General features: G+C 44.4%; 3 protein-coding genes and 2 pseudogenes across 6 annotated transcripts; 3 read left to right on the forward strand and 2 right to left on the reverse strand.

The window, feature by feature from the left end:
* Positions 1-58,528: 58,528 nt before the first annotated feature.
* Positions 58,529-63,082, reverse strand: NPPC (natriuretic peptide C). The gene is made up of 3 exons (XM_030803385.1): positions 62,839-63,082; positions 62,085-62,395; positions 58,529-59,032 (listed from the first exon to the last, which is right to left on the reverse strand). The coding sequence occupies exons 1-2, from the start codon at positions 62,926-62,928 to the stop codon at positions 62,105-62,107; spliced, it is 381 nt and encodes a 126-aa protein (XP_030659245.1). The 5' UTR covers positions 62,929-63,082; the 3' UTR covers positions 58,529-59,032; positions 62,085-62,104.
* Positions 63,083-98,475: 35,393 nt separating this feature from the next.
* On the forward strand, positions 98,476-470,310 carry DIS3L2 (DIS3 like 3'-5' exoribonuclease 2). Of its 3 annotated transcripts, none has more exons than XM_030802727.1 (21): positions 98,476-98,658; positions 155,998-156,142; positions 156,670-156,827; positions 165,449-165,502; positions 171,159-171,260; positions 231,353-231,587; positions 274,703-274,803; positions 280,624-280,871; positions 301,594-301,767; positions 343,465-343,544; positions 371,700-371,812; positions 381,794-381,901; positions 395,705-395,938; positions 432,888-432,967; positions 463,035-463,218; positions 463,930-464,016; positions 467,138-467,285; positions 467,700-467,830; positions 467,962-468,066; positions 469,095-469,196; positions 469,791-470,310. In XM_030802727.1, the coding sequence occupies exons 2-21, from the start codon at positions 156,091-156,093 to the stop codon at positions 469,965-469,967; spliced, it is 2,673 nt and encodes an 890-aa protein (XP_030658587.1). In that variant the 5' UTR covers positions 98,476-98,658; positions 155,998-156,090; the 3' UTR covers positions 469,968-470,310. The 3 variants fall into 3 exon arrangements, with proteins under 3 accessions (XP_030658587.1, XP_030658588.1, XP_030658589.1); XM_030802728.1 differs by lacking the exon at positions 98,476-98,658 and adding an exon at positions 100,559-100,577; XM_030802729.1 differs by lacking the exon at positions 98,476-98,658 and adding an exon at positions 147,092-147,111.
* Positions 470,311-476,281: 5,971 nt separating this feature from the next.
* LOC115832304 lies at positions 476,282-477,896 on the forward strand (annotated as a pseudogene). The gene has a single exon (XR_004027710.1). The product of XR_004027710.1 is annotated as a nuclear receptor-binding factor 2 pseudogene (transcript).
* Positions 477,897-503,788: 25,892 nt separating this feature from the next.
* Positions 503,789-508,110, forward strand: LOC115832346 (alkaline phosphatase, germ cell type). The gene is made up of 11 exons (XM_030802781.1): positions 503,789-504,118; positions 504,217-504,333; positions 504,446-504,561; positions 504,753-504,927; positions 505,004-505,176; positions 505,422-505,556; positions 505,656-505,728; positions 505,849-505,983; positions 506,066-506,257; positions 506,477-506,593; positions 506,719-508,110. The coding sequence occupies exons 1-11, from the start codon at positions 504,052-504,054 to the stop codon at positions 507,015-507,017; spliced, it is 1,599 nt and encodes a 532-aa protein (XP_030658641.1). The 5' UTR covers positions 503,789-504,051; the 3' UTR covers positions 507,018-508,110.
* A 4,396-nt stretch (positions 508,111-512,506) lies between these two features.
* LOC100605925 lies at positions 512,507-513,494 on the reverse strand (annotated as a pseudogene).
* Between the last annotated feature and the right edge of the window lie 12,186 nt (positions 513,495-525,680).

Consider the following 525,680-nt stretch of genomic DNA (forward strand, 5'->3'; position numbering starts at 1 on the left):
ACTCTGTTACGCAGACTGGAATGCAGTGGCGTGATCTTGGCTCACTGCAACCTCCGCCTCTGGGTTCAAGTGATTGTCTTGGGTTCAAGCGATTCTCCTGCCTCAGCCTCTTGAGTTGCTGGGATTATAGGCATCTGCCACCATGCCCAGCTAATTTTTGTATTTGTAGTAGAGACTGGGTTTCACCATGTTGGCCAGGCTGGTCTCGAACTCCTGACCTTAAGTGATCCACCCGCCTTGGCCTCCCAAAGTGCTGGGATTACAGGTGTGAGCCACTGCATCTGGCCTCAAAGCACTTTTAGTTGCCATTGACAAGACCCACTACAACTAATGTAAGAAAAAAAAGTAAGGGAGGAGTTGTGGCAGAGTGGCGGGGGAAAGGAGGATTTGGAGGATACAGACATGTCCCATGATACTCCTAGGCATAGTGTACGGCAGTCTTCCTAGGGCCGGGACCAGTAACTGGGGTGGTGGACCTCAGGACTGAAGTGTTGCTGCCTCTTGCATTCTCTCGGAGGCCATTTACTCTCCCCTCTCAGTTTCCTGTCCATCTGCTTCTTCTCTCTCTCTCTGCAGATCCCTTCCCAGCTTCTCCAGGCACAGGCTGCCAAGCCTGAGGCTGACATCACTGGGACGCCAGCCTCGGGCTTGTCAGAGGCATTTAACTGCACCACTGACTTGTGTCCTTGAGTCCCAATTCCACATTTTTGGGAGAGAGAATCTAATTGGCAGATAGTCCTGGTTGCCTGCTTAAAAGTCACCTGCCCCTTCGTTCTTGTCAAGAAAACTCCAGTTTTGTTTCAGGTGCCAACCAATGTGCCCCACCCCAGGTGACTGACTGTGATGGTCTAAGACAGTCTTATTTTTTATTTTATTTTTGTCAGATACTTGGTTCCACAGCCTCCATTCAACTGTGTGATTCAGTCCTGGTAAAGGAGGCATCACTATGTTCCTACTGGTGGCCTCCTGGAAAAGGTCTTGGTTTCTTAATATCAGATGTGATTTCTGGAGCTGCAGCAGCTATGACATTACGATGTGACAACCATAGGGACAAGAAGCCAACATGTTGAGGATGGTAGGGTGAAAGAATGGAAAGTGCCAGCGTCCTTATTGATACTGCTAAGCTATGTGAGCAGTCCTGGGCATCGTCTTTTGGATTTCTTGTTTGTGCAAAAACTGTACTCATGTTGTTTAAATCATCATTAGTTGGGTTTTCTGTTACTTGTAGCCATAACATTCCTAACATAACCTAATTGCAAGGAGCAGAAACCGAATGCAAACTGGCTCAATTTTAAATAAAAAAGGAGGGGAAGGAAGACTGGTTCATGTAATAAAATCCAGAGGAATGACTAGACTGGCTCCATTTCTCTGCAGTTTCCGTGGCTCTGCCTGCCTCTGAGTTTTGGCTTTATCCTCAGGGTCTCCCTTCCCTCAAGATCCCAACACTCGCTATGGCAATTCCAGACCTTTCATCTTCACTCCATATCCCACAGAACAAGAGAGGGAGCAGGCGAGGGGCTCTCATTCTTTCTTAGAGGAGTCCTGAGTTTCACTGTGATTGGACCAGCCTGGGTCAAGTGCCCATCTCTCAACCAATCACAGACCAAAGGAGATACGCTGATTGGCACACGTCTGGACTCCCAACCTCTCCACGAACTCCAGGCAGCAGGGGTAATTTGTTGGCATACTCTCATCTCAGACTGGAGGTGGGGTTGTCCCACTCTGACCACATGAGAGAGGGGAGGCTTCCAAAAAGAAATTTGAGGTACTCTTAGCAGAATGGAGGGGAAATAGATGTTGGACGGCAAACCACAGGTGTCCACCTCCAGCATATGTCCCTTGCTGATCAAATCAGCTGTGACAGGACGGGCAGGATCGTGTAGTACAGGCAAGTCTACTGGGATGGGGGTGCAGTTCTCACATAAGGGGAATGATGGCTGGACAGATATCTCAGGACGTCCCCACTACCGCTGTTAGGGTTTGTGGCTCCAAGACACTGTGCTGCTGTGATTGCCACGTGCCTTAGAACATTCAGCTGGTCATGCTTCTCTAGCCGTCTCTACTGGCCTGGTACAGGTCTGCAGGGGGCCTAGGGGTTGGCCAAGGAAATGCTGTGGTTGAAGAAGCCTCCTGGGTTGCAGCTGCATATGCTGGGTAGGGCTTAGAATGTATTTATACAGGAGCCCTGTCCCTACCCATGCCCACTGGCTGTGCCTTGTATCCTCAAGCTGTCCAGCACAGACAGACATCAGTTTCCTCCCACACTCTTCCCTACCCCCACCACGAAGTTCTTCCATTCCAGGTGGGCACAGAGGTTTCTGTAGAGAGGACTGGGCCAAGGTGACTTCTAGTGTCCTGTGATACTCAGGTACAGGAAAAGGTCAATGTTACTCAAAGTATGCCATGCATATTACTGTGGTATGTGACATATTTTCTTTTAATAGACATGTATAAGTATACATTAATTTATATATACATTTTTAAACATGTCTTATTTTTAGAATATCTTTATTATAAAATAAGGCCGGGCGCGATGGCTCATGCTTGTAATCCCAGCACTTTGGGAGGCCGAGGCGGGCGGATCACGAGGTCAGGAGATCGAGACCATCCTGGCTAACACAGTGAAACCCCATCTCTACTAAAAATACAAAAAACAAATTAGCCGGGCATGGTGGCGGGCCCCAGTAGTCCCGGCTACTCGGGAGGCTGAGGCAGGAGAATGGCGTGAACCCGGGAGGCGGAGCTTGCAGTGAGCCGAGATAGCGCCATTGCACTCCAGCCTGGGCAACAAAGCGAGACTCCGTATCAAAATATATATATATATTTATTTATTTATTATAAAATAAAATAAAGACAGAAAAACATACAGAAGATGTAAAGCTGAAAGTAGTATTATAAATATTACAAGGCGAACACCCCAAACCCAACAGCTAGAGAGTTCTCTGTCCCCATCACAGCCTCCTGCCTCCCTGCAAAAGCAACTACTGCCTGGCTGACATGGTAACCACTCCCTTACTTGTGTTTCATCACCCAAGTGGGCATCCCTAGATACTCCGGTTCAGTCTTACCTTGGTGAAAATATATCTTTTTTTTTTTTTTTGAGAAGGAGTGTTGCTCTGTCACCCAGGTTGGAGTTCAGTGGCGCGATCTCGGCTCACTGCAACCTCCGTCTCCCAGGTTCAAGCAATTCTTCTGCCTCAGCCTCCGCAGTAGCTGGGACTACAGGCACCTGCCACCCCACCCTGCCGATTTTTGCATTTTTAGTAGAGATGGGGTTTCGCTACGTTGGCCAGGCTGATCTCGAACTCCTGACCTCAGGTGATCCGTCCGCCTCAGCCTCCCAATGAAAATAGATCTTTTACCTCTCTGTTAATCTACAGGTTCTCCCTTTCATTGCTTTCTTTTCCTTTCAGTTTATCTGTTGAAGAACCTGGGCCGTTTGACTGTGGTGTTTCTGCTGTATTTTGCTGGCTGCCCACTCATGCCCACTTATGCTCCTTTCTCTGTATTTCCTGCCCGTGTCAGCTGGATCTAGAAGTTTGATCAGACTCCGCTTGCACCTCTTTGGTGAGGCTCTGGGTGGTGACGTGTTCCTTCATTGGGGAGGCATAATGTCCAGCTGCTTTTCCTTTTGTGGTGTTCACACTATCGATGCTCAATACCTAGGTCCATTAATTTACTGGGAGTTGCAAAATAGTGACATATATTTTTTTCATTGTGCCGTGATTCAGATTTTATTGCTTCTCAGTTTTGTCATTCCACACAATTTGTAAGTAAATAGACTTCGAGAAAATAGACTGCGGGTGCTAGACAGATGATGGCAACATTAGTGAGACGGCTCCAGCATTTTACATAAGATAATGGAAAGAGCCGCAGCCGCCACCACTACCAAATGATGATATTTTAGTTCCATTATTTTTTTTCATTTATTTGCTGGAATTCTTCATAAACAGATGCTTCCTTTCATCAACGGGATTGCCCAGTGGTACTGCTCACATAGGAGAGGCAGGTTAAATGCTTCCTTCTGTCCCTACATTTACCAGCTTGCAAAATAATATACTGGCTCCTTATCATCCTCTGGAGGCAACCAATTCATTTTTGTAAATATCATTATGAACTCATGTATTTAAGTGTATTTGATGGGTTTCAATTTGCTGCAGTTATTACTGTGGTCAGAGCTCAAATTGTCCTGTCTTTGGTCAATGGAAGCCTCTTTGGGTTGGCTTTTTTTTTTTTTTTTTTTTGAGACAGGGTCTCCTCTATCACCCAGGGTGGAGTCCAGTGGTGAGATCTCAGCTCACTGCAACCTCCACCTCCTGGGTTCAAGCAATTCTTCTGCCTCAGCCTCCCAAGTAGCTGGGACTACTTGGGAGGCACACACCACCATGCCTGGCTAATTTTTATATATTTTGGTAGAGATGGGGTTTTACCATGTTAGCCAGGCTGGTCTCAAACTCCTGATCTCACGTGATCCACCTGCCTCAGCCTCCCGACATGCTGGGATTACAGGCATGAGCCACCAAGCCCGGCCCTCTTTGGGTTGTCTCTTTTGACACAAGCCCAGTAGAGAATGATGGTTCCTGTGCCATCATGTATGTGAAGATGTTCCAAGCTCCTTTTGTATGTTTTCTCATGCAGCCCTGTCAGTTGGAAAGGATATTTCATGACCACATGTGGACTCCAGGGATGCTCACTGTTACTGGGTTTGTCATTGTTTCGAGGCCAGAAATAACAGACATAGAATGATAGACAAAATACTTCATGAGTTCATCATACTGTTCTTTTCTTCTCTTTTTTTGAGACAGAGTCTCACTTTGTCACCCAGGCTGAAGTGCAGTGGTGTGGTCTCGGCTCACTGTAGCCTCTGCCTCCCAGATTCAAGTGATTCTCCTCCCAAGTAGCTGGAATTATAGGTGTGCACCACCACGCCTGGCTAATTTTTGTATTTTTTTTAGTAGAGACGGGATTTCACCATTTTGGCCAGGCTGGTCTCGAACTCCTGACCTCAGGTGATCGACCTGCCTCGGCCTCCCAAAGTGCTGGGATTACAGGCGTGAGCCACTGTGCCTGGCAGTAATTCTTTATATTAAACATTCCTTTTTCAAATTATTTTGTGGTTTCTCTCTCCTGAATGTATCCTGAGTAATGCAATGTGGTATCAAAATTTTTTTTCTTTCTCCTTTTCTTTTAATTTCAGGAGCGTTTCCTTAAATTATAGCTTTTAGTATTTATTTTTCCTGTTCTCTTGCTTTGATTGTCATTTTCAGGGACTCCTGTTATCTGTGTGTTGGATTTTCTTTGACATTTCCAATATTTGTCATTTTTTTCTTGAATTCCTTATGTGTGTTCATTTCTTTTTTATTTAAAAAATTTCTCGGCCAGGCGCGGTGGCTCACGCTTGTAATCCCAGCACTTTGGGAGGCCGAGGCGGGCGGATCACGAGGTCAGGAGATCGAGACCACGGTGAAATCCCGTCTCTACTAAAGATACAAAAAAATTAGCCAGGCGTGGTGGCGGGCGCCTGTAGTCCCAGCTACTCGGAGAGGCTGAGGCAGGAGAATGGCGTGAACCTGGGAGGCAGAGCTTGCAGTGAGCCGAGATTGCGCCACTGCACTCCAGCCTGGGCGACAGAGTGAGACTCCGTCTCAAAAAAAAAAAAAAAATTTCTCCCTTTTCACATTCTGTTTCTCATGAAGCATCATTCGAATCACTTATGTGTCTTCTAATTTAATCTTTATATCTGAAATCATTTTTCATTTTATTTCAAAATCTGTCCCAGCTGCCGTCATCTCATTTCTTGGTCTTTCCAGTTCTGATACTTTTGAGTTCTTTTTTCTTTATTTGAAATCGTTAGTCTAGTTTTGCTCATTGTATGGATGTTATTCTGCTCTATATTTTCTTTTATTCTCACAGACACTTTGGATGCGATTTCCCATTGGTACTTTGTATTCCCCATTTTTTATACAAAATTCATTTTCTTGAACTTTCAGAATGAAGTGGTTGAGAAAGCTTTCCCAACCTCACAGTTCTTCTCCATATACATAGTGTTAAAAACACAAGGCACACTCTTAAACTACTAAATGTGTTCAGCAAGTTTACAGGATACAAAGTTGCAGGATCAATGTACAAAATCAATTGTATTTCTACACACCTGTGATCTAAAATCTGAAAATGGAATTATGCAAGTGATTTCATTTATAGCAAGAAAAAATAAAATGCCTAGACCAGCCTGGCCAACATGGTGAAACCCTGTCTCTACTAAAAGTAGAAAAATTAGCTGGGAGTGGTGGTGGGTGCCTGTAATCCCAGCTACTCGGGAGGCTGAGGCAGGAGAATCACTTGAACCTGGGAGAGAGACAAAGGTTGCAGTGAGCCAAGATCGTGCCACTGCACTCCAGCCTGGGTGACAGAGTGAGACTCCATCTCAAAAAAATAAAAAAATAAAAAATAAAAAGACTAGGAATAAATTTAAAAACAGAAGTGTAAAATGTATGCTCTTAAAACTATAAAATATTGTGGACATTTGAAAGATTTAAATAAATGGAAAGACACCTTATGTTGATAGATCAAAATACCTAAATATTATTAAAATGGAAAGACTCCCCAAATTGATCTACAGATTCAGTGCAGTCTCCGTCAGAATTCTGGCTGGGTTCTTTGCAGAAATTGACAAGCTGCCCCTAAAATGCATGTGGAAACTCAAGGTCTCCAGAGTTACCAACAGCAATCAAACAAACAGCCAAAACAATCCTGAAAAAGAAGATAGTTGGAGGACGCACACTTCCTGATTTCAAAACTTACTAAAAAGCAACAGTAAGCAAAATTGCGGTAGTGGCATAAGGTTGGACATAAAGATCAGTGGAATAGAACGGAAGATCCCAGAAATCAACCCTCGCATTGACAGTTCATTGATTTTTGATAAGGGTTCCAAAACAGTGAGGGAAAGAATTGTTTTTTTTCAACAGATGGCACTGGGACAACTGGATATCTACATGCAAAATATAATCATAATAATAAAGTTGTATACCTACCTCGTACGTCTACAAAAATTAGCTCAAAGAGCTAACTATAAGAGCTATCATAGACTGAAATGTAAGCTAAAACAAATTCTTTTTTTTTTTTGAGACAGCGTCCCGCTCTGTCACCCAGGCTGGAGTGCAATAGTGCCATCTTGACTCACTGCAACCTCTGCCTCCCCGGTTCAAGCAATTCTCCTGCCTCAGCCTCCTGAGTAGCTGGGATTACAGGTGCCCACCACGATGCCCAGCTAATTTTTGAATTTTTGTAGAGACGGAGTTTCAGCACGTTGGCCAGGCCAGTTTCGAACTCCTGACCTAGGTGATCCATCCACCTTGGCCTCCCAAAGTGCTGGGATCACAGGCATGAACCACCACACCTGGCCTAAAACAAATTCTTAGGAAAAAAAAAACATAGACCTTAAGTGATCTGCCCGATTTGGCCTCCCAAAGTGCTGGGATTACAGGCGTGAGCCACCATGCCTGCCTAATAGGAACTTTTTGAGAACTGAGGAAACTGGCCTTTTGTCAATTTTTTTACACATTTTTTGTTTTCATTTCTTCTATTCTTTTTTGTGGTATATAAATTTGAAATTCTCATTTAGCTCATTGTATTTTTCTTTCTGCTTCCTGGATTTGATATAATAAACGAAAATGTCTTTTTAAAATTTTTAGTCATCTTTTTTTTTCTGTTAGATGTTCCTTTTTAATATTTAAGTATTTGATCTGTCTAGAAATCTATAAAAGGGGTGAGGTAAAGACCCTGTTTTAAATAATTAGCCAATTTTCCTAACAGCATTAATTGAATAATATTAGCTTAAAATGCCACCTTTATCATATACTCAATTCCCATGTGTATTTGACCTGTTCCTATATTCTCTTTTTTTTAAATTTATTATTTATTTATTTTTATTTTTTTCTGAGACAGAGTTTCACTCTTGTTGCCCAGGCTGGAGTGCAATGGTGCAATCTCGGCTCACTGCAACCTCTGCCTCCTGGGTTCAAGTGATTCTCCTGCCTCAATCTCCTGAGTAGCTGGGATTACAGGTGCCCACCACCACACCCAGCTAATTTTTGTATTTTTAGTAGAGATGAGGTTTCACCATGTTGGCCAGGCTGGTCTCAAACTCCTGACCTCAGGTGATCCACCCACCTCAGCCTCTTAAAGTGCTGGGGTTACAGGCATGAGCCACTGTGCCCGGCCTATTTTTTATTTTTATTTATTTATTTTTTGAAATGGAGTCTGGCTCTGTCACCCAGGCTTGAGTGTAGTGGCGCGATCTCAGCCCACTGCAACCCCTGCCTCCCAGGTTAAAGCAATTCTCCTGCCTCAGCCTCCTGAGTGCTGGGGTTACAGGTGTGTGCCGCCACGCCCAGTTAATTTTTTTTTTTTTTTTTTTTTTTTTGTAGTTTAGTAGAGACGGGCTGGTCTCAAATTCCTGACCTCAGGTGATCCGCCTGCTTTAGCCTTCCCAAATGTTGGAATTACAGGTGTGAGCCACTGTGCCCTGTTCCTGTATTCTCTTATGTTTCATTGCTCTGTTCTGATTGCTCCCAAGTACCAAACTTTTTTCATCACAATTTGGACCTAGCCACTTACTTAAATTTTTGAGGTCATATGTAGGTATTATTTAATAATAGTAATCATTTTTCTATTGATTCTTTTAGATTTCTGAGAATTTGCTGGCATTTTCTGTAACTGATGCACTCTTTTGCCTGTTCTGTTCTAATATTTCTCTCATTTATTTTCTTTTTTTTGTTTGTTTTAGACAGAGTCTCTCTCTGTCACCCAGGCTGGAGTGCAGTGGCGCGGTCTCAGCTCACTGCAAGCTCCGCCTCCCGGATTCATGCCATTCTCCTGCCTCGGCTTCCCGTGTAGCTGGGACTACAGGCGCCGACCACCACACCCGGCTAATTTTTTTGTATTTTTAGTAGAGACGGGGTTTCACTGTGTTAGCCAGGATGGTCTCCGTCTCCTGACCTTGTGATCCGCCAGCCTCGGCCTCCCAAAGTGCTAGGATTACAGGCGTGAGCCACCGCGCCTGGCCCTATATCTCTCATTTCTTTGTCCTGCTTCTCATCCTAATGGGAATGCTTTATCTCCATTAAGCATGGTGCAGTCTTTTTGGTTGAGATATATACTTTTTCTCATGCTAGGAGAGTATTCTTTTAGTGATAGTTAATAATAGATGGCTTTTTATCAGGAATGAAGGTTAAATTTTGTTAGTTGCTTGTTCAGCATCTAAAGATTATCATATGACATTTTCCCTTTATTTTAATGTTATGAATTATAATAATGGATTTTCTCATGTTGAACAGTCTGTTTATTCTTGGAATTGAACTACTCTCTATCTAATACTTTTAATGTTCTACTGAATTCTGTATTTTAATGGTTTACTTAAAATGTTTGTACCAATCCTGACATTTGAGATTGACCTTTATCTTTTGTCTTGCGTTTTATGTTTTAGTATCAATGTTATGTCGTTTTTAAAAATAATTTGTGGGCCGGGCTTGGTGGTTCACGCCTGTAATTCCAGCACTTTGGGAGGCCGAGGTGAGTGGATCGCCTGAGGTCAGGAGTTTGAGACCAGCCTGGCCAACATGGCAAAACCCTGTCTCTACTGAAAATATAAAAATTAGCCAGGCATGGTGGCGGGCGCCTGTAATCCCAGCTACTGAGGAGGCTGAGGCAGGAGAATTGTTTGAATCCGGGGTGGGGGCGGAGACTGCAGTGAGCTGAGATGGTGCCACTGCACTCCAGCCTGGGCAACAAAGCAAGATTCCATCTCAAAAATAAATAAATAAAATACATAAATAAAAATAAAAATTATTTGTAAGTAATTTGGATGTTTTTCTCCTAAAAAACGGGCAAAGGATCTGAATGGATATTTCATATATGCAGATAGATAGACAAAGGTCTAATAAGCACGTGGAAACATGCTCTACATCATTAGCCAACAGGGCAATGCAAGTCAAAGCCACAATGAGATACCACTTCACAATGGGAATGGTTATAATGAAAAGACAAGGAGTAACACATGTTGGTGAGGACAAGGAGAAACTGAGGCCCTCATGTGCGACTGGTGGGAATGTAAAATGGCGCAGCCACTTTGGAAAACAGCGCCTGGCACTCCCTCAAAATATTAAACATAGAATTGCCATCGGACCCAACAATTTCACCCCTAGATGTATATGCAAAAGAACCGAACACATGTGTCCACACAAAAACTTATACACAAATGGTAACTTGCTGTTTTTGCTGTAGGGGTTGGTGGATGGTCAGGCATGGGTTAGGCAGAACCCTGAGTGGGTCTACCCAGCCCATCCTCTCTGGGACAGATTCATGTTCACTAAACTTATGAGACTGATGTATCAACCCAAGAAAGCCAATTTAGTTCTTTTTTGTGTGTGTGAGAAATTGTTGCTGCCAGAGGAATTAGAAAACTCTCCTGGCCTCACAATCTGTGAATCGTTTTCTCTGCGGTTGACCCATATTTGGAAAAGCAAACCATAAACGGAAGATTGTTTGGGGAAGATGGGATAAGGACAGGGAGACTTGGTGAATCAACTGGCAGTGGCATCCAGTCTACTCGGGAGACACACCCATCTCTCAAAGCGGTGACCTTCCCCAGGGGGCAAGAACGCTAGAGGCCATGGCAGAGCTGCTGCCCACAACAAGACTTTGCAGGCCCCATGGGGGCTCGTTTTGTGCGTCCATGCCCGGCACTCTTCTGGAGGACGCCATCTGTTTTGAGATAGGCTCTTCCACTGGGGAGCTCCTAGCAGAGCCTTCCAGGTCTGGGAGCCATTCTGGGTCTGTCAGATGGGCTTACATAGCTGTGCAGTTTCCTTTCCAGACTCTTCTTGATCATTCTTGGAAGGCAGACTTTTCTCCATCTCTACGTTCTTGGGGATTTGAGGAAAGCCTTATTGGAAGCATCAGGGAGTGCCAGCAGACTCTCATAGAGCTAATCTAGTGCTACAACAAGGCCTCGGAGCGTGGGACTTGAAGTGTGCCTTTAATCCGATGAAGACAGGCACGTGCACTCCTCACTGTTTGACCCAGCATCCAAGAGACAGGAGGGTGACTATCAGTCATTCTGTGCCGTGAGAAGCGAGTTCATGGGCCTTCCTCCACATGGGAGAGTGGATTTTCCAGCAAGGGCTCTGACACAGGAATGGCAGGCTGTGGGTGGCTGTCCACCTGTTTGGTTTTTCCTCCAAGAGGTAGCTGGGAGAGGGTTAAATGCCATGCATAAGATACTTATTCAGAGATGTTAGTAAGCCCTGACCTTCCATGACCTCATAAAAATGCAAACACCCTTTCTCTCATCTATATGTAACCTTACAAAAAATTAACCTGGCCTCAATAACAATTTATATAGGAATACAATATCCCCACTTGTACTTTCATGAAAATTCCCTCATCTCTGTCACTAAATGACACACTGATTGAAAGTTTATTACCTGGCACTGAAGCTTTCTATTTATGGCTCTTAGATGTATGGCCCTCAAATACAAACAGGAAAGTTCAAGAGTGTCACAAAACAAACTAGTCTAACTTTCACCAAGAATGCCTTAATGCCTTTTTTTTTTTTTTTTTTTTGAGACAAGATCTGTCACCCAGGCTGGAGTATAGTGGTGCAATCTTGGCTCACTGCCACCTCCACCTCCCGGGTTCAAGTGATCCTCCTGCCTCAGCTTCCTGAGTAGCTGGGACCACAGGCACACGCCACCAGCCCAGCTCACTTTTGTATTTTTTGTAGAGATGGGGTTTTGCCATGTCCCCCATGCTGGTCTTAAACTCCTGGCCTCAAGTGTTCTACCTGCCTCAGCTTCCCAAAGTGCTGGGATTACAGGCATGAGACACTGTGCCCGTCCTACATTTGGCTTTTTAAAAGATTTACAAAGACTGGGCACTGTGGCTCATGCCTGTAACCCCAGCACATTGGGAGGCCAATGCAGGCAGATCACTTGAGGCCAGGAATTTGAGAACAGCTTGGTCAACATGGACATACCCCAGCTCTACTAAAAATACAAAAAAATTAGCTGGACATGGTGGTGCGCACCTGTAATCCCAGCTACTCGGGAGGCTGAGGCACGAGATTCACTTGAACCTGGGAGGTAGAGATTGAAGTGAGCCAAGATCACGCCACTGCACTCCAGCCTGGGCAACAGCAATACGCCATCTCAAAATAAAGTAAAATAAAAAGATTTATATGCATCTCGAAGAGGCAGAGAAAGCATTCCAATCGTGTTTTCTTTCTTTTCTTTTCTTTTTTTTTTTGACACAGAGTCTCGCTCTGTCACCCAGGCTGGAGTGCAATGGCGCAATCTCGGCTCACTGCAACCTCCATCTTCTGGGTTCAAGCGATTCCCCTGCCTCAGCCTCCTGAGTAGCTGGGATTACAGGCACGTGCCAACACACCCGGCTAATTTTTGTATTTTTAGTAGAGACAGGGTTTCACCATGTTGGTCAGGCTGGTCTTGAACTCCTGACCTTGTGATCCACCCGCTTCGGCCTCCCGAAGTGCTGGGATTGCAGGCATGAGCCACTGCGCCTGCCTTTTCTTTTTTTTTCTGGAGACAAGGTCTCACACTCTGTCGCCCAGGCTGGAGTGCAGTGGTGCAATCTTGCCTCACTGCAGCCTCAACCTCTGAGGCTCGATCTGTCCTCCAATTTCAGCCTCCTGAGTAGCTGGGACTACAGGTGTGCACCACCAAACCAGGCTAATTTTTGTAGCGACGACGTTTCATCTTGATGCCCAGGCTGGTCTTGAACCCCTGGGATCAAGGGATCCATCTGGTTCAGCCTCCCAAAATGCTGAAATTACAGATGTGAGCCATCGAACTTTGTCAATTTCACGTTTTCTAGAGGAAAGTTCTCTTTCACTTTTGGTATCAGGGAAAATTTTAATTTTTTTTTTTTTTGAGACAGAGTTTCACTCTTGTTGCCCAGGCTAGAATACAATGGTGCGATCTTGACTCACTGCAACCTCGGCCTCCCGGGTTCAAGTGATTCTCCTGCCTCAGACTCCCGAGTTGCTGGGATTACAGGCACCCGTCACCACACCCAGCTAATTTTTTGTATTTTTAGTAGAAACAGGGTTTCGTCATGTTGGCCAGGCTGGTCTTGAACTCCTGACCTCAGGTGATTTGCCTGCCTCAGCCTCCCAAAGTGCTGGGATTACAGGCTTGAGCTACTGCGCTCAGCCAATTTTACATTTTTTTAAAAAAAATTTTGTGTTTACGGTTACACAAGCACCTACCAGAGTATCTGGCACACAGTAGGTGTTCAATGAATGAAAGAATGAACGGACATTGAATCCCTTCCTTCTGGAGAGCCGGACTTCCTCTGAGCTGCCTGGGTTCAAGGAACAAACTCCCAGCTCCTGGTGCTTCCTGCTATAACTGCAGTTTTTTCCTTTGTTTGTTTGTTTGTTTTTTTGAGACAGAGTCTTGCTCTTGTTGCCCAAGCTGGAGTGCAGTGGTGTTATCTTGGCTCACTGCAATCTCTGCCTCCCGGGTTCAAGCGATTCTCCTGCCTCAGCCTTCTGAATAGCTGGGACTACAGGCGCCCACCACCATGCCCGGCTAACTTTTGTATTTTTGGTAGAGACGGGGTTTCACCATGTTGGGTCAGGCTGGCCTTGAACTCCTGATCTCAGGTGATCCACCCACCTTGGCCTTCCAAAGTGCTGGGATTATAGGCATGAGCCACCGCGCCTGGCCGACTGCAGTTTTCTGTGGAGGCACTCGGCCTCTCCACCTGCTGCTCCTGGCTTTTCCTCCAGGACTGCCAGAGGGCAGATGAGACCAGGAGGCAACAGGACCTCCAGGAGATGGGAAGGAGCCCTCCCCTATCAGAGTGGAGGAGAAGCCTGGATTGGATGAGCGGAGAGCCCTCTCTAAAGGTCTGGAGGCCCTGGGGATCCTGGGGGCTCAGGCCTGGGCCCTGCAAAGAGACCTTATTGCCCCCTTTTTGGGATCTCAAACTCTGAGAGCACTCCTGCTGGTCACCCAGAGCCTCGTGATAGCTGAGGATTTTAGAATAGTAGAGTGTCAGTGTTTGGGCAGCCAGCCAGACACAGGAACAAAGCCTGTTCTCAGGATTCCAGCAGAGACCTGCTCCAGGCTGGGGAATGTTGGGGTTTTCCACCCAGATGTTGACAGTGCTTTCTCACTCTGTAGCAGCGTGAAGGTAAAAGCTTTCTTAGAGCATTTTCTTCTGCTGAGAGGGGCAATGAGTGTGAGGGTGTTTTTGTAACTGAGTGAGAGTGCCGAATTTGTAACTTCAGGCCCTGCGCTCACAGGTGCAAGCAGGTGCATGACTGGAATATGCACACACTCATATGCACTGACATACACTTTTTTTTTTTTTTTTGAGACAGGGTTTTGCTCTGTTGCCAAGGCTAGAGGCTAGAGTGCAGTGGTGTAATCACAGCTCACTGCCACCTTGATGTTCCAGACTCAAGTGATCTTCCCACCTCAGCCTCCCGAATAGCTGGGACCGTAGCATGTGCCATCACACTTGGCTAATTTGTTTGTATTTTTTGTGTAGAGACGGGGGTCTCACTATGTTGCCCAGGCTGGTCTTGAACTCCTGGGCTCCAGTGATCTTCCTGCCTCAGCTTCCCAAAGTGCTGGGATTACAGGTGTGAGCCCCCATGCCCCGCCCTTTCAATTAGATTATTAAGAGCATTTCAAAGCAGAAAACAATGTGGCTTTTTAGACTGAGACTTAGTTTCTGAACTTGTCCTTTGTTGGCTGAGGACAGTCACTTGTACCAAGACATCAGGATCCACACAGGGCCCTGCCCTGCCCCACCCTCTTGACCCCACTCAGGCCACCACCAACCCCTTAACTGACATACACACCTGTTCCTCTTTGGTGCAGAAGAGAGACAGTAGAATCAAGAGATGGGAGGTGACTCAAAGGTCTCCCATCCACTCTCGTCACTTTAAAAATCAATGTGCATAAGGATTTTGTTGTAATTCTCCTTCCAGGTTTCCCACTTTAGAAAATATACTCCGGGCTGGCCAGGCGTGGTGGCTCACATCTGTAATCTCAGCACTTTGGGAGGCCGGGGCAGGCGGATCACCTGAGGTCAGGAGTTTGAGACCAGCCTGGCCAACATGGAAAAACCTCGTCTCTACTAAAAGTACAAAAATTAGCCAGATGTGGTGGTGAGCACCTGTAATCCCAGCTACTTGGGAGTCTGAGGCAGGAGAATTGATTGATCCCAGGAGGCAGAGATTGCAGTGAGCTGAGATTGCACCATTGCACTCCAGCCTGGGTGACAGAGCTAGACTCTGTTACAAAATAAAAAAAAAAAAAAAGAAAGAAAATATACTCCGGGCTTCTCCCATGATTATTTCCTTCCACGATAGGAGCTCCTTTTCCGATCAGTCTACTTCCTGAGAATGTTAACTGCATACAATTATGATAGTCACTGCCTTTTTTTTTTTTTTCTGATGTTGATCTCCAGGTTTAGCGGTTGGAGATTGGATTTCAAAGAGAAGAGACTCAAATGCAATAATGCTGCCAGAAGACATAGCTCCCTCTCTCAGTTGGAATCAGTGAGATGTGTGACAGGAAAGACTGTGTTGGCAGTAGGGCTTGATATGTGTTTCAAGAGCGAAATGAAAACTATCCTCCATAGTTCTCAGCTATAGATCACTAAACCATAGGATTTTCTTTCTTTTTTTTTTTTTTTTTCTTGAGATGGAGTCTCGCTCTGTTGCCCAGGCTGGAGTGCAGTGGCACGATCGTGGCCCACTGCAAGCTCCGCCTCCCAGGTTCACACCATTCTCCTGCCTCAGCCTCCTGGGTTGCTGGGACTACAGCCACCTGCCACCACGCCTGGCTAATTTTTTGTATTTTTAGTAGAGACAGGGTTTCACCATGTTAGCCAGGATGGTCTCAATCTCCTGACCTCGTGATCCGCCCGCCTCAGCCTCCCAAAGTGCTGGGACTACAGGCGCCCGCCACCATGCCTGGCTAATTTTTTGTATTTTTAGTAGAGACAGAGTTTCACCGTGTTAGCCAGGATGGTCTCAATCTCCTGATCTCATGATCCGCCCGCCTCGGCCTCCCAAAGTGCTGGGATTACAGGCGTGAGCCACTGCGCCCGGCCAACCATAGGATTTTCTTAAGGAGCAAACACTCAGTGGGCATCGAGAGTATAGGCCAATGGGCTCTCCCAGATGTTTCTGGGATCAACTGGTAAAATCCCTTTACCCCAAATGGGGAAGCCATTTGGCATGAACGCTGATGTTTTAACTTTCTCACCCACTAATTTCCAGGAATACTGTCCTAAGAAAATAATTCTAAACATGGGGAAAAGCTCAATGCCCAATTATTTTCAATATAACTTTTATTTCTTTTCTTTTCTTTTTTTTTATTTTTGAGTTGGAGTCTCGCTCTGTCACCCAGGCTGGAGTGCAATCTCGGCTCACTGAAACCTCTGCGTCCCGGGTTCAAGTGACTCTCCTGCCTCAGCCTCCCGAGTAGCTGGGACCACAGGCATGCGCCACCATGCCCAGCTAATTTTTGTATTTTTAATAGAGACAGGGTTTCACCATGTTGGCCAGACTGGTCTCGAACTCCTGACTTCAAATGATCCACCTGCCTTGGCCTCCCAAAGTGTGCTGGGATTACAGGCATGAATCACCATGCCTGGCCTATAACACTATTATAGAGGGTGATAAAAGCAGAAACAATTGAGTTGTACATGTGCCTGGGGTTTGGTAAATATTTAATTACTTGTGCTCTACTTTCTTTTTTCCCATTGCAAGGAAGAATGATTCACATAGGGCTTGTTGCTAGGATGCCAAGCCTGAGACAGGAAAGCTGCCCAGACCAAGTCACCCTGGGGTCTCTGTCTTTCCTCCAGGGCCTTCCTGCAGGTCTCACCCCATAACTACTCCCCTTTCTTTGTGTATCTGCTCTAACCTTCATTTGTTCCTGCATGTGGCCAGGACCCAAGATCCATTGCCTCTTTCTTCATAGCTAACAAAACCCTCTCCCTGTCTCGGCCCCCGCCTCCCTTTCTGGAATCTGCAGCCCAAATGTGCTGGGTGCTGATTCTCCTGTTTTCTTCCCTCTCTCTGTAGCTCTGAGACAGAACTGAACATTCCTTCAAATGCCATCTGAAGACAAAATCAAAACTGCTTTCAAATTCTTTTAAAACCGTTACATAAAATATAAATTGCTTGTCAACTTTATAAATAGCGAGAAGCAATGAATCGGCTGTCCATTTGCTAAATTCATCAAATTGGTCATTCAGAGAAACTGGTAAAAAGAATTCTAAAAACGCTAAATGTTGGCAAAACAGAAAATGACTTTTAAAAGAATTCAAGAGAAATCAGTATAAACTGAAAGATTCTTATATCAAATATGTTACGAATTTGGAATATCATTATATAAAGAGTGTGATCAGAAAAAAGCTAAGTTGACCCTCTTGTTCTCAACAATTTAAACATTTCTTAAAATGCCAGTAAGATAGTAAAGAATAATATTAAATATGTAAAAAACATATTCCCTAAAATGGTGACTGGAAAATCAGTGTACTGACTAAGCTTGGTGAGTTGGTCATATAGTGACCAATGATAAAAGATGGATTCTCGTGGAATTTATTGTGAAACCCACGACTGACTTGCCCTAAGAAAGTAATGGGTAGCTTCTCTCTCTCTGGGTGTGTGTGTGTGTGTGTGTGTGTGTGTGTGTCTCCAACTCTGTCTGTCTCCCTGTATCTCTCTGTCCCTGTCTGTCTGTCTCTATGTCTCTATCTCCCTCTGTCTCTCTGTCCCCCTCTGTCTGTCTGTCTCTATGTCTCTATCTCCCTCTGTCTCTCTGTCCCCCTGTCTGTCTGTCTCTATGTCTCTATCTCCCTCTGTCTCTCTGTCCCCCTCTGTCTGTCTGTCTCTATGTCTCTATCTCCCTCTGTCTCTCTGTCCCCCTCTGTCTGTCTGTCTCTGTGTCTCTATCTCCCTCTGTCTCTCTGTCCCCCTCTGTCTGTCTCTATGTCTCTATCTCCCTCTGTCTCTCTGTCCCCCTCTGTCTGTCTGTCTCTATGTCTCTATCTCCCTCTGTCTCTCTGTCCCCCTCTGTCTGTCTGTCTCTATGTCTCTATCTCCCTCTGTCTCTCTGTCCCCCTCTGTCTGTCTGTCTCTATGTCTCTATCTCCCTCTGTCTCTCTGTCCCCCTCTGTCTGTCTCTGTCTATGTTTCTGTCTTCCTCCGTCTCTCTTGGTGTCTCGCTCTGTCTCTTCGTCTCTCTCTCCTCGGCCCCTCCCGTGCTGCAGCTCCTCTCTGCACACTGGTTCCTGTCTTCAGTTGCCCCATTCTTCAACTGGCCAGGGTGTCCTGCCTACCCATTCCCCCTCAGAGCCTAACTGCCCCCTACCCCACCACTTAGTGCCCCGTTTACTCAAGTACTCTGCTCAGGCCTGTGTCCGAATTTCAAATTCTTTTTTTTTTTTTTTTTTTTTTTTTTTGAGACAGAGTCTCGCTTTGTCACCCAGGCTGGAGTGCAGTGGTGCAATCTCACCTCACTGCAACCTCAACTTCCTGGGTTCAAGCGATTCTCCTGCCTTGGCCTCCCGAGTAGCTGGGACTATAGGCCTGTGCCACCACACCCAGTTAATTTTTGTATTTTTAGTGGAGACGGGGTTTCACCATGTTGGCCAGGCTTATCTTGAACTCCTGACCTCAGGTGATCTGCCTGCCTCAGCCTCTCAAAGTGCTGGCATTACAGGTATGAGCCACCATGCCCGGCCTGAATTTCAAATTCTTAGAGAGATGAATTGCCGGACTTGGCTCAGGGCAGGGATTTCACAAATCAGGTGGGACTGCCCATGGAGCCACGTGGAGCCATACCTTATGGGATATTCTGAAGGAGGCAGTGATGTGTCTAGGGTGCAGCTGCTCCCACCTGGTCCTCCCACTTCTTCCCATGGATCCAGTTCTAAAGGTGCCCTCACCTGCATGATCCCACCGCCCCCATCCCATCACGAAGGGGCTTCTGCCATCTCCTAAGAGTGGGTCCCCTGCCTACCCACTCTGCTAAGCTAGCACACCCTCTGTTCCCGTACTCTGCTTTAGTTTTCCTCACAGCATCCTTGATGTGAAATTTCATATTTGCTAATCTTGTATTGGCCTCCCCAACCAGAATCTAAGATCCCCCTGGGCAGGGACTTTGTCCTCTTCACTGCCCCAGCCCTAGCTCCTACAATCGTGCCTGAGGCTCAGTGAGTATTTGGTGAATGAGTGAAATAGACTCACATCCTTCTCAGTGGGAGGCCCCCAAAGTCTTGACCAGGAGTCGCTCCAGGACCACTTCGAAAACGAGGACCACAGGGCTGGGGTGGTGGCCAGTCAGTCCTCTGCCCCCGTCTGTCTCCCCAACACCCCAGTCCTCCTCTTCCAGCTCTGGCCGCCTCCCCAGTGGGAAAGGTGGGGAAAATTGTCTCATCGTCTCTTTATTTCTCCAGATGAGCTTCAGAATTATTTGGGCTCGTTTCCCAAAAATTTCCATTAAAATTTTGGTGGAACATCACATTAAATGTATACATCCATTTAAAAAGAAAAGACATTGTTACAACATTGAGGCTTCTCACCATGAGCACACTTCTTTTGTCTTCCTTTAAAACCCTCAGTAAAATTCTGTAGTTTTCAGAGTTTCTGCATATTTATTGTTAAGCCTATTTCTAGGGTGTTTGATTTTTATAGTTGCTATTGTGTGTGTGTGTGGGGGGGTCTTTCCCCTCCTTTTTTATTTTCTAATTGTTGGTATAGAGGAAAGGAAGTGATTTGTGAATGTTTCTTTTGTATCCATTCACTTTATCTAATTTCACTCTTAATAAAATTCTAAGAATTTTTCATTTGGTTATTGGGGCTATAAGACTGCATTATCGACAAATGAAAATTTTATCTGTTTCCTTTTTCTTCCTCTAGTTGTATGTCTTTTTCAGCTGTTTCTTGTTGCATTCAGCAAAGCGGATCTTTTCTTAAATAAACCTTTCATTAGGGAAGACATTCAGGACTCCGCAGAATATTTAAAGAACAAAACCAGGAAAGTGACACATCTCGACTTCTGGGATGCTGCCAATGCAGTACTTAGAGGAGATTTATGGCTCCCAGTGCTTATATTAGAGAGGGAGAAACGAGAAACAATAAATCAAGCTGATACCTAATGAACTTTGTTCCCTTTAAGCTATGAACCAAGAAAATGGAGAAAAAGGAAGTAATAAATCTAAACAAAATGTAGGAAGAAGAGAGAATTGATAAACTTAATCAGTAGCACATGGGAGGAAATGGCCCTTCTGCAGAGCGGGCCAGAGTGGGACAGCATGGAGAAGTGGGAACAGGTCCTTTCAGGCAGCCTGGCTCTTCCTTCTCATCACGTACTGGGAGGTGGGTGGGTTTGAGGCATGAGGCTCTGCTGACCCCATGGCCACCCACTGGCCACGGACTTCTGACGGGAATTTTTGCTGGAACCAGTACTCTGGAAATACTTGGGTGGGGTAGAGAACGCTCAAAATCAGGAATGCATCCCAGCAGATGCGGCCTCCAGGGAGAAAGAGGTGCTAAGCCGGGGTGAGCAGTGCGTGTGCCCCATAGGGGTCTCACACCATACTTTGTAAAGCCATCTGGTCTCATGCTACTTAGAGGGACCTTGTTTCCCTCTGTCTTGTCTTCAGTCAAATTTCTTTTCAGAATTCCACCCTGATGGAGAAAAAGGCAAGTTGTCGGTTTTGTTTGCCCTCAGGCCAGAGCATTTGGGGATGAGGGCAGGTGGAAGAGGGCACAGGTGGCTAGTGTGGGAAGACTGGTTATGCTGGGCCCACAACTTCTTTTTGGAGTGGTTGTTTGGAGGATTTAAAGCTATGTTTATTTATTTATTCATTCATTTGAGATGGTCTTGAAATAGCACAATGCTGTGTTTTTTTTTTTTTAAGGGAAAACTCCCTTAGAGTTGGTCTTTAAAAAATTCATAAGTCATTAGCCAAATTCTAAAAAGGAGCAAATGCAAATTAACACACTCTGAAAAAGGAATGAACTAATACAAAATATGTTTTACAAGCAAAACGAGGGGATCAGCTTCTCAGCACTCTGCTTGTGTGTTTTTGTAACCAAATGGAAGTTATTTTCTTCCCAGGGGCTCATCATCTACTCCTCTCAACTCAATGTAATCTGCAATAATTGTTTTTAATAGAGAAGATAAAGCTTCCAGCTGTGTTTCTGAACAAACAGAAGGACAGAAGGACATCTTGGCATAGATCTGGTTTCTGCTCATAATCGCTAGATGGCCTCTTCGTTTTACAAGGGAAGGGGAATCAGCTCCCATTTCCAGGTGGGAGTTGGTGTCAAACCGGCTTAGCAGGTGCTGGCTCCCTGGTGAGCTGAGTTCTGGCAGAAGCAAACTAGTCTCCTGGAAGGGAAGAATGAAGACCCTATTTGTCTCTTCCAGGTCAAGATCTTAAGTCAGGAGATTTGTGGGAGGGCTCTGGCCAAGGTCTCCTGGCTGAAAGGGCTGCACCACTCCTGGCACAATGTGAGCTGAGGCTGGGAGTTCCAGGGCTCACCCACCCTGCTAGTATGGAGGTTTGGGGAGACTCTCAAGTCTGCGAAGGTGACCTAAGGAAACTGAGGTCTGGGAACCCAAACGAGGGCTACCATTGAGGTATGAACAGCAGGGGCATCACCGCAGTGGTCCACAGGTGTCCTGCAGACTGCGGGACGAGTTTTCAGCAGTGACACTGGGGGGCAGCAGCAGAGGCAAAGATGGCAGCAGAACCTACCTGCCTGGTGTGGGGAGGACTCAAGATGGATGGAAGTACTGACTTTCCTGGTAATAGGAGCTTGTAGACATGTGATTGGACATTCAGAGATGTGATTCCTTTGTATGCCAAGAAGGTGAAGCAGTTTACTGTTCTTCTCCATGCACTTAGCAATATATGTTAATTTTCAGCATTTGGCAAAATCAAGTTAGTCTGGGCAGCTTTAAGAAAAGAAACAGGGCCAGGCGCAGTGGCTCATGCCTGTAATCCCAGCACTTTGGGAGGCCAAGGTGGGTGGATCACCTGAGGTCAGGAGTTCGAGACCAGCCTGGCCAATATGGCGAAATTCCGTCTCTACTAAAAATACAAAAATTAGCTGGGTGTGGTGGTGGGTGCCTGTAATTCTAGCTATTTGGAAGGCTGAGGCAGCAGAATCACTTGAACTCGGGAGGTGGAAGTTGCAGTGAGCCGAGATTGCACCACCGCACTACAGCCTGGGTGACAAGGTGAGACTCCGTCTCAAAAACAGAAAAGGAACAGATATTTACCACAACACAAATACATCTAAGTTTCGAAGGTTTAGAACAGAATTACTCTTTTTTTGGACACAGGTTCTCTCTCTGTCGCCCAGGGCTGGAGTGCAGTGGCGCCATCTCGGCTCACTGCAACCTCCACCTCCCAGGCTCAAGCAATCCTCCCACCTCAGCCTACTGAGTAGCTGGAACCACAGACACATGCCACCATACCCAGCTAATTTTTGTATTTTATGTAGAGATGGGGTTTTTACCATGTTGTCCAGGCTGGTCTTGAACTCCTAGGCTCAAGTGATTCACCTGCGTCTGCCTCCCAAAGTGCTGGGATTACAGGTGTGAGTCACTATGTCTGGCCAGAATTACATTTTCTAGTAGTGGTTAAACATATCTTCTAAAGGGCTTTAAGGAAATGTTAGCTTCTGTAACAAATAAACCTCAAAATATATCCTGCTTATACATGATAGGGAGTCCAAAGTGCATACTGTGGCCAGTTGGCTGGCTCTCAGCACTGATTCTTGGACCCAGGATCCTGCCATCTTATGGCTCTGCTATCTTCAGCATGTTGCTTCCAGGGTCACCATGCTTGTTCACATCAAGCTGTCTGAGGGTGAAGAACATGGAGGAATGAACATACATACACACACACACACACACACACACACACACACAAACTTTTCATGTGCTGGGAAGTGGCACGGGTTGCTTCTGCTCATGTTCTATTGGCTGGAACTCCGTCATATGGCCACACTTAACTGCAAAGGAGGCTGGGAAATGAAGTCCTGCAATGCCTGGGAAGAAGAGGAAATTGGTTGGTGAACAGATAACGGTTTGTGCCTGTAGGGAAGGAAAATAAATCTTTTTTTTCTACTCTTCCAGGTTCTCTGGCTGGGGCTCTGTAAATTAGACTAATGCAAGACAGATTAATAGGCAGAAAAAAAAAGTTTATTAGCATGTGTATCATGCATGCACATGGGAGCATTCGGAGATGAGTAACTCAAAGGAGTAGAAGTTGGAGTCTAGATACTATATCCAACTTAGTAGGAGAAAGAGAGGGAGGGAAGGGGCATTTAGGGAAAAGCAAATGACATTTTGGAAATGTAAGTGAGCCCTTAGGAGAATAAATGTGAGATGTGATAGTTTGTGCCAGTGTCTGTTAGAGGCACTCCTGGGGAGGGGATTTATGGCAATTGAGTTCTTTTGGGAGCTTCTGCTTTTAGGCAGACAAGGGATTTCAGGAACTCAAATGACTTTGGCACAAAATAATTCTTATGCCAAAGTGGCACATTTGAGGATGGCATTTACTGATTCCCTCATGCCCCAGATATCACACTGATTATCACAAGAGACCCAGAGCGCCCTTCGTAAACGTTGGATTGGAAATGTCAAGTTCAGCATGGAAATGTCACAGTCCTTGAACATGCTTGAATGAATAAGTGAAAAGCACACTTCTGTTGAAGGGGAAGGAATGTATGATTCTGATCCTTGGACCAGACAGACTCTCTTCCTTGACAGCCTTTTTTTTTTTTTTTTTTTGAGAGAGAGAGTTTCACTCTTGTCGCCTAGGCTGGAATGCAGTGGTGTGATCTAGCTCACTGCAACCTCAGCCTCCTGGGTTCAAGCGATTCTCCTGCCTCAGCCTCCTGAGTAGCTGGGATTATAGGCACCTGCCACCACGTCTGGCTAATTTTGTATTTTTAGTAGAGACGGGGTTTCACCATGTTGGTCAAGCTGGTCTTGAACTCCTGACCTCAGGTTATCCACCTGCCTCAGCCTCCCAAAGTGCTGGGATTATAGGTGTGAGCTACCGTGCCTGGCCTCTCTTTCTTGGCAGCCTTTGTATCTCAGTTGTTCTGAGAGTTCGTGCCAAGGAGCACAGTGACACATTCTGTAACCCTTACCTTGGAACCATTGTTCTGGGGATTCTTCACAACCCCACAAGTGTCATCCACTTGGTGACATCACATTCATGTTGCTTTGGTGTCCAAGGCATTGAAGGCCGTGCTGAGAGGGTGACGTCGGTGTTTGTTACAGCTGGGGTGACTCTTTCAGGGTCATCTTATTTTCTCCTAACAAATACATGTGCCCGCTCAGCCCCTGGATCAACAAGGGTGCTTTTTGTTCATCTCAATAAGAAGTCCTTTCTTTGTTTCCTCATTTGCCACATGCTCTGCCTAGTGGCTACTCCAGCATTGGTACTGATCAGCGTCCAGTATCTGGACACTGTGCTGACACTCATTAGACTTTAGATCCCCCGTCCTAGTAGCCACCTGCAGGGCAGGGCTCTGCAGCAGACTCTTTCGGCTCTGGTAGGGGTCTATTTGAGTGATCCATAAACCCCCAGGTCCTCTGGCTTCTGGGGCATTTTGTAAGTGGCTATTTTGTGCTATTTTACTAACGGTGTCAGATAATGAAAAGAGAAATGCAAATCAAAACTACCATGAAATATCACCTCACATTCATTAGTATGGCTACCATTAAAAAAAAACTCAGAAAATAACAAGTGTTGGTGAGGATGTGGAGAAATTGGAACACTTGTGTGTTGTTGGTGGGGATGTAAAATGGTACATTCTGCTAAGTAGTTTAGGGAGAAAGGTAAAAAATAAAAAAGATGGTGGATCATGCCTGTAATCCCAGCACTTTGAGAGGCTGAGGCGGGTGGATCACCTGAGGTCAGGAGTTTGAGACCAGCCTGGCCAACATGGTGAAACCCCGTCTCTACTAAAAATACAAAAAAAAAATTAGCTGGGAGTGGTGGTGGGCGCCTGTAATCCCATCTACTCGGGAGGCTGAGGCAGGAGAATCACTTGAACCCGGGAGGTGGAGGTTGCAGTGAGCCAAGATCGTGCCATTGCACTCCAGCCTGGGCGACAGATCGAGACTTCATCTCAAAAAAAAAAAAAAAAAAAAAAAAGAAAAAGAAAAGAAGAAAATGGTGCATCCAGTGTGGAAGATATTATGGAGGGTCCTCAAAAAATTAAAAAGACAATTATCATCATTTCTGGGTGTATACTCGAATTGAAAACAGGGTCTTGAAGAGATATTTGTACACCTGTGCTCAGAGCAGCATTATTCACAACAGCTAAAACATGGAAGCAACTCAGTTGTCCATTGATGGATGAGTAAATAAGCAAATTGTGATTACACATAAAAGGAAACACTGGTCCATCTACAAAAGGAAGGAAATTCTGGCACATGTTACAACATGGATGAACTTTGAGGACATATGCTAAATGAAATAAGACAGTCACTAAAGGATAATTAATTTAGCCAGGCATGGTGGTGGGTGCCTGTAGCCCTAGTTACTGGGAGGCTGAGGTGGGAAGATTGCTTGAGCCCAGGAGGTCAAGGCTGCAGCGAGCTATGATTGTGCCATTGCACTCCAGCCTGGGCAACAGAGTGAGGGCCTGTCTCTAAAACAACAACAAAACAAGGCAAATCCTCTGTGATTCCATTTATCTGAAGAAATCACAGTGTCAAAATCATAGAGAGAAAGTAGAATGGTGTTGCCAGAGGTTGAGGGATGGGGAGAATGGGGACTTACTATTTAGTAGACATAGAGTTTCAGTTTTACAATATTAAAGAGTTATGGAGGTGGATGGTGGTGCTGGTTACACAACATTATGAATATATCTAATGCCACTGAACTGTACAATTTAAAATGGTTAAGGGCCGGGTGTACAATTTAAATGGTTAAGTGCTCACATCTGTAATCCCAGCATTTGGGGAGGCTGATGAGTGGATCACTTCAGGTCAGGAGTTCGAGACCAGCCTGGCCAACACGGTGAAACCTTGTCTCTACTAAAAATACAAAAATTAGCCTGGCGTGCTGGCAGGCACCTGTAGTCCCAACTACTTGGGAGGCTGAGGGAGGAGAATCACTTGAACCTGGGAGGCGGAGGTTGCAGTGAGCTGTGATCTCACCACTGCACTCCAGCCTGGCGATAGAGCAAGACTCCGTCAAAAAAAAAAAAGAATAAATAAAATGGTTACGATGGTAAATTTTATGTATATTTTACCACAAAAGAAGTAAAAGAAAACAGGTAACTGTAGCCACTTGTGCCTGGGATGGGGAGGGGGATGAAGGAGGCCACCCATTTCATATCACCAGGGAACTACACCTTCTTTTAAAATTTATTTTTATTTATTTTTTTGAGATGGGGTCTTGCTGTCACCAGGCTGGAGTGCAGTGGCTCAATCTCAGCTCACTACAACCTCCGCCTCTTGGGTTCAAGTGATTTTCCTGTCTCAGCCTCCCAGGTAGCTGGGGCTACAGGTGCGTGCCACCACACCCAGCTAATTTTTGTATTTTTAGTAGAGACGGGGTTTCACCATATTGGCCAGGATGGTCTCGATCTCTTAACCTTGTGATCCACCCGTCTCGGCCTCCCAAAGTACTGGGATTACAGGCGTGAGCCACCGCGCCTGATTGGAAACACATCTTTATATAGCTCTCCTCCCCTCGTGGGGGCTTGTGGGGAAGTGAGAAAGAAAAGCAGGGCGGCAGTGCCTCTGGAAGCTCTTTGGTGCTTCCAAAAGGTAGAAATGGGGAACCCTCTGTTCAGCAGAGCATGTTTTTGAATTTGGGGGTTGCCCAGGGAGACCTGGAAGCCAGTGCGGGGGAGGGCCACATTGTTCAGCACACCAGGATGCTGAGTTTGAAGGGGGCATAGGGAGGACCTCAAAAATGACGGTAGGGGCCTGGCGTGGTGGCTCACGCCTGTAATTCTAGCACTCTGGGAGGCCAAGGTAGGCAGATCACCTGAGGTCAGGAGTTTAAGACCAGCCTTGCCAACATGCCGAAACCCCGTCTCTACTAAAAATACAAAAATTAGCCGGGCGTGGTGGCACATGCCTGTAATCCCAGCTACTCGGGAGGCTGAGGCAGCAGAATCACTTGAACCCAGGAGGCAGAGGTTGCAGTGAGCCAAGAATGCACCACTGCACTCCAGCCTGGGCAACAGACGAGACTCTGTCTTAAAAAAAAAAAAAAAAAAAAAAAAAAAATGGAAGCAGGGCATGTTGGGGTGTGCAACACATTCAGGAAGCTGCAAGGGGAAGTTTCTAGTGATGGAGACCTAGGAAATTGTTAAGACTCTAAGAATCTTTGCAGTGAAACAACTCCATCACTACCTACTGAGCCCAGCTACTCACCAGGGCCTGGACCCTGGTCTACCCCTGTAAGGTACATGGATGTGCTTTCGTCAAGGAATAGGGCAAGGTGGATATCCAGGCCCGCATGTCTCAGTGAATTTGGCGCGCAGGCACACACCTCCGCTTGTTACATAACCTGTTTAAGTTCATACTTGGCTCTGAGCCACTATTGTCTGCAGAAGGTATAATTGCCCTGCTAATGCTTTACAGGGGCTCTTGAGGCTCAGCATGGCTGGACATGGCTCTTGTGCAGGTGTGCTGGCTTCCAGAGAAAGAGATAGAGAGAGAGCCAAAGCTCTCCGTCTTGCAGATGGGCAGGAGGAAGCCAGGACATAGCTCGGCTTGCTCATGCCCAGAGAGAGAAAGAGTTAAGCCGCTGACCCTGAAGGCAGTGGAGAGCTGGCCGCACAGGTGTGCATGGGAGCTGCAGGACTAAGCAGCCAAGACATGGTAGACAGTGTAAAAGAGCTAGTTTGACTCAGCTGTGTAAGAGAGCGGCTGCTGAATAAAACCATATTCACCTGTCTACGGCCCTCCAAGTCTTCTTTCTGTCCATCCACCCACTTCCCTCGGACTTCAGCATGGGCTGGACCCTGACCCCAGGACCTGATAACCCCTCTACTGTGTGACTCACTCCTTTTCCTCAGTTTAGACTTCTGAGAGAGAACCTGATTGGCCCAATCAGTTCCCACTCCCCTTTCATGTCAGGCGCTCAGAGGTCAGATTCCTGCTGTGGCCAATCAGCGGTGGCAGGGGAGTATAGAACATGGCCGCCCTCACTAGCAACAACCTGACGCTGCTTCTTCCAGCAAGGGCTGAGTGGGTGAGTGCCCCTCTCAGAGTGAGATTCGCTGCTGCTCCTGGAAAGGACTGAGTAGTGCCGTCTGCCTATTTTGCCCAAAGTCATACGGCTGTTAAGGGTCAGAAGCAAGTTTCAAATCTTGGTCTGTTGACACCAAAGGCCCTTAGCCATCTGTCCTTTATTCTACATTGGCCTTTCGGAGCAAGATGTAGGAGACACAGGAGGGTGGAAAGAAATTCTTTGGCCAAGACTGAAATATGGCCAGATGGTGGAAATAAAGTATTATTTTTGATCACTTCTATAGAAGATACATTTACAAACCGTCTATCAAAAACAGTTATTAAGCCCCTAAACAAACAAAAGTCCCTTACGCTACAGGATAATGCAGGAAAGAAAGCCAATAAATCATTACCCAAATTTTGGAAAAGTGGCATGAATTGCACATTAAAAAGTCAAGGGAATGGAGTGAGGTCATCTTAAAAGGCAGAAGGCCCCTCAAATTAGAGCCAGCTGTGCTCCGGCTCCACACCTGGCTCCACACGCGGGCTCGTCCGCGTGAGAGATGAGCTGGGAATGGGATAAAAACCATCCCAGAACCCACAGGAAATGCAAGTCCCTCGCCAGGTAGAGGCTGAAGTAGGAATGCAATGATATTAGCAGCTCTTGAAACTCCATAGTTCAGTATTTCAGAGAAATCCTCAAGGGCTTTTAAAGCTTTCTGTTCCTTTGCTTTATTTTTGTTTTTAAAAACTGCCTTCCCCCAACCTCTTTCTCTTCCTCTAGTCTCATGGTTACTTCCTGTTCCAGGCACCTGCACAATAGTCCTAATTTCCCCTAATTAAGACCCCTAAGTGTTTGTCCTGAGTTCCGATGGAGAGCTCTGTACCCCAACCTCCTCCACGAAAAAGGGCGGTTCATAGAGGAAATTCCAACCGAGGCTACTTGGGTCTGAATCCGGTTCTCATTCTTACTAGCTGTGTGATCTAGAGTCTCTGTCTTGGTTTCACTCATTTGCAAAGTGGGGATAAGAATAGTAACTACCTGGCCGGGCGTGGTGGCTCACACCTGTAATCCCAGCACTTTGGAAGGCTGAGGCGGGCGGATCATGAGGTCAGGAGATCGAGACCAGCCTGGCCAACATGGTGACATCCTGTCTCCACTAAAAATACAAAAATTAGCTGGGCGTGGTGGCAGGCGCCTGTAATTCCAGCTACTTGGAAAGCTGAGGCAGGAGAATCGCTTGAACCAGGGAGTCGGAGGTTGCAGAGTGCCGAGATGGCGCCACTGCACTCCAGCCTGGAGACAGAGCAAGACTCCGTCTCAGAAAAAAAAAAAAAAAGAATAGTAACCACCTAATAAGAGTTGTGAAGGTTAAAGGAGATGATTTATGCTAATTACTGGAGTAGTGGCTGGCACATGGTAACTGCTTAGTAAATATTAGCTACTTTTACGGTGAAGTAGAGGATAGAAAGGAGTTGCGTTTTTATTGGATAACAACCCTAGACATTTTGTGCATTCCAGAGAAAGGTATGAAAAGGAACTTCCTGGAGCTGCCTGGTCTGGGGCGTGCAAGCATCCCTACTGGCATCTCTCTATGGGTCTTTGCTTCCCCCAAGCATCATGGCTGAAAGGAATTCTATGAACTGTTGCCTTTCAATCTATTTCCAATCTTATGTGCATGCCCTTTGCTGCAAGACGCTAAAGTGTCTCCCACTAGAGTAGGCAGAATGTATTTCTCTCCTCCATGGATGTTGGGCTTGGCTATATGACGTGCTTTGGCCATTGGAGTGTGGGCAGAGTGACAGTATGTCGGTTCCGAAGAGTGTCAGTGCTGCCACCCACCCCTCTTGCACTTTCTGCTTTTCACCATGGGAAGAACATACCCCAGGTAGCCACTGGCCTCAGAATGAGAGACACATGAAGAGAACTAAATGCAACCCAGGGCCTGAAGGAGAGCTGCTCTGGCCAGCAGGCACATTTGTGAGTGCGATATAGATGATTGCTGCTCTAAGCCACAGGGATTGTGGAGTTTGTTATCCAGTAGGACTCAGCAGAAACCTGGCTGATACAATGTTTTTAGGCTCAACAGGGTGATCACAGCATGAACAGCAGAGTACATGGCTCCAGACATCCTACAAGCTGCTGTCCGAATAAACTTCTAACATCGCGCCTTTCCCCCACTGCCTGTATACTTAAGTCCACTCTCCTTTGCTTTACAGTGAAGACTCTTCTCACTTGAACTGCAACCAAATTTTCCTCACCTGTCCCCTCCTCCCTTAACAAATTTTCCATCCCAGGAGCAGTGGCTCTTGTCTGTAATCCCAACACTTTGGAAGGCTGAGGCGGGAGGACTCGAGCCCAGGAGTTTGAGACCAATGTGGGCAACATAAGGAGACCTTATCTCTACAAATAATAATAAAAAAAATTAGCCAGGCGTGGTGGCACACGCCTGTAGTCGCAGCTACTCAGGAGGATGAGGTGGGAGGATCACTTGAGGCTGGGAGGTCGAAGCTGCAGTGAGCCATGATGGCACTACTGCACTCCAGCCTGGATGACAGAGTGAGTGAGATCCCGCCTCAAAAAAAAAAACAAAAAACAAACAAAAACAGAAATAAAAAACCCAAAACAAAAACAAACACAAAAATCTTCCATTGCAGCCTTTCTTAAACCATGTGTAAATTTCTGCTCCTGACCGCCTTTCTCCACGTAACTCCTAAACTTCATGAAGACAACCAGCCGTCCCATTCATCTCCTGCTTCTCTGAACACAGGTTGTCAGAAAGGAATGGGGCCCACCCATGATTCACTCTCACACCCTCTCCATCACTCTGGTGCCTTCGCCCTACTCGGCTCCATCCCTCCAGGTTAGAAGTAGGATGTGGTACCTACCTGCCTCTTACCCAGATCTCTCTGACATGCAGTCCTAGTGCCCTTTGTTACCCCACGTCAGCTCTGGGCACCCTCCCTGGTCCATCCTTGTGTTAATAGGACCCAGGTGACTCGTGGCACAAAGGGGGATGTTGGAAGCTGAGGGAATGTTTCCTTGCAGGGGCAACAGAGGCAGAGAAGAGTCCAGGCAGCCTTGAGGCGTTAATGGAGACTGACCTGGAGGCCAGGACACGTTTGTTAATGAACCTGAGAAGCTGCTGAAGGAGGCCTGGGAAAGCCCCGACTTGACACCTGTGGCCGCTTCGAGCTCCTGAAGGCCATTCTCCCCTTGCAGGTGGATGTCAAGAAACAAATACATTCAAAGAAGAAGGGGAAAGATATGGTTTGAATCCGTGTCCCCCCCAGATCTCCTGTCGAATTGTAATCCCGTGTTGGAGGTGGGGCCTGGTGGGAGGTGGTTGGATCATGGGGGTGGATTTCCCTCTTGGTGCTGTTCTCGTGATAGTGAGTGCATTCTCGTGAGATCTGCTCATTTAAAAGTGGGTGGCACCTCCCCGCTGTCTCTCTCGCTTCTGCTCCGGCCATGTGAGGTACTCGCTGTCCCTTCGCCTTCTGCCGTGATTGTAGGTTTCCTGAGGCCTCCTGGAAGCTGAGCAGATGCCAACCTCATGCTTCCTGTACAGACTGCAGAACCATGAGCCAATGAAACCTCTTTTCTTTACAAGTTATCCGGTCTCAGGTATTTCTTTACAGCAGTGTGAGAACAGACTCATACAGGGAGTGAGGACTTCTCTGATCAGAGGAAAGCAGCCACCTGGTTTTGTCCAGTGGTTCACTGAAAATATTTTACTGAATAAAACTTTTCCTAACTGGCAAGAATGGTCTAGAAGCAGATTGCTCAAATAATGGAAGAAGTCCTCTTGAGGCCAAGGTAGTCACTGATGCCTTGACTTAGAACAGCAAAGCCACTACCGGAAAACCTGAACGCGCAAGATCGCAGTTCACGATTCAGAGCAGAGGGCCTGTAGCCCTTCGAGGCCCGAAGCCAGAGAATGCTGGAGGAGAATTTTATTGCAGGAACTTAAATTTAACCAGCTGGAACTCTTTTTAAACAATCATCCTATTCATATATTTAAAATAAATTGTGCATCTTTTAGCAGGCAGTCAGTGTTTCGTTATGAAGATGGAAGATGGGACAGAGTGTTCTTGGCTGCGTTGATCCCAGAATCCCAGGCTGCTTTTCAGGAGTGCTTAGCATGTGGTAAAGACATTTGTGAAGGTAAGTGTGTTTCAGGCCTGTCAGATTGGAGCCCGCATACCTACACAGCAAGCAGCCGCCGGTCAACTGAGCGGCACAAAGGGAGACCTTTCCAAGATGATGTCATTTTCTCCTGACGTTCTACCAGGAGCCTGTAGGGGAGCAAAAAAGTTGGAAAGAAAAAGGATGTTTTAGAAGGCTTAGTGGATTTACCAAAATCTTCTGGTAACAAATAATAAAATATTTCATAGAGCTACAATAGTTGAAACAGTGTGAAGTGGTTAAAAAAGGAGCAGTTCCAATAGATTTTTTTTTTAATAGACTTTAAGATACATAGGAAGTCAACATAAAAGGGAAAAAGAAGCTTATTCCTTGAAAACAACCGATACTATTATATGAAACCTGACAAGTTTTACCATGAAAAAGTATACACAATTAGAAATGAATATGGAGAAATAACCCCTGGTACCAAAACCTGACAGGTTGGCACAAAAAATTATACAGATCAATCTCTTTTCTTTTTTTTGAGAAAGAGTCTCGTTCTTATTGCCCAGACTGGAGAGCAATGGTGCGATCCCAGCTCACTGCAACCTCCACCTCCTGGGTTCAAGCAAGTCTGCTGCCTCAGCCTCCCAAGTAGCTGGGATTACAGGCACCCGCCACCATGCACAGCTAATTTTTTGTATTTAGTAGAGACGGTTTCACCATGTTGGTCAGGCTGGTCTCGAACTCCTGACCTCAGGTGATCCACCGACCTCGGCCTCCCAAAGTGCTGGGACTACGGGCATGAGCTACCACGTCCGGCCTCTTTTCTTTTCTTCTTCTTCTTTTTTTTTTGGAGCCAGGGTCTTGCTCTGTCACCCAGGCTGGAGTGCAGTGGTGTAATCACCTCTCACTGCAGCCTCAACCTTATGGGCTAAATTGATCCTCCCACCTCAGCCTCCTGAATAGCTGGGACTGCAGGTGCACAACCATGCTCAGCTAAATTTTTTATTTTTTGTTGAGACAGGATCTCATTTTGTTGCACAGGCAGGTCTCAAACTCCTGTGCTCAAGCGGTCTGCCCACCTTGGCCTCCCAAAGTGCTGGGATTACAGGCCTCCCAGCCAGATCAATCTTTCTTACTTTTGAATATTGATATAAAAATCCTAAATAAAATATTAGCAAATTCTGTTCATCGATATTTAAGCCGTAGTTTTATCACAGGAGTGTAAGAGTAGTTAAAAATTTGGAAAATTTGGTCCTGTAATTTACTGCATTAATAGGATAAAGGTTAAAAAAATACATAATTATCTTCAATGCTTCTCAAACTTTGATGTGTATAAGCATTACCTGAGGATCCTTTAATGCATATAAGAATAAAAAAATGCATATTCATGGCAGAGCTCAGTGACTCACACCTGTAATCCCAGCATTTGGGAGGTTGAGGCCAGTGGATCACTTGGGGTCAGGAGTTTGAGACCAGCCTCGCCAACATGGCAAAACCCTGTCTCTATTAAAAATACAAAATTAGCTGGGCGTGGTGGCTGACACCTATAATCCCAGCACTTTGGGAGGCCAAGGCGGGCAGATCACCTGAGGTCGGGAGTTTGAGACCAGCCTGACCAACATGGAGAAACCCCATCTCTACTAAAAATACAAAATTAGCTGGGTGTGGTGGTGCATGCCTATAATCCCAGCTACTCGGGAGGCTGAGGCAGGAGAATCACTTGAACCAGGGAGGCAGAGGTTGTGGTGAGCCAAGATTGCGCCATTGCACTCCAGCCTGGGCAACAAGAGCAAAAATCCTTCTCAAAATAAATAAATAAATAAATAAGTAAAATAAAATTAGCCAGGTGTGGTGGCTCACGCTTGTAGTCCCAGCTGCTTGGCAGGCTGAGGCAGGAGAATTACCTGAAGCCAGGAGGTGAGGGTTGCAATGAGCCGAGATCACGCCAATGCACTCCAGCCCAGGCAACAGAGCAAGACTCTATCTCAAAAACAAAAAAAAAATGCACATTCAAAATCAGTACGTTTGAGACAGGGTTGAGTGTGTGCATTTCTTTCTCTTTTTTTTTTTCTTTTGAGACTGAGTTTCATCCTTGTTGCCCAGGCTGGAGTGCAGTCGCACGATCTCGGCTCACTGCAACCTCCACCTCCTGGGTTCAAGCGATTTTCCTACCTCAGCCTCCCAAGTAGCTGGGATTACAGGCGCCTGCCACCACACTCGGGTAATTTTTTTGTATTATTTAGTAGAGACAGGGTTTCACCATGTTGGCCAGGCTGGTCTCGAACTCCTGACCTCAAGTGATCCACCTGCTCGGCCTCCCAAAGTGCTGGGATTACAGGCGTGAGCCACAGCGCCTGGCCGAGCGCGTGCATTTCTAAAAGGCTCCTGGTTGATGCCAATGCTGCTGATTTAAGGATCTCAGTTTTAGTGGCAAGAAATGCAGAATCTCACGCCCCACCCACCCCAGACCCTGCTGAACCACATTCTACATTTAGTAGGATCCCCAGGTGACTCATATGCACATCAAAGTTCCAGAAGCAATGATCTAGTTCAACAATTCTTAACACTGGGTAGCTGTTATAATTACCAGAAGAGCTTTAAAAGTACTGGTGCCTAGGTTCCCCCCAGGCCAATTAAATCAGTATCTGGGTGAAGGGGCACCCAGATGACAGTATTTTTAAAAGATTCCAGGTGATTCTAGTGTGAACTAGTATTGAGAGCCACTGATCTAGGTAAGTGCTGAAAAGACACTGGATACAATTCAACATTCATTTCTGACCAAAATACTCAGAACCCCCCAAAAGGAGGGTGATTTCTTAGCATGGTTAAAAGTATGTATTAGAAACCAACAGCCAACGTTATACTTCACCAAGGAAAAATAGATAACTTTATTAAATCAGGAACAAAACAGGCACACCCACTATCATTTTCAACTATCCAATAGCTCTAGATGTTATAAGCAATAAAATTAGATAAGAAAAAGGAAATTGAGACAAAAATGTTTGAAAATAAAAGATAAGTTATGACGCCAGGCGTCGTGGCTCATGCCTGTAATCCCAGCACTTTGGGAGGCGGAGGTGGGCAGGTTGCTTGAGCCCAGGAGTTCGATACTAGTGTGGACAACGTGGTGAAACCCCGTCTGTACAAAAAATACCAAAAAAAAGAAATTAGCCAGGTGTGGTGGCATGCACCTGTAGTCCCAGCTACTCCAGGAGGCTAAGGTGGGACAATGGCTTGAACCTGGGAGGTGGAGGTTGCAGTGAGCTGAGATCATGCCACTACACTCTAGCCTGCGCAACAGGAGTGAAATTCTGTCTCTCAGAAAGAAAAAAAAGATAGGCCAGGCGTGGTGGCGCACACCTGTAATCCTAGCACTTTGGGAGGCTGAGGCGGGCGGATCACGAGGTCAAGAGATCGAGACCATCTTGGCTAACATGGTGAAACCTTGTCTCTACTAAAAATACAAAAAAATTAGCCGGGTGTAAGTGGTGGGCGCCTGTAGTCCCAGCTACTCGGGAGGCTGAGGCAGGAGAATGGCGTGAACCCAGCAGGCAAAGCTTGCAGTGAGCCAAGAGCGTGCCACTGCACTCCAGCCTGGACTGAGCGAGATTCCATCTTAAAAAAAAAAAAAAAAATGATTTCCAGATAAGATTATCTTCTTAAAAAGTAAATAAAATCACTTAATAAAGTATTGAAGCAATACACAATTTATATAATGTGGTCAGTACAAGATAAACAATCGAGCCTTTTCATATATCAGAAATAAGTTAGGAAATATTTTTAATAGAATTATATGACAATAGAAGCCGTATATTATATATGCTCTAATATCTTCATGAGAAATGTTTATGCCATGCTTAAAGAAAATGGCAAAACTTTTTACCAAAGTCTTGAGTAAATGAAAAGACGCAATATCCTTTCTGTGGATGGAAAGTCTTGCTAATATAAAAGTGTCATTTATACCTCAAATTTATAAATACATTTAACGCAATTCCTATCAAGAACTTGATGTGGGCTGGGCATGGTGGCTCACGCCTGTAATCCCAGCACTTTGGGAGGCCAAGGCAGGTGGATAGCCTGAGGTCAGGATGCTGTAACCAAGCGAGTTATAGAGAAACGTCATACTCTGAGACTAATTCAGGAGTCCTTTATTGCTGGCGACTGAGAGATGGCTAGCGCTCAAAATTCTCTCGGCCCCAAAGAAGGGGCTAGATTTCTTTTTATACTGTGGTCTAACTAGGGGAGGGGGAGTTTAGCTGAAGCAATTTTTACAGAAGCAGAACAGGCAAAAAGTTAAATTAATTGGTTACAGAAGTAGTTACAGAAAAAATAAACAGTTCCACGTGCAGGGGCTTAAACTATCACAAAGAGATAAAGGCAGGGGCTTTAGATGCCATCCACCGAGCGTCCCCAGGAGCTGCTGGTTCAGCTTGCCTCAATATCTTCTCAGTGCATTCCTGGACGTGCATGGAGTCAGCTTGCACCAGTTATGCCCTTAAGGGAGGGAGGTAAAGGGGCTGTAAGTGAAGGAACAAAAATGGAGTCTGTCCGGCTCTCTCAGCTAAGAGAGACAATCAGGTTAAAACAAGGTAGGGTATCATAAGGAGTTCAAGACCAGCCTGGCCAACAGAATGAAACCCCGTCTCTACTAAAAATACAAAAAATTAGGTGGGCATGGTGGCGAGCGCCTGTAATCCCAGCTACTAGGGAGGCTGAGACAGGAGAATTTCTTGAACCCAAGAGGCAGAGGTTGCAGTGAGCCAAGATCACGCCATTGCACTCCAGCCTGGGCAACAAGAGCATAACTCCGTCTCAAAAAAAACCACAAAAAACTCGATGTAATCTTAGACTGGCCATGTATGGTGGCTCATACCTGTATTCCCAGCATTTTGGGAGGCCAAGGTGAGAGGACTGTTTGAGACCAGCCTGGGCAACATAGGCCCTGTCTCTACAAAAAAAGAAAAACAGAAAATTAGGCATGGCTAAACGATAAAATAATGTTCTAGTTGAATTTATACATATATACATATACATATAAATAAAGATCTAAAACTTCAATATGGCAAATAACATTATCTGGGCAAAATAATAGCAAAATACATGACAGACAAGGAGTAAATGTGCCAAATATATAAAAAGCTACTTTAAATCAATTAGAGGAAAATGGTCAAAGAACAAGTCATTGACTGAGGCAGAAATCCAGATGGCCAGTAAACACAAGCAATGGAGCGCAAAGAAACACACATGATAGCAAATATCTGGTTGAGTCTTGTTTATCTGATTGACTTTTTAAAAAATTAAAATATCCATTTTTGGTATGTAGAATCAGACACCCACACATATTTTTTAAGGAAGGCTTGGTGCTGAGTGGTGTTTTACAAAGGGTTGCAAAATGCTATCATGCGTGATCCCATTTAATCTTCATAGCAATTCCATGAAATAGGAAGGTGAGATGTTATCCATTTTACAAATGAGGAGTTTTGGATTCAGTGATGTTGCCTTCCCAATGTAATGGAGATAGTAAGGGGTTAACTTGTAATTTGCTGAATGTTTATTACATTATCGCTTTCTTTGGGCCATCATGATTAACTTTTTTTTCAATGAATTTCCATTACTTCAAAAGTTTCAGAATCATCGATACTAACATATTATGCTCATTTCAGGGGAAGATACATTTAATGTCTTAGGAATCTCCAATTTTGTTTCTTAATGAAACAATCTATTCAAGGTAAAGCACAATTGATAGCTTAAATATCTAAAAGGAATGTGAAAATGACTGCATTGTATTACTTCTTTAGTATTACAAGGAAGCTGTGAGTTATAGTACCACAGACATTTTAATGTATTTTAAAAATTTGTGAAGTTGATTAATTAATTGGTTAATTTCCTCCAACAAGTATGTTTTGAGGGTCTACTGCAGGACATGCAGTTTTCTTGACTCTGGAGATGCAGAGATGAGCAAAACAGGCAAAACTGCTGTCTGCATGGAGCTGAGCTTCTAAATTTATTTTTGACATATGATAAAATGTTTGTGCTAGTCGAAGTATAAAATATATGACTGCACCACCAATATTTTATATAATTCAAACAAGATAAAAAGCAGATAATTCAATAAGCACACATTGCAATTTTAAAGTATACAAAGATGCTCACTAGCTTTGCCTGAAAATTAAATCTGGGATTGTATGTATGTTAAGGTATCCTGCTAGAGGTTAAGTTTATATTTTGTTCCTCCTCTTCTTTGTGGTTTTTTTTTTGTCTATGTGGAGACCAGTCTCACTCTGTGCCTAGGCTGGTCTCGAACTCCTGGGCTCCTGCCTTGAGTGGCTGTTGGGATCCTCCCACCTAGGCCTCTCAAAGTGCCGGTATTACAGGCATGAGTCACCACACTCAGCCCCTCCCCTTTCAAGAAGGTGCTGCCAGCCTGGGCAACATGGCAAAACCCCATCTCTACAAAAAATAAAATTAGCTGGGTGTGGTGGCGCTGCCTGTCGTCCCAGCTACATGGGGCTGAGGTGGATTACTTGAGCCTGGAAAGTTGAGGCTGCATTGAGCCGTGATCGCGCCACTGCACTCCAGCTTGGGCAACAGAGTGAGACCTGTCTCAAAAAAAAAAAAAAAAAAAAAAAAAGGCCAGGCACGGTGGCTCACACCTGTAATCCCAGCACTTTGGGAAGCCAAGGCGGGTGGATCACCTGAGGTCAGGAGTTTGAGACCAGCCTGGGCAACATGGCGAAACCCCGTCTCTACTAAAAATGCAAAAATTAGCCGGGCGTGGTGGTGGGCGCCTGTAATCCCAGCCACTTGGGAGACTGAAGTAGGAGAATCGGTTGAACCCGGGAGCAGAGGTTGCAGTGAGCCGAGACCGTGCCATTGCATTCCAGCCTGGGCAACAAAAGCGAAACTCGGTCTCAAAAATATAAATAAATAAATAAATAAATAAATAAATAAATAAATAAATAAATAAGGGCAAGTGGGCGTTGAGCTTGGAGAAAGGAATGCGACAATGGCCTGGGCCAAGGGAAGGTAATTAGATCTCCTTTGTTGCAAAAGGTTTAAAAGAAAAAAATCTGACCAACCTTGTGGAGAGAAACAGCGGACCTTAGTTTTGGTTTTGGGAAGTTGGGCTCAGAACAGCTTCCGGGTGTCCAGGGAGAGCTCACCTGGGGCGTGGTCGTGCGAATGCACCGCACAGAGGCGGGCCCCAGTGGCCCTGTTGGCTCAAGGAGCTGCCGGCCAGAGCACCCAGAGCACGGACTCCCCTCCTGCCGTCCACGCCCATTCTGACCGCCAGGCGGCGCCTTGGTGCCTGGTGACAGAGGCCGCAGGACCAGCAGTGGCCAAGGCCGGCGCTTACAGTCCCAGGGATCAGAGGGGATGGTACAGTCGTGGTTGGTGGGGACCCAAGCAGCTGTCTGTTGGATGGGAGCACGGAAGGGGGTGAGAGGACACTGCTTACCTGTTGATTGAAAAGATTATATTTTTTGAGCTGGCCACTAATTATTGGCTCAAGGCAAAAAACTGTGTGACACAGCTAGAATATTATTGACCTTTCCCCACCTGAATACGAGCATATGTGAGCTTGGGGTGTGTATGCTGGTGGGAGGTGGGGGTGTCTCTCAGCCCCTTGGATTTGATAAAAGCTCAGCCTGGGGCCCCATTCCATACCCTGAGGAGTTTCAAGCCATGCCCAAGATCTCAGCAGCTCCGAATGCAGCGGCTGTCCCCACGGCACTGTGCAGTGTGGCCCCTGGGGGCAGTGTGGCCCCTGGGGGCAGTGTGGCTCCTGGGGGCAGTGTGGCTCAGGGCAGGAGTCAAAGTGTGAGGCTCAGGCCCTCCTTAATCCCCCGTCCCCCAAAGGGCCCACCCTGACAGGAAAAGGGACTCGCATCTCAGCAAATTCACCACCAAGTCCCTGAGATGCACCTTGTGCCAGGATCCCACCACCTCCTTGGTCTCTACTGGCCTTGGATGATCCTCCTACCCTCCCATCTCACCAGTGCCTCCTCCCCTGGCTTCCCTGTTCCCCCTCTCTTTGTTCTGTCTCCCTCTCCGGAGCAGAGCCAGTCTGCTCCTCATCTCGCGGAAAACTCAGCTCGCCTCCCCTGATGACTGGGTGCCTGTGCCCTTCTGCGTTCTCAAACCTCACCTTTTCCAGGTGTTTCTACTTCAAGACAGCGGCCCTCCTAAGAGGATCCCAGCTGCCAACTATTGAGCTAATAACACATTCACCGCTGTTCGCCAAACGCCAGATCTTTGAAGTAAGAAGTTCATTAGGGATGAGCTATTTGATATCAGTCTTTTACTTCATAACCATGTCATATGCACAAACATTTTCTCTTGGCCTCTGGATATGCAGTTGGAGGTTTGTTAGTGATGAATATTTCAGAGGTTAAAAGGTGAAGACCATTTCTAGAAGTTACAAAACAACCCTTAAAATTGTATAGTGAATTGGGCCGGGCACAGTGGCTCACACCTGTAATCCCAGTACTTTGGGAGGCAGAAGCGGGAGGATCAGTTGAGTTCAGGAGTTTGAGACTAGCCTGGCCAACATGGGAAACTCCCATCTCTACTAAGAATACAAAAATTAGCTGGGTGTGGTGGCACATGCCTGTAATCCCAGCTACTCGGGAGGCGGGGAGAATCGTTTGAACCCAGGAGGCAGAGGTTGCATAGTGAGCCGAGATTGTACCACTGCACTCCAGCCTGGGCGACAGGGTGAGACTTTGTCTCCAAAAAAAAAAAAAAAAAAAAAAAAAAAAAAAAAATTCTATAGTACATTGTATACTTTAAATGGTAAATTAGCAGGGTGCAGTGGCTCACACCTGTAATCCCAGCTACTCGGGAGGCTGAAGCAAAAGGATGGCATGAGCCTGTGAGTTCAAGGCTGCAGTGAGCCATGATCATGCCACTGCACTCCAGCCTGGGCAACACAGCAAGATCCCTTCTAAAAAAATGGTAAAGTACGTGGTATGTGAATTATATCCCAGTTAAGCTATTATAAAAAATAAAAATGTTGCTGGCAGCTCAGCACTGTCCTCCCTGGACCAGCCAGGCTGTCGTGGCATGTGAATTTCCCACTATTGTTCTAACAAGTTACCAAAACGTCGTGGCTTTGAACCACACAGATTTATCTCACAGTTCTCGTGGATGAGAGGTCCAACACGGGTTTCATGGGCAAAATTAAAATGTTGTTAAGGCTGCGCTCCCTTCTGGAAGCTCCTGGAGAAAATCTGCTTCCTTGCCTTTTCCAGCTCCTGCGGCCCCCCCACATTTTTGTTGACTTAGGTCCCCTTCTTCCATCTTTAAAACCAGCAGCGTTGCATCTCCTGCCTTTTTTCCGCAGCCACTTTTTCCTCTGATGGACTCATCTGCCTCCCTCTTCCACTTTTAAGGACCCTTGTGATGACATCAGGCCCCACCAGACCACCCAGCGTCGTTTCCCCACCTCAGGGTCTGTATCCGTAACTCACTCGTGCAGGCCTTTTGCCATGTCACATGACACATTCACAGACTCTAGGACTAGGGCGTGAGCTTCTTTGGGGACTCAATGTTCTGCCTGTCACACATTATGAGACTGCTGAGCCAATCCGGCAAATGATGGAAGAACCTGGAATTGTTGATAACCAGCCTCCACTCCATCCCCAACAGCCAACCGCCCTTGGGACCCACGTCTTGCTGAGGGCCTGGGATTGATTGCACTTAGCATGGATGTTACTCCTTGGCTTCCAGGCCCCAGAGTTCTTTTTTCTTTTTCTTTGAGATGGAATCTTGCTCTGTCACTCAGGCAGGAGTGCGGTGGTGCCATCTCGGCTCACTGCAACCTCTGTCTCCCGGGTTCAAGCGATTCTCCTGCCTCAGCCTCCTGAGCAGCTGGGATTACAGGTGCCTGCCACTGCGCCCAACTAATTTTTTTTTTTTATTTTTAGTAGAGACAGGGTTTCACCATGTTGACCACACTGGTCTCAAACTCCTGACTTCAAGTGATCCACCTGCCTCGGCCTCCCAAAGTGCTGGGATTACAGGTGTGAGCCACCACACCTGGCCTCCAGAGTTCTTCTAAGCAGATCTTGTAGTTACCCAGGATCCAGGGGACAGGCAAGGCCTGACTTCGTGGTGGCCCAGCCTGGCCTGAAGGGGAGAATGTGGGTTTCCACTACTGAACAGGGGCATGTGGGCATTTGGGCAAGGTCAGCACCTGCCTCTTCACATGCTCTCCAGCAAGGTGTCTGTGGACACGAGCCATGTGCATGGGGAGGCCTTGGCTGGGTGGGGAGCTGGGCCTCATGGGCAGGGCTGCTTGGCAGAGATGACCAGTGCTTCACCCGTACGTCCAGGAGGAGGCCAAGTCTTAGCCCGCTTTGTGCTGCTGTAACAAAATACCAGAGCCTGAGTAATTTATAAAGAACAGAAATTTATTTTCTCAGAGTTCTGGAGATTGAGAAGTTCAAGAGCAAGGTGCCAGCAAGTCCATTGTCTGGGGAGGGTCTGTTCTCTGCTTCCAACATGGTGCCTTGAATGCTGCATCCTCTGGAGGGAGGAGCACTCTGTCCTCACATGGCAGAAGCTGGAAGGGCAAAATGGAACCAAATTCCCTTCTTGATGAGGGAGTCAATGGCACCATCAAGCCCTTTTAGAATGGCATTAATCTATTCATAAGTGCAGAGCCTTCATGACATAAACACTTCCCATATTCCAACACTGTTGCTTTGGGGATTGAGTTTCCAACACACATTTGGGGGATATATTCAGACCATAGCAGGCTGGAACCTTCAAGAATCCAGGAGGGAAGGTTCCTCGCTGGGACTGAGAACAGGGTGTCAGCCTGGGGCTGGGTGCAGCCTGCAGGGCCCAAGGATGTCCAGCAGGTGCACGCACTTTTATGACCCAGCTGCCTGCCGGCCCAGAGCTCTTCCCTGCCCCAGTCAGGGCCCAGCTGTCACTAGCAGGAGGCTGTCTCCAGGGCGTCGGCCAGAGCAGAGTTCTCTCACCTCTCCAGCCTCAGCGGAGGAGGGGAAAGTGGCTGTGGCCTCCTGTGGAAGGGGTGGCGATAGGGAACTCTGGCAGTTCCAGGAACTTTGGCCACCTTGAGGCCTTCTAGGAGCTCTGTCTTCTGGGGGGTGGTATATCCCACAAGCACCTGCAGTGCTGGGGTCACTGTGCGCTGGTCAGGTGGCCTGACGGAGGCGCTGCCCCGTCTCCAGTGTCCCCACCACAGTACCTGGCTGCAGGAAGCACAGTGCAGCTGTGTGCAGAGCCCAGGCGGTTTCTGTCTACCCTGGCAGGGGTGGAGCCAGGCATGGACACTGCTGCAGCCCTGGGAGCCAGGTTCTGGGGCAGTCATATTCCGGTCCCCATCCAGCGCTGGGACACTCACTTTGTCTGCTCAGCCTCGTTTAGGATGAAGCCCATCAAGGGCCTTCATGTTGGGGGTGAGGTGTGTTCATCACAGAACCTGTGTACTACAGTCGACTGGCCAAGGGGTGGGTCCTTGACCCCAGCTAGGCCAACTGGGTCCACCCCTGGGTTGTTTTTTTTTTTCTTTTTTTTTTTAAGTCTGGAGTGCCTTTCCCCCTTCACTCCCTTTCTGATCTACGTCCTGGGAGGTGAGAGGCATCATGGTTTTAGCTGATCTGAGAGAATGTGGCTAACCCTTGCTCCCTAAGCTGGAGAGTTGGTGCAGATGAAGTCCCTGCGGCCTTGGTGATACTGATTCCAAGCCCCTGCCACCCCCAAAGGCACTTTTCTCCCAGTGCCTGAGGGCCTGGCTTCTTCCAGCAGAGCCATGGGAGTTGAGCGTCTCATTTGTGCGCCCCACCCTACCCCCTCAGCAGACAGGCAGGGCTGGGCTGGGCCCAGGCCAGACTCTCCCCTCCCAGGAGCTCTTTGAGGAGCAGCAGGGCGCAGCCAAGAGCGAGCACCTGGGGTTGGCAAGAGGAGAGGGGTCTGGAGTCCCCTGGGCAGAGGTAGAGTCCAGCTTCCAGGGAGAAGTGGATCCTCCAGGGTCTAGGGCTGTGTTTGGGGAGCCAGCTCCACAGGGAGTCTGGGCACAACCTGGTGTGGTCTTTGGAACAGCAGCGCCTTGGACAGAAAGCTGTTACAAAGGCAAAGAGGGGCCCACGATCCAAAGGCCCAGCCCATCTTTGCAAACAGTGGTCTGTGCCTGCCTCTTGGACAGGCCCGTGATAACAGTTCCCCAACAAGAATCATGTCCTTTGGGTGTTTTGCTTTGCTTTTAAAAAATTTATAACCACATTGCAAACATTTGGAAGATTGAAAACCAACAAAAAAATCACCAGAAACCACTGTTCAAGTGTAGAAAAATGCTTGTTTTAGTTAATTTTCTAGCCAGTGTGGTGGCTCATGCCTGTAATCCCAGCACATTGGGAGGCTGAGGAGGGCGGATCACCTGAGGTCAGGAGTTTGAGAACAGCCTGGCCAACACGGTGAAACCCAGTCTGTACTAAAAATACAAAAATTAGCCGAGGATCATGGTGGTGTGCACCTGTAATCCCAGCTACTCCGGAGGCTGAGGCACGAGAATCGCTTGAACAGGGGAGGCGGAGGTTGCATTGAGCCGAAATTGTGCCACTGCACTCCAGCCTGGGTGACAGAGTGAGACTCCATTTCAAAAAAAAAAGGGAAGGAAAGAATGTTCTAGCATGCAGTCTAGTACTGTGATAGAAGCAGGTTTGGGCTAGGTAACCTAAACCAGTGATTCTCAAGTGCAGTCCCAGGAACAGCAGCAGCACCTGGAAACTTGTTAGAAATGCCAGCTCTCAGGCCCTACCTCCGACCTTCCAAATTAGAACTGAGGGTGAGGTTCAGCAAGTTGTGTTTTAACAGATCTGAACGTGTTCTAGTTTGGGAGCGACTGACTCAACACTTTGTAATTTCATGCAGTACTACTGCTTCACCACCAGAGGGCACCAGGAGGCTGTGGTTTTCCCCTTAAAATTGCCAGCTTTTAGATTCTCAGTGTCGGCCACAGATACTATCCAGACCTCACCGGACTTTAAAAGTAAAGAATGACGGACGATATGTTGAGAATTATTGGCTAGCCTTAAATAACACCATGTTTGGACCAAATTGTACCGTCACTGTGGTTAGTCCTTGCCCAACTGCAGAGCCAGTGTCTTCTGGTTGTGGTGGAACGCATTTGGTGGTACTTCTTTTGTTCAGAACATAAAGAAATGTAAAAGCACTGGGGTCAGAAACAAAGACAGTCTTCTATTAAAAGTCTGAATTCTATATGGCTGGGCATGGTGGCTCACGCCTGTAATTCCAGCACTTTGGGAGGCCGAGGCGGATGGATCCCCTGAGACCAGGAGTTTGAGACCAGCCTGGCCAACATGGTGAAATCTCTACTAAAAATACAAAAAATTAGGCGGGTATGGTGGCAGTCGCCTATAGTCCCAGCTCCTTGGGAGGCTGAGGCAAGAGAATTGCTTGAACCTGGGAGGTGGATGTTGCAGTGAGCTGAGATCGCACCATTGCACTCCAGCCTGAGCAATAAGAGGGAAACTTCGTCTCAAAAAAAAAAAAAAAGTTTGTATTCTATATGGCCGGGTGCGATGGCTCATGCCTGCAATCCTAGCACTTTGGGAGGCCATGGTGGGTGCATCGCTTCAGCCCAGAAGTTTGAGACCAGCCTGGGCAACATGGCGAAACCCTGTCTCTACAAAAAAAAAAAAAAAAAAAAATTAGCAGGGTGTGGTGTCACGTGCCTGTAGTCCCAGCTACTCGGGAGGCTGCGGTGGGAGGATGGGTTGAGGCTTCAATGAGCTGAGATGGCGCCACTGCACTCCAGTCTGGGCGACAGAGTGAGATCCTGTCTAAAAAAAAAAAAAAAAGTTCTATAAAAGGCAGAATACAGTTCCACTGTGGCCACGCCTGTAATCCCAATACTATGGGAGGCCGAGGCAGGCGGATCATGAGGTCAAGAGATCAAGACCATCCTGGCCAACGTGGTGAAACTCTGTCTCTACTAAAAATACAAAAATTAGCTGGGCGTGGTAGCACACCTGTAGTCCCAGCTACTCAGGAGGCTGAGGCAGGAGAATTGCTTGAACCCAGGAGGTGGAGGTTGCAGTGAGCTACCAGCCTGGTGATGGAGCGAGACGCTGTCTCAAAAAAAAAAAAAAAAGACTTATTATAGATGCAGTTGTTTGCCTCTCCTCCCATACCTGCTTCAAACAGTGTTTGGGTGCTGCATTAGCACCCAATGGCCTTAGAAAGTGCCTTCAGAACAGTGGGGTCCAGTCAGGGAAGGCTCCCTTGGAGGTGGCCTTTGGGCCTCCTCAAGCTTCCCAGGGGTCTAGGAATGACCTGCGTGATCTAGCTTCCTGCCACTTCCTGGAGCATTTGACTTTCTTCTTCATGGCCCCCAGCGCCGTTTTCTGAGAACACCACTGACCTCAGCAGTTTCTCTGAGTGGTTTGCGAAGCCCCCAGGCATGTGTGCCAAGGACCTCCCTGAGATGCCTGGGCTGCTCTTCCCACTCACAGAGCTTTGTGGGGGCTTTAATACAATAAGCCATCAAAAGTACAGGTTAGACTTTTTTAGAACTGCCTAAAAGACACTTCCATTAAACTCCATGGTTGTTGTTTTTTTTTGCTTTATTGTAACTGTGCCATTATCCAAAACTCAGCCATAGACATGAGGATTTATTCATTTGACACTGAAATTTTTGGCGGGGTGGGGAACAAAGTCTGGGCTCTGTCACCTAGACTGGACTGCAGTGGTGTGATCATGGCTCACTGCAACCTTGACCTGCTGGGCTCAAACGATCCTTTCCCCCTGCCTCAGTCTCCCAAGTAGCTGGGACTACAGGCCTGCACCACCATGGCCAGCTAATTTTTAATTTTTTTGTAGAGACAAGTTCTCCCTGTGTTGCCCAGGCTGGTCTTGAAATCCTGGGCTCAAGCAATTGGCCTACCTCGGCCTCCCAAAGTGTTAGAATTATAGGCGTGAGCCACCATGCCCAGCCAACAAACATTTATTGAGCATTTAAAGTATTCTAGGGGTCAGGTGCTGTGGCTCACACCTGTAATCCCAGCACTTTGGGAGGCTGAGGCAGGCGGATCACCTGAGGTCAGGAGTTCAAGACCACCCTGGCCAACATGGTGAAACCTGTCTCTACTAAAAATACAAAAATTAGCCTGATGTGGTGGTGGGCGCCTGTAATCCCAGCTACTTGGGAGGCTGAGGCATGAGAATCACTTGAGCCCGGGAGGCGGAGCTTGCAGTGAACTGAGATTGTACACCACTACACTACAGCCGGGGCAACAGAGCGAAACTCCATCTCAAAAAAAAAAAAAAGTGTTCTAGGGTCTAGACACTGGACTTGCAGTGTGAACAAAACAAAATTCCACCCCATGGAATTTACATTCTGGTGGGAAAGATGAGCAATCAACAAATAAGCACAGAATATGATGTCAGAAGGAAAAGAAAGCAGAGTGGGGCGTACCAGGGCGTGGGCAGCGGGGAGAAGGCTTTCCAGATAAGATATTGGAAAAGGCCTGACTGGGGGATTGGCTTTGGAGCGGAGATCTGAATGAAAAAGTAAGTGAATGCATCCTGAGAATGTCTAGGGAAATGGCTGTCCAGGCAGGGAGAACATCAAGTGCAAAGGCCCCACGGTGGGAATCATCCCTTAGGCTTGCAGAGAGGGGAGTAGGACTGGAAGCAGGGAGATTCCCCCTCCACGCCCGGGCATCTCTTGCAGTTGCCCAGGCATGAGATGGAGGTGGCTGGAGCAGGGTGGGAGCAGAGGAGGGGCAAGATGTGGCTGGATCCAGGATGAGCGTGGAGGGTGGGGTGGCCAGCATCCGTGTCTGCATTATGTGAATTACAACCTCTCTAGATATGGGTGGCTTCACGTATTCTCCTTAAAATTCTCTTTTGGTGATATATATTACTGAAAAGATGATCACCTGGGAAAGACTGTAGCTTCCTATTCACCCTGTATCCAGTATACTTTGCTGGAGAAGCCCACGCATGTTATGCAAGTACTATTTTTTTTTTTTTTTTTTTTTTTTAGACAGAGTCTTGCTCTGCCACCCAGGTTGGAGTGCAGTGGTGCGATCTCAGCTCACTCCAACCTCCACCTCCCAGGTTCAGCCTCCCAAGTAGCTGAGACTACAGGCATGCACCACCATGCCTGGCTAATTTTTGAATTTTTAGTAGAGACAGGGTTTCACCATGTTGGCCAGGCTGGTCTTGAACCCCTGACGTCAAGTGATCCTCCCGCTTTAGCCTCCCAAAGCCATGTGCGTCCTATCATTGGTCTTGCCACTTATTAAGTATTCACTGTGTCAACAGCAAAGACCTTTCCACAGCATCCGGCATCCGGTCCCCCACCCCCACCCGCGGCCCTCTGAGTTAGGTATTATCCCCATTTGACAGATAAGAGGGGCTCAGAAGGGCCGAGATGTTTGTCTAATCACGTGTATTCTAAGATGTTTGTCTTCAGGCCTAAGGGTCAGAGAGACTTTCTCATTACGGGAAGGGACCACAGAGGGGAAATGCTGCCAGAAGACAGATGGATGTGGCACCCTAGGGGAAAGGGGCTTTGCAGGATCATAAAGGAAGTCTTAAAACTTTGATAATGACAATGACAGACATTGAGCAGCCATTTCTGTGGCTTTTTTTTCTCTTTCTTTGAGACAGAGTCTCCCTCTGTCACCCAGGCTGAAGTGCGGTGGCACAATCTCAGCTCACTGCAAGCTCTGCCTCCCGGGTTCAAATGATTCTCCTGCTTCAGCCTCCCTAGTAGCTGGGATCACAGACATGCACCACAATGCATGGCTAATTTTTGTACTTTCAGTAGAGATAGGGTTTCGCCATGTTGGCCAGGCTAGTATCGAACTCCTGATATCAGGTGATCCACCTGCCTGGTGGATCCAAAGTGCTGGGGTTGCAGGGGTGAGCCACCGCGCCCAGCGCTGAGCAGCCATTTCTGTGGCTTTTCGATGTGAAGATGTGCGGGGAGGAAAGCCGGTGTGGGAAGGAGCGCTTCCTGGAGGGGGAGGGGGGTGGTCTCTCCTTCTTCATGTGCCAGCCCCTCCCTTAGAAAAGACCTCCCCTGGGCAGTGTCTTGGAAGGTAGGGTGGCCAGCATCCATCAAGGGACAGAAGCTAATGTCCCCAGGCCAGCCACGTTGGTTTTACTTGCTGATAACAGAATGTGGTCCTCTGCCCCTTCTGCAAACAGCCCTCCAGCAAACTTCTGCGAGCACCTGGGACATTCCAGGAACTGGGCTAGATGTCGGGAACACCCAAACAAGAAAGGCCCCATTCCTGCCCTTGAGGGAGTTGCAACCACCTTTGGGGTATAGCAGAGCATCTTGGCTCTGCCCAGATGGGACCGCTTTTATGGACCAGGGAGCTCACGGCTCTTCGTAGGCATTGACAAGCACAAGGACCCGTGTTGCTTGGCTGGTGGAGGTGGAGAGTTTGCGGGGTGTGTTGGGTGGGGAATGAGAACACTGTAAAGACAGAAGTAAGCATTTGAAGAGGAAGGAGGGAGTGGCCTGGGGTCATCTGCCCCCTCTCCGCCTCTGCCCCTCCCCACCCACATGTATTGACTTCATGCTCGAAGGCCACAGCAGCTGGTGGCAGTAGCCGATGCGACAGCTCATGTGATACAAAGCCCACAGATTCAGCCCAGCAGTACCACTTAGACAGCGTGAGACTCAGAATCCTCCCCTACTGCAGCCCCACAGCTGGGCACCCCGGTGTGTCCGGAATTGGTGGGTTCTTGGTCTCACTGACTTCAAGAATGAAGCCGTGGACCCTCGCGGTGAGTGTTACAGCTCTTAAGGTGGAGCGTCTGGAGTTTGTTCCTTCTGATGTTCGGATGTGTTCGGAGTTTCTTCCTTCTGGTGGGTTCGTGGTCTTGCTGGCTCAGGAGTGAAGCTGCAGACCTTCGCCATGAGTGTTACAGCTCTTAAGGCGGCGCGTCTGGAGTTGTTCGTTCCTCCTGGTGGGCTCGTGGGCTCGCTGGCTTCAGGAGTGAAGCTGCAGACCTTCGCAGTGAGTATTATAGCTCATAAAAGCAGTGTGGACCCAAAGAATGAGCAGTAGCAAGATTTATTGCAAAGAGCAAAAGAACAAAGCTTCCACCGTGTGGAAGGGGACCCGAGTGGGTTGCCACTGCTGGCTCGGGCAGCCTGCTTTTATTCTCTTATCTGGCCCTACCCAAGTCCTGCTGATTGGTAGAGCCGAGTGGTCTGTTTTGACGGGGCGCTGACTGGTGTGTTTACAATCCCTGAGCTAGACATAAAGGTTCTCCACGTCCCCATCAGATCAGTTAGATACAGAGTATGGACACAAAGGTTCCCCAAGGCCCCACCAGAGCAACTAGACACAGAGTGTCGATTGGTGCATCCACAAACCTCGAGCTAGACACAGGGTGCTGATTGGTGTGTTTACAAACCTTGAGCTAGCTACAGAGTGCCGATTGGTGTATTTACAATCCTTGAGCTAGACATAAAGGTTCTCCAAGGCCCCACCAGAGCAGCTAGATACAGAGTGTTGATTGGTGCATTCACAGACCCTGAGCTAGACACAGGGTGCTGATTGGTGTATTTACAATCCCTGAGCTAGACATAAAGGTTCTCCACATCTCCACCAGACTCAGGAGCCCAGCTGGCTTCACCCAGTGGATCCTGCACCGGGGCTGCAGGTGGAGCTGCCTGCCAGTCCCGTGCTGTGCGCTCACACTCCTCAGCTCTTGGGTGGTTGATGGGACTGGGTGCCGTGGAGCAGGGGGTGGCGCTCGGCGGGGAGGTTTGGGCCGCACAGGAGCCCATGGAGGGGGTGGGAGGCTCAGGCATGGCGGGCTGCAGGTCCTGAGCCCTGCCCCGCGGGAAGGCAGCTAAGGCCTGGTTAGAAAATCGAGTGCAGCGCCAGTGGGCTGGCACTGCTGGCGGACCCAGTACACCCTCCGCAGCCGCTGGCCTGGGTGCTAAGTCCCTCATTGCCCGGGGCCGGCAGGGCCGGATGGCTGCTCCGAGTGCAGGGCCCGCCAAGCCCACGCCCACCCGGAACTCCAGCTGGCCCGCAAGCGCCGCGCGCAGCCCCGGTTCCTGCTCGCATCTCTCCCTCCACACCTCCCTGCAAGCTGAGGGAGCCGGCTCCCACCTTGGCCAGCCCAGAAAGGGGCTCCCACAGTGCAGCGGTGGGCTGAAGAGCTCCTCAAGTGCTGCCAAAGTGGGAGCCCAGGCAGAGGAGGTGCCGAGAGTGAGCGAGGGCTGTGAGGACTGCCAGCACGCTGTCACCTCTCACCGGGGCTCAGGAGGACCCAGTGCAGGGCAGCGTCCCTGGGGGGAATTGCCAGCATGCAGGGTCCAGGGTCGTCTCTGAGGGCTGTGAGCCGTGGACTATCAACCTGAAGGAAAAGGGAAGAAAGTGAATGGGCTTGTCCTGTTCACAGGTGAGGTGCCTCTGGCATTTCCCTGAAGCCATGGAGGTGACTGTGAGGAGGCGGCACGGTCCTCCAGGCTGTGGTGATTTGGGAATCACTGTTCATGGGACTGAGATTTTGCTCGCAGTTTGGGAAACCCAGGCACTTGGGTGGCAGAGGTACATGACCTGGTCTCATAGTGACCACAGCTCTCTACCTGTCAGGCTTAGAGGGAGGACACGGGTCATCTCATGCCATCCTTGTAGCAGCCCCCACGAGGTAGTACTATGATTGCTTCCAGTTCACAGAAGCTGAGGTTTCACTTGGCCAAGTTCCCACAGAAGCAGGAGTGGTGGCAGGAATGACCTGGCCACCTGACACCTTGGTGTCGTCCCCCTCCCCTGTGTGCAGCTTAGGGAACATCGCTCCTGGAAACGTCTAGACTCACACACAGGGCGGGGCTCTGAGTGCGGGAGTCTTTATTCTAAGAGCCTTTCTTCCATTTTGAAGTAACTTTTTTTTTTAAATCACAGCTTTATTTTGATATAGTTCACACACCGTACACTTCACCCATTGAAAGTGTACAATTCAATGTTGTAGGTTTTTTTTTTTTTTTTTTGGAGACAGTCTCACTCTGTCACCCAGGCTGGAGTGCAGTGGTGCTATCTTTGTTCACTGCAAGCTCCGCCTCCCGGGTTCACACCATTCTCCTGCCTCAGCCTCCCAAGTAGCTGGGACTACAGGCACCGCCACCATGCCCGGCTAATTTTTTGTATTTTTTGTAGAGGAGGGGTTTCACCATGTTAGCCAGGGTGGTCTTGATCTCCTGACCTTGTGATCTGCCCGCCTCGGCCTCCCAAAGTGCAGGGATTACAGGCGTGAGCCACCGTGCCCAGCTTCTTTTCTTTTCTTTTCTTTTCTTTCCATTTTATTTTTTCTTAGACAGGGTCTTGCTCTGCCACCCAGGCTGGAGTGCAGTGATGTGATCACGGCTCCCTGCAGCCTCGACCTCCTGGGCTCAAGCGACCCCCCTGCCTCAGTATCCTGAGTAACTGGGACTACAGGCATGCACCACCATGCTTGGCTAATTTTTTAAAATTTTTGTAGAGATGGGGTCTCGCTGTATTGTCTAGGCTGGTCTCAAACCCCTGGGCTCAAGAAGTCCTCCCACCTTTGCCTCCCAAAGTGTTGGAGTTCAGGCATGAACAACTGTGCCCAGCCCACATGATGTTTTTAAGGTTCATTTATATTATGGCGTGACTCAGTACTTCATTTCTTTTTATTGTCAAATATTCTACTGCGTGGAGATGCCATATTTTATTTATTCACCAGGTGATGGACATTTGGGTTGTTTCTACTTTTTAATTATGTATGAATAATGCTGCTATGAACATTGTGTGTGTGAATTACCTCTTCATTGCAAATAATGTGGGTTCATGGGTGTGGGGCATGTCTCTGTATTGTGGGGGTGTCTGCAAGACAATCCCCGGGCCTGGGAAGAAAGTACAAGCATAGACAGAGATCATGCAGATATGGATATGTGCATGTGTAATTTTATGATACAGACGTGGGCTGGGTGCAGTGGCTCACGCCTGTAATCCCAGCACTCTGGGAGGCCTAGGCGGGCAGATCACCTGAGGTCAGGAGTTGGAGACCAGCCTGGCCAACATGGTGAAACCCCATCTCTACTAAAAATATGAAAATTAGCCAGGCGTGGTGGCAGGCGCCTGTAATCCCAGCTACTTGGGTAGGTGAGACAGAAGAATCACTTGAACCTGGGAGGTAGAGGTTGCAGTGAGCCAAGATCGCACCACTGCACTCCAGCCTGGGTGACAAGAGTGAAAACGTATCTCAAAATAACAATAATAATAATAATACTGATGTGCTTATGTTTAATGTAGACATAAATCTATACCCACGTTTTTCCGGCTGGGCACCTTGTATCCAGGTGCTGAGCACCACTGTTGCTGTGGGTCGTGTGAAGGAGGCCCACCCCCGTGTGCTGAGGGAAGCCCTCCCCCACGGCGAATGGCTTGTCCAGAGGTGTCCACTCCATCTGAGCCCAGAAGCCACTGCCACAGCTTGCTCACCTTGACTCTCTTTGCTTGCACCCAGAATTCACACCAGCACTGGGCCCTTTAGTGTCCGGGAAGGAAGCCCGTGCTATGTCCACAGACCCACTGATGGGAAGACCAAGTGACGGGAGGGAGTGGAGCCGTGCAGGTGTGAAAAACAAACTGAAATTCTCGAACAGGACAGAGTAGACAGTGGGGTTGCTGGGGGTGAGGCGGGCTGCTCTAGGGCTGGTTTGCCCTGGAGAGGAACTGACTAGAGCTTGCCAGGAAACATTTCTGCTGCTGTCCCTTCACTGGACAACAAATGGCCTCTGTCCAGGGCCTGGACTAGGATCGGATAGAAAACATCAGACACTCTGCCATCAGGGAGGGGACACTGTCAACTGGCACTCTCTGGGGCAGGGAGGGAAGACCAGCAATCCACCAGGCAAGCCCATTACAGCTAGAAATGTGAGATCACTCCCAGGATCAGGCCTGCTAGTCACGCTGCGCCCACACTTCTGATGTGGTCACTTTTGTCTTCTGCAACCAAGATAAGAAATTGCCTCTAGAGAGGTGGTGTCCGCCCCTGCCCTGCTGCCTGGCCTCATCCCTGTGAGAGGGAGTTGCTGGCCAACACTTCAACCAAGGCGCTCCTGTGCTGGTGGGTCGCAGCCCTGCCCTGGCCCCTCCCACTTGCTGCTTGGCTTCTTGGACACACCAGCAGGAGGCTGGAAGGGAGGGGAGAAAGAAGCCGAGGGCTTTCTCATTCCACATCCCTGCAGGAGCTCCTGCCCCATGGCACACCCCAACCAGGTCAGCTCTGAGGACGGCTCCCTCCTTTTGGCCCCAGGGAAGAAACTGGCTTCCCATTGGGCACCTCCCTCTCAGCTGCCCCCGACTCTGGAAATTGTCGCTTCCTTAAAGCTCTTCATGTGAACCATCGGAGTTAAATCTCGTTTTTTTTTTTTTTTTTTTTGAGGCAAAGTTTCACTGTCACTCAGGCTGGAGTGCAGTGGTGCAATCTGGGCTCAGGTGATCTTCCCACCTCAGCCTCCCAAGTACCTGGGACTACAGGTGGGCACCACCCTGTCCAACTAATTTTTGTATGTTTTGTAGAGATGGGGTTTTGCCCTGTTGCCCGGGCTGGTCTTGAACTCCTGACCTCGAGTGATCCGCCTACCTCAGCCTCCCAACGTGCTGGGATTACAGGCATAAGCCACCATGCCGGGCCTCAAATCCCATTTCTGATGGGCCCCCCACTGATGCTTCCTCCCCACTTACCCCCCACAACTGAGGGTTGGGGCTGCTCAGCTTCCCCCTACCACTCTCCTGACTGGGCTAAGGGCGCTTCCTAAGGCACCGACAGGGTCTGGATATTGAGGCTTCTCTGATCAACCCCAGGGCGCCCCACCCATGCAGAGCCCTATCTGCCACCACCCTTGCAGGTCGTGACTGTCAGGGGAGGCCCTCTTGCTTGTTTGGTGGGGAAGGCAGGCTTCCAAACCACTTGCTGTAGGCCTGGTGATACCGCCCCACCTCGCCAGGGCCCACACCGCCTCCATGGCAGGTGCACCACCTCTGCCCCATGGGCACTGCCTCTCAACGTGATGTCCTCAGATGGGCTTGACAGACTGGGCCTTTCCTCCAGGTGTGTGTGGGGGCCCAAGGTAGGCTTCCTGGGCCTAGCACTGCTGGGCCAGGGTTTCCACATGTCAACAGCTGTGGCACCAGGGACCAAGCAGGCCGGGCGACTTCTCTCCATGGGACCCCTGACTCCCCCAATGGCTGCGCTGCTGGAAAGGGAACGAGGCCCTCCAGCCCCCAAAACTCTCTTTGCCTCTGCTGTGCTCTGGCTTGCCCAGCCCCGTGGCGTTTCCCAGGGACTCTTCTACAATTGATCTTAGCTAAAAGGCCAAGAGGCGATTAAGATGAGTCTTCCCGCACTGCAGAGATGCCCGTTTTGAGAGGACCGGGACTCCAGTGAGCCCTGCCTGGGTGCTGTTTCTCCAAGCTGGCCCTGGCTGTTGTCACCTCAGGTGGGAGAGAAGCCACAGGTGCTCCAGGCAGCTTGGAGATTCGAGGCTCCCCGAGAGGAAGGAGGCCAGGACAGATGCCCAAGGCTGGAAGCTCTCAGGTAACCGTACCTGGGCCATCTCTGGAGGTGTCAAAACACTTCCTGTTAGTTATTGAATATTTGCCAATCCTTCTGGGCTTTCCTGCGGAAATCCCTGGCTGGGACAACATATTCCAGTCGCTGCTGGGGAAGCAGTTGCAGGACTTCCGGTCTGGATGTAAAGGGAGGACTGGCTGTGTGGCTGTGTCCTAAAGCAACAGGCGGATGGGCTGGCCTGGACAGAGGAGGGCCGTGCTTTTTGTTTGCAGGCAAATACGCGGGACAAGAGCACTCAGGAGGACAGCATGTGTAGCTTGGGCCCGAGAGGCCGTATTGGCCCAGAATACTGGCAGCCCAGGCACTGTCCACAGGGAAAACCCTTTAGCTTCTAGTGGGGGTTCCCTAGATCCCAGAATTTGCCATCCCTTCTGCCTCTGGGCCTCGGGAAGACGTGCCTGCCTTGCCACCAGCAAAGCTGGCAGTGTCACCTTCTGCCACCCCCTGCTCCCTCCCTGGTCTGTAAGGGGTCTGCAGACAGCACAAGGAGCTGGGGCACTCACTGGTGAGGCTCGGGTGCTGGACCCCTCAGCGTCAGGGTTGCTGGCCCATGATCTTCCAGCCACGGAGGTGGGAGTGGGACAGAGGAAGGTAGCCATGCTCTGGGTGGCTTCCACTGGTGTCCCCAAGGAAGGGGGACTGGAAATGTCCTCTGGGGCACCTGTGGAAGTTGAGATAACTTTTGAGGGAAGTTGTAGAAGCTGGAACATGTCTTCTTTCGTGTGTGTGTGTGTGTGTGTGTGTGTGTGTGTGTGTGTGTTTCAGTCTCAATCTTGCCTAGGTTGGAGTATAGAGGGGTGATCACAGCTCACAGCAGCCTTGACCTCTGGGGCACAAGCAATCCTCCTACCTCAGCCTTCCCCCGAGTAGCTGGGACTAGAGGTGGGCACCACCGTGCCCAGCTATTTTTTTTATTTTTTGTAAAGATGGGGGTCTTGCTAAGTTGCCCTGGCTGGTCTCGAACTCCTGGGCTCAAGCGATCTGCCCACCTCTGCTTCCCAAACTGTTGGGATTACAGGTGTGGCCACCGTGCCCAGCCAGGAACATGTCTAAAAGGGGATTTCTCACCTGGGCAATGTCACTGTGTTGGCTACTCACACACTTGAGAGGTTGCTGCTGGAGGACTACCTGGAACAAAGGTCCCTGGGCTCAAACACCCACAGAAAGACCAGGTGCCACTGGCTACCTCCCCAGTGACAGTTTTCCTCTGGAACTCCTCTCGGTGCCTGCGGACCCATGAGCACAGGGCAACACTGCTCCCAATTCCCCTGAGCATGGTGCCGCCAATCCACTGATGTTACTGGCCCAAGAGGGTATGTCCCCACCTTCCCCTAACAGGGGACAGATGACAGGGAAGGCTGCACAGGGCTGTCATCCAACCAAGCATGTAGTGAGAGTACCTCGGAATCATTTCAAAGTTCCTGCTGGTTTTAGGAGAAGAGATTCTAATCTAAATTATACTCATAAATTCTAAATTATATTCATAATTCCACACTCATAGCTCCATGGGGCATAGGAAATGTAATTGTTAGTGGCTTCAAGTGAAAAGAAACCCACAACCCTCCCACAAAGCGCAGCACACTACAGATATGAAATTTGATAACGCCTTTTCCTTCTCTCTGAGGTCTCGGCTCCCAGCTGACCATGGCATTCATTATGAGGCAGAAACTACCCATCCTAGGCTTTGTGAGCAAATCTAGAAAACAGAGTTGGTGAGATTCGTAAGGTGACCTGGCCAATTCTGCAAGATACACAGAAGCGTTCTAACTCTCCCCCAAACAGAGAGGGAGTTAGCAGCTATTTCTTCCACTAACAGCAGAAGATGGAGTAGAATTTACAGGACCCTAAGTCAGCTGAATTCAAAATTAATTTTTTTTTTTGAGACGGAGTCTCGCTCTGTTGCCCAGGATTGGGGTGCAGTCTGTGATCTCGGCTCACTGCAACCTCTGCCTCCCAGATTCAAGCGATTCTCCTGCCTCAGCCTCCCGAGTAGCTGGGATTACATGCACCTGCCACCACACCCGGCAATTTTTGTAATTTTAGTAGAGATGGGCTTTCACCATATTGGCCAGGCTGGTCTTGAACTCCTGATCTCAGATGATCCACCCACCTTGGCCTCCAAAAGTGCTGGGATTACAGGTGTGAGCCACCACGCCCGGCCGTTATTAATTTAATTCATAACATCTGACTTCCTAGCAGTCAGGTGTTTGAGCAGAGCTTCCTGACGTGGCTGAGCTGGTCAGAATCACTTGGGACAAAACTTACACAGCCAGTCCTATCAGATTCGGTAGGTCAGACGGTGGAGGAGGCAGGAATCTGTATTTTTAGCAAGCCCTCCAGGGAACTCTGACACAGATAAATCCAGAATTGGGAATCTGGCTGTCAGATCTATTTGGAGGCAATGCCTTTTCTTCACATTCTCCCTCTGCCTCAGCCTAAGTCCTAAAAAATACAGGCAACAAGTAAATAAAGACAGTTTTCAAGATATTCATGGAATGACTTTTTTTTTTTTTACACTTTTTCAACTAGTTAGGACAAAAACATTACAATGATTGACTTCTTTCATTTAGTTACATAAATAAAATTTTTATAAATATCTCTTTATAAACAATATAAATAGCTTTACAACATAAATACATTTATGCATGACATGAATTTACAAACAGCAATGTTTTACAGCTGGTTCTGTCAGTCTCTTAAAAACTGTCCCTTGTCATCAAGTCGGTGTAGGTGTGTGTGTTTCATGTATATAATATATATAATATATAACTTTTTATTTTTCATTTAAAAAAACAAATAATAAAATCACAACCCCCTCCCCAAATAATAATAAAACAGCTGGTGTTGTGTATTCCCAGTACCAGGAAAAAGAAAGAAAGAAAGAAAGAAATGTAAAAGCCACATTGCGTTGGAGGTGTTTCCAGATGCTGGAGGCTGATGACCAAAGATGACCTCAGCACAACGGAGCCAGTTCCCAATCCTGAAACACAGAGTGAACACGGGACGCTCAGTTCTCGCCCCTTAGCTGAGAAATCCTAGCAGGCAGGGTGGTTCTAGAACCTTTCCTCCCCTTCCTCCAGCAGCTTGAGGGATGTCCCCCCACCTCCACCACCCGCCCCACCAGGCCTTCCTGCAGAGGGGAGGGGCCTCCCACTGCGCACTCCCTAGGCCCCTTCTGCTTTGCTGCCCCAGTACAGGTGGAACCAGAGTGTCTGCAGCCCTCCTTCCCCCAGTCTAACCACAGGCCTTGCCCTTGGCACTCAGGGAGACGCAGTGAGAGAAAGAGAATGGAAAATCCCCATCCCTTTTTTGCTACAATGCAAACCCTCAGTCAGTGCTCGCCCAGGGTTCGTGTGTCTGAGTGACCGTGGATGGAAGGAGAAGAGAGATGTCTCAGGATCAGGAATCCTGGGCTCAAATCTCTACTCTGATGTTGACTCCCTGGATGACCCTGGATAGCTGGGAGTGTTCGCCCATAAAATAGGATAATAGCCATCTCCCAGGGCTGGCTTTCAGATTCAACAGGGAGCCTCGGATTGGGCATCGGCAGTGTCTGGGTCACAGCTGCCACCCAGTAAACAGCACCTCCTTCCCTAGCTGGTTGTGCAGAGGAAAGGGTCTGGGTCCAGGTCCCCTTCAGGAGCAGAGGAAACGGTGTCTCACACCAGCCTTGGGGAAATGCACAGTCATGGGCTCTGGGTTGAGCGTTGTCGGGGCAAACTCCCTGCTAATGGGTGTGTGGGTGCCCCGGGGCCCAAGGAAGGTGGCCTTCTGGGGTGTTCAGTGCCCTCCCAAAGGACAGCATGCACAGAGGGGACCTGGGCCAGAATGGCTTGATGAACCCTCCCCCACTCCCTTCTCTGGCTCTGCCATGAGTTTACACAGATGACAACTGTCTGTGATGTTGCTGGGCCCCAGGGGCAAAGTGTTCATTCAGGTTTCACCCACACCCAGTCTCTGTCATTAGCATTTTACAATCAACATCTAGAACCATCAGCCACCATCATTACGGTGGCTTAGAGCCCAGGTCACCCCCTGCGTGGAGAAACGGCCACAACCTCAAGGAGTTCTCATTAATGTGAAAAATCTAAGCTGTCTTTCTCTTTATGCCCAGTGATATATCCTGAGCATCGCCAGCAGGAACGATGTTCTGCTCTCTCACTGGGAATCGGGGGCAGTGAGGGTGGGGTTTTTATTTCTCATTTAAACCCAAATAATAAATCCACACCGGCCTTCCCAAATAATAATAAAACAGCTAATGTTGGGAGTAAGCCAGCGTTGAGGGTGTTGACGGTAAGTGTTCATCTGTGCTAAGAGAGCTGGTAGGAGATTAATGTACCCCCCTGATCAAAGGGGTCGAGAATTTTTAGCAGTGTGAATTCCTCCTGCACAGCATCTTTCACCACCCGTTTGGCCATCACTTGGTGACCACAGACAGCCAGGCCCAAGAACAAGGCCCCTGTGGGGATGCGCATTCCAGGTACGAACCAATGGAGAGTCACTAACATTTGCTCAGGTTCTAAAGTTTGAACTTGATGCTTAAATCAAACTGAAAATCTGTGGCCTCAGACTCCGTCTCTTTGTTGTTTAGACAGGAGAGAAGAGAGCAAAGGCATTCCAAGGGTAGCTACTGAAGGCTGGTCCCCAAGTGTCAGAATCATTCTTCTCCCTGTGCAGGGGAGAGTCAAGATCACAGAACTACAGCCTTTGCAGAACTAGGGAGAAGCCCACAGCCGAGTGAGGTCTGGCTGCAAAGAGAGGAAGGGCACTGGTTAAAACCTCGGGCAGGTGGGAGTGGCCATGGGCTAGGGTGTGCTGGTTTCTCTGGTCATTGACAAATATTTCTAAGAGTCTGTTCGGGGTGCAGTGGGTCCTAGAGTGCCTTAGGCCAGCACTTCGCCCTTAAGCTGTTCAATATGGAGAGGTGAATGGGTGTTCTGTACTGTAAAAAAGAGACGGCGTGCTGGACAGGCGCTCTTGTTTCCCTCCAGGGGAAGATCGACACTGACAAGCGTTTCTGGGGAGGAGACAGCAGCTTGTCTGTGGCCTGGGATGGGACAGTCAAAGTGTGGGACAGGCAGTGGCAGCTGCTGAGCTGGAGGCAAGAAAGTGAGAAAGCCGGGTGAGCCTGATCCTAACGCACATGACTGTCAATGTCAGAGGCTGGGATGTTATTCAGTGGGCACGGGCAGGCGGCAGGAATGGAGAGGAGGGAAAGAGGAGAGGTGAGGCTCTCTGCAGCAGTAAATTACCACCATGCGGCACCCGGCAGGAGGTGGCAGTAGGGCAGAGGTTTCCAGCCCTAGGGTGGGGTGACACTCCACACCAGAAACGGAGCCCAGAGCACGGGTTGGGTCGGGACAGGGTTGGTGAGGGACTCGGACGTGTTGAGTTCGAGGTTGGGGCAAAAAATATTTACTTTTGTGTCTTTCCTATTCCCTGAAATAGTGCCACAAGCACTGAGATTCACCCCTGAAGCCACCGGGCTGCAGCTGCCTCAGGACCCTGGACAGACCAGTTTGCCCACTGCCTGGGTTTAGAGAAGGGACAGGAATCGGAGTGTCCCAGGCAGAAGGGCGCCCTGACAGTGCCAACAGAGGGCTACTCTCACTACAGGGGGCATGGTGGCCAGCAGATGATCAATGTTCTCTGGACTTGTGGGTGTAAACTTCCTTCTCTGCTCCCACAAACCCATGATCTCCTCTCAATCCCCCCACCAGTTGGCCAATCGGGGCCAGTGCTTCTAGTTCAGCTATGGTTCAGGGGTGGGTGAGACACCACCAAGCCTGTTTCTGCTTCTCCAGAAGAAGCCAGGTGGGTTCAACCAGGCTGAGCCGTTTCTGACCTTGCCAAAGTTCCCCGATCACTTTATCCTTCGCTTTCTTTGTCTGTAAAGTGGGATAATAAAGGGGGCGGCTGGCAAACGCCTAGCACAACTTGAGCAAAGCCAGCTCGCGCGCCTCCGAAGGACGGCTGGGCGGCGGGCGGTCCCGGGCCGGGCTGGGGTTGGGCGCCAGGTGGTCAGTACTCACCGCCGCCAGGGGGCGCCGCACTAACATCCCAGGCCGCTCATGGAGCCGATTCGGTCCAGCTTGAGGCCGAAGCAGCCCTTGGACAAGCCCTTCTTGTTGGCTCCTTTGTATTTGCGCGCGTTGGGGTGCTCTTGCAGAAGGCGGGCCCACGCTGCCCGCGACTTGGTGTCCACGCGCAGGTCCCGGAGCAGTCGCGACCGGTCGCCCTTGAGGTTGGCGCCCCCGCCCCCGGGAGCCTTGTCGCCCTTCTTCTGACCGCCGCCCGCAGCCTGCGGCTCGGCCAGCTCCTCTCCCGGCGGGGTTCGCGGGACCTGTCCGAGGAAAGAACGGGCAGGTGAAGGGACACGCGGCTGCAGCACGGGGGACTCTGATGCTCCAGCCCCACGCGCCCGCCGTCGCGGGGTGTCCCTCCGAAGCCCAGAGCCGCCCCCACCGATGCCGGCCAGCTTGGCCCCGCATCCACCTGCCACGCGGCCGCCTTCGCCGCTCCTTCCGAAAGCCCCCTGCCCTCCCTTTGCTGCTCGCCGGGCAGGCCACACTGGGGCAGGGGGCTGCGCATGGGCCGACGTTCTCCGGAGGCTGGGGAAGTGGACCCCCGAGTCCGCGCTTCGAGGCTCCCCGGCTCTCGCCCACGCGCATCTCGGAGGAGAGAGCCGCCTGCCTTCCCTCTCTCCTGGGTCCTGCGCGCCGCATTCTCCAAGCCCCCAGCCTCCCACGCCTCTCCCAGGCTTGGCGTCCCCACGACAGCACCCACCTTCGGCGGCGCCCCGGGCTTGGCTTCGGAGGGCCGGAGTGAGAGCAGCGTGAGCAGCAGGGCGCAGGCCAGCAGCTGGGAGAGATGCATGGTGCTGCTGGGGTCGAGGGGCGCAGACAGGCCTCAGCGAGGGCGCGCAGGTCGGCGGGCAGACCAGCTGGAGGATGCGGAGCAGGCTGGCTGGGCTGCAGGGCGAGCAGGGTCCCAGTGCTGCGCGGCGCCGGCTGGGTGCGCTCTGAGCCCGTGACTCTGCTCGCGCCTTTATAATCCAACCTGCCGCTGATGTCATCCTCCCGCCCACCGGCCGCCTGGGCCAATGATACCACGCACGAGGCCGCGCCGAGGGCCGGGAGGGGGCCGCGGGGGCTCCCCTCCCTTATCCCACCCCGGAGGGATCCCGCGGCTCGGCGGGCTCGCTCCGGGCTGCACTTGGAGCTACAGAGCTGCGCGCACAGGGGAACTCCATTTGTGGCGAGCGCGCGCCCTGGCCTGCCGAGCATCGGTGCGCCTGGTGCCCTGTGCACCCGCTGGGTCCTCACCACACTCACTCTACCTGGAAGGGATACGTAGCCCTCTTTGCAGGTGCAAAGACAGGCTCAGAGGAATGAAGTCACTTGCCCAAAGTCATATAGGCGGAAAGTTGGCGCTGCCCGAAATCCACGCAGCCCTGCTGGTCGCCAAACTCTTCCCTGGGCACCTGACAGCCGCGGGATGGCATTGCACCTCCGCCTCTCACCTGCTGGTCAGGGCGGGAGCGCAGACCACAGCGACGTCGTTAGGTTGGGGAGGCAGAAGATGGGGTTGGAGGACTGGGGTGGGAGGCGCAGGGAGAACGGGGTTCGCCTGGGCCGCAGGGGGGAGCGCAAGTCTTCCATAGTGGAGAGTGCAGGCGTGTCGCCAGCCTGAGAGTTTGAGCGCAAGGCGGGAACGAGGGGACTGCGAGCGCGGAACCAAGATACTCATGCTCATGCGTGTGCTCGGCGGCATTGTGTGCTAGCCAGTTATGCCTCTAGGTTCACGTTCAGCCGGTTTCGGCCACACAGAACGTCCCTGGGTCTGACTCCGCTGGTGAACTCCCTCTGTGGGAACAATGCGCACCCGACCTTGCCTGCACCCACGCGAGGATCCGCTGCTGGGGGAAGCCCGCTCCAGTGTCCTGTGCACTTTCACAGGCTGGGGAGGGAGCTTCCTAGCCAGCGGCCCAGTCCAGCCTCTGCCAGCCGTGACAGGTGGTCAACTTCCCATTTTTGACTGTAGAGAGGTCTCCGTGGCTCTCGGGACATGGCCACATATCCCTACCACTCACGAACTTGCTCTCCTTGCACTGGGCTTCTCGGTCCCTTGGGCACTAAGGAGCGTGGTGGACATTTGGGCACTGCGGTGTGGGCTGCAGAGGCAGAGAGCCCAGATCCCCCAAATTGAGTGAAGTGCAGGAATCTATGGCTGGTTGCTGCTGAGCAGGACGCAGGCTGGAGAGAGAACAAATGTTGCCGCAGGAGTGCAGTGGCTGTCCCCAGGCGTGAAGACGATTCTGGGGAGATAGTAGCCCAGACGAGCTTTTCCAGGGAGAGGAAGCTGTGCCTGAGGTGGGAAGGCAACTGGAGTGAAGAGGGGCTTGGAGAACCAGGTTCCCTCCAAGCCTCCCTCTTCCCTCCGTGGTAGTGAGCCTGGTCCCAGAGCTGCTAAGGCGGCGGCATCATGGTCTGCTCTGTCGGCACCTTTCTCAGGCTACCCCTTCCCACTCTCATACCCTGACTCACTATATCGGAGCAACCATTCCACAGGTTCCTTTGCTTAGGAAACAGCTAACACCTGAGGTCTGAGTTTGGGGCAGCAAAGTTTCCTGATCTCCAGGAAGATCCAGACATCAACAGGGCACCTTCTGTGGATTCTGGTGAGTTGAGTCACCACCTCCACGCAGCCCCCCAATTCCTCTCCGCGCTAACACCCATAGAGTGGCACCACTCTTTCATTTGAGGAGAAAGGAAGAGGAACGAGAAGGCAGAATAGGGAGGGGTATCCAGGTGGGCTGTGAAAGTTACCTCTGCTTTTTGCCTGCTGTGCAAAGAAGGATGTTACCATCTGGAACTTCTCTGACACTTGCTTTCTTTATACCTGTTCAAAGAGTCAGGCAGAGCCACACAGACTGACTCTAGAGTCAAGCACTGGGCTGGTTTCCAGGGGCCAGCAGTACATCCTCCAAAGCCCCTTATTAAGGGAAGCTTCCGCTGTTCATGGCTACTTTCTTCTGCCTGAACGTCCTTAGGCTGGTCCTTCCTGTCTTCTGTGTTCCTAGACACATTCGCGTCCAGGTGATTGACTATCTAGGTCTCCTCTCTGTTTGAACTTTGAGGCTAAATTAATAAAACTGACACCCCCAAACTACTGTGGCAGAGCCGATTCCCTGGACTCAGCTTCCCGTCTTTGGAAGGGAAATCTGGTGAGCTGCCACTCCTGACCACTGGGCGGTGGTCATCTGCAGAGGGAGGCTTCCCCGGGGGCAGGCTGTGGAGCAGCTTCTGCTTAGCTGGGGCCTGGGAGGCAGGGTGGCTAAGAGTCAGAGGCCTGGGCTGGAGGGGCCACCGGGAGGTGTGCCATCAGCACATAACTGCCTTGGAGATGAAGGTTTCCCCTCTCCCTTTGCTTTCCTTGCCTGGGGAGCTGCAGAGGACGCCCACTCTTCCTACTGAGGCTAGATTTGGAACTCAGGCCCCTTCTTGCTGCTTTTCCCTTACGAAGTCTGCTTCTTCTGCCCCAGGCCCCAGGGGCATGGCCTGGGAAACTTGAACTCACTGAGCAGCTGAATATGAGCTATTCAAGTCATTTTATTGACTGCTGAATTTTAAATTTCCTCCGAATGGCAAAAGAGGGAGAAAAGGCCCCAAGGCCCCGGTAATTCTGTAAGGAATCCTGTCCTTCTCACTGATCTCTCTGATCTCCCGGCATCTACTGAGCATCCCTGAAGCCTGCAGGGTTCCATCCCAGCCGGGAAGAACCCCCTAGCTGACAGACATGAGCTTTGTAGGCTGAAAAGGACAATGACAGGGAAGGGGACAGCTCAGGCTGAGGCCACCCAAGGAGGGCTCCTCCTCCAGCCTGGACTAGCAGGGTGGGCTTCCTGGAGAAGGAAAAGTCTGTGCTGAGCCTGGAAACACAGGAAGAGAAGGGAAGAGAAGAGGAAAACCTCAATAGAAAACCAGGCTAATGGTGGAATGTACTAGAGTCAGGCCTAGAGGGGTGCTGTTTGAGAAAAACCAAATGAGAGGCCTCACTAAAGGGCAACACAGAGGGCAGAAGAGGCCAGTGAGACTGCAGAACCCCATGTGCCCAGACCTCGGGAGGATGGAGTGCTTCAGGCAGGGGTGCCCAGAGGAGGTGGACTAGGGAGAGGCAATTCTGAGGTCGATGGTGTCCTGGAGGAGGGGGTGTGATGGGGAGAGGGGAGCCTGCTGAGCTCTTGGGGGTGGGAAGAACAAGTGAGCTTACTGGAGGTGCCTGAAGATGAGGCAAGGGGAAGGGGGTCAGCTAGGTGTGGGGGAAGTGGGAGGGAGCAGGAAGTGGGAGGCAGAGCCAGCCTGAAGCGTGCAGAGCCTTCAGTGTCAGAGAGTTGCGTGGGCGAGTCCAGGGTATCAGTTCTGCCACAGTAGGCTGGGGGTATGCATGGCCTTCAGCATCGGAGAGTTGCTTGGGTGGGAACATTTTCTCCCTTCTGGCCCTCTGAAGGGCGGGACCCCATTCTGTGGGCCCCTCTTCACCCTTTCCCTCCTCCCAGAAGGGCAAGGTATGACTCTGACACCTACTGGAGAGGGGCCCTTCCTTGGGACAGGCGATGTCTGGCCCAGAATCAGGATGCGATGGAAAATGAGAGTGGGCCCTGCTCAGGATGCCTGGTGGGAGAAAGGTGTGTGGAACGGCTGCTGGGAGGCTGGGGAAGGAGCAGCTAAGACAGGACTGTCCAGCCTAGGTCCCTAGGAGAGAGGAACAGGAGCCCTGCAAAGCAGCGCCCCCTCCTGGCCCCAGGGCTGCAGGGGAGGGCTCTCAGGCACACCGGAGGGGAAGATTGCAGAGCTGCCCATCTGTTTCTCTGCAATTATTTATTCCAGGGCCCCCTTCCAGCTGCATAATTTCTCAGAGAAGACACTAAACAGTCAGTGAGCAGGTCTTGAGGCCAGGCAGGGAAATTGCTGTGGGACACTGGCCAAGTCCCGTCACTGCGTGGGGCCCTCAGTTTCACCACCTGTAATTAGAAAAACACTGTCCTTGTTTTCTAGACAGGGCAGAGTGAATCTGGGGCCTGATAAGAGGCTTCCAACCTCTCCCTGGCCAAACACAGCAGGAGGCAGCTGAGGCAGAAGAGAGACTGAATGTCACTGCATGTACACTGATACTTTTGGGCGAGAGGATCCCCACAGCCCCCGAAACTCCATAGGATTGTTTAGTGGTGCAGCCCCTCCGAGGACACAGAGGCCAGGGCATGGCCAGCCTTGAGCTTGGTACCTTCCTCCAGGAGTCCTGCACCCGTGGGGCTGGACTGGAGTACCGGAGGAGCTGGAGGCCAAGGAAGCGTCATTCATCCTTCACGGGCCAGAGATTCCAGGAAAGCTTAACCTCGTTGTACCATGAGTCTTTGACCCCAGGACACCCCCATCTGATGAGCCAGCTGCCCTTCTTCCCTTTCCCAGGGGTCCTGCCAGCACCTGCTCCAGATGGCCTCCAACCCCACTGTCCTACGCAGTCCATGACGTCAGAGTTCATTCCTCCTTTCTCCCGCTTGCCAAAAAGAAAAGACAGGTCCTGCACAAATAGGCTCACTTCCCTGGGGGAATCGACAGCTCTCCATCTGGCTGTCAAAGGGCAGGTGAGTGGGGGCAGTGAGAGGCTTCAGCCCTGAGAAAGTGAGCAGGGTAGTAAGCAAGAGGGCCTCCCCAGCAGAAGAGAGCTCAGCACCCCAACCTCAGCTCAGAGCCTGCACCAGATGTTTGCAGAGCAAATGGACCTGCTGCCAAATTCTTGCCCTGGGGACAAAAGCTTGCCTTGGCTAGACTCTGGTAAAATATTGGTTATGTGGAGCTTTTCCAAGCAGTGAGCCGCTCTTTTCCTGCTCCGGGGGTCCCTGCAGCGAGCCCACCTTCTTGGTTTGTACCTGGAGGAGAATGTTTATTGTTGGTCTTAGAGACCTTGTTTCAGATTTGATAGTGGCCACAGTCTTCAAGGAGGAGGGGGCTTCTCCCTATGGTTAGAAGGGACCCCTAAGTATCTTATAGAAGCCCCCTAACTTGGCACCTTCCCAGAAGGGATCATGGAATGGACTTGCTAGGATCCAGGACCAGCAGTCACCTCAAGGGAGCCGTGTCTCTGGATTTTCCAAGCCAGAAACTTCTCTGCAGACTTCTACCCCGTGAATGTGTCATCACCCACTGCCTTCTGGTGAGCGGTCAGTTTCTAAGATGAGAATGGCCAGAAAACACTTGTAAGAAGCAGATATGACCAAGCCAGATGCTGATGAGGGCTGGAGGGAACAAACTTTTTGCGATCTGGGCTCCACAGGGATTGGAAAACACTTTTAAGCCCAAAGCCCATAAATTGTTCAAAAAACCACCATTATGCCCGTGTGAATTGGCTCTGGGCCCAGTGTGTAAACTTACACAACAAACGTTTCCCAAGGATTGCACAAGGTGGTCCCTTATGTCCAGTGTACACTTGGCAAGGAGAAGAAAGCTCATTCTCCTGAAGTGATGACCTGTTTTGTCTTGTGGGGGAAATAATTTATGAGATAAAGTCCAAGCTTAGAGTCGTGTAGGGTTCAGAACTTCCCAGGAAGCAGCTGATTAAGGATGTCGATGTCCACAGAGGTGGTAAGGAGTAGAGGCGAGTGTCCATGTGACATGGGCACGTGTCCATCCATGGTTGCTGCTGCCCGGCATCACAGCCCACTGGAGAAGTTGAACCATCATGTGCTTGCTTTCTCGGGCACCCTTGCAACCTGTGCCTGGGTATGTGACCCGGACTGCCCCAATTCCGTTGCACCAGTCCTGAGTTTCAAATTGGGTGCCATCGTCTCAGAGAAGCCAGGTCTTCAGGGAATGCTCTGAATCATACTACAAGAGGAGTTCCTGGGCAGGGTGGTGGTGGCAGTAGGACCCACTGTTCTGTGACAAAGTTGTCACTGATAAAGTCTGGCACATAAAGGCTGGCCCCAGTGGCTGCCCTGAGGTCCCCCCTCCACCTGTTCTGCACTTGATATTGGGAACTCACCCTGGGTGAGTTATTCCCAAGCCTTCCTGACTGCCCAGTGTAATGGTGCAATCTTGGCTCACTGCAACCTCTGCCTCCCAGCTTCAAGCAATTCTCCTGCCTCAGCCTCCCGAGTAGCTGGGATTACAGGCTTGCGCCACCACGCACGGCTAATTTTTGTAGTTTTAGTAAAGATGGGTTTTTGCCATGTTGGCCAGGCTGGTCTCAAACTCCTGACCTCAGGTGATCCACCCTCCTCGGGCTCCCAAAGTGCTGGGATTACAGGTGTGCGCCACCACACTCAGCCTCCAATGCCCTTTTAACGTATTCCTTTCCACTTCCCTCAGCCAGAGCCGGCTTCAGCCATAGGCATCTCCATGCCCTTGGTGCCCACTGCTTGACCTTCCCCACACTCCATTCTTGGAATAACCATTCTGCCAGAGCCCTACTGCCCTCACAGACAGACCCTGATGTGACAGTGAGGACATCCGGGGGTGTCCTTGCCTTCCTCAGGGATGGATAGAAAGGCAAAGGGGACAATATGTGGAGAGGCAAAATTAGGGGTCCCCTCTGGTTCCTCTATGGAAATAGCAAAGCAGATCCTCAGGGCAGTGTTCAAGGACTGGGCCCAGGCTGACTGCTAGCACTGCTGTCTTCAAAAATCACATTCAAAATCATTTGATGGAGATGATTCTAATGATCACACCGCCTCTAAAGAATTAGTTGCTGACCGTAGCTTGCAGCCTGAAGGGGGAGCGTTCACGTAGGTAAAATGAATGAGACATATGCTCATAGGCATTACTAAATCAAGCAAATATTTCTAACTTCAGCACCTTCTTACCCCATGACATCCAAATGTGTTCCTCAAGCAGAACAGGCCTCACTGAGCTCGCAGACACAGGGTGGCGAGTGAGGTGTTACAAGAAAATCCAGAAAGCTGGGTGGTGGCTGAGCCGGGGAGGGCGGGGGAAGGCCTGGAGTCTGCAGGGTGGGAGACAGGCTGTCTGGCTTCAGAGGACAGAGCCCAGACAGTGCAGCCCTGCTCCTTCCTGTGACCCGAGGAAACTTTGCAGGGTCGGAGAAGTTGTGTCAGACTCTGGGCAGCCTGTCCCCAGACCTCCAGATGCTAGACCCTGCCTGGATCCCAGGCATGCCACCTTCTTTCTGTCCCTTGAGTTCCATGGGCAGCAGAGCAGTGCGCAGATGGGTGGTGTGCCTGGGTTGCTCCCTGAGAACCTCCCGGGAGGTGAGGTTGCTGGAGAGGAGCGTGGGACCCTCAGGAGTGCTTCTGGCAGAATGGTCTGGCCAGGACCTGAAGGGAAGTGAGAGGGCCCGGGAATCTTTTCCAGGGTGCGCCCACTCTGCTGAGCCCTGAGGCTTGCCCTCCCTGGGACTGTGCCCGTTGCTCCCACAGGCTGCTCCCCTGGCTCAGCACAGGCAGCCAGGATCCAGCTGCGGAGTCCCTCAGCTCCCCAGCATGTTGTTGTCACAGCTCTAGTGGCATCAAAGCTTCCTTCTCTCCCTCCACCAGCTTCTCCAGGGAACTCCTGTGTCCACCTCAGTAGCCCCAGCTCCCAGCCCACTGCCTGCTAAATTGGTAGGTGCCCAGTAAATGCACAGTGACTGACTCCCAGCACTGCACCAGGCCTCAGGGCACAGCAGGGACCGGCCGCCTCTGCCCTCAGTCAGAATGTGCTGGCAAAGTGACCAGCCGTCCCATTTTGCAGATGGGGCTGTGGAGGCCCCTGCTGGCTTCATGGTCTGCCCTCAGCCACATGGGCTCAGCAGGCTGCTGCAGCCACATGAGTGAGTGGACTGAAGTCCAGTGAGCCACGGGGACTGGGCTGGGGCACGAGCAGCCCTGCTTCCCCGAGAACACACGTGCCTAGAGGAACAGCTGTCTCCACCCGCATGGTGGGCTCCCGTGGGAATGTGGTGTGTGGCTTGGCAGACAAACGGACACAGCTCCTCCACCACCTGTGGCCGTTTTCAGGGTTGGGGGACGGTGTTCAGAGCTCTGGGGCCTCTGCCATATCTGTCAGTGGCCATTTCTCTGGGACCTCACTGTCCCTTTTCCCCATTCTTTGCCTTTAAGTTCTGGGAAGTCTGGAAAGGACGAGGCCAGACTGATTGGGAATGTTGTGGCTGGAAGGTTTGGGAAGGCAAGAGCTCTAGTTTCAGAACACCAGCCCTCTCAGTGGCCAGTGTGTAGTGGTCTGAGGCCAGAGCACAGGAGGTGGGTGGGGTAGGGTTCTGAGGCCTAGAAGAGGACCACTGTCCTCAGGAACAGAGCAGGGCCAGGGGGACATTCTCTCTCCAGTTGTCTGTGAGTTCAGGACTGCTGGGACTCACCTGGGACTCCATTATTGCAGGACCTGGCACACAATGGAGGCCCTCTTGTGTGAGACTGAATGAATGAACCAGCTCCGACCTTCCGGGAGAAACCTCCCCCCATACCAGCTACCCAGGGTTCCTGAGGGCAGGGCCTCCATTTCTGTCCCCTCTCCCATGCCCAATGACTCCTCTGGTTGACATCCACCTGGGAGATGGCCTCTAGTCTCAGGGTTGCTGCAGATTCTGGGACTGAGACAGGAGAGACAGAAACAAGACAGCAGTTCAGCCTGGGCAGGGCCTGGAGGCCAGGTGGGGTCCAACTGGTCACAGACTAAGGCCAGGCCATCACTAGGGGGCAGGGCTGGAGTGAGAGAACCGGCTCAGCCCCCCAGGATGGAAGCAAAGCGCACACAAAACTCTCTGTTCTGCCTGCAACCACAGAGTGGGAATCAGGGCAGCCCTGTGTCTCCTGGGGGCACAAGGCAGGGGCTTGAGGCTGGGAAAGGAGCTGCCCCTGGCTGTTATCTGACCCCAGGAGAACTAGCCCAGCAGCAATGAGCTCATGGACCCTGGAGCAGAGCTGGGCAGTGACAGGAAAGGAACTGCATGTGTTTGCTGGAGATCTGGAGGCGTGGGCCTTTCACATGAGCTCATGTGATAAGATGCTCCCAGGCCTCGCCAGGCCAGGGGCCCATGGGCAGCTGCTTCTGTAGGAGGAGCCCCGTCTGCCAGCCCTGCTGGCCTCTGCCCTGCACACACCTTCTCTTGCTTCCTTGGAAACTGCAGGCTGAGCCCAAGGAAGATGACCTGGCGATGCTGAGCTTATTTGGGTGAAATGATGAATGGCCCCTTAAAAATCAATCCTCCTTAGAAATTTGGTATAGAATATTTATCCAATGTTACAGTGCAAGATAAACAGAAAAGTCAAACTAACAGCAAATACGCACAGCTCCACCAACATAACGTGGCCTGTCTACTACTTCCCTGGTTTTCAGATCCTCCGGCAACTTTTGTGTCTAGTTGGATTGGAAGTGCACATAATATCTTGTGATCAACTCTTTCATGTAATATGATTTGATAAAACTTTTTCCATGAGCCTGCATAGTCTGCAATGTAATGGTTCACAGTCAGGATTTGGGCTGTTTTTAGTGTCATGTGCTTACAAATATCTCAGGTAAAAATAGAGTTTTTCTCTTTTCTTTCTTTCTCCCTCCCTCCCTTCCTCTCTCTTTCCTTCTCTCCCCTTTTCCTTTCTACCTTTCGTCTCTCCTCTTCCCTCCCTCCCTCCCTCCCTCCCTCCCTCCCTCCCTCCCTTCCTTCCTTCCTTCCTTCCTTCCTTCCTTCCTTCCTTCCTTCCTTTGTTTCTTTCTTTCTAATTGCTGGTTGAAAGGGTTTGACAGCATGAGCACTCTTTGTGGTTTGGCTGAATTTTGTCAGCCCTGTGCCAATGGACATGACCTGGTATATGGGCTTTCTTAAGTATTTTTATCAGAGTGTTAGATGTATTGATATTATTATTTTCATGTTTACTATGAAATGGCCTTACACTGTATTGCTTTTCTATGCTCATATACAGATGTTTACACATTTTCAAGATGTTTTGAGTTCTCGTAGCCTCCTTCACTTTTCTTTGACTACATGCTTGTGTGGTCGCCTGGCTCAGGCCATTTCTCCCAGGGGCCATTTGTTCCTGGAGAGCAGGGATCTTGTTTGTTTTGCTCTCTGCTGCCCCAGCACCCAACCCGGGTAAGTCCACTATAGAGGCCGAAAGTGTGGACCACATAGTGGCTTTGATTCTTGCGAACTGGGTATTTTCACCTACATTACACAGACAGGAGACTAAGCTCAGAAACGTTAAGGACTTGAGTAAGCACCACGGCTGGGACTGAAACTCAGAGGTCTGTCTGCCCTGAAACCCATACTTTGTCCTGACACCAATGTCTCCGTAGATAGGGGGGGCATATGCTTTTATATTCTTCTGTTGTGGTTTTAAAAAATGGTTGTGTGAGTGTGTATGCATGCGTGTATTTAACTTTAACCTGTCTGGAATGTTCTGTGGTAAATGGTGAGTAAAGACCTGTTACTCGCATGTCACTATTATCCATTTCCCATATGATGTAATGATAATTGTTTCTTTCATCATTTTCTTTTCACTTGATTCATGATAAACATTCAACTCAGAAAAATATGTTCTGCTCTTCCATAAAGTTTTCAGAGCTACTGCATATGTTCTATAGACTAATAGGCATTTTCCCTGGTTTTGTCTTAAAATAAAAAAAATTTCCCAAGCAGTTGCTTTCTTATATGTTATTTTTACTTTATAAAAGTATTTTACTTTTATAAAAGTAATTTTAATTTTAATTAAAATAGTTGCATTTCATTTTCATTAAACTCTCTCTCTCTCTTTTTGTTTTGAGATGGAGTCTCGTTCTGTTGCCCATGCTGGAGTGCAGTGGCTCGATCTCAGCTCACTGCAACCTCCATCTCTCAATGATCAGCCCGCCTCGGCCTCCCAAAATGCTGGGATTACAGGCATGAGCCAACGCGCCCGGCCTCATTAAACTCTTATTATGGGTTTTTAACTTTATTGTATTGTGGTCAGATAATATACCTTATACAGGTTGAATATCCCTTATCCCAAATGTTTTGGACCAGAAATGTTTTCATTTTGGATTTTTTTGGATTTTGGAACATTTGCATTATACACTTACTAGCTGAGCATCCCTAATCCAAAGTCTGAAATTCAACATGCTCCAATAAGCATTTCCTTTGAGCGTCATGTTGGTCCTCAAAAAGTTCTGGATTTTACGCATTTTGGATTTCCAAATTTTGGATTAGGGATATTCAAACTGTAATATTTATGAGATTTGAACTTTCTTGAGATTTTCTTTTTCTTTTTTTTTTAAGACAGGGTCTTGCTCTGTCACCCAGACTAAAATGCAGTGGTACGATCACGTCTCACCACAGCCTCGACCTCCTGGGCTCAAGTCCTTCCAGCTCAGCCTCCCAAGTAGTTGGGACTATACATGCACACCATTACACTCAGCTAATTTTTTTTTAATTAACTTTTTTCTCTTTTCTTTCTTTTTTTTTTTTTTTTTTTTGAGATGGAGTCTCACTCTGTGGCACAGGCTGGAGTGCAGTGGTGTGACCTTGGCTCATTGCAACCTCTGCCTCCCGAGTTCAAGCAATTCTCCTGCCTCAGCCTCCTGAGTAGCTGGGACTACAGGCGTGGGCCATCACACCCGGCTAACTTTTTGTATTTTTAGTAGAGACAGGGATTTGCCATGTTAGCCAGGATGGTCTTGATCTCCTGACCTAGTGATCTGCCTGACTTGGCCTCCCAAAGTGCTGGAATTACAGGCATGAGCCAACACGCCTGGCCTTAGTTTACTTTTTTTGTAGAGACAAGGATCTCACTCTGTTGCCCAAGCTGGTTTTGAACTCCTGGGCTCAAGCAATCCTTCTGTCTCAGCCTCCTGAAGTGTTAGGATTACAGGCTAACCATGAGCCACCATGCCCAGCCAGATTTCCTTTTGTGCCTGAATATTTGTTGTTTTTATAAATATCTCACATGCATTAAAAATATGACTATTATTTGTAGGGGACAAAACTTAATATATACAACTTTCTTAACTATTTCCTGTATGCTTAATTTTTGGCAATTGATTTGTGAAGGCTAATAGAACTGGATAAAACCCCCATTTATTTGGTAACTGACTATTTCAATACTTGTCTGGACGTTATTGCTTTCTCCTGTGCAGCACTAACTTCTTTTGGGAACTCTCCCTCCACTCTAACCCTGTTTTGTTGTGGCCTACCAATCTCAATTACCCATCTCTTTTATTATTGACACAAGCACATGACCCAGATCCAGCCAGACCCAAGCCCCCAACTGGTCAATGACAGAAATGTAACTCCAGCTATAAGAAACTTTATTGGTTGCATAACCAGGAAGTCCAGCGTGAGGGGCTGTTCGCTGGCTCAGAGGCCACTGGATTCAGTGACTTAAGTGATGTTGAGTCTCTCCCTTTCTCCCGGTAACTTCTCTGCCTCCATGTGATGGCCTTATTCTTTCCTACTACAGAGGGTCTTCCTCTGTGTGGTAGGGGATGCAGGCAGGGAGAGTGATGCCCTCAGATGTCTCCTCTTAGGTCTAGACAGAATCTTATGGAACGACCAACTGGCCTTGTTGGCCTTGTTTGACTTGTTTGACTTGGCCAGTCACTGTAGCCAGGGAGATGGTTTTTCATAGATTGGCCAGACTTAGCTCAAGCACCCATCTCTGGGGCCCCAGAGGCGAAATATGGAGATTGCTTGCCCCAGCAGAACCCTGGAGAATGAGGAAGGGATGAGTGTCTAAAGGAAAATTGATTACTGTTAATAAAAGGATGAGGGAAAAGGGTGTTGGGAAGGGAAGAACAGGTGTCTACAATGGCTGCACCCCCTGGCTATACCATTGGTTCAGGAATGGGCATGTGACCCAAGCCAGCCAATTAAAGAAATTCCAGGGATTTGTTTTCTCTCCGTGGAGCTGGCAAGGATGAAATCTCTTTCCTGTAATGCTCGATGGTTGGCCTGGAGCTGCCTATGGGCATATTCAGTCTCTGAGTTCAGTCATACTCCTGTTGTGTCAATTTTTTGAGCCAAGGACCACTCTGCCCGCTTTGTGCTTAAGCAGATTGGAATTGGGGTTATATTGCTTGCAACCAGAGACCTGCCCAATGCAGCACTGTTACATCTTCCTTCCACATTTTATATTTAATACTATAAAGTGACCTTCTGTGTCCTGTGTAACTTGCCCTAGATCACAATTTATTAAGAGGCTGAGTCAGATTGAACCCAGGTGGGCTGGCTCCAGAACCGAGGGCAGCACCTTGGGATAGCTGATCATTCCACAGAAAGCCATTTGGTCTCCTCACCAGGGGATGGTGGGGGATGACTTCTCAGGTTCCAGTCCACCTGCAGGCCTCAAGCATTGTAACTAGATTTTTTTAAATATGAAAGGTTTTACTTTATTTTGCTCTAATTAAAAAATAAAAATAGCTTTTTTCCTGACTATTATGTAACTCGGGCTGCATTACCAAGTTCATGTGAAGATTTCTCATGTTAAGATTGAGCAGAAAATTCTTAAAAACCTGTTTTCTTGACCATTTCCTGAATTATTAAGAAAAAGGTATCACATAGTCATTAGAATACAGATAATACAGGCCTGGGCATGGTGGCTCCCACCTGTAGTAATCTGAGCACTTTGGGAGGCCAAGGTGAGCAGACTGCTGGAGCCCAAGAGTTTGAGACCAGGCTGGCCAACATGGTGAAACCCTGTCTCTACCCAAAAAAAAAAAAAAAAAAAATTACAAAAATTAGCTGGGCGTGGTGGTTCGAAACTGTAGTCCCAGCTACTCAGGAGGCTCAGGTGGGAGGCTGGCTTGAGATTGGGAGGCAGAGGTTGTGATGAGTTGAGATTGTGCCACTGCACTCCAGCCTGGGCAACAGTGAGACCCTGTCTCAAAATAAAAAAATGCAGATAATATAAATGATACAGCTGAATGTGAAGGAGAATACCTCCAGGCCCCTCACCATGAAATAGTCACTGTTCATATTTTGGTCAATATCCTTCCAGAAATTTTTCTATGTATATAAATGTATAAAGATGCATTTATTTTAATAATACAATTCAATTGCATTCTAACATGGTTTTGTAGCCTCTTTTTCTGCTTACTGTCACCTCTGGAGCATTTCTATGTGGCCCATACAATTCTAAGCAGTTTACCTGAATTATTCATGGAATCCTCCCATCTGCTCCATTCCACATAACTATACCTAGGTTTCTGTCATCATTTTCCATGGCATTCTGTTGAATGGAGGTCTCATAATTTATTTAAATAGTCACTTCCCTATTGATGAACTTGTAGGTTGTTTCCCCATTTTTACTAAAATATAACAAACTGACCGCAGATGGATGTCAATAGCTTAGATCTTGTGATATACTGTGATTACTTTAATGGGATCAGAGAAGCCAACCCCATCCTGGTCCTGCATGACCCGGTTTTTCCACTGTCAGATAATGTCCTGGGGCAGGAAGAATAGAGTGGGTGGGGCCTTTGATGAGGATGGCAGAAAAAGATCCTCTCTCTGGAGCTGAGGGTTGGGTCAGTTGGGTCTGGCTTTGCCATAAGCAGGGCACTGGGGCAGTTCCAGAGGGAGCAGTGAGCTGTCCCTGGCCACCAGGAAGCAGGTGCTTCCCTGTGAGCAGGCTGAGCTGGGTCTGGGCATGTGCAGTGATGTTGCTGCCTGTGCTGTGCTTCCCTGTGGTCTCAGGCACCCGTGAGAGCCTGGCCTTTGCTCTGCTGGTGGATTGAGAGGAGGGGCCAGTGCCATGCTCTGGGTGGAGTAGCCAAGGGAGCTTTAATCAAAGTGATAAATGGTCATATGCATCTAAACTCTCTTCACAAAATGATGGCAAATACACAGGGACTTCCAGTGGACAGGTGGTAGGGAGCCCTATTCGCACACAGGGGTCCGCACTTGCATCATGGTATGGGTTTGCTCAGCAACGCTAAGGCAAAAGAAATGTCACCTTAAAAATTTTTTCCAAATCAGGTTAAATATGGCTCAGCCTTCAGCTGTCCTAATGATAGAATAGTCAATTTCATCATTTTGGGGAGCTACTTCTCTATCCTAGGATTCCCCAAGAGTCTTGGTGGGGAGAGACACTGGAGTCAGCATTGTGGCAACTCAAGAGGGTTTTACTGGGAGAGTTTCTTGACAAGACTATTCACATGATATGAGAACTAATAGGGCATTGTGGCAGAGAGCTGACAGCATGATAGTGGAGCCTCCCGACAGGACCTTTAACCACTGAAAGCAACCCCTAATGGAACCACAGCCATGTAGGGCAGAGAATAAAGACGGCAAATGTGGGGGGTGAAGAGAGAGGCGGAGAACAACCAGCAATGATGTTTCTCTTTACCCCAGTGTAGGGAATCCACTTCTTATGGGGAGGAGCCTACTTCCATCTTGTGATCGTGGCTCCATGGGCAAGCCCTGGGTGCTGGACCAAGTGCGAATGAGGAAGGCTGTGCTGCCCTGAGGTCCTGATGCTTTCCCAGGATGCCCTGGAAATGGTGGGAGGCTGCCTCTCTTGCCCTCTCACCTAAGGGACCACCGAGGGAGGGGCTGGTCTCCGGGGTGGTAGCAGGGGCAGCAGAGAGCAGCGCCAGAGCCGTAGGGACCGTTTCTGAGGCTCCCGGGGAGATTTCACTGTGGTTGGACCGGCAGCGGCACTGCGGCCAGCAGAGCTAGGGCTGGGGCCACCTTGGACATTAGGGCTGCAGGGCTGGAGGTATCAAAGCCAGCCATGAGTGCATGGAGGCTCACAGTGAAAATTCACTTTATCTGGTCGTGTGCTTTGAGTTTCACAAGAAACTTTCTTCATGAGAAAATTTGAGTTTCCCTCCAGATTTTTATTATAAGTCAATGCCTTGGACAAGTTTATATCTCTGGAAAAGACAAAGTCACTTGAAAGGTGGAAATATTTATTCAACAAAGAACGAACTCTTCCAAATTTGTTGAATCTAGTTCAATATTTTGTTTCAGATCCCATATTAAAGGTCAGCGTGAAAATAAACTTTAGTGTCACGATTTTGTAAGGATCAGTAAATACAATGGATTGAGGGTTAAAATAAACTTACACACACACACACACACACACACACACTTTTCACCTGTTTTGAAACGAAGTAAATTTATTTTGTAATGGCTTTTTGAGGTGTAATTCACATACTACGTGATTCACCCACTTAAAATGCAGAATTCAGTGGTGTTTAGCCACAGAGTTGGGCTACCATCACCACAATCAATTTTAGAACATTTTCATTACCCTGAAAAGGAACCCTGTACCCCTTAACCATCAACCTCCAATCCCCACCCGCCAGGCCTTGGTAACACCAATCTACTTTCTGTGTCAATAGATTTTGCCTTTTCTAGGCCTTTTATATAAATGGAATCATACAGTAGATGTGGCCTTATGTGTCTCGCTTCTTTCACTTAGCACAATGTTTTCAAGATTTATCCATGTTGCAGCATGTATCAGTATTTTATGGCCAAATAATATTCCACTGAATGAATAACACCGCATTTTGTTTATCTTTTCATTAGTTGATGGACATTTGGGTTGTTTCTCCTTTTTGGCTATTATGAATAATGCTGCTATGAGCAGGTATGTACACATTTTTGTATGGGTGGATATATGTTTTTTTATATTTTATTTTATTATTTTTTGAGACATATCACTCTGTCGCCAGACTGGAGTACCATGGCATGATTTCAGCTCACTGAAGCCTCTGCTTCCTGGTTTCAAGCAATTCTTGTGCCTCAGCCTCCCAAGTAGCTGGGATTACAGGGGTGTGCCATGACACTTGGGTAATTATTTTTGTATTTTTAGTAGAGACGGGGTTTTGCCATGTTGGCCAGGCTGGTCTCGAACTCCTGACCTCAAGTGATCCGCCTGCTTTGGCCTCCCAAAGTGTTGGGATTACAGGCATGAGCCATGTAATAAAAAACCCGCCTATGTTTTTATTTTCTTGAGTATATATTTATGATTAAATTTGATAAATCGTTTCTTCCATTACCGGTGAAGAATAAAGTGTAGGGGGAAATCAGAAGGAACAATTTATCAAACCAGATGTCAAAAAAAAAAAATACCCATAGAGTGCTTACTGTATACTGGGTGCTATTCTAAGTGCTTGCTTAGCCACTAGCTATTAACTTATTTAATCCTAATGGCTATTTTCATTCCCATTTTATAGATGGGGAAACTGAGGCACACTGAAGTTGAATAACTTGCCCAAGGTCACATAGCTAGGAATGGCAGAACCAGAATTGAAACCTGGGAAGTCCAGTTCTAGACTTCGTACTCAATAAAATATCTGTGTCATATACACTGGTGGGGTTAACAAAGGTGTACCAAACGTGTCTGCTGTGCTTATTGAAACCACCTGGCCTACCAAACCTTTACATAAAGATGTGACAAGCGAGCCTCCAAGGATCACCGAAAACTGCTGAAATTCACACTATGGATACCCAGGGGCCTAAATGAGGTTTTCTCCCAGGACGAAGAAAGCAGTAACGAGTTTAGACCAAGAGCCAGACAGTTTCCGAATTGTTTCATGTGCTCTTTAGTCTCTGACCAGAGTTTCTCACCTGCTCACCTGGGCTGCCTAATAGCTTTTCACGGGCAGATCTCGTATTCAGAGCAAAGTGTGTTCAATTTACTGATCATCTGTTGGTAAGAGGTGAGAGGAGAAAGTATTTCCCTTGAGGCGAGTCTAGAAAGAGTTTTAAGAAATCTTGGTAGGCAAACACATCCTAACAAGTTAAATGTAGCTTGTCCATCTCGGTCTCTAAAAACAGTCATCTCACCGGTTTTACCCCAAGGGTGGTTTGTAGCCAGAAGGGCTTTGCCATGGGTGAACACAGAGCTGTGTGTTTGGGGGATGGGGCTAGGAACACGTGGGGAAGGAGAAGGATCCCCCTAAAGATGGTGAGAAGCAGGCGCACCTGTGCATCAGAAATCCAAGGGCTCACCCTGGAGTCGTACTACCATTTTATCATCAATTCTAGAACATTGTCTTCACCATAAAATAGAAGGGAAATCTGCATTCCACCATAGCCTCATCTTATCCCCAGGTTTGTCTAACCATTACCCTTTAGCAATATCAGGTTATGTTTAAACAAAATGGTTTGCAAAATATCATTAATTAAGTAGTCTGTCTCCTTTTTTTTTTTTTTTTCTGCGGAGACAGACTCTTGCTCTGCCACCCAGGCTGGAGTGCAGTGGTACGGTCTCCACCTCCTGGGTTCAAGCAATTCTCCTGCCTCAGCCTCCCAAGTAGCTGGGATTACAGGTGCCAGCCACCACGCCCAGCTAAGTTTTGTATTTTTAGTAGAGACGGGGTTTTACTATGTTGGCCAGGCTGGTCTTGAACTCCTGACCTCAAGTAATCTGCCTGCCTCAGCCTCCCAAAGTGCTGGGATTAGAGGCGTGAGCCACTATGCCTGGCCTGTTGGGGGGCTTTTTTTTTTGATAGACAGTCAAATCACTGACTAATTAATAATAGTGATATGGTTTCCTATTTTCCAATTCTTATAATTGGGTTTAATGAAATAGTCTTTTACAGAACATATACAAGTGGACCTATTTAAAAAACACTTATTTATTTATTTCTTGAGACAGAGTCTCGCTCTGTCGCCCAGGCTGGAGTGCAGTGACGAAATCTTGGCTCACTGCAATCTCTGCCTCCCAGGTTCAAGTGATTCTCCCGTCTCAGCCTCCAGAGTAGCTAGGATTACAGGTGCACACTACCATACCCGGCTAATTTTTGTATTTTTAGTAGAGAGGGGGTTTCACCATGTTGACCAAGCTGGTCTCGAACTCCTGACCTCAAGTGATCCACCCCCCTCAGCCTCCCAAAGTACTGGGATTACAGGTGTGAGCCACTGTGCCCAGTCTATTTTTAATTTTAAATAAAAATAAAAACGTTTCCTGCCTGACAACAATTACCCATTAGCAAATACATCTTAAAAATTCCATTACCAATAGCAATGTCAGAAATGAAACACCAAAGGGACAAAAAAGAACACTTAACTAAGTAGAGAACTGGAGCATGTGCCTGCATGGGAAGATGTACTGTTATCAAGAAGTAATTCTCCCCAAAGTACTGCATAAATTTAACATGATTCCAGACAAAATCTCAATGGCTTTGTGAATGTTGAAAACCTGATTCTAAATTTTCTCAGGAATAATAAATACATGCAAATAACCAAGAAGGTTTTTTAAAGCCTTAAGACATATTTATCCTCTTAGATTGAAAAAATATTATAATACTAATTTAGGATGTGTTGCTGGTAAAGGGATAGATAAGGTGAAAGAAATAGGAGTTTCTGACAAAGGCCAAGTTAATACGGTTCTCAGTGAAGTGGACCAGATGACTAGATGTAAAATAACACCAGTGAGGGCTGGGCACGGAGGCTCACACCTGTGATCCTAGCACTTTGGGAGGCTAAGGCAGGCAGATTGCCTGAGCTCAGGAGTTTGAGACCAGCCTGGGCAACATGGCGAAACTCCGTCTCTACTAAAAATACAAAAGGCAAAATTAGTCAGGTGTGGTGGTGTGCGCCTGTAATCCCAGCTACTGGAGAGGCTGAGGCAGCAGAATCTATTGAACCTGGGAGGTGGAGGTTGAGAATCTCTTGAACCTGGGAGCTGAAATTGCACCACTGCACTTCAGCCTGGGTGACAGAGCGAGACTCTGTCTCAAAAAAATAAATAAAATAAAATAAAATAATACCAGTGCATTGTTACAAAGTCCCATGCATGAATCAGAGCTAACATGCACGTGCTCACAAGCCATCTTTTGGACAGAACAACCAGGTCGCCCGTGGATGCCTCGTGCTGCTGCACTGGGGACTCCCTGCTTACCGGCCAAAGTCACGGGTCACAGGCCAGGCTGTGAAGGTGAAGAAGCTTCCCCTCTAGGAAGCACCCTCACAGCCAGTCCCAGAGAAAAACCTCAGGCCCAGGAAGCCACTCTGGCGATGTCCTGGCGGTATGCACAGGGTGATGGGCTTTGCAGCTGGGTTTCCACTAAGCCTCCAGTTTTTGTTGTAGCTGTTCCCCAAGATCCCGCTGGTCTAGTGCCTCTGACCTGGAGAAAGCGTGACTCTCCTGTGCCTGCAGAGGTTGAAGGCGGTCCCCTCCTGGGCCGGGCTGCCTGCGCTTCAGCCACTGAGCATGTGGGTGGAACAGGCTTGGGGTTGGGGTAGGGAAAGCCCTCAGCCTCTTCCTGAGGCTGGGAAGTTTGGGGACAGCTTTGTCATCTCATACGTGGTAGCTCCCCGGTGGCAGGAGAAACTGAAGTCAGGAATAGAGGGAGAGACTGGCCTCCAGACTGCCCGTCAGTCAGATGCACCAGCATCCCTTCCTTGGCCTCTTCGAAGAACCTCTCCAGCCTCAGAAGGTTCCCCTCCCTCGAGTTTCCTCACTGTGTTCAGGAACGCAATGAGAACATTTTGTTAAACAATAAACGAGTGTTTTGATACAGGTATTTTCAGGCTGAAGATGCACTCTTCTCTGCAGAGAGAGGCATAGTTGGTGGGGAAGATGTCAGCCAGTTTTTTAAGAAGAGTTCAGTGACTATTTTTCTTCAAGGAGAACAAAAGCAGCACCTGAATAAGGCGAATGAGTTCATTATTTAGCTTATTTTCCCCTGGCTGATCACTTGCCATCCATAATGTTGAGGCAAGAGTATAAATGTTTTTGTTGCATCTGACAAGATAAATCTGCTGAATATGAAGTCCGAGAAGTTGGTTTAAAATGTTCACGGCCAGGGCTGGGCACGGTGGCTCACTCCTGTAATCTCAGCAATTTGGGAGGCCGAGGAGGGCGGATCACCTGAGGTCAGGGGTTCGAGACAAGCCTGGCCAACAGGGTGAAACCTTATCCCTACTAAAAATACAAAAATTAGCCAGGTGTGGTGGTGCATGCCTGTGATCCCAGCTACTTGGGAGGCTGAGGCAGGAGAATCGCTTGAACCCAGGAGGCAGAGGTTGCAGTGAGCCGAGATCGTGCCACTGCACTCCAGCCTGGGTCAGAGTGAGACTCTGTCTCAAAAACAAAACAAACAAAAAAAATTTCACGGCCAGTATGGGGCAGTGGAAAGCTCCAGACTTCTATCTCATAGGGGCCTGAGGGGCCTGGTCCTACCACGGGAGGCGGTGACATGGAGGATTCTAGGTCAGCAGCAAGAGAAAATAGCCCAATCTATAGTGGGGACAAAAGAAGGGGCAACCAAGATGTAGACCTGAAAGCGATGCTTGAGCAGACCTTTTGATGACAGGCCATGCCTGGTTGGTTCACAGAGGTACCACAGGACCCGGATCTCTGCCAAGTACCTTATATACATCTTCTCAATAATTTACGAGGTAACGATCACTATCCCCATTTCACAGATGAGAAAACTGAGGCTTGACCCAAGGAAAGGCTGTCAGGTGCTAGAGGTGGGTTTTCAACCTTTCTGAACCACAGGACCTATTACCGCTATACGGAGTGGAAACCAACAAAATGCCAGTTGGACAGATGGACGGACAGTGGATGCCAGGTTGGGTGCTGCTGAACGGGAACGGGGACAGGTCTTTTTTGCTGGATATCCTTTGGTGACTTTTGAATTCTGCAGAGTGCTTCTTTCTAAAATAAATACATAAAATGACAAACAGGACTAATATCCTACAAGCAGAATAAAAGACCACTTTTGAAGGATCTAAAATCAGCTTAGCTCCTGCTTTCATTTTTCCAGAAATGAACATTCTAAGCCCAGCAAGATGCCCTGACTGCTGCTGCTCCATTCTTGTACATTACAAAGAAACGAGGCAAAAATTGGGCAGGAAATTGTTTGCAGTAAGAATGACAGGACATAGTTCATTTTATTTTATAATTTCATTTTAAATTGACAAGTAAAAATTACATATATTTATGGTGTACAACATGATGTTTGATATATGTACACATTGTGGAATGACAAAATCAAGCTAATTAACATACTCATTACCGCACATACTTATTTTATTGTGATGAGAACATGTTTAAAATCTACTCTTACAGCAATTTTCAAGTACACAATACATAGTTATTCACTGTAGTTACCATGCTGTTTAATAGATCTCTAGAACTATTCCTATCTGAGATTTTGTATTATTTGACTAACATCTCCCCAATCCCTCCCCGGCCCCTGCCTTGGGTAACCACCATTCTGCTCTCTACAACTATGAGTTCAATATTTTTAGATTCCACATATAAGTGAGATCATGCAGTATTTGTCTTTCTGTGCTTGCTTTTTAAAACTTTATTACGTATTTATTTATTTTTTGAGACAGGGTCTCACTCTGTCACCCAGGCTGGAGTACAGTGACACAAACATGGCTCACCATGGCCTCCACCTCCTGGGGTCAACAGATCCTCCCACTTCAGCCTCCTGAGTAGCTAGGACTACAGGCATCCAGCACCACACCTGGCTAATTTTTGTATATTTTTGTCGAGATGGGGTTCACCATGTTGCCTAGGTTGTTCTCGAACTCCCGGGCTCAAGCGCTCCAACTGCCTTGGCCTCGCAAAGTACTGGGATTACAGGCGTGAGCCACCGTGCCTGGCCTTTGCTTTATTTCACTCAGAATAACATCCTCTAGGCTCATTCATGTTGCAAATGATATGATTTCTTTCTTTCTTTTTTTTTTTTTGTGACAGTCTCGCTCTGTCACCCAGGCTGGAGTGCAGTGGTGCGATCTCGGCTCACTGCAAACTCCGCCTGCTAGGTTCACGCCATTCTCCTGCTTCAGCCTCCGAGTAGCTGGGACTACAGGTGCCCGCCACCTCGCCCGGCTAATTTTTTTTTTTTTTTTTTTTTTGTATTTTTAGTAGAGACGGGGTTTCACCATGTTAGCCAGGATGGTCTCGATCTCCTGACCTCGTGATCCGCCCGCCTCGGCCTCCCAAAGTGCTGGGATTACAAGCATGAGCCCCCACGCCTGGCCGACTTCTCTTTTTTAAGGCCGAATAGTATTCTATTGGGTATATATACCAGTTTATTTATTTTCCTTTTTAAAAAATTTTTTTTTGAGACGGAGTTTCGCTCTTGTCACCCAGGCTGGAGAGCAGTGGCGTGATTTAGGCTCACTGCAACCTCTGCCTCCTGGGTTCAAGTAATTCTCCTGCTTCAGCTGAGATTATTACAGGCATGTACCACCATGCCCGGTTAGTTTTGTATTTTTAGTAGAGATGGGGTTCCACCATGTTGGCCAGGCTGGTCTTCAACTCCTGACCTCAAATGAGCAGCCAGGCTTGGCCTCCCAAAGTGCTGGGATTACAGGTGTGAGCCACTACGCGCTGGGCCTCATTGTGGTTTTAATTTGCAACACTGCACTTTAATAAGAGACTTTACAAATTAGTTGGATTGAGGGCCTTAATAGAGAATTGGGTAAAACTCATGAAAAAAACAATATACTCAGAAGAGAATACTTTCACAGCACCCAAGAGAAGTCAAACATCTGCAGTAGGGGTAGACATGTAATTAAAATGTAAACGAGGCACTATTTTAATCACTAGTTTTTTCAGAAGCACTCTACCCAATTCTGACAAAAGTGTGGTATTATGAGGCAGCATTGAATTGATAAACTACGTATTTGAAATAGGTATTGATATATGTCAATTGTCATGGAAACCTTCGTGTCCTTGGATTGAGGCATTTCAAGGTTGTATAATTTGTCAAAGGAAATTGTCCAAAAGAACCTGAACCAAATATACAAAAAACGTTATTGCCCCATCATTTATAATGTTAAAAAACTGAACGTAATTACTATAAATAAACATAATAGAATATAATAGTCTTTAAGAAAATAATTTAATGCATGTGCAAAGATTTATCTGCATGAATGTTCACTAAGCATTGTTTATGATAATAAAAGATTGGAAATAACCTATGTGTCCAACAATATAGTGTAATTTTTTCAGATAACTAATATAAATAATAAATAATGGAAAATTCATAATGTGGGATACTATAGAATTACATTCGTTGATATGTAGATGTGACTACTTCTACATTTTTGGAGTGAAAAAGTTATAAAGGAGTATTAAAGTATATTCCATTGGAAGACTCACACTTCTCAATTTCAAAACTTAGTATAAAGCTATAGTGATCACAACAGTGTGGTATTGTCATAAGTATAGATACATAGATCACTGTGATAGAATGGAGAGACAGAAATAAACCCATATATCTGTGGTCAATTGATTTCAAAAAGGATCTCAAGACCATTCAATGGGAAAGGAAGAGTCTTTTCAATAATTGGTACTGGGACAACTGGATATCCACATGCAAAATAGTGAAGTTGAACTCTTAACATGCGTAAAAATGAACTCAAAATGGATCAAAGATCTAAACGTATGAGCTCAAATGATAAAACGCTTAGAAAGAAACAATTGTAAATCTTCACGACCTTGAATTAGGCAACAGTTTCTTAGATATAATACTTAAAGCAAAAGCAACCAAAAAAGATGAATAATTTGGACTTCATCAAAAGTAAAACGTTTGTTTCATCAAAGGACAGTATCAAGATAGATAATGAAAATGGAATGTAATTCCTGTACATAACCCACACAATGGGAGAAAAAATTTACAAATCGATAAGGGTCTAGTATCCAGAATATATAAAGAATTCTTACAACTCAACAATAAAAAAGACAACTCAATTGAAATATGGGTGAGAGACTTGAAGAGACATTTCTCCAAAAAAGTTATACAAATGGTCAATAAGTACATGAAACAACAGATGCTCCCCATCACTAGCCATTAGGGAGTCCAAATTAAAACTACAATGAAATACTACTTTATTAGATAATTTACATTTCACCAGAATGGCTGTAATAAAAAAATGAAACATAATTGTTGCCATTGTGGAGAAATTGGAACCCTTATACGTTGCTGATGGGAATGTCAAATGGTGTAGTTACCATATGATCCAGCTTATGTGACCCAGCAATTCCACTCTTATGTATGGAATGCATAAGAACTGAAAGAATGTTCATGCAAAAACATGTACATGAATGTTCATAGCAACATTATTTATAATAACCAAAAAGTACAAAAAAATCCAAATGTCCATCAACTGATGAATGGATGAACAAAATGTGGTATATCCATATAAAGGAATATTATTCAGCCATAAAAAGGAATAAAGCACTGATTCATGCTATAACATGATGAACTTTGAAAACATGCTAAGTGAAAAAAACAAGTCACAAAGGATCACATATTATATGATTCTATTTATATAAAATGTCCAGGATAAGGAAATTCACAGAAACAGAAAGTAGATTGGTGGTTGTCTAGGGCTGGGAGGACAGGAGGGAACTGAGGACTGATTGCTAATAAGTGCAGGGTTTCTTTATGGCGTGATTGAAAGCATTCTAAAATTGTGGTGATGATTGCATAACACTGTGACTATACTAAAAGGCACTGAGTTGTATACTTTAAAATGGTGAATTTCGGCCAGGTACAGTGGTTTATGCCTGTAATCCCAGCACTTTCAGAGGCTGAGGTGGGCAGATCACTTGAGCTCAGGAGTTCGAGACCAGCCTGGGCAACATGGCAAAACCCCGTCTTTACGAAAAAAAAATACAAAACCTATTAGCCACATGTAGTGGCACGCGTCTGTGATCCCAGCTACTCAGGAAGCTGAGGTGGGAGGATTGCTTGAGCCTGGGAGGCAGAGGTTGCAGGGAGCTGAGATCACACCACTGCACTCCAGCCTGGGTGACAGAGTGAGACCCTGCCTCTACCAAAAAATAAATAAAATAAAATGGTGAATTTTATGTTGTGTGAATTATATCACAATTTTAAAATTTCAAGAAGGAATATTCCAACCCAAATGATGTATGTGTATGTATGCATATCTGTCTATCTGCCTACCTGTTTATCTGTCCATCTATCTCTGGGTGGTAAAACTACACATACATTCTTAGTTGCTTCTTCATAATTAAATGTATCATCTAAGTTATTTTGAATGAATATTTATAATTTATAAAATAAAAAAGTTTTAAAAAGTCTAAAATTAACATGGAAGATATTGATTCAATTTCTAAAAGAAGGGATATAAAATAGCAGCGCATCCTGCAACTACACAACATAAATATATGGTACTAGTACTGGAAAATAGAATAAAATGAAAATAAGTATGCAAAAGTGGTAAATTTATGTATGAATTTAAAAATTAAAAAAATTTTTACTGTAATCTTTATGTTTACAAGTAGATAGAAAATGACCACGTTTGCCTCAAAAATGAAATGGGGCTTTGTTTATTTATTTAATATTGAAAATGTTAATGACAACATTATCATATCTAGGCACCTTTTTCTGAAAAGCCACTCATGCATTCTATAAATATTCATTGCATAAGTTTTCTGTTTCTTCCTTGAACTTTCCCTTTTACTAATTTTTCTGTTGTTCTACCTGAGTTTTCTTATTCTTCTTGTGTTTTCATGGAAAATTGTTCACTTCCTTTAACATTTCAAACTCACTAAAGTTTAACTTTGAATAGAATTTCCCAATAATTTTAATGATTATGTAGTTTTCAAATTTTGTTTCCCTTATATTCTTTTGGGTATTTAGTTGGTTACACCTTAGTATTAGTGGTTTGTAAATATTATATTAATTAATTTTTATCTTAGTTTTGCATATTTGGCATATTCTTTTCTAATTTCTATGATTTCAAATTTATTACTGCCTTTTAAAAGTTGCTACTTATATATATTTTAAAAATTTAGATGTAGATCTAGGTATTTTTCTCTGTCTTTCTTGTTCTTATAGGAATGAAAGATACAAAAGTCCCTCTGATAGAGCTTTGACCATGCACCTGTTATCTTTTTTGGTTTTGAATTAATGCTTCTATATTTAACACTGCCTTTTCAACTCAATTGTTCTATCACAGAGTATTTCTTCCATTCTTATCTGGCCATGTGCAAAATGGTGGTATATTGCCTTTCTCTATAATTTATTGAATTGCAGTCTGAATCAATGTGTGAACTCTTTTCTAATAATACCTTTATCTTCAAAATTGCAATTAATTTTTGTAAAAGCTTCATGTACACTTGAGAAAGCTGTATGTTTCCCAATTTTTCCTCTTTGGAGCAGTTCGTCCAATCACATCCCTTTGTAGAAGAAAAAATGGAGGCCTCTGAGGTGCAGGGACTTGCTGGTGATTCCTCAGCAGAGCTGAGGCAGAGCCTGTGCTTGGGGCCATTGAATGCAGTATTATTGAGAGTTTATGCCAACACGCTTCAACAGTACTCTCTCCTGCTAATGCTCCTTTCTGTTGAAAAGCTACAGAGAGGGCTGCCTTAAGCCAAATATCCTGTTCTGGGGGCTCTCCCTCTCTGCAGCCTCCCTGCTTCACAAAGCATCATGCTGACCTGTTAACCTTGGTCTTCTGTTTGGCTTTGTCTGAAGAAGGAATTCTTTCCTAGCGGCCTGGCTCCTCATGCAAATAGACCTCCAGCGGGTCCTCCCACTGGTGTTTTGGGCTTGCCTAGGTATACCGGACTCCTGGGATGAACATAATAACTTAATCAGTCAAGCTGAGACTCACTACACTTGCTTTGTGCAAACATGACTTATCTATGCTAGGCTTTTAAATTATTCTCTTTTTTCTTTAAGTGTGTGTGTGTTTTAAAATAAGATGCATGCATGTGTGGATTTTGTCTTTTTAATCTAGTTTGTAATTCTATTTTTTAAATAGGAGAATTCAGTCCATTTACATGTAATCTTATAATTGTTGTAATTGGGTTTTCTGGTATTTTTCTCAGTTAATAAAATTCTCTGTTTTCTCTTTAACTTAACATAGGATTTCCATTTTAAAAATTCGTTTGTTTTAAAAATTCATTTATGTGAGATTGAATTTAACTTTTTTTTTTTTTTTTTCAGATGGAATCTCTCTCTGTCGCCCAGGCTGGAGTGCAATGGTGAGGTCTTGGCTCACTGCAACCTCCGCCTCCAGGGAGAATCAAATGATTCTCCTGCCTCAGCCTCCCAAGTAGCTGGGACTACAGGCATGTGCCACCACACCCGACTAATTTTTGTATTTTTAGTAGAGAGGGGGTTTCACTATGTTGGCCAGGCTGGTCTTGAACTCCTGACCTCGTGATCCACCCGCCTCGGTCTCCCAAAGTGCCGGGATTACAGGTGTGAGCCACCGTGCCCAGCTGAATGTAACATTTTTTGAACAACTCAATTTCCTCATGTTTCTCTTTCATTTACCTACCCCCAAACAGTCTGTGCTCATTTTTTCTTTTTCTTTTCTTTCTCTTTCTTTCTTTCTTTCTTTCTTTCTTTCTTTCTTTCTTTCTTTCTTTCTTTCTTTCTTTTTTTTCTTTCTTTCTTTCTCTTTCTTCCTTCCTTCCTTTCTTTCTTTCTCTTTCTTTCTTTCTTTCTTTCTTTCTTTCTTTCTTTCTTTCTTTCTTTCTTTCTTTTTCTTTCCTTCTTTCTTTCTTTCTTTCTCTTTCTTTCTTTCTTTCCTTTCTTTCTCTCTCTCTCTCTCTTTCTTTCTTTTTTTGAGATAGACTCTTGCTCTGTCACCCAGGCTGGAGTGCAATGACGCCATCTCGGCTCACTGCAACATCTGCCTCCCAGGTTGAAGTGATTCTCCTGCCTCAGCCTCCTGAGTAGCTGGGATTACAGGTGCCCCTTGCCATGCCTGGCTAATTTTTGTATTTTTAGTAAAGACGGGATTTCACCATGTTGGCCAGACTGGTCTTGAACTCCTGACCTCAGGTGATCCGCCCACCTTGGCCTCCCAAAGTGCTGGAATTACAGGCGTGAGCCACTGTGCCCGGCCATTTTTCATATCTGTTGTAACTCAAAACCATTTTTCTTTCTTATATAGAGATACAGAATTTTGGGAGTCATTTACTCATCCTCTCTCTTCTTAGCCAGATCCTCTTGGTTTCATTTTATTTTGTTTGGGTATTCTGAAAACTTTTCTCTCCAGTTAAATATTTTATTGTTTTTCCTTCTTTTGTACACCACCAAATTCAGCTTTAAATCCTGTTAAATATTTTAAAATATGATTGTTACATTTTATTACAACTATATATCCCTGCTTTCAGACTGGAATATGCATATTTGTGGAGATACTAGGCTATGCTACATACGACTATTATTTCTCCCTGCCTACATGCCCTTCATTGAAATTGCCACCTCCCTCCAGCTAAGTATACATACATAACCCCCCAGCTCCTACAACCAGGGCAGTCATAATTCTGCTAAGTGAATCTGTTTCCTTGGCTCAACTGATTGGCTCCAGTGAGCCCCTAATCCATATACTCTATGGATGGTCAATTTATAGTCCTGTTTTTTTAAGACGGAGTCTCCCTCTGTCACCCAGGCTGGAGTGCAGTGGCGCGATCTTGGCTCACCACAACCTCCGCCTCCAGGCTCAAGTGATCCTCCCACCTCAGCCTCTCAAGTACCTGGGACTACACGTGTGCACCACCACGCCTGGTTAATTTTCGTATTTTTTTTGGTAGTGATAGGGTTTCGCCATGTTGTCCAGGCTGGTCTCAAACTCCTGGGCTCAAGCAGTCCACCCACCTTGGCCTCCCAAAGTGCTGGCATTATAGGAGTGAGCCACTGTGCCTGGCCATGTAGTCATTTTTCACTCCTAAGAGTGACCACTTCTTATTAAATGACAAAGTTAGTAAATATATATTCGCAATGTGCTCAGGCACTGTTCTAAGTACTTTACATGCATTGTCTCATTTAAATCTCATATCAACCTCATGAGGTGATATAACTATCATTATCTACATTTCACAGGCAAGGAAAACAGAGAGGCAGAGAGGTTGAGTAACTTGTCCAAGGTCACACATAGTGAGTAACTGTAGAGTTGGATTTGAACCCAGCAGCTTGGCTCCCTGTGTCCCAAGTGCTATGCTGAATTGCTGCTGTATTGAATTTGCAACACAAGAAACCCCTTTTTGTTATACCAGCTTCATATGAGGCTGGTCTCTGGCAGGCAGTAAGGTACAGAAGAAAGTAAAATCTTATACCTCTTTCTTCAGTGAATTCCCTAACAAAACAAAGGTATAAGCATTCTGGGTTTTGTGAATTGAATGCCATTCTTTTTTTCTCTTTTAAAGTGTAAAAATTATTAGATGCCACTTGTAGCTGGTGAGATGTATCTGTGATTAAAAGAGAAAGTTCAAAACCAGAAAAAAATATGCAAGATGGAAGATAGGAGAAAGAAAAGATAAAATAGGACGATGAGTATAAAAATTAAGACAGGTTTAAAGCTAAAAACTTGGGAATAAAAACGTAGAAAGAATAGGGCAACACTGTAAATCAGGGAATTTTCTAAAATCCACTTTAATTTCTTATTTTTTTTAGACAGAGTCTTGCTCTGTCTCCCAGGCTGAAGTGCAATGGCACAATCTCAGCTCACTGCAATCTCTGCCTCCCGGGTTCAAGCATAAAATCCACTTTTAAAGTAGCGTTTATGAAATTAAAAAAGAAAGAGGAAAGCATTAGAAAACAAAAAAAAAAATTAAACCTAAAAGGTTAAGCATAATATGTTGATAACATCCCAATAAAATAAAATTAACAGGTAAAATATTTAAAAAGATGACATTTTAAATAGGAACTAGAAGGTAAAAGAGAAATTAAGCTAAGACCTCAGAGGCCAAAGAAAAAGAAATATTCTCATAGGATTTAGATTTTAAAAGTTAAGGCTGGGCGCGGTGGCTCATGCCTGTAGTCCCAGTACTTTGGGAGGCTGAGGCAGGCAGATTACGAGATCAAGAGATCCAGACTATCCTGGCCAACATGGTGAAACCCCGTCTCTACTAAAAATACAAAAATTAGCTGTGCGTGGTGGTGTGCACCTGTAGTCCCAGCTACTTGGGAGGCTGAGGCAGGAGAATCGCTTGAACCCAGAAGACAGAGGTTGCAGTGAGCTGAGATCACGCCACTGCACTCTAGCCTGGCGACAGAGCAAGACTCCACCTCAAAAAAAAAAAAAAAAAAAAAAAAAATTTTAGAGAAAAAAGAAAATGTATTTTTTTAAAACATTAAGTTTAAATTGAGAGAAGAGCAAAAATAGACATTAATCAGACCAAAATTGTACGTTGGAATTAGTGGTCTGGATGGGTGTAGTTGTTGCAGTTGCAGACGCCAAAAACAGTAGATATGGGAATGGTGAGATGCCTTTTCTATTCACCATGGCACTCTCAGCCATGGTGAAGGCCAGGCTCCTGGCACTTTAACATATCCCTCAACAGAAGTGGGACCTTGAAAAGGCCAGCAAATCCTGCTTCACTTTGGTTCTTGGAATGTGTTTGATTCTTAGTTTTTCTTTACCCTTTTTAATAGTCCTTTCATTATCTTTTACTGCCTTTATGATAAAATTATCATGTGAAAGGCAACTAAAATATGTTGAATGAATGTATTCCATCTTATCTCCTTGGAGTTTTGGTGTTTGATTTGGTTATTACACTTTCACACACACACACCCCACCTTTATCACCTTGACTCATCTCTGAGGTTGCAACACTTGTTATTGACCCTGAGTTGCTTGGTTGTTTGGTTGTTTGCTTCTTTCGCTGTCCTTGGTGGCAGTGCAATTGGGTGGGGAGGAGACAATTCCCAGAACCTGCTCAGGGACTGGATTGTTAGGGTGTGGGCGTGGTGATGAGGGAAGGTGGAGTCAGGGATGACCCCATGGTGTCTGCTTTCGTGCTGAGTAGATGTTAGTCCAGAAGGCTGGGTTAGGGATGGTGTTTGTTAAGAATTCAGGTCAGGCTGGGACTGAGAGGTTCTGGGGCAACCATAGCTGTGTATAAGCCCTAAACTTCCAGAAAGGCTTGGACTTCATAACAGACTGTTATGGACTGAATGTCTGTGTTCTTTCAAAGTTCATATGTTGAAACCCTAATTCCAGTGTGATGGTATTTGAAGGTGGGGGCTTTGGGAAGAACTTGGGTCATGAGAGTGGAGCTCTTACTAATGGGATTAGTGCTCTTCTAAGAAGATGCCTGTGAGAGGCCAGCTAGCTAGCCTTCTTCCTATCATGTCACAACAGGACAAGAAGGCCATCTATGAACCAGGAAATGGTTCGGCAGAGATGGAATCTGCTAGTGCCTTGATCTTGGACTTCACAGCCTTGAGAACCACCATAAACAAATTTCTGTTGTTCACAAGCCACTCAATCTATGGTATTGTGTTATAGCACTCCTAAAGGACCAGGATAGCCCCCTTGACCCATATTTGGGTGTTTCTAAATTCTTCAGCCATACATTTTGAATTTATTGGTTTTCTGACATATGACCTGTCATATCTGTTACGGAGAGATCTGTTGTCTTTCAGAGAACATTACTTCTATCTCTTTTCAGGGAGCTTATTGTAATACTTGTTTCAACGGAACATACTGAAGTAATGGACTGAACGAACGTATGCTAGTGGGATAAGCCTCTTGCCCCAAGTCTACTCCAGAGTGTGTTGTGATCTTCCTTTAGCCCACGTGAGGAAGCCAGGGCTCACATCACTTAAGAGAGCACAGTGCGCTGGGCGCTGTGGCTCATGCCTGTAACCCCAGCACTTTGGGAGGCCTAGGTGGGCGGATCACGAGGCCAAGAGATCGAGACCATCCTGGCCAACATGGTGAAACCCCGTCTCTACTAAAAATGCAAAAACTAGCTGGGCATGGTGGGACGCGCCTGTAGTCTCAGCTTCTTGGGAGGCTGAGGCAGGAGAATCGCTTGAACCCGGGAGGCAGAGGTTGCAGCGAGCTGAGATTGTGCCACTCCACTCCAGCCTGGCGACAGAGTGAGACTTCTTCCCCCCCACCCCCACAAAAAAAAAAGAGGGCACAGTGATATATCCACCCTAGCCCTGTAGCCTGTACACAAGCAGGCACCACACTTTGACAAATGACCAATCAAAATGAGATTTGTCCGTTGAACTTAAGTAAAATAATGGTCTCAGCCCTACTTCCTCTGCTCTTGTCCTTGCTCCTCTATTCCTACTTTTAATTATTTTTTGTTTCCTTGGCTTCACCTCCTATTTCTAGTCTTGAAATCTCAGATTTTCTTTTTATTAATTTATTTTTTGAGACAGAGTCTCGCTCTGTCTCCCAGGCTGGAGTGCAGTGACCCGATCTAGGCTCACTGCAACCTCCACCTCCCAGGTTCAAGCAATTCTCCTGCCTCAGCCGCCCGAGTAGCTGAGACTACAGGCACCCACCACCATGCCCGGCTAATGTTTTGTATTTTAAGTAGAGACAGGGTTTCACCGTGTTGGCCAGGCTGGTCTTGAACTCCTGACCTCAAGTGATCAGCCTGCCTTGGCCTCCCAAAGTTCTGGGATTATAGGCATGAGCCACTGCATCCGGCCACAGATTTTATTTCAATCCTTTGTTCTCTTCCTCTTCTGGGTCTTCCCCTTCCTGTCCCCACTGGCCCCTCTCCTATCCACTGAATCCCTGGACCCCTGACATCCTCTGCCTCCTGTCCTTGCTGGGCTTCCTCCACCCTCTACATTTCAAAGACAAGTTTTGCTGAAATCACAGTTTTCCTGAGGGTTCTAGAAAGGTCTGTGTGAACATTAAAAAACAAAGGTTCCTTGAGTTCCTTTAGTCTTTCAGCAAACATTGATTGAGGCCTATGTGTGTGGCAGGTACTGCAGATGCAAAGTTTTCCACCATTCATGGAGCTCATAGTTATTAAGGGGAACCCTGAATTTGCTTAGACTACTGCAACGCACTGGCCGGGTGCGGTGACTCATGCCTGTAATCCCAGCACTTTGGGACAAGATGGGCGGGAGATTGAGACGATTCTGGCTAACAGGGTGAAACCCCGTCTGTACTAAAAATACAAAAATTAGCCGAGAGTGGTGGCAGGCGCCTGTAGTCCCAGCTACTCGGGAGGCTGAGGCAGGACAACTGCTTGAACCCAGGAGGCGGAGGTTGCAGTGAGCCGAGATCGCACCATTGCACTCCAGCCTGGGCAACAGAGCGAGAGTCCATCTCAAAAAAAAAAAAGAAAAAAAAAAAAAGAAAGAAAAAAGAGAAAGAAATATAGGCACAATTTTATGCATCTCTTTTCCTTGTTCAATATGGAGCATATGGTGGTGGACTCCATACAGACTCAAGCATCTGTCCACATTGTATTCCCGAAGTTTGATCCCTGCCCTGCCCTGCCCTCCCGTCTTTCCTTCCCTCTCTCTTTTTTTTCTCTGGAGTGCAATGGTGCGATCTCGGCTCACTGCAACCATCTGCCTCCCGGATTCGAGCGATTCTCCTGCCTCAGCCTCCCGAGTAGCTGGGACTACAGGCGCGCACCATGACGCCCGGCTAATTTTTGTATTTTTAATAGAGATAGGGTTTTGCCATGTTGGCCAGGCTGGTCTCGGAAGTTTGATTTTTCTTTTTTTTTTTTGAGACGGAATTTCGCTCTTGTTGCCCAGGCTGGAGTACAACGGCGCAATCTCGGCTCACCGCAACCTCTGCCTCCCAGGTTCAAGCGATTCACCAGCCTCAGCCTCCTGAGTAGCTGGGATTACAGGCATGTGCCACCACGCCCGGCTAATTTTCTATTTTTGTAATTTTGTATTTTTAATAGAGACGGGGTTTCTCCGGGCTGGTCTTGAACTCCCGACCTCAGGTGATCCGCCCGCCTCGGTCTCCCAAAGGGAAGTTTGATTTTTCCATGGTCACCAATGGACACTTGATCTCTATAGCTTGAGAATAGCGGCCATCCCCTCACTGGCATTCTTTCCTCTTGTGCTCTCCCGAACGTTCTGGCTGCTCTTTGGATTTCCTTTTCCTTTGCTCACATCTACAATATTGGTGTTTCCTAGGTCCCGTGCTTAACGATTGTCTCCTCTCCACACGCTTCCCTGGGCGGGCCACACTGAACTGTCGGGGGCTTTCTCAACTGCGCTTCCTCTCTCACCTGAAACCCTCTTCCCTACCCTTTCTACTAGGTCGACGGCTCCATCATGAGCTGCTCCCCACCCATGTCTGGGTGGGCCCCCTGGACAGGCTCCCTAGTCTCCTTTCCTTCGATCATCCCCGTGTGCGGGACGTCATCTGTTTGCTCTGCCATCAGCCTCGCATCCTGAGGGCAGGGACCATGCAGGGGTTGTCCATCTCTGTATCCCCAGTGCCAGCACTGCACCTCGCCCCAAGCAGTTGTCCAATAAATGGGCAGTGAGTAAATGAAAGAATGAGCAAAGCCTTGTAACAGGAAAGGGGCCGGCGGCGTCTGCCGTGCAAGACCTGGCCCAGTGGAGCAGAGCCTGGAGGTTCAGGAGCTGGGTCTGGAAGGCTCCTGCCGGTGGGAGAGGGGCCCGGAGCCAGCCGGCGCCTGGCACAAGGCGTCTCAGAGGCCGCCCACTGGGAGCCAACCGTTGCAGCCAGTTGTGCCCGCGAGCGAGGCCGGAGAAGGCGTGGCGGCCCCTGGCCTGGCCATTTCGCCCTTGTCGCAGCCGAACCGCCGACTACGAGCTCCTGCACCGCGCACACGCCCCCCGCGCTTAGCTCTCGGCCTCGCCCGGCCACCGTCGCTCTCTAGAACGCCGCGCCCGTGACCCGGAAGAGCATTCTCCTTAGCAACTGCGGGACTGCGGCGGCGCCGGCCTCCGGGGAGAAACGGTGAGGCCCTCACTCGCCTACCCCCTGCACCGCCTAGTGCTGCACGACCCCCTCGGGACCGACCCGGGGTCTGGCCTCTGGGGGGCTCCGCGGCGCTTCGCCAGGCACCTGCGGTGGCGGCCCGGGACGAGCGTCTTCCGCCTCTGGCGTTGCTCCGCGCCCCACGCGTCTTCCCTGTCCCGCATCTCCCTCAATGCCCCCAGCTCCCCACTCTCCGCTCCTGACCGACCCGGCCTCCCAGGCCGCTCTTATAGCGCCGGGGCCCTTGTAGCTTAGGATGGTGTGAGGGGAGCGAGACCAGAATTAGACCTGTTGCTGTAAAGAGGACGCCTTCCGAGGCTCGGGTCACCTGTGGACGCGTTCTCAAGGGTCTTGATCGAGATGTTCAGCACTGGCAGGGATGGGGAGCCTCGGGAATCTTGAAGGGCAGCCGCTTAATTACAACATGTTCTTGACGTTTGCGCTTTCCACAGTGATACACTTTATCTGCTTTATTGATCATAGAGACTCTTATTTTTTAAATAAACTTTTATTTTAGATATGGGGGATACGCATGCAGGTTAGTCACATGGGTATATTGCACCCAGGTATTGAGCATAGAACCCAGTAGGTAGTTTTTCAACCCACATCCCCCATCTCTCCCCTCCTTCCAGTAGTCTACAGTGTCTACCGTTCCCATGTTTTTTTTTTTTGTTGTTTTGTTTTTTTGAGATGGAGTCGCATTCTGTCGCCCAGGCTGGAGTGCGGTGGCGCGATGTCGGCTCACTGCAAGCTCCGCCTCCCGAGTTCGCGCCATTCTCCTGCCTCAGCTTCCCGAGTAGCGGGGACTAGAGGCGCCCGCCACCATGCCCGGCTAATTTTTTTTGTATTTTTAGTAGAGACGGGGTTTCACCATGTTAGCCAGGATGGTCTCGATCTGTTGACCTCGTGATCCGCCCGCCTCGGCCTCCCAAAGTGCTAGGATTACAGGTGTGAGCCACCGCGCCCGGCCGACTGTTCCCATGTTTATGTCCATGTGCGCTCAATGTTTCTACTCCCACTTATAAGTCTGCTCAATGTTTAGCTCCCACTTATAAGTGAGAACGTGTGGTATTTAATTTTCTGTTCTTGTGCTAATTCGTTTAGGATTATGGCCTCCAGCTCCATCTGTGTTGCTGTAAAGGACGTGATATCTTCCTTTTTTGTGGCTGCATAGTATTCCATCGTGTACATCCACATTTTTTTTGTCCAGTCCACCATTGATGGTCACGGTTGGTTCCGTGTCTTTGCTGTTGTGAATAGCTCAGCCATGAACATACAAGTGCGTATGTCTTTTTGGTATAATGGTCTGTTTTCCTTTGGTTATATACCCAGCAATCCCATTGCTGGGTGAAATGGTGGCTCTTTAAGTTCTTTGAGAAATCTCCAAACAGCTTTCCACAGTGGCTGAACTAATTTACATTCCCACCAACAGTGTATAAGTGTTCCCTTTCCAACAGAGCCTAATGAGGATCTGTTGTTTTTTGACTTTTTTGATAATAGCGATTCTGACTGGTGTGAGATGGTATTTCATTGTGGTTTTGATTGGCATTTCTCTGATAATTAGTCATGATCATGTTTTCCATGTATTTGTTGGCTGCTTGTAAGTCGTGGTCTTTTTTTTTTGTATTTCTTCTGAGAAGTGTTCATGTCCTTTGGCCATTTTTAAAAATGGGCTTATTTGTTTTTTGCTTGTTGATTTAAGTTCCATAGGGATTCTGGATATTGGACCTTTGTCAGATGCATAGTTTGTGAATATTCTCTCCCATTTTGTAGGTTGTCTGTTTAATCTGTTGATAATTTCTTTGGCTGTGTGGAAGCTCTAGTTTAATTAGTTCCAACTTGTCAATTTTTGTTTTTGCTGCAGTTGCTTATGGGGACTTAGCCGAAAATTTGCCAAGGTCAGTGTCAAGAAGTGTATTTCCTGGGTTTTCTTCTAGGATTTTTATAGCTTGAGGTCTTTTATTTTGAGACAGGGTCTCACTGTCACCCAGGCTGGAGTGCAGTGGCGTGACTGCAGCTCACTGCAGCCTCCATTTCCCAGGCTCAAGTGATCCTCCCACCTCAGCCTCCTGAGTAGCTGAGACTACGGGTGCGCACTACCACGTTTGGCTAATTTTTGTATTTTTTGTGGAGATGTGGTTCTACCATGTTGTCCAGGCTGGTCTCTGACTCCTAGGCTCAAAAGATCTGCCTGCCTCAGTTGCCCAAAGTGCTGGAATTACAGGCATGAGCTACTGTGCCTGAGGTCTTTGCATTTAAATCTTTAACCCATTATGTATATCGTGAAATATATACCGTTTTATATCTTATGCATATGGCTAGTTAGTTATCGCAGCACCAGTTATTGAATAGGGAGTCCCTTCCCCATTGCTTGTTTTTTTGTCAGTTTGTTGAAGATCAGATGGTTGTAGGTGTGTGGCTTTATTTCTGAGTTTTCTGTTCTGTTCCATTGTTCTATAGGTGTGAGACTCATTTAATTGTACATCTTGAACTGATCCTTTTCTGGGGAATTTGCTTCCCAGTTGTGAGTGAGCTGTGGTTAGTATATTCTGTAGCTTAGATTTTGTGTCTTGCTAGTTTTCTGCAGAAGGAAATCTTCCTGGGACTGACTAGGTTTGAGGTTTGAGAAATATTTCAAGTGAAATTTGCTACATTGAAGAAAGTAGGAGCAGGTGTTGTTAATAGCATGGACTTACACTTCAGAAGACACTATGGCACTGGAAAACCTCCCCTGATGTGAGTTTGAATGAGTGATACTAAGAAAACTGTAAGCCTTATTTGAACATGGTCGGATAACGACTTTATTTTTAATCTGATGATGATGGAGCTAAAACTGAAGCATGTGAACCGTTTTTGGAAATGACATTATTTGGGAATAAAATGTGGGAGTTTCTATATCAAAATTCATTTAAAACTATAATTTCGTTCCAATTTAATAAATATTAAGCATCTACAGCATTATACACTTCAAAGGATATAAAAGAAATAAAAATGCACACATGAAATTATTAGGAAAGCAATAAAATGGACATTTGTTTAAATGCAAAATATGTGGGTACAGATATTAAGTGCTGTAGTAGGTCAGAGGGTGGAGAAATCATTTATGGATTAAATGAGACTTGATTTGTCTCTAAAGTACAGATATAATTTGTATTTGTATTGGAGAGGACAGGAAGTCCTAATTCCTTTCCTTATATTCTTAAGAGTTTGGGAAATAGTTCCATGTGGCATTTTGAAGTTCTTATTTAATGCTTCCAGGTCACTTGATTTGTGATCTATTTCTTTCAAATAGTCTTAGTACAAATCTATATGGCATTTTTCCTGTTTGAGATCTAAAATAGTGAAGCTACTAGCTGAGGGCTTTGCCACTTAGAGTTTCTTTGCTTCTGCATTTGGTGTTAGGTTTATATGAAACACCACAGTTTAAGTATAGTTACTGTTTCATTCATACTCAAGAGTCTTGTGAAATGTTGCTCTTTTTTATTTGACTGGTATTTCCGAAGTGCTTCCTATGTAGCAGCAGTGGTATCAGGAATTACCAAAAACAAATTTTTCAAATAATATCAAAAATAATATTTGAGTGCTTACTTGGTACTAGGCACTATGCTTGGCCTTGGAGATGGGGGAGAGTGAATGCACATATGATCTCTGTCCTCAGCAGATGATACTCAAATAATCACCCAAATGCAAAACTATGGCTGTGACAAGTGTTTTAGAGAAATCACCGAAATGACATTTTAACTGATGTCTACAAGATGCACAGGAAGAGAACAGTGCTCTAGTCAAAGCAGACCCTCTGATGCCACGTCCATGTTGCCCTGGCTGGAGTGCAGTGGTGAGATCACGGCTTACTGTGGCCTTGACCTTCTGGGCTCAAGCGATCCTCCTGCTTCAGCCTCCCAAAGTTCTGGGATTATAGATGTGGGCCACCATGCCCAGCCTGTCCTTTTATTTTATCCTTCAAAAAGTTTTTGTTTTATAGAAGAAGTTTCATGAAACGAAATACTACTGAGCATGAGTAAAAGTAAAACTGGGCCTGGAATGAGTGGATAGATTCCTCTGAGGTCTGGCCATCGATACCATTTTTGGTGATGTCAGGGAGGTGGAGACTTGACCAGAATTATTATTCTTTTTTTTTTTTTTTTTGAGACGGAGACTTACTCTGTTGCCCAGGCTAGAGTGCAGTGGCATGATCTCAGCTCACTGCAACCTCCGCCTTGTGGGCTCAAGCGATTCTCCAACCTCAGCCTCCTGAGTAGCTGGGACTACAAGCTCACGCCACCGCACCTGGCTAATTTTTTGTATTTTAAGTAGAGACGGGGTTTCACCATGTTGGCCAGGCTGGTCTCAAACTCCTGACCTCAAGCAATCCACCCGCCTTGGCCTCCCAAAGTGCTGGGATTACAGACGTGAGCCACTGCGCCTGGCCTTTTTGAGACAGAATCTCACTCTGCTGCCCAGGCTGGAGTGCAGTAGTGTGATAATAGCTCACTGTAACCTTGAACTCCCAGGCTCGAGTGATCTTCCCACCTGAGCCTCTTGGCTAGCTGGGTCTACAGGCATGAGCCACCATGCCCAGCTAGTTAAAAAACATTTTTATTTTTATTTTTTGTGGAGACAGAGTCTTGCTATGTTGCTCAGGCTTGTCTGAAACTCTTGGCCTCAATTGATCCTCCTGCCTCAGCCTCTCAATTATTGGAGTTACAGGCATGAATCACCGTGCTTGTCCCAGAAATCTTGTTGTCTTTATTAAACTTAGAGTGGTGGTGGAATGGCAGAAGATGCTCCTTTTTGTCATGTAACATGAAGTAGAAGGATTTGATGGGTTTTTTGTATAGAAGGTATTTTATTTGGAACCATAGCAAGAACTTGATGCCTTAGTTATTATGTGACCAGTTATGTTGAGGCAAGACTTGATGAAGTTTAGTCAACTGTTAGTCCACCTACTTTTGATGTCTTTCTTGTCCTGATAACAGGCTGCCTCTGGGATGTACTAATGATGACAGATGAGACACTGGTCACACTGGTAGGAAGGGACTTCATGTGGTGCAAAGTACCTTGAAATTATCTCTGATGAAGTCATGAGGGGAGAAGGGCTGATGAAGTACCCTGCCCTCAGTAAAGTATTGGTGGAGTGTCTGGTAGACACTGAGAGATGTGATCCAAACCGGGAGGAGGCAGGAAGTTATATAATGCTAATTGAAGAATTCTGCATTATAAGTTCCTTTTTGGTCCTCCTCTAATGAGATTGGATTGTTTCTATTTCCCATTAGGCTTTGATGAGGAAAAGTTTGTGGTGATTATCTAGATGTTGAGGGATTCGAGAGAAGCCCCAAACATTTCTGTTTAACTTCATTTTTTTAGAGACCAGCTTTCCACATGGGAAATAGTTGCCTCTTTCTCTGATGTCTGCCACGGTTAGCTTTAATCACTTTTAAAAGGTTGAATGCAAAACTCTAGCAACAGTTATACCAAGAAGGAGCTATTATTATTTTTGTTTAATCCTTTTACTTATGGCACAGTATTAAACAAGGTCAGAAATTTACATGTTTCTTTTTAATTTTAGTTAAATTTTGTAAATGAAAAAAGAATTGTTCTAAGATTTTTTTTGTTGAAATAATGCATTTATTTTCTTTATGTTTTACTGAATTTTTGCCAGTTCAAATCAGTCTTTCATAATAGTTTGCAAGTAAAGATGCCTTATAAGTTTTATGGCTGAAATATGTCTTATTAACAAAAAACAATTTTTAATAAATGAATTAGGGCCCAATTTGTGTTGTGTAGGATTATTATTGGTTAAGACCATATTTTTAAAGCTGATTTATTGAGCTATAGTTGACAGGTTATAAACTCTAAAGTGTACAATTTGTTAAGTTTTGACATATGTGTGTACTTATAAGACTATCATCACAAACAGGACACTGACCATAGCTATTATGCCCGAAGCTGTTTTCATACCCCTGGCTCCCTGATCCCTATCCCAGATAACTGATTTTTTTTTTTTTTTGAGGTGGAGTCTTGCTCTGTTGCCTAGGCTGGAGTGCAGTGGCATGATCTTGGCTCACTGCAAGCTCTGCCTCCTGGGATCACACCATTCTCCTGCCTCAGTCTCCCCAGTAGCTGGGACTACAGGCACCCGCCACCATGCCCGGCTAATTTTTGTATTTGGAGTAGAGATGGGGTTTCATCGTGTTAGCCAGGATGGTCTCAATCTCCTGACCTTGTCATCCGCTCGCCTCAGCCTCCCAAAGTGCGGGATTACAGGCGTGAGCCGCTGCGCCTGGCCTAACTGATGTTTTTATCACTGTACATTAACTTTCATTTCCTAGAATTTCCTCTTATTTTATATAAACGGAACCACACAATATGTAGTTATCCTTCTTTCACTCAGCATAATTGAGAGTCATTCCTGTTGTTAAGTGCATCAGTAGCTGATTCCTCTTTATTGCCGAGTAATATTGCATCTTACGGATGTACCTCAATTTATTAATACATTTACCTACCAATGGACATGTTGGTTGTTCCCAGTTTTAGTTATTAACAAATAAGGCTTCTATAAAAATTTGTTTACAAGGCTTTGTATGGACATATATTTTTATTCCTCTTGGTTAAATACCTAGGAGTAGAATGGCTGGATCATATAATAGGTATATGCTTAACCTTTAAGGAAACTGTCAATGTTTAGTTATCCCTAAGTATTTAATGGTTTGTGATGCTATTTGATATGGTTTGGTTTTAGGTCCCACCCAAATTTCATATTGAATTGTAATCCCCACGTGTTGAGGGAGGGAAGTAACTGGATTATGGGGCTGGTTTCCCCCATGCGGTTCTTGTAATAGTGAATTCTCACAAGATCTGATGGTTTCATAAATGGTAGTTTTTTCTGTGTTCTTACATGCTCTCTCACTTGCCTGCCGCCACCGTGTAAGACATGCCTGTTTCCTCTTTCACCATGATTATGTTTCCTGAGTCTTTCCCAGCCATGTGGAACTGAGTCAATTAACCCTCTCTCCTTTATAAATTACCCAGTCTTGGGTATTTCTTTATATCTGTGTGAAAATGGACTAATACACTATTAAAATTATATTTTTAAAATTTATATTTCTGATTGCCACTAGTATATAGAAATATGATTGATTTTTTTACATTAATCTTCCCTGTCAGTCTGGCTAAGCTCACTTAGTTCTTATTAGTCCTAGACCTTTTTTTTTTTTTTTTTTGAGATGGAGTCTTGCTCTGTTGCCCAGGTAGGAGTGCAGTGGCACAATCTTGGCTCACTGCAACGTCTACCTCCCAGGTTCAAGCAATTCTTCTGCTTCAGCCTCCTGAGTAGCTGGGATTACAGGTGTGTGCCACCACGCCCGGCTAATTTTTGTATTTTCAGTAGAGATGGGGTTTCACCATGTTGGCCAGGCCGGCCTCAAACTCCTGATCTCAAATAATCTGTCCGCCTCGGCCTCCCAAAGTGCTGGGATTACAGGCGTGAACCACTGCGCCTGGCGTCCTAGAGCTTTTTAATAGATTCCATTAGATTTTCTATGTAAAGATTATGTCATCTGTGAATACAGTTTTAATTCTTCCTTTCCAGGCTTTTATTTCTTTTTCTTATTGCACTGGCTACAATCCCCAAGTACAATGTTAAATAGAGACGGTGAGAGCAGATTACTTGTCTTGTTTCTTATGGAGAAAGCATTTAGTCTTTCACCATTTGTGATGCATTTTATCACTGGAGAAGTTTTCTTCTATTTCTAGTTTACTGAGATTTTTTTTTTTTCAAGAATGAACATTGGATTTTGTTAAGTGCTTTTTCTGAATCTACTGAGATGATCATATGATTTTTTTTTTTTTTTCGAGACAGGGTCTTGCTCTGTTTTCCAGGCTGGAATGCAGTGGCATGACTGTGGTTCACAGTAGCCTTGACCTCTGGGGCTCAAGCAGTCCTCCCAAGTAGCTGGGACTACAGACATACTACACCTGGCTGATTTTTATTTGTTTTTTCAGTAGAGATGAGGTCTTGTTATGTGGTTGAGGCTGGTCTTTAACTCCTGAGCACAAGCAGTCCTCCCACTGTCACCTCTTAAAGTGTTGGGATTACAGGTGTGAGCCACTGCACCCAGCCACTTTTCATTCGTTAATATGGTGAAATATTACATCAATTTTCAAATATAGCCATTTGTTGCCTAGCAGTGGGGATGCATTCTGAGAAATGCATTGTTAGGTAATTTTGTTGTGCAAACCTCATAGAGTATACTTTCACAAACCTAGATGTTGTAGCCTACTACACACCTAGGCTATATGGTATAGTCTGTGGCGCTTAGGCTACAAACCTGTACAGCATGTGACTGTATATAATACCATAGGCAATTGTAATATAATGCTAAGTATTTATGTATCTAGATGCATCTATACATAGAAAAGGTACAGTAAAAATACAATATAAAAGATAAAAAATGGTACACCTGTATAGGGCATTTACCATGAATGGAACTTGCAGGCTTGGAAGTTGCTTGGGTGAGTCAGTGAGTGAGTGGTGAATGAATGTGAAGGCCGAGGACATTACTGTGCACTACTATAGACTTTACAAACACTGTACACTGAAGCTATACTGAATTTATAGAAAACATTTTTCTTTCTTCAATAATAACCTTAGCTTACTCTGACTTTTTTTACTTTATAAACTTTAATTTTTTAATCATATTTTGATTCTTATAATAATACTTAGCTTAAAACACAAACACATTGTACAGCTGTACAAAAATACTCTATGTCCTTATTCTATAACCTTTTTTCTATTTTTTTCTTTTTAAAATTTTTTGTTAAAAACTAAGACACAAACACACACATTAGCCTAGGCCTACATAGAGTCAGGATCATCAGTATCACTCTCTTCCACCTCAACATCTTGTCCCACTGGAAGATCTTCAGGGGCAGTAACATGCGTGGAGCTGTCATTTCCAGTAACAGTGCCTTCTTCTGGATACCTTTTGAGGGACCTGCTTGAGGCTGTTTTACAGTTAACATTTTCCAGTTAAATTACTTATTTTATTTCCAAATTTTACTTTAGGTTTGGAGGTGTGTGTGCAGGTTTGTTACATGGGTAAATTGTGTATTGTCGGGGTTTGGTATACAGATTATTCTGTCATTTTTTTTTTTGAGATGGAGTCTCGCTCTGTCGCCATGCTGGAGTGCAGTGGTGTGATCTGGCTCACTGCAACCTCTGCCTCTCCGGTTCAAGTGATTCTTCTGCTTCAGCCTCCCGAGTAGCTGGGACTACAGGTGCGTGCCACCACGCCTGGCTCATTTTTTGTTTTTTTTTTGAAACGGAGTCTTGCACTCTCGCCCAGGCTGGAGTGCAGTGGCGCCATCTCGGTTCACTACAAGCTCCGCCTCCCAGGTTCACACCATTATCCTGCCTCAGCCTCCTGAGTAGCTGGAACTACAGGCGCCTGCCATTACGCCCGGCTAATTTTTTGTATTTTTAGTAGAGACGGGGTTTCACCGTGTTAGCCAGGATGGGCTGGATCTCCTGACGTTGTGATCCACCCGCCTTGGCCTCCCAAAGTGCTGGGATTACAGGCGTGAGCCTCTGTGCCCTGCCCATTTTTTGTATTTTTAGTAGAGATGGCGTTTCACCGTGTTGGCCAGGATGGTCTCAAACTCCAGACCTCATGATCTGCCCACCTCGGCCTCCCGAAGTGCTGGGATTACAGGTGTAAGCAACCACGCCCGGCTCATCTTTTTTAAATAAGTAGGAGTGGCCAGGCATGGTGGCTTACGCCTGTAATCCTAGCACTTTGGGAGGCCGAGGCGGTTGGATCACAATATCAAGAGATTGAGACCATCCTGGCCAACACAGTGAAACCCCGTCTCTACTAAAAATACAAAAATTAGCTGGGTGTGGTGGTGCGCACTTGTAATCCCAGCTACTTGGGAGGCTGAGGCAGGAGAATTGCTTGAACCCGGGAGGTGGAGGTTGCAGTGAGCTGAGATTGCCCCACTGCACTCCAGCTTGGCTACAGAGTGAGACTCGGTCTCAAAAAAAATAAAAAATAAATAAATAAATAAAAAAGGAGTATACTCTAAAATAATGATAAAAGTATGGTAAATACATAAAGCAGTAACATAGCCACTTATTATCAAGTATTGTGTACTGTATGTAATTGTATGTGCTATACTTTTATATGACTGGCAGCACAGTAGACTTGTTTACACCAGCATCAACACAAACACATGACTAGTGGGTTGTGCTACAATGTTGGGATGGCTGTACTGTCAGCAGGTGATAGGAATTTTTCAGCTTCCCTATAATCTTATGGGACCACCATAGCATATATGTCTGTCATTGACTGAAATGTCATTATGGAATGCATGACTGTATTAAAAGTAACCTTTCTTTTTTCTTTTTGAGATGGAGTCTTGCTCTGTCACCTAGGCTGGAGTGCAGTGGCGCAATCTCAGCTCACTGCAACCTTTGCCTCCTGGGTTCAAGCGATTTTCCTGCCTCAGCCTCCCGAGTAGCTGGAACTACAGGTGTGTGCCACCATGCCTGGCTAATTTTTCTATTTTTAGTAGAGGTGAGGTTTTACCATGTTGCCCAGGCTGGTCTCAAATTCCTGAGCTCAGGTGATCTGCCCACCTTGGCCTTTCAAAGTGCTGGGATTACAGGTGTGCACCACCATGCCTGGTCCTAAAAGTAACCTTTCATTTCTGGGATAAACCCCACTTGATTCTGCCATATTCTTATTCTATTTATATATTGTTGCAGTTGATTTCCTAAAATCTTGTTTAAAAAAATTTGCATTTCTGTTTATGAATGATACTGGTTTGAAATGTGTTTTGTAATATCTTTGTTTTTGATACCAGGGTAATGCTGGAAATCTTGAATGAGTTGGAAAATGTTCCTTTTCTTCAGTTTTCTGGAACAATTTGCATAGAACTGGTATAGTTTCCTTAAACGTTCAGTGGAATTTACCAGTGAATCCATCTGGTCTCAGGTTGTCTTTGTGGAAAAGTTTTTTTTTTTTTTTTCCTTTGAGATGGAGTCTCACTCTGTCGCCCAGGCTGGAGTGCAGTGGCGCGATCTCTGCTCACTGCAAACTCCACCTCCTGGGTTCACGCCATTCTCCTGCCTCAGCCTCCCGAGTAGCTGGGACTACAGGCGTCCGCCACCACGCCCAGCTAATATTTTTTATATTTTTAGTAGAGACGGGGTTTCACCGTGTTAGCCAGGATGGTCTCGATCTCCTGACCTCGTGACCCGCCCACCTTGGCCTCCCAAAGTGCTGGGATTACAGGCCTGAGCCACTGTGCCCAGCCGTGGAAAAGTGTTTAACTGCAAATTCAATTTCTTTATGCCATATAAGGCTATTAAAGTTATCTATTACGTGAACGAGCTTAACACACTTTTCAGAAGATCCATATATATATATATTTACGTGTTTATACACACACACACACACACACACACACGTATATATTTTTGTAAAAGCCTTGAAAGAAAGAGGGAATCAAACAAAATACATAGAAACAAATGAGCTGGACATACAGACTAAGCTGTGATTCACCCAGAACTTAAACAAATCACAAATTTCATAGTTTAATATTGGGGCAGAAGCAGAACAACAGACAATACATTTTCCCACCTCACTAATAAAATATGGGAAGACCTGACTATGAGGGCAGAGATCAAGGCTAAATAAAGCTTTATTTATTTACATTAAAATATAATTTAATTTTTATAGAGACAGGGTCTCACTGTGTTGCCCAGGCTGGTTTTGAACTCCTAGAGCTCAAGGGATCCTCCTGCCTAGACCTCCCAAAGTGTTGGGATTACAGGCGTGAGCCACCATGCCCAGCTGAAAGCTTTAAATCATTGGTGATTATTACAACCTGCAACCCGGGCTACATATGCTGCTGGGAGCTGATTACTCCTATGTCTCACTGCAGCATAGAGTTTAGTTATGGCTTCTCCCCACAATATTGTGAGTTTAGTGTGGAGAACTGCAAAGAAAAACAAAAGAAACCCCAAATAATAATTACAACAAATACTACAACCACAATAATAATAATAAACCCCTAAGGGATGTATGAGCTGGTTTTAAGTAGACCAAGAGATATGGGTTCTGATTTGCATTCATCTCTACAGTAAATAAAACATTGTTTTTAAAAAGGTTCACATGTTCCTAATATAGTTGAAAAATGTATATATATACTTTAACCTTTTTCCTTTCATATGCAAAGATGTTACTTTTCATTATCTCAAGAATATCTTTCTTTGAAGTCTGTGAGGGTGGATTTCAGCCACCAGAAATTGGTGAAGTAGGGAACAAGGGAGTGCGTTTGTCTCTGTGTGCACAAGTCTAAGTAAAAGAGGAGCACATAGGGGCCAAAAAGGGACAGGGGAGGGAAGTTGGAGCAGAAGGACACCTCCCTAGGGGAAGGCAAGAGGCTCTAAGTGCTGGAGCAGAAACATGGGTCCCTGGCAGCAGGTTGGCTGGAATAGCCTCAAGATCTCAGCTGTCAATTTTTTTTTTCAGTCTTTTTTCCTTCTTTGTTTCATTTTGGATAATTTCTCTTGCTACATCTTGAAGTTCCTAATTTTTTTTTTCTGTGGCGTCTAATCTGCTGTTGTCCCATCCAGTGTATTTTTCATCTCAGTTGACATGGTTTTTATCTCTAGAAGTTTAATTTGGGTCTTTTTTTTTTTGTATATCACAGGTCTCTTAACATAGCCAGTCTTTAGCTTCTTGAACATATGGAATATAATTCTTTTTAAAAAAATTTTTTTACATAGCTGTCTCCTCAAATATATGTGTATGTATTTATTTACTTAGGAATGCTGGGATTTGGAGATGTTAGAATCAATAATGCTTATATTTCTTGATTCTAAATGCTATCAGAACATAAAGCAATTCAAATTATAGGTGATAAAAGGATGTATTATAATCTTCTGATCTCTTAGGCTAATAGAATAAACAAATCATCTCTTAAAAATACAGTAAAGTGATACCGTATTCAGAGCAGTAATTACTAATGTTCTTTATTTAGAAAACATACATGCCTTTCAGACTATTCTATCTGTTTGGTTGCTTTCCTTTTATAAAGGAAAGTCTTCAATACAATACAATAATTATTGAAAAATGAGTAGTTTTATTGTTTGTTTCACCATAATTTAACAAATACTTGGGTATAGAGTTGAACTGGTTTATCTACTGTTTATACTTTTGAATGGCATTCAATTAAGGTTAGTTTTAGTAAAGATCTTAGAATCTCAGATGGGACTTTTCAGCTTTAGGAAATTGGAATGTGTCCCTGGGCTATGCCCATGCCAGAGTGCCAAGCTAAAAGAATGTAGGAAACCTCTGACCAGGCCCTTTAGGGGACTGTGCAAAATAATGAGGTCACTAGCATGAAGAACTCTGGACTCTGAAGCAGTTGGAACAGGATTCTATAATTTCTTTCCAATATTATTATTATATATTATATTTCTTTGAGGCTAAGAATCCAGGGAAGGGAAAGCAGAAATGGGGTTGCTCAACTGAGAGGTTAAAAAAAAGATGAGGGATGGGCCAGGCGCCATGGCTCACACCTGTAATCCCAGCACTTTGGGAGGCCGAGGCAGGCGGATCACGAGGTCAGGAGATCGAGACCATCCTGGCTAACATGGTGAAACTCCATCTCTACTAAAAAAATGCAAAAAAATCAGCTGGGCATGTTGGTGGGCACCTGTAGTCCCAGCTACTTGGGAGGCTGAGGCAGGAGAATGGTGTGAACCCAGGAGGCAGAGCTTGCAGTGAGCTGAGATTGCGCCACCGCACTCCAGCCTGGGTGACAGAGCAAGACTCCGTCTCAAAAAAAAAAAAAAGATGAGGGATGAAGGACCAGAAATTAGAAGCAGGAAGAGCAGTCTTGCAAGCTTGAGGGAGTGAGGAGAGGGATGTGGTTAGAGAAACAAAGCTCCCTTTAGAGGCCGTGGAGGTAATGCTGTTCTGGAATACAATTCTAATAACTATTACTTTCCCGTTCTTTATTCTCACATATTTCTGTGTTCTCATTCCCGGTCCTCCTTCCTCTCTCTGTTTCCTACTCTCTTTTTCTCTCCTCTTTTTCTCCTAGACACACACACACACACACACACACACACACACACACACCCCTGTTTAAGAAGTGAATGTGAACATGGAAAGCAGATGACAAGGGAGGTTGGATTGAATTGTGGAGTATTTATTTCAGTTTTTATTTCAATAGTTTTAGGGGTACAAGAGGCTTTCTTTACATGGATGAATTGTATAGTGGCAAAGTGTTGGCTTTTAGTGTACCCATCACCCCAATAGTGTACATTACAACTCTTTTCTATTTAACTACTATATGCTTCTGATCCAGGGAAGGTATCTTTTAAAATTTCCTTTAATTCCCTAATACTGATCCTTCTTGACTTCTCATGGTGTTGCATTCCAATAAACCCATCATAAGTTGAAAATGTCATAGATTGGGCCAGGCGTGGTAGCTCACGCCTGTAATCCTAACACTTTGGGAGGCTGAGGCGGGCAGATTGCCTGAGCTCAGGAGTTCGAGACCAAGCTCAATAACGTGAAACCTGTTTCTACCAAAAATACAAAAAATTAGCTGGGTATGGTGGTGCGTGCCTATAGTCCCAGCTACTTGGGGGGCTGAGGTAGGAGGATCGCTGGAGCATGGGAGGTGGAGGTTGTAGTGAGCCGAAATCACACCCCTGTACTCCAGCCTGGGTGACAAAGTGAGACCCTCTCTAAAAAAAAAAAAAAAAATTACAAATTGAAAATGATTGTAATACACCTAACCTACTGAACATCATAGCTTAGCTTAGCCTACCTTAAATGTGTTCAGGACACTTATGTTAGCCTAAAGTTTGGCAAAATCATTTAACATTAAGCCTTTTTTTTTTTTTTTTTGAGACAGAGTCTTGCTCTGTCGCCCAGGCTGGAGTGCAGTGGCGCGATCTCGGCTCATTGCAAGCTCCGCCTCCCGGGTTCACGCCATTCTCCTGCCTCAGCCTCCCGAGTAGCTGGGACTACAGGCACCCGCCACCATGCCTGGCTAATTTTTGTATTTTTAGTAGAGACGGGGTTTCACCATGTTAGCCAGGATGGTCTTGATCTCTTGACCTCGTGATCCGCCCTCCTCGGCCTCCCACGCCTGGGATTACAGGCGTGAGCCACTGCGCCCGGCCACACAAAGCCCTTTTTAGAATAAAGTGTTGAATACCTCATGTAACTTATTAAATACTGTACTGAAAATGAAAAACTGGTCATAGGGGTCCTTGAAGTACAATTTTACTGAAAGAGTATAGCTTTTGCACCATTGTAAAGTTGAAAAATTGTAAGTTGAACCATCATAAGTTGGGGACCATCTATCTGTATAATCTTATATATAATTAATTCAGAGCTTTATTGATTGATTGATAACGTTTTCATGCTGTAGCACCCTTAGTTCTACTTTATTAGCACTTGTGATTGTATTGTTTATTGTATAAGAAGTCTTAAATCCTGTGTTCATAAAATTCCTTCCAAAGAAGTCAGCATACTTCATGCTAATTAATTTATTGATTGTCTCAGCCTTTGACTTTTACCATACCCAAAGAGTATCCCACTTCCTCAGGCATCCAGGATCCTGCTTCAGCTTAAGGGTCATTGTGTGATCTTGTACTGTGCTAATGAAAGGAACGTTCAGATGATAGTATTGTGGGCAGAGCCCAGGCCTGATTCTCGGGGACTTCGAAACTTCTGGCCAGTAGGAAGGAATACATGTGACACTGTCCTTGAACTCAAAACTACCCACCACATGTAGAATTTGCTCTGACGCTGCAAATACTCAATTGGACTCAGTGTAATATTTGTATCTCAAAGGAATTGAAAGCTGAGATTTCAAACGGGTTTCATGGAATTTTGATCAGTTAGAAAATAATGAAAAAATATCTAGCTGTTAAAATTGCGTCATTCTTCTTGCAATGCTTTTAATTTTGTTACACATATTTTTTGTTTTTATTCTTGAGTTCTGGTCTGAAGTGATTGTCAGTGGTTTGTGTTTGATCAGAAGATCCGTTCCCCTTTCTTGTATCCCTGCCCTACCTCCATGAGTCTCCTTGTGATACAACTTCAGAAGAAAAGATGAAAATTGAGGTTTTTGTTAACTCCTAGCAGGTGATAGAAGGACATGATAGAACCTGGCAGATTTTCAGTGGAAAAGATTGAGTCTAGAATTAAAAGACTATGTTTTTACATGCATTCTGTAGTCTTATTTGTTGGTAATTGAAAAGTTACAAAGTAATGTATGCAAAATACGTGTAAGGACAATGAATACCCAATGTACACAACCACCAGATTAAGAAAACAAAATTATCATTGCCATTGAAGATCTCCATGCCTTTCCCCTTTCTGAGGTAATCTGAATTTTGTGTTTTCTTTATACTTGAACCACATAGTTTGTATCCCTAAACTGTGGTTTAATTTTACATGTTTTTGACACTAATCAAATGGAATCACAGTGCAGATATTTTTATGTGATTTGCTTTTTTCCCGTAACGTGATATGTGGTTGCTTTGGTCAGATTTCGCAAATAATCGTGGGCTGCTTCCACACAGACATATAAGTTTATTTTGTAGTAATTTTCCTTATTCATCTCAGAGAATATGATTTATATGTTTCGGTCTTATGAAAGTAAAAGAGAATGATTTCTGACTGGATAAAAAGAAACCAGTCTCCTTTAAGGCATTCTGTCTCCATGCACTCCACCATCCTCACTCTGGAACCCATTGCAGAGGAGCTCTTTAAGGGGGTGTTAGATTTTTCCTCTTTTACCTTGCCTTGGGCAGGCTGAGACACCTCCTGCTCCTCAAATAGGTGTGACCTAGTGCTTCTTTACCCTGTGTATAAGAATCACCAGGGGAGGGGAGTTTTAAGAATATTCACGCCTGTGTGCAAACACTGACCAATTAAATTAGAATATCTCCTTTACCTACAATTAAATTAGAATATTTCTTTTACCTGTTTTTAAATTTAAAATTTCAATTTTGTTTTAATTGAGTTGCTTCTTTCATATTGATTGTAGCTCTTTACATATTCTATATATTAATCCTTGGACTCTTATGTGTTAGAAATATTTTCTCCTAGTCAATTGATTTGTCTTTATGATTCCTTTTGGCTTACAGAAGTTTTTGATTTTTAAAATTTGAGACTTCATCATTATGACATCTGTATTTTGTGTTTTAACTGAGAATACTTTCTTTACTCCTAGGTTTTAAGCTATTTTTCCTATATTCTTACTGTATTTATAATTTTACTTCCAACATTTAGCACTTTAAGCCACCTACAGTTTATTTATTTATTTATTTTTATTTAATTTATTTTTGTATTTTGAAACAGGGTCTCACTCTGTCACCCAGGCTGGAGTGTAGTAGCATGATCTCAGCTCACTGCAGCCTTGACCTCCTGGGCTCAGGTGATCCTCCCACCTCAGCCTCCAGAGTAGCTAAGTCTACAGGCATTCACCACCATGCCCGGCTAATTTTTGTATATTTTGTAGAGATGGGATTTCACCATGTTGCCCAGGCTGGTCTTGAATTCTTGGGCTCAAGCAGTCCACCTGCCTTGGCCTCCCAAGGCCACTGTGCCTGGCCTGAAGGTTGTCTGTTTATTTATTTATTTATTTATTTAGGGATGGAGTCAGGTTATTTATTTATTTATTTATTTTGGGACAGAGTCTCGCCCTATTGCCAGGCTGGAGTGCAGTGGTGTGATCTTGGCTCACTGCAACCTCTGCCTCCTGGGTTCAAGCGATTCTCCTGCCTCAGCCTCCTGAGTAGCTGGGATTACAGGCACTGCCATCACGCCCGGCTAATTTTTGTATTTTTAGAAAAGACGGAGTTTCACCGTGTTGGCCAGGATGGTCTCAATCTCCTGACCTTGTGATCCGCCCACCTCGGCCTCCCAAAGTGCTGGGATTACAGTCGTGAGCCACCGTGCCCAGCCTATTTTTTACGTGTAGTAAGAATCTAACTTTTCTTCAAACAGATAGCCAGCTGTCCTATTATCATTTGAGTGGTTCTCCCTCCTAGTGATTTGAAATACTTTTAAAATAATTTCCCTAAGGTCTGTTTCTAGACTGTCTGTTTCCTTCTAATGATGTCTTTGCCAATTTCCAGTTGAATATCGTAATCTTTTAATTACTAGTGTGTCATAGGATGTTTTTCAATTTGATAGAGCAAGTCTTTTCTCGTTACTCTTTTGCAAACATTTCTCCTCTATTTTGGGCATTCTTCTATTCTTAAAAATTACTTTGTATCAATGTGAAATTCACATCCCATAATGTTAGCCATTTTAAAGGAAACAGTTGTAGTGAGTGTGACTGGTAGTACTTCCTGTGGTTTTGATTTACATTTTCCTAATGTCTGATGATGTTGAGCATCTTTCCATAAGCTCATTGGCTGTAATTATATCTTCTTTGGAGAAATGCCTGTTCAGATCCTTTGCCCATTTTTTTTTCATTTGATTTTTAAGATAAGCGTGTTAGGCCGGGCGCAGTGGCTCATGCCTGTAATCCCAGTGCTTTGGGAGGCCGAGGTGGGAGGATAATGAGGTCAGGAGTTTGAGACCAGCCTGGCCAATATGGTGAAACCCCATCTCTACTAAAAATACAAAAAATCAGCTGGGTGTGGTGGTGCGCACCTGTAATCCCAGCTACTCGGGAGGCTGAGGCAGGACAATCACATGAACCCAGGAGGCAGAGTTTGCAGTAAGCCGAAATTGCGCCATTGCACTCCAACCTGGGTGACAGAGCAAGACTCCGTCTCGAGAGAAAAAAAAGAAAAAGATAAGCTTGTTAATTTCTATTAAAAGGTCATGATTGGAATTTGTGATCACATTGACTTTTTCAACTCATTTTTAATTGACATCTTTATAGTATTGAGTCTTTTTTGATTAAAAGCAGGGTTTATTTGTTTAGGTCTCTTTTATGTTTTCAAATGATCCTCTTACTTCAGCCTCGTGAATAGCTGGGACCACAGGCATGTGCCACCACGCCTGGCTAATTTTTAAATTTTATTTTTCGAGACAAAGTCTCACTCTGTTGCTCAGGCTGGAGTGCAGTGGTGTGATCTCGGCTCACTGCAACCTCTGCCTCTCAGGTTCAAGTGATTCTTGTGTCTCAGCCTCCTGAGTAGCTGGGATTACAGGAACGTACCACCATGCCTGGCTAATTTTTGTATTTTTAATAGAGATGGGGTTTCACCATGTTGGGCAGGCTAGTCTTGAACTCCTGACCTCAAGTGATCCACCTACCTTGGCCTCCCAAAGAGCTGGGATTATAGGCATGAACCACCGCGGCCAGCCTTCCTTATGTTTTTAAAAATAATTTTAAAATTGAAATTAGATTTCACACCCTACTAGCTTGTGATTTTGGTTGCTACTTAGAATTGATCTTTTTTTTTTCTTTGCATTTTCAAATTTATTATTGTTGGCATATAGGCATGTTATCAATAATATAATTTGTGAGTATGTCCTTTTAGATGTTCTAGATAGTCATTTTATCTGTAAATAATAAGCACATAGTCTCTTTTCGATATTTATTCCTCTTCCTTTTCTGATTATGTTGGCTAGGGCTGCTCCAGCTTCGTGTTGTAGGTCGTGTCTTGTCCTAACTGTAATGGGAACGCCAGTAATGTTATACTGTTAAGTATGATATATATATATATGAGACATATATTTACATATTATATATCATATTTATATACAAATAAGTTAACATATATTTTAATTAAGTGCTTATTAAGTGTCCTGTTTTTTAGATGTTTAATACTAGTTGGTGGCCAGGCGTGGTGGCTCACGCCTGTAATGCCAGCATTTTGGGAGGCTGAGGTGGGTGGATCGCTTGAGTCCAGGAGTTCAAGACCAGCCTGGGCAACATGGAGAAACTCCGTCTCTACTAAAAACACAAAAATTAGCTGGGCATCATGGTGCGTGCCTGTAATCCCAGCTACTCAGGAGGCTGAGGCATGACAGTCGCTTGGAACCTGGGAGGCTGAGGTTGTGGAGCTGAGATTGTGCCACTGCACTCCAGTGTGGGTGACAGAAGTGAGGCTCTGTCTCAAAAAAAAAAAAAAAAAAAAAAAAAAAAAAGAAATATTAGCGTGACAAATTTTGTCATATTCTTTTTGGGACATTTGTTAAGTTCACCTCCCCCTATTGCTATATAGTGAGTTATATTTAATAGACTCTCATAGGATATACTTGCTTGAGTGTGTAATCTTCAATATATTGTGGTGATTCATGTTGTTAATATTTTATTTAGGATTTTTGCATCTGTGTTCATAAATGAGATTGGCCTCTATTCTTTGCTTTCCTTACTTGGCTTTGCAGTCTAGAATACACTTATAGCATGGTAGCAGGTTTTTCATCTTATTCTGTGCTTTGGAATAGTTTACCTAACATGGGAAGCAAGATATTATATTTGTCTTCACATTTGTTTATGAAGTAGTATATATTCAGTACTTACGTATTTCATCTTTTTGCAGTTAAATCTTTCAATCTTTTTATGGTTTTATATTTTATGATAACTTCTTTAATCTGTCAAGTTTAGTGTGAAGTAGATAAAGAATAATGTTGTAATTCATTTCTTTTCCCTGTATAGCTCCACTATTATATTACCATTCAGTGAGAAATCTTTTTTCTGTTGATCTGAAATACCTCCTTTATCATATACTAAATAATTTATACATTTGGATTTGTTTCTTAGTGTTTTATTCAAGCATCTTTTTTTTTTTTTTTTGAAACAGAGTCTCACCCTGTTGTTGCCCAGGCTGGAGTGTAGTGGCCGTATCATGTCTGACTGCAACCTCTGCCTTCTGGGTTCAAGGGATTCTCCTGCCTCAGCCTCCCAAGTAGCTGGGATTACAGGTGCCTGCCACCACACCTGGCTAATTTTTGTATTTTTAGTAGAGACGAGGTTTCTCCGTGTTGGCCAGGCTGGTCTCGAACTCTTAACCTCAGATGATCCACCCACCTCGGCCTTGCAAAGTGCTGGGATTACAGGTGTGAGCCACTGCACCCGGCCTCAAGCATCTTTTAAAGATAATTTTTGGTAAACTCTTTTGAAAACTAGATTGAAAGATAAGTATATTTTTAAGCTGACTTTAATGCATTTTAATTAATCAGGCTTTGCTTTAGTTTCACTGTATGTATTTTACATTCCTCTGCCTTTATTGGAAAAGTTTTTTGAGATCATCGGAGAGGAGTTTTCAGTGAATCTCCTAAGCTTGGTTTTAGTGGTGTATCGATTTACTGAGGCTGCCATAGGAAAGTATCACAAACTGAATGGCTTAAACAATGGAAATTTATTATCTCACAGCTATGAAGGATAAGAGTGTGAGATCAGGGTGTTGGCAGGGCTGGTTCCTCCTAAAGGCTTTGAAGGAGAATCTGTTGCATGTCTCTCTTAGCCTGTGTTGGTGGCTGGTAATCTTTGGCGTGTAAAACAGGGATCCCCAACTGTCCGTGGCCTGATAGGAACTGGGCCACAACAGCAGGGGATGAATGGTGAGCAAGCATTACTGTTTGAGCTCCGCCTCTGTCAGATCAGTGGTGGCATTAGATTCTCACAGGAGTGCGAACCCTGTTGTGAACTGCATGTGAGGGATGTAGGTTATGCGCTCTTTATCAGAATCTAATGCCTGATGCTCGAGGGCTGGGCACGGTGGCTCACACCTGTAATCCCAGCACTTTGGGAGGCCAGGGTGGGCGGATCACAAGGTCAGGAGATCAAGACCATCCTGCCTAACACGGTGAAACGCCGTCTCTGCCAAAAAATACAAAAAATTAGCTGGGCATGGTGGCATGCGCCTGTAGTCCCAGCTACTCAGGAGGCTGAGGCAGGAGAATCGCTTGAACCCGGGAGGTGGAGGTTGCAGTGAGCCGAGATCGCGCCACTGGACTGCAGCCTGGGTGACGGAATGAACCTCCATCTCAAAAAAAAAAAAAAAAAAAAAAAGAGTAACCAATTATACAAATAAATGACCAAGATCGTTTCAAGGAGTGGCAAGTACTGTGAGGGAAATAGAACAGCATGCTGGGCTAGAAAGAGACTGTAGGATATTCATTTAGAGCTTTATTTTTCCACCTCAGTACTGTTGACATTTTGGACTGGATAATGCCTTGTGGAAAAAGGAGGGCTGTCCTGTGTACTGTAGGTTGTTTAGCAGCATCCCTGGCCATTACCCTTTAGAGGCTAATGATACTTTCCCCAGTTGTGACAGCCAAAGATGTCTCCAGACATGGCCAAATGTTCTGGGGTGGGAGTGGGAAGGCAAAATGCCCCAGTTAAGAACTGCATTGCTTTTTAGATTGAGTAGTCAGGGAAGGCTTTGTTTTAGTATCTTTGCAGGAGAGAAACATTTCTTCTCAGTTCAGATAAGAATTTCATAGAACAATGTAATTCTGTGTTCTGCGAAATAGCCAGTTGGATATTTTACCTGACAGGCTGAGATTACAAAATGAAACAGATGTGTTTAGACATTAAAACAGTCCCTCTTGTTTCATAATTTTCTGAGGTGACTTTGCCAAAGTGACCCACACCAGTGCCTTTGTCATTGTGGTTGTGGGTATTTGGAAAGCCATCCCCTGAAAGTATGCATCTAAGGAATGTTAAGAAGAAGCGGTCTGTTCAGTCCACTCATGGAAGCTTAGTACAGTGCTTCTCAGTCTTTAATGAGCATCAGAGCTGCTGCAGGGAGAGCCTGTTAAAACACAGATTCCAGGACCCCACTCCTAGAGACTCTGATTCAGTGGGTCTGTGGTGAGGCCTGGGAGTTTGCAGTTTGAACATGCTCCAGAGTGCTGCTGATGCTGCTGTTCTCTGCGTTGAACAGCACTAACCGTAGAGCTCCATTTAGTTACTTTCAGGGAAGCCCTGACTCAGGCTGGTCATGAGCCATTGGGAGTATGGTTTTCGAGCTGCTTCTCTTCTCTATTCTTTTCTTCGGTCCTTTTTACTTCATTTCAGTCAAACTCAGTAGCTTCCCCCTACGTCATCTATCATAGGAAAAGCCTTTTAAGTGTTGATTGTGTGGGCTGTGATACAACTGAGGTGTCCTAAATTGCAATCAGGTAAGTAATTTGAGATGGTTTCACCTATTATACTAAGAAATTCTATGAAGTGACACTTTTTATATGCTCAGCTTATTTTACACAGAGAAAAGAAATGAGCCATTGGCAGAATTTGTCATAACAGGAAGTCCTCTGGTATAGTTTTACCTGTTTTTGGGGAGATAGTCACATTCAGTTGTTGGGCTAGTAATTATTATACAAAATGTGTATAACCCTGCAGGGGTAGGTTCTGGAGAAGGAGAGTAGATGTTCTTAGGCCATACTGAAATCTTTTGCTCCTCTTAACCCATTGAACCAAGTTTGTTTAGGAGGAAGTATAATTATTTTTATCCATAAATCTAAATAGACCCTGCATTGTTATTGCTGAATGGGGTTTAAAAATGTATGTATATGTGTATATGTATATATTTTGTTGTTTGATTACAAAAGTAATTCGAACACTTTTAAGAAACAAAAAAATCAAACATTACTAAATTGTATGTCTTAAAGTGAGAGTCCCCAGTAATCCTATTTCTAGAGAATTAAAGTTGTGAATGTGGCATGTCTGGAGGTTTCATTTGTCCCACTTTGAGAGGCAATGATTAAAGAGATGGTTCATTGTTATATCATTACATTTTTTATTCTAAGACATTTTGTTATAGCAGATCATTGCATTTTTAAGATGGTGAATTATCCTCATCTATAGGCCAGTGCCATAATATTTCACTTGGGAATATAATCCAGTGCTGTGTCTGGAATAAAGTGTTGTAAGAAGGTTGAACTTTTTGTTTGTTTCTTTTGAGACAGTTTCGCTTGTTTTTTTTTTTTTTTTTTTTTTTTTCTGAGACGGAGTTTCACTCCTGTCGCCTAGGCTGGAGTGGAAGGGCGTGATCTCAGCTCACTGCAACCTCTACCTCCTGGGTTCAAGCGATTCTTGTGCGTCAGCCTCCTGAGTAGCTAGGATTACAGGCGTGTGCCACCACACCTGGCTAATTTTTGTATTTTTAGTAGAGGCAGGGTTTCACCATGTTGGCCAGGCTGGTCTCGAATTCCTGACCTCAGATGATCCGCCCGCCTCAACCTCCCAAAGTGCTGGAATTACAGGCATGAGCCACTGTGCCTGGCCGAACTTTTTTTTTTTTTTTAATATAGAAAATATAGATGAAATTCTTTCCTTAAAAATGTATATCCTTTCTTTCTCTAATATAATAGGTTCTGTGCTGTGTAAGCATTATGAAAATAATTTATTTTTTCTATCTTTGCTTCTTTACTGAGCATATTTCTCATGCCTGGAAGACCGGGGACATAGCAGACCTACTTCCATGTAAGGAGTGCCAACTGTCCTGACTCTTCCGTAGGATGTGCTCTTACTAAGCACGTAGCACATCCACCTGGAAGAAATGGATTGGGCTGATAGTGGCTTAGAAGCAGCTCTAGTTTGAAACTAAAGTTAACGTGAGAGATTTTGACTAGCAGTGGATGGATTGAACGTGATTCTGCTCTAGGGTGACTTTCACTGACTGAGAACTTGGAATTCATGGGAGAGAAAAGGCTTGTGAAGATAGATGATCCTAAGGCCTACAGAAGAACACACACACTTAGAGTCTCCCAGAGCTGATTAAAGGGATTCTAGCTCCTGGCAAGATAGAGATTCCGAGCTGGAAGAAACTTTAGATTGTCATCTCAAACAACTGATTTAGACTTCGTCAAAGTATTTAAGGGCTTGAGGGATTGGAAAACATTTTTGAATCTGCTTTCTGAAACCTTTTGCTTCTAAAGTGAAGGATGAACTAGAGGCTGAGAAACAGCAAATTTAAGAAGAACAAACTTGCTGCTCAGTCAGGGAGAACCGGAGAATATGTTGTTTTGTAAAAGCAGTTTAGAGATAGTCATTGTATTCTGGGGAAATTAAAACAACACTGAAAAATGATCGTATATGGCATATTTAAAGAATTAAAAAGTAGGCCAGGCATGGTGGCTCACACCTGTAATCCTAGCACTTTGGGAGGCTGAGGTGGGCAGATCACCTGAGGTCAGGAGTTCGAGACCAGCCTGGCCAACATGGCAAAACCCTGTCTCTATTATAAAAAAAAAATACACAAAAATTAGCCGAGCGTGGTGGTACATGCCTGTAATCCCAGCTACTTGGGAGGCGGAGGCAGGAGAATTGCTTGAACCCGGGAAGCAGAGGTTGCAGTGAGCCGAGATTGTGCCACTGCCCTCCAGCCTTGGCAACAGAGTGAGACTCGTTGAACAAAAAGTTCAACCTTCTTACAAAAAAAAAAAGAAAAGAAAAGAATTAAAAGTAATATAAGTGGAACAAAGTTCTTCTAACAGAGTTTTCTAATTATTATTGGGATATAATAAAAAGGCTATTTTTATGTATTGTTTTTGGGCATTATTGATCTTATATTCTAATACTTTTTGAGTTTTGGATATTCTAGATAGTGATTTCATTTATAATTGATCATTTTGTCTCATTTCTAATATTTATGTCACCTTTTTTGTTATGTAGCAGACTATCTCCTTTAGAACATTATTAAATAACAAATAGCAGGCTTTTCCTATTCTTAAGTTAATAGGAATGCCTCTAGTGCTTTATCATTATTCATATGTTATTTTATGTTGCTAATTTTTGTTTAAACATTTTTCCTTTTTAGCTTTTATTTTTAAATTAAACTTTATTTTTATTTTTTGAGATGGAGTCTCACTCTGTCACCCAGGCTGGAGTGAGTGGCGTGATCTGGGCTCACTGCAACTTCCACCTCCCAGGTTCAAGCAAATCTCCTGGCTCAGCCTCCTGAGTAATTGGGATAACACGTGCGCGCCACGGCACCCAGCTAATTTTTTGTATTTTCAGTAGAGACAACGTTTCACCATGTTGGCCAGGCCGGTCTCGAACTCCTGACCTCAAGTTATCTGCCTACCTCAGCCTCCTAAAGTGCTGGGATTATAGGCATGAGCCACTGTGCCTGGCAAATTAAACTTTTTATTTTGAGCTACTCATAGAATCACATGCAATTGTAAGAAATAATGTAGAGAAATCCTGTGTACCCTTCTCCTAGTTTTTTCTTGTGTAACTAAGGTACAGTATCACTATCAGGTAACTGCACATACCTTATTCACATTCTACCATTTTCACTTGTACTCTGTATTCAGATTTTACCAGTTTTACTCATTTGTGTTTGTGTTCTGTCACATCTGTAGATTTGTGTGACCACCACTACAGTCAAGATAAAGAAAAATTCCATCACAAAGATCCCTTATGCTACATTTTCATAGCCACAGCCATTGCCCTCCCTCTCTGCCTCCCTAACCCCATCTGAGCACTAAACTCTAATTTTGTCATTTCCAGAATGCTATATAAACAGAATCATATAGTATGTAACCTTTGAGATTGACTTTTTTTTATTTAGTGTAATTCCTTTGAGATTCATTCAGATTGGTGCATGTATCAATAGTTTGTTTTTCTTCATTGCTGAGTAGTGTTCCATGGCATGCATGCATCAGAGCTTGCTTAACCATTCATCTGTTGAATGACAGTTGTTTTCAGGATTTGGCTATTATGAATAAAGTTGTTTTCAGGATTTGGCTATTATGAATACAGCCGCCATCAGCATTCATGTGCAGCTTTCATTTCTCTGGAATAAATGCTCATGAATACATACAACCCTTTACTTAGACTCATCTGTTGGTAACATTTTGTCCCATTTGCTTATTATTTGCTTCCTTTCTCTCTCTCCACTTTTCCATACACACACAAATATAAACTAAAATTTTTCCTTAACTGTTTGAGAGTAAATTTGACTACATCATTACTCCCACATACTTCTGTATTTCCAAGAATTAAGGATATTTTCTTACATACTATGATGGTTAATATTAGGTGTCAGCTTGATTGGACTGAGGCCTAGATAGCTGGTAAAGTATTGTTTCTGGGTGTGTCTGTGAGAGTGTTGCCAGACGAGATTGACATTTCAGTCACTGGACTGGGAGAGGAAGACCCACCCTTAGTGTAGGCGGACACCATCCAATTGGCTGCCAGTGCGTCTAGAACAAGTCAGGTAAGCTGGTTTGCTGAGTCATCTGGCTTTTATTTTTCGCCCATGCTGGATGCTTCAGTCTGCTCCTGCTGCCGTTGGACATCAGACTCTGGGTTCTTCCGCCTTTGCACTCTTGGACTTACACCAGTGGTTTGCCCGGGGCTCTTGGGCTTTCAGCCACCGACTGAAGGCAGCACTGTTGGCTTCCCTGCTTTTGAGGCTTTTGGACATGGACTGAGCCACTAATGGCTTCTTTCTTCCTCAGCTTGCACATGGCTTGTAGTGGGACTTTGCCTTGTGATTGTATGAGCCAATTTTCCTTAATAAACTCCCTTTCATATATGCATACAAACTATTAGTTCTGCCCCTCTGGAGAACCCTGATTAGTAGACATACCCACAGGAAAGTTATCAACTTAATTTAACATAACTTTTGATATAGCTTTTATCAGATCTATCATCTATATCAATTTTGTCAATTCGCCTAGCAACGTCCCTTTTAGCATCTTGTCCCCTTCTAGTACAGGGGCTGGTCTAGGTCCACATAATGTATTTCATTGTTATGTTTCCTTTACCTCCTTTAATCTTGGAACAGCTCTTTATTTTGTCTTCTGTGACGTTGGCATTTTTGAAGAAGCAAAAATGAGAACTTTACATGTATTATCTCCTTTAGTACTTAAGACAGCTCTACAAAGAAGCTCTTATTATTATCACCTCTTTTAGATGATGAGAAGGACAGAGAGATGAAATAATTTAGTCACAAGTCTTAAATGGTAGAACCTGGATTCAAACCTGGGTGTTTTGACGTCAGAAATCTGTTTAACCATTGAGCTCTACTGTCTTTCATTAATCTTTTAGCCTGTTTGTAGTAGCACTTGACCTTTCAGAAACTGAGAACCAGGGAAACTTATTTTCTATATTGGCTGACATAAACAAGTATTTAATTTGTTTTACAGTAGATGATCCATTTTGTGATGACTTCAGATATTTCATCTGTTGCTTTGAGTTGGAGTTAAAGTTAGGCCTGCATCTGATTAACATTTATGGTACTTTATGGAAGTATTAAATAGTTTAAATGAAGTTTTAAGCATCAAGCAGCTGGTTGTCTTGCATATTAGAAATGAGAGTTTATAGGAAACCCTAAGTTGTCTGGGCTGTGTCTTTCAGGCCAGATAAGGATAGTTTCTTCCAGGACATTCTTCAGGGCTTGGTCTAGTCTTTGTTAATTGTCTCATAGAAAGAGCTCCACTGTCCCTGGAGGAAGGCAGTTTTCTAATCTCTCATCTGTCTGGAAGTTTTTCTTTGTAATAAGATGTGGCAATTAAAATGTGCCTTATTCTTTCTAAGTTTCTTTTAAGGTCACTACCATCTGAAGTAATACAAAATACATGTGTGTGGGTTTGCCAAGATTGCAGTTTCCGTGGGAATCATAACATTGGATTTAATCACATCTGGGTAAATGAAGTGTGCACAAAGGCTCTGCATGAATATAGGTTTTATATTTAATGTGCATCTGGAGGCAGCAAGATCTTAGTGATGTAGTTTCCCTATAAGTGACAAATTGAACACTTGCTAGCTGAAGGTTTAAGGTAATCCCAAGGTTAGGAACTTTGCCACGGAACTGAGGTCCTGCACCCTGACCCTCAGTTTAGAAGGTGTGCATAAGCACCGGGAATCTGGAGCTCTTTAGTGGAACTGGAGGCCCAGCTTATTTCCCTGGAGTCTGTAGACTTTGGATTTGTTTTGTCTCCATGAGAAGCAGGGATTCCAGTGCTGCTGTTTTGACTTCTCTTTTTGAAGTGGTAGGGAGAAGAAATACACCAGGTCTGTCATAGTTGTACTTTGGTATTTTGGGAATGATTTTGGTCATTTTTCTTTTCTTTTTTCTTTCTTTTTTTTTTTTTTTTTTTTTTGAGACAGAGTTTTGCTCTTGTTGCCCAGGCTGGAGTGCAGTGGCACGATCTCTGCTCACCATGCACGACCTCTGCCTCCTGGGTTCAAGCGATTCTCTTGCCTCAGCCTCCCAAGTAGCTGTGTGCCACCACGCCCAGCTAGTTTTGTATTTTTAGTAGAGACAGGGTTTGTCCATTTTGGCCAGGCTGGTCTCTAACTCCCGACCTCAGGTGATCCAGCTGCCTCGGCTTCCCAAAGTGCTGGGATTACAGGCGTGAGCCACCATGCCTGGCCTATTTTTCTTAGATTGTTTTCTCTGCTATCTACCTGAAGTTGTATAACTATTAAGTTCATGGTGATGGTCCTTGAGAGTGGTAGTGGTTTTTACGTGGGAAATCTAGAATTTTGGGATGCTCCAAACCCTAGAATCACTATCTTTCAGACTCACTCATGTTGAAGGGCATGAATGTGGAACATAATTACTCCACAGAAAGTGGAGCTAGAGACAGGGTTGTCTTTGTAGGGCCTCTCTCAGGTCCACCAGTGCCAGGTGCTTAGCTGACAGACCAAAATCAGAAGGTTGACCTAGAGGTCATCAAGCTTTCCCTGTCTATCTGTGGTCTGTTTTAGTATCTTAGTCATTTTACTGTTTGGAATTTTGTGTCCTGCATTCCTCCAGATTCCTTGAATAACACTAGACTTCTCCGTGACTTTGAGGGTACATTACAACTGGTTGTGACTTTGTATGTCTTCTTACAGGAGTGTTCTCCAAGACATGACGTGGATCTTGTGTGTAGGCAGGAAGATGGTTCTTAGCAAGGCCTTACCGTGCTTGGGGCTGAAAGTCTGTTGGTAGTAACTTCCAGATGTTTGCAGCCGCAGTCCTGAGAGTAGTAGGCATTGTTATAGCAATACTTTCCCAAGACTAAGGCCATGATATAACTGACATTTTTTAAAAAAATAAATAACTAACACAGAAGCTAGATTGATGTTAATCTCTTGTGTAAAATAAAAACAAGTTTTTATGAACACTGACATTTTATTTGAACTGATATGAACCTAGGGAAAATTACTTTCAATTCTTGTATGTTTTAGTCATTTTGTTCAGTTGATTATAGGTTCTGAAAGTCACATATTTTTCCAAATTGCCGTGGTAAAATTGGCCATGTGGATGAGTTTGCAACCCTTTTTTCCTTTGTCTTATTTCCTTTGTCTTATACTAGTATAGGGAGATGTGATGGTTCGGATTACCATTGAAATTATGCATGTAGACAGTGGATGAGTTATTTTTCAGCTTTATTTTTAAATAACTGCTTCTGTATCACAGCATGAAATTTGGATTGAGCTTGTGGTAACCTTGCTCAATAAAATTTATGCTTTCTGTAAGTAAAGGCCCTAAGTGATAGTAGTTGTTGCTGAATTGTTTGCTAAATAGAATATTTTGCCAGTATGACCTGTAAATGGGGGTTTTTAAAATGTATGTGTCAGTATAATTTTGTGTGTGTGTGTGTGTGTGTGTGTGTGTGTGTGTGTTTGTATAGAGGGGTAGATGAAAAATCTTTGGCTATTAATTGAAAATTATTTAATTTGATGATGAATATATGGTAGTTTCTTACATTTTTTCTACCTCATGAATGTTTTAAAATTTCCAAAATAAAGAATAAAAGAGTCTCCCCAAAAGGTAATTAAGAAAAGGGACAAGGGACTGGGCACAGTGGCCCACACCTGTAATCTCTGCACTGAGGGAGGCTGAGGCAGGGTCGCTTGAGCCCAGGAGTTTGAGGCCAGCCTGGGCAACATAGTGAGACCTTGTCTGTACAAAAAAGTAGAAAAAATTAGCAGGGTGGGGTGGTATACACCTATAGTCCCAGCTACTCGGGAGGCTGAAGTGGGAGGATTACTTGAGCCCGGGAGGTTGAGGCTACAGTGAGCTGTGATCGTGCCACTGCACTCCAGCCTGGGTGACAGAGCGACATAATGAGATCTTGTCTCCAACAACAACAACAAAAAGACAAGATGTATGTTTTATTTGATAGTAGGGACAAGGGTTAATGAAATAGATGTCATGATTTCTAAAACCTTCTGTGGTGGCTTTTTCAGTGGTACTGAAGTACTGCCCCGAGTTACTTCAGGAGAGAGAATAGAATTTTACCGTTGTTGCTGATCACGGCAGAGGTATTCCAGTGTGCTGCCCATACATTATAAAAAGAAACCCTGTGTTTTTTTTTTTTCCACAAGATTCTTTTATTTGATATTTGGAGCCAAGCATGAATTCTGACACCAATACCTTCCTATGCTTCTTTAGGTTTTGATTTTTTTTTTTTTAAGATGAGGTTTTAAGATGAGGCTTTTAATTAGTCTCTATTGTTTTCAATTTTACAAGTGTTTCTCTCTGTTCCTTTCTCCACTGGATGGATGGAGAGTGGTTTCTTACTGTTTCTAAAGTACTTGTGTTTGACTTGGGCTTTTTGCCACTCTGTCTAGAATTTGTCTCCAAAGTCTGTACATTTTTCCCAAAAAGAAAGGTTAGGATAAATTTTAGGGGGTTGAATATGCCAGTTTGGTATGAAAGTCTTTAAAGCATAGGAAGTAATCTTATTTGCTTCAATGTAATAATTCTGTAGATGACTTTAATAGTAGTAATAAAATGCGGGAGAGAAACATGAGATTGAAATTTAAAATGTTATACTGTACAGAGTACACATGAGAAAGGAAGCTAGTTGTTGAAAGAATTTCCACCTTATAACATTTTTGGGCCTTATTTGGTAGCAAAGCTTGTATTTGAGATCTCTTTCAATTTTGGTTTTGTATGTTTTGTCATTGCAAATCTTAGATTTGTTATTGTGTGATTTATGACCAAAACTCTAGTACTTCAGTGGCATTAAGATGATTCTGTCTTTATTAGGCAAGTAATGATACTATAGATCCACTCAAGCAATATCCTTCATGTACTTCCTGCCATTACCGATGTCCTGTGTATTACCAAGATGTGAATATACTAAACTCCAGCATTCAAGTAAATCTTAAATAGACTTTGAGGTTTTAGAGTGCCATATTAATTTATAAGAGTATTTCAGAAGCGAGAGAAAGTTTAGTTGTCTTTAAGAATTTTCTTTTTTTTTTTTTCAGCTCTGCCTCCCGGGCTCAAGTGATTTTCCTACCTCAACCTCCCAAGAAGCTGGGACCATGGGCATGAGCCACTGTGCCCGGCTAATTTTTGTATTTTTTTGTAGAGATGGGGTTTTGCCATGTCGCCCAGGCTGGTCTTGAACTCCTGGCCTCAAGTGATTCGCCTGTCTCAGTCTCCCAAAGTGCTAGGATTACAGGCGTCAGCCCACTCCAGCCTAAGAGTTTTCTTAAATTCCGTAATATGGGAAATGTTTAATATTTTGACGGCAACTATTATTGTCTTTAAATTATTTTTATTTTTTAGAGACAGGGTCTAGCCTTGTCTCCTAGGCTGGAGTGCAATGGCACTATCATAGCTTACTACACTCTTGAACTCCTGGGCTCAAATGATCCTCCCACTTCAGTTTTCTGAGTAGCTGGGACTACAGCATGTGCCACCATCTGGCTAATTTTTAGATTTTTGGTAAAGATGAAGTCGGGCTATGTTGCCCAGGCTGGTCTTAAACTCCTGAGCTCAAAGGATGCTTCCACCTCAGCCTCCGAAAGTGCTGGGATTACAGGCATGAGCCACCATGCCTGGCCTTAATTGTCTTTTAAATTTAGAGTTGAAAAACATTACAGAGGCTTTTCATTATTTTCCATCAGGGTATATCATATTATTTGCATTAGGGTATGTTGCCAAACTGTGCCTGTAATTCCTAATGTGACATTAGGCCGTAATAAATTATCCTGTTATTAAGAACATTTATTAGGTGTGTACTCTGTGGGCATGATGTAGAAGTAGGCAGAAGACATGGTCCCTGCTCCTCAGTAATTTACAGGTTTTGAGGAGTACACAGGGCATCTCTTTTAATGACTTCATTCAGTAAACATTTCCTGGGTATCCACTGTGTGCCAGCCCTTCCAGGAACTGGGGATACAGTGATGAACGGGACATACAAGGCTCTACACTCTTGGAATTTACATGCTGGAACCCTCAACATTTCACGTGCTAAATGATGAAATTGTTAAGAACCTTACGAGGGGAGGTATTACTTAGCTGTGGTATGGTTGGGAAGGCTGTATTGAGGGATGAGGACTGGAGCTGGACAGGCATGAGACTGTTCATTTCCCAGTGTGTATTCTGTGGAACCTGCTATCAAAGATTTCGTGGTCAAATAGATGGAAAACATGACTCACTTGGGATTGTGGAGAAGGCATCCCAAGAGCTGGAGAAATTAGGTGAGACAGTAGGGGACAGGATATGGAATTTGAGCTGTTCTTTAATGGGTAAAATTTTAAGAGTGAGGTTAGAGTAGAGGGTGAGTGAACTGTATGAGAATGTACAGGGAGCTTGAAGAGTACGGGCCATGTTCGGGGACGCTACCCAAAATGCACCTGTCCCCATCCTCCCCTCCTACCCTCACAGAAGCTACCCACTGTCCTTGGCCCCACTGCGTCACTTCTTCCATCCTTTCTGTGTTTTAACATGCTCAAGTTTCTCCTTTCATAAAAACACCAACAAAAAGGCAAACTGTCTTTTGCTTCCACCTCTCCCGCTTCATGGCTAAATTTCATGAGCAATCAACAGCTCACCAACTCCGCATCCCCCCAGCCCGTTCATGTCTCAGCTGATTTCTTTTTTGTGTTATCCCCATTGCTTCCCCCTTGCAACTCTCACTGAGCCCCCTTTGATGTCCATGCTGCTAAGTGTAATGAACACTTAATGCCTTATTTCACTTCTCTTAGTGACATAGGACTTCATTGCCCTCTGCCTTCTCGAAATCTTGATTTTCTTTCTCCTTTCCCTGCTGCCAAGCCTCCCAGGAAGTAGAGAAACAATGTTTTCTTGACATCACACTCTTCCAAGTTTTCTCTTATATCTCCCTCTGAAGAGGCCATTTTTTCTGTCTTTGCAATTTCTGTTCCCTTCTCCCTGGCTGTTGAACTTTGAGGCTCCTCAGAGTCTCAATCCTAGGTCCCTTCCCTTTTTTCTCCATATTCTTCCTAGGCTGATCGCATCTGTGTTCAATTTCAGTTGCTTTGGCTATGATTTGTTCTCTGGTGACTCCCAAATTTGCTCTCAGCCCAGATGTTCTTCAGAGCTCCTGACTTTTGTGTCCAGCTGCCTGGTGTTGCAGTCACCTCAAACTTAGCACGTCCAGTTCTGGGCTGATGATCTCTACCCCTCTATCCTCATTCAATAACCCTGTCCTGGTGCATGTAACTCCCATCCATCCAATTATGTAAGCTAGAAAATATGAAGTTATCTTTTTATTTTTGAGACAGAGTCTTGGAGTGCAGTGGTACAATCTCGGCTTATTGCAACCCCTGCATCCCAGGTTCAAGCAAGTCTCCTGCCTCAGCCTCCCGAGTAGTTGGGACTGCAGGGGTGAGCCACCATGCCTGGCAGATTTTTGTATTTTTAGTAGAGACAGGGTTTCTCCATGTTGGCCTGGCTGGTCTCGAACTCCTGACCTCAGGTGATCCGCCTGCCTCGGCCTCCCAAAGTGGTGGGATTACAGGTGTGAGCCACCGCGCCTGGCTGAGATGCCTTTTTTTCTTTATCAGTAATCTTGACCTAGGTCAGCAGTCTCCCAGTTACCTCTGAGGGTCTGCATCACTTAAGTTTAATTACCTGGAGATTTCACACAGATCCTAAAACGATATATTGTAGGTAAATGGTGTCCAGGTAATGTCTTTCATTAAAATGAAATAATTAATATACATTTAAGTCCCTCCTTCTCATCCACTTTAATACTTAAGGATAAAACAGGAGCTCATATTCTAACTGCATTTTTTTTTTTTTTTGGTCATCTTAGAAGAGCTCTAATGGTTAACATTGTTGAATAAGAATGTCATTGTTGAATAAGTTGTCATTCAGCTAGGTCAATGACAGGTTCTAGAAATGAAAAAAATAATTTATCTTTTTTTTTCCCTTTGTGAATCATGCTTTTCACGTAGTGACTAAAAACTCTTCACCTCATCCTAGGTCATGATGCTTTTCTCTTATGTTCTCGTCTAAGAGTTTTGTAGTTTTTGTATTAGATCTGGGATCCATTTTGAGTTAATTTTTATATATGGTCTGAGGCAAAGGTCAAGATTTTTTGTTCGTTTTTTTTTTTTTTGGTCTATTGATGTCCAGTTGTTCCAACACCATTTGTTGAAAAGGCTATCTTTCCTCCCTTGAATTGCATTTGCACTTCTGTCTGAAATCAGTTGGGCATATTTGTAAGGGGCTATTTCTGGGATCTGCCTCTTGTTCCATTGGTCCAGGTGGCTGTCCCTCTGAAAATATCACAGTCTTACTTGCTATAGCTATATAGCTTAAAATCAGATAGTATGATTCCTCCAACTTTATTTTTTTTGGTTGTTCATTATTTTAGTTATTCTAGTTCCTTTTCATTTCTATATAAAATTTAAGATAAGCTTGTCTGTATCTACAAAAGATCTTGGGACTTTGCTAAGAATTATGTTAAATGTATAAATCGGTTTGGGGAGAAATGATGTCTTTACTATGTCATAGTCTACTAGTGTCAACAGCTTACCACTTCAGGTGGAACATAGGAACCTTACCACGATTTAGGCCCCTTTACCCTTCCTGCTTTATAGTTAGTTGTCTTAAATATCTCCTTTACATACATTGAAAACCACATCAGACAGTATTATACTTTTGCTTTTAATTACCTAATGTAATTTTAAAAACTCAAGAGGAGAAAGTCTAGTACTAGTACACTTAACTCTAAAGTTACTCTCCAACATTAGTTACTTTTTACTTGTAAAATTCTATTTAATTCTTTCAAAATTTATATTTTAGTAAGTTTCTTTCACTTGTGTTTATTTTTTCTTTTCTTTTTTTCTTTCATTCTTTTTTTTTTGAGATAGGGTCTCACTCTGTCACCCAGGCTGGAGTGCAGTGGCACTATCATGGCTCACTGTAACCTCGAGCTTCTGGGCTCAGGTGATTTTCTCACCTCAGCCTTCCAAGTAGCTGGGACTACAGGTGCATGCCACCACATCTGGCTAACTTGTTGTAGAGACGAGGTCTCACTATTTTGCCCAGGCTGGTCTCGAACTCCTGGGCTCAAGTGTTTTGCCCTCCTCGGTCTCCTAGGTGTGAGCCACTGGGCCCTTTTATTACTTTATATACATAGTTTAAAAATATTCTGTATTTGTCTTTTTTTAAGACCTGAAGTTATTTTGTACTACGTTTTGCTATTTTTTTTTCTGACCGTCAATCATGATGGCTTTCCTTATGTGTTTTGTGAGCATTTAGCAGGCTTTTGACTGTAGGCATATTCCGAAGCAAATAGTTCTGAGAAGAATTTTTGGTTCAGCAATGGGTGCTACCAATCTAGGATCACTTTAAGTTCATTTCTATGCTTGGGGTTCATTAGCTGGACCCTATTGTATGAATGCAATCCTGGGTTCTGAATGTTCAGAGGAGACTTTCCTATAGAGCCTAGATCAAAACAGACACCTGTGATTTTTTTTCCTTCGCCAGCTGGCGTATTTTTTTCTAGCCTATTTTCTCTCTGAGATTGTTCCCCTTCAAGGGTCTGAGTTTTTTCCAAGGGGCTCACTTCAACCTTTCTACATTTTGTATCATCAAAGCCTTAGAATCTTCAGTCCCTCTGCAGCTTTAAGCCACTCTTGATACTAACACCAGAAAGTGCTCCCAGGGTCTCTATAGCCTCAGTTTCTGCTTTTTCTGGTTTCTAGCTCCCACTTGATTTTTAGCTCCTGGGGATTTTCTTTTCTTTCTCGAGAACTCAACTGTGCATTTTAAAAGAAACTGGTAATATTTTGCTTAGCAGTTATAATAATTCAGTATCGGACTCCACTATGTTACTAGAAATAGAAGATTCTGACACACAGCTTCCAAACCATTCAGTAAAGTATAGGTTATTGGGTCCCAGGAGGGACTCACTCTGGTTTCTTCAAAATTGGTCATTTGGGACAAAAGTTTCTTCCTGTCTCTCAGGAGAGGCTGTGGTAGAGACACTTGTCCTTAAAAGGAAGAAGCACGGGCATCTTTAGTACTGCCCTCACATCTGCCAAACAGCTAGAGAGGTTCAAGAAGGAAGGGAATGCTCAACTGTGTCAAGTGCGACAGCAAGGTCAGTTAAGATCAAGACTGAAAATTGACGGTGGGATTTCACAATTAGAATGTCTTTGCCAGAGTAATCCCATGGAATTGGGAGGATGGTCTTTGGTCCAGGCAATTCCTGTTTTTCTCAGGAAGAATGACTTACTGTTTATCAGTATGTGGTTGTTTATTTTATGCTGTCTTATTTTAATACTGTCTAGCTTCCAACCTTGCCTTAGATAGAGTAGCTATATCTGTCATAGAAACTGGATTCAGCCGTAGATTGTGGGAACTATCTTATATACACCTAGGTCCTTAAAGCTTTTGTTTATATCTCAGGTGAGGTCATCTGAAGGAAGAACTGAAGAGGTAAGAGCCGAGCTGGGGTATTAAAGTAAGAGAAAGAATATAATGAAGTATTGTCAGTTTTAACATGAAGCCTCTATTTTGTGGAATTTCTAAAAATTATGAAACAATTTGAAACACACAAAAGTAGAGAGAATAGTGCATTGAGAGAATAGTGCATAACCCAAATTTAGTATTTTTTGTACATTTGCCATGTTTATCTTTCTTTTGCTGAAATATTTTAAAGAAATCCTGACATCATTTATGTACATAACTATGCAATATGAACATTTTCACATGTAGTCAAAATGCTGTTATCACACCTAATATAAAATGGATTATTCTTTACTACTATACATAGACTATGGAGGCTTTCTGTTTTAAAGTCCTTTGAACATGCTGAGATCGTTCCTTCTTTTCTGTCTTTCTACTTGTCTTACTGTCTGTCTAGAAGGCTCTAGTCTGTGACCTCCACATGGTGGCCTTAGTGACAGTATTATTTCCTCAATAAAGGCTTTCCTGATGACTGAACTAAAGTAGTGTCCCTTTCCCCCACCCTGTTGGCCCCCGCCTCCCTGCTCTGTGTCACTGCCTGTGTGCTTGTGTATTGTCTGTCTCCTCCCCTAGATTGTAAGCGCCATGAGAGTAGATACGTGGTCTGTCATGGTTATTGCTCTATGGCCAGGCCCTGAAGCAAGACTACCCTATTGTAAGGAAGCAAAGGTTTAGAAACAAGTCAGCTATTAGATTAATAAAGATTCCAAAATTTGCTTAATATTTTATAACCATTATCTCTTCCTACAACTGATTTCTATTCCAGAGCTTTTCTTTTCTCAAGAGCTTTAACCAACAGCTGTGTTTGCAAAAAGTGCTGGGCTGTTGTCCCTTTCAGGACATTTAATCTTTTAAATCCTCAAAATATTTTGTAAAACATAAGTGAGTAAAGTCACTGCTGACCTGTTAAGAGGCAGTGTTTTTACTGACATAACTCTCATTTGAGATCACTTTATTTGAGCTTGCAGCTAATAAATCTGTTTTGGCTCATATGAAACAGGGTGGAATGATCCTGTAGTCCACATACCCTTTAATTGATTATTTGAACTTCATTTATTTAGTGCGTCATTTGTATTCCATGTTAGGGATATGTTAAAATTGTTACATTGTCAGTTGTTGGGAATATTCTTCAGCATGAGAAAAAATGTAATTCAGTAAAACAGGTATGATTCTATAATTAGACTTGGATTCTTTTGAAAAACATAATTTCAGACCTATAAAAGAGATGAGAGAATGGTACAAATACTTTGTATTCTTTACAGGATTCCCCAGTGTTAATATTTTACCACATTTGCTTTATTATCCCTCCCCACTTATCCTCTATTTTTTTTTTTTTTTTTTTTTTGTGAGTGGAGACACTCAAAACAAAGCCATCCTCTTTTATAACATTATGCAGTTATTGAAATCAGGGAATTAACATTGATATACCATTAGCCAATAGATTTTATTCAAATTCCCCAATCATGCCCTTTTCCTTTCTTATATGAAAAGAAAATTCTTGATCATGAGTGGCATAGAGTTGTCATGTGTCTTTAGTCTCCTTTAATTTGGAACAGTTTTTCCTTTCATGATTTTAACATTTTTGAAGATTATAGGCCAGTTATACAACAGGAACAGTTTTTAGCAGGTCCCTCAATTTGGGTTTAACTGACTGTCTTAGTTTGATTTCTGTTAGTATAACAGAGGGCCATAAACTGGGTAATTTATAAGAAAAGGAAATTTATTTCTCACAGTTCTGGAGTCTGGAAAGTCCAGTAGTAAGGTGTTGACATCTGTTGAGAGCCTTCTTGCTGCATCATCCTGTGGTGGGAAGGCATAAGGGCAAGAGAGCAAGAGCAGAGAGGGCCAAACTCACTTTTATCAGGAACTCACTTCTGTGATAATAGCATTAATTCATTCATTATGGTTGAGCCCTCATGGCCAAATTCCTTCTTAATGATCCCACCTGTGAATACCATCACAATGACAATTAAATTTCAACATAAATTTTGGAGGGGACGTTCAAACCATAGAACTGATGTTTCAAAACTGACATGTTTTTCTTAGTGCTTCATATCAGGAGACATATGATGTTGATTTGGCTCATTACCCGTGTTTACTTTGATCACTTGGTTAAGGTGGGTCTGCCAGATTTTTCCACCCTCGAGATAGATTTTCCTCTTTGTGTTTACATAATATCTTTGAGGATACTTTGAAACTATTTAAAATTCTGTTACTTCTTAAACTCTTACCCACTAGTTTTAGATTTCATTGATGAATACACATTAATTAGTATGATTGTGGTTGCCAATGGTAATTTTCTAATTCCATTGTTTTTTCTAGATTTATCACTTGCGATACTACTGTAAGGAATGGCTTCTCCCTTTCACTTATTTATTTTTGTCTTTTTATCAGTAGGAACTTACGGATTCTTATTTAGTCAGTTATAAAATTTTGATATTTAAATGATCATGTATTTGGCCAGTAGCAGCCTTTTCAGAGGGCTCCTGTGAACTTTTGACATGTCCTCATCATTTTTTGAGTATTTTCTTACTTTCTGGAACAGCAAGATCTTCTAGGCCAGGGCTTGGCAAACCTTTTCTGTATGTGGCCAGATAGTAAATATTTTCGATTTTGCAGACCATACAGTCCCTCTTGCAACTGTTTAACTCTGCCCTTGCAGCACGAAAACAGCCATAGATAATTTGTAAACTAATGAGCTTGGCTGTGTTTCAGTAAAAGTTTATTTACATAAACAGGTGGATGCACTATGCATAGTTTGCCAACCCCTCTTCTAGGCTCACATTTGTACGTTTCTACTCCGGTCTCAGAATTGGCCATTTTTCCATTGGTTGCTTTTAGTGATGAATGGTGTTTAGAAACTGAGATCTAGGCACTAGATATGCTCATTGCTACTGGAATGTCATTGACTCTAGGCCCTTTCAGGAGACAGAGCTAGGGAATATAAGAATATATCTTTACATGCTATATACATTTGTGTGTGTATATAGATGCATCCGTATTTCTCTATTTATTATAAACCATTGAGTTATACTGATATCTCCAGTTCCATTTCAGTTCTAGCCTTTCCACTTTTCCATATTTGTAATTTTTTTCTCCAACATTGACAAACTTGGCTCCTTATCCACAAGTATTTGCTTATTTGTTCCATCTAGGATATATAGAAAGCAGTTTTGAAATTGCTAACCCATACTTCTATAAAAAACCTATTAACCAGAGTTTAATCTTTATTTACACTTATTTTTTGTTTTTAGCCACAGGATTTTGTTAAATACTGTACCCCACAGTTACTTGGGTTAGTGTGCCATTCCTGTTACATCCATTTCCTGCTGCCCTCTAATATATCGTGATTTATTTATTTTTAATTGACAAGCAAAAAATTACATATTTTTATGATGTGCAACATGATGTTTTGCTATATGTATACACTGTGGAATGACCAGATCAAGCTACTTAACATACCCATTATGTCATATACTTATCATTTTTTTGTGATGAGAACACTTAAAATACACTCTCTTAGCAATTTTCAAGTATACTTGGCCCCTAGATATCCACAGGGGATTAGTTCCAGGACCCCTACAGCTACCAAAAAATGTGGATGCTCAGGTGCCTTATATAAAATGGCAAGACATTTGCATATAACCTATGCTCATCTTTCTATAGACTTTAAATCCTCTCTAGGTTACTTATAATACCTAATACAATATAAATGGTATGAAAATTGTTGTTATACTGTATTTTTAAATTTGGATTCTTTTTAAAAATTATTGTATTTTTATTTTTATTGTTGTTTCCCCAAATATTTTTGATCTGAATTCACAGACACAGAACTCATGGATACAAAGAGATGACTGTATACAATATATTGTTATTAACTCTAGTTGCCGTGATGTACAATAGAACTCTTGAACTTATTCCTCCAGTCTTATTGAAATTTTGTGTCTTTTGGCACAGACATCTCTCCACTCCCCTCAACCCCCAGCCACTGGTAACTACCATTCTCTGTTCCTATCAGTTCAACTTTTTTACACGGCACATGTAAATGAGATCATGTGGTATTTGTCTTTCTATGCCTGGCTTGTTTCACTTAGCCTAATGTCCTCTAGGTTCATCCATGTTGTTGCAAATGAGAGGGATTTCCTTTTCCTTTCCTTTCCCTTTCCCTTTCCCTTCCCCTCCCCACCTCCCCCTCCCCTCCCATCCCCCCTCCCCTCCCTTCCCCTCCCCCTCCCCTCCCTTCCCCCTCCCTTTCCCTCCCTTCCCCCTCCCCTCCCCCCTCCTCTCCCCCTCCCCTCCCCCCTCCTCCCCCCCTCCCTTCCCCCCTCCTCTCCCCCCTCCCTTCCCCTCCCCTCCCCCCTCCCTTCCCCTCCCCTCCCCCTCTCCCCTCCCCCTCCCCTCCCCCTCCCCCTCCCCAGTTCTCTCTGTACCCATTTATTGAAGAGATTGTCCTTTCCCCACTGTGTATTCTTGGCATCTTTTTGAGGGCCAATTGATAGTAAATGTGTATTTTTATTTCTGGGCTTTCTATTCCGTTTCATTGCTCTGTGTGTCTGCTTTGATGCCAGTACTGTGCTGTTTTGATTACTGTAGGCCATATTTTGAGATCAGGTAGTGTGATGCCTCAGGCTTTATTCTTTTTGCTCAAGATTGCTTTGCCTATTTGGGGTCTTTTGTGATTCTATATGAATTTTAGGATTGCTTTTTCTATTTTTGTGAAAAATGTCATGGAATTTTGGTAGAGATTATATTGAATCCGTAGATTGCTTTGGGTAGTAAGGACACTGTTACAGTATTCCGCAATCATGAACATGGGATATCTTTCCATTTCTTGGTGTCTTCTTCAGTTTATTTCATTAACATTTGTTGTGTTTTTCGTTTTAGTATAGTTAGCATAATTTCTTTCTATTTGAATTGCATTTTTAGGCCATTTGCCCCATTCTGGTTTATTTTATGTTGCTTTTTTTTTTGAGATGTGAAACATCAATGTGGTTCCAAAAGTCAGAACATATAAAAAGGCATATTAAGTGAAGTGTTATTCCACATCCATTTCTTTTACCTAGTTATCACCTGCCTCCCTTTCACTGTTCCCATCTACTCACTGTAGGTAGCCAGTCTCATTAGTTTCTAATTTACTGTGTTGTGTGTCTTTTTGCACAAATGATCGTATGTGTGTGTGTAACTCTTATTTTTTCTTTCTTTGTCATATAAAAGGAAGCATACTATAGATTATCTTTTAGTTAATTCAGAAGCTCAGGAGTTGGTCACAGTAGAACCCTTCTGTGTGGTGAAATGAGTGGCCTCAGCTAAATCAAGTTATTGGAGGGGAGAGTAGGAACTTCATCAGGTTATGGTCAAGTTAAGCCTAGAACAGGAAGCAAGCCAGGCTCACCCAGGTATTCTGCCTTGGATTAAAAAGACACTAAATTATTTGGTAGCAGGGATCTTAAATGATAACAATTTCTCTTTCTTGACCCTGCTCTAATCTAGACCTTTGTCCTCCAATCTAAAGGTTACCCTGTATGCTTAATGCACATTTGCTATCCTGGGGTCTCTTTTTTCTCTGTCGTCTTAGAAAATTCCTGTGCACTTTTTTTGTGCTGAGTCTTCTCCTCATTGTACTCCATATCATCCTCTGTCTCAGTTTATTCTGTCATTTTGGTGGAGCACATCCTTTAGTAGCTTCATAAGAAAAAATACAGGAAGTTTTTTTAGGCCTGCTATTTTGAAAATGCCTTTATTCTACCCCCATACTTGGTTGTTAGTTTGACTGCGTATAGAATTGCAGATTAAAAATAATTTTCCTTAAAATTTTTTACAACTTTACTCATGTATAATTTACATACATTAAATATTTCTGGTGCTTAACATTTATTCCTGAAAATCCAGTTTTGCTCTGGTATCATTTCCCTTTAGCCTGAAGAACTCAGTATGGCGTTGCTTGTAGTACAGTGCTGCTGGTGATGGGTTTTCTCTTTTATCTGAAAAATGTCTTTGTTTTGCCTTCATTACTGAAGGATATTTTTGCTGGAAATAGGATTCAGGGCCAACAGTTTTTTTCTTTTAGCCCTTTGAAGATAAGTTGTTCCATTGTCTTTGGCTGGCAGGAAAGATGACGATAAAAAATAAGGAATCTGGCCGGGCGTGGTGGCTCACGCTTGTAATCCTAGCACCTTGGGAGGCCGAGGCGGGCGGATCACGAGGTCAGGAGATCGAGACCACGGTGAAACCCCATCTCTACTAAAGCCGGGCGTGGTGGCGGGCGCCTGTAGTCCCAGCTACTCGGAGAGGCTGAGGCAGGAGAATGGCGTGAGCCCGGGAGGCGGAGCTTGCAGTGAGCCGAGATTGCGCCACTGCACTCCAGCCTGGGCGGCAGAGCGAGACTCCGTCTCAAAAAAAAAAAAAAAAAAAAAGGAATCTGCTGCCATTCAAAATGTTGTTCTGTTTGAGGTATTTCTTTTTACGTTGACTACTTTAGATTTTTTCTGTATTGTTTGTTTTCAGCAGTTTGATTATGATGATATAAATTTTTAAAACAATTTTCCTTTTTGGGGTTTACTCAGTTTATTGAATCTATGTATTTATGTTTTTCAGCAAATCTGGGATGTTTTTAGCCAATGTTTCTTCATTTTTTTGGGACCTGTTCTCTTCTTCTGGGAAATCAATTCCCCTTATTTATTTATTTTTTTTGGAGACAGAGTCTTGCTCTGTTTCCTAGGCTGGAGTGCAGTGGCGTGATCTTGGCTCACTGCAACCTCTGCCTCCCAGGTTCAAGCAATTCTCGTGCCTCACCCTCCCAAGTAGCTGAGATTACAGGCATGCGCCACCACATCCTGCTAATTTTTGTATTTTTAGTAAAGACAGGGTTTCACCACGTAGTCCAGGCTGGTCTCGAACTCCTGACTTCAGGTCATCTGCCCACCTTGCACCCCAAAGTGCTGGGATTAACAGACGTGACCCACCAGGCCAATTACCCTTATGTTTGACCTTTTGATATTGTCCTGTAAGTCCATAATACTTTATCTTTTTGTTCAGTCTTCTTTCTGTTTTTCAGGTTGTATAATTTCTGTTGATAAAGTTTAAACTCCCTGAGTGTTTATTCTTTTACCTCTATTTTGCTATTGAGCTTATCCACTGAATTTTTTATTTCAGATATTGTATTTATTAATTTTAAATTTCTATTTTTTTTTTCTTTTTGAGACTGGGTGTCACTCTGTTGCCCGGGCAGGAGTGCAGTGGCATGATCTTGGCTCAGTGCAACCTCCACCTCCTGGGCTCAAGTGATCTGTGCACCTCAGCCTCCCAAGTAGCTGGGACTACAGGCATGTGCTACCACACCCAGCTAATTTTTGTGTTTTTAGTAGAGACGGGGTTTCACCATGTTGGCCAGGCTGCCCTTGAATTCCTGGGCTCAAGTGATCTGCCTGTCTTAGTCTCCCAAAGTGCGAGGATTACAGGCATGAGCCACTGCACCTGGTCTAAAATTCTCATTTTTAAGTACGTTTTTATTTCTCTGTTGAGAGTTTCAATCTCTTCAGTCATTTCAAGTGTCTTTTCCTTTACCTCAGTGAGCATAGTTATCAGAGCTGCTGTAAAGTTCTTATCTGATAATTGTAACATCTGAGTCATTTTGAGGTTGGGATTTGTAGTTTTCCCTTTAGAATGGATGTTTTCTGGGTTCTTAGTATGTCAAATAATTTTGGATTGTTTCTTGAATATTATTTTGTGTAGACTCTGAATTCTGTTAAATTCCTTTGAAGAATCTTGATTTTTTAAATTTATTTATTTCACTAGCACTTAGCCTCAGATCCTGTTAGGCTCAGATTGTGTCTTGTCTCCTGTAGGCTTAAATCTCATTTGAAATTTTTAGGCCTTTATGATGTTGCGTTGAGTCTGTCCTACACGTCTACACAGCTAAGGGGTCAGCCTGAGACTTGAAGAGTCATAAGAATTAGGGGATTCCCTTCTTCAGCGCTCTCCTCTTTTAGATTGCTACTGACCTCCACCTGTGGTCACTCTCCACCTATGGTCCTTTCTTCTAGCCAGGTGCAGCCTATGGAATTTCTATTGAAGATTTAGCTGCGAGCATTGCACCACCCCTGTGATGGTGGCCTGCCCTTGGGACAAAACTTCTATTTCCCTCCCCACAAATTTTATAAAAACTCATGAAATTCCCCCTACTACCAGTTACTTGTCCAGATTCCTACTCCTCCCAACAGCCTGCCTCCATTTGTTTACCCTTCAGAATCTATAGGTAGTCGTTTCTGATTTTTTTTCCAGAGTTTATAATTGTTAACCTAATTTGTTTTTAAGTCATTTTTCTGGCTTTGATGGCAATCATAGTCTTTTCCAACTTACTGTTTTCATCAGTGATTCACCTAGTATGCTTTGAAAAACTTCTAGTAAGAGATGCTCCTGGAAGGGCGGGTTAGATTATAGAGCTGCAGTGAGCAACCCTGAAGGGTTTTGAAAAGGCATTTTATGGCTGGGCGTGGTGGCTCATGCCCGTAATCCCAGTATTTTGAGGGGCCGAAGCGGGTGGATCACCTGAGGTCAGGAGTTCCAGACCAGCCTGGCCAACATGGCAAAACCCTGTCTCTACTAAAAATGCAAAAATTAGCCGGGCGTGGTGGCACACTCCTATAGTCCCAGCTACTTGGAGGCTGAGGCAGGAGAATTGCTTGAACCCGGGAGGCGGAGGTTGCAGTGAGCCAAGATCGTGCCACTGCACTCCAGCTTGGGCGACAGAGTGAGACTCTGCCTTGAAAAAAAAAAAAAGAAAAAAGAAAAGGCATTTTATAAAATATCTTCTATGTTGTAGGTGAAACATGGAGTGAAGAAAAGAGATTCGTGAGTGAGAGACCTGCTAAAGAACTATTGCCATCTTTATGGTACATACACAGTTGTAACAACCTGAATTCAGACAGTGCTAATTAAGTGGGAAAGGAAGGAATCTACTTAGGACTCATTTTGAAGGTAGAATAGACAGAATTTGGTAATAGATTACTAATGGAGAAAAACAGATTGGATGTCTACTGTTGCTGCCCAGGGATGATAATGATGTCATTAATCTGGATGTAGTATGCAGGTGGAAAATTTAGTTTGAGGAGAATAATAAATTGAATTAGACACATGTGGCATTCAAAGTGCTTGCCAGTATTATTCAGCAGGATGTTGGAAAGTTAAAGAAGAGCTTTGAAGAGCAGAGCTGGAGATGAAAATTTAAAACTCTTTAAAAGAGAAGTGAGATGAGGTATAAGAGTAGAATCTTGTAAATGGTAGAAACTGAAGAGGTGAGTGAAAAAAAGAGGAGTCTGTAAGGAAATCTGTGAATTGTAGAGAGAGAAAGAGAAGAACCACAAGACTGTTGTGTTCCGGAGGCCAAGGGTGAAGAATTTGTATTACAAAGATATAGCTGGTCAGTGGCATCCTGCACAAAAAACAAGCAAACTGAGAGAATGCCATTATTTAAGTAGTGAGGATTTTTCTTCGTAGGAATACAGAAAGCTTTATTTCATTATAGAGAAGATGATAGATGTCATATTCCAAAAGAGATTAGAGTATGTAATGGGGGAAATAGAGGTTGTGAGTCCAGACCACATTTTTGAACTTTGGTAGGGATGGGAATGAGAGAAATGGAATGATAGCTGGTAGCTTGAGATGGGCAGAAGGGGAGCAGGGCCAGGTTCTTACATTGGTTGTGTGCTATTGGGAATACCCCAGTGGCAAGAATAATGGGTGTGTTAAAAGTTCTAGAGTAGATTAAAATAGCATGAAGAACATACATTAAGAGGGTTAGGTTATGAATATGTAGGGACATTTTCCCCTCTAAAATAGAAAGCGAGGATAGGTGCAGGTATGGAGAAGTTTTGTCTGGGAGAAGAGTGAGTCCATGTAGGAGAGAGTTGGGAATGAGAGAGTTAAGAGTGAGGTTGATACTTCCACTCTCAGTTATGGCATAGAAAATAATTGGAAACCTGGCTGGGCACAGTGACTCACGCCTGTAATCCTAGCTCTTTGGGAGGCCAAGGTGGGTGGATCACTTGAGGCCAGGAGTTAAAGACCAGCCTAGTTACCATGGTAAAACCCTGTCTCTACTAAAAATACAAAGATTAGCCAAGCAGGGTGGCAGGCACCCGTAATCCCAGCTACTTGGGAGGCTGAGGCAGGAGAATTACTTGAACCCAGAAGGCGGATGTTGCAGTAAGCCAAGATTATGCCATTACACTCCAGCCTGGGAGACAGAGCAAGACTCCATTTCAAACAAACAAAAAAAGAAAATAATTGGAAACCAGTCTTCCATGAGACAACAATTAGAAACACCAAACAAATACAGCCCTTCCCCTCAAAGTATTGAGAAATACTTTGAAAGTATTTGAGAAGTAATAAGAGTGTGTCTAGAAGAGAATAAAGGCTCAGAGATATAAGATTAGTATTTGAGACTATTTTTCTCCAGTGAATATTTGCTGAGTTTTTTTGAGGGATCAGCTGAAAAACTGAGCAGTACTTTTTTTTTTTTTTTTTTTTTTGAGACAGGGTTTCACTTCTGCCACCTAGACTGGAGCGCAGTGGCCCAATCTTGGCTCACTGCAACCTCTACCTCTCAGGCTCAAGTGATTGTCCTGTCTCAGCCTCCTGAGTAGCTAGGACTACAGGTGTGCACCCCTGTGCCTGGCTAATTTTTGTATTTTTTGTAGAGACAGGGTCTTGCTATGTTGCCCAGGCTGGTCTTGAACTCCTAGCCTCAAGTGGTCCACCCACCTTGGCCTCCCAAAGTGCTAGGATTACAGGTGTGAGCCACTATGCCCAGCCTGAGTAGTAAATTTGATAGCCTTTTAAGGTTAGAGGGATAGGAATTGGAATTTAGGCCCTGCTAATGTGGGTTGTGAGTGATCTTGGTGAATCACTCTTATTTGGTGTTGGTACCCTGAAGGGCCACAGCCTAGAAGTAGGGGTGAATTGGATATAGATAGGCCCTCACAGGGACTGTTGCTCCACTTGGAATACTTTTAAACCCTGAAAATAGATTGAGGTAATTTATTGTTTCAGGTGCTTGGCAGAAGGAAATGTTGTAAATTCTGTTTGGAAGGTAACATTACTTGTTAATGTTACTATAAACATTCTGTAAATATAATGTCCAGCTCATAATTTAAAAAAATCAAGCATGGCATGATCAAATAACATGAACAAAATCAAGTGCAAGCAACAGAAGATAGTATTGATCCATAGGGACTTCTGATATTGGAGTTTTTAGGAGCAGACTTAAATATACTATGCTTACCTTGTTCAAATATAAAAGACGAGATTCGCATTCTTAGCAGAGAACTAGAAACTTGAAAAAATGAAAATTTTAGACTTGAAAACAGCTGAAATTGGGAACGTAATGGATGGGTTTAAGAGGATTAGACAGAGCTGAAGGGAGAATTAGTGAAGTGGAAAAATTCAGAGAAAAAAGGATGGAAACTACTGAAGAGATTGAGGGAGACAGAGAGACACTGAGGAGATCAAAAGTGTGTAATTGGAATCCTGACAAAGAGTTGAGAGAGAATGGGCAGAAGCAATATTTGAATAGAGAATGGCCGAAAACCTTCTAAAAAACTTTCTAAAACTTATTAAAGTTATTAAGCAACAGATTCAAGAAAACTTACTGACACCAAGCAGCATAAAAAAGAAATCCATACCTTGGCCTAGTGTAGTAAATCTGTAGAAAACCAAAGATAAAGAGAAAAATTTCAAAATCTGCCAGGTTGGCGAGAAGAAATGTTATTCTTTCAAAGAATTGACAATTAGATTAATGGCTGACTTCTCAATGAAACAATGGAGGCTGTAAGACAATGGAATGATACCTTCAGAGTATGAGAGTAAATAACAGTCTAGAATTTTAAAACCTGAGAAAGGCTGGGTGTGGTGGCTCACATCTGTAATCTCAGCACTTTAGAAGGCTGAGGTGGAAGGATTGCTTAAGCCTAGGAGTTCAAGACCAGCCTGGGCAACATAGTGAGACAACATCTCTTCAAAAAATAAAGAAATAAAAAATTTGCTGGATGTGGTGACATATGTGTGTAATCCTAGCTACTCAGGAGGCTAAGGCAGGAGGATCGCTTGAACCTGGGAGTTTGAGGTTACAGAGCTATAATCGTGCCACTGCACTCCAGTCTGGGTGACAGAGCTCTCTACAAAAGGAAACCCAACCTCTTCCCCAACAAACCTGAGAGAATATCCATTATGAATAAAGATGAAATACAAATGTTTCAAACTTGACAGTTTTTCAGTTGTACTAGTCACTCTAAAATTGCTCCAAAGACATAGCTAGTGACTACCATATTGGCCAACACAGATAAAGAACACTTTCACCATATTAGAAAGGACAGGTATTAAGAAAGTACAAGAGAATATTTTGAACAACATTCTACTCCCACCATGAAATGTTAGATGAAATTGAGAAATTCCTATAGAAATACAAATTAATAAAATTGATTCAAGAAGAAATTTTAAAAATATGAACTATCTTATCTGTTTACAAGTTTTAGTTTTTTTCTTCTGATGCCTTTCTTTGGCTATGGTATCAAGGGAATACTGTCATAACAGAATGAGTTCTCTATTTTCTGGAAGAGTTGTAAAGGATTTGATAGTATTTTTTTCTTTTAAGTTTGGTAGAATACACCAGTGAAGACATTTGAGCCTGAAGTTTTCTTTATTGGAAGATTTTAAATTAATAATTCAATTTATTTACTTGTTATATGTCTGTTCAGATTTTCTACTACTTTTTTTTGTCTTTTTGTTTTTTGGAGACAGGGTCTCACTCTGTCACTTGGGCTGGAGTTCAGTGGTGTAATCACAGCTCACTACAGCTTTGATCTCCCAGGCTTAGGTGATCTTCCCACCTCAGCCACCAGAGTAGCTGGGACTACAGGTGCATGCCACCATGCCCATCTAATTTTTTGTACTTTTTTTTTTTTTTAATTAGGTTGGGGTTTTGTCGTATTGCTGTGGCTGTTCTCAAACTCCTGGGTTCAAGCAATCTGCCTGTCTTGGCCTTTGCAAGTGCTGGGATTACAGGTGTGAGCCACCACGTGTGGCCAAATTTTCTCTTTTTGACTCAGTTTTAGTAATTTTTGTTTCTGGGAATTTGTCCATTTTTTTCTAAGTTTATTGTATTCCTTTATAATCCTTTTAATTTCTGTAAGGTTTATAGAGATGTCCTCTCTTTCATTTCTATTCTATGGTCACCCTGTGGAGGTAGAAAGTAACCCTCCCAATTAACAGGTAGGATGTCTATGCTGGAAGCACTCCACATGCCAACAAAATTTGAGAGAAATTTTATTATTCACCTAAGAGACTTCTGGGGATGGTAGGGTTAGTACAAGTGGGTCTGGCCTGCCTTGAGTTAGACAGAGGGCGTGGGTTATGCTTTTATAATGGCTAGGGTGCTGGGGAGTTCCCATGTGCAGGCCGAGGATCGGCAAAACTTGAATTTTCCCCTGGGGCAAAAGGCAAGGCACATGTGGACTTTCTTATTAGCCTGATCAGTTGTGGGTTCAAAAGGGGAAAAGTGAGGTGAGGCTTAACATAAGTCAGTGGTCAGACATCAAAAATTTAAAAAATGGAGTGAGACTCCTTATTACAATTCTTGACTTCGGAATTAAAAGAAAATTTCCTTGTTCTTTCTTTTCTTCAGATTGTATAACCTTAATTCATCTACCTTCAAATTTATTGGTTATTTCTTCTGCCAGCTTAATTCTCCTCTTGAGCTTCTCTAGTGAATTTTTCATTTCATTGTTGTCTTTCCACTTGAAATTTCCATTTGGCTCTTTTTTATAATTTCTCTTGGTTAATATTCTCTGTTTGCTGAGTCATTGTCATCATAGTTTCCTTTATTTTAAAAGTGTTTTTAGTTCTTTGAACATATTTATAATAGCTGCTTTGAAGTCTTTATTGTCTAACTTCAAAATCTAGGCTCCCCTAGAGATAGTTTTTATTGAAACTGTTCCCCTTCTATGTATGGGTCACGCTTTTCTGATTCTTTGCATATCTTATGAAAACTGGATATTTTTGATAATATATTCTGTATTCTGATTCCCTTCTCCCCAGAGTTAGAGGTGGTTGCTCTTTTTGTTTGTTTACTGGCTTGGCTGGACTAATTAATTCCATGGAGTTTGTTTCTCCATGGTGTGTGTGTGTGTGACTGCTGATGTCTCTGCTTAGCTCATCCTTTCTTGTTTTTATTTTTCAGTATGACTGTCAAGTGTTTGCCCCCTGGGTCAGCGTATCTTAGTGGTCAGCCTATGATTGGTCAGAGGTTGTGTTTAAATTCCTCGAAACAACGAGCTTCCCTTTGTCATTGGTTTTTGTGAGGCTTGGAGAATGCATTCAAAGTTCAGAAAGTCTGCCTGGGTTTTACTTTCTCCATTTGCAAGGCCTCATCTTTTTCCAGGAATGAGCAGCTTGCTGTGGCCCTAACATTTCTTTCCTTCATGTTTGCAGTCTTGTGCATGTGCACAGTCTTGCAGACCAGCAGGAAAAAATAGATTTTTATCAAGGCCCAGTTTGGCTGTCTCATTCCTGAGTTCTCCACGGTAAGTTTCTGGTTGGTCTGGTGATCTGTTGCTTGCGCTGACTGGTATTGCAAACTCAAGTTAGCTGTAATATTGGCTTTCCCTCCTTTTTTGCCCTTGAAATCACTTTTTGACAATACCTATGGGCATGGAATTCTTCTCCAAATTAATTTAGCTCCCTCTGGCAGTGGAGCTTCCTGTCATCACAGCTTGTCCTACCCTGGTAGCTTCTGTACCAAGGAATTGGGAGCGAGTGTGGGATGATAGGAGCCCCAGGCTAAAACAACACACTCTTCACTGTTCTTACCAAGATTCAGTAGATTTTCTTGGACCAGCACTTCTCAAATTTGTTGTAATGTTTTTGATCAATATCAAGATCTTTAAATAGTTTTAACAATGTTGTCAGTTTTATTGTTGCTTTAGGGGTTAATATTTGTCAAACTCCTCATTCAACCGTCTGGATATCCTTTCCCCTGCCCCCTCCCTTTCTCTCTACCTTTCCTCTCTGTATGTGTCTCCCTGTGTCTCTCATTTTAGAACATTTAAATTTTATTCAAACAAATTTATTTTGGAATATGTTATGAAGTAGGGGTTTATTGCTTATTTTTTAAAAATGGTGTTAAGTAGTGTCTTAATACCACTTGTTGATTAGTCCATGTACTTCTTACTGATTTGTAATATAAATGGTTTATTTTTCTAATCTCATTGAGATTTATTTTAATTTTGCCCTCTTTTTTTTTCTTAATCAGTTGTCATCTTTTGCTTGTTTTTCCCATCTTTTGCTTTCCATTGGCGCATCTTTTTCTCTCTCTAAACCTGTCTTTGGACTTTATCTCTTTGAGTTTCCTTCACTATGCGGCTTCATACATTCCATTTGCTGTGATACTTGTAAGTACTAAGGCTAGGCTAAGACAAGTGAGATGCATAAGGCACAAAAGTTCTAGGAAGCTCTCACTCCTGGGTCCTGCAAGTGTGGGATTGGTACTCATAGAACTTTGCGTTTTCAAATTTTGCACCCGAAGTGCCTGGCTTGCCCCATTGTAGTCCTGGCCCTGCTACTCATACTTCTCACTAGTGTATATTTGTTGTAACCTGACTTCTCTCCCAAATAGGCTTCATTTATTCAAATTTTTGAGCCTTTGCTATGTACTCTGCATTGTGCTGGGTTTTAGGGAATACAAAGGGTCTCAAGACACCGTTTATTTCACCCAGAAGCCTTCTTCAGATTTGCCCTTAGTGCGGTCTAGTGCCTTTTCCCCATTCCTCATCCTTCCTGCCTTCTTGTACCATGTGACATTATTGACCACTATTGTCTGTTCATCCTAATGTCAGCCCAGCTCTTAAGAATGTATAGCTATTTCCATACAGCCCAGCTCTTAAGAATGTATAGCTATTTCCATACACCCACAATGTATAGCTATTTCCGTACATCCCCTAAAAAGGACACCTTTTCTAGGGACCAGTGGGCTGTTGGGCAATGTATCAGTGGCCCTCATTCTGGAAGTTAGTAAGGATTGGAAACTGGCCCGTGCTTTCAATGTGTCAGGGTAGGAGTGCCCAGGGACTTGTTCAGGCTTAATGGGCCTTTATAACTATGTCACAGGGAATAGAAGATTTCTTGTTTGTTCATTTTCTTTCTTTCTTTTTTTTTTGAGAAGGAGTTTCGTTCTTGTTGCCCAGGCTGGAGTGCAATGGCATGATCTCAGCTCACTGTAACCTCCACTTCCCAGGTTCAAGCAATTCTCCTGCCTTAGCCTCCTGAGTAGCTGGGATTACAGGCATGCACCACCACGCATACTAATTTTGTATTTTTTTAGTAGAGACAGGGTTTCTCCATGTTGGTCAGGCTGGTCTCGAACTCCCCACCACAGGTGATCTGCCCGCCTTGGCCTCTCCCAAAGTGCTGGGATTACAGATGTGAGCCACTGTGCCTGGCCTGTTTGTTCATTTTTCTTTTTTGAGACAGAGTCTCACTCTGTTACCCAGGCTGGAGTGCACAGTCTCAGCTCACTGCAACCTCTGCCTACTGGGTTCAAGCAATTCTTGTGCCTCAGCCTCCTGAGTAGTTGGGATTACAGGTGCATGCCACCTCGCCCAGCTAATTTTTTGTATTTCTGGTAGATACGGGGTTTTGCCATGTGGCCCAGTCTGGTCTTGAACTCCTGAGCTCAGGCAGTCTTCCTGCCTTGGCCTCCCAAAGTGTTAGGACTACAGGTGTGAGCCACCGTGCCCAGCCATTGTTTGTTCATTTTCTGCTTAGCATTTTATGTACTCAGAATCTTTCCATCTCCTTCTAGTGCTTTGGTACCCAAATGTGGCCTTTACTGCCTGCCTAGCTGTCCGGCTTATTCTTGCCAATTTTGTTTTCTCAGTCCTGCGTTCTTCCCCCATTCTTTGCTGACTTGTTTTTAATGTAGTTTCCTGGTATGACCCTGCTCTGCTTGGTGTTCTCATTGCTTGTTCATGAAAACAAACTCATCCATTCATATATGGAGCGGCTTTTGAGCACCTGTTCTATCCTAGGTTCTGTGGGAGCCACCAGAGTTACAATGACAAACCCAACCAAACATTCCTTGTCTCCCTGAGCTAGAGAGACAAGTTAGGTGTTAATCACACAAACTGGGATAACTGCTGTGATGGAAAGATACAGATGCAGCTGACCTAGGGACGCTGGAATTGAAATCTGTCCCCTCATCTCACTTACCTGGCAGTAACTCCCCTTCATTTTGAACTTTTGCCTGAATCAGGATTGACATGTAGTGCCCCATTTTCAATTCCGGCGCTTGTTTTTGGGTTGTTGGCAGTTTGCTCTCGACCCCTCGCCCCAACCAAGGCTGCCGCGTTTGTATTCTTAGTCACTAGTGGGAGCATACCCTCATCATGGATCTGTCCTCACTTGGGAGCTCTTTTCTCTTTTTTTTTCTTAACGCCTGCCTCTGTTGGTTCTTTTCCTACATCTTCATTAGCTTCTTTGTTATATTTTCTACTTCTTTACATTTCCTAAAAGTTGCCCTAACCCAGATTTTGTCAGGGTAAGAGTGCCCAGGACTTCTACAGGGTTAATAGGCCTTCACAATGATGTCACGGGGAAGGGAATGTTGCTTGTTCGTTCCTTGTCCTGTGCCCTCCTCTGTATCTGCGTACCCTTGCTTGGCAGTCTCATCCATTCTTGAACACTCTGTGTTACCATCTTTATGCAAATGACTGGCTAATTTCTCTGTCTCTTTTGCTCCTATTTTCAAGTATTTGGTGGATCGCTCCATGTAGAGGTATATAATACTCCAAATAGAATTCATCATCTTCTCTAACTTTACCAACTCCCAGTCTCCTACCTAGAAATCTCACACAACCACTCCCACCTTGCTCACTTCCAGACGTGCCTGGTTGCTAGGTGGTGCCACTTTGTCCTGTGTAATACCATGGTAAGGGCCTCTTCTTTTCAGTGTCCTGAACTCAAGTTCGGGTCTTCCTTTCCTTTCACCTGTCTGTTCTGATTTTCTCCTAAGATGCATCTGCTGCTAGTATCTGTCAACTCCAGATGACTCTGAGTCCTGTACCAGGTTAATTTTTTCTGAAACAATTCTAATCTGTTGTTTTTCTCTTCTGCTCATTCATGCTTTGAAAACTTCCTAGTGCTTTTGAAAAACTGGCCTAGTTTTTTAGACCTTCCAACTTGTTTTAATTTCCTTGCCACTGCCTGCCTTCATATAGGCTGGACTCTATCCAAATGGAATTAATTTTGCGAGAACTCGCCTGTATTTTCTGTTTGTGCCTCTATTTTTATTTCCTTTTGCCAATAGTATGCTTTCCTCACACTCTTAGTTCTTTAAAATCTCTCCTAAAGTACTCTCAGGTTTCCTGACCTGGAGATACTCTTTCTCTCCTATCATCTGTGCATTTATCCACATTTTAAAAAAACATAGTGCTTACCACTTATCCTTCATTCTGTCTAGTGTAGTGCCTTGAAGAAATACGTGTGAAATTAATGAGTGGATAAATGCATTTCTGTATTAAGCCCTCAGACAGTCTTGACTCCTCCATCTGCCTTTCCCATTTCGTTGCTGTTTATATAAAGCCATCTCTTTCTCTCCCTTCTTTCAGTTGGATTGGCTTTATCTGTGAATCTCTTTATCTTTCCCTAAGTGGTCTATTATGCTTTGTCTCCATTGCTTTTCTTCTGCTGAGTTAGTATTAATTTCAATTTAAAGAGAAATTACATCATTTTGGTGAAGGATGTGTGTGGGAAATATAGAGGAAATGGAAGCTAGTGTTCAGAATGACATCTTGATTCATTTTGTGGGAACTCAGGCTTCCCACAAAAATTTCAAATATAGACTTGACTCCTGGGCTGGTGGCCAGCAGAGACTAGAAAGTAGAAGTTGTGATGACATGTTCAGCATCCAGGTGGAAGGCCAGGGGCCAGTTGCAGAGCCCCACATTCCAGCCTGCTGATCCTGGCAGCTGCTCTTATATTCCTTAGACACAGCTGTTTGAGCTTCTGATGAGACAACTGGTTTGAGGTGATGGCAGGTAAGAGTAGGGGAAAAGACGTCTAATTACAGTATTGCCATGTTTTGAAAGCGTGTGAATCATCTGGGGTTCCCTGCATAGTTTGGGACTTCAAGTTGTGACAATGAATTAGGTTTTGTTGGTGGATTCTAAGGAATTGACTTACTTGGTTTCATAGAGGTATATCATTTGTCCGGAGTTGGACTTAGTAAATGCCACATATTGAGCCCCAGTTTAGTACCTATTCCATTACAGCTTTTAGATTCTAGATCTTTATTATCACTTTTCAAAACTATATTTCTTTATATTTTTGTGCATTTCACAAGCTGAATAGAACCGCAGGATTCCTTATTTTTCACATCATTGCCCCATTTGTGGAGATGTTTAGTTGAAGTGGCCCAAAGAAGCAGTCTAGTGGTAGCTGTGAGGGTGAAGGCCTTGAAAAGAAACTTGAGACAGATGGTGTGCTTGACTAACTGCCCCAGAGAATGTGATGCCAGAACCCAGGAGGGGCACCACGTTGCCTTTGCCATTGAACTACTAAATTTCTGAGAGAACAGAGGAGGCTACAGCTTAACCGCTCTCCAATTACCAATCTCTTCTTGGTTTCAGCGAATGACAACAGAGCTGCTCAAGGTGGGAACTCTGAGCTGAGCAGTGGAGGTTTCTCTGGATCTGGAGAGAAGAGTGACCTTGGAGCCAATAATGAGCCATCCTGACTACAGAATGAACCTCTGGCCCCTGGGGACCCCCAGAGGTAGTAAAAGGAAAATGGAGTCTGCCTGAATAACTGGAGAACTGAAATAAAAGTGGAATGGGTGTGAAGTGGAGGGTGTCTTAGGACTGAGGGCTACTATAATTCTTTTAGTGACCTCTTAAGTATTCTGTGTGATTTATTCTAGAATTAGATGTGGTTTCTTGCTGTCTTAATTTATTGTTGTATTAAGTACAGCTGTTTAATTTCCTCTGGAAAAGTGGCAATCTTTTAGTAATTTCTGTTTTCAAAAAGTTTGTGTCTATAAATAGCAAAGAATACTGAACTCATTATTCAGATTATGTTCCATGCGTGTTGTGCTGATTTAAAACTCAAGTCTCATCTGTGTATATTTTATTCATGTTTTCTTAGCCACTCTTTCCTTTTTGTTATTGTTCAAAATCACCATCAGGGAGTTTCAGTCTCTTGTTGGTCTCTTTAAATAATAATTGTAAAAAGGTATAATATCTCCAGTTTTAAAAATACACAGATGTTTGAGGAAAGAGTTGATTGCTGCCTCCTGTTTCTAGGTGTGTCTGCTGTGGCTGGTCCACATGACATTGGTGCTTCGCCAGGTGACAAAAAGTCAAAGAACAAGTCCACACGAGGGAAGAAAAAGAGCATATTTGAAACTTACATGTCCAAGGAGGATGTTTCGGAAGGCTTGAAGAGAGGAACACTCATCCAGGTGCTTAAAATCTACTGGAAGGCTATTCCCTGAATATGTGGAATCCAAAACAATCTATTAAACTATTTCCTGTTCTGTGCTATATGCTTTCAGAGAGATGATGATGTAACAGGTGCAGGGCTGTTATGATGGCATAACAGAGATGATGAGGTAACAGATTCTTCTTAGAACTACATTATATTTAGAGGTAATAAGCACCACAAGACAGGAACAGGCAAAGTGCTCTGAGATTTGAGAGGAGGGAACCACTATTTCCCATTAGGGTTGCCTAGAGATGCTTTACTGGAAGTGACATATTTGAGCCAGGCCATGGATTTGTGCAGTTTGAATAAGTGAAGATAAGAGAGAGCTTTACAAATGTAGGGACCAGTGTGAGCTACTACAATAGAAGTGAGAAATTGGGTTTGGATATACGAAACATTGAATAGTTCAGTTTTTCTGGAGCATGTGGATGCTGAACGATGGAGAAAAATAGATGAGGTTGGAAAGGAAGCAGTAAACAACAATAGACAGTATTTGTTGAGTGCTTTATACTTTACAAACTATGTTTACAAGCTAGTTCAGTGGTTTGGCTGAAGAAATGTTTATTGAGCATCCATTGTGAGCCAGGAACAGTTATGGTTAGGATAAGTGTGCAGCATGGGTGCCTTTGACATGGAGGTAGGCAAGATTGCCTTGCTGTACTTCAGCTTGCAGCCCAGTGGTGGGAGGCAGTCATGTGAACAGATGATTTGGGGATAAAATGGCAAGTGCTCAGATAAAAGGGTGGCCAGGGTATATGGCAAAATATTGGGGGGAAACCAGGAAACTGTGTAGGCTGAGGTTCTGGAGAGGCTTCCTGGAGTTGGTGACCCTAGTGGTAGGTATTGAGGGTCTAGTTTGGGCCTATGAGATGAGTGATATGTGTGTGGGAGGTATGGAGAGGCAGTGGCGCTAAGGAAAACGTGAACTTGTGAAACAACATGGAGTATGGCAGCTTAGGCCTCCTTGGGCATAAACTATCAGGCAGGTAGTAGGCTGGGGAGGGAGGCAGGGCCACATATTCTGTGAATTAAGTCTATTTCATAATACTTTCATTAGTATAGAAATATTGCCATGTGCTACCTGGCTCACTTGAAAATGCTGTGTTCCATTTTCTCTTATTCTGAGAGCCCAGCTTCTGTATTTGTGTTTTTGGCTGAAGATCTAACCAATTTACAGATACTGTCATCTTCTCTTCCTTTTTGTCCCCTCTCTCCCTCCCTCCCTCCCTCCCTTCCCCCCTTCCCTCCCTCCCTCCCTCCCTCCCTCCCTCCCTCCCTTCCTTCCTTCCTTCCTTCCTTCCTTCCTTCACCTTTCTTTACCTTTCTGTATTTATCTGTGGTCAAGTGCACATGTAATCAATAGAAAGAAGAAAGAAAACTGTGTTTTAAAAAATGAGTTGGTTTTTCTGATTCTTGGAGTACTTTGGTGGTTTTAATTTATTCTTTATTTATTTATTTTTTGAGAAAGTCTCACTCTGTTGCCCAGGCTGGAGTGCAGTGGGTACAGTCTTGGCTCACTGCAGCCTCTGCCTCCTGGATTCAAGTGATTCTCGTGCCTCAGCCTCCCAAGTAGCTAGGATTACAGAAGGTAAAAATTAGTCATGCTATCATGCCTGGCTAATTTTTGTATTTTTAGTAGAGATGGGGTTTCACCATGTTGGCCAGGCTGGTCTTGAACTCCTGACTTCAAGTGATCCTCCTGCCTTAGCCTCCCAAAGTGCTGGGATTACAGGCATGAGCCACCACACCCAGCACTATTGGTGTTTCTTTTTTTTTTTAAAGCTTTCCCTGGATTTATTTGACAAGGCCTCTCTTAGGAGAGATGAAGCTGCATTTGGATGTTAGTCCATTCATTAATCCATTCATTTGCTCTTCATCGTTCAGCTCATATCCCAAACACCATTTTATCTGTAAGTTTCTTGGCCCTCCTCTTGTTTCACGCAGGAGGACCCATTGTGCCTTTCCATTCGCATCCTCCTGCACTCTCCTCCAGGAACACTCTCCTCCATTCACCCTGAGCTTCCAGGCTTTTCCTCTAAAAACTATGCTCCTTGATGTCTCTGTGACTTTGTGCATGCTCTTCCTGGTGCTTGGAATGCTTTCTCCTGCTGTCTTGATGTAATGGTGCTTACCTTTTAAGTCCCTGCCTAAATGTTACCCACTTTGAGAAGCCTCATTTTAATTCTCCAAGTAGAGTTGGCTGTCAATGCTTTCCTGTAGTTGACTTTTTTGTTTTCCCTTTATTCTAAACTTACCACCATTTCTTGGCTTTTATGTTTCCCCCAAATAGACTGTTCATGTCCTTGATGGTAGGGTCATGTCTTGTTCCAGAAGTCAGCTCAGTGCCTGGCATTTGACTGATGCTTACTACATTTATGTTGAATAAATATTTACTTACTGACTGAATAAAGGATCCAGATACTGTCTTTTGAAGAAGAGTGGGGGGAACTTCAGTTGTTAGAACTTGAGAGAAAACTAGCCTAGAATTTTGGCTATAGAATTATACCTGTCTAGAGATAAGGAGAGGAGAGCGTTCTCCAGTGGTATTAGCTTCAGCTCCCTTTTAGTTTTTGCTTTTGAAACAACTCGTTGCTGATACTCAAACAAAACAAAACAAAAATCTGATCAATATAACAACTCTAATTCCCAGGAGTTTGTAAGTGATTCCTTCTGGCCTGTGACATCATGGGACTCTGCAGCCAGGGCCTCCCCCACTAATATGAGAACAGTTGTTCTTTGCAGATGGGAAAAGGAATGGGTTCCAGATATGAGGTCACTGTGTGAAATATACAACACTGTAAATAAGATTTTCATAGGCAGAGAAACAGAGTCCATCTGCTGCTTGATATAAACTTTATGTGTGCAGGCCTTGCGGGGTAAGGTAAAAGGCCAGACAGGAAAGGATATTTTAATGCTGATGGAGAAAATTAAGTGTATTAGAGATACTTAGAAACTTTTGTTCACTTTTGTATTCAAACTCATCTCTTTTGACGTCTTTTTTTTCTCCCTATCCAGAGAAGAAATTTTTATTGAGAGATAGTAGGGGGATTTAAAAAAAATAGGAGTAGAGTATTTTTATTTTGTTTTCAGTACCTTAACTAGTACTTTGACATTTCATTAGTATTTTTTCCTATGTGGGAAGAGGAGACCACAGTCTCCTCTTTCCAGTGTTTGAAACGACAATAACAGTAACACATGATCATGTACATGTAGTTCTGAAGTTTAAAAAAAATAATAAAGTCTCACATCAAAAAATGTATTTCATTTCTCTCTTCATAGGTAGAGTACTGAGAGGTTGTTATAGGAGATGTTGGGAGAGATTAGAGTAGGGGATAGACATGCCTGGGAAGGGCTCCAGTTTAGGGTGATGGTCAAGGTGACATGGGTATGAACATGGTAGAATTGGCTGTTTCAGATCCCAAAAGATGCTTTGGCTACAGGAAGTTCAGGCTAAGCCTCCAGAGCTGTCTTAGTCATGATGTTGGAGTTCCTCTTAGAATAGAATATTGGTGTGAAGTTATTATTGGCTCCCTGAAAAATCCTAGTCCAGGAAGATAGAGGACAGGATGAACTAGTTTCTAGGACCTTCACCATTTGTTAAGAGTGAAATCAGTCAGGGTGTGGTGGCTCACACCTGTAATCCCAGCACTTTAGAAGGCTGAGGTGGGAAGATTGCTTGAGGCCAGAAGTTTAAGACCAGCCTGGGCAACATAGTGAGACTTCATCTGTACAAAATAAAAATCAGCCAGGCATGGTGATGTGCACCTGTATTCCTAGCTACTGGGGAGGCTGAAGCAGGAAGATCGCTTGAGTACTGGAGTTGGAGGCTATGGTAAGTCGTGATCATGCCATTGTGCTCCAACCTGGGCAACAGAGTGAGACCCTGTCTCTCTCTCTTTTTTTTTTTTTAAAAAGAGTAAAATCAGCTGGAGAATACTTGGGGATGAATTAAAGATGAGGGGAATAGATGTGATGTTACAGTGGAATGCCCAGTCACTCAGAAGGGAGAGATGATATTCATAACATTAATACTGGGGGTGATGAGAGAACTTCAGCTCTGCAGGCATTAATTAATTAATTACTGCAACAAATGTTTCTTGACCTCTTACTCAGTGCCAAGCATATACCAGTGAGCAAATTAGGCAAGTCACTGGGGAGGTAAGGAAAAACAACTGAAGAACAAGAGAAGAAATTATAGACTGATCATTGCTAATAAGGAAATGGGAAGGGTGAGAGAGAATAATTAGAGAGAGCCTCTTTAGTAGGGTCGTTAGGGAAAGCCTCTGTGAGATGATCTGTGGGTTATCTGAGATGAGAATGAATCAGCCAATTGAAGAATTAGGAGAAGAACATAGGTGGAGAGCTCAGCTAGTAGAACAGCAGCAAGCAGTCAAGAAGGCTTGGCGTTTCTGAGAAATGAGAAGGAAGCCTGTTGGAACATTGTGAGCAAAGGGAGTTATATTATGGGACAAGTGGAGAGTTAGACAGCAGCCAAGTCATGTAGGGTCTCTAGGCTACGCTGGAGAATTGGAATTTGTTCAAAGAGCAGCAGGAAGTCACTGAAGGCTGTTAAGCAGGGGAAGAAAATAATCTGTTTCATGCTTTGAACATACCTCTCTGGGAATTGTGAGATGAATAGAGTGGAAGCTGAGAGGCCACTCAGGAAGCTATTAAAGTAAACCAGGTCAGAAAACATGGAGATGGGAACAAGAAGGTGGCAGTGAAGCTGGAGAGGAATGGATGGATGGATTTGGGGCTAGAAGTGATGTGACATGCTGATGGATGAGATATGGAAGGTGAGGCAGAGGGAGGCATCCCTGATGCTTGCCGAGTTTTCGAATTGAGCCGCTGGCTGCATGATGTTGCCATTCACCAAGACAGAGAAAAGCAAGGGTTGGAATGTGGTGCTGAGTTTTTGGGCAAGAGGGATAGCTGGCATACATGAGTGAAGAGGCCCTGGTGGTGACTGTGGCAAACAGAGAAAGAGGCTGTTCACAGTAGTTGAGAGCATGGAGTCTGGAGCCAGATTGTCTGGCCTTGAATGTGATGTGAAAGTGGGAAATTGTCTTAACCTCTCAGTGCCTCAGTTTCCTCATCTGTAAAAACAAGGATAATAGTATCTACCTCATAGGGTTGTTGTGAGGGTTAAATTAGCTGATCGATATAAAGCTCTTCAAAGAGTGTGTGGCATGTCATATGCCAGCATAAGTGGCACTTGAATTTTGTTTTTATTACTATGAGAGGAGCATCTGTTATTCAGGTTAGGTGGTTGCTGTCATTTGGAGAATGCTGTCCAAAGCTGTTAGATCTTATGATTTTTCAAGAATATCTGGAAATAGTATTTTATATATGTGAAATTCCTCAGTTTTAAGGACTCTCAAACAAGTCGAATACAGTATGTTTGTGATTGCCAGTTAGACTGATTTAGCCCAGTTGTGTGGTGTTTTTCTATGGTACTGTTTAGCTCCTTGGGTATAGGAAGGGAGAAAGCAGATAGCTGGGGTTAGTTGAGAGTAGAGAATCAAGGGTAAAATCTTCAAGGTCTTTTGCTGGTTGAGTATCAGAGTAAGAGGTTTGTTCAGGATTTGCAACGTTAATAGATAACGACAGGCCATGGCAATTAGGTAGCTAGAGAAGGGAGTAAACAGTGGGAGGACAATGAATGGTGACAATGTGGTCACAGCTTTGGGTTGGAGATCTTAGTGAAATTGAAGAGTTGTTGAAGTGGGATTTCTACCATAAGTAGACAGAAGATTGCCATTGGAAAGTGCGATATTTGAATTTTTTTTTTTTTGAGGTAGTGTCATTAGTAGTGCCGATGGGATCCAGGCTGTGAACATGGGAGAGAGAGTAGGTGGGGTAGGGGAGCAAATGGTAGTTAGAGTGACAGGCTAGGGTTGCTTGGTCTTCAACATGGATGTGAAGTCCCAAAAATATATATAGTAGTGAGGATAGAGAGGAAGGCAGTGAGCTGCTAGTCAAAATGTTAGTGAATTGGAGCTTTGACCCACCCGTAAATTTGAGGATGACAGCACCAAGGAGGTGCTAATGATATGAACTTCAAAGGATCTGGGATTTTTGAAAGAAAATGGAGGAAAAAATACTTTTAAAGCCATGATGGGGAAGCAAAGAGACCTTCCTCCCCTGGTCTCTGAGATACATGGGTTATGAGAGATAAAATAGACTCCCTTTGAGAGCACTCGAGGGAAGCAATAACATCAGGGAACAGCCAGGTTTCAATTAAGGCGAAGAATCAGGAGCATCTGGAGAAGAGATGGAGGCTATGGGATCCTCACTGATCAATTTCCAGGCCTAGGGAAGTGCTTTAGGAAGAAGATGGGAGATGGGCAATTGGGTCAGGTTAGGGGATGGCTATAGAAATGAAAGCCTTGGACTTTTGTAGGTGAGTAAGACAAGAGATCTGTGGGAAGTATCCTTCAGTTAAAAGACCATTTGTTTTTGACAGACTTTACTGCCAGCTGCTTCTCTCAGGCTATAGGAACAACTCTGGTCTGCTGTGGAGCTCTGTGAGAGTTTCTGCTTTCTTAGTGTGATCTGCATTCTCTCAAGGGCTCTGTTTCCGAGGTCCAGTTCTTCAGAGTTATGCTCCAGTCAAATTTACAAATGCTCTTGTGGAACCAGGTTTCTATTCTTCCTTGTGTGCTTTTGTATATATTGGGAAGTTTGGGATAGAGAATCAAGGGTAAAATCTTCAAGGTCTTCTTAATATCTTTTCTTTTAAATAGAGCCTGGATGCAGCCCTGAGCAACCTGTCTCTTTTCCCTGGGCCCAGCCTGGCCTGTCTGAGTGCCCTACAATTAAAGGCATTTTCAAAGCTAGTGGCATTCTCATCTCTGTACTTCTTCATATGCTAACCATTTACTGAGCGACAAGGGATGATAGAAGAATAGGAATTGAAAAAAGAAAACTTAAGCCAGAGAAAAGCATCTGGAATCAGAAAATGAAATTGTTAAACATTTAATTTCAATGAATTGACTTTCGTTTGTTTGGAGTCTCTTCCCCTCACGAGACTGTAAGCTCTGTGATGGTAGAGACTGTCTGTTGTTAGTCTCCCTTGTACCCTGTCACTTGACATGGTGCCTGCCATGCTATTCATTAGGAAATATTTGTTGAGTGAGTGGATGAATATTTAGGATAAATGTAAGTTTTTTCCCTCCTTCCCTCAACAAGAAACAGCTGTCTAGAAGTGGATTTACCGTGACACTCTTAACAAGGGACTGGCCTTGGGGAGCTTTGCCAACCTTATCTCCTGGTCCCTCCCTCTTCTGTGCTAGGCAGAGTTATCGCACAATGGAGAAGAGTTAGTGAGTGCCCTCTTAACTACTTTTGCTAACACAGTGTCCTCTACTGTACTTCTCATCTGATTTATTTGCAAATTTTGCTCTTCTGTAAAGGACTAGGTCAGATACCATCTCTGAAGCCTCTTCTGGTGCCCTCGCTATGAAAGTAAGCTGTACCTCTGCTTTATGTTTTCCTTTAAAATAGGGATTGAGCTTAGTTAATCATTATCTTCCCCATCAGTGTGTCTCAGGGTCTTGGATGTAATTGTTGAATTAAGGACTGAACGATCATTTGTAGTAGTCTATTTGAGTGTTCATGATACTGTAAACTGTGGCATGGACATTTGTAATTTAAACATGGTACAGCGCAGAAGGAAATTATTTTCTGCTTTATTTTATGCCGTTGCCTGTTTTGTTAATTATGTATCTTTGAGTCTTTAAACGTTTTAGGGGGAAATGTTATTTAAAACAGTTTCTCAAGATATCCTTTGAGTCTGGCTGTTAGAAAAATAACTGCTTCCATCCATGTGTTCCAGTGGCCTGAGACTACAGCTGGAACCTGGGGAGCATTACAGCTTCCTGCAAGAGCCTGAAATACTGAACTGCTATTGAAGAGGCCCCCACCTGTACCCCTGTGTGTAAATAGAAGCAGACCCTGATTTGGTGCTGGAATAACATGAAGTTGAAGGCAGACTGGGTGGCCTGGCTGTTGGAGCCAGGATTCCAGTTTGCATTAAGAGCTGGTTATGGACCATTTTGAATTATTGACTCATTCAGCTCTGCAGAGGGGCCAGAGTAAAAAATAATGCGTCCAGTTTCTTAAGGTTCAGTATCTAGGTTGGAAATCAACCTGTATCACTTTGAAAATTGTCACAGAAACAAGCAATTGTGGAAAGGTCTTGGAACTGGGAGAAAAAAAAGGCCTTTATATAGTGAGGCACAATCCCTAGGTAATCTTGTTTGTAAAGTCAAGGTTTAAATTTGAAGACTAGCATATAGGGGCACCTAAAATCTTAATAGTTGCCACTTTCCCACTCTATGCCAAACTCTGTTGTTCCTTACCTTTGCTTGTTCACACCAAGGTGCCAGTCTAAGCTTATGTTTTTGATAGAACCCTCTATTTCAGATATCAACATAAATTGTGTTTCCTGCATTTAATGAATAGTTCTTATACATCTAACTTGTTTTCTCAATTGACCTGTTTAATTTTAAAACTTTTTATTGGAGAATAACATACATATGGAAAAATCATAAATATATAGCTAGATTTTCACAAACTTTATTTTTTGTTTTAAAGGGTGTATTGAGAATTAATCCAAAGAAGTTTCATGAAGCCTTCATTCCTTCCCCGGTAAGTTCAATAAATTTATAATAAACTTAATGTCACATTTAATTTTTTAGATGTGCTCTGAAACTGAAATAATATATTCTAACTAAAAAGCAGAGTAGTGAAACGAAATTGGCGATGGGCAAAGATTTGTTTCAAATTTAAATAAACAAAATTTTCTTTTGGTTAACAACCCCTTCTGTCAGTCTTAAAATCGCATGCCAAATGAAAAGGATGGCGTTTGTTACAAGGCTGCAAAGAGCAGCTGGACCCAGGCAGACTACCCACCAGTTCGTGTAACTGGACGCCCTTGGTTTATGGCTTAAAAGGATTTATGGTTTTTTCCACTGATTTAAGTTAATCTTTCCTAAACAAATATGCTATCTACTTTGGATCTGCTGCATGAGCTAATCTGAACATTTGTCCAAAAATAACGTGTAATGCTTTTTTTTTTGGTGGGGGTCAGAGTTTCTCACTTCACTTTCGTGCAGGTGATAGAACTTCGTACAAGACTCTTTACCGCTGGGTCTTTAGACCCTTTCTTACATTTATGACTCATTTTAAGAGGCTCTTTCCACTTAAATCAAGTTTACACTGACATATAGTTAGCAGCAGTTCTCTAGAGAAGGTTTGATTGAGCAAAGCTGGGAGAGCAATATTCTTAAATTCCTGACCTAACTTTTCCAGGATACCTATAAATAGAATAGCTATAGAATCATAGATTTTTCACAGTGAAAGAGACCAAACTTGTGCTTATAGATGACGAAATGGAATACATATATTTTAGTTAACATATTTTATTATTTTTAATGACAGTAAGTTTAGTGAGAATATAGGTTCAGTCATGTACTTTATAAATGTTATTATTACAGATTGAGCACCCCTTATTTGAAACACTTGGGGCCAGAGGTATTTTGGATTTAGAATTTTTTTTTTTTAAATTTTTGAATATTTCCATTACATACTTACACTGAAATCCAAAATGCTCCAGTGAGCATTTCCTTTGAATGTCATGTCAGTGCCCAAAGAGTTTTATATTTTGGAACATTTCAGATTTTATATGCTCGAGTGATATTATTGTTATTGTTACAATAACCTTATGACCTATTCTCAAGCTCAGTTTAGTCCTTTTCCTCTGTCTTCTGAAATCCAGGGACTCACATTGCATCCAAGTTCAAGTCTTACCCATTGAATTAGATAAAAGGTATCAGTGACATTCACATTATTCTTTCTCAGTCATTTTCTGTTCCTGTGAGAGAAAATGGCATATGTCTTGACCCTGAAACTTGAGTTGTAAAATTGGGTTGTAGAATTGAGGGTCAGCTTTGAGGTGGTAACTTGGCTGCAAGAGCAGTTCTCACATATACTAGAAGTGCAGTTTACATATGTATTAGTTTCCAGAATTTGCTCATAAGCTTAAATTTACATCCAGGAATCATAAAAACTACCCATGAAAATCTCTTAGGAAGGTGCTATGTTGGAGATGGATAAACCATCTCTCAGTACGTCCTGCATAACCAATGTTTTTTTCACATAAGAAGGCATGACTGTTTCTTCAAGAATATACCAGCTGAAGGAACTTGATTGTATTAGGAGCCCTCATGTATGAAAGACACAGATTTTTAAGCATGAAAATGTCACTCAATGTAGTAAGTTCATCCTGAGAGACAGCTGGGAACTGGGTATATTCAGACCTCTTGTCTCTTGTGCATGCTTAAGTTTGCTCTTATTGATTGGAGTGATAAGGGGAACTACAGCATTTTGAAAATTTTGCTGCTTCCTCTCTTCCCTGATTACACGGTATAGAATTTCCCTAAGTTAAATCCCTATTGGGTTGGCTCCTAGCAAGTGTGGGGTCTAGGACAGAAGTAGAAAAGAAGGCACAGATACCTTAAATCAAATATTGAAAACTTAGACATGAAAACCACCATCAAGTAAAAAATATTATTCTATATATTCCATGTAGGAATAGACTTTGTCTATTCCTTGCCAAATACACCTTCATATACCTGAGTTCAAATGTAGAATTCTCAGATTTCTTGCAGCTCCATGCTGAAACATGGCTCCACCTCTGGCTTGCCCCTCTTCCCTTCTCAATGCTAGCTCCCTGTCCCCTTGTGACTCCCTTGCATTCAGTGAGGGCCCTTTCATGCACAAACATGGGCATCCTATCCCATATATCTAAGCTATGTCCATATCCATTAGAAATACCTGCCATTGAGCGGTGGCACCCTTGAGGGGGTGCCTCCGGTGGTGGGGAAGTGCCTATATATGTCCTGGAGGTAGGCTTGGGGCTGCTTATTTTAGGGAAACACATCCATTTGGCCCTGTGAACTCCTTGTCTGATGGGGAGGGGTGTGGCTGGAGCAGGGCCAGAGCAGAGGTCCTATGTTTCCTGCAAGCTAAATTCATGTAATTTACATCTGCAAATGATGTATCTCCATGGTGTAACCTGGCTTGTTAAAGAAAGCTAAGACACAAAAGCAAAAGGTGGTGATGTTTTAAAAGCTCATAGTTGTTCTCCTACTTAAAATTATATTCTTACTATGTCATATTTAGAAATTTTTAGAAAGTTGCGATATTAGGATTGACTTATTTCTATGCCTCTTTTATTCTTTTATTTGGCTCCTGCTTGAGTAGTAGTAATATTGTCTCAGAGAAGAACAATTCACCTCTAGGTAATTAAGAATAGATCATAAGAGCTGCCAATCAAGGCCCATTGCAAGTGATTGTAGACACTCTGGTTTTGGACACGGGAACAGTCCTACATTCTTACTTTGTGGGTTTCAGTTTCCAGAAGCATTATAGAAAGCAATTGAAGAGGGCAATAATAGAGGCAACAGATTATTCATATATAAAGCCCACAGCCACCTGTGGTCTAGATTTCTGAGTATACATAGCTCATATCCATGTCAAATATGAACTTGTATGAACTGGAAACTTGACTTAGGTTCATTATAGCTTCTACTGATAGAAAGTTGATTTTCATTTTATGACAAATATAAAATATATGGGATGAAAAATGCCTGCAGATAGACTGGGAAGTAGAATGTCAGAACCAGGGCCTAATTGTTACCGGCTTAAGCTAGGAGCATAAAGGCAGGAATGAATATGAAAGAAGATGAGGCTTTTGCTCTGACAATAGGACATACAGTGGCTTCCTCATTTGTAAAATGAGGGGATGGAGTAAATGTTGTCTAATGTTCTTCACATTCTAAAGTTTTTAGAGAGACAAAAATAGATATTTGTTTAAATTATTTAGGTTTGCTCTTACTGACTCTAAAAATGGTTGTGAATTTACACAATGTCATTTGCTATGCTAAAATATCTCCCTAGGTCAACAGGTGAAGAACAGTGAATTAATCATCAGGTATAAAATAATACTTTGTTTTGGGGGAACTTGACTTAGGTTCATTATAATTTCTACTGACAGAAAGTTGGTTTTCATTTCATGACACATCTAAACTATACGGGATGAGTAACTTATGTGTACTTGCTAGTTTTGTGAGGTTCTCAATAAAAATGAAATACAGAATGTGAGTAAAATCATGTGACTTTCAAGCAAACCAAGATAAAATGATATTATTGTCATGCCTTTTATCCTATTTGGGGATAGGATAAAGAGGAGAAAATTGATCAGATGGAAAAACCTGTCATTTTTGAAAAGCACAGTTTCTATTCTGAATTATGTAAATCTAAGAAGCTCTCTAACTTTTTAATGCATCGTGTCATAGGAGGCACCCTTTGTACAGTGGTGGAATTTATTTTTAGTCCAAAGGGAACTGTTCCATCAATGAAGGATGCTGTGACCATTGTGGCATACTTGTGTTGTCCTCCTTCCCCAAGTCCTCTAAGTCTTTAGTCTGATTACCACATGCCCACCTCCCAATTCCTTTATTTTTCCTCCAGGGAAGTTCATTATCTATTTTTCTTGATTTTTTTTCTATTATCTATTATTCTTTCTTATGGATAGAACAAGACTTCTGGCATTCAAACAAAGAGCTGAAATCTTTGGCATAAAAAAATGGTTAAAAGAGACGACTCAAACTTTTAATATTGAGCAGTTCCCAAGCTTAATGTCTTTAAAGTAAGAGATTCAGCGACAGATCAGTCTTCTGAATGAATCAAGGAAGAGCTGAGTATGATGCAGTAGCTATAGATTTTTGTGTTGTCTGAGGTTCAACTCAACCCTGCTTTCCTTGGTTTCTTGGGATTGTAAGGTGACAGTACTATCATCCCATCAATCTGAAATCTCTGCGCTGCCAAAGGGTGGTTGTAGCTGCTTATAATAGAGGCATTTCATTGCATATGTTTGACACATGAGTATGGATTAGGGTGACCTCCAAACGGCCCACTTTTCATTCCAAGGAGGTCTGAGAGATCCTATTGCTTTTTGAATTGCAAAAGGCAGCAATAGATGGTGATGTGCCTTATTTCAGTTGTTCTCTCTCTGTTTACTGGCTGTCTCTTCCAGATCTGAGAAGCTTGTCAAGAGGTCAACTACAGTCATGTTTTGTGGCTAACACAGTAGCTTTTCCTCAGGGACTAGGGTGGGGTCAGTTTTGGCAGAGTGTGCAGGCCACAGCTGTCAACCCATAGCTAAACTGGAAATTGAGCAGAAAAATTATTCTAGAAGATCTCTAATGGTTTGTAAGTGGAAGCTGTAAAAAATGCTGAGTGACTAAAATCTGTCCCCCCCCCCCCATTTTTTTGATTTGGTGATTTTGGGATGTTAATTTTAACTTTAACCAAAATTTCATAGTAATCACCTTCAGTCCATTGAGTGTTACGTTCAATCTTATCTATGTCAAGTGTCCCTATTAGAAAAATTTGAGTGATGATTTTCCAGACTCTTGCTGTCACCTCCTGTAAGAAAAAATATTTTACTTCTTTCTTATTCTCTGAAAAAGAGCACATCGTATAAACTTGTAGAGAATAGAAGGATAAGAGTACATGTTTGTTGGTGAAACATTTTGAAAATATTTCATTTTCTCAGGAACCCTGACTGCTGGTGAAGGCCTCCATTTCCTTAGCTATCTTGTTTATTTAAAATTACAAAGTAATTTGGCTTACCAAGAAGACTGGCACCTATTTAAGCCAAGAAGTTGACACCTGGGGAGTTCACTGGGGAGCCACATTATTTAAAGTGGGTTGTTTCTGAATGAGTGAGTGAGGATGAAAGTGTCTGTATCTTGTGTTCATTGTCTGGAGTTCACGGTGGTCCTAAGTCAGCAAGGTCGGAAGAGTGTGAAGATCACGTGATGAATCTCATGTTACATCTCTTTCCTTCTCTTCTTTGCCCTCTACTTAGGTCTCCATAAAAACAACCACAATTTATTCTCTCTGCCACTTTCTTGGGGGGCATTATGAATTTGCTGGTTTCCTCCTAGAGAGTCCAAATCTTAGAGCCATTGCTACTCCTGCCCTCAGTTTGTTTTCTTGGGGGAGATTATATGTTGTTCCTCTTCTGTTCTCTTGCATACCTTCTATTTTTATACTTTCTTGATATGTAAAAAATTCATTTAGTATTAAAAAGGTATCAGCATGCTTTATTTAATACAAAAAAGGATAACCTAAGAATAACTTGCTGTTTTCTATTTCAGTTATGAAAGCAGGCAATCCGTTTTTTGCTTTATGTGTTTTTAAGCTCACTATTGTTTTATTTCTTTTTCCAACCTAGGATGGTGATCGAGACATTTTTATTGATGGGGTTGTTGCTCGTAATAGAGCCTTAAATGGGGATCTGGTGGTCGTGAAACTGCTTCCCGAGGAGCAGTGGAAGGTGAGTTAAATTTTCCCTTTCTAATTACAGATTTCTTAGGGCCTTTCACATTCCATGGTGCACCAACAAGGCATCATAACCTGGAGGAGTCACAGACCCCTCAGGCGCTGTGGTAAGATGGGGTGTAATCTTGGAAGCATGCTACTGAATGCTTGGAACTTAGAAGCATCTGCTGGGCAGATTGCTAATTAACTGAGTTGTTCTCCTTGCTCCCTCTCTAGTGATCCATCCTCCCTGTTACATGCCTTGCACTGGTATTTGGTATTCTTTTGAATACATACTGAGGGCCCATTCAAACTTGGTATGTATTATTTTCCTACATCCTATGCAGGGAGAACTAGAAAGACAAAGCCATGGAGACGGTGGCAGTCCCCACGCATTTCTGCTGCTTCCAGTGGAAAACCCAGGCGATACATACGGAGTTCTGTTGGCCCAGTTTGGTGGTTGGGTGCCTTGGCAGATAAAAATAGTTTGTCTGTGTTTTTATAAATCAGGGATTTAGTGGCAGAAGAAAATGTTTTTAATATGAGAGTATTTTGGGTTTCAGTCTCCATCAACGTCTGTTAATTGGAAAGGAAGATATGGTTTTAGTTTTGATGGTTTTAAATAAAAGTAAGGATCAGGCATTGGAATGATGTGTGGTGACAATATCTTTGAATTGTCATGTAGGATTGGAGACTTATGTATCTAAGTCTGAATTTGTCTTCATATCATTTGTATAATTTGGCTTTTTTGTTTTATTTATTTGAAGAATTTGGTGTCTTCAATAATACGTGTTATAGAGTAGTGACTAAAGTATGGGCTTTTAGGCTAGGCTACTTAGATTTGAATCTCATCTCTGCTGTTCATCTCTATAACTTTGAGTGAATTGTACAACCTTTTTGCTGCAAATGTCTCATTTGTAAAATGGGAATAATCATGGTACCTACTTCATAGGTTTGTCATGAAAATTAAATGAGAATACATGTAAAAATTTTAGAATAGTGCCTAAAAATCTTAGAATGGCAGGAGCTCAAGAAATGTTCTTATTAGCTTTTCCAGAAAAGATGTGATGTGAGGAGTCCCATTTTATCTCAGAGCTTTGTTGAGGCATACATTCTTTTTAATCTGATATAGCTGAAGTAATTGAGTTATAGCTGTATGCTAGGTATTCATAGGGTGTAGGGAATTCAGTAATGATTAGGATTGACATAGTTCTTGCCCTCATGGAGCCTATAGTTTAATGGGGAGTGCAGGTAGGAAAAGACAGATACTGATCACACTTATACAAATTTAAGTGTAATTTTAATTAGTTCTGTGAAGTGCAGGGTTTTTTTCTTTTTCTTTTTTTTTTTTATTATACTCTAAGTTCTGGGATACATGTGCAGAATGAGCAGGTTTGTTACATAGGTATACATGTGCCATGGTGGTTTGCTGCATCCATTAACCCATCATCTACATTAGGTATTTCTCCTAATGCTATTCCTCCCCTTGCCCCCACTCCCCGACAGGCCCCATTGTGTGTGATGTTCTCCTTAGTGTGCCCATATGTGCTCATTGTTCAACTCCCACTTATGAGTGAGAACATGTGGTGTTTGGTTTTCTGTTCCTGTGTTAGTTTGCTGAGAATGATGGTTTCCAGCTTCATCCATGTCCCTGCAAAGGACATAAACTCATTCTTTTTTATGGCTGCATAGTGTTCCATGGTGTATATGTGCCACATTTTCTTTATCCAGTCTAACATTGATAGGCATTTGAGTTGGTTCCAAGTCTTTGCTATTATGAATAGTGCTACAATAAACATATGTGTGCATGTGTCTTTATAGTAGAATGATTTATAATCCTTTGGGTATATACATAGTAGTGGGATTGCCGGGTCAAATGGTATTTCTAGTTCTAGATCCTTGAAGAGTCACCACACTGTCTTCCACAATAGTTGAACTAATTTACACTTCTGCCAACAGTGTAAAAGCATTTCTATTTCTCCACATCCTCTCACCAAAAAATCAGTCGTTTCCTGACTTTTTAGTGATCGCCATTCTAACTGGTGTGAGATGGTATCTCATTGTGGTTTTGATTTGCATTTCTCTAATGACCAGTGATGATGACCTTTTTTTATATGTCTGTTGGCCACATAAATGTCTTCTTTTGAAAAGTGTCTGTTCATATCCTTTGCCCACTTTTTGATGGTTTCTTTTTCTTATAAATTTGTTTAAGTTCCTTGTAGATTCTGGATATTAGCCCTTTGTCAGATGGATAGATTGCAAAAATTTTTTCCCATTCTGTAGGTTGCCTGTTCACTCTGATGATAGTTTCTTTTGCTGTGCAGAAGCTCTTTAGTTTAATTAGATCCCATTTGTCAATTTTGGCTTTTGTTGCAATTGCTTTTTGTGTTTTAGTCATACAGTCTTTGCCCATCCTATGTCTTGAATGGTATTGCCTAGGTTTTCTTCTAGGGTTTTTATGGTTTTAGGTCTTACATATAAACCTTTAATCCATCTTGAGTTAATTTTTGTATAAGGGGTCCAGTTTTAGTTTTCTACATATGGCTAGCTGGTTTTCCCAGCACCATTTATTAAATAGGGAATCCTTTCCCCATTGCTTGTTTTTGTCAGGTTTGTGAAAGATCAGATGGTTGTAGATGTGTAGTGTTATTTCTGAGGCCTGTATTCTTTCCTATTGGTCTATGTATCTGTTTTGGTTCCAGTAGCATGCTGTTTTTGTTACTGTAGCCTTGTAGTATAGTTTGAAGTCAGGAAGCATGATGCCTCCAGCTTTATTGTTTTTGCTTAGGATTGTCTTGGCTATACGGGCTCTTTTTTGGTTCCATATGAAATTTAAAGTAGTTTTTTCTAATTCTGTGAAGAAAGTCAATGGTAGCTTGATGGGAATAGCATTGAATCTGTAAATTACTTTGGGCATTATGGCCATTTTCACAATATTGATTCTTCCTATCCATGAGCATGGAATATTTTTCCATTTGTGTCCTCTCTTTCCTTGAGCAGTCGTTGGTAGTTCTCCTTGAAGAGGTCCTTCAGATCCCTTGTAAGTTGTATTCCTAGGTACTTTATTCTCCTTGTAGCAATTGTGAATGGGAGTTTGCTCATGATTTGGTGCTCCGTTATTGGTGTGTAAGAATGCTTGTGATTTTTGCACATTAATTTTGTATTCTGAGACTTTGCTGAAGTTGCTTATCAACTTAAGGAGATTTTGGGCTGAGACATTGGGCTTTTCTAAATATACAATCATGTCATCTGCAAACAGAGATGATTTGACTTCCTCTCTTCCTGTTTGAATACCCTTTCTTTCTTTCACTTGCCTGATTGCCCTGGCCAGAACTTCCAGTACTATGTAGAATAGGAGTGCTGAGAGAGGGCATCCTTGTCTTGTGCCGGTTTTCAAAGGAAATGCTTGCAGCTTTTGCCCATTCAGTATGATATTGGCTGTGGGTTTGTCATAAATAGCTCTTACTATTTTGAGATATGTTCCAATACCTAGTTTATTGAGTGTTTTTAGCATGAAGGGGTGTTGAATTTTGTCAAAGGCCTTTTCTGCATCTATTGAGATAATCATGTGGTTTTTGTCACGGGTTCTGTTTATGTGATGGATTACATTTATTGATTTGCATATATTGAACCAGCCTTGCATCCCAGGGATGAAGCCAACTTGATCGTGGTGGATAAGCTTTTTGATGTGCTGCTGGATTCTGTTTGCTAGCATTTTATTGAGGATTTTCACATTGATGTTCATCAGGGATGTTGGCCTGAAATTTTCTTTTTTTGTTGTGTCTCTGCCAGGTTTTGGTATCAGGATGATGCTGGCCTCATAAAATGAGTTAGGGAGGAGTCTCTCTTTTTCTATTGTATGGAATACTTTCAGAAGGAATGATACCAGCTCCTCGTTGTACCTCTGGTAGAATTCGGCTGTGAATCCATCTGGTCCTGGGCTTTTTTTGGTTGGTAGGCTATTAATTACTGGCTCAATTTCAGAACTTGTTATTGGTCTATTCAGGGATTTGACTTCTTCCTGTTTTAGTCTGGGGAGGGTGTTTGGGAAGAATTTATTCATTTCTTCTAGATTTTCTAGTTTATTTGTGTAGAGGTGTTTATAGTATTCTCTGATGGTAGTTTGTATTTCTGTGGGATCAGTGGTGATCTCCCCTTTATCATTTTTTAATGTGTCTATTTGATTCTTCTCTCTTTTCTTCTTTATTAGGCTGTCTACTGGTCTATCTATTTTGTTAATCTTTTCAAAAAACCAGCTCCTGGACTCATTGATTTTTTCTAATGGATTTTCATGTCTCTATCTCCTTCAGTTCTGCTCCAACCTTAGTTATTTCTTGTCTTCTGCTAACTTTTGAATTTGTTTACTCTTGCTTCTCTAGTTCATTTAATTGTGATGTTAGGGTGTCGATTTTAAATTTTTCCCGCTTTCTCCTGTGGGCATTTAGTACTATAAATTTCCTTCTAAAGACTGCTTTAGCTGTATCCCAGAAATTCTGGTACATTGTGTCTTTGTTCTCATTGGTTTCAAAGAACTTATTTATTTCTGCCTTAATTTCATTATTTACCCAGTAGTCATTCAGGAGCAGTTTGTTCAGTTTCCATGTAGTTGTGTGGTTTTGAGTGAGTTTATTAATCCTGAATTCTAATTTGATTGTACTGTGGTCTGAGAGACTGTTTGTTAAGATTTCTGTTGTTTTGCATTTGCTGAGAAGTGTTTTACTTCCAATTATGTGGTCAGTTTTAGAATAAATGTGATGTGGTACTGAGAAGAAATGTATATTTTGTTGATTTGGGGTGGAGAGTTCTGTAAATGACTATTAGATCCTCTTGATCCAGAGCTGAGTTCAAGCCCTGAATATCCTTGTTAATTTTTTGTCTTGTTGATCTGTCTGTTATTGACAGTGGGGTGTTAAAGTCTCCCACTATTATTGTGTGGGAGCCTAAGTCTCTTTGTAGGTCTCTAAGAACTTGCTTTACGAATCTGTGTGCTCCTGTATTGGGTGCATGTATATTTAGGATAGTTAGCTCTTCTTTTTGCGTTGATCCTTTTGCCATTATGTAATGCCCTTCTTTGTCTTTTTTGATCTTTTTTGGTTTAAAGTCTGTTTTATCAGAGACTAGGATTGCAACCCCTGCTTTTTTTGCTTTCCATTTGCTTGGTAAATATTCCTCCATCCCTTTATATTGAGCCTATGCGTGTCTCTGCACGTGAGATGGCTCTCCTAAATACAGCACACCGATGGGTCTTGACTCTTTATCCAATTTGCCAGTCTGTGCTTTTTAATTGGGGGAGTTAGCCCATTTACATTTAAGTTTAATATTGTTTTGTGTGAATTTGATCCTATCATTACGATGCTAGCTGGTCATTTTGCCCATTAGTTGATGCAGTTTCTTCATAGTGTCAATGATCTTTACATTTTGGTTTGTTTTTTTGCAGTGGCTGGTACCAGTTTTTCCCTTCCATATTTAGTGCTTCCTTCAGGAGCTCTTGTAAGGCAAGCCTGGTGGTGACAGAATCCCTCAGGATTTGCATGTCTGTAAAGGATTTTATTTCTCCTTCACTTATGAAGCTTTGTTTGGCTGGATATGAATTCTGGGTTGAAAATTCTTTTCTTAAAGAATGTTGAGTAGTGGCCCTCACTCTCTTCTGGCTTGTAGGGTTTCTGCAGAGAGATCCACTGTTAGTCTGATGGGCTTCCTTTTGTGGGTAACCCGACCTTTCTCTCTGGCTGCCCTTAACATTTTTTCCTTCATTTCAACCTTTGTCCTTCATTTCAACTTTTCCTTCATTTCTGACAATATGTGTCTTGGGGTTGCCTTTCTCGAGGAGTATCTTTATGATGTTCTCTGTATTTCCTGAATTTGAATGTTGGCCTGTCTTGCTAGGTTGGGGAAGTTCTGGATCGTATCCTGAAGTGTGTTTTCCAACTTGGTTCCATTCTCCCTGTCACTTTCAGGTACACCAATCAAACGTAGGTTTGGTCTTTTCACATAGTCCCATATTTCTTGGAGGCTTTGTTAGTTCCTTTTCATTCTTTTTTCTCTAATCTTGTCTTCACACTTTATTTTATTAAGCTAATCTTCAGTCTCTGATATCCTTTCTTCTACTTGATCAATTCATCTAATGATACTTCTATATGCTTCACGAAGTTCTCGTGCTGTGTTTTTTAGCTCCATCAAGTCATTTATGTTCTTCTCTAAACTGGTTATTCTAGTGAGCAATTCCTCTACCCTTTTATCAATGTTCTTAGCTTTCTTGCATTGAGTTAGAACATGCTCCTTTAGCTCGGAGGAGTTTGTTATTACCCACTTTCTGAAGCCTACTTCTGTCAGTTTGTCAAACTCATTCTCTGTCCAGTTTTGTTTTCTTGCTGGCAAGGAGTTGTGATCCTTTGGAGAGAAGAGGCATTCTGCTATTTGGAATTTTCAGCCTTTTTGTACTAGTTTTTCCTCATCTTTGTGGATTTATTTACCTTTGGTCTTTCCTGTTGGTGACCTTCGGATGGAGTTTTTGTGTGGTGGTCCTTTTTTTGATGTTGATACTATTGGTTTCTGTTTGTTAGTTCTTCTTCTAACAGTCAGGCCCCTCTTCTGCAGGTCTGCTGGAGTTTGCTGGAGGTCCACTCCTGACCCTGTTTGCTTGGGTATCATCAGTGGAGGCTGCAGAACAGCAAAGATTGCTGCCTCCTCCTTCCTCTGGAAGCTTCATCCCAGAGGGGCACCCGCCAGATGCCAGCTGGAGCTCTCCTGTATGAGGTGTCTGTTGACCCCTGCCCGTCAGGAGGCACAGGGGTCAGGGACCCACTTGAGGAGGCAATCTGAGGAGGCAATCTGTCCCTTAGCAGAGCTAGAGCGCTGTGCTGGGAGATGTGCTGTTGTCTTCAGAGCTGGCAGGCAGGAATGTTTAAGTCTGCTGAAGCTGCGCCCACACTCGCCCCTTCCCCCAGGTGCACTGTCCCAGGGAGATGGCAGTTTTACCTATAAGCCCCTGAGTGGGGCTGCTGCCTTTCTTTCAGAGATGCCCTATCCAGAGAGGAGGACTCTAGAGAGGTAGTCTGGCTACAGGGGCTTTGTGGTGCTGCAGCGGGCTCCACCCAGCTCGAACTTCCTGGTGGCTTTGTTTACACTGTGAGGGGAAAACCCGCCTACTCAAGCCTCAGTAATTGTGGACGCCCCTCCCCACCAAGCTCAAGTGTCCCAGGTCGACTTCAGACTGCTATGCTCGCAGTGAGAATTTCAAGCCAGTGGATCTTAGCTTGCTGGGCTCCATGAGGGTGGGATCCGCTGAGCTAGACCACTTAGCTCTCTGGCTTCAGCCCCTTTTCCAGGGGGGTGAATGGTTCTCTCTCACTGGTATACCAGGAGTCACTGGGGTATGAAAAAAACTCCTGCAGCTAGCTTGGTGTCTGCCTAAATGGCTGCCCAGTTTTGTACTTGAAACCCAGGGCCCTTGTGGTATAGGCACCCGAGGGAATCTCCTGGTCTGAGGGTTGCGAAGACCATGGGAAAAGCATAATATCTGGGCCAGAGTGCACTGTTCCTCACAGCGCAGTCCCTCACGGCTTCCCTTGGCTAGGGGAGGGAGTTCCCTGACCCCTTGCATTTCCTGGGTGAGGTAACGCCCCGCCCTGCTTTAGCTTGCGCTCCGTGGGCTGCACCCACTGGCTAACCAGTCCCAGTGAGATGAACCAGGTACCTCAGTTGGAAATGCAGAAATCACCCGCCTTCTGCGTTGGTCTCACTGGGAGCTGCAGGCAGAAACTGTTCCTATTTGGCCATTTTGTCTGGGAATCCTCTTTTTTCTTTTTTAATTACAGTGAACTTTCCTAGTTCAGATCCACCTCCTAGCTTCATCCCCAGTTGCTGCCAGTTGTTGATATAGTGTCCTCCCTGGATTCCTTGAAAGCATAGCTAAGGGCTGGCTTCATGTTCTAGGTATATAGGTTGATTTAGGTCACTTTGTGTTTTCTTGAATCTAGCACAGTGTTGACCAGGTCCAAGAAGATAAGAGAAGTGTATTAGGGCCAGGTCAAACCAAAGGAAACATTCCTAGAGGTCATTTGAGGGAGTAAAGAGGCAGCATTGTAATGAAGAAGAGCCAAAGAAAGAACAGAAGGATGGTGGCATCTTTTAACCTAAGACATGAGAGTGGTAGAAAAGGGAGAAGCAGAAGAATGGTTAGCAAGTTGGGTGGGTCTAGAGCAGACCAGGGCAGGTATAGGTGCTGACTGGTTGTACAGTAGGCATGGAAAGCATACAGTAGAGCACCAGTGGAGCTCTACAAAAGTGGATGAGATTGCTTAAAAGAGCAAGGCCAAGTAACCTGGCATCCTTTCTGCCCTTGGACCCAGGCAAGAGATGGCCAAAATAAGCAAACATATGAATAAGTAAGTCTGTTGCATTGTTTTCCTTGTTTCTCACCCCCTTTATTGATAAGACAGTCAGCACAGCCTTTCCTATGCTCTTAGAAGTGCTCTTGCTTCAGGCAGGAAGTCTAAGATAATGGGGTAGATTGTTGACCAAAGCTTCGGGGTAGGTTGAGGGTTAAAGTGTTTGTTGTTGTTGAGGTCTGGAGGAAAGGTTTGGGACTTGAGCATTCTTGTTTCTGCCTTGGTGCCTTTTTTTCTTGGACAAAATTGAGTTTTAAAACTCAATACAACAAAGTTGGGCTTTTCCCTAGAGGCCTAATTTTATGAATTTCTAGGTCATAAAATTAGCTTAGTGCTACCTACTTCTACAAACTGTTATCTGTTTAACTAGCTCATACAGAGGGGCTGCTGGCTGCCTCTGAAGCTTTCAGAAGATTTGAAATGTAGAGGGTAGCCCCGGGTTCCTTATTATTTTATTTCTGTGGAGCTCCTGAGAGTCTTCACAGTGGCTGCCTGACAATTGCTTTTTGTATTAAAGTCAGCCCCATTAGGTACGTCTCTCAGGCCTCATTAGTTAGAATATTTCACAGCTTCTCATTCTGAAGTGGGGGAGTTTTGTTGTCCTTAGCCCACCTGTGATAGTTGTTGGTGACAGGGTCAAAGTAGGGAGAAGAGAATATTCGGACTGTCATCAAGAATCCCTGGTGTCTAGAATATAAACATCTCCAAACATACTAGCCAATTGTCTTACAGGTTTGTTAGTACAAAAGCATATTGTTATCAAAGGAATCTGTAGTCACTAGCGTGAGCCAATGTGGATTAATTGGATTATTCATCTTTGCTTCTTTCTGCTTGTTGTGCTCACTCCTCTTGGGTATGTAAACTACAGGGCTTTTGGGGTTTTAGAAAAAACAACAGTTCTTTTCGTTATAGTAGTAAATAGTCAATTTATTTCACAGCATGATTTTTGGCAAAATAGATAGCTGTATGAGTATCAAGCTGTGAGGCAATAATGAAAAATAATTTACTATTATATAACTCTTTGGAGTTCAGATTCTTCCGCATTTTTACTGTCTCCTTATACTTTTTATTACAGACATCTAATGAAAGATAGTTGAGGGGCAAATGATAGTTTCTTCCTTTGTCAATTGGAATATTAAGGTACTGTGAGAGTAAGTGACTGGTTTGAGGACTGAGAGTTTTTGGCAGAACCAGGGATAGAATCCAGATCTCTTGACTTTCAGCTTAATATCCTTTCCCTCAGATTTTCAAAGTGGAGATCATGTCCGCAAATGGTTAGGAAGCATTGATCCTGACAGTTCTGCCTGGAGCAGTTCAAGGTACCCAGTGGCTTCTCATCTACCATTCATCCTGCCGTGTGCTAGATCCTAGAGATACAAACTAGAATAGGTCACAGGCTTTGCCCTTAAGGAGTTCATAGGCTGTTTGGGAAGAGAATGGAAACAATTGTGGTATGGTTTGCAGGATGGAAACAGAAATACCACATTGTTATGGGAGAAACAAACTCTATTTGAAAGAATTGGTGAAGACTTCTTAGAGGTTACATTAGAGCTAAGGTTTAAATGATGGGAATAGAGAAAGAGAGAGGATTTGTTTTATTTCAAGATGAGAATGATTTGGCAAGAGAGGATTGTGAAAATTTTAGGTTTCAGGGAGGCATGTATGGATCAAAGCTTTCTCTTCCTGCTACACTATTGGCTGAGTACAGCAGCCCCTCTAGTAACTCTCCCAGACACTGGAAGAAGTAGGGGGCTCCTAACTCTTCTGAGGATCCTGCTCTCAAGGGAAGCTGAAAGGGGGACCATGGCACCCTTTTAGAGAGACTCTTCAAACATTGCTGCCAGCTCAGTAAACTCTTGTTTGCCATTTATTTGATCTTCACCCTGCTTCTTCCATTCTCTTTCCCTTTTTTTCATCAAGTTCACCTCCCATAACCATAGCCCATACTTGTCTTTCATCTTTTGGTTAACTGTAATGAGTTTATTCTATTATTTTCCTTCTCTTAATACCCCAATATGGTAAATTACAAATATGCATATATAAACCCTGTGGGTGCTAATAACAACTGCTAACTTACTGGTGTTTACTGTGTACCAGGTACTGTATTTAGTGCCTTGTACTATTCTTTTGTATGCTGTTGTCTCTATCCCAATTTTGTGAATGAGAAAACTGTGGCTTGGTTTAAACATCTTATTTAGGGAACATATAACTAAGGAGTAACAGAGTGGGATTCAGATTTATATCTCCTGGCTTCATGATCACACTGTTATTTGTTATTCCAGAGGTATCAAGGAGAGAGTAATTTGGTCTGTAGGCAGATATTGTCAGTGTCATAATAATTAGCACACATTTAGAAAATAAAAATATATGCTTTAGCATTAGGTAATAGGTAATATCTTAAGTTGCCATCATGGATAAAGAAGATGACTATCAGTTGACATAACTAAAAGCTTAGTGTTAGTCTCAGAAAATAAACAATTCAGAAAATATTAATTAGAATTCTAGTGGTTGTATCTTAGGACTGGAGAGGTATAATAGGACATTATGGAGACAGGTGTTGAGAATGAGGGAGAACCTGAACAGATACCTGCCCTAGACAGTGGAGCTGACCCAACAATAAAAGTCACATCAGAGTTGCAGCTTGCTGTTCAAGACAAAGAGTCAAAGGGGTTACAGACCTAGATGCCATTCCTGACTCAATGGCAGCAGATCCCAAATTCATAGTATTTGGATGCACCGGTATTCAAAAGGTGGGTAGGCAGTTGTCATACAGGAGGAAGTGGGTCCTACTGGGGCTTTGGGACAGGGTGCAAAGTTCAGAAATGTGGGACTGTTTTGTTATAAGCAGAGTGGTAGAAGCAGCCACTGAGCTAGGAGTCAAGGATAGGATTTGATCCTCAAGCTAGGAGAATTGACTAGAGCCATACTGGGAGCAAAAACCAAAGCAGAGGACCAGCCTTGAGAGCCAGAATTCTGAGACTTTTTTTGGTTGTACCAAAGGAGTCTTGGGAGCCCAGAATTCAGCTGTGGTGTCTTAGTTGATGCAGCCATAGTGATTGGCTCAGAGAAAATAAGAGTAAAAGAGGCTGACAGAGCATATTAAAATTACATTCAATCGGCAAAACAATGTGATACGGAACCTAACTAGCAAAAGAGATGGATTTCAAGTGAAACTTTTACTCATTGAAACTTTGTTAAAAATATAGTAAGACAGGCAGGAATCTGCTTGATACATTGATACCTGTTGGAAACCTGTAATGCTAGGGACTCGTTTATTTCTCCCACATGTATTTGTGCAGCATCTGCAGGGTACTGAGAGAATAAAGTGGGAATAAATCAGTCAAGTACTTTGTTGGCAAGTCTAAATTTCTCTCAAGACAGGATTATTTCACTTAACAGCAGAGCAAAGTCTATACATGATTTAAGGAAGTAGCGTTCAGTAAGGGAATAATAGATGTATAGGTGAGTGTTTCAGAAGAGATTGGCACTGAAAGAAAGAAATAACTTGAGTTTGAAAGAATAAAGGAAGTGTTGATAGGAGAGACTACTCTTGTTCTAAATTAAACAAATGCAGAAATCAAAGTACACATTTAATCCCTAATTTTTAATGGTTGTTTCAAACCTTATGGTCACATGAAATTGGTCTAGTACAGTAAAGTGTTTCCTTTAACAACTAACTTTTCCTTCAAGTGATTGTTTTAAAGTTTTGTGTTCCAAGTTCTTCTTTAAGTATGCACCCATCATACTAGATTATATTTAATTCAATCTCTTATATAACCGCTATCATTTTGGATTGTTCTCAATTCCAGTGGAATTAGAATTTCTTAGAACTGTTTGGTTTCTTGGCCTGCATGGCAGGCCTAAAAAAGACTTGGAAGGTACTCAGTGATGGGAGGGCAAGATCTTCGGAGCCTCCATCAAGAGTAGTATGGTAGGTAAGGTATATCCACTAACATGATCAGATTTTCCCAAGATTGTTGTATACACAGCCCATTTTTAACAGTCATCTTTTTTTCTTCATTACTGCCAGCTCTGGATCAAATACTTCAGGTTCTTGCCTGCTTTAAACATGCCCTCAGATCTCTGTAATTCAAGTTGAAATGTCTGAAATAAGGAATGTATTGTTTAAGGATAGAGTAGCTTATTTATGCTGGAAACTCCCAATTAATATTTCAGAGTTATTTTCTAGAAAACTAATTTATTTCTCCTTAACCCCATGGAGATATTTTGGTGAAAACCACATTCGTTGTAACGAAAGAGTTAATGTAGATAAATACTTACGGCAGTGATGGCACATTCTAAGTGCTTGAGAGATGTCAGGTATTACTACTATTAGTCTTAGAAATGAGGACCAAGAACATGGTTTAGCCACAACACATAATTCAGATTTACTTTTTCTAGCTCTTGAGTGTACCACATTTACTGACAGAAGACAAAATATTCACATAAAGTGTTGGTGTTTTAGTATGTGTTTCTTTGAGTCATCTGCATTGCTGAGCAACTGTATGATAGGCAAGGTTATACTCTGGAATGATGTGGTTTGTTTCTTACTCATGCTCACTGCCCATCAAGATCATCTAGGGGCTTTGCTTTGCATTATCTTTACTCCAGAGCCCAGGATGGATGGAACATAGACTATCAGAAGTGCTCCCTTTCTCTGTGGCAGAAGGAAACAGAGCCAAGGAGGGCTACATTTAAAATGCCTCTGTCCAGAAGTGATGGAGTCACTTCTGCTCATAGCTCATTGGCAAGAACGAGTCACCTGACACCACCCAACCACAAGAGAACCAGGAAGTGCAATCCTACCAAATGTCTGCAAGTAGGGATATAACAGGATGTATCTGGTAAACTGTGTTAATGACTCTCACGCTGGACTAATTAGATTCATTATGTGTTGCATTCCTGACTAGCCATCTGAAAAGAGTATGGCACTGGTCATGGCAAAAGCTTCAATATTGCTTACTACAAATATATCCCCACTATTGAAAGTAGAATTCAGAAGGAACCTGAAAATGTTCTAGATGGCCTGTCTATAAGATCACCCTCAGTCATGTAATTATTGCTGTAAAGTACAGGGTATGATAACAAGTAAATTTGTTGATTTTGGAATTAAGTTAATGGTGTAGTAGTACAGTTTTTGTAAGTGAAAGGCAAGGAAGTTATATTTTAAGGAAATGTACTGACATTTACTTGGTAATATTTATAAACCATAAAGAGTTTATCATTCATAGTAGTATTGTGATATTGCTGCTTGCTACTGCTATTGTTCAAATTCTCGTTTTTTATTAAAATTTCAATAGATTTCTCTTATGTCTTATAGAAACTAGTAATGATTTAGTGCATATACATAACTGTCTTATGAATTTAGGCAGTATTATGTACAAAGGCATTGGAGACTTCTGAAAATATGGTAGATTTGGAAAACTACAGATATTATTTTATTTTTGAGCTTAAAATGCAAGCTAGGGATATAAAGTGGCAAGAGATGAGGCCAGGCTGGCAGATGGAGAGGCAGGGGTGGTGGTGGTGGTGTCACATTGTGAAAGGTCTAACTGTGTAAGAGAGTTCAGTTGTTATGTAGTCACTGGGGAGTCACTGAATGATTTTGAGGAAGGTGACATAGTCACATTGTATATTAAATATCATTGTGGTGGCAAGGTGTGAAGGACTTAAAGCAAAGGGGCAAAATTGGTGGGAGACTGAAAAGAAAATTATGTATTGAGAGTCCCAGTGAGAGATGAAGTCACAGTGCCCATGTGGAACACAAGGAGAAGATGAATTTAAGACTGTTTAATAAGCTAGAACATGGTGATTGGATATAGGAAGAAGCTGGGGTGACTCCTACATGTTAGGCTCAGGTAATTGAGGGGATGGTGGCACCCTTTGCCAAGATGGAATTTAGGAAGTGGGGGCAAGGACAGAAGTTAGGGTAGGATGATAAACTTGTTTCGACATGTTGAGTTTGAGATGCCTAGGGACATATAGGTATATAAAGCTAGAAGGCATTTAGATATTAGGATTTAGAGTTCAGAAGTCAGAGCTTGGCTAGAGGTAGAGATTTGGGTGACCTCAATTGCACTTGAATAAATGGACATTTTATGGAGAGATAAAAGAAGACCTTTGAGGACAGAGCCTGAGGAATACCAAAACTTAATGGGTATGCAGAAGAAGAGGATCCAGGAAAGGATGCTGAGGAGTGGTGGCCAGCAAGGAAGGAGGAACAGCAGCAGGGAATGATGTGCCAGAAACCAAGTTGATGAGACTTGGAACGAGAAGAAAGTGCCCTGTTGCTTATAGGCCCAGTGAGAAGCTCTCCTGAGAAATTAGCTTTGACTAACGTGGAGCCATCTGTGACATTGATCAGAACATTTTTAATGGGGGTAGAGAAGGCAGAAACCAAACCACAGTGAGTGAAGGAGTGCATGAAGGACACAGAGAAAGGGTAGCGATTTAAGAATAAGAGGCACAGAGATGTTTTTTGTTTTGATATGAGAGAAACTTGACCTAAATATGATATCTTAAGCCAGATTTCTTAGAGGCAGGGCTTGAGATGGAGATTTTTCGCTTAAGTAGTGTATGTTTGTGAAAAATTTCTGATCTATACCAAATTACTTACCATTTAATTAGGGAAATCACAGCACAGATCGAAAGTTAGAATTTGAGAACAGCACTGAGAATGAACTAGATGTAAAGCTGGAAGAAGTTGAGAATGGCTAGTAAGACGGGAACTGACCGTGCAGCACACAGCGGAGGGAGAAACATTTCAAAATAGGCCCCAGAGGAAGCCAGATCAGGTTTTAGGAGCAAATGCACTGGGGACAATTGGCCATAAGAAGAGATCTCCCTGTGGTGATTTTTGAGAGCATAGGAACCTTTCTAAAACAGGAGTTGGCAAGCTTCTTCTGTAAAGGGCCAGATAGTAAATATTTTAAGCTCTGTAGGCCATACAGTTCTGTCACAACTACTCAACTCTGCCATTGTAGTAGGAAAGCAGCCACAGACATTATGTAAATGAATAACCACACAGCCACAGACATTATTTAAGTGAATAACCACAGCTAAGTTTCAATAAAACTTTATTTACAAAACAAGTGGATTTGGCCTGTGAGTTATATAGTTTACCAACCCCTGATCTAGAGGCATTGTCACACTTCATGAAGGACTTTGTTCCTGCCCCACTAAGGAACCCAGTGAGACTAGACACAGACACCTTAGTCTCACCCCTAAAGGGCTTGCAAACTCTGCTGGGAAATGTCTCACTATTTAGACTCCATCTCAGTAATTCAAGCTTGTAGTTCTTGAGTCTTTTGATTTTAAATCAGAAAGTATTAAGAAGTCTGTGTCTCTGTGGGTGTTTGGGTAGTTGACTGGATTCTATATTTTGTTTTTTAGAGTTTTCTCTTTAATAATGTGTATGAATATTGAGCTTACAGCTTATTAACAATTCTGTATGTATTTACTATAGTTTTAGATCCTTTTCAATCAGGTTAGAAATGGATCCTGAAGATTAAGGTGTAAGTAATATTTGCGGAAACAGGAAATTGAATAGGGAGTACATTGCCCATCTTAACTTTCTGGCATGGCTCTCTCTCTTTACTGCTACTTGTTTCTGCTTCTCATGTACTTTGTCATCCAGTGTCCTGGGGCCTCTACTCTTATGCTTCAGGCCTTTCTGTCATTCTCTTGAGCAATGAGTAACGTGAATTCGTGTTTGCAGCGATCAGAGAAAAGATAAGTAGTTTTCCACATAGTCCTTTTTAGATGCCAAACTGGCACCATTTGTGTCACCAGAAAAACTGTCAGAGGTACAGGATATAGTAGTAAAGACTAATACCAAGTCAGCTAAAGGTCAGTGCTTTTAGGCAAATGACAAAGGTTGTTTCAAGGGGATGAGTATAATGCCAGAAATAGGAAGCGAATTCAGAGTCAGGAACCAAGGAAGTTTTCTCCAACAGATTGGAGCATAGAAAATGAGCGTGATTGAGATAAATGGTTTAGAATAGGGGTCCCTAACCACCGGACCATGGACCAGTACTTCATCTATGTTTACAGCCACTCCCCATTGCTCACATCACTCCCTGAGCTCCGCCTCCTGTCAGATCAGCAGCAGCAGCATTAGATTCTCATAGGAACGCGAACCCTATTGTGAACTGTGCATGTGAGGGACCTAAGTTGTGTGCTCCTTTTGAGAATCAAATGCTTGATGACCTGTCACTGTCTCCCATCACCCCCAGATGGAACTGTCTAGTTGCAGGAAAACAAGCTCAGGGCTCCGTCTGATTCTACATTATGGTGAGTTGTATAATTATTTCATTACGTATTACAATGTAATAATAATAGAAATAAAGTGTACAATAAATGTAATGTGCGTGAGTCTTCCCAAAACCATGCCCCCAGTTTGTGGAAAAATTGTCTTCTATGAAACCGGTCCCTGGCGCCAAAAAGTTGGGGACCGCTGGTTTAGAATTTAGACTGTCAGCAAGGAAGGGGGCTCATCCACTTAGGCAATGCCTCCTTCAGACTTAGACTGAGAGCCTATTATGAGTCAGGCATAGTGCTATGTATCTTAGGAATACAGTAAGGAATAAAATAGACAGGGTCCTGATTGCATCTAAACCACAGAACATAGAAAATGACTTGACTGACTGCTTGCTCACTTCTCCCAAGGATGGTACTTAAGTAGTGCCATTCCAGATGGAAAGTAGAGCCATTATTTATTTTTTATTTTTTTTGAGACAGAGTCTCACTCTGTCACCCAGGCTGGAGTGCAGTGGCATGATCTCGGCTCACTGCAACCTCCGCCTCCTGGGTTCAAGCGATTCTCCTGCCTCAGCCTCCTGAGTAGCTGGGATTATAGGCATGTGCCACCACACCCGGCGAATTTTTGTATTTTATTTTTTTGTTGTTAGTAGAGACGGGGTTTCACCATGTTGTCCAGGCTGGTCTTGAACTCCTGACCTCGTGATCCGCCTGCCTTGGCCTCCCAAAATGCTGGGATTACAGGTGTGAGCCACCACTCCCGGCCGAGTAGAGTCGTTATTTATTACATGTAATGGATGCCTTAGTGTATGGGGGCTTAATTCTCCTGGGAACTCAGGTTGAGAAAATCAGTCTAGTGGAGCCATAATAGAGTGGTAAGTGCAGTGATAGAGAAAAAATCCTGGGTGTCATGGGAGTGTGCAATAGGGATACCCAGCTAGCTTGCAGAGGGCCAGGGAATGCTTTCTGGAAAGGAATTTTGGGAAGAAATGAAGTCTGAATGGAAACTGTTAACCATATGAAGAGTAGAGAAGGCTTGATGGAAAAGAGAGACTAACCTTCTCTAAGTCCAGCAAGTTTTAAAAATATAGCTAGAGGGGAGATTTTGAGAAGAGTGGTGACCAAAGATAAGTTCTCGTCAGCTGTGTTGAGGATGTTTCTTACTGGGCACTGACAAAGGCAGATCACAGATAGTCAGACCCAGTGTCTTACTGGTCTCAGTTTTGTGCTGCTGTAACAAAATACCTGAAACTGGGTGATTTATAAAGAATAGACATTTATTTTCTCATAGTTCTGGAGGCTGGGAAGTCAAAGATCAAGGCACTGGCAGGTTCAACTACCTGGTGAAGGCTGCATTCTCCAGAGGGAAGGAACACTGTGTCCTCATATGGCAGAAGGTGGAACAGCAAGTGGGCCTACCACTGTGTGAAGCCTCTTTTATAAGGGCCTAAATCCCATTCATGAGGGAGGAGCCCTCATGATATCATCGCCTTTTAAAGGCCTCACTTTTTTTTTGAGGTAGAGTCTCGCTCTGTTGCCCAGGCTGGAGTGTAGTGGTGCGATCTCGGCTCACTGCAACCTCCACCTCCCGGGTTCAAGCAATTCTCTTGCCTCAGCCTGCTGAGTAGCTGGGATTAGAGGTGCCTGCCACCACGCCCAGCTAATTTTTGTATTTTTAGTAGAGGTGGGGTTTCACCATGTTGACCAGGCTGGTCTCGAACTCCTGACCTCAGGTGATCCGCCTGCCTCGGCCTCCCAAAGTGCTGGGATTACAGGCGTGAGCCACTGTGCATGGCCATTCACTTCTTAATACCATAACATTGGCGACACCTGAATTTTGGAGGGGACACATTCAAACCATATTACCCAGTCTCTCTGGATGAATGCTATCTAAAATGAGCTGGATACTGTCATAACACTTGGTGCATGGTCATTTCTTTTCCTTGAAATTATGATGCACTATCTTCAGTCTATAAGCATCGTAGTCTCAGGTCCTTTGGGATAAGATATGGTGTCTTTTGAAAGTGAGGAGGTTGAGCCTGGATATATTGGCTTTGGGCCTTCTGCCTGCCCTCTCTAATACATACTTGGTGTTGGGTGTGGTTTTCCTTTTGGGGTGATTTGGATTATTGCCACTCAAAGTGTGGTCCATGTACTAACAGCATGGAAGAATCTCAGGCCCAAGACCCACTGAATGAGAATCTGCATTTTAATGATATCCCCAAGTGATTTGTATGAGCATTACATTTTGAGAAGCATTGATGTGGATGAGTAGGTCTTCTTTGCTCTTAAGATAAAAATTAGTTTGTCACTATAGAGAAAGGAGGAACATATATATGACATTATTATAGCTGGTCCTGGAGGAGAGTCATGGGTGCAGTGTAACTTGTTGGGGCTTCAGAGGTTTCAAGTAATGATAACGATTGCCTTGTTTTAGACTCTAGATCCCTCATTCTAACCCCTTCACCCCCTTCTCTAGTTAGCTCTAACAATTGAAGGATATATTGTTCTTATAGTTGGAAAAACCCACTGATTAGTTTATTGAAAAGAGATAGATTTTAGAATATCTTGAGTTATTTTTATTCTACTAAGTGTTCTGTAACCCACCTGCTTCCCATTTTGGGGAGATCATTTTATTTTTTATTATTATTATTTTTAGGATGGGGTCTTGCTGTATTGTCCAGGCTCGTCTCAAACCCCTAGGTTCAAGCTGTCCTCCTGCCTTGGCTTCCTAAAATGCTGGGATTACAGGCATGAGCCACCATGCCCAGCCTTGGAGATCATCTTAATATTAAGTTCAGACAATCATGTCATTTCTGTCTTACTGGACTCCAGCTTCACTCATTTTTTTCTAAAAGGGGATTACCTGTTACATTATGTTCAATACATGTTTGTCACAACTTTCTATTTGAGACCCACTTTTAGTAGTAGTTTTCAGCATGTTTTGAAGTCTTTTTGACAAGTAAATTTACAGAATATTGCAAAGTTATTTCAATATACAGAGTTTTTGTATCTTGAAACACTTCGAAGTGCAAAGCACCTCCTCATAACTTGAGTATTACTGTTTTTCCATTTGGCCTATGCTACTGCAAGATCATATGCTAGTGCATCAGGTGGGATTAGAAAGAAAAAGAAGATAGCTGCTCTTTCTATAGTTGATAGTGTAAAGAACTAGAAGAGGAAAATGTAAAGAAAAATAGTCTGAAACTTTAAATGACTATATTTGAGGTTTATCAAAAAGATAAACTTTTTTAATAAATGAGACACCTGTATTATCAAAATGATTTGTTATTTGTAATTTGAATTATCTTTTCATTCAGACACTTTCTTTGGTAAGAGGTGGTTAGATTATGCCAAAAGTGATTAAAATTTTAAAAAATTGAGATAAAATTCACATAACATAAAATTCACCATTTTAATAATTTTAAAGTATACAGTTTTGTGGTTTTAGTATATTTACAGTGTTGTGCAACCATCACCACCATCTAATTCCAGAATATTATTCACCCCCAAAAGAATCCCTGTGCCCATTAAGCAGTAGTCACTCTCTGTTCCCCTTCTTCCCAGATGCTGGTAACCACTAATCTATTTTCTGTCTGTATGGATTTTCTTATTCTAGACATTTCATATAAATAGAATTGTACAATATTTGTCGTTTTGTGTTTGTGTTCCTTCACTTAGCATAATGTTTTCAGGGTTCTTCCATGTTGTAGCATATATCAGTACTTCATTTCTTTTTGTGGCAGAGTAACATTCCATGTGTGGACATGCCACATTTTGTTGTCCTTTCATCAGTTGATGAACATTTGGGTTGTATCTACTTTCTGGCTATTATGCTGTTGTGAACATTCATGCAAAAGATTTTATATAAGCACATGTTTTCGCTTCTTTTGAGTATTTGTCTAGGAGTGGAGTTATTGGGTCATGTGGTGACTCCATGTTTAATAAAAATGATTTTTAAAATATAGATCACTAAAAGATACTGTCCCCAAACTTTTCTGACCCCAAAGGAATTAGTCTTATGAATATATACACAAGTTAAGCCCTAAAATTACTTGTTTTCTTTGGCATTTAGTCCACTATATGAGCAGCAGCTGTGTTGCTCCTGTTCCTTTTCACACGCAAGTCACCATTTTGGACATTTCAAAATGGAGCCCCTCTATCTCCTAGATTGTGAATTTGGTGGCCCTTTGCTGTGTTATTTTATGAGTTACTTCTGGAACATCAAAAGTTCTCTCTTAAAAAAAAATCTTGTGGGCACTTAATAAGAGTTGTAGGCCAGGCGCGGTGGCTCACGCCTGTAATCTCAGCACTTTGGGAGGCCGAGGAGGGTGGATCACGAGGTCAGGAGATCGAGACCGTCCTGGCTAACACGGTGAAACCCCATCTCTATTAAAAATACAAAAAATTAGCCAGGCGTGGCGGGGTGTGCCTGTAGTCCCAGCTACTCGGGAGGCTGAGACAGAAGAATGGCGTGAACCTGGGAGGCAGAGCTTGCAGTGAGCCCAGATGCACCACTGCACTCCAGCCTGGGAGACAGAGCAAGACTCTGTCTCAAAAAAAAATAATAATAAAAAAGAGTTGTATATGCCCAAAATATATTTGTTGCTGTTGTTGAAGGAGGTTATTATCGTTATTGTTATAGTGTGTTATTGAATATAGTTTAGGAACTCAAGTAGCTTAGTTACCTGATGTAAATACTATTGTCCTATTAGCATTTCATGTCTTTGCTATATAGTTCTAAAAATGCTTGTATACTACAAGTATACAAGCATTTCATATTATATACACACATATAGTTTAGTGTTCATAGTATATATAGACACATAGTTTAGTATTGTAAGCTTTTTATGTACCATAAACATCTCAGGTACATGAGATGTTTATCTACCATAAACATCTCAGGTAATTGTTTCAGGCACATGGAATGCATTCAGTGAATGAATAAATTGTCACTTTTAATGACTACATAATATTTCCTTGAGTGGATGTTATGTATTTTAAATAACTTCCCTATGTTATAGGACATTTTAATTTTTTATGATTTTTAAAATTTAAATAATATTATGGAGAACATCTTTAAATATATGACTTTTTATTTCTTAAGATTGTTTTCTTTAAATTCTTAAAGAGGAATTACTAGGCCAAAAGATAAGAAATTATTCAAATGGATTCTGTGTACTACCAGGTTGCTGTGGTCTGAATGTATCCCCAGAATTCATGTGTTAGAAACATAATCTCAAATGCACCAGCATTGGGAGATGTGGGGTCTTTTGGGAGGTGTTTAGGTCATGAGGGTAGAGCCCTACTGAATGGATTATAAATAAAAGGGCTTGCAGGAGTGGGTTTTCTTACTCTTGCCCTTCTGCCTTCCAACTTCTACCTTCTGTCCACATCATGACACAGCAAGAAAGCCCTCACCAGATGCTGGTGCCTTAATCTTGGACTTCCGAGCCTCCAGAACTGGGGAGACAGTCTGGACACAGGGAAAACCTGAGACACAGGTTTTTATCCATTCTTTAATTAAAGAATTAAAAGAGACCAATAAATTTGCATTTATTTCTTTAACTTTTACTTTTTGGTTTTCCATTTCATCCTGTGACCTTGTTGATATTTTGAATGTTGGTTTTATCATCTTCAGTATTGGTTGTTTCTCATATGTGTTATTTCTATGTTTGGCACTTTGCGTTGGGCACAGTGCCACTTCTGTGTGCCTAAGGCTGGATTTGTGTCCTCATGGTATTTAGGGACATAGACATATTTCTGTAAGCACACACATCCTTGTTTTGTGCAGACTTTTCTTTCATGCTCCTGTTTCTTTTCCTTTTGTTTGTAGCCAGACTTTTTGGACTCAGTGTCTGTTTCTCACTAGTGATGTGGATTCTGCAGTTTGTTTTCTACCCCAGCTTTCTACTAAAGTTGTTCTTTTCATAGTTGTCACTGATTTCCTACTTGTTTTCATTGGTTGTTTTCTTAGTTTTCATTTTCCTGGAGCTTTCTACAGTGATTTAAGACCATTGATTTCCATTTTCTTTGTAATAACCTCTCATTAGCTCCATGGCCCAGTTCTGTTTCTTCTATTCAGTATGTTTGTTTTTTATTGATTTCTCTCTTTTCTCCACTTAGTTGTAGACATTTCTTTTTTTCTTTTTTTGAGACGGAGTCTTGCTCTGTCACCCAGGCTGTAGTGCAATGGTGTGATCTTGGCTCACTGCAACCTCTGCCTTCCTAGTTCAAGTGATTCTCCTGCCTCAGCCTCCTGAGTAGCTAGGATTATAGGTGCGCCACCATGCCCAGCTAATCTTTGTATTTTTTTTTTTTTTTTTTAGTGGAGATGGGGTTTCATCATCTTGGCCAGGCTCTCGAACTCCTGACCTCAGGTGTTCCACCCACCTCGGCCTCCCAAAATGTTGGGATTACAGGCGTGAGCCACTGCAGCTGGCCAGTTGTAGACATTTCTTAAGCTTCTAGCCTATGTCCTCTTTTCTTTCTTTACATTCTTTTCCAGATAGGTCTTTATGTAGTTTCCTAGTTTAAACTGACACTTCTATTTGGAGGATTTCCACCATCCATTTGTTTATTCGACATTCTTTGATTGGCAGCTTTGTACGTGGCACTGGCATGGGTCCTGGAGATACAAAGATGAACACACTTTGACTACCCTTGATGAACTTGGAGACCATTGCAGAAATCAGATGTGTAGACAGAGAGCCACATAGCTGTGTGATATGTTTTAACAGAGATGTGAACACAGAGATGAAGGAGGTGTATGGAGTGGGAGACAATGGCTCTGCCTAAGGGAACTTAAATTTCTTGGAAGAGTGACATTTCAATTGCAGTTGGAAAGGAGAGTTTGTGAAATGAAAATTAAGGGGAGAGGAGAATATTGAAGGAAGGGAACTGTATGTTTAAAGGAAGAGAAGCATGCATTCCTCCCAAGTCTCAACTGGTGAGGGCGGGGGTTTTATTTATTTTATTTATATTCATGGTGTTACGGTAACAACTGGAACCTTTCAAGTTAGATTGGGGTCTCCATTCTAGATCCTTTATTTACTGGCTCTGGGCTTTAGGGGCCTCACCTATAAATGGTGTAAGTTTTTGATAAGGATTAATGAACTATAATCACCTAAAATATTGTCTGACAAGTAGTAGGTACTTTTAAAATGTGAGTTTTATTCTTTCATTTTCCTTCTCTTCTATCTAGCCACCTGTTAACTGGCATACAGTAGGCAGGGAATAGATACTTGTTGAACAATTTCAGTATTTCCAAATATCAGAAAAAGGATAGGATTGTTTATTGTGATGTAAACTTTTACAACTAGGAAGACCAAAAGCACAGGATGAATTCACTAAATTTAGTGATCTTACAAAGCAGAAACTTGTTTTCTTAAGAACTAGCTTCAATTGGAAGAGGAAACAAAGCAATGAATCAAGTCAGGTCTGCTGGATGTTTGCACATGGAAGCTGGATAATTTTCCCCCAAAATATAAAAGATTGGATATATTGTTTATAAATGTCTTCTATAATACTTCTTCATTAATGTTTATAGTTGATTTTGGATTTGTTTTCATAATAATTTCTTTTTTTTTTTTTTGAAATGGAGTCTCCTTCTGTCACCCAGGCTGGAGTGCAGTGGCGTGATCTTGGCTCACTGCAACCTCCGTCTCCTGGTTCAACCATTTCTCCTGCCTCAGCCTCCCAAGCAGTTGGGATTACAGATGCCCATCACCATGTCTGGCTAAGTTTTTGTATTTTTAGTAGAGATGGGGTTTTGCCATGTTGGTCAGGCTGGTCTCGAACTCCTGACCTCAGGTGATCCACCCGCCTCGGCTTCCCAAACTGTTGGGATTACAGGCGTGAGCCACTGCGCCCAGCCTCCTTCTTAATTTCTTTTTGCTTACAGAGTTAAATAAGCTTCATTGTAGATTTCAGTTGATCCAGGATGGTCTATTTTCTCCTTGGGGTCTCAAATACAGTAGTTTATTTCTCAGTTAGTACCAGCTCAGACTAGAGTCTTTTAGGTTTTTATTACCAATTACATTCTTACTCCTTTGTATGACATAAAGGCCTTCCATGACCTGCCCTCTTCCCTCTTGGGCAACTCTGTTTCCTTTAGCATACCCTTGATCTTGGGCACCACATACAGAAAGTCTTTGAACGCACCATGCAGCTGCATGCTACATTTTCTTTTTATAGTTTCCTTTGCTTGCAGTTCTCTGCATGTGTCTCTTCCTCTTTCCCCTACTCATCTTTCTAGACTGGTTTCACAGGTTGTTGCCTCTGGGAAGCCTTTCCTTCATATCTTTACAATTGTTATTCAATGCTGCTGTTTTATTGAACTGAAAAATCTTTAGATGTTTTTCACATATTATAGGGCCCTTTATATTGTCTCTGTTCACATTCCAATGGCATTTGATGTTTTCTTCTGGGTGGTATTTGCATTACTTACTATGAATGACTCCCACTATGTGATGATGTTAAAAATGGCAAGTGCCATTTGTTGTTGAGTACCTGTTCTGTGTTAGGCACTCTTCTAGGGCTTTGGTAACACTGCATGTTGCAGACATAGATTTCTTTGTGAGGTGGACTGAACTATAGTATTTCTTTTTCATTATTCATGTGCTTATTTCTAAATAGACCAGAGCATATTGATTTAATTCATGAGGAGACAATGTCTGGTAACAGATAAAAAGTCAGTTCCTAAAGCCAAAGAAAATGAGTAAATTCTTGAATTTGGGTTTTTGTTTATACAACATCTAAACTTCATCTTCAAGGTACTTCTGTTAAGGCTATACAGAATTTAGAAAGTACGTTAGTGTCAGTTTTATTATTATGTTAAAAGTAGTTTAAAAGTATACTTTTTAAAATAAAAGCAAGGAGAATACTTACATGTCTAAAAGGAAACACTGTTTTTCTATACTACTCTCAACACTGCCGTCATCAACTGTGTGGATTTTCCACACCAACCAGTTCTCCTCAGACTCTAATGGGGTGTCCTACATTTTAACTCAATCCTGACACTACGCAGAGTTAGCACAGACCCCACAGGTTAAGGGCTTATACCACAAGACTTCCCTCCACACAGGTGCCAGTCACAGTCCGGGCTGCCTGTACTTCTGACTGGCTATTATTTGGGGATTCCCATGGCCCCCTCAGGTTCAGTAATTTGCTATAATGGTTTATAAAACTCAGGGAAACATTGAGTTATGTTTACCAGTTTATTATAAAGGATATTGCAAGGGATGCAGATGAATAGCCAGATGAAGAGGTACGTAGTGCCTCTATGGAGGGGCATGGAGCTGCCACACCCTCTTGAGGTCTTCCACCCTACCAGCACCTCTCTGTGTTTACTAACCCTGAAGCTTTCTGAACTCATTTATGGTTTTTATGGAGGCCACATTACACAGTGATGATTGATTAAATCATTGGTCATTGAACTCAATCTCCAGCCCCTCGTCCCTTTCTGGGGGTCAGGGGGTGGGGCTGAAAGTTCCAACCCTCTAATCACATGGTTCATTCTCTGGCAGCTGGCCCCATCCTCCAAGAGTCCCTCATTAGCATAAACTGAGGTATGTTCAAAAAGGGCTTATTACCAATAACAAAAGATGCTCCTCTCACCCCATCACTAAGAAAATTCCGGGGGTTTTTAGGAGCTCTGTATTAGGAACTGGGGATGAAGAACAAATTTATATTTTTTAATTATATCATAATATCACAGTATCAGTTGGTGTTTCTTTTCTTCTTCAGTGATGTGACAATTCATTCAACAAATATTATTTTGGACATCTACTGTGTACCAGATAAGAGAACATATCATTGAATATAACATAGTGTGCTGTCCCTCATGGAACATACAGAAAGTATATATTGTCTGTTAGGCCAGAATGGATCCATAGAGGCTTATTTTCAAAACCTATTCTGTCTTTATTTAAGAACCATAGAAGATTTAAATAATACTTTTAACATTTGGAAACTGTTTTAACAAATGCAAAAGCCAGAAGTGATTTTTACCTTTTTCTAATTCGAAAGGAAAATTCTTTTCTTTTAGCAGAGACCTCTAAATTCATTAGGGAAAGAACAACCAACCAGTCATAGTATTATATGCTTAAAGTATGATTTTTGTCATAGAACCAGTAAGTTAAATGGCTTTCCTAAACTCATTCATTTTAGATTTATTTGACACCTTTTCGAGGTATGAGAAAACTCCAGTGTCAAATGGCTTTACAAGTGAATGCTTCCAAATGTTTAAAACAGATAAATAACACCAATCTTACAAAACTATTCTGGAGAACAGAAAAATGTTTTTTGAGGCCAGTATGCCCTTGATATCAAAACCTGACAAAGATAATACAATATAAGAAAATTGTAGGAAAAGTCCTTTTGTAAACACAGATACAAATACCCTAAATAAAATAATAGAAAATTGAATCCATAGATATGTTGTAGGGATAATAGATTATGAACAGGTAAGGTTTATTCCACTAATGTAAGATTGGAGGATTACTATTCAAAACTCAAATAAGGTAATTCATTACGTTACCAGAAGAAAGGAAAAATCTTACAGTTACTCTAGTTTCTGTAGAAAAGTACTTGATGAAATTAAAGATCCATTTATGATAAGTCCTAGTAATAGAAGAAGACTCTTTCATCTGATAAAGCCTCCTTACAAAAGCCTACAGTAAACATCATAGCTAATGTTGAAACAGTGAAAGCTTTCCCTCTGATAATGGGAATGAAGCGAGGATGCTTGCTATCATTACTTTTATTCCATGTTATATCGTAGACTGTAGTTAATGTGATAAAGCAAGAAAAAAGACACGAGGATTGGGAAAGTAAGATAGTACTCATCATTTTCAGACTAGTTGATTGTATACATGGAGAATTTAAAAGGCTGCTATATACAAAGTCAGCCTACAAGAATTATTTGCATTTCTATATATCAACAACAAAGAAAAAATGTTACCCTTATGTTAGCATGTGAAAAAGAGTTTTCAAGACCTCAACATTGAAAATGACACAATGTTATCAAAAGATGCTGAAGATGCTCTAACTAAATAGTCATGGACTGTAAAATTTATTATGGTAAAAATATTAATTCTTCCCAAATTGATCGCTGCATTTAACAGAATCCAAGTCAGCATTCCAGCAATCGTTGTTGTGTGTGTGTGGAAAGTAACAAGCTGATTTTAAAAATAGATGGCAACGTGAAGGACCAAAATAACCAAGACAATTTTGAAGTACAAAGCTGGAGTTCTTAAACTGCCCAACATAAAGACTTACCATAAGTGAGCACAGTTAAAATGGTGTGGTATTTAGTATAAGGAGAGACACATAGGCTAGTGAATGGAATAGAAAGTCCAGAAATAGACTCATATATGGTCACTTGATTATGATAAAGGTAACAATGCAGTGCAGTGCAGTGGAGGAAAGAATGCTCTTTTCAACAAGTGGTGCAAGGCTGATTGGCTATCCACTTGGAGAAAAAGGATGTTGACCTTTATTTCATACTGTGCACAAAAATCAATTCTAGGTAGATAAAAAAAACTAAACGTGAAAGGTAGAACAGTAAAGCTTTTCAAGGAAAACATGGTACCATATTTTCATGACTTTAGGGGCACCAAACATTTCTTAAACAGGACACAAAAAATAGGCCAGGCGTGATGCCTTACACCTGTAATCCCAGCAGTTTGGGAGGCTGAGGCGGGCGGATCACCTGAGGTGAGGAGTTGGAGACCAGCCTGGCCAACATGGTGAAAACCCGTTTCTACTAAAAATACAAAAATTAGCTGGGCCTGGTGGTGTGTGCCTGTAGTCGCAGCTACTCAGGAGGCTGAGGCAGGACAATTGCTTGAACTTGGGAGGCGGAGGTGAGCTGAGATCATGTCACTGCACTCCAGACTGGGTGACAGGGCAAGACTCCATCTCAAAACAACAACAACAACAACAACAACAGACAAACAAAAAACACTAACCATGAAGGAGAAAAATGAATAGATTGGAGTACACTAAAGAACTCTTCAAAAATACCACAAGGAAAGTAAATATTAATCTGCACAGTGGGAGAAGATATATGCAACCAGATATATATTCAACAAAGGACTCCTAATTAGAATTTATAAAGAATTCCCTGACATAATTGAGAAAAAAACCAGACAACAAATAGAAAAATGGGGAAATGACTGATACAGGCTCTTCACAAAAAGCTATCCAAATGGCCAATGCACTTAGGAAAAGATTCTCAGCTTTATCAGTTATCAGGGAAACAAATCAAAACCATAATGCAGTACTACTTCACATCTGCCTGAAGGGCTGAAATAAATAGGTAAACAATACTAAGAGTTGGTGAGGTGTAGAGTAACTGGAATTCTCATATGCTGCCAGTAGGAATGTCAGTGTAGTCGCTTTGGAAAACTGCTTGGCATCATTTGCTAAAGCTGCTGATATCTTGTGGCCCAGAATTTTCATTCCCAGGTATATGCCCAACAGTAATGGGTGCATTTGTACACCAAAAAAATATGTCTAGGAATCTTCCTAGCAATATTATACAAAATAGCCCCAAACTGGAAACCACCCAAATCTCAATAGTAGAATGGATATATTGTGGTATGTATATACAATAGAATACTGTACAGCAGAGAATGGATGAACTACAGCAATGTGCAGCAATTAAGTATGAATCTAATGGCCAAACACAAAACTACTTGTGATTCTACTTATAAGCATAAAACTATAGTTTTATCAGGATATTATTTATCTTCGAAGGGGCAATAATTGAAAGTGGTAAGAGAAGAACTTCTTGAGTATTGGTTCTGGCAGGCAGAATTGTAAGGTGGCCCTCAAGATTCTCCTCCTTAAATACACACACCATGTTCAATTCTCTCATCTTGAGTGTGGGTGGGACCTGTGAATATGATGGGGTATCCTTCCTATGAGCAAGTCACAATTTTGGGCAGAGGTAAAGGGCTTTTGCAGATGTTATTGAAGTCCCTCATCAGCTGACTTTAAGTTAACCGTAAGAGAGATTATCTTTGTGGACCTGACCTCATCAGGTGAGCCCTTTAAAATAGCATCCAGGAGTTAGAGATTATTTCTTGCTGCCCTTGAAGAAACAAACTGCCAGGAGTTTTATAGCTCCAAGAAAACAAATTTTGCCAACAGCCACCCAGGCTTCTGTTAGGACCCTAACTGTTAAACCATAGATGAGATAGCAGCCCCAACTGACCGACACCTTGATTACGGCCTTGAGATCGCCACTAGAGAACCCAGCTAAGCCATACCGAGATACTCAACCCATAGAAGTTGTAAGATAATAAATGTGTCTTGTTTTAAACTGCTAAGTTTGTGGTTTTTGTGTCGCACAGAAAACTAACATACTAGTGAGACTCTGTTTCCTCATCTTGGTTAGTGTTGTATGTGGGCATTGTTTATTTTGTAAAAATTCATCATTATTATGCATTTATGATTTGTGTATTTTTCTATATGTAATTAAAAATGAGTTATATTATCCAAAAGTGTTTACTTTAAAACAAGAGAAAAATTAATGGCATTCCTCTATATTTCCTTTAACCAGTACACAAATATAATCAAATAGTTATGTTGGAATTGCAATGATTAGTTTGAACCCAAGCAGATTTGGTCACAAAATTAAGTTAAATATTTCTTCCCATAAGTGAACTCACCCTCTGTCCTTGCTCTCACTGACATGTGACTTATATTTTACATCTCCTCCACCATGTTTCACTATGAGAGTGGTGGAGTCTTGAAGCTGGAGATGTAATGATTTTTCACTTTCTTATTTCAAAGTTGATGAAACTGGGATGTGCCTCAAGTTAAGTATTGAGTAGCAAAGCCAGTACCTCGGTTCTTGACAGCTCTAATTCTGTGCCCATTTCCTCATATCATAGAGCTTCTGGAATCCAAAGGAAATACATGCATTTTGGTAGTGGTTATGTCATAGATGTAGTTTGATCTGGGTGGAGGGTATTGAGTGGGTGAGTAACATTCTCTGTTTCTAATTAGAACTAATAAGCTAATTTTGCAGGTTGTGAAAGGTGTAGGGGAAAGATTCGGTTAGCCACAAATGTCTACTATGCCTAACCTTTATGCTATGCACTGGGATGTCACTGTCACCAATTATCTTTGTTTTGAGTTTCTGTTTACCACACATGGCTTCCTGCTCTTCCAAATTTTCCCAGACTCATATTGCTTTACAGCCTTCCTCCTTCTTGAGTCAATAAGGAGTTAAATAATGCCCCTACTTTTCCCAATGTGGACACAGAACTGGACTCTATATGTGTGAGTGAGTGTAAATCCAGGTTTAAGTCAGTCATTGATCGTGAAGAATCCTTGGGTTAAGGTTTCTACTGATTGAAATCCTGACTCAGTGATGTAAGAAAGCATTGCAGAATTAAATGTAACAGTTATGGCAGGTAGATGCATCTAAACATGTTTGACTCATACAGCATGTTTTTATTTGTGCCCATTTTCTTAAATGGTTTTATAACTTACGACCTTTTTTTTTTCTTTTTTACATGCTGATCCTGAGTTCGTAGTATTGTATTTTGGAAAAGCTAGAAATATTAAAATAGTGCTTCTGGGGTAAAGCATCTGTCACTATTTCCATTATGAAATGCAATTTTAAAGGGTTTAGAAGTCAGCTGTAAAAATTTGTTCTTGGCTGATATTTTGTATACAAAAATCTCTGCCCAGGATAATTTTCAGAATAATTCTTGCAACAGCATAAACTGTAAGGTTATATGGCAGAACCAGCTTACACTGAACTCATTTTTTATGCTTCTATCAAAGTAGGGAAAAGATGAAAGCTTTTAAAATGATTCAAATAAAACAATATGAAATTTGTATTCTAGACTTACATGCTTAGAAAATTGTTGGTTTTAAAAGATAGTTACTCTACCACTCTACTATCACAAGGCTCGCCATTGGCTTAACTATCAAAAATAATAGCACCACCAAACCCAGCATAAGCCCTGAATGTTAGGTGACTTCAGAACAACTCTTTTTACAAATTTTTTAAAAAATAATTTCAACTTTTATTTTAGATTCCGGGAGTACATGTGCAGGTTTGTTACCTGACTATATTGTGTGATGCTGAGGTATGGGGTATGATTGATCCTGTCACCCAGGTACTGAACATAGTACCCAATAGTTTTTCAACTCTTGCCCCATCCCTTCCTTCCTCCTCTGGAAGTCCCCAGTGTCTGTTGTTGCTGTCTTTATTTCCCTGAGTACCTATTGTTTAGCCCCCACTTATAAGTGAGAACATGTGGTACTTGGTTTTTTGTTCCTGAGCTAATTCACTTAGGATAGTGGCCTCCAGCTTCATCCATCGTTCTGGAAAGGACATGATTTCATTCTTTTTTAATGGCTGCATGATATTCCATGGTGTACGTGTACCACATTTTCTTTATCCAGTCCAACATTGGACTGGGCACCTAGGTTGATTCTATGTCTTTCCTATTGTGTGTAGTGCTGCAGTGAACATATGAGTGCATGTATCTTTTTGGTAGAACAATTTATTTTCTTTTGGATGTATACCCAGTAGTGGCATTGCTGAGATTTTTTTGTATTGGTTGTTTGAACTCCTTATACATTCTGGTTGTTAATCCCTTGTCAGCCATTTGTAAAGGGATATCTGCAAAATAGTTTGCAGATATTTTCTCATTTTGTGGGTTGTCTCTTCACTTTCTCCATTTTGTGGGTTTTTTCCATTTTGTGGGTTGTCTCTTCATTTTGTTGATTGTTTCCTTTGCCCTGCAGAAGTTTTTTAACTTGGTGTGATCCCATTTGTCCATTTTTGCTTTGGTCGCCTGTGCTTGTATGGTATCGCTCAAGAGGTCTTTGCCCACTCCAGTGTCTTGAAGAGTTTCTTCAATGTTTTCTTTTAGTAGTTTAATAGTTTGCGGTCTTAGATTTAAGTTTTTAATCCATTTTGATGTGATTTTTGTATATGGCAAAAGATCGGGCTCTAATTTTATTCTTCTGCATTTAGATAACCAGTTTTCCCAGCACCATTTATTGAAGAGAGTGAGTTCTCTATTCTGTTTTCTATGTGTCTGTTTTTATGCCAGTATCATACTGTTTTGGTTACTATAGCTCTGTAGTATAATTTGAAGTCTGGTAATGTGACTTTTCCAGTTTTGTTCCTTTTGCTCAGGATAGCTTTGGCTCTTCTGGGTCTTTTATGGCTTCATATAAGTTTGAAGATTTTTTTCTATTTATATGAAGAATATCATTGGCATTTTGTTAGGTATTGCATTGAATCTGTAGATTACTTTGGGTAGTATGGACATTTTAACATTATTAATTCTTCCAACCAATGAACATGGAATATCTTTCCATTTTTTGTGTGTCTTCTTCAATTTTTATCATCAGTGTTTTATAGTATTTATTGCAGATGTCTTTTGTTTCTTTGGTTAATTTCAAGGTATTTAATTTTATTTGTAGCTATTATAAATGTAATTACTTTCTTGATTTATTTTCCAGATTGTTCTCTGTTGGCATAGAGAAATGCTGATTTTTATATGTTGATTTTGTATCATGCAACTTTACTGAAATTGTTTATTAGCTCTAATAGTTTTTTGGTGGTCTTTAGGTTTTTCCAAATATAAGATCATGTTATCTGCAAACGAGAATACTTTGACTTCTTCCTTTCCAATTTGGGTACCCTTTGTTTCTTTCTCTTGTCTGATTGCTCTAGCTAGGACTTCCAGAGCAACTTATTTAAGAACAGATTTTAGCAGCTCATTCCGAAAGCAGTATTTGGGGCTGCTCAGGGACTGTGTAACTCTAAAGAGACTCTTTTGTCTCTTTTTCCTAGTTGATGAAAAATAGCTTTCTGTTTGTTACCTGGCTTAGGTGTCCTCAAAGAAAGTAAGAAGGGAAAGCAAAGACATGTTTCTTGCGTGATTGGAGACTTAGTCTGTGAAGCGGAGAGCTTCCTGTTAATGTAACTTTCTTCCCAAATCTTTGGGCAGGTCTTAGCTTGAAAAGATCAACCACAATGAAGATAAGCTCCCTGCTTTTATGTTATTGTGAGCACACGTACACATATAGTTCTGCTGCATTTTACAGCTTGTGGCCAGGTTTTTTCTTCTTATTGTCTACTTTTTCTTCAACATTCAATCTCATAAGCAGATTGCCTCCAGGATAATTTTATATGTGGCAGCCAGTCTAGCCTCAGAGTTGGCAATACCTTCCTCTATTGTATTACTTCTGACCCATGGAAGTGCAGTTCATGTGCAGAGAGCCTACAGCGAACATTTGAAGTCTTGTTGGTCTGAAATGAAACATGACTTTATGTGAAATGTGAATTAGAAATGATGTTGGGTTATATACAGTTACTTAGAAATAAAGTCTCCATGGTGGAGAAGGAACTACCTCATTAAGGACATGCTTCTTTCCCTCACCACTCCTTATTCTTCAAGGTGCTGATGCTGTATCACACTTGGGCCTAAACAAGATTAAAACAGCAACAACCCTTTGGTTTATAAAGCTAAACAACTTTTCTTTATTTGTAAAAGAAAACAACTTCTTTAGACAAATATATTTTTTAAAATTAGGTCATTACTTATTCAGAGATCATAGGAAATTTGCTTCCAGAGTCATCCTGTTCAGCTACAGGGCGGGCTGGGTTGGGGGGCCGCTATGCCGAGGTGAAGGAAAGTCGGCCTTGGCTTCAGAGGTGGATGCATGTTACTTTCTCTGGAGTCATCTTAGCTGAGAGGCAGCTTCTCCATCCTTGCCTGGTCTGGTTTTAGGTGGCTTATTCTAGAGAGAGACAGGCATTCATGTTGTCATGATCCACTAGAAGCTCAAGGCTGGAATCTTAGGTGTGGAAGTGATAGTGAGCCTCTTGAAGGGAGAGAAGGCACTACCACACCACTGAGTGAATGTTTGAATTCACAGTTCCTGAAAAGTGGGTATGTTTAGTATAGAGATGCTCTTTGGGAAAGAGCAGATTATTTTGCTTCTCAGAGGGGTAATCTATTACTATAATTATTTATTGAAGAGTAATGTACTACTATCATTGTTGTTCAAACTGCCCCTGATCTGACCAGTGGTAGCCCCCCAAGTTGATCCCTGTGCCATTTGGACATGTCCTCATCATTCTTTGAAAACTTATTTCCTGGTGATGTTCCCACCTCATCCTGTAACTTTCTCTTTGCTATCCCTCGAATCAGCCATTTTTTCTAAGACTCCCTGGTTCCTTTTAATGGAGATATCCAGACTCTCCCAAGCCCTCTTAATGAACAGAAACTAGGAAAGACATGTATGTATCTTCCCTCCTTCCCTCCTTTCTTCCTTCCTGCCTTCCTACCAGCCTGCCTGCGTGCCTGCCTTACCTATCTTACCTACCCTATCTTCATCTATCTATCTGTCTGTCTCTCTCGTTTCTCTTCCTTCCCTTCCTTCCTTCCTTTTCACATGGATAATATCTCCAATTCTTTTTTTTTTTTTAAATTATTATTATACTTTAAGTTTTAGGGTACATGTGCACAATGTGCAGGTTTGTTACATATGTATCCATGTGCCATGTTGGTGTGCTGCACCCATTAACTCGTCATTTAGCATTAGGTGTATCTCCTAATGCTGTCCCTCCCCCCCCCCCCCCCCACCCCACAACAGTCACCGGAGTGTGATGTTCCCCTTCCTGTGTCTGTGTGTTCTCATTGTTCAATTCCCACCTATGAGTGAGAACATGCAGTGTTTGGTTTTTTTGTCCTTGCAATAGTTTACTGAGAATGATGTTTTCCAGTTTCATCCATGTCCCTACAAAGGACATGAACTCATCATTTTTTATGGCTGCATAATATTCCATGGTGTATATGTGCCACATTTTCTTAATCCAGTCTATCATTGTTGGACATTTGGGTTGGTTCCAAGTCTTTGCTATGGTGAATAGTGCCACAATAAACATATGTGTGCATGTGTCTTTATAGCAGCATGATTTATAGTCTTTTGGGTATATACCCAGTAATGGGATGGCTGGGTCAAATGGTATTTCTAGTTCTAGATCCCTGAGGAATCGCCACACTGACTTCCACAATGGTTGAAGGATATCTCCAATTCTAACACAACACCATAGGGTTTGATCTGGCTTCCCCCTTCCCACATTTGTACCCCCTTTCTATGACAGTGAGAAACCTGGCTCTTATTGTTCACATTATATTTACTTTTTTGCTCATTCCTGTTTGTAAGTAATCTATTTCCATTGCTTGCCTTCTGTATCACTAGGTCACCTACTTCACTCCAGGCTTCAGTCCTTGCTAGGCTCCTGCTTCCTCACTCAGGGCCTGACTCCTTGCTCCCACCTCCCCATCCCCATTGTACCATGTTATTTTTGAACAAAGTTCCTTTGAAAGTTGGGGGTTCTAGCTTTTCTATGTAAAGTCCTACAGCCAGTTGATCAATGGCGCTTAGTATACAAGAACCTCAGCTCTACTTGTGTTTAGAATGTTATAACATTTCTATTTTGATTTCTTTCTTGATGGCTATCTTTCTCTCTTTTAAGCATCAAGTTGAGAAAAAAAGAAACTGTGTGTATGTGTGCATGTGTGTGTGTACCTGTGTATTTTAAGGTACATACGAATGACATTCAAGGCCCTCCTTGGCAAGGATGAGCTCATTCTTCCTTAGTGGATTTGTGTGTGTGTGTGTGTGCCTCTTCAGAAGCTTCCAGCTGCAACGACACCTGTCTACCTTCTGTTCTGCAAACATGCCTACTTCTTGAACTTTTTAAACTATGACATCCTTTTTCATCACTATCCATCCTCATGACCCATGCTGCATTCTGCCATGTTAATTAAGCCTTTCCTTTGTCATCTCACAGGAAGCAGACACTGCCTTCATTTCCTAAAGCTTATACCATTTGATTGATGATTGCTTCTGCTTGAAGATACTTAGGGATGTGCTTTGTGGGTGTACTTATTTCTAGGTGTTGATAGGCCAATACTAGTGATGTTGTTTTTGAAAATGCCTTATTAACTGAAGCGTCACCTCACTGTAAGTGGGAGTAATTTGATGCCTAATAGATGCTCTGCACATTACAAAATTTTGATAAATATTTCTTGGATTTTAAGTTTTATCAGAATAAAAAATATTTGATACCTTTAGATCATAACCTTGGCTTGTAGTTTGGGTGTTTTTATGGAGTTTTGCACTTTTCCTGTATATAGATGCTGAGTTTGTTTGGCTTTGGTATAAAAAAATTTATTTGGTTCATATAGTCTTTTTGCTCAGGTTTATTGAAGTATAATTTACATATAGTAAAAAATCACTCCCTTTAAGTGTCCGGTTCTGTGAATTAAAAAACTTGTGTAACCATCACCACAATGAATATAGAAAAACATTCGTTACTCCCCAAAATTCCTTTGTATCCCTTTTAAGTCAGCATTTCCCCTCATCCCACAGCCCCTGCCAGCCACTGATCTGTTTTGCATCCCTGTGGATTTACCTTTTCCAGAATGTCATATAAATGGAATAATTTTGAGTCTGGCTTTTTTCTATTAGCGTGTGCATGTGAAATTTATCCATGTTGTTCAGTGTTGCCGACTAGTATTCCATTGCATAGATGTTTCAGAGTTTGTTTACCTGTTCACCAGTGGAAGGACATTTTGGCTGTTTTCAGTTTTTGATGATCAAGAATAATGCCCCTGTGAACACTGCTGTACGCATCATCGTAAGAACACATCATCGTAAGAACATATGCTTTTATTTCTCTTGGTTAAGTAGGTACCTTGATGTGGAATTGCTGGATCATATGGTAAGCATATGTTTACCTTTATAAGGAATTATGAAGTGGTTTTCCAAAGTAGCTGTACCATTTCTCACTCCCATGAAAAATATATGAGAGATTCAGTTTCTTTACATCCTCACCAGCACATATTATAATTATAGCCATTCTGGTGGATGTATAGTGTTATCTCCTTTGTTACTGTTTGTTATATTTTGCTTTGAATTTCCCTGATGACAAAATGATGCTGACTATTTTTTGTATTTATACCCATTAATATATATGTTATTCTCTGATGTGTCTGTGTAAGTCTTTTATACATTTTTTGCTTTCATTTTAATGACTTGTAAGAGTTCTTTATATAATGTGGACAAAAGTCCTTTGCTACCTGAATTTCTTAAGGATAACTTTTGAAGAGCAGAAGTTTTAAATTATGGTGAAATCCAATTTATCAAAATTTTTAATGAGTTATGCCTTTGGTTTCCTATCTAATATATGTCTATCCCAAAGTTGCAAAGATTTCTCCTTTTCTTCTTTCTTTTTAAAATTGTGGTAAGAACGTTTAACTTGAGATCTACCCTCTTACCAAAATTTTAAGTGCATCGTATTTTTAAGTATGCATGATGATGTGCAGCAGATTTCTAGAACTTAATTCATTTTATACAACTAGAACTTTATATTCATTGACCAGCAGCTCCCATTTCTTTTCCCCCCCAAGCTCCTGGCAACCACCATTCTACTCTGTTTCTGCAAGTCTCTTTTTTTTTCTTATAAAAGGTTTATAGTAGTTTTAATTTTCACTTTTTGGTCTATGGTCCATTTCAAATTAATTTTTATATATGGTGTGAGGTGAGGGTTGAATTTCATCTTTCTCATGTGGATATCTACTTATTTCAGCACATTTGTTTAAAAGACTCCTTTCCCTATTGAATTACAATGACATCTTTATTGAAAATCAATTTACTATATAAATGTGATTCTGTTTCTAGGCTCTATATTCTGTTCCATTAATCTATTTATCTATCCTTCCTTAATTACTATAGCTTTGTAGTAAGCCTTAATATTTAGTGGTATTTGTTTTTCAAAATTCTTTTGGCTCTTTGGGCTCCTGTGTATGTTGATGGGAAATTTAGAATTGGCTTATCTACTTCTATGAATAAAGCCTATTTGGATTGCATTGAGTCTGTAGATCAATTTGGGGTCCAAATGGCATAGATTGGAGTTGCCTAATCTGTGAACAGATATTTATCTCCATTTATTTAGGTCTTCTTTAATTTCTTTTGACAGGATTTTGTAGTTTTCAGTGTGTAAGTTTTGCATGTATTTTGTTAGATTTCTTACTAAATCATTCATGTTTTTGATACTATGATAATTGAAATTATCTCCTTAATTTTATTTTCCAGTTGTTCATAGCTAGTGTATAGAAATTGACTTTTGTATATTTGTAATGTCCTGCAACCTAGTTATTAGTTTTAGTACATCTTTAAAGATTCTGCAGGATTTTCTACATATATATTGTCTGTGAATAAAGGCTGTTTTATGTTTTCTGTTCTAATCTGTATGCCTTTTAGTTTTTTCATGCTTTACAAGAAACCTTCACTATGATGTTGAACACAAGTAGTGAGATATTCTTGCCTTGTTCTTGATCTTATGAGGAAAGCCCTCTATCTTTCTCATTAGTTATTATGTTAGTTTTAGGTTTTTCATAGATGCCCTTTATCAAGCTGAGGAAATATCCTTATAGTCTTAGTGAAATTTTCATCGTGAATACAAGTTGAATTGTTTCAAATGTGTGTATTGAGATGATTATACAGGTTCTTTTCTTTTTCCTGTTAACGTTGAATTACAAGGATTAATTTTAAAATGTTAAATTAAGTTTTTATTCCTTGGTTTGGTTTGCTAATAATTTGTTGACAGATCTAACATGTGTCCTCATCAGGATATTAACTTGTGACTTACTGGTATTATTATGTCTTTGGTTTTGGTATCAGGGTAATACTGGTCTCATAAAGTGAGTTGGGAAATGTTTCCTCTTCCCCTGTATTTTGAGAGAGTATGATAGGGTTGGTATTATTTCCTTTTTAAGTATTTGATAAAATTTACTAGTGAAGGCATATGGGCTTGGAGTATTCTTTTCTACTAGGTTTTTAATTACAGTTTAAATTTCTTTATTGATATAGAGTGTGATGGTTTTAAACATGACCCTACATTTTTTTTTTTGACATTTCTATTATTGATAACAGATACTAAAGGCTTAAAATTTTCTGTTCTGGTGTCTGTCTTGGTAATTTGTTTCACTCGGGACTTACTCATTTCATCTAATTGGTAGACTGTATTGGCATAAAGCTGTTCATAATATTCCTTTACTGTCCTTTTAATGTCTGTAAGATTTTTAATGATTGCCCCTCTTTAATTTCTGAAATATTATTGGTAATCGTGTGCCTTATTTTTCTTTTTTCTTTGTCATTCTAGTGGAAGATTTTATCAATCTTTTCATGTAATAACTTTTGGTTGCATTCATTTTCTCTATTTTTTGGTCTGATTTTCTATTTCATTGATTTTCTCTCTTAAATTTACTGTATCTTTCCTTCTGCTTATTTTGGGTTAAATTAGCTTCTTATACTCCCCGCCTCCAGACTTCTGAAGATGAAGCTTGGCTAATTGATTTTAGTCTTTTTTCCCATTATAAGCACTTAGAGCTATATCATTTTCTCTAGACGCTACTTTAGATGCATTGCACAAATTTAGCATGTTGTATTTTTATTATTCAGTTCAAAATAATTTAAAGTTTTCTTTGTATTTTTTCTTTGACCCATTCTTTATTTGCAGGTGTATAGGTGTATATTCAAATACTTAGGAACTTTTCTAGAATATCATACTACTATTCATTTCTAATTTAACTGTGTTATAGTCAGAGGGCATACTCTGCAAGATATCAAGCTCTTGAAACCTATAGAAATTCATGTGGCTCAGCATATGGTCTATCGTGGTAAACATTCTCTGTGCACTTGAACTTATATATTCTGCAGTTGTTCAGTGTTATGCTCTGTAAAGGCCACTTAGGTTATGGCTGCTTGCGTTGTTCAGGGCTTCTGTTTCCTTACTGGTTTTTGTCTTACTTTATTTAATTGTGAAAATATCTATGATTGGGGATTTGTTTATGTCTCCTTTTACTTTTGTCAATTTTTGCTTTATGTGGTTTAAAGCTTTTTTATTAGGTGCATATACATTTGTAATCATTATATTTTACTAATACATTGCTGCTTATCAATATAAAGTGTTCCTCTTTTTCCCTGGTAATGCCTTTTTTCTTGAATCAGTGTGTCTAATGTTAATATGGGAATGTTTTCAAAGATGGGAGGTAATAGAGAACATTTATGTGTTGATATGGGAAAGGTTTACCATAGAGAGGGAGAGGCAATGAGATGGGGAGAGAAGGATTACCCAAGGAGCAAAACCCTCAGAGCAAGAAGTAGTATTCAGAGCATGCGTTGGGATTGGTCTTTTGCGAAAGAAGTGAAGCACTTCATCTGTATTTGCACTGCAGAAGAAGGCAAGGATGATTATAGACATAAGTAGATTTTTAGAGTTGGCTATACGTGAAATCTATATATTTTAGATTTTTAAAATCTAGCAATATGTACTTTACAGTATGCCAGAAACCACTGATCAAAGAAATGTGGTTTCAGTTTTTATCATCAATATATGAGGGTGGGCCAAGTGCGGTGGCTCCCACCTGTAACCCCAGCACTTTGGGAGGCCAAGGCGGGAGGATCGCTTGAGCCCAGGAGTCCAAGACCAGCCTGGGCAGCAAAGTGAGACCCTATTGCTACTAAAAAAAAAAAACAAACAAAAGTTAGCTGGGTGTGATGGCATGCAATAGTCCCAGCTACTTGGGAAGCTGAGGCGGGAGGATCACTTGTACCTTGGAGGTTGGGGGTGCAATGAGCCATGATTGCGTCATTGCACTCCAGCCTGGGTGACAGGGTGAGACCCTGCCTCAAAAAAAATTTTATATATATATATATATATATATATATATATATATATATATATATATGAGGGTGGTAATTCAAGTGTTGGCTGACCTTTCAGATAATTGTGGTTGATTTCTTAATACTAACTTGATCCTATGGAGTATCCTCAGGCTCTGGAATTATGGCTCTTACATCACTGTCCTGAATCTCCCTTGTCCTGAAATCTTTTTATTATATACTGTTTGATTTTCTGAAATGGTCTGCAAATTGAGCTTATTTTTTATTTTTATTTTTATTTTCTTTTTGACTCTGTCACTCAGGCTGGAGTGCAGTGGCGATCTCGGCTCACTGCAACCTCTGCCTCCTGGGTTCAGATGATTCTCATGCCTCAGCCACTCGAGTACCTGGGATTGCAGGCATGCACCACCATGCCCGGCTAATTTTTATATTTGTATTAGAGATGGGGTTTCACCATATTGGCCAGGCTGGTCTCAATCTCCTGGCCTCAAGTGATCTGCCCTCCTTGGCCTCCCAAAGTGCTGGGATTACATGAGTGAGCCACCACATCTGGCCTGATCTTATTTTTTAGTGAGGTCCAGGATATTTAAGTGTGTTTCTAAGATGAAATCTGAGGTAAGGGACTGCAGCTAAGTCTCTCCACACATAAAATCTTTAAATACAGATGATCTTTATTTGACAAGTTGTTTAACCTTTACACGTTATTTTCTTTCCTGAATGATGTTATATCCCTGCTTTGATTCTCTGTCAAAAATTGGTGTGATTCTAAAAGGGGAATAATCTTTCATTTTGGCAAGCAGCTGGAAATTATATCCACAGACGTAGACTTCTATGTGTTATTTTATCAGTGTAGTATTCTATGAATAAAAATACAGAGACTTGTCTTTTAAAATGATCCTACTTGAAAAAAAAATGATCCTACTTGAGCATTTCTAAGGAAACTTCAACTTTATTCTTTACTAGCATTGAAAAATTGGCCACATTCCTCAGATACAGGGGATTATCAGTCTACTTCACTTTCTTGCTATGGTGATAGATGCAGGAATGGGCATGTGACCCAAATCAACCCCAGCAGACCCAGCCTTGGGACTTATTTGCAGAGTCTCTCATTAAGAGTTTCTCAGGTTTTGTTTTTGTTTTAATTTTTTTACTGGGATCTCTAAGAGGATGGAATGTAATTCTGGGGCTACTGGTATCCTTGCATCCTTCATCATTCTCTATGAGGAGAGAAGCTGTCCTGATAATGGAGCTAATATTGAGGAAAGCTGAGTTGAGACAGGCACATACACACATCTGTGCACACACAGTCCCACAGATATCATCTGAGCCTCTCAATTTGATCAGATTGTCTCAATTACATAAGCTAATAAGTTACTTTAAAAAAGACAGCCAGTTCAAGTTGGTTTTTCGGTCTCTAGTAGCTAATAGAGGCAGTACTAATACATTGACTATGTTTTAGAGACTTAAGTCAAAATACAGTAAAAAGTAAGAGTCAAAAAGCAACCACCCATGTACAAGGTATATCTGTATACATGTGTATATGTTCATCCACTAAATTTCAATAATTATTCCTCCTGTGAACTCTGTTCAAGTAGAAATCCGGTCCTTCTATCTGTTAGAAATTCTTTCGTAGGGGCGGAGGTTGCAGTGAGCCAAGATGGCGCCACTGCACGCCAGCCTGGGCAACAGAGTGAGACTCTGGTCTCAGAGAAAAGAAAAAGAAAAGGAAGTTTTTTCCTAGGGCTTGCTTTTCTAGTTTACCCAGATTTACTTCCTGCCTTTTTTTGTTTGTTTTTTCCTGTTTCTGAGCCTTAGAACTTGGTGTGATATTCTGTCAAATTGCCTAATGCTCTCTGTTCATTTCTGGCATCAAAAATATTTATCACCTTGGTACTGGGAGAGCTCTAGTTGGATCCTGCTGTGTTCTGTGAACTGGGTCTCCTCTGGGAAGTATGCCTGCTTCTCACTCTCGTTAGTGATTTAGTAAGGAGGCTTGCTTGTACTGGAGTTAGGTTATGGTTCTTTTTTTTTTTTTTTTTTTTTTTTTGAGATGGAGTCTCACTCCGTCGCCCAGGCTGGAGTGCAGTGGCGCCATCTCCACTCACTGCTGCAACCTTCGCCTCCCGGGTTCAAGTGATTCTCCTGCCTCAGCCTCCTGAGTAGCTGGGACTACAGGCGCGCGTACCATCACGCCCAGCTAACGTTTGTATTTTTAGTAGAGACGGGGTTTCACCATGTTGGCCAGGATGGTCTCGATCTCTTGACCTCGTGATCTGCCCGCCTCGGCCTCCCAAAGTGCTGGGATTACAGGCGTGAGCCACCGCGCCCGGCCAGGTTATGGTTCTTTAGTTGATTGTGGTGTCCATGCAGGAGAGGAGAGAGGGCACATGTTACAGAACACTTGTAATTCTGATTCAAACGTGGGAACAGTGTGCAGAGGCCCTATAGCCAGACCCTTAGATCTCTGAACTCTTCTTCTCCTGCAGTCCAAGCCAGGTCAGCATAGAGGAGGGCTCCTTGACGGGTGCTGATTGTTTCTCCAAATCTCTTTTTCTTTTTTTTCTTAAAAGAGTTAAAACATAATTCAGCCATTTTTAAAGGGGGTTAATATAGTTTTCCGTACTGTATCACAAAAAAACCAGAAAGAGAGAGACAGATCCTGCTGTTCTGAGTTGTTAGAGACCTATTCTTGGCTGGGTGTGGTGGCTCTTACCTATAATCCCAGCACTTTGGGAGGCTGAGGCAGGAGGATCTTGAGAACCCAGGAGTTCTAGACCAGCCTGGGCAACATAGTGACCCTGTCTCTACAGAAAATAAAGGTAGCCAGGCATGTTGGCATATACTGGTAGTCTCAGCTGTTCAGGAGACTGAGGTGGGAGGATAGCTTGAGCCTGGGAGGCCGAGGCTGCAGTGAGCTGTGATCACACTAGTGCACTCCACCCTGGGCAACAGAGTGAGACCCTGTCTCAAAAAAAAGAAAAGAAAAGAAACCTGTTATTGAGCTGGTGGGATTTAACCCAAGACAGAGTTTGCAGTGGTCTGTGAATGGTGTATAATGGAAGGAAATGGCAGATAAGATTAAAATAACTGAAAAAGGTCAGTGGACATTGAGAAAGTCAAGGTCTTGTAAGCCAAAGAATAGAGAAGTAGTTTCTCTCTCTTTTTAAAATAGAGACGAGGTCTCACTATGTTGCCCAGGTTGGTCTCAAACTCCTGGGCTCAAGCAGTCCTCCACCTTGGCCTCCCAAAATGCTGGGATTATAGACATGAGCCACTGTACCTGGCTGATAAGTAGTTTCTCTAGGAAAGAGAAACCCATGGGAATGTTTTTGAATAAGCGGATAATGTAATCAGAATTTTTATTTCTGGAGATTTATAGGGTGGTGTCACTTAGAAGACCAGGGAATTTGTGGAGCTCTAAGATTGCTTGTAAAAAGGTAAGTGAAGGATTTGGTGACTGGTGTGTTGAGCAGTGGGAAGAGTCAAATGTGGTTGCAAGGTTTTCAGCTTGAGTGGCCTGGAAGAAGTAGTAGTGGTGTTTGAAGAAAGAGAAGAACAGGAAAGGGAAATGCTTTGAGGGGAAGGACCGGAGTGCTTTTGATGTTTTGAGTTTCAGGTGGCAGTGGCCTTCATGGAGTTTGTGTTGCACTGGGAAAGACATAATAATATTAAATAAAATACTATATGTAGCATACTCAATGGTGATATGTGCTGAAGAGGAAAAAAATAAGGAGAGGAAATATGATTTTGGGGGATAAGGATTGAGATTTTAAATACGGTGATGAAAGAAGACCTCATTGAGAGCATGTCTTTGGGAAGAAACAAAGGAAGAGAGGAAGCTTTCCTTATGGAGATCTTGGGGAATGACAGTGCGTTCCTAGTGTGCTCAAGGAATAGCAAAGGGGCTGAGGTAGAGAATTGTCAGAGATGAGGTCAGAGGGATCGGGGGTGGGGGTGCAGTCAGGTAGAGCCTGTGCATCATAGGTAGGATTCTGTTTCTGGCTCTGATTGAAGTGGTAAGGCTTAGAGTGGTAGAAGTAGAGAACTGACATATCACTTATGTTTCATAGGCTCACTCTATTATGTTGGGAATAGACTGAAAGGAGGCAAGGGTAGAAGCAGGGAGACCCCTTACATGGCTATTGCTTATGTCCAGGATGGAGACGATGGAGACTAAACCAGGATGGTGGCAATGAAGGTAGAGCTGACAAGATCAGCTGACAGTTGGGATGTGGGGTGTGTGTGCGTGTGTGTGTGTGTGTGTGTGTGTGTGTGTGTGTGTTGCTGTGTGTTTGAGAGAGGGGGAGGTTGAGGTGGGGTGGGGAAGGAAGTCGAATGATTGATTGATAAGGACTGCACAGGGATCTTGGCCTGAGTAATTGGAAGAATGGAGAGAAATTGTTCATTCTTTGGCTGTTAACTAGATAAAAGGTACATTTGGATTAGCTACCCTAAGCAAACGAAGTTCCCAACAAATATGCCCTTGAAAATGTCTGTAAATATGTCTTTTAAATGATAGTGCCCATAGTTAAATTTTATAATGAAAAGCTTATTGGCAAGCCTTGTCAAGAGCTCCCTGTGGAAATATCAGTTGCTTTTCTTGGCTTCAAGGTGTTTCCTGAACAGTGTGTTATCCTTTGTCCCGAGTGTGCCATTAAGGGATTTGAAAGTTTGTTAAAACATGTGTGGCAAGTGAGTGCTGTCATTTAAGCCTAGCCAGGGAAGCTAAGAAATGAAAAGCAGCTCTTTGCTGGACTTCCTGACATGCTTTAGCTCTGAATCCGAGGCTCAGGTAGTGGGATGGACAGGGCATTATTTTCTGTGCACGAAGTGTCAGTGGTCACAGTTCTCAAGCCATTTCAGCAGAAAATGTCTGTGGACATAGGTATATGTGAATCTTTTGGAAAAACTCCATAATACCAAGTTGATAGCAACCCCCTGCCTAAGGAGAATGTAATAGGGTTTATTTGCTGCAACAGAATTTCCAGTGCTAATATAGACTTGCTCTTTTTATAAGATTTAAAACAGCACTCTTCAATGATGGTCTTTGTGCTTGAGGAAAGTTTTTTTCTATATCAGTAAACAGGGAAGCTGTGAAATGTTTCATGCTTGGAGTTCGGGTGAGCCAGCATAATGGAAAGGTTACCTGGCACTTTTGTTTAGGATTCCATTAGAATTTTTTGGTTACAGGGAATTTTTCTGTTTGCTTTTCAATTTTGAAATACAGTATATTGATTTTAAAAGGAAGGGAAGAAAAACCTAATGCACATCAAACAGTTTTGAAGTGGCCAGTTTCTTCTCTAGATCCTGGTAGGTTTGAATTGCTGTTTGCAATCGATCTAACTTACTACACAGTGTAGATGAGATTTCTTGCTTTCTGAGTGACAGATTGCTACTTCACAACTCTGGAAAGATCAGGAAATGTCCCTCTGAGGTGTTGCCAGATCTAGGCTTTCTTTCCTTCATCCAGATTTGTGACTTTTCTTGCTAAGACACTTGTTTTCAAGTTGAGGAGCAGTTAACTTCGTGGTTATATTTGCATTTATATTGAAAACTGGAGTTATAATTTATATATGAAGGCATAGAATTATTTTAGAAAAATGAATTTATTTCAGTGTCTCCCAATTTTATTCATTTGCATTTATTTATCTTGTATCTCTTACAGTGATAATTTTCAATTTTGATGAAATAATTGTTGACTATTTCCTGGTTTCCAGACACATTGTGTTAATGGAGGACGTTGCAGTATCATGAAGTATCTTATGGACATGCATTTTAATTTAGCTGGCTCTTGCTGCTTAGTATTTATTTCTCATTATTTTTTGCAAATGCTTCTTTTACAGCTGATTCAAGTCTTTCTCATTCTCTTCAGAAGAGGAGAAAAGAGAATCAATATTTACTGAGCACATTCTCTGTGTCAAGGATTGTGGTGGGAGACTCTCAGAAATGTAAAAATGAATGTAATGTGGTTTACTGTCTAGTGGAAGAAAAAATATGCAAACAAATAAATGGAATATAGCCCCATCAAGGAACCTTTTTTTTTTTTTGCTTTTGAGAAAGGATCTCGCACTGTTACCCAGGTTCACCACGTGAGCAGTGACACAATCACAGCTCATTGCAGCCTTGACTTCCTGGGTCCCAACGATCCTTCCTCCTCAGCCTCCCGAGTAGCTGGGACCACAGGCACGTGTCACCATGCCTGGCTAATTTTTTATTTTTGGTAGAGACGGAGTTTTGCCATGTTGCCCGGGCTGGTCTTGAATTCTTGAGCTCAAGTGATCTGCCTTCCTCGGACTCCCAAAGTGCTGAGATTACAGCTTGAGCCACACACCTGGCTGAGGAACCTTATAGTGAAAGAATGGCTAAGGACTAGCAGTGCTGCAGAGGAAGGTAACAACATTTATGCAGAGAGAGAGAAGTTAGCGGAGAAACATTCACAGAAGAGCTGGGTCTTGAATTTTGATTATTTGCTAGGCCAACAAAAGGTTCAGAGGCATTTTATGCAATGTGTGTCAGGGATGGGAGCCGTATGGGTGAGGTTCATTCTGAATCTATTTGTTTTCAACTCCTGTGGATGATTTCCTCCAGTGTCCAGGACTAAGAGAATTGGATTTAGAGTCCTAGACCTGTATGCATGTTACAGCTCTGCCATTTAGTAGCTGTGAGATTGCGACATGTCTGAAGTCATTTCCTCCTCTGTGAAATGGAGATACTCATTCTCCTGTGCATCACCCAGGGTCATTGGGTGGATCCAATCAGTTAATGTGTATAAAAGCACAGGGACGATTGTGCAATAGAATGTGAAGATTCATAATAAAAACTTCAGTGTTTCTTGTGATTCCTGTATCCATAGTTATGTTTAAATTCTCTCTACTTTGCTCTCTCCTGTTCCTTGTTGAAACCCCATTATTTGAGTCTTCCCCAAGGGCTTTATCCTCAGGTTCTTTTTTCAGTAGACACTTGGCCCTGAGCCACCTTTGCTTAACTGTCAACCCATATTATGGGTAACTCTCTAATCTGATTTCTGTCCTCAAAGACACTTCTAGTCTCCAGACCTACATTTCCAGCTGCCACCTGGATGTTCCTCATTATCTTGTGCTTCTCGAGTCATCTGAAGGCTATATTTGTTTCCTTATATGTAACTGCTCCTAATTTTTCTGTTTCTGTTGTCTGAGTTCAGGGCCTTGCAATTATTTTTGACCCTTCCTTCCCCTTCCCCTTGCTTCAGGTTGTTCTTCAGGATTTAAAGGCTCCCAACTGAGTGTATTGTTATTAAGTCCTTCACTTTACTTAAGCTCCTACCATGTTCCAGGTACTTGTGCCAAGAGTTTTTCATTTGTTATCTTAGTTCTCACAATAGTTGTCTGATATTAGACACTCTTGCCCCCATTTTAAAGATAATGAAATTGAGATTCAAAGAAACTACTTTTCCAAGGTGGCATTGCAGGTAAGTGCAAAGCCATGACTCAAGCCAGTTGTGTTGTCCCTCGAGTTTGTGCTCTGAGCCACTCCACTCTGCTGTCACACTTCACTGACTTGACAGTAAAGGCCCAACTCATTAAGTTGGCACTTAGGGCTCTTGACATCTTGATCTTCCTTTCTCACTCTTGTTGTATATTTTCACGATTATTTGCCATTCCTAAAGGAGAATTTGCATTTTCTTATCTCTTTGCTTTTCCATATGTTCTTTCTCAGCTTAGATACCTCTTTTTCATGTGCACCTGTCAGAATCCTGAAGGAGACAGGGCAGTGTAGTGGAATAAGCCAGGGTTCTGGAGTCCAGTGGATCTGCTTTCTACTTTCCCTCATAGTCCTGATCTCTTCTACAAAGGGCTGGACCAGTTTACATTCACACTAGATATGTACTGCTGTGTGTTCTTGCTAGCATTTGGTATTATCAGAATTTTTGGGTTTTGCCCATCTGTGGGTTTGTAGTGGTATCTCATTGTGGCTTTAATTTGCATTTCTCTGACTAATAAGGCAGAGCACCTTTCCATCTTTATTGCTACTTGGCATCTCTATTTTGTGAAGTATTTTAAGCCTTTTCTTCCATTTTTCTATTGGATTATTTGTCTTTTACTGATCTATAGGGGTTCTTTATATATTCTGGATATGAGCCCCTCTGTGGCTTGCCTTTTAAAATTTCTTTTATTATATCTTAGAATAAAAAGAAGTTTTAATAGAGTTGAGTTTATCATTATTTTTCTTTTGTGGCAGTGTTTTTTATATATATTTAAAACATATTTCCCAACATACTTTCTCACGTTTTCTAAAATTCTGCCAGCTTTTTAGATTACATCTTCCTTAGCTATTTCCCACTCCCAGTATTGCACAGTATCTCTGACCCAGCAAATGTTCTTGTCTTTGAAATAGGATGCTACACGGCATTTTGCCATTCCTCTGCCAACACAAGGCCTGTGTTCCCCTTAAAATTCTGACATCATGCTATACCCAGCCTACTTTTCCAGACGGGTGTCTCTTCTTCTCCTGTGTCTCTGAACTCAGGATTCTGGGCTTAGTTCTGTTCCTTTAAGTGGAGAGCCTCTCATAGCTGCCCCTCAGTTTCAGCCATCCTTCATGGTTTTTCTGGGTGCCCTCCACCCCTACCCACTGCCCCACCATGGGTCCTGCTGTAGAGGCCAGGTTGCTGTTCTCTGTCTTCCAGAGCATAGGGAATCCTGCCTGATGGAGAAGGGCTTACTTTTTCCTTTCAGCACACTACCATACCACTCTTAGTGCCCAATTTTACCTTCCAAAAGAAAACAATAGGTAGATTACAGATCTGTCCTTGGTAAAACTAACTTCAGGGTGTATCTGACACAAGTTTCTCTGTGTGTGTGTCTGGGAGTTGGCGGTGAGGTCAAATAGATTAAAATAAGTATTGTAATGTGCTATTTCTAGAGCATTTTTAGTGGCTGCAAATGCCATTTATTTCTTATCAGTACTCCTCAGTTGATATCTGTCTATATTTTCACTGCTTATTTTTATCAGCAGGGTTTTATGTGATGCCCATCCCACCCTGTTCATGGAAAAAGACTGAGAGTGAAAAAGTTCTTTATGATCCAGTGATTTGATTCTCCCACTAATCTGTTTCTGTCCTGTCCTCCAGAGATTAGACTAAATCTCCAAGGGAGAAATAATCCCATTTGCAGCATGCACTCAGGTAATAAGTGCAGTCAGCTGCCCCACCCTCGCAGGTCTATGGAGAAACCAGAGGAATTTAAAAAGTCCTCAGTTAACCATGTCAGTAATATATCTGCTATCCTCAGGGCCCCTTCTTTCACTCTGAGCCGAGAGTTCTCCAAAATATTGGCCAGCCTGAACTGGTATACTTCAGCATCAGGCCCTTTACTGTACTTTGTTATAGAGTTTTCTCTCTTTCTTTCTTTCTTTCTTTCTTTCTTTCTTTCTTTCTTTCTTTCTTTCTTTCTTTCTTTCTTTCTTTCTTTCTCTTTTCTTTCTTTCTTTTTCTTTCTTTTTTTTTTGAGATGGAGTCTCGCTGTATCACCCAGGCTGGAGTGCAGTGGCATAATCTTGGCTCACTGCAACCTCCACCTCCCAGGTTCAAGTGATTCTCCTGCCTCAGCCTCCTGAGTAGCTGGGACTACAGGTGCATGCCACTACATCTGGCTAATTTTTGTATTTTTAATAGAGACGGGGTTTTGCCATGTTGGCCAGGCTGGTCTCAAACTCCTGACCTTAGGTCATCCACGCGCCTTGGCCTTCCAAAGTGCTGGGATTATAGGCATGAGCCACTGCACCCAGCCTAGAGTATTTTCTATCTACTTGTAGATATGCCCTTCCCCACCGCAGCCCTTCCCCACCGCAGCCCTTCCCCCTGCCCCCGGGAGGAAGGGTTTACAGCTTTCATCTGATTCTCAGAGAGATCTGCTAACTTTCAAAGTTGAGAACCACTGATTTAGACTTCTTAACTCTTTCAAAGACAACCCCATGGAAGAAAGCCTCTTACTTTACAGAGTCAAGGAAAATTGGGCTACTAGTTTCTAACCCACATACACTTGTGCTTGAGAACTTTTCTGAAAGCCCTTGCATCTTGATAATCTCCTATGTTCATTTTATTGTTCTTCTACCTGTTTATCCATTTATTCATCAAACATTGAGTACTTAGATTAATTATGCAAGTTTCTGTATAATTAGTGAGCAGATAGTTGTAACAGATGAGATAAATCATATGCTTAGATAACAATAATGTAGTAAAGAAATTGAGAAGTGCTGAAGAAGAGGTACAGATAAATTGTTTTGGGACTTCAAAGAAAGAGAAATTATTCTTGCCTGGGCAGGTAGGAGGATAGAGGAACTGGGAAGATTATGTGGTGGATTTTGGATTATAGAAAATTCATGCTTTTTGGAGTAGGTCTTAAGAGATGGATGGATTTTAGATATGTGGAGATATTAGATACAGTGTGCCATCTCTGGCTGTTTATTTGAAAGACTATTGAGTACTACTGTGTGCCAGGCCTAGCCATGGGCACTTCATGGAGTTTATCAGGGAAGATAGACTCTGAACAAATCATTTCCTAATTTATCCTATTTGTTGACTCTGTTAGCATGTATTTCAGTGGCTACTAAATGCTGCTCTCAACTCAGAATACAGCAGTGAATAGAATAGATACCTCTATGTTCATGAAACCTATATTCTAGTTGGGGAAACAAAGTAAATAAGGAGATACATACTTTCAGATAGTGGTAAGTGCAAATGAAAATAAAGCTGGATAAGGCCAGGCACAGTGGCTCACGCCTGTAATCCCAGCACTTTGAAAGGCTGAGGCGGGCGGATCACGAGGTCACCAGATCAAGACCATCCTGGCTAACACGGTGAAACCCCGTCTCTACTAAAAATATAAAAAATTAGCCAGGCGTGGTGGCTGGCAGGCGCCTGTAGTCCCAGCTACTCGGGAGGCTGAGGCAGGAGAATGGTGTGAACCGGGGAGGTGGAGCTTGCAGTGAGCCCAGATCGCACCACTGCACTCCAGCCTGGGCGACAGAGCAAGACTCTGTCTCAAAAAAAAAAAAAAAAAAAAAGAAAAGAAAAGAAAAGAAAAGAAAGTAAAGCTGGTTAAGGGGATAGAGAAATTATAGCAAGGTGGGGCTATTTCACTTACTGTAATCAGGGAAGCTTCTCTGACAGGCAGATATTTGAGCAGAGACTTGAACAAAATGAGAGGGCAGGCCCTATGAATAGCCAAGCAGAGAGCTTTCCAGATAGAAGGATAGCAAGTGAAAAAGCCCTAAGATGGAAGGTTGTAGTATTCTAGGAATAGCAAGAAAGTCTCTGGAGTTGGAGTGTCATTTGCAAAAGAAGAACTTGTAGAACATGAGGATAGAAAAATGTCTTGATAAGGCCTTGTAGCATGGCAATGGAAGGAGGTTGGAAAGCTGTTGGGAGAATGACATGATCTGATTTGTGTTTTAAAAGAATCGCTCTAACTTTATTGATCCAAAATGGAAATCAAGAGACCAATTATTGCAGTAATTCAGCATGGCAATAAAGGTTGTTTGGGTTTATGTAGTAACAGTGGAAATGGCAAGAAAATCCATTTAAAGGAAAGGCCACTGGGCTCTTCTGATGGATTGAATGTGGGGAATGAGAGGGAGAGAGTCAAGGGTAGTGCTGCAGTTTAGGGCTGGAGGAACTGGTTGGAAGGTGATGTCATCTGCTGAGAGAGTGTGCTGGGTGAGGAGCTAGTGGGGATCAAGGGTTCTCTTGTTTGAGATGTCATCTGGGCAATTGAATATAAGTCTGGAGATGGGGGAAAGATTGAGCTAGGCACTTAACTTTGGGAGTTAGTAGCATGTAGAGAGAGATTTAAAGCCAAAAGACTGCATGAAATCACCTAAGAAGTGAGTATGGATGGATCCATCATTTCATCCCTAAATACTTCAGGTATCTCCAAAAGTTAGAGATTTTTCAAAAACTGTCGTAACAAATTAATGATATTCATTATCTAATCACTATTTACATTTCTCAGATTTTTGTCTCTCCTCCTTTTTTTCCCTTTCTTTTCTTTTTTAAAAATACAGGGCTGGGCATGGTGGCTCAAACCTGTAATTTCAGCACTTTGGGAGGCTAAGATGGGTGGATTGCTTGAGCTCAGGAGTTTGAGACCAGCCTGGGCAACATGACAAAACCCCATCTCTACAAAAAATACAAAAATTAGCCAGGTATGGTGGCATGTGCCTGTAGTCCCAACTACTTGGGAGGCTGAAGTGGGAGGATCTCTTGAGCCTGGGAGGCGGAGGTTGCGGTGAGCCAAGGTAGTGCCGCTGCATTCAAGCGTAGGTAATAAAGTGCAACTCTGTCTCAAAAAAAAAAAAAAAAAAAAAAATACAGTTGGTTGGTTAGAATCAGTATTAAAATAAAGCCTACAAAATTGCCTTTTGTTGATATGTAACAAATATTTTAATCTATAGGCTTACCCTTTTTTCTTGCAATTTATTTGTTGGCAAAACTAGGTTATTTGTCCTACAAAATTTCTCACATTCTGAATGTGATTGAGTGTGCATGGTAGTATTGTTTAACATGTTCCTGTGTTCCATTTCCTGTATTGGATCAGGTTTAATTTTTGGGAAAAAAATACTTCATAGGTGGTGATGTGTACTTCCTGATATAGTGAATCAGGAAGCACTTTAGTTCTTTCTCTTTTTACAATATGCATATATTTCAGTGGGTTCAGGTATTGCCTCTCTGGTCCATCCATTATAAAACTCTGGTCCACCCATTATAAAACATCCATCCATTATTATTACCTCTCTGGTCCACCCATTATAAAACGTTCATACATTATAAAACTCCCTCTCCATCAGCTTACGACTTACTGGTTTTAGCAACCATTGATGACCATTACCTGAATCCATTATTCAGTAGGAATGGCAAAATGGCGATACCGAAAGCCTTTTTTTTTTATTTCTTAATTTAATTAGCTGAAACACTTGTATAAAGAAAAACTTTACCTCATCAATTACTTGGTTGCCTTGACGTACAGTTTGTACAGGCCAGGTAGAATAAATGCCTAGAATTCTCCATAGTTGACCAGAGAAAGCCCCTTTATGATACTTCCTGCATCTTTTAGACAAGACACTAGTAGCCATTGATAGCTTTCTTGTTTTCCCAGTATGACAGGAGGTTCCAGGGTTGTCTTGTCCATTTCCGGCTCCAGATTTGAATTAGCCATTTCTCTAAGGAGTCCCACACCTTTACTTTTTCTTTTTTTTTTGAGACGGAGTCTTGCTCTGTCGCCTAGGCTGGAGTGCAGTGGCGCAGTCTTGGCTCACTGCAACCTTTGCCTCTGGGTTCAAGTTATTCTCCTGCCTCAGCCTCCCCAAGTAGCTGGGACTACAATCACATGCCACCATGCCTGGCTAATTTTTGTATTTTTAGTAGAGACAGGATTTTGCCATGTTGGCCAGGCTGGTCTCGAACTCCTGACCACCTCAGATGATCTGCCCACCTTGTCCTCCCAAAGTGCTGGGATTGCAAGCATGAGCCACCGTGCCCGGCCTCACATCCTTACTTTTAACCAGTATGCAATATGGGATGGTTAGAGAGTACACCTGTGATCTCATAATGATCTTTTTCCCCCATACCTTTTGTTCTTTTCTTATGTGTCTTAGAATAATAACGTAGAATAAAATGCTTTAAAGAAGTAACACATTAATTTATATTTTAATTGCACAGTTTTGAATGACTTAATTTATTAAGTCCTATTACCTCAGGAGTCTCCAACCCCTGAGCCATGGACTGGTACTGGTCTGTGGCCCATTAGGAACTGGACCACACAGCAGGAGGTGAGCAGTGGGCAAGTGAGCATTACTGCCTGAGCCCCGCCTCCTGTCAGATCAGCAGGGGCATTAGATTCTCATAGGAGCATGAACTCTACTATGAACTGTACATGCAAGAGATCTAGGTTGCATGCTCCTTAGGAGAATCTAATGCTTGATGGTCTGAGATGGAGCAGTTTCATCCCGTAACAGCCCCCCACTTCTGGTCTGTGGAAAAATTGTCTTCCACAAAACCAGTCCCTGGCACTGAAAAGGTTGGAGACTGCTGCCTTATAGCATTTGTTGGTTTAGTAACTCAAAAGTGAATTTAGCTCCTACAACACTAATTCTTCAGTATAAACCATGAAGATTATCACAAAGTCAGACGCAGGTTAGTTTTTGAGTATGCTCTACAGTTAAGCTTGCCGTACTCTGGTTGTTGCTTTACACTGATCTTCTGTATTAGTCCATTTTCATGCTGTTGATAAAGACATACCCAAGACTAGGCAATTTACAAAAGAAAGTGGTTAATGGATTCACATTTCCACGTGTCTGGGGAGGCCTTCCAGTCGTGGCAGAAGGTGAAAGGCACGTTTCACATGGCGGCCTACAAGGGAAGAGAACTTATTAAGGGAAACTCCCCTTTATAAAACCATCAGATCATGTGAGACTTATTCACTATCATGAGAACAGCACAGGAAAGACCAGCCCCCCATGATTCAATTACCTCCCACCTGGTCCCTCCCATGACACGTTGGAATTGTGGGAGCTACAATTCAAGATGAGATTTGGGTGGGGGCACAGCCAAACCATGTCGCCTTCTCGTCCCATTCTCTTCTTAAACTTCGTATGCATGAGCCAAAGCATAAATTATTAAGTAAGTAGGCGGGCAGAATCACGCTGATTGCAATTTATATCCCCCCACACACATATACACACATGCAGAGAAAGACCTTTCACTGTGAGAAAGTTCAGCCTGCAGATTGTATAACAAAGTCAGAATTCTGATACCTATGATATTTTTCCGTGGTTGGTGGGAACCAAATCCTTTGTGGAACCACTAGTGGCAGAAATAGATACAAAATAGAAACTAAAGGCCTGAGCTCTTTGCATAATGTCATCTTCTTCTCCTTCTTTTTTTTTTTTTTTTTTGAGACAGAGTCTCACTCTGTTGCCCAGGTTGGAGTACAGTGGCGTGATCTCAGCTCACTGCAACCTCTGCCCCCTGGGCTCAATTGATTCTCTTGCCTCAGCCTCCTGAGTAGCTGGGATTACAGGCATGCGCCACCACACCCAGCTAATTTTTGTATTTTTAGTAGAGACAGGGTTTCACCATGTTGGCCAGACTGGTCTTGAACTCCTGACTGCAAGTGATCTGCCTGCATTGTCCTTCCAAAGTGCTGGGATTACAGGTGTGAGCAACCACGCCTGACCCATAATGTCTTTCCGGGAGACTACCTTTTACCTGCTAGACCAACTGCAGCATGACAGTTGCTTTCTTGCCCAGAACTTCTCTCTCTGAGATAAAGTATGTATGGGGATGATACAGGAAAAACCATTAAACCCGAGATTGTATATAGCCACCATGCTTTAGACATAGGGTATACACCTGTGCCTTCTGCCTGTGCTTAGGCTGCTCTGACAGTACCCAAGGTTGTATTAGTTCTTTGAGGATGGTCGGGGTAGATGTTCCTAAATATTTCTGAATTTGCCAGGCACATTTAAGGAAATTGAATGAATTTGTTGTTTTGAGTGATATCGAATTCTTTTTCTGCTGTAACTTGTCAGTAAATTTTCTTATTTTTGGATGATCTTCTTTGGGTCAGTTATTAAAAACAAGGCTTATGTGGTAAAGCAGAAGTGCAGATGGGAGAGCTGTTTCTTTAATTGTACAGGCTGTGTATTCCTTATCCAGAATAAGGAATTCTTATCCAAAATAAGGTCCTTTTTGGGACCAGAAGTGTTTTATTGGGTTTGGGATGTTTTTTGGATTTTGGAATATTTACATTATACCAGTTGAGCATCCTAAATCCTAAAATCTGAAATCTGAAATGCTCCACTGAGCATATCTTTGGAGTGTCATGTTGATGCTCAAAAAGTTTCAGATTTCAGACCATTTTGGATTTTCGAATTAGGGATGTTCAACCTGTGTATCAGTGCCCTACCTGTAGCTTCACTCACATGAGCTCTTGCAGGAAGGGGCCTGAGGGAATCTTTTTGGAGATTGCCGGTCTGGCCAGTAGAACTTTTTTGTAGTATTAAAGAGAGGGAGATGTGTCTGTTTCTAACTTCCCATTGACAGATGAATGGGCAAATGAATGTATGAATCTGACATGAGTCAAAACAAGCAAAAAAGAAAATTTTGTTAATGTACTCAGGGATTGGGAACCAAGTTTTAAAAAAAGTTTGCTCAAAAGTTTTGAGCACAATTTTGCTAAAAAAAAAATAAAGCATTGTTTACAAGTTTTTCTATTACTATATTTTTATGGAGTCAATTTTTACAAACAGGATATATTCTTACCTTTATTCTGATCGTTAATATCTTTGTAATATTTTACTTTGGTTTTCTGAGTCGATATTGTAATATTAATTGTCTAGGGATGGTCATGTTAATTGAACCTACTGTATTAAAATGCTTTAGGAAAGATGTAATAACTTTTTCTCTCTTGTATAAGGTGAAGATCTTTCACTAAGCGTGATCTTTGTGTTACTTTTAATTAGAACATTAGACCTATCAAATATAAACATGGTGAAACTGCTAGAGCTCTCTTACTTCATTCAGGTCTCTGCTCAAATGCTGCTTCCTCTGAGCAGTATTTCCTAGTCACCCTACTGATAAACTAGCCACACCCTCTCCATTATTCTCTCATTTACTTAACCAGCTTTCTCATTCTTTCAATATATTTAATTGCGCTTCTCACTAGTCGACTTTTGATTGTGTTCACTGTTCTGCCCTTGGCACCTAGAACAGTTTCTGGCACCATGAAAGGGACTCCATAATGACTTGTTGAATGAGTAAATTGTTCATCATTTGTCACCCCACTAGGATGTAGGACTCATGACGGTGCCTGGCACGAGGTGGGCATTCCAACATTTGTTTGAAAGAATAAAAGGAATGTTTATAAGTAGTGATCAAATTCATTTTTTATATTTATGTATATACATATGATCATTTAAGTTTTAATTATGTTTAAATTGAACATAGATATTTATCATATAGAAATAGATTATTAATAAGGATGTGGTATTCAAGTAACATCCAGAACCTACAAAATCTGCTGCTTTTTTGCTAATGTGGATGGGCAGATTTACATGTAGGGTCACAATTTTTTTCAGTGACTCAGTAACACCTGGTATATTTTAATATAGTGCCCATAGACATCAGAGTGCTGTATGTGACAAACTCATAAAATGGATTAGTATCTGGATTGGTTTTTTGTTTTTGTTTTTTTTTTCAGAGAGAGAATATCCCTTTGTCGCCCAGGCTGGAGTACTGTGGCATGATCATAGCTTACTGTAACTCCTAACTCCTAGGCTCAAGTAATCTTCCCACTTCAGCCTCCCAAGTAGCTAGGACTACAGGTGCCCCGCCCCCCAGCTACGCCTGGTTGATTTTTAAATTTTTTTTAGAGACAGGGTCTCAATATGTTGCTCAGGCTGGTCTTAAACTCCTCCTGCCTTGGCCTCCCATAGCTCTGAGATTACAGGTGTGAGTCACCGCGCCTGGCCTGGATTTTTTTCCTCTACTTGCTTCATTAGTATTGTAGTGTAAATGTCCATCAGTGTGTGTGCTTTATACGTATATATACATATATTTGTATACATATATATACATATACATATATACGTATATATGTATATGTCTATATATACATATATACATATACGTATATATGTATATGTCTATATATACACATACATGCAGAGAAAGACCTTTCACTGTGAGAAAGTTCAGCCTGCAGATTGTATGACAAACTCAGAATTCTGGTACCTATGATATTTTCTCCATGGTTGATGGGAACCAAATCCTTTGTGGAACCATTAGTGGCAGAAATAAATACATAATAGAAACTAAAGGCCTGAGCCTTTAAATATATATATATATATATACTTTTTTATATTTTATATATATTTATATATATATTTTTTTTCCCGAGACGGAGTCTCGCTCTGTTGCCCAGGCTGGATGGAGTGCAGTGGCACGATCTCAGCTCACTGCAAGCTCCGCCTCCTGGGTTCATGCCATTCTCCTGCCTCAGCCTCCCTAGTAGCTGGGACTACAGGTGCCTGCCACCACGCCCGGCTAATTTTTAGTAGAGACAGGGTTTCACCATGTTAGCCAGGATGGTCTCGATCTCCTGACCTCATGATCCCCCTGCCTTGGCCTCCCAAAGTGCTGGGATTACAGGCTTGAGCCACCGCACCCGGCCAATAAAGCTTTATATTTTTATAAGAACATTTTATAAACTCTTGTTCACACTTAATTTTGTTTTTTTCCACTTCATCTTGTATTCTTGTGGTTTCCTTGGTTTCCTTTAGGAACACTGTGGCATACTTTGTTGAGTTCTTTTATCATTCTCTAACTTACTAAGTGTTCCTATATGGTGAGCGTTTATGAAGCAGCATGCTACTACTTCTGGTATTCAGGGCCTTTGGGGAGAGGGGATGAAAATGTACATCAGAAATACGAGAAGTGGATAAGGCATTAATTGGGGGCATCCTGAAGAGCTGAGTGTCAACCTGGCTTTGCTGGATTGATTATGTGCATTAGGTGGTCTGTGCTTCTGGAAAATAAAGATCCTTTTTCGAACTACATGATTAGTGTCCAATACCGTTAGCTTCTGAATATGCAGTTTCTTCCTTAGAAAAGAAAAATCTGCTCTTTTTTTTTTTCTCTCTCAGTGATTTAGCAGAATTTTTCTGTTTTCTTTAGGTAGTTAAACCAGAGAGCAATGACAAAGAAACAGAAGCTGCGTATGAATCAGATATCCCTGAGGAGCTCTGTGGACACCATCTCCCACAACAGTCCCTGAAAAGCTATAATGACAGTCCTGATGTCATTGTAGAGGCTCAGTTTGATGGCAGTGACTCAGAAGATGGACATGGCATCACACAAAATGTGCTGGTTGATGGTGTTAAGAAACTCTCAGTTTGTGTTTCTGAAAAAGGTGAGTACTATTGTCTGACTTTTTTTTTTAAAGAACACTGATTAAGTATTGGAATTCCCTCTCTGCTACAGAGTAAATAACACAATGCAATTGATACAGTCCTAATTTTTGACCTGTGGCAGCTTTTAGAAAAGGGGAATCTTTGACAGGTTTAGCTGCTGGTTATGAAAGAGGGGATGAAAGTGCTTCCAGCGGTTTGTGTGGGCAGTAGTTGCAGTTGCCACATTCCTAATAGGCTTGAGCTGTGTTGCTGGTTAACGTTGACATCTCTTGCGATAGGCGCAATCCTGTGGATGATGTGAACACAATTAAACTGGTATGTAAAATTCTTATGAAAAATCACTTTATTTTACTCTCAGTTTTACTTTAAATATCTTTTAGAAGTATTTTTGTTGGCAGGGCGCGGTGGCTCATGTCTGTAATCCCAGCACTTTGGGAGGCCTAGGCGGGCGGATCACGAGGTCAGGAGATCGAGACCATCCTGGCTAACACGGTGAAACCCTGTCTCTACTAAAAATACAAAAAAATTAGCCAGGCGTGGGCCGAGCATGGTGGCTCACGCCTGTAATCCCAGCACTTTGGGAGGCCGAGGTGGGCGGATCACGAGGTCAGGAGATCGAGACCATCCTGGCTAACACGTTGAAAGCCCGTCTCTACTAAAAATAAAAAAAATAAAAAAAATTAGCTGGGAGTTGTGGCGGGTGCCTGTAGTCCCAGCTACTCCGGAGGCTGAGGCAGGAGAATGGCGTGAACCTGGGAGGCGGAGCTTGCAGGGAGCCGAGATTGCACCACTGCACTCCAGCCTGGGCAACACAGTGAGACTCCGTCTCAAAAATAAAAATAAGAAAGTTTTTTTTGTCATTTCTGGTGGGCATGGATCACCCAAAATTTTATAAACAAATAGCCTTAGAAAGTATTTAGAGTCTAAGCCTTTTAAAAAGCCAGTTTTGTTTTCTCTGATTGAAATCTGAGCCATGGGTCCTCTGGATGCAGAAAAAAAAGCAGTTGTAAACACATGAGAGCTGTGACCACGGACTCTACTTGACCACACTTTAGGAGACTTAAGGAAAGTATTAAGTACAATTTGAGTATTTCAAGGTAGAGATTTCGAAGAGATTCTACATAGAAGGAGTATATTTTCTAGTCAAATTGAATTTTATGTATACTATTAATGGAAACCAACCAACTCTGACCTGGCCAGGCTGACTAGATAATGAGCTTTGTTATCAAGAAGAAGTTTCTGGCACACTTCCCATGAAAGGCTAGGAGAAATGCCAGAAGATTACTAAAGGAGGATGTTCAGCAGACAACTTGTTTAGGGACTGGTGAGCGTATGTCCCCCCAGCGTAAAGAAAGCAGAAGGTATTTTCAGGACATGACAGCAGAAGGGTGACTACTTTTCTCCATTGCTGAGGAGGTAGTGATCTGTGAAAGAAAGCATTTTTTGAAAGCGTGTGTCTTTTTTGGTGCCAAGTACTCCTCATTCAGAATGACTTTCCAACTTTGAAATTCTTCTTGACTGGTGCTCGCTTCGGCAACACATACACTGAAATTCTTCTTGACTGAAGAGGCTACTACTTCCTGTGTCAGGTATTGCTATGGGCTCCGCCAGGTATCACTGCCTTCAGGGTACCCAGGTTCCTTTTGTTTGGGGACATGTTTAGATAACTAGTGGTTTCCCTGTTCAGAGCTCAGCCAGTTCCTTTTGGATGCTATTCCTTGACATTTTATTCTTGCAATTTTTCTACTTTCTTTCCTTTAAAAATAGTTGAATACTGTGACATTCCTCCTAAAGTAAATGTGTATCATCGTAATCACATTAGTACTATGAGTCATGTATTTTCAGTGAGAAGAGTGGCAAATAACCAGGACTCTAAGTAGCCAAATCCTTCATTAACAAGATCAGCAAGGAAGAGAGATATTCACAGGATAAAGCCAGGCAAAGGAACACTTTAAAGCATATTGAGTATTTGGCTTAAAACTACTTCGTGGAAACCCAGCTCTGGTGATAGGTTTGGCAGATCTCAGCAGCCTCTTTTCCTCTGGGCTCCAAGTGAAGGGATAAGACACATTGATCTCTCATTAGTGGTTGGTACAAATACAAGGACAAGGAAATACTGATGGATGGAAGTAACAGCAGAATTGATGCCTGGGTTGGATGCTAACGGTTTACTTTGTTAGCATTCAACCCAGAGTTTTGGGAAACTCTGATGCTATACCTCCTCTTGATTCACCCTCTATTATAATTCTTCTCCCACACTCCTTTCGAGACAGGGTCTCACTTTTTCGCCCAGGCTAGAGTGCAATGGTGTGATCATAGCTCACTGCAGCCTTGCCCTCCTGGGCTCAGGCGGTCTTCCTGCCTCAGTCTCCTGAGTAGTTGGGACTAAAGTGTGCACCACCACACCCCGATAATTTTTGTTGTTGTTTTTTAATACAGACAGGGTCTTGCTATGTTGCCAGGGCTAGTCTTGAACTCCTGGCCTCAAGCGATCCTCCTGCTTTGGCCTCCCAAAGCACTGGGATTACAGGTGTGAGCCATTGTGCCTGGCCCCTCCGTCTTTCTTACAAGTAAATATCACTGAGTACATTATAAGCCCACTGTATGCAGGTTTCTTTCCTTATTCTTTTTGCATCCTTCCTAGCCCACTGTTATTTATATTACTTCCTTAGTAGCCCTGACTGAGGGAACAACTTTAATCCTTCCCTCAGTATCTGGTACAGATTTCTCTTTTCTGCTAGCCTCTAAATAGAGAGTTTGTGAAACCACATGGCTGTTTCTCATTTCTTGCCCTCTTGATATTTAGGAAAATTGCAATTTGCTTTTTTAAAAATCACAGCATTTTTAAGGATATTTCAACCAGCTTCTCTTACTTGGGATAATAAAAAAAATCTGGTTACCATTAGGATGTTAGTACTTTTTGCACTATTTAGGGTTTTGAAGTTTGTTATTGAAACAAACCATAACCTTAATAATATCAAACTTTTCCTAAGACTTCTAGAAAGATTCTTTGCTTTGTATTGTAGTTGCAAGTGGATTATTAATCCTGGTTCATGCTTGTGTTCAAAAGTGTTTTTTTGTTTGTTTTTGCTTTAGTATTATGTCTCTTTGCCCAAAGCAAATGCTCTATATTGCATGTGTATTTATAGCATATACCTGTTTGCTGAGGAAATATTTATATCTTTGTGATAACTACCAGTTTCTCTGGTAAGAGAGCACATTGCTCCTGTTGTCTGTAGCAAGTGCCTGTCACTGCATTAGGAGAAACATCTCAGCATCTCAGACATTCATACAGTAGTTTCTTTGAGGACGACTGCACAGGTCTGTCTGCATTATCCCCAGCCCCTGAGAGAGAGTGGGCCAAAGGCCTGGGCCCCTTTTAGAGATCCACTCCCCAATGCCCCTTTGAGATTGAACTTTTACCACTTTACAAGCAGTATCTTTGTTGTTGGCATAGAAAGCTGCCATCCATATGGAGCTTAGGGACAACCAATTAAAATTTTCTTGGTATCAAATGCATGAATGGCTTTAAAAGTGTTCGGCTGTTGTGCTAGGAAATAGTAGGTCTTATTCATTCTTTGTAACTATCTTTTTTTTACCCATTAACCATTGCCACTTCTCCCCACTTACTACCCTTCCCAGCCCCTGGTAATCATCCTTCTACTCTCTGTCTCCATGAGTTCAATTGTTTTAGTTTTTAGCTCTCACAGATAAGTGAGAACATATGAAGTTTGTCTTTCTGTGCCTGACTACTTCACTTAACATAATGACCTCCAATTCCATTCATGTTGCAAATGACAGGATCACATTCTTTTTTTTTTTTTTTTTTTAATGGCTGAATAGCACTCCATTGTGTATATCTGCCACATTTTCTTTATCCATTTGTCTGTTGATGGACATGTAGGTTGTTTCCAAATCTTGGCTATTATGATTAGTGCTGCGAGAAACATGGGAGTGCAGATATCTCTTTGATATGCTGTTTTCCTTTCTTTTGGATATGTATGTAGGAGTGGGATTGCTGGTATGGTAGCTATTTCTAGTTTTTTGAGGAACTTCCAAACTGTTCTCCATACTGATTGTACTGATTTACATTCTCACCAACAGTGTATGAGGGTTCCCTTTTCTCCACATCCTCACCAACATTTGTCATTGCCTATCTTTTAGATAAAAGCCATTTTAACCAGAGTGAGATGATATCTCATTGCAGTTTTGACTTGCATTTCTCTGATGATCAATGATGTTGAGCACTTTTCTGTAAACCTCTTTGCCATTTGTCTGTCTTCTTCGCTCAAGAAGTCTTTGCCCAGTCCAATGTCCTGAAGAGTTTCTCCAGTGTTTTCTTTTTGTAGTTTAATAGTTTGATGTCTTAGATTTAAGTCTTTAATCCATTTTGATTTGATTTTTTATGTGAGAAGAGATAGGAGTCTAGTTTCATTCTTCTGCATATGGATATCCAGTTTTCTCAGCACCATTTATTGAAGAGACTGTCCTTTCCCCAGTGCATGTTATTGGCACCTTTGTTGAAAATGAGTTCACTGTGGATGTATGGATGTATGTATTCTGGGTTCTCTACTCTGTTCCACTGGTCTGTGTATCAGTTTTTATGCCAGTACCATGCCGTTTAGGTTACTATAGCTCTGTATTATAATTTGAAGTCTGGTAATGTGATTCCTCCAGTTTTGTTCCTTTTTCTTAAGATAGCTTTGACTATTTTGGATCTTTGTGGTTCTGTATAAATTTTAGGATTTTTTTTTTTTCTGTGAAGAATGTCATTAGTATTTTGTTAGGGACTGCATCAAATCTGTAGATTGCTTTGGTATTGACATTTTAACAATATTGATTCTTCCCAGCCATGAACGTGAAATATCTTTAAACATTTTTATGTCCTCTTTAATGTGATTCATCAATATTTTATAGTTTTCATTGTATGGATCTTTTACTTCTTTGGTTAATTCTGAGGAATTTAATTTTATTTATAACTATTATAAGTGGGATTACTTTCTTGCTTTCTTTTTCAGATTGTTTGCTGTTACCATATAGAAATGCTACTGATTTTTGTATGTTGATTTTATATCCTAAAAGTTTACTGAATTTTCAGTTCTAATAGTTTTTTGGTGAAGTCTTTAGGGTTTTCCAAATATAAGATCATATCATCTGCAAGCAAGGATTATTTGACTTCTTCCTTTCCAGTTTGGGTGCCCTTTATTTCTTTCTCTTGTCTGATTGCTCTAGCTAGGATTTCCAGTACTGTATTGAGTAACAGTAGTGACAGTGGGTATTCTTGTTGTGTTCCAGACCTTAGAAGAAAGTCTTTTAGTTTTTCCCCATTCAGTTTGTTATTAGCTGTGGGTCTGTCATATACAGCTTTTATTAGGCTGAGATATATTCCTTCTGTACCCAGTTTTTCAAGGGTTTTTATTATGAATGGATGTTGAATTTTATCAAGTGCTTTTTCAGCATGAATTGAAATGATCATATAGTTTTCTTCCTTCATTCTGTTGATATGATGTATCACATTGATTGATTTGCATATGTTGAGCCTTGCTTACATCCCTGGAATGAATCTCACTTGGTCGTGATGAATGATCCTCTTAATGTGTTGTTGAATTTTATTTGCTAGTATTTTGTTGAGGATTTTTGCGTTAATATTCATCAGTGATACCAGCCTGTAGTTTTTTTTTTTAATATATGTCTTTGTCTGGTTTTGGTATCAGGGTAATATTGGCCCTGTAGAATGAGTTTGGAAGTATTCCCTCCTCCTCTGTTTTTCTGAATAGTTTGAGTAGGATTGGTATTAATTCTTCTTTAAATGTTTGGTAGAATTCAATAGTGAAGCCATCAGGTCCTGAGTTTTCTTTGTAGGAAGACTTTTTATTACAGCTTCAATCTTGTTATTTGTTACTGCTCTGTTCAGGTTTTGCATTTCTTCATTGTTCAATCTTAGTAGGTTGTATGTGTCTAGGAATTTATCAATTTCCTACATTTTCCAATTTATTGGTATATAGTTTCTCATAGTATCCACTAATGATCTTTTGAGTTTCTGCAGTATCAGTTGTAGTGTCTCCTTTTTCATCTCTGATTTTATTTCTTAGTCTGGCTAAAGATTTGTCAGTTTTGTGTAACTTTTCAGAAAACTATCTTTTTGTTTCATTGATCTTTTGGATTGTTTTCTTCATTTCAATTTCATTTATTTCTGCTCTGACCTTTATTATTTCTTCTACTAATTTTGGGTTTGGTTTGCTATTGCTTTTCTAGTTCTTTAAGATGCATCATTAGGTGGTTTATTTGAATTTTTTCTTCTTTCTTTTTCTTTTTTTTTTGATGTAAGCACAGCTTTCCCTGTATCCCATAGGTTTTGATATGCTGTGATTCCATTATCATTTGTTTCAAGAGATTTTTAATTTGTTAACCCACTGGTCATTCAGCATGTTTTTTAATTTTCATGTATTTGTGTAGTTTCCAAAATTCCTCTTGTTATTGATTTCTAGTTTTGTTCCATTGTGGTCAGAGAAGATACTTGATACTATTTCAGTTTTTTTGAGTGTTTTAAGGCTTGTTTTGTGATCTAACATGTGGTCTGTCCTTGAGAATGATCCATATGCTAAGGAAAAGAATGTGTATTCTGCAGCCATTGGATGAAGTATTCTGTAAATATTTATTAGGGCTATTTTGATCTATAGTGCAGATTAAGCCAGCTGTTTCTTTGTTGATTTTCTGTCTGTGAGATCTGTCAAATGCTGAAAATGGGGTGTTGAAATCTCCAGCTGTTGGCCAGACATGGTGGCTCATGCCTGTAATCCCAGCACTTTGGGAGGCCAAGAAAGGTGGATCACTTGAGGACAGGAGTTTGAGACCAGGCTGGCCAACATAACAAAACCACGTCTCTTCTAAAAATAGAAAAATTAGCCAGTCATGGTGGTGCGCACCTATAAATCCCAGCTACTGGGGAGGTGGAGGTGGGAGGATTGCTTGAACCCGGGAGGCAGAGGCTGCACGGAGCCAAGATTGCGCCACTGCACTCCAGCCTGGGTGACAGAGTGAGACTCCATCTCAAAAGAAAAGAAAAGAAAGCTCCAGCTGTTATTATATTGGGGTCTATCTCTTTCTCTCTTTAGCTCTAATAATATTTGCTTTATATATCTGGGCACTCCAGTGTTGGGTGCATATATATTTAAGATTTTTATACCTTCTTGCTAAATTGACCCCTTTATCATTATATAGTGACCTTCTTTTTCTCTTCTTATAGTTTTTGCCTTGAAATCTATTTTATCTGATATTAATATAGGTACTTTTCCCCTTTTTTGGTTTCTGTTGGCTTGGAATATCTTTTTCCATCCCTTTATTTTCAGTTGATGTGCGTCTTTATAGGTGAAGTGTGTTTCTTGTAGGCAGCAGATCATTGCATCTTGTTTTTTCATCCATTCAGCCACACTGTGTCTTTTTATTGGAAAGTTCAGTCCGGTTACATTCAGTGTTATCATTGATGAGTAAGGACTTACTCCTGCCATTTTGTTATTTGTTTTTTGGTTGTTTTGTGGTCTTCTCTTCTTTCCATCTTCCTGTCTTCCTTTTAGTGAAAGTGATTTTTCTCTGGTAATATGATATAATTCTTGCTTTTTAATTTTTGTGTATTTATTGTATGTTTTTTGATTTGAGGTTACAATAAGTATTACAAATGCTATTCTATAACCCATTATTTGAAACTGATAACAGCTTACTACTGTTTTTATAAATAAATAAGCAAAAAGAAAACTAATAAAAACTCTACACTGTAACTTCATCCCCTCACTTTTTAAGTTTTTGTTGCTTTTATTCACATCTTACAATATTGTCTATGTCTTGAATAGTTGTTGTAGTTATTATTTTTAATTGGTTTATCTTTTAATCTTTCTGTTTAAGGTAAGAGTAGTTTACACAACAAAGTTACAGTGTTATAATATTTCAGTGTTTTTCTGTGTACTTACTATTATCAGTGAGTTTTGTACCTTCAGATGATTTTTTATTGCTCATTAATGTTCTTTTCTTTCTAATTGAAGTACTCCCTTTAGCGTTTCTTGTAGGACAAGTCTAGTGTTGATGAAGTCCTTCAGCTTTTGTTTGTCTGGGAAAGTCTTTATTTCTCCTTGATGTTTGAAGGATATTTTCACTGGATATACTATTCCATGGTAAAAGTTTTTTTTTTTTTTTTTCAGCACTTTAAACATATTATGCCACTGTAAGGTTTCCACTGGAAAGTCTGCTGCCACATGTGTTGGAGCTCCATTGTATGTTTGTTTCTTTCTCTCTCTTTTCTTTTCTTTCTTTCTTTTTTTCTGCTTTTAGGATCCTTTCTTTATCCTTGACCTTTAGGAGTTTGATTATTAAATGCCTTGGGGTAGTTGTCTTTTTTTTTTTTTTTCTTTTGAGACAGAGTCTTGCTCTGTCGCCCAGGCTGGAGTGCAGTGGCATGATCTCAGCTCACTGCAAGCTCCACCTCCTGGGTTCACGCCATTCTCCTGCCTCAGCCTCCTGAGTGGCTGGGACTACAGGTGCCCACCACCACACTCGGCTAATTTTTCGTATTTTTAGTAGAGATGGGGTTTCACCGTGTTAGCCAGGATGCTCTTGATCTCCTGACCTCGTGATCCGCCCACCTTGGCCTCCCAAAGTGCTGGGATTACAAGCGTGAGCCACCTCACCCGGCGCCTTGGGGTAGTTTACTTTTAGTTAAATCTGCTTGGTGTTCTATAACCTTCTTGTACTTGGATATTAATATCTTTCTCTAGGTTTGGGGAATTGTCTCTTATTATTTCTTGGATTAAATTTTCTATCCATATGTCTTTCTCTACCTCCTCTTTAAAGCCAGTAACTCGTAGGTTTGCCGTTTTGAGGCTGTTTTCTAGATCTTGTAGGCATGTGTGATTCTTTTTTATTCTTTTTTCTCTTGTCTTTTATGTGTATTTTCAAATAACCTATCTTCAACTTCACTAATTCTTTGTTCTCCTTGATCAGTTTTGCTATTAAAAGACTCTGATATATTCTTCAGTATGTCAGTTTCATTTTTCAGCTCCAGATTTTCTGTTTGATTCTTTTTAATCATTTCAATCTCTTTGTTAATTTATCTGATATAATTCTGAATTCCTTTTCTATTATCCTGAATTTCTTTGAGTTTCCTCAAAACAACTATTTTGAATTTTCTGTCTGAAAGATTACATATCTCTGTTTCTTCGGGATTGGTCCTTGGTGCCTTACTTAGTTTGTTTGGTGAGGTTATGTTTTCCCAGATGGTGTCGATGCTTGTAGATGTTCGTCGGTGTCTGGACATTGAAGAGTTAGGTATTTATTGTAGTGTTCGTGGTCTAGGCCTATTGTATCTGTCCTTCTTGGGAAGGCTTTCCAGGTATTTGAAAAGATTTGGATGTTGTAATCTAAGCCGTATGTGCATTAGGGGTTACCCCAAGCCCAGTAACACTGTGGTTTTCTCAGACTTGTAGAGGTTCTGCCTTGGTGGTCTTGGATAAGATCTGGAAGAATTCTCTGGATTACCAGGCAGAGACTCTTGTTCTCTTCCCTTACTTTCTCCCAAACAAACCACATCTCTCTGTCTGTGCTGAGCCACCTGGAGCTGGGAGTGGGCTGACCCAAGTACCCCTGTGGCCATTATCACTGGGACTGTGCTGGATCAGACCTGAAGCCAGCACAGCACTGGGTCTCACGCAAGGCCCACTGTAACCACAACCCAACAACCTGTATTGCTGCTGAGCTGACTTTCAAACCACAGGATGCAGTCCTTCTCACCCTTCCCTCCCCTCTCCACAGGCAGAGGAGCCTCACCCTGTGGCTGCCACCACTACAGACCCATGGGGAGTACTGCCAGGCTTCCACCAATGTTCACTTAAGGCCCAAGGGCTCCTCAGTCAACTTCTGGTGATGAATGTTGCTAGGCCTGGGACTTACCCTTCAAAGTGGTGGGCTCCCCTCTGGCCCAGGGCAGGTCCAGAAGTGATGCCATGTAAGAGCCAAGGCCTGGAATCAGGAACCCCAAGAGCCCACCTGGTACTCTTCTCCCCTGAGGCCGAGCTGGTACCTAAGGTGCAAGACAAAGTCTTCCTTTCTTTTTTCTCTGCTTTTCTCAAGCAGATGGAGTCTCTCGCAATAGCCACCACGGCTGAGAATATGCTGTGTCTAACCTTAAGCCGGCATGTCTCAGAGTCTCACTCAAGGACCATGGCATGCTACTTGGGTATCACAGCTGGTTTTTCAGGGCCGAATGGCTCTTTAATTCAGCAGGTGATGAGTCCTACCATGACTGAGTCATTCCCTTCAAGGCAACAGGTTCTCTTCGGGCCTAGGGTGTGCCTAGAAATGTCATCAGTGGAAAATTTTGCTTCCCTGTCTTTTAGTCTGGGTGAACAATGTAGTCATACTAGGTAGGATAGATGGTCAGGATCCACAGTGTTCTAAGACCCAAATCCTATGCTAGATCAGACATTCCTCCCTATGAAGTTTACAAAAGACATATACGCAGAGGACAAAGCAAGGCAGAGGAATAGTTCTTTTTTTATTAACTGAAGCTTCCATCTAAGCCAGAGTGATTGTAGTGTACACTCCTACTTGCAGTGTGTGAGGCTCCTTGTATCTTCTCATCTCTGCCAACAGTTAGGATTATCGAGGTTTCTAATTTTTTTTTTTTTTTTTGAGACAGAGTCTACTCTGTCACCCAGGCTGGAGTGCGGTGACACCATCTTGGCTCACTTTAACCTCCACCTCCTGGGTTCAAACGATTATCCTGCCTCAGCTTCCTGAGTAGCTAGGACTATAGGCGCATGCCACCATGCCTGGTTAATTTTTGTATTTTTAGTAGAGATGGGGTTTCACCATGTTGGCCAAGCTGGTCTCGAACTCCTGTCCTCAGGTGATCCACCTGCCTTGGCCTCCCAAAGTGCTGGGATTACAGGTGTGAGTCACCACACCCAGCCCAGCGTTCTAATTTTTGTAATACAGATTAAGTTCTATAAATTGCTTTTTTATATCATTTGCCCATTTTTCCATCAGGGTGACTGTTCTCTTGTTGATTTATAGGAATTTCTTATCTTCTATCTAATAATCCCTTTTCTAACAGTTTTACAAACATTTTCTCTCATTTTGTCATTTAGTCATTTGTCTATTAACTTTGTGTGACATCTTTCATGGAACAAACATTTTTAATTTTAATGCAGCAAAAGTTGTCATACACTTTATGGGTTTTTAAGTTTTTCCCTGTCACTAGATCACAAAGATATTCTCCCTTGCAATCTTTTACTAAGTCTACAGTTTTGCCTTTTGCTAAACTTTATGATGCGCATTCTTCATTGATTAAGATTATCATCTGGTTTCTCTCTTCTATTTCTGATGTTGAACCATCATTTTATTCGTCATATAGATTCTACTTACTGATGTGTCATTATTTTAAAAATACATGATTGGATTCACTTAGGTAATATTAGTGTAGTATTTTTTGTATTTTTTTTTTTTGGGGGACAGAGTCTAGCTCTGTTGCCCAGGCTGGAGTGTAGTCACACCATCGTGGCTTACTGTATCCTCTGCCTCCCAGGTTCAAGTGATTCTCCTGCCTCAGCCTCCCAGGTAGCTGGGATTACAGATGTACACCATCACACCCAGATAATTTTTGTATTTTTAGTACAGACGGGGTTTTGCCATGTTGTCGAGGCTGGTGTTGAACTCCTGGCCTCAAGTGATCTGCATACCTCAGCCTCCCAAAGTGCTGGGATTACAGGCATGAGCCACTGCCTGGCCAAGTGTAGTATTTTTATGTATCATGTTAAAATGGATCTTTGATTTTTTTGTTATTCAGTTTTTAGAATCAAGATTATAATAAATTAATGAAATGTCTCAGTCAGTTTCTGAGAGTTTACTATTTTTCTAGAACAGCTTGTGTAAAACAGGAATGAACCCTTGAAATTTGGTAGAACTCATTGTAAAATTGTACCTGCTGTTTTTCAGGAGGCAAGATCTTTGCTGTTTTAATCCCTTTTATACTAATTGATCTGTTCAGATTCTGTATCAGTTCTTGTGCCAATTTTGGCATAATTTAATGGGACTTTATCCGTTCAACTTTATTAGCACATAGATATTCCTAATGCTCGTTATATTCTGTTATTATTTCAAAAATCTCCTTTGTGTCTGTACTTTTGTATTCTTTTTCGTTCTATATTTTAATTATTTGAATCTTCTTTTTTCTTTGATAACTCTTGCTCATCAAGGGTCTATCTTATTAATCTTTTCAAAGAACAATTTTGGTTGTGTTATTTTTCTCTATTTTTTATTTTTATTTTTTTGAGACAGAGTCTTGCTCTGTTGCCCAGGCTGGAGTGCAATTGCGTGATCTCAGCTCACTGCAACCTCCACCTCCTGGGCCCTGCCTCAGCCTCCTGACTAGCTGGGATTACAGGTGCCTGCCAGCATGCCCTGCTAATTTTTTTTTTTTTTTTTTTTTTTTGTGGTAGAGCCAAGGTTTCACCATATTGGCCAGGCTGGTCTCAAACTCCTCACCTGAAGTGATCTGCCCACCTTGGCCTTCCAAAGTGTTGGGATTACAGGCATGAGCCACTGCTCCTGGCCTTTTTTTTCTTCTATTATTGATAATGATGTTTTGTGTATCTTTGATATTTGCCCTTAACTTTTTAATTTAATTTCTTATTTTCCAGGGATGTTGCTTTTTTGCCCTTTCCCCAGCTTCTTGAGTTGAATACTTAGCTTACTAATTTTAACCTTTCTTGTTTTCTTTGAAATGTTTTTAAAGCTACATATGTACCTCTAAATGCTTCTTTAGCTCTATTCTACAGATTTTTATGTCCAGTGTTTTTATTATTATTCATTTTTAAATATTTTCTTTTCTTTATGATTTCTTCTGTAACTAGGTTATTTATTAAGGCTATTTAATTCTGTATTTTGCTATTTTTTGTTAATGTTTAATTTTATTGTCAGAGTATAGGATGTCTGTATATTTAATTCTTTATAGTTTATGGATACTTCCATTATAGTTTATTATATTGTCTGTATTTTTAAATATTACACGTATGCTCTGAAAGAAGGGTGTGTGTGTGTGTGTGTGTGTGTGTGTGTGTGTGTATATATCTCCACAAACTTGATTTATAATTATATTGTTCTTCCCTTCATAGTAAACTGTTTATTATTGTGTGTACTTTATCTGTCAGTTTCTGAGAGGGATCTTTAAAAATTTATGTCTGGGGGCCGGGTGTGGTGGCTCACGCCTGTAATGCCAGCACTTTGGGAGGCTGAGGTGGGCGGATTACTTGAGGTCGGGAGTTTGAGACCAGCCTGGACAACATGGTGAAACCCCGTCTCTACTAAAAATACAAAAATTAGTCAGGCGTGGTGGTGCACCCCTGTAGCCCTAGCTACTCAGGAGGCTGAGGCAGGAGAATCGCTTGAATCTGGGAGGCAGAGGTTGCAATGAGCCAAGATCATACCACTGCACTCCAGCCTGGGTGATAGAGTGAGACTCTGTCTCAAAAAAAAAGATATACCTTCCATTTAAAAATCTGTGTCTGTAAATTTTGAGGTATTTGTATTTCTTACATTTTGATTTATTTGTATTTCCTACAGTCATGTCAATTGTAGCTTGATATATTTTGAAGTTGTGTTGTTATATACATATGTGTATGCTAGAATATACCTAGATGTATTTTTGTATACATGCATATCCATATATGTGGATAACTATTTGTACCCATATTTATCATCAGCATTTAGTGAGCATTTACAATGTGCTAGGCCCTTTCTAAGCACTTTGTAATTAATTCTCATTATGTTAGTTAATCCTTAGAACATACCTAATATAGTGTCTATTTTAGGAATATAAATAGTATCTATCTCAAGAATTCCGGTAGTTTTTATTCCCAAGATGCAGAAAAGTTATGCAGTTGGTAAGCATACTTTAAGATCACTCTAATTGATCTGGAATGGGGCTAAGCATTGGTATTTTGAAAGAGCTCTTTAGAGATTCAAGGATTCTGCTACATACTCAGCATTGCTGCTGTAGAATCAACCCTAGGCTTGTCCTCCCAACTATTATATTTCTCCCCTAATAAATAGCAATATACACAATACAGGTTAAACATCCATGATTTTCTAACCCTGAGTGTAATAATTCAATCAAGAATCATCGCTAGATACTAAAACTATTGAGATAAAGGTTTTAGGGACCAAGATATTCACATGGACTCAAAGTATCATGCCACAGTTGACTTACTAATTAATTACACTGGGCAGAATGTCCTTTTATAGTGGACATATTTGGTAGTCACCAGTTTAACCAACTGATCAAGCTTAGCATCATTAATTGGGATAGTCTGACATTTTGTACCTTCTGATGGAATGCATTATTGAATATCATTGTCTGTGAAGCATTCATGCTAAAAATGTTTCATCTGAATCAAGCCTCTAGCCCTAACCTCCAGTCTACTGGAAATACAGGGGATATTGGAATAAGTTAAATGACACCAAGGGAGAAATTATAAGATTAAATCCAATGCCGTGAAAAGCAAGGGGAGCTGTTCTAGTGAAACAAAAAGCAAGAGAGACATAACTAAAAGTATTGTGTGAAGCTTGGTTAGAATCTGGGTTGGGGAAAAAATATGGTAGCAACAATTGGGGAGATTTAAATTTAGAGTGGATATTAGGTGACATTTTGGAATTACCATTAATTTTCTTAGGTGCGATAATGATGTTGCAGAGATATAGGAGAATGTCCTTATTTTTAGGAGGTACTGGCTAACATAGTTGGGGTGAGGTGTCCTGATGTCTTTAATTTATTTTGAATGGTTCAGAAAAAAGAAGAAACAAAACTGTGTGGTTGTGTGTGTGTGCAAACACACGTGCTTATACAAATCAAGAGAGAATGGGTGCAAGTGTGGCAATATGTTAATTGGTGAATCAATAGGTGTTCATAATATCACTCTTTCAGCTTTTTAGTAAATTTAAAAATCTTTAAAATAAAACATTGGGTGAAAGAGAAAAATTGCCATGTTCTACAGTTTGGTGTGGATTTCAAGAGCTGGCATTGCTCATCCCATCTTTGGCCCCGAAGTAACTCTAAAGCATAAAATAATTATTGCTTATTGTTCAATACAAATATAGTCAGGACTGCTGTTTTCAGCTGGGTATTTTTTCTAAAAATTACTTTTATTCAGCCAGTCACAATTTTATTTTCCATTAAAAATGCCAGTGTGTCACACAAGGTGTTAGTAAAATAAAAATCTTGAGTAAAGATTTTTAACTTATTTGAGTTAACAGTGGATTAAGAGAAATTCTTGCGAAAATTAATGAAGCCTTCAAGTAATTTTGTAAACGTGATTGTTTTTATGAACCTCCTATAAAAGTCAAACAGAATGACTTTTGCAAAAGTCAAACATTCATTTGCTTGAATGTTCTGATTATTTCTAATAATTCTGTAGTTGTTTTGATTTTCTAGGTGTAAAATAATTTTGTCTTTTCCTTTCTAATTTTGTACCTTTTATTTATTACCTTATTTCATTGGCCATTACTTTAAGAACTGTGTTGCATAATAGTGGTGATTACCTTGTTCCAGACTTTAATGGGAATGCTTCCAATATTAAACCCTCAAGCACAGTGCTGGTTATTGGCTTGAGACCAAGTTAACCAAATGTCCTCTTTTATATTAAAAGTTTCTGTTGGGAATAGATATTGAATTCTCTTCAAGTGCCTTTTGAGCCTCTTTCAAGATGCTGTTTTTCCCTTTGGCTTGTTAACATGATGGCATATAATATTGAATAATTCTTGCATTCCTCATCTGACCATGACCCTCATTTAGTCATGGTATGTAGCATGCATTAACATGTAATTCACTTATGTTTGCTAACAATTTATTCATTATTTTTGGATTTACAATAAAAAGTGACATTAGTCTGCAGTTTATTCTTATTGTCTTTGTAACTTGGTAGGAAGAATTGGTGAGCTTTTCTTGTTGCCTTGGAATAGTTACAATAGCATTGAGAGTGATCACATATTCTCAATGATTGAAGCAATTAAAGAACTCATACTTGAAACATGGGCTAGAGCTTTCTTTAGTTGGCAGCTTTCTCAATCTCTAGTGATTATTGATTTCTTTAAATTTTCTTTGCATGTATTTTGATAATTATATTTTCCAGGAAAATAATACATTTTGAGCACATATTGTAATGTATTAGAATAGAGCTATATGAAGTATTTTCAGTTGTTTAGTTTCCTCTGTATCTGTGATCATAACCCCTTTCAGGTCCCCCCCACCACCTTTTTTTAACACTAGCTAGTGACTTAATCTGTTTAATTTTTAATGGAAATAGATTTCTGCCATTTTTATTATAAATAATTTCTACTGTTTTTATTACCAAGGAATTTCTTTTAGATATGGTTAATCTGAGATGGTCATATTTAATTAGAAATACAGACTGAAGTTCATGATAGAGGTCTGTGAACTGGAAATGCAGTTTAATGAGTCATTAGTTTCAAATTAGTTCCTTGAGTAACTCCTGGATTCTGAGAGTTCTTTTAAGAGACTGTCAGAGGATGAGGGCCTACCTGTTCTCTTTTCCTGCCACCTGGCTTTCCCTCCCTGAACGCAGTAGGTATTGTTTATCAAACTGTCCCCTGCCCTGGAGTCTCTATAACACACAGAAACTTTTGTGGGTTAAATTTGTTTTCTATTGTGGTAAAAAAATTTGCCATTTTAGCAATTTTTAAGTGTACAATTCAATGTCATTAATTACATTTTCTGTGTTGTGCAACCACTACCACTGTTTCCCAAACCTTTTCATCATCCCAAACAGAAGCTCTGTAACCAGTAATGAGCCACTCCTCATTTCTCCCCCAACCCCTGATAACTACAAATCTACTTCCTCTCTATAAATTTTCCTATTCTAGAGATTTCATATAAGTGGAGTCATACAATAGTCTTTTGTGTCTGGCTTTTTTCACTTACACGCAATGTTTTCAAGGTACATGTATGTTGTAGCGTGTATCAGAACATCCTATTCTGTGGCTGAATAATATTCCATTATATTGTATTTACTGAATTCTGGTATTTTTGTTCGTTTTTTGCTTTTGAGACAAAGACTCAGAGGGTCTGGCTGTGTTCCCCAGGCTGGAGTGCAGTGGTGTGATCTCGGCTCACTGCAACCTCTGCCTCTTGGGCTCAAGCCATCCTCCCACCTCAGCCTCCTGGAGTAGCTGGGACTACAGGTGGCACCACCACACCCAGCTAATTTTTGTATTTTTTGTAGAGATGGGGTTTCACCATGTTGCCCAGGTTGGTCTCAAACTCTTGAGATCAAGTGGTCCGCCTGCCCTGGCCCCCCAAAGTGCTGGGATTACAGATGGGAGCCACCATGCCCAGCCACACATTTTGTTTATCCATCCATGTTGATGAACACTTGAATTATTTCTACCTTTGGCTATTGAATAGTGAATTATGCTGAAATGAACATTGGTGTACAACTATCCGTTTGAGTCACTGTTTTCAATTCTTTTTATACCTAAGTCATATAGGAGTAGAATTTCTGGGTCATAGGGTAATTCTGTGTTTAGCTTTATAAGGATTGTGAGGTTTTTAAAAAAGGGATTTTTGTTGGTTATTAAATACTTGGTTATTAGGGGGGTTAACAGAAACTGAAAATTTTGATGTATTATAGAAAATCTTGAAATAATAATGATTACATCTGTTCTTTATTCAAATATAACTGGAGCTTGCCCAGCTCTTTTTCAGGCTTTTCCTTTTCACTTCTTTCTCTTCCCATTTTTTAAAATCCTGGAGTCATTTCTACCTACTTGCCTAGTTTCTCTTTGACACATCAACAGACCTAGGCAGCTTGGGTTTCAGAACATTTTCCTAACATTACAAAGAACTTATTTTATAGAATATACTCTGCCCCACTCTGCCTCTTCCAGCTAGCAAGAAGCATCAGCCTTGCTAACACTTTTAGCACAAAATTATTGGGATAGAAACCTAAATAAAAGGAAATAATGTCTCACAAATGTTCATCCTGTTATCTGGAAACAGGGATTCCCAGGGCTCCAACACGTCAGTCACTGTGTGTGCCTATCCTTCTCCTTTGTTGGAGGTGAGTGAAGACTTGAAGGCCCCTGTGCCTATCATCCCCATGGCTTTTCCGGCACCTTTTCCAATATGGTGTTCCTGACTCTCTTGCTTGCTCTGCAGTTTTAGCTTTATACTGGGCTCCCTGGGCTTTTTTATAATTCATTTTCCTTGGGTTTACTGGTAATGAAAAGGGTCTCTGAGTAATGGTATCATTTTCTCCTTACTTCCTTTTCCATGCTCTCTAGATTCTACCCACTTTTGGAATCTTTCTTCCCAGTCCATCTACTGATCCCACTCTGTGGTACTTTCCAGGTCAGTCCAGTCCATGCTCATGACAAGGTATTTACAAGTACATTATATTGCCATAGAAATAATAAAATTCGGGCCCTGGTTGGGTCCTACAAGATCATGTACTCTTGTTGACATGTGATACTCTACCCCTAATGGCTCTTAGTGAGGCACTTTATGTTATTTACAAATACTGTCTTATAATACTGAATGAAAATGGTAAATTTTAAAGGGATGGAGGAAAATTTACCAAGCAAATGGAAAACAGAAGAAACCAGGATTGTAATCCTAGTTTCTGACAAAACAGACTTTAAACCACCAAAGATCAAAAAAGACAAAGAAGGGCATTACATAATGGTAAAGGGTTCAATTCAACAAGGAGAGTTAACTGTCCTAAATATATATGCACCCAATACAGGAGCACCCAGATTTATAAAGCAACCTCTTAGAGACCTTCAAAGAGACCTAGATTCCCACTCAATAATAGCGAGAGACTTTAACACCCCACTGACAATATTAGATTATCGAGACAGAAAATTAACAAAGATATTCAGGACCTGAACTCAGCTCTGGATCAAGTGGACCCGATAGATAGATATCTGCAGAACTCTCCACCCCAAAACAACAGAATATACATTATTCTTATTGCCACATGGCACTTATTCTAAAATTGATCACATAATCAGAAGTAAAACACTCCTCAGCAAATGCAAAAGAACTGAAATCATAACAAACAGTCTGTCAGACCACAGTGTAGTCCAATAGAACTCAAGATTAAGAAATTCACTTAAAATTATGCAACCAATGGAAATTAAACAACCTGCTCCTGAATGACTTTTGGGTAAATAATGAAATTAAGGCAGAAATCAGGAAGTTCTTTGAAACTAATGAGAACAAAGATACAATGTTCCAGTATCTCTGGGACGCAACTAACGCAGTGTTAAGAGGGAAGTTTATAGCAATAAATGCCCACATCAAAAAGCTAGAAAGATCTCAGGTTAACAACATATCGTCACAACTGAAAGAACTACAGAACGAAGAGCAGACAAAACCCAAAGCTAGCAGAAGAGAAGAAATAACCAAGATCAGAGCTGAACTGAAGGAGACAGAGGCATGAAAAACCCTTCAAAAAATTAACAAGTCCAGGAGCTGGTTTTTTGAAAAAAATTAATAAAATAGATAGAACACCAGCTAGACTAATGGAAGGAGAGAAGATTCAAATAAACACAATCAGAAATGATAAGGGGTAGGCCAGGCGCAGTGGCTCACGCCTGTAATCCCAGCCCTTTGGGAGCCTGAGGTGGGTAGATCACTTGATGCAGGAGTTCGAGACCAGCCTGGCCAACATGGTGAAACCCCGTCTCTACTAAAAATACAAAAATTAGCTGGGTGTGGTGGTGCATGCCTGTAATCCCAGCTACTCAGGAGGCTGAGTCAGGAGAATCACTTAAATCCAGGAGGTGTAGGATACAGTGAGCCGAGGTCTCGCCACTGCACTCCAGCCTGGGCAGGCGACAGAGCGAGACTCCATATCAAAAAAAAAAAAAAAAAAAATGATAAGGGGAATATTATCACCGACCCCACAGAAATACAAATAACCATCAGAGAATACTATAAACACCTCTATACACATAAACTAGAAAATCTAGAAGAAATAGATAAATTCCTGGACACATACACCCTCCCAGGACTGAACCAGGAAGATATTGACTCTCTGAATAGACTAATACTGAGTTCTGAAATTGAGGCAGTAATAAATAACCTACCCACCGAAGAAAGCCCAGGACCGGATGGATTTATAGCTGAATTCTACAAAGAAGAGCTGGTATCATTCCTACTGAAACTTCCAAAAAATTGAAAAAGGGGACCCCTCCCTAACTTACTGTATGAGTCCAGTATCAACCTGATACCAAAACCTGGCAGAGTTAAATCAAAAAAAGAAAACTTCAGGCCAGTATCCTTGATGAACATCAGTGTAAAAATCCTCAAAAAAATATTGGCAAACCGGGTTCAGCAGCTCATCAAAAAGCTGATCAAGTAGGCTACATCCCTGGGATGCAAGGCTGGTTCAACATACGCAAATCAATAAATGTGATTCATCAGATAAAGAGAACTAAAGACAAAAACCACATGATTATCTCAATAGATGCAGAAAAGACCCTCAATAAAATTCAACATCTCTTCATGTTAAAATCTCTCAATAAACTAGTTATTGAAGGAACATACCTCAAAATAATGAGCGCTATTTATGACAAACCCATAGGTAATATCATACAGAATGGGCGAAAGCTGGAAGCATTCTTCTTGAAAACCCTCATAAGACAAGGTTACTCGAAAACCCTTATAAGACAAGGTTGCTCTCTCACCACTCCTAGTCGACATAGTATTGGAAGTTCTGCCCAGGGCAATCAGGCAAGAGAAAGAAATAAAGGTATTTAAATAGGAAGAGAGGAAGTCAAACTATCTTTGTTTGCATTGCAGATGACATGATCGTATATCTAGAAAACCTCATTGTGTCAGCCCAAAAGCTTCTTAAGCTGATAAGCAACTTAAGCAAAGTCTCAGGATACAAAATCAGTGTGCAAAAATCTCTAGCATTCCTTTACACCAACAACAGGCAAGCTGAGATCCAAATCACAAATGAACTCCCATTCACAATTGCCACAAGAAGAATAAAATACCTAGGAATACAGCTGACAAGGGAAGTGAAGGACCTATTCAAGGAGAACTATAAACCGCTGCTCAAAGAAATCAGAGATGACTCGAACAAATGGAAAAACATTCCATGCTCATGGATAGGAAGAATCAATATTGTGAAAATGACCATATTGCCCAAAACAATTTTTAGATTAAATGCTATTCCCATTAAACTACCATTGACATTCTTCACAGAATTAGAAAAACGATTTTAAAATTCATATGGAACCACAAAAGTGCCTGAATAGCCAAGGCGATCCCAAGCAAAAAGAACAAAGCTGGAGGCATCACGCTACCCAACTTTAAACTATACTACAGGGGCCAGGCGGTGGCTCATGCCTGTAATCCCAGCACTTTGTGAGGCCAAGGCAGGTGGATCACTTGAGGTCAGGATTTTGAGACCAGCCTGGCCAGCATGGTGAAACCCCATCTCTATTAAAAATACAAAAATTAGCTAGGCGGCACACAGCTGTAATCTCAGTTACTCAGGAGGCTGAGGCAGGAGAATTGCTTGAACTGGGGAGGCAGAGGTTGCAGGGAGCCGAGATTGCACCACTACACTCCAGCCTGGGCGACAGAGCAAGACTCAGTCTCAAAAAAATAAAAATAAATAAATAAAAATAAAAATAAACTATACTACAGTGATTCAGTAACCAAAACAGCATGGTATTGGTACAAGACACAGACGAATGGACCAGAGTAGAGAACCCAGAAATAAGATTGTGCATCTACAGCCATCTGATCTTTGACAAACCTGACAAAATAAGCAAGAGGGAAAGGATTCCCTATTTAATAAATGGTGCTGGGAGAACTGGCAGAAAATTGAAATTGGGCCCCTTCCTTACACTAAATACAAAAATCAACTCAAGATGAATTAAAGACTTAAATGTAAAACCCTAAACTATAAAAGACCTAGAAGAAATCCTAGGCAATACCATTCAGGACATAGTTACCAGCAATGATTTCATGAAGACACCAAAAGCAATTGCAACAAAAGCAAAAATTGACAAATGGTATTTAATTAAAGAGCTTCTGCATAGCAAAAGCAAAAGAAACTATCAACAGAGTAAACAGACAACCTACAGAATGGGAGAAATGTTTGCAAACTATCCATCTGACAAAAGTCTAATATTTAGCATCTATAAGGAATTTAAACAAATTTACAAGAAAACACAACCCCATTAAAAAGTAGGCAAAGGACGTGAACAGATCCTTCTCAAAAGAAGACATGCATGTGGCCAACATTTGTAAAAAAAAGCTCAACATCACTGATCATTAGAGAAATGCAAATCAGAACCACAATGAGATACCATCTCAGAATGGTTATTATTAAAAAGTCAAAAAACAACAGATGCTGGCAAGGCTGTGGAGAAAAAAGGAACACTTTTACACTGTTGGTGGGAGTGTAAATTAGTTCAATCATTGTGGAAGACAGTATGGCGATACCTCAAAGACCTAGAGCCAGAAATACCATTTGACCCAGCAATCCCACTACTTGATATATACCCAAAGGAATATAAATCATTCTGTTATAAAGACACATGCCTGCATATGTTCATTGGAGCACTATTCACAATAGCAAAGATATGGAATCAACCTAAATGCCCATCAATGATAGTCTGGATAAAGAAAATGTGGTACATACACACATTTTCTATGAATACTTTGCAGCATAAAAAGGAACAAGATCATGTCCTTTGCAGAGATGTGGATGGAGCTGGAGGCCATTATCCTTTAGCAAACTAATGCAGGAACAGAAAACCAAATACCGTGTGTTCTCACTTATAAGTGGGCGCTAAATGATGAGAATGCATGGACACAGAGAGGGGAACAACACACACTGGGGCCTGTCAGAGGTTGTGGTGTAGGAGGAGGGAGAGGATCAGGAAAAATAGCTAATGGATGCTGGGCTTAACACCTGGGTGATGGGATGATCTGTACAGCGGACCACCATGTTCACCATGTGACCAAACATGGCACATGTTTACCTATGTAACGAGTCTGCACATCCTGCACATGTACCCTTGAACTTAAAAGTTGGAAATTAAAAAAAAAAAGAAAATGGTAAATGTGCTTTTAATAAGACTACAAGATCAACTTAGATTACTTTCTATGTGAATGCTAACAGCCCACTGTAGTTACATTGACTTTGCCTGCTGGCCAGAAGCTCTAATTAGCAGTTATATGTTTTTGATATTTATAAAGGATAGGAAATTAATTATAGATGCAGTTGTTACTAAAAATAGTTCAAAATGTGAGATCCTGGGCAAATTTAAAAAAATCTTATTAAAAAACTGCTGTGCTTTAAAGTTTAGAAACAACTGATCTAGTTCATCCCTTCTGTTTTACAGACAATGAAATTGAGGCTCAGAGAAGTTCCTGGGCTTATCCAGTATCCCACAGGAAATTAGTGAGTTCATTAAAGAAAAATACTTGTACCTCTAGTAGTAGCAGCCAATTTCTAGAATAGATCATATTTTTTAAAGAGCACATCATGGACATTGTTCATCTAATGTCTGCTTCCCTTTTCCCTTTCCCATATGTATACCAATTTTCGTCTGAATATCTGCTTGTGTTCCCCAGATTCCTTGTACTTTGGGCAAAGTTGATCCCAGTTGCCAAGCTGGGTCTTGGTTGCCTTATACAAGTTTTTCTTAGTATACTTCGTTGCCTGTACCAGTAGAACTTTCTGTAGCAATGGAAATGTTCTAATCTATACTGTTGAGTACTGTAGCCACTAGCCACATGTGACTCTTGAGTTCTTGAATAAGGCTGATGTGACTAATAAATTTAATTTTTAAATCGTATTTAATTTTAAATAGCTACATGTGGTTAGTGGTCACTTTATGAGATGTCATAACTTGAGACCATTGCCTCTTCCCATAAGCCCATGACCTAGGTAGTCCAGTCAGGCTGAATCCTGCTTGGAATTCTGTGGTGTAAGTAGTTTCCTGATGGATATGAACAAGGCAACACTTATTCCTTACTGCTATTAGCAGCTATCTTATGGCTTGCTAAGTATTATACACAGATGAGTAAAGAACCGGAAGCAAATCTGTGCTCCTACATTAGATCTAAGGCCATTAGTGAACCTTGGATCAACTAACTCTGAAGCCTTGCCTACCTTTGGACTTCAATTACATGAGCTAGTTTGTCACCTTTGATGTGTAAGTCAGTTGGAGTTGAATTTTCTGTCATTTCAGCCAAGAGCAACTAAGCAGATACAAAGGTACTGCTAGGCTTCATGTTTTATATAAGGCTTTTGAGTTTCTGATGGGCATTGTCACGAACAAAATTTGTAACTGAGGGAGAGGGCTTCTTTGTGGTAAAAGATGATGTGAACAACCTCTAGTTCCACTCTGCTGCTTGCTTGCCAGGTAACTTGGACAAATCAATTTTCTTCTTAGATCCCACGGTTTTCATGGGGCTGGAGGCCATTATCCTTTAGCAAACTACATGTAAGTGAGGATTATGCTATTTTACAACTTTAAGAATAGGGGCATGAGTGGGTTTATACACACACCAGGCTTTATGTGACTTGCTGGGGAAAGAAAGGTGAATACAAAGTAAAATCTGGATACTAGTCTTCGGGTGCACTTAGTCCTTAAGAAGAGAGACCATAACAGATGTGCTCTGGATCTTGCCTGCTGTAGCTCCTTCAGTGGGAAGTCCCCTTACTAAACTGGTAAATACAGTCTGCTCTTGTCCCCAGGGCCTTGCTTGGACCATGAGTAGACTCCTGTCCCAAGGAAAACCAACACATTGACTGGCCAGTGATCCACTAGATATTTTTCTTCATGGCTTGAGAGCTCTGGAGCTGAGATGTCACATGGAGTTAGGGCTGGAAACAAAGTTGTTAGGGAACAGAGGCTCTAGCAACTGTAGACAGTGGCATGTAGACAAGAGGAACAGATTTGCAGGGAGAAGGAGGGACCATTCAGAGAGGAAGGGGGGGACAAGGTAAAAGGAGGTGTGGTAGAAAAAGGGAGAGAAAAAAAGAGGACAATGTATTTCCTGGGCCTTGAACAGTGAGTAGGGCTTGCCAAGTGAAAGAGGGTGAAGAATATTCTTGGTATGAACAGGGTCACAGAGCTGGATGGTAGGTAGAGTAATACCTATAGTGGGATTAGTACAAGATGCACAGTGGAGAGTCTGGAAAGGAGACTAGAAAAAAAATGGGCTGTGGTGAGGTTTTGCAGAATTATCTATGGCTGCTTAGAGCTCTGGATTGTGAAGAGTCATCCAAGGTTGTTATAGAAAGGAGACTTGTCATTAGAAAGGGGAGAAACTGGGGTTTGGCCGGGAACCATTAAGACTAGAGATGCTGGGGAGAAAAATTATGTTCCAAAAGAAAAACTATAATACACCTGTTCTTAGCTGTCCTTGAGTTTCCTACAGCTTGGACTATATCCTAAATTCTTTGTGGGCTATAAGTCTCCAAATCAGAGCTTTCAAATCTTTACTTTTAAAACTGGGAATTGCACTGCTCATTCCAGTACTCAGTATTTACCTTATAGTATGCTGTTCCCTTATGCGGTACTAAAACTATAGATGACAGTACTAACACCTTTGCCATGCAAGTCTTGGAACCCCAGCCAGGCCTGCATGAATATGCTTAGACAGTTGCAAAGTGGTTCCACTCCTTTTATCTTAGGGTCTACACCTATTCCCACTATGCCCCTGATAGCAGGAAGAAGTTAGAATGGTCTTCACCCTTTTTCCATCTTCATTAGCCAACACCTTAAGATTAAGGTATTATAAAACCTAAAGGGAGGGATTGAAACCACCATTGCAAAATTGTAACTGAGTCAGTGAAAGAGAGCTGACCTAACCAACTCCATCTTGCCTCTAACCTCCAAGCTATCCTTGTTCCTTCCTGGGAGTGGGCTGAACCAGCTTTGGGAGGAACTTAGTTTACAGTTTAAAACAAAGATGATAACAACCCTTTCCCAAAACAAACCTCCTTCTTGCCTGAAGACTAGATTGCCTTTGTAGGACTAACAAGTTAGGCACAAGATTACAAATTATGGTTTAGGAGTCATGCAGCTGGAGCTACAGGATTCTGACCCTCCCTAAACTGCTCATAAGATCAGTGCTTGAGATATTTTGCAGATACTGCACTTGATGGATCAGCTGGCACCACACAGATTGATAAACTGGCTTATCTGATCTTGTGGCCTCCACTCAGGAACTGACTCAGGGCAAGAGGACAGCTTCATTTCCCTATGGTTTCATCTCAGACCCAACCAATCAGTACTTTTGACTCACTATTCCCTTACCTACCAAATTATCCTTAAGATCTCTGATCCCTGAATGCTCAGGGAGACTGATTTGAGTAATAATAAGACTCCACTCCCTCCCATTCCCATCCCCCCACCCCAAAGACTAGAGATGCTGGAAGACCTGACTAATAGCAACAGCGCTGGAATAAAGAGGAAATAATAGATGAACAAGACATTTCAGAACTAGAATTGACATGGTTCCATGGCAGATCTGATACAGGACTTAGACAGAGAAGGATGAATTAATGAGAGTAACTTGGTTTCTAGCTTAGCAACTATGTGGTGCTGATGCTCTTAAGTAAAAAAAAAAAAAAAAAAAAAAGACTAAGGGTAAGAAGGACTATGAATTCAGGTTGTGATTATATGTTGATTTGAGTTTCATAAGGGACATTCAGGTTATGACATCCAATGGGCAATTGGAAATAGAAGTATAGAACCATAGGAAGGGTGGTGAGAGTTATACATCTGAATCTTGTCAAGCTATGGGAAATCTATGAGATTGTCGAGTAAGTGGACTATGATTGAATTACCCAAAGTAATCATTGTCCTATAATACCAGAGCACAAGCTGGAAGATAGAGAAAACTCAGGCATGGGGGAGGGTGTTTGAGAAGTAAATCTGATAAAGATTTTGAAAGGCTTGAAGAAAACCTAGAAGAAAAGCATCTGGAAGTGTCTTAGTCTGTTTTCTGTTGGTTATAACTGAATACCTGAAACTGGGTAATTTTTATGAAAAGGAATTTATTTCTTACAGTTATGGAGTATAAGAAGTCCAAGGTCAAGGGGCTGCATCTATTGAGGACCTTCTGGCCAGTGGGGTCTCTCTGCAGAGTCCCTAGGCAGCACGGAGCATCATATGCAGAGGGAGCTGGATATGTTAGCTCAGGTCTCTCTTCCTCTTCTTACAAAGCCACCAGTCCCAATCCCATGATAACCCATTAATCCATTAATGGATTGTTCCATTCATGAGAGCAGAGCCCTCCTGATCCAATCACCTCTTAAAGGCTTCACCTCTCAGCACTGCCACATTGGGAATTAAGTTTCACCATGTGTTTTGGAAAGGGACAAATATTCAAACCATAGCAGGAAGTAAGAAGAAAGGGATGATTACTTTCAAGGAACAAAGGAATGCCTGTTTCCCTTAGCAGGTGTCAGGTGATTGAAGATTATTTTTATAAAAAAAAAAAAGAAAAACAAACCTAATTCTGACAATTATTTGGAATCAGTCTGTCAGCCCCTTTTGCATTTAATCTTTATATCGTAAGAATGTATTAAAAGAGAAAAGTTAAATTTGGTATTTACTGAATGAATGTACAGTATACTCAGGAACCTGAGAATCAGCTTCACGTGGGATGTTTTATGTCTTCATTCTCACTTCTCCCTGAGATTCTGAGGCTGTTTGCCTGTGAATGATATGGTTTGGCTCTGTGTTCCGACCCAAATCTCATTTTGAATTGTAATTGCCATGTGTCGAGGGAGGGAGTTGATTGGATCATGGGGGCGGTTCACCCCATTCTGTTCTTGTGATAGTGAGTGAGTTCTCACAAGATCTGATGATTCTATAAGTGGAAGTTCCTCTGTCACTCTTCTCTCTCCTGCTGCCTTGTGAAGAAGCTTTGCCTTCCACTATGATTGTAAGTTTCCTGAGGCCTCCCCAGCCTGCAAAACTCTGAGTCAATTAAACCTCTTTCCTTTATAAATCACCCCATGTCAGGGAAGTTATTTATAGCAATGTGGAAATGGGCCGATACAAGCCTGGCACAGTGGCTCACACACAGGATTACAGATCCTAGCACTTTGGGAGGCTGAGGTGGGCAGATGGCTTGAGGTCAGGAGCTCAAGACCAGCCTGGCCAACATGACAAAACCCTGTCTCTACTAAAAATACAAAAATTAACCTGGCATGGTGCCGGGCACTTGTAATCCCAGCTACTCAGGAGGCTGAGACACAGGAATCACTTGAACTCTGGAGGTGGAGATTGCAGTGAGCTGAGATTGCACCATTGCACTTCAGCCTGGGCAACAGCGTGAGGCTTGGTCTGAAATAAAATAAATAAATAAATAAATAAATAAATAAATAAATAAATAAATAAATTAAAAAAAAAAAAAAACACAGATGAATACAGTGAAGTTAAGCTTCAGGTCTTCAGAGCCCAGGAAGGGAAGCTCGAGACAGTCAAGTAGCTCTTCCCTTTTCATACCTCTGGTCAGCATATGCCGGGTTTATTCAGTTGAGTAATGAAGCGTTTTGGGTAACTTGGTGTTTTACCTGTGTCTTTAAGGTTTATGTATTTTTTCCTTTGTTAGAGACCCTTTCATGGTCACTATGTGGAATTATCCTTGCTTACAAGTTCATCCTACTGTCATTGATTCCTCTTTGGATCACTCTAAATAATTCTCATTCTCCTTAGAGAATTCACAACTAGGTTTTTCAAGTCATGCAGCAACATGCCAAAGAAAATCTTTGCCTGACTAATAGACTTGGAGTAATGATGGTTATAACCTGTTGAGATTTTTAAAAAGCTATTGAAGAGTCTAGCCAAGCCTATTGGCTAAAAACTGAGTCATGTGGCTCTGAATGGGGAGAGGGAACTGACAGCTGCTCTACTCTGGCTATAGAATGTCCGCCATTAAGGACAGATCTTATTTAACATTTTACAATTGAAAACTCTCCCTGGTTTTCAGATAATGCTTAAAACAAAAAACAAAAACAACAACAACAAAAACCCCACCCAGCTCAAAACGTTAAAGAATGAATATGCCACCCCTCTTTCTGTAAGTGGAACCAGCCATCCATACTTCATACCTTTTGTCTAGTCTCTTGAACAAAAGCTCAGCTGCACTGTGAAGTCCCACATGTCTGCTCCTCAGCTAGCTAACCCCCATGTGGCTGCTCCCCTTGGCTCTGACACTCATTTCAGCCCTGTTTCAGAGCCCCTTTGGTACCTGCTTCTGCACTTTAGACTACTGCACCTGTGACTCTGCAGTTCACCCAGGCCTCATTGCACCTTTTCTTCCAGGTATGAATATGCTCTCTGGGCCAACCCTGGTGCAGTGGGGCCAGGATCCAAACCTGCCTGGCTAGCTCTGTTTACTTCTCCATCAGGGAAAAGGGATCCAACAAAATGTGGCAGCACTCTTAGTAGGACAAAACAGTACTAAACAAGAGCTTTTGCCAGTCATTCTTACCTCTTAGTGCTTCATTTTCCTTATTTGTAGGAAACCTTCATAATAAGTACTTGTCTTGGTTACTTCACAGATTCTTATGTAAATCAAATGATTCTTGCATAGATCAAGTGAGGTAATGGAAGGGAAAGCACCTTAAAAAGAATAAAGCATAGCATTTCATTATGGGCATTTTCCAAACCATTTTTTGAAGCCTGTTACCTCTTGAACTAGCAAGTGTCAAATGAATCTTCCTGCAGAGGTTCTCAGACCACATGGTGTCAGTGATGAGCTTTAATGACTCTCTGGCTCCCCTTGCCCACCAGGGGCCTCTTCCCTGCCTCTCCAACCTTTGCTCTTGCATCTGCCCATTCAGACCTTAGGGCCAGCCTAACCAGGCTCCGTATTTTTCCTGAACACTCCCTTTCCTCTTCTGCCCTTGTGTGTCTGTGCTTTATCTTTTCTGACATGAATGCCACCTAGTTCCCCATTTCCTGTGAAAAGGCCTCCCATTCTTCAAATGTCAACTGTCATTTTAGATGTGTATTAGGTATCTCTCACTGTGTAACAAATAGCCACAAACTTAGTGGCTTCAAACAACACATTTATTATCTCACAGTTTCCCTAGGTCAGGAACCTGGATAGGGCCCTTCTGGGTCCTCTGCTTCAGAGTTCCTCACAAGGCTGTAGTCAAGGTGTCGGTTTTCTGAAGGCAGACTGGGGCAAGATCTGCTTCCAGGCTTTTGTGATTATTGGCCAGATTCAGTTCCTTGTGGGCTCTTGGACTGATGACCTCAGCTCCTTGCTACCTCAGCTGCCTCCTCCATGGGCCTCTCTATGTGGCCGTGTGCTTTATCAGATCCAGAGAGTCAGCTGGCAAGATGGAAGTCACAGTCTTATGGAAGCTAATCATGGAAGTGACAGGCCATCATCTCTGCAATATTCTGTTGGTTAGAAGCAAGTCCCAGGTCCTGCCCACACTCAGGTGGGGGTGATCATACAGGGCATGAAGACCAGGAGGGTGGGGGATTATTGGGGACCATAGTAGAGTCTGCTTGTCACAGATGGTTCCTCTATCAGCCTTTACTTATTTCTTCCAACCAAATGTGTGATCTTTTCCTTTTGTGAGTCTTCTTTATAGCAGCGTATTTTTTCCAGTTTACAATTCATGGCTGGTGTTTTTACAGTTGACTTACAAATTTTTTTCTCATGTAACTGTTTTTGCTCATCTTTAATCATCCACTTGCAACCCCACAACAGTCTTGTATTTAGCAACTGTTGTGCAGAAGGCGCTCCTTCTTTCCATCCTTTGAAACTAAAGAAGGACCAAACTAGTTGCTGTCTTGTTTAATTCCTGAGTATTTTTCTCCACAATAGCCATATAGCATCCATTATAAAACCTTCAGATTTGCCAATTTGGCATCAAAAGCAGTGACTCATTCATGTCTATATAACCTGGCTGGAGTGATCCATGTTAGCCTGATTTGCGCTTAGAGCTGAAGCTTGTTACCTTGTAAAAGAGAAGCAGTTTTCCATCAAAGATGCATCAAACATTAGCTGTTTCTGAGTGGTGCATTGTTGTGTTTCCTAGGGGCCTTCATGGATCTCAGAAATAATGCTATCTGTAAAAATGAATTTATTCTCCTTTAATCTATCTAGCTTCTTTTCCCTTAATTCACTTGGTAGTCCTGCTGTTTTCAGGTCACGCCAAATGATTTGAAAAAGAGGACTGGCTCTTGGGGAAGTAGCATTTTAATTATTTCCCTTTTGTCGAGCAGTAGGCTGGATATCATTATTTCTGCTGGAGATGTTCAAGAGAGTGAAATATTGAATGTGCTTTAAGAGGCTTGGAACATAAGAGAGATATGATATGTATTTCATATATGTGGGCTTGCAGACTCAATTTGACTCATCTAGTCTAGCTTCCCATGCTTTGAGGCTAACTTGCTTGGATGGCTTAACACCTTTTTTATTTTTTGCAGTTTTAATGGGTAGCTAGCTAGTCCTTAGAAGACAGGTGAAGAAACACCCGTTGGACTTTAGTAAACACCATATTTCTAGTGTTGACATGATCGCATCACAGTAAGATATGAAGCTTGGCCTCTTTCAGAAAAATTCAGATGGAAGTCTACTTAAACTTGGAGGAATCATTCATCTGTTGAGTAAGATGCAGAATTAGTAAGTTAAAGCCAGCTAGAGATGGAAGCATACAAGTGTATGTACCTACATTTAGGGTCTTTGGGGAGCCATCAGACTAAAAGTCAATTAAAACTTCAGTAGAGAAATTTAAAAGTGGTTTCTCCTGGGCAAGAGAAAGATTTGGAGCAGAGAGTGCTCAGGGAAAAGCAGAAGAGTGTTGAAGATGTAATTAATACAGTTAGTAGCTGGGAATGGGAATCAGTGCAAAGCCCCATTTGAGAAGACCCTGTGAGGGACTCCAGTTTGGGCCTGAAAGCCACAGTATCCTCAGGTCCAACTCAGGAATCTGAAGCCACTGCATGGCCAGCTTAAAGAGGAGGGCGACCAAATCTTGCCAAAATGTGTACCACCTTTCTTAATCTCTTACCAATCTGTAAATTAGAACAATGAAGGGAAATTGGGTAGTGAAAGGATGTTTTTCCTCTCTTATTCCTTGGGTATCAGCTTCCTTTTCATTCCTTTATTCATCTTACGCTCTAATATGTTAAGGCTTTTTTTCCCCCAGTCTCTGCCCAGCTTATACTCTCAGATGATGTTATCATAGAATTAGTATACCCAGCCTCTACCGTAAGATGTAGAACCATATCCCCGGCTTGGACAGAGGACCTCATTATGCTTGTGTTGCATTGTGACCCCAAATTTGAAATGTGTTCAAAATAAAGTTGATTGACTCTTGCAGTATCTGTCACTTAGGCATATCTCTTAGGAATCATGTTTTCTTTTCCATTTTCACTTCCATCGATGCTGTTTGGATTCTGAAGGTAGTGTGGCAGCGTGGAAAGAGGATGAGGTGCTGGCATCCATGAGATTTAGGTTCGAATCCTGCCCCAGCCACTTCCAAGCTGGTCACCATGGGCAAGCATGTTATTTGATATGTGTGAGCCTTTAGAGATAAGTTCCCTTATCTCTAAAACCAGCATGATAATCCCTGCCTACCACGTGGGACTGTTGGAGAATATTAAATGTGGTATGTATGTAAACCACCTAATACAGTGCCAAGTGCAGGTGACGGGCTCAATGACAAGCTACCAATGGTTAGTTTGAATGCATTGAGCACAGTGCCTGGCATGTTCAAGGCCATTGTTTTGGGATGTCATTCGCTTTCAGGTCTCCCCTGGCATTGTGGAACACAGAGCTCTGTACATAGTGGGTCTTCTCTACCTTCCGTAGCACTTTCAGCAGATGTGTTTGGCTTTGATGTTTCAGAGGAAACAAAAGCTGACCCCTTTGTGATCCCCTGCAGCTTACAGCCACCAGATTTACAAATGGCTTATGTCTAATCTCCTCCCCTCCTGCATTTATTTCGATACAATGAAGTTGGCATTTCTCTGTCCTTCTGCCGGAGTTAACCCTTCCCCTGGGTTCTGCATCACATCCCTTCCTGTCCAGGGACCCCTCCCTTTCCTAATTGTGCCCACTTCAACCACGCCTTCTTTACTGGTTCCTTCCCATCAGCAGTTAACCATGGCCAGGCCTCCCTTATCTTAAAAAAATAAAAATTAAAAGCCATGTCATGATTTCTGTCCTCCCCCTACAGCTTCCACCCTGTATTATTCCAATCCTTCACAGCCAGACTTCCTGAGCTTCTTCCACACCCTCATTCCCACAGTCTGCCTCCCACTCAATTTCCCAGGCACAGCATTCTGACTTCACTTTTCCTTCATTCAGATTAGTCTCACTAGGGCCACCTGTGACCTTGTCACTAAGGCCACACTGCTGACTACACTTTCCCTATTGAAATACTTTCTTTCTTTGTCTTCTCTGATTCCATATTAGCCTGATTTTTCACCTACCTCTGACCACACCTCAGTTTCCTTTGCAAACTTTTCTACTTTTGCTTTTCTTAAATGTTCTTGTTCTCCACTATTCTGTCCTAGGTTCTCTTCCCCTCTAATTCTGAACAATCTCCCAGGGAAAGAGTCTACTCATTCATTTGCTGTCTGTACACAGGTGACTCTCTCATTTCTATTTCCAGCCCAGACCTTTCTTTGAAGTGCCAGATCTAATATCTGACACCTTAAACTAAAAACTGACTGAATTTATATCCTTTCTTGGTTGCGCTGAGATATAGTGGTGGCTCACACGCCTTAGTGTGCACTGGAATCACCTGGAAGGCTCGTGAAGCTACAGAGTACTGGCCCCCACCCCCAGAGGCTCCGAGTCTGTATGTCATGGACGGTGCCTTTTATTTTGCATTTCTAAGAGCTCACAGGTCATGCCTATGCTGCTGGTAAGGAAGCTCTGTTATAAGGAAATCAGGTAGTCTTTCCCACACCCTACTCTACCCCATATACCTCCCCACTTCCCCACTAGCATCTAAATATTATAATTTTGCCAGTTTTGCCTTCTACATACCTCTCTAGCCAGGACCTTCCATTCCCTTGGCCACTAGTCTGATTTAGTGCAGTAACCTATTAACTGGCCTCCTGCCTCCAGTCTCACTTTTTCTGAATCTGTTCCCTGTTCAGAAACCTGTCTAAGCTTCTCAATACTTTAATCATGTCAGCCTTTTGCCACCATTCTCCTATAGCTCCCCATTGCCTTTGTGATAATCCAAACTCTGTAATGTTTACCTGGCCTCTGCCTATCTATGTAGTACCTTCTCTTGTTCCTCCTTACTCTGCACAGCATACACCAGGCACACAGAAAAATATCAGCAATTTATATATATAGCAGTTACTGAGTGCTTACTGTGTTTTAGCCCCTGTGGCACTTTAACAGACATTAATTTCATTTAATTCTCCCATTGACTCCTTAGGGTAAGTTACATTTTACAGACAAGGAAATGTGACCTATTTTGTAATGCTGCCATTGTCCTGTATACCAGTCCTGTCTTGCCAGTTGTGTCCAAAATAACAGGGTTGGATTCACTCATAACTCGCTACAGGCCAGGCACGGTGGCTCATGCCTGTAATCCCAGCATTTTGGAAGGCCGAGGTGGGTGGATCACCTAAGGTCAGGAGTTCAAGACCAGCCTGACCAACATGGTGAAACCCTGTCTCTACTAAAGAATACAAAAATTAGCCAGGCGTGGTGGCAGGTGCCTGTAATCCCAGCTATTCGGGAGGCTGAGGCAGGAGAATCACTTGAACCTGGGAGGCAGAATTTGCAGTGAGCTGAGATTGCACCCTTGCACTCCAGCCTGGGTGACAGAGCAAGACTCCGTCTCAAAAACAGAAAACAAAAAAAACAAAACTCACGCCAAGAGACAACAACAACAACAAAAACATTAATAGTATCTAACAATTTTTTAAATATGTACTTGTGCCAGGGCACTACATGTAAACATAACTCATATAAACTATTTCCGGTGTGCAAAGAAGGAAATTCAGAGACAAAGAGTAATTTATTTGTTCGGAGCCACATAGCTCAAGCTCATAGGATCTAGGTTTGAATTTAGATCTTGTGACTCCAAAGCTCATGCTATCTGTCATGCCTACGGATGGAAGCAGTGAAATTATATATAAGGAGAGCTGTTTATCATTAGGTAGCTTCTAAAATTTAAAACCCATCACTGTCTATAACTGAATTATAAAATTTTCCACAACCCTCCCACCTTAATTGGAACCTACCCACATACACCCATCTTTCTTCCAGATCCCATCGTGCCTTGGTGGGAAGAGCTTGGACTTGGAGTCAGATTGGGTTCTGATGCCCGTCTACTAACCATCTCCTTGGATGAACCCTGGGATAAGTTACTTTACTTCTTTGAATTGCTGGTTGCTTTTCGTTAAAACTCAGGATATTAACAAGCAATGGGTTTCTGAAAGAAAAAAAAAAAACCCTAGGATAATAATACTTTCCTCATGGGGTTGCTGAGACAAATGAATGTGAGTACCCACTTCTCTCCATCCTTGTGTCTTAATGAGATAGTACCTTATCTGACAGTGCCTTAATGGAACATTAGGTACTATTGTAATGGCTTCCTTACCATCTCCTTGCTTGTGCTTACACTGTCCCCCTCCCCTATTCTTACCCATCACTGCTCCCCATCTGTGCTCTACACTGCCACCTGAAAAAGATTTCTAAGATACAAATCCTAGGGACTTTCCGTTAATCGTTATGGTGGGCTATTAAATACAACAGGAGGAAACTACTGAAAACCAAAGGCAGATACACCCTCCCACTGAAACAACTAAAAATATTTGGATTAAAAAAAATCTCAAAGCATTAAAGAACTGACGGGCATTACCAGGTTAAAACTGGAATTGATAAGACATTGTAGATTTGACCACCAGTTGTTGGGGACAGAAATAAGGTCCAGACTCTTTATAAGAAGCTGGAACCCCAAAGGGCTACACCATCAGGGTAGACATGAAACAGCAGCTCTCACATGGAAATGCAGCCCAGGTTCAAGCTGACTGGGTTAATCAAAGAATCTAAAGTCTTGAATTGGTTTAAGGACTGGTAGTGCCTCTGGATTTCTGGCAAAATCAAGTGGAAGTTCTTTCAAAAGAAAGGTTTCTTCAACCTAGGCCTCAGATTATTCAGTGACTAGCACGTAAACATAACCAGACATCCAAGGAAATCATACTTCAAAGACAAGAACCATAAGAAACCACAGACAACAGAAGCAGCTCTTCAAAAACATCATCAGGTACTAGAATCATCACAGTCTAAAAAATGTCTGTTTGAAATCAGACTTCAAAGACAAGAACCATAAGAAACCACAAACAACAGAAGTAGCCCTTCAAAAATATCATCAGATACTAGAATCATCACAGTCTAAAAAAATGTCTGTTTCCCCTGTTTAAAGAAATGAAAGATAACTTTGAAGATAACTCTGAATTATGACATAGCAAATTGGAAAAGAAACCAAAAAATCCTTCTAGAAATAAACATTAAATTAACGAAATTAAAAAGTTAGTGGATGAAGAAAAGTGTATGTTTCAGATTAAATATTTTGAAGAGAAAAAGTCAGTGGATAGATTTAACAGCAGATTGGATAAAGTGGAAGAGAAAGTTAACAAACTGGAAGACAGTAAGAAAAAAATTATCCAGAGTATTGCATGGAGAGACAAATAGAAAATGCAGAGGAGAAGGCAAGAGACATAGAGAACAGAGTGAAAAGGTTTAAATAAGTTGAATTAGAGTTTTAGAAGGAGATGAGACAGAAAATGGGCAAAGGTGAAATTTGAAGACAATGGCTGAGATTTTCCAAAGCAGGCGAGATACCATTAAGCAGATCAGTGACTGCAAGTCTTAATTTTTTTAAAAAAATCCAAATTTAGATACACCAGGAGGAAACTACTGAAAACCAAAGGCAAAGAGAAAAAAGCAGCTGGAGAAAAAAAAGGTTGTCTTCAAACGAGCACTAGACCGACCAGGATAACCTTTTCTCATTAAATATAATTTAACCATTTCTCATTAAATATAATTTGATCATATTATTCTCAGAATTTGCAATGGTTTTCCATCACTAAAATATAAAATAGATACTCTTCAGAATGTCATATGAGGCCTTTCATGGTCTGGTCCCTACACCTCGTTTATACACACAAGGCTTTCCTCCTTCTCAGTTCACTCTTGCTTGTGTGCCTTTGCACACTCTCTTCTCCCTTTCTAAAATGCTCCCTAGTCCCATCCACCTAGCTATTTTCTACTTAGCCTTTCCATTCTCAACTCAAGAGTTTAGCCACTCTGTCAAACTGTGGGGCTCCCATCTCATTGCCCTTAGGCACACTGCTTGCCAGCAGTCATGAACATCATGTGCTTTCAAAATTTATTTGCATTTTTGCCTCCCTTCCAACATAGGAGCTTCCTGAGGACAGAGCTTGATACTCCATCAATATTCAGGATGCTCACTGGGTTGACTCCAGCATTTCAGGAGGTCCCATGCCATTTAAGTAATATCTTGATACAGGTTTTCATGGCTCTTTTCATAGTGTCCCAGTTCTTGCTAGTGTGGAGAACAGGTCACCACCGTCAGCACCAGCATCCTGCATGCTGTCATTGACTGGCTCCCCCTCTTCACTACTCCTCTTTCCTCAGTGAAGCTGGAATAACAATACCCACTTTACCCATAGTATAAGTTGTAAGTTAAAAGAGGTAATATAGGCGAGCATGCTGTGAAAATTCTTTGGCATCATACATTTTCATTAGCTCCATATCAGAGTGAAATTTGCTTAGGCCTAGGGATTTTGTGAAGAAAGGAGCTTATTGGTGCTCCTGAAGACTGTCCCTCCCAAGTCTTGCCTTGACAGGAGCTAGATGTGGGGTCCTAGAATGATCATAAGCACTGATCGTATGCCCAGCAAGCTTGCAGCATCACAAATGATTATTCACAGTGTATGTTACCTTGCCCCTGTGAGGACTTGTGTTTTCATTTCTACATTTCACTGGAGAGAGGAGGGCCCATAAGATAAGTTTTCCTAGTTGGTTTTGAGAGATCCAGAAGGGACATATTTTCATTTACAAATACATACTGCATTCTTTTCATTGAACTCTTTGGAAATTGTAAATTTCTGTGGCCCTCCATTCAGAGATTGAACCAGCTTGGATTTCTCAGCTTTGGGCTTAAATCACTGCCATTATCTTAATTTGGGTTCTGATTGTGTCTCACCTAGATTCTAACCTCAGCTTTCTGAGATCTCTGCTACCATTGTCTCTTCATTCCAGGGTGCCATCAAATTCATAGCCCTAAAATACATGTGTGATATGTAACTCTCAAGAGAAGAATTGCCCTGGCTTTTATAATGCTTTATAGGATAGTGTCCTAGCTTGTCAGTTTCATTGTCTGGGCCTGTATGTTAGAAAGTATATTCTGTAGAGAATAGCATTAAATCCTAAAATATCAATGGCTTAAACAAGAAAGAAGTTAATTTCTATCTCACGTAGAAGAAGATCAGAGACAGGCAGGCCAAGACTTGTAGGATAGCTCCGCAGTCTTCAGCTCATTCTGTTGTACTGCTCTGCAGAGTAAAAAACACCCTTGACCTGTGGCCTCCAGGACCAGGATGAGTGATCAAAGTCCAGCTATCAAATCCACATTCCAGCCCGCAGGATTGAGAAGAGAGAGAAGGCTGGGCCTCTGCCCTGTAAGATTACTCCTGGAAGTCACTAACAACACACTTTCCCCAGAATCTTGTTGCCTAAAATGTAGACATGCAGGGATGTGGCTGAGGGATGCGGCCTTTTAACTAGGTGGCAGTATGCCCAGCTAAAAATTGGAGTTCTTTTTACTAGGAAAGAAGAGGCTGGATAATTGGGCAGTAACTAGTCCCTCCCACAGGGCCATTCTACCAGCGTTATTTCCCCCCTATTCTAGTCCCTCTCTAGCCAGCACTGTGTCCCCAACCTGTTAGTAGCTACAGTAAATCTTTTACTGGGCCTTTACCATGGCAGGTCCACTCAGATCTAGGCCTTTCACAAGTTCTGGCCTTTGTCTGGAGTGGCCTTCAACTTCCTTATTTCTCTTTGAAACATCTATATCTATATATCCTTCAAGGCTCACCTCACTTCCTCAGTGAATTTTCTTCATTAACAGTGACAGAACATTATCCCTTACTTTTGCGTATAGCAGTGTGGTGCACTGGAAGAGTTGCATGGATTTAGTGGTTGCATGGACTTGCATTTGAATATCCTCTCTCCAGCTTGGGCTGGAAAGTTTCTCAGCATATAAACTGTTTGTAAAGCAACAGCCCAGGTCTATCTTCTGAGTTCCAGACCTTCATTTTGAATTGCTTACTCAGTTTCTTCACTTAAAAGTCTCATATGTGACCTGTCAAGTAGAACCACCTCCGAAATAGAATTACTGATCTTTACCCCTTCCTCTCATCTTTCCTGTGCCATAAGTGATGCCACTGTCAACCTAATTGCTGGTGTCAGAAAGCTGGAAATAATCCTTGACTTCTCTTAACTGATAATCCTTAAGCTCTCATATGTAATTATCGCCAAGACTATTCAACTCCAAAATATATCTTAATTCCATCTCCAATGCCTGCATCACAGCTCCATCCTCTCATGCCTTGACTATTGCAGTAGCTTTTAACTGGTCTCCCTACACCCACTCTTAGCCTGCTCTTATCTTGCCCTGGGCAATGTTGCTCTCTTGCACAGAATCCTTACCCATCTTGCCGTTGTACTTAAATTCTGGCTTCTTATATTCTGCAAGGCCCACACCTGACTTGGCACCCATCTACCTCTCATTCTCATCTCTAGCCATGCCCATTCTTGCTCACTGTGCTCCAGCCATGCCTCATGGTCTTTGTTCTGGTCCTTGATTGTGTGAAGAACTTCCTGCCTTTGCCCTTTCCTGTGTGCCATTCCTATCCTGGGTCTCTCATTCTCCTCTTCACTCCTGTATACACTGTCCTCATGTCTCAATTTAAATTCTTTCCTGATCTCTAATCTAAATCATATGTCCTTTCCCCCTTCTTTTTGGGATTATTCTTTCCTTCTTAGCATTTATCACGGTTTTCATTTTTTTTTGAGACAGGGTCTCACTGCGTCACCAAGGCTGGAGTGCGGTGGCACGATCCTGACTCACTGCAGCCTCCACTTCCTGGGCTCAAGTGATCCTCCCACGTGAACCTCTCAGGTAGCTGGGACCACAGGTGTACACCATCATACCTGGCGGATTTTTTTTTTGTATTTTTTGTAGAGACAGAGTTTTGCCATGTTGCCCAGGCTGGTCTTGAACTCCTGGGTTGAAGTGATCCTCCCACTTCAGCCTCCTGAAGTGCTGGGATTACAGGCATGAGCCAACATGCCCACCCTATAATTTTATATTTATTGAGTGATTATTTATATAATATTCCCACATTAGTCTATAGGGCTGGGATAATATTTAACACTAGATCTTCAATGCATTAATGTGTTCAATAAATACACGTGGAATAAATGAATAATAAGTGATCTTGTGATTAAATAATGTCGTAGAGTCTCATTAAATTGACAACTTTGCTAATTTTTTTTTGGTTTGTTTTTTGGAGAGACAGGTTCTTGCTTTTTTGCCCAGGCTGGAGTGCAGTGGTGCAATCTCGGCTCACTGCAGCCCTGAATTCCCAGGCTCAGGTGTTCTTCCCACCTCAGCCTCCTGAGTAGCTGGGACTATAGGCAAGCACTGCCATGCCCAACTAAATTTTATATTTTTAGTAGAGACAGAGTTTTGCCATGTTGCCCAGGCTGGTCTTGAACTCCAAGGCTCTAGTGATCCTTCTGCTTTGGCCTCCCAAAGCACTGGGATTATAGGCATGAGCCACCCCAGACCAGCTGACAACTTTACTATTCAGTGTGGCAAGACATGGTTGTTGGAAATGTATTAAGGTGATTCATCTTTTCAATCTGGCATTGTGTTTCCTTATATCCATTGACTGTTATCTATGATTCTCACCTGTAAGGCTTTAAACCTTGGTTTAATTTATTAGAAAGTAACTTTGTCTGAACAAAGCCTCATTTCTGCCAGGATATCCTTCTGAATATAGAACCTGAAAAAGTCATGTTCAGGTCTGATAGAAAATCATGATTGGGCACACTTCTATGGCTTGCCCTCTCTCTTAAGATGTAATTTGGTATAACATTTTGAACAGTCGACTTGCTGTTGTTGGGATGGAATCTGAGGTAACAGTCATTTGAAGATGGAGCCATCAGTGATCATCACAGAAAGCTGTTTGCCCAGGTTTAGGCTGCCTTGGAAACCCAGTCCTCTCACTGCAATGTCTTGATTGCTAGCATTTGAGACCAAACTAGTTGTCAAATATCTAAGTAGAGGATACTTATTCATGGTAATTCCACGCTTTGATTTTTTTTTTTTTGAGGCAGAGTCTCGCTGTCGCCCAGGCTGGAGTGCAGTGGCACGATCTTGGCTCACTGCAGGCTCCGCCCCCCGGGTTCACGCCATTTTTCTGCCTCAGCCTCAGCCTCCCGAGTAGCTGGGACTACAGGCACCTGCCACCTCGCCCGGCTAATTTTTTGTATTTTGAGTAGAGACGGGGTTTCACTGTGTTAGCCAGGATGGTCTCGATCTCCTGACCTCGTGATCCGCCCGCCTCAGCCTCCCAAAGTGCTAGGATTACAGGCTTGAGCCACCGCGCGCGGCCCACGCTTTGATTTTTTTCCTCAGTTACTTTGTTCTGCAGAGCACATTGGTGAGGTATGTTATGGAACAAACAGATCAACAACTTGGGTGGTTTTTTTTCTCTCTACAATTATAAAAAATGTTGTTTTAAAAGCATTTGATGATTTTGGAATCCTGAATTATGGGTTTAAAAGAAAAGATGAACCTTGCTGATGTCCTCTTTCACTGATAGGGCAATCTACAATAGGAAAGTTTGTGTTTGCTTTTACTTTTTGGAAAACAATGAGGATCCTGCATTCAGAGGGCACTTCAGTAGGTAGATTTCAGCATAGATGGAAAAGCAAACAGTTGATCATTCTTAAACCCTGGTAGGTCAGCTCATGTCAGTGTTTCCAGAGTACGCCCAGAATGGTAAAAGTTGGCTTTAAGCTGAGTTTTTGCTAAAAGGCAGCCAGTCCTGAAAAGGATTGATTTATTTATTTTGGCCTTGGCAACATCTAAATGATGATAAGTGCAAGTTTCTCTTAGCTCTCTGGAGAGGCTCCCATGTAAATTGGTTGTGACCCCTAGAATCCAGAATCCCTAACATAGTTGGATAAGAATATTTTGTGGGGAAATCTAATGTAACAAGTAAAGATTCAAAATTTTAAATGTTTAGAAGTGTATAATTTGCCGCTTTTGTTTGTGAGTGTTTTTAATACTTCTGGTAGAGAGCCTAACTGCCTCTTTCCTCAGGAGATGTGGTTTCAGTTTCTTGGGTGAATGTGCATTTTATAAGTTTTTTAAGAAAGGAAATTAAACATTAAAAGACTTTAAGTACTTTACTCTTTATATAATGTCACTAAGAAAAAGCCAGGAAAATCAGGGTTGGGTTTTTAAATTTATTTATTTAATAAATATAATCTATTTTCCACCATTTTGTTTGTTATGGCTGGTACCAAAGTACTTTTAAAAGTTAACACTTATTACGATTTTGTTTTATTTCAGCAGATGTGCATAATAAATTAACCTATCTCTATTCTTCATTTTGGGCTCGGGCAGCATTTAACATCTAGTTTTTTGGCATTTTGACACACAGGCTATTTAGTTTAATTCAACATAGTTTGATGCTCTCCACTTGTATGATATTTATGATAGTATGTGAATAATGTTAAGTAGATAAAATGAGGTCTGCTAAGGCTGAGTGCTCAGCCTGAGTATAATACTGGTATGTGACAGGTCCACTGGGGGCCTGGGGTTCTTCTGTAAAGTGAGTAGTTTGGGGTAACTGGTATCCAAGCATCCTTCTAGATTGAATTTTAAAATCCCACTAATTGATACGCATGTAGTTGATGACTCCTCTTCTCTCTTTATTTCCCTTTTTAATGTAGGAAGAGAGGATGGTGATGCACCGGTTACAAAAGATGAGACCACCTGCATTTCACAAGACACAAGAGCTTTACCGGAAAAATCCCTGCAAAGATCAGCAAAGGTCATTGCCTACAGATTTTCTCCATGTGTCCAAATGGCTTTCACCTGAGCTGCTTGTTGAAGATCTCGGGTGATTCAGTCAGGACTGTACTTGGTCATTTAATCAGAACAGTTAGAGCAGAGAATCGTAAAAAGTGAATTAAAAAAAAAAAACTTTAAACATATAAATACGAATCCATCTTCCTGCCTTTGGATAAGGGGTCAAGGCCTTTTCTTTGAGTGTGGGTATGTTGATTGGAGTTCTGTGTTATCTTTCTTGCTTAAACCACACTTGTAATGCAGCATTTATCACTTCCAGTTTTGGTGGTGTGAATGGAGTGAGAATTTAGACAGTGGAGAAGCAGTATGAATATAGACTCTTTTCAGATTTGTACAGTTTTTGCTCCAATTTTTTTTTTGTTACCATGCCCATACCTAATTTAAAAATAATTTTAATGTCTTTTTTAGTTTTTCCAAAGTATTCAATTTAGTTATAGAAACAATTGTTTTTATATTCCTATTTCACCATTTTGCAAATTCACTTGTATTCTTTAATTATATAAGCTAGTGTCATTTTTAGATGTGGGATGAAACACCGCTGACCTCTTCTTTTTTTTTTTTTTTTTTGAAACAGTTTCACTGTGGTTGCCCAGGCTGGAGTGCAATGGCATGATCATGGCTCACTGCAACCTCTGCCTCCCTGGTTCAAGCGATTCTTCTGCCTCAGCCTCCTGAGTAGCTGGGATTACAGGCGCGTACCACCATGCCTGGCTAATTTTTTGTATTTTTAGTAGAAATGGGGTTTCGCCAGGCTGGTCTCGAACTCCTGACCTCATGATCTGCCCACCTCGGCCTCCCAAAGTGCTGGGATTACAGGTGTGAGCCAACATGCTCAACCAAACACAGCTGACTTCTAGCTGTGCAGATAGCTCATAGTGGCAGAAATGGTGAAGGGCAAAGTATAAAGTGGCATAATGGCATGAGACTTTGTTTCAGAAGCATCCATCAGTGTGTTTCATATGGGAATGCAGTGTGCTTACTCTACCCAGCAAGTTGGTTAATAGAGTATTGCTCTTGCATACTGACATGAGGAATTTCTAAATTATACTCTATATATTTGAGTATTAACTGTGCTCCAGGCAGCATGCTAAGTGTGGGAGATTAGAATGAATGGAAAGCCTGGGGATGGATCTGGCTCACAGACCTATTTTGTTTGACTTGTGCAGTATTTAAAAATTTTGACTTCATGGCTTTCAGCAAAAAAAAAAAAAAAAAAAAAAAAGTTGTCAGTGGGCAGGGGTGGGGGTGTTCACATTAAAAATTAGACTTCTGGCTTCTCTTGTCAAAACAAAACATTTGGTAACACTGGGCCAAATTTCTAAATGACTGTAGTCAGAGCTGAGTAGAGGCAGCCCTGGAGCCTGTGTTCTGTGATTGCTACTGCCCTCCAAACATGTTTTCCCTCTCCCTTGTCCCTTCTCCCTATCTCCCTTTCTTTTGGATAATGTTTTTAATGGATTCAACCAAAAATTACAAGGCAAACAGCACTTGCCTGCGAAACTTATGCTATGGTAGAGTCATTTCCATGACAATTAACATTATATGAATTGCAAGTAATGTAGTAATGTCAGCCTACTTTATACACTTCCGTGCTGTCAAACATTAAAACAAGAATTAAAACAAGAAACAAGAATTTCCAGTTCAGACAAGATGGCATAGACCTATTTTTTCTTGCTCCTCCCACTGAGGATAACTGTAAACCCTGGGAAAAAACAAGAGGCAACCAAAGGAGAATTCTGAAAGGTGAAAAGAGGAAGGCAAACTAGTTACGTCAGTACTAGAGAAACAACATAACAGCAGGGACCTCACAACCCCCCAGCAACAACAGCAACAACAGAAGGTGGCCCAGGCCCAGTGTTTCTGAATGCCAACCTAGCAATGGAGAGTGGCCCAGCTAGACTCATTCTCACCCAGATCTAACAGCAATCCCTCCAGCAACACCAGGCAATCCACAGCACCTGTAAAGAGCCCTAATGACTGTAAGTGGTTAAGAGAAGGGCTTTCTGTCCTCCCTGGACCTGCAGCTTCTCTTTCCCACCAGGAGACATCAGGTATCTGAGTGGCTCCAACAAGAAGGATTCTAGAAGTGGCCCAGCCCAGAAAGCCTCTTTGTTTCTGTGGGACTGAGACTCTCGTCTACCCAGAGGCACTGAACATCCAGAGACGCTGGACATCTACCCAGAAAACACCAGGAAAGGGGATCTGGCCACAACATGCAGTCAAGTATGGAAAGCCCCCGTGTTCTCACAGGCAGGAGAACTTTGCTTCTTCACCCAGAGACACCAAGCAGCTGGGTGGCATTAGCAAGGGAGATCTAGTCATATTGGGTGTGTGGTCCAGGAAGCCTCTTTATCCTTGTGGGCCAGAGACTTCCCTCTCTCACTCAGAAACACTGGGCAGCCAGGTAGCACCAGTAAAGGAGATCCTGCCACAACAAGAAACCCAAAATGGGAAGCCTCTTTGTCCTTGCAGGCTGGAGATCCCCATTCTGTACTTAGACCAGGTGGCCTGGCTTGGGGAATTTCTTGCCACCCACATAGGCAGTACCAGTAGAGACCAGTGGGAGCCCCAGTGATACCATATAAACCAAACATACCAAGATAACACAGCAAAGGCTGTTTTCCAAGGAAATTGTCATTGAAACTACAGCCCACAAAAGTAGGTCAGGACCTGCATTTTAAACCTCAACAGGGTGTATGACTGCCTTCTAAAATAAAAGATTTAAATGAGACCCAGAGTGTCTTAACATGATAACCAAAAGGTCCAGGATACAATTGGAAACCACCAGTCATATCAAGAACCAGGAAGATCACAATGTGAATGAGAAGTCAATCATCTGATGCCAACACTGATCTCTTGCAGTTACCCAACAATGATTTAAAAATAGCCATCATAAAAGTGCTTCAATAAGCAATTAAAAACTTTCTTGAAACCTTTGAGAAAATAGAAAATCTCAGTGAAGATTTAGAAATTATAAAAAGGCTGGGCGTGGTGGCTCACACCTGTAATCCCAGCACTTTGGGAGGCCAAGGTGGGCGGATCACCTGAGGTCAGGAGTTCAAGACCAGCCTGGCCAACAGGGCGAAACCCTGTCTCTACTAAAAAAATACAAACATTAGCTGGGCGTGGTGGCACGTACCTGTAATCCTAGCTACTGGGGAGGCTGAGACAGGAGAATCGCTTGAACCCAGGAGGCAGAGGTTGCAGTGAGCCGAAATCATGCCACTGTATACTAGCCTGGGTAACAGAGCAAGATTCTGTCTCAAAAAAAAAAAAAAAAAAAAAAATTATAAAAAGGACCAAATGGGAACTATAGTCCTGAAAAGTACACTAACAGAAGTAAAAACACTATTGGATAGGCTCAGTAGTAATGACGACACAGTAGAGAATCAGTGAACTTGAGGACAGATCAGTAGAATTTACCCAATCTGAACAAAGAAAGTATAGACTGAAAAAAATTGAACAGAGCCTCAGGGAGTTGTGGGACAACAAAAAGATTGAACATTCAGACAACTGGAGCCCTAGGAGAGGATCAAGAGAGTGAAGAGGAAAGGAGAGATTGTGCAGAATGGGGACAGGTGAAAATATATCTTCAGAGAATTTAAGGTTCTAGCAAAAGTTGTATAACAATGTATAATGCTGTCCATCTGTACAATCGTAATTTCTTTTCTGATCAACTCTATACCTTGCGTTTAAGGTTAGAGAATACTGGTGGCTGAAATGTTCCAGGACTGAGGGTTTTTAGGGTGGGGTTAGTGGAAGGACCAGAAGATAAGGCATTTGACAGCTTGGGTAAGAGGACTTGAGGTGATAGGATATGGTGGCTCAAGGCCGGATGCAGTGGCTCACACCCATAATCCCAGCACTTTGGGAGGCCGAGGTGGGCAGATCTCTTAAGATCGGGAGTTTGAGACCAGCCTGGACAACATAGTGAAACCCTGTCTCTACTAAATAAACAAAAATTAGCCAGGCTTTGTGACTGGTGACACACGCCTGTGGTCCCAGAAACTCAGGAGGCTAAGGCAGGAGGTTTGCTTGAACCTGGGAGGCGGAGGTTGCAGTGAGCCAAGATCACACCACTGCACTTCAGCCTGGGTGACAGAGCAAGACTGTCTCCAAGAAAAAAAAAAAATGTACGTGTGGTATTGGTATCGTGTGTGTACACACACACACACACACACACACACACACACACACACACACACACGGTGGCTCTGGGAAGGGAGGAAAGGATTCGAGGCTTAGACGTAGATAACAGACTTGGAGAACAGGCAAGGATTAAAGGTGCTAGAAGTCTTGATGTGGTGAAAAAGCCTGTGGAGTGCAGCACTGGAGAACAAGCGAGCTGTGTGGTGGATTCGTCAGAGGAAGTGTTGGAATTGGAATAGTTCCAGATGATGCTGAGGTGTGGCCGTGAGGACGAGTTGCTGAAATCAAATAGAAGTGAAGGTTGCTGGCATTGAAGAGATAGGGGAACGGTGAGGACAGGATGTTGACTAAGTTACTCACCTGGATGGACGTGGGAGGGCCAGACTGTAAGCCAGGTTTCACAGAGTAACCAGGAGGCCAGGAGATGATAATAAGAGGGGGACCACCTCAACCAGAAGAGGGTGCACATACATACATGAGGCTGGAAGAGTAAAGGTCTGGGCGTGGCAGTGCGGCATGGGAAAACACGGACACCCATTTCAGAGGCTGTATGTGGGAAAAGGAGCATCCTCTTCCTAAATGGGCTGGGGAAGGCAGTCCTTAGGACAGATAGTACATGCAAGGGAGCGGGGGGTGGTGGTCCCACAGCCTTCTTGAAAAGAGGGCACAGCAGTTTGTTTAAAATAGCTGTTTTTCAGGGAAGAAGGAAGAGTTAAGAGGAAGAAAGTAGAGCATGTTTTGGGACTGAGCTTGCATGAGAAGACGGGTGCCCTAAGGTGCTTTCCTGTGGAGTAGTAGCTGGGCGTGACTGGGGGAGAGGTGTGGTGCACTCAATTGGTTTGGAGGTTTCCTGCAGACGGGCTGAGATTCCACATGGAGTCAGGGACATAGAGAAGAGCAGCAGCCAGCTCACCTGCAGGCTGAATCTTTGTTCAGGGGTCTGGTGGGATGTCGGCAAGCAGCTCTGAGGAAGGGATGAGCCTGCAGACTGGCTACGGTGGGGAAAGGAAGCACTTCAGGAAGAATGCGTTGAGGAGGGGGTGGTGAGGGAGAAGACTCACTTTCTCAGAGAATACTTCTGTCTTGATGGAAATTGCATGTGTATGTGGTGGAGTGGTGACCTCAATCTTCAGCTAGTCAAATTAGAGCTTGGGTTTAATCTTGGAAAGAAGGAAGATCAAATATTTCTCCTTTAGCTATTCAAGACACAATTAAGAGAAGTAATTTATGTCTAATAACCCTTTTTCTTTTACTAAAAGCACCTACCATGTTGTTTGTGAGATACTTGTGTTGTGCATGTGAGAAAAATATAATGTGAAACAAATACCTGGAGCTATACTTCCCTGCTGGAGTCCCACATGTCTTTGTAAGACACAGGTCATGGTAATAAAAGCGCTTTGATTTAATTCATCCATGTATTGCATAATTTTTCCCGGATATATATGCTTACTAGATACTTGCTACAACTTAAATATAGATTACTTAGTCACAGATCATCACTGAGAGGCACTTATTTTGACCTAGAAAAACTGCTGGTTCCTGCTAGTTGATCAAATTATAACCTGCTGACCTCTCCCAAGTGTGATTCAGTTCTGCAGATAAACAACATTGACCATATCTTTGGTGTTTTTAGGTGGTTTACATCTTGGAGAAAAAACATTCTCGAGCAGCAACCGGCTTCCTCAAACTCTTGGCTGATAAGAACAGCGAACTGTTTAGGAAATACGCCCTGTTTTCTCCCTCAGACCACCGAGTGCCTAGAATTTATGTGCCTCTCAAGGACTGTCCCCAGGACTTTGTGGCACGGCCTAAAGATTATGCCAACACACTGTTCATCTGCCGCATTGTGGACTGGAAGGAGGACTGCAATTTTGCCCTGGGGTAGGTGATCTCTGGTAGGAAAAACCACAGGTCACAGGCAGAACTCAGTTTAGGTGGTCTTTAGGTAAACTTTTGGTGTATTTTAATTATTATTTCTTTATTGAAGCATGGTTTCTTGTGTATTTTGGTCCTGATTCTTCAGAAGTCACTCTTAGCTGCCACCTCAACTGGTTGCCTGTATGTTCCTTGAATTACCAGGCAGTCACATTCTTGTTTTTGTTTTTTGGCGTAAAACATGAACATTCTGAGCCTCTACTTATTTAGTTATGTCATGTGTCCTATTTGTACTTGCGTACCACAGATAATTCATTGCATCAAACAACCAGTCCTCTCCTTGTAGATGCTAGTGTTAAACCATGCAAAGTCTAGGCATTTCAGGAGACCCCGGCCTCCTTTGCTTTAAAATATGAACATGAAGGTATATTTAAATGGCATTCTTTTTCGGTATTGATTTTGCCTATGGCATTAAAAACTACCCTATTGTAAGAAGGAAAAGGGTACCATGTTTTTGTGGAAGCTGTCAGAAATCAATCTAACTTAAATATACATGACATAGTCCAGGAGCATCATGGATGGCGACTTCATTTTCATCTGAAGAAACTGCTGGACCCAGTTGTTTGACCAAATGCTATGCCTATTTTCTTCTTAGAACTGGTATTTATATTGAAAGAAAAGCAGTAAGTTTTAGCTATGTTGTTAAGTGTTTATTATAGATGATGTCTGGTTTATGCTTCACAGGAAATGACTATAAAGGTATACAATCTAGAAAAGAGCCTGTTGATTTACTTTTAGTCTAGTTTAATGACTTGCTTGTTGGTCATCTAACTTGTACAGGATGCACCCTCCTGGGAATGTCCTATGGTTAGGAGAGTCAGCATTGAATGGATGGCTACAATGTGCTGCTTTTATCAGGTTTATTCTATACTTAGCTTCTTATGCCTAGCAAAATAAGCCAAATCAAGTGTGTGTGTCATATATAAGAGTGTTTCATGTATAAGAAACATTACCCTGTGCCACTTTTTCAGTTATGTGAAGATTGGTGTGATTTAAATGATCTCATAACTACTTAGGAACAGTTGTACTTTCTTTTTTTCCTCTCAAGTGGTGTGATTGCAATGTCATCATTTTTAAGCCTAACTCATTATCCAAAAGTGATGTCAACCCCTTGAGCCCTAAATAGTCCTTCTTACAAGCTTGCCAGTTTCTCACCATCAAATCAAAAGGCCCAGTAATGGTTGTGCCACCTGGTCCTGTTGATTGTGCAGCCACACTCTGTTTGGCAGTAAAAGAGGAAGACTTTCACATCAAACCAGGAAATCCAGCCTTGTTTTTTATCTGCCTTTCTGTCGTATCCCATTGTGTGTACTTGATTGGACTACTTCCTTAGTTTTCAAGTTGTAAGGGTGTAGTCAGGAAATCTTCATAGTATGAGTTTCTCTTATTACTTTCATGGCCTTATAGGTCTTTTTTAATTTTTATTTTTTTATAGCTGAGCCGTTACTTCATCAGGAACCCTTTTCTTGAAGGTAAAATACAACAAAAAGGGAGTCAGGTCTTTGAAGCCTCAAGCACATTTGCTGGATTTAAAGAAATAATATTTAAAAATGATAGTCATATATTAATCATGTAATTTTTAAAATAAAAAATGAAGATAATCATATTCAGATGGAAAGATCATGCTTTTTTGCTACCTTCTTAATACAAGGATATAAAAATTGTCATTTATGGAAATATGCCTTTTAAAATCTTTGTGAAGAAGAGAAAATTTATTTTAAGAAATAAAACATGGTAGGTTTTCCTGATGAATTTCTCAAATGACGTCTGTTGTATGAGGGGTGAGGGCTGCAGCTGTTGAGTATGTTGGTGGTCGCCTTGCCATTTTGTTCTGGTTATCCATTACTGATCTTTAAGAACTGAGGTCACTTTTTCTTAATCAGAACATGCTGTGCTATGACTGCCTAGGTTTCCTCCCTTATCTTTGCCAGGCTTTGACCAGGAGTGTGACAGTAATACCTGCTGTGGGTGTGAAAGTGTTATGGTTAGCTTCCACATAAACTATCCCTAAAAATCAAGTTTAGCTAAGGTGGCTGCCTTCTGAATTTCTTCCCAACTCCTATACCTCTCTCCTTAAAAGTATTGGACTTCCTTTGCCTATGTAATTGCTTCTAATTATTCAGGTTCAAAGTCATTTACCTCTTCTGTAGTTACATTTAGTTCACCAGACAGGTTTTGATCCAACTGTGTGTAAAGTACTATGCTATATTATCTGAGAAATACAATGGTAAACAAGCTATGGATTCATTATTTAAGGAACTTATAGTCTAGTGCAAAAGGATTTTTGCATATATATATATCTCTCTCTATATGTATATCTATATATATATCTATCTCATAGGGATAATTTGATTCTAAGAAGTGGAATCCCACTTGAACTAATTTAAATAAAAGTAGAGATTAATATAAGAAGCTGGTGATTGCTTTAAAAACCAGAGCAGGAAATGGAGGAAGTCTCATGAGAAAATCAGAACTAACAAGGCAACAAAGGAACCATAGCTTCTCTTTTCATCCCTGTGACTAGCCCAGCCACCACACAGTATCTTTTCTTTACCCCTTTTTGCACGTGAGCTGTGTTATTCTGCTTCTCTCTGCACAGTAGTCTTCTACCTGCACAGCAGCACACATGGCCCCAAAATGGCACTGCCAGTCCTATGGCAGTTACATACTAAAGTCTAGATCATAATACAGAATTTCTGTGGTGGAAAATCTTACTGGTCTAGCTTGAGGCAGGTATTTTCCCTCATCGGTAGTTTCAAGCAGAGGTGGGGGTCCAGAGTCCCATCCACGACTCACACCCAATTTGGAGCGCTGTGGGACTCTCTGGGAAAGAGCGTGGATAAAACTGATGGCTTGAATGGCTTATCTCTTTGAGTTCTACCTATAGTACAAAACAGAATGTTCTAAGTTCTTCCATAGAATAAAATAATTTTGGGGGAATTTAGAGGAGGTAGGTGAAGGGGGAAATCCGGGATCATTTCTTACAGGACAGAGGTCTCTTTGCTGAAAGATCACTCTGACTGAGAGTAAAGAATAGATGAGAAGGGACATGCGTAGCAGCAGGAGGTCATAATACACTATTGCAGTAAGACAGATGAGATAGGAGAACCTGAAATAAAGGGTTGCAATGGAGGAAACAAAAGAAATGAAAAGATTCAGGGGAGATTAAGAAGGTAAATTCTCCCAGATGTGATGACTAATTAGAAATGGGGCATGAGGGAGAAGGATGGAATCTTGGATGAACTTTCAGGGCTCTGACTAGGGGGAGTGGGTGGATGCTGATGGCATTTAACCACAATTTACTGGGAGCCATCTCAGTTCCTTCTATGGTCTTCACTATCAGAAATCAAACTTGCCATTTCCCAAGCTGAGTGTGTATGTTCATAGTTCCAAACTTTTGCACATTACACTTCCTTTCCTAACAGTGGCTTTCTCCTTTCTCTAGGGTTTGCTTGGTGAAATACTTAACTTTTAAACTCAACTCAGTTGTCCACTCAAAAAATGTTCCTTGACTCACAGGCCTCCCTTCTGGTGCTCCCATAGCTTCTATTAGTACTATTATTATAGCTCTCATCTATTTGGATTGCAGTTGCTTGTTTGTTTTACCTGGCCATGAGCTCCTTTAGGACAAGGACACTTAGTAAACATTTGCTAGCTGGTCAGATGAGTAGATGGAAATGGATTGATGACCCCAACATCTTGAGCCAGGTTGATTAGGAAGATGTTGCACCATGAATCAAGCTAGAAAACACACAAGGAGTAATTTGGAACAGAAAATGATGAGAACTAAGGTTCTATGACTTCAAAGTCCATGCTTGACAATGGCATACAACAAGTATAAAAACTCAGGTGGAGAATGCCAAATCGAGAAGGCACAGATATTTAACAAAAAGATTGAATAGAATGCACACATTAATAGAATATATGATGTTAGTAGCTTTGGAGGGATCCTTAGGTAGGACATGGAGCTTGGCCTCCCCTTTGCTGTAAGCATTGCTTCTCTGACACCTTAGTGCTGCCTTGGGGCCACCATTTAGGGGCAGCTCAAAGAGTATTACAACACTGGAGACTTACAGTTGTTATAAAGTTATTTTCTATCTTGTTCTTAGAATTGTCATGAGAGATCTCGGTTGAACCTTGTTCACCTCTCTATACATCACGTCTCCCACATTTTTATGAATCTTAGTTCTGTAATGCTATCAAAACCCAAGTGAACCCTTGCTAGCTTTTAGGGATCACTGTTTTTTGTTATACATCACAACATATTTAGTACCTTTAATATTTAGTACTAGACTCTAGTCCAGGATAATTAAAAAGCCACATTGGCTTCTTCGCTGGAATGATCTGCAATTACTTAATCAGATTTACAGTTTTAAGAGCTTCCCAACCTCTTAAATCATCTTTCCCTTTAGAAACTCTTGCAGTGGAATTCATGCCTATATTTTCTCAGACCTTTGGGAAATCTGGTATCCTAAGTCTAGAGTTTACAGTTCCCGCTTCTCTTTCCAGGATGTCTTGAGCGTAGAGAGAGCATGGTCACTTTCTCCCAGATTTGTCATGGTTTCTTCTTGAATATTTAAGGGTAAATCTTGAATAAAATGGAAACGTTTTACAGCAGCTACTGTGAGGAACTTAATAGTGTTTCTTGGCAACACTGAAGGCTAGCTGAAGATATATGACATGAACTGACCTAGAGCAAATTGACATATTTATATTATTTTATCAAGCAAAGTCTGGTGGTTTTGAGGGGTGGAGGAGGAGGAGGAAAAATGAATAGGTCAGTACAGGCTGAGAAGTTCTTGGTTGAACATGGGATTGCCTAGGCTTAATGGAAGGCTGTGGAAATGAGAAACAGAGAATGGGTCACAGTGCTGCTGGCTTTAATGAGTGTGAAGGACAGCAGGTTCCATTGGAGCGGATGATGGAGTGAGGTGAAAGCAGAGGAAGGGAAATTCTGACCTGAGAGGACTGTGGTAGAGATGGGAAGTAGCGGGTGGAGGTCTGTTCTGGTATCGCCTTTGTCTCCTAGCTTTGCACCTTATGGTTGTTGTTAGCCAGTCAGCAATATTTATTGACCCATGGAAGCAAATACTTTTACATTCCATTCAGTTTTAACAGATACTCAGTTTCTTACAGGGTAGATAGGAATTAAAGAGGTGGTCATTAAATTACATTAAATACATTGAATTGTAATTAGTAGGAAAATTAAGCCATGACTAGATTGATAGAAAAAACAAACAGAAGAAATTAGTTTGTTTCATTGAAGCATAGGCTCCAAGATTAGCAAACTGAAAAATAACTGTATCCAATCTTTCCCTTTGGAAAAGGAATATTTCACCTTTTTGAGAGCATGTTCTTTAAAGATAGCTCTTTGGGAGAAACCAAGTTATATAATGCTATGGACTCGCATTACCAAATCTATAGAGTTTGTATGTTATTTTCGGGGGTATGGACCTGACCGGCTAGGAGGGAAAAAGCAAATCAGGCTGAGGAGGGGGCTCTTTTCTTGTGACTGTTGGGCTCCACCTGGTGGCCTGTAAGGATCAGCTTTGGAAAAAGCTATGTCTTCAATACTGAGAAAATCCTGGTCAAGGCAGAGCAAAAGTTAAAGGAATGGAGGAGAATGATCCTGATCCAGGCTTAGGTTACCAAATTGTTCCTTTCCTTGATGAGCACTGCATGCAATTTTGGCACTTCTTCCAAAGTCACCATCTTCAACTGCAATTTCTAGTGCACCTTCTTGAAAATATTACAATGTTAGAGGACCTTAGATAACCGTCAGCCTACTCTTATACTCATTAAATCCTTTCAGCTTCCTCTTTGCTTTCTTCATATCAACACCAATTCACTCTTAAATTTCAAGACCTTTTCTTAAATAACTCAGTATTGTAGACTCTTACTTCTTTTCTCCGTGCTTTTATCTGTTTTCACTGATAAAAACACCATTCCTGAGGTCCCTATTCCTTAAGTACTACTTTCTGCTATGTCATAGTACTGAGCCATAAGAAACGAAAATAACTCGTTCTCTCTCCTGATTATAGAAAAAAATACATAAAATATACAGCCAAAGACAAGTGTATTTGCCACACTTCGTTTTTACTTTGTATTGTCGGAAGTTTGGGCCCTTGATGTGGTTGATGTTTGATTGTTCCCCACTTGTACATTCTCAGGGCTGTGATGTCATTATATCTGTTTGCATGGAGTTTCCAACATTGGACCAACATGTATGAGAGCATGTATTTAAGAGTAGTAATACGATAGTGGTAATCACTGCAAGAGTGCATGACTGTCTTCTATGTATTGTCTAGTTGTAAGACTAGGGGTTTATAAGAATATTTAGTAGAGGAAAGATGATGAATGGCTGAGAACACTAATCTTGACTATTTAGTGTTCCTGTTTTCTTTAAGGCAAAGAGGCCAATTTGAAGGACTTTCTTATATTTTTTTCTGTCTGTAGCTGGTCCCTTCCCTCAATAAGTTTTTAATGGGCATATCACCCAGGATAGTAGATCTGATGCTTATTTATATAGAATGTTTATATGTCTCCCAAGGCCCCCACCTATCATATGTAGGAAGTTGGGAATATTGTTTCAGTGCCGTTCAGATTAATTTTACAGTAGGACTCAGTTGGAATGTCATTCGTTGTGAATGGGAGCAGTATTCATAGAGGAGCTCTAGTGAGGAAAAATTGAAGTGGTGATCATTATAAATAACTCTATGGAGGAAAACTTTCTCGCTTACAACTATTATTGAAATATCAAATTAACAAACATTTCTAAATTTTATTTTTTCCAAATACATACATATTGAATATTTACTGTTAAATTTATTCAAATGTGTACTATAGAAAATGAAAATTTCCCAGAGCTTCATCCCCAGAAATGATCACTATTAAGGTTTTTGTATACATTTGACTAAAATATTGTTTTTAAAATATTTATCAACTTTAATTACAAAGCATATTTCACAGGAAAAAGAATATATGTAACACTTCTATAATTTTTGAAACCTAATACTAAAACCAACCCATTAACTCATGAACCAGATTAAGAAATATAACATCACCAATACTGTTCAAGTTCCCTGTCTGTTCTCCTGTATCCTAAACCATAATTTTTTCCCCAGAGGTAACCACTATCTCAAACATACTAATGAAAATGTATTTAAAAAAGTAGCCTGTGATCCCGGCACTTTGGGAGGCCAAGGCGGGCGGATCACAAGGTCGGGGGATCGAGACCATCCTGGCTGACACGGTGAAACCCCGTCTCTACTAAAAATACAAAAAATTAGCCAGGCAAGGTAGCGGGCGCCTGTGGTCCCAGCTGCGCGGGAGGCTGAGGCAGGAGAATGGTGTGAACCCCTGGGGGGCGGAGCCTGCAGTGAGCCAAGATCGCGCCACTGCACTCCAGCCTGGGTGAAAGAGTGAGACTCCGTCTCAAAAAAAAAAAAAAAAAAAAAAAAAAAAATTTACCCGTATTTATAACCCTAAATGTTATTTTGTTTTGCTTGTTTTTGAACCTTATACAAAATACCGTGTTATATATATTCTTCTATCACTTGCCTTTTTTCATTTAACATGTTTCTAAAATATACTCACATATTTCACTCATTTTAATCCATAGTATTTCCATTTTCTGAAATATACCATAATTTAGCAATGTACATTTGGGTTGAACAGAGAATTTTGCTCCTGCAAACATTCCAGTGCTCATTAACTAAAGTTTTTCTAGACTCTACTTAAAAAGGAAATTACTGAATCATACATAGGTACATGTTTAACTTTACAACTTTCTAGCCAAACCATTCCCAAAGTGATTGTTCCCATGTTTAGTCCTACCAGCAGTGTGTATGCAGTTCCATTGCTCCACATTCTTATTAACACTTGTTAGACTCATTTTTGCCAGCTAGGTGGGTAAAAATAGTGATAATCGTTGGGTGATTTTTGTTATTTTTTTCCTAATTACTGATGAGGTTGAACATCTTTTCATATACTCATGGTCATGTTTCCTCTTCTAGACAGTGTCTTCGTGTTTTTACCCATTTTTTAGCAGTTAATTTTTTATTTAGATAATTTTGATTACAGAAATGGCAAAAATGGAACAGAGAGTTCCTGTATATCTTTTACCTATCTTCTCCTTATGTTAACATCTTACATGTCCATGGAATACTTATCAGAAGTAAGCAATTAATCTTGGTATGATACCATTAAAGTATAGGTCTTACTCAGATTTTATCACTATTTCCACTAACATTCTCTTTCAGTTCCAGAATCTGGGTCCAGAATCCCGTAATACAGTTAGCTGTGTCTCTGTAGTCTCTCCAATTTGTGACATTTCTTACTCTTTACTTGTCCTTCATGAACTTTACACTTTTGAAGAGTACTGGCCAGTGATTTTGTAGAATGTTTCTCAGTTTGTGTTTGTCTAATGTTCTCTCATGATTAGATCGAGATTAGATATTATTGGGAAAGATACCACAGAGGTGATGTGCATCGTATCGGGGGCACATAATGTCAGTGAGTAATACTGGTGATGTTCACCTTCATCACCTGGTTAAGGAGGCATCTGCCATGATTTCTAACCTACTACTTTTTTCCCTTGTAATTATTATACTGTATTTTTAGAAAGATTTTTTGAGTCTGTGTAATATTTTGTTTCTGCTTAATTTCACCCATTCATTTTAGCATACATTGGTGCTTTTACCCATTTTTAATTGGGCTGTTTGTCATTTGATTTTTTTGGACTTAAAAATACATATTCCAGAAAGTAATCTTTTTAGCAGTCACTGATATGGAAATTATCTTCTCTCCAGTTTGTGAGTTGTCTTTTCATGTTATTAATGGTGTCTTCTGAAGAATAGATGTTTGAAGTTGTCTTTTCTGTTTGCTGCCGGCATGTAGAATTACAGTTAATTTTTGTACATTATCCTATATCCAGCCATCTTACTATATCCCCTTATTCATTTCAGTACTTGAGATGTAATTTCCTTTGGCTCTTCTCTGTAGGTAATCACATCATTGGTAAGTACTGAGAGATTTATTTCTTCCATTCTAATCTGTATGACTTTTGTTTCTTTTTCTTATCTTGAATTGGCAACTCACGATTGGAGAGGAGGTATTTTCCACACAGTAACTGACAAAAGTTTAGTTGTGAATAAAAGCAATAGTAGCAGGCATTTTTTTATTCCTGATTTTTTGATGTGTTAATAAGTTTGCTAATGTGGCAGCTAATTATGGTAGGACTGGATAATTTACTGAAGTACTTATCTTTGAGTTTTATTTGTTTTTGCTATCCTCAGTTTTCTTAGCTTTCCTTTGGCATTTCAAGGAAGAATAGTATGCCTCTCTAATAGGTTCAAAGCATTAATTTGTTTATTTACATATTCAGTCACCAACATGTGTTGGACACCAAAGACATACAAGTCTCAGTGGTACACAGAAATTAAGAAATGTTTATTCTTTTTATGGATGATCCCCCCCATCTATTGATAAGGAAGAGACATACCTAAAGCACCATGACACAGCTAGAAAGTGGCACATGCAAGAAAGAGGGTATAACCAAAGGATAGGAACAGTACTAATGAGGCAGATCCACTCTAGGAGACAGGGATGGCTTCCTGGCCTTGCTGCTATATTCCATGAACATGAAATGATCTGGGTGTATGCTTTGTGGGCCTAGTTCAACGTGGAAGTTATAAAGGGAGCACCTTTAGGATAGAATCATGTTGCCTGAGGAAGGGCCATTTATAGTATTCTTAAGCTCTAGAACCCAGCAGTTCCATGTCAGTGTGTAGTGAATATCTCTACAAGATCTATGATGCTAACAGTACTAAGATTTTATTTTTGGTAGTCAGAGCTTTACATTTTCTGTTGCAGAGTGAATGGAGGGAAAGGGAAGTTTGCTTCTCATGGATGATCTTTTTAAATATTTTGTAGTAGGATGCTTTTAGCAGCAAATTATAAAAATGCCTGACCCAGAGTGACTTAATCAGAGAAAATATTATCTCACGTAAGTGGGAGTTCAAAGGTTGTGCAGCTGCAGACCCAGTAAACTGAGTGACTGGATGATGTTACCAGGTTGCCTTTTGCTGTCCTCAGCGATCCAGTGGTGGTTTCTCTATGGTTGTGAAGATGGCTGCCAGTACGATTAGGCTACCTGCTTTCTTGATGACATGTGACACAAAAAGGGAGACCTTGTCTGCCAACAATGCTATTGACTACAGTCACCAGGGGAGGCCATACACTGAATTTATTAGAATAATTAGTATCTGTCACTGGAGCTGAAGGTGAGATGTGTTTCCTGTATGAAAACTAGATTTCTGTGAGGAAGGAGGAAGACAGAAGTGAATGTTGGGTAGCAAACCAGTATTGGGCACTCTAATTTTTGTTATAATTATTTTTTGTATAATTTTTAAATTAAAAAACCTCCAACTTTGTGATATTAAAGGAAGCTTAGAAAATAGATTAAAAAGTCACTCAGAATCCTCTCTCAAATAATTAACACCATTTGTCCCTTTCAGCATTTTCATAAATGTTTTTACATAGTTAAATTATACTCTACATACATCTTCAAAATTCTTTTTCTGAAATACATAAAAAATTGAAAAATATGACATGGGTTAGTTTATCATTTATCTGTTGCTTGACATCTAAATTACTTTTACTCCTTTTCTGCTCCAAGATTTTTAAAATAAACTTAATTTTAATTAATTAATTAATTAATAAGAATGGGGTCTTGCTGTGTTGTCCAAACAGGTCTCAAACTCCTGGGCTCAAGTGATCCTCCCACCTCAGTCTCCCAAAATGCTGGGATTACAGGCGTGAGCTACCATGTCCGGCCCATAAAAGTAAACTTTATTTTTCAGAACAGATTTAGATTTACAGAAAATTGTCAAGATAGTACAGTTCTCATCTGCCCCTTCTCTCTTCCAAAACTAGTTTTTTTCTCTTAACCAATATTGATACATTATTAATGGAAGTCCGTACTTTCTTCAAACTTTCTTGTTTTTAAAAATCTAATGTCCTTTATCTGTTCCAGGATCTCATGTTACATTTAGTGGTCTTGTCTGTTTAGATTCCTCTTGACTATGAGAGCTTCTAAGTTATTTTTGAAGGACATATTTTAATGCAGAATAGGATGAAATGTTTTTAAGAGAATCACCAGCTATTTTGACATAACATTGAATCGTAATTGTCCTAAAGCAGCTGTTATCTTTTCAGACAGTAAGCAGAAGACAGAAACTACTTAGAAAGTTGTAACATTTGAACTACATTACATAAAGGGGAAAGTTACTTTCATGATTCATTTTAAATAGAATTTACAATGAAATTAAATTTAAAATATAAAAATAAACCCTTCTGCAAGACAAATACACAGTGTAAAAGTCAGTTCCCTAGTAGAATTTGGCTTTGTTTACATACCAAAGAATTCTGGTTTTCAAGGTGACAGAAGAGTTCATGACTAAGTAGACAGGATAGGATTCTCTTCTCTTCTCTTCTCTTCTCTTCTCTTCTCTTCTCTTCTCTTCTCTTCTCTTCTCTTCTCTTCTTTCTCTTCTCTTCTCCTCTCCCCTCCCCTCCCCTCCCCTTGTCTCCCCTTTTCTCCTCTCTTCTCCCCTCCCCTCCCCTCGTCTCCCCTTTTCTCCTCAATTCTCCTCTCCTCTCCCCTCCCCTCCCCTCCCCTCCCCTCCCCTCCCCTCCCCTCCCCTGTCTTCTTTTCTTTTCTTTTGACGGAGTCTCACTCTGTTGCCAGGCTGGAGTGCAGTGGTTTGATCTCGGCTCACTGCAACCTCTGCTTCCTGGGTTCAAGCGATTCTTCTGCCTCAGCCTCCCAAGTAGCTGAGATTACAGGCACGCACCACCACGCCCAGCAATTTTTGTATTTTTAGTAGAGACGGGGTTTCACCATGTTGGCCAGCATAGTCTCGATCTCTTGACTTCGTGATCTGCCCACCTTGGCCTCCCGAAGTGCTGGGATTACAGGTGTGAGCCACCGCACCCAGCCAATATAGGATTCTTTCTAGGGCATCTAAGGCCCCTAAAGCATGAGCTCTTTCAGCATGCTGATCTGTTAGATTTTTATCTGCCATAAGCTGTCCAGTCTATGCTGCTGTAAAATAGATCTCCAATGAAAGTCCATAATAAATTTATTTAAATAAGGAACTTGAGAAATGTTCTCTGGAACTCGTAAAATAAATGTTAATTACTACTAATAGGAACTTGGAGTCACTTATCACATTTGGAAACCATAACTAAAATATAATTTTGTCTTTATGAGCCATCTTGTAATTTGAGTAAACAAATTGAGACTCTTTGGACTCAGAGTATAACCTGGTAAAAAATTGTGTCAGAACTTTACAAAGCTCCAAAAAAGACGAAAATTTTTTTTTTCTCCTTAATTTTCTAAAGTTCCAATAACTGGTATGACAGGACTCTTTTAACAACCAATATCAGGTCCATCACTTCACTTGCTTCCTGTTGTCCTCCTCCTCCTCACCTTCCCACCACTCCATTCATGGACCTAGTGCTCAGCGCCAGTCTTTGGAGGAATTTCTCCATCTCTTGGTACACCTCAGTTTATCACTTTGCAGTTTTTCAGAAAGGGCTTATGAGAACTATATTCCCTGAGTTCTTGTATTTAGAAATCTTTATCTTTGAAACCCAGTAACTCCACTAGAATATATTTCATTGGTGATTTTCTGTAATTTTCTTTTCTGAGACTTACCCTTTCTGTAAACCTACATTTTCTTTATTTCAGTAAAGTTTTCTTAATGATCTTGGAAAATGTTTTCTTTTCTTCATCTCTAGCTCTTTCCTTCAGTTATGCCGAAGGAAGGAGCTAGAGATGAGGAATAGAAAATGTTTTCTGGCCAGGCGCGGTGGCTCACGCCTGTAATCCCAGCACTTTGGGAGGCCGAGGCGGGCAGATCACCAGGTCAGGAGATCAAGACTATCCTGGCTAACATGGTGAAACCCCGTCTCTACTAAACATACAAAAAATTAGCCAGGCGTTGTGGCAGGTGCCTGTAGTCCCAGCTACTCGGGAGGCCGAGGCAGGAGAATGGTGTGAACCCGGGAGGCTGAGCTTGCAGTGAGCCGAGATCGTGACACTGCACCACTCCAGCCTGGGCGACAGAGCGAGACTCTGTCTCAAAAAAAAAAAAAAAAAAAAAAAAAAAGAAAGAAAATGTTTTCTATTCCAAAGAATCTTAGAAAATGTTTTCTATTCCTCATCTCTAGCTCTGTATTTCAAGGATGCCTGGAACTCCTTGGTCTGCCTTTCACATCTGTCTGTTTTCTTTATTATCTTTTTAAACTCTACTTGCCCAGTTTCATTTTCCTCACTTTTCTCAAGATTTTACTCTATGATCCTTATTGCTTTCAAATAGTGTCAGTTCTTCATTAGGTACTTCCAGTATGACTTTCATTTTCTGTGATGGTTTTATCATTCTCTTCTACTTATTTCCTGAGGTCTAAAAACCTAGTTTTTGTTTCCTTTCATGACTTATTTATTCCTTATGCACTTGCATCTTTGCTTCAAGCTCTTGTTTTATAAAGCTTATGTTTTTGGGAGTTCTTGAGAGTATCTTTGGTCATTTCTGTGGTTATAACCTTATAGAGATTGTTTTGTCCTTCTGCCATTTCTTTTTCTTTTTAAATGTGGGTTTGTTTTTTTTTTAATAGAATGTTTGGATGGTTCCTTCTACTCCCCTTCCCTGAAATTTTTAAATAGTGAGTTTTTCCTGGACTTTAGTATTACATTTATAAAACTGGACATTATAAAATGCTTTTTGTCTAAGTTTTTAGCCCCTTTTCTATTTTAGGCATAAGACAATCATTTTCGGCCATTTTGTATCCTAGAGGACAGCATTCCAACTTCACTCACTCTTAACTTCAAGGCAAGAATAGTATGGTCACTGCGCTCTAGGTCAGCCTCACAAACACTGAGACTCCCACCACATAGAAGAATTTGTTTCTTTTCATATTAGTGTAGTTCTCTAATAAACTGTATGTGATATATCTCATTTTTATACTTCTCCCAGAAGCTATGTATGCTATCTAATTAATGGATGGTTATTTTATGTAACTTTTAATACTGTTAGGTAGAATCAGAAGAAATTGTGTTTTATATGTTAATAAATGGTCAAATACTGGCAATTTTCTATGCCTCAAAATAATATATTATTAACTTCTTTATATTATTATTGCCCTTCTTGAATTACTACTTCTGAGTAACCTCTCAGTTGGCTTGAGTTGCACGTATGTTTTTTTTTTGGAAGGAAAGTACGTAGCATATTTTCTGCCTTTTAGTATCAATCAGGGTTCTTGTAGTCTCAGATTCCAATTCAGAGGAATCATAATTATGTCCCCAGAGGTACTAAAACCTTTCAACTGTAGAGATGAGCATTATGAAGCAAAACTAAATATTTTATGTGTGGGTCTTAAGTGTGATATTGAAAGGCCTGACTCCTCCCTTGCATTCTGCCTTCCCAAACCATGTACACTGCCTGTAGGATGCTAAATCAGAGCACCAATGCATCCTGGAGGATGGCACTCCCCCCTCACAACTGATGCCTCCTGGTTAGTCCAACAGCTTAGTAGTCACATCATTACATCATTCCGGTCAGTGAAATGTATGGGCTTTGCTTCTTCCAAAAGGTGAAGTCCTTAATTACAAACAATGTTGAGTGCGATAATAGCTTAAAAGATATTTCGTAAATCTGAGGATTGTGGTGTTTACATAAGCAATATAGGTAGAAGAAATGCAGATAGCAAACCTAGAGTAAGTGTCTCTTTTAGTGGAGGAATTACTGCCTTTCCCATCCTAAAAGAGCTCAGTGGATGCGATCTGATGTGAAGTAGTTGGTTGGGGGGTCCTCCTGGCATGGCTGTGTATCAGGTACTCAGAGTTGGTTGCTGCTGCTGGCAAGCTAGCATCCTGCAAGAATGGTATTCAGGTCAGCATTAGTGAGAAGTGAATGTTGTGGAGTGCATTTCCTGCTGTCTTGTGCTTTGTTCCTGTGTCCCTTGAGCAAGCACTGCAGTGATGGGGACATACACGGGCAGGCCATTCTGCCTCCACAGTGGAAGCCTTTCACTGTGCACTCTCATGGAGAACAAATAGTGATACCCTGTCTGGACTCATTTCAGTGGGCCCATTTCATTCACATGTCTTTTCCCTAGATGTCCTTGTCACCAGTACTCCAATCTTTGTTCTTTCAGGTCCCTATCCATCTGGCTAAACTTGTAGTTCTGCCTATCAGACTATCAGGTTGTCCTTCCTCAGCTAAAGTGGACCACGGACATATGGCTTGAAGTACTGCCCACTGGGAGAAAGTTTCTGCTATATTGTCTTTTCAGAGACCGTCCCTTAAAATGGATTTAATGCTATCATGTCCATTTATGACTCATGACAATGGAGGGTCAGTTGGAACTAGGCATTCAAGGTACTCAAACCTTTCTGCATCCTCCTTTATATCGTGTGTGTGTGTGTGTTTATGTGTGTGCATGTGTGTGTTCGGGTTCTCTGAATCTTACTCTCTCTGATTAATGTCCTACTTTTCACCTAAGTGACTTAATGAGACCTTAAATTCAATGGTGTAATGATTCATCACCCTTTCAATTTGTTTTTTCCGTCTTAGCCTGGCAGCTACAAGAGGTTCAAGATACTTTTTTGATGGACATACTAAGTCCCTGACTTTTGGTCTTAGAAATGAAGAGTTTAGAATGAAGAATTTAGAGATGAAGCATGTAATTCTTTGTTTCTCCCCTTTTTTCTGGCTCTCGAAGCCTCTCACTGTTTCTGTGAGCCCTTCGATATCCTTTCAAGAAATTTCTTTTTTTCTTTTCTAACCAGCACTGGTCTTTGTGCTTACTAACAAGAACCCAGACAGACAGTTAAAGATGTTGCTATTAGGAGACAAATGTAGGAAACAGAACCTCAGGGACCTGTGAGAATAATAAATGAGTTAGATGGGTTGGAAGTAACTCAGGTTCCATTAATTTTCAGAATACAAAATAATTTTTAAAATTACTGATTATTACCTGTCATCACCAGAATAAAGTTGTTTTTAAGCTAAACAACATTGTTATAAGTATTCATCTTGTACTCACAGTGTTGAATTCCTGTGTCCTTCAAATTTCAAAGGTTGGGATAATAGGTCCCCCATATCTTCAGTTGGAACTTCATTCTAGTGAACACAGGTAATAATTTAGTCATTTTGAAAATTAATGGGACCTGAGTCTTTAATTGTCTGAGTTCCTGGTTACAAGCAAGAAAAAACAACTCTGGTTGGGAAAGGAATTTATTGGGAAGATACTGAAGAGCTCACTGAGCAAAAGACTTGAATGACCTGAAAAGGGATGTGAACTAAGGCAACTCTGGAAAGCCAAGAACAAGAAGCCCAACCATCATCTTTTATCAGGATTAGTTTGGCTATAATGCCAGTTATTCTCTTACCACCACTGTTGCAGGACACCATTTTCACTGGATGCTGCCACCACCACTGCTATCATGAGAAACCATTCTAGTTGTCATCAGTGAATCCTAAGCAGCCTTTTTGTCTTTGTGTCTCTGTCTTCCCATTCAAAGTCTTGAGTTGAGGCAGAGTTTAAGTCACACAGTGTACTGGATTTTGGTTCTCACAGAGTGAGAGGAGTCTTGTATAAAGAGAGGCCAGGCATTATGTAGTAGGAAGCTGGTCACTTCTATGAGGGGAATGTAGTCCTTTGTCCTGCTTATAGGCAACGTGCAATTCTTCCTTTCCAATTTGTATGCCTCTTCTTTTCCTTGCTTTATGGCATTCACTAGTACCTCCAGTACAATGTTAAGTAGTATTGGTGAAAATGAACACGTTGTCTTCTTTCTGCTCCAAGGGAAAGCATTTCTGTTTTCACCACTAAGTTTTACATTAGTGCTAGGATTCTCATAGAGGCCTTTAACCAAGTTGAAGAAGTTCCTGTTACTCATGTGCTGAGAGCTTTTATCTTAAGTGAATGTTGAAATTTTGTCAAATGCTTTTTCTTCATTTACTGAGATGATTATATGTGTTTGTTTTTTTGTTTGTTAATGTGATGTATTGATTGATGTTTCAATGTTGGACAAATCTTGCATTATTTGGTCATGACGTATCACCTTTTTTATATATTACTGAATTCTGTTTGCTAATGACCTTGTAAGAAGTTTTAAATTTTCTTTTTCAATAACTTTGATATACCTTTGTAAGAATTTTAAGTCTATGAGAGGTATTGATCTCATTAATCCTTTGGTTTTGATATCAAGGTACTGCTGTCTTCATTAAACTAGTTGGAAAGTATTCCATCTACCTCTTTATTCTAGAAGAGTTTATGTAGAATTGGCAATAATTCTTTCTTAGATACTTGGTAGAATTCACCAGTGAAGCCATCTGGGTCTGGAGTTTTCTATGTGGGAGGGTTTCAAACTGTGAATTCAGTTTCTTTAATAGATACATTAGATATAATAGATAATAGATATATTAAATAGGAATATTCAAGTATCAATTTATTTTAATTATCCTAGGCAGTTTGCATCTTTCAAGGAATTTGCTCATTTCATCCAAGATGTTGAATTTATTGTCTTAAAGTCATTCATTATTCCCTTAGCCTTTTAATGCTTGTGGGATGTAAAATGGTGTCTCTTCTCTCATTCTTGATATTGGTAATTTGTGTTTTTCTCTCCTTGTTTTTCTTGATCAGTCAGGCTAGAAATTTATCTGTTTTTCTCTTTTCAAAGAGTTAGCTTTTGAGCCAGGTGTGGTGGCTCACAGCTGTAATCCCAGCACTTTGGGAGGCTGAGGTGGGCAGATTGCTTGAGCTCAGGAGTTCGAGTCCCAGCCTGGGCAACGTGGCAAAACCCCATCTCTACAAAAAATACAAAAATTAGATGGGCCTTAGCGACTCAGGAGGCTGAGGTAGGAGTATTGCTTGAGCCTGGGAAGTCGAGGCTGCAGTGAGCCATGATCATGCCACTGCACTTCTGCCTGGGTGACAGAGTGAGACCCTGTCTAAAAAATAGAATTCTAAAAAGTAGAATTCTAAAACATAGAATTAGTTTTTGGTTTTATTGATTTGTTTTCATTATTCATTCTTTTTTTTCTTTTCTTTCTTTCTTTTTTTTTTTTTTTTGAAACAGACTCTCACTCTTTTGCCCAGGCTGGAGTGCAGTGGCGTGATCTCGGCTCACCGCAACCTCCGCCTCCCGGGTTCAAGCGATTCTCCTGTCTAAGCCTCCTGAGTAGCTGGGACTGCGGGCATGCACCACCACGCCCAGCTAATTTTTGTATTTTTAGTGGAGATGGGGTTTCACCATGTTGACTAGGATGGTCTCAATCTCTTGACCTCGTGATCCTCCCGCCTCGGCCTCCCAAAGTGCTGGGATTACAGGCATGAGCCACCGCGCCCAGCCTATTTGTTCATTTTCTATTCATTGATTCTTGTTTCTTCATTATTTCTGTCCTTCTCCTTACCTGGAATCTAATTTGTCCTTCAGTTTTTTAACGTAGAAGCTTAGATCACTGATTTGACACTTTTCTTCCTTTCCGATGTGAGCATTTAATGCTATAAATTACCCTCCAACCACTATTTTAGCTACTTCTCACAAACGTTGACATGTTGTGTTTCCATTCAGTTCAAAATTCCCTTCCTCCCTCCCTCCGTTCCTTCCTTTCCTTTCTTTTTTGAGATAGCATCTCGCGTTTTTGCCCAGCCTGCAGTGCAGTAATGCCATCTCGGCTTGCTGCAACCTCCATTTCCCGGATTTAAGTGATTCCTTTGCCTCAGCCACCTGAGTAGCTGGAATTACAGGTGTGTGCCACCACACCCAGCTAATTTTTTGTATTTTTAGTAGAAACGGGGTTTCACCATGTTGGCCAGGCTGGTCTCAAACTCCTAGCCTCAAGTGATCCACCCACCTTGGCCTCCCAAAGTGATGGGATTACAGATGTGAGTCACCGTGCCTGACCCCAGTTCAAATTTTTTTTTTTTTTTGATTCAGAGTCTCACTGTGTCACCAGGTTGGAGTGCACTGGCACGATCTCGGCTCACCGCAACCTCTGACTCTCTAGTTCAAGGGATTCTCCTGCCTCAGCCTCCTGAGTAGCTGGGATTATAGGCACGCATCACCACGCCCAGCTAATTTTTGTATTTTTGATAGAGACGGGGTTTCACCATGTTGGCCAGGATGGTCTCGATCTCCTGACCTTGTGATCTGCCTGCCTCAGCCTCCCAAAGTGCTAGGATTACAGGCGTGAGCCACTGCGCCTGGTCCAAAATAATTCTAATTCTTTTTTTATTTCTTCTTTAACCTATGGGTTGTTGGATTTCCACATATTTGGGGATTTTCCAGATTGCTTTCTGTTAATTTTTCTCTCATATTTTTGCTGTCTGGCTTTTTGATGTGTTTTATGGGAGAGACCACCCATTTGTTGAGAAAGTACTCTTCTGAGCCCACATTATATGGGAGGAGCCCACAGGTCAGTCTGCAGGCTGCCGAGATCATGGGCTGGTGGGCGGGTGCACAAGTAGACTGGGCTGGTCTCTCTTGACTAGTGTGAGAAATGGGGCCAGCCCTGCTGCCATCACTGCTGCATTCCAGTGGCAAGGCTGAAGATTGGAATTTGTTAAAAGTCTGCTTATGAGGCAACCACCTCCTCTATTCCTCTTTACCACTGTGCACATAAGAACTCCAGCAGCCAAGCATCTACCCTTATTTAGGAAACAGAACCTTTCATTGAAATCGAATAGCCCCAGAGAATGTCCTGATGCTACAGCTAAATTTCTTGCAGGAAGTGCTGAGGGCGGACTCTTGGATCACCCTGGTAGATAAGTAGACTTGTACAACAGAGGAGATGGCCATTTTTGGTCTCCGCAATACCCTCTGCAAAGGCAGCCAAGGCCCATAACACATTTCCTGTTGGCTGCCTGTATTCAACGCACAACTTTAGACTTGTGATCTGTATGTGGCATGACAATACTTATGAGAATAGAGAGCTGCTGCCAATTTGGTAAGGAGTAAGATCTGCCTTCTGAAAGATGGAACCCTGTTCGTAATGTTAGCATTGTCCTATTAAATGCAATTTTATTTTTAATGGGCCGGTGCCCTAAAATGTGAATGGGTGACTGGTTTACAGATAATTTTAATTTTCTTCTCAGTGGATTTTGTGTTTTCTAACTTCTTTGCAATGAACGCATATTACTTTTGTGTTTAGATAAAATATTTTAAAATTTTAAAGATAAAAACTGGTAGAGTTGTGAAATGGGAACATCAGAATTAATCTAGTAAGCATGACTTAAGGTACAGGCACTCTGAAACTAATGATTTAACAGCACAGTGGGTTGATCATAATATCAGTTTTGACTTCTCTGTGAAGAGCAATTGGAGGGGTCCTAAGAAAAGCCTTCTGGCTCTGTTTCTTAAGTCAGAATGTCAAATAAAAAAAGGTAAAATTACACTGTACTTACAGATTTAACAGGACAAGAGCATTACTGTGTCTTCTGCTTTCCCCTTGCCCATCATTTGCAGATGATCATGTTTCTACTGGTGGAAGGGCAGGAGATTTTAAACTTTCCCACTACCTTACTTTCAGAGAGGAGACAGGTGCCTATGTTCCATTTGTTTGCTAACCCAGTTATTCTGTTTCTGTTCTATCCATAGGCAGCTGGCTAAGAGTCTTGGGCAGGCTGGTGAAATTGAGCCTGAAACAGAAGGAATACTAACAGAGTATGGCGTGGATTTCTCTGATTTCTCTTCAGAAGTTCTAGAATGTCTTCCTCAAGGCCTGCCATGGACAATTCCACCAGAGGAGTTCAGCAAGAGAAGGGATTTAAGGTAAGCACCTGAAACCCTTTAAGAACGTGTATCTCCCTTTCTGCCTTAACTTTCCTAGGGGCTAGGCTTAGATGTTTTCATCTTTCTATGAACATTCAAGTTCAGTTCAGTTGGAAATAGTTGCTTCTGTACCACAGTTGGCAAATTATGGCCCACAGGCTAAATCTAGCCCACTACCTGTTTATGTACAACCCATGAGCTAAGAATGGTTTTTACATTTTTAAATGGTTGGAAAAAATTAAAACAAGAATAATGTTTTATGAAAATTAGATGAAATTCAGATTTCTGCGACCATAAAGTTGCATTGGAACATGGCCATGCTTATTCATTATCTATGTTGCCTATGGCTGTTTTTTGCCCTACAACAGCCACAGCCCAGTTGATTAGTTGCAACCAAGACCATATGGCCTGCAAAGCCAAACGTAGTTACTGTCAGCCTTTTACAGAAAAAGTTTACTGACCCCTGTTCTAGACCATTCTAACTTCAAAAGCTACAGTGCCCATCTTCTCATTGCTATTTGCCATAGATCTGGTCAAGTACAGACTGTTATCTAGTTAGAAGTGCCTTCCTTTAAATGGGCCTCTTCAGGCATAGAGCAAAGGATTCAAGACTTCTGTACTTGGAGCCTCATTTTAAAGCCTTACTTTTAGGTCTGGAATTTGTTGGAAAGTACTTTTGTGGTATTTTTATAACAACATCTTCTTTGAAGATGTTTCTTCATTGTGGGATGTTAGTTCTTTTCTGATATTTCTCTTCAGAATTTGGTTTCAGTACTGGCATTCATTTTGGATGCCACATGGAGATATTTAGAACCAAGAAACTTTTCATACAACCCACTGAGGCTGTGGAAGGTTTTTGCTAAGGTCATCCCATGTCAAAGTCTTTTCCACCACACTTGCTCGCTTCATGCAGCTGAACTTAAGACACTTCAGCTCTGGGTGCCTGTTACCCACCTAGTTTGTGAATACTCCCTCTCTGTACCTTGTTACTATTGTATCTTTTAGTAATTTACTGCCTTTTTCTTTTCTTATTGAGGTTAGGCAAGGAAAAGGAGACGATCATTAGTCCCCTTTCCTACTTGTTAGTATCTCTCATAGAACACATATTACATTTGAAGTCAGTTAACCCATATTGCATTCCTGGATTTTCATAATAACCCGTCTATCACTGAACCCCTGCTAGCACATGGGTGTGTTATCTCTTCAGGGGCTCCGAGGTCTTGGGCCCATAGCATTAACCTCTCTGAACCTTTGTTTTCTCATATACAAATTGAGGGGTTTGTTTTCTAAGGTCATTTCCTGAATCTAGGAATCTATCTAATGATTTAATGGGAAAAGAATGCTAGAATAAATGGCTGAACCTTATTGTTTAGCAGAATTTAGTGTAGCCATGCTGCAGTATCTATCAACATTTTAAATGTACCTACTCCTACACCCCAAACTCTACTCAAAGAAGTGTACAAAAATATATGTACAAGAATGTTCATTGCTGTCTTGTCATAAAAGTTAAACATTAAAGACACTGCTAATGGCCATTAATAAAGGAATGGTTTAGTAACCTGTGTTATGTCAATATGATAGCATTCCTTGCAGCTCTGCAAAAAGGTGCTATATCCGTGTTGACTTTCCTAAAAGAATGGCTATAATATATTATTAAGTCAAGCAAGTTTCAGAACAATATGAATATAAGCCTATATTTTGTAAAGTAATACAAAAACTACATAAATATACACATATATCTATATATGTGTATACATATACACATCAAAGTATATATGCATAGAAAAAGGCCTGGAAGGAAATAAACTGTTAACAGTGACTACCATGGAGTGTGGATTCAGTGGAGTGGTAAGGCAACAGGGAAGTGAACTTTGACTTTTCATTTTGCATACTGCCATACTATTCAAATTATTATTATTATTTTTAAGACAGCATCTCACTCTATTGCCCAGGCAAGAGTGTAGTGGTGCAGTCATCGTTCACTGCAGCCTTGAATTCTTGGGCTCAAGTGATTCTCTGCCTTAGCCTCCCAAAGTGCTGGGATTATAAGCATGTGCCACCACACCCAGCTAATTCTTTTATTTTACTTTTGTAGAGATGGGGTCTTGCTATGTTGAGCAGGCTGGTTTTGAACTCCTGGCCTCAAGAGATCTTCCTGCCTTGGCCTCCCAAAGTGTTGGCATTACAGGCGTGAGCCACCACACCTGGTCCAAAATTTTTTTAAAGTAACTTGTATAACTTTAAAAAATTATAAATGTGAAAGTCACAAAATAGAAGTATTCCATTTTTTCTAGCCTTTTAGCCTACAGGTAAATAATAAGCATGTTAGTAGTTATGGGGCCCAATATTGCTGTAAATTCCCCTCTCATGGCTCTATCTTGCCATTTCTTTGACCTTTATTGCCTTCTGGTTTAGACCATAGAATAAGAGGTCCTTAGTGAGACCTTGTCTCTACAATAAATAAATAAAGAAATAAAATATTAGCCAGGCACAGTGGTATGTGCCTACTTGGGAGGCTGGGGCAGGAGGATTGTTTGAGCCTGGGAGTTTGAGGCTGCAGTGAGCTATAATCATGCCGCTACACTCCAGCCTGGACAACGGAGCAAGACTCTGTCTAAGGGAAAAAAGAAAAGAAAAGAAAAGAAACCTTGCTCTGCAGAATGCCTTTGTTAAAATATATCTTAAACACACACACACACACACACACACACACACGCCCTGTGAAAGGATCCAAACACAGAAGGAGTTTGTAGGGTGCTCTCTGCTATTCATGAACTAACAAGGATCTTTTGAAAAATTACTTTTGGGCCGGGCATGGTGGCTCACGCCTGTAATCCTAGGACTTTGGAAGGCGGAGGCGGGCAGATCATGAGATCGAGACCATCCTGGCCAACATGGTGAAACCTCATCTCTACTAAAAATACAAAAATTAGCTGGGCATAGTGGTATGCACCTGTAGTCCCAGCTACTCAGGAGGCTGAGGCAGGAGAATCGCTTGAACCCAGGAGGCGGAGGTTGCAGTGAGTCAAGATCGTGCCACTGCAATCCAGCATGGCGACAGAACGAGACTCTGTCTCCAAAAAAAAAAAAAAAAAAAAAAAAAAAGTTACTTTGGGCTGGGCACGGTGGCTCACACCTGTAATCCCAGCATTTGGGGAGGCCAAGGTGGGTGGATCACTTGAGGTCAGGAGTTAGAGACCAGCCTGGCCGGCATGGTGAAACCTCATCTCTACTAAAAATACAAAAATTGGCTGTGCATGGTGGCGGGTGCCTATAATCCCAGCTACTTGGGAGGCCAAGGCAGGGGAATTGCTTCAACCCAGGAGGCAGAAGTTGCAGCGAGCTGAGATCATGCCACTGCCTGGGCGATAGAGTGAGTCTCAGTTAAAAAAAAAAAAAAAAATTACTTTAACCTTAAAAAATGTTATCTTTGCCCCTTGTCCTCAGGATTATGTTTCTAAAATTCAAATCTGATTTATTTTACTCCTTTGCATTTAAAATTTTTCTAATGTTTCTTAATGCCTAAAGTAGTAACATCTGAAGTTTAGAAATTGCTACTTTAGGCATCAAGAAGTAATATAGTAAATTACCACTAATGCTTGTCTTTATTTTAAAACTATAAATGAATTTACTATATTGATAGTCTATTATGTACATTATAAACAAAAGTAAAAATAGAAAAATAAAAATAATGAGAAATAAATAAAATTTTTTAATATTTTCATTTTACTTACGAAAAGTATAGAAAACTGTTTATATAGTAATTTTACTTTTGGTGAAAGCAGTATGGTTGAATAATATTCTTTATTTATTAAAATTTTACTTTAACAACTAGTAATATGGAAATTCAGAGGTCTGATTCTAAGTTCTGTATGTTTTGGTACTTGGTTTTAATGATTATCATAATTGAAAAGGATATATGTTTAGCAGATGTGAGCTGTGCTTACAAAATCCTAATACTCATTTCTCAGTCCTATTCGCCAATTATATTCCAATTCAATTTGAAATTCACCTAGTAAATTTCCATCTTTTCTGATGTCAGTTCTTGTGGATTCATTGAAAAGTGCTGCGTTTTTAGATTAAAAAAATAGATTTATAATCTCCAGTTACTCTTTAGTCATTATCTTTAAAAACTAGTTAGAAAATTCAGCCAGGCACGTTGGCTCACACCTGTAATCCCAGCACTTTGGGAGGCCAAGGTGGACAGATCACCTGAGTTCAGGAGTTCGAGACCAGCCTGGCCAACATGGTGAAACCCTGTCTCACTAAAAATACAAAAATTAGCCAGGTGTGGTGGTGGGCACCTGTAATCCCAGCTGCTTGGGAGGGTGAGGCAGGAGAATTGCTTGAACCCGGGAGGCAGAGGTTACAGTGAGCTGAGACTGTGCCACTGAACTGCAGCCTGGGTGACAGAGCGAGACTCTATCTCAAAAAAATAAAAATAAATAAAAATAATTCTATTAGGAAGTTTAAGTCTATGGATATGAATGTTTTTGTAGTTTATACACTTACATCATTTTAGGCCCCAAATAATAACAATGGAAGTATTTCAAAACATCCATTTTAAAAAAGTTATCTTTAAAATTCGAATATGTTATTTTGTTTTCAAAATGCAATAATTTTTTTTCTTATTGTTAAAATACCACCCTTACCTTGAAGGGACAGATTAAGCATATTTAATTTTCCTAAAGTATCTGATAGGTAACATATGACTGATAGCCATTGTTTTGAAATTATAATGTGGCTGGAGATGAATTCATATTAGACACAGAAGAAATGTCAGTGTTGCCATTTTTCTAGTGTTAATGATATTACTAGGAGTATTAGTGGTTTAGTATTATCTTCAATATATGGACCTTTGCAGTAATCTTTTTTTGGCAAGTTGCCTTTTTTTTGCAAGGATTAGTTTAGCTAAAACTAGACAATATCCATAAATCCATGTATCCGGGCATGAGTAAAGACCCATTATTTGCACTTGGCAAAAGCATAGGAACTAAGAGTGCCACTGACATTGCCTTTGTGTTCCAGAACGCCAACTTTTTCATCTGTACACCTCACCTACCACCTGACCCACACACAGTGAGGGTGCCAGGGTTAATTCATGTAGTTATGTAGTGTCAGTTAATTCCTTATTTTTAACACACATAAAGAGAAGCCATAAGTGTGTGGAATGAGCTCCAGTGATGTAGTTGGTCAGCGTGCAGTACTGTACAGCAGTAGGTAAGCATGTGGAGGTATTTGGATCTGATAACGTTTTCTTTTTCTTTGACTGGTTTTATGATGGATTTATTCAGTTTTTATGCCAAAAATATTTATTGAACACCAACCTTGGGCACTGAGGATACAACAGTGAACAAAAATAGATGTATTCACTGCCCTTGTGGAACTCTCAGTTTGTTGGCAGAAGAACATGAATGAAACCATTAAGCAGTAGTCAAATGTGGAATTGTAATGAAGGAGGGGGTGCTTGGTGCAAGTGTTTGTGATCATGTGGTTTCTTCTGCTCTGAGGTCCACTGCCTTCAAAGAGTTTTTAAAAACAGTATTCATTTTCCTAGGAATGTCAAAAGAAGTAGGATTGAGTCCCAGCACATGCTGAAAAATATGTGCTATATTGAATAAATTAATATATATTTTGTAAACTAATAAAATCAAACCTTTTTGAAACATTTATTTGCACATATGTTTATATATAGTATATGTCATATATGCCATATATATATATATATGCCAAGTAGTGAGTTAGCCACTGAAAATGCAAAGACAACCAAGGGCCAGCCCCTGTTCTTCAGGGAGACAGATTCGTACTCAGATAAATTACAGCAGACAATGGCAAGTGCTGTAATGTAGGTGTGAACAGACTGCCAGGGTCATTGGTGCATGAGGTGAGATCTGAGAAATGAGCAGGTATAGAGGGAACTAGAGTGACTAAAGTTGTCTTCATTTTAGTGATAGTCCATGGCTGCAGAAAGGCAGTATGTTCCCTTCGGACTCTAAGATCCTTCTGTAACAGGGCTTGCAAGTCCTATGGTTTGATCACTTAATCCCCTGTCCTGGGTCATCCTGCCTCAGAGCCTGCAGTGTTACTCTGGCTCTAGCTACGTAAGAACTTCTACATACTCGTTTAGGTTTGGTATTTGAACAATTATATTTGGAACAGAAAAGTTCCATCCATCTTTAAACCTCATAATCCAATTATGTCAGTAAAATTCCAGTTTTTTGGTCCAATGGAATTGGGGTAATATTTTGCAAACTGAAGTTGAGAGAAATAGTGTTTATTTTGAAAAGAAAAATGGTTGGTTAGCAATTTTCAAGAAGTTAGGCTTGCGTGAACTCCTAGGGGCGATATAGCCCTCCTGATTGGGGTCACCATTTTTCTGGACCTTCAGCTCTAGTCTCTGGAGAGTCCCTGCTTGCATGGCCTAGACCTGTAGCTGTCTTTAGCAGGGCATCTGAGGCTTTAAAAAAGAAAAGCAACATAAGTACTGCAGGAATTTGAGGATCAGGAAGATAATATGTCCAAGGAAACTGCTTAAAGGGGGGTTGCACCAGAAGCTCAAGAAACCCAGAAGTTATTTCTGAGACTGGCTCCAGTTATTTCAAATTTCATTCATATTGTTTTGTTTCCTTTGTTGCTGAACTGGAATAGGAAACCAAAGCCTAAAAGCTCAATTAAAGTGGAAAATGAAAACCTAAATATTGGAGGGGGAAAATACCACGCTAAACCGATTTTTATGTTTTTCCTGTAGTTAGTATTATTATGGAAGTTTGAATCATGTCACTTTTCAGTAAAACTGTGACTTTCATTGAAGTGGAGGTGGTTTCTATAGCTTTTTACAAGAGAAGTTGTGGGTATCTATTTCTTTACTCTTCCCTCAATGAAAAGGAAGCCCAGTGACCTCCACCAGACCATTACAAATGTGAAACTTGGCACTTAAAATTGCTTGCTCTAAATTTTCCAATTGCTTTCTCTCTTTTTTTTCCATTTAATGTCGTCCTGCCAACTAGTGATTTTATTATTATAAACAGGACATTGTATTCACTTTTAAGAAGAAATATGAAGCTGGAGGTAAAATTACAAACTGCAGCTTCTCAGCTGCCAAAATAGAAAACAATGAGCTAAAAATACTAAGCACAGAAAGGGGGTTGTGGTAAGAAATATTGAAAAATCTTCAAGATGGAGCTGTTCCAAATAGACAGAAATTTCCTCTCACTCCAGGTAAAACCAACCTTGAAATAGCAACTTGAAAGGAGAGTCATATAATACTAATCTCTTTCAGGTCAACCCTTTTGTGGGAAAGCTTTCAAACATAACTAACATTAAATGACTAATGATCTTGCTGTTCATCAGGAAGTCCAGTATGATTAAATTGCCATTTAGAAAAAGGTTCCCCTGGTAAGACAGTGTGGTAGCATTGAAGGAGCGCCAGAAGTGAGTCCTAGCTCTCCCCAGGGCCTAGCTAGGTGATTTTAGGCAAATCAGTTAAAGCTGGGGAAGTGGAGAGGTGTGAGCAGTTTTATCTCTTGTGAAATGGGTTTTTGACCAGATTAGGATTTTTCAAAACATGTTGCTAGGTCATGAATAGGTGTCATGCAGAAAAAGGATCTGTGGGGAAGTATTTTTGGAAAACAGTGGGTTAATAGATTTCTTAGAGTTTCTTCTCATGGATCATCTCGTGGAACTAGTATTCCTTAGAATACATTTTGCAACTTTCTGAACTAGATATTTCAAACCCCTCTAGCTCTAACAGAGCATGACTCTGCATTTGAAATGTCTTTTCTGAGTTATTTAGAGCTATCTCATTCTTGGATTTGAAAGAAAATGGTATCCCATCAGTGACTGTCCGCTGCATTTATCTGACAAATAAATATCAACTGTGCCCCGCCATCGGCCACCCAGGAAAGATAATTATGCAGGAATTTCAAGGGTTGTGCTTTAAATCTCAGTTCTTCGATGGCCAAGGGAACCCCTTCTTCCCTTAGCTGGAGGGAAGCAATTAAATTGTTTGGCATCAAGTGGGGAAGCTGTCATTGTCATTTGAAACTCCTGGCAGTAGTATTCCTTTCATGTAAATCCCAACTCACTGTGAAATTACAAGAAATGTATAGATAGTAACCAGGATGAATGGTCCCTAAAGTAGATACACAACTGAACATTCTTAATTGTAAGTATTTAGTACTTCGTCAGCCCATAAAATTCATATTGATAAATAGCACCACTCTCAGAAAAGACAAATACTCAAAGATCAATAGATTTTTGTCTGAGCCAGGAGGAAAAATGCCTACTGGCAAAAGACAATATTTGAATTTATTCCCTAGAAATATTTTTATAGCACTGTAGAAATATGAGTGCATGGGCAAGATAATTTCTACATCTTCTAAATAAAATCTGTTTGGAAATTATACTATAATGATATTTTAAAATTTCATTTTGTGGTATAGATGGCCTAAGATTTGGAATAAACTGGAGTATAGAGATAACTAAATGTCAGGGTGGCAAAGTCTGTTTTTTATATTGAGATATTCAAATACCACAAAATTAATCCTTTTAAATTCAGTGGTTTCTTGTATATTGGTAGACTTGTTGAACCATCACCACTATCTAATTCCAGAACATTTTTATCACCCCAAAAATAAATTCCATTAGCAGTTACTCCTCATTCCCTCTCGCCCCAGCTTCTCACAACTACTCATCAGTTTTCAGTCTCTGTGGATTTCCCTGTTCTGAACATTTCATATAAATGGAGTCATACAGTAAGTTGCCTTTGGTAGCTGACTTGGTTTACTTGACATAATGTTTTCAAGGTTCATCCATGTTGTTAAATATATCAGAACGTAATTCCACTTTATAGCTGAATAATATTCTGTTGTATGGATATTTCACATTTTGTTTATTCATTAGTTGATGGACATTTGGGTTGATTCCCCAGCTTGACTATTATGAATAATGCTGCTATGAATATTTGTGTACAGGTTTTGGTGTGGACATTCAGTTTTCTTGGGTATATACCTAGGAGTGAAATTGCTAGGTCATATGGTCAGTCTACTTTTAGAGTAATTGTGAAACTGTTTTTCAAAGTAGCTGTACCATTTGCACTCCCTGTGGCAATGTATGAGGGTCTCAGTTGCTCCATATCCTAACACTTGTTATGTGTATTTGTGATTATAGCCATCATTGTAGGTGTGGGGTAGTATCTCATTGTGGTTTTGATTTGCATTTCTGTCATGACTAATGAGACTGAATGTATTTTGATGTGCTTATTGGTCATTTGTAGATTTTCTTTGAAGAAATATCTACTCAGTATCTATTCAGATCCTTTGCCATTTTTAAAATGGATTGCCTTTCTATTGTTGAGCTATAAGAGTAGTTTCCGTATTCCAAACACTGGTCATTTATCAGATATATGATTTGCACATATCTTCTCCTACTTGTGGGCTGGCTATCTTTCACTTTCTTGATGGTGTTCTTAGAAGCACAAAGTTTCAAAATTTGATGAAGGCCAGTTTAATCTGTTTTTTCTTTGGTTGCTTGTGTTTTTGGTGTCGTATCTATAAAAACCATTGGCGAAGATCACAAACAATTAGACATATGTTTTCTTTTTGTTTGTTTGTTTTGAGATGGCGTCTCACTCTGTCATCCAGGCTGGAGTGCAGTAGCATGAGCTCAGCTGCAACCTCTGCCTCCCGGGTTCAAGCGATTCTCCTGCCTCAGCCTCCCAAGTAGCTGGGAGTGCAGGCACCCATCACCACGCCCTGCTAATTTTTTTGTGTTTTTATAGAGATAGGGTTTTGCCATGTTGGGCAGGCTGGTCTCCAACTCCTGACCTCAAGTGATCCACCAGCCTCAGCCTCCCAAAGTGCTGGGGTTATAGGCGTGAGCCACCGTGCCTGGCCAACATAAGTTTTCTTCTATGAACTTTATACTGTTAGTTGTTATATTTATGATCCATTTTTAGTTAATCTTTGTAAATGGTGTGAGGTATGGGTCAAACTTCGTTTTTTTGCTTGTGGATATCCAGTTGTTTCAGCACCATAAGAAAAACTTGTTGACAAGATGATTCTTTCTTCATGAAATTGTCTTGGCATTTCTTGTCAAAAATTGTTTGACCATAAATGTATTGGTTTATTTCTAGACTCTCAATTCTGTTCCATTGATCTATATATCTGTCTTTATGCCAGTACTACACTGTGTAAATTATTGTAACTTTGTAGTAAGTTTTGAAATTGAGAAGTGTGATTCTTCCAACTTTGCTTTTTTTTTCTTTCAGATTTTTCCACGATTCTGGGTTCTTTGCATTGCCATAGAAATTTTAGGAGCAGCTTATCAATTTCAGGAGGCACTCAGGATTTTCATAAGAATGGCTCTGAGTCTGTAGATCAGTTTGGGGAGCATTTCCATCTTAACACTGTTAAGTCTTCCAACCTATGAAGTGGGATGTCTGTCCATTAATTAGGTCTTTAATTTTTCAATGATGTTTTGTAGTTTTCAGTATACAAGGTTTCTTTGTTAAAGTTAATCCTACATATTTTTCTTTTTGATGCTGTTGTAAATGAAACTGTTTTCTTAATTTCATTTCCAAATTATTAATTGCTAATGTTTAGAAATACATTTTATATTTATATATAGATCTGGTATCCTGCAACCTTATAAAAATCATTTGTTGGCCGGGCATGGTGGCTCATGCCTATAATCTCAGCACTTTGGGAGGCCAAGGCTGGTGGATCACTTGAGATCAGGAGTTTGAGACCAGCCTGGGTAACAGTGAAACCCCGTCTCTATTAAAAATACAAAAATTAGCCAGGCTTGGTGGCAGGCGCCTGTAATCCCAGCTACTCAGGAGGCTGAGGCAGGAGAATCACTTGAACCTGGGAGGAGGAGGCAGCAGTGAGCAGAGATCACGACGCCACTGCACTCCAGCCAGGGTAGCAGAGTGAGACTCCACCTCAAAAAAAAAAATTGTTAGCTCTGTTTTTCGTGGATACCATGGAAATTCCTGTATTTAGAAGTTCATGTCATCTGCAAATAGGGAAGTTTTACCTCTTCCTTTCTAATTTAGATGCCTTTTATTTCCTTTCCTTTTCTTATCCAGTTACTCAAGCTAGGACCTTCTGTACAGTGTTGAATAGAATTAGTGGGAGTCTGTCTTTCTTGTCCTGATCTTGAGGAAGGAAAGCATTCAGTCATTCAGGTTTTTTTTGTTTTTTGTTTTGAGACAGCGTCTTGCTCTGTTGCCCAGGCTGGAGTGCAGTAATATAATCACAACTCACTACAATTCCAGACTCAAGTGATCCTCCCAGCTCAGCCTCCTAAGTAGCTGGGACAACAGGGTGTGCCACCACACTCAGCTAATTTTTGTATTTTTTGTGGAGATGGGGTTTTGCCATGTTGCCTGGGCTGATCTTGAACTCTTAGGCTCAAGTGATCTGCCCGCCCCAGCCTCCCAAAGTGCTGGGATTACAGATATGAGCTACGCACTCAGCCCAGTCTTCCAATATTAATTGTAATGTAAGCTTTGGGGGTTTTGTAGATGCTCTCTATCAGTTGAAAGCTTTTCCTTCTAGTCCTGATTTATTGAGTGGTTTTCTCACAGAAGAGTGTTGGATTTTGTCAAATGGTTTTTCTGTCTGTTGAGATAATCCAGTGATTTTTGTTCTTTATTAATCTGTTTCATCGATTGACTATCATATGTTGAGCCATCACATTCCTGGGATAAATTCCACCCTTGTCATGGTGTATAATCATTTTTACGTTGCTAGATTTGGTTTACTGGATTCCTTTTTAGGATTTTTGCTTCTGTATTTTTAAGAGATTTCAGTCTTTAGTTTTCTTGTGATAACTTTGGTTTTATATGAGGATAACCCTGGCCTCATAGAATGAGTTTTGGAAGAGTTTGTGAAGAATTGGGGTATAGTTTTTTTTTCTTTTTTTCTTCTAGCTTTTATTTTAGGTTCAGGGGGTACATGTATGTATAGGTTTATTATATGAGTAAATTGCATGTCTCTGTAGTTTGGTGTACAGATGATTTTGTCACCCAGGTAGTGAGCATAGTACCCAATAAGAGGTAGTTTTTTTATCCTTATTCTCCTCCCACTCTAGAACTCATCAGGAACGCCATCTGGCCCTGTGCTTTGGTGTGTGTGTTGGGGGGCGGGGGTTGTTTATTAATTCAGTATCTTTTTTTCTTATAGATCTACTGAACTTTTCCATTTTTAAATCCTCTGCCGTTTATCTTCCTAGAATTTTTTATTTTTATTTTTTAGATGGAGTTTCACTCTTGTCATCCAAACTGGAGTGCAATGGTGTGATTTCAGCCTACTGCAACCTCCTCCTCCTGGGTTCAGGTGATTCTCCTGCCTCAGCCTCCCAAGTAGCTGGAATTACAGGTGCCCACCACCACACCTGGCTAATTTTTTGCATTCTTCATAGAGACAGGGTTTCACCATGTTGGCCAGGCTAGTCTTGAACTCCTGACCTCGACTGATCCACCCACCTTGGCCTCCCAAAGTGCTGGGATTACAGGCGTGAGCCACCGCACCCGGCTTCTTCCTAGAAATTTGTCTTTTGCTTCTTGGTTATCTAATTTCTTGGCATACCGTTGTTATTAGTATTCCCTTATAATCCTTATTGTTTCTGTAAGATTGTTAGTAATATTTGTTCTTTCATTTGTTAGTTTAATAGTTTGAATCTCCCTCTCTCTCTCTGTTTTGGTCAGCTTAGCTCAGGGTTTGTCAATTTCTTTGATCTTTTCACATAGCCAACTTTTATTTTCTTATTCGTTTTATTTCCTTCTCTTATTTTTAAATTATCTTTTTCATTTATTTCTACTCTAATCTTTGTTATTTTCTTTTTTATGCTTGCTTAGGTTTAGTTTGTTCTTCTTTGGTTTCTTAAGGTGGAAGTTTATGTTGTTGAGTTCAGATCTTTCTATGTTTTGTTTTTGTTTTTTTCTTGAGATGGGAGTCTCACTCTGTTGCCCAGGCTGGAGTGCAGTTGTGCAATCTTGGCTCACTACAACCTCCGCCTTCCAGGCTCAAGTAATCCTCTTACCTCAGCCTCCCAAGTACCTGGGACCACAGGCATGTGCCACCATGCCCGGCTGTTTTTTTTTTTTTTTTTTTTTTTTTTGAGACAACGTCTCACTCTGTCACTCATGCTGGAATGCAGTGGTGCGATCTCAGCTCACTGTAACCTCCACATCCTGGGTTCAAGCGATTCTCCTGTGTCAACCTCCCGAGTAGCTGGGATACAGGTGTGCATCATCATACCCAGCTAATTCTTGTTTGTTTGTTTGTTTTTTAGTAATGATGGAGTTTCATCATGTTGGCCAGGCTGGTCTCGAGCTCCTGACCTCAGGTGATCTGCCCACCTCAGCCTCCCAAAGTGGTGGGATTACAGGCGTGAGCTACTGTGCCTGGCCGCCTGGCTAATTTTTGTATTTTTTTGTAGAAATGAGGTTTCATCATGTCACCTAGGGTGGTCTCGAGCTCCTGGATTACAGGCATGAGCCACTGTACCTTTTATAAAGGCATTTACAGCTACTCCCTCCCTACTTCCCTGATTGCTTTAGCTACATCCCATAGGTTGTATTTTGTTTTCATTTATGTCTAAATATTTTAAAATTTCCTTTGAGATTTCTTCTTTGACGTATTTTTTATTTAGGAGTAGGTTGTTTAATTTCCACATACTTGTGAATTTCTCTAATTTCTTTATGCTGTTAATTTCTAATTCCATTCTATTTTGGTCAGAGAACATACTTTGCATGATTTTAGTCCTTGCATATTTATTGAAACTTGTTATATGGTGTGGAGAATGTTCCATATCCACTTTAGAAGAATATGTTTTCTGCTGTTGTTGGACGGAGTGTTCTGTAGATATCTGTTAGATCTAATTGATTTATAGTTTTGTTTAAGCTTTCTATTTTCCTGTTTATCTTTTGCTTATTTTTTCTCTCTGTTACTGGATGTTGTGTATTGATATATATTACAGTTGAATTCTACATTTCTCCCTTAAGTTCCGCCATTTTTTGCTTTGTATATTTTGTGGCTTTGTTGTTAGATGCATATATGTTTATAATTGTTTCATTTTCTAGATGGATTGAGCCTATCGTTGTTATAAGATATTATCCTTTGTCTTTAGTAACACCTTTTGCCTTGAATTCTATTTTGTCTGCTATTAGTTTGGCTACTCCAGCTCTCTTTTGTTACTGTTTGCATGACACATGCACATGCATACATACACAGGCACACACACACATACAATTAAATACTATTAAATAATAATATAATGTGGCAACTCTGGAAATCATCTTGCCTGCCTTCCTCTCCAAGGTTCACTGTTATTGCTGTTTGTTCTTTCTGCTGTTCATTTTCTGACTGTTTTGAACTAAGTCTTTTGAGTCTATGCTGTGATCTGAATGTCTGTGTTCCCTCTAAGTTCATAGGTTGAAACTCTAACCTCCAAATTATAGTTTAGGAAGGCAGTTAAGTCAAGGGCAGAGCCCTCATGAACGGGATTAGTGCCCTTATAAAAAGAAGCATGAGAAAGAAACCTCACCCCTTTCACCATGTGAGGACACAGTAAAAAGTGCCATTCATGAGGAAGTGGGCCTTCATCAGATATTGATTCTGCTAGTTTCTTGATCTTGGACTTCCACTCTCCAAAACTGTGAGAAATAAACGTTATAAGCTACCCAATTTATAGTATTTCTCTGCTTGGCTAGCTTTGTGGTCAGCTAATGAATAAACAGAAATTTCCTTAAATATTTGAAAACAGTAAGTCTCTTAGCGTTTGTTAAGAGGCTGTGTGTCGACTAATACCTTTAATGCTTAGGCATGCACTTTATAACTCTGCCATAGCTTTCACTTCCTGCTGTTGCCGAGCTTCAGGGTCAGCCAGAAGTAAGAATGTAAGACCCTTCTTAAGTCTTTCTTGGGCATGTGCACAGCCCTATGCGTGAGTGTGACCGTCTTGATCCCCAGGAATGTGTCAAACCTTTTCACAGCCCTTTATGGATGCCTCATTCTCCAGCTTTTCCTTTTAATGTTTTTGGTCAGTTCTTGTTGACCAGTACTTTAGCTCACTGTTATCACCATCTCAAACAGCTGCCGTGTTAAATAAATACTGCTGAATGTTTTTGATGAACACCTCTGGGGCTATAAGGCTGTTTGCAGTGAACAAGGTTTGATGAAGGTCAAATTAAGCAAACCCTGTAAATGGGGGTTTTCAGGGAACTGCTGGATAGGTCAAATAATGACATTTCTCCTGTGATGCTGTTTTTAGGGTGCTCTAAACCTGTTCTGGCCACTCCAGTGACTGCTAGGCCACTGGTTTTTCACCATGATTACAATGCTTTTGATTTTAAGGCTACTATAGAGCTGGAGAGAGGGATGTGGGAATATGGAAAGTAAAACTTTACAAAGTTCACTGTCCTTGTTGATATTTAGCCATTTTTCTTGAGTAATTGCATCTCAGATTGTTAAAAGCCTGTGGTTAATTTCCAGAGTTACACAAAATTTGATTTTGACAGTTTTGTCCAGTGTTGTTGTTACTTATATGAAGTAGTAGCTTTTCAGAGGAGGTCTCTACTTTGCAAGTCCCACTGATATGACTCTCAAGTCTTTTCACTTTTATTGCCTGAATTGGAGATGAAAGAAGACAGTGTCCTGCAGAAAAGCTACAAGCTTTCCTGGGAAAATAACAGAAAGAGTGAAAGGAAGATAGAATTTGAAAAGAAGATCGGGTGCGTGGCTCACGCCTGTAATCCCAGTACTTTGGGAGGTCCAGTACTTTGGGTGGATTGATTGAGTCCAGGAGTTCCAGACTAGCCTGGGCAACACAGCAAAACCCCATCTCTACAAAAAATACAAAAATTAGCTGGGCGTGGTGGCACGTGCCTGTAGTCCCACTACTAGGGAGGCTGAGGTGAGATGATCACTTGAGCCCAGGAGGTTGAGGGTGCAGTGAACTGTGATCGCGCCACTGCACTCCAGCCTGGGAAACAGAACAAGGCACTATCTCAAAAAAAGAAAGAAAAAGAAAAGAAGCATAGAGTAGTCAGTAATTGTGTGGGCAAATTATTCCTAAGATTAGTAGTGTTGGGTAGCTTGACGTTCATATTAGGGCAGGTCAAAAATGAAATGGTCAACTCTGTTGATAATAGGAAAAGAGGAAGATAAATTTCTTAGCTTCCTATACAATATCCTGTTCTGCTTTCAGCCCTTCATCTTTCCTCAGTCTTGCTCTGTCATAGTTCTCTGTCTTACCTATGCCTTGCATTGTACTTCATCCATTTTCCAGGGCCCATCTTAAATGCTGTGAATCTTTTGTCTTCTCACTCTAGAAGAATTAGCCTTGCCCTTCTTTGTTCTCCCGAGGCAGTCTACTCACCTGCCATAATGTACCTAATTTACTTAAATATGACTCTGTCTCTCTGATGGGTAGCAAAGTTCTCATCAAGAGCAAGGACTGGGTGTTACTTTTCTGTTTCTAGGTGCTAACTCAGTACATGGTATCCAGACCCAAATAAAGTGATCATGGAATATTCACCACAATAGACCCTATCTTGAGTCATAAAACAAACTTCAGCTCATGTGAAAATGAAGTCATATAGGGTGTGTTTTCTGACCATATGGAACTACAAACTAGAAATCCATAACAGGACAATAGTAAAATATCTAGACACTTGGAAATTAAACAACATACTTATAAATAATTCACTGGTCAAAGAGGAAATCTTAAAGGAAATTTTTAAAAAATATATAGAACTGAATGAAAATGAAAGCACAACATATTAAAATATGTGAGATGTCGCTAAAGCAGTACCAAGGAAAATTTATAGCTCCAAGTGCTTACATTAAAAAGAAAAAAGATCTCAGCAGTGAGCTATGTTTTCACCTTAGGAATTTAGATAAAGAAGAGCAAGGCTGGGCATGGTGGCTTATGCCTGTAATCCCAGCACTTTGGAAGGCCTAGGCGGATGGATCACTTGAGGCCAGGAGTTAGAGACCAGCCTGACCAACATACAAAAAAACCCCAAAAGTAGCTGAGTATGGTGGCTTGTGCCAGTAGTCCCAGCTACTCAGGAGGCTAAAGCAGGAGAATTGCTTGAACCTGGGAGGTAGAGGTTGCAGTGAGCCAAGATCGTGCCACAGCACTCCAGTCTGGGCAACAGAGCGAGACTTCATCTCAAAAAAAAAAAAAAAAAAGAGGAAGATAAGCCCAAAGTAAGCAGGAAGGAAGAAAATACAAAGGTAAGCACTTGAGTCAATACAATCAGAAATTGGAAAACGGTAGAGAAATTCGGTGAAACAAAAAGCTGGTTCTTTTTTTTTTTTTTTTTAAACTTTGACTTAATTTTTAAAACAGACAGGGTCTCACTATGTTTCCCAGGCTATTCTTGAACTCCTGGACTCAAGCAGTCCACCTGTCTCAGCCTCCCAAAGTGCTGGGATTACAGGCGTGAGCCACCATTCCCAGCCAAAAGCTTGTTCTTGAAAAAAATTAATAAAACTGTAAGCCTTTAGCAAGATTGGTGGATAAACAGAAGACACACATCACATTAGAAGTGATACGGGACATCACTACAGATACTGCAGCCATTAAAAGGATAATAAGGAATATACAAATGGTTTTTCAAGAAGTTAATAATTCAACATCTTAGAAGAGATGAGTCAAAGACTACGAACTTTCATCATTCAACTATGTCACATAGACAATCTGAATAGTCACAAAACTATTAAAAATATTGAATTCATAATTTAAAAGTTCACAGAAAGGAAATCTTCAAGCCCAGATGGTTTCACGGGAGAATTCTAGAAAACATTTAAAGAAGAATTAACAGCAATTTTTACACAATCTTTGCTTGAAAATACAATAGGAGAGAACATTTCCCATCTTATTTTATGAAGCCTGATACCCAAACCAGACAGAGATCATATTACAAAGAAAACTGTGGACCAATATCCCTCCTGAACTCAGATGCAGAAGTACTCAGCAAAATTTTAGCTAATCAAATCCAGCAATGTATAAAAAGAATTCTATTGCTATTACAGAAGTGTCTAAAAAAAAGTATTCTAAACCATGACCTAGTGTGATTTATTCCAGGCATACAAGACTGGTTCAACATTCAAAACCAATTAATGTATCATGTGTACAAATTAATTTAAAGTGGATCGTAGACCTGAATGTAAGGGCTAAAACTAGAAATCTCTTAGGAGAAAACAAAAGAGTAAACCTTAGTGACCTTGGATTGGGCAAGGAAGAAGTGACAAAATAAAAAAATAGATAAATTAGACTTCAAAATTAAAAATTTTGTGCTTTGAAGGACACCATCAAGAAAGTGAAAGCATTACCCTCATGGGAAAAATTGTTTTGCAAATTATGTAGGTTAATATATCTAGAATACATAAAGAACTCCTACCACTTAACAACAAAAAAGACAAACAATTTTAAAATGGGCAAGAATTTTAAGACATACAAGTGGTCACTAAGCATATAAAAAAAAGCTCAGCATCATTGATCATTACAAAAATGCAAATCAAAACCACAATGAGATACCACTGTACTTTCACTAGGATGGCTGTAATTAAAAAAAATACAGATAACAAGTGTTGGTGAGGATGTAGTGAAATTGAAACCCTCTTATACTGCTGGTGAGAATGTAAAATGGTGCAGCCATTTTGGAAAACAGTTTGGCAGCTCCTCAAAGGATTAAACATAGAGTTACCATATGACCTAGCAATTTTACTTCTGGAGAATTGAAAACATAGCCACACAAAAACTTGTACATGAATTATTATTATTTTTTAAGGTGGAGTCTTGCTCTGTCACCAGGCTGGAGTGCAGTGGTGCGATCTTGGCTCACTGCAACCTCCGCCTCCCAGGTTCAAGCGATTCTCCTGCCTCAGCCTCCTAAGGAGCTGGGACTACAGGTGTGCGCCACCATGCCCAGCTATTTTTTGTATTTTTAGTAGAGACAGGGTTTCACCATGTTGGCCAGGATGGTCTCGATCTCTTGACCTCGTGATCTGCCCACCTCGGCCTCCCAAAGTGCCAGGATTACAGGCGTGAGCCACTGCGCCTGAATGTTTGTATCAGCATTATTTAAAAAATGGAAACAGGCCAGGCTTAGTGGCTAAAGTGAGGCAGAGGGAGGAGGATTGCTTTAGGCCAGGAGATCGAGACCAGCCTGGGCAACATAATAAGATCCTTTCTTTATTTTTAAAAAGGCCCAGCACTTTGGAAGGCTGAGGCAGGCGGATCACTTTAGGTCAGGAGTTGGAGACCAGCCTGGCCAACATGGTGAAACTCCGTCTCTACCAAAAATACAAAAACAATTGCCTCGGTCTGGTGGTGTGCGCCTGTAATCCCAGCTACTGTGGAAGCCGAGGTGGGAGAATCACTTGAACCTGGGAGGCAGAGGTTGCAGTGAGCTGAGATCGCGCCATAGCACTCCAGCCTGGGCGACAGAGCAAGACTCTGTCTCAAAAAACAGTGGAGGGGGAGGGAGAAAAACAACCCAATCAACTGTTGAATGTATAAACAAAGTGTTTCCCCTCTCTGCAGAGAAGGGAAAACATGGAGTGATTGCCATGGGTATGGAGTTTCTTTTCTTGGGTAATGAAAATATTCTAAAATTAGGTAGGGATAATGATTATACAACTCTGTACATATTCTAAAAACTTGTGAATTGTATGCTATAAAATGATAAATTTTATGGTATGTAACTTTTTTCTCAATAACGGAACAGAATAGAGAACCCAGAATTAGATCCACACAAATACGCCTGACTGATTTTTAACAGAGGAGCAAAAGCAGTTCAATGTAGGAAGGATAGCCTTTCATAAAATAGTATTAGAGGAATTTGCCATACATAGGCAAATAAATGAACTTCGATCTAAACCTCATGCCTTATGCAAAAGTTAACTCAAAATGGGTCATGGGCTTAAGTATAAAATGTAAAAGTATAAAACTTAATAGAAATGAGCATAGAAGAGTACTTACAGGATGTAGGACTAGAGAAAGAGTTCTTAGACTTTGACATAGTACAGTCCACAAAAGAAGAGGTTGGTAAATTGGATCTCATCAGAATTAAAACTTTCTGTCTATGAAAGATGCTGTTAAGAAAAGAAAAAGATGAGCTGCAGAAAGAATTTTCTGCAGCTGGGAGAAAATATTTGTAAACCACATATCCAACAAGAGACTAGTATCTAGAGTACGTAAAGAACCTTTAAAACCAAAGCAATCCAATTAGAAAATAGACAGAAGACATACACTGAAGAGGATATACAAATGGCAAACAAGCAAATTAAAAAATGTTTAACATCACGACACATTCGAGAATGCAAATTAAATTCACAATATCAGTACACATCAATCAGAACGTCTAAAGTAAAATAATGAAAAGGCCAAATTGGCAAGAAGTTCTAAGCAATACCAAGTGCTGGCGAGGATGCAGAGAAAGTGGTTCACTCAAACGTTGCTGGTGGAAATGTAAAATGGCACAACTCCTCTGGAAACACTTTGGCAGTTTCTTAAAAAACTAAACACAACCCAGTAATTGCACTCCTGGGCATTTATCCCAGAAAAACGAAAACCTACATTCTCAAAAAAACCTGTACATGAATTTCTATAGCAGTTTTACATAGAATAGCCCAAATACTAGAAACAGCCCAGATGTCCTTCAGCAGATGAATGGTTAAGCAAATTGTGGTACATCCATATTACTGAATGGTACTCGGCAACAAAAGAGTGAACTGTTGATAGGTGCGACAGCTTGGATGGATCTTCAGTCTCAAGGGTTACATATGTACTGTATGATTCTATTTAATCTTTTTGAAAGTACAATTTTAAAAAGTCGGCTGAGTTTAAGATTCAGAAAAGGCAAATTTTAGAACTGTAGAACAGATTTGTAGTTGCCAAGATTGAGGGAGGCAGGACAGGAGGGAATTGGGTGCAATTGAGGGATCCTTGAGACAATAGTAGTGTTCATTATCTTGATTGAGTGGTATTTACATGAACCTACATATGTAATAAAATTGTATAGAACTTACACACTCAAATGAGTATGAGTAAGTGAGAAATCTAAATAAGATTGGTGCATGGTATCAATGTCAATATCCTGGTTTTGATATTGTACTATAGTTTTGTAAGATTTTACCATTGGTAACTGGGTAAAGGGCACACGACATCTTTATTATTTCTTATACTTGCATTTTAATCTACAATTATCGCAACATAAAAGATTCTAAAAAATTTAAAAGGGACCAGATAAATAAAGATGGAAAAGTAATATAATGTGAGGCACTTGGAAACTTTAGAGCAGGTGAAGTTTGAACTCGGCTTTGAAGGAGGAATAGGATTTTAGTATGCTTTTGTCTTATTTTTTAAAAAAGGGCTGAGCACGGTGGCTCACGCCTGTAATCCCAAAACTTTGGGAGACTGAGACAGAAAGATTGCTTGAATGCAGGAGTTCGAGACCAGCCTGGGCAACATGATGAGCCCCTCATCTTTACAAAAAATTTTTTAAAAAATTAGCCAGATGTAGTGGCACATTCCTATGGTTCCAGCTACTCAGGAGGCTGAGATGGGAGGATTGCCTGAGCCCAGAAGGTCAAGGCTGCAGTGAGCTTTGATCATGCCACTGCATTCCAGCCTGGGCAACAGAGTGAGACCCTGTCTCAAAATAGGAAAAGAGAAAGCAGTTAACATGGTTACCTCATGCTCTGAGAAAACCTCTCAGTTGGGGGATATGCCTACGTGGTCCTTGAATTGCATCAGTAACTATAGGCCAAGGTGAAATTCAGAAGACTGAGATTTTGCTTTAAAGAACATGAACAACGCAATTTTTGGATTGGGAAAGATGAGTAAAATTTGGATATTTTGTCCCTAGGTTCTCAAAAGGAGATGAGATGAGAGAGAGGAAGGAAGAAAGAGAAAGAAAGAAAGAAAGAAGGCAGGCCTGGCATTCAGGGAAGAAGTCTAGACTACAGATACCTGTTTAGGTGCCTGAAGGTAGTAGCATATAATCTGTTGAGGGAAGAGGACCAAGGATAGACTGTGAAGAGCTCCAAAATGTAAAGGGTGGAAGGAAATTTCTTAGGAAAAGGTGGTGTTGGGGGCACAGAAAGGCAGATATTAGAAGAGTTAAAGAAAAGACAAAGGCAAAGTTGGTGACAAGTTCCAAACAAGGGTGAGTTACCCTGTGCTCTGCTGCAGTGAGGTCAGCTGGGACAAAGCTAGAACAGAAGTCACTGTGTTTAGCCATGAAGCTCTTTTCTTTGTCCTTTGGATATCTCAAGAGTCGTGTCAGTGCAGTGATTGGAGCCGAAGCCAGATTATAGTCAACTGAGGAGGTGAAAAAGTGGGGATCCTAAATGTAAACATCTCTTTTAAGGAGGTTTGCTTTGCAGAGGAAGTGAGAGGGAGCTTGAAAGAAGCAGGGTCCTGAAGATATTTGTGCAAATTGGAGAGATCTGAGCTTGCTGGCAAGTGGTGGGTGAGGAGCCAGTAGGCGACATACATATTTTTGGACTCCTTTTTGGAAATTGCCTTCAGAGCCTGAGGCACATTTTCAACAATGGCAAATCTTCATCTTTCGAGGGTGGATTTAATTTTTGGAAGCAGCTGAGTTAATTCAGAGCCAAGGGTGGTAAATCAGGTGGGTGATCAAGTTGGATAACACAACTTCAAAAAAAAATTATAATTATAAAGTAGTAACACTGATTTTCTTGTGAAGTTCATGAATTGGCTTAGAAAGTAATCCTTAAAAAATCACAAAAACCATTTGAGCAGTTGTAGCATTCTCTGAATAGTAGGTGTATGGATTTGTAACTTTGAGGACACTCATTTGTGTGGAAGTTCTATTATATATGAAGAAATTGTCCTAGTTACATTGTGTTTACTCCTAGTGCTCAAATGTAAAGTTGCCATGTAGTCTTTTTGCCTGAGAGGTGACTTAGTGGAGTTATAAGTTTATATATGGGAGAATCAAGAGTTTCAAATTGTGATTGTTTAAACAGTTCTGTGGTCTTACAGATGTAATTACAATTCCTAGGATAGGAGTGTTCCCACAAGCATAACAGTACTTTAAATGTGTGTTCAGTTATCCCTTTCTATAGTCATATTTCATCGTTTCTTTTTGAAATAGAGTTATTTTGAAAATGTTAAGTCGCTACTCTAATCTTGAATGTCTGTCAGACCTAAGACAGAGCTGGGTGCATAGTAGGCACTCACTGAACATCCCTCTCCTGTCTTCTCTACCCTGGTGTTTGTTATATACCAGGGGTCACACTAAGAGAAAAATCAGTTCTTAGCTAGTAGATCATCTTCCGTGGTGTTTGGCCAAAAATATCCAGCATAAAGAAAACAAATGTGTACAGAAGTTTGAAGTTTTTACTTACCTTTGTTGTTAATAGGGTGTATATTTATATACCAAAAGATATTTTTGAAGGCTTATGTTATACCTTTATATGCATATTTATCATCTCCTTTAATCATTGAAATAACCTTGTGAAACTTGTCCTTATTTTTCAGATAAAGAAACTGTGGCTCTGAGTAGTAATCTCTTGCCTGAGGTCACATGACTGAGGGGGACGAACTGGGACTTGATTTCAGGTCTGCAGTTTTGGAATCTCTAACTCACGGTCCTCATATGTCTCCACCTTCTTAAACCTATGCCCTTAATTAAAAAAAAAAAGTTGATTAAAAAAATAAATCAGAAGTGCTTCATACTTACCCCTTCCTCATACTGAGAAAATAGAAGTTAGAGCCTGTCTTCTTTAAGCTCCTACTGGCTAAAAGACTTGATAGCATTGTACTTTATGTCATTCTAATTACCAAAGCAATAGTTTTTAAACTTCTAGAAAGTCACGGCACCCTCCCTCTGCCTCCCCACACCTGGAGCTCTCTGAGCTCCCCCAGGGGGCGGTGTGGAAGTGGCAACTGTAATGTCCTGTCATAGCTTTCGATAATGATAAAGCGTTAGAGAAAGCCAGGGCAAGTTAGCCATTCTAGGAAACTTTCCACAGCTGTTGCATTAATTAAGACTTTTTTGGTCCCAAGTAACAGAAACCACTGGAACTCACTTAAGCAGAAAGGGGAATTTGTTTTAAGGATCCTGTGGTGTCTCCCAGAATCCAAGGGCAGGGAACCAGGGACTGCAGTGAGGCAAGAAACCCAAAAAGACTTCTTTCTTCCTCTCTGCCTCTCCTACTCCACACACTGGCTTCCTTCCTCCCCTTCACTCAGACTAGCTCCTTTGCTTCCTTCTCCTTAGTGGGATGGCTGCTGTCTACAGCTACCAAGGTGCTCTCTGGGCCCATCCAACCAAAGGGAGACTGATTTCTCTCTTTCCTCCCTGCACACCCCTTCCCTGTTTCCCATCCTTTGTCCCAATTTCCAAATTCTAGGCAAGGATCAGATTATTCCGTTTTGATTTTACGTGCTAGTTTGGGTGAGTGAGTGTAAGGACAGACAACCTAATGTGACTAGCACAGCTGTGTTCACTCCTACCTTTGGGAGTTTTAAATGCTGCTATCACAGGAGTGAAATACAAGAACATAGGTTTTAGAGGCATATTCTGCCACTTACTAGGTATATACTCTTGAGCAAGTTTTAGCTCCTGTGAGCCCTACTTTCTTTAAAGTTAAAAGGGATATACAGATAATGTCTTTCTCATGAGGTTGTGGCAGAGTTTAATGTAATAACAGGTATAGTGCTTAGCACAGGGTCTAGCATACATTATGCTTGATAAAATATTGCCCCTTTATTTCTGATGATTATTAAGGCACATTGCCTTAACAAAAAGATGTTTAAGTCATATGAGGGGTAAAAATTTTAAACTGCCTTTTGGTTCAAATTTCTGCTTCCTCTTGCCTCTTTTATGTCCCCATTTCATCTATCATTGGGTATTAATATATTCATAATCCAAAGGACTTTTGGTTCTAAAAAACCTCCCAAATTCTCTAGGAAATAGTTGGAGGTCCCAAGGTATCACCCAAAGTAGTTTCACAAATATGTTGGTACATAGACTATTAGGTGAAAAACATTCATGGCTCTACTAGCCTTTTTTTCCAGTGATTGGAGTTGGAAGACCCCAATTAAAGATTCAATTCATGGCGAGGCCCAGCAGTTTGGGAGGCCAAGGCAGGCGGATCACTTGAGACCAGGAGTTCGAGACCAGCCTGGCCAACACGGCAAAACCCTGTCCCTACTTAAAAATACAAAAATTAGCTGGGCGTGGTGGTGCTCACCTGTAGTCCCAGCTACTTGGGAGGCTGAGGCATGAGAATTGCTTGCACCTGGGAAGCAGAAGTTGCAATGAGCCGGGATCGTACCACTGAACTCCAGCCTGGGTGACAGAGTAAGACTCTGTCTCAAAAGAAAAAGAAAAAGAAAAAAGATTCAATTTAGTAAATATTTATTATCTCTACTATATATATCTTAGTATATATTAATGGGAATGTATCTTGCAAATATTAGTGTATATAGATATATATGCTACTTCTATGTGTGTGTGTGTACACACTAATATTTGCAAGATACTGAAATAGATATTGTTGGAATTAAAAATATGTATAATATATATTTATATAAATAATTGAGAGAAACAGTCCTTTCCTTTAAAAAGAGTAAAGTTAGAAGAAAATATTGTGAATCTACAAAAATCATGAATTCAGGGTATTTTGGCAGAACTGGTTTACCAAGTTCCCATGTTAATGAAGCTAAGTCACATTAAGTAAGAATGGAGAGATAGTTTGAAGCCAAATCATGGAGGATACTGGATGCCAAGCTGAGGATTATAGTTCAAAGATAGCTAGAAGCCAGTGAAGATTTTTGAGAAGGAGAGTATAATGTAATTGTACATTCTAAGAATTGACTTCCTCCTAATAGCCAAGTGGTAAAGGACTTGAAAGGCAGGAAAGAAAGAGAGGAGACTGGAGTCCATTTGAAGAGAGCTGCTTTAGTAGGAATGGAAAGTGGGCTTTATGAATTCAGGGCCAGTCCAGGGCTTGGTAAGGACTGGGCTATGGGAATTGAGCTGAGGTAGAGAGTGTGTGCTGGGTGACCCGCAACCTGGAAGCGCAGGAGGAGGTGTAGGTTGCATGAGGGGTCACTTGGGACCCTTCCTCTCCTGAAGTTGATGGGAGTAGAGAAGTAGCACTCCATGCTTCACTATGTTCCAATTCCTGATTTGGAAACTCTTTGAAACAAGCAGTTATTATGAGCTTATTTTTGACCTAGAATGTAAGTATTTAATATTAAAATGAGCCAGGAATTCATTTTCAGCCTGCTTTTTAAAAACAAAACAAAAAACTATAGAACAAGCTCTGAATGATACAACAGAGTTTTGGCCCAAAATGAATACTTAAAAGACATACAGTTTTAAGCTTGGCTTTCTCCATTAATGAAAAGAAGGAAATTCATACTTTCTTCTGTTAAAAATTACAGATCATACTCAATTTGGTAATAGAATCCCTGATTATCCTGAAATACAGCTGAAATTTGTTTTATTTTGTTTGTTTTGTTTTTGAGACACTGTAACTGCCTAATGGGTTCTTCTTGTCCACTGCCCAGATAGAGCCAATTAGTCAAGACGGGAATTACAATAGAGAAAGAGTTTAATACATGTGGAGCTGGCTAAAACAGGTAGAGTTTTATTATTTCTCAAATCAGCCTCCCTGAAAATTCAGAGGCTAGAGTTTTTAAAAGATAGTTTGGTGGGCAGGGGCTAGGGAATGGGGAATGCTGGTTGGTTCGGTTGGGGATGAAATCATAGGGAGTTGAAGCTGTCCTCTTGTCTTGAGTCAGTACCTGGGATGGGGTGGGGTGGGGGTGGTGGGTGGGGGTGCCATAAGACCAGATGAGCCAGTTTACAGTTCTTTTTATTTTAAATAGAGATGGTGTCTTGCTGTGTTGCCTAGGCTGGTCTTGAACTCCTGGGCTCAAGCTGTTCTCCTGCATCAGCCTCCCAAAGTGCTAGGATTACAGGGATGAACCACCACGCCCTGCCTTGAACACCAGCCTTAGGTTTGATAATAATAATGTTATCCATAGGAGCAATTGAGAGGTGGGGAATCTTGTGGCCCCTGGCTGCATATCTCTTAAACCATTATTTTAAATCTTGCTAATTTATTAGTTTTATGAAGGCAGTCTAGTCCCCAGGCAAGGGGGGACTTTGTTTTGGGGAGAGGCTTTTATCATCTTTGTGTTAAAGTATGAATTAAATTCCTCCCAAAGTTAGTTCGGCCTATGCCCAGGAATGAACAAGGGCAGCTTGGAGGTTAAAGGCAAGATGGAATCTGTTAGGTCAGATTTCTTTCACTGTCAAACTTTTCTCACTATTAGAATTTTTTTAATTATAAATTTTATACTATTATACAGGGTCTTGCTCTGTCACCCAGGTTGGAGTGCAGTAGTGCAGTCATAGCTCACTACAACCTTGAACTCCTCTGCTCAAGTGATCCTCCCTCCTTGGCCTCCAAGCACTGGGATTACAGGCATGAACCAATGTGCCTGGCCTGGTATTTTAAACATATATTCATGTTACTATTCTTTATTTTCTGCAGGAAATTTATTTAATTGAAATGTTTGTATGGATCTCGTACACAAGTCGCTTATCTCACTAAACTGAGACTCTAGTAAATAATCTCAATATTTTATAAAACGGTGCCAGACCTGTTAAGGCCTATTATGCATCATTTATGATGCTTCAACAATAGTATCTTTCCACATCATCATCTTAATAAAAAACATTCATTTGAGAATACATTTTCCAGGCAGTTCCTTTGCCTCCAGGAGGAATATTTTGAGGCCTCCCAGTGACCATAGGATTAAAAGACTTGACAGGAAAGCCTTAGAATTCTTGAAGAGCAAGGCTTTTGAAAGATTCATTGTTGTGGAATCTCCCTTTGAAAGAGACCACTTTATCTTACTCCTAAACATCTATAGGACAGACATAGCATTTTCTGAAAAGAAATTCTGGGTAATGTAGAAGAACAAATGTAGGTAGATAATCTAGTATGGGTAGTGTGTAATGTGAAGAATGATAGTTCCATTTTTATGGTTGCCATAACAATCATACAGTTGTGCAAAAAATGTGTATAGCTTTTATAGAAGGGAGCTGGCACCATTGTAATGCTTCTTCTCATATCAGAACAACTGTTTTCAGATCTGAAAAATAGGGGTGGCTTAACCCTTCCCCAGTTAGCTCAGCATGTTCCCTGAGAAGTCTCTTTGGAACTCCAGGGCTGTTGAAATGCATTCACCACTTGCATTTGCATTTTAGCCTGATAAATGGATTGAGAATTAAGGATGATGATCCTTTCAACAGCAGGTTCTGAATTCCTAACTTGGGAATTCAAAGGATGAGAAAAGAAATACATTGTTCCTCAAATAGAAATCTAGGAGAGATGTCTAGACATAGTAAATTCTTTGACTTTGTGACTATTCTTAATTCTGTCCACTAGAATTTAAATCCATTAAATGCTGTCCTTTACCCCACTGTGCTTAGTCTCAGATCAAGTCATATTAAAATTTGGTTACAGTTTCTGTTTTATTTTTACATATTAACTATGTCACTTCTGGAAATCAAGAAACAAATTTTAAGCGTAGTATATTTAAGTGAAAATATACTCACACATATTCTTCCTTTCACTATCATTTTCCTATTTTTATATATCCTTTCCTAAGGAAAGTACTTGGGACTTGACTTTCTCAGTCATGCTAAGGAGTATCCACTGTGAAGAAACTATATCAGAACTCTGGATGGAGGTTTTCAGGTTGAGGATGGGAAGTTTTCAGGTTTGGATGGGGTACCTAAAATGAAGTCATTGTCAACCTAGTCAACCACAGAGAAACTTTTTCTTGTAGAGATTTGGGATAAGTTATTACTTTTGCCAAAACACATCCAGAGTTTTTAAATCTTAAGATAAAGTCTGGAATTCTGGCTGGGCGCGGTGGCTCACGCCTGTAATTCCAGCACTTTGGGAGGCCGAGGCAGGCGGATTATGAGGTGAGGAGATCGAGACCATCCTGGCCAACATGGTGAAACCCCGTCTCTACTAAAAATATAAAAATTAGCTAGGTGTGGTGGCACGTGCTCCTAGCTACTTGGCAGGCTGAGGCAGGAGAATCGCTTAAACCCGGGAGGCGGAGGTTGCAGTGAGCGGAGATAGCACCACTGCACTCCAGCCTGGGCGACAGAGTGAGACTCCATCTCATTTAAAAAAAAAAAAAAAAAAAGTCTGGAATTAAGGGTAAAAGTAGGGGAGATTTCAACTCTCATTGAAATAGAACTTGGTCTAATTGACTTATTTGGTGAATTCCTGTCCCTCTGAGTCATAGCTCTGCAGTTCTGTGACCTTGGGCTTCTTTGACCTTGAGCAAGTTACTTAATCCTTCTGGGCCTCAGTTTCCCCACCCACAAAATGAGAGTAAAAATAATACCCACCATTGTTATAATTCTATCCCCTCAAGGGCCATCTCTAGGAAATAGAGAAAAAAAAGTGTTTTTAATGAGAATAAGATTTCTCATATATTGAAGACCTCTCCTATGTTTATGAAATCTGAGAAGATTTTATAGATTGTATAGAACTTTTTATACTTTAACTCTTAACACTTTATATTTAGGGGCTTAGGTATTTGATCCTTCTGTAGTATTATTTCCTGGAAGCTTACAGCCCCTTTGTTTTGTCTGATTTTAAAACTTAATTTGTATTAATTAGTGTTCTCATAGGCTGTTTTAAAGTAACTGCAATCTGATATTTTAAATCTGGATTATAGGTAAACTACTACCAGAGATAAAAGAAGAAAGAGATGTTCAGAGAGAGCTTCGTTCGGATAGAGAGACTTTCTGGCCTGGTGGGACTCGGCTGCCCTCATTGCACCCTTAGGCATGGAAAGCTGCATTCTGAAAACCAGCAAGCCTAGCTATAAATCTTCTTGGACAGGAAATAAAAGAGTCAGAGACCAAGCCATCTCTGCCCTGCGTACAAACTCTCTTGGTTGAGTTGTGCCCGGTAGTTCAGTGCTTTCAGGTAAACTAACTTGGTGGATTCTGGGCCTTTGCCCAAGTTCTTCCCCAGATAGCCCAGGCCTTACTTCTGCACCTCCTTTGAGTCGTCTTCACGTGCCATCTTCTCAGTGAAGCCTGCCCTGTCTATCCTATTCATAATTGTAATCAGTACTTTCAATACCCCTTACTGCATTCTAATGTTTCTTTTTTTTCCTCCATAGCAATGAATTTCAGTACTGTTTATTTTCTGTCTCCTCCCCGTAGAAATCTTTGTTCTCAAATGTGTCCCAAACCCCGAGAGCAGTAGATAGCCGCTAAATGTTTGTTGGGTGTAGCATTTCTTGTCTTTCTCTTGACCTCTGATACCTTCTTCACATTGATGTTCCTCTGGTTCCTACAACTTGGACTTGTTCTTGACACTAAGTAAGTGAAAATTTATGAAAAAGGCTACAATTATTCACAGTTATAAACAGTTTAGAAAAGAAAGGAATGGGCATATTTCTTGAAAAAAGTCATGTTTGAAGAGCTGTATGGTATCAGAGGGAGTCAGCTAATTCTTTGTGGCCATGAAGGGCCTGAATTTTGAAGTTTCTCAGAGTCAGATTTCAATTCAGCGTGTAAAGGTGCTTCCTAACAGGTAGAGCTATCTAATTATTGCCTAATGATGCAGTGAACTCTTCCTCTCACCTCCCCATCCCAGCTTTCAAGATGTGGGTTTATCTGTGTGCTTGGTTTTTGTTTGGGGACATTCAGAGGATAAGATTTGGAGTAGGGTAACCCTCCAATTTGATTATTCTGTGATTCTGGTCCCTGAACTGATACAGAGTGATTTCTAGGATTTATTATTAAGTGCAAAAAGCAAAATGAAAAGAGAATTAATAGTATTTGATTATTTGTGTAAGAAAGAAGAGAAAATGAAAAAAATGTATCTATCTATATATGTATCAGAAAGGAAAACAAACACAGAAAGGGTAAACCAGAAAATGATGAAAATAATTATTTATAGGGGAGAGGTAAGAGCTGGGGGAATGGTAGAAATGGGAATGAGACTTCTCTTGAGTATACTAACTTTTGAACCATTTAAAGTTTTAAATATTCAGTAATATAATCTAAAAGGTGGTAAAAGCAAAATTTCTAAAATTGAAATCAAACAAAAACAAATGGGCCGAATGTTTTTCAAATGTATAGCATCAGCACCTACAGAAAAAAGAATTCAAGTAACTTTTAAGCACTTGAACTATATACCCATAGTGAGTATATTCTAAGGATAAACCACCAAAGAAATCAAACTTAATAGGTTTGTTGTTGTGAGTGGTGTTGGCGTTGTAATTCTGAAACAGTTTTGAATATCAAGGCCATTGGGAACTGGAAAAAGAAAGATATAAATATGGAATGGGGGAGATAAGAACTTTATGGTGTTAGATTTCAGTTGGGGATGTCAATATGAACTCACGATTTTTAAACAGCATTTAGGTTGAACCACATGAAATTGCCAGTTTTTAGGCCACAAATAGTCAAATATTAACAATTTCATGTGATTCAACCCAATGTGTTCTAACTCTGCTTGCTGAAAGGGCCTGGAGGCAATGGTAGCTCAGTAGTAATGAGCATATCTTATGCCCCATCCTGGTTTCTAAATGCCATTCCCACCAGAAGGAATTTTGGCTCCTTAGGGAAGTCGGTAATTATAAACCTGGGGCAGGGATTGTACAGCTTGTGAGACTTGCCACAGGGATATAGAGGCTCACTTGAAAGGGCTCCCACCAGCCTAATTTGGGAAAATTTATGTATCAAAAAGAATAGTAGTGGTAGTCGTGGTAATGGCTTATAACATAGTGAATTTTTTTAAAAAATCAATGAATTTGTAATGGCACTAAAAAAAAAAATTGGGGGCAGGAAAAAACTTCTTTTAAAAGAAGATAGCCAGCAAATGTAGGAGATATTATAGGATTAGCAAACATTTTATAATTTACAAGGCTATGATTCATTCAGGCAAAAGTCAAGTCATCTAGATGCTGAAACCATTGACCAAAAGGTTTGTTTGTTTGTTTGTTTGTTTGTTTGTTTGTTTGTTTTGAGATGGAGTCTTGTCTGTTGACCAGGCTGGAGTGCAGTGGCATGATCTCAACTCACTGCAAACTCTGCCTCCTGGGTTCCAGCAATTCTCCTGGCTCAGCTTCCCGAGTAGCTGGGATTACAGGTGCCGACCACCATGCCTGGCTATTTTTAGTAGAGACGGAGTTTCACCTTGTTGGCCAGGCTGGCCTCGAACTTCTGACCTCAGTGATCTGCCCACCTCAGCCTCCCAAGTGCTGGGATTACAGGCGTGAGCCACCGTGCCCAGCCCCAAAAGGGTTTTTGAGAGCAGGATATTCACGTGATCTCTATGTCTCATTCCGTAGGTTTCTTATTATTTACAAAGGGTAAAAGGTAGCCTTAACATACACAGTTCTACCTATTAGCACCTTAACCAAGTAATCCAACCTGGCAGCCTAACATTTTGTGCCTTCTGAAGGTATGCACACCATCACCTGTGAAAATTTGAGGCCAGAATGTTCACCATGAATCTAGTCAAGCCTTTTTATCCAACTTTCCATTTATAGGAAATACAGAGGAGATGAATTTCGTCACATTTGATTTATTTCTCTCTATCCCTTTCTTCCTCCTTCTGTGAGGAAACAATCTAATAAATCCAGAACATAAGACACTTTACAGGACAACTGACCTGGACTCTTCAAAATAAAAAAGCAATGTTATATTTGAAAAACAAAAGATAGTTGAACAAGAAACAGGCTAAGAGACGTAACTACCAAATACATTGTGGAAGCTTTGATTAGCTCCTGGATCAGGAGGAAAACCAAAAGCAAAAGAGACTTTTTGGGAACAGTCAACATGGTCTATGAATTGGGTGATATGAAAGTATTAATCTTGACTGTGGTGTTAGTGTTGTGGTTCTATAGAAGAATGCCCTTAGTTTTGGACAATGCATGTTAAAGTATGGAGACGGAAAGTATCACCATCTCTGTGACATACTTCTCGGTAATTCAGATGTCAAAAATAAACACACAAAACAACCAGCTAGACACAGGAAGGGAGGGATGGAAGGAGGAAAAAAGATAAAGCCAATATGGCAAAATGTTGAAATTTGATGACTCTTGATGAAGGGTATATGGATGTTCATTTTACTATTCTTTCAACTTTCCTGAAAGTTTAACATTCTTCAAATGAAAATTGAGGGGAAGAAAATGAATTTGAACATATTTTCTGGGTTTAAACCATGGCTTTCCTGGCCCATCCCTTGATCTCTGGCTCCCACAGTCCCAGATCCATCCTGTCCTTTGTCCTCTGCTTCAGGATGTTGTTTTTTTAAAGTATAAAAAGAGGCACGATGGCTCACGCCTGTAATCTCAGCACTTTGGGAGGCTGAGGTGGGTGGATCACGAGGTCAATAGATTGAGACCATCCTGGCCAACATGGTGAAATCCCGTCTCTACTAAAAATGCAAAAATTAGCTGAGTGTGGTGGCACACGCCTATAGTCCCAGCTACTCGGGAGGCTGAGGCAGGAGAATCGCTTGAACCTGGGAGGTGGAGGTTGCAGTGAGCTGAGATCGTGCCACTGCACTCCAGCCTGGCAACAGGCTCAAAAACAAACAAACAGAAAAAAAACATAGAACGATGAGAGGTTCATTGAACCGGTGGGTAGAACCAATGAGTAAAGGGACGTAACATGGCAGAACATTTCAGTTTGTTTGGATTAAGTTTCATCACTATCCTTGAAAAAATAAAAGAACTTAATAACCACATTCACTTGGTGTAGAATTTTGCCAACGCTTGAGTTGACCTTTCTGAGGACTCGAGGTTAGAAACACCTGGTCCAGTGAAAAGGGCCTGCCCACAGTGCTGCATCACTTCTTTCTGCTGGCCATGTGGCCTCATTAAGTGTCACTTTACCACTGAGTGTGGTGAGGCTGGGGAAGTGGAGGCAAATGGACCAAGGTCACTTTCTGCCCTAAATAGACCATAGACTTTTCCTGTTCTGAAAAATTTGCGGTTTGTGTCTGCTTCTTAGCATCTTTTGTGTGAGTAGAAGTGCGTGAAAGAATATTATGATATTAGCAACTACTGTCGAAAAAAAGAAAAGATGCAGCCCCACTAAACAAGGGGACAGACCTAGGTTTGAATGATGATCCCAGCAGCTCTGTGAAATGGAGGCTCAGATGAATTCAGCATCTGATTGTACTGGAATGTCACAGCACCCATCTGGCTGGGCTCTCTGCAATGGTACACTTGGGAACACATCCCTGTGGGTGAATGATCCAGCTCTTCAGTTGTTTTTCCTTCTACAGTTTACATAAAATTTGCTGATTTCTATATAAACTGTGATGCCATCTAATCTAAGAAAGTGTTGGACTGAAAGTTTTATTCTTTATCCACTTAAGGTTATTTCATAATATTTTTTCCATTCCTTTTCACCCATTCTTCATCACTGACCCAGATCCTCCTCCCCAGAATTGCTTGCTAGCACGGAGACAGACCCAGAGTCATGGACAGAGGAGGGCCCCTATAAATTTTGTTAATCTGGAAGTGGTCCCTGAACCACAGTTTGTAAAACACTATTTTATGAGAAAAGAAGATGGGATGAAGACAGAAAAGGACACCCTTGGAAACAATAACACTGTGGTGTGACCACAGGATTGAATGCCAGGAAGTCATGAGTTCTAATCCTAAATGTATTTCCCAAGACACAGTGGCAAAATTGAGTGGAAAAGTGCTCCACAAGAGCCCTTTGGTCGTTTTTTCATTCATCTGTCCATCAGCTATTCATTACATATGTGCCTTCAATGTGCTGGAAGGGTTATAAGGAGTCCAATCTCATTACCAGACCTGATGCTGGCTCCCAGCCTGTCACAGCGATAAGACATGTCCGTAAGTGGCCACCAACATGCCAGAGACAGTGGCTGTTGCCTTTAGAGAGAGGCAGATTGCAGGCATGGGTAGGGCGCATGGGGGAGAGGTGACTTGTATTCTGTGGGGCTGTGAGGGTTTACTGGAAAAAAGCTGGCATTGCAGCCAGGTCTTTAACTGCAAGGTAGGTCTTAGGCATTGGAGATTGGTGGAGTAAGTAGCCTAGTATAGGAACAGCACAAACAACATTTCAGAAAGCAGAGGGTGTAGAGAAGAATTTAGCACACGAGGGAGCATGCAGTCTAACCGGAAAAGTACAGGTTGGGGCTGGGTCATGAAGGGCTTTAAATCTTAAGCTGACTTTCTATTTTTCTCAGTAAGGAGTTGATGAAGATTTTTGACCAATGCATGCTTTAAGATGCTTAATCTGGCAGCATCTGTGACCTTCGGGAGAACAATTTCTGTGATGTGGTAGGGGCCATGGCCAAAATCCAGTGAGGTGAATAATGACAAAGTGGTGAGTAAATGTTGCTGTGGTGACTAGGCAGCTTCTTCCAGCTTAAAGGAGGTAGAGATGTTAATACCTTGAGGAGGCTAAGGGTGCAGGGTCAGAGGAAGAGTGTAAGTGACAAAGGAACAGAAATTATTTCTAAACTTTTGCTATTTCCTAGGGTTCTTGGCGAGGTTTTAAGGGATTATAGAAGACTTTTACTTACTCTTCATGTGTTCATTCCCAGACCAATGGCTTTGGGTAAAACACAATCTTAGAAGTTTTGTGTCTCTTTAAAAAGTTCTCCTAAGCCCTTCAGTCACGTGCCTTCAGAAATTTTGGTTACATAACGTTGCTCTGAATTGGAATTCTGCAGCCTCATGAACTGGAGTCTCATTCTTTCCCTCCCCCACCTGGCACTTTATTTTCTGCGGGTCAGGGTTAGCTTCTTTCTAACCATTGTTGCGGAACTCTTTAAATATTTGGTCTCACAGGTTCTAAAAGCTGGCAGGCCAGGCTGCTCCCTGCAGGTTGTGAGACCGAAGCCTTCCAGAAAAGGAGCCAGTAAAATCCCAAGCATGTTAACTGAGTGTAACAGCTGCATGGTGCACCTCCTCCATCACCCTCAACCCCACCGCACAGGGCTGGGCTCCCAAGTGCTGAGGCCAGCAGCTCCTAGCCACTGCGGCTTGCAAGCAGAAGGAGCCCTCATGCAGCACATCGTGGCAGGCTCGTAATTGTGGTGATGACAACAGATTAAATCACTGGCTCTCAGCACTGAGGACTGGGGTTTGTCAGGGTCACTCACCGTTCCTTTGCTTCTCCCAATTTTCCATAGTGAGAGAGCAAGCTTGGAGTCTGCTGCTACAGTAGAAATACTTTCTGAGAGCCCTCTGAGTTTTGCTGTCAAGAGGTTCATTCTCTTAGTAGTCCAGGCTGCATCCCCTCAACACATGATTCTGGAATGTTGTAATCTCTCAATATACATATGTATTTAGTTATACCCTGCTTTTATCCAAAAGTATTTGAAGGTAGTTTACATATATATATATATATATATAATGCAGTGGATTTTATTGTTGTTGTTATTTGTTTTTTGAGACAGGGTCTTGCACCCAGGCTAGAGTGCAGTGGCGTGATCTCAGCTTATTGCAACTTCTGCCTCCCAGACTCAAGCAATTCTCCCACTTCTACTACTAACTGGAAGTAATAGTATACTACTGCTACTTCTCAGGAGTAGTCTCCTGAGTAGCTGGGACTACATGCTCATGCCACCACAACCTCTAATTTTTGTATTTGTTGTAGAAACAGGGTTTCACCATGTTGCCCAGGCTGGTCTTGAACTCCTGGACTCAAGCAATCTGCCCACTGTGGCCTCCCAAAGTGCTGGAATTACAGCCATGAGCCACCGTGCCCAGCAAGTGTTTTTTAAAAATTAGGAAATGGGGTAAAAGGAACACGTGAGTAGGAAAATTAGGCACAGCCAGGATAAGGGTTAGTTCACAAAGTGCAAACTATAAATAAAATCTCCTAGAGGCAAGTTAGGAGGGTTTTCTGAGTTTCCTAGCAGCCAAAGCAAAAAGGAAAACTTTTTAAAGTTTATTTATTTAATTTTGTACAGCAGACAGTTCGTATAGCATAAAAAGGGAAACCGTCAAGTATAAAATTTGTGTGTCTGTAAGATAAAGATTGTCACGAGAAGAGTGTTTCCTTATACTGCATCAACTTCCCCCATAAGTGCACTCTATAAAAGGATACTACATGGTCAAATGGGCCCTTGTTCTCCCTGCTTTCAGTGATAGCATAGTCATTTGGTTGACTTCTTGCAGTGTCCTTTGGGGTAGGCTTGGTGGCAAAGCCCCAAGTAGGACAAGGGCACCATGGGAGGCCTGTGCAGGGTGTTTCAGTGCAGTTCTTCGCATCTCCAAAGGTGCTCCCTTGAGGAATCTTGGTTCTGGGAGATGCTGTCCCACAAAGAAGTGCCAGGAGCAAATGTGTTGGTCAAGAACTGTTGATACCGGCATATTAAAGGCTTCCCGAAATCCTACAATTAAGAAATCAGCCCAGTATTTCCCAACCTGATTAAATCATAAGATCTTTTTTAAAAAAATTAAACCACTTAATTGGCACATTCAGAAACATTGATCTAAAACAGGGGTCAGCAAACTTCCTGTGAAGGGTCCCATAGGAAATATTTTAGGCACAAATAAAACAGCTGTCTGTTACAACTAGTCAACACTGCCATTGTATAGAAAAAGTGTGGCTGTGTACGATAAAGCTTTATTTGTGGGTAGTGCAATTTGAATTTCCACAATCATTTTTGTGTCACAAAATAGTATTCTTCTTTTGATTTTTCATTTTTTAGTCATTTAAACATGCAAAAACTGTTCTCATCTTGCAGGTCATTCACAAACAAGTGGCAGGCCAGATTTGACCAGTGTAGTATGGTTTGCCAATTCCCGATCAGGAATAATGTTTGGATGGCTTATCCTTCCAGCAAGCAAGGCTTCCTGAGTACTGTTTGTCAGGTTCCATTTTAATTTAGACTTTTATGTTTCTGGTTTAAGAGCAGATTAAAAAGTGTTGAAGGTAATAGAGAGTTGGTTTGAGTCCTTACAGGCTAGTCTAGGATTTTTCTTAGAAAGCAGTTGTGGGTGCTCCCAAAGAAGACATTTACAAACTAACAAACAAAGTCTTACACGATCACATGTGGTTGGATCAACTTCAGGCTGGAAATGTCTTAATGGGAATTATCATTCATGCACTGGATCCATAGAAATGAAAGTCTCAAAGCACCCAGAGATGTTTAATTTTAAGAAAATAAAACTTCCTAGTCAACCCTCCAAGTAACCTAATAAACTGTGGCTTCCCACCCCCAACCAAGCTAATGGAGTTCTTTTTGGTTTTGACTAGGGGAACATTTTTTTGGCTTTTTATGATGTCATTATGATGAAAGAAGAAGAACCAAACATCCTACTACCATGTCTGACTTTTTAGTTTCAGTTATACAAGTATTTTTTGTTGAGTACTCAGTGTATATAAAACATTTGGTTAGGTTTTATGGGAGATACCAAAAGGAGAAAGAAGTGGACACTTCCTTCTTTACCTTGTGAGCCAAGTTCAAGATCCTCATCAATTACAGCCCATTGCTGTGGTGCCAGGTCTGATTTCACCTCCTGGGCACTTCCTATTACCAACCATCTGTTCATTCAACAAACATGTCTGAGGTGCAGCCTCTGTTCAAGGCTCTGGGAACACAGCCTTCGGAGCACGCATTCCAGGAGATCAGTGTTTCTCTTCTCCTCTGGCACTCTTGCTTACAACCTCTTTTATATAGTGGAACCAAAATTCTTCTGTATATCTCGAGGCTTCAACCTTCATGTTGCCTACACTGTGTGTGACTCTCCTGGAAATATTTAGAGGAAGAGTGGGTCTCCTGATTAATCACCCTTTCTGGGATCTGCACTCTAAATACTCTTGTTCCCTCCACCTGAATGGCACCCACCTTTCCCTGCCCTATTTTCTTAGCGTCCAGTGGGGACACAGTTTTTACCAGATCCATAATCTTAAAGCCATTAACTATATTAAGCCAAATGCACCTTGTAACAAATGTTACAAGATAGCTAAATATATGTACAAACAATAATACATATCTGATCAATTGTTTTTTGATTGAGGAAGATTCTCTATAGTTTTGATTTTTTCCATTTACAAAAGTAATATTCAATTGCAGTGAAAATTTTTAAAAATATGAAAAAGTACGCATTAAAGGGAAAAAATTAATCCATAAATCTAGCACCCGTCGATCAACCCTATGAATATTTAACATACGTGTTTTACTCTTCTTGATTTGAAAGTCACATGAATTTTTTTAAAAAATAGTAAACAATAAAATTGACCTTCTTTTGCTGTATGTAAAATTCTGTGAATTTTAAGACATGTATAGATTTACTTCCATTCCCCCTGCTGCCCCCTCACAAGCATCCCTTTCCTAGCTCTGGCAACCACTGATCTGCTCTCTGTCTTATCTCCGTTTTCGTTCCGTTCGTTCGTCTCCTCTTCTTTTCCTCTCCTCTTCTTCTCCTCTCCTCTTCTTATCCCCTCTCCTCCCCTCTCCTCCCCCTACCCTTTTTTGTTTTTGTTTTTGTTTTTGAGACCAAAAACAAAACTTGCTCTGTTGCCCAGGCTGGAATGCAGTGGCACAATCTTGGCTCACTGCAACTGCCACCTCCCGGGTTCAAACAATTTTCCTGTCTCAGTCTCCTGAGTAGCTGGGACTACAGGCGTGTGCCACCATGCCTGGCTAATTTTTGTATTTTTAGTAGAAATGGGGTTTCACTGTGTTGGCCAGTCTGGTTTTGAACTCCCGACCTCAGGTGATCTGCCCACCTTGGCCTCCCAAAGTGCTTTGTTTTCTTTTTGAGAGTGGCTCTTTTCACTCAGTTCAATACGTTTGAGATTCATCCAGGCTGTTGCATTTATGAATAATTTGTTAATTTTTGTTGCTAAATACTGTTCCATTTTGGGGGTATACCACAGTCTGGTTATCCATTTACCATTTAAGATTACTTTTAGGGTTGGGCATGGTAGCTCACACCTGTAATCCCAGCACTTTGGGAGGCCAAGTTGAGAGGATCCCTTGAAGCCAGGAGTTTGAGACCAGCCTGGGGAACAGAGTGAGATCCTGTTTCTATAAAAAGTTTTAGAACTACTCCAGTGTGGTGGCATGCACCTATACTCTCAGCTGCTTGGGAGTCTGAGGTGGGAGGATTATTTGAGCTCAAGAGGTTGAGGCTGTAGTGAGCCATACAAAAAAAAAAAAAAAAGGTTATTATTATTTTTTAAACATTTGACATTTCTGAAATTCTGAAGTATCTTAAAATTAATATATATATTTAATGTGGTAGGGTTTTTATTTCTCCAAAAGCTATTACAGAATTGATGGTGCGTCTTATAATTAATACTCTCTTAGGATCAAAGTATTGTGGTTAGGATTAGAGAGGGCTGTTGGGAGTTACTAGGAATAGGGTAAGTGGACAGTTAAGAGTCGGATAGAGAAAGGCCCCGAGAGCTTGTGGCAGGCCAGCATTAGAGCAGCTTGGCAGGCCAGCATTAGAGCAGCTTGGCAGCCTCTGAAGACAGGGTCTCGCTCTGTTGTCCAGGCTGGAGTGCAGTAGCCCAATCATAGCTCACTGCTGCCAAGGAAGTTTTGAACAGAGGAGCAACACCAGGGAACAAGTCTTTAAGAACAAAGCCTGTCTTACCATGGTTAGTACAAGTATGGGCAACATCATCAGTGTTGATGAATCAGGAAAAGACAGAGAAATGGTGGCAGTGCACTGCTAGTCCTGGATGGAGTGGAGGAAGAACCTAGGAAGCAGTGAGCACTGACTAGAGTGTGGCATGGGGGCAGAAGGGCAGTTGCTGCAGAATACCCCAATCTCCAGGCAGTCCTTGGGCAGGAAAGGCTGGAGGTATGGAGAGCCAAGGACAGCTGCTGCCAAAATCTTTAGGTGTTTACGTGGTGGGAATGGGTGGGTTGAGTCAGGCATGCTATATGGGAAACTGTAAAACAGAATGAGAATGTCTGGGAGTTTCATAGGGTAAGAGTGTGATGTTCATAAGGGTATTGTGCAAAGATAAATGGGCACATGGTATACTTGGTATGAGCTTGGTTGAAATATATAATTATTCTGTGGAAACAAACTGTGATTTGTGCTGTTTCCAGGTAGACTTAAATTATGGTTAACTCTACGGCCCAAAGTTTTTTTGTGAAGCTTATTGTTGGGTCTCATCCCCCTGTATCACAAGTCAGATGATTTATTCTTTGGCATACCCCCATTTTTTTCAATATAGGAGAATTAACAGTAAATTATCTTCATAGAGGTCTTTAAAGGGCAGCTTCCCATCAGCCACTGGAGAAGGATATTTTACCAAAGTGTAAATTGAAGAGTAGTTTACCAAAGTAACTTGCCCCTCTTGTTGGCCAACTCTTCTTGAGAAGCCTCGTTCATGGAAGCAGTCTGATTTTCACCCACTCACATCTCTTCTGGCTTGGGGTGAAGGAGAAGTAGGTGCCAGTTCACACAGAGGAAGAGAAAGTCACTCACCCATTTGTCTCTTCCCAGTCTCACATTTAACTAAAGATCTCATTCTCATAGAAGTTATTTTTCACTTTCCCTAACAGAGCACATATGCAAAATTCACTGTTCTTTAAAGCTGTACTATGGTGGGGTAAAGTTGCTATTATTTGTGGCATTGCTAATTGTTTCTTCACTCTTTCCTAGAAAAGACTGTATCTTCACCATTGACCCATCAACCGCCCGAGACCTCGATGATGCCCTCTCCTGCAAGCCACTCGCTGATGGTAGGATGGAAATTTCTATAGCATCTTGGGTAGCAGGCAGTCTGCATGCCTGTGTGGTTTGCCTGGCTGCCCTGTGCTGCCTAGGCAGCATACTGTGCAAGGCTAGGTTTGCTTTGTGCCTGAACTTGCAATAGGCCTCTGAGCCTTTACAACTATGTGACCTTAAGATTGTGTTCCTATGGTGACATTGGGGAGGGCGAGAATGAGAAATGTCCTCCCACTAGACTCTTCTTGGGCTTCAGAAGGGGCAAGAGTGAGTGCAAAAGAATGAATTCCAAGCCTTGGCCCTTCAAATAGTTCCAGTGTTGGCGTAAGGTATCACAGAAAGAAAGCTTGTAAGGGCTCTGCTTGGGAGAGACATAGGGTTCTTTACCTGAATTTAACACCAAATAACGTGATTGAAGGGGTACTTTTCAAAGGCATGCTTCTTGGTGGGTAGCAGGAACACCTTCCCTGAGAACTGCCTCTCTAGGGCTGAGCTGGAGAAGCGTGGGCTACTCCCAGTAGGTTTTCATCTATCCACCAAGTTGAGAAAGGCAAACTGGTAAGGGCTCTTTAAACATTCTTTTGGGATGTTACTGAGCAGGTAAAGTGGGATTGAGCCTAGTTGTCTTTGGAAATTATAGTTGGAGGAAGGAAATGCAGCAATTGACTCTCAAAGGAAAAATGTGTAGGATATGAGAAAAGCAAACCCTTCCAATCCTCCCTCCTCCACCCCCTCCCCCTCCCTCCTCCCTTCCCCTCCCCTCCTCTTCTCAACAGAGTCTCACTCTTTTGCCCAGGCTGGAGTGTAGGGGCATGATCGTAGCTCACTGCAGCCTCAGTCTTCCAAGCTCAGGTGATCCTCCCACCTCAGCCTCTCAAGTAGCTGAGACTACAGGTGTGCGCCACCAAGCCTGGCTAATATTTTGTATTTGTGGTAGAGATGGGGTTTCACCATGTTGCCCAGGCTGGTCTTGAACTCCTGGGCTCAAGTGATTCATTCACCTCAGCTTCCCAAAGTTCTGGAATCACAGGCATCCACCACCATGCCTAGCACCCCCAATCCCTTTTCTAATGCCCCAGATGTGCTGCTTCTAGTTTTTACCTACTTCTTGCCCCCTCTCTAGGGTGGCTTCTGGGTGACTGCTTTGGCTTTGGTCATGCTCAGAGATGGCCTTGGCACTAACATGGCCTTTGACATTTGCCCAATGTGGGTACCCACCCTTGCAGTTTCAGTCTGCCACCAAGCATTGATGGCCCAGTGGCCTAGTCTTTTAAAACATTGCGAAGATGTTCATATCTCCCACTGACACAGAATGCCATAGGTTCAGTGTGTAATCTCTTCTCTACTATAATAGATGGGGAAGCTTAGTAGATAGAAGGCTGAGAGATAGAAGACATCATTGCCTAAGACTGTTTTTATCTTCCTTGAAACTATGGGCAAGATTGCTCAATATTTTCTTTTTAAAAATTAGTTAATCGATTTTTAGAGACCGGGTCTCACTCTGTCCTCCAGGCTGGAATGCTGTGGCTCATTGCAGCCTTGAACTCCCAAGCTCAAGCAGTCTTCCTGCCTTGGCCTCCCAAAGCACGAGCCACTGTGGGATTACAAGCACGAGCCACTGTGCCCAGCCTCAATCTTTTCAACTAAAGAAAACTGAAAGAAAGATAAAGCATAACAAGAGAAAAGTTCCCCTGGAAATTTTGGAGAAATTGTATCTTTTTAAAATCCAAAATTGAAGCAGCCTACTTCAAAAAGCAAGTACTGGCTTGATTTCTTACATTCTTAGCAATCTCTGTTGCATGCAGAGGCTTAGGCATACCTGCTTGGTATATAGACACCACTTCCCTAAGCCACAGTGTGAAAAGTGCCCCTAGGCTGAAAGCCAGGTGACCATGGACCTCATTCCTCATATTTTCCTTACCTCTAGATTCACACTTCTACTGTTTGTGTAATGCTTAGACACAATTGCTTCATTTGTTTTGTCCATTTTCATAGTTGATAATAGCAGAAGGATACATCTACTACCTGTTCCTCTGTCTCAGCTGGCCTGGAACCCTGCACCTTGCAGGGACTCCAGGGAGCAGGCACATGTCCTGTCCTACTCACTGCATTCACTGCGGTTTTATGTCTAGGGTACAAGTGTGTCAGCAGAGGTTTCATAGAGGAAGTGGTCAAAGATACGATAGGAAAGACAGATTGGGGACAAATTCGGGACAAATTTTCAGACCAAATAGTGTTTTTTGTTTATTAGACAATGGAAAGGCAAACAGATGTTGTTCAGCAAGAGAGCATTCAAAAAGAGGAAAATAATTTAGTACTGCAAGGAAAAGGAGAGAAACTAGAGGCTGGGAAATGAGTCGGAGAAACATTGCAATAGTTATGGACCTGGACTAGATGGTAGCAAAATCAATGGGGGGGTTGGAGTGGGAAGGACAGATGTGAGAAAGGGATAATGACAGAAGAATCTATGGAAATGGATGTTGGGGTTAAGGGAGAGGAGTCCAAGATGGTGCCAAGGTTTCAACCTGGATGACTGGGAGATGGAACTCATAAGTTAGAAATGGGAGTCAGGAGTACAAGCTGGTTTGGGAGAGAGTATGTTGGCATGGAGTTGTCTGTCTGATGATATTTATGTTAGTTGCTGCAAATTCTTTGCAGAGGAGCTGAGGTATGTATAAATAAGCTAAATAGATGCAGCCCTTGGAACTATATATGAAGAGCCCGGGAAGAGAGGAAGCAATGCACCAAAATGCAGTGATTTTATTCGAATGATGGGATCATAAGTGATTTTTTTTCCTTTCTCTGGTTTCCAAATTTTTATAATGTGGCGATAATAGTTTTATAATGAAAAAAATTTTGTAATACAAAAATATTATGAGGTGCCAAAAATCACAGGCCGCTCAGTAGCCTACTGCACCAGGTGATCAGATACCTTCCATCCGCTTAGTTTTTCTTGCATTCCTGAGGAGCAGTTTGGCAGAGCAGCAGAAAAAGGACATGGAAAAGGAGTCAGGGAAGACTCTGAAAAGGCCTGAGTTGGTCAGGCAAACAGTTTTATGGTGGCACTTCTACAGTTGGCCTTTGTGACAACAGTTTCTGCCAGGGCCATTTATCCAAGGAGTTGAAAAGGGAAAGTCAGTTCCAGTTTGGATTGGGGTGAGGTTGGCTAAGTTCAGGTTGAGGTAGTTACCAGTTCATGTCAATTCTTGCTTAGGGGGAAAAAACGTTTAATGTTTCAAAAAACAAATAGTGTTTTCTCGGTCTATTTATATCATCTGTAGTTGTTTTTTTTTTTTAAAGTGTAAAGTTTAACTTTCCTTTGGTTTCATTAAAATTATCTGAATGACCATTCTGTGAAAAGCAGACAAATATAACATACCTAGTCCTTACTTTCCCTTTTGGTAGAGTTCAGATGTACTCCCAGGACTTGTTACCAGTGTCTGTCAGGTGAGACACTCCAGTGATCAATTCAGCAAATCACAGTGACCACCTGTCTACCAGTAGATCATAATTAGGTTGCAGGCGGAGGAGAGGGTGCCACCTGTCTTTGTGAAATCTCAGCTTGGAAGGGATTCTACTGGTTTCCAACCTGGTAATTCTCCACTTTTCTTAGCCTAAAAACACACTTCAGGAGAACACTGCCATGAGCATTACTCAGCAATGTAGAGTTTTTCACCTTTGTTCAAGAAAATATTTAGTAATGTAAGTGAGTAGGAGTGGCATTATAGTGATAACCCAGAATCTGGAGACAGTAAATCGTTTGCCTCAGTGTTTTATTATTGTACAGATCACTTGCAGCATACCTCACAGCTGACCTCAACGCTCGAGTGTGGGAATGTCACATTTGTCAGATCACTCTCTGGTTTTCGAATTACCTCCACTGCATCCACTTATGGCATGTCCAGCCTGCATTTGAACTTTCTACCTTAGAGGCAATTCATTCTGCCTTAAGATTGCTTGACTATTAGGAAATCCTTCCCTGTAATGATCTGAAACACTGCTCTCTTCCTATAATTTTCCACTCATCAGTCCCATTTATGCCTCTCTGGCCCCTATAGAACAAATCTAGTGTCTCATTTGACAACCTATCAGTTACTAGATAACAGTTATCATGTGTCTTCTGAGTCAAAAATTCTCAACTTAGCATCTTAAATATTCTTTGGTGTCCAGTGGGTTATGAGGTGTGAGCCCATCTCCCATGTCATGGAGTCACTTCTGCTTTTATGAAGTCTGAAGTACATGGCTGCCTGTATCCAGACTTCGCCTCCCTGGCTATCAGGGCCTGCTCTCTCCTTGCCAGTTCCTCCTTATTGGGCAGGACTGGGTTCAGAGTAACAGCTACCCATCCTCTTCAATTAGTCAAGCATTGTGCCTTTACCTTAGTCTCTGAGGGAAAATTGTCAGCCTGACAAGCTAGGACCTTTATTTGCTTTTCATTGATTCAGGCTCCCAGCAGATCCTGCAGGAAATTGAATTTCACTTCTCCAGCATCTTGTTTCTCTAAAGTTGTATTCTCTAATGTGTACTCTGCTGTTGAACTTACAAGGTTACCCTAGCCAGCCCTTAGAAATGAATGAATGGGAATGGGGAATGATGGTTAATGGGTTTCAGTTTCTTTTTGGGTGATGAAAATGTTCTGGAATTAGATAGTTGATAGTTGCACAACTTTGTGGACATACCAAAAACCACTGGGAGAAAAGGAGTGAGTGAATAAATGAATGAGAAGAAATAAACATATCCACTTATCCTTGAGGCTTTCTGGAAATTGGAGTTTATACCTTAACCACAATTTAGCAGAGGTCTTTATGGAATGCCCGGCTGGATATCATAGTCACATCCCTCGTGTCCATCTCTCCTCCTTGCTGCTTTCCTCTCTGAACCATGAAACTACAGCCCCGGGTACACAGCCCTGTGCTCTGCTGCCCGCTCGCATTTCCCATCCCCACAGAGTGCAACCATCTGACTCAAAATAAGAAGGGTCTGTCCCACTATCTGCATAGAAAATATTTGGTTAAGTTAGAACAGCATCCAGCCTAAGGGGCCTCTGGGGTGCACATTACCTACTGTGCTCAAGGAAGCACCAGTCTTCCTGCCTGGATTGTCTCTGCAGCCTGCTTGGTTGCATGACATTTTTTGGGAGGATGGAGCAGACAGCTCTGTTCTTGGGAGCCCATAGCAATAAGGCAATAGAGTGAGAGTCTAGGAACAGTGCCTGTAAGGATTTCAGAGAATTCCTAATAAACTCTCTGGCTCCCCAAATGGTTATGTTTGTCACCTGCTGAGAATTTCCTGTATTGACTGATCACCTTTGGAGGCAGTGAGGAAGTAGGAGCCAGAAATTCTTGTGTCCCCCTGTGTGCCAGGCTTTGGCAAGAAAACCTGAGGGATAGGATGGGGTGGTAGTTGTTTTAAAGAGCAAAGGGCTGAGATGAAGTCACTGGACCTGCTACTGGGAAGAAACGGGACATATGAGAGCCCTGGAGCTTCTGAGTGAAAAGGTTCATGCATGTCTCTAGCAGCCAGGCCAGACCCTCTTCCTGGGCTCTTTTCTCACCTCTGGGAAGACTTTTCCCCAGCAATCATTCACCCCAGCCCCTTTACATTTCCCTTTACCCTGCTTCCTCCTCTTGCTGTACCAACCGAAGTCTCCCTCATCCTATAAAACCTTCCTGTACTGTGCTCCAGCTCCAGAACTTTCACTTGTGTCTGTCAGGACACCTTGGAAGAGTTGTCTTTACTTGCTGTTGCTTTCTCACTTCCCGTTGCTTTCTCACTTCCCGTGTATTCCTTATCCCTTTTACAGTGTGGCTTCAGGATGCTGGCTGCAACAGGTTGCCCCAGCCTCAGTTCACTAAGCATCTCTATAGCACTTGGCTCTTTAGTCTGCTATTCCTCCTTGAAATTCACTCACTCTTCCTTGGACTCAAAGGACCCTGCCTGCTCTTGGCTCTAAATGTGGGCTTTTCTTCTCCAGTCGCCTTTTTAACTCATCTTTCACTGCCCAGCCCTTCAGGCATCAGTGCCCATCTCATGCTCTACAACCTTTGCACTTGGTGTCCCCTGTGCCTGGTTTCCCCTTTCCCTGTAAAGCCACATGGCTGATCTCTCCCTTTCAGGTTTGATTGGTCACCTTCTCTGTGAAGCCTTCCCTAGCCATTCTGCCTCTGATTCCACCCTTCTCACCTAGCCACCTTTCCTTTTTTTTTTTTCTCCCCACTCATCACTTGCTAAGTAACATAGGTCAAAGGTGGCTTTTTTCTTTGCTTTTAAGATGGAAGATATTTGATATGTTTATGTTGAGAGCTAGGAGATGACAGAGAAGGAAAAGTTGAAAACACAGGCATGAGAAGAGTTGATTGTTTTGCAGGGTCTTGAAGAAGAAGGTTGGAGATGAATCAGAGCATAAGTGGAAGGTGAGGCCAAGGCATAGAGGAGGAACACCTCCTCTCCTCTCCTCTCCCCTCCCCTCCCCTCCCCTCCCCACCCCTCTTTTGATGGAATCTCACTCTGTCACCCAGGCTGGAGGGCAGTGGTGCAATCTCTGCACACTGCAACCTCCGCCTCCTGGGTTCAAGTGATTCTCCTTCCTCAGCCTCCCGAATAGCCGGGACTACAGACGCACGCCACCACGCCTGGCTAATTTTTGTATTTTTAGTAGAGACGGGGTTTCACCATATTGGCCAGGCTGGTCTCGAACTCCTAACTTTGTGATCTGCCTGCCTCGGCGTCCCAAAGTGCTAGGATTAAAGGCATGAGCCACTGTGCCCGGCCAGAACACCTCTTTCTATGAGACAGAGAGGCAAGATATAGTTGATGGGTCCCTGCTGATGAGAGATCACACCTGGCCATACCCGCTTCCACTGTGAAGTAGAAAGCCGAACGCTGCTGAGAGGGCTGACGGAGTGGTGAAGGAGATAGTCTGAGTGGGAAAAAACAACACAGACTGCCTTTCCCCTGCTGCCACCCTGCAACAATCAACACAGAAGACTGCTATGACCAAATACTTGGGTGCTTTTTTGCCATACACCAAGCAAGCAATTAGTTCTGCAGCATATGCCAGCAGGGTGTCCTCCAATTCAGTTCTGATATTCTCTGCCTGGAGATAGCATCAGATCCCAAAGATTGAGCGCCTGGTTCCACAAGACTGCCTCACGCTTCTGATGCCAGTCGCAGGCTCCAGGTTGGTTTACTGGTGATTCTGACTGACCAGCTATAAGTTTGGGATCCTGCAACCCCCTCCTCGAGTTTCATAAATTTGCTAGAGTGGCTCACGGAAAACTCAGGGAAACGCTTAAGTTTAGTGGTTTATTATAAAAGATATTGCAAAGGATCCAGATAAACAGTTGCCTAGGGCGAGGTAGGGGGAAGGGATGTGGAGCTTCCATGCCTTCCCCAGGCATGCCACCCTCCAGGAACCTCCATGTGTTCAGCTCTCCAGAACCTCTCTGAACCCTGTCCTATTGGGCCTTTTATGGCTGCTTCATTCGATAGGCATGATTGAAGCACGGACACCCATGTAGAAATGTGATTGGGCAAAAAGCATTTGATCTCAGTGACAGACTGAGTGGAGAAACCCAGCAAGGCCTGTGCAGATGCTTCTTGGCCTCTCTGTGCAGCGTTCCCTCTTCCAGGATATAGGGCAGGACCCCTTTTGAAATGGAAGTCTTCCAACCCACAATCAGACAAGGTAGGTCAGAGAACATTTTAATGGGAAGGGGGGAAGATTAGAGTTCTGCCTTGGGGAGAAAAAGAAGCTGGTGAAAGGAGGGCAGGAGAAAGAGAGATTCAGTGGCCTAAAGCTCCCCAACATTTTAACAAAAGACTGTAATAAGGGCTGTAGGAGTCATAAGCGAGGAACCGTGGATGAACATGCATGCGCACACACACATATATGTCCATGTCACGCACACATCACAGATAGTATAGGGAACTGACCAGGAATCCATCAGACAAAGCATTGGCAAACACTGCTCAGGTATGTCTAGGTTTGAATCCTACAAAGTCTGGAGGATAATAAGATTTTTCTTCAGTAATTCTCAGCCTCCGAGGTGTGGGAGCAGAGGTTGCAGTGATCTATACTTGGAGGTTTCAGGCTGGGCGTGGTGGCTCACACCTGTAATCCTAGCACTTTGGGAGGCCGAGGTGGGAGGATCATTTGAGGCCAGGAGTTCAAGACCAAACTTGGGAGTTTCCTGGGAGGGAGAGCTGGAGGGGCAGCAGGACAAGGGTCCCTCTGAGCCTGTTTCTTCTCTGCCTCTTGCTTTTATGATGGCATCGGCCGGCATCTAATCAACCAAAGTTTTACAAAGTAATCTTGGAATCACATTTGATTCCTTTTCCTCTCCAGACTGTTGTTGTGGTCTTTTCAGTAATTTCCCTCCCTCCTCACTGTCTCCCATCCACCTTGCTGTCTAGTTATCTTTCCTACATGGCACACACAAGGACCAGATCAGGTAGCTTTTCTGCTTGAAAACCTGCTTGTACCTATGGGTTAGGTCTGCAGTTCTTTAGCAGATCTTTGTTACCAAAGCCCTTTAAGATTAGTCCTCAGCCTCCTCTCCTGCCACCCCACTTCCCAGCGCTGCTTCCCTTAACACACACACAGTGGGGGCTGGTCACTGCAGGCTCTGCTGATCTCCTGTGCCCTTTCCTACCTCCAGGCCTCTGCCTGCTCCTTTCCTTCTGCTTACAAGGTCTTGCCTCCCTGCCTCCTTCTGTTGAATGAAATCTCCTAAGAACAACATAAACCTCCACAGAACTTTCCTTTCCTCCTAGCAGAATGCATTCTTCCCGTTTCTCCTACCAGCAAGTGTTCTTCATGTCTTGGATATAGCAATAACCATCATTACTTCTGGATTTCTCTTTTTTGCTTATTTCCTAAGAGCAGGGTGTTCCTTGGATATCTCTACTTCCTGAGTACCTTGGATATCTCTACTTCCTGAGTACCTTGGATATCTCTACTTCCTGGTTGCTACCCTGCATTTTAAAACTGGTCTAGTCAGATCTAGCCAGGCAACCTATTGCATACCTTCAGTGTTGCACTCCTTTTTCTGGTTCTTGCCTTGCCCCTTTATTTCCATGTACTTCTGTCCTTGTTTTGTGGGTTGCCTGTGGGTTTATATCCTGACATGTAAGTCTCATCCACTTTCTCTCCTAAAATAAGTCTATTTCTTTGGAATTGGGCATACCTTTCCCTTATTCCATTCAGGTGTTTCACTCCATCTGTCATGTCTCAGTGGTACCTATAAGATCATTGGATTTATCTTATGTTCATGCTGCTGTTACTCCAGCTCTGTGAATTGGCCCATGTGAGGCTCACTTCCTTCCTCTTATTTCCTTGCCAGGTGTCTTGCGTGGTCTGCACTGCTCTTCTCTTTTCATCCCTACAGGCCTCCACAGCAACTCATGTCTTCATTTTATCTTGTCATTTCCTCCACCTCCCTCCTGCCTGTATCCTTGCTATTTTCAAATTCAATAAGTGCTGATTTTCTGATAAAATTAACTTCCTGAATGAACCCTAACATGGTAGTAAAACAAAATTTGTGATCTAAGAGCCACATTTTTTTTCCCTTTAGTTATATTGGCAAATAGTCTTACCAGTTAAGAAACGCCTTTTAAACACCAAGTACAGTGCTAGCTGCAGTGGCTTACACCTATAATCCTAGCATTTTGGAAGACCAAGGTAGGAGGATCACTTAAGGCCAAGAGTTCAAGACCAGCCTGAGCAACATAGCAAAACCTAGTCTCTACAGAAACATAAATAAATAAATAAATAAATAAATAAATAAATAAATAAATAAATAAATAAGCTGGGCATAGTGATGCGCATCTGTAGTCCTAGCCACGTGGGAGGCTGAGGTGGGAAGACCACTTGAGCCTGGGGGTTCAAGCCTGCAGTGAGCCAAGATGATGCCACTGCACTCCAGGCTGGGCAATACAGTGCGACTGTCTCTAACATAAATAAATAAACAAACACCAAGTATCTCTTCAGTGGCAGTGCTCACCTATAAGTTGGGAGAAATAGAAATAGAAATTTGAGGGCTGGGCGCGGTGGATCACGCCTGTAATCCCAGCATTTTTGGGAGGCCGAGGCGGGCAGATCACCAGGTCAAGATTCGAGACCAGCCTGACCAACATAGTGAAACCCCGTGTCTACTAAAAATATAAAAATTAGCTGGGTGTGGTGGCACGTGCCTGTAATCCCAGCTACTCAGGAGGCTGAGGCAGGAGAATCGCTTGAACCCGGGAGGCATAGGTTGCAGTGAGCCAAGATCGCACCACTGCACTCCAGCATGGGTGACAAAGCGAGACTCCATCTAAAAAAAAAAGAAAAGAAATAGAAATTTGATAGTAAAAAAATCTAAGTATTCCTTTGGCAGCAGATGGATCTTAATGCCATGTTGATGAGACATTGGAAATTAGAGTTTGTTTTTGGGCCGGGCACAGTGGCTCATTCCTGTAATCCCAGCACTTTGGGAGGCTGAGGTGGGTGGATCACCTGATGTCAAGAGTTGGAGACCAGCCTGGCTAACATGGAGAAACCCCGTCTCTACTAAAAAATACAAAATTAGCCAGTCTGCTGGCACACACCTGTAGTCCCAGCTACTTGGGAGGCTGAGGCAGGAGAATTGCTTGAATCCAGGAGGCGGAGGCTACAGTGAGCCAAGATCGCGCCACTCCACTCCAGCCTGGGTGACAGAACAAGACTTCATCTCAAAAAAAAAAAAAAAAAAAAAAAAAGAAAGTTTGTTTTTAATTTTCATCTCTTGGGAATGTAGTTGGGAGGTTAAGTTGGTATATGGAGATAATGCCAAGGGACCGGAATTCAGAAATCAGGTGACAGTTTAAAAATGAAAGTCAACTGTATATGTAGATTTTAAGCATAGTTTTTTGTTAAATTAAATGGTGCATGTAGATCTTATTTTTAAGCTACATATGTTTATGTTTCCAACAGCTTACAGATTAAACTTTCCTAATTAAATGTGAGGTGACTCCCATGGTACAGTCTTCAATTTTCAGGAAGGGCATCCTTTTGAAACGGAGCATTTCAGGATTCAGCTCACTGAAGTGGATAAAATCTGTGCTTTGTATTTTAGAGGGGAACCCTGATCACTCATCAGTAGATCTTGGAAAAGAAAAATTCCAGCTGGGCACAGTGGCTCACGCCTGTAATCCCAGCACTTTGGGAGACCAAGGCGGGCGGATCACCAGAGGTCAGGAGTTAGAGACCAGCCTGGCCAACAGAGTGAAACCCTGTCTCTACTAAAAATACAAAAATTAGCTGGGCATGGCGGGCGCCTGTAATCCCAGCTACTCTGCAGGCTGAGGTGGGAGAATCGGTTGAACCTGGGAGGTGGAGGTTGCGGTGAGCTGAGATCGCACCACTGTACTCCAGCCTGGGTGACAAGAGTGAAACTCCGTCTCAAAAAAAGAAAAGAAAAATTCCACTTCAGGGCAATTTTCTGCTTGGATACATTTCTGGGTTTTGTCTCTGACATCTTCATGATGCCCAGTGCTTCGAATGCTGTTACTACTACGTTCCTCTTCCATGCGAAGTCATTTCTTTTCTTTTCTTTTCTTTTTTTTTTGAGATGGAGTCTTGCTCTGTCACTCAGGCTGGAGAGTGGTGGTGTGATCTTGGCTCACTGCAACCTCTGCTTCCTGGTTTCAAGCAATTCTCCTGCCTCAGCCTCCTGAGTATGTGGGATTACAGGCACACGCCACTGTGCCCGGCTAAATTTTGTATTTTTAGCAGAAACGGGGTTTCACCATGTTGGCCAGGTTGGTCTGGAACTCCTGACCTCAGGTTATCCACCCACCTTGGCTTCCCAAAGTGCTGGGATTACAGGCGTAAGCCACTGCGCCCAGCTTTGTGAAGTCATTTCTAATCCCCATTTTGGAACACTGAATATTTTCCTCTTGCAGTATTTTATGTCAGAGGACATTCCAACCTCAGGCAGATCCCAGGCAACTCAAGTACTTGATCTCAGTCAAACCTTATTTTTGTAGTAGGGCCCTTGATAATGAACCTGGGAAGAGAAATGGGAAATTCTGTAGATCTGTCAGCTCATAAGGAAATGCATGTCTTCTTCATTCATCTGGGGCACTGACAAGTGAACAATTTTTTGTTTTTTTTAAGACCGAGTCTTGCTCTGTCGCCCAGGCTGGAGTGCAATGGCGCAATCTTGGCTCGCTGCAACCTCCGCCTCCCAGCTTCAAGTGATTCTGCTGCCTCAGCCTCACTAGTAGCTGGGACTACAGGCACCTGCCACCACACCCAGCTAATTTTTGTATTTTTATAACATGGTTTCACCATGTTGGCCAGGCTGGTCTCGAACTTCTGACCTCAGGTGATCCACCCGCCTTGGTCTCCCAAAGTGCTGGGATTACAGGCGTGAGCCACTGCACCCGGACGGTGAGTGAACAATTTTAACTGTCCTTGTTGTATGATCATTTTTTACTGAATTGTACCTTGACTCAAAAAATCCAAATAACTGAATAGTCATGCGAGGGCTCTGGCATGGAAGTGGGCTTCTGGGATGCTTGCCAATGAGTTCCTTTTTGAGGACACAGAATCTAAGTGGAAAGATTAAGTGGAGAGGCAGCTCCACCCTCTAAGTCTTATTCCTATGTTCGATTCAAATCTTGCTAGCTTGATTTCTGTGGGGTCTGGGCTTTGGAAATTCTCTTTTTCATGGATGTCTCAGTGCACCTTGTTAAACCGAATTTGGACTGTTGTGTGTTCATCAGCTTCCAGCTCTACTGATTGGTTCCAGTTTCCTTGCTCATGAAAGCCAAGATAATCTGGCACCCACCAGCCAGCCATCCTCAAGTATCTGGCACCAAGGTAAACCTGGAAGCCAGTTAAGAAGTCCCAGTGATCCAACACACTCACTGCGTGATGAGAGACAGTTGTGGTATACCAGAAAGAGCACTGCAATAGGAGCAGGAGAACTGGGTTCTTGTCTCATCTTTGCCTCTACTGCATCATGGAAATTTGGGCATTTCTGTGATTTCTCTGAAATTCTCTTTCCTCAGCTATAAAATGGTGGTTTGAACTAGACAGTTTCTCAAGTGTCTTCCAGTTCCAAATCACTGAGTATATGAAAAACTAAAAGAGCTAAGCTTCATTTATGCCTTTGTTGCATAAACACAACTTAGCTTTAAAGATATTTACAGTAACTGCCTAAAGTTGCAATACTTCTGATCCTTTTCCACAAAAGTAATTTGTATAACAACAAAATGAGAAGGGACACAGTCTATATTTCAGAGGAGAGAATTAACCTCTTCTTACCTCAATGTTCCCTGATATCAAGGGGCATAATAATATCTAACTCAGAATTATGGGGAAGACTAAATGAGATAATCCCTGGCACTTAGAATGATGCTAGACAAAAAGTAAGTGTTTAGTGAAAGTTATTATTAATATAAAATTAGAAAGATTAAAATTTGCATGGGCCACAGTGGCTCACGCCTGTAATCCCAACACTTTGGGAGGCCGAGATGGGAGGATTGCTTGAGCCCAGGAATTTGAGACCAGCCTCGGCAACATGGTGAAACCCCATCTCTACAAAAATTACAACAATTAGCTGCATGTGGTGGTGCACGTCTGTAGTCCTAGTTACTCAAGAAGCTGAGAGGCGGGAGGATCGTTTGAGCCCAGGAGGTCAAGGCTGCGGTGAGCCATGATCACACCACTGTCCTCCAGCCTGGGTGACAGAGTGAGACCAAAAATATTGCCATGGAATTGTAGTAAGGGTTATGCTGAAATAATAAATGTTCAGCTGCTGCTCAGAAGTCAAGTTAAGACTAGAATAGAGAATTCAGAAACAGACCCACATATATATACAACCACATGGTTTTTAGCAAAGATGTTACTGCTGTGTAGTGAGGAAAAGAAGGTTTTATCAATAAATGGTACTAGACTGGTTGGATATCCGTATGGGGAAAAAATTGGTTTTGACCTCTACTTTATACCACACATAAAAATAAATTCCATGTGGCTCGTAGATCTGAGTATGAAAGTAACACATTAGCACTTCTAAAGATAACATAAGAAAAATAACCTTATGACCTTGGTGTAGGCAAAGATTTTTTAAGTGGAGCACAAAAAGTGTAAGCTTTAAAGGAAAAGGCTGATAAAGTAGATTTTATTAAAATTAAGAACATCCGTTCATCAAAAGACATCATTGAGATTGTTGAAAAGGGTGCGGTGGTTCATGTCCGTAATCCCACCACTTTGGAAGGTGCAGGCAGGTGGGTCCTTTGAGGTCAGGAGTTCGACACCAGCCTGGCCAACATGGTAAAAACCTCTTTCTACTAAAAATACAAAAATTAGCCGGGCGTGGTCATACACGTCTGTAATCCCAGCTACTGGAGAGGCTGAGGCACGGGAATCACTTGACCCGGGAGGTGGAGGTTGCAGTGAGTTGAGATTGCACCACTGCACTCCAGCCTGGGCAACTGAATGAGACTCTGTCTTTAAAAAAAAAAAAAATTGTTGAAAAGGCAAGCCACAGAGTGGGAGAAGATATTTGTAATACATATATCCAGCACATGACTTTTACCAATATATTATATAAAGACTTGAAGAGGCACTTCATAAAAGAAGATAACTAATGGTCAAACACATGAAAATATCTTAAGTCCAGAGGGAAAATGGAGATGAAAACCACAATAAGATACTATTATGTTCCCACCACAATAGCTAAAAGTTTTTAAAGCTGACAATGTTAGTGAGGGTGTGGAGCAATTAGAACTCTCATATACTGCTGGTAGGAGTGTAAGTTGCCACAGCTACTTTGGGAAACCGTTGTACATATGTAATAAAGCTGGGTGGATTCATAACTCCTGGCCCAGCAGTTTTAGTATTAAGTATATACCCCATATAAAGGTGTATATATGTACAGGAACGTTCATAGCACCATCACTCATAATAGCAAAAAACCAAAAACAATCTAAGTGCCTGATAACAATAAAATTAATAAATTGGGGTATACTCTTACAATGGAATATTATATAGCAACAGAGTGAAGCAAATTCAAAACACAACATGATGAATATCAGAAATGCTATGTTGAGCAAAAGAAGCCAGACAAAAACTAGACATATACCATATGAATCTAGTTATGTAAAATACAAAGAAAGGTGAAACTGATCAATGATTATGTAGAGGTCAGAAAAGTAATTATCTTTGGTGAGTGTAAAGACTGGGAGGAGGCATGAGAAAAGCTTCTGGAATTCTGCGTACGTTCTATTTCTTAGAACTGGGTGGTGGTTACCTAAGTATTACTTTGTAAAACTTCATTGAACTGTATGCTTAGTGTTTGTATGCTTTATGTATTTCATGCCTTAATAAAAAATTTTATTTTAAAAAAATGAAGGAGTACAAAAAAAATGGGAACAACCCAAATGTGTCTGCAGCCAATGAATGGATAATTTAATATGGTATATCCATATAATAGAATATTATTCATTCATAAAAAGAAACGAAGTACACGATACAACAGGGGTGAACCTTGAAAATAAACTAGGTGAAAGAAGACAACCATAAAAGAGCACTTTATATGATTCCATTAATATGAGATGTCAGAACAGGTACATCTATAGAGACCAGAAATAGATTAGTAGTTGCCTGCGGCTGGGAAGGTTGGGAGGAAATAGGGAGTGACTGTAAACAGATATGGGCCTTCTTTCTGGGGTGATGAAAATGTTCTAAAATTTATTGTAGTTGTGGTTGCACAACTTTGTGCCTACACTAAAAACCATTCAGTTGCACACTCTGAGTGAACTGTGTGGTATGTTAATGAAATCTCAATATAGCTGTCATGAAACAAAAAGTTAAGAGATACTGGTAATGGTAATAATGATTGAAACATTGTTAATCATAGTCAGCCTTAGGAAAAGGCTGCACCACCATATGGTCCTTTGGTATGATAGGTGAGCACATTGTTACTGGAGTCAGATAATGTTCTAATCCTGGCTTTGCCATTTACTGACTCTGTGACATTGGGCAAATCATTTAACCTCTCTGAGTCTGAATGTTTTCATCTGTAAAATGTAAATATTAATAGTACCTACCTCATAGAACTTTTGTGAAGATTATTCATTTAATCAAGAAATAGTTGAGTGTATTTATATGCCAGCCACAATAAATAAAACTATTGTTATCATCCAGGAGATATTGCATCTGAAGAGTCTTAACTCCATTTTAGTGAGAGAGGCTACAAGTGAACTTGAGCGTATGTCGTGAGGACAGGACATCTTTCCCCTACTATACCACATCCATATCTATTACAAAATACAAAAGTCATGTTCAAGGCCGGGTGGGGTGGCTCACGCCTGTAACCCCAACATTTTGGGAGGCCGAGGTGGGAGGATTGCTCGAGCCCAGGAGTTCGAGCCCAGCCTCGGCATAGTGAGACCCTGTCTCTACAAAGAATTAAAAAATTAGCTGAGCATGATGGTGCATGCCTGTAGTCCCAGCTGCTCAGGAGGCTGAAGTGGAAGGATCACTTGAGCCTGAGGAGGTAGAAGCTACAGTGGGCCGTGATCGTGCCACTGCACTCTAACTTGGGTGACAGAGCAAGACTGTGTCTCAAAAACAAACAAACAAAACAAAAGCCCAGGAAATTGAGTTATAACTAACTGATATATGGACAGCTCAGAAATAGAAAGTGACCAGTAGTTAAAAGACTACTTGACAAGGTTTTCATTTCAACAAATATTTATTGTTTCTGTAAAGGAATTACTTTCAGTCATGTTGAAAATCATACTATGTCTACTTACTTGTTCTACTTATTAAAATGTTTGTTCTGCAGAATGAATGTGTAATCTTTTAAAATTAAATTGAGAGTGCTTGTAGTCTACAGGTGTTGAAAAAGAAACAAGTATGAGTTTGTCAAGTACCTGATGCGAAGGGGCGAATCTCCATAATGTCCATAATGCAGTGGTTAGGAGCTCCGGTTTTGGAGTCAGACCTTGATGCAAGGTGTCTGACCTCCCTGGGTCTCAGTTTCTTTATCTGCAGAAAGAGATTGGTCTCATAGCATTGGAAGATTAAATGAATTAATATAATGAAGTGCTTTAAAAAGTAAGCAGTCAATATGCCATTATTATGAGACCACCAGTATGGCGGATTCTCATACCACAGGCATACATAAATTATGTATATAATTTCTTGTTAACTTTTGTGACATCTTGGGGAGTCAGAAGTGGTTTCCCTTTCATGCAAATAAACTAATAAGTGAAACTGAGTGATTGGATCCAAAAGAGCTAATTGGGCATGGTGAGAAAATAACAACCCAAAAGGTATCTCCAGTGTGAGAGAAAAGCCACTAAGGGTTTTTGTCACCGGAATATAAAGCAGTGAGCTTTTGCTTTTCAGAATTCTAGGTAAATATGAAAGTTGTTTCAATTTCTGATGTAAGGAATGCTGGGATTGGATTAAGCAGTTAACAGTTAACATTTAGTTTATAGGCATTTTAATACACATAGTTGTTTTATATTTCTTTAAAACATTGAAAATTATATATCTCTTGTATATTTGGCTGGTAGAGACAAGTAATTATGTCTTGTTAATAGAGGGACTTTTTTTTTGTTTTGTTTTTGAGACGGAGTTTTGCTCTTGTTACCCAGGTTGAAGTGCGATGGTGCTATCTTGGCTCACGGCAACCTCCGCCTCCTGGTTCAAGCGATTCTCTTGCCTCAGCCTCCTGAGTAGCTGGGATTACAAGCATGCACCACCAGGCCCAGCTAATTTTGTGTTTTTAGTAGAGATGGGGTTTCTCTGTGTTGGTCAGGCTGGTCTCCAACTCCTGACCTCAGGTGATCCACCCGCCTCAGCCTCCCAAAGTGCTAGGATTATAGGCATGAGCCATCACGCCCGGCTGGGACTTTTAAAAAATAGAAAAATCCACAAATGAATGAAAATATGCTACAATTCTGTTTTTAGACCTAGACCTGGGGGAAACCAGTTTGCTGGGATTCCACACACGCGTTCCCTGCACAGCCTCAGACATAAGAAAGACTAGGTCCCCATGCTGGCCATACGTGCCGAAGCCCATAAAAGAGATGACGACACATGCCATGACTTGCTGCCTACTGCAGTTACATTTCTGGCACGAAAATAGTTGTTTCCTGTTCAGAAGGAGTATGCCCAGTTCTCTGCTACTGCATTTACTAAGTTCACCTTTATAGAGCTTGCCTGCAAAGTGCTTTAGTCACCATAATCCACCAGGAGAATTGACCAATAAGCTGGAATCAATTTACTGCCTCCTGCTCAGGCTGGCCAGTAGTGCTGTTTCTTGGTGTGTGCTGGGAAGTCAAGAGGTACACAGGTGGCTGGGGTGGACATAGCATTTTGTTGGTGTGTTTTATTTTAAAAATCCAAGACTCTTTACCAAGTAACACACTTATGATTCAAGAATTAAAGTTTACATCTAAGCAAAAAGAAAAATTCAAAATCCTATCACTCAAAACCATTGTTACCTTCTTCATATATTTTTCTCCAGGTATTTTAAAGCAGGATTTGCATTTTTTATTTTATACTTTTTATCCTTATTGCTTTTCCCGCCTTTGAAAACTGAAAACATTACAAAAGTATGTAACAGATAAAGGAAAAATCCCTGTATCTGCTGCCTCTAAATCTCATCACTGAGGACATTTTTATTCTGCTCTTTCTTAACAGTAACCTCCAACTTCTGCCTCTATTGGCCTGTTGTTGTTTTAAAACTTTGAGCTACTTTTACTGAACTGGATTTGTCCTTTTCAAACTTTTCTCTTTTCTTGGCTTCAGTCCTGCCTCTCCTCCTTTTTTTTTGGATGAAGAATTTTGAACGTGCACAAAAGTAGAAGGAAGAGTATAATGAAACCCATTGTTCCCATCACCTAGCCCCCGTATCCCTCATTCCACAGCCGGTCCTGCTCCATTCCCAACCCACCTGTACCCCAGCCCTTGTTACTTTGACGTGCTCACTTTGTAATGACCTTCTAGGGTCCTTTGCAGTCCCTAGGACTTCACTGTCTTTTGGCTTTGAGTAAGGACCAAGCGCCTGCCCTGCTGCTCTCAGAGCTTCTCTGGAGCCTGTGCTCTGTCCCAGGCTTGACCGGCTGACCTGGGCCTTCCCCACTCAATGCTGAAACACCTGGAAATTCCCAGACGTTGAGTGCACCAGCCTCGCAAGTTCAGCTCCTCATTCTCTTTCCTGTTAATGAAGAAGGTCATTGCTCAAGTTATTTGGAAGAGAAAAAGTGGAATTTACTACCTGGGTGTTCCTCATCCATGCTGTTCATATAAATTTAAACTTAGATTCCTGAGAATTACATTGAACATGACAAAAATTGCTGTGTGGGCAGTTTAGTTGAGTACTTGCAGATTGATAGAGCCCTTAGTAATAATGAAGGGAAAAGGTTCTTGAAGCTGCTTAGTTCCAGAAGATGAGCTCACCAGTTAAGGAGTTTGCAACTAAAGGTCCTCATTAACCTCTTGCTGGATAGCAAAGAGGAAAAAAGAAGAAGAAAATCCAGACTCTTCAAATCCTGACCTTTGGGGAGACCTAAGAAGAAGTCATCCTATGCTACCCCCTCCTCATGGTGGGTTCCTGCATTTCATTCAGATTTACTTATCCCAGATTTTTTTTTTTCACTTCAGCTTCTCTTAAGTTTGTAAAATATCCTCAAACCATCACCACGTCATGGCCATGGAGTGCTGCCATGGCTTGCTATACTGGTGGTCAGCTTTTGTGTGAGATTACATAACGAATACCACATGGAACTGGAAGATGCCAGCGTTTGAGTTGTCCCTCTTACCTAGCAACCCAATCAGTGTTTCTCAGAGGGAATGTGCTTATCCCAAGTAAAAGGTGGAGTTTATTGTGTGGCCACAAGGTGATCCAAGCCCAATTGAGTCTGTCTCCAAAATTCAGCAGGATCATGCTAAGGCCAGGGCCCGCATCCTAGCTGCATGAGCTCCCCTAAGTAAGGCCTCTCATTGCTGGTGCCGTTTGAACAGCGGAACGTCCCTTTCACTCAGCCCTCTTGGTTGGATTACCCTTTCTGAGCTTCCAGAATACTGTTTTGTATCTCTGTTGAGGCTCCTGTGTTGGGAAAACTGGCCACAGGGTCAAGAGGGGTGACCCAAGCCAGAGCATTGTGTTCCCATCATAGACTGGATGGAAACCAACCTGAGGGACAGGAAATCCAACATCTGTTCTATCTGTCAGAGTGTCCAGCAGGTTGTACTTCTGATTGTGGTCTTCTGGCTCTTTGTTTTTGTTCAGTATGACTGCAGATGGCATTAATAGAGCCATGGTCTGCAGAGTGGGTGAGGTGGCAAAGTGAGAAAGTGAGTGTGGTACATTCAAGTTACCTTTCCACTTTGCACTCCCCGGTGGCTTCCCATTGCACTTGAAGTAAAGAATGCCTCATCCTGACCCAGCAGGGCAGCTCCCCTCAGGTCCCATCCACCTCACTAGCCTCCCTGCTTCCAGTTCTTCTCTGCTTTCCAGCCATCTTTCTATTCCTTAGACACAGCAAGCTTGCGCCCACCCCCCATCCTTCGCTCTGGCTCTCCTGCCTGGGATGCTCTTCCCCATGTCATCACGTGACATGGTCTCTTTTAGACCCACAGGTCTCAGTCTGTTTCCTCAGAGACACCTTTTCATTACTAATGAACTCTAAAATAGGCTCCAGGCATTCGCTGTTTTATTTTCTCCAAAGTTCTTTTTACTATCTAAGTAATCTTGTCGTTTGTTTGTTTGCTCGTTGCCTTTCTCTCCCCACTAGACTGGAAGGTTGACATGAGAAGGGACTTTGTCAGTTTTCTTGTATGTCTCCAGTGCTTAGAAAAGGACTGGTACATAGTAGGAGCTTAATAAGTATTTGTTGCGTGGCTGATTGAATGAATGAAGATGGTTATTAGGAAGATTATAAGGTAACTGAAAGCCAAACCATGTGGTTGTTTAGCCTGAAGGAGAAAAGTCCCAGGGGCCATATGCTGGCCGTCTCAGTAATTAAAGCTGGTGCTACCCTAAAAGCACCTAGCCCTGCTTCACTCCTTTCTCTTAGCCAGATTGCTGCCCTCCAAGGAGATGGGCTTGTTCTGGGCACCCTTATGAGCCAGAACTGGAGCCAATAAGTGGAAACTCTAGGGAGACATATTTTGGCTTTAAAAGAGAAGAAAAAATAATAATAATTGCCACTTTACCTGAGGACGTAGTGGGCTTCACCAGACAGCAGTGAATTTTAAGTCACCTGAGGTATGCATATGCAGGCACAGGCTGGGTGCTCTCTTGCAGACCTGGTATGGAGAGGGCTCAGCACCTGCATGGGCAATTAGACAGGGTTTACAATCCTTTCAGCCCAGAGCAGCAGGGAGCCTGCCCTATATTTTTTGTTACTTTCTTTTTCATTCAGTAAATGTCAATCACTGTGGGCCCAGCCCTTTCCCTGCCCATCATGCTGATTACAGAGAGTCAGGAGGTAGTTCATGATCCGCATGTAGTAAATGGGGGTGAAAGAGTTGAGAAGCTGTAGGAAGACACAGAAGGGGATTGAGCCTGGTCTGGGTCATCAGGGCAGGCCTGCCGGAGGAAGTGACTTTAGGTGGTAGTTTGAAGGATCAGTGGGAGTTGCCAGGAAGAGGAATAGAGAGAACTGTGGGGAGCCCCCTGGGTATGAGCATGGGAGCCCCATCACAGTGTCTTGGGGGTGTAACTGTCATTTAAGGGATAAGGGCCAGGAAAGTCAAAACATACATAGAGCAGACCCACATGATGAGCAGTTGGGTTGGTATCAGCTCCTTGTGAAGTGGTGATAGAGGATGGTGTGCAGGGGAGGAGTGGAAGAAACAAGACCATGGGATGAGAGGGGTGGGCAAAAGCCAGGCCAGGCAGGCCACAGAAGCCAGGTCTGGGCTGCGTGCTCAGGGCAGCAGGTCCTCTGGAGGGTGTAGATGGTGAGGTGACAGGCAGAGTTGTGTTTGGAAAGGGCACTGTTTTCACTATGGAAAATGAGTTTGAGAAATGGCAGGGAGAGCGATAGGAGGTTGTTAGATATTTCTTAGAAGAAACCATGGTGGTCTTGGCCAAGGTCACAATGGCGGGAAGGAAGACATATGGGCAGATGTGAGAGATGTATGGAAGGTAGAGTCAGAATGATTGATCGACACAGCCCTGAGAAAGTCCCAGGTTTGTTTTTGGTTTAGGCAAGCATGGGTATCACTTTTGGTTTAGGGGAGGTGATCCCACTTCCTGGGACAGGAAACACAGGGAGAGAAATGGTTTTGCTGACAGTAGGGGCTTATGGAGGTATGAGTGTGATGTGACCGTGGGACAGCTGAGTGACAATTCTCAGTAGACTTTGTATACATCAATCTGAAGCTCAGAGAAGTCTAGGCTGGTGATATACAATTAGAAGACCAAAGCACAGAAATGAGGTTTGAATCCCTGGAAGTAGATGAGACAATCCAGAGAGAAGGGGTAGAATTAGAAGAGAAGGCAGCCTGGGGCAGAGCACGGAGGCTTGGCACGCCACACGCAAGGGACGTGGAGAGGCAGAGAAACTTGAAGAGGAGCAGACATGGAGCTTAGACACCCAGAGTGGGGCCCAGAGCTAAGGAGGAGTGTCTCAAGGTGTTGGGGTGGGGAGGGCGCAGAATCACCAGGCTTCACATGCTGCTATAAGGTCAGGCCTACAAAGGTTTGGATTTAGTGCACAGAGGTTATTAGTGACCTGGGCAAAGCAGTTATTTTTTGCTGATGAAGTATATTAAAAGGCATTCCAGGCATCACATGTGCCTTAGTCCATTCAGGCTGCTATAACAGAATACTGTAGACTAGGTGGCATAAAGAACTAAAACAACGGATTTATTCCTCATAGTCCTTGAGGCTGGGAAGTCCAAGATCAAGATGCTGGCAGATCCAGTGTCCAGTGACGGCTCACTTCCTGGTTCATAGAACGGCACCTTCTCATTGCATCCTTACATGGTAGAAAGAATGAGAGAGCTCTCTGGGGTCCCTTTTATAAGGCACTAATCCTATTTGTGAGGGATCTACCTCTGAGGCCTGATAACCTCCCAGAGGTCCGCCTCCTGATGCCATCACATTGGGGATTAAATTTCAACCTGTGAATTGGGAGGGAGTGGGGAGACGGGGGGGTAACAAATATCTGTCACAACACATAATATTGTTTTATGTGAGGAGTGTCCTGCTGATGTCAAGAAGAGCCTCTGTCACCACTGTGACCACTGTCCAGTCTCAGCAATGGGTAAAAGTGAATGAAGTGACCCAAGTCTGGAAGGCCTTATCTCACTACTGGTAAGGGAAGGCCCCACCTATAGTAGGTGGCCACCCTGGTTGTGCTCATTCCTGGCACAGGCCTCTTGAGTCGTTCAGACAGTCTCTGTACTACCAGCTAAAAATGACTGTAAGCTAGAAATTTAGAAGGGAGTGGTTTAGATTTTAAAGAGCTTGTTCATCTAATTAAATAGAACTGGAGTTAATGGCTTAGTGGTTGTTCTATAATCAGGCCCTGCTACAAGTGGTTAAGGAGACTGACAACGGGAACCAAAAGAGCCTGCAGGGACAGGAGTGTGGCTGTGAACATGGCTGGAAAGAGTCTCTGCCAGGACTTCTGAATCCAAAGCGGAGAATGTGGCTTCCATGGAGTTATGAGAGATAGGGAGGGATTTTGAGCTGTGGCCCACTGAGATGAAAAACTGGGTTGTATCATCTTGTTCTGGAGTTGCAGTGACAGTGTATGGCGAGGGGTAATAAAAGGAGCAAAGGATCTGAACCCAACCTGGTTTTGAATCTGGGATTTCTCACTTTTTAGCCAGGTAACTGGAAAAGTGACTGAGAAACTCTCTGCATCTCAGATAATTCATCTGTGCAAAACGATTTGCATAGCTGTAAAGTTAGCTTGTGTATGGAGCCCCTAGCACAGAGGAGACATTTAATAAATGATCACTCCTGCTCTCTTTATTGTTATTATTATTATTATTATTTTTCTTCTTCTTGCAACGGAGTCTCACTCTTGCTCAGGGTGGAGTGCAGTGGCGTGATCTCAGCTCACTGCAACCTCCACCTCCCAGGTTCGAGTGATTCTCCTGCCTCAGCCTCCCAAGTAGCTGGGACTACAGGCATGCGCCACCACACTTGGCTAATTTTTGTATTTTTTGGTAGAGATGGGGTTTCACCATGTTGGCCAGGCTGGTCTCGAACTCCTGACTTCAGGTGATCCGCCCACCTCAGCCTCCCAAAGTGCTGGGATTACAGGTCTTTATTATTTTTATGGTCATCATTGTCTATGTTACATTTATGTAGTTGTTATGGATCACAAAACACTTTCAGATGTCCTCACTGATTGCAGTTCAGCTTACTCCCATACACTTGAGTTATCACACGGGTGTATCTGCGAGCCCCATTAGACCGAGAGCTCCTTAAATGGAGAGGTCCCCACTCACGGATGTCTAGTGCGGGCATAAACTAGAGGTTCCATGTGAGGAAGCACTTCCCCTACCAGAGCTCTTCAGAAAGAGAGCAGGTGGCTTCAAGAAGATGTCAACTTCCCACCCTTGAGGATATAGCAGGGGCCACCTGGCAGGGACACTGTGGGGAAGTGGCTGCACTGGTTGGAAGGCTGGCTTCAAAGAGATGGTTTCTGAATCCCGCTTTATAATCTATTAGTGTTTTAATTGGATGAAGCTGTTCTGATGTCCTGTCAAGTTCATTCAAAGGAGTGTTTGTACTCATCTAAGTTTGTGGACCCTGGACAAAGTGAGCCAGACCCAGCTGCCCGGGGGATCCTTCGTCTCTCTGCTCTAACTGCTCTTTAAACATACAGACTCACCTACTCTCTGGCAGGTGAAAGTTTTAAATTTAAAAATATTTTAAAAGAATGCTTTTATATGAAAGACAGTATCTTTTAAAATATCAAATTTGTCTTAAACATTTTGGCAGCATATGCCATGTAACTTTGGGATTTATAGTTTCTCTTTCATAGAATAAAAAGTTCAGTGCCACCACCTCAAGAGTTCTGCAAGTTCACATTATGTAAACATATATAATAAAATATTTACTTAGGGTTTCCATAAAAAAGGTCCAAAGCAGAGAATAAGAGAGTTTCTCTTTGCTGGTTTCAGAGGCTCTGCTGGGAATTCTGAGTGAAATTTAAGCCTCTTGAATATGTTTTGATTGGCCTTCTTCATATTTTATCTCCTGTAATGAACTCTTTGTCAGTTTGTCAATTTTGACTAAGGACAGAAAGTTCATGTGTAGTAACACAGAGACTGAATTTAAAATTATGGTTTATATCATGATGTAATAATCCTCTCTCTTGTCCTTCAGTCAATATTTACCTGTTAGGCCAATATATTATAATGCTGACTTCAAAAGAAGACACTTTATTTTACCTTCTCTAAGTGTTGGTTTTAGATACTTGAAATACCAAAACTGGAAGTTGAGCCGTCTGAGACTCTTGGCTGAATTCACGTAAAGTTCAGTTCCTCGATCGCAGGGCAGGTTTCACTGCTCCCAGTGACCCAGCGACACAGCTGCGTGCCTGTCAGAACGAGGCAGCTAAGCTTGGAGTCATGCTGGTTCCTCTCAGCTTTCCAGACAGTCCTCTCCTCTGTGGGAAACAGATCTGTTATGTTACCCCATAGCAGCCAGGATCTCTTAAGTGGACTTAAGTATTCCTTTATGTATTACAGCTACAGGATTGGGCGGAAAAACCCAAAGAATGCCCTGTAGGAAGGTGGTCTCTGAGTGTCACACCAGATGAAGAATAGGGAATCTTAAATTCTTTTCCTTGCCTGAACCCCTTTTTTCAAGCACGCCATGTTTAAGCATTTTTCCATTTTAAAAACTGAGGGAAGAATTATCCCCCAGTGAAGGAGTAGGAGGATAATAAGTAGCTACACAGTTTGCAGATAAAATGTGTGATACCTTAGGACTGATCATTCAGGTCACCAAAGGAGCAAATGGTACTGTGTTAATAAGTTCTTCTGAGCCAACTTGGGTATGAGTCAAGACTCTGTCAGTGAGTCATAATGGAAAGGGAATTGATCCACTCCTTAACTGCCAAGTCCACAGGTAGACTAGTTTCAGGCTCAGCTGGATCCTGAAGTTCAAATGAGGTCATAATTCTTCTTTTCTTTCTTAGACTATTATTTTCTCTATTGGCGTGATTATGTAGCATAGATGTTTCCTGGAAGCTCCAGGTTTATGTGGTCCTTAATGCCTGGGATCCCAGGGGAGAGACCCTCTTTCCTGAAGTTCATATCATTTATCAAGTGTATTGTTCAACTGAAGCAAATTCAACACTATGCCTGTATCTTCCATGTGCTTCTCTCTGCCCATTGTGTATCTTTAAACTGTATACTTACTTTATTATTTTATTTTTTCAAGACAGAGCCTTGCTCTGTTGCCCAGGCTGAAGTGCAGTGGCACAATCTCAGCTCACTGCAACCTCTGCTTCCAAGGTTCAAGCAATTCTCCTGCCTCAGCCTCCTGAGTAGCTGGGACTACAGGTGTGTGCCACCACGCCTGGCTAATTTTTATTTTTAGTAGAGACGGGGTTTTGCCATGTTGGCCAGGCTGGTCTCAAACTCCTGGCCTCAAGTGATCCGCCAGCCTCGACCTCCCAAAGTGCTGGGATTACAGGCATGAGCCACTGTGCCCAGCCTATATACTTATTTTACATATATACCCTTTTTTTGTAATTTGTACATTTTGTACATTTTCATACACACTTGCATGTATATGTAAGTATGTACATATGTATGTACTCTTGTATGTATGTGTATATTTTTATTTTCACATACACTATATTTGATAGATGATTTACAGTATGATCAAGAATAAATCTTGAGTTTATAACCTAACTACCCTCTCTCATTTAAGGTACAGTTCTAACAGCCTTGGTCATCTGACGAACTCTCTGAAACCTGGTAGGGAGGGCAGGGCCTGTTAAAAGACAGCTCCACCAGGAAGGGAAGGAGCAGTCCTAAAAGGAAAAAGAAAGTGGATCCTTTACCAGAGGGAAAAGACAAACTGCCTGTTGATTCATTCATTCAACAAGTACTTCTTGAGGACCTACTATGTGCCAGGCACTCTTCCAGGCCCTGGGCGTACAACAGTGAACATTACACAAAAGGCCTTATTTGCTGGAGCTTACACAGTAGGGAGAGAGACAGATAACAAACACACAAGCCAGTAGAGATATGTCGTGATATCTGGTAGTGATGAGAGCTCTGAAGAAAGACCACGGTAAGCAGCAACAGGTGTGGAGTAGGTGCTTTACAGTGCAGGTGGAGGAAACGGTTGGGGGGTAGTGCGGAGTTGGAGGAGGCAGACAGGTGAAGGAAATGGGAGGAGGGGGGTAGAGGAACCTCTTCTTGTTTGGGGATTCTCTTTCAGTTGACCCAAATAAAGTAAGGAAGATTATGATAGGCAGATCCTGTTAAGACTGTCCCAAGCACAGGAAAAAGTATGAGCCAAGCCAACATCTAAATGGCTGGAGGGAAGATCTGTTCAAGGAATGGAAAGAGGTTTCCCATGACAGCTGCATACAGAGCATGTGACGGATGGGGCTGAGGTTGCTTGGGGTGTGACCCTGCAAGGACATGAATAACAGGCTAAGAGTACCTTTCCCAGACCCACATTTAGAAAGATCACAGCAAAGTGTGGAGGGCCAGGTGAGGGGGCACAGAGGCAAGGTAGGGCAGCCAGGTGTGGGCTGAATAGGGCAATAGCCAGAGGGAATGGGAAGGAAGGGCAGAGCTTTCAGAGGCTGCATCTGCAGGATTTGGGGATTAATTCACTTCTAGTGACCTAAAAGGATTTGTTCATCACCCAGAATGAGCCATATCTTCTTATGTTTACTCAAAGATAAGAAGCCTTTAGAAATGGGAAACATCTTGGGAAAGTGGTTAATCTTGTTTATTCACAAGAACAATTTCATCATCTTTTGCTATACAATGAGGAAAGCGACAGTAGTGCAGGTCACAGGGGGAGGTGGCCATGGAAGGAAGCAAGCAAGACTGGATGTGTCACCTAACTGCAGGTCCTGTGGCCTCTGGGAGTGACATACATTCTAGGAAAGGACTCCTGGGAGGGAATGCTGTGGCCTTCCACGCCAGCCTGATAGTCCTTCTCGTGCATTTACAGGCAACTTCGAAGTGGGAGTTCACATTGCCGACGTGAGTTACTTTGTTCCAGAGGGATCTGATCTGGATAAAGTGGCTGCTGAGAGGGCCACAAGCGTCTACTTGGTTCAAAAGGTAAAAATCCATCTCTAGTTTCTTTTCTCTTGCTTTATTTGTTTGTTTCCCTGGAAAATTGTGTGCTCTCTGTTATTACATGTTCTCTGGAAAGAGAAGCCAAAGGAAGACACAGGTGTTCATCTGAGGCCTCATCCCAGAGTGGCTCTGCTATATAAGTAACTGACAGATACTCAGCTTCAGAAAGAAAGGAGGCAAAATGCCTGCTTTCAAATGATTGTTCTAAAGCAGGGCTTGGCAAACTCAGCCCACACCAGCAACCAGTTTTTGTAAGGTTTTATTGGAACTCAGGCACATGCATTTGTTCATGTATTGTGGCTGCTTTCACACTACTTCAGCAGAGTGGCATGATGATTTCCTATTACTATAGGCCCTTTGAGGAAATGTTTTCAACCCCTGTTCTAAAAGGTGGGAGCCAATCTGGTCCTGACCTGCCCGTTACAAGATAGCTATGGGAGTCTGCAAGATGGAAAAGCAAAGGGAGATGAGGAGGAGTCTGAGCTTTTCCCTCTCATCCTGACTGCACCACTCTTGGTTGGTTACTAAGTGTCTACAGACCTCCCTAGACTCATCTGTGAAATGAAGGGACTGGACAGATTCATCTCAAAACATCCCTTCCATTCTGTGTACCTGGACCTGGCACATTCAATAGGTAACCGTGAGAATCCATTCCTTTAACGTGTATATACTGAGCACTAATTATCTGATGGACACTGCAGTAGGCCTCAGAGAAAGGGGTTAATAAGAGACCAAGCATGAGTAAGTTCTGCCCTCCACACTGTGGTTCATGAATTCTGCCAGGTTTCTTTCTCTTCTTTCCCTTCTCTGATCTTCTGCTCATTTGCTCATCTTCCTTCTTCGGCCATATCTGGACTTCCACTTCCTTTCTAGCTTTTTAAAATTTGGCGGTCCAGTTTGGGATTCTACCTATACTAGCTTGAGCCTTCCTGCCTCCCAAGCCCATGCCCTAGGACATGATTCTGGTATTTGCTCATTGACTGCCCTAAGGTCAGAGGAATATCCCCACCATCCACCCTAGAATGCAGCACCACAGGTGCATTCTAGAATTTCTGGGCTCCACTTCTAGCAAAGTGCCTACTTGATGTTCACAAAGGTATTGGCACTTCTGGAGCAAAAGCTATCCAGGAAAACCCTAAAGTTTCTAGGATTTCTGGTATTTACCGAGTGTTACTGAGAGTTCCTCTCATGTTTTCAACTTGTCCACCCTGAAAACTAACCTCTCAAAAGGGAAGGTACCAGTCTAGGCTTTGAGTGTAGCCATATCCTCTAGGGGCTGAAGATCCTGTTGCCTGTGGCCCAAGTTTAGTTCCCCCAGTGTAGCTGAGCTTATCAGTTGACAGTGATGTCTTCCACTCCATGGTGGAAATCACCTTGTCTGAGACCCTTTGCTCCTGCTACAAAGGGAGCTAGCCTAGGTGGGCTCTCTTGTCCCAAAGGAAAGCCAGAGCTGTTATCTGCCATAGCCGCCTTCAATATGTGGAGGCCCTACCTAGGAAGACCTGGCACCTCCTCTCCCCTGCCCCAGGACAGTACTCTCTGGATCACTGAAACCTAGAATATTTGAGCGAAACCCTAGCTCCACCTGCTCCAGGAGAATTGTACAGCCTATTTCTTCAGAAGTACAGCTTTGCCTACCATTCACATTAGGTGATCAGAACCACCATGTACGTGTTTTCTGCCATCCCATAAATGAGAATAGTGAATAGAGAGGAAGACAGAGTTGATCAGAGCCAGGAAATTCTGAGTCAGAAGCTGTGTGATCATCAAAACCCTGTTCCAGGTAACTGTGTCATGGGCAATAGGTAATCTCTATGCACAGTGATGCCTGAAAGACCCAGCACCTTCAGTGACCAGTTAGTGAGAATAGCTAGCTGTGTCCTCATCTGAGCAGGGGGAATTCCATACCAGACTTTGCTTGTGTCAAGCATACTGTGTCCCTACCTGACCTCTGTGGTTGGCCTAAACCTATATGCAATGTTTAAGAACTTCTCTTTGCCCCCAACCCCTCACAATGTCTGTGACACTTGAGTCCAAGCTCTGAGCAGGTATAGGCAGCTTAAGAGAATGCAGCGCAAACTTCTGACCCACAAGTATCTCTCTTGAGTACACAGGGCTTCCTCCCTGACCCCCATGGCCATGAAGCCACGGCCATGCACCAGCTGCTGCGCTCTCCTTTTATAACCAGGAATTACTTTTCAAAATCAGAAAACGAAAAAATCAAATTGGGTTAAGTAATTAAGCATGTTTCCTTTGGTTTTGTGTTTGTCACAGTTCTAGAATTTCTCTGTGGGACTACAGAGTTGGGGCTCTGCTGCTGAGTTGTGAAAGTGGGGAGCTGGGTGGAGGAAGGGCCCGCATGCCTCTGCTGCCCGGCACTGCCTCCAGCTTGGCAGGCACAAGTGGCGCCGGCCCGCAACCTTGGACAGCAGCAGCTGTGCGCTCTGATTCCTTTGAACCGCTGCTCTGACCTTTCTTCCTACTCGGTTTTGTTTCTTAAAGGACTGTGTCCAGGAACTTTTCTGCTGTTTTCACTTTACTTTGCCTATAAAGGTCTTCTGAAAAGCTGGATGAGCTGCGTTTCCGCCCTCCAGATTCTCTGCTTTCTCACTTGGCACAATCATTTCTCCCAGCTTCATCACACAGGGGAAGGGGGGCTGGAGTTCCAGTTGGTTTCCCATCTATAGGGAATGTGGCACTGATTTCATTCAGATCTATAAGTGACTGATGCCAGAACTGCAATCTTAGGTCATTATCTAAACTCTAATTGGGGGATTAACCCATGGAGTAGGACAGTATACAGTGTAACAGGTCTTGGGTCCAAATACCACCTCACCAAACAAAAGAATTTTAAATGAAATTCTTTTTGTTGAGATTTTGCTCACAGTAATAAGTATTTGGTTATTCTTGTTAACAATAGGGTATAATCAGGTGGAAATATAAATTTAAGTAGTGTCCATTTAAATATCAGGAAAAAACTTTCTGACAAAAGATGATTCCGTTAGACAGGGGACAGCTGCCCACCTGAACTTTGGCCTGTCCTTCTCAGAAGGACACAACATTTGCTCAGTTAATGCCTCTCAGCTGTCTTCTCTGGGAGATTAAATATAATGTAATTGCAAAGTTTAAAGTAATTTTAGAAAATAAGCAAATTAAGCTGTAAAAGTAAAAAAACCTAAACAGTTGAAACCTAAACCTAAATTTTCTGCCTATTGGCCCAAGCATTCATGTTATTTTAGGTGCGAAACAGCTCAAGTGAAAGTTCGCCCATAAATCTCTACGATATTTTATTGGTACTGCTTTATAATAGAGATCAAAGATTGGGATTGGAAGCCTGTCTTAATGTAGAGTCCAAAGAGTTTTAAGATGTTTCTTTCTGACACCAGCAGGTTGTCAGAGTGTTGATGTTTTGTTAACGTCAAACTGTGTAGCAAAGAGTTGATCAAATTCTGAATTCATGGAAGTGTTGATATGGAAAAGAAAACTCTTTAAACAGAGATGTTGGCTGGCAAGTGAATTAATCTATTTCCTTTAAGTTATTTCAGCGTGTAAGTGGGGAGCTAGCTGAGTGTACCTTGTTGTTAAAGCCTTGAAGTCCTCGGAGAAAAGGGGGAAAAGTCACCAATTCTCAGACTGCAGATATGGGCTGCGATGGCCAATGAGTTATCGCACTGAAAGCCTGAGGGAGTGTGGGTGGGGTGCCAGCAAAGGCCTGGGCTGAAAGGGGCAGAAGAGGCCCTGCAACCCCTCCAGGTAGTGGAGAAGCCCCTATGACTTGGCTTGTGGGCATCTGGCTCCCATGTCACTGCTAGTCCTTCCTGCTCCTCTTTGCCTGAATGATTGATTCTTCCCTTCTGTGGCCCTTTGTGTTGGTCACAGGGCTGTCCTGGCTAACCTGCTGCTGAACTTGGCCAGCCTGCCCGCTGTGGCTTTAGCAGATGTTTCTGCTCTCTGAGGCTAGTATAAGATTTTATAGTCTTGTTGGTACCCCCACCCAGCTGCTTTGGGCAGTGGTATATTTACCCAAATGATCAGTTTCTCTCTACTCTCTCAAGACCTGGTCCAGAATGCTTAGAAAGTCAGTGTCCTATCATCACTGTCCCTTTTCTCCACGGCCAGCTCTTAAGCTCTGCCCTGACTCAACTTTGGTCCTGGCCCCAAAGCATGCTTAAGAGGACTTAGCATCCTTCAAGCCCCGTTTCCTTTTCTGCTGCCTGAAGTGCTTATCAGTCTTCATCCACTTGGTATTTATTGAGTACTAGCTGTGTGTCATGTTCCAGGGATGTAAAGATGAGACAGATTCTGGTCTTGCCCTGGGGAAGCAGAGGAGGTGGACAGATAGCAAACACTTGCAGTGCATCAGGCTACCTTCAGGTACAGAAGTGCCCCAAAGGTGAGGAGGTGTTAGAGAAGAGAGAGAGATTGTATCTGCCTGGGCTGGTGGTGGGAGAGGAGCGTCTGCAAGGTCCAAGAAGGCTTCACAAAGCAATCGTGTTTTGAACAGTTTCACATTTTGAGTAGAAAATTTCTAGACAGACAAAAATGGGCAGAGAGGGCATTCCAGGTAGAGGCTAGAAAAAGCATAGAACGTTCAAGGAGCAGTATGCAGTTTGGAATTCTTGGGGTGTGAGTTGTAGAGAGAGCCACGGATGAGATTACAAAGAGAAGCCTGGAGTGGTAGGTGAAGGAGCTCGGATTTTGAGGGCAAGTAGGAAAGTGATACGGTCTCCTTCGACCAAGATAGAAAATCACCTTAGCAACTGTGTGGTTGAAGGATAGTGAGGCCAGAGGCAGGAAAATTGCCATCAGTACCAGGGCCCTTTCCCCCAGTCATATCCTCTTGAGGCTCTGAATAACTACCCCAACATAGAGATCTTTGCTCACAAAATCTTGAGAGTTTACCAATGTGGTAGTATCTAACTGGACCCCAGGAGAACTAGGACAATAGATGTCTTCAGCCTAGTGCCAAATGGACATTCTGAACAAGCAGCATTTCAGTTACTTCAAATTGTAGTTTCTTCCCAATTCTGGCAATGCATATCACACAAGAAGAAGTAGGGAGAAGCAAAGGGCAGGGAAAATGGAGAAGTTAGCTTCCCACTGTTAGCTTTGCTGTCCCCTTGGAGATAGGGTCCTACTCCTGCTTCCCCGTGGGGAACTCTTGGCCACCTGTGACCTTAGCCACTGAACATTGAGGGTCCAGGCTTTTCCAAAAACCTCTTGGCCCCATCGAACCCTCTAGGCCCTCCTTCATCCATAGGACATGCAAAAGTCCATTTACTAAATTCAGCTCCTTAGCTATTGGGAAGGTAAAGCCAGTGTGTCCTAATATAAATGGAATTGCAGATTATCATTGAGTGGAGATTAGTAAGAAGATGCAGAAGTCTGGAGAATAAACAAGTCTTATCTGGAATAATTTCTACTTCAGAATTGTCACTGGTTTTTATCCTGAGAGAGGAAGAGAGACATATCCGCACTTGAACAGTGGAAGGAGGAGAGGAAAAGACTCATTTGAGAGAGTTAGAATGTCAGATCTAGGCTTGGAAAGTGATTGGATGTAGAAGGGAGAGAGAGGAGAGTGAAGAATCACAGGCTAATCCCCAGCTGTGTTCTGGGGACAGGGGTGAGGAGTGTGGGGAGACATGGGTGTGGTGTTTTGATTTTTGGTGGTTTTGAGGGAGGGGTGGTCGTTTGCTTCCTTGCTTATTTAACTTGGGACAGAGCGCTGCTCTTAACAGAGGTAGGAAATGTAGTCAGTGGAACAGATGAAGAAGGGAGGAAAATGCTGAACTTTGTCTTCTCCATGTAGAGTTTGAAATGTTCATGGGACATCCAGTTCATGGTGTCCAGAGGGCATTGTAGAGGTATGTGGAGTCACAAGGCCAGAGGGCCAGGCCTTGGACAGGGAAGACACTCATTGTGAGATGGCAGGAGACCAGGGCACACATGTAAAGTGAGTGGGCCTGGGAGAAATTGGCCAAAGGAAAGAGCTAGAAGGTTGCTTGCAACAGATTGAGTCTGATGATCTCAGTTTTCTCTGTGAAGAAGAGTTGAGGTTTTCTGCTGAGAAAGATTGAGAAGGCAGTCAGGTAAGAGGTCTGAGGAGAGTAGTAACATTTTGGGACCTCATCTGAGGGGTACGGGGAAGGAACTAACAAAGACAGGTGAAAGGCCTGCCAACCCTCATGGAGGTAAGAACTAAGACAGCTTAGCAACTCACCTTCACACGGCCCAGCTGTTTTCTCCATCACTGCTCAGTGAGGACTTGCAGAAGTAGGAAAGGGTGATTATAAGATCGATCGTGGGGTTTGTGGAGCTGGGATAGTAGAAGTGAGGGAAATAAAGAACCTTGAAGGAATTATCCATGTGGTTCACACTGCATAGCAAAGTTAATGAGGATAAGACAGGATAAGACTGGGGAAGAGGATCAAGGGGTCAGGGAATGTATGAACATTTGCACAGTTCTAATGATAGCCAGGAGTTTCCTAGCTCCTGGAGAGACCTTTCTTTTCCAGTCAGACATGGTGTTCCACACTTATCAGCCTGACCCAGACGCTCTCAGGAACCATGGCAGGCCTCATGTAGCTGACCTGTGTGCATGGACTGTTGCGCCATGGTCCAGGTGGGTCTCCCCCTGACATAATGGGACTTGGATTTGAGAAAGCAGCTGATCAGAAGGGGCTGCCTGCCTCTCCTTTCCAGCCCTCCTCCACAGGGATCCCACTGTGCCTGGGGTTGTGGGAGAGCACATTCACAGTGACCCTGGCAGGAATTAGGCCCCATTTATGAGAGGCTGTGATGTGCCAAACCGCAAATGTGATTGTAACCTCTTAATTCCTTTTCCTTTGAAACATAGAGGAATAACCATCTATTTACAAAACTATATAGACCTAAAGACTGTTTTCTATGAGAATTTCATCTGAATTTTGCTTTAAGACCTGGTAAATGTCTTTTATAAAGAATACTTCTTAAAAATTAAATATAATTATAGTAACCAAAAAGTTTTAAAGTTCAGCTTTTTCATGAGCACTTAGATTGGTAACTGACCATTGCAGTGTGATTAATAAAATGTCTTCTGTGTAAGATATAGGACACCACACAGTTTTTGTAGCCTGCACAACCACTGCATGTGCTGATAAGTTTTAGGAGGTTAGTAGCCAAAACAGTGTAGCTTATACTTAAAATAATAGTTGTTGATGAAGTTTTTTTGTCAAGATGCTTAAATATAAGTCTCTAGTATGTTTCATAAAATGTTTTATGTGATGCAGTAAACATAGAAAAAAAGAGGTGGTCCATCTCCTGGGCAGAAGCCAGTCAGTTGTCTACACACTGTAAGTGCCTACCATGCATCAGGTATAGAGAGAGACAGGAGTGAGGGCTGGCCCTTGCTCCTGAGGTTTCAGTGTCTGTGGCACTCAAGGCACCTGAAGAAGCAATTAGGACAGTGTGGTAAATGCAGCGGAAGAGCAGGGAGGATGGAGTAAGTGGCTGACTGTGTAGGATGGCCCCAAATCCTCTTTGAAAGAACAGGGGAGGTGTGTAAAACACAGCACACACTCTGCCTAGGGGATTCTGGATAAACCTTTTAGCAGTGGCAATGAGCTGAATCTGAAAGGAAGTACAAGAGTTTGCCAGATGTAAAATGTCCAGAAAGGTGTTCCAGAAAGAGGGACCAGCACAAGCAAGAGCTGGAGCAGCACACAGACAGGTGAAGGGGGTGCAGTGGGAAGGCCCGTGTGACTGGTGTTGTCCGTGCCCCGGAAGAGGGCCAGGGCACAAGGCTGAAGGGGATGCCTGCGCCCGGTGACAGCGCACCTTGGATACCGTGGGCTGGCCAGTGAGCTGACTTTCACTGAGCATCTTCAGTATTGTTCTACCAATAAGAAGACCAAGACTCAAAATTTTACCAACTTGCCCAAATTGTACAAGAAGCGGTGGGCCCAGGATTAGCCCCCAAGTCTCTCAGGTGGCAAAGCCTTTGCTGTCTTTCCTGCACCATGCTGCTGCTGAGTCTGCACTTCACTCATTGTAAAAAGGTCTTTAGACCTTGTTGTATTTTTTTAAGTGGTGAGGCCCTTTTTGCGAATAATATCTGAACCCCAAATTCCAACATATAGAAACAGATTAGGTTTTCACTAGATAATTAGCATTCATTTATTTCATATTTAAATGTGTAACACACACCAATTAATGAAAACACTGACTTTCTTTTTAATAAGCTCATTTATTTTGGAATGCTTGCAGTTGACAGAGAAGTTGCAAGGGTAAATGTCCTCATTTAACCTTACTTACCTCTGAAAGACCCTGTCTCTATATATGGTCACACTGGGGTTTAGGGCTTCAACATATAACTGCGCGGGGGGCGGGGAGGGTGCCAGTTCAGTCCCTAGGATAGCCCAGAGGCTGAGTAGGTGAAATCTTTATCATTCAACCATGAGATGGTATCATATTGAAGCTTTCTCCATTTTGTGCACTATTTTTAAACAGGTGAAGATGTATCATTTTATAAAACACTTGACATATACAAGAAAATGTTAAATATTTGAATTACATTCTAATGCATCACAAAATAAGTTAGCAAAGAAAATATAGTATTGTCTGAACTGATGGTGCAAAAGTAATGGCAAGAAAAAAATTTCAAAAGTAGTTGTCTGTAAAAGCTGTTACCGAAGGCTGTTAGGAAAAGCTGTTACCAAAGTTATCAGGTAGTCATTAGGTTTCATACAGATGTTAAAAGATATGGCGTTCTTTAGAAATGCCAGACGATTGCCAATTATTTGTTACTGGTGTGGGCCATGAGTTCTAGAATTTACTATTCCATACCAAAGATATTTACTGTACTAAAGTAGAGTACAGTTGCAGATACTTCACGCAGAATAAGAAGCCGCTGGGGTTTGTTCTGTTTCTGCCCGTAAAGAAACATAGTTTGCTGAATGTACCTCAACTACAGCATGGCCACCCTTTGCCTATCACTTCTCAGTTACCTAGCATGGGGTTACAGTGTTATCCATGCTCAACATTGCAAGCCAAAGTGGGCCATAGTAAGTATGTTGAGTAAATGGCTAGTACTACTGATGTTTTTAGTTAGAGAGGTGGGGTGGATGGTCCTGCCATTAATCAAGGAAAATATGGGAAAAGGAACAGATAGTGGTAGATGGGAGAGAGTTTTTGAAGTATTTTCAGGAGATACAGATAGAGATATTCATTTCATCTTTGGAACACTAGAAAAAAACAAGTAATATTTTGGGACAACTGCAAGTCATCATTTGAAAGTAAGCTGAAAAACAATTTTTAATTAAAGAGTATATACCGTTGACTCAGTTTATTATGGAACAGAAAGATCAATAAGGAGAAGAAATAATTTAGGCTTAAAAAATGGGAAAATGGTTAACTAGTTTATCACAATGTTCATCTAGGAAACCTGGATATATGACCCTTTCAGTTTTATCACTCTAGTGATATTTTATTGAAGTATTCTCTTAATGTTCCAACATGTAATTTGGTAAATTGCGGTATATTCAGTTACTAAAACATTGATTCAACAAAACAATAGCTTATTTTACTTTAACAAAACCCTGTCCAGAGTTTACACTCAACCCCTGGGCTCTCAAGTATATGTATAATTCAACTGGAGTGCTTATATCCAAAAGCACAAGTACTTCTTGAGTCTGGAGCTTCAGGTTTGGTAGATAATACAGTGTAGCTATTTTCCATTGCCTTCATTGTACTTTGTCTTCCCTTACCAGTTCTCCTCACTTTCCCAGCTCACATTCCTATTTGACTCTAGAGGCGCATGGAAAAGTATACAATAGTGTGGTCTTTCTGCAGAGTCTTTGGGAACAGAGCCACCTCCATCTTCAGCTTGCTCTGGAAAAGCTGAAGCTGTTCACCAAAACTCTGCCCACTGGGCTTCTCCTAAGCGGGTTGGAGAAAGGTGCTCATGGGCCTGTGCTCTGTTTACAGGTGGTCCCCATGCTTCCCAGGCTGCTGTGTGAGGAGCTGTGCAGCCTCAACCCCATGTCTGACAAGCTGACCTTCTCTGTGATCTGGACACTGACTCCAGAGGGCAAGGTAACAACTTACACGTGTTCTTTCTCCACTTACCTCTTTTCCGTTCCATGAGTCATGAAGCACTCACCATGTGCCTGGCACTGGCTTGGGTGCCATGGTGGTAAGACAAGGGAGGTATGGAGTAGCCATCATAGAGAAATGTCAGAGTCCCTGCCTCGGAAGAGCCGTCGGCCCCACTTAGAAGCCAAGACTGACCCTAAGCGCTTAGAACAGGTTTCTTGTCTGTTATCAGGTGAAGGAAGAAATTGAGTAAGCAGAGTGATGCCAGGGAGGCTTATGCAGGAGACAGGGTGTAAGTGGGATTGAATGAGGATTGGCAAAGGCAGGAGGGGCAGCCCAGCCTGCAGTTAGGAGAGCAGAGCCTGTTTGGAGGAGGACGTTAGGTAAAGTGGGAAGTTTACATAGGTGGGGTGAAATCAAACTGGAGAATCACAAATGAATTGTAGGTGTTAGGGTTCCTCTGAAGTGTCATGAGAAAGCTGATTGTAGAAAGGTCAGTGGTGCATTGTCATGCAGGATGATTGGAGCGGTGAAGATGAATTAGCAAGATGGTGCTATAATCAAGGCACAAGGTGGTGAAACCACAGACTAAGAACAGAGGAGAGAAGGATGTCAGCAGGGGTTTCTAGGCATAAGGAAAAAGATGTCTGTGCCTGTTGTCGGGATGTACCTATGCGTATCATAGGGAACAGCAGGAGAGAGATACATGAAAGAGAAACTAGTCCCCTCCCTGCAACCGTAACAACTCCAAACATTCAGAAGTAGGGCCATGATTAAGTAAGCCCTGGTGCCTTCTCAATGGAATATATGCAGTTATTAAAGTTGTTGACAGAGACCATGGAAGAACATGGGAAGTGTTTATACTGTAATATTAAATGGAAGTAAAAAAAGATATTTAATTATAAAGAGGTTCCAAATAAAGATAGAGGATCAAATACCCACATTTACTTTCATTCCCTCCCAAAACCTCACTAAAACAACAGTAGAGGCATTTTTTTTTAAAGACATAAACCCACAAGGACAAAGAGAGTGGGAGAGGAGACAACAGCAACAAAATTTTGGAATCTGGGTAGCAGATGGATGAGTGTAACTGACTTAGCAGTCCTGAGAAAGCTGAATCCTGAGCCAGCAATACAGAAAGCCAAGAAACAACCCAGTTTATGCAGCAGAACCTTAAACAATTCAGAAATTGACAGTACCAGATAATTCTAGAAAGTGGGAGAGGGTTGGGGGAGAATGAGGCTAACAACAGTATTGAAAGTTTATTTTTAAAAATTGCCCCTCCTATAACTTAGTGGAAGATCAGAAATGTGTTCTCTAGACAGGGTAAAGTAAGAGGTGTCTGAACTGGAGGACATCAAACATGCTTGATGGCAGTGACACCTTGGGGGAGATTGTGTGAATGTTGGCATACTGAATGTTAAGAGTGTCAGCTTTCTTTTTGCTGCCAGCCCCAGAATTCTGGTCACCAGCCCTATATCCATGAGTCGGGACATGGGAAAATCTCTGAGGAATCTGAATAGTGAGGAATAAAAACATAAAGATACTAACCTTAATAGTTTCCCAATCAGCAGCCCAGCTGTCTTTCCCTACGGTAAAGCTTACAGACAATAAGCTTCACCCACACAATCAGAGCTTTTTAGGATTTCATTTCCATGTATGAAGAGACAACCCGAGGGAAGCTTCTAATGTAAAATAGGGAGGCTATTACTAATGCATTGATTCAACAATAGCTTTATTTTACTTTGATGAAACCCTGTCCAGAGTTTACACTTAGCCCTTGGGCTCTTAAGTATATGTGTAATTCAACTGGAGTACAAACAAAACAGGAAAGAAGTAAACAAACAGGAAATGAAGTAAACAAACAGGAAAAAGTAACTAGAACACACTAGCAGGGAAAGGAAATTATCACTTATATCTTTAGGGAATTTTTTTAAAAAAGAAAGTAGCTGTGTCACAAAATCTTGATACTTTAAAAAGGAAACATTTGGAGGGAAAAAAAGAGCTCTTGGGAATTAAACACAGGTTAGAAGAATTAAAGATTCAAGATTCCTACTGAAAGGTAAAGTTGAGGAGTTGTCCCAAAAAGAGATAGAAAAGATAAAAAATTAGAAGACTAGTCCAAGATATACACTATCTGTTCAATGACCGTTCCAGAAATAGAGAACAAAGTAAACAGAGGAAAAGAAATGATCAACAAAATAATTTTAGGAAATGCCCCATTCCTGGAAGATGTGATTTTCCATATTAAAAGGGCACACTGCCTAGCACAGGGGTGGAGACACATCATCCAGACACATCATTATAAAATTTCAGAACACTGTGGACAAAGAAAAGACATACAATAAAATCAGAAATCAGAATAACTTCAGATTTTTCTACCACAACCCTAGAAATTAGATGACAGTGAAACAAAGCTTTCTAATTTCTGAAGGACTGTGATCTCCATGCCAAAATTCTGTACCCAACGAAGCTATCAATCAAAAGGGTGGGAAAGGACATTTTCAGACATACAAAGCTTCAACAAAAATGTCCATCTCATACACCCTTTCTCAGGAAGCCACCAGAAGATGTGCTTCACCAAAATGAAGGAGGAGTAAATGAAGAAAGAGGAAGACATGGGACCCAGGAAACAAATAATCCAATACAGGAAAGAAGTGAAGGAATCACTGAGATCAGGGCTGGCAGACTTTTCCTGTAAAGGGCCAGATAGTCAGTATCCCTGTCACGGCTACTACACTGTCCTTCAGGTCTGTCTTAAAGAAGATGCTAAGTGCCAGGTGTGGTGGCTCACGCCTGTTATCTTAGCACTTTCGCAGGCCGAGGCAGGTAGATCACTTGAGGTCGGGAGTTCAAGACCAGCCTGGCCAACATGGTGAAACCCCATCTCTACCAAAAATACAAAAAATTAGCTGGGCCTGGTGGCGGGCACCTGTAATCTCAGCCACTTGGGAGGCTGAGGCAGGAGAATCACTTGAACCCGGGAGGCAGAGGTTGCAGTGAGCTGAGATCATGCCATTGCACTCCAGCCTGGGCAGTAAGAGTGAAACTCCGTCTGAAAAAAATAAAAGAAAAAGAAAAAGAAGAAGACGCTAAGCTGGATCCTCTCATGGGCTTCTACATTCTGTCTGTTAGAATCAGTTGTTTTGGTTGATATGTAGATATGTAGCTGGAAGAGAAAGGAGCATTTTAATAACTTTTTCAGATAATTGTGGCTATTCATTTTTGTACTACACCAAACTTTAATAGTTTCTCAAAAGTTGGTTGGACCAGGCACAGTGGCTCACGCCTGTAGTCCCAACACTTTGGGAGGCCAAAGTGGGCAGATTGCTTGACCTCAGGAGTTCGAGATCAGCTTGGGCAACATATCGAAACCCTGTCTCTACTAAAAACACAAAAATTAGCCAGATGTGGTGGTATGTGCCTGTAGTCCCAGCTACTCAGGAGGTTCAGGTGGGAGGATCACCTAAGCCTGGGAAGTCAAGGCTGCAGTGAGCCATGATCACACCACGTAATCCCAGCACTTTGGGAGGCTGAGGCAAGAGGATTGCACAGCCTGGGCAACATAATGAGACCTTGTGTGGATGAAAAAAAATAAAAAACAGACACCAGAGAGTGTGCTGTCTTATCTCCCCAAAATACCCAAGTCTAAACTATAGTTTGTGTGTCATTTGTTCCTTCAAGTAAAAATGGTGTTCCATAAAATGAGCAATCAGTTCACTTCACGACTCAGTTATGTAAATGCTTTTCCTCAAGACCGCCAGCATACCTCTACATGCAGCAAAAGTGAAAAAGACAAGCAATCAAGGGTTGAGACATCGTAAAATTAATAGTTTTTACTCTTCTGTCCAGAGCATTTGGTTGTTCAATACGAGTATGAGGTATTGGAGTGCAGTAGCCACAGGTGTGCTGGGTGCCATTGTCAGATTTGCACCAAGGCAGCCACTTTACCCACGAGGGCTTTTGTGCCACCAGTGTAAATGTCAGCATGTGGAAAGGACAAACACTGCCTTAGTATTTTTATGAAAATAGTTTTGACCTCCTGGACTCCTGGAAGGGTCTCAGGGATCCCTAGGGGTACATGGACCATACCTTGAGAACCAAATGGACAGTTGGTGGAAAGTTTGGGGTAGATTAATATGCATAGCACGCAGAAAAATCAAGCAAATAAAAAGTTATTAATTCCAGGGAGAATAAAAAGTTGTATAGAAAAGAAAAGTAACACTTAGTATTATGTAACCATAATAGTAGATTGATAAAATGAATTCTGATCATTGTCATGTATTAGGAGGATTAAGGACTTGAATAGTTATGTGGGCATGGTGGGGGAGGGAGTGTGTATGGAAGAAAAAATAAATTATCTTCTGTAGTGAAAAGTTTGCAAATAATGCCTAAAAAAAATCAGGAAGTAGCAGACAGGTTATGTAGAAAGTTAATATCCAAATACTCTTTTAAAAGAAGTAAAAGTAGTTACTCTTGGGAAGTAACAGAGAGGGATGGGGGCTGCTGTTTTTCATAACAATACTTTAAAACTATTTTAACTATGTATACTTTAATATTTTTATTGTGAAAAATTTCAAACACATGAAAGTAAAGGGCACAATAAACCCATCCTCCCCACCTCCCAGATTCAACTATCAAGACAAAGTGTTTTAAAACAAACCACAGATATGTCATTTCGCTCATACATATTTTAGTATGAAGCTGAAAAAATTTTGGACATTTCCTTATGTACCACAATGCCATTAGCACACCTAACACGGACTACTAATGACTTGGTGTCATTCTGAACCCAGTCTGTAATAGATTTCTTTGCTTTCTCCTATAGATTTGCCTGAATTGGGATCAAAACAAGTTATACGGCCAGGCGCGGTGGCTCAAGCCTGTAATCCCAGCACTTTGGGAGGCCGAGGCGGGCGGATCACGAGGTCAGGAGATCGAGACCATCCTGGCTAACACGGTGAAACCCCGTCTCTACTAAAAAAAATACAAAAAATTAGCCGGGCGTGTTGGCGGGCGCCTGTAGTCCCAGCTACTCAGGAGGCTGAGGCAGGAGAATGGCGTGAACCCGGGAGGCAGAGCTTGCAGTGAGCCGAGATTGCGCCACTGCACTCCAGCCTGGGGGACAGAGCAAGACTCCGTCTCAAAAAAAAAAAAAAAACAAAACAAAACAAAAAAAAAAACAAAACAAACAAGTTATACACATTATATTTGGTTTTTATGGCTCTTAAATATTGGGTTAATAAAAAAAAAAGGACCCTTTTAAAGATTTTTTTAAGAGTTAAGAGGCAAATGCTATCTGAAAACAAAGAAGGAATTATGAGGACAGTATGCCAGCAATCATATTTTGGTGGGGGTAGGAGCATGCATAGGGGAAAAAATGAATGGAAAAAGACCAGTAGGAAATAAAATCGAATGCCAATAGCGGTTATGTTTGGGTAGTAAAACTGTGAGTAATTTTTTCTACTTTTTTGTATTTTCTAATGTTTTTTGAAAACATGTGTAGCTTTTATATTTTTATAAATGCTTATTTTTGTGAAAGTTTAACTAAACAGAAAATAAAAGCCCATAGAAGAAAGCTAACTTGAATTAACAGAAAAGAACTTTGAGTCTGAATTTTGCCTGCCAAAGTCAGACCCAAGAAATAAAAAGCTGCCCAATCTAATGAGCTTCTAAAATATGAGGGTCATAAAAGAAGCACTAGAAAGTGGCAAACTCTGTAACTCAGTTGGCCTCTGGGGTTTCTGTTGGAGGTAGTGTCTGGTGCCCAGGCCACTGGCATTAGGGACTAGAGAGCAGGTGTGAAGTAGGCACAGGATCCAGGAGGGGCTGTGGGCCTCAGTGCAAACCAAGCCAGATCGGAAGTAATGAGAGTTTGGACTAGAGACAGGGTTGTAGGGCAAAGCCCACTAACCACACTCCTTGTACTGTGGTTATCGAAACACCCTACCCAGACCAAGCGACCACATGAGAGGTAGACCTGGTTGGTTAGTCCTGGGATGAGTATCTCTTACCCACAATCAAGATGCATGAAATGAGAGGTCAGATTCCAGACTCACATCCAAGAGATGGTCCTTCCTCAAAACGCTGGCAAGGAAAGCTTGAGTTTAGCAAGGGCCGGGGAAACAAAGTTCGGAACCAGATGGGAGGGTCAGGGAGCCAGAGAAGGCCAACGGGCAAGGGGTAGCCCTGCATCAAGAATCCAGTGATGAGGAGGAGGGTCTCTGAAGCCTGTGTGGCCAAAGTCTGAGGCTGGTTTTGCATGCAGTGGTGACTTCTTTTGGCGTAAAGGTTTGGACTTAGAAGGAGCCAGAGCAGGGCCAACAGCATCATGCCACAGCTGCTGTGTAGCCACCAGTCTCTCACCTGGAGTTGAAGTGGAGAAAGCTGTGTATTTTTCCTTAGTCTATTGGAATGGCTTACTTTCTGGAGCAGGCATGGTGAGCTATAGAAAGAGTGTTCCAACGTTTTCTTAACGCCTACTAAATTTTTTTTTAAACACTCACAAGAAAATCTTGGACATGTATGCATTCATTAAGCTAGTGCTCAGGCTTTTAGGTCAATAAATGCTGAATAATTTATTTTTAGTGTATTTCTCACATGTTGGTTGTGAGAGTCTTATTCTCTGACTTAGTAACTAAGTCCTTAGACCTCAGAACCTTAGAATCTTAGGGCCAAAGATCAGAATAATAAAAGAAGGGTCTCACAATTGATTAGCTGTCCTCAGTTTGCATCTCCTGTGACATCCCTGCTGTGTGCTGTATAGGATTAGTCAGAACCCAGAGTGTACTATGGAAGTCGCCTGTTTCAACCATTTACTTAGGTCAAAAACCACGGGGTTATTCTTGACTTTGGTCTTTCTCTCATGCTACATCTGCATCCAGTCTGCCAGTGTGTCATCGCTGCTTTGCTTTCTGAATGCCTCCAGAATCAGCCCCCTTCCTTAACTACTGGCACTAATACCTGGGTCCAAGCTGTTCTCTCTCACCTTGACAAATACAGTGGCCTCCTGACTGTCCTTGCAGCCTCTGCTCTTGCCCCACGTCATCTCCTCTGCATACAGCTGTCAGAGTGATCCTTCTGAATCTTAAGCCTTGTCTCTCCATTAAAACTTTCCAATCTCTCATTCAGAATAAAAGATAAAACGCCCTTACAATGGTAACTTTTTCCTTGTTCTTTTCTGCCAGTCTTCTGTGCTAGAAATGCATGGACTCCAGAGTCTTCCTGCAACCAGCCTCTCCTCTCACGTCCTGGAGCATTGCTGCTCACAGGAGAGAAGCTGCCTTTTATGTATAACTGAGCTCTCTGCTGTGCTGCAGTCCCCCTCCCCAGCTCCAGGGACCTGACATCAGTCAAGGTTGAGTTTCCCCACCTGCCATCTTCTCATATCCTTCAAGCCTCTGCCCCTTCCTTGTAGCTGAGCAGATCTTTTCCTCCCTGCTTAACTCATTCCATTCTGAGAATTGGACATTGTAGAATTATGTCGTGTACCAGTTGGGGCTTTCTCAGCTGAACCTTCCGTGCTACTTGGGAATCCTTTTATTCGTCACTAGGTTCCAAGCCTTTTTTCTTGTGTTCCAACCTCAACCTTGCTTTCCACTCCTCTTTCCTTTAAGACCCATCATTCTCCCAAGTACCTTTCATTTCTCCTTCTTGGAAATGAGAGAGGCTAGCCAACTTCAACTGCTGAAGTCCCCCTTTCCACATCAAAATTTCTCTCTGCCTTGCCGCTACTTAGGAGGCTGAGGCAGGAGGATCACCTGATCAGATTGAGAACAGATCGAGACCCTGTTTCTAAAATATAAATGAATGAATAAATAAATAAGCAAATATTTGGCTGGGCGTGGTGGTTCATACCTTTAATCTCAGCACTTTGGGAGGCTGTGGTGGGTGGATCACCTGAGGTCAGGAGTTCAAGACCAGCCTGGCCAACATGGTGAAACCCCATCTCTACTAAAAATACAAAAAATTAGCCAGGCATGGTGGTGGGCGCCTGTAGTCCCAGCTACTTGGGAGGCTGAGGCAGGAGAATTGCTTGAACCCAGGAGGCAGAAGTTGCAGTGAGCCACCTGTGAAGAGAAAGCGAACATTCTGCTGGGTATAAGTGGATTGTGTGCAATGGTGCTTCAGTCTAGATATTCACGCCTTAATCTTACTGTGTTCGTCTCTTCCTTTTTCAGGGGAAGCCTGAGCTTTGCTCAGTGATGGTGGCCCTAGTGTGAGGACTGGGGCTTGTGGAGTAGCCGCTTGTTTGCTCTAGCCACCCCACTGCCTCTGTCCTCTGCAGTTACTAGGACCTTCCCTAGCAAGTTGGCGTCCTTTCCACCACAGGCATGACCTGCCTCTCTCTGCTCACTTCCAGCCCGTCCTCTCTCGGCCCAGTCCTTTTCAGACACTTGCTTCTTGGCACCTTTGACTTCTCTCACTGCCAGGCTGCCCCTACTAAGGATGATTGCCCTGTGTTCGTAGCTCTAAGAAGCAGCCAGAATCCACTCCGCCTCCCTCCCGTCCTCCATCACTCCAAACAGCCTGGTTTTGTTCCAATCAGGAAAAGGTTTCTTTCTTCCTCATGTTTTTTTGAACAAAATATTTTGCATACGGAAGCCTGGAGCTACTGCAAAAGTGATTTTGTACCTAATTATTTAAGATTATAAATTAACCCCACTTGCAGTTTTTCAACCAGAGATATATCTTAATGAGGTGCTGACATTTTTCAGAGGATAAATTTAAAAATACATTTGAATGGAACTGAATAATTTTCAAAGGAGGTGGTCATACTTTTGTATCAATACAGAAAGTTGATATGTGTTTGAGACATACTTGGTTTATTTTACTTCATCATCTGCCTCTGTCTAATTTATGACCTTCACCTGAAACGGAATAAAAGTCACACTAGATTTTGGGTCTGTCTTTAACTGGATCTGGTCTTGGCTGCCGCTTAGGAGTTTGTATGACTTTTGACAAGTTCCTGGCCTGTTTTCTCAACTGTGAAATGGGCTGAACAATGCACTCCTCCCAGATGTGTTAAGGAGATTTTAGAAGTAGTAGGTTTAAGAATACTCCCAGTATTAGACTACTTCCAGTCTTACTTAGTACAGTAGGTAGGCCTTGAATTACAGTGCTTTAGTACATAATCATGTACTCCTTTTTCAGTAGTTTTTTCCCAGTAATATGCCTTCAGTCGGTGTTGGCACTGTATTTAATTTGACATTCTGAACGGTGGTATTCCAGATTATGTGTAGTAAACTCACCTGCCTACAGAAGAGTGACCCAAATCCTGTGGTTAAGAAAGAAAAGAGGGGCCAGGCGTGGTGGCTCATGCCTGTAATCCCAGCACTTTGGGAGGCCAAAGCGGGTGGATCATGAGGTCTGGAATTTGAGACCATCCTGGCCAACATGGTGAAACCCCATCTCTACTAAAAATACAGAAAATGAGCCGGGCATGGTGGCATATGCCTGTAGTCCCAGCCACCCAGGAGGCTAAGGCAGGAGAATCACTTGGACCCGGGAGGCGGAGGTTGCAGTGAGCCCAGATCGTGTCACTGCACTCCAGCCTGGCGACAGAGTGACAGAGCGAGACTCTGTCTCAAAAAAAAAAAGAAAGAAGAAAGACATGATCTTCTTTATGAAGAGTTTTGTTTCTGAAGCTCCCCCTGCTATTTCTACTTTTTCCATGAAAAACTCTGTCCTTTTGTCTTCTGCCACTGGCTTTGGTTATGCACTGGGCATTGATGTGAATCCAGTTTCCAAATTGGAAAGTAATGAGGTGTTCCATACAGAGAGGCCTGCCTTCCATACTGTGAGGTTGGCTATTCCGAGGACCCCTCCATTTGGATCTTTGCTTTCTTGCTGCCTTTCTCTGTGTCACACGACAACAGACTCCTTTCTTTTCTGCTTGGCGTCTGCAGAAGATGGTTTCAGGCCTTTCCCAGGCCTTCTTTCCCAGGCGGTGAGCAGGCTTTGGTAAAGAGTGACAAGCTGCTGCTTTGGGCAAGTCTCAGGTAATCAATTTTAGGAATACCTCAGGATTCCAAGTGGCTCCTGGTCAGGGCCAGCAATCAGAGGGGTGAGAGGGAGCTACAGAGATGTGCTTAGAGCCAGGAGACCTGGGCATGCAGGGTACAGGGGTGTCTGGGAATCTCGTGGAACTTGCTGCTACATTTTATGCATAAATATTTCAGGGAGGAGGGCCTGGAGCATTCACTAAGTTTTTTTCTGTTTGTATAGTTTTTTTGAGACGGAGTCTCACTCTGTCGCCCAAGCTGGAGTGCAGTGGCGCAATCTCGGCTTGCTGCAACCAACACCTCCCAGACTCAAGCAATTCTCATGCCTCACCTTTCTGAGTAGTTGGGATTACAGGTGCACACCAACATGCATGGCTAATTTTTGTTTTTGTTTTTTTTTGTGTGGAAACGGGGTTTCATTGTGTTGGCCAGGCCAGGATGTCAAACTCCTGACATCAAGCAGTCCACCCGCCTTGACTTCCCAAAGTGCTGGGATTGCAGGCATGAGCCACCGTGCTTGGCCAAAATTCACTAGATTTTGAAAGCAGTTCTTGACCCATGGTTTACGTGAAAGCAGTTGCCCGATCAGGGTGCAGTGGTTGCCCTGTGCTGGAGCATTCACTAGGGAGAAAGACCGCAGACCCTGGGAGGCTGCAGACCCTGTGACCTGAATGCTGGATGCTGGAGGGAACCTCCAGACCACTTGTGAAATGTGAAAGAGAACAGTGAAATAGAACTGAAACTGATGTTCCCTGAACATGCTGAAGGCAGACTGTACAGCTCAATATAGACGCACAGGAGGAGTGACTGGGTTTGGAATGAAATGTAGAAAAGGAAGCAAGCTAAATCACCAGGGGAAACCCTTGAGACCACAAGAATGAAGAGGTCATGGCCCTGTCATTCCAGAGGAGGCTGGAGCAGCTCTTCAGGAAATGTGGATGTGCGAAGAGGACAAGCCTGGCTGAGCCTAAAAGGGGCTCTTCAGACTCTTCTGGAGATCTGCATGTGGCACTCCCCACTGGGACTGTCAGGTGGTACCTGGAATTGACTCTACAGTTGCTTTTGCCCGCAGCACACACATGCTTCCTGAGAGCCAAATTCAGACCTGCTTGCCACAGTAGAAGATTTGTGAGATTATTTGAATCCCTTATATCTTTGGATAGTGGTGGTTCTTGGAATAATATGGAAAGAATAGTTTCAGGATTTTTTTAAAAGAAAAGTTAAAGTCAGTGATTACAGATTCAAGATTCTTATAAGACTTTGCTCTGGATAAAAATGTGAGTAGTTGCCACCATTCTCTTCCTCTACCCCATGGCTGCCATTTTTCAAGACTACTGATTCTTCCTTTAAGGGAGGGTGAGGGTACCAAAGTGGTCTCTCCAGCGTTCCAGGGCAGAAGCTGGATTCCCTGGAGGCTTTGTGGTGTGAACAGCTCCTGGACTGGGCTCAGTCCTTCCCCATGGGGAATGCCTACATACTCTTCAGTTGGCTTTTTCGGAAAGCATTGTCTCAGAGCTTGTGAACAGAAGGGTTGGGTGGTGAAGAGCAAGGCAAGGGGGATGTCTGCAAGCCCAGGTTAACAGGTAAAATGTTCTACTCTTGACTGACGCTCTCTCCCTTTTCTTGTACAGAAAATACACTTCCACGCATTTATCTCAGAGCTTTTCCATTCTCCTCAGGCCCTCAAACTCCACCTAGCCTCCTTTGTTCTTTGCCTCATGCTCGACTACATAGATTGGGATTCTGTGATAGTCATGCTCTCAGCTTCCCTCTTCTTCCCCTCAAGGTCTCCTCCCCTTTCCTTCCTTTCTTCCTCCCCACCAGGCCGCGCTTCCTCTGTCCAGGATGGATGGCCTCCACTTGGCCCAAGATCCCTTTTGTTCTCTTGTGTCTTCAATCTTCCTTCAATGCTGGTTTCTCTTCGCTACCCTACAACTGCCACACAGCCCTCTGTTCTGCTCATTCCAAAGCACTCTTTCCCTCCTGTTCTTTTGGAAGTGGTCATCCACACTGGTTGCATTGCCTCCACTTCTGATGCCCCCACCTATCCTTAACCCAGTGCTTCCCAGGGTTTTTCATGTCATGTCACACACAGAAGATGTTGCTGTTTGAGTAGCACAGGGGACGTGTGCATGAGGCTGATGGGAGGCCAAAGCTCTGGCTGCCCTGGGAGTGAGAAGAGCTAGAGCTCTCCTCACGTTGTCTCCGGAACCCATTTGCAGTACATGCCTTAAACCTTTTGCAGTGTGACTCTGCCCCTGTCCTATATTTTCCTAAAACAGCCTTCCTAAATACCACCAGCCGGCAAATGCTCAATGCCAGGAGCTTGTCTTTGTTTTTTCCTCCTTGACATCCAAGTGGCATTGGACATACACTTGTGGTTTACAGAGACTCTAGGGCTGGACTGCTTGGGTTCAGTTCCCAGCTTTGCCAGTCTCTAGCAGTGTAACCTTGGGCAAATTCCTTAATTTCTCTATGCCTTAGTTTCCTCAACTGAAGAAGAGGACAGCAAAATTCCTACCTCATAGCGTTGTTATGAGAATTAAATAGTTGCCATACGGAGAGTGTGAACAATGCCTATCTCATAGCAGTTGCTCTGTGAGTGCCCCGTGTTGCCTTTGAGTCCCCTTTTTAAAAGCTGTTTTCTCCTGCTTTTCCTAACATCGGTCACTCCTGGTTTTTGTCCTGTCTCTCTCAGCTCTCTTGTTTCTCTACTGTTTTCATTCCCTGGCTTCTCTTCTCTCCTTAACATGAAGGAGGTGTTGGACCAAGCAGCCCCGCCTCTCCTGACCACCCTTTTTTCTATAGATCCTTCCACCTCCAAACGACCCAGGCCCACATCCGAATGCCTGCCAGATCCCCTCACCTACATCTCTCCCTGAACCTCAGACCCAGGAGTCCCCAAAATGTTTTAATGTTCTTTTTTTGTGTTAAAAGTAATACATATTTATTATAAAAAATACAGAAAAGTGAAAATAATAAAATGCACCTCAGTGGTAATCCCGCCGTTCAGCTGACACCACCACTAAACTTGGGTGTATCTCCTTCAAGCCCAGTGGTTCTCAGCCTGGGCCAGCTTCCCCCCTGAAGACATTTGGCCATGTCTGGAGACATTTTTGATTATCAACTTGGTCGGGAGAGGTGCTCCTGACATCCAGTGGATAGAGGCCAGAGATACTGCTGAACATTTTATAATATACAGTTCAGCCCCCTGCCCAACAAGGAATTATTCAGCCCAACAGTGCCAAGATTGAGAAGCCTTTTCTAGACTTCTGTCTCTACATATGTGCCCAAAATGGAACAGTCGGAATGGGTTTTCTCTTTCTAGCCCCATCCTCCTTCTCCACCTGTGTTCACTCTTTTTGTCAGGGTCCCCGCCTTCCCCTTCTCCCTCACCCCACATCTGAGCTGTTCCCAAGCCCACAGAGTCCCTGTCTGCCACGTTATTGGCAGCTCTCTCCTCTACTCCCCTCAGTGTTGACATTGATGCCCACTCACCGAAACTAATGAAAAAGCCTCCAGCATGCCTTGCCTGTGTCACTGGTGTGCTTGGGGACCGTCCATAGGCGTCCAGTGCCCATTGGATTAATTCCACGCCAGGTGGAGACTAAGCTCCCTGAGGGCAGCAGCTTCCATCTCTGATTCATCTGGGTGCCTAGCCTGAACCTGCCACCATTCTGAGCGCACAGTCAGTGCTCAATACATCTTTGTTGAATGTGTATGGATGAATGGTTGAAGGAAGAATAACCTGAAAAACATTTGTCCTCACAGTTCCCTTGTAATCTGTCCATCTTTGCAGATCCTTGATGAATGGTTTGGCCGGACCGTCATCCGCTCCTGCACCAAACTTAGCTATGAGCATGCACAGAGCATGATTGAAAGCCCAAATGAGAAAATCCCTGCGAAAGAGCTGCCCCCCATTTCCCCAGAGCATAGCAGCGAGGAGGTACACCAGGCCGTCCTGAATCTCCACGGAATTGCCAAGCAATTACGCCAGCAGCGCTTTGTGGACGGCGCACTTCGTTTGGATCAGGTCAGTACATGTTTTTTTAGTGCAGCCAACAGATTTGACTCGTGCCTGAACCCAGTGTGGATGAGGGCAGCTTGGCAGGCCTAGACTCTTCCTTCTTTCTCCTTGCCCCAGGCACCACACTCAAATCATGTCCTCTGAGGCTGGCAGGAACTAACTCCCATTCACTCTCCAAATACAGGATGTTATGCAAAATATTCTGTATTTCGTATGATTCCACAGGTACATGAGGCCTAATGACATGAGCCAAGGCAAAGAGGGGGTCTGTGTGGGTGGCTCTGACCAAAACCCCCAGCTGGTCTTCCCTAGTAAGGCTGTGTCCAGTCCACGATCCTCACCTCAGGTCTCTACCCAGACCTGTTCTTTAATGGAGGCAAGAATAGGAGACACGGAAATTTAGGAGGCGGCTGACCAGTATCTGAGAGGAAGGCTTGGAAAAAAAGTGTTTCTTCTTATACCTCATCTCCCAAAAAAGAGTTATTTGTTTACAAATTCCAGATTAATATCTGAAGAAGCAGAGAACTGAGGAGACTGTAGAACAGCGGTCCCATTGTTTTGGGCACCAGGGACGGGTTTCATGGAAGACAATTTTTCCACAGACCAGGGGTGGGGGATGGTTTCGGGATGAAACTTCCACTTCAGATCATCAGGCATTCGTTCAATTCTCATAAGGAGCGTGCAGCCTAGATCCCTCGCATGCACAGTTCACAATCGCGTTTGAGCTCCTATGAGAATCTAATGCTGCCACTGACCTGACTGGAGGTGGAGCTCAGGTGGTCATACTCACTCACTGCCCACCTCCTCCTGTGCGGCCTGGTTCCTAACAGGTCATGGACCAGTATGGCCCATGGCCCGGCGGTTGGGGGCCCCTGCTGTAGAACATTGGCTATTGAAGAACACATTGGCCTGGATTGTTATTGATAACTCTGAAGTCTCACAGCCATGCTGGCAGCCCCCTGGGACTTAGGCAGCTGTCACTTAAACCTGCTTGAATTTCCATGTCTGAGAGTCGATAACTGTTAGGACCCAGGATTTCTTTTTTCATTGCTTGTCAGTATATTACAGAGCAGAGACTATGTTTTGTATTATGGACTTTTTTTCTCCCTCATTTATATTTCTCACCCAAACTCTCCTTCCTTGCTTATTGTGTGCTCTGGGAAGTTTCCATGTGTCTGAAATGAGGTGGCTAGGAGCGTGGAACTGTTCACCAGACCGCCTCATGCAGACTTCTTTCCCTGAGCCTGTCAGCTGGGAGAAATCTGAAAGGCCTTGTAAAGCCTTCTGATTGAAGTTCTGATTTTATCTTCCCTTTTGCAACAGACTTACACAAATGCTTCTTAGCAGGCATTGCAAATAGGTGCTGCCCTGGGCCTAGGAAGAAGTGGCTGCCGTTGGGACCAGTGGATGACCTGTCCTGCCTGTGCATGGCAGAGTCAGGGTAGCCTCTGGAGTTCTCCTGCTCCTCCTTCCCCAGCCTAGGCTCGGGCAGCCTGAGCAGGCCTGTCTGCGTGAGAATGCTGACAGGGAGACAGGAGGCAGAGCGGATGCTGAAGAAGACAGCAGACGTGGTGGAAGAGAAACTAAAGGCATAGGGGATTACAGAATACCTACTTTCCTTCCTTTAAGAAATCATTCATGGGAGTGTGAACACACTCTGTTTCTCATTTACAGGTGGCTGCCTGATTGTCAAGTCCAAGGACACTTCACAGTTCTTGCTTCTTAGACTTCTGACCTGCACCAGCCCCTTTGAAACCCACCTCCTGGTTCTCTGTTTCTCTATGTACATCTCCAGGAATGTCCTGCTGGCCCCCTTTGCAGAATCCTCTTCTGTCCACCACTTCAGGGTTGGCATTCCCTGGGATCTACCTGAGCTTTGTTCTTTCTCTATCCATACTCCCACCCTGAGTGACCCCTTGTGATTCTAACTACTAACTGGTTGCTAACGAGCCAAAATCTGTCTCTCTATCCCTAACCTCCCTCCCCCAGCTCTAGTCCAGCCCCACAATATCTCAGCCAGTGCTCATCGTTCCCTCTGTAAAACGCAGTGATCAGTGATGCAGCCGGTGGCACCGGCTGTCTAGTACTGCCTTCTCCCTTGGTCCCCACCAGGGGAGTGGTATGTATATTCTCAAACCTGGCTAGGCCAGTTGTACTTGTAATTATGCAGTTTAACTAAATATCAGGGAAACTGATCAAATACGAACATAAAAAAGAAGCTGTTGTTTTTATAAAAACTAAGTTAAATGTTTTTGAAAGACCTGGATAAGGATAAGTCTTTAAAAATTCAGTTGTAAAACAGGCGATAATTATAAAATCCATTAAGCATTCTGTATTCAAATTGCTTCATAAATGTCTAAATTCTCATTCTTTTTAAAGAAACCAAATAATAACATATGAACAGTGAATTGTAAGTGTAGTTTATCCAGAAAAGACTATGTAGAATTCCGCTTAGCATTCCCTTTTTGAAAGCCTTACATTTACAAAAAATTAGTGAATGAATATACATCTATATAAATTAAAACATTTAGTGATGGGTTTGTCTCCTCTGTTTGATTCTCTTCTTTTTCTAACTTCTAGAATAACCAACCAATGGCTGCTGAAGCACATCACAGGAAAGTTTCTGTCATAACGTTTTAGAGACTTCACCTCACCAGTTTGTTGCAAAGTTCAGTTGAATTAAATATATGAAATACTCTAAAAACTATAGAAGATTATCAGGTGATCCCAGCTCATATGAGGATGGGGTATAGTTGTCAAAATAGAAGAATGATCTCAGATTATTGATAAAGATCTGTTGGCATGTCTCAGAATCAGAGTTTTATTGCTGAAAATGGCTTTGGATATCTTCTCTATTGGCCTTCTCAATTTATCAGTTAGAGAGCTGAAGCCCCTAAAGGTTAAGTGAGTTGCTTATATGCAAGAAATTCAAATTGCCCTGTGTTCACTTTGCCTTCATTTACACCATGCTGACTTGAGAGAGAAAAACATTTTCCTTTTAAGTGGAAAGAAAACTCTCCGAAGTCCTAATTAGGTTCCAGTTAATTAAGGTTTGAAAATAAGGTCTTTGCACCCTTGGAGTTGATTCCTTGGTTCCTCCGAAAACAAGTCCATGGACCCCAGCTTTGGAAGGAGGAGCACATCAATCTCGCACAGCAAAGGACTCTGGTGAGGTCATTTATAAATCAGCTAAATGGCCCTATTCAGAAGTCACTGCATTTGTTCTCCTGCCCCTACTGCGTGCCTTGCCCTCACAAAAATCCATTTTTCCTTGGTGCTTTTTTGAGTAGTGTACTGTTTGGAATTGTTCTCTGATGCTTTGTTTGCCTCAGACCACTATGTCCGTGCTTTTGGTGGCAGTCCTTTAAAAAATAAAAAATTAAAAAAGTCCATTTAAGCTAGCCTCAATTAGAGATGAGTCTGTGTGAGGGGGTACCATTTATTTACACATCATGCCCTTAGGTTCAGAATAAGTGTGTAAACTACAAGTTTCACCTTTCCAAGAAGTCAGTTTACCATGATGACTTTCAGAATGAATGGGGGCTGAGTGTGCAGCACTAGTATGGTGATTGTTTGTTGAGTTACGGACCTACTAGTTCAGAAGTCATAGCCTCAGAACTGTAGAGCACCTTGACCACTGTGTATTTGCAGGTGGCAACTTAGACCGGAGCTGCCTAGCCCATGTCTGAGATAGTGAGCCTCAGCCCTCAGGGCCACCTAGTCTGGCTCCAGTTCCATGAGGGCCACCTACTAGCAGTCTTGTCTACCCTAGTGTGCTGTCATATATTAGCATATGTATATACTAGTTCATATCCTAGAACTGTGATGGGAAACAGATAGGGAAGCACTGCCTTCTAGGTAGGATTACCTGCTCCAAATGTCTCCTTTGCCTACAGTTCAACCTAGTTCTAAAGAGGTTCTAGGTACATGAATGACTCCTGTGTTTCATTGCTTAGAAAGCAAATGCAGATACCAAATGCATTCTTGTGCTTTTTGGTTTTATGGGTTGAGTACTACCCCTTCCAGGTAGTTTCTTCTATCTCCATGTTTTCTGTTGCTAAGTTAATTCTTGGACTTAACATAGATGTTTGTTTTATTTTGTTTATTTATAACATATGTCTCTCATTTCTGAAAAGGGAGCTCCCATAACAGGGGCCCAGACTTTTTTATGTTTGTAGTAAAAGGAATCATAATGGTTTATAATCATATCCAAATCTTGAGCTTTGGGAGAAGGGGAACTGTGGGAAGTTTGCTCTCTGCCTGGTTCTTGCTCAGTGATTCAGGCCCAACTAATAGACTTTGTGGGTAGGGGTCACAGAGTCCCCTGGCACTTCTGTTTATTGGGACACAAAGCCTCTTCTCAGGCACTTTCCCACTTAGGTCCTTTACAGAGACTGCCTGACTATAATGTGAAGACAAGGCCTCAGGCTTCTTAGCCATGGCATTCAGAAAAGATACCAAGGGAGGGTGGCAGGTGCCAGAAGAATCACATTATGAAAGTTTCTTGGGAATATTGATTGATTTTAGGAAGCTACACCTACTGCCTGCTGGGGCTCTCTCTCCAGCCTCTTCCTCATCAGTCAGGTGGCAGTACCCAGAAGCCACTCTGAGGGCTTCCATAAGCATGAGATTTGCAGGAAGCTGTGCACCATCATGGGTCCCCTGACAGGTGGTTAGGGGATGTGAGCAGTTCCTTCTGGGTCACTGACTTTGGGAATATAGAGGAAGTTGAAGTAGTGGTGGAGAAAACCTGATGTTACCATCTTCCCAGGCAAATTACTCTCAACTCCAGGAGCTTCACAACTGCATCTTGTATAAATCCTACTTGGTGCAATTTTGAAACCCAAACTGCAGGCAGTTTCTTTGAGTGGACTTGAATGTAAAGATAGCCTTTTTAATGGAAATTATTTTTAAATACCCTGGGACCCAAGCTGCAGTGGAATGCTGTTATGCATGACCTTGACCTGGCCCAGCCTTTAAGGCAGGGATTGACGGATATTTTCTGTAAAGGACCAGCTAGTAAATAGTTTAGGCTTTGTGGGCCATGCAGTCTCTGTCTCTGCTACTCAACTCTGCTGTTGTAGTGTGAAAACACCAGCGTTGCTTTAAATGGATAAATGTGGCTGTGTTTCAACAAAACTTTAAGAACACTGAGATTTGAATTTATATAGTTTTCACACATCACAAAATATTGTTCTTCCTTTGATTATTTTTCAGCCACTTAAAAATGCATAAACCAGTCTTAGCTCATGGGTCATACAAAAGCAGGTTTGCCTGTGGTCCATACTTTGCTGACCTCTGCTTAAACAGCCAGCTAGCAATTCAGCCCCGCTATCCAGTGAGCTTTTAGCAGCTCATCATCACTTCACAGGGAAGCCAGGCTGGGTAATGGAGAACAGTCGTGCTAAGTTAACTCTCAGGATGGCTTCATGCAATTAGGTAAATTATTCCTTTGATTAGTACCATGCTTATCCAGTCCAACTGGAGGTGGGGAGTAGAGGAATGAATCAGTTTAGCATCAGTTCCCTTATTCCATTTACAGGCAGGTCGCTTTAATTAGCCTGAAGCAAAAGGAGCAGGGGTTCTCATTTCCCACTTCTGCAAGCTCAGCAGCTCTTCACAGTCAGGTCTCCGTCCCACCCAAGCCCACTTGCAGAGATGCTGGCTCTGCCTCTTGTAGGTGCACTGAAGGTGGGGACTGCTCATGGTAAAATGTAGCGCTAAGCAAACTATATAGCATTTCTCCCCCACACTGCCCCCATTGCCAAATGTAGCTGTATGTTTTGTTGAATCTGTTTCTGTTCCTTCTCTCCAATACAGTCGCTTTCAAGAAATGAGCATTCCAACTCTGCTGTTTAATATTTGTACCATATATTTGATCCAAGGTAAGAAGGATGGGTACATTTATCCTGTCTGGCTCTTCCTTGGTCTTATTATTTATGTTGTCACTTAAACACACGAGGAAGCTATTGATCACAGGGTTGAGTATATTTGTAGAATCATTCTGTTTTCTTAGTCGTAGAGCTTTTCTATAAATAATATAGGAAAATAATGAGAGAGCCAGCAGGCCACACAGAAAATGTAAAGTGATGTGACAGAACTCTGCCCAGAGTGCAGTGAGCTGTCTTGGAGAGGACCAGCTCAGTCTCAGGGGTTCAGGGAAGATTTTTCAGCAGAAGTAGTGGGGCATTAGGCCTTCTAAAAGACTTGAGGGTCTAGCCAGGCTGCAAAGGCAAGCAAACTGCTGGTACAAGCATGGGAGGGATGAGAAATGGCAGATTGTTCCAGGATGTGTGGTGTAGGGTGCAGAGAGAGAGAGAGATGCTAGAGGAGACACAAGCTAGGCCTTGGAGTCTGTAGGAATGAGCCAGGGCAGCTATGGAATGATTTTAAAAATGTAAGTGACATGACCAGAACTGGGTTTTAGAAAGAGCCTCCTGAAAGTGAATAGAATAGAGGAAGTTTGTAATCCAAGAGAGAAATGACGAGGGCCTAACCTGAGGTAGGGACCGTGGGGTGAGAGAAAATGACCGACCCAAGAGAGGAAGGAAAATCAACAAGCCTGTGGCAAATTGACTCTCTTGATTAGATGCGGAGGGGAGAGGCAGGATCAGAGGCTAGGGATCAGGGAATCAGGTTTCCAGTTTAGGCACGTGGTAGTACCACCTGGGAACACCACCGGGGTGGAGGTCGAGAAGAGAGATGATGATTTCCATAACTAGGCCTCTGCAGTCCCCTCTTCTTCCTTTAGGAAGGAAGCTTTATCATAAAAGTAATATATTCTCATGTTAGAAAATTTAGAAAATACAAGAATATAAAGAAAAAATCATAATCACCTATAGTCCCATCACCCAGAAATAACCATGGTTAATATTTTGGTATAATTCCTTGTGTATTTGCCCCTTACCACTTCATAGCAGGAGGGAAGGGTGGCTAGCATAACATATGTATAGTTTTTATTTATATTCTGCTCTTTAATATTACCTGAGTTTTTCCTATGTCAAAAAATTTTCTAAAACATTGTAATACCTACATAATATTCTGTCATATGAATATACTCTTAAACATTCAGCCACTCCCCAATTTTGAATATTTAAATTAGATTCTGATTTTTTTGATACTACAAATAATAGTACCATGGCCATCTGTGTTCGTAAATCTTTGACCTGATCTCTGATTGTTTTCTTAGGACAGTCTTAGAACTGTGATGACAGCATCAAGGTTATGGATATATTTAAGATTAATACTGAAACATATTGCCAGATTCCCTTCCAGAGAGGTTGGACCAATTTATACTCTTTCAGTAGTATGTGAATCAGGGTACCTTAGATGGAAACATCTGTCAGGAGTTATCTGCCTACACGGAGCTCTGGCGCTCTCTCTCTCTCTCTCTCTCTCTCTCAGGTGTCTAGGTCTCTGAAATATCCCAGTGGTTGTGGTCTTAGATTATTCTTTCATCTTTCATATTTTGTTTATTTTATTTTCATGAGCTTCTCTCTACAAAGAGCTCAATGTGTCACAAACACTTCTCGTTGTGTTACTTATTTTAAAAAGTGCTTACAAGGGTCCTAAAATTTACAACAACTGAAAGAGGTGTTGAAAGTATCTTGCTAAACTCTTGCTAATGCTGAGACTGGGGAATGACCCCTGCCCCAAGCTAAGGTCCTTTCCTCTCATTAGAATCCTTAAAGAAACCCATTGTGTTTGAAAGGGGGCTGAGAACTGTTGTTGCATTCTCAGATCCTCAGAGAACATTTGTAACTTCACTAGTCTTTTCTCTTACCTCCTGTGTGTATTACCTCTCGGGCATTGTTTGAGTTGGTCTGACATGAATAATTATAAGGAAATCCAATTGAAAACAATCGCTCTATATAATCTGTGCTCCCATAAGAATTGCTACACTTCTCTTGAAAGTAGTGATAAACAATACAGGAAGGCTTCTGCTAGAAGTTCAAGGCTTCCGTTTAGACATTGATGACTTATTACTTCAACCGTGGAGATAGTTCTAGAATCAGCGAGGCTTGAAGAATGTTAGCCTCCTACATTTTCCCAGTTACCAGTTTTATAGTAATATTAGCAAAATTTTCATTTAAATTTATTCATCTCATTTATAAAGTAAATCCACAGCCAAGAATGTGTGCTCTCTTAGCTGTTCAGCACGCAGGCTATCTAGGACAGCCTCCGTGGAAAAGAGTGGGAGGAGGAAGCAGCGAGGGGTGGAACAAGCTGCATCCCTGAGCTTTGGGGAGAACCTGGGAGCGTGAATTTCAGCCGTCGTGGGTATTGGAATCTCCCCTTTGAGAAAAAGGAAGAGACAGAGATTGATTTAGTTAGTACGCTTTATGGAATCAAGGAAAGCAATCCATGGGTATGCATCCCAAGGCATGAACAATAGACAAACTTGAAAACTTGACCTAATTATATATAAGCAACACTAATTACGGCCACTTACGTGTGCTGGCCACTATTTATGGCTTGTTCACTAATGCATAAAAACTAATATGTGTCATTAAGTGTCAGATCAATTCTGTTGAGTGGCTCGTTATTATAACCCTGACCTCTTCATGTGCTTACTCTCCTTGTAGGCAAGTCACCTAGTCATTTACTCATAATTTTCAAAAATTAGAAGGAATACAGATTGCATGATTCTGGAAGTTGTTAAAAATACAGACTCAGAGGTGATATCTGACCAGCACAGGAGGGATGCTTCCTGTGTGTTACAAATACTGCTTGCAGTTCTGTGAAGGAGACTTAGGCAGCAGAAGACAAACTTTCTACCCTCAAGCTGCTTCAGCAATTTGAGAAGAACTATATGTGCTTTAAAAAACACCAGTAAGATAAAAGCAAGGGCACAGTCTCTTGAAACAGGGCTGACAGAATCGCAAACCCGATGGTTATTCGGTGGGATGGGATTAGGGAAAGAAGGCCAGTTTGGAGGGTGAAGCCATGAGCCACACTGTGATGAAAGGGAAAAGGAGCTGAAAGGTATGGAGTACCCACGCTGTGAGAGGTAAGGGATTTATCCCCTCACTCTTCTCTCCTCTGAGTTCTGAACCCACTGAGAAGTAATCACACATATCAGGCTGACATTATTCCATCTATTACTGATACCGTTTGGGTTAGAAGGCAATCTAACAGAACAGCCCAGAAGTAGTTAATGTTAAAAGAAACTGATTGGAGTGATCAGTGAGAGCAGAAAGTAGCCAGAGACAGAGAGAACCATGCCCTCTATCAGACTGGGACTGGGGATGGCCCTTGTGCGACCTTCTCTGCTGTGCCCTTCCAGTGCAGGGTCTGCTGGTGAGGACCAGTGGCTAATGCTTCTGCTCTTGGTCAGAACAGCCAGTGTAGATCCTCAGAAGAACTCTGAAAGCAAAATTGACTCCCACCTCACTTCTAGAAGCATTTCACTTGCCTTCTGGTTCTTTCTGCTTGCCTATATCCAGGCTCATTTCTTATAGATGAAGAAAGTCCTACCCCCACCCTACTCCTCCACCTTCACCTTCACCCTATGACCTTCTCCACCTTCACCCTGTGACCTTCTAGGTTCACCTTTTGAAGCTGAAGATTGAAACTCCAAATCCTGCTCCTGAGAAGTTCACATTTGTTTTTCCTAGGCAGGGCCAGCCCATCTACCCCTCCTTCCTAGGGTTCCCCTGATACTTTATTTATACCTGTTACGTGTCTTTATCGCACTGTCACATTGTCTTGCCATTTTCCTTCTGCTTCCCTGTCTCTTTTTCTAAGATTGTGAGTTTCTTAAGGGCAAAGACAACATCTTGTCCACCTTTGTATCCTCAGCCCCTGCCCAGTGCTCATTTTTAACCAGGCATTTCAAGGTCTTTAAACATCACTATACATATTGATCTTTTTAAAAAGATGATGGTAGCTGTGTTCAGGAGAGTGGATTGTAGCTCTAGAAGAGAGGCGTGTTTATATAAGAGGATTAGATACATATTATGAGCCAGGGCAGTTTTCCTTCCCTGTGAATGAAAGGGCTGGGTGTTTGGTTATTTGTTGGGGCATCCAGGGTTTAGAACAAGGTATAATGAGGATTTTCTCAAGGTGGAGTTGCCTGAACAGGTGTGAGGAGCCAGGAAGCTTTGGCACCCCCAGGGCCTGGCAGTGCTTCTGAGGCATCCTGAGCACTTCGGTGCTCACTTCTCAGACCAACTGTGTCCCCTTCAGGGGAGCGTGGTGGAAGGGGCACTCCAGGGGAAGGGAAAGAGACCCCAGTGTGCCACGCTGGGAAGGGAGATGCTGGCCTGCTGGCATGGAAAGGTAGGGAGGCACCAAACTTCCAGAAGGTTCTCTAGGGTCAGCTACCATTAGCTGCTAGTCCCTAGCCCCATGATGGGGATGAAAGCGATTTGTGTATCAAGGTGGCTGTGCAGTCTAATGCTCCTTCTGCAAAATTCTAATCAGAGCCTATTTTTGCTTTTAATGGAGATAATTCCCATAAGACAGAGGTTCTATGTTAGCTGCTGCTGGACTGTCTAAAAGAGGAAGATAACTTATATCCCAGTTGAAGTTGAAAGTGTGCCCAGATGACTCAAACCTAAGTGCCTCGCATCTCCAGGGGACATGAAGTGAGACATAGGGTTCCTGCACTGACCAGGTGATAGATAAGAAACTTCCAGGGGTGAGCAGAACCCCAGCCAGCACCCCTTGTTCCTCTCAGAGATGTGAACCTTTCAAGTTAGGGGCCTTGACAAATGGAACAGAATTTGGCTCCTCTGGGACCCTAGCTTTTGGGTAATTATACTCATAATTAGGCAGCACTTGGACTCTCCTCTTTCTATTCACGGGACACACTGCACGTCCTTGCCCTGCCTCTATGTCACACTCCACGTCACTCATATGTGAGCCAAACAGCTACATCAGAGACGTGGAATTCTTTGACGTTAGTAAAACCTGCATTAGGGAAGGGGAACCCTTGCAGCTGACCCTTAGATTTCAACCATGACTGCTTCTTGGGACAGGCCCAGTTTATTTCGGTTTTCATTGTTCAGTGAGCTGGGGCTCTGCTGCTAAGGCCAGAATCCTTTTGTTCTGTTTGCTGTCTGTCCTAAACTCTGCTGCCGGACTGTGTTTCCCCAAGTGCTGCTTTCACCTTGCCACTCAAGAGCCTGCAGTCTTACTAAGTAAATATCATGGATCAGTAAGATTTCCAAAACTATTTTGAAGACAAGATATAAGAAGATTGTTGCCTTTTTACTTTACCAAGCAAGGACATTTTCTTTAAAAAGCCAGTTACCATCTACTATCTTCATTATTTTATAAATGAAAACATTTTAGCATCAAAACAAAGACGACATAATTTCACAATATAGAGCAGTCTTTTACGTTGACTTGGTTGAACTTGGTGGAAACCTATTTAATTGTCTCATCTTTTTCTCATTTTGTTTGATCTCAAACCAGCCTGTGAGAACGATTGGATTTCTACATCAAATCTAAGTGCCCCTGCCTTTGGGGGCCTCTGTCAGGTAGCCTGGTGTGGGTGTTCCCCGCTTCCCACTAACCCCTATCCTTCCTCCTCCCTCCTGCCTTGCCTCTGTGGAGTCTGGGCCTCCGTTTGATCCCCGCAACCCTACACACCTCACTCCCTCTAGAAGCCTGCTCCAAATAGACTTCATCTTCCTCCAATATCTCTGGCTCCATTCCCCATCTCTCCCCTAGGTGCCTGGTGCAGAACACCATCGGCTTTCATTCATTTTCTTTTGCGGTTTTCTTTCTTTACTCCTTTTTATTTTCCTCCCTGCCTGCATTCTTGACTATAACTGTTGAGAAGGCAGATGTCTTACTGTTGCTTCTTTCAGATTTGTAAATCTAGCATGGTGCTGGGCACAGAAGAGGTATGCAGTCCTTCAGTGGGGCATCACTCGGCTAGCTCAGAGCTGTTGACAGTGATCTGATGTCACCTCTGAGGTCCATGGGTGCCCAGGGACACTGTGCCCATTGTATTATCTACAAGATGAAAATGTGGTATTGCTCTTCCTCAAGAAACTCCCACATTTTTAGAAGAATGATAATATTGTAGCACGGTTTGTTTTGCTTTATAATACTTCTTGATTCCCTTGTTAAGTGACATGGCAGACAGTTTTAGACTAAAGACAATTTAAGAGCTTTAAATTATTTTATAACTTTAAAATGTTCCTTTTGATTTACTTTTTTAATTGCCCACATTTTTTTTAGTATCTGCCAGGTACAAGGTAATCTGCTAGGTGTCGGGGACAAAGACAAGGTTAGAACATGGTCACAGCCCTCAGAGTGGCTTACTGTCTCCTGGAGGACGTAGAGGCAGATGGGACAGGGGTGCACAGGAAGAGCCTGGACAGCAGGCTGCACCTGTACCGGGTGTGCACATGGCTGCTTTCGTGTTCTACAGTAACACCAGCTGTTGTTTGAAGGGGCCACTTTCAAAGTCAGTTAGAAATGTGGGAACTGTTTAAAAGTTTTCTCCTAGCAACTTGCTCTTATACTAGAAATGCTGAAAACAAATTAGAAATTATTTAATTGCTCCTTGAATTGTGACCTCCTGGGATAAAGGAAATCTGCCAGAGTGGATGGAGATGAGGGCAACACCCAGGGAGGGAATCCCAACAGGTTTCTTATCTGCTTGTCAGCATGAGGCTGGTAGCCTCCTAAATAAGAAGATGTGCTAATAAATAACAGAGTCTGCTGGGTTCGAAGCACATTTGAGCAGAGAGCTGTGACTGAGCTCTGAGAATGCTGGCTTGGCCATTAGGCAGTTTGAAACTGATTTGCTACTATTAGTTTCTACCTATAAATAACAGGGAGCTCTCCCTTTTCATTCTCCTGCCTGCCACCTGCCAGCCAAGCTCTCAGGCTTACCCACCTCCCTGGTGGCCATGCCAGAGCACAGCTGAGCTCACCTCGAGGGGAGCAGAGCTCCTGTCTTTCCTGGACCCTCCTGTCTGCCTAGTTTCCTGGCTGGGATTCCTGACCCCTGGTTGCCAAGACTACCTTGTTGGTCCCTGTGGAGTTCTGTCCTGTTTGCCCAGAGGCCTCACTCAGACTTGTTTCTTTTTGGTACATGTTTCCACTCCAGACTGCCCCAGGCCCCAACTCTCAGCTCTCTTGTTGCTACCAGCTTCCAGTCAATGACTGTTTATTTGAGCATCTCCTGTGCGACAAGAGAATGTAGTGATCAAGAGCATGGACCCTGGGTCAGACTGCCTGGGTTCTGATCCCGACTCCCTCACTTAGGGAGTGTGTGGCCCTAACTCTTCTGTGCCTCAGTTTCCTTGTCAGTGAAATGGAGAGCATAACAGTACCTATGTTATAGGAATATTAGGTTAGATGAGGTGTATCCGTAAAACACTTATAACAGTGCCTGACATGTAGCAAGCACACAACAGGGATTAGCAGTGTGGCCAGATGGTGAGGAAGGACCCATTTCTGTCTTCCCAGAAGAGCTACTTTAACACAGAGGTGAACATGGAAGGACTACAGTAAACGGTGGTGGCCATCAGCAGCCATGGCATGGAGACATCGCCTCCTTTATGATACTTCCAGTCGATCTAGGGGGCAGGGGAGGATTTGAAATATAAATGCAAGGCAGAATGAGCCTCATTGCCCTCTGCAGGGAAGCAGAACAGTCTGGTTTGGCTAGGTCCCTGAAGGGAGCTCCGTGGTGAGGGATCAGCCTAGGCATGGTGGTACTGAGTTCCTTAATGAGGGTAAGATTTGGGAGCAAGGAAGGCAAGGGGATGCAGTTTTGAACGTCACACCCCAAGTCACGCAAATGTGAGCTGCAAAACATTTCATCCTGTTTTGATAACTAGACCACAGTGTGCATCACACCTGCTAACGTTGTTGCAGCTAGAATGTTTCCAGTTTTTGCTGTTATAAATAACACTGCAATTAATAGTCTTATGCATAAAATTCAAAAATCATTTTGGATTATTTCCTTAGGAGTACGTTCTTAAAATTACTAGATTGAAGGAAATTAACTTTTTTTTTTCTGTGCTACTTTTCTCTTACTACCTTTTATTATTTTATTATAAAAGTAATACATGTTTATTTTATAAAAATATAGAAATTGACCAAAAGCAGCCTTTGGTCACCTATCACTGAGTAATAACATTTTTCTATATATCCTAAGGTGTGTACATTTTTAGAGCTTTTGACTTTGAGATTACAGTCACACATTGCTTAATGACAGGGACACATTCAGAGAAATATGTCGTTAAGTGATTTTGTCAGTGTGCAACATCATAGAGTGTACTTAGACTAACCTAGATGGGATAGCCTACGACCCACCTAGGCTTTGTGGTTTACACAGTTGCTGCTCCTAGTCTACAGGCCTGTACAGCATGTGACTGTGCTGAATACGCCAGGCAGTTGGAACAAGCGCTATGTATTTGTATACCTAAACGTAGAAAAGCACAATAAAAATATGGTATTCTAATCTTATGGGACCACTGGCAGATATGGGGCCCATCGTTGGCCAAAACTTTCTTAATGCAGCACATGACTGAATTTTCCAGAAAGGTTAGACTAATTTAGGTTTTCCTCAGCAGGAAACAATAGTGCATTGTTACTGCTTCTCACTAAATTGAGAGTTTGTTAATATGATAGACTGGAAATTGTGTTTTATTATTGCTTTGACTTGCATTTGTTTTCCTGCTTGTGGGCTCAATCAACTCTTCAATCCTCTTTTTGCCATTTCTGTGAAAGGGCACATTTTACCATTTTATATGCTATCACTAGAATCTTATAATACCTTAAGCACTAGACCTACCAGCCACATTTAGCTAAAAGCACTTTTTTCTCTACTAAGGTATACTTACATACAGTAAAATCCACCCTTTTTAGTGTACAGTTCTGCAGGCTACACATATAGTCATGTAATTGCCACCACAATCAAGATATAGAACAATTCCATCACCCCAGAAATTTCCCACGTGCCCCTCTGTAGTCAGTTCCTCTTCCCTAGCCTCAGCCCCTGGCAACCATTAACTTGTTTTGCCTCTTTATAGTTTTGCCTTTCCAGAATGTCACACAAATGGAATCATTCCATTGGTAGCATTTTAAGTCTGGCCTCTTTCACTTAGCGTGAAAGTGCATTTGAGGGTCGTCCATGTTGTTGTGTGTATCAGTGGTCATTCCCTTTTGTTGCAGAGGAGTATTCTGTTGTATAGATATACCACAGTTTGTTTATCCACTTACCAGTTGAAGAATATTTGGCTTGTTTCCAGTTTTTGGCAATATGAATAATGCTGTATTTACCTACAGGCTTTTGTATGACCATTTTTTCCATTTCACTTGGGTAAATATTTGGAATAAGATTGCTGGGTCATATGGTAAGTGTATATTTAACTTCATAAAGAAGTGCCAGTTTTCCAAAGTGACTATACCACTTTGCATTCTCACCTGCAATTTTTTTTTGTTTGTTTGTTTTTGTTTTTGAGATGGAGTTTCACTCTTGTTGTTGCCCAGGCTGGAGTGCAGTGGTGCAATCTTGGCTCACTGCAACCTCCGCCTCCTGGGTTCAAGTGATTCTCCTGCCTCAGCCTCCTGAGTAGCTGGGATTACAGGCACATGCCACCACGCCCAGCTTTATTTCTTTTTGTATTTAATATAGATGGGGTTTCACCATGTTGGTCAGGCTGGTCTCAAATTCCGGACCTCAGGTAATCTACCCACCTCAGCCTCCCAAAGTGCTGGGATTACAGGCATGAGCCACCATGGCCGGCTGAGAATTCTATTTCTTATGTGCTTGCCAGCACTTGGTATTGTTAGTTTTTTATTTGTTTTGTTTTTTAGGTATGCTGATAGGTGCATAGTGGTATTTCATTGTGTTTTTAATTTGAATTTCCCTAATGACAAATTCTGTTGAGCATCTTTTCATATGTATACTTGCTGTCTGCATATCTTCTTTGGTGAAGTGTCTGTTCATATCTTTTGCCCATTTTTAATTGGGTTGTTTGGTTTCTTATTACTGAGTTTGGAGAATTGGTGTGTTTGTTTGTTTGTTTGTTTGTTTGTTTGTTTGTTTGTTTGTTTTTTGAGACAGTCTTGCACTGTCGCCCAGGCTGGAGTTCAGTGGCGCAATCCCAGCTCACTGCATCCTCTACCTCCTGGGTTCGAGTGATTATCCTGCCTCAGCCTCCCGAGTAGCTGGGATTACAGGCACCCACCACCACGCCTGGCTAATTTTTTTATATTTTTAGTAGAGATGAGGTTTCACTATGTTGGCCAGGCTTGTCTCAAACTCCTGACCTCGTGATCTGTCCACCTCGGCCTCCCAAAGTGCTGGGATTACAGGCATGAGCTACCATGCCCGGCCTGAAAACGACTTTTTAAAATATTTTAGATACAAATCCTCTACCAGGTTTGTGATTTGCAAATACTTTCTCCTAGTCTTTGGCTTGTCGTTTCGTTTCTTCTCTCTCCCTTCTCTCTGGCTTATCTTTTCCTCTCTTTTGAAAAGCGGAAGTTTTTCATTGTTATGAAGTCCAATTTATCAATCTGTTTTATGGATTGTGCTTTTGGTGTCGTATCTAAGAAACCTTTGACTAACCCAAGGTCAGAAAGATTTTCATCTGTTTTCTTCTGAAGGTTTTATAATTTTAGGATTTACATTTTAGTTTCTTCCTTTTTTAAAACATATTGCCCAGGCCTAGAAGTTTCTTTTGGAAAACAGTTGCACCTGAGAAGATGTGGGATGGAGTTGGTCCTAGGAGCCTTGCCAGGCATGATGCTCTCTGTGAGCCATCTGAAAAGGAGGTGTGTGCCTTAGAAGCTGCCCCAGGGGTGGCTTTTAAACAGATACCAGGCTTCTCTGGCTTAAGATTTGGCATCAAACTGAAGATTGTATCATTTGAAAAGAGGGTATGGGATGATTAGAGAAGAACCTCCCAACTTTCTAGATAAATCCTTCTAACTGTTTCACAAAGTCGAAATGATGAATGGTGCCAAACACAGGACTTTGCCGATTACATGCAAACACCCATGTCAGTGACTCACCCAATTATGCTTTAATCTCATAACTGAGAGGCTTTAAAAAATTATAGTCAACAAGGCAGCTTGCTAGTTATGACTGCCATTGGAATGGAGTTTTCCTCAGAACAGCTGGAGTGTAATGTGGTGGGAAGAAAGCCTGGTGTGGGTGAGAGGCCAAGGATTGCTTGCCTGGGAAGGATGTGCAGCTAATGTTTGATAGAAATCTGTGAGATGACCAACCTCAGCCAAGCTAAGTGGAGGCCCTCCATACACTGCAGCCAAAGTGCTCAGAAAACAACGATAATTGGCACCATGTCACTCATGTCAAGACACATAAAACACAGCTCTGTCTTCAAGAAATGCATGGTCCACTCTGTGATCCATGCTAGGTTATAGAAGCTGGCAGAAGATTCCAGTTCCAATAAGGCAAGGCAGTTGAGAGCAGCCTGGAAATGGCTTATCCAAGAATGTCCCAGGCAGAGCATTGCCGTGGGTTGGTTTGTTCTGGAATGTACAGGCCATTGGTGTGGTTGTGTCAGAGGAAGGGCTCCCAGTGGTAGTGGGAAATGTTGGGGATGTAACCAGGGCTGATCTGGAGGAACTTGTTTGCCCTGCCTTGAAATATGAGTGTTTTCAGCTGGGCACGGTGGCTCATGCCTATAATCCCAGCACTTTGGGAGGCCAAGGCGGGTGGATCACAAGGTCAGGAGATTGAGACCATCCTGGCTAACACGGTGAAACCCCATCTCTACTAAAAATACAAAAAATTAGCCGGGCGTGGTGGCGGGCGCCTGTGGTCCCAGCTATTTGGGAGGCTGAGGCAGGAGAATGACGTAAACCCGGGAGGTGGAGCTTGCAGGAGCCGAGACTGTGCCACTGCACCCCAGCCTGGGCGACAGAGCGAGACTCCATCCCAAAAAGAAAAAAAGAAATATGAATGTTTTCTTGAATTCAACATGGTGCTGTTGAAGCATTTTACATATAGGAGTTGTGGGATGGGACCTCTTTTTTAGAAAGATCTCTTTGGCAGCTCTGTAGAGAATGAGTTGGAAGGGGTCAAGGTGTAGACATCAAGGAAGCCACTTAGATGGCTGTGGCTGTATGCAGGTGAAGCCACACAGCTGACAGGAAGGAACAGATGAGAGAGGTGGAATCAGAACCACAAAAGGGAGGGGGGACACCTGGATATGCCCAGGTTTCTGACAGATAGGAAGACATGCTACCCAGGAGCATCATCGGCACCACCCAGGGGAGGAAGAGCAGGCATTGGGTGGAGACCCTCCAGGCTTGAGGTGCGTGAGCTGCCCACTTAAAGACGCTTGCCAGTGGCTGGACCGGAAGTCTGCTGCTCCTCTTCTACCTTGCCACAGGCTGCTGCTTCTGAGTTAGAGACATGGGAAGCATTGGGATCGCTCATCCCTCCCAAAGTACAGCAGGAAGGACTAGAAGCAATATGAAATCTAGTTGGCGAGACCACGGTGAGCACACGGGCACTTAGGAGCAGCGCGTGGCACCCATGAAAGCCTCCATCCCCTGACAGTGAGCCCAGAGGCTACTGTGGGGCAGGAGGAAACCAGCCGTCCTTGCTCCTTGCTTACACCCTCCCTCCTCACCTCCTACTCTCTGTCTTTCCGCTGAGCCCTTCTCATTTATTTAAAAAAAAAAAAAAAAAGGGAATTCACTCCCAGTCCTTTTGAAACCCAACATGTCAGTGATAGATGAGGGCGTATTCTGTAACTTCAAAGGAGAAAAGTTGAGTGAGTGAATGTGGGCCAGAGGAGTTGAAAAGTCCAAGGGAACAGGAGACCCATGGGGTGACCCCACCATCAGGAGGAGTGCCCCCCATCCCACCCCTGCTGGTGCCATGCAGAGGCACAGACAATGCCACTTTCAATAAATCATGAAGGATTCTGAATGCCTGGTTTTGTCCCATTTTCAATGGGCCTTGGGCATATTGCTTAGATATAGCCAGCCATTTGTGCAAGGTTCTCAGCTACTCAAAGGCTCAAAGTTGAGTGCTCTTTCCACTATATAATGGAGTCTTCGCATATGTGATTTTGGGGGAGATGTTTTCAGATTTCCATAGCTAGTCATAGTAAAGATGACCTCGTGGGCAGTTCAGGCCATTGTCCCCTTCTCACATCCAGCCTTTGAGTAAGGCTGTGCTTTCAGGAGTATCCATGCAGCACCTAATTCAATCACACATCTGACCCCTGCCTCTCTTTGGCACTGGCCCCTTCTCTGTGCTCAGTGTGCTGCTGGGGGCCTCTGCACAAACCCGGCTGTTCTGGAGGCGTCCTGTGCTAAGCAGAGAGCACTTGGCCATTTTCCCCACTTTCTGAATTCAGGGCCCCCTGGAGAATCTGGCATGGGGATGGCCGCCTGTTCTCATGAGGCTGCGCACATGAAGGCGCCTGTTGGAAGCGCCTTTTAAGAATCCCCAGCTTGTTTCCATCCTGGAGTCTTGCAAAGAAAGAGGAAGAATAACCTGGAGTCATTTAAGGGCTGGTGTGGTCATTGCCTTAATCATCTGTGACCATTGAGAGCCTTATTTTCTATAAAGAAGCACAGAGGCTTCTTTGGCTTTGCTTTAATAATAACAAACAGCTAGAATTTATTGAGAGCCTGCAGTTTGCCAAGTGCTTTCACGCATTCGATCATTTAATCCTCAAGCCTTTTACCCTTTTTTAGAGATGAGGAAACTGAGACTTGAGCTTAAACGCTTGTCAAAACTCACATAGCTAGAGGTGGCAGAACTAGGATAGAATCATTTCTCTTTTTATTTGAGACAGGGTCTCGCTCTGTTGCCCAGGCTGGAGTGCAATGGCATGAACATGGCTCACTGCAGTCCTCCTAGGCTCAAGTGATCCTCCCACCTCAGTCTCCTGAGTAGCTGGGATTATAGGCACGTGTCATCATGCTCAGCTAATTTTTTTGGGTTTAGTAGAGATAAAGGCTTACCATGTTGCCCAGGCTGGTCTCCAACTCCTGGGCTCAGGCAGTCCTTCTGCCTCTGCCTCCCAAAGTGTTGGAATTACAGGCGTTGTGAGCGACTGGGCCAGGACTAGGCCCAGTCTATTTCTTTTTCTGCTTACTTTTTCTATGTTGGCCAGGCTTGTCTCAAACTCCTGACCTCGTGATCTGTCCACCTCGGCCTCCCAAAGTGCTGGGATTACAGGCATGTAATCCCATTTTCTCTTGGTAGATATTGATGTTGTTTTATATTCTTCTAAAAATCTAAAAAATGGATCAAGTCCTGACCTTAGGATGATTCGAAGAGCTATTTAAAATACTGTATGATTCCATTTAGGTAACATCCTCAAAATGACAGATTTATAGAGAAGGAGAACAGGTAGGTAGTTGCCAGGAGCTAGGGATGGTGGGGGGAGCAGAGGGTGGCCCAAGGGAGAGCTGTGTAGGGAGGGAACAGTCTGTATGTAGATCGCTGTGGCAGTTACACAAATGTACGTGTGTGACCAAAATGGCATAAAACTAGACACACACATTGTGCCAATGTCAGTTTCCTGGGTTTGATATTGTGCTATAATTATGTAAGATGGAACCTTGGGTGGAAATTGGAGATGGGCACGTGGAACCTTTCTATACTATCTTTGCAATTTCCTGAAGCTATAATTATCTCAGAATAAAAAGTGGGTTTTTTTTTTTTAATTCCTCTGTGTGCAACACCAACATTGCCCCCAGGAAATAGCCAGATCTCAGTTCTAGGGCCGCTTGCCATCAGAAAGCAAGCCACATCACACAGTCGAAGTTGGCCTAGGAGTGGGGCATAAACTAGAAGAGGGTCCAGGTTTTATCGCCTGTCAGATGTGAGCTTAGGCTCTCTCATCCTATGGGAAAGCACTGAACTGAGAGTCGGCCCCCGGGCTCAAGTATCAGGGCTGCAGTTGTGCGACCCAGAGCAAGCTTCTCAACTTCTGTGAGCCTCCAGCTTCCCAGCTGTCAAGTAGGCGTGGTAACTGCACGCACCCTATGAGGCTGTTAAGAGAATCTGGCAGAATATGTTGATGTGCTTAGTATCATCTTTGATACCACGATCAATGTTATTATTTTATCTTTTCCCAATTGTACCCCCAACTTTGTAGTCAGACCAATCTCTTGTGTATTCATGGAACATTGAATATCCATTCTTATTTTCTCTGCTTTTGATCATTTATTCCTTCAACAATTATTATTGAGCACCTGTTTTGTTGAAAATTCTGGAAGGCACTAGGGATACATTGATGGACATGACCCACGTGGTCTTTGCCCTGGGAGAGCTAAAGGTCTGTTTTTTTCCCCATCACCTGGAATCTCTCCTGAGTGCATCCATCATTCAGATCCTTGCTGTCCTGCCAGACCTCAGGCCTCATCTACACCATGCAGGCCCCTCTACCAGATCAGAATTCAAAACATGACATGCTGGAACAAGCTGATTGGGACTCAGTATTTCCAAATGTGATCACTCTAAAACCTGAGTAATTTCTACAACAATAAGGTCCAATTTCTTTACCTGAGCAGTATCTGGGAAACACTCTCTCTGTGGCTTGCTTTCTGTAGGACTCCTTGGGCTGCAGCAGGAAGATACAATGCTTCAAAGCCTTGCTGTCTGCCTCAGCGGCCCCACTACCACTACACTGCTCTCCTGTGGCCGTGCTGACACGGGGTCTTCTATTAAAAGGCAGCCCTGATTTTATGCCCCAGCCCTGATTTTATGCTCCAGAGCACCAGCATCAGGGAGGCCAAATGGTAGGCCTACCAAAAGGTAGAGCTGCAAGCTCCCTCAGTAATAGAGGCAGTGCAGCTCAGTCATATCTGCCAGCCTTTATCCTGGACCTCCCGTGGGACCTGGCATGGAGCTGCGCACCACAGAGAGAATGCTTAGCAGGTGCTCGCCCATGGAACTGTGAAAGGAGAGCCTGAAGGAGACTTAGACAGGAGCCTTTTGAGGCTTTTATTTTACAGATGAAGTCCTGAATAGGGGCCCCGGACTAAATAATAGAAAGTGGCTATAAGGGTCCCCAACCCATTTTTAATAGGATAATAATAGTTCTTATATTGATCTTAATTTTTGTTGTTGTTTTGGGTTTTTTTTCTTTATTTCTGTTCTGCAGTTTTTTGACTAGCTGACCGACATTTCCTCTTTTAACCTTTTACAGACCCTGAAAGAAGCTCTAGTTCTGGTCTTATTACTAGTTAGCTGTGTGACTGGGCCACAACTGGGGGCAGGTTCATTGAATTGAAAAGGTGAGGCCAACCTGTCTCTCACCTGCTCTCCCTGAGTGGACTCACCTAGCACCTGCAGGCTCCAAGCTTGACATTGCCTGGAGGGAGCCCACCCAGGCATCCCCTTCCTCCAGTCCAGCCTCTCCACCTGCAACTGTGTGGGTCAGTCTACTCAGCTCTCACCTGATTCTTCAGCACCCACCTTAATTGCCAGTGAGCCTTGAGGAGGCTGACATTCTTAATGCCATTTGCAGTTCTCTGTTAGAATCTAGAGAAGGGGAAAGGTAAATTGTTGCAACTTCCAGCCTCCAACACAGTGTCCTTGTTTGTGGGAGAAGAAACAGCAAGTGTGGCCCAGTAGGAAGTGCCAAGACTTTAGAGCCATATGGGTTTGAGTTCCATTTCCAGGTTGGCCGAGTGTTGACTTATATATTGCCAGACCTTGGGCAGGTCAGTTACTTAACCTCCCTGAGCTTCAGTTCCCTCACGTTTAAGATAGGAGCAGTGATACCTGGACAGTTGTTCCTGGCACAGTCTCTGGTTGTATGTGGAACCTGTGATTCCTACTGCTTATCACGGGGCCCTGCATTGCCTTTACTTAAAGCCTTTGTGGGGATCACAAAGAGTAAACTTACACTGGGGTTTCTCTACAGGGACTTAAAATCTAGTTGGGACAATATGATTGTTAAACAAGTACACAGCTAGAGACAGGTTTCAACTTGAGAATAACTGAGAAGAATCAGGCCATGATAGAAGCAATTTTCATGTATCCAGACTGTGAGAAGCCAGCCCTCTGCCATGCTCCAACAGGCTGGGGTGGCCTCTTCCTTCCCCAAGCAGAGATTAATGGACAAGTTGTTACTAGTGCTGAGATTCTGGGCAGCTTCCTTGTGGAGGCACATCTGTTGACCCAGCAGGGCCTTGGAAGCTTTTTTTAAAGTAGTGAGCTTCATCTAGTGGCATAGGGCCTCCCTGATGCTGGTGCTCTGGAGCATAAAATCAGGGCTGGGGCATAAAATCAGGGCTGCCTTTTAATAGAAGACCCCGTGTCAGCACGGCCACAGGAGAGCAGTGTAGTGGTAGTGGGGCCGCTGAGGCAGACAGCAAGGCTTTGAAGCATTGTATCTTCCTGCTGCAGCCCAAGGAGTCCTACAGAAAGCAAGCCACAGAGAGAGTGTTTCCCAGATACTGCTCAGGTAAAGAAATTGGACCTTATTGTTGTAGAAATTACTCAGGTTTTAGAGTGATCACATTTGGAAATACTGAGTCCCAATCAGCTTGTTCCAGCATGTCATGTTTTGAATTCTGATCTTAACTCATTATCAGGAATAACCTCTGGCCTTACTATATAATACATCGAGAACATCATTGAGTTTTCACTATAGCTAGGCACTGTCATTATCTCTTTTTTCCTTAGGAGGCACCTAAGGTAAAAGAGATTACATACTAACAGGAAGTAAAGCCGGGATTCAAAACCCAGCAGCCTAAAGAGGCTGTACCCTTTACTTCTCTACTAAGCAGCCTCCTGTTATTGGGGTTTTATTTTTGAGACAGAGTGTCACTCTTGCCCAGGCTGGAGTGCATTGGCACAATCTTGGCTCACTGTAACCTCTGCCTTCCAGGTTCAAGAGATTTCCTGCCTCAGCCTCCTGAGTAGCTGGGATTACAGGCGTGAGCCACTGTGCCTACCTAGCCTGTCATTGGTTGTTTTCATAGGTAGAAGTGTTCACAAGCAGAAGTTCCTTCCTCTTGTCAAAGGTCTGTTTCCCTGGCAGAAAGGTGGAAGCAAGAGCATAAACTGTCTAACAGGCAGAAAGGTAGACTAGAAGATCTAGACTAGACTAAAAAGTTAGACTTTGAGATCCTCTGTCTGTCCCCTGAGTTCTGGCCCTAGAGCCCCTAGAGAGATTGCATGGCAGCTAGAGGGAAAACAAGTTTCTGCTTAATGAAAACATTCCCCTAAGATTATTGTGAAACTTATTTTTTTAACATTTAACATTGTTTAGTTTCTTAAATGATTTTCAACTGTGAGATTATCCAAGGATTTTTTTTTATTACCAAAGCTAATTTTTCATAGTTACCATTACAAATAGAAAGTTTGTTCATTTTCTTTCTTTTTTTCCTTTCCTTTTTTTCCCCCTCCTTTTATTACATAGAGACAGGGCCTCACTCTGTTGCCAGGCTAGAGTGCAATGGCGTGATCATAGCTCACTGCCGCCTCAAATTTCTGGGCTTAAATGACCCTCCCACCTCAGCCTCCTGAGTAGCTGGGACCACAGGTTCACGCCTGTGCTAATTTTTAAATGTTTTATAGAGACGGAGGTCTCACTATGTTGCCCAGGCTGCTCTCAAACTCATAGTCTCCAGCAATCCTTCCATCTCAGACTCCCAAAGTGCTGGGATTACAGACATGAGCCATCTCACCCTGCCCCATTTTCCTTCTTAATGGATCCTGGCCCTTCCACATACCCTCCATTTGGTCTTTGTATTTCATGTTAACTGTAAACTTTTGTCTGTACTGTTTTAAACTTCACAATACGCATGGGTTCTTTGGTTTTTACCACAGTTAGAACAGCATCTCTTAGACTGATACGTCATTCTGTAAAGAAATAGACTATCTAAGACACAACTAATTATCTTGGAATAGGAACTTCAGGTAACCCCAGGTATGGGCCCCATAGGTGTCCCTTCCAGATTGTTCTGAGCAACCAATTAAGAGATGTCAGATCAATGGGCATTTTGTGGCTGGATGATAGTGGAAAGTGATTCATCTACCAGGAGGTAGAAGAATCACTAAGCTCCCTTGGCAGCCCCCTTGTTGCAGGTTGAAGCCAGGGTGTAGGAGCAGGGGAGCAGGCAGTTGGGGAAGGAGGTAGATTGGCTGCCCCAGGTCCAGAAGGGACCTGAGATGGCAGTGTAGTTCTGGAATATGTTATCCAGATATTTGGCCTTGTCTGGGAGGAAGGAAGCAGAATTAGCATGGAATCAAGTCATGAACTTTGATGGGAGCTCTTAGCTGCGTAGACAGGCTTATGCAGGAGAACTCTTCATTGCCACTTGGTTCTCATTAAAACATCTGAAGATGTGAGCACTGGTTCTTCTGAAATCGTAGAGCTTCTCTTCTAACCGATATAGCAGGGGCTTATTATGAGTGCTTTCTTCCAGCAAACCTAGAAAGTATCTCGCATTCACCTGTAAAACAAACCATGAGGACAACCATAGAGGAACTCAGCTCTATTTCACAGGTAGAAAGTCTAGGACCATTAGAACCCCACCACCAACGCCAGAATCTGGGAGAGAACAGAGACAAGGTCAGAGCTGCTGGCTCCCCGCTTGGGGTTATATAACTCCCCGACTCTTCAAGTCCCTGGAAACTGAGGCCAATTCCCTGGAAGATCATTCTGTTCTCTGCTGTTTTTTCAAGAATACAGCCAGCTTGATCACTGGCTCTGAGTATTGTATGGGAATGTCCCGTTTTCTTTTTTTCCATGAACTGAATGCCTACCATTATGGTCATTGTTTCATCAGTTTGTGTTTAAACTTGCCTGGATCTCATATTTTTATGTATGTTTGGCTTATATTTTGAAGACCTTTGCTTTTTTTGTATATACCCTCATCTGTTTCCAAAAAGATTTTGCGAGGGCTTACAACAAAGGAAATGAACAGTGAGCTGCATTTAAATAATAGAAAGACAGAAAATCAGAATGAAAGGAGTGTCAGAAAGAATGTGACATCTGTAAGGGTGGGCACAGCTCCTGTGACTGGGCTTCATGTTTTCTGATTTCAGTATCACAGATGCAGTCGTCCTGCTTGATGGGGTGGGGGAGGGAGAGTTTATAAGGTTATCTCTTACAACAAACTCCATTGAACATTGAGAATTATTTTTCCTAGCATCTAAAGGCAGCTTCTCACATGAGGCTTAATATTAGAAATATTCAGTGTTACAAGAGTGGACAGCATTTTTATTTTGGGCAAATGAGGAAAGAGTTTTTTGTTTTTGTTTTTGTTTTTGGAGACTCTTGTCCAGGCCTTGCCCAGTTACTGGGTCGTGTTCTTGCCTCTCTCATGTCTGAGATTGCAGTGGCGCCATCTTGGCTCACTGCAACCTCCGCCTCCTGGGTTCGAGCGATTCTCCTGCCTCAGCCTCCCGAGTAGCTGGGATTACAAGCGCCCACCACCACGCCCAGCTAATTTTTGTATTTTTAGTAGAGATGGGGTTTCACCATGTTGGCCAGGCTGGTCTTGAACTCCTGACCTCAGGTGATCCACCTGCCTTGGCCTCCCAAAATGCTGGGATTATAGGCATGAGCCACCACGCCCAGCCAGGAAAGAGATTTTATAAGGCTATTTCTTAAGACAAAATCTGGTGAAAATAGAGGGACATATTAACCCACCCTTGAGGAAGGCAGGTGCTAGAGAGCCAAGCTCATATGATTCTACACACATAACTATCCTCTATCCTAATCTGATTCCAGGATAAAGTGTAGACCATCTCTGAGTGGGTGGAGAGCCTGTCGCTTGGGCTACTTCTGTTTCCCTTCCTTTTGCTGAGTGTTTGATCCAGGCTGTGTAGCTGTGGGAGGCTTCCACAAGGTCTGCAGCTGGGGTAGGGCAGGACTGCAAGCTTTATTTAGAAAGCAGATAGATAGGTAACAGAATTAGTATATTCTATATGCAAGGAAGTCTAGATAGCATCTTTCCCAGGTGCACAACCATCTCTGTGCATTGGAATGAGTGATATGCAGTTCTTGCAGTCAGCACTGACACTTTCCTGTGGAAGCAGCTTTGGGTAACTGCATTCCATCAACAGTAGTTGGCCTGAGGCCCCTGAGCTCTGAGCACAAATGATTTGATATGGTGATGTTCTAACGCAGTCACCCTCTTTGGCCATGAATATCCTCAAAAATTCTCCAGCTTTGATTAGGATGAGCAGATTGGCTGCACTCTCTCTCCAGCTGGCTGCATGTGACACACGCAGACTTTCTCATCATGCTTTGTATTCACTGTTGCATATTGCTCAGGCATGTGAGAGGCAAGAACATGGCCCACTAACTGGGCAAGGCCTGATCGGGAAGCTCCTGAGGTAAAGGTGCTCCTGTTCTGCTAAAGGAGACCCTGGGATCAGGGATGAGCTCTTCCCTGCTGGGCTCACCCAGTAATACAGGTCATGTGGGACAGTGGTAAGCAGAACTCTCCTGCCATAGACGTGCTGGTGAGCAATAGAGTCACCTTCAGAAGAGGAGGCGGCTTGACCTGGGGGCATGAATGCTACCACCAGGCTCTTTTCTCCTGGGACTGGCTCCTTCCTACAGAGCAACCCTCCCTGTGGGTTGACCATAGCTCCAGAGACAGACGTTTTTTTCTTCTCAGAAAGTAAAACCTCAGCATTGAAGAATCCTTGTCCTGTCATTTTTAACCTTAATGAGAACAGAACAAGCCTCTGGAACAAGGTGCAGCGCAGTCAGGAGAAGTGGCTTTAAGTGAAAACACAGCTGTGGGGTTTACAGACGACGCTGCAGGGAGGCATCATCCAATGGGAGCGGCCAGCCTCGCCATAGACTTTCCAACACTAATGAATCGGGAACTCCATGCTGAACAGGGTTTAGTTTGATGAGTCCCTGTGCCAGCAGAAGGATGTATTTTTCTTGAAAGACCAAGGTGCCAGAAATCTCCATGATTACGTTACTGGAGCAAGGTTCTTTTTTGTGGTTTGTGAAGTTGAGCGTCAGGACTGCAGGATTCTCTTGCTCTTTCTCACTCTTATTTTTTCCAGGTCAGAACCAGAGCTTGGGGTGGGGAGGAAAATCCTGCTGAATGAGCAAGTTCTTTCTTAAAAAGCTCTCTCCAAGTCCAAAAAGACTTCAGTGGACTTAGGAGAAAGAAATTTAATACATTGCCATAGAATCGTCATTAACCAAGTTAAAGCAAAGTCCACAGCATCTTTGTCTTATAAAAGAAAGCAAAAAGGAGATGGAAAAAAAGAAATTATACTTAGGAAATCCAAACCAAACAGTGAACACTAAAGAAGAAAAACCCAAGATCATCTCTGAAAATGTGATTTTCTTCTAATCAGATTTTTCTATTAAAAACCAAGGCTGCAGGTAGAAGTAACTTTTCTGATCTTTTGAAGTCTGCCATAAATGGCATAGCTGAAATGTTTGAACTGTGCTAGGATTTACCACTTTCAGCTTAAGGAAGAGTTGGACAACCTGCAAGACCCAGTGGACTATGAGGGGAAGAGTCAACCGTGGAGAGGCTGGAGGCTTCCCAGGCCAGCCTTGACCTGTGTTTGAACCTTAGTCCTAATAACTAGCAGATTGAAGCAAATTCACAGGCCTCCTGGAGAACCCATGTTGGTTTGAACTGGAGCAATCCTGGCCAAATAACTCACACTGTGCTCTTACCAGTGACCTCCCTCATCACACCCCTGTGAGGACAGCTCTGAGCTAGCATCCTAGGTTCCCCTGCTCATTCATGGAGTAGCCTGCAGAGAAAGCTGAATGGCTCTGTCCTGCTGGGGCTGTAAGTACCTTCCAGGAGACGGGCAGAGAGAGACTTGGTTGCCCATGAGAGGTCATCTTGGAGGTATTGTGAACAAAACAGGGAATTCATAAACTTTTAAACTCATTTTTTGCCCTTCCAAGGTCAGGCCAGGACTTTTCCAAAGCCTCGAAACCTCTGATGTGGTATCTTCCCTAACTGATGGAGTTTAGTGCCTAGTGGCCCTTGCATGATGTTCTCCAAGTGTGGCTGTTTGACAAAGCTGCCCGTGTGCCTGGGCCAGCCGAAGATCTACCTGCTCAATAGCCCAGAGGGACCCCGGCATGCTTGCCTAGCCACACTTTCCTGTCTTGTCCCGTCACTCTTCTGGTTATTCTTATGAATGTAGCCTGGCCCGCTGTCTTCACCAGGCTGGGATCCAAAATAAGGTCACATGTCTTTTAATAGTTACATTAAAAGACTCAGTGGACACCCCTCCTCCTGCTTATCTAGGACATTCTTTCTGCCCCTGAGTTCTCCCTGAAGTGCCATCCCCAAGCAGCAGTAATCTGAGCAGCCTGAGGAAGCTGTACATAGTCCTCAGTCACTCATTCTTGTTACCCACCTGTTGCCACCTGCTGGGAGGATCGTCTTGCTGTCTCCATTGTCATCCCACCCAGAGAGCTCAGAGGGGCTGAAGGAGGGCCTCTCAAAGGCCCAACAACCCCAACAGGGCCTGTATCCCATGTTCCCACAGAGTCTGGGGAAGATTCTCCTCTCCCAAGGGTCCTAGTCCCTTCAACTCATCCAGGCTCCTAGAGCTCACCCACACGATTCTCTAAGGCCAGTTTCCCAGGGGCCCCACCCTAGAGCAGGAGGCCTAGGTCCAAAGGGGACCCAGTGGTAGTCTCATGCTCTGGCTGCCTGGAGCCTGCCCTCCTGTATGACCTCAGCCTGAGCCCCTGAAAGGAGAAGGCTCTTCCATTTTCTGCCCTAGGGAGACTGACCTTCCCTTGTCGGGATGAAAGCCTTGCCTCTAACTGAACCCATTTGAAGGCTTCCGCCCTCTGCTGGTGGCAGCTGACAGAGCTGCCTTGTTATTGCCTCTTGGGTCCTTCACTTCCTTCCCTCTTCACTCAATACCAGGACCGTTGTGCAGTTGGAAACTGTCCACCCAGGGAAGCCTATTCCTGGGAAAAGGATTGGGTAGTGGTGAGCTCTCCTGCTTGACATGGCAGCTGCCTCTGGAGAGAGAAAGACCTTGTGAAGTCTGAATGGCTGCCATTCTTGCAGGCTGACTTCCCAAGCTGAGCCGCTCTGTGGGTGGTCCCTGCAGGTGGTGATTAGGGCCAGAGCGCTGCTGCTGCCTGGTTCCTTGCCGTGCCTGATAGGTAGGAAGTATCTAGTGAGCATTGTTGAGGGAAGGAGCTTGTGCCTCTTGAGAGTGCTGACAAAATGGCAACACCTGAACACTGAGAGTGTCTGAGCCACAGCTTGTCATCTGGTGGCAATTACTGGGCAGGAAGCAGATGTGAGGCAGAATTTATTTACTGAAGAGAAAGGAGAAATTCTTTTGAAGGGATGACATTGGACACCTGCGGTGACAGTGATAAGGACACCAAGTGCCCAGGAGACCTGGTGAAGCCACCCTCGGATTCTCTGCAGGAAACGTCCCCGGCATTCCAGCAAAGGGGAAAACAAAAGATCAGGGCCACTTTGACAGAAGAGGGACAGGCAGGAAGGGCTCCCCTGGAAGCAGGTGGAGCATGAGGAAGGGCACAAAGGCCTGAGAGAGCCTGGCCTGCTCTGAACCCCTCAGGGAAGTGGACCGCACGGGGGAGTGCATGGAGCTCTGCAGGAGGGAGAGCGACCCTTCCCTGACCTGTGAGACTCCTGTTGTCTGTCCTGAGGGCCTCCCTGGCTGGCACATCCTCCCGAGCACAGGCCCACCTCTTTCCGTTGCTCTGTTAACTGTCCATATTTGTTCATGTGAACAACCAACCTCCAGAGAGCCTGGGCTGTGTTGAATTCACTTTCATATCTTCAACAGCAGGAAGCCATCAAAGATACTAAAGAGGGAAGTGTTACCAGGTTTATGTTTCAGGAAAATAACAGCTATGTTCTAGAGAGCGGATTAGGAGAGCAGAGCCAAGGGAGTAGGAAGACACATTGTGTGTCACTGTCCTTAGGAGAAGGACGAGCAGAAATTACACAAGGGTAGTAGAGGGCCCAAAGGTGGCGGGGACCAGGCCTGCCTCCACCAAGGCGCTGGCTGCCCACTTTGTCAGTCTTTGGAGTCTGTGTCCTCCATGGCTTGGCCCCCTTCTCAGGCTAGTGGCAGGTTGCAGCAGTTCTGGCCCGCGTGACCAGAAGCACTCAACAAGCATCCCCTCGTACCTCATTGGCCTCAGTTGGGTCACACATCCATTCCTGAACCAGTTTCTAGGGCCAGGAAATGCCATGCCCTGATTGGCTTAGGTTTCTTACCTCAGAGCTGTCACGTCCAGCCCTGGAGCTAGAGGTTGGGTCTGCTTCCCCCTGGACCCCCTAGACTGAGGAGCAGGACAGGGGAATGACTAGCTGAGTGAAAGTAGGCCATCCTTAGCAAGGAGGAAATGCCTACTAGCTATGTATCCGTGTTTGCTACAGGAACCAGATGGACCCATTCATTCATCTGTTGAACCTTGTACATGGTAAGCACCTACACACCAGTAGGGACATACTTTGTGGAAACAGCATACCATCATCCTGGGTGAATTTCAGTCCTCATGAAGGATCCCCCACCCTCATCCATACCCAGACCCTTGGCTCTCCATTCCTTGACTTCTTTTTGGATCTTGTTTTTGACCAGCCATCTCCAAGGTCAGACACACGGCCTGCTCTCTGACCATGGCCTCAGCCCCTTCAACTCCCTTATCCAGTGACTCCCACACTCCTCTCCTTGACCTCTCTGACACTACATCCAGTGATTAGCAACATGGACCACACTTCAGCTGTGCCACTTACTTGGTAATTTGGGCCGAATACTTAATAAACTCTCCTATAACATAGAGGTAGGAACCGGCTTTGCAGGGCTCTTGCGACGATTAAATAAGATCAATGTGAGAGATGCTTAGGACAGAGGACGTACTTAATAAATATTAGCTCCATTCCAGACATCTGTCACCCAGCCACTTCCTTCTATTTTCTTCCCATCAGCCTCTTTCCCATTTATTTCCTTCCTGGTCCCCCGTAGGTCTCCTGGTCCATATGCTGCCGTATTGTATCTCCACTCCCTTACCCCCTTATTTTTCCCTCAAACCTTCCTGGCAGAAATTCAGCTTGGACCAACCTAACTTTCTTCACACTAATGTCTAAGTTGCTAAAAAAAAAAAAATTAACAGTGGGACAGATGCTTGCTACAGTAACTTCAGATCCTATGGCCTCAGGGGGATCCGAATACTCCCTGGCAGTCCTTATGCTCTGCCCCGGTCAACTGTTTTTCCTATTCTCCAAAGGAGCAATTTCAAACCTTCATCACTTTCCTCAAACTCCTTCCCCCATCACACTCCCCATTCTTTGCAGATAATTTGTGTCCTAATTTTCAGGAAAGAACCCAAGAAATCATACTAGGACATTCTAAATCCCCCCTGCCCAATCCACAGATCTCACTGTTATCCCTGCCCATCTTCCTTCCTCTTGCAGCTGAGAAAGGGGTTCCACTTTTGTGTTGGATCCAATCCCTTGTCATCTCAGAGACCTCGAATCTGCAGTTCTCTCTGTCTCTCTTAACGTCTTCCACCCCACCATCCATAGTGCCTTCTTCCTGTCAGCATTGAAACAAGTCTCCGTCGTCTTTAAATACACTCCCTTCAAACACCTTCAGTACACTCTCACATCCTGTCATCCTTTCCCATTCCATTTCATGAATCTTGCCTCTTCCGTAGCACTGTCTAATTTGCTAAAAGAGTTGTATCCACTTATGATTGCCATTTCCTGGCTTTCTATTCGTTTTTCAACCTGTCACCCCGATCTCTGCTTCTAGCACTCCCTGCAAGAGTCTTTTCTGATAGATCCAAAGGTTTCCTTGTTAGGGAATGTTCTCTGTTACTTGACCTCTTAGAAGGATTTAACGCTGCTGACTATGCCCTCCTTGAGGCATGTTCTCTCCTTGGCTTCTATAATGTCAGAACTCAGAAGTCCATAGCCACTCCCCAGTTTCTGTTGTCCAGCTCTTAAATACAGGTGTTTCTCAGGATTCTATCCAGGGCCCTCTTATCCCTCCAGGTTACAGTCTTGCTTATAAACTTCAGAACTGTATATTCAGCAGCCTACTGGACATCTCCACTAGATGCCTCTCAGGTATGTTAGAACCCACAATCTCAAATTGAACTCAAACTCTTCTCCCAAACCTATTGTTCTTCCTTGTCAGGTAGAGTAGCAATAGCATCTGCCCTGCAGCCTGAGCCAGAGAATCCTGAACGCTATTGTTGACTCTTCCCTCTCTCACTGACTTTATCTCCAGACCATTACCAAGTCCTGTAATGCTGGTGAGGTGAAAGGAGCATGGATTTTGGTTAAAATTCCAGTTCTAATTGTGGTTTGCACAAACTACTTAACCTTTCTCAGCCTCAAGTTCCTTATCTGTTTAAAGGAAATAGCAATACCTAATTTAAGTGGTTGTTGTCAGGATAAAGGAAAGCCTTTACTTGGTAGGTGATATGGTTTGGCTCTGTGTCCCCACTCAAGTTCACCTTGAATTTTAGTAATCCCCACATGTTGTGGGAGGGACCCAGTGGGAAGTAATTGAATCATGGGGGTGGGCTTTTCCTGTGCTGTTCTCGTGGTAGTGAATAAGTCTCACAAGATCTGATGGTTTTATAAATGGGAGTTTCCCTGCACAAGCCCTCTTGCCTCTCACCACCTAAGACTTGCCTTTGCCTCTCCTTTGCCTTCCACCATGATTGTGAGGCCTCCCCAGCCATATGGAACTGTGAGTCCATTAAACCTCTTTCCTTTATAAATTACCCGGTCTCAGGTATGTATTTATTAGCGGTGTGAGAACAGATTAATACAGTAGGCATTCAATAAATGTGAGTCCTCCATTTAGTAAACATGACTGCTCTTCTGTTCCAGTCCTCTCCCCTGCCCTATCACCACCTGGGCTGACTTGCCTTATTGTTGAATTGGTGTGTACATAGTTTCCTGACTTTGAGAATCCCCCTGCAATTAGATTTCCCATAGTTCCTTCATGACTAAGGACTAAGTGCTGGTCACCACAGCATTGCGTGGGGTCTGGGAGGCAGATTCCAGATGTCACTGGCACATAGTTAGATGTGTATGTACTTCCAAGTCTTGTCTCTTAGCTGTCTCTAACGCCACTGCACCTCCGTAAGCCAAATCCTCATCATCTCATTGGGCTACTGCAGCAGCCCCCTCTAAGGCCTTTCTCCATGCCCTCTCTCACTTCAGCCCTTCTCTACCTGACCATCAGAGCTGGTCTTTCTGCCCTGAAACCTGCCATGGCCTCTCTCTTCTGGTGAAGTGAAGTCCACACATTCCTATGTGCAGCCTGCCTTGCCAGCTCATCTCCCTTGCGTGCCTGTGCCAGCCCAGTGGCTAAGTCCTCTCTGACCCAGTGACACCTTTCATGATAAGGGAGCAAGAAGGATGCTTAGATACTGGTTGAGAAGCTGAATACTATACTTCTTGGGTCTAGTGGCTAGTAGGACAGGCATAAGACACTCAGCTAAGACCAGTTGTCCAGAAAACAGGGACCAAAAGACACAGGAAACCCAGGAGAGCTTAGAATTCTGTAAGAATCACCAGTCATAAAATAAGGAGGAAAACCTATTAGTCTTCTGTCAGAGCAATATATGCTTATGAAGAATTTGGAAGATGCAAAGAAAGTAATCTCCTGGAACCTCTCACCGAGTGATAGGCACTGTTGCCGTTTAGGTATGTTCCTTCCAAGTCTTTTTTTTTTGAGACAGTCTCTTGCTATGTCGCCCAGGCTGGAATGCAGTGGCAAAATCTTGGCTCACTGCAACCTCCACCCCCTAGGTTCAAGCGATGCTCATGTCTCAGCCTCTCTAGTAGCTGGGACTACAGGTGCGTGCCACCACACCCAGCTAATTTTTTGTGTTTTAGTAGAGATGGGGTTTTACCATGTTGCCCAGGCTGGTCTCCTGAGCTCAGGCAATCCCCCTGCCTCGGCCTCCCAAAGTGCTAGGATTATAGGCATGAGCCACTGCATCTGGCCTCAGTCTTTCTTCTAGGAAGTCTTTGTCCTTTTTTACATAGTGTTCATGGTACACTGTATAATCAAGTGTGCATCCTGCTTTATCTCATCTGTCCAACCTATTTTTCCTGGGTTAGTAAAAATTCTTCCTAAGCCACGTAACGACTGCCTGCTATTCCACGTGTGACTATAGGATAGTTTGTTTAACCTTTTGCTACTGCTGGACTTTTTAGTGTTTCCAATAAATAACACTGGGGGGAACAGTTTTGCAAATAAAACTTTTCTTCCTACATTTCTGATAATTTTTCTAAGCTATAAATTCATAACTTAAATCACTGAGTCAAATGATATGAAAATTTCTAAGCAATGCAGACTCAAAATGGACAGAATGAATATAGACCTGACCTCAGCTGCAAAGAGAGAGGTAAAGAGAAAAGGGTTGTAATTAATAGATTCTTTTAAAATTACTTTTTACTTCACAAAGGAGAGGGCTGGGAAGATTCAAGTGGTGCTCTGTAGGGCAAACATGCCTTTGACTTGAAGTTCTGGTTTCATGATGGTCAAGAAGGGCTTGTTTCTGCTTTTGTGTTTTCATCTGGGTCAGTTAGAGGACAAACCATTCCTATGAGTTTCTTTCCCACTAAGGAAGAGAAAAATCGTCCAGTATCTAATGATGCAGATCATTAGCTATGTTCGCAGCCTTGTAGTTAAAAAAAAAAAAAATTATAATAATGTATCCTCCTAATGTGCAGTTAATTTTAGTTAAAATTTCCCTAGTGCTTTAAAAACCCAGCGAATTTATAAACATGGTAATTGGCTTGCATTTGGAACGTTAAAGCTGTCATAACCAGCTGGCTGTAGCAGGACGTGCTGCACCTCCTTGAGCTCTGTTGGAAGTTCAGCACTCACCTGAGCACTGCTCTCTGGAATCCAAAAAGAAACCAGGACCTTCCCAGAGTTCCTGTTCCTGATATTCCATAACTGAAGAAAGCTAATGAGTGTCTCAAAGTTAACATGCCCAAAGTCAAACCTTTGACTGCCTATCAGTCCCCAAATTCAGTTTTTCTCTCAGCAGTGGATCAGCCACCTGACTGGTGATTCAGATTCAAAAGCTTGAACTGTCCTTGATTTCTTCCTTTCTTTCCTTGCCACTGCCAACATCAAATCCACCAGCATATCCTGTTGATTTGACTTCTAAAATATACCTCAAATTGTCCATTTCTCTCACTGTATCCCAGCCCCCTGGCCACTCCCCTGACTCTGTAGTGGCTGCCTCCTGCAGAATGTTGCTTCTGCTCTGTGGTCTATGGTCTGCAGTCTGCACTGTAGCCAGAGGGGTCTTGCCGAAATAGAATTCTGATTACCTCATCTACTCCTTTTTCTTTTCTTCGCTGTTAAGGTAAAGGCCAGAAATTCCAGTGTGGCCAAGAAGGTCCTCCCCAGAGTCACCCATGTCCCTGGATCTATCAGGGCCCAACTTCACCAGCCATCCTGCAGCTCCTGCCCCAGGGCTTCTGTACTCACTGTGCTCTCTCCCCAGGAGAACCCTCTCCACTTGCCCTCCCTCCTCCTCCTGATTCAGAGGAGGCTTCCCTTCTACCCATTCTATCCAGGTCAGGCTCCTCACTTTCATAGAAACATGGGGATTTTTTCTTGCTTCAGAGAGCCTATTTTAATTTGAAGTTCTACACATATATGCACATTCATAGGTGTGATCATTTGATTGCCGTCAGTCTTCTCTGCTAGATGGTAAGACCCATGAAAAGAGTCTGCTGTCACTGTTCTTTCCCTCTCAGCTAGCTCATGTCTAGCACAAGATAGGTGCTTAATAAACGTATTGGTTGCGTGCTAAATGAACAAGTAGAGTCTTGCTGACAGTCGTCATTGATGATGGGGTCCTTGTAAGGTGTGCACTCTTCCCAGAGTGGGCAGGCCCAGGTTCTCCACGACACATTGACTTGAGGGAGGTGACTTTGTTTGATTTTATTTTTTTCATTTCAGCTATTGGAGTGAATAGAGCATGCTGCCTAAAACTTCTTTTTCTCTTCTCTCTCTCTTCAGCTAAAGCTTGCTTTCACTCTGGACCACGAGACCGGATTGCCTCAAGGATGTCATATCTATGAGTACCGCGACAGCAACAAGTAAGTCACTCAGTGGGAAAGAGTGTCACTTCACATGTGTGCAGCAGTGGTGCCTGTGGGCTTTCTGACACTAAGCTTCCATTGCTAAGTGGTCGTCAGGAAGGGAATACACCTTTTAATACTGTACTAGAAAATAGCTGGCACAGAAATAGTCCCCTTGTAAGATCTCTTTGCCCCTAAGTATAGAACTTGGAGCACTTGTAGAGGAGCAGTTGTGGTGTGTTAGAAGTAGATGCTGAAGCAGACCTTCTTTCAAGGCTGCAGATGTCCCCCAGACCCTCCCCACTCTTGGTCTCCAGTCATGTGCCTGCTTGTTTGGTTCACTGTGTGACTTTGGCTTTGTTGTAGTTCTCAGTCACTATCTGTCTATACTTAGGTTTATGGGTTTTGTTGTGATTATCTACCTTATAAATTTTATATTAATGGTTGGGAGATTTCTGGGTACTTACAGAGACTTAAATCGGTGGCCTTGTTGGAAAGATGGCACCTTGCATACTTTCATAGCACCTCCTTTCCACATCATAGACTGCTCCTTTTTTATTTTTATTTTTTGAGACAGGGTCTTGCTCTGTCACCCAGGTTAGAGTGCAGTGATAGAATCGTGGCTCACTGCAGCCCGAAACTCCTGGGCTCAAGTGATCCTCCCACCTGTTTCCCAAGTACCTGGTACTATAGGTGCACACCACCAAGCCCAGCTAATTTTCTAAATTTTTAGTAGAGACAGGGTCTCCCTATATTGCCCAGGTTGGTCTTGAACTCCTGAGCTCAAGCGAGTCTCCCACCTCGGCCTCCCAAAGTGCTGGGATTACAGGTATGAGCCACCGCACCCAGTCACAGACTGCCTCCTTGACTGTGTATTTTTGTTTGTGAGACAGTGAAAGTGGTGGTGAATGAGGCACAGGAATTGTGCCCCGATGATGACAATGATGGTAATGATGGCGGCTACCATTGAGCACCTCCTATGTGTCAGGCACAGTACTGGGGACTTTACGTTTGTTATCTCATTTAATCTTCATAACAACCCCGGTGTGTTATTTTATTATTGTCATATTTGCAGAAGCTAAGGTCTAGGGAACTAAAGTAATTCACTCAGGGTAACTTGCCACAGCTGTGAGAAGCAGAGTCAACATTATCATGTTTATTCTGGGGAGAGAATAGATGGAAAACAAGTGACCCGTATTGCTACTTAGAAACCCCAGTCAGTGACAAGAGCAGTCCCAACCTGGACTTAAGGAGAATGTACTCTGTTTTCATTGTCTAAATATCCAGGCTGTTTAATTTCATTCAGTGGAAGGAAACAAATAGGCACATGCCAGTAGAACTGTCTACTGTCTATGACCTTCCAGAAGAGAAACCTGTGCCTTCCTCAAGACCTCTGGTGCTGTTTTGGGTAGAAGAGAGGCTACTGGGTGCCCTCCTTACCACATCTCCACTGGGATTACCTTCAAGACGTGATGACTGTTTGTAATTTATCTTTAGGAGAATGCCATAGTAACTGGTGTGTACCCCTAATTAATCATAGGAAGGATTGACCATACATCCTTTAACAATTCTTGCTGGACTCTCTGCTCTTTGAGAAAAGGTTGAAGAGTGTTTATTCAGTGGGAGAGGGGCACCAGCTCTCTGTCCTTTAAGTTTATGTCTTAGCTGTTCACATATCCGGTGGCAACAACTTACCGTTGTCTTTGACTGTGAGAAGAGAAAATAGCCTACTTCTTTTTTTTTTTTTTTAATAGACAGTGTCTCATGATGTTCCCTAGGCTGGTCTTGAACTCCTGAGCTCAAGCCATCCTCTTGCCTCGGTCTTCCAAAGTGCTGAGATTACAGGTGTGAGTCATCATGCCCAGCCTAGCTCTGTGTCTTAGTCGATCCATAGCTCCTAGCATATTATCAGACCAAGCAATGTAAGAAGATAACTTAGGGTTTATAAATATGAATAAGTTTTGGCCCCCAAAGACCTCTAAAAGAAAATATTTGTGTAGGAAATCATATAGGAGCCATGATCTAGAAAAGTATGGTGATCAGCATGTTCTCACTCATAGGTGGGAACTGAACAATGAGAACACTTGGGCACAGGAAGGGGAACATCACACACCGGGGCCTGTGGTGGAGTGGGGGGAGGGGGGAGGGATAGCATTAGGAGATATACCTAATGTAAATGACGAGTTAATGGGTGCAGCACACCAACATGGCACATGTATACATATGTAACAAACCTGCATGTTGTGCACATGTACCCTAGAACTTAAAGTATAATAATTTAAAAAAAAGAAAAGAAAAAAGAAAAATATGGTGATCAAATGCTTTGGTGACTGCTTTCTCTGGTTCTCTCTTGCTTGTATTAGAGTCAGTCTTAGGGTTCATTCTCAATCCTTAGACAACTTTCCTAACCTCTCTGAGCCTCTAGTTTCTTTTCTTTTCTTCTTCTTTTTTTTTTTTTTCTATTTTTTGAGACAGTCTTGCTTTTGTTGCCCAGCCTGGAGTGCAATTGCGTAATCTCAGCTCACTGCACCCTCCGCCTCCTGGGTTCAAGTGATTCTCCTGCCTCAGCCTCCCAAATAGCTGGGATTACAGGTGCCCGCCACCACACCTAGCTAATTTTTGTATTTTTAGTAGAGACGGGGTTTCACCATGTTGGTGAGGCTGGTCTTGAACTCCTGACCTAGGTGATCTACCTGCCTTGGCCCCCCAAAGTGCTGGGATTATAGTAGTGAGCCACCACGCCCGGCCTGAGCCTCTAGTTTCTTCATCTGTAGGATGAAGTAGGATTAATAGGATTAATTATTAATTGTTAATTATTAATAGTAGGATTAATAATACCTCTCTGGCAGGTTTGCATGGGGCTGTCTGGCCGGGATATCATGTTGAAGTGTGTCATCACCAGTCTCACATATAGAATGCCCATAGGAAGTGCTTGTTGCCTCTTCTTCCCAAAGAGAAAAACTGGCTCATTATTTCCATCTTCCCAGAAAGTCCTCTGCCAACAGTGTACTCATGAGGGAAGAGGCTGGTGTGCCTGCCATTCACAGCCTTCGGTTGTGTACGACGCTCTGTCAAAGGCAGACTCCTCACTCATGAGTTGTGAAGCACGGAGGACCCCAAAATCCTGACTATGACTTCTTGTCTCCCCCAGACCCTTCCCTGTTTGTTTCCATTTCCTCTGTTTCCATTTAGGGTCATTTTCCCTACAATGCCTGAATCCAAATATTGGCATAATAGTGTTATTTAGGAAATGAAGATACTCAGCCCAGACCCTTAAGGGGCCCATGTTGTCTCAGGCCAAGTAACATGAAGACAACACCAGCAGAGAGAGGAAATTCTACAGATGAAAAAGCTAGCTTGAATATTAGTTTGGTACAACTGATTATTGAAACTACTGCTTTTCCTTTTTGGATATTCCCTGCAGTACAATTTGTAATCACTTTAGCATTCATCTCTGTTTGCCAAATTCAATCCATCAGCAGAAAAAGTTGTTCTGAATAAGTGCTGAGGCTGTTGGATGGTTCTCCCAAATAGTCTTTCCTTTCAAATGGAATGGCCCGGAAAATGGGCACTCCATTTTTATATTTTCTGGATTCTTTTATCAGCCCTCAATTAACGGAATTCAGTATCAAAAGCAGGTAAAGTTTTCTGCAACAGAGAAGAAGAATGTGGCCCTCGGGTCCATGGTTGGTGCCTGATAGTTTTGATCTTTGGCTCTATGTCATCCTGTTCTCCTTTCACATAAAGGGGCTAATCTCTGCCTCTGGGGTCCAGGGAGGACAGTCCCTAGGACTTGTCCATTTCTGATGGGACTTGGACCCTGCCTTCTCTAAGGCTAGGGGCACAGCTGTTGGGTAAACATTCTTAAAGCTCTGAGGTCATTAGAAGAAAGAGAGAAGCTGTCCTATTGTGCCTTGGGTTCAACTAGTAAAGCTCTCCACCTTGAATTACTCTGTCAGCCTCCCAAAAGCCTTTCCAATCTGCATCCAAGAGATGTGAGGCCTCACACCCTCTGGCAGACGCCACCAGTCACCACCCGTGGACTCATGGGTGGTTACTGGTTTTTTTCTTTTCTCTGTTGCAGAAAACTTTACCTATCTTTAAAACTAAATCCAGTTAATCAAGGAGTGATCGAGAGTCATTTTTGTCAAATTGAAGTTTGGAGATCTCTTGATATAGGGCAAGGAACAAGGGCTTCAAGAGTGAATAAGTGATTTGTGAGAATTCAGTTACACATTTATGAAGCCCCTGCTCTGTACAGTGTGTTACATGGGGGAGGCAAAGATACGTTAGACCCAGTGCATGCCCTCAGAGTTTGTATAAGGAGCAAAGCACACTCCAGCACCCTGTGGGATGATACGCACTTTGGCAGTGGTAGGAATCAAGTGCTGTGGCAGCAGTGATGAGGAAAGTGAATGCTTCCAACTTTGGAGTTACTGTGTGGATGGTGGTGACCTTCACAGACAAGGAGCTTTGTCAGAAGGCTCCTTTCTCTCCATCCCCACTGCTACCCTCCTTCTCACTGCCAGGACTGTGGAGTTGCTTTGCAAGCTATTCTTCCTGCTCTTAGCTGGTTGGCCTCCAGGCTGTCCTTTCTGCAGCCTGAGTGAGTGTGCATGTCTTTTCCTTCTGGTTGCTTTTTAGACCTTATTTTTGTCTTTGGTGTTCTGCAGTTTTACTACATTATGTCTGAGTGGATTCATTTTTATTTATATTGTTTAGGACTCAATATAGTTCTCATTTATAAATTTTTATCTATTATCTTTGATTCTCTTTGGTTCTCTCTAATCTCTCCTTCTGGAACTTGTTAGAAACCATCTTATTTCATCTTTCCTCTCTTTTCTATTTCCATATATGTTAATGCTGCATTGTAGGAAACTTCCTCAAAAGTGTCTGTCGCTTTATTCTCCTTGTAGCAGTTTACTATCGGCTGTTTAATAACCCTTCCTAATATGAATGTTTGGTTTTTATTTTATTTTATTTATTTTTTGAGATGGAGTCTCGCTCTGTCACCCAGGCTGGAGTGCAGTGGCACAAACTCAGCTCACTGCAACCTGCACCTCCTGGGTTCAAGTGATTCTCTTGCCTCAGCCTCCTGAGTAGCTGGGATTACAGGCGCACACCACCACGCAGGGCTAATTTTTTTGTATTTTTAATAGAGACGGGATTTCACCATGTTGGCCAGGCTGGTCTCGAACTCCTAACCTCAGTTGATCTGCCCAACTCAGCCTCCCAAAGTGCTGGGGTTACAGGCATGAGCCACCACGACTGTCCTGATGTTTGGTTTTTATATTTAATTTTCAGAAGTTCTGTTTGGTGCTTTTGAAAATCAGCCTACTATTATTAATTAATTAATTTTTTTGGTGTCCTAGTCTTTTGTTATGATTTCTATTCTTTCTTTTATCTCCCTAATTATTTTGGTTGTATTTATTTTATAGCCTCTTTCCAGTTGTTTGAAGATTTTTAGTTCTAGTTCCAAGAGTACCAATTCTCTTATTTCTTGTGTCTATTGACTCACTCTTATGTGGTTCATTTTCTCTTGCAACTTGTTTTTTATCATAAGATCATGTTAGGCTGTGCACAGTGGCTCACGACTGTAATCCCAGCACTTTGGGAGGCCGAAGTGGAAGGATCACCTGAAGTCAGGAGTTGGAGACCAGCCTGGCCAACATGGTGAAACCCTGTATCTACTAAAAATACACAAATTAGTTGAGCGTGATGGCACACACCTGTAAGACCAGCTACCCGGGAGGCTGAGGCAGGAGAGTCACTTGAGCCCAGGAGGCAGAGGTTGCAGTGAGCCAAGATCGTGCCATTGCACTCCAGCCTGGGTGACAGAACAAGACCCCATCTCAGGAAAAAAAAAAAGATCATCTTAAGTAGGGATTGTGTTTAGTGGGAGTTCCACATACGGTGGGTTGTGGATGTGTTATCTCATCACTTTTGCATATGTTCTGCCAAGACCCAGGGAGGTTCATAGGTCCTGCTAGTTTGGATGTTAACTCCTTGGCTTAGGAGTCTCACCTCCTGGGTAGGCCACATTCAGACTCCTCACTCACGTGCCGTGTAGGCTTCACATCTCCATTTCTCCTAGGAGATGCCTCTGGTCTGTGCCACATACAGACATTCCTCTGCTCTGTGAGAAAGGTCTTCCTGATTCTTTGTTCAAAGACCAACAGCTCCCAGGATCCTGGCTTTATGTGGGGATCTCAGTTCCAGTTCCATGGCCAGGTCTTCAGTTCCATGGCCAGGTCTTCTGCCTCCTGCATGCATTAAAATCTTAGCTCCTGTAACTGTATCAGTGTCTGATACTCCCAGCCCCCAGTTGCCATGGTAAAAATTACAGCTCTGACTTAATTTTTTTTTTCACTTCAAGCATCTGAGAATTTTCCCATTATTCTTCTATACTGAATAATATATTTAAGTTATTATTTTGGTATATTTTATCTATTATTTCTCTGTGTTTGTGTTGGGAAGGAGGTCCACATCAGTTCAGTCTACTATCTTGTCAGAACCAGATATCTGAATAAACTTAAATATGGTCACTCATTTAGCAAATGTATAGAGAGTATCTGCTGTATACCTGTATAGTTCTAGGCCCTGGGGCCACAGAGCTGAATAAATGCTGATGCTGCCAACAGAGGCCCATGTGCCAGTGGAAGGGACTGGGCACTCCTCAGCAGCAAGGCAGCCAGCCCTGTGATCCCACCCCACCTGCCTGCCATACAGACCCATCCTGTCTTCCTGCCCTGGCACCCTACATGCTGTCTGTACCAGATTACCTCGCGCTCCTGCGTACAGCGTGTCTCTGTGTGCTCGTGCCATTTTCTGCTTCTAGAACATCTCTCTTTCCCAGAACCTCCTGCCCACCCATCTAGGTAACCTCTGCTTCTCCTTCCACTCTCAGCTAGGTATTTCTTCTCTGGGAAGCCATTCCACACCCCTCACAGGCACCACCAAAGCTGGGTCAGATGTGCTTCCCCGTGGCCCTGTGCCGTGCCTGTCTGCTGTATGTCAGCTCTTAGCACTGTGCCTTTCAGTTGTGGGTTTACTTGTTGGCTTCCTCCACTGGGCTGATGCTTTTGAGGTTAAGGTCTTGTTTTTTTCATTTCAGTACCCACAGTGCCTAGTCCACTACCTGGCAAATAATGCTTGATGAAGGGAAGGTGGGGGACCTGATTTAGTCCTTTAGGAAGGGAGGGAGCATGGCTACTGAGGAGTCAAACTTCTTTCCAGCTTTGTCTTTTCATTTGCTGTAGGATTATCATGATGATTAAATTACACATGACATCAGGGAAACTGTCTCCATAGATAGCTGTGAATTCTGAAGAGCTAACATGGAGAAAAGCTGTAAAAATGTGGCTTAACTCTAAATGTAGTGGTAATTATAGTCACTTATATCAGTTTTTTTTTTACCATTTTTTGCCGGGTAGTGAAGAACAGTGATAGCTATGAAGAGCATTAAACATGTCAGACAAACTTGTGGAAGCCAAATTCGATTGCAAGGCTATACTCTTGTTCATGACATCTAGACTATGATCCATGTACCATAATCATGATGGGAGCTACCATCTTCTGAGTGCCCACAGACACCAGGCAAGGGGCTTACCCACGTTAGTTCTAGTCTAAAACCATTCAAGAAGCATATTCACAATAAAAAATAAAAATAAAACCAGTGAGAATCTGAGAGGTTTTATTATTTTCACAATTTTATGGAATAAAAAATAAAAACAAACCAAGACTAAGGAGTCTGAAGAGGCTCACCTGCCAGGGCCACAGAGGTCAAGGGCAGAACCTGGCTTCTGCCCCAGTTGTGGCAAATTCTAAAGCCTGTGCTGTGCCTTCATGACACCTGCCTTTCTCTCCACACCAGGAAGCGGCAGAGAGTGCTGATTCCAGCCATTTCTAAGCAGGCCTGCTTGGGAAGGCTGTCTGGGAAATCCTGGGATTTCCAGTCCCTGTGAACCCCAGGTCGGATGGGCAGCTTCTGACTTGTCATCAGAGTTCTGGGTTAGGCCAGTCACGCTGCTTGGCAGGTCACTGTCCACTCAGTGGTGTGTGATGTGGCTGTGTCAGTTATAAAGACCTCGTAGTTTTGGGGGTGCAGTTGCCCTGAGTACCTGCCTGATTGGCCCTTGTAGTAGACCCTGGCAGACCCAGGCCCTAGCTTTGGGGTGCCTGCTCCTCTGCCCTGCTGGCAGTTGTGCCTCACTTGGTCCAGGCAGTGAGGCCAGCAGTTGCTGGCAGATCTGTTGTCCCTGCGGACCTCTCAGAGCCTCCTTGACACTCACAGCCAGGACCTCCGCCTTACTCCAGTCTTACTCTTACAACAGGTTAGTTTGCTAAACTTAACAAGAGAAAGTCTTTCATTTTTTCCTGCCTAGCTACCGGACTCATTTTGGGACCTTGGAACACACATCATTAAACTTACTAGCTGGCTTCTAGATGTGCAAGAGAGAGCTACACTGTGGGATTGATTTCCTTCGGCTGAAGTGTCTGCCCCATTCATGAGCCTGCCCTGAAGGACAGTACTCCTTGCAGCCTTCCAGAGGATAGGGCAGTTCTGGGCTGTACATCCTCTCCCCAGCCCACAGGCACCTGCTAGCTCAGGTCACTCTAAGGACACCTGGGTTCTCTTCCCCAGCACCTGAGCACATAGTTCTTTCTGCTTCCCAACATGCCTCCTGCCCATGGGGGCTTAGCCTGCTCGGCATCCCCCGGGGTCTCAGAACACACTCTATAGACACAATAGACCTAGAGAACCAACCCTAAAACCACACTGCGGTTCTCTCTCTGTTGTTTCGTGTTTATCATGGAGGATGTGATGGGTTCGTTCAGGTGCTCTGACAAGTGGACCCCAAGCAGGATTAACGTACGAGAGATGTGTTGGGGGAAGTCCTGTGAAGGATGAGGGGAAGGAACAGGGGCAGGCCCGGGGCTTCCTTCCCCTTACAGCAACCAGCCCTTGTAGACAGTGTGCATCCCAGGGCTTTCCCGTGCTGGCATTATCGCAGTGACTGAGGAGCTTCTTCCCAGGTCACTGCTGGTGAGTCTTTGAGCAGCTGAGCCACAGCTTTGTACCAGGGCCTTTCCCTGCCCACACACCACTCAGAGGAGCATCCCCTTTGCCCACTAGGTAGTGAGTCAGCCACTCCCCAGACTCCATCTTTCTGCCTGTTTCCCCAGAACCACTCCTGTCCCACTTGCGTCAGTTCAGATCTGCAGAGAAGCAGATGCTGAGATGGGATTAGATGTTGAGAAACGTATGGAGGAAGATGCCTGTGAAGGATGAAAGGGGAGCAGCAGAAGGCAGAGAGAGCCTTCAGACCTCGATACAAGTCTGGCCCTTGTGAAGGAATTTGGGAAGGAAGGAGGGCTGGGTAGGGAGAGTCTCAGGCTACGGCCCAGGTTTTTTTGTTTAGTTTGGTTTTTTTGAGATCGGATCTCATGTTGCCCAATCTGGTCTCAATCTCCTGGGCTTAGGTAGATCCTCCCACCTCAGCACCCCCACCAGCTAGGATTACAGGCCCGCACAATGGCTCCCACCTGCAGCCCAGTTTTAAGGTTCACTGACGGAAAGTCCTCAAGCCAAAGCCAAAGCTGCGTGCTGGAGGATCCTCACATCTTGCAGGACCTGGCCTGCATTAGGACCCTGGAGGCATGCTCACAGGAAGTGTGACTTCAGGGCAGATGCAGTGGTGGATCAGAGCACTTGCAGTTGGGGGCACTATCAGTAGTAGAAGATCTGAGTGATGCCTCTTCCTGGCTGCTGCGCTTGAGGAGGGGACAGAGCAGGGTGTTCCTGGATGAAGTCCTATGTTTAATTAGCTTCCCCCCTGCTTGGTTCTTTGCCTTTGCCTTCATCCTGAATAAGCAGAGGAAATATTTCCCAGCAGCTCTGACAACTTCAAACCAGCACCAACACTTCCCAGTACTTTGGAAATGACACTTTCTGTCTGCACCTTGGAACTGATGCCAGCTCCTCAGGCTAAGCAGCAGTGTTACCTAAGAGCCATTCATTGCAGAGAGCGAGAGCCTCCAGGCCTCCCAGACACTGCCAGGTTAGCTTGAAGAAGGCCTTTCTTGTTCCTGATGAAGCCTTAGTTTAGGAGAAAGGGGAGCTTGAAATCAAGAGAGAGGAGGGGCTTGGGGGAAGTTGGAAGCGATGCAGCCAGAGAGGTGCCAGGCGTGAGCTCATGGGCGCAAGCCTGCAGCTGTATTGTGCACGTGGGAGTCAGCCACTCACAGTGCAGGTGTGAGCTCACTGTTCCACCACAGCCGTTAGTGTTTGGCATCAGCATGATGCAGGCACAACTCCTGTTTCCACTGCTGGATTCGGGTAGTGTTCAGTAAAGGGAGTGTCTCTCCACCGTCCACCCACGCAGAGGGATGGCCGTGGCTCTCTCTGCTCTGCTCTCTTCTCACCTCACTCCATGCAGCAGCAATCAGGATATTTTGTCTGCCAACATGCAGTGCTTCATTTAACCTCAGTTTTGTCTACAGGAAGAGGAGAAGAGGGTATGAACACTCCCATTTTAGAGAGAGAGAAACAGATGCCCTGATAGGTGCCCTGTGCAAGGTCAAGCTGTACATAAGAGGACCATCCAGCAGGCTTCTCCCTGGATACTACCCCAGCTATCTGATGCAAGCAGGTGTGGGGCCCTAGAACAACCACACAGAAGTGGCACTGAGTTGCCCATGGGTCCAGGAGCAGGGAGGGCAGCAAGGCCTGGGGCAGCACAGCTGCCTCCTGTATTGCTTCCATCTCCTCTGGAGTGACAGTCATCCAGTCTCCTGCACATGGAATCTGAACCACAAAGGGCCAGGACAAGGAGGAGCTCTTTTTCAGCTGTGTTGAGTCAGTGCCTATTCCCCACTTGCTGGGAGAACCAGGGAGGGACAGAGTCTGAAGTCATATTTTATAGCACTCAGTTGCCTTGGCAGAGGTTTCCCATGCTGCTGAGCTATGGTGCTCAGGACCCTTTGTAGAAATCACTAGACCTTCGGCTCTTTCTGGCTTTCTGAGGCCAGAACTGATCCAAACAAGGAAATGGGGGAGCCGCAAAAATCGGCAGATTGTGCTGGCCACAGACCAGTCACATACATCAGTGTACACATGCAGGAACACTGGTCCATGTCTCAGCATATAGTGTGACTTATGCATTCTGCTATTTTTTTCTGTAGTGCACATACTGGAAAATAGGTTTTTACAATAAGCTTACTTTGTAAAACTTACTTCTGAATTATGACATGCATAGAGAAAAGTGTACAAATTATAAGCATCTAGTTCAAGGAAATTGTTAGAAAATGAACACATCCATGTCAAGAAATAGAACATGGCCAGGTGCAGTGGCTCACACCTATAATCCCAGCACTTTGGGAGGCCAAGGCAGGAGGATTGCTTGCAACTCAGGGGTATGACACCAGCCCGGGCAATGTAACGACAATTAACAAATTTTTATTAAAAAATAAATAATAAATAGAACATTACAGCCTCCAGGAGCCTCCCATGTGCCCCTCACTCCTCCCAAAAGGATACCACCATCATAACTTCTAACACTATAGATTGGTTGTGCCTGGCTTTGAACTTCATATAAATGGAATTATTTACTATATTCTCTTTTGTGCCCAGCTTTTCTCTTTCAGCATTATATTTGTGAGAATTCATCTTTGCTGTTGCATCTATAGTCCATTCATCAATTTATCCAATCTGCATTTGTTCAGTCAACATTTGTATTGTTTCCATTTTGGGGTTATTATAAATCTGCTTGTACATGTCTTTTGGTGCACATATGCATGTGTTGCTTTTGAGTATATGATAGGAATGAAATTGCTGAAATCATATGTAATTTCACAAGCAGTGTGTGAGAGCTTGTCTGTTTATTGGCCATTCAGTAGAGTGCCTTTTCAAATTTCTTGCCTGTTTTTCTACTGGTTTTTCTGTTTTTCTTCTTAATTTATAGTCCCCTATATTCTGGATATCAGTTCTTTGTTGCTTATACATGTTGCAAATATCTTCCACTGTGTAGTTTGCTTTTTACTGCCTCTGGTGTTATTTTAATGAACAGAAGTACTTAATTTTAATGGAGTTCAGTATGTCGATCTTTTTTATTATGGTTAAATGCTTTTCGTATCCCATTTAAGAAATCTTTGTCTATATTCTAAAAGAATCTACTTAGAATTGATTTTTGAAAATGGTACAGCAAGTTTATTTTTTCATATGGGTATCTGTTGACCCAGCATCATTTTTTGAAAATACTTTCCCATAGTTTAGCACTGCCACCTTTGTCAAAAATGAAGTACCCATATGCACAGATCTGTTTCTGCTCTCCATTCTGTGTCACTGGTTTATATATATATTCTTGTACCACTACCACACTATCTTCATGTTTGTATAAAAATCTTGATATCCAGCAGAACTACACTTTCCAACTTGGACTTTTTCTATAAAGAGCACCTATGCTATTCTTGGCCCATTCCATTTCCATATAGATTTTAGAATCAGATTGTCAGTTGCCACATATATGCACACAAACTTGCTAGGATTTATATTGAGATTGCTTTGAATCCATATGTCAATTTGGGAAAAATCAACACTTTTATGATAATGAGTTTTACAAACATGGTACCTCCCTCTATTTAGAGCTTCTTTAATTTTTCTCAATATAATTTTCTGTTACAGATCTTGCTCATGTTTCATTAGATTTACTCCTAGGTATTTAATTTGTGGTACTATTTTAAATGGTATTTGTAAATTTAATTTTCTCTTTGTTGCTAATACAAGGAAACACAGTTTATTTTTGTTGACCTTGTTGTTATCAATTACTTTCCTAAATTTATTTATTAGGTTCAAATAATTTGTAGATTTTTTTCATAACAATATTTCAGTTCAGTGTAGATGCTTTTTTATTTCCAGTGTACCTCATCATGTCATCTGCAAATAATGACAGTTTTACTTTTTCCTTTCCAATTCTCATGCCATGTATTTATTTTTCTTGCCTTATTGCACTGTACAGTATTTCTGGACATAATAATAATAGGCATTTATGTCTTGTTCCTGATCTCAAAGAGAGGAGTTTTTACCACAAACTCACTCTTAGATTATGAAAATTTTTACTGGCATTCTCTGTAGCATACACTTTATTTTTCCCCAAAGATGAGTTTTTAATTTGGGGACTTTTTTTTAAGTTTTAAGTGGTGATTTATGAGCTATGAGCTAGGAAAATGATATCTGATTTTTTATTTAAATGAAAAGGAACTAATGTTTATCACAAGACTGCTACTCCTCATTTTAACCTTGTGAGGAGGTTTTGTCTTGGCCATTTTACAGAAGGATCTCATAGCTGTACATTTGAACAAGGATTCAAACAGATCTATCTGACTCCAAAACCCATGCTCTCTTTACTGCTCCCTGATTCCTTGGTAGAATATTGAATGTGAACCCCTGAGGTCATAAAAATACCACTTTTGTCATAGATGACCGAGAGAAAAGTTGCTAAACTATTAATACCTCACAGGCATATTCAGCATCTTTTCCTTTCCCCAGTAACCTCCTACCCCAAATTTCCTTATATCCCCATGTTTTAGTCCATTTTCATGCTACTGATAAAGACATACCTGAGACTGGGCAGTTTACAAAAGAAAGAGGTTTGTTGGACTTACAGTTCCACATGGCTGGAGAGTCCTCACAATCATGGGAGAAGGCAAGGAGGAGCAAGTCACATGTTACAAGGATGGCTGCAGGCCAAGAGAGGGCTTGTGCAGAGAAACTCCCATTTTTAAAACCATCAGATCTCGTGAGACCCATTCACTATCATGAGAACAGCATGAGAAAGACCTGCCCCCATGATTCAGTTATCTTCCACCATGTCCCTCCCACAACGCATAGAAATTATGGAAGCTACAAGATGAAATTTGGCTGGGGACACAGAGCCAAACCATATGACCATGTCACCTGCCCCATCCCACCTTTCCCTGATTCCCATTGCCATGGAAAGGAGCCCTCTAGGCCTGCCTGTGGCCCTAAAGGGCTGTAGCCCTCCTCAGCACCAGCCCAGCACCCACTGGGCCCAGTACAGGGCATTCTCCAGCCTCTGCTGTCATTCTGTCACCTGTTGTCTGGTGCTGGGAGGTGGGATTGAAGGCTTTCCTCCTGGGCAGGCTGCTCAGGTTGCAAGGTAGATCCTATATTTTTAAGCCCTGTAGAGTCTGAGCTGTCCCATTTTGAGGGTTATATGTCCTCCATGGGTTCACAGAATCCCTCTCGCTGAGACCTGGAGGAATGAAGAGGACAGAAAGGGTCGAGACCCAAACCAAGCAGGCCCCAGAGGCCTCAGGGCCCTGGGGCTGAAGGGAGCTCCCTAGGCCGAGAATGCCCGTCACTATTCTCACACCCCCCACCTTTTGCAGCCCAAATACCCATGGATGCCCCAAGAGATTTCCCTATGAGACAGAAAATTCTAGGACACCAGGAACTCTCAAAACTAGATATTTCAAAACTCTCAAAGACCTTAAAGAGTAAATGTTTTCATTGTCGATTTAACACAGAGTTACATTAAGCAGCTAACGCTTTCCCTTTCTTGAATAAGATTTCCTGTCTGTCACGTTGCCATTCCCTTTCCTCATGTTTTTGCGATGGACTGCAGCTCCCTCCATTCTGGGGAGCCTCCTGGGGCTGCAGCAATCCAGCATGACTCGGAGCTCTTTGGTGTTCTTTCCCAGATACTTTATAGCACATGAAGATGTGTTCTTACCAGTGACAGAGGGTCGGTGAGAATGACCATTTTTGTTTTCCCTATATCTGTACCTGCCACATCCATACCTTTCTCAGAAGGTCCTGGAATGACTCATTTCTCTCTCTGCCTCTCTGGGTATTTCTCCAACCACAGGTTTGCATCCCCAGGGGGAAGCCGGCTATCTATCTATCATGCTAACCTTTTTAAGCAGATAGTACAGCTAGGCAGTCTTTAAACCCAAGGAGGCTTGCCCCCTCCCAAGACTTCAAGGAGTTCTAGAAGAGACCATGATATTCAGGCCAGGTTCGTGTTTGATGAACAGGGACACTCAATTCCTGGCAAGTGGGGTGAGCGCCTCCAGCCCTCCCCACCCCCATACCGGTGTGCTGGCCCAGACCCAGGGCATGTTCAGGTACATAAAGTAGCAAATGCCTCTGCTATAAAAACCCTCACTCAGGTACTGAAAGCCCAGAGCCCAGGCTCAGGCCACAGAGGTCTGAGATATACTCTCAAGGAGGTTAGCCCATAAAAGAAACAGGTCATAGGACTGCATGTTGGGTCTGAGCCTGAAGAAAGGTGCCCGTGGTTGTCACCTTCTGCGGCTGCCTGGCAGGTAACCAGATGTGCTTGGCTCTCTTAGCTTTTGGCTGTGCTATCTGTGGGATAGTGTTTCTGATCTGTCTTCACTGCCACTCCCAGCTCTCTGGGGCTTTGTGGCTTTTTCTTGGTGGTTGGGCAGGAAGCCTCTAGAGCCTGAAGGAATTGCTGTGCTTGATGACAGGCAGAGGCTATCAATGGCTATAAATCGCCTAGTGGCTGCTTCACATATTGAAGAAGAACATGTTTGCTGTCTGTTCTGCGGATGCTTCTTTGATGGCTGGAACACAGCTGGGAAAAGATTTCATAGAGTGACTCAGAGCAAGTGCCCAGCTTATGCCCACTGAGTTAAGCAAGAGGAAGTGGCCGACTTCCGCAGCTGCTCTGAAAGCCCAACACAGAAAGGCCTGGCTGAGATGAACAACGTAGATCATTCCACTGACTTTGGGCTACCCCCAAGCTGATCCCGTGTGACCCCACACCTGCCCCAAAGCTAGGTGAGACCCAGGGTCCACCCTCCAAGCTCGGGTTACCAGTAGGGGGTAGGTGCCAAACTGGAGAGTGGACTGTGATGAATGGGTAGCAGAGATGGCAGAGGACATGGCTCATCTCCTAGAGTCGGGGACCCCGCTCTCAGCAGCTCCGTTCCCTGAGTGCCCTGGCACTGGTGTGTCTGTGTGTCCGCGAGCCCTGGCCTGCCACTGCAGCTTCACAGTAGCCTCCTGGGCAGCGGCGCATCAGCTTCCAGCACAGTCTTTGTTGTTCTGTAAATCTGTTAATGTTTGTGCTACCTAGAATAAGAAGGAAGGAGTCATTCTACAGAGAGGATTTATTCTTCCAGGCGCCAAAACCTTGTTCCTTATGATTATGTCCCATTCTTTAATGGGGTCCCCTGCACTCCACAGTGTCATTCGCCTCCACACTAGATGTCTCCACAATGCCGTGTATTTTCACTGATTTCGCTGGGGCCCTGCCCTGTCTTTGTCTCTGCCTTTACAGTCAGGGCCAGTTGTCACTTCTCCGTGGCTGTCCAGAGAAGCCTGTAGCACCCTCTCCAGCCACTCCAGGCATGAGGCTTTGTGGGGAGCGTGGAATCTGTGAGGAAGCCGAGGCAAGCTGTTAGGATTCTGTTCAATGGGAGGAAAGGCTCTGAGTGAGGCGGGAAGGAAGGACTTCCCCGGGAGGCACACTTGCGTTCCCGGCCCCACGTCTGCGCTGGCTGCCCACAGGCCCTGCTTCTGCCTATTTCCTGGTTCTGCTTCATGTTTCAAAGACATAAGATCAAATGTGATTAAGTTTTAGGTAAGCAAGATATTGTGCTTATTATTGAATTGTTCTTCTTTAGTTTAACAGCCCTCCAGTTTAATCTAAATCTGTTTCCTCTCATTAAGTCTTTGGTGTAGATAAAACAGCAGTTAGCTGGTCGCTATCTTTTGTGTCATAAATCTTCTAGGAAACCATTGTTGTGATTTTTCTTTGTACTGTTCCTGAAGAGGAAGGAACTTTTCATTCCTTTGGGCTTTTTTCCTAGTGAATTTCCCAGCTGTTAGTGTCATCGAGCTTAACTCTCACATCCTTAAGGCAGCATTAGCCTCAGAACCACCAGTACCTTGCTGTGTGCCCTGTATTACCCTTGGCTTCATGACCCATGGACAGTCCTTGCAATGGAAGGGAAACACATTTGTGGGTAGGGTGTGGAGAATGTGTGTAAAAGGCTTTCCTCGCCCAGGCAGTAAGTGCTAAGGAAACAAGCTACTTTTTATGCTAATAAAATTTGGACAGGGGTTGGGAGGTAGGGGAGTGAGTGTGTGTTGATCTGATTCCCTGTGCCCAAGAGCAAGGACAGTCACTTCATCCCAGCCCCCGCACAGTGTCGGGAACGCAGAGGTGTTCAGCAGATGCTGGACAAATGTCTCCTGGGAGCATGCAGTATTTGCTCTTTTTTCCTCTCATGTTCTGTGTTCCTAACATTCTTCTATTTTGGTGGGGTAGGGAGGTAGAAGGTAGGCAGAGTCTCACTCTGTTGCCCAGGCCGGAGTACAGTGGCCCGATCTCTGCTCACTGCAACCTCTGCTTGCCGGGTTCAAGCGACTCATGTGCCTCAGCCTCCCGAGTAGCTGGGATTACAGGTGCCTTCCACCATGCCTGGCTAATTTTTGTATTTTTAATAGAGATGGGGTTTCACTATGTTGGCCAGCCTGGTCTCAAATTCCTGGCCTCAAGGGATCTGCTCACCTCAGCCTCCCAAAGTGCTGGGATTACAGGTGTGAGCCACCACTCCTAGCCTCTTCTATTCTTTAATTACACCTCTTCTATTTTTTGTCTCCTTAATTCAGTGCAGAAGGTTTTCATAATAACACTAATATTTATGGAATAGTTAACGATATGTCAGAGCTTATAATGTTAAATAAGATAACAAAGTTTATCTCATTTAATCCTCACTAGAATAACCCTGCGAGGTAGGTAGAAGAAGTTAGAGAGGTTAAGTAGCCTGCCTAAGGTTACCCAGGTTGTGTGTGGTTGACGGTGCCCTACCTTTCCCCCGATTTCAGCAATACAAGAATACTGACAAGCTGCTGCTGCCCTCTGGGCTCTGTTATTTTTTTTTTTTTTTTTTTTGAGACAGAGTCTCGCTCTGTTGCCCAGGCTGGAGTGCAGTGGCTCAATCTCGGCTCACTGCAAGCTCCGCCTCCCGGGTTCACGCCATTCTCCTGCCTCAGCCTCTCCGAGTAGCTGGGACTACAGGCGCCCGCCACCACGCCCGGCTAATTTTTTTTTTTTTTTTTTTTTTTTTGAGACGGAGTCTCGCTCTTTCACCCAGGCTGGAGTGCAGTGGCGCGATCTCGGCTCACTGCAAGCTCTCCGCCTCCCGGGTTCACGCCATTCTCCTGCCTCAGCCTCTCCGAGTAGCTGGGACTACAGGCGCCCGCCACCACGCCCGGCTAATTTTTTGTATTTTTAGTAGAGACGGGGTTTCACCGTGGTCTCGATCTCCTGACCTCGTGATCCGCCCGCCTCGGCCTCCCAAAGTGCTGGGATTACAAGCGTGAGCCACTGCGCCCGGCCTGGGCTCTGTTATAAAGTGAAGCTGCCGATCCACAATGGACAACCCACTCCTGCAAGGCCAGGCCTCCACAGAGGCCAGAGGCCAGTAGTGGTCAGGGCGCCCAGGAAGCTGGGCTCAAACAGGGGTAACTTGCGAGAATCTTCAGGAAGCCCTTATATTCAGAATTGTGTTCTGTGCCACATGGGCCCTTTCCCATCATCAAACTTAGAAAACAACCCCTAGGAAAGTCCTCAGAGTTCAAGGAAGGGCACTGAGAAGTCTGCCCACATCCTCGTGGGTTGGAGGACCAGTTTCACCAAGTGTTCTCTGGCCCAGTTGTAAACATCATTCGTTTGCTTGTCCAGCAAACATTATTGGACGCCTACTAGTGCCAGATACTGCACTGAGCACACCCTTGAAGCCCACAGCCCATCGAGGAAGACAGGTATGTAAAACAGCATTTGCAAGGGGGCGACAAAGGCGAGGGGGGGAGGTGAGCAAAGGATGTAGGGAGTAGCTCTCAGTGTTGTGCGCACCCCACATGGGAAGGCCAGTGCGGCAGGGTGCTGGGTGCTGTTGCCCGCTGCTTCTCCCGGCTGGAGTGTTAGTGTGGGACCCCGTAGGCCCCAACTCACCCAAGGGGAGGCAAGTGAGAAGGTGACAGGGCAGAGTCATGGGACAAGAACCAGAGGGAAGAGGCCTGGCCAAGCCCTGGAGAACTGAGCAGAGCAGACAGCAACCTCGCTAAGCCTCTGTGTTCCATCTTGTCACGCTTGCTGGAATGAGGAGGAATCCCTAAAGATCATGGATAGAAAGAGAATGGCTCTCCTTCCCACCACCTCCCCACCATCTCTCCCTGAAACCCCAGGAGCATTCCAGATACAACACAGGGCGGTGGTCTTCCCTTCATGTTCCTTGAGTGCAGTGGCCGTGGCCACTCCTTTCTCAGAACTCCTACTGCCAGTCTTAGCACTGCTGGCCTCCATACCCAGTAGGGAGGTGTGGTCTGCTCCCACATGGCTGGCTGGGCCATTCCTGGGCAGATGATATCGAGTAAGGAGCACCCAGTGTCTGTGTGGTTGGCACACAGGACATTGGTGGTTGAGAGAAGCAGAGGGCAACAGCACCCAGCACCCTACCGCACTGGCCTTCCCATGTGGGGTGCACACGACACTGTGTGGTTGGCACGCAGTGGACACACCCTGGACTGCATGCTACCTATAAGCATGTCCTGGTGAAAGTAGCAGCCAGTTCTTTGTTTTGTTGCAAATGACCATTTGACAGTACTTCCACAACAGCCAAACATGGCACATGAGGAACTGGGCTTGAGTATCACAAAGATTTACTGGTAAATGGACAGGCATAAGCACCATTAATCAGACAGCACAGTTACTCTCCATCTCAATGGCTGCACAGCTCAGCGGACCACACAGGGCCCTCCTGGGGTGTTGGGCAAGGCCTCCTCCCAGGCAGAGGCAGCTGGACTGAGGCCAGAGAGTTCTGGATACTATAGCCTCTACCAGGAAGAACAATTCTCACCTAGGGGAGGCCTGAAGGGAATGGGCTGGCCCTCCCAGTCATACATGGCTGCCTGGGCTTGGCCTGACCTACCTGTGAAGAAGCTCCCAGATTGCTGGTCAGCATCCCAGGTACCAGGAGAGCTTTCTTAATGCATCTGAAAATCCTGGATAAACAGGGCTGCCCTCTGCAACCCAGGCTGCCCTACAAGATGGGCTTGGCCTGCAGAGTGGTAGCTCAGGGAAGCAGAGCCCTCAGGTCCAGTCATGCTTTGGCATGGTCTGGCCTCGCCATCTGACTTACCATTGACCCAGCTTGCCTGGAAGGACTCAGGGCCTAATCCAGATTGTTCTGGTCTTGGTTCTCAAGTAGAATGAGAGTGGCGTCGGGGAAAGGGCTGAAGTCTTCACACAGGCTGTGCGAGAGCGCTCAGCAGTGTTTGGTTGACTTTGGGTAGGAGTGGAGATGAAACCCAGCCGTCTTATGGTTTTCCCCGCCCCCCCACCCCACCCACCCTACCCCTTCCTGTGGACAAAGCAGAGAGGGCAGAGCTGGGGCCTCAGTGCCATGTGGGGTGGGCACATGAAGATGTCAGGGAAGCCCAGAATGTTCTGGGGAGTGGGGGACACATTCATTGAAACTGCTCTGAACCTAGGTCATAAAACTGTGTGTCAATATTTTAAAAGTTACAGAATGAATGCAGAGCTCTGCCAAACTCAACATGCTGTGTTCCAGGGGGTGATAAGACAAGCGTTAGTTCAGTGGAAAAAAAAACCAAGACAAAAGGATTTTCTTTTAACCTTCTGTGTTTCATGTTTATACTGAGGCAGGCTGCCCTTGCAGGAGAGAATTCATTCATCATGTAACCAACAAATGAGTCCCAGTCACATTGTCACCTGTCACCTGTGTTGGATTTAAGTGATAACCATCTACAGGCAGTAAGAATGTATCGAGGCAAATGGAGCCTGTCCCATTAGGCCAGCAGAAGCCATCTTGGGTTTCTTCTGCCAAGTTCATACACCTCTGGTTCAACAGTGATAAGCTGAAGGGAAGTTGCAGGAGCCATAACTGCCACTCCTAGTCCTTTATTACTGGGGGGCTGTGCTTCCACACCCGAAAGTAAGTCTTGTTTGGCACTCAACGTTTTCTGTGGAGCAAACAAGCAAGTCACGTCTCTGAAATGCCTCATTTGTTCCCCCAAACATTTCACCAGCTCCTCCATGTGCTGCTCAGCTCTGAGATACATAGATTGGCACGGCCAGGTGTTCCCCTCCCCTCCCCACCCAACAGCCTATGGTCTGCAGAGGAAAACTAGCCTCCAGAGAAAGACAGTCTGGATTCACTGATGAGATCTGGTTTAGAATCAGCCCACAGGACCATGGAGCCAGGGAGGGAGATGCCTGAACTGAACGTGTACAGCCCCACGGGGAGCTGAGTGGAGAAAGTGGGCTTGGGTGTGGGGAGCAGAGGGGGCAGAGTGGAAATCCAGGGTGGCCTAAGAGTCTGGGTGCCTATCACCCATGAGGAGGCCCCAAGGAGTCCCTGGGGAACAGAGGCACTGATCTCCTTGTGGCCGGTAAGGGAACAGGGCTGAGGCCAGGAACAGGCCAGCGAAAGCCTGCGGGAGGCCAGGGAGTGTGACCCCCAGAGCACTAGCAGCTAAGGACCCCGGGCCGCACTCAGGCCTGGGCGAGGGACTGACCTGGAGACTTCCTGAGCTTTCTCTGACTGTACGGAGCTCACCAGGGGAAACATGGGGGATGCCTAGATTCGTTGCCCAGCTCTGAGCTCAGCACAAAAACTCTCTCTTGAAACAGTCTAGAAAGAGGCTCACCTGAGGCCCAGCTGTCACCCAGGGGCCATGCTGTCACGTGGGCCAAGGCATCTGAGGGGCAGGGGCCTTCCCCATCCCACTGCTGCCGTGGCCCGTGGCCCACTCTGCCCTGCCCTCCTGACCTGGGGGCCCAGTGCATCTCTGTGAGGGGTGGGAGGAGCGTCAGCAAAGGAGAGGCTGCACAGGGCGCCTTCAGCAGTGACGGGAAACCAAGAGCAGGAAAAGCAACCCTGCTCAGCCCCGGGCGACTCAGACAGGAAAGGGCCTGAGATGAGGCAGCCAGGAAGAGGCAGCCTTATCAGGGAGGCCGTGGCGCAGGCCTGAGTGCTGCTTCTGCTTTCATCCAACTGCAGCGGGACAGAGGCAGAGGCAAAGTAGGGGCCTGGAAACAAGGCTTCCAAGGTGGCAACAGTGTCCCAGCCCGGCCAGGCGGTGGCTGCAGGGGGCCATGTGTGTGTACCTGTGCCTGTGACCAGCCTCAGGGCCTAGGGGCAGGGAGCAGGCCAGGGGAAAGGCTCTGTCCCTGGGGGGTGGCAAAGCAGGTGGAGAGCCAGGTTAAGATGGGTGACCCTGGGCTTTGCAGCTGCTGTGATCCTGGCAGAGGGGAGGAGGTGCCCTTAGCAGTCAGGGGCAGGATGATGGTAGTGACGTAGCTGACCACGGGGGTGCCTGACCCCTGGGCAGCAATGTGCTCTCAGGGTGGGCTCTAATATTGAGTTCCCACTGTCAGCAGAGCCTTTGGCTGCTCCCTCCTCCTCAGAGGGTTCAGAGCAAATGATGCAGGGTCACCTGAGGACAAAGCAGTGGACGGGGTGTCAGGGAACCCTGGGTCTGGGAGCTTGGGCAAGTCCTTCAAGCTCCCTGAGCTCCTGGCAGGCATGAGAACTCTGACTTCTGAGACTCAGATGGACCGAGAGTGGCAAAGTGCCTGGCAGTCTCCACATCCAGCCCTGCCACACTGTGGCATGGGACCTCTGTGGTCACTTCTGTGGCCTCCCAGAGACACCATCACCCTCTGTCACCTTAGGACCAACAGTCCCCTCCCCGTGCACTGGGTATGGGGGACCAGTGAGGAGTGGATGAGGAAGTGTAGAGACCACTCTATGCTTGTTTCCCTGCAGACTTTAGTGGCTGTGTGGCTGGGGTGGTGGCCCTGCTGAAGGGGATCTGACCTAGCAGCCGTTTGGGCAGGAGCAGTTTTCAGATGTGAGCACACGTTCAAACTTGCAGCAGCAAAGCTGCTCAAGGTCCCAGGAAGCCCAGGCTTCTCTCTCGTTTTTGTGGCTGCCTTGGTAACGTGTGGGTGTAAGAGCATGTGTATGTGCAGGAGAGAGACGGAGAGAAAGACCTGTGCATTCCAGAACACCCTTCTTCCTTGAACATCCGATTACCCAAAGCCTAATTTTAAAACCGAAGTCGATGCCTTCTTAAGTCTGCGATGGCCCAGCTGGCCTCCTTAAGTCTGTGATGGCCCAGTTCTGTTACTGCTCCAAGTCTACGGAGCCAGCTTCCCCTGCTGGGGCTTGAAAGGGACCCCTGGCCAGGAGGAAGCAGGGCAGCAAGCAAAGCTGTTGGGGGCACTGTGGGGACTCCCCCAGGTGGCCAGGCTTCTGTGTGCCCGTGCCACCCCTTCTCAGGACCTTGTTTCCAGTTCTGGTTGGGCAGGGGCTGGCACTGGAAAGAGGCTTATGTGTCAACACCATAAAGCAGCCAGCAAGCCCTAATGACCATGCTCTGCAAGGCCACACAGCACAGACTGGCACCTGGTTCTGCTTGGGGGCAGGGCCGCTGCCAGCCTGCAGGCCTGCCCCTACCTCTGGGAGCAGAGCCCGAACTTGGGGAGCGGACGAGGCTTCTGGGCTGGCTTTATGCTGATAAGGGCCTTCTGCACTGTCAGCCCCGCCCCAGCTCCCAGCAAGTCTCCTCTCGCTCCCCATTACAGCCACTGGGCCTCCCTTTGGCAAGGCCTGAGGGCCCAAATGTGGCCACCTAGCCTCTGGGGACTTCCTTCCTTTGGAGCTAGAAAAACAGCTGCAGTGTGCCTGGCTGCAGCAGGGCCCGCCCACTCACCTATAGAAGGGCCCTGCCGTGGACTGAGCCTCCCAGCCTAGGAAACCTGGCTCTGGCCTCCCCTGCAGGCCTGTGATGTCTGGCTCCAGAGGTCTTCTCCTCTGGGCTTTTCCGTGCCTGTGAACGGGGCCCCATTCATTTCCCTGTGGTTTCATGGAAACATCCAATGCATTCAGGAGGTAGCAGTGCGCCCAGGAGGAGAGGGGTCAGCGAGAGGCCTGAGCTGTGACTGGTGGGCCACCCAGAGGCCATGGCACCCTCTGCTGGAGACTGGCAGCAGGTTGCATGGCCAGCTGTGGGTGAGGGTCCATCAGTCAGGCAGCTACACTTCCTCCTGACCCCCCTCCCCCACCCAGGCCAGGGGCTCTGCCTGCGGCTCCCTCTCTCCAGGCCTCCACTTTCCAGCTCCCAGGCCCCCAGCCCCACCTGGCCTGGCCTGAAACAGAGCTGCCAGCAAGATCTCTTCCACTTTCCCTTCCCAGCAGCCTGCAATTCAGTGCTCCGTAGACCGCTGCCTCCCGGGGCTCTGCGGTTTCCACCACACTACACTCCATTTCCGGCCGCTAAGAACACAGCAGGTTCTACGTAAAGGTAGCCATCACCTGCACCCCGTGGGCTGCCCAGCCATGGAGAAGAGGCCATGGTTGGGTACACCGCTTCTGAGACAGGCCCAGCAGCTGCCTTCATGGCCTCGGCAGAGCCCAGGGCTCTGGAGCTTACAGGGAGCATGTGCCCAAGTGTGGAAAATTTGGTCTGCAGAAGAAATGAGGCTGAAATTGGCTGGGAGCAATTCTTATCAAAGCCACATTAGCAGTTTTCAGCAAGAGCTAATTGGACAAGCTCTGTGAGTGGCCTCATTCCATTAGCAGGAGCCTCCCACAGAGTGTGACAAGGGCCCTGGTGGCTCAGGGCAGAAGAGGCTGTTTCTGTCCCACATTTGCCTTTGGCCTTTGAAAATGGACACATTTTCAGCTTTGGGCACTGACCCTGCCCCTCTGCCCCGGCTCCCGCTCATTTCCAAAATCACTCTCTGAGTGTCCTGTGTGAGGAAGGGGTGAGGTGAGTTTCTCAGCACTTTAGCAGGTGTGTGGATCTGAAACGGGACACCTCTTGCCTCCTTGCCAGAGGGTGGCTTTGTGGTGAGGGTAGGGGAGGCAGAAGAAACTTCTAGAAATGTTGCTTTTACTGTGTTTTTTGCCTAAGTCCTAGACTTGGGGCACCTAGGCTAGTCACATCATAGGATGTATAATAATAATGTCTTATTTATTCAAGGCCAGGAACTTGAACATTGCTTCCCTGTTTTACAGGGAAACAAATTGAGATTCCATGAGCTTAAGAAGCAAGTGAGTGGTAGGGCTGGCATTCCATGCAAGCCACTGAGGAGAAGCCCCTCGTCTCTTTTCCTCTCCTGATGGCAGGGCCAGGAGAGGGGAGGGACACCCCCCAACTCCTACCACCTGCCAGACAGGACCTTCCTGGCCACAGAGGCCCCAGATCCCTGACTATCAAAACCCAGCCCCAGCCTTTCAGCTGAGCAGAGAAATACTCAGATCCAGTTCCTCAATGGTCAGGGAAGGTAGGCTTCCTCTGAAGTGCAGATGGCTTCACCCCTTTCTCATCTCATCACCTCTGAGCCCTGCCAGGGCGAGAGCAGCCTTTCCCAGCATCGTCCTTTAAGATGCGACAGAAACAGGTCCCACCTGAGCCAGCAGGAATGCGGCACCCAGTGGCTGCCTCTGCACAGTCTTGATGCTTGCCAGCACCTTCAGGGTGAAGGACGCCCTGTCGTAAACGCATGAAGAGCCCTGCGTTTCGTATAGTGATGTTGCTTTTTCTTTAGAGGAACATTTGTGCACTGTGGGAACCTCTGTTTCTACCAGCGTCACCCTTGCTGTGGGGAGTGTGTACCGTGTGCGGGGGGGCCACTGTCTGCCACAGCATGTGAGGGGCTCGCTGAGCCTCATACCTGCCCTCCCCCTCCCCGCCCCCTCCTGCCCCAGGGAGGCCCAGACCCAGGGAGAAGCGGTGCTGGGAGTGAGTGCTGAGGAGCTGCAGTCCTGGCCCTGCAGCCGCTGTCACAGCACAGCCCCACCCCAGACCTCCAGAGTGGTGGGCTCTGGTGGTGCAGGCTCCAGACACTTGGCTGATGCCAGGCCTGGATCCAAGGCCCCGTCTCCGAGGCCTTAGCTTGCTGTTCTAGAAGGTGATGCTGGCTGGCAGCCATTCCCAGCCCCTCGGAGAGCAGTTGTCAGGCAGTCCTTGAGCTCCAGCGCCCCATCCCCAGCAAGGCCCAGTGATCTCATGCCTGTGCCTCTGGCGCTGGGAGGAGCGGGGTGACACTAGGGCGGGTGCCCACATCAGAGGATGAAAGTCTGAGGCCGGGGCAGGGGGCAAGGTGCCCTCCCGTCCAGCAGCCCCAGTGCCCACTCGGCCCCCTTCGGGGCTCCCGTGGCCCAGAGTGTGGAGCGGCGTGGCCTGACCACCCAGGATAGCTTGGGGTGTTTCGGAGGTTTGGCTGCCCAGGCTGTGCACCTAGCACAGCTCCCCAGGGGAGGGAGGGAGGAGGTCAGGGGAGAGGGCCCTGCTGACCGGGTCATCTCTGGCCCTGGGTTCCCATAGGAGCGCCTGGGCTCTAAGCTGGAGCTGCCCCATCCCAGGACCTTGGGGAGGAAGAGGCTGGGCGCCACCTGCTGGCCCACCAGGGAATTGTCAGGGTGGGGGACTGTAGCCTCGGGTCGCTATGCTGGCCGCAGATGAGAGCTCTGACCCCCACCTTCCCTACCCCACCCACCCTGCACTGTCCAGCCCAGTTCTCTGACCCATGGTGCTGGGTCCCATTTGCAATGGTGAATACTGAACTCGGTGCAACTCTGGCTGCTGGCAGCTGGGCTCGGCCTGCACCTTTCTGTCCCCAAACTCCACTGGGGACCTCCCTTCCAGCCACCCCGGGGTGTCACCAACACAGCCAGGTGTCAGCCCCAACTTCATTCACTCCTGCTGAGAGCCCACCTCTTCTCTCTGCCCCCATCTGCTACCTGCAGCATCAGAAGGACATGAGGGCAGCAAACAGCCCCTGCAGCTGTCCTCAAACATCATGGTCAAGGCTGCACCTGGGAAGCGGACTCTCTGCGGTGCCAGCTCCCTCCTCAGTGCCCTTGACCTTTGTCTGGGTCCCTGCTTGATGTGGCCCAACTGGCTGGGCCAGAGCTCCACAGTCACTGTCCCGACTCCCAGCCCCCCAGAGGGAGGAAGAGGCTGAGACCGCAAGGGAAGCAGAGACTCAGCCACACCAAGGGCCCTGGCAAGGTGGACCTGTCCTCCAAAGCCTCACCAGGCTTCACGTTCAAGGTCACCAAGAGTGCACTTGTTCTCTGTCGAGGGCAGGGGTGACTCCTGGGACTGTGCTGGGGTTCAGGGAGGGCAGGTAGCGGAGTTGCCAGGGAAGCAGCTCGGCTGAGGTCTGTGGTTTTGGCAGGGGCTTCCACAGAGGCCCCACCCTCTCCCTGTCCCCTCCCTCCTGTCCTTGTCCTCGTGTTTACTGAAGACCATGAGAAGGGATGTGGAGAGCCCCTGCAGGAACTGAGAGCAGGAGCCTGGCTCAGCCCTAAGAGGCTCCCAGACATTCAGTTCCTAAACCCATAGAGGGTGGGGCATGGGCACAGAGGAGTAACCAGGGCCGCCTCACACAGCCCTGCTCCTTCACCCTGCCTGCCTGGTGGCCTCCTTAGCCAGCAGCCTCAGTGCAACCCGCTATGGGGCCATGCTGCCCCCTGCTGGCCACACTGCAAAATGCAGCCCAGGGTCGGGCCTAAGGCTGCACTTGTCCCTCTTCCCCCAAGCCTGCAGCTGGGCTGGAGGGGAAAGCAGGCACCACAGAATTGCCTGGGTGCTCCTGCCCAGGAGGATTGTCCGACCGCATGGGGAGAAAAGTCCAGCACCATGCCTGGCACATAGTAGTTTTTATGGAGTGAGAGGGCAACAGTATGCATGATTGTGTGCATCTGAAGCATTTCGGTGCTGACGGCCTGGCCAGTATCAGATTATTTTTCAAGCAGGAATTTTGATTCTTCTTGGGTTCACAATATCTTATTATGAAATCCAAATAAGAACAGTCTAATGGCACCAGACAGTGATACAGGTGAGCCTAGAACAGTCAGTGTTCATGTGGCAGACTGCAGCCTGCTCTTCAGGGAGGCTTCAAAAGAATTGAGGAACAGAGATTGATGGCAGGGATGAAAATCACAGGGCATGTTGAGGAGACCCCCAGCTGGCCATGTGGGGGGCAGGTGGGGCAACAGGAGAGCAGTGCCTGTGTCCTGAGGGCTTTCGATGCGTCAGGTAGAGGGCCTGCCAGTGCAGAACCTGTTTTCTCTGCGTCCATGACAGCCCTGAGCAGGTGCCATTGTGACCCCGGTCCTGCATTTGAGACAGAGGATGGGGAGGGCTCTGTGATTGGTTCAGAATCCTACAGCAAGAATGTTGTGGAGCTGAGAGTCGAACCTGGGCTTGGGAGACTTGTAGTGGGTTAAGGGCTTGAACACAGGGTTTTTGGCAGGAAGTGGTGGGCACAAGCACAGATTAGGGCTGGGAGGTGGGGTGGGAGGCTGAGCAGGCAGTTACTGCCACCCAGAGGGCAACATGGACGCTCCTCCTTTTACCTGCTGGGTGTCCTTTGTGGTAGAAGGGCAGGCTGAAGCTCGATCCTTGTGATCACACATCCCATCTGTCACCTGCCTTACTGTGTGCCATGAGCCAGCCCAAAAAAGTCCCCACAGAGGAGGGGCTAGGGGTGCTGGGCTGGCTTCCCTCCTCTCCAGGTGGTGCCCGCCCTCCTGGGGCATTTCCCAGCCCTTCTTCCTCTGCATCTCGGGCTCCCTGGGGAGGCAGATGTGCTCTCAGGACATCCTGGCAGAGCACAGCTGCACGTCTGCCCTGGCAGGCCCACCCTGGGTGGAGGAGGGGCTCTGCATCCCAGGGCTCTCTCTCTCTGTGGCTGGCTTTCTTTCCATGAGTGTGGCCAGATGACGAGCCTCACCTGCAGCACTACCCACACCTCCAGGAAGGGAAGTTGATGGCAGGGCTCCGGCTGCGGCCAGGCCTGCGGGAGCTTCCTCCCTGACCTCTCTCACTCAAGGGGAAAGCTCAGGGCTGGGCATGAAGCCTGGGGAAAGGCAGGGAGGGCAGAGTCCCCCCAGGCTGGTCAAGGCCCTGATAGTCCCATGTCTGCCTGAGGGGGCGGCTTTCCCCATGAAGGGGGTCCTGGTCACCAAGGCATGAGGACATGCCCAAGCACCCATCACAACAGGCTCCAGCTCTTGTGCACATGTGTGATCTTCTTGTCCCACCAAAGGCAGGAAAAAGAAGAGCGTGGCCTCCTGCCCCAGATTTGGTGGTAGAGTCAGTGGTGCTGACCTCAGTGCTGTGTGATACCAGCCCCCCAGCCTTTGCCTGGTTCACATCCCACATCGCCCATCGGTCCTTGCTTCTTCAGTCTGGGACCTTGGCCTGCTCAGTCCTTCCGTCGGGAGCCACGTCCATTCACAGTGACTGTTGAGTCTAGTGACACCCAAGTGCTGCAAAGCCAGAGCAGCAGCCCCTGAAAGGGTGACTCTGGGGTCTCACCCCATCCCAGTCCTGCCCTGTCCCCTGGTGAGGGCTTCCCTCCTGCTGCCTCAGATCGTCCGGTCCACCCTCAGAGACCCTGTCGGGAGGCTTCCCTCCAACAAGGCACCGTCCCCAGAGGAGAAGGGAGCCCAGCACTCCTGGGACTGAGGGGTCCTTGGTCCACTCACCACTGCCACATGCCTCAGGGAGCCCTCTGAGCAGGGGCTGAGCTGGCGCCCCTGGGTTCCCATGCCCTGGGCGAGCATGGTGCCCTCTTATAGCCTGCGCTGCCCCAGTGTTCCAGGTGTCCTGTCATTCAGCAGAGATCTTTCCTCGGTGCCTTCTCTGGATTGGGTGGGCTGCTGAGCTCTGGGGCTGCTGCAGTGAATTATTTAATAGATAGGTGCTTCCCTGCTCTCCAGGGTCCCCCTCTGGGAGAGCCAGCACAGGAGCTAACCAGTCAGAGGAGAAGGCGGTGTAGACCGACTGGTGCAGGGGAGACCATGGGGGTGCTGGGCAAGACAGGGACTCGGCGGAACACATGAGATGAGGCAGCTGGGAGGTTGTCTTTAAGCTGAGACCTGAAGGGTGATAGAGAGTCAGGCAGGCTGCAGCGTGGGAAAGCCTGCGCACCTGTCCCCCAACCCCAGCAGTCCCTCCCATCCCACCCACCCTCTGCAGGCTCGTGGAGGAGTTCATGCTCTTGGCCAACATGGCAGTGGCCCACAAGATCCACCGCGCCTTCCCCGAGCAGGCCCTGCTGCGCCGGCACCCCCCGCCCCAGACAAGGATGCTCAATGACCTGGTAGAATTCTGCGACCAGATGGGGCTGCCCGTGGACTTCAGCTCCGCAGGAGCCCTCAATGTAAGTAGTGGGCAGGATTCAGGGGAGGCCCTGCTTGGGGGAAAAAAGAGAAAGACCTGGAAGGTGGGGGGTCCACCGGCCTCTGCTTCCCCCCAGAGTCCCTCCCCTTCAGCCAGGTCTCTCCTGTAGGGAAGGAGGCCCTGGGAGAAGGGGCCCCTCTGAGTCCCAGGGGCCCTGACAACGGGACCTGCCCCCTCACCAGGACTGTGCCAAGCGGGGGGGAACCCTGGAGGCCTAGCAGAGGGCAGGGGTCCTGTGGCCAGAAAGGGCTGGTCTTGGGCCCAGAGGCTTTCAGAGTGGGGGCTGGAATCATAGGAATCCCGGGAATGTTGCTGGTGGTACTTTCAGGTGCTCCCTGCCTGGGGCAAAGCTAAGAAACCCAGGGCCTTGGGTCTGGTCCTGGCGGAGGGAGACATCTCACCCAGGCCCGACCCTGGGAGGGGAAGGCAGGTGCCCTAGGCCAGACAGCTGGAGCCCAGTGAGTCCAGGCCAGCCAGCAAAAACATGGAAGGGACTGACCTCAGGCCAGTGTGGGCCACAGGCTGTGGGCGGCTGCCCCCTCTCCCCACCCATCCCCTCTGAGCAGGGCTGAGCCCCACAGGCAACTCCTCCCCCCAGAGCCGGGCATGAGGTGCTCAGCGGATGACAGGGCCCAGAGTCCCTCCCCGAGCTGGACCACACGTCACACAGGTTTCTGGGATTTGCTTCTAGAAAAGCCTGACCCAAACATTTGGAGATGACAAGTACTCACTGGCCCGGAAGGAGGTGCTCACCAACATGTGCTCCCGGCCCATGCAGGTAAGGAGGGCCCAGCCCCATCCCCATGCAGGTAAGGAGGGCCCAGCCCCGTCCCCATGCAGGTAAGGAGGGCCCAGCCCCGTCCCCATGCAGGTAAGGAGGGCCCAGCCCCGTCCCCATGCAGGTAAGGAGGGCCCAGCCCCGTCCCCATGCAGGTAAGGAGGGCCCAGCCCCGTCCCCATGCAGGTAAGGAGGGCCCAGCCCCAGCCTCCCCTACTCCTGGGAGCACACTGGCCCCAGACATGTGACCTCCACATGCAAGCACCGCCCCCCACCGTTCCTGTCTGCTCTGGACATGGCTGGGTGGATGGGGGCTGCTCCTCTTCTGCCAGAGGGTGGGAGAGGAGGCCGACCCCAGGCAGCACCTAGGAGGGGGCACCCTGAGCCTCTTGAGTTTGAGCTGCTGCCTCCTGCTCAGACTCGCTCAAGGACAGTGTGCCCTGGAGCTGAGGGGCTACTGAGACCTCCTGTCAGGCTGGGGTCCTGGAGGAAAGACAGGGTCCCATGTGGCTTCCTGTCCCAGGGAACACTCCTCACCCCCCATCCCCACATGTGGAGTCCAGAACCAGCTGTCGGCCTCTGGCCAGTGTGGGAAAGAAGCGTACTTGGCCGGGGGCCTAGGCCTGGGCCTGCAGGGAGGTGGCAGGCTGTGGGGTGGACAGCTGGGCTTGCTCTGGGATGCCTGTCCCAGCCCCCCAGGCTGAGCTTCACCCGTGCAGGGCCCGAGCATCCTGGGACCAGGACCCCAGAGGACCCTCGGGTCAGCGGGAGCTGACGAGTCGGCTCTGGGCCCCGGCCCGGCCCAGGGGCAGGGACAGGCTGTATTTCAGGGGCTCGGTCACTCGGCAGATTCAATCTGTTCACAAGAACTGGATGGCTTCAGCTGACCTCAGCAGATTTATTTTCTGACGCTTCAAGCTCTGCTGGGTTTGAAGCCATCAGGGCCTGCTTGGACCTGGCCGCCGTGACCTGCCCCCAGTCACAAGTGTCTGCCCGGCCAAGCACCTGCGGCACCCACAGCGGAGAGGGGCTGGGCCGTGCCCATTGGGCTCTCTCTGTTCTACACTGCAGTGGCTCTAGGCCTTGCAGAGAAGGCACAGCAGCCCCTAAGTCCCAGAACTGCCTCTGGCTCTGCCCTGCTGGGGCCCCTGCCATGCCCCTGCCTTTAACGCCACCACCTCCAAGGAGGTACAAGCCAAGCTGGAGCTCCAGAGATCGGAGCCACTCCTGAGTCAGCCAGAGCCTGAAAAGGCTGCATTCTCCTGGCTCGCCTCCCAGGGAGCTCAGAGGCGCCCTTGCCCGCGAATCCGATGGCAGAGAGTTACCAGGTCTGCGGTGCTCCTGTTCCTCAGCCCCGGGAACTGGGGTGGGGACAGGGCAGGGCGGCAGCAGAGAGCACAGAAAGGTGTGAGGGGGCACGCAGTCCCCAGTGAGCTTCTGCATCAGGACACCAGGGCTGTCCCAGGGATGGCTGGGCCTGCGAGAAAGCCATGGTCCCCACCCATCCCACCTGACCCTGAGCCACCTCCCCCAGCCAGGAGGGGCCAGGGCCCTTCATCAGCCTCACCCAGGTCATCTGGGGAACTGGGCCACCACTGAGAACAAAGCCCAGACATGTCTGGGAGTGGAGGCTGTGCCCACCTCCCCCGGAGACTTGCCCTCGACTTAACCCAGGGCCCAGTAGGGGCTGGAAGGGAAGTGGAGTTAGGGAGCTGAGCAGGTCACCACCAGCTGTGCCCTGGGCTCCAGGGCCCGTGTGCACACAGTAACGGGAGCCGGCCGTCTGTCTGGCCAAGGGCACAGGAGGGTGAGTGTGTACAGCAGCCAGGGAGCAAGGGAGCCAATGAGACACACAGGAGTGACTTTGGACCTCTGCAAGGAACCCGTTCACTTGCCCACAGGCAGTAGCACTGGCCTTGACACCCAGCCCTGAAAGCTCGGGGACTACAGGACAAGCAGCTTCAGGGGCTGTGGCCCCAGCTGGGCCGGGCTGTGCGCTGGTCCCTAGAGACACTGGGTATCTCCCCTGCCCCAGTCCTGCCTCCTGCCCAGCACAAGGGCCTTTGGAACTCAGCCCTCTGTGTCTCAGCCCCTGGGAGGGTCAGGTGGTTGGAGATGAGAAGGGTTGAGGCTGGCAGGCTGGAAACTGCTTCCTTTGGCTGCTGTGGGGTGGATTATTTTTGAGCACAGAGGTGCCCGGGTGAAGCGTGGCTTCAGCTGGGCGGGATCAGTGCCAGAGGAAATAAGGACGGCCCCGACCAAAGGTGGGTGTGGGCCAGAGAGGAAGCACCAGGAGCCTGAGGCCCGTATTGCACAGGGCAGGGGATCGCATCCTGGGCTTTCTCTCTCTCCTTCCACTCTGGCCAGATGGGAGGATGGACGTTGCCTCCTTGAACAAAGACCCACAGGTCCCTTGGCTTCTGCTTGTGTCTCCAGCAGACAGTGTCTGCAGCCTCCGGTCCAACAAAACCACAGGCCTCCTCCTCCTCCTCTTCCTCCTCCTCACTGTCCTCCTCCAGCACCTCCACCGCCACCTCCTCCTCCTCCTCCGCTGCTGCCTCCTCCTACTCCTCTGCCACCTCCTCCTCCTCCCCCACCTCCTTCTCCTCCCCCTCCTTTCTTTCTCCTTCTTCCTTCTTCCTGGGCGAGAGTAGCAGCCCCAGCCCCATGCTGGGAAAGGGTAGGCCAGAGACTCTTCCCTCCTGGTGGTGCTCAGGAGTGACTCAGCAGGGACTGGACTTGGAAGGCTCAGCTCGTGCCCCCTACCCTGACAGCATCCTGGGGATTCCTGGCTCGCTGGTCCTCTGCAGGGTGGGCTTGTCCAGGCCATTCTCAGTGCTGCCACCTTGAGGGCATCTGGGAGGCCCAGGCAGGCCAGATTTGTCTCCTGGAAAGGACATGGGCACCCCTGGGCTCTGCCCAGCCTCCTGGCCTCCGTTTGGGTCCCCTTGTGCAGCAAGGACCCTGGCCCCGGTCCTCCCTGGCTTCACTCAGCAGCCAGCAAGCCCATTAGGTCTGTGCACACATCGCTGCGGACGGTGAGGCTGTGGGTGGCGCTGGCCCTCCGGGCCTGGCCGGGCAGCTCTGGGCTTGCCAGGCTCTGACCCTTCCCGTCCCGCAGATGGCACTGTACTTCTGCTCGGGGCTGCTGCGGGACCCGGCGCAGTTCCGGCACTACGCGCTCAACGTGCCCCTGTACACACACTTCACCTCGCCCATCCGCCGCTTCGCCGACGTCCTGGTGCACCGCCTCCTGGCTGCCGCGCTAGGTGAGGGGTGCAGTCGGGGCCAGGGCAGACCTGGGCCAGCTCAGGGCTGCCCACCCCCACAGCGGTTGCTCAGTGGCCCAAGACCACTCTGCCGTGACCATGGAGGTCCAAGGGTCGGGCGACTCAAGTGCAGGGGAGCCTGGCCTGGAAACTCTCCCTACGGGCCGGTGCTGTGGAAGCTGCAGGCGGTCCACAGCCAACCCTGGACACAGCTGGGAGGAGGGCGCTGACCTCGGAGGGCCGCTTTCTGCTGCCCTGGGAGCTGGGTGCTGGAGTCCTAATCTGTCGCCGAGGGTGCAGCACCATGCAGCCCATCCCCCAACCAGAGCTCTTCCCAGACCCCAGGCTCCCACCCTCATGCCTCACCTACTCCCCCATACAGCACCCACCCACAACCCCGCCCCCTCTTCCCAGGCTATAGGGAGCGACTAGACATGGCGCCCGATACCCTGCAGAAACAGGCGGACCACTGCAACGACCGCCGCATGGCGTCCAAGCGCGTGCAGGAGCTCAGTACCAGTCTCTTCTTTGCCGTTCTGGTCAAGGTGAGCCCTCCAGCCTCGTGCCCCTCACCTCCCTCTGGCTCCCAACCCTCCTGGGCACCTACTTACCAGGAGGCCTCGAGGAGCCCAGGGAAGTGCCAGGAGGTGCCATGGCTGCAGCACTGTCCCTGCAGGAGAGTGGCCCCCTGGAGTCGGAAGCCATGGTGATGGGCGTCCTGAACCAAGCCTTCGACGTGCTGGTGCTGCGCTACGGCGTGCAGAAGCGCATCTACTGCAACGTGAGTGCCCTGGGAGAGCCCGGGAGTGGGCGGGGCAGCCCAAGCCATCCCGCACTGGAGGGGTACACGCTGTGATGGGTCACACTCCACGCCTCACTCCCCCAGCCCCAGCACAAAGCCCACCTGATGGGCCTTGCTGAGACGCCCAGCTCTCCCACCTGGGATGGTGGCTCCAGGCCCAGGGTCAGGCCTGGCCCCCTTCCCCAAGGACCCAGGAACCAGAGAGCAGGCCCCTCCATGGCCAGTACAGCTCGGCAGGATGTGCAGGCTTTGGGGACTGTGTTTATAAGAACATGAAGGAATGAAAGGCCAGAGAATGGTCCTTGGCCGCTCTGGAAACTGTGTCCCCTGAAGACAAGGAAGAGAGCTGTCCATGGCTCTGCTCCTGCCCTGAGTGACTGTTGATTCACCGTTCTCTCCAGGGGGACATGGGCCTGTCCTAATGCCACCTTAGGGGCTTGGCTCCAGCTGGCCCTGGGGTTTGCAGGTCACCACCTGGCCCCTCTGCCTGGCTTTGAATTTCCTAATGTCCAGAGTGTCCTGGGAATGCAATGTCCAGCCCGTTGTGCGCAGTAAACGTGGTGTTCATACCTGGAGCTGGGCAGAAAGGGAGGGACAGAGTCCCCCAGTGGACCCTCGGGGCTCTGTGTCCTGCCGTTCAAGCCTAGGTCACCCTGCCGTGGGCCCAGCCCTGCCTGCACTAACAGATGGCACCAGCAGGGGGCGCAGTGCTCCGCCACCACTGTTCTCTGTCCCCACCTCAGTGCAGTCAGCGCTGGACCCCCCACCACTTGCCCCCAGTAGCACACAGAGCCAGGGGCCTTCCCAGCCCCCACTCCTGGCCCTTGGTCACTGTCACCTGCTGTCTCGGCCGAAGGTGGCCTGGCAGGGCCTCCCTGAATCTCCCTCCAGCCAGGTAGGGGTGGGCCAGGGCCGAGGGCTGCCTCCAAGCAGTAAAGCCCTTGAGTGTGGAAGGGCAGGCAGCAGCACCCAGAGCTGAGGCCTGAGGCTTGGTGTTTGCACTCCAGGCACTGGCCCTGCGGTCCCACCACTTCCAGAAGGTGGGCAAGAAGCCGGAGCTCACGCTGTTCTGGGAGCCTGAGGACATGGAGCAGGAGCCCGCACAGCAGGTCAGAACCCCTCTGTGTCCCAGCCCCCCAAGTCCTGATGACCCCTCTCCTGCGGTACCCCTCATTCCTTCATCTGTGTCCCCTGGGCTCCCCCAGCACTGCAGCCTCCCAGGTAGGGTTTCAGGGCCCACAGGCCCTCCCAGCTCACCCAGACCCTGTCCTGTGGGTCCTGCTTTCTGGCACCACCTTCCCTTCTTTGGGGGCAACCACAGTGGAGAGAGGCGGGCTCTGCCTGTCCTGCTAATGCACAGGTGCTGGCCTTCTGGGGTCTTTTTAAGAACCTGATAAAAGCTATGAGTTTACAAGCAAGAAATTGTCTGGAACCGTTTTCACCAACAATGTGCCCCGAAGGCGGACCCGGGCCCCCAGGTTGTGTTTCATAAGCCTTGGGAGCGCTCAGGATGCATCTGACTCCCTGGCTCTGCCCTGACCCAGGGCATTCATCCTGGAGCAGGCCCCCATTACAGACAGGCGAGCAGAGGCTTCCAGAGGCCGAAGGAGGGGCCTGGGGTCCTGCTGCAGGGATGGAGGCAGAGCTGCGCCTCGTCATCAGGCCCTGCCGTCTTTGTCCCCTCACGGCCGGGCTCTGCACAGGTCATCACCATCTTCAGCCTGGTGGAGGTGGTCCTGCAGGCAGAGTCCACAGCCCTCAAGTACAGCGCCATCCTGAAGCGGCCAGGCACCCAGGGCCACCTGGGCCCTGAGAAGGAGGAGGAGGAGGAGGAGGAGGAGGAGTCTGATGGTGAGCCTGAGAACTCAAGCACCAGCTGAGATCCGCCAGCCGCCTGCCCCACCTGCCTGTCCCGCCACACTGGCTTTAGGAATAGGACCTGTTGACACGGAGGGGGATTTTTAATTTGGTTTTTAACAACTCAGGGGTTTGTTTTTATTTTTATTTAATTTTTGCAGCTCAACTTTTAAACAAACTGCAGGGGAGAGGGTGGGGCTGGAAGGATGGCTGAGGCCTGGTCAGCAGTGACCCCAGCAGAGCAGGCCCCAGTCCTCCTGGGAGGCCGGCCCCCCTTTTTTCTGGGCCCTACTGCCCTCCTCTGCCCAGGAAATGGGGGGTTTCAGCAAATCAGTGTCACAGAATAAAATCAAATGTGGAGTGCCATCTGGTGTGTGGGGTACCTCTGGGAAGCCTGGGCAGTGGGGTACCCCTTGCACCCAGGGCAAAGGACCCAGTTCAGGCTCCACTCCTTGCTGCTGAGCCGATGTCACCACCCAGAACCTTCCTGTCAGTTCCAACATGATTCAGAGCTGGCTGCCTGGCAGATTGATGCTGGAGTCTCATTCTTCATGATCAAAAATGGAATTAGTATGCAGGACTGAGAGCGCCCCCATCACCCTGACGCAGGTGACTGTGTCCCATCCTGCCCCCACTTCCTCTCTGCACCAGCTCCGCAGGGCCTGGTAGGGGTCAGGGGTCCTGTGACACCCCTTCCTCCCAGTTCCTCAAGCAGCACTCTGTGAGGTCCTGTGCCCAGCACTGGTGTGAGTTGGTGCCCCGGCAGCACCAGGGGAGCCTGGACAGAGAAGCCGGCCTGGGCCTGGGAGAGGGGAGGAGGGCCCTCCAGTGCCTTCCAAACCAGGAGGGGAAACCGGCTCCTGGTGACACAGCCTGGCCCCGTTGCCCACCCAGTGTCCTGAGCACCCACGGATCCCACCTGCCTCGGTCCCGGGCAGAGCTGGCCGGCCACTGGGCAGTCCCTTCCTCAGCCAGCCTGACCCCAGCCTGCACTCCTCCCCCTCTGTGGGGGAAGCTCCGTGGCTTGGCTTCCCCAAGAGCTGCCAGAAACTAGGATGAAAGCCATGGTGAGCACGGCCTCTGTTCCCCCGCACCATTTCCTGGGGTGTCGGGATTAACAAGCTCATTTGATCTGGTTACAGTGAATTTTCTTCAAAGAAACACTCAATAGGGTCCTTGTCAGAGTGCCTCGCAGCGCCTGAACGACAGTGACAGGGCACGGCTGCCTTTGTTCTGCCACCGTCAGACGGGGCTGGCTGTGGGAGGCAACCAAAGACATCCCGCACCTGCCCTGGGAGCCTTTCCCTCCTGCAGGGCTCAGCCACCTCAGGCAGCCTTCAGTCTGTGTGTCCTGCCACCCCCGAGATGTCCCAGAGGCCACGGTCACCCCATCTGTTCCTGTCCCCAGAACCTTCTCCTAGAGCCAAGTATCTGCGGGGACAGGCGAGCGTCTGGGGGTTTGGTGTTGGGGTGGAGAAGGCTGTGGGGTGTTGCCCCGGCCCAGGCAGCCTGACTGTGACAGCCCCAAACAGAAGACATCCCAGCCCCTTCCCCTCCCCTCTATGCTGCCCACCCTCTGAGGAGCAGTGGCCAAGTTCCTCTCTGGGCTTCTCAGGCCAGGCTGGCCCTGTCCCCCAGGGCCTCCCACAAAGCCTGGGAGCTGTTCCCTCACAGGCAGCACAGACCCAGACGGACACCTGTCCCTATGTCCCAGTGCCCCCAGGCCCCCGTGAGGAGTAGCCAGGGGGGTGAACAAGGGGGTTCCTGCTGCCTGGACTTGCTTGGGAAGCAGATGCTGGGCTCAGACGTTCTTCAGACAGCCTCACCTTCCCTGCTGGCCCCAGAGCATGGCAGGTGCCTGGAGCCGTGGAGGCCATGGCAGCCCCAGCCCCGCCAACCCCATCTGGGGAAGTGGAAACCGTATCCACGAGGGTCAGGTCAGGTCTCTGCCTACAGTGACCTGGCAAGGTTGTGCCCAGCCAGGACCTGGGCTCAGGCCCAGGCCACCCCCACGCCCTACCCAGAGCTCAGAGAAGATGGCTCAGCCTTATCCCCACGCCAGTCACGCCGAGCCGCCCATCTGCATTCACTCCTTCAAGGAACATGGTTGACTCAATCTGGTGCCGCGCATTCACAGGATGGCTCTCCATGGGTCCACTGGGGGCCCAGCCTCTTATGTGGCCCCTCGCTAAAAGGACTCAACAGAAAGGGTGACCAGGCACCGACCCTCATCTACAGGAGGACTTGGCCATTCCCTGGGCTGTCCCACGGTACCTGCCGGCCAGGGCCTGGGGCACAGAGCAAGACTGTCTTTTCCTCAGGGAGACACCGTGGGGGAGGGAGGGAGAGGTAGACACCACCAGTTTCATTCCATGACCAGGGACTGGCGATGCTCAGAGGTCAGTGAGTGTGTTCCCCACCCTGAAGAGTCAATGCCGGCCTCCTGGACCCAGGGGAAGATGGCGCAGGCAGTGTCCCAGCCTGGGGAAGGAGCTGGAGCTCCCAGAGCTTGCAGCCACCCTCCTGGGGAGAGACTGACGCCTCCCCAGTTCCTGTTAGGAAGGACCTCAGGAAAGAACTGGGATCACGCAGCCTGGGGTGGCGGCCTCCTGGCTCCTGAGGAAGATGTCAGGCTGCAGAAGGGGGGCACGGGCATGAAGCTTGAGAAGCAGGCACCAGAGGAGGCGAGGCCTGTGCAGAAGCAGCACCAGAGGCCACTGCAGCGGCTCCACCACCCAGCAGCGCCGCCACAAGGCAGGAAGTGGGAGGCCAGGCAGGAAGGACTGTGATCACGCAGGTGCCAGGAGGAAGGGCTGAGAGGGGACAGTGCAGACGTCCAGAGAGGCCTGGCAGGGACAGGCTGCGAAAGTCACAGGTGGGGATGGGCTTCCCCCAGAGTTGTGTGTGGCCTGAGGACAGTGCAGCAGGGAGGGCCCGTGGTGAGCGCTTGCAGCCGAAGTGACAGCTTGGGCTCCTTGGTGGGACAAGAGCCTCTCCAGGCCACTGCGGGGTGTTCAGAGAACAAGACCTGCAAGGATCTGCTGTGTCTGCAGCTGGTCAGTAGAACACTGAGTGTGCAGGGCCGGGGTGGGAAGCAGGAAAGCCGCATGGACGAGAGAGCCGGGCCTGCCCAGCAGTGCCTTTTGGTAGGGCAGGCAGGATGGGATGTGCAGCTGCGACCTGCCCGGCATAGAACTCCGTCTGGCCGGAGAGACAAGGTCCCTTCTAGCCAGAATGGACCAAGAGGTCCCAGGAACACCTGGGAGGAAGTGGATTGAGTTGGGCCTTAGAAGGAGAGCCGGGAACAGGCCAGGCCAGGGGAGCTGGAGCCTGGCCAGGTATGGAGAGAGCAGGGTACACTTGCTGCACCTGTGAGAAGAGTCAGGGGTGGCCCTGGTGGCCTGGGCCCATTTAGCTGTGCTTGGGGCCAGGCCTGACTGGCTGCAAGTCATTACTATAGGCTCTGGGTGGAGAGTGCAGAATAGCACCCTCCTGCTATCACTCCCTCCTCCAAGTCCACAAAGAGGCAAGAAAGGGAGGATTTTAAGGCCTATCCATACCACATGGCGGGTGAGAGTAGAGGAGCAAACAGCACTTTTGGATCCTGGAAAGCAGAGGGTGAGTGAGTGTCCCAGGTATAGCTGACCTGAGAAAGGCGACTCCAAAGCCAGCAGCAGCAACAGCTGGAACTGCCCCAGCCTACACCACAGGACCCCCAGCTCTGGGACTGAGCAGCACCGGGGACCTCTGGGCTGGGGTGGAGAGGGATGGCTGGAATCATTGTTGCAAACAATTCAGTAGGCAGGCAGCTGCCTAGATGCCACCGTGGTCTGCACAGGCCAGCACCTGTCCCGACCTCTTACTGGTCGGCCCTGGAGAGCCATCTCCTACAGAGGCAAAATTAAGGGTCTCTGGGCCAGGACCAGTCCTGTTCAGGGGTATGTGTGGCTAAGTGCATAAGGGATGCTGAGACTACAGCCCTCGTGCCCAGGCAGTCCCCTGGGCATGGATAGCCAGGCCCTACCCATCCAGGCCAGAGACGGGAAGACTCCATCCAATCTCATTCGATAACCAGGGACTGGCGAAGCTCTCAGTTCTCTCTCCATCCCAGCAGGAGACAAAGAACCCGACCTCAGAGATTCCTCAACTCAGGGACCCAACCAGGCCACTCTCCAGAGCATCTCAGTCTGCAAGCCCCTTGGTGTGCTCGGAGCTTCCAGTCACCCTGCTCATGCCTATCCATGCACAGCCAAGGATTGCCCTTCATGGAGGAAAACTTCCTGAAACAAACAAGAAACAAGCTCCGCGGGGAACACAGACTGTGGAGGAAAAAGAAAGCTGTAGAAAAAGAAATGGTGGACACCTTCACGGAGGTGAGAAAGCCATCGTGAAAGGAGAGGGGGTTGCTGCAAAAAGTTCCTAGAGAGCAAAACAAGGGCCCTTGGGGGCACAATGATTGCCACCGTGGAGACACATCCCAGCACCACTAGAGTAAAAACACTGCAGACAGGTGAGCTCTCAACAGATATGTGTCCCTCGCCTTCTTTCTCAGGAAAGATGGGCAGAAATGAGGGCAGAAGCCACAAAGAGGAAACCATAGTGACAGGACCCGGGGTCCTCCAAGCTGCAGTGGAGCAAGCGTTTGGGACAGTGGTGAGGGAGCAGCTCAGCCCCAGGGTGGTGCCTGGCAACCCGTCCCGGGACGTCCCGCCCAGGGCAGCAGTAGAGCGACATGGATAGAAAGCCGAATTCCCCAGAAGAGTCTGAGAGAACATTGAAGTACTTGGCATAGAGCCTCGGGTTGGATTAGTAGTACATACAGAATGATCCACATGTGAAGATAAGGTGATGATTGGCTTCAGAGAAAACAGCAGTGCAAGAAACAAAAGGTAGCTAGTCACAGTTTACGATCTGGCAATAGCGTTTACACAGTCATCACCGTAGAAACGCTGAGTCAGGATCTAGTTTACTGTAGAACTCTGTCAGGAGGACTGGAAGATGGGGACGGTGTCCACGTGCAGGGAATGCAGTTGGCGAAATGGAAGCTAAATGCTCATTTTCCTCGGTGGGAAGCTGTGGCTTGAAGATGACTGTAAACTCTCTTTCCTCCTCTTGAATCTTGACAGGCCCCGGGGCTGCTAAGCTAATAGGGCAGAAGGGACACCGTGCCAGTTGCAGGCCCAGGCCTTAAGAGACTGGCAGCTTCCCCTGTCTGTCTCTGGAAACCTACCTGCCCTTCTGTGAGGAAGCCCAAGCAGCTTTGGAGAAGCCCTTGTGAAGGGGCTCACTCTCAGCCCACAGCCAGCACCAGGCAGGCAACCACGCAGACCCCCAGCCTGCAAGCCAGGCCCGCTGAGGCCTCAGCACACACAGGCAGTCCCATCAGCCCTGCCCAGATGGCAGTTTTGTGATCAAAATATAAATGATAGATGATTGTTGTTTAAGGTTGTTTGGGGGTAGTTTGTCACACAACAATAGATAATAGAACATCAGTAGACTGTGTGTGTGTGTGTGTGTGTGTGTGTGTATAGCATATATATATAGCTTAAAATTCAGACATGAAGAAGTATCTTACTTAGCAACAGTGTTAAATAGTAAAAAACCAAGAGAGAGGAAAGTGGTTGCCTCAGAGATGGGAAAATGCAGGGAGGGAGACAGGGAACTGCTATTTGTTTTAACAAACCTTGTAGATCTGTTTGATACTTTAAACTACATTCACATATAGCTTGGACAAAAGTAAAAACTGAAGTTGAAAAAAATGTATTCATGCTAATAGCACAGGAATGATCCACAATTGGATTCCAAGGCTTCTTGTACATCCAGCATAGGGTGTATGAAACAGTCCACTGTTCTAGCAACAGATAAAGTTGCTACTGACACGCAACCTCAGGTTCCCACTCGGTTAGAAGGCTGTGTATGGTCTTCTACTTAAAGCCTCAAGTAGCAGTCATGGCAGTGACAAATTCTCGTTGCCTCCATAGAACCTCTAGGCTCATGTGTGAGCCCAGGCTGGGCTGGGGCCCCTGGGAGCCCAGGGTGAGGGACCAGTCCCTGGGCAGCTCCGTGAGTCAGGAGCAGCTGTGCCACCTGGGGAAGGGCTGCACAGTCGATGGGTCTCTTCTGCAGAAGAGTGTGCCCCAGTCCTTGCTGGGCACAGATCAAAGAGGTGTTCATGGGTCGAAATCACAGATTTCAAGGGCTGACAGGAGTCAGAGTGGGGGCCGGGAGGGCTGAGGCAGGTTAAAGATTGGACAGGGGCTGCTGTCTCCGCAGCTGCATCACACTGCTCTGCTGTCCCCTCTGTGTTCCCCGGCAATGCCGCCTACCCTGGGGTCTTATGGAAGTAACTGAATCCCCCTCAACCTGGCTCATCATCAGAGCAGACTGTTGATTAGCTGCAGGCAAATATGAAGAGGCTATTTCCTGTCACAAAAAGGCCGTGGTGTATCTTTCTGAAGCTACGGAGCTGACGCGGGCTAAGCAGGCTCACCTTTCACTGGAATTGCAAAGGCATAGCCACATGAAACCGCGCCTCCTCATCCAGGAGACACGGAAAAGGGCCCAGTAGAACACAGACAAGGATGGGGCTGCCCATATTCAGGCCTCTCACAGCCCCTCTGCTGAAGATGCATAAGCACAACCCTCCAAAGAGGAACGCCTGCCCAAGACTCGGGGCGTCTGTGACAGGGATCCAGACACACGACTGTTTTTCCTTCGGCAACAGAGCCGTGTATTGGAAGCAAAGCCCCAAAACACGATGAACAATAGTAGAGGAGCAGGCAACCCAGTTGCAGATTTGAAGAGGCGTGTGAAATTCCTTGTGGCGGAGAAGGAAAGATTAAGGAAAGAAAGTAAACAGGTAAAGGCTGAAAAGGCCAGACTTCTAAAAGGTCCAGTAGAAAAGGGGCTGGATGTGGGTGCTGATTTTGTAGAAAAGTCAGAGTTACGGAGCTTACCTGTGCATTCAGAAGCTGCTACACCCTCTTCAGCCTTGCGGAGGTTTGCAGCCGATGCCAGGAAAGCCAAGGACATTCCAGTACCCGATCTTCTCCCTCGGATTTTCCATCTCCAGAGCTTCCCCTTATGGAGCTCTCTGAGGATATTCCGAAAGGATTTATGAGTAATTAAAATGGAAGTCCATAGAAGAAGAGAGAAGAGGAAATAATACTAAGTAATACAATTAATCCAGCAACAAAAAACGAAAAGGGAAGGCCACAGGCAAGGGTTATCCTGGAAATGCCTCGTCATCTGGCATACGGTGGGAGAAGAGGCATTGCCAGGACGTGGGAAACAGTCACTGAGAAGCGTGTCGCATATCTGATTCACTGGCTTGAGCTAATGATGCCGACCTGGCAGACACTAAACTCATGGAGGGTCAGTTTCTCCTGATACCAACTAAATGGCTGCCTGGAAGAATTTTTTCAAGCAACAATTATTTTTCTTATCTTCAGGGTTAAAATGTATAAAAGTATGTCATGTGTAATTAATCTATAATGCCATAAATGATCATGCAAAACCTAAATATTATGGCAGCCTGAGGGGCTGCTTCATATTTGAAACATGCTTTGTCTCAGGCATGGATGTGTGCATTTTGTTAATGATGTTATGTTTAAGGTGTGTAAGACACACCTTTCTGGATGAAACCGTATGTGCCACACTGTGCACTACTCATAACGATGATAACCTCAAGACTATCAGGGGAAATACTTAAATTTCCGTGTTATGAAGAAAGAAACCAAATTATTAGTTATGCTTTTTAACACAAATTACCAGTTTACATAATTAATGAGGGTGCATTTTAAGTTCTAACTTTGTTTATTGTATAATGCATCATTTGAAAATACCAAGGAAGTCTCCTTTGTTTTTAATGATCCATTGATTGGAAGGAATGCTAGTCGGCAGTATTTGATTGTAAGAAATCAATAAAGTAATTGTGTTTAAAAAAAAAAAAAGATCTGAGTCCTGGTGGAGGTAACAGGATGCGATGCCTTTCACATTCAAGAAGGTTCTGGAGAAGAGAGGCGATTCTTGGAATGATGAGCTTCAATTTGCACATGCCTGAGTTTAGGTTCTGAATTTAAACCCTTATTGTAAGATCATCTCTTTGAACCTTCTCTCTCTTTAAGGGTTTTTATAGTTCAGTGGCATTTTTTTTTAATATGTAGAAAGTCATTTTAGGAGAAACATCCATTTAAATAATGTATTTTACTTCAGAAAGTTGTTTTACTCAACCAAGCTCATGAACTGAGTTGTGTTCTTTAACATTCACAAATTGTGTATTGCTTGGTTCTGGAAACTAGTTAGCCAAATAATTGAGAAAGCACCAGGAATTGAAGTGCAAAATAGAACAGGAAAGGAAAACTCTCCATTAGTGTATTCAGCTTAACAGGTTTTCAACCCACCAGGATGCTGTTGGAATACAATTATTCTCCTAGTTCTGATGCTACAAGATCAAGGTTAAACCACTGAACACAGTTACAGCATCCTTGACTTCATAAGCTTTCCTTTCCATGTGTCCATATAGATGCCCGAAGCACCATTCAGGGCAGAATGTAGTCTTTCGTCCCGCTCTCTCAAAGGACAACCAGGAGCTAGGACTTGATTGAACCACCCGCCTACCAGGTGCCCCTGCCTGTGCCACCATCCTCGGACCAATGGGAGGCCTGGCCTCTGACACTTCAGCGAGGGTGAAGGGTCAGCCCACTTGGGGCTCGGGGCGCCTGGCTGAGCACCTCTTCCACTGAGCCTGCAGCTTCCCGCAGGCTGAGGCCCCAGTGCCCTGCTCGTGCTGCTGAGGGGCCTCCACGGCCTGTTGAGAGGCCTCCCCAGGAAGCCCATCGGGAGGAGGTTGGGGTGGCTCCTGCCTTGGGGATGGGACAGTCCCTTCTTGTTCCCACCCCAGGTACCTAAGCCAAGTTCTCCTGTGCATGAGGAATGCCTGGATGTCCTTCCCTGGTAGGTGGGATGGGCCAGAGGGAGGTCCTGCCTACACAGCCCTTAATTAGGAATTTAGAGATTTGTGCTCTAGGAATGAGCTGCTTCTGCTGCCATTTGGCCAACTGTGTGGTGTGCAGACCCTCAGCTTGGAAACAGGTTTCAAGGATGTTCAGGACTTGCCTCGTGTTCATAAAGGTCAGGGTTCGCCTCTTCCCCCCCGCTCCCCCTGCTAACTCTGCAGCAGGCCCTGCACTAATTAAGTCCCCGCAACAGCCCCGAGACCCAGGCTCTGTGAAAGTTGTCAGAATCAAAATGGAGCCACTTTTGTCCAGCCCTAAGAGCAACAACAAAATAATGCGGCCAGGAGGTTCTGAAGGAGGGCCCTCCCGCACACCTGCCTATGATCAGAGCCCTTCCGAAGCCTCTGGGAAGGGCACAGATGCCTGCAACAAGACCTTTTGCCAGGACTTTGCAGGACTTTGCAGCTTGCTGCGTGAGTCACAAGGACGGCTAGCCAGATGCACAAGAACACTTGCCTGATACGCTGTGTCCACTCATAAACTGATGCCGGTTCCTGGGATAAGCCCCTGGAACCAGTGTTCTCTTCCTTTCAAAATAACCATGTAGCCACACTTGGTGGCCAGTGCCTGTATTCCCAGCTACTTAGGAGGCTGAGGCAGGAGAATCGCTTGAACCCAGGACGTGGAGGTTGCAGTGAGCCAAGATCGCGCCACTGCACTCCAGGCTGGGCAACAGAGCAACTCAAAAACAAAACAAAAAAAACCGACGATGCACTGTTCCTTTTGCCTTTCAAAGCCCCCCTTGCCTCCCCTCCTCCAATGCACCCCTAGTTTACTAAGGCTGGGGCTCTGCATGCAGTGCTGCTGCTTATTCCCAATTAAACTCCATAGTTTTGGAGAGCCTCCCTCTGTTTCTTGAGGTTGACAGGACTGTCATTCTTCTTGTTCGTAGATGAGGGAATTAAGGCTTGGAGAGGTTCTGTTCTGAAGGACACTCAGTAAGTGGTGGAGAGAGAATTTCAGCTCAGACCCAAAGGCTATTTAATTTACTTCTTTTAAATCCATGCTTCTTAGCACTCAGCTAGTCACGTATCACCTTGACAACTTTTTGCCATAGCCACATTACTGCCTGTGGTATGATTTGCTGAATATTTTCCTCTACATAAGCTCAGATTTTCCTTAAATCTATTAGAAAAGGAAACTTGTAACTGAAAAATGGAAGACCACCGTCTCTTGCCATAAACAGAAGCAACTGTGTATTCCACACACACCAAAAGCAGTGTTCTTACAGCCTTCTTAGGTGCTTTGAGTCTAAAGCATGCTTTATCTTGTTAAAGGAGAGATGGCAAAGTTAGGGTGATAGCGAAGACATCATAGAACCATAGATTCTCTCCTTGACATTATCAGAAGGGTTGGAAGAGAATCAAAAAATAACTGGCCGGGCGCGGTGGCTCCTGCCTGTAATCACAGCAGTTTGGGAAGCCAAGGTGGCCAGATCACTTGAGCCCAGAAGTTTGAGACCAGCCTAAGCAACATAGCAAGACCTCATCTCTACAAAAAATACTGGCTGTGCAGGAGGCTGAGGAAGGAGGATGGCTTAAGCTGGGGAGGCCGAGGTTGCAGTGAACTGAGATCACACCACTGCACTCCAGTCTGGATGAAAAAGCGAGATCCTGTCTAAAAAATAATGTTCTCATTGTGAAGTTTAATGCTATTTAATGTCTTGTCTGATGGCAGCTAAAACATGCCCCATACCACCTAATCTGGAGTACCACACTTTGGAAATAAGTGTGTGTCACATTTTGGAAAATGCTGATTGCAATGAAAATGGGAAACGTGGCTGGAACCCGTCATCTAATCTGGCTCACACCGCGTCACTGCATAGTGTTCACTCCTTTTCTGTCTTTGTTTTTTTTGTTGTTGTTGTTTTGTTTTGTTTTGTTTTGTTTTGTTTGAGACGGAGTCTCGCTGTTGCCCAGGCTGGAGTGTAGTGGCGCGATTTTGGCTCACTGCAGGCTCCGCCCGCCCGGGGTTCACGCCATTCTCCTGCCTCAGCCTCCCGAGTAGCTGGGACTACAGGCGCCCGCCATCTCGCCCGGCTAATTTTTTGTATTTTTAGTAGAGACGGGGTTTCACCGTGTTAGCCAGGATGGTCTCGATCTCCTGACCTCGTGATCCGCCCGCCTCGGCCTCCGAAAGTGCTGGGATTACAGGCGTGAGCCACCACGCCTGGCCCTGTCTTTGTTTTTAAGATACGTCACACATGATGAATAGTGCATAAAACAGAAAAGTATAGCCTAAAGAATAATTACAGAATTGAACACGAAACTAACCGCCACCCAGATCAAGAAATTGATTGTGGCCAGGGTTCCCCCACACCACTCCATACCTTTCCCATTGAAAACACTATTCTTTCTTACCACTGATTTTTTTTTCTTTTTCTTTTTAAAGCTGGGGTCTCACTATGTTGCCCATGGTCTTAAACTCCTGGGCTCAAGTAATCCTCCTGCCTTGGCCTCTTAAAGGGCTGGGATTACAGGTGTGAGCCTGAATTTTTGGATACTCATTTTATTTTCATAGGGTTTTTTTTTTTTTTTTTTTGAGACAGTCTTGCTTTGTCACCCAGACTGGAGTGCAATGGCACGATCTTGGCTTACTGCAGCCTCCACCTCCTGGGTTCAAGTGATTCTCCTGCCTCAGCCTCCAGAATAGCTGGGATTACAGGCACATGCCGTCACACCCAGCTAATTTTTGTATTTTTAGTAGAGATGGAGGTTTCGCCATGTTGGCCAGGCAGGTCTCAAACTCCTGACCTCAGGTGATCTGCCCGCCTCAGCCTAGTTGCTGGGATTACAGGCGTGAGCTACTGCACCCAGCCTCTTTTCATAGTTTTATCCCCCATATAGTTTAGGTTTGCCCCGTTTGAACTTCATGTATGTGTAAGATGTGTTCTATCCTATGTGTTCCTTTGTGATTTGCATCTTTTGTTCAACTTTATGTTTGTGAGATTTATTTAATCTGTTGTATGTTACAAAAGCCTGGTCATTTCTGTTGCTGTATAATATTCCAGTTATGAAACTCTTGACACTTTTTCTGCTGTTGATGAGCATTTGGGTTTTTCAGTGTCTGACTATTTAAACAATGCCACTTTGCACACGTTGGTGCTTTCATCCTGGGACACGTGTGCCAAGTTTCTGCAGGACACTTTCCCGGGATGGAATTGCTGTATCCTGGGATGTGCACATCTTGATGTCCTGAATGATGCTCTTGAGTCTGGTGTGTGGGGCGCCTATTCCTCCACCTCCCTCCACCCTACTATGGGTGGATTTTTAGGTCTTTGCCAATCTGGAGTCTGTGATACCTCCCCCACCCCATCCCAATGTGCTTTATTCCACATTGATTGGATGCCTTTTCACACATTTACTTTTGAACTCAGCCTGAGGTTACCAAACCCTCTGGTTGAGGCTACACCTCTGGGTGTGCCCAGGGCTGCTGGAGAACAGACTCTCCCTGGAGCTCCATCTACCTGTGCAAGGGAACAGGGGTCAAACTCAAGTATACAAGCTGCTCTGGAAGATGTATCCCAGGCCTGGCTGGCCCAGGGCACTGGCCCCTCCCCCGACTTCCTCCAGGAAGAGGTGTGCACACCCACAAGCGCATACACGTGGGCAAGGGTGGCCCAGCCCAGGCTGCAATCATGACAAAGACAAGGCTCCACTTAATGCTGTCACCGCCTGCCCCACCCTTTCCCACAGCACTGGAACTCTGGGCCCAGGCTCCTGCCAGCCCCACCTGTCTGGGCCATGGCTGGTGGGAAACCAGGGGGTGCCAAGGCTGCCAGACCACCCTACCTACCTACTTCCCACTGTCTCCAGGACTCATGGCATTAGGAGGCCAAACCCACTCTGTGGCCTGGGCTGTGTGCTTCGAGCTTCACCTCCCTTCAGCACCAGAACAGGGTCTGGCTGTAGGTGGCTCCCAGGAAATACAGAAAGAATGGGTGAACGAATGACAGGGTGTCTTGTTCCACACAAGACACAGTGAGTAGGAGCGGGGGTGGCTCCTGGCTGCAGGATGCACACTGCCCTCACCCAGATGGCATCTGCCCCCAACACCCCATTCTTGCCTGGCGCACACCGGGGCCCACCCTGAGCTGCCATTCTCAGGACCCCCAGGCCAGGCAAGCCACACCCTGCCACTCCCTTCAGCCAGTGTGGCTTCAGGTCACCAAGCTGGGGCAGGGTCAAGCTGGCAACAAGGGGAGGGGCCGGGACACAGTCCTCCCTGATTTAAACTCTGATCTCAGCGTCTGTGCAGTCCAGCTCCTCCAGGCACTGGCCCAGGACATACTTGATGTCTTCCACCAGCTGCCGCACCTGCAGAGTTGGGTTGGGGAGCAAGGGTCAGCCCAGCAGCCTTTCACTCTGGTCCATCACTCCTGGCACGAGGAGTGTCCCCATCTTTAGGCCCCACTTACAAAGCCCAGAGCTTGGTTCTCAGCACCAAGTGGAAACCCTGGAGATGGGGATCCAGGCCTTGCACCCCCGACAATAAGCTCAGAGGCTAGAAGAGGAAACTGCCCCAGTAACCACCCTGGACATCCCTTAAGGCCACGCCTCCAGAGCCAGGCTGAGAAGGCTGGGCAGGGGCTTCGTGGGGTGGGTCACCTTCCGCTGACAGACAAGGTAGGCTTCCTGGAGGAGGAGGCCTGTGGAGGAGCAGCCTGGAGCCTCAGAATAGGCTGAGCCTTTAGCAGGGCCTGGTGCTACTGGCTGCAGGGGGACTTGTGGGGCTCCCCATGTTAGGACCATGGCCTCAGGAGGGATCCACCCTCAGTTCAGCACCAGCCTCCCCACCCTAAACCAGGGCAGCCCACCTTGGCAGCTGAGAAGTGCTCGTGTACAAAGAGGGCACAAAGCGCCATGCCAAAGTGGTGGTTGGCCTGGCCCAGGCAGACCTCAGCCAGCTCCTGCAGCTTGTGGCTTCCCTCCGTCTCCCGTGCCAGCTCGTGCAGTGCCTCATGGAATGGCAGGGACAGGCGCTCACTCAGGACCACCACCACGCGCCACACCAGGTAGTTGTGCACGATCCTCGGGCCAGGTGAAGCCGGTGGATGTCCAGACAGACGTGCATATGGGCCACCAAGGGCACCACCCCCACCTGTGCCCCCTAGCTGTGGCTGGACCCGGGACCCAGACAACCCCACAAAGAAGGGGCAGGAGGTCATCCCAGATAATGGAGAGCAGCGGGGAGAGCCAGGATGTCAACCTAGGGCTCTGGATTTCTATTCCAGTGCTCAACAGCTGCCTCCCTCATTGTGGCTACCGGACACAGGTGGAGGTGGGAATTCAAAGCCCACCCAGCAGACAGATCCTGGAGGCCGGTGGACAGGGGCTAGCCGATCTGCAGCCACCCCTATGGGGTGCGGAGTGGATGAGCTGGGTCACCTGCTACACTTCGTCGCCAGCACTAGCACCTCCTCTTCCTCCGAGAACCAGTAAAACTCCTGGCACGGGTCGATGCTGGCATCCAGGTTGGCCGCCAGGAATCGAGCGCGAAGGCCTTGCGCTGGGGGCAGCCCTCGGGACAGGCGCCACCGCCCGCCGCGACCGGCCCAGGTACTTGGGCGCCAGTAAAGCCCCCAGGATGGCGCAGAGGCCGGCGGCGAACACCAGCCCCGACAGCAGGCTCACCTCGTGCGGGTTCCAGAGCGGCAGCCCGGTCCAGCCCCGGTGGCGCTGCTTCCTGAGAGAAGCCTGAGGGGCAGAGAGGCCCCGCACAGGCCCCCAGTGCCTCAGTGACTCAAGTACTTGACCTCCTGGAACTCATCGTAGTGCGCCCTCAGCGAATACCCGGACTCCAAGGCGCCGAGGCCGCCGCGGTGCAGCCCTGGGCCACTTGGGCTACGGGATGCGCGGGGCCGCCGGCCTCCTCGTGGGCCTCCGCTTGGCCCCGGGACGCAGCTGCGGGAAAAACAGAGTCAAGCTCAGCAGGCGCCGCAGCCCGACGGAGCTCCCGGGCACCATGAGGAGGGACGCAGTTCTGGGTGCAGAGGCCCCAGCTGCGGACCTCAGTCACTGCGGAAACCAGGGACGAGGAGGGCTCGGCGGGGCCACGACCCCCGCAAGCACAGTGGAGTCTTCTCCCCTGTCCCCTCCCTGCACACATGTGTGGGTCCCTGGGTTGGGAGGGCTTTGATGGGAAGCGGGAGGGGCCGGGCACGGGGCCTGGCACGTAGTGGGCCTTCAATGAAAGGCCGTCCCTCTTCCCTTGCCTTTCTGGTCCACGACCTACCCCAGCCAAGGCTGGGTGGGGTGAGAGGGAAGGAGCGGAGGCTGGAGTGAGGAGGTGTGGTCAGAGGCGCGTCTATGCGGCACTTTCAGCTCTCCGCGCTGGACCCAGACAGACGCTCCACAAAGTGGGCAAAGAACCAAACTTTGTCCTCGCAGAAGTCCGCAGGATCGACCACTCCAACCCCGCTCGCTGGCTCCTTCTACTCGGTGGCCCGACGGCTCACCCGCCCCTTCCTCACCTGCGCGCGCCAACGCCCCAGGGTGGCGGATACACAGCCCACCCTCTGGACGGCCCTGATGGAGAACCCGAGACCGGCTCAGTCTCCCCTACCCTCGTCTCTGTCTCCGCCCCGGGCCAATCTCGGCTTCAGCAGGTTCTCCCCAGAACCCAAACTTGGGTGAAGTTTCACCCCCTCGCGGGGCACGGGCTGGCCGGGTGCGCCCGGAGTCCTGGAGCCTCGCCGCTCAGTCCGTGGAGCCCGAGAGCCGAGCCCGGGAACCGCAGCCTCAGCCGCGAGGACGTAGATGAAGCCAGGAGGCTCTGCACAGCGGCCGCAAGGGCGGCGGAGGTGGTCGCTACGGTGGCCACCTACCAGGCAGGTGCGCGCCCAAGGCAGGGCCTGGAGCGGCGCGGTTGCCTGTGTCTCCCAGCGCCCGCTGCCTCTTCTGCCGCACCCCCGCCCGCCCGCCGGCCCGAGGGAGGGGACGCGATGGCGGCTCCACCCTTCTCCGCCCGCCCCACGCTCCCCTCCTTCCTCCTGCGACCCTCGGGCCACCTGGCACAGCGGCGGCAGCGCGGACGTGGGTCAGCAGAAGTGGAGACAGGCTCCCGAGGGTCGTGCGAGGGTTGCGGTCGGTGACTCGGGGTCCAGCTGCGTCCCGGGACAAGTGAAGGCAGCGGGTACTCCCGGGAGGAGTCCCCTCCGATCCCAGGTCTCCACTCGGAGCCGCCTACCAGCCGGCTAGAAAGGGGCTGGAGCTACGCAGCTGGGGGCCGTCATGGCCCAGCCCACAGCCCTGGAGCACTGCCCAGGGAGGACTCCTCCTAAAGGATAAGGGGGCGCTGACGGAGTGCCTGGGCTGCCCGCACAGCGCCTGCGCGGAGCGCACCTTCACCAGGGAGCTTCCTTGTCCTCCTGGGAAACCTTGTCCAGGATCAGCTCTCCCCGGGGCGTCTGGGCTTCTGGTTGGCCTCGTCCCCTTCCCCCAGCTCCTGATCCAGGGAGAGCAACGGAGAACCCTGCCGGAAGAAGGCCTGGGGCTGCGAGTGTGGCCCCCATGGCACCAGTGCACAGTTGACCCAGAGCAGAGCAATCGCGGCCAATAGGAGGTGACTTGGGTTTAGCCTCTGACCACACAGTCCTGGTCACCCTGCACAGACTGCCTTTATTGGGGGTTCCGAGGCCCAGCCCCTTGGCTCTCCTGCAGTTTCGCCAAAAGGGAAGCAGCCAGCCCTCCGGCTCCCTCACTCTTTTGGGCTCCCCACCCCTAATTGCTAAAGTGACCCCTTGACTCACAAGCAAGAGAATGATAAGCCACAGCGGTGCCCAGCTAAACTCAGCCAAGCCCTGAGTGAGGCAGCTGGATGCCCACCGTGAGTGTTGGGGGTAGGGGCTGGGGGTAGTTGGGGCGGAGGCTGCGGCCAGAGCTGCCTTGGAGAGAGAAGGCCCAAGAGGGTGCAAAGGGCAGAGGTGAGAGGTTCCGAATCCCAACCTCCATCTCCTCCCTGAGGAAGGCAGATCCCAGACAGTCTTGCCTGTGAAAGTTGTCAGAAACCAAATGGAGTCACTTTTCTTAAAAACTGACAAATAGAGGCAGGAAAGGCCATGAATGGAGAGTCCTCGGGCACAAAACCTGATAAAAACTATCACAAAAGACTGCAAACAACCACTTGCACAAAGGCCATGGCAACCTTCCCAAAAAATACATACACTTTTGCAAGGACATCTGCCCAGCGACTGCCTGTCCAACCTCAGACTGGTGCCACCCATGTCAATGATCCTGGTAGCCAAGAATAATTATCACAAAACAATCCAGTGATTCTCCTTTTTCCTTTAAAAACACATGCAGACACATACTTGAACACACATGCACACACATGCACAGATGCACACACACACACACAAGTGCATATACACTCACATGTGCATGCACACATACATGCATATACACACGTCTACACACATACACACACAGGGTGGCTCCCCCAGGGGACCTTGCCATGCCTCATTTTGCCCACCTGTAAAGGGGGTGATTATAGCCCCTACTGCATGATGCTGCCGTGGGGCTCCGTGAGTCAGTACCCGGAAGACGTCTAGGACGGGGCCTGAACTAAACCTGTATAGCCCCACGGGGAGCTGAGTGGAGAAGGTGGGCTTTGACATGGGGAGTGGAGGGGGCAGTGTGGAAACCCAGGGAGCCTAAGGGTCTGGGTGCCTGTCACCCAATAGGAGGCCCCAAGGGGCCCCTGGGGAAGAGGCACCGATCTCCTTGTGGCTGGTAAGGGAACAGGGCTGAGGCCAGAAACAGGCCAGTGAGAGCCTGCGGGGGCCAGGGAGTGTGACAGCCAAGGACCCTCAGGGCACTAGCCTGCTGAGGACCCCAGGCCACACTCAGGCCTGGGCGAGGGACTGACCTGGGGACTCCTTGAGGTTTCTGACTCAAGTGATTGCACATGAGGTCAGGAGTTCGAGTCCAGCCTGGCCAACATGGTGAAACCCCGTCTCCACTAAAAATACAAAAATTAGCTGGGCGTGATGGTGCACGCCTGTAATCCCAGCTACTCGGGAGACTGAGGCAGGAGAATCGCTTGAACCCGGGAGGGTTCAAGTGAGCTGAGATTGTGCCACTGCCTCCAGCCTGGACAACAGAGTAAGACTCCATCTCAAAACAAACAAACAAACAAACAAAAAGCTGGTGGGGGGGTTTGTAACTGCATCAGAATAATCTGGTTCAACTTTGTTTTTATTTTTTAATTTTTTGAGACAGAGTCTCATTTTGTCACCCAGGCTGAAGTGCAGCGGCACAATCTCAGCTAACTGCAACCTCCACCTCTCAGGCTCAAGCGATTCTCATGCCTCAGCCTCCCGAATAGCTGTGACTACAGGTGCACACCACCACGCAAGGCTAATTTTTGTATTTTTAGTACTTCCTGCTGATGAGGGATGTAGGCCTCGGTTAGAGGAATGAAATTGTTTTTAGTAGAGATGGGGTTTCACCATGTTAGTCAGGCTGGTCCTGAACTCCTGACTTCAAGTGATCCACCCACCTCAGCCTCCCAAAGTGCTGGGATTACAAGCAGGAGCCACTGTGCCCAGCTTGATTTAATTTTTTTGTAACAAAGTTGTGAGTTGTTTTTCAGCGGCCGTGGACCCCCAGGTCAAAGTTCGCATACCTTGAGCGTGCCCAGGTGAACAAAGCATGCCACCGTGGAGGGACCTAAGTGCTCCAACCAAGGAGCAAGAACTGAATTAAGAAGCAGATGGAGCTCTGGTGTCACCCCCATGGCAGGATCCAGTAACATCACACCTCGTTACCCTATGCTTCTAAAATTTGACCCAGTGCCCAGCTCAGAGACACACTGCCTTGGGAACTGTCCCTGCTGGTTCCCTGTTACAAGTAACAAAATCCCATTGCTAAATCCTCCTTGGTTATGGTCACTGGGTGATCACTGGGTGATACCGATATTGAGGCTGGAGAATAGGGTCTGGACACAGGGAACCTAAGGCTGTTTCACACCAACTTCCTAGAACTAAACTGAAGGGAGAACCCTAACTTTCCATGCCTAAGTAACAAAAGGACCACAGGTTACTCCCTTTGCAAGCCCTCCACCTTTTCTGCTAGGCAGCTGGGAAATTGGCTGTCCACAACCAGTCAGATTGATTGAAGGTCCAGTCTTTGTTTGCCACTTTGTAACTTCACTCCAGCCTCTGAATGGCTGCTGTCCACAACCAACCAGACTGATTGCAGGGAGTCACCAGAAGGTCTGTGGTGCTCCTGTTCCTCGGCCCCGGAAATGGGGTGGGGACAGGGCAGGGCAGCAGCAGAGAGCACAAAAAGGTGTGAGGGGGCACGCAGTCCCCAGTGAGCATCTGCATCAGGACACCAGGGGTGTCCCAGGGATGACTGGGCCTGTGAGAAAGCCATGGTCCCCACCCATCCCACCCGACCCTGAGCCACCTCCACCAGCCAGGAGGGGCCAGGGCCCTTCATCAACCTCACCCAGGTCATCTGGGGAACTGGGCCACCGCTGAGAACAAAGCTCAAATGTGTCTGGGAGTGGAGGCTGTGCCCACCTCCCCCAGAGACTTGCCCCTGACTTAACCCAGGATCCAGCAGGGGCTGAAAGGGAAGTGGAGTTAGGGAGCTGAGCAGGTCACCACCATCTGCACCCTGGATTCCAGGGCCCGTGTGCACAGAGTAACGGGAGCCGGCCGTCTGTCTGACCAAGGGCACAGGAGGGTGAGTGTGTACAGCAGCCAGGGAGCAAGGGAGCCAATGAGACACACAGGAGTGACTTTGGACCTCTGCAAGGAACCTGTTCACTCACTCCCAGACAGCAGCACTGGCCTTGACACCCAGCCCCGAAAGCTCGGGGACTGCAGGACAAACAGCTTCAGGGGCTGTGGCCCCAGCTGGGCCGGGCTGTGTACTGGTCCTAGAGACACTGGGTGTCTCCCCTGCCCCAGTCCTGCCTCCTGCCCAGCACGAGGGCCTTTGGAACTCAGCCCTCTGTGTCTCAGCCCCCGGGAGGGTCAGGTGGTCTGAGATGAGAAGAGCTGAGGCTGGCAGGCCGGAAACTTCCTCTCCTGGCTGCTGTGGGGTGAAGTACTGGGGGGCACAGAGGGGCTGGGGAGAAGCGTGGCTTCAGCTGGGCGGGATCAGTGCCAGAGGGGATGAGGAGAGCCCTGACCAAAGGTGGGCCTGGGTCCAAGAGGAAGTGCCAGGAACCTGAGGCCCGTGTTGCTCGGGGCAGGGGATGCCATCCTGGGCTTTCTCACCTGCCACCCACTCTGGCCAGATCAGCCGATGGACTTGGCCTCCTTGAGCAAAGACCCATAGGCTCCTCGGTTTCCTCTTGTGTCTCCAGCAGACAGCGTCTGCAGCCCCCGGTGCCACATGGCCACAGGCTTCTCCCCTTTCTCCTCCTTCCTAGGCTAGAGTGGCAGCCCCAGCCTCATGCTGGGGTAGGCCAGAGATCGTTCACCTGGTGGTGCCCAGCAGTGACTCAGCAGCAATGGGGCATGGGAGGCTCAGCTCCTGCCCCGTTGCCCTGACAGTCAGCATGGGGTCCACCTCAGCCTCCTGGGGGATCCCCGTTACCCAGTCCTCAGCAGGGTGGGCCTGTCCGGCCATTCTCAGTCCCGCTGTCTTGAGGCATCCCGGAGGCCCAGGCAGGCCAGATTTGTCTCCTGGAGAGAGGCATGGGCACCTGTGGCCTCCCAGCCTTTTGGCCTCCCCTTGAGTCCCCTTATGCAGAAAGGGCCCTGGCTCCAGGCTTGCCTGGCTTTGGGGACTGTTTTAAAAGGGACAAGAAGAAAGAAGAAGCCAGAGAATGGTCCTTGGCCACTCTGGATGGAGTGTCCCCTGAGCAGTAGGAAGAGAACTGTCCCTGCCTCAACTCCTACACTGAGTGACTGTTGATTCACCGTTCTCTCCAAGGGGACATGGGCCTGTCCTAACGTCGCCTTAGGGGCGTCGCCCAGCTGGCCCTGGGGTCTGCAGGTCACCACCTGCCCCTGTGCCTGGCTTTGAATTTCCTAACATCCAGAGTGCCCTGGGAGTGCAGTGTCCAACCCGTTGTGTTCAGTAAACGTCGTGTTCCTAACCTGGAGCTGGGCAGAAGAGGAAGGACGGAGTCCACCTGCGGACCCTCGGGGCTCTGTGTCCTGAAATTCAAGCCTAGGTCACCCTGCAGTGGGTCCAGCCCCGCCTGCACTGACAGATGGCACCAGCAGGGGGCGCAGTGCTCCACTGCCACAGTTCTTTGTCCCCACCTCAGTGCAGTCAGCCCTGGACCCCCCACCGCCTGCTCCCCGTAGCACACACAGCCACAGGCCCTCCCAGCTCCTGCCCCTGGCCCTTGGTCACTCTCACCTGCTGTCTCAGCCGAAGGTGGCCGGCAGGGCCTCCCTGAAGCTCCCTCCAGCCAGACAGGGGTGGGCCAGGGCTGAGGGCCGAAGGCCACCTCCAAGCAGTGAAGCCCTCCAGGGTGGAAGGGCAGGTGGCCCCCTCTGTGTCCCATCCCCCTAAGTCCCGGCGAGCCCTCCCCTGCCTCCTGCGGTGCCCTCTGCCCTCATCTATGTCCCCTGGGCTCCCCCAGCACTGTGGCCTCCCGGGTGGGGTTTCAGGACCCCCGGGGCCTCCCAGCTCACTCAGACCCCCTCCCCCTTCCTGTGGCTCTGCTCCCTGGCACCACCTTCCCTCTCTTGGGGACAACCACAGTGGAGAGACGCAGGGCTCTGCCTGTCCCTCTAATGCAGGAATGCTGGCCTTCTGGGGTCCTTTTGAGAACTTGATGAAAGCTATGAGTTTACACCCAAGAAATTCTCTACAACATGCCCCAGAGGTAGAGCCGGGCCCCCAGGTTGCGTTTTGATTAAGCCTTGGGAGCTCTCAGGATGCGTCAGGGACACGTGGCCTCTGACTCGCTCAGCTCTGCCCTGACCCAGGGCATTCATCCTGGAGCAGGTCCCCGTTACTGACGGGCAAGCAGAGGCTTCCAGAGGCTGAGGGAGGGGCCTGGGGTCCTGCTGCAGGGACCAAGATGGAGCTGCGCCTCAACATCAGGCCCTGCCGTCCTTGTCTCCTCCCAGCCGGGCTCTGTATAGGTCATCACCGTCTTCAGCCTGCTGGAGGGGGTCACGTGGGCAGTCATGGCCCTCTAGTATAGTGCTGTCCTGAAGTGGCCAGGCACTCAGGGCCACCTGGGCCCCGCAGAGGAGGAGGAGGACGGAGGCTACCGGGCCCTGCTGGCTCTTAGAAATAGGAACTATTAGGCCGGGCGCGGTGGCTCACCCTTGTAATCCCAGCACTTTGGGAGGCTGAGGCGGGCGGATCACGAGGTCAGGAGATCGAGACCACGGTGAAACCCCGTCTCTACTAAAAATACAAAAAATTAGCCAGGCATGGTGGCAGGTGCCTGTAGTCTCAGCTACTCGGAGAGGCTGAGGCAGGAGAATGGTGTGAACTAGGGAGGCGGAGCTTGCAGTGAGCCGAGATCGTGCCACTGCACTCCAGCCTGGGTGACAGAGCGAGACTCCGTCTCAAAAAAAAAAAAAAAAAAAAAGAAATAGGAACTGTTGACACCAAGGGGAATTTTTAATTCTGTTTTAAAATGTTTAAATTTTTCGAATTTAAATTTAATGTTTTAAGTTTTTAAATTTAATTTTAATTTTTTTCTAGAAACAGCGTCTCCCTCTGTCACTCAGGCTCAGGGTATGGTGGCACCATCGCAGCTTAAGTAGCTTCAAACTCCTGACCTTATACAGTCCTCCTGCCTCAGCCTCCCGAGTAGCTGGGGCTGCAGGCCTGTGCCACCATGCCCAGCTGTTTTTGGGTTTTTGTTTTGGAAAAAGGGGATTTCGCTTTGTTGCCCAGGCTGGTCTCAAATTCCTCAGCTCAACCAATCTTCTTGCCTTGGCCTCTCAAAGTGCTGGGATTAGAGATGTGAGCCACTGGGCCTGGCCTGTTTTTATTTTTATTTCTCGATTTTATTTTATGTTTGCCTCTCAGCTTTTAAGCAAACTGCAAGGAAGACGGTGGGGCTAGAAGGAAGGCTGAGGCCTAGCCAGCAATGGCCCAGCATCCCTCTGAGTGGCCAACCCCCCTTTTCCCCCGACTGCCCTCCTCTGCCCAGAGAATGAGGGCTTTTCAGTAAATCCAGGTCAGGGAGCAAAGTCAAGTGTGGAGTGCCATCGGGTGTGTGGGGCGCCTCTGGGAAGCCTGGGTAGCAGAATGCCCCTTGCACCCAGGGCAAGGGACCCCGCTTAGGCTCCAACCCTCGCTGCCGAGCCGATGTCACCACCCAGAGCCTTCCTGTCAGTTCCAGCACGATTCAGAGCTGGCTGCCTGGCAGATTGATGCTGGAGTCTCATTCTGCGTGATCAAAAATGGAATTAGTATGCAGGACTGAGAGCGCCCCCATCACCCTGACGCAGGTGACTGTGTCCAACCCTGCCCCCACTTCGTCTCTGCACCAGCTCCGCAGGGCCTGGTAGGGGTCAGGGGTCCTGTGACACCCCTTCCTCCCAGTTCCTCAAGCAGCACTCTGTGAGGTCCTGTGCCCAGCACTGGTGTGAGTTGGTGCCCCGGCAGCACCAGGGGAGCCTGGACAGAGAAGCCGGCCTGGGCCTGGGAGAGGGGGGGAGGGCCCTCCAGTGCCTTCCAAACCAGGAGGGGAAACCGGCTCCTGGTGACACAGCCTGGCCCCGTTGCCCACCCAGTGTCCTGAGCACGCACGGATCCCACCTGCATCGGTCCCAGGCAGAGCTGGCCGGCCACTGGGCAGTCCCTTCCTCAGCCAGCCTGACCCCAGCCTGCACTCCTCCCCCTCTGTGGGGGAAGCTCCGTGGCTTGGCTTCCCCAAGAGCTGCCAGAAACTAGGATGAAAGCCATGGTGAGCACGGCCTCTGTTCCCCCGCACCATTTCCTGGGGTGTCGGGATTAACAAGCTCATTTGATCTGGTTACAGTGAATTTTCTTCAAAGAAACACTCAATAGGGTCCTTGTCAGAGTGCCTCGCAGCGCCTGAACGACAGTGACAGGGCACGGCTGCCTTTGTTCTGCCACCGTCAGACGGGGCTGGCTGTGGGAGGCAACCAAAGACATCCCGCACCTGCCCTGGGAGCCTTTCCCTCCTGCAGGGCTCAGCCACCTCAGGCAGCCTTCAGTCTGTGTGTCCTGCCACCCCGGAGATGTCCCAGAGGCCACGGTCACCCCATCTGTTCCTGTCCCCAGAACCTTCTCCTAGAGCCAAGTATCTGCAGGGACAGACAGGCGAGCGTCTGGGGGTTTGGTGTTGGGGTGAAGGCTGTGGGGTGCTGCCCCGGCCCAGGCAGCCTGACTGTGAGAGCCCCAAACAGAAGACATCCCAGCCCCTTCCCCTCCCCTCTGCGCTGTGGCAGTGGGTACTGCTGATGTGGGGCACATTCTTGGATTGTGTGTTTCCCTGATGAACTGCATCTGTTGCCAGTAGAAAGATGTTCACATGTCTTTGGCTCAAGATCGACACTGCCCTTGGCTCAGGTTGAGACGTCAACTATTGCTACAAAGCAGTAATAGTTAAAAATAAGATTTTGGAATTTATTAAAATATTTTTGGCTGGATGCGGTGGCTCACACTTGTAATCCCAACACTTTGCGGGACCAAGGCGGGTGGATCACTTGAGGTCAGGAGTTTGAGACCAGCCTGATGAGCATGGTGAAACCCCATCTCTACTAAAAATACAAAAATTAGCCGAGTGTGGTGGTAGGTGCCTGTGGTCCCAGCTACTCGGGAGGCTGAGGCAGGAGAATTGCTTGAACCCGGGAAGTGGAGGTTGCAGTGAATCGAGATCGGGCCACTGCACTCTAGCGTGAGCAACAGAGTGAGACTCTGCCTAAAAAAAAAAAAAAAAAAAAAAAAGGATTTTTGTTGTTGTTCAAATACAGTTTAGACTAGGACCGACATGTAAAACTTTTGCGAGAGGATAATACATTCTGTTTTCTCCACTGTATGAAAGCGTTTATTGAAAATCAAGTGACATATTTTACAAGGGAAAAAGTCACTTGTTCTTTAACATACAGTTTTTTTTCTTAGTTCTGAATTAGAAACGGCATCTGTTTTAGGTCTCAAGATATAACTTGGCTGTTCCTTACTGTGTATGTATGTTGTTTTCTCTAGGAATGGTATAGATAATTATACATAAGCCCTGTACCAAATGGGAGTGATGTGTGTTTAATAACTCTTTGATACCTTATGTTACCAGATATAAAGGCCAGGTGCAGTGGGTCACACCTGTAATGCCGGCACTTTGGGAGGCCGAGGTGGGTGGATCACCTGAGGTCAGGAGTTCGAAACCAGCCTGGCCAACCTGGTGAAACCCAGTCTCTACTAAAAATACAAAAATTACCTGGGCAGGCCGGGCGCGGTGGCTCACGCTTGTAATCCCAGCACTTTGGGAGGCTGAGGCGGGCGGATCACGAGGTCAGGAGATCAAGACCACGGTGAAACCCCATCTCTACTAAAAAATACAAAAAATTAGCTGGGCGTGGTGGCGGGCGCCTGTAGTCCCAGCTACTCGGAGAGGCTGAGGCAGGAGAATGGTGTGAACCCGGGAGGCGGAGCTTGCAGTGAGCCGAGATTGTGCCACTGCACTCCAGCCTGGGCGACAGAGCAAGACTCCGTCTCAAAAAAAAAAAAAAAAAAAATTACCTGGGCATACGCCTATAATCCCAGCTATTGGGAGGCTGAGGCAGGAGAATCTCTTGAACCCGGGCGGGGATAGGAGTGGGGGGCAGAGGTTGGAGTGAGCCTAGATGGCGCCGCTTCACTCCAGCCTGGGCAAAAAGTGAAACTCCTTCTCAAACACACACACACACACACACACACACACACAAACTTTCTCTGTTGCCCAGGCTGGAGTGCAATGATGTTATCATAGCTCACTGCAGCCTCGACCAAGCAGACTCAAGTGGGCTTCCTGCCTCAGCCTCCCTGGCAGCTGGTACTACAGGTACATGCACCACCACCACACCCAGCTAATTGTTGTAATTTTTTGGAGGCAAGGTTCTGCCATATTGTCCAGGCTGGTCTGAAGCTAATGGGCTCAAGGGATGCTTCGGCCTTGTCCTTCCAAAGTGGTAGGATTATAGGCATGAGCCACTGTGTCTGGCCTTCCTTTAAAAATTTTGAAAATTTGGCCGAGCATGGTGGCTCATGCCTATAATCTCAGCACTTTGGGAGGCCGAGGTGAGTGGATCATTTGAGGTCAGGAGTTCGAGACCAGCCTGGTCAACATGGTGAAATCCTGTCTCTACTAAAAATACAGAAATTAGCCGGGCATGGTGGTGGGCTCCTGAAATCCCAGCTACGCAGGAGGCTGAGGCAGGAGAATCGCTTGAGCCGGGAGGCAGAGGCTGCAGTGAGCAGAGATTGCGCCACAGCACTCCAACCTGAGCGACAGAGCAAGACTCTGTCTCAAAATAAATAAATAAAATAAAATAAAATAAAATTGAAAACTTGCCAATAAGGGAGTGCAACTGTTACCTTGAACAGAGTCCCTAAAGCTAGCCCAGTTTTGGCCATGTCTGCAGTGATTAATTTGTGTTTCATTTCAAAAGAATCCTCAGGCTCCACAATCTGGGGATGGTTGGTGTGTTTCCATCATGTTTGAGCAAAGGACAGTAGCAAGTGCATCCTGGGGAGCATGAACCATTTCTCCTGCCCCCGGATATCCTGTTACTTGAGGGTTTTTTCCTCCCCAGAAACAAGCTGGATCATATATAAAGCAATGAGGAGATGCAGTGCCTAGTCTCCCTGAGTCTGTTTCCAACAGGCTCTAGTTCTCTGCAGACGTGCCTCTCCACTCTTTGAAACTATGAAACTAAGCTGGGCACGGTGGCATGAGCCTGTAATCCCAGCACTTTGGGAGGCCAAATGAGGCAGGGGGATCGCTTGAGGCCAGGAATTTGAGGCTGCAGTGAACTTTGATCCTGTCACTGCACTCCAGCCTGGGCAAAAGAGCAAGACCCCATCTTCATAGATAGATAGATAGATAGATAGATAGATGGAGTTTCACTCGTTGCCCAGGCTGGAGTGCAGTGGCGCGATCTTGGCTCACAGCAAACTCTGCCTCGCAGGTTCAAGTGATTCTCCTGCCTCAGACTCCCGAGTAGCTGAGATTACAGGCATGTGCCACCATGCCTGGCTAATTTTGTACTTTTTAGTAGAGGTGGGGTTTATCCATTTTGGTCAGGCTGGTCTCGAACTCCCGACCTTAGGTGATCCACCTGCCTCGGCCTCCCAAAGTGCTGGGATTACAGGCATGAGCCACCACGCCCAGCCAAAAAATATTTTTAAAATTAAATTTTGAGGCCGGATGTGTTGGCTCACGCCTGTAATCCCAGCAGTTTGGAGGCCGAGGCAGGTGTATCATTTGAGGTCAGGAGTTTGAGACCAGCCTGGCCAACAAGGTGAAACCCCGTCTCTACTAAAAATACAAAAATTAGCTGGGCGTGGTGGTACACACCTGTAATCCCAGCTACTCGGGGGGCTGAGGCAGGACAATCGCTTGAACCTGAGGTGGAGGTTGCAGTGAGCCAACATTGAGCCACTGGACTCCAGCCTGGGTGACAGAGCGAGACTCTTGTCTCAAATTAAAAAAAAAAAAATTAAATTTTGAAACCAGGGGACCAAGTTCTGTTGAAGACCTGGAAATTCCAGTAGGCTGAAGATCAGTGCAACCACCGTGGTCGGCCCTTTTGAGGTGCTGCTGAGCACCCACTCATCTGTGGGTGTTGCGGATTTACTACACTCAGATAAAGCCAGTATTTCTGGAGTTCCTCCAGGGGAAACTGGTAGAGTTCAAAGCCCAGCCAAAGACCCTAAGAAATCATACAGGGAACACACGCTTTTCTGGCTGTTATTGTTCTCCAGCGCCTTCCTGCCTCTGGATGGAAGGACAGCTCGCTGCTTAGTATTTCACAAGCTCTTGCTTCATCCACCAACGCATCCACTGTTGGATGTGTCACCGAAGCCAATCTGTCCTGGATCTCAGCGACCCCTTAACCCAACAGTTCACAGTTTTTACATGTCCCTACCTGAGCATCCAAAGACCCCTAAAAGAATTGTGGACTGAGTACTCCTTACGTGGACCCTTTTAGGGACCACGAAGCCCCTGTTTCTATTGGGCATCCCAGATGGGCTATTCCCTTACCCTTCCTAAAAGAAGGCGAGCTCCTCATTTCCCTTGATGGCGGCCAGACAGCACTCCATCTGATGGGCAGGCCTTAATGAGTCAGGACATCTTTCGGGCAGGCGTGGCTTTGCCTGGATGTAGTAATAACCTAACTGATCCCTAGTTAGAAAGGACAGCCTTAGTGACTGCTGCTACCCAAGACACAGACCTGTGCTCCTGAGGGCCGCCCTATGGATCAAAGCGAGCCAAATCGCGGCTGCTATGGCTGCCCAGCAAGTCCCTAGACTCCTTAGCTGGAGTAGTTTTATTATTATTATTATTATTATTTTTGAGACAGAGTCTCGCTTAGTCACCCAGGCTGGAGTACAGTGGTGCAATCTCGGCTCACTGCCACCTCCGCCTCCCGGGTTCGAGCGATTCTGCTGCCTCAGCCTCCCATGTAGCTGGGATTACAGGCGTGTACCACCATAAATACCCTGCTAATTTTTGTATTTTTAGTAGAGATGGGGTTTCACCATATTGGTGAGGCTGGTCTGGAACTCCTGGCCTCAAGTGATCCACCCACCTTAGCCTCCCAAAGTGCTGGGATTACAGGCGTGAGCTACCATGCCCAGGCTGGAGTAGTTTTAGGTAACCGCATAGCTGTGCACCATTTGCTTGCTGAACGAGGGGAGTATGTGGAATCGCCAACTCATCTTGCTGTTCCCACAGTAATGCATCAACTGAAGTAGACATGCATGTTGAAATGACAAGACAGCAAGCCTCCTGGTGGCCTAGACTGCTTTTCAGGAGTATCTGGGTTTTTTTGGTTGTTGTTTTGTTTTGTTTTGGCAGGATCTCTCTCTGCTGCCCAGGCTGGAGTAGAGTGACACAATCTCAGCTCACTGCAGCCTCGACCTCCTGGGTTCAAGCAATCCTCCCACCTCAGCCTCCCAAGTAGCTGGGGCTACAGGCATATGCCGCCATGCCCAGCTAATTTTTACATTTTTTGGTAGAGACAGTGTCTTGCCATGTTGCCCAGGCTGGTCTCAAAGTCCTAGGTTCCAGCAATCAACCCACCTCAGCCTCCTATAAAGACGTGAGCCACTGCAGGAGGCTGAGGCAGGAGAATTGCTGACATATCCAGTTTCTTAGAAAAAAACATTTAATAGAGACTTACAAACAGAAGCTATGTCTGGGTCTCAGGTAGCGGTGAGACAAGATGGTAGCTTTACCCCCCAAGACCGAGGGCCACAGGGGAGGGGTGACCTCAAAGGGATGTGTAGGACAATTGAAATATGATAACATCAAAGTTGTTTTGTCCTAAGGGCAGGATTTACAGGAAGTAGGTGCTCCTGCACAAGAAACACGACATGAACGGGAACTCTCAGAGGCCCTCCGAGAACTGGCATTCATCAACCTGGTGGATCAGCCCCCAAGATGGAATTGCTTTGACACCCACACCACCTGAAATAACCTGGAGTACTGTTGGTGGCTGATGTGAGACTTCAGTTCTTGTCTTCTTAGCTCTAAATAATTTAAACAAGAGACGCAACAGCAAAGGAGATGCAGCATATGATAATTTATTGCAAAAGAAAGAATATCTTGAAAGTGAAGTGCAGAATAGGCAGAGAGAAGAATTCAGGGAAGGCTGCTCATAAAGATGAGACAGCAAAGGTTGGCATTAGGGAGACTCCCTTTATGGAAATCTTACATGATTATTCATGAGGGGTTGGGAAGAGGTGTTGCTAGTAAGCAGGTTCTGGGTGGTCCTCTGGGTGCGCATGTGAGTAGCTGTACATGCTGGTTCATACATTGCATGTCTCATTAGCTTCTTAAATCTCCACCTGGGGTGTGCTTTTTACTGTTATAATGAGCAAAGGGTCAGTTTGAGGAGAGGTAAACTCAAAACGCGCAAGCTCTCTAGAAAGAAAAGTCCCCACTGAAGACAGCTTTGCTTGAATGAGCTCAATTACAATTCGAAAGCTGAGGCTTATTGTGTTGACTGTGTGGTCACCACGCTTGCTGCATCCCAAGAACATGGTCACTTCCTTGATTACCTATCCTGTTTCAGTACTGCCCTTTGGAAATATGTGCATGTCACATTTTGAAAAATACTGGCTGAGATGAAAATGGAAAACGCAGCTGGAACAGTTGCATCTAATCTGGATCAAATGGCAAGCTTGTTCCTTCCTTTTCTTTCTTTCCTTTTGAGAGATGTCAAACATTCAAACTGCAGAAAACAGAAAGATGTGGCCTAAAGAAGAGTTACAGAATTGAACGCCAAAGTAATACCAGTCAGATCAAGAAACTGACTACGGTCAGGATCTCCCCATGTGTACCCTGCCCCCCATTCAAACCCCACTTCTTCCTTCCCCACCAAAGAGAACCATTGACTTTGTTTTGTTTTTTTTGAGACAGAGTCTTGCTCTGTAGCCCAGGATGGAGTGCAGTGGGGGAATCATGGCTCACTGCAGCCTTAACCTCCTGGGCCCAAGTGATTCTCCCACCTCAGCCTCCCGAGTAGTGGGGACTACAGGTGTATGCCACCTTGCCTGTTTAATTTTTGCATTTTGGGTAGAGATGGGGTTTCACCATGTTGCCCAGGCTGGTCTGGAAGTCCTGGGCTTAAGCCTTTCCTCCCAAAGTGCTGTGATTACAGGTGTGAGCCTCCACCCCCAGCATGGCCTAAATTTTTTGACACTCCTTTTCTTTTAATAGCTTTTGGCCAGGTGCGGTGGCTCACGCCTGTAATCCCAGCACTTTGGGAGGCCGAGGTGGGCAGATCACCTGAGGTCAGGAGTTCGAGACCAGCCTGGCCAACATGGTGAAACCCCCTCTCTACTAAAAATACAAAAATCAGCCGGGCGCAGTGGCTTACGCGTGTAATCCCAACACTTTGGAAGGCCAAGGCAGGTGGATTGCCTGAGGTCAGGAGTTCGAGACCAGCTTGGCCAACATGGTGAAACCCCATCTCCGCTAAAAATACAAAATGAGTCAGGTGTGGTAGCAGGTGCTTGTAATCCCAGCTACTCGGGAGGCTGAGGTGGGAGAATCCCTTGAACCTGGGAGGCGGAGGTTGCAGTGAGCAGAGATCTCACCATTGCAGTCCAACCTGGGCGACAGGGCGAGATTCTGTCTCTAAAACAAGTAAATAAACAAAAATAAAAATACAAAAATTAGCTGGGCATGGTGGCGGGCGCCTGTAATCCCAGCTACTCAAGAGGCTGACGCAAGAGAATCGCTCGAACCTGGGAGGTGGAGGTTGCAGTGAGCTGAGATGGCATCGCTGCACTCCAGCCTGGGGGACAGAGTGGGACTCCATCTCAAAAAAATATAAATAAATAAATAAATAAATAAATAAAATAAAATAGAAATAGGGTCTTGCTATGTTGCTCACTATGTTGTGAATTTTTTCAGGTGCCTAAGCAAGACTGGAGACCAGACACACACCAATGTCACTTGCAGTAAACAAAGGATATTTGTCCACATTCAAAGTCTACAGTGACACCCTGGCCACATGGGGATGCTTGGCCACCCTGCCTCCTACATTCAGGCCAGAGTCGCCTGTCATAATGTCTGGTTACAGCCCTTCCTCTGAGGTCCAGGGATTTCAAAGCAGAAGCAGCAGGTCTTCCCGGGCTGGAGGAAGAGCTGAAGCCTCCATTCCTGGGATTCTTGGTTGCTGTTACCTGGGGCAAGGGGAGGCCCAGGCTGTGGCGTGTATTCTAGGAGGATTGGTCATCTTGGTCCTTCTGTTTCCTGGGAAGGAAGGGCTGGTCCTGTAGGGCCCCATCTAGATCCCTTAGCACCCTCTACCACCTGATGCCCTTGGGGATACCAAGCTCTGTGCAGTCCAGACCATGTTCCAGCTCAGTGCCCACCTTACAGGCATGCACCACCATGCCTGGCTAATTTTGTATTTTTTAGTAGAGATGGGGTTTAGCCATGTTGGTAAGGCTAGTCTTGAACTCCCGACCTCAGGTGATCCGCCTGCCTCGGCCTCCCAAAGTGGCCGAGCAGGGCTGAATTCGCCCCCTCACCAGCTACCGCCAACCATGGATGAATGGCTTCTGCCTGCCTCCTGCCCTCCAGTTCTTACCAGGGCAATTTACTGGGAAATATGGTGACAGCCCTTGCCACTCAGGGGACAGCATGGCAGGGGCTGGGAACTAATGTTGTTGCCAAACGACAAACCCAGCTGGGCCCAGTGGCTCACACTTGTGATCCCAGAGGCCTGAGAGGCTGAGGCAGGAGGATCACTTGAAGCCAGGGGTTTGAGAGCAGCCTGGGCGACACAGTGAGACTCTACAAAACAAAACAAAAAAAATTAGCCAGGCACGGTGGCTGGTGCCAATAAGCCCAGCTACTGGGAAGGCCGAGGCAGTGAGCCATGATCACACCACCGCAGTCCAGCCTGGTGACAGAATGAGACCCTGCCTCAAAAAAAAAAAAAAAAAAAAAAAAAAAAAAAAAAAAAAAAGAGGAAGGTGAGCACAGTGGCTCATGTCTGTAAATCCAGACACTTTGGGAGGCTGAGGTGGGGGTTCGAGACCAGCCTGGGCAACATAGCAAAACCATGTCTTTACACAAAATAAAAAATGAGTCAGGTGTGGTGGCACATGCCATTGGTGCCAGCTACGTGAGAGGCTGAGGTGGGAAGATTGCTTGAGCCTGGGAGGTCCGAAGCTGCAGGGAGCCGTAACTCAGCCATCGCACTCCAACCTGGCTGACAGAATGGGACCCTGTCTCCAAAACCAAAAGATTCGAGCTTGAAAAATAAGTTTGGGTTGGCGGCAAAAGCTCCTGACTGGCCTTGACTTTAGAGTGAATCAATGAATTAATTAAGGGCCTGCCCGTTAGTGAGTCTCCTCTGACCTTTAGCCCAGAAATTTCCTAACTCAGCAAGATGAAGCAGGAGGTAGAAGGAACTAAGGGAGCAATAAGCAGGAGGCAGGAATGTCCCCATGAGGGTGACATCTTCCCTGAGAGCCCCAGGACGACCAGCAGGAAGCCAGGCGGGGGGCAGGCAGGAGGACCCCAGAAAGCTCGGCCTGAGGGGAGGCCCGTGGGGGTGGTGGGGAGTGGGGCAGGGAAGGCAGAGGCTGAGCAGCAGGTGAGGTCCCCTGGGTTCTGGGGGCCAAGCCTGGGGCTAGGGGCGAGCAGGCATGAGTGCAGAAGCAGCTGCTGTGGTTGGGCTGGGGTGGACTCTCCCCCACCTGCATCGTCCAAACATTAGTGCAAGTGCACCCACACAAACACATATACTATCAAACACAACATGTGAGCAATGGGCAGGACTGGCCCGGCCCCATTCAGTGTTGTCACCATTGGCCCCACAGCTGCCCACAGCCCTGGAGCTCTGGGCCCAGATTCCTGCCAGCCCCACCTGTCCAGGCCAAGGTAAGATGATGGAGCAAGGGGGTGCCAGAGCAGCAAAGCCCCCCATGTGCCCCTTTCCCACAGGGCCCAGGCTCCTGGCATCAGGAGACTGAACCCAGGCCCTGGCCCAGACTGTGTGCTTCCAGCCTCCCCTCCTCTCGACACCAGAACAGAGCCTGGCCCCAGCTTCTGGGAAATATAGAAAAAAATGGGTGAATGAACCAATGACAGGGTATCTTGTTCCACACAAGACACAGTGAGCAGGGGTTAGGGGAGGGGCTCCTGGCTGCAGGAGGCACACCACACTCACCCAAATGGCATCTGTACCCAATACCGCACCCTTCCCTGGGGGATACCTGGTCCCAACCTGAGCTGCCTTTCTCAGGACCCCAGCCCCAGCCCGGCCCAGCCCAGCCACACCCTGCCACTCCCTTCAGCCAGTGTGGCTTCAGGTCAAGAGTCTGGGCAGGGTCAAGGTGGCAACAAGGGGAGAAGCCGGGACACGGTTCTCCCTGATTTAAACCCAGGCAGCCTGGAGTGCAGCTCATACTCTAAACCCAGAATTCCCGCCTCGCCACTGTCCTGCTGCCCTCCAGACATGTGGGGGCCCTGCGTGCTGCGGCTGCTGGGCCTCAGGCTACAGCTCTCCCTCGGCATCATCCCAGGTAATGAGGCTCCCCCAGCTGCCCCTACACACACACGCACACACACACAGGGCACCCCCAGCCCAGGCTGACCTGATCTTCGCTCTCCCCCTGGCCAGTTGAGGAGGAGAACCCGGACTTCTGGAACCGCCAGGCAGCCGAGGCCCTGGGTGCCGCCAAGAAGCTGCAGCCTGCACAGACAGCCGCCAAGAACCTCATCCTCTTCCTGGGCGACGGTGAGTGAGCAAGGCCTTCCAGCCCCGCAGCCCTCACAGCCCCAGCGCCTGGACCCTCGGTGCTTCCAGGACAACCCTGGGGACAAAGCCTCACACACTTCTGCTCCTTCAGGGATGGGAGTGTCTACAGTGACAGCTGCCAGGATCCTAAAAGGGCAGAAGAAGGGCAAACTGGGGACTGAGACCTTCCTGGCCATGGACCGCTTCCCATACGTGGCTCTGTCCAAGGTAAGTGCTGGGCCACCTCAGAGTCCTCCAAGCAGAGAAGGGGAATCCTGGCTATGGAGTGTGGTAGGAGGGAGGGACCCTCAACAGCTGGGGCTCGAGTAAGGAGCTGGAGGCAGTTGGAATCCCAGAGGACAGAGATCAGGGTCTGTGTGTCTGCCCCAGAGAAGAGCTCAGAGTGTCTCTGTCCCCAGACATACAGTGTAGACAAGCATGTGCCAGACAGCGCAGCCACAGCCACGGCCTACCTGTGCGGGGTCAAGAGCAACTTCCAGACCATCGGCTTGAGTGCAGCCGCCCGCTTTAACCAGTGCAACACAACACGCGGCAACGAGGTCATCTCCGTGATGAATCGGGCCAAGAAAGCAGGTGAGCTGGGGCCCGATGCTGTGTCACGGCCAGGTCACAGACCTCGGTCACATATCCTGACCTCTGACACCCTCAGGAAAGTCAGTGGGAGTGGTAACCACCACACGGGTGCAGCATGCCTCGCCAGCCGGCGCCTACGCCCACACGGTGAACCGCAACTGGTACTCGGACGCCGACATGCCTGCCTCGGCCCGCCGGGAGGGCTGCAGGGACATCGCCACGCAGCTCATCTCCAACATGGACATTGACGTGTGACCCCAGGGCCAAGGGCTGGGGCTGGGCAGAGAGTAGCAGGGGGCACCAGCTCAGACCCAGGCAACCAAAAGCCTTATCCAGGCCAGCAGGGTCTGGAGGTGGGGTTGTGGGCGTAGAAGGCGCAGCCTAGGCTGGGCCATTCCCACAGCCTTGGAGAGGGGTGTCAGGGGCTGTGCATGAGGAGGGGGCACGGGGCCAGCCAGGTCCCCAAATCCACCTGCCCCATCCTCTGTTCCCAGGTGATCCTAGGTGGAGGCCGAAAGTACATGTTTCCCATGGGGACCCCAGACCCTGAGTACCCAGATGACTACAGCCAAGGTGGGACCAGGCTGGACGGGAAGAATCTGGTGCAGGAATGGCTGGCAAAGCACCAGGTGATGGGGGCTGGCGGGTGCGGGGGGCACAGCAAGGGGAGGGCAGAGGTGTGGGGCTCAGGACTGTGGGCTGAGGCCTGGCTCTCTCCCTCCCTACAGGGTGCCCGGTACGTGTGGAATCGCACTGAGCTCATGCAGGCTTCCCTGGACCCGTCTGTGACCCATCTCATGGGTAATGACCCCCTTCCTGCCCTGGCATCCCTCAGATGGCACCTTCTGAGCCTGTGTGCACATCCGCCAGCACCCTCCCACCCCCAGCCTGCCAGTCACCACGGGACCCCTTGTCCCGCAGGTCTCTTTGGGCCCGGAGACATGAAATACGAGATCCACCGAGACTCCACACTGGACCCCTCCCTGGTGGAGATGACGGAGGCTGCCCTGCATCTGCTGAGCAGGAACCCCTGCGGCTTCTTCCTCTTCGTGGAGGGTGCGTGGTGGCCCCTGGGGAGTGGGGGTTGGGGGTTGGAGCAGGGCAGGTTCAGCATCTCCCCGCTCTGGCCTTCCTGCAGGCGGTCGCATCGACCATGGTCATCATGAAAGCAGGGCTTACCGGGCACTGACTGAGACGGTCATGTTCGACGACGCCATTGAGAGGGCGGGCCAGCTCACCAGCGAGGAGGACACGCTGACCCTCGTCACCGCTGACCACTCCCACGTCTTCTCCTTCGGAGGCTACCCCCTGCGAGGGAGCTCCATCTTCGGTAGGCCTGGGGAGAGTGGCAGGTGCTGCTGCATCAATCACATGGGTGAAATCCGAGCCTCAGTCTCCTCCTCTGTCAAATGGAAGTAATGCTGGCACCAGCCCTGTAGGGTCTCCTGAGGACTAAGCCCCTGACCAGGCAAAAAGTGGCGGTGCCGAGCACGTGGGAGACACTCCACAGCTGTGTTCAGCTCAACCACAGGGACCCCTCTCTCTGCAGGGCTGGCCCCTGGCAAGGCCCGGGACAGGAAGTCCTACACGGTCCTCCTATACGGAAACGGTCCGGGCTATGTGCTCAAGGACGGCGCCCGGCCGGATGTTACCGAGAGCGAGAGCGGTGAGTGCTGCGGGGTGGCCCCCTGAGGGGGACCAGGGTGCCAAGGATGGGGGGCTGGCGGGAAGGGGTCACCTCTTGTCTGTCTGGAACTGAACCCTCCTACCGGAACTGAACCCTCCTCCCAGGGAGCCCCGAGTATCGGCAGCAGTCAGCAGTGCCCCTGGACAGAGAGACCCACGCAGGCGAGGACGTGGCAGTGTTCACGCGCGGCCCGCAGGCGCACCTGGTTCACGGCGTGCAAGAGCAGAGCTTCATAGCGCACGTCATGGCCTTCGCTGCCTGCCTGGAGCCCTACAAGGCCTGCGACCTGGCGCCCCACGCCGGCACCACCGACGCCGCGCACCCGGGGCCGTCCGCGGTCCCCGCTTCGCTGCCTCTGCTGGCCGGGACCCTGCTGCTGCTGGAGACGGCCACTGCTCCCTGAGTGTCCCGTCCCTGGGGCTCCTGCTTCCCCATCCCGGAGTTCTCCTGCTCCCCACCTCCTGTCGTCCTGCCCGGCCTCCACCCCGAGTCGTCATCCCTGGAGTTCCTGTACAGATGTCCTGCCATGGAACCTTCACCTCCCCGTGCGCTCTGGGGACTGAGCCCATGACACCAAACCTGCCCCTTGGCTGCTCTCAGACTCCCTGCCCCAACCCCAGGGACTGCAGGTTGTGCCCTGTGGCTGCCTGCACCCCAGGAAAGGAGGGGGCTTAGGCCACCCAGCCCCCACCTACAGCCCAGTGGGTACCAGGCAGGCTCCCTTCCCGGGGAAAAGAAGCACCCAGACCCCGCGCCCCGCTGATCTTTGCTTCAGTCCTTGAATCACTTGTGGGACTTGAGGACTCGGGATCTTCAGGACACCTGGAGAAGGGTGGCTTCCTGCCACCCTGCTGGCCAAGGAGGCTCCTGGCGTGGGGATCCCCAGGGGGATTTTGACACAGCCTTCGGCTGCCCCCCACTAAGCTAATTCCACACCCCTGTACCCCCCCAAGGGGGCCTCTGCCTCATGGCAGAGGCTTCCCCAAATCACAACTTCTCAGATGTTCCATACTCCCAAATGCCAATTTCAGCACCCAACTGAGATCCAAGGAGCTCCTGGGAAGCCCTGGGTGCAGGGCAGCGGTCGAGAGCCAAAGGTCCCTCCCCAGACATCTGGACACTGGGCATAGATTTCTCAACAAGGAAGACTCCCTTGCCTCCCCAGGGCCTCTGCTGTCCCAGGAGACAAAGCAATAATAAAAGGAAGTGTTTGTAATCCCAGCACTTTGGGAGGCCGAGGTGGGCGGATCACGAGGTCAGGAGATGGAGACCATCCTGGCTAACACGGTGAAACCCCTTATCTATGCGCCTGTAGTCCCAGCTATCCAGGAGGCTGAAGCAGGAGAATCGCTTGAACCCGGGCGGCGGAGGTTGCAGCGAGCTGAGGTCATGCCACTGCACTCCAGCCTGGGCGACCGAGCGAGATTCTGCCTCAAAAATAAATAAATAAATTTTAAAAATAAATAAATAATAAAAGGAAGTGTTAGACAATGTAATGCCAGTACTACTTCCTAGGAGGAAAATCATTAGTGCCTGTGGGCACAGTGTCTGGAGGGGTGGATAACGCAGGCCAGGAGGGGCTGCTGAGGAGCAGATGATTGAGCAGGAGACCTAAACAGAGTGGGGCTTGAGCAAGGCAGAACAGCAGTGCCAAGGCCCTGGGGCAGTGCCAGCAGGTGCTCTGGGAGGCCAAGGGCTGGATCAGAGGGTGTGTGGGTAGAGGGGTAAATCTGAGCGGTCAAGAGGGTGGGTAGTGTTGGGGAGTTTGAAGTCTGAGTAGAGGGATGTGGTTGGAGGTCTTTGAAGAGGGCTGTGACCCGCCCTGGGTGGAAAATAAGTACTCTGGCTGCTGCCAGAAGAAGGGTCTTGTCTTTTGGGTGGATGGTGGGGGTGGTAGAGGGTAGCAGGTAGAGGTGAGAGCTGGGGAAGGAACTGACTCCAGGTGTTTCTGATCTCCGTCCGAAAGCATTCGGGAGCACCCATCCCAACACAGCCATGCTTGGTGAGTACCACACCTGCCCCAAAAGAACATTGAAAAGAATTTTATTTGAGGCTGGAGTGCAATGACCTTGTCTCAGCTCACTGCAACCTCTGCCTCCCGGGTTCAAGCCATTATCCTGCCTCACTCTCCCAAGTAGCCAGGGGTTAACAAGTGTGCACCACCATGCCTGGCTAGTTTTTGTATTTTTAGTAGAGACAGGGTTTCACCATATTGGCCAGGCAGGTCTCGAACTCCTGACCTCAGGTGATCCACCCGCCTTGGCCTCCCGAAATTTGGGATTACAGGCGTGAGCCACGCATCCAGCTGAAAAGAATTAAAGGTGAAATCAACCACATTTTCCAGCAAATTTTACACTATTACAAAAAATACAAAAATTAGCCAAGCCTCGTGGCCTATGCCTGTGGTCCCAGCTACTCAGGAGGCTGTGGTGGGAGGATCACCTGAAGTGAGGAGTGTGAGACCAGCCCAGCCAACATGGTGAAACTAAAACTGGTCTAAACTAAAACACGGTCTCTACTAAAACTACAAAAATTAGTCGGGCGTGGTGGTCGGCACCTGTAATCCCAGCTACTTGGGAGGCTGAGGCAGGAGAATTGATTGAACCTGGGAGGTTGCAGTGAATTGAGATCATACCACTGCACTCCAGCCTGTGCAACAGAGCCACTCTGTCTTAAGAAAAAAAAAAAAAGCAAGCATTTTGTGCTCACTAGAAATATTAGTATGACTGAATGCTTCCTTGCATATGAAAATTATTTAACATTGTAAAACATCTATTTGGCAGGCATGGTGGCTCAACACCTGCAATCACAGCACTTTGGCAGGAAGAGGGGGTAGGATCACTTGAGTTCAGGAGTTCGAGAATAGCCTGGGCAACATAGTGAGATCCCGTCTCTACAAAAACAACAACTGAGCCCAGGGAGGTCGAGGCTGCAGTGAAAGAAGATTGCTCCACTGCACTCTAGCCTGGGCAGCAAAGCAAGACCCTGTCTGGAAAAATATATCCATGTATTTGAGGACCTGGCTCTCTCAGGACAGTTTTTTTTTCTTTTTTAATTCTAGGTTTTAGTGGCTGTCATAAAAATATGGGAGGTGAACAGAAGGTAGACACCATTAGCTGGCCTTACTAAATCATCATACTCATGTTACATTCCATCCACCAAATATGCAAAGGTTTTGGTAAAATCCGGCTAGTATATTTCTATCTTCCCAGTTGCCAGTGGGTTAGAAAGTTCCTTTCTAACCAATGTGGAGGTGCTGCATGTTCAGGTTTTACATGAGCCCTCACACCCAAAGACTTCCATATTTTAAAAGTGAAGACGTTTTAAAAACAGATTATTCTGGCCAGGCATTGTGGCTCATGCTTGTAATCCCAGCCTTTTGGGAGGCCGAGACAGGCAGATCACTTGAGGTCAGAAGTTTGAGACCAGCCTGGCCATCATGGTGAAACCCTGTCTCTACTAAAAATACAAAGATTAGCGAGGTGTGGTGGCCCGTGCCTGTAATCCTAGCTACTCAGGAGGCTGAGACAAGAGAATCGCTTGAATCCGGGAGGCAGAGGTTGCAGTGAGCTGAGATCGCACCATTGCACTCCAGCCTGGGTGATGAGAGTGAAACTCCATTGAAAGGAAGAAAGAAGAAGAAAGAAGAAAGGAAGAAGAAGAGGAAGAAGAGGAAGAGGAGGAAGAGGAGGAAGAGGAGGAAGAGGAAGAAGAGGAAGAAGAGGAAGAAGAGGAGGAGGAGGAGGGAGGAGAGGAAGAGGAAGAGGAAGAAGAGGAGGAAGAGGAAGGAGAAGGAGAGGAAGAGGAAGAGGAAGAGTAAGGAAGAAGAAGAAGAGGAGAAGGAAGAAGAAGGAGGAAGAGGAAGAGGAGGAAGAAGAAGAAGAAGAGGAAGAAGAGGAAGAAGAGGAAGAAGAGAAGAAGAGGAAGAGGAGGAAGGAGGAGAGGAAGAGGAAGAGGAAGGAAGGAGAGGAGGAAGAGGAAGAGGAAGGAGGAGAGGAAGAGGAAGAGGAAGGAAGAAGAAGAGGAGGAGGAAGAGGAGAAGGAAGAAGAAGGAGGAAGAGGAAGAGGAAGAAGAAGAAGAAGGAAAAGAGGAAGAAGAGGAAGAAGAATAAGAGGAAGAGGAAGAAAAGGAAAAGGAAGAAGAGGAGGAGGAAGAGGAGGAGGAGGAAGGAGAGGGAGAGGAAGGAAGAAGAGGAGGAAGAGGAAGAGGAAGGAGAGGAAGAGGAAGAGGAAGGAGAGGAAGAGGAAGGAAGAAGAAGAGGAGGAGGAGGAAAAGGAAGAAGAAGGAGGAGGAAGAGGAAGAGGAAGAAGAAGGAGAAGAGGAAGAAGAATAAGAGGAAGAGGAAGAAAAGGAAGAGGAAGAAGAGAAGAAGAGGAAGAGGAAGAGGAGGAAGGAGAGGAAGAGGAAGGAAGAAGAGGAGGAAGAGGAAGCAGGAGAGGAAGAGGAAGAGGAAGGAAGAAGAAGAGGAGGAGGAGAAGGAAGAAGAAGGAGGAGGAAGAGGAAGAAGAAGAAGGAGAAGAGGAAGAAAAGGAAGAGGAAGAAGAAGAGAAGAAGAGGAAGAGGAAGAGGAGGAGGAAGGAGAGGAAGGAAGAAGAGGAGGAAGAGGAAGGAGAAGGAGAGGAGGAGGAGAAGGAAGAAGAAGAAGGAGGAGGAAGAGGAAGAAGAAGAGAAGAAGAAGAAGAAGAAGAAGAAGAAGAAGAAGAAGAAGAAGAAGAAGAAAGAAGAAGAAGAAGAAGATTATTCTGAAATTAGATCATTCTGTTCTCAAGCTTCCTTTTCCTGTGTAGGTATGAGTGTTTATGAGTCTAATACACTGTTTACCCCAAAATCAAGTGTCAAAGAAATATTTTCAAACTTCTGCTCAAAAATATGCTCTTTCCTTAGCATGAGTTTTGTTTTGTTTGAGACAGAGTTTCGCTCTTATTGCCCAGGCTGGAGTACAATGGCGCGATCTTGGCTCACCGCAACATCTGCCTCCAGGGTTCAAGCAATTCTCCTGCCTCAGCCTCCTGAGTAGCTGGGATTACAGGCACCCGCCACCACGCCCAGCTAATTTTTGGTATCTTTAGTACCAAAAGTTGATGAGTCGATCTGCTGCTCCACGCGTAATTTCAAGGTGGTCACGTTGGGGTCACCACTTGCAGCTTGTAGCTGCTGTGAACGCCAGAGAATGAAGTACTCAGACAATTCCAGCTGAGCGGGGCAGGGGGCAACTCCTCTGAGAGAGTGCCGCCCCAAAATCCATGCGCCAAGTATTTATTAGAGGGCTTGTTAAACTACAAACATCCACCAGATGGGTTTTTGCCGTGGGGTCATGAGGCACATATGGCCTTGTAAAAGCACTCAGACCACATTCCTAGGAGGCTGTTTTCAGCGCTCCTTATCACACATTCCACTCCTTGTCCTGTTTTCAGGATCAAGGAGTTACATTCTCACGCACAAACAGCGTATACACAGTGCCTCAGTATTTTTCCATGCCTCGAGCTCAAATGCCTTGTACATAAGTTTGAATATATTGTCGTGCATCCCCCACATCTCCCCCTTCTTTAATTCTTAGAGCTTGCTGGTTATCCAATGCCAGATAAGCTTCTATCATTCTTCCCTGGTCATAGATGCTTCGGGTGGCAGTACAGAGCCATTTGCAGAAGCCTAGCAATCAGATACAAAAAAGAATCTAGCGGCCATCACCCAAATGCGTATGTTTAACCCAGACAACCAAGTATTCGGGTTCAGTCATTGAAAGCCTTCTTGTAATTGCTGAAGGGTATTTGTTTGTAATTGCTGCGAGACCATTCTTCAAGTTGTTTCTTCAACTCGACCTCAAATGCTTTGTACATAAGATTGAATATATTGCCGCGCACCCCACCCCCTCGCCACTGCCTGACAGAGGGCTAGGAAATGGCTGCTCTGGCTGCTCCAGCTGCTCCACTGAACACCGCAGTTACCCCAGGGAAATTACTTACGACTTCCTCCCACGCGCGGCCACTGTGCCGTCCCTCCCCTCCCCTGCTTTCCCTTCCTCTCCTCTCGCGCACCCTCCTCCCGCGCTCAGGGACCCCTGGGCAAGGCCACTGCGCGCCCGGTCTACGGCAGCTGGCGGGGCGCTCCGGTCGCGCACTCACACGGATGACGTAGCGCAGAGTTCCTGTCGTTCAGGCTGACCATGAGCGAGAAGAGCGCGGCGACGCTGTACACGCCCTGCACTTTTTTACAGCAGCCAGTTGAGGTCCCATCGCGCAGCGACCCCCGGGGGCTCCGCCGCGCCGCCCAAGTCCAACCCCCGCAGTCCTCGATGACCTCCAGCACGGGCAGCGGGTTCAGTCGTTCGATCTCGCGCATCTCGAGGCACAAGCGGAAGAAGGCGCGCACCTAGTGCTGGGCAGCGCCGCCGGGTCCACCCGTGGGCCGAGCCAGCAGGCGCCGCATGCGCTCCTCGTTCTGCTAGCCGATGGCCGCGATGGTGCCATAGGTGAGCTTGTCGTCGGGGATGGCGTGGCGCCGCAGCCAGCCGCCGCAGGCGAACGAGTAGAAGTCCTGGCATGGGTCGGTGCTGGAGTCCAGGTTGGCGGCCAAGAAGCGAGCGGCGCACGCGAAGGCTTGCGCTCAGGACAGCCTTCAGGACAGGCGCCGCCGCCGGCCGCGACCGGTCCCAGGTACTTGAGCACCAGCACAGCCGCCAGGATGGAGCAGAGAGGCTGGCTGCAAACACCAGCCCGACAGCAGGCTCACCTCGCGCCGCTTCCAGCGCTGCAGCCCGGCCTGGGCCGGGTGGCCTGCGGGCAGAAAGGCCCCGCAAGCGCCCCCTGCGCCGCAGTGACTCACATACTTGACCTCCTGGAACTCATCGTAGTGCGCCATCAGCGAATACCAGGACTCCATGGCGCCGAGGCTGCCGGGGTGCAGCCCTGGGCCACCTGGGCTACGGGATGCGCGTGGCCGCCGGCCTCCTCGTGAGCCTTCGCGTGGCCCCTGGCGCCTCAGCTGCGGGAAAGACAAAGGCAGGCTCTTGAGATGCCGCAGCCCGAAGGGGTTCCCGGGCACCGCGAGGAGAGACACAGGCCTGGGTGCAGAGGCCCCAGCCGCGGGCCTCATTCACTGGGGAAACCAGGGACCAAGAGGGCTCGGCGGGGCCACCACTCCCGCGTGCACAGTGGTGTCTTCTCCCCGTCCCCCTCCCTGCACACACGTGCGGGTCCCTGGGTTGGGAGGGCCCTGATGGGAAGGGGGAGGCGCCGGGCACGGGGCCTGGCACGTAATGGGCCTTCATTGAAAGGCCGTCCCTCTTCCCTTCGCCTTTATGGTCCAGGACCTGCCCCAGCCAAGGCCGGCCAGAATGGGGGAGAAGGAGCGGAGGCTGGAGTGAGGAGGTGCGGTCAGGAGCGCGTCTATGCTGCACTTTCAGCTTTCCGCGCTGGACACCGACAGAGGCTCCACAAAGCGGCCAAAGAACCAAACTTTGTCCCTGCAAGGGACATCTGCAAGGACATCTGCCCAGCAACCATCTGTCCAACCTCAGACTGGTGCCACACATACCCTTGATCCTTGTAGCCAAGGATAAATATCTCAAAACAATCCTGTGATCCTCCATTTTCCTTTAAAATCCGCAGGATCGACCACTCCAACCCCGACCGCTGGCTCCTTCTGCTCGGTGGCCCGACGGCCTACCCGCTCCTTCCCCAGGGGCGAGCGCCAACGCCCCAGGGTCGTGGATACACAGCCCACCCCCTGGACGGCCCTGATGGAGACCGGCTCCGTTCCCCCACCCACCCCCACTCCCAGTCTGTGACCCCGACCCGAGCCACTCCTGGCTTCAGTAGGTTCTCCCCAGAACCCAAACTTGGATGAAGTTTCACCTCCCGCGGGGCGCAAGCAGACGAAGTCGGGAGGCTCCGCGCAGCGGCCGCGATGGTGGCAACGGCTGCAGGGATTCGGCGCCATTTACCCGGCAGGTGCGCACCGGAGCAGGGCCTGGCCTAGCGGGCCCGATCGAAACCAGAGCCTCAGCCTGAGCAGAGCTGCGTGGGCAGCCGCTGTCTCCCAGCGCCCGCTGCCTTTTCTGCCGCCGAGCTGCCAGCCCGCGGGGTCCAGCCGTGTCCCAGGACCAGTAAGGGCAGCGGGTACTCCCGGGAGGGGTCCCTTCTGATCCCGCGTCCCCACTACGAGCTGCCCACCAGCCGGCTAGAAAGGGGCTGGAGCTACGCAGCTGGGGGCCGTCATGCCCCAGCCCACAGCCCTGGAGCACCGCCCGGGGAGGACTCCTCCTAAAGGATAAGGGAGCCCTGATGGAGTGCCTGGGGCTGCCTGCATAGCGCCTGCGCATCTTCACCAGGGAACTTCCTTGTCCTCCTGGGAACCGCTGTCCAGGATCAACTCTCCCCAGGGCGTCTGGGCTTCTGGTTGGCCTCGCTCTCTTCCCCCAGTTCCTGATCCAGGAAGAGCAACGGAGAGCCCTGCCAGAAGAAGGCCTGGGGCTGCGAGTGCGGCCCCCATGGCACCAATGCACATTTGACCCAGAGCAGAGCAATCATGGCCAATAGGAGGTGACGTGGGTTTAGCCTCTGACCACACAGTCCTGGTCACCCTGCACAGACTGCCAATAAAGAGGGGTCCGAGGCCCAGCTCCTTGGCTCCCCTGCAGTGTCTCCAAAAGGGAAGCTGAGGCTGTGGGTGAGTGGGTGATGCCAGTGGTCCAGGCTCCAGTTCCACCTTGCACAAAGGCCTTCCTAACCTTTCATCAAAAAATATTTCTGCAAGGACATCTGCCCAGCAACCATCTGTCCAACCTCAGACTGGTGCCACACATACCCTTGATCCTTGTAGCCAAGGATAAATATCTCAAAACAATCCTGTGATCCTCCATTTTCCTTTAAAAACCTTTGTCTTCCTTCACCTCCCTAAATTCACATGTACTTTCCTGTGGCCTGCTTATTCCCAAGCAATACCTATTTCCAAAGAAAGTCCATTTTATTTGAGTCTTTCTGTATTTGTTATGCAGTGTCACATAGTGAAGCCAGAAGTGGGACCCAAGTGAATTCATCTTGGATGAATCAGAGTCTCCTGGAATCTAACGCAGCGGTGACTGAACCCCCTGCAGACTGCCTTTCCAGGAGTCGCTTTTCTGTTCTGGTGAATCTCCTCAAATACCCAGACTCCCTCCCTTTGGTCAGTTCCTTTTTACTTTATTCTGGATGTGATTTGGTTATAAGGCTCCCTTAAACAAAGGACCTTGCATCCCTCCTGGGAGTATAAATGTTGGATTTCTTTCTTTTTTTCTTTTTGCTTGTTTGCTTTTGGCAAGCACTTTCTGGTGTAAAGAAAAGTGCCCTTCTGGTTTGAGGACTCTGATTTCTACAGAATTAATGTTCTGTCTGTGAGGCAAGTCTTTTCTGGTGAATTCACTCTTGGTTCTGCATGTCTGGCTGAATATTTTGTTTGATGTGCACGCCTTGGTTGAAATTTTGTGAGCATTCTGATTTTGGTTTGATTTTGGTTTGGTTTCCCACGTCTGTAAATGATTTGGCTCATTTTTTTTTTCTTGCCTGTTCCTGAACATCTTCTGATCATCCCACAGCAAAAATAAACATAAATAGTTTAGCACCATAGGAAATGTTAAAACACACATACACATGGTGAGGGTCTGCCCCTCGAGGTGGCTCCCGCCTATAATCCTTGCACTTCGGGAGGCCGAGGTGAGAGAATGGCTTGAGCTAAGGAGTTGGAGACCAGCCTGGGCAACATGATGAAACCCCACCTCTACAAATAATACAAAAATTAGCTGGGTGTGGTGGCACCCACCTGTAGTCCCAGCTATCAGGAGGCTGATGTGGGAGGATTGCTTGAGTCCAGGAGGTCAAGTCTACCATGACTTGTGGTCTTGCCACTGCACTAAAGCCTGTTTAACAGTGAGAATTGTCTCAAAAAATACACATATGGTGAGTGTGAGAAAGCCAACTGAAAGAACCTAGGGTGTCACCACCATCTAAAACACTGGTCCAGACTCCTGACAGTCCCTGACAGGGTTTATAGGATTTTCTTTGCTTCTCAGAAATTAAAAAGAAATGGAACGGCATTCTCAGACATTAAAGCATGCCAGATTTTCTGGGACTCCAGTCAGCTAAATGGCTTTCCCTGTGCACATTTCAAAATCAGTGGCCATCAATGGAATCATTTGAACTCCCCAAATTTGCTTTTTCCTAATACTGAATTTTAAAACTGCCAACTACAAAGTTAAATGGAGAGCCTTCTAAGTTGTCTACTTCTCTCTCTCTCTTTTCTGCCTACTTGGAATCTGCTGACATTTCTGCTGGTATTAAGATAAACTGATAATATCACACTCCAGCCAACATAAAAATCAGTAAGGAAGGGGTCTTGAAGGGCTTTCAAATTAATGGCTCTATTAATTACAACAGCTCCATGGCAAACAGCAACCTAGATACCTTTTGGAAATGTAAATTCAGGTTTGCCTAACAGCTGCTTAGGGTGATGGAACAGTCCATGGAAGGATTGATATTAGAAAAGAACAGAATGAGAGAAATGTTTATAAATGTTAGGCCCTCAGATTAAACAGGTCAAAATCATGAGCTCAGAGCAATAATAAAAAGGATATCTGTTTCTGGCATAAAAACTGCTTCTCTGCTACACAGGGGCCAGGAAGAGCTGAACAAACTGCTAAAATGCTTCCCACTGGCATGGAGCTGTCAAGCAACTGAGAGTGGCAAACACAAGAGAAATTTGTTACTGGACTTTTCTTTTTTTTTTTTTTTTTTTTTGAGACGGAGTCTTGCTCTGTCGCCCAGGCTGGAGTGCAGTGGCGCGATCTCAGCTCACCGCAAGCTCTGCCTCCTGGGTTCACGCCATTCTCCTGCCTCAGCCTCCCGAGTAGCTGGGACTACAGGCGCCCACCACCTCGCCTGGCTAATTTTTTTTGTATTTTTAGTAGAGATGAGGTTTCACCGGATTAGCCAGGATGGTCTCGATCTCCTGACCTCGTGATCCGCCCGCCTCGGCCTCCCAAAGTGCTGGGATTACAGGCTTGAGCCACCGCGCCCGGCTGTTACTGGACTTTTCAAAACTGCTGAGAGATTTTGTTTCTTGTACAAAATCCAGCCAGTCCTAGCTAAAATTAAACAGTTAGTATTTAATCCCTAATCTCATTTGAAACTGAAATAGGATAAAGGTGGGCTCAAAGAGATTAAAATAAAAACCAGAAAACTAAACTGCTTGCCAGGCACAGTGGCTGATGCCTGTAACCCCAGCACTTTGGGAGGCCAAGGCATGTAGATCACTTGGCATCAAGAGTTCCAGACCAGTCTGACCAACATGGTGAAACCCCATCTCTACTGAAAATACAAAATTAGCCAGGTGTGGTGGCGCACGCGTGTAATCCCAGCTACTTGAGAGACTGAGGCAGGAGAATCGCTTGAATCTGGAGGCTGAGGTTGCAGTGAGCTGAGATTGAGCCATTACACTCCAGCCTGGGCAACAAGAGCGAAACTCCATCTCAAAAAAAGAAAAGAAAAGAAAACTAAACTGTTTTACCCAAAGTTTTGGTTTGCTGCCCTTATAAAATTGCTTATCAAGACTAATGACAATCTTTTTTTTTTTTGAGATGGAGTTTCTCTGTTGTCGCCCAGGCTGGAATGCAGTGGAGCGATCTCACCTCACTGCAACTTCCGCCTTCTGGGTTCAAGCAATTCTCCTGCCTCGGCCTCCCAAGTAGCTAGGATTACAGGTGCACGCCACCACACCTGGCTACTTTTTGTATTTTTAGTAGAGACGGGGTTTCAACATCATGACCAGGCTTGTCTCCAATTTCTGACCTCAGGTGATATGCCCGCTTTAGCCTCCCATAGTGGCTGGATTATAGGCATGGGCCACAGTGCCTGGCCCTGAAAATCTTAAAGTTTAGCTTTGGGACCTCTCCCATTTTCTTAGAAATCTCATTTGGACCCAACTGTGTTTTATAAACCTGTGAGTCCACATTACAATGTTTTGCTGTCTCATGACTAAAATTCTAAAATGAAAGCTATAAGGTCTTATTTGTGTTTCTATGTATGTATGTTTTTGCATGTTGTATGTTGTGTCTCCAAGTTGAAATCTGGCATAGTCAGCTAGACATCCCTTAAGGAATTCTATTCGGGGTGGCCGGACATGGTGGCTCATGCCTGTTATTCCAGCACTTTGGGAGGCTGAGGCGGGTGGATCAGCTGAAGTCAGGAGTTCGAGACAAGCCTGGGCCACATGGCAAAACCCAATTTTTACTAAAAATAAAAAAATTAGCTGGGGCTGGTGGTGTGCACCTGTATTCCCAGCTACATAGGAGGCTGAGGCAGGAGAATCACTTGAACCGGTGGGGGCAGAGGCTGCAGTGAGCTGAGATCATGCCACTGCACTCCAGCCTGGGTGACAGAGCGAGACTCTGTCTCAAAAAAAAAAAAAAGAAAAAAAGATAAATTAAACTTGTTAAAATATATAGTGAGCAGGGCATGGTGGAGCATGCCTGTATTCCCAGCTACTCAGGGGGCTGAGGCAGGAGGATTACTTGAGACCAGGAGTTCGAGGCCAGCCTGAGCAACACAGCAATACCCCATCTCTAAAAAAAATATGTACATAGGCTGGGTGCGGTGTCAAACGTCTTTAGTCCCACCACTTTGCGATGTCAAGGTGCGTAGATTGCTTGAGCTTAGGAGTCCCAGACCAGCCTGAGCAACATGGCAAAACCCCATCTCTACCAAAAAAAAATACAAAAATTAGCTGGGCTTGGTGGTGTGTGCCTGTAGTCCCAGCTAGTGGGGAGGTTGAGGCAGGAGAATCACTTTAATTCGAGAAGTAGAGGCTGCAGTGGGCTGTGATTGCACCACTGCGCTCCAGCCTGAGTGACAGAGCGAGACCCTATCTCAAATATATATGTAGTATATATATTACATATATTATGTAATATGTATTACATATATATACACACAGATATATACACACACATATCTATGTATGTATATGCATACATGTATACACACATACATATATAAATACATGTATACATATATAACATAAAAATGAACCCAAATACCTTTTAGTTCACGTGATTTAACTACATCTTTGATAAATAAGCTAGTTTTAAATTTGTTGATAAAATAAAAATAAAATATATTTAGCATCTTCTTTTCTTTCTTTCTTTTTTTTTTTAGACAGAGTCTTGCTCTGTCACCCAGGCTGGAGTGCAGTGGTGCAGTCTCGGCTCACTGCAACCTCCACCTCCTAGGTTCAAGCAATTTTCATGCCTCAGCCTCCTGAATAGATGCTACTACAGGCACGCCTCACCACCCCCGGCTAATTGTTTTGTATTTTTAATAGAGAATGGGCCTTGCCATGTAGGCCACGCTGGTCTCGAACTCCTGGCCTTAAGTGATCCGCCCACCTCGGCCTCCCAGAGTGCTGGGATTGCAGGCGTGAGCCACCGTGCACATCCATCTTTAGCATTTGCAGTGTACATTTTCCCCTGGGTTTGCGGGTCAGATAGGATTATACGTGTCTCTGCTAGATGCTTCAAGGTCATAAAACTTTAAACCCAACGTAAAAACAGAGTGATCTTTGTTTGTGGAGCTCCTTGATAAATAAAACTAATTTAGTATTGCTACTTTAATGAAAACAGCTCTGTCTTACAAGTTACTGGCAAAATACCTATTTATTTAATTTTAAGGTTCTTAGGTGAACATCTGAGAGTCACAGGCTACAAAAGTTGTGAACAGGAAAATAACCTGAAATGAGGACTAGCTTTGTGTAATATCTCAGTATTCAAAATTAATGAGGATATAGTTGTTAAAAATATAAATTAGGTAACTGTAAATGGCATAAATGTCTATAAATAAGTTTTTCATAGAATTTGAGATTTTGTTTGTTTGTTTGTTTGTTTTTTCGCAGATTCTCTCACTGTGGCCCAAGATGGAGTGCAGTAGTGCGATCTCGGCTCACTGCAACTTCAGCCTCCCGGTTCAAGTGATTCTCCTGACTCAGCCTGCCAAGTAGCTGGGACTACAGGCATGTGCCACCATGCACAGCTAATTTTTGTACTTTTAGTGGAGACAGGGTTTCACCATGTTGGCCAGGCTGGTCTCGAACTCCTGGTCTCAAGAAATCCTCCCCTCTTGGCCACCCAAAGTGCTGGGATTACAGGTGTGAGCCACTGCGCCTGGTCGGAATTTGAAATTTTTTTTTGAGATGGAGTTTCACTCTTGTTGCCCAGGCTGGAGTGCAATGGCATGATCTCGGCTCATCAGAACCTCGGCTTCCTGGCTTCAAGGGATTCTCCTGCCTCAGCCTCCCAAGTTGGGATTACAGGCAGGCACCACCAAGCCCAGCTAATTTTTAGTAGAGATGGAGTTTCTCCATGTTGGTCAGGCTGGTCTCAAACTCCCGACCTCAGTTGATCGGCCTGCCTCGGCCTCCTAAAGTGTTGGAATTACAGGCAAGAGCCACAGCACCCAGCCAGAATTTGAAGTCTTAAAGTCAGGTTATGTTACATTAAGTGACAGATACTCATTAAATATAGGGGTCATTTCCAAATAAGATAAAGACACAAAAACATAAATTGCCAAACATAAATATAAGTGTGTTTGTGGCTTCTTAAACTTTTATAGAACTACCAAATATATTGGGGTTGTACTGATACACATGAAACAGTGATGTTTCTAAAATTATAAATGGTTCTCGTCTGTAAAATACTGATATGTGACAGTCAGTTGGCCAACATGGCGAAACTCTGTCTCTACTAAAAATACAAAAATTAGCTGGGTGTTGTGGCGGGTGCCCATAATCCCAGCTACTGGGGAAGCTGAGGCAGGAGAATCACTAGAACCCAAGAGGTGGAGATTGTAGTGAGCTGAGAGCACGCCATTGCACTCCAGGCTGGGTGACAAGAGCGAAACTCCATCACAAAAAAAAAAAAGAAAAAAATATTTTTTTCTTTTGCTTCCTGGTTTTTCACTAGAAATTAAGGTTGCTAAGAGTTAAAAATTCTAATTAATCTATACAATTCCGTGGACCAAGTGTACCAAAAAAAGATGCATTTTTGATAAGAAAAATTATTTAAAATGTGTAAAAACATGTTTTTGCTTTATTTAGTATTGTTGTATATTTAAAATTATTTGAACTTTTTATAAATTAGGAAAAATAGAGATAGGATTCTGCTGTGGTGCCCAGCCTGGTCTCGAATTCCTAGGTTCCAGTGATCCTTCTGCCACAGCCTCCCAGACTGTTGAGATTGCAGGTGTGGGCCACTGCACCTGGCCAAAATGTGTTCTTTATGGAAATAAAGGAATAATTTTGTCTAATTTGGAGATTATACAATGTTGTCTCAAAATATGGATTTATGAGCTAAATAAAAACAAGACAGAAAGGAACCAGTAAGTAGGAGAGAGATGTGAAGAATGTTACAGGTATGAAGATATATTTTTGATAAAAACAGTTAAAAAAAAAAAAAGAATTCGGAATGACAAAGGATCTTGTGTTGTAAATTTTCTGTCCTAAATAAAACGACTTATTACTTAATAAAGGGGAAGTTTAAGTCAAAGCAGAGGTCTAGGCCTGTCATGGAATTGCTAAGTCATGAAAGGTTTGTGAAGGATGAATTTGTGAAAGAAATTTTTGTATGTGATCAAGTTGGCTAAAATTAGAAGGAAATTATTTATGAGTCTTTCTAAGGATTGAGCTTTCATATTAAAACTACACTGAGGCTGGGCACGGTGGCTCATGCTTGTAATCCCAGGACTTTGGGAGGCCAAGGCGGGTGGATCACTTGAGGTCAAGAGTTGGAGACCAGCCTGGCCAACATGGTGAAACCCCATCTCTACTAAAAATACAAAAATTAGCCAGGCCTGACAGCACATGCCTGAAATCCCAGCTGCTCTGGAGGCTGAGGCAGGAGAATCGCTTGAATTTGAATCTGGGAGGCAGACGTTTCAGTGAGTCAAGTTGTGCCACTGTACTCCAGCCTGGGCAACAGAGCGAGACTCCATCTCAAAAAAAAAAAAAAAACAACTTACATTGATATTGTCCTCTTAGGATCTAGAAGGAAAAAAAAGAAGAAAGAAAGAGAAGGAAAAAGAAAAAGAAAAAAAAACTACTCTGATTAAAAAACCAAAAATTTGCAGCCCCGTGTGGTAGTTCATGCCTAGAGTCACAGCATTTTGGGAGGCTGAGGCGGGCAGATATCTTGAGGTCAGGAGTTTGAGACCAGCCTGCTCAACATGGGGAAGTCCCATCTCCACTAAAAATACAAAAATTAGCTGAGTGTGTTGGCGGGTGGCTGTAATCCCAGCTAGCTGGGAGGCTGAGGCAGGAGAATTGCTTGAACGTGGGAGGCGGAAGTTGCAGCGAGCAGAGATGATACCACTGCATTCCAGCCTGGGCGACAGAGTGAGGCTCTTTCTCAAAAAAGAAAAAAAAAAACACCTAAAAATTTGGTCCCCTATGTTAGTACAACAAAGTTTTCTTGAGGTATAGATCTGCTCTTAGAAAATCTAAAAGAGTTATTAATTTTTACTTCTGAAATATATTTCACATCTAAACTGAAGCTTTCTTTTTTTTTTCTGAGACAGGGACTTGCTCTGTCATCCAGGTTACAGTGCAGTGGCATGGTCTTGGCTCATTGCCACCTTGACCTACCGGGCTCAAGGGATTCTCCTGTCTCTGCCTCCTGAGTAATTAGGACTACCACCTACTGTGCTAACTTTTTTGTGTGCACCACCACACCTGGCTAACTTTTTTATTTTTGTATAGACAAGGTCTATGAAAATTCCAACAGTGGATAAAACTCTTAAAAATCTAATATTTCACCAGGCATTTCACTCCATGATTACATTGTATGTCACAGAAATAACCAAAATTCCTTGTCAATTGCTAATTACAATTAACTATCATCAGATTTTTTTTTTTAAATATAAGTAGATGCTCACTTTCTGTCACCCAGGCTGGAGTGCAGTGGCACAATCATAGCTCACGGCAGTCTTGAATTCCTGGGTTCAACTGATGCTTCTGCCTCAGCCTCCCGATTAACTGGGACTATGACCTAAAGAATAATTACAGAATTGAACACTGAAGAAACCACCACCCGGATCAAGAAATGGACGATGACCAGGATCTCCCCACCCCACCCCATACCTTCCCTGTTCATAACAATACCCATTCCTTTGTCGCCAAAGGAAACTGAGTTGTTGGGTTTGTTTGTTGGTTTTTGTTTGTTTATTTAGAGACAGAGTCTTGTTCTCCCACCCAGGCTGGAGTGTGGTGGCAGGATTGTAATTCACTGCAGCCTCACACTCTGGCTCAAGTGAGCCTCCCATCTCAGCCTCGCAAGTAGCTGGGAGTACAGGCATGTGCCACCACACAAAGCTAATGTTTAAATTTTTTCTAGAGTCTCCCTATGTTGATCAGGCTGGTTGCAAACCCCTGGGCTCAAGCAATCTTTCTCACCTTGGCCTCCCAAAGTGCTGAGATTACAGGTATGAGTCACTGCACCTGGTGTCCTTGAATTTTTTGATACTCATTTCCTCTTCAAAGTTTTATCCCTCATATAGTTTAGTTTTGCCTAATTTCAACTTTATATACATAAAAGATATGTTGGATCCTATGTATTCTTTTGTGATTTGCATCTTTTGTCCAGCTTTCTGTCTGTGAGATTCATTTAATCTGTTGCATATTATAACTGGTTATTTCCATTGCTGAATACCATTCCAATCATGAAACAATTGACTTTTTATCTTCTCTCTTTTTGTTTTTTTGAGACAGAGTCTCCCTCTGTCACCCAGGCTGGAGTGCAGTGGCACGATCTCAACTCACTACAACCTCTGCCTCCCAGGTTCAAGCGATTCTCCTGCCTCAGCCTCCTGAGTAGCTGGGATTACAGGTTCCTGCCACCATGCCTGGCTAATTTTTGTATTTTTAGTAGTGATGGAGTTTCACCATGTTGGTCAGTCTGGTCTCAAACTCCTGACCTCATGATCTGCCCACCTCGGCCTCCGAAAGTGCTGGGATTACAGGCGTGAGCCACCATGCCCTGCGACATTTTATCTTTTCTGTTGTCAATCAACATTTGGGGCCGTTTCAATGTCTGGCTATTTAAACAATGCCACTTTGTACACATTGGTGCTTTCCTCCTGGACATGTGCCAAGTTTCTCCAGGACACTTACCCAGGACAGAACTGCTGTCTCGTGAGATGTGCACAGCTCAACATTCAGAACGATGCTCCTATTGGTTCCTCCACTTCCTGCCGGCTCCCTAGGGATGGACTTTTAAATCTTGGCCAATCTGGGATCTGGGATACCACACAGTGTGGTCTCTTCTACATTGGTGGACACCTTTTCACACACGTTTATTGATATTTCTTCTTCTTCTGTTTTTCTTTTTTTTCCTGAGACAGGGTATCACTCTGTCACCTGGGCTGCAATACAGTGGCTCAAACATGGCTCACTGCAACCTCGATCTCCTGGGCTCAAGTGATTCTCCCATCTCACCCTCCAGAATAGCTAAGACAAAAGGTGTGCACCACCACACCTGAGTGATTTTTTAATTTTTTGTAAAGACAAGGTCTCTCCATGTTGCCCAGCCTGGCCTCAAATAATCCTCCAGCCTCACCCTCCCCAAGTGCTAGGATTACAGGCCTGAGTTAGGAAACCAGGGCAAATCATAGCTGAGGATCGCTTAAGGTCATCATAAGAAGAGCATTGAAAGAAACTTCCCACTACGCAGCTATCAGAACGGCTGAAATAAAAAATGTGACAACACCAGATGCTGGCAAGTACGCTGAAAAAGTCACTCAGCTTGCTGGTGGACACAAAATGGTACAGCCAATCTGCAAAACAAGCTGGTAGTTTCTCCAAAAACTACACATGCAACCAACATACAGCCCTGGCCATTTATCCAAGAGGAATGAAAACACATGTTCACTCAAAAACCTACCCATGAATGCTCATAGCAGCTTTATTTATAAAAGCCAAAACTGAAAGCTGCTCCCACTTCCTTCAGCAGGTGGTTGGTTAAACACACTGTGGTGCTTCCATCCCGTGAAATAG

This window comes from Nomascus leucogenys, chromosome 22a (assembly GCF_006542625.1).
Source record: "Nomascus leucogenys isolate Asia chromosome 22a, Asia_NLE_v1, whole genome shotgun sequence".
NCBI lineage: Eukaryota > Metazoa > Chordata > Mammalia > Primates > Hylobatidae > Nomascus > Nomascus leucogenys.

What these genes read in the sequence shown, in the direction of transcription:
- LOC115832346 (XM_030802781.1), top strand. Translation starts at nt 504,052, where the DNA reads ATGTGGGGGCCCTGCGTGCTGCGGCTGCTGGGCCTCAGGCTACAGCTC. An exon ending in GAATCGGGCCAAGAAAGCAG is followed by an intron (nt 504,928 to 505,003) that starts GTGAGCTGGGGC and finishes TGACACCCTCAG; the next exon opens with GAAAGTCAGTGGGAGTGGTA. An exon ending in TGTTACCGAGAGCGAGAGCG is followed by an intron (nt 506,594 to 506,718) that starts GTGAGTGCTGCG and finishes CCCTCCTCCCAG; the next exon opens with GGAGCCCCGAGTATCGGCAG.
- NPPC (XM_030803385.1), bottom strand. Translation starts at nt 62,928, where the DNA reads ATGCATCTCTCCCAGCTGCTGGCCTGCGCCCTGCTGCTCACGCTGCTC. An exon ending in AGCCCGGGGCGCCGCCGAAG is followed by an intron (nt 62,396 to 62,838) that starts GTGGGTGCTGTC and finishes TTCCTCGGACAG; the next exon opens with GTCCCGCGAACCCCGCCGGG.
- DIS3L2 (XM_030802727.1), top strand. Translation starts at nt 156,091, where the DNA reads ATGAGCCATCCTGACTACAGAATGAACCTCTGGCCCCTGGGGACCCCC. An exon ending in AGTTTGTGTTTCTGAAAAAG is followed by an intron (nt 231,588 to 274,702) that starts GTGAGTACTATT and finishes TTTTTAATGTAG; the next exon opens with GAAGAGAGGATGGTGATGCA. An exon ending in GCGCACTTCGTTTGGATCAG is followed by an intron (nt 395,939 to 432,887) that starts GTCAGTACATGT and finishes CTCTCTCTTCAG; the next exon opens with CTAAAGCTTGCTTTCACTCT.